General features: G+C 42.8%; 5 protein-coding genes and 3 pseudogenes across 13 annotated transcripts; 4 read left to right on the forward strand and 4 right to left on the reverse strand.

Moving 5' to 3' along the window:
* Positions 1–400: 400 nt before the first annotated feature.
* ELO1 (Paxneb protein-like protein) lies at positions 401–30978 on the forward strand. The gene is made up of 10 exons (XM_087391491.1): positions 401–571; positions 687–920; positions 1011–1149; positions 1225–1381; positions 1958–2036; positions 22823–22982; positions 29530–29621; positions 29784–30017; positions 30131–30295; positions 30433–30978. Exons 1-8 carry the CDS (start codon positions 440–442, stop codon positions 29961–29963), a joined length of 1173 nt encoding a protein of 390 aa, XP_087247617.1. The 5' UTR covers positions 401–439; the 3' UTR covers positions 29964–30017; positions 30131–30295; positions 30433–30978.
* A 35118-nt stretch (positions 30979–66096) lies between these two features.
* EMB2458 (FtsH extracellular protease family) lies at positions 66097–256683 on the forward strand. 4 transcript variants are annotated; one of them, XR_015542871.1, is made up of 22 exons: positions 66097–66280; positions 66516–68208; positions 72040–72409; positions 94356–94556; positions 101679–101969; positions 102088–102363; positions 124941–125021; positions 134892–135023; positions 135141–135314; positions 136934–137055; positions 137181–137382; positions 151028–151156; positions 199371–199553; positions 218151–218270; positions 218544–218729; positions 218928–219002; positions 220963–221022; positions 221524–221631; positions 255407–255487; positions 255725–255805; positions 255902–256024; positions 256096–256683. XR_015542871.1 is itself a non-coding variant. In XM_087391371.1 (21 exons), the coding sequence occupies exons 2-20, from the start codon at positions 66683–66685 to the stop codon at positions 255791–255793; spliced, it is 4386 nt and encodes a 1461-aa protein (XP_087247497.1). In that variant the 5' UTR covers positions 66097–66280; positions 66516–66682; the 3' UTR covers positions 255794–255805; positions 256096–256683. The 4 variants fall into 4 exon arrangements, 1 of the variants encoding a protein (XP_087247497.1); XR_015542870.1 differs by having other exon boundaries at positions 256161–256683; XR_015542872.1 differs by having other exon boundaries at positions 256173–256683.
* On the reverse strand, positions 236497–237786 carry LOC147889197 (uncharacterized; annotated as a pseudogene).
* A 23223-nt stretch (positions 256684–279906) lies between the features above and the next one.
* LOC147889198 (carboxypeptidase) lies at positions 279907–335315 on the reverse strand. The gene is made up of 3 exons (XM_087391727.1): positions 335119–335315; positions 334747–334875; positions 279907–280173 (listed from the first exon to the last, which is right to left on the reverse strand). Exons 1-3 carry the CDS (start codon positions 335195–335197, stop codon positions 280019–280021), a joined length of 363 nt encoding a protein of 120 aa, XP_087247853.1. The 5' UTR covers positions 335198–335315; the 3' UTR covers positions 279907–280018.
* On the forward strand, positions 284535–299856 carry LOC147889199 (uncharacterized; annotated as a pseudogene).
* Positions 335316–364588: 29273 nt separating the features above from the next.
* Positions 364589–415643, reverse strand: LOC147889200 (HrpN-interacting protein from malus protein). 3 transcript variants are annotated; one of them, XM_087392050.1, is made up of 2 exons: positions 415385–415643; positions 364589–365085 (listed from the first exon to the last, which is right to left on the reverse strand). In XM_087392050.1, the coding sequence occupies exons 1-2, from the start codon at positions 415443–415445 to the stop codon at positions 364964–364966; spliced, it is 183 nt and encodes a 60-aa protein (XP_087248176.1). In that variant the 5' UTR covers positions 415446–415643; the 3' UTR covers positions 364589–364963. The 3 variants fall into 3 exon arrangements, 2 of the variants coding, with proteins under 2 accessions (XP_087248176.1, XP_087248177.1); XM_087392051.1 differs by having other exon boundaries at positions 364589–365070; positions 415385–415584; XR_015542952.1 differs by lacking the exon at positions 364589–365085 and adding an exon at positions 382033–382296.
* Positions 367250–369463, reverse strand: LOC147889201 (exocyst complex component EXO70A1 pseudogene; annotated as a pseudogene).
* A 21184-nt stretch (positions 415644–436827) lies between the features above and the next one.
* On the forward strand, positions 436828–440387 carry LOC147889202 (uncharacterized). Of its 4 annotated transcripts, none has more exons than XM_087391546.1 (2): positions 436828–437942; positions 438139–440387. In XM_087391546.1, exon 2 carries the CDS (start codon positions 438145–438147, stop codon positions 439276–439278), a length of 1134 nt encoding a protein of 377 aa, XP_087247672.1. In that variant the 5' UTR covers positions 436828–437942; positions 438139–438144; the 3' UTR covers positions 439279–440387. The 4 variants fall into 4 exon arrangements, with proteins under 4 accessions (XP_087247672.1, XP_087247674.1, XP_087247671.1 ...); XM_087391548.1 differs by having other exon boundaries at positions 436828–437541; XM_087391545.1 differs by having other exon boundaries at positions 436828–437751; positions 438139–440386.
* The last annotated feature ends 136329 nt before the right edge of the window (positions 440388–576716 follow it).

Raw genomic sequence — 576716 nt, forward strand, 5'->3', positions numbered from 1 at the left:
CTCTTTATGATATGTTCATTAAACGGTAGGATCCAAGTTTTAGTTTAAGATAGTAGTTAAAGTGCTCCATGATAAAAAAATGAACTTTGTAATATAGAGAGCTATAGTGACAATAAGCGAGTCTCTCAAGGTTAAGTAGAGCCTATCCCCTTTGAGTTGGATGCAAAAATTGTCCTTAAATTTCTTTCCTTAAATTTCTTTTGGATAGAGCCTTGATTGATAGGGCCTCATAAGTTTTGTGCATACATGCACTCTTGTTTACATTTGTAGATTATAACTTTTCAGATTTTAAGGACAAAAACATGAATAGTTTTAGGGAATTCCAAAAGCAAAAATTTTAGGTAAATTCGTAAATTTGAAGTTCGAAAGAGTTCTTCTTTCTTGTTTCTGTTTACAAATGTTAATATCCTAAAGCTTCGTAGATCGCTGGCTAGAATTCATGGCTTCGCGAGGTCGCATCTCCAGCTTCATTAGGAAGGGCAGCTCCCCCACCCCTTCTCTCCCTTCGCCGTCTGCCAGACCAGGCCCTCATGGCACTTCGCTGGTTTCATCTGGATTCTCGGACTTGGACCATATCCTTTATGTGTGGATTTTTCCATGATGGCAGCGTCGATTTGTCTGTGCTACGATTGGTTTTGAGTAATATTTTGAGTCGTGTGACTCGTGTCCCCTTGACCTCTGGCTTACAGATTGTAGGTGGAGGATTTCCAGTCGGAAGTCTGATAATGGTCATGGAAGATCTTAATGCTCCTCACCACATGATTCTCTTAAGATATTTCATGGCGCAGGGTTTAGTGCAGGGGGAGTCCCTTCTGTTTGCAAGTTCTATTTCCTCTCCGGATGCTTTCCTTGGGACGCTACCTGGGGTAGCCAAAACAAAAGATGGGCCGGATGATGGCACTTCCACTAAAGGCACGCAGGTTAGCGACGTTGGTTTAGTGGAAAGAGGATATTGTTAATTTGATGGCAGCAATTCTTTGGATGTTGACCCGGTACCTTCTACTGTCCAGGGGGAGGGGTTAAGAATCGCCTGGCAGTATCGGAAATATTTGGACGAGCAGCAATCTCTAGAAGGCCGCAGGCAGTGGCGGCAGGAGTTGATGTCTCAGCGACAAGGGATTTCGCACAGGCCGTCACCTATTTCCTCAGGTTCGCAAAACTATTCAGGAAATTTTTGAGCTCCTTACAAAGAGAAATTACCCACTTTTTTGTTGTCTTTCCAAGGTATGGGGCAAGACTATTGCAGCGCCTTTGATTTGAGAAAGCCCATAGAAAGGTCTTTGCTAACTGCTGGAAACGTGGAGTGCGTAAGCCTGCAAGAAGGAACAACGCTCTGTCAGCTGCAAGAGAAATGCCAAAGCTTTATCTCAAAATTATCAAGGTACATCATATACCTGTATATACGAAAGCAGAGTGTAAAACTTATGTGAAGCTCCTTGTACAGCTTTGTGTATGTATTGACAAAGCTTGCCGAAAGGCAAAATAACATTTGAAACCGCTTAAAAAGTAAGGATGCAGGAAGCTATAATTGATCATCTCGAATGATAGTATAGGTGAATCGAGAGATTGAAGATTTTTTGGCCTTTCGGTGCTGATACGTTTGTCAAGATTCTGTCTGCGATTGGTCTCTTGAAAGTTGCTCTAGTGATCCGTACATGGAATTCACAATAAAGCCAAAAAGCAGATGTATTAAGACAAAATCTGTGTACTAATCCCTGCTTGATGTAAGAAATCTGAACGATTTGTTAGGCATGTTCCTGATTCATCCAATCATAGGGTCCAACCTCGTGCATTGTGGTTGAGCTCAGGCAAATGCCTGTAGCGTCCTGAAAATTTTTTGGTCATTTTTGCCTAGTTAGTTTGTTCTTTTCTTCATAGTATATTTGTTCTTTTCTTCATAGTATATAATATTTGGGGACCTTTGCTATAATTTCACATCGGTCTTCTGTCTTTGTAGACCTGCTGAGGGGATGCAGCAAATTGGTCGGATTGCTTTGCAGTCTCTATGTGCACCTCAGGGAATGCTGTTTGACAAGGTGAGGGTCGTTTGTGAGTTTTACTGTTGTGGCTATCTTGAACATCATATGGCAGCACAGAAATCCCTTTTACGTCTGCAAGAAGTATTGCTTGATGACTGTGAAGCTGCTATTCTATGTTTCTTCCAGTGAAGGGCTGCCCTCAGAAGGTTGCCTCCTTTGTTCTGTGTTTGGGAATTGCAGCTGCAAAAGATCCACGTGCGCCTTTTTGCAAAATATAACTGGACAAGAAAAATGTTTCAAAGCCAAAATAAAATCATGCATGCCCTGGTAGCCTTCAGAAAAGGTTCAGACTGTTCTGAGGGAGGAATCTTATAGTGAATTGGTAGTAAAGCCCATTGCAGTAACTAAAGGGAACTGTCAACCCAATCAAATCAATACTTAAAATAAAAGCCTAGGGTTGACAGCCCCCCCAAACAAAAGACCAGAGTTGAGACTCCAAAAACACGATTTTTTTTGGTGAGTACTCTTAATTGTGCCAAATTGTGAACATGCATCACCCCCCCCCCCCGGGCCCCGCCCTCCCCCCCCCCCCCCTTTTTTCTGCCTCTTCCCTTCTTTTTTTTCCATTCCTGAGCAGGAATATCCCTGATGTGCGAAAGTGTTCACATGGTTACCAGCGTGGCCTGGACCAGGCTGGTTAGATGCAACCAACAATACAAAAAAATCAAGGCATGGGGAGCAGTTCAGAAGGGCTGGTATTGAATTTGCATTTGCCTGTGTGTTGAGCCACGTGATGTCTATAGCATCTTTACTTATGGAGGGACCGCCATGGGAAGAGGTTCTGTCCATCATCTCTAAACCTACATCTGTGGTGCTCGACTCATGCCTGTGTTGATGACCACTGGCAGTGGAAGTTACGTTGTGTGTGTCGATGCCTTCATGTGCATTCTCCTTTGACACTATATTTTACCAACGACCTGTTTGCATCTGATGCATGCCACATAGTGCCAAAGACTTTGTGAAATGTCATGCTGGGATAGGAGGGGGTGGGGGGGGGACTGTAAAGTGCACAGGGAGGAGGAGTAATTGCAGGACTGGAGGATTTTGGAGTTCTCAGTTGTGGCACACCCTTATGAGGCAGGAGAAGGGTTTGGAGCTCCTTGGACCATACGACATATGTAAGGGCATATTGATTGGCTAGTTTATGTGCAGAGAAGTTGTGTGAAGAGGATATGTAACTCTGGTTCGTGATTGGTCCATGCACATGTTTGAGGGGGCTGGCCTCTGCATGGCATTTACAGAGAACAGTTTGCAGTTGATCCAATGAGGTACCAGCGTGGAAGCGACTCTACTAGCTTCTACAATATTTGGGAAAGCGGTTGACTATCTCTCTTTTGCTCCGGGGACTCTATAGCTCGAGTGCATGCTTACAACTCGCATGAGTGTCGTTTGTGGAGATGAACATGCCTGTAGTACGTAGAGTTGAGCAGCTGCTCAGAGATGTAGATTTTGGTCCTGTAGGAGTCGGATCTATATGCTGAAGTTATCTTTTGTAACAGTAACAAGCAACAATCCATAGTTGTGGTGCTCTGGTGTCTCTGTCGAGTATGTCCCCTCTAGTCTCTTTAATACAGGTTCTTTGGTCTCCTGAAGGATTGTCTGCTCTCTGCGATTTCATCCGTGATTGTATATGAACAGTTACACTCTAGTTTTGGACTGTGAAAGAATGAGAGAGTTTAATAGATAGTTCATGCTTTATTTCTGACAGGACATAGGAGCAGGAGAACAGTGATACAAGTTAACGATTTCAAGCAGGAGGCTACAAACTTGTGCTTGGTTTAGAACTAAAATAGCTCCAACATCCAGCGTGGTGGTTGCGGATATGGACCTTGAGGGGTCCCTTTAGAGATTGACATGCCACGGTGGTCTTCACGCCAACGTGGTGGTCTCTCCATGCCAACATCATTGCTTGAACCAGTATGGTGGTCAGCGTAGCAAAAGATTGTGTTGCGCAGCGATAGATGGCGAAGCTGCGCAATGACAGGTGGCAAGGCAAAAGTTTTGTGCTGTAGTCAGGCCAATGTGGTTGTGCTTGAACTAGCACGGTGGTCAGCGCAACAAAAGAAATGTAGAAAGAGATAGGGAGATATAGTTAAATATGGAGAAGAGTGCGGGAAATAGGAAGGAGTACTAGGTCAAGGTAGAACTTTAAAAAAACGTTTTAGGAAGGGATTAACTATGTCGGAGTAATGAGGGTAAATGCAAAAAAACATAATCTTTAAAAGAAGGCTTAAAGCTAAATGTTAGAAAAAAGTTATACATTAGGAAAAAAGGTTAAATAACGAAAACCTACGAAAAAAGAGAGAAAAGGTTGGTGAAAAGTATCAAAATGTGAGTGAGAAAATAATAAGGTACACATTAGGAGTAGGGATGCTAAGGTGTGGTAGAAAGTGAATACATCAATTAGGAAAGGGTTAGGTAACAAGGAGTTTGAGAGTTGTAATTGTAAAGGAGAAAAAACTCTATAGATTAGAGAGGGGAAGAACCCGGGTGCACTACACGTGCTCTGTGAGTTACACGATTTGAGGGTCAACCTTGGTAAGACTAAGGTTATGATCTTCAACACATCCGAGCAGCCATGCATAGAGAGCGGTTCAAATTTGATGGATCATCGGTTGAGATTGTCTCATCTTATAGATACTTGGGAGTTCTCTTCTCTGGCCCTATTTTCACAATGAGACCGGCGATGCAAGCCTGGTTGAGCAAAGGATATGGTTCACTGGCCTAGCTAGAGAGACGATGCTTCCACTCACACTTTTAGGACCCTCAGACCAAGGCTCTCCTTTTTGACTCCTTGGTCTAGGCAGTAGGCATGTATGGCAACCGTTGGTGGGGGCAAGATCTTTGACATGCAAACTAGGCTGGGGTAGAGCGGCTCTATGTTCTCTTGTTATCTTGCAGCAAGGCGTCAGTTCCCACCAGAGCATTGCAGCTTGATGTGGCCATCACATATTTATACCATGTTAGGGAGTACGGCTCGCATACCTTAGGACAATGCAGACTACCATGGCTAGCACTGTCCTCTTCTATGGCCATAGCAGCTGAGGGTGATCGTGTTAGATCTTGTTTTTAATATGTTATTTAATCAACTTTTTTTGGTTTGAAGTCCCTATTTTTGACTATTAGTTTTAATTTTAAATTATTTAAGTAGCTTGGTTGTGTACATTTGGTTTCAAGCATTTTTTGTAAAGATTAAGCTAAAAGTTGTATTAGTGAGGGTGGAGTTAAGAGGATATGTTTGATTTTTTAAAGTATCTCTTAGTCGAGGTTGAGTTTTCTTTAAGTCATCACCTTATTCTAGTCTGGGTTTACAAGTATAGGGGTGCACACCAATGCCCTCTTGAGTGTGTCAAATGATCGGAGATGTTGGTATGCACACACATGCAAGTGGTTCGAGAGATTGGGGCTCCATGTAGACAGATTACCCCCCTTTAGGTACAACATTGAAGCTCTGTCTATCCCACTCACGAGGTCAATCAGGTCATTCGAGAGGACCTTCTAAGCTACACGTGTTTAGTTGGCATAGAGTGCGCTCCCAATGAAGCACAGCTTCTACAGGGATCATTGCTTGCGTATCGGGCTTTATTTATCCACCAAGGTATACCTAGATCCACCTCCCACATTCATTGAGGATCTCTATGGGAGAGGTCCATGTTTCATCTCACCAACGCCGCATTGAGAGTGGACGAGTACAGTAGAGAGAGCCTCATTTGCACTATGTGTGATCGACAGAAGATCGAGTCAAAGGAGCACTTTGCTTTAGGTGCCAGATCCGAGGCCGCTATCATTGCTAGAGGAGGATTGCACGGATGCTATGAGCTCGGACAGATGGATTTTGGGAGAAATAGCAAAAGGGTAGTCTGGTTGGCCATCATAAGGTTTTTTTTGTCGGACCTTAAGGCTGGCTAGCCGACGAGCAGTTATGGTCTGATGGCGCACGCATGAGCTCATAGGTTGGACGTTTGGCATTGTGGGAGCTGTGTGCTTGGCCTAAGGATTAGCCTTGGCCTGTTGCGTGGGCAGGGATCCATCTAAAGATCCCGTGAGCTTGTGGAGGACCTGGTCTGCACATCGTTCAAGCCAGAACTATCGATGCACGGGTTGGTGGCTTGTAGGCATTTTTCGTCAGGGACTCTGTCGCTCGTCAATTGTGTCTTGATGCTTGAGACAGATTTGGATGCTTCTAGTTTGCTTGATGAAGACAAAGCCTAGCAGGGCTGAAGTTAGGGGCATTGATTGTTAAGCAACTACAATCCCCAATTTTAGAGGCAAACATACCAGCTTGCAGCGCTCCCTATTTTAGGGGCATCAAAGGCACAAAAGGGCACCAAACAGGGCTGGCCGACCAGCTGCCAGAATCAGGCCAACCAGCTGGTCTGGCCAACCTGGAACTGGCCGACCAGCTGGCCAACCAGCTGGCCGGCCCACCGACCTAGGAACTGACCGACCAGCTGGCCGACCAGCTGGCCAACCTCCTAGGTCAAGCCTATAAAACACTCCTACCCCCTCACTCTCAGTGACTGGACCTGCAGCTGCTCCTAACCGCCTCCATCCTTTGCTGCAGCCCCTCTTGCTCCAGAACTGGCTATTAAGCCTGCCCCAACTCATTCTCTGCCTCCTCTGCTCCAGTTCTGCTCCAACTCCTCTGTCTCTCTATTCCTCTCCTCCAGATCTAGCCCTGAACCTCCAGCTGCTGCTCCAGTTCTGCTTACTTCCATTTCTCCTCTTCATCTGCTGCCATCCTCTCCTACCTCCAGGCAGCTGCCGACGAGCTTCCACATCTCCTCATCCTCTGCTGCGCATACACCTCCAAATCTACAGCCTAATGAGCTCCTTTTCTTCATCATGTTGCTATTCCAGATAGCCTGAAGGTTCCTTCCTCAGAGCATGCTGTTTTCAGCCATTTCCTAGGGCAGCTCCAGCCCTTCATCATCTTCGTCATCATCGAGCTACACGGAGGACTGCGTTTTGCTCCCTCTGCTGCTATCTTTTCTACCGTTTCTCTACATGGAATCATCTTTCTGATTCGCCTCAGCCACGGTCCTTGAGACACGACGGCTTGAGGTTCTTGTATTCAGTTTTTCATATTACTGACAGGCACTATGTTTTCTGAGTTCCGTTCTTCAGTTGTGTCTGAGTATCGTCTATTTTGATCGCTCCACTGCAAACCCTATCGTTTCTCTATATGGTATCAGAGCCATGGTGATCTAAAGACCCTAGATCTCTGGTGATCTAAAGATCCTGCTTCTTCATGGAGGCCATAGGTACGGGGAGCATCACTCCTATGAACATATTAGTTTCCTCTTCATCCCGCTGCGCACTACGGGAGAGAACTCCATCTTCTACTCCCATCCCTCCCTCCCCTTCTTACCTCCATCTTCTACTCCCATCCCTCCCTCCCTTTCTAACCTCCATCTTCTACTCCCATCCCTCCCTCCCTTTTCAGCTTCAGGCTTGACACTCCCTATTCCTTCGAACAAGGAGGTCATGATCCTTCACCTCTACCAGATCTCCATCGGCATCGACTTCCAGGATCTACAAGTTCTCCCTAGGCGGGACCCTTTCTGTTCAGATGTGTCTTGATGACTGTTGTTTCGAATCTTCTACCTGCATGGAGGCAGGGATAGACTCCTCTCTCCCGAGGTCCAAGATCGGGCACACATTGGCTCACTGTTCAGCTACGACCTCTTCCTTTGGCGGAATCCCACCATCTCTGGATTATCAGTGCTGCTACGAGATATTTGTTCTTTACCTTTGTTTTTCCTTCACCTTTCGGCGGTGAGAGGGGATGGCTTATTCTCTCGAGCTTCATAGTGTTCTTACTTCGGCTGATCATACGTGTAACTCAAGCACTTGAGGAAGTGAATAATTCCCTTGCAAGGGCACTCCTCTTGTGACCTTCTCTGCGTTTTTGCATTGCATCTCTTGGGCATTTCGCAGGGATAGCCACCACCACTGTCAACATCTCTACACAAAGCTCCAAGCACACAATGTCTGCCCCTCCAAATTGGCAATTGAGAGGGGGTGTTAAGCAACTACAATCCCCAATTTTAGGGGCAAACATACCAGCTTGCAGCGCTCCCTATTTTAGGGGCATCAAAGGCACAAAAGGGCACCAAACAGGGCTGGCCGACCAGCTGCCAAAATCAGGCCGACCAGCTGGTCTGGCAAACCTAGAACTGGTTGACCAGCTGGCCGACCTGGAGCTGGCCGGCCCACCGACCTAGGAGCTGGCCGACCAGCTGGCCAACCTCCTAGGTCAAGCCTATAAAACACTCCCTACCCCCTCACTCTGACTGGACCTGCAGCTGCTCCTCACCGCCTCCATCCTTTGCTACAGCCCCTCCTGCTCTAGAACTGGCTATTAAGCCTGCCCCAATTCATTCTCTGCCTCCTCTGCTCCAGTTCTGCCCCAACTCCTCTGTCTCTCTATTTCTCTCCTCCAGATCTAGCCCTGAACCTCCAGTTGTTCCTCCAGTTCTGCTTACTTCAATTTCTCCTCTTCATCTGCTGCCATCCTCTCCTACCTCCAGGCTACTGCCGACGAGCTTCCACATCTCCTCATCCTCTGCTGCGCATACACCTCCAAATCTACAGCCAGGTGAGCTCCTTTTCTTCATCATGTTGCTATTCTAGATAGCCTGAAGGTTCCTTCCTCAAAGCATGCTGTTTTCAGCGATTTCCTAGGGCAGCTCCAGCCCTCCATCATCTTCGTCATCATCGCGCTACACGGAGGACTGCGTTTCGCTCCCTCTGTTGCTATCTTTTCTACCGTTTCTCTACATGGAATCATCTTTCTGATTCGCCTCAGCCACGGTCCTTGAGACACGACGGCTTGAGGTTCTTGTATTCAGTTTTTCCTATTACTGACAGGCACTATGTTTTCTGAGTTCCGTTCTTCAGTTGTGTCTGAGTATTGTCTATTTTCTCCACTGCAAACCCTATTGTTTCTCTATATTGATGCCTGAGGAAATGTGGAATGCTCTGAGTCTAAAGCCAAAGGGGACTTCTGGGCAGGTGAATGCACGAAAGGCAGCGTCACAAGAGGTTCCAAAGCTTTTGGTGGGTATCTTGTTTTGTGTAGAAACATACTCTTGGTTTCTTTAGGAGATGAGTCACATGCATGCAATGGTTGCTAGGGAGATGGCACATCTTGAGTACAGCCTCGTTGTTGAGTAGGTAAGGGTCGGGAGTCCATGCCTGGAATGGGAAGTATCCTTGGAACCCCGAGAGCGATGGTACATGTGTGACCACCATAGTGTTTGCTGTGTTGTGATGCTAGTTCTCTTATGGGAAACAAGTTGATGTATTGGGATTTGTGCGATCCATAGGGTGAGAGACTATTAATTAAAGAAATACCACAAGGGGCACCAAGGTTTGGGTCCAATTTGTGTCTTTTTCCTGGTTGTATATATACGTATATAATATGTATATATGCAAAGTCACTCTAGCTCCCAATCTGTGTTTAAGTTGCTTGCTGAATATTTTAATGTGAAAGCATTGGCTGGTTATTTGTAGTTCTACTGCCTTGTGATTTATATTGAAGGCTAGTTTCAGAAGTCCATAATGTCTGGATGGAGGGCTACGTATGGTGACCTCCTTGTGTACATCTCTGGCAAAATGGGATGTCGTTGGTGGAAGTAGCATACTGCGATGAAAAGGTTGTGATTGGCTATGCCTCGGATTTTACTCTAGAGGAATATGGAATGCGTGCCCCTCCTTTCGACCGAGTTTTCCCTGATGACCCTCTGACCCTTGTACTCCATCTGCATCCCTTGTCTTGTCTCTGTATGTTGTCTCCCAAGTGTATCCGCTAATAATTGGTATTGGGCATTTTGGACTCTGATGTGTCTCTGTGTAGAAAACTATGTCTCATCCTATGTAGGACTTCGAGAAGTTCCCGGCTCTAACCATGAGACCATTGCAGTTCTAGATGGTACAAGACAGAGTCTCGGTATCCTGAGTTTCATAGACCCCGCCCTCTATGTAGGATAGCGAGCAGATGCTTGACGGGGGTTGGTGAGGAGTCGTCCATTTCATATTGCTGCCCACTTCCCCTCCTTGCGAGCCATGTTCCGCTGTTGTATTAGATTGCGGCTCCTCAATTTGTAGGGGTGTGAGGTCCTTTTCCATGGATATCGAGGGATGGTCCCACATGACCAATCTACGACGTAGTGCTGCTAGTCAAGCCTGAGTGTCGTGGAAGCGTATGACAAGGGGCTGCTCTTGGTTGGGGTCTCTTCCTACGTGCCAAGCCCCCTAAATTGCATGCTTTGAGACCATAAAGTGGTAGCCATGAAGATGGTTGCGTCATCGATCGGTGTGGCAACTATACGAGGAATCCCACGAATTTTGATATTGAGAGCCTTATTGACCCTCTGTTGTTGCTCCAAGAGAGTGGCTGAAACGGTTGCCTTTGCGGGCTCCATTCGCCACGTCCACCCATCTGGATGTCAAGCTTCTGTAAAGGAGCTAGAAAATATCGAGAGAGCTTCTATGTGGGTGTGCTTGCCGGGGAGAGGTTAGGTTAGGTAGACCTGGATAGGCTAGGATAGGCAGGGTTTAGGGCTGAGTTGGGTGCCCAAACTAGGCTCCAACGCGGTTGGGGTCAACCCGAGACAGGCAGTCAGGTAGCCTAGTCAGCCAAAACAAAGGCCCTGCTCTGCCCCTTGTTTCAACATTCAGTTTCAACCCCTTCCAGCCTTGTTGTAGCTCCCTTTCAGCGCATGTACAGGACCAAAGACAGCAGCGAATCCTCCTCCAACAGGTTATGATACCTTGCAGCCTCTACATGCAGCACATAGGCAGGTTTGGACAGCAGCAAGGTCAATGTTTGGGCAGTCGGTTTCAGCAGCATAGCTTGTTCTCCAAGCAGGGCAGTTTCTGGCCGCCTCAGATAGAGGAGTATTCAGCTCAGTTTGGATGCCGATTTGGCATTCATGTACAGTAGTTAGGGCATTTATGGCAGCATCATAAACAAAGCAGTGCACAATAGTTAGGAAGATCTCTGGTGTCCTTCATGCTTGAGTTCTCCTTCTGCATTCATCTATTTCCACACAGCAAGTCCCCGCATGCTACATGAGCCCTTTAGAAAGTAGATCTTGTACTTGCGTCATAATCTCTTCTATCCAAGCTCGATGTGTGATCCTCTGGGAACTTGGGCGGTAATTCCACTACTGGAAATTTTCTTTTTCAGTGGACTCAATTCAACTTTGGGATCATTCCTTTATCTCTAATGAAATTCATATGTGCAGAAATAAAAGATTTTATTGATTTTGCAGCTGAAACAGTCGATACAATAGAAGTTGTTTTTACTTTTCTTTTGGCAATAATCTTGTGCTCCTTGTTTCTAAAGTAAAACCAAGGGTCCTCTCAGGCACCAAAAGCTTGTACTCCCCTTTGTATGAAATGAGGGAATCCCCAAAACTATGTCACGATGCTTTAATGAAGAGATGAATCCTAAGCTTCCCACTAAGGGGTGTAGCTAGAATAGAACTCCTCGGAATATCAACTGAGCATCAAGTGCTCGTCCCAATTGCGATCCTTGCAACCGGACTAAATGTTTCTTTATAATCAATGCCATATGTCTGTGCATACCCCTTGACAACTAATCTTGCCTTGTATCTATTCACAGAACCATCTGCATTGTGCTTCACCTTATAAACCCACTTACAGCCAATTGCATTCTTGTCTTTAGGCAAAGGTACCAATTCCCATGTAGCATTTGCTTCCAAGGCATCTATTTCTTCATCCATGGCTTTCTCCCATTTTTCTTTTCCCATGGCTTGCTCAATAAAAGTGGGTTCTGATTCGTGTATCACTTTGACCATATAGGCAAGCCTCAAGGCTAGGTCTTTTGAAATGAAGCTATATGTAGCTCTTGGATCAAACAGTATCAAAACACTTTGATCTCTCACTTTCCCTCAAGAAAGACAAAGTTCTTTTGGCGTTTGGATTGGCCACTCTCGCTAATATATCAGGGATTCCTCTTGCCAAAATCACTGGCAGCTCCCTTGGCTTTTTCTGCTCCCTGAAGCCCGTGGAATTTTTGCGGCACTGCGCAGCAACACTTTCCTTCTCACTGAAGATCTCGATCTGGTCTGGCGTGTAAGTAATCTTGCCTTTATAGGGCTTTTGATTTCCCCTCGCTGTCGAGGTGATGCGAAATTTCTCTTTTCCACTCTGCTCTTTTTTCCTTTTGAAGGACGGTGGGTCCTGCATATGCATAAGGAATGCTACTGATGCCGAGTGCGTGGGATCTTGCATTTGGTGTTGGGCAAAATATTCACAAAAGCTCGTACTTTGGGTGGTAGTCTCGCTCGATACTTTCAAAGCTTTACCTTCTACGAAACTTCTCAAAACAGGATGATATTGTAAACCTAGAATTTCGAATTATATGTCTTGATTGTCTCCCCTAGCTCCATGTGTAGACTCTCCCAGGCAATATGAACTGCGTCAAAAAAACTTTGGAAGAAATTGCTCATAGAATAGCTTCTTGAAATGCCTCCACTTCTTAGGAGCAGTACCTATCAACTAGATGTATGCTCCACCAAGCACTGGCCGGGCCTGTGAGATACAAACTCACTATCCTTAATGTGGAGGGTTCCTGAAATTTCTCCGTGCCCAAGGCTACATCAAACTACCGAATAAATTGCAATGCTTTATTGTATGGCCATAAGCTCCGTCATAAGGAATAAACTGGATGGATTTGCCTCCTTCAGTATACTTCTTGACTTTGGTCTTGGAATGCTTCTTGCTTCTTCCTCTTTTTCTTCGGTGCAAAGAGCCCGACGAAGAGGATGAGGATGAAGATAAACTAGCTCACCAAAGTAAACCCTCTTTGACTGGAGTCAAAATAAAGCATTGCTCTTTACTTCTTGGGATAATTACAATTCCATGACATCTTGCCTATTTTTTCTATATACCTTTATGAATTTTGCAACATAGAAGAAAGGTGTGCAGAAAGACTGGCAAAGGACTGCAAAGAGATTGTAAAAGTGATGCTTCATTACGAACAACTCTCTCTCATTGAAACCATCATTTACAACAAACAACTCTCTCTCTTTATCTCTCTGTCACAACAAACTAGGGCCTAGGGAAACTTGTTGGGCTGGACCCCCCTGATTTATTCACGATAAGAGATTTTGAATACAGAGTTCACCGTACAAAAATTCAAAACGTGAATGATTTTACAAAGAGCTTCAAGCTTAGTCAAAGTGTCAAATTCTAAACTACTTTCCTAATAACATGCCACTAGGGGCAACTCCGGAGTGTTCGAAGCAATTGGTCATGTGAGTGATCTCCAAAGTGCTCGCCTAGCTCCATATTACTTGATTCTTCAATCTTTCTTAGTACTTGCAACCATTAACTAAAGCGCACAACCATGGGTGGTTAGTGCTTTGCATGCAAATAATAATGTGTAGACTAAGTGGGCGTCCCCACCAAGCAAACATGTGAACAAAACATAGAACACAATTCTTGGTCGACTAAGGTCAACCGTAATTAAGGGGCGTGACCATTAGTCAAAGCGCCTTAATTATGGCCAAGTCTCTCCAATCGAAGTTGGCGCACCTTGGTTAACAAGGTTAATCCTCTTGGCGTAAGCCAAGTCTCATTGACCGAAGTCAACACTCTAGTCAACTTATGCTTTGACTTTGAAATATTTACAGCTTGGTAACACTTACCCTCGGCTTCTATTCAGTTGACCTCAACTGAAAAGCTTCCTTGTAAATATCCAAAAGCTGTGGATGATTAGACAACATGTCTTCATCCATCCACTTGGCATCCATTGGCAAATAATACTTGAATTTTACAAGGTATCTGTAAAATTCCTTGCCCTGAGGGCGTTTGCGTACAGTATGGTACACAATCTGCTCTGGCTGAACTTTGAAGGACCTCCTCCAGCTCATCCACTTCTGGTTGATCCTTTGCTATTGGCTCTGTAGACTCTGGCCCTTGAAATTCTTTAGAAGACTTGCATAAAAAGCATTGTGAATCCTCCAATGCTCTGGCAGTGCCAACCTGTATGCAACCTCATTAATCTCTTTTGTAACCCTGAAAGGGCCATAGTATCTGGGAGATAACTTTGCATACAGGTTGCCTAGCCTAGCTTTCCCGAACTTCAAAAGCTCCCAATCCCCTTCCTTGAGATCTAACTGTCTCTTGTGCTTATCCACAGCTCTTTTATGCTTTCTTGAGACCTTTCAATTGCTGTCCGGACTTGGCTGAAAGCTGTTTAGAGGTCTCTAACAAACTGATCAGCTGCAATCTTTGGTCCTCAGGATAGGTGGCAGAATCACGTTCCCGTAGATGATCTCAAAGGGGGCTTTTTGTGTGGAGCTGTGAACTGTATTATTGTAAGCAAACTCCACCAATGGTAGGTACTTTTCCCAGTCTGAACCTTGGTCATCCATGTAGCATTTCAAATCCAACGCTGTAGAATTTGCTACCTCACTTTGAGCATCTGTCTGGGGATGGAAGGAAGAAGAAAAATTCAGATTCGTACCCATATTATCAAATAAAGCTCTCCAAAATAGACTAGTCATTCTGGGATCTCGATCACTAACAATGGACTTAGGCATACCATGGTGCTTAAAGATCTATGCCATGAAAAGCTTAGCCATATGATCTGCCTGTATGATTTTGCGAACCGGAATGAAATGAGCTTGCTTGCTGAATCTATCAATGATAGTCCAAATCCCATCATTCCCTAACTTCGATCTTGGCAAATAAAAAATGAAGTCCATTGCAATACTTTCCCACGGTGCTTAAGGCACGGGAAGAGGCATAAGTAGGCCAGGTGGCTCCGTCTATCATATTTTTCTGACAGATAAGGCATTTTGTGACAAATTGATGTATATCTTTCCGCATCCCTGGCCAAAAGAAATACCTCTTTATTGCTTGAGTTGTTGCTGTAATTCCTCTATGCCTAGCATAGGGAGGTGCATGGCATTCCTTTAAAATATTTTTCCTCATCTCTCGGGTGATGCATAGAGTCATGTTTCATTAGATACCCATCTTTCAGGGAATAGTGATTGGTTGATTGCCCCTCTTGCACTTGCTGTAAAATCTCACCAAAATCTGCATCATTAGCGTATTGCTCCCTCCCTCATGTCTTCCATATCCCGATGATAAGCAATAGTCGCATTGTTCACCTGGGGTCTTTAAGACAAGGCATTTGCCACAGTGTTCCTAACTCCCGGAGTATGGACAATCTGAAATTGATACATTGACAGCATGTTTGCCCATTTCATGTGCTTTTCGGAGAGTTTGGTCTGGGTCAAAAAGTATCTCAGACTTTGGTGATTGGTTTTAAGTGTAAAGTCTGGACACTACACCCAAAAGATAATGGTTCCATTTATGGATGGCATGAATTACAGCCAGCAACTCTTTCTCATAGATTCCCAGATATCTCTATGTATCCCGGAGTCTCCTGCTCTCATAAGCCACCACATGACCATTCTGATGCAATGCAGCCCCAACACATTCCCCACAAGCATCACAATCCACATCGAATGGCTGATACAAATCTTGAACTAACAAGACTTGCTCTATGGTCAGCCTCTCTTTGAGTGTGGTGAATGCTGTCTTTTGTGGAATTCCCCATCTGAAAGCTGCGTTTTTCTTAGTAAGGTCGTGAAGTGGAGCGGCTATGTCCGCAAAATGCCTGATAAATCTTCTGTAGTAAGAACACATGCTTAGGAAACTACAGACTTCATGCAGAGTTTTCAGCTCTGGCCATTCTTGAATGGCTTGGATCTTTGCCGGATCCATTCGTATCCCATCTTTGGATATTATATGCCCCAAGTAATGGATCTCTCCTAGGAAGAATTCACTTTTCTTGCTGTTTGCATAAAGCTGGTGATTCCTCAGCTCTTGATCTACTGTAGCAAGATGTTTCTTGTGTTCTTCGAACTTAGAAAAGACAAAAATGTCATTGAAGAAGGTACCAGTGAACTGTCTGTAGGGTCGGAAGATACGATCCATCATTTTATTGAAAGTAACTGGGGCATTAGTCAATCCAAAAGGCATCACCAGAGACTAATACAAGTAGTGTGGACCGTTGTCTTATGGACATCTTGAGGTTGTATCTTCAATTGGTGATAACTACTCTTTAAGTCTATCTTGCTGAAAACGGAAGCCCCATTTAATTGATCTAGCACATCATCAATGTGCGGAATGGGGAATCTATTCGTGGTAATCGACGCACATACGGAGTGAACCATCTTTCTTCTGTACTAGCAGTATAGAAGAGCAAAAAGTAGAGGAACTAGGTTGAATCAACCCCTTGGACAACAAGTCCTGCAGTTGAGCCATAATCTCTCCTCGTTGAGTTGCACTAACTCTGTATGGGGGCCTATTAGGTGGCTCATTGCCAGGAATGAGTTCTATGCCATGATCTCTAGGTGTCTTAGGGGGTAACTCCCCTGGCAAGGCGTCAGAAAAGCAATCTTTAAAAATTTCAAGAAACGCAAATTTGTTTTGATATGCCTCACTTATTTCAGCATGCATTTCAACATCTCTCACTTTTACAAAAACCATGTAAGCTGAAACTGCGGACTTTATTTCTTTTCCAACAGAACTATTTGATACAGTGGGAATAGTTTCCCCTCTATTCCTAGCAACCACACGTTGTACTTTGCCCCTATGTACATACTCCAACACTCTCTCAGAAAAGAGTCAACTTCATTGCCTTGTGATGGAATGAAGGCATATCCAAAACCACATCGTGATGTTTCAATGGAGAAATGAAGAAGTCTTCTTGATCCACATAACTCTGTACATGAAGACGGAGCTTCCCTATCAAGGGAGTAACTAGCCACAGAACATCTGGTAAGCATTCAGAGCCCTGACAACTCCTCCGTCTTTACTCCCAGCCTTAGGGCTAAATCCTCTGATATAAAGTTATATGTAGCCCCTGGATCAAATAAAATCAGCGCTTGCTGGTCTCTGATTTGCCCCATGTGGCTTCTCTGTCTTTCTTCCCTTCAGAGTTGAAGGCTTTTCTGGGCACTGGGCAGCCACATGCCCCCCTCTTTGCCGCATTTGAAGCATTTACCCTCTTTTTTGAAAGTTTCAATCTGCTCAGGGGTAAGCTGCCGCCTTCCTTTATAGGGCTTCTGTACTTTGTTTGTTTCCCCTCGGCTTCTGAGGCTGAAATCCCCTCTTTTGAGCCTTGGGAAACTCTCTTGTCTTAGACTTGGGGGTCATTGGCTTTTTATCCCCCAGTATTCCTGAAGGCACAGGAGTAGGATCTTGCATATATATAAGATTAGCCACATTGGCTGAATGCATAAGATCCGAAATATCTTTGATATCCTTAGTGTTCACTTGGGCTTGTATCTTTGGAGTGAGTTCTGCCCTATACTTCTTGAGTTGAGTCTTGTCAGAGATTTTCTTGAAAGGTAAAACCTGCAAATATGAGTCCCAAAATTTCTGATTATAAGACTCAATTGTATCTTGTGCTTCCATATGCATACTCTCCCAACCAAGGAGGACATGGTCCCGAAACTGCTTGGGAATAAACTGTATAGTTAGCAGTTTTTGTTATCCACCATGTCAAGTGCAAACCAACCATACAAAGTTTCGAAGACTCATTGAAATTTTCCAGACTAAAGGTATTGCCTTCAGAAGAAGTCGAACTAGATGAGCTATGATGATGCTTCGCCTTTTTCTTCTTGGAAGAGAACCTTCTCTTTTCCTCTTTTTGCTGCCCTTATGGCAAGACTTCTTACTCTTTCCCGATGTGTCATCTGAAAGAGGAGTAGGACTCAAGGATCTCTTTTTGCCCACCACTCCCTGATTTGCTCGAAAGGGAGGCTTCTCTAGCTCTTCCTCAAAGAGAGGTTGTACCATCTTGCCAAACAAAGGGTCGCTTCTTGCCTTTGCCAACTGAGTAATCAGCTCTCTGTTGGCATTCTCTTTATTTGTCTGCATACCCTCAGCCTGCCGTACCTGATCAGACTCTGCCATTCCCTCATGGGATGATTGGGCATGCTGCTGTGAAGTCATCTCTGCAACCAAAATCTGAGATTTGTAAATTCTCACACACTATGTGTATGCACCTGATGCACTCAAGCTTTTCTTTCCTGAGAGGAATACCTCAACAAGAGGTGTATTGCATTCATAACTCATGCCAGTGTCGGGCTGTCAACTCAATGCATAAACCCCCAAAGTTGCTGAAGCATTCACTAATTGTATTGCCCCTTTTCTGGCTGCGGCAGAAAGCACTAAAAATGCATCTGTTTTCCCCTTTTTCTGTGCATAAAGGCATGCATTTGTTTTTCTTTTGCAAATCTCTGATTTCTGATGTTTTCTGCTGATTTTTTGACAGGAAAATAACCGACAGATAGTTGGAAACTGATAGCAAAAACTGTCTCTACAACTGTCTTTTTTTTTTGGGGAACAGTAACTAGAGGAGTAACCAGCTGGCTACACTAACTAGACTAATTGGTTCTGGTCTGGTTAGTCTGTAACTGAGCTCTAACCAGAGTAACTGGACTGGTCAGTCTGGTTACACTAACCAGACTGGTCTGGTTAGGTCAGGCTAACTGGACCAAGGTTGAGCTCATTGGGTGCTGGTTCAACCAACCAGTGTCAACTAACCAGGGTTAGGTTGGGCTAACCACTAGTCTGCCACATCACCAGTGCATTGTGCACTGCCACATGTTAGGCCACGTCATCCCACACGTGTGTGCCACGTCAGCTCGCACGTGTACTGCCACGTCACCTGCCTGCTGCTCATCTGCCACGTGCCCTGCTGTTGGCTGTTACGACAGAAAAATCTGCGAAGTATTTGACAGGGAAAAAAAATTCGTTTGTTGCTCACGGCGCCTTCACGAAAGTTTTTGACGGAAAGTCCTTTGGTCAGCGCACGTGCATATATTGCCAAGGCAAGGAAAAGCAACGGAGATCTCTTGCAGCGTCGCGCATCAACGAGAAACGACCATTTGCGAAAGACGAAGCATAAGTTACATCGACACACGTACGCTCTTGTCCCGCCAAATTCACACGACTTTCTTGGCCTATTACAAGTCTACTGTTTCGTTTTGGTTCACCAATCCGGCACTTAGAACTTGCCAAGCATTCCGTTTATGCCATCGTCAGCGAGAATTGCTTCGTGTTGATCACGGGAGACCACCGACGATTCGTCATCGTTACGTGATCACAGAGGGGTGGCACTTGATTCCTGTTGTGCGCCTCCAAGGTCCGCCTCAACAGCAAAACGTAACGGGGATTTCCGTCAACGCCTAGCAAACAGCACTTTGTTAACATCACCGGGCTCGAATATTGGTGCAACAGTGGTGCACACGTTCATCACAAGCTCAAAATTCCTTAAAGATTCTACCGTCAGTTGTTCAAACATCCGAAACCGGCCTTTGATAAACAAAAGGGCATTGATCTTCTTCTACTCAATCATAAACTTCATAAATGGCCACAATGCACTTTGTTAACGTCACGGGGCTCGAATATTGGCGCAACAGTGGTGCACACGTTCATCACAAGCTCAGAATTCCCTTAAAGATTTTCCTGTCAGTTGTTCAAACATCTGAAACCGGCCTTTGATAAACAAAAGGGCAGTGATCTTCTTCTACTCAATCATAAACTTCATAAATGGCCACAATGCAAGCTTCAGTCACTTCAATCACTTAGCACAACTTAGAAACAAACTTCAACAATAACAAAGGTGAGGCTAGAATGCCCCTGCTCAATGAAAATAGTACACAGTGCACCCACTGGTCCCAAATGCCTTGGCGCCCCTTACGGTATTTATTTAATGCTTCTGAATGGAAATGCTTTACAACAAGGGTCCAACCCTGCACTGTTCCTCTTTGCAAATCCTCTACATGTCTTTAAGGCATCTAATCAAAGTGCACCACTAGAATTCCCACTGGCAAGGCATACGCAGGCATTCACTTTTGATTTGACCCAACTGAGAGGCATTCGGGCATCCAAACCACTAGCAAACTGAGCCCAAGGCAGCCTCAAGGCTATCACATGCATCCACACTATCCTTAGGCCTATCACAAGATTTACCCTTGCCTTTGGGTGCTTGCTAGAACCTGTAGGAGTCCTAAAAGGATTGCAAACAATGTGCATGCACTGCAAAAGGCTGCAAAACAAGAAAGAACAAGGAAAAACAGAACTTGGAACCAATTCCCGCTGTCTGTGGCAGAGGGGCGAGCTCCTTCCTCGCACTTATCCTCTGTCCAGGCTGCCCGCAGGGTGCAGGTGTCTTCCAGCAATCAGGATAAGAGAGAAATGAAGGTAGAGAGCGGAGGGTGAACAAGAAAGAGATGTAGAGGAAAGATGGTCCACAGATCTGTCCCGAAATGACTACCTCGGGATCTCTGATTGAGTCCTCCTAAGAGAGGATGCCAAAAGCAGCATGGAAAGTTCTCTTGCAGCCTGCATTGATCCAGAACAGCTCTTGAAGCCACCATGCAGCTAGAAACACGTGCAGAAAGAACCAGCACAACAAAAGACAACCTTGGGCAGCTGCACACGTCCGCTCGGATTTCGTATGTACAATTCTTTTTGGAAAGTTGGAAAATGACTTTTGGCACTTCCTAGTAATGCATACTAGCCTTGGAATAGCCAAAACAGGGTTAAAATGGCTGAAAACAGGCTTGAAACAGTTCAAACAGCTCAAAAACTGCATAAGAACAACCGAAAACGTCCAGCACTTCAGGGAGAGTGAGGGAAGGTGGGGGAAGGGCATGTATACACATGCATGGCAAATGGCACCTCCTTCTTGCCATTTGCCCTTCGTTAAAGTCCTAACCCTCATACCAAGGACAACGTTGGTTGTCCTTGGGTCCAACTTTTAGACCCCTCTTTTAAAGCCTTTGCCTTGCCCCTAGGACCTAGTGGTGCACCTAGACAATGCCCCTAGGAACTTCTAGGAAGTCTGCACTTCCTCTAGCCAGTCCGTCACGGCCAAACCATTACAAGACTTAACCATGGTTAACCATGAGATAACCGTAGGTTGAGTTACGAAGATACTTTACATCACTTTTCACATCCCTGTGACACATCCGTGAGCGCTTGCAAGTAGCTCCAAGAACTTGTGCGCTCGATGCTCATTACATGCATTTATTACAGTAAAACTGATGGAAAATTTCCCTCACAGCCCCTGTTCCTTCTACGCTCCATCCATACTATTCGCCATAATAGCATATTAGTAATGGTAGAGCAAACATTCTCGTCAGATCGTCACTGTTAATGGAAAACAGCGAGACAACTCTGATACCAACTGAAACCATCATTATGAACAACTCTCTCTCGTTGAAACCATCATTTACAGCAAACATCTCTCTCTCTCTCTCTCTCTCTCTCTCTCACAGCACAGTAGAGCCCAGAACAACTTGTCGGTCCCCCCCCCAAGGTTTTTATTCATGATAAGAGATTTTGAATACAAAGTTCAGCGTAGAGCTGGGTTACAAAACTTCAAAAAGTGAATGATTTTACAAAGAGCTTCAAGCTCATTCATTTGGCAAAATGCCAAGTGTCAAATTTTAAACTACTTTCCTAATTACATGCCACTAGGGGCAACTCTTGAGTCTTCGAAGCACTTGGTCACGCTGGTGATCTTCGAAGCGCTCGCCTAGCTCCATATTACTTGATTCTTCATTCTTTCTTAGTTTCTGCAACCATTAACTAAAGCGCACAACCATGACACCCGTTAATGGTCAACGCTTTGCATGCAAATAATAATTTGTAGACTAATCCTAGTCACTGTGGGTGTCCCCACCAAGCAAACATGTGAACAAAACATAGAACACAGCTCTTGGTCGACCGAGGTCAACCCTCTTAGTCGTAATTAAGGGGCGTGACCATCAGTCAAAGCGCCTTAATTATGGCCAAGTCTCTCCACTGAAGCTGGCGCACCTTGGTTAACAAGGTTAACCCTCCTTGCGTAAGCTAAGTCTCATTGAACAAAGTCAATATCCTTTAATCAAAGTCATTTACGCTGAGTCTCATTGAACAAAGTCAATATTCTCTAACCAAAGTCAATGCGTTGGTTCCTTGGTTAACCGTGGTTAACCATCTTGAGCCGAAGCCAAATCTTCCTAACCAAGATTAGGCTTACTTAACTGAGGTTAAGTATCTTTGACCGAAGTCAATACTTTGACCAAATGAAAGTAACTCTTTGAACATAATTAAAATAAAAGAAGAACTCATTAATTATGATCAATAAATGGTCAACTTATGCTTTGACTTTGGAATATCTACAGCTTGGTGACACTTCCCTTTGCTTCAAATTCAGATTCACCTAAGACACAACTTTTCATACTCATCCGAATGGACTAGAAAAGTTTGAAAAACCGGGGCCCGGGAGGGTAGCTGAAGTCAGCTTTTCATTCTCTTGAGATCGTAGCAGAAGCCTGTCCAGAAAATGAGAAGCAGAGCATGTGTGTATTTTTTGGGTGAACAAGAGTTGCTTTTTGTTTGTATGCCCTGAGCTTAGTTTTGGCTTGAAAGCATCTCTGATTCAATGCAAGCCTTGTTTTAAATGCATCATTTTATGCGAATTTGGTTGAGGGGGGGTAGGTGAAGTTAGCTTTTCATACTCTTTGTTTCTATTGAGATCGTAGAGCAGAAGGGGGGTTGGGAAATGAGAAGCAGAGCATGTGAGGATTTTTTTGGTGAACAACAATCATTTTTTGTTGATGTGCCCTCAGCTTACTTGTAGCTTGAAAGCACTCTGCTTCAGACATCTCTAACTCATCCGAAGTCTTGTTTTAATGCATCGTTTGATGTGAATTTGGTTCATTATTCAGGATTGGGAGATGCTAGCATTTTTACATTTTTTGAAGGGGTTACTTCGAGCTTCGAATGCAGTTGCCTTGCTTACCTTTCCTGCGTCGCTCTTGGCTCCATCTTTCTCTGTACGATGGCAACACATGGCTGATGTTCTTCTATTGGTAGAGGCAATACCTGGTAATTTTCATTATAAGCAAACAACTGTCCAGCCTTTTTTACGTTGTGTTAATTCAGCAGTGACCAATGTAATGTAATAAGTAGGTTAGGGGCACTTTTCCCTCTTCTAGAGGTTTTTCCCCCTAACCACAGTTAGTTCACTAACTACGGTTAGTGAAGGATAAGGTTTTGTCACTTAGACAAAACCCATCCCACTACTTATATTAGTCACTTCTTCTACTGCAAGCACTACGTTCAGCTCTCTTGCTCTCACACTCTCTCGTTTTAAGTGACAAAACCCATCCCACTACTTATATTAGTCACTTCTTCTACTGCAAGCACTACGTTCAGCTCTCTTGCTCTCACACTCTCTCGTTTCTAACATTTGGTATCAGAGCAGCAAGACCCTGCTCCTAGCTTCCTTGCCCGCAAGCTTCCTGCCTAGCTACCTTACTCCCTGCTCTTCCTGCTCATCGTCGGTACAGCTTGTAGTTAGCAGCTCGACTTTCGTACTGCACGCATCACTTCGTCCGTACTGCTCCCGTACCAGCCTACGTTGACATTCCGTCAGTACGGATTCTGTACAAGATACAGATTGAGTACGGCCACCTTGTACGGACGACCAACTATATGGAGTACGGACAAGCTGACACAGATGTACGGAATGGCGGCAGCGTACGAAATGCAGGACTGTATGGGTGCAGGAGTTGTACGGTATAGATCTATACGGTGCAGACAGTACGGATGGTACGGACGACCTGCAATTGCCACACGTGCGGCGCGGTTGTACGGTGAAGTACAGACTATCAGTCCGTATGTCGTATGGATATTGTACGGAAAGTGTACAGACGGAATGGCAGCAGGTACTATCCTGATGCTATGGCAACCCTCTGGTGGGATGTGAAGATATCTCATATCTATCTCTATCAGGCCATCTCTCACGCGTCCGTACACTCATGTTGCAAGGCCTTCTGTGCAGGTTTTGTTGCAGGTACTCTAGCAGTTGGTTTTCTGGCAGACATTGTTTGCAGATAGCCATTGTTTGGCTTAGATCTTGCAGAGAATTTGGGGCATTCTGTATTTGTGGGCAGACATTGCATTTGGGTTGCAGGTTGTCCAAAATTTGGGGCTTTTGCAATCACACTGCAATTTTGTAGTGAAATTTGGGGCTTTTGCAGGCAGAGTGCAATTTGTGCAACATTTGGGGCTTTTAGACCATTTGCCCTCTTTTGTATGCAATTTCCCACAAAAAATTGGGGCTTTTGCATTTGGGTTGCAATTTTGCAGGTAAAAGGGCATTTTGGAAGTCTACAAACAGTTTTGGACTCAGTACGGGTCAAATTGCAGACTTTTGCCACCTTTTGCAGATTCTATTTGCAGATTTTTGGGCATTGAACGGTGCATTTTGAGCCTTTGACAGGCTGTGACAGTATTTGTCACTGTGGGCATATTTTTCTTTGCAGATTTTGCTTGTGCATCTTACATCCCAGGAAGGGATTTTACTTGTTCAGTTTGCTGTATTTCTGAGTTTATCTGGCAAAAATGGCACAGAACATCTCAAATGAGGTGTTCGGGGTTCTCGCACAGGAGGATAGGTTGGATGGCACCAACTACTCCTTGTGGAGTTTCATGGTTCGCAATATCTTAGTTGGCAGAAATCTTTGGGATTTTGTCAATGGAGATGAAGAAAGACCAGATACAACACCTATACCTGTCACTTCTACAGCTGGAGGCCCCGTAGAGGTACAAATACAGCACAGGTGATTGGAATAGCCACTCGAGGAGCTCCCACAGCAGAGCAGAAAAGATGGGACTCTAGAGATGCACAAGCTCTTTCATTAATTTCTCTTTCTGTCAAGAGGTTCATTATACCTCATATTCGGTCATGCAAGACGTCTATGGCAGCTTGGGTAATACTGGAGAGTATGTTTGCAGCAAGAAACGATGCTAGATTTTCCTTTTTGAAGCGAGAACTTTCCCATACACATATGGAGGAGGGAGATTCCATGAATTCTCACCTCACGAAGCTTCAGGATCTCATGGAACAATTGCTGAACATTGATGAAGTCATTCCGGATTCAGAGATGATCTCCACCACTCTGAACTCCCTTCCTAAGTCCTATCTTGGTTTCCACACCTCGCTGAATTTGTCATTGAGGGGGGGCAGCAATCCTCTCTCCTTTCACGAGTTGGTAGGACTTCTGTTGCAAGAGGAACAAACATGCAAAAATATGGCAACCCAGGTTGGCGAGCATGTTATGCTCTCTAAGTTCAAGCCCAAGGGTAAAGGGCAACATAAGCCACATGCCCATCAGCCCACACATCAGCATAAAGCTGATTCTGGACAGCATTCTTATAAGGCACATGGTGATACAAACAAGCAGAAAAAGAAGGGCATCTGTCATTATTTCAAGAAGCCAGGTCATTATATTGGAGAGTGCAAGAAGCGCATAGCCAAAGAAAAGAAAAGGGATTCGGGTATGGCTATATCAAATGCATCAGGTCCACCTTGCCATGATGGAGGAGATGTTGCAGCCAACTTGGCTGAAGAGCACTACGCCTTTTTGACTTGCACTTCAGATTCTTTTAGTTCAGATACTACAGCCACTAATGATGATGACCCATATGCTTTTTTGACTTGCAGTTACGATCCTTCAAAGGATGAATGCTCTTTCAGTGTTGATGAGACACTACATACTTGGTATTTTGATAGTGGTGCTTCAAAGCACATTACTTCCAAGAAAAATCTGTTTGTAACTCTACATTCTTCACCCACCAAGAAGAAGGTCACTTGTGCAAATAATTCTTCTTATTCAGTGTGTGGAGTGGGAGATATTATTCTCACATCCACTGATGGCACAGATTTCAGAATTTCAGATGTACTCTATGTGCCAGGTATAAAGAAGAATTTGCTTTCAGTGTCCTCACTCAATAGAGGAGGATTTCAGGTTGTTTTTTATGATGACAAGTGTGCAGTCAGAGACAAAGAAAATGAATATGCTTTGAGATTGTCTGGCACTTTGTATCGGGGTCTTTTTCAGCTTGATTTATATGAAAAAAGATCCCATCTTGCATTATCCGTTAGCACTTCCACTGCTGCGATGCACAATGTGGAGTTATGGCATGCCAGGTATGGGCACATGAGCTATGGCAGCTTAATGACACTTCAAAGCATGATATGGTTGATGCATTACCTCCTTTGGAGTCACCTCCTCCTCATGCATGTGAAGGTTGCATTCTTGGCAAAATGCATAGGCTTCCCTTCAAGAAGGATGGTACAGTGAAAACTACAAGAAAATTGCAGCTTATTCACAGTGATGTCTGCGGTCCCATGAGGACACCTGCTTTTGGGGGTTATCTCTATTTTGTTACATTCATAGATGACTTACCAACTATACCTGGGTCTATGGTCTCAAGGTAAAATCAGAAGTGTTTATGCATTTCAAACACTTTGTGGCTATGGTTGAAAATGAGATAGGACTCAAGGTGCAGACACTTCGCACAGATCAAGGGGGGGAATACATGTCTCATGAATTTGAGACATTTTTGAAAGAAAAAGGCATTATGCATCAGCTTACAGTGAGGCTTACACCTCAACAGAATGGCAAAGCTGAACGGAAGAATCGCACCGCCATGGAAATGGATAGATGCATGCTCACAAGTAAGAAGTTGCCTCACAGGTTTTGGCTGGAAGGCCTCATGTGTGCAAACTATATTTTAAATTGGGCTCCTACAAAGGCTTTGAAGACAATCACTCCCTATGAGGCATGGCATGGGAGAAAGCCTTCAGTGGACCACTTCAGAGTTTTTGGTTGTGTTGCATATGCCCACGTGCCTATGGAGTTCAGACACCAGTTGTCATATAAGGAACTAAAATGCATTTTTGTGGGATATAGTTCACAAAGAAAAGGCTATCGTCTCTACAATCCTGCTACACGCAAGATTTTTGTCAGTAGAGATGTCATATTCTCTGAAAATTCTGCACATACAAATGCTGAATTTCAGATTCCAGCCTCTTCAGATGATGTGTTTGAGGGGATGCTTCCTATAGCATTTGGTTCCCCCGCTGAAAATCAGAATTTACAGCAACCTCCGCCAGCTCCACAAGTACAGATTCAGCCCCCAGTTGAATTGGTACAACCTCAGGGTGTGGATGAAGTTGTCAGGCAAGAAATTCAAGAGATACACGCAGCCAAAACAGTCCCGCATTAGTTGCTTCAGACTCTCAGGGAGAGTAGGCTTGAAGCTCCATTGCCTGGCAGAACTCGTAGTGCAGTAAGGCACATGGAGGGAGCTCATTCAGTTGAATCAGCTTATGAAGGTACTCTTCTTGATGAGGAGCAACCTGAGACATTTGAAGAAGCAAAAGATAATGTGCATTGGATGAATGCCATGCACGATGAGTTGCAGTCCATTCATAAAAATCAGACTTGGGATGTTGTGGATTTGCCACCAGGTAAGAATGCCATAGGTACACGGTGGGTTTTCAAAGTCAAAAGAAAACCAGATGGGTCCATTGATCGGTACAAGGCAAGGCTGGTTGTAAAAGGATATGCTCAAAAAAAGGACATAGATTATGAGGAGACTTTTGCTCCTACATCCAGGATGACAACCATCAGGTCAGTTATAGCCATGGCTGCAAATTTTGAATGGAATGTTCATCAGTTGGACATTAGAACAGCTTTCCTTAATGGAGACTTATTGGAAGAGGTTTATGTCAAACAACCTTCGGGCTTTGAAATTTCAGGAAATGCACTTCAGGCATGCAAGCTGAATAAAGCTTTGTATGGGCTGAAACAAGCCCCACGTGCATGGTATGTCAAAATTGATGCCTTTCTGATCAGCAAGGGGCTGCACAATAGTCCAACTGAGAGCACCCTCTACATCAAGAAGGATGGGGGGGATATTCTGGTCATCATTCTTTATGTAGATGACATGTTGCTCACCGGATCAAATGAGGAAGTAATTGCAGATTTCAAGGCCCAATTGAAAGCTACATTTGATATGTCAGACTTGGGCTTGTTACATTTCTTTTTGGGGATCCAGTTTATTCAAGAGAAACGTGGCATTGTTATGTCTCAATCCAAGTATGTTCAAAAGCTCTTGGACAGATTCAACATGCATGTTTGCAAGCCTATGTCCACTCCCATGGAGCCGGGGCTGAAGCTTACAATGCATGATGCGGGTGAGTCTGCCCTTCACCTCCGGAGTGCCGACAGAAACTCAGTACGAAGACTTTGTATAAATGGATGCTCAAGTATGTGTGGGTGTGTGGATTTGTATGTGTGAGAGCATATTTTTATACTATGGTCTACACCCATTGTTGGGCGCCGATGACGTCAGTGGGGATGTCATAGTAGCTAGTCCTTGCTATGCATGATGGAGTTTATGGTTTTCAACCTTGTGAGTGACTCTCATGAGATTGAAACTGCACTATGTTGTGTTTTTAGAGGATGAGTTTGGGAATGTTCTTGGATTCATCTAGGTATATGATGTCACACTCTATAGTCAGGCTGTTGGATGCCTCATTTATCTCTGCAATGCACAACATGATATTCAGTTTTCAGCTTCTCAGGTGAGCAGGTATATGCACAGCCCAAAGATTATGCATTGGCAGGCTGTAAAACGCATCTTCCGTTACTTGCAAGGTACAAAGTCTTTTGGCTTGATGTTTCCCAGGGGGGGTGACTTGCAGATGCATGCTTACAGTGACTCAGATTGGGCTGGAGACTATGATACTAGGCAGTCCACCAGTGGGAATTGTTTCTTTCTAGGACATGCTTGCATTTCTTGGCTGAGCAAGAAACAGTCTACAGTGGCTACCTCCTCATGTGAAGCTGAGTACAGGGCAGCTTTCACAGCGACAGTTGAATGTGTTTGGCTGCGTTGTTTATTTGCTGATCTTCATCTTTCATTGGAGGGTCCTTCTCCGATTCTCACTGATAGTCAAAGTGCTATAGCAGTGGCCAAGAATCATGTGTTTCATGCTTGCACGAAGCACATTGAGGTTCGCTATCACTATGTCAGAGAGAAGTTGCATGCAGGAGAGATCAGCATGATCTATGTGTCAACACATGACAATGTTGCAGACATCTTCACCAAAGCACTTCCACCTGAAAAGTTTGAGGCATTTCGCAGTGCCCTGAACTTATCTCCTTTTGGTGATTGATCATTTCCTTGTACATGACATTGGTACTGCAGGGGGGTGTTAGAATTATTATTATAATTCAGCAGTGACCAATGTAATGTAATAAGTAGGTTAGGGGCACTTTTCCCTCTTCTAGAGGTTTTTCCCCCTAACCACAGTTAGTTCACTAACTACGGTTAGTGAAGGATAAGGTTTTGTCACTTAGACAAAACCCATCCTACTACTTGTATTAGTCACTTCTTCTATTGCAAGCACTACGTTCAGCTCTCTTGCTCTCACACTCTCTCGTTTCTAACACGTTGTACATGTCTTGAGGCAAACATTTCTGAAAGGTGCTTCACTTTTGTTTGTCAGGGCAGTTCTGCTTCAAAATTAGTATTTTTTTGAAGGTTATAACTTGCTGCACACCTTTTTGAATAGATGATGATAAACAGATGGCAGCACTATTAACAGATTACCATGAAATGGTAGGATTTTTGCGCATCTTAAAGCTTCCATGTATTAATACACAGGTATGCTCTTTTCTCAGTTTTTTTTTGGGCCTTCTTATCACAGACTATTTATTTTCTGTAACAATGTAGTGTCTGACCATTAGGTCAAGAAGCTGAATGATTTTGACTTCTCTTGGGAGGGCTTTAGGGATTCTTCTCTCATTAATTTTTTTACATGTGCAGGTGCCTACGGTCCCTGAAGCAGCAGTGCATGCTTTGAAATCTGTAAGAAGAAAGGCTCTGGTATTGGAGCGACTGAATCAAGCTCCAGTCGATGCCTCTGGTGGAGAATCAAGCAGTAAGGGTGCTAGCAGTCTTCTCTGTGGTGGACCTGTAAACGCTCCTTCACATCTCGACTTCTAGTTGAAACCTGACGATAGTTATGCAGCGAAGGATCTTACTGTCAAATGGAAAATTGTGAGATACTTAACCTTGAATCTGGCCAAGTGTGCGATCAATTTAAGACAGATTTTATTTGGCAAAACTAATATATAGAAATTCAATGCGTTGACATACTTTGTGTGCTGCAGAATTGTCAAACGCTGCTGGCAATCTGGGGTTCACAGGGAATTTCACAATAATACTGTCTGTTTCTACGGCCTGCATGGTTTCAACTGAGATTGAAGGGTGTCCCATCATCCATGAATCGAGCACAATGAGAGTTGCATAAAATCCTCGCAAGACTGTTCTTACAGGTATGAGGGCAACCTCTGTAAGCTCCCTTACTATCCTCAAGGGGCTACATGCACTCTTTTTCTGTAATTCAAGCATGGGTGTGCATATTTATGGAGCAGATGCCTGTGCTTATCTAAACCTGACCATGGTTGCACAGTGAAGGGTGCCATTGTAAAATGGAAAGCTGTGAGGCAATCAACCTCAAATTTTGCCAGGTATATGCTATTCATAGACATCAAATGCATGGATGTGTATTGTGTGGCAGACTCCAAAAGCAGCTGGCATTGCCGAGGTTGCATCGGACATGCAAAAATGTTGTCTTTTTATACTGGGGTGCGCCGCTGTTTGAGATTGAAGGTCATTGAGCGTTGTATAAAAAACTCACAAGGCAATGAATGGACACGAGAGGGTCAAAGGTTCTAATTCTCAGATCTCTCTGGATTGGCTGTATGCGCTCGCTGTGGTTTGAGCATGGGTATGCATAGTCCATGAGCTGTGGACCGATGCCCTGGAGTCGTTTTTATGCCAACTTCCCCTAGAAAGGTGGCCTCTAAATCCTCCCAGACTCACTGAATTAGGTGCACAATATGCAAGCATACTCATTCCTGGATGTTGAAGGCTCAGTATTTTGTTTTCGTTGGAATGATGTGATGCAACCATTGCCTTCACATTGCACCTGCTAAATTTGCACATTGAGTCTTCACACCTGTTTGCCCGCACGAGCATGCATGCAAGTGTATTTTATGTGCGAGGGCACGTGCATGTATGTGTAAGGGTAGGTGAATGCAGGTCAAGGCGTTGGTAGGCATAGTCCGGATGTGAAACCCTCTCCGCATTGTCCCTTTTCTTTTTCCCCTTATCTATCTTAGGGTGTGGGTGCGTGTGTGTTGTGGTTCGGCAATTATTGTAAGCATGATTGAGACAATACATTCATAACAATTCAAGGGAGGGCTGGAGGGCAAGATATTTACAAAAACATTTAACGATAGAGTAGGTGTCAATGTTATTCTTGTGGGTTTCAATCATGTGTGGTTTTTCAAGTCACTTTTGGAAGATCCTTGTTTACGTTTTCATCATGGACGGTTATGTGGTTGTCGTTATTGTCAATCTCCATCAAATCTTCATGATACATTGGCTGTTGATGTGGCCTTTTTAAACCAAGCTACTACAAGTCCTACCTTAGCAATTCTGAAGGTTCAAGAGCAAGCCTTGGAGGGAGCTAAAGACACTTGCAGATATGGCTGAAGTCTTATGATTCCTTAAATGATAGCAAGGTAAATAGCATATGCTATGTCGTGGTACCCAAGCCTAGTCTCATTAGATGCTTAACATGAAGTCTAATCTCGTCAGGTGCTTAACTTGAAGTGGGTCGTTGGCTCATCTGCTTTTGATCTTGGGTACTTCGATTGGGTAATTCCATTGAGGGGGCTTTCCCTTTCAGCTCCTTCACTTTTTGCATTTGCATCTTTCAGTTCCTTCCAATCTATCTTTCATCTCTCTGTGTTTTGTTGTAATTCCTTGACAAAGGAGCATGACCTTCCCCCCATGAAGACTACTGCATGTAACGAAAAGTACCGAGTGGTCTGCCAAGATCATCAAGTAGACTATCGTTCCATGTCACGGTCAAGCCCAGGTGGCAGTGACAACTGGCTGTCTAGCCTACCTGAAATGGGCCAAAAGGGCCTGGTTTTATAGGCAAGGGCCAGCAGCCTGATCGGCCAAAACCGACCAGCCAGTCGGTTGTGCTGGCCCAAGGTTGGCTGGTTCCCAGCCCTATAGAAGGGGCATTCAGCCCCCCCTTTTTACTCACTCAGCTTCCTCAGTTCAGGACTCAGCTCCCAGCCTCCAGCAGTGCTTCCAGCCAGCATAGGTGCGAGGTTTGGGTGTTCTATTTCCGCAGCATAGTTCCATATGCCGCATGTCGTAGTTAGGGGAGTGGTCTCAGCACAGTTTTGTATGCCGATTTGGCAACCATGTTTAGGTAAATATCATGTGTCTTTCATGCTTGAGTTTGCCTTTTATTGTCATCTATTTTCCGCACAGCAAGTCTCTGCATGTTACATTGGTATCAGAGCAGTATGGTGTCTTCTGATCTGAGTGGAGACTTAGTTAGAAGAGGAGGGAGCATGTATGGGATATGATATAATTTTGTATTTTGCTCTTGACAGCAAAGCTTAAGTTATGGAGACTCAGTTAGAAGAGGGAGCATGTTTGGGATATGCCCCGGACTAGTGGTAGCACCATACTCCATTAGCCTCTCCTTCCCAATGTTCATCGCGCATCGGGCCGGCTACCGTCTTCACCCGTGTGCGTTCACACCTTGCGGGGTAGGGTTAAGGGGGTATCCCCCCCCCCTCCCCTCTCTGTGATAGTCATTCTTGCAGCAGTTGATGGGTCTTCCAGCCTTCCATCATGGACCCATCTAGTAGAGCAGCCTTGAGGCAAGCGTTCAGGGAGTGGGATTATCTCCTTCAGGCAAGCGTTCAAGGAGGAGGATCATTGCCCTAAGTCATCATAAGACACTTGGTTTGATGCCACCAAACATTCCTCCTCGCCATGCCTTACCTAAGGTGGATGTTGCAATACTTGGCTCAGTGCTCGTTGGCCGTATGTCTTGGTTTCATGCATTCTTTGCATCATTTCTTGTTGGAATAGGGTTTCCCTTAAATATTGAGTTTTTGCAATGCCTTACATAATCTATTGCAAGACTAACTTTCTTTGGTTTTTGGTGAGGTGTACTCATTGTTCTTCTCATTATTGCATTCCTCCTTGCCACGCCTTAGCTAATGTAGATGTTGGAATACTTGCCTTAGTGCTTATTAGCCGTATGTCCTGGTGTCGTGCATTTATTGCATCACTTCTTGTTGGAATAAGGTTTCCCTTGAATATTGAGTTTTTGCAATGCCTCATACAATTCTATGGCAAGAATTTCTTTCTATCATTCTTCTTATTGATGCATTTTGCATCAGTTCCTTTTCTTGTTTGAAGTTGGCTACCCGTTTTCCTATCTATGGCTTGGTGGTGCAATCCCTTGTAGGTCTTTGTGGGATTTAATATTTCTATTGACCTTAGGCTAAAGAAGGGTTGCTTAACATCTAGATTCCCATAGCAGTATCATCTAGTTTTGTGAGTGCAAAATCGAAGGCATCTTTCCTCATTCAGTATTTTGATTGAAAATCGTTCAATTGCCTTGTGGAGTGTATATATGGATTTATGATTTATCTAATTTTTACAACCAATATTAAATTAGATAAAGGCTTGCACATGGATGAATGGATCTTTGTCCTCTAGTTCTTTGACCTATTTGGTGGTGACATCTTGTCAATCCCTCCATTGCTTTAGCGTGTTAGCTGGTCATGCCCTTGAGTTTCTTGAATTGCACCTATCTTCATTTATGGTTGTGCCTTGATGTCTCCGCTCATGGGTGGGTCGCTTAGCCCTCTCATAATAGCTTGGTTATCTACATTAAGATTTAGAACTTCTATGGGATACCCCCTTGATCTTTATCTCGAGGCTCCTCTAACCTTCACAAGCTTCTCTTTTTACGATTAGCAAAATCATCATGGGTTTATTGGAGCATCATATCGCCTTCTAGATTTGTCACCTCAAGCCTTCTCATGCATCTTTCTTGAGTCCTTTAGAATGTATCATGGTTTGCGTTGAAGGTGTTTGTATGATCCCTTGGTTTGCATTTTCTTGATCTCCTTACATTTTAGCTCAAGCATCCCTTAAATTCTTACATGAGTTCTATGTTAGATGGGCTAGAAAGAAACTCCTCTATGCTTTGAAAAAAGTCACCTTTAGCATGGTACAAGAGCATCTAGCCTCGAAATCAAGATACTGTACACATGGATTGACGTAGCTTTCCTCAATCCTTACTAATTTGCAATTAGTCAAGTTCTTTAAAAACCAGGGACCTTCTTAGTACAAATCATTATTGGTTAATTTGCATTGGTCGAAAATTCCTTAGTCTTTCATGTAATTTTAAGATGCTTTCACTTGACCTCAAATATTTTTGGTTGAATAATTGTTGGACATGTGTATGAAGATATAGGTTTGTTTGTACAGCATCTCTAGGCCAAAACAATTGCAACTTAGCACATGGCTTCTTTGTAAAGGCAAAAATTCAACTTTGTTCCGTTTGAATCCATTCACACTTTGAAAACACACGCACGCATGCATGCATGCACACTCGCTTGCCTGCTTGCTCGCTTGCCTACACAAGCATGTGCGTGTGTATGTGGACACACACAAACACATAGCAAGATGCGTAAAACTCCGGAATGAGCATCACAAGCAATAGTGCAGTGGATAAGAGTTATAGAAGCGCTAAACTTTGTTTAATGAGCATCACTATAGACAACATGGATAAGACTTTAGCATGAAGCACCATCAGATTTGACAAGCATCTAGCAAAGAGCACAAGCATCAACTTTAATAAGTCTCTAGCAAAGATTTGCCAAGCCTCTAGCAAAGAACACAACCATCAAAGAATAAGAAGCATGGCAAAGAGAAAGAATGAGAAACATGGCAAAGAGCACAACCATCAAAGAAAGAGAATGTTGAAGAGCACAACCATCAGAGAATGGGAAACATGGTTTGCTTGTATACTAAGCTCAATAAGCAAAATATGGAGTCCAATACTTACGACTTAGTGAACTTAAATATGGAAGAAGTTAGGGAAGATGGCTTTTGACATAGAGAATGCATATGTGGATGCTATCCAAAATATCTCTTGCTATTTTTCTTATCGAGTCTTTTTGCATTGAGGTGTTTTTTGGCATAAAATATATATTGAAAGGTAACAAATGCCATTATTTGATTCTTTTTAATGAAAGGAACCTTGGAGTTATCCATGTGTTTTAGGACTAAAGAAATTAAAATATTTTAAGGTATGTACTAACATCATTATTGAATCTTTGGATTTGTGAAATCATAAAGGAAGTTTAAGTATTGGAGAGGAGCAATTTTTAAAGAGAATTCAATAAGCTTACTCATTGTAATTTAATGTCCTTGTTATTTTATATAGTCTAATACAGTACACCATCTTAATAACCCCTCTTAATGTGCATTGGGTAAGTAGAGGGTGCATGTACAAGATTTATTTTTGAGTATTTTTGTTGCATATTATACCAAGTAGAACAAAAAAAGAAATACTTAAAAAAATCATAGCATGTGCTTGTGTGAGCACAGTGACTACACAAAGAGAGTCTGTACAATGAGGAATACATTACATGCATTTTCTTCTTTGAAGTTGTAGATCATCCTTTGCCTTTGAGAACAAAGCCCATAAAAATGCCAAAGGGATTAGGGAAGAATGTGAAATGAAAGTCTCCTTGGATTAAATACTAGTTCATCAAAAGATAACCGCATGAGTGTATGCATGTATGAGTCAAATTTGAACATGTTAGAGTTGAAAATGTCATTGGGATTGTGAAATTTATTTATCAAAGAATTTGGATGTGAAGTTGATCAGTACAATTGTGAAGACATAATCTGATAGGTTGTGACAAACATGGGTGTTATCAATCCAAAAGAATTGGAAACAATGACTAAGATCTCATCCAGGAGGACCAAGGCGCGGACCAAGGCAATCTGTGTACTGCAGACAAAGCTTGAAAAAAGGCTGCACACCTAGTAGGCTGACACTCATGGCAGCAAGGTGCATGAGATCGAACACGGAAACTAAGGTCTACATACCCTCATCAGGTAACATGCAGTGTTGTTGAGTTAATGGAAAAAAACCAATTAAAGCTTTCCCATGAGCCCCTTTATAGACTACCTTGAACCATTTGACATCAACAATGAATACTTTGAATCCTCTAAAATTCACGTGGATAATGTCTTATATAGTCGCGATCTTGCTTGAAATGAGATGGGTATCCTTGGCATTATTCTTTTGTTTTTTGAAAAGTTTGCATATATTTTAACACTCATGCATGATGCATGGTGAAAAACAAGGAAATAAGCATGCCCAAACATGCAAATGATATCCGATCAACATAAAATTTTACAATTGCATGGATTTTACTCACATTAAGGCATGTGTAAAGTATCATACCCATCGAACACACACACACACACACACACACACACACACACACATATTTGAGATTTTGGTTGCTTTGAACCTCCTATTGCTTTGGATGAAAATCTAGGAAATGTTTTTCCATGCTTCTCTCTCTTCAATTTTCTTTTTATGCATAAATTTATTTGCCTTTCAGGGCACTATGCATGAGCATGCAATGCACCAATACAAATGAATCATAGGCATGGGAGCATGCCACTAAAAATAGGAGAATCTCTTTACATGGATGCAATGAAGAGGATCATGCATTGAATGAAGAATACATCAATGATACAATCATACAAGATTTGATTCATGCTTACTTTGGCAAACCTTCTATAGAGGCACATGAAGAAGATCCATATGCATCATAGTCCTTCTAGCATATGCATGTGTGTCTGATGGATATTATACTTTGCATATGCCTTTTTGTAAGTACTAATATTCATGTGCCTGAAAAGTTTTATGTGGAATGGATATCATTTGCATGGTTAGGCATGCACTAATGTGAACAATATTCATATGAGTTCAAAGTTTGATGTGGATCTGATATCATATGTGTGGTTGGGCATGGATATTTTCCTTTTCTTTTCATGCATGATTCATGAGTGTTCAAAAATATACATTGGTGTGCTTCTAGCATATGTATATGTGTGTCTGATGTGGGGTATGCTATTTTCTATAGGGCATAATGTAATTAAGATCCATGTGCTCACAAATGTTAAAAAATATACATTGGTGTGCTTCTAGGATGTGTATGTGTTTGATGAGTATGATAATTTGCACAGGCCCTGATATGGATAATATCCATGTGTTAAAAAGTTTGACGTGGATCAGATCTTGTTTGCATGGTTGGTCATGGGTATTTCCTTTTGTTTTACCATGCATCATGCATAAGTGTTAAAAAATATACATTGGTGTGCTTGTAGCATATATTGGTGTGTTCAATGGATATGATACTTTGCACAAGTCTATGTGTGAGAAAGATCCATCTTCTATAGAGTTTGATCTAGATTAGATATCATTTGCATGGTTGGGCGTGTGTATTTCCTCCTTTTTTATCATGCATCATGTATGACTATTAAAAAATATACATTAGTGTGCTTCTAACATGTGTCATGGCTATATTGCATTGTCTAACTATCACACCTTTGCATCGTGCACAATCACAACAAAGATATAGGCTCCCATGTGTGGCCCCATTCATCAGAAATTGATGAACTTGAGGTCATCTACAAAATCAAATGACCAAAACATTAGTGACTATATGCTTGTAATTCAAACACAATAGATGGGGGTTTAAATGTACAGGCAAATCAATTGTTAAACAATTACTACATTTTTGTAACGGAAAATACCCATGCATTATTCAAGGATGAAAAAAGCACAAATTGTTGAGCCAAAAATACTGTAAAAATTGAAACAAAAGTTGAAAAAAGAATCCACATAAAAAATAATCAAAGAAAATGTCACAAAAGCATCAAAAAATCTTTTGGAATTTGTGATAACATCAAAAAAATGTCAAAAAATGGTCATAAGAGTTATAGACATTGATACTCATATTAATGTTTAGGGTATTAAATCTAGTTTTGTGATATTTAGATGAAATTTTTTACTTAAAATAAGGCCTATACAAAGTATCATATCTGTTGAACACACACACATATGCTAGAAGCATGTCGATGCATATCTTTGAACACATCCATGATGCACAATAAAAAAGAAGGAAATACGCATGCCCAACCATCAAAATTCTATCTGATCCACATCAAAATTTGTGAGTGCATAAATCTTACTCATATTAAGGGTTGTGCAAAGTGTCACACACACACACACACGCGCGCGCGCGCGCGCATGCACACACACACACACACACACGCTAGAAGCACACTGGTGCATATTTTATATTCTTGTGTCGTGCTTGCTAAAAAACAAGGAAATAGGTATGCCAACCATGCAAATGATATTCAAAACTTTTTGAGAGAATCGATCAAATTAAGGCCAATGCAAAGGATCATACCCATTAGATATACACACATATGCTAAAAACACACTGATGCATATTTCTTAAGACTCAAGCATGATGCATGGTAAAAAACAAGGAAATATGCATGCCAAAACCATGTTAATGACATCCAATTGACATCAAATTCACAAATACATGGATGTTAATCATGTTAAGGCCTATGAAAAGTATCATATCAACACATATTTTTCAACATTGATGCATGATGCATGGTTAAAAACTAGGAAATATGCATGCCCAATCATGCATGGATATTACTCACATTAAGGCATGTGAAAAATCTCACACCCATTGGACACTCTCACATATGTTAAAAGCGTACCAATGCCTATTTTTCAACACTCATGTGTGATGTATGGCAAAAAAGAAGGAAATACATGTGTCTAACATGCAACTAATATTTGATCCATGTCAAGTTTTTTCAGTGCATGGATCCCAATCACATTAAGGCCTATGCTAAGTACCATGTCCATTAGATACACACATTTTCTAGAAATATGTTGATGTATTTTCTAGATACACACACATTTTCTAGAAATATATTGATGCATGTTTTGTGTTTAGGTAGGGCGTGGATTAAAAATGATGCGGGCTATTAAAATGTAAGGCTTTTTATGTCTAAATGGGAACAAACTTGGTAGGATGATTGGTTACAATATCCTTTAATCTCTTACCAAGTTTTATTCATTTGGACCAATGTAGCCCAACTTGCCCTTGATGCACCACAATTTAGTACCTAGGCAAGGTTTGGATTACAAAACGATGACATCTACTAAAATGTAAGCTTTTGTATGTGAATGGGACCCAGTTGGTAGACGTTTGGCTATAATATCTTCTAGATCCTTACCGAGTTTTTTTCCATTTGGGTCAATGTAGTTTAACATGCAAATAATGCACCCCAATTAATTGCCTAGATAGAGTTAAGATTAAAAACAATGCCATCTATTAAATTGTACATCTCTAAAAATCAAAATAAAACTAAAATTGGTAAGATGACTGAGGTAGAATTTCCCTTCAATTCCACCAAGTATGGACTTCCCAATTTAGAATGCAAGTGGACATGTGGTGCAAGATAATTTTTCTTACAAACATCGATATAAACATTGATAAAAGACTTCAAAAATAGAAAGTTATAGCATTAAGATGAGTGTTGAAAAATGGCATACACAGCATTGATAAAATATCAAGTGGACAAAAATAGACCCAAAACTATGTTGATGTATTTTTTAATGCTTTTCAAGATGCAAGATTTCGATGTCTATATCAATGCTATCCTGGGGAAAAACCACACATTTCATTGTGTCACCCATGATTTTCAACCTATCTTACTCACTATTTGCACGTGTCCTTCCTCCCCCATCACTTCAAGATCTCAACCAACTTACTCCCAGTCCCTATACTATGTTTCATCTTGCAAGACTAAACAGACAAAGCCCCTTAAAAAGTAGGTATGTTTGCCTATATTTTTAATATTTTTCATGTTTTTTACCTTTGTTCTAAAGTTTTTATTTGCAAAGAACACATTCACACACATCACACTCTTTAAAAGGTGAATGTTTTCAATATTTGACACAAAAGCTAAGGTAGATAGAGAGAAATTGCTTCTAGTCTCTATACCGTTCATCAAGTGTTTGAATCTCCAAAACTTTATACTTTTTCAAGTTCTTGGATTCCCAAAACTACACAATTTTTTATCTTTTATGATTTTTTTTTAGTTTCCTATCCCTAAAACTACACAATTTGCTCCAATTCCCAAAACTATATGGCTTATATAGTTTTGGAGTCTTTACATGGTTCTAGGAGTTTCCCAATTCTAAAAACTACATCCGAAAGGTAAATATAATTATTGAGTTAACATGGTTCTAGGAGTTTTCCAATTCTAAAACTAAATCCCAAAGGTAAATATAATTTCTCTCTTGTCCTTACTCTTTTCATGGAGAAAAGGTAGAAACAAGTAATCTCTTTAGGTCTTTTTATGGTTCTCTGCTCTTCTCTTCTCATAAAGAATAAAAGAAGAAGATATGACAAGCGTAGGAGCTCTCCATCAAGCATATACTCTCTTTTCTACTTGGAGTTCTCCATATCATTCTATAGCTCCTAATAGTCCTCTGTCAATCAATGGTCTAGGTGCCAAGTGTAGTGGACAATGTGCTCCCTCAATATTCTACACTTGCGTCTGCAGTACCCTAAATATGGTGACCTCCCAAATATACATGAAATTATCATGGATTAAGTTGATTACTTGTATTCAATTTCCTACTGTCTTTGTTGACCTTGATTTAGCTTAATTACCTAACCAAGACATTCTTTTATTTGTTGCTTATATAAGTTTGTACATTTATTAGCAAATTGTCTTGTGTTGAACGTAAGATTTTCTACATAGTGGGCCGTTTAGAAATGATTGAATATGCATTTGGCAACTTATTGGCTACAAAGTATGCAATAACCAATGTATCTATTAATCTTTTAAAAAAGTTGTGATGGATTTTTGAGAAAGGCTTTTATTGTCTTGTGTTGAAAGTAAGATTTTTACATAGTAGGCTATTTTAAAAATGATTAAATATACATTTGGGAACTTTGCCAGCTAGAAGGTTTGCAATAGATCGTTTTCCATGTTTATGTTAGTTGACTTTACTTCTTGAAAGGTAATTTATTCTTCTTTTTATCAAGCAAGGTTATGCTGAACTTTTCATTTGGTGATTCCAGCCATTGTTTATGAGTTCTCAAGGTTTGCAAGTGAGCCCATGGATTCTATTTGAACATGATTCTTCTCTTCCTAAGAAACTCTTTTAATTAATTTTGGGACCATCTTTCTCTTGTGATGATGATCTATACCCAATTATCAGTCTATTTTTCTTTAAACTAAGGTCTTATTGCTACCGCATTATGGTCCTTGTTATTGCATTGTTTCTTATGCCCTCTTTCTATGAGCTTACTTTGGTGTAGTTGATCCAAGCTTGTTATAGGATGTTTAATGCAAAGCCCTTCTTATAATAAATGTAGTCTAGGAACCTTATAGTTTAATCAAATACAATGTTACTTTGTTATAGCTGTTGTAAGTGAATAGTCGACTATATTTGGCTGCAAAAAGTATGTTGGATTATACTTTTGTAAGAGGACTACTTGTATAAGCATACTTCTGGACCTCCCCCATGGTTAGCTACCACTAGACTGCAGATTATGAGATCCATCAGCCATGGAGAGAGCGTCTCATTGTGCGTTAAGACGATCCTCATCCTATTAATCAATTGGCCTAGAGGTTTTATTGAGCTTGGCATATGTGTAGGTGTGAGAGTGGGGCTAGCACTTTTCTTATTGAAATTTGTAGATACTTCTCATGGACCTACGAGTATGCATCCAATGCACCAACAAATGTGTACTAGTAAAGGATCAAATGTATAGGCTTCTCAGGAAACAAATGGTCACTAGATCCCTCCCCAATTGACTATTAGAGAGGAGCTTAGGTGGAGACTTTGGATGTTTTAGAGGAGACCTTTAATAGAGTTGGAATGGTTAGGGGAGTGACCTTGGCCATAGCCCACTACTTCAGATCCTTTACCCTTTTTTCAATATTCAACAAGGACCAAGTAGGATTTAGCAGAGAGATATTTAGCATATAGCCACAGCTATTCAACATTGGTAGGCACACGAGATTATGGAGTAGCTCTTGGCAAGGTACTTGAGAAAAATTTCCCAAGCAGTAGAGATATTTTTTGAACAATTAAGGCCATTTTTTTGGATGGTGGTAGTCAACACATTGCTTAAAATTGAGCTTGGCAATCAAATAGCAATGTTAGACACAATCCCATGTATGTCATGATCATGCTTGATGATTGAATAGTAATGTTAAATGGGAATGCATGCCGTTTTGTATGGATGCTGTAGTCAACACAATCATTAAATTTATGTTTAAAAATAAAATGGAAATATTAAATGCAACAGTCTAAACATGTCATTTTCTTCTAATGATTGGGATGGACTTTGAAATTGAAGACTGTAATAGTTGTATTTGATGCTCTTTAAGTATTAGTTATTTTATTTTATGATCAAGGAATAACTTTGATATAGAAATCAATACATTAGTTTTCCACAAGAATCATTGCAAGAATTTCATCTCTCTCACTAATCGAAAGAAGTAATATTACCTTGAAAACAAAACATAAGCTCTTGAAAGTGAAAACAATACATATGTTTTCATCCCTCACACTTTCAAGTCTTATGAAGGAATAAATGAAGAAGAAATAAAGTTTTGTTAGTGTTTTTCTTCCATAAAATTCATTTTAGCAACACATCATTTTTACAAAACCATAAGAACTGCTCAGTAATGTCATTATACTAAGATCACCTACCCTTGAAGCATGGATCCAAGACATCAACCATCATGAATGCTCCACATCAAATGCTCATGGACCTTAAGAAGCCAAAATATTAACAATGTTCCATGGGATTTTCCATCGCATTGCCTACTCTGCATCATGATCCATGGTCTCTTTACAATATTGCACCCTAGTAGTTCTATCATTCTTGTCTAGTCTTCCCTTTTCTCACCTCACGTGGATCATTACATGCATGTATGTAGGGTAAAGAATATCTATTTAGTTTATAAAATCCACTAGATGTTCACTCAAATGGATAGCACAATGTGTTGTCTTCTCTTGATCTACAATACAATAATGCACAAAAAGCCTAACTTGCATAGATGAACATCTTATCTTAACTCACTCACCTACACACATGTAATATTCCCAATGTTCATATGATCTGCACAGATCCACATCATATCTTAACTTACTCACCTACACACATGCAATATTCACATGGTTAGTTAATGTGACCATTTGATGCATAGTTGGGTTAGTGACACTCAATTTGAGATAGCCTCCCAAAGATTGGTCAAATTCAATGAAGTTAACCACCCACATCAAATTTCTGAGTGATCTATTTTTGTAATCATGCTGAGGCTCCCTAGAGACCATCGAGGTTAAAGTCATTTACCCCATCAATCAAGTCCTTTCGATCTTCCCATTGTTGTTGAACTTTGGTTGTCCTCATGGGATAGCAAGTTTGACAACTACAACTCTACAAGGTTGGCCTTGTAGATGTTTTTGTGGGCTTCAAATTGGTTGACCCACATCTTTACTTGCTATTGAATGACTACTGCTAAGGGTTCACAAAATTTGATGATGGACCATCAACTATTGTTATCTTGGGTGCAAGTAAAAGATAATTATGGGACATTTTTACTAGATAATTATGCAAGCATTCCTATCGTTGGACCACCTAATTCATGGAGGGTGAATGAAGTTTGGTTATCTAGACTTCCTAGATGGAGGCATTTTGGTTGGTTGTACTTCCTTGAGGGAGGCATTAAGGCACTTGGCATTCTTTGGAAATACAATCAAATCTAATGTATTATCAAGCTTCCTTTTTGTGAAGCACTTTAGTTGGCCTATTTCTATCAGCAAAACTCAAGCACCTTATCATAGTACAAAACTCTTTTGTTCTCCAAAGCATTCTCATCATCTTGATTCTTCTCCTTTTTCATCCACCAAAAACTTATGATCACCATATCATTGATTGTTTTAATCATCATTTGACTTTCTAGAGTGGACATATTTGTGACCATGTCTAAGGCCAAGCAAGATATCATCCAAAATCAATGTGGGTTGCCAAACAACAATGAGTTTGGGAGAAGTGTAGGCAAGAGCAAGAGCCATTACTAGAAGTTGATAGACAATTGATGGAACTACTCCAAACGAGATAAAAAAGAAACTCAATTGCCTCTATTCATGATGCTATTATAAGAAATATTTTCACTTAATTTAATACAGTTACCTGACAGATCATCTTTCTTTTCCAAAGATATCACTTTTTTCTCAAAAATACCATTGCATATGGTTTGAGGAGTCCTAAGGGAAGGATGATTCTCTTATGTCACTTTTTTTCATTTTTAAAACTTAAATGGTCATTTTAGGTGCGTATTGGAATATGGATTCCAAGACAATACTTCAAGTGGAAATATGACATCTCTCAAATGAAATCAAGGTTAGTGCCACATGGTAGTGATGAGGTGTCAATGATGATTGGACTGAGCCTTGTGCTAATGTGGCAAGATAAGGTGCCACATGGCCAATTATTGACCAAGCCTCATTAACCAAGCTCAGGTTTTCTTGACCTAACCTGAGTGGGATGATATCTTGCCATGTGTCAAGATAAGAAACAACCTTGGTGAGGATAAGTGATGGAATTTTCAATGATGGTCTGCAATCAAGAGCTTACGTTGTCGACTATGGGGTGCTATGGAAGCATGGTAGTCGTCGTTTCATGGAGGCTGAGGCTGTGTAGCTTTGGAGTAGCATGTCGTTGAGCATGTATGTAGGGTGGTTAGCTTGCAGACGAGTGTTGCAACTTGAGTAAGGGTCACCAATTACCAGGAGTCACTGGGTCGATGGAGCATTGTAGGGCTAGTGCAGTTGGTGAAGCAACCAACCGTGTGGAGGGAGAAAAAGTCACCTCTCGTATCTAGTTGCCGAGTCAAGATAGATGCTCTCATAGGAGTAGCTAGTTGGGTAGCTACTATGGGAGCGAGTCGTGACTAGCATAGTTGCTGCTATTCGCTACTACTGGAGGTGGATAAGAAAGGTTGCAGTGCGGGGAATAGTCTAACTCTTGGCCAGGTGGAAATTGTTGGAGAAGGGATCATTGAATCTTTGAGCCATCTTGCTGTGGAAGAATTGGCTAGAGCATTGGTGGATAAGGCATAAACATGAGCTTGTAGGAGTCCTTGGAGAGTGTTACAGGAAGGCGCATTGGGGTTTGTTGAAGCCGCCTTTGCTAGAGGTGCTCGCTACTTGATCAGGGATATGGAGGCACCTTAAGTCATTTGGACATTATTGCATGCAAAGCTTGCTAGAGCATGGATGGTTATGGCATTGAGAGCTATGGTGCTAGAGCTTGCTCCGTGTCGGCAGCTCACTTGGAGGTGCAATAGAAGTTCATAAGAGGCTTGTAGGGCATCAATGAGAGGCTCGTAGATAGCATGGAGAATCCTCACAGAGGAAGTTTTTAATGTTGTAGAGGTAGTTGTAGCTATTGGAGAGGCACTTTTTGGTGCCTTGCATTTGCCATTGGTTATTGAGGGCACTCTTGGAGTGGCGGGAGTCATGGTGGTAAGTCCTTAGGTGCTTATTGTCTTGAGGGTGTGCTACAATAGAGGTCGCTACTGGCTAGATGACCATGGAGGCTTTGGATTGTCATTGCTTGGGGTGATTACACATAGGAGGTTGCTAGGTACGTAGCTGAAGTTAGAGTTGATCTCTCTAGCTTTTTCTCGGTTACAACAGCCTTGAAGAGTCCCTCACAGAGATGCTCTCCAAACACAATTCTCTCAAAGACTAAGACCTATATCTCTCTCTCAGAAACAAAAATCTCTCTCTCTTTCTCACTTGAAGGATAAGAATTTCTCTCTTAGAAACACTCTCGAACTCTCCCTATCTTTCTCTTTCTCGCTTGAAGTGGAACTATGAATGGAATGAATAACTCTGCCCCTCAATGAATGGAATTGAACGGAAATTCTCTATCTCTCACTAGAAACCTTCATCATCGGAATGAAAGAATGGAAGCTCAATCTTTCAATCACTCAATCTCTCTCACAAGGATCTCAATGCCTCAATGGAAAGCAAGGGAGCTCTGATACCATGACAAAATATGAAGAGAGGAGAGAAGAGTGGAGATGAGGAGAGAGAACACAGCTAGAGAGCACCACAGATGACTAACTGCACACTAGATTTAGTTGAAAATGTAGAATATATACAAACCCATTTAGGGTTAGGGCTAGGGCATCTAACCCTTTCCTTTATAGCACTCTATGTGTGTTAGTGCTATGCACATGTAATCACATGATGTTGAGCGTGGTCTCTCAACAGCACCTGCTCCACTAAATATAAATGTTTGGCATGTAGTACTCACCAAGCATAAGGGTGTAAAAGGAAGAATAGATCATGCAATAAGTGTTACATTTGTACTACCTTCAATAGAACACTCCATTTTTTCTCCAGACAATGCACACAGTCATGAGAAATTGATTGCATATCATTTTTTGCAATGGCTTTCTAATATATTTGGTATCATCATCTAGTGGACCATGCATATTCAAGGCTCATTCCCCATGTGCTTGTCCAATCTAGAAAGCCTATGATCCCCCAAGCAAATAGGCTAATTGAGAGCCCTAAATTGGGGATCCAAAGGAGTAGTTGAATGCCCCTTGAATGAAACCTAAGATGGTCAACTATACAACATATAACATGGTAGTTTTGTTAATGTAAGGGTATTTTTTAATTCGGAGGTACTTAAAGGACACAGCCATTCATGAGCTTGAGGGGATTTAAAATTACTTATCTAATATATCTATGGTATGTAGATGTATGGAGGGAACTTTCAAATCTCAAATTTACATTTATGCATATAGAAGAGGGGGAAACCATTATACAAAAAAATGAAAAAAAATAAATTTAGGGGTATTTTAAATGTGTGCTCACTCACATGTGTTGTGTTGTTGATTAAATGACTTCCCTAGGCAATGAAAGACCACTTCTTGTTCCACCATGAGGCTATAATAGTCCATGACAAGTAAAGATTTTGAGCATCTTAGTTAAATGAACACACTCTTCTATCAATGTGGTCAACATGGTCTTTTCAAACTTCAAGACCCTTAATTGCAACAAAAAGTATTGCACATCTCATAAATGCAACATGGGCATCAAAGTACATATGTTTAAGGTCTTATATGATAAGCTCAAGTCCACATTCGAAGACCTCCCCCTTTCATTCACTTATACCCAAATTATCTTAGACTTTTGAGGAAAGACAAACACATGGGAGGCATAATGATAATAATCATGCAATATGAAACAAATACAAAGGTCATAGTTGTCTCGATACATAAATTGGTGTCTTTTGGTAATTTAATTATCGACAAGGGTTAGAGATGATCATGAATCCAACACTTGTTAGTAATCATTTAACTTAACCCATGTAGCTTATATCAATTATCAAAAACATTAAAAAATTGATCATGATCCCATTGGTTACTAAGCATTCATATAAGTAATCACACATACTTTCTTAGTGCTATGCACAGGTAGTGTTTATATGGATATGGCAATGCTCCCATGTACATACTAATTGAAATATAATCATCATTTCCTCGTTAAGATAGCGACTCAAAAATAGCTTACCTAAGGGGACTTGTCAAGGATACATCCACTTAGAGCCCTTAATCAACCATTAAGGTACCATTAATTGTTCCATCACTAGCATAAATCCTTCATGATCTTGCATGATTTCTCCATGGGGCACCAACTCCCTTCAAGAATAATAGCCATGCAAATTTTGACTGTGAGATGAATTTAACAATATGCCGTGAGTAAAAGTTAGTCAAATTAGCATGATTGGGTGGTACTCTAAAAGAGCTTCAAATATGTCTTTATACCCTGAAATTTTGGTAACACGTGAAAAAGCTACATGATTTTGAAAGGCATTGGGTTTTTATATTTTAGTGTATTTTTTGTTTTAACCCCCATCATATAAAAGACCCCCCCCCCTTGGGTCTCACATATTATGAAAAATATGTACAAATCTTAAAATCTTGCATATTTTTTGAAGTTGAAACCTTATGCTTTTTGGTAGGGAGAACTAGAGATTGTCATATTTTTCCCTATCATATTTAAATTTGTTGGAGGAAATCCATGCATATTATATATGGACCTTGTCCCCCCATACCATATATTTTGGATGAGGGTAGTAACATAATACAATTGAGTTGGCACCCCAGGGATTTCTCCTTCCATAATCCATGTCTCATGCTTTCTGCAAACCAAGTAAGAAGCACACTAGGCGAAAGAACTTCCATGACATCTAGTTACTCACCTAGTACTCAAGATAGTCTTATGATGCAAATAACATGAGAATGCAAATAACATGAGAATGCAAATGACAAGAGAGTTGCATGAAAAAAACAACTGGGTAGCAATGGTTAGTTTAAAATAACTATGATTATGTTGGGTTAAATTTCATCTAGCTAGATTGCAACCTAACTAGCAATGACTAAATGCTAACGTGGCTAAGTTTTAGGGTTAGTTAGCGAAGGTCTAGTTAGTAGTTAAGGTTATTTAGTAATTAGGTTTAGGGATTGTTGGAGGGTGGGGAGGGGAGTGACAGTTGCGCATCAGGGTGGCATTTGTCAACAAAGGACAAACAAAGGTACAAGGGATGGTCATTCATGCTGATGGAGTGGTGGATAGGGGCAACAACGTCACTCAAAGGGGACGATTTGAAACAGTGATAAGATAGTGATGATAGCATTTTAGGGCAACATCGATGGCTTTTTTTTTACTAATGGAGGTGATTTTTAGGAGTAGATGGGCAACTTGGTGGTGAGTCTGGCTTGAAAAGGTAGCACAGCCCAAAATAGGCTAGACATTGGAGGTGCTAGGGCATGAGTAGCTATGAGTATTGAGGGAAGAGTTTCACAAGCAAGGGGGTGAGGTGAGAGAAGAAGTGACATCAAAGGCACGAGTGTGTAATTTTGATGGGGATAGTAGTGCAGTAAGTATGTTAATGGACAAAGAGCCATACAAAAGGAGGGCACTCAACGACAATGGTGGGTGATGATTTTTTGTAGACTAGGGTGGAGATTTGGAGGCAAGGTGGTCAAAAACACAAAGGAGGGGAGCTCTGGGTAGCATTGTTGGCATGGCATGGAAGGCACCATTGCATGAGGAGCAATATGGTCTAGAGGCTTACTTTGGGTAGTGCATTAGAGAAGAAGAAGGACGGCCTTGATAGACAAGAAGACTAATGTAGGCACCTTCAAGAGGGGGAGAATCATGGGAGGTTGATAATCAAGGAGGGGTAGTAGTTGGCAATTGAGTGGTAGGAGCATGATAATCAAGGAGGGCAATAGTTGGCAACTGGAGAGGTGTGAGCAGTGAAGCTTTTAAGGGAAGGGGGAAATCCTTGGTGAAGGGCAGAAGGGAGTGTGAGGTGGCACACAAGAAAGGGTAGAGAGTACTAAGTAGCAAGGGGATCTTGGGGAGAGGGGAGAGTGATTAAGTCCAAGGGGAATTAGGGTAGCGAGACTAAGAGGAATGACTAGGGGGTACAGAGGGAGGCACTTGACTAGGGAGGGTGGCCATGAGGGGAGTCTACAAGGGCCCTAAGGGGGAAAATTCAAGGGGGAAGGGGTTGTCAACTAAGAGGAATGAGGGGGGAAGGCACTAAGGTGCATAGGAGGGGGTGGCATGTGATAGAGGAGGTTTTGCAAGGGGCTTGAGGGGAAATCACTAGAGGCACAAGAAGGGAGCAGGATATGACAAAGTGGGGCAAAAACAATGATGAAGGAGGTTCATCTAAATAGCAACAAGACAAGGGGTTGGGTGAGGGGTTTAGTCCAAATAGTGAGACAAAACAAGGGGGTGGATGAGGCAAAAACAATGAGGGGGGTAGTGTGAATAGAAGAACAAGGAGGAGGAGGAAAATGGAAAAAGAGGAGGAGGATATGGATGGAAGTGGGGGAAGGGGGGAGGGGGTGAGGAATGGAATGAGAGACAAAAATAAAAAGGGGGGAGTGACAAAATGAAGGGGGGAATAAAAACAAGAGGGGAGAAAATAGAAAAGTAGGGGGAATGGAATGGGAGGAGATATAAGAAGAAGAATGGAAAGGGGGGGAGAGGGTATAGAATGGGAAAGGAATGGATAGAAGGGGGAGGGAAAGGATAGAAGGGGGGGTTGATGGAAGATGGAATAGAGGAGATGGAATGGGGAGTAGAAAGTGGGGAAGAGGGGACGGAATGGGGGGGAAAGAGTGTAGGAAAAGAGAACAGAGAGCCTAGGAGATGGGATTGAATGGAGGACCAAAAGGGTAGGGAGAGGAAGACATAAAAGAGAGAAGAAGGGAAAAAGGAGATATCTTGTGTCGGAGATCGATAGAGAAAGTGGTGGAGGAGAGTTGGATAGAAAGTGAGGAGTGGACAAAAAAAATGGTGAGAGAGGAGAGGGAATGAATGGAAAAAGTGTGATGGAGGGGCTAGAGATGGTGGACAAAAAGTGGAGATAGATTGATTTGAGAGATTCAAAAAAGAGAGGGGGTTGCAAAAGTGGTTAAGGATTTGAGAAGTAGGGGAGATGTGTTTGTAGGACATGGTGGTTTAGAGGCTTAATTTTTGTCATTATTCGCTAACTTGCTTATGAAAGTCACCATATTGGAGCAACAAGTTCTCGTATTTTAAAGTATTTGGAAGCATTTTCATACTCCTTTGACTTAAGTGATTTATCATCGATGGTTCTCATAGGTTGTTCCTTTTCATGCAAGTAAACATGTGACTTACTTTTGCTTTGGGTGATAGACTTCCAAAAAATGGGTTGTCACTTTTTCTCTTGACATCCAAATTCTAAAGTTTAAGCCACCTATAGTTATGTCATTGCTCATTGTAGCATAGGAGTTCACAATTTTAGCATAGGTCCTTGGGTCATATTTTGATAAGAGGTGTAGGCTAAATCATGGAAAGCAGTTCTTGTATGTTCTTGGTTGAAAAAGAAGCGTTGAACAAAGGCTTCTCATCTCCATAAGGGTTATGGGTTTTATAAAAGTGCTATAGCATTTAGAAGGAGCATAGGTTTGAGAAATCTAACTAGGGGGGTTTTGGTTGACTGAAGTTTGCAGGGTTGAGTAGTGGAGAGCTAGTCTCTTTTATGGAAGGAGGGAGGAGGAAGGAGCAAGAGGAGGTGGTGGAAAGGAGGAGGAGGGGGGAGGAAGAGGGAGGAGGAAGGAGAAAGGAGGAGGAGGTGGAGGAGAGAGGGAGGGAGGAGGGAAGGAGAAGGAAGGATGGAAAAGATAGGAGAGAGGAGTAAGGGAGGAGGAGGGAAGAAGTGTAAGGGAGCATGAATACCAGGAGATCAAGTGAATTGAACAATGAGCCCCAAATGGTGAGAGCTTCTTTCCATTGAGAGATAATCTTACTTGGTCATCTCTACACAAAGTGTATGGGATGGGTCTCTACACAATTGTAGGGGACCTCTTAGGGTCTCTACAATTTTTGTAGGGGAATTCTTGGGGTCTATGCACCTTTTGTAGGAAAACTCTTGGGGTCTCTAGAATCTTTGTCGGGGACCACTTTCTAAGGGACCTATTGGGGTCTATACAATTTTTTTAGAGGACCTTCTTTTTCTCTCTATACTTTTACTTTCTCTCTCTAAATCTTGATTTTGTAAGTATGGTTAGACCTCTTCTAAATAATATTTTTGCTATCCCCATCATATTAGCTTCATTAAACTTCTTTCAATCTTGAGATATTACAAGAGAAACTTACCTGCTACTCCACACACACAATGTTCTTTTATCGATGGCTCCTGACTTGTGGTTTTGATCCTTGTTATCAAAGAGTTGAGAGGAAAATAGTGGGAGGCATTTTAAAAATAGATATAATGATGAGTTTAGCAGAGGGAGGAGCAAAAGATGTGTAAAGAGTCAAGGATCCGGCTTCAAAAGAAAATTGGTTATATCATAGTATAAAGGATTGAGAAGCCCATTAAATCTACGAAGGTAAGGGAGTGATCGAAGCTCAATACAGAACTTTGCAAGGGCAAAAGTCCAATATGGATTCCACCAACAACTACATGAGAAATTTTTATTGAAATTGTAAGCTCAAATATGAAGATTGAACTTTAAAAAAATGTAGGATGAGAGGGTAAAAGTCCTTATTCATGTTTGTAGAGCTTCTATAGTGAATGGGAATGATATATTGCATTGTAATACACATGAGTAGCATCACCTATCCACAATGATTTAAAGACCCGCTCCGTTGGGTCTCAACATAGGATCTTACAATTGACCTTGTTAATTTGAAAATGAACCTCCTCTTCTATCTCCAAAGTTGTGTTCCCACATGCTTTCAAGATGGCAATAAAGGTAAAGATAATTGGTGACAAACCTTGCTCATGTATTTGCACATGAAATCCAAAAGCTTCCTCACTTTCTTCTTGTTTGACATATCCGAAGATCATTGTACTCCATGTAAGCACATTATGATCATGCAATTCATTAAAGACACTCAATGCTCCCACATTTTGTGTACATGTCCACTTTAGTGGACATGAATGGTGGCCATGTACAAAAGTTTGCAAGGTTGAGAGTGGAGAGCTAGTCTATAAATTGCAAGTTGCACTATAGGCCTATCACACAAGGTTTAAGGTCACCCCACAAAGCACAATAATTTTTAGCTAGCATTTGATCAGGAGTCAATAATACTAGTGGAATTTCTCATACCAAGCCTTAATCTAGTAGTGCAACATAGTATGTCCAAGAGGTAGTACTATAAAATAGGCTGGATTAATCAAGATGAATTTTGGCTTTGAGGGCAACCTAGTCACAAAGCATTTTTAAAAGGAGGAAAAAGGCACTGCATGAACGATAGATCAAAATGAGGAAATTTGTAGATGGCATGTTGGTCTTGCTCTATAATGCCAAGATAGGGCTAAAGAAATAAAATCTTCATCAATTATGGGTTTGCCTATAGAAAATCGACCATTGGCATGATAATGGGATAGTCTGTTAACCTCTAGTTAATAGGTTACCCAAGTTATGGTCAAGCTTGGGTTGTGACTTGAGTCAGAAATAGCATGGTCCGAGATCGTACAAGCAAGGGCAGATGGATTTGGCCCCACCAATGAAGGGTGGTGCAAATCCAAAAGTTACCCAAGAGCACAAGACAAGAGGTGGAGGAGGTCAATTCATGGAGCATGGTCCAACCAACCAGAAGTAGAACATGAATAGCAGGCAAGAATCTCAGCCATCCTCGGTCAAGTGGTGATCCTGCCTACATAGGAGTAGTAAGTGTGTTAGAAAGGTGTTCAAAACTTCTCTATTGTGTGGTAGCTTCTAGTGCAAGATTAGTACTAGCTAATCTAGAGTATGGTGTTGGATCATAGAGTCCTGAGCTCAAGTTGATGTGAGTGAAAGTGAGTTTGTGCAATAATAGCTCATTTCTCTACAAAGGCACATTGTTGTTTACATTACAAATCTAGCACCTCATCATCAAATGCACCAGTGACCCACTCATATGCCATCACTTCCCAAAGGGGGTCACAATTGCTGTCCAAAAATGCTTAATGGAACCATATATCATGGGTATTCATATCCACCCAATCTTCTTTTATAAAGAATAATGGCCAAGGGGAGTTACTCCCTCCTGTTTGAATGCATTCTAAGAGTACCCGACTGTAATCATAGAGATCTGCTCCAATGTCAAAATCAAACTCCTCCCTATAATCAAAAGCATGGGTGAGATTTGCCTCTCTATCCACAAGTCAAGGGGGGGATGTTTAAGTACTAGCATAAACACATGTTTGTATACTCACCTAGGACTTGAGATCCAATAGAAGCAGTGTCTTTGTAGTAGATTGATCCTCAAAGTCTAGATCTGCTTCTCTTGAATGTGGGGTGCCTTTTACTAAGGTCATTGTTGCTGCGAGAGGAATTGTGATAGCAACACTCACACATCTCCTACCGTTTCTACCTAAACTGTGATGCCAATGCTTAAGGTCTAGCTTGGCCATCGAGACCAGTGCCATCCCCTTCATCATCGGGGTCCTTTCTCCTAGGGCTTATGCTCGGGTTCTCTATCTAGGTCTTGCAAAAGGGCTTGAATCGGCCACCGTTTGTTGTAGCACCATGTTTCCTACTTGGTTTGTTGTAGCTTAGTCTTTGCTCAGTGCTTTGATCCTCTCCTCTTAGTGCACCATGGTTTTTCTTTAGGAGACTATGATTTCTTGATCTATCCTTTGAGTGGCCAGAGCGTCATTGTATGCATGACCAGGTCGTGATGCATTTGGAGCTACTCATGTGCATTTGTAAATGGGCAAGTCTTTATATGTCTCCTTCTCTTTGTCTATCAAGAGCTCAACCAATTCATCATACCAATTTTACGGCTCTATGATGTACCATGCATGTTCTTGGCATTCATAAAAGAGATCTTAAAGAGAAACCCATTTGTGAGACACATGGTGCAAAATTAGAGCTACCTCAGTCATCACTAATCTTTGAGCTACTGTGACTTCTCAGTGATGTTGGATCCTTTAAATAGAAGAGGGGATAGGGGATAGATACTCTCACCTAGTAAATCAATTTAAGGAGGAAGCAGGTGAGGTATGTATCAAAAAAATTTATAGGAAAGGAACTCACAATTACCGATTTGTTGGCCCGGGTCTTCTTTCTCTTGAACTTGGAAGATCAGAAGTGTGGACTATGGTCTAAACTTCTATTGCCACCTCGACTGCTATCTCCCATAACTTTGTCGCAACTTCCTCTAAGCTTGTAGGTGCAATAAGTGCCTTAGCCTAGGTAGCCTATTGGGATTGGTAATAGGCCTCTCCTCTTCCATTCACTCAACTGGAAGGGTCAGGATGCAAGTTGTCAGTGGCACACTTGATGTGTCCCGAGTAGACTTTATCGCAGCTAGTTCTATGTGTCCTGATTAGTCTCTCAAGACTAGACCTCTGTCGTATCTGTTTTGGGTGTGGGTTGACTCTATGATGTTTCCTTGGCATACTTCTCTTGGACTTCTTTGTTTATTTCCCTTATGCATGTGGTATCAGCTGCCACCTTCTCACTCGAGTGAAGGCCAAAGATACCATTTTTCCCTCTTGCCATGGCCTCTTGACAACCCAGCAAGGATTGAGTATGGGGTGGACAAGATCAAGTATTGGGGTTCCTGGGAGAGGTTGGAGGAGTAAGAGGGGATAACTTGGAGAAGCAATCACAATACTCGATGGAGGAAGAACTAGGTTCTCTAGAATAGGAGTTAGAGTCTGCCCATGGAGGGAAGTTGTGGGGGAGCAATTTTTTTCAATGAAACTTAGGACGAGGGAAGGTGAAGGCCTCGAACAAGATTCAACAATAGCCATCTTCAACTCCTCTATCATATAGCCTTCTCCCACTCAAACCACCTACTTCACTCATGGCCACTTCTCTCTCCATCCCTCTTGAAGACTCACTCGATCCACTTGCTGTGCCAATGAGTAGTGGCAGCCTTGGGGTTGGACCTTCGATTCAAGGGGTGCCCGACCATGTTACTACCCTTGATTCAAGTCTATGGTAGATCATGTAAAAGTGTGTCCCAAGCTTGCAATGAGTTTGGTGTGCCATACAAACACCCTTGAGTTATTTGTCAAAGGCATCAGTGAAGATCACCAACCAGTCTATTTGTAACTTGTCTTTGTAAGCCGTGAGGGCTTTGGCCATAAACTTCCTTGATATATACCTAGGATTCTTCTTTAGTACAATGTATTCCTTGGATTCTTCTTTAGTCCAATGTATTCCATAAAGAACCTAAAAAGGGGATGCACATTAGCATCCTTTTCCTTGTTGTTGGGGTGCCTCTATGACTAATGAAAAGTGTGGTCCTCAAACACAATGGGTTGGAGTTGCTTGTTGCTCCTTCTTAGAGTGGCCAAACAGCGTTGGTGCCAGCATGAAGATTTCTACGTATAGCCACTTATCCAATTGGATCCATCATCCTTCCATGTTGATGTTGTGTGTGTAAGCTTCATAGGAGTTGAGAAGCTCATGTGCTACCTCAAGGCTCCACATATCAATCCATGGCAGGTTTGCCATGTCTAGTACCTATTGCACTTAATCATCTTCACTTAATATTGTTGGGCACTCAATCAAGAAGGGTCCCGATAGCTGCATCACCATGCTTTGTCATTTTATGGCTCTCTCCCCTTTGCTAGATGAAGAAGAAGCCATAGCTATGGTGGAAATTGGAAGGCGACAAGAACGGAGATAGGTTGATAGCCGAGCTTGTGACAATAGCTGTGAGAATGAAGGTGAGGAATAGGCATCATAGAGATGAAGCCATGTAAAGTGTTGCATCAGCTAATAACTCATTATAGATGATTCATTGCCAGTTCCAACATTGCATGTGACTCCTTGTCTAGAACCCATGATTAGTGTCAGTAATGGTGAGTTTAAGAGACTCAGTGCCACGTGGCAATCTATCAAACCATTGTGGACAATCCACTATGACCAAACCTACTGTGGCAAGGCTTGACTCAGCTCCCATTGATTAACTTGGGAATCACCTTGCTTCTAGATTGGCTAGTTCAATGGTACCATTATCATGAACTTCCACCAGTTTGTATGGACCATCCCAACTAAATTTGAAGCTAGGCTTCATCTAACCATCCCTTGCATTCTATAACAACACAAGCATACCCATTTTCAAATTTTTGGGTACAATATATCTATCATGCCAAGCCTTCCTTCTCCTTTGAATTACCTACTGTGTCCATGTAGCTCACAAATGTAACTCATATAATTTATTGAGTTGCACTATGCAGTGAAACTACTTCATTTTCACCAAGATGATGTTTTGCCACTATGCAGGCAAACTCAAAACAAGAAATTCCAATGGGATGATAGCTTCCAATCCAAAGCCCATGCAAAAGGGAGTGAGTTTGGTAGTGATGTTATAAGCGGTTCTATAATCCCATAATGGCGCATGTAATTTGGTATCCTAATTGATATGATTAGAATCAACAATCTTTGCAATTATCAAGTTGAGAGTTTTGTTAGTGGACTCAGCTTGTTCATTACACATGGGATATAGGTAGTAGCTACTCAATGGAAAATCATGAATTTGTTGGTCAAGATTTCAAATAATTCATTCATAAAATGAGTGCCTTGATCACTTACAAACTCTATAGCAAAGCCATATCTACAAATAATATTTTCAAAGAGGAATTTTGTTGTAATCCAAGCCAAGTTATATCAGACGACTTTTGCTTCATCCCATTTAGTAGTATAATCAATATAGCTATGATAACAATATTTATTTTGAGTTCTTGTTGTTTTGAAAGGACTAATGAAATTGAGGTCCCATCATTAAAAAGATTCCCAAGGCTCACTCGACTGCAAAGGCATGTGATCAGGTGGAAGAACTTGTTCAGTGTGCTACAAACATCACCTTGAATGGTAAAGGCATGTGCATAAGTCGATTGCTCCACCATAACCCTACTTACAACACTTACTTGGCCATAACGTCACTTGCAAAATGACCTCTAGCAAGACCTTTATGAGCCTCTACAAGCACCATGGTGTGGTGAAACCCATCTTCATAACACACTAGCAACACATTAACGATATAGCTGACCACCAATTAGGCTGTATTTCCAAGCCTTAATAGAGCAAGTTTTCAGTGCTTGTCTTCAGACATCTTCACGAGAAATGTACCTTGAGAGAGATATTGCAGCAATCATCATATTCAGTCTCATTGAACTCAAGAAAAAGATAAGCATCCGAGAGCTCAGTAGTGACTTAGTGACTTGGCTGTGTTGTGTGATAGTTGAGACAAACAATCTACTCCTGCATGTGATTTGCCAAGTTTATGAACAATCAAAAAATTAAATTCCTATAGCAAAAGCATCCATCTAACCAATCTCCCCTAAATGAAAGTTTTGTGGATAAGATATAATAACTCCAGATGATCCACATAACATATGAAGTAAATAATATCAAAAATTTTGAACACTATACACCATACCCAGGGCTTCTCGCTCGATTGTACTATAATTGCATTCAGGCTGTATCATCATTCTACTAGCATAAAAAACAAAGTAATCCAATTTACCATCTAGTTGAGCTAGATTAATCCCAATGGCATATCTAAAAGAACCACATGAACATGAAAATTGATATCCCATCTTGGTTGTTTGAGAATGGGTGTTTTAGAAACATATCGTCGGAGTTCATCTTAGATGTACATTCAGAATCATCTCACTTCTAGTGTCTGTATGATTCCAAAAACTACTCCTCTCTACAAAAGGCTGAGTCTTTGCCTATCCCAAGCTTGTGGTCTCATAGGTGGTTCCTCGAATCATCTTCCCTATTCATTGTTTGTCTCATACTAGCTCTGTAGCTTCATGGTCTTCCATATTTTTCCAACCTCTTAGACCTCTTTGCAAGTATTCTTCTCATCTTGCTGCATACCTATCTCTCCTCATCAAGTATGTATTATACATTTTGTAATGCTTGAATGATTTCCTTAGAGCACTACGCAGTCCAGACACCACTTGTCAAACAACTTTGCAAGAATATGAAAGGCTTTAATTGTCCAAGATCTAGGAATACATGCATTTCACTAACCTTTAATGGGTTAAAGTGTTTGTGTTTGTGTAGGACTTGGAAGAGTGCAAAAAGACACACAAATGATGGAGCAAGTGCCAAAAAACAAGTCCAACAAGGCCAAAAAGAACAAGAAAGATGGCGCCATTAAGGAGGGGCACATGGGGTAATTCCTAAACTAAGTAGTTGTTGTATCTTGAATCGAGTCAGCATAGACTACTACTAGTGGAATCTATGCACTCAATTCTCTAGACTCCTAACCTCAATCTTTTCAATCCCTCACCTAATACTTTTAGCACATCAATCCCCAGGATGATCACCAAATGTTGATGGTCTTTTTCCCTAGTTGAGTTGACTAATTAAGTACCTTGTGATTGATCTTGATATGAGTGTGCTCATAAGAGAAGATGCCCTCTCTTGCAATCTGTGGGTTGTTGTGCAAGGTTTCCTACTCAACATGGGAGGAATGGAGTTAGAAATCATTGTAAACTAACACAGAGCGCCATGCTACGTGAGCAAATTGCATGAAGACAGAAATAGAAGTACTTGAGCAGGAGAGATAAAGACAGCATTAAGGAGCAAACACTGATTGTATTGTAAAAGAATCCTTCTATTTCAATAGCTCATGGCCCAAGCGCCTTGACTCGGCTAGGAGATATATGATCTAGAAACCTTTCCTAGACTCTATGGTTCTATACTACCCCACTGTCTGCACAAAACTCACTATCTCTAAGTCAACCCAAAGTAATTTCTTCCTAATCTCAATCTCTACCTCTTAAGTAGGAGCTTCATTGACTTAATCAGAGGCAAGCTCACTCGTAACCATAACAGGGTGGACCATGCTCCACCATTGTTCATTGATGTTTGTTCCCTGCATTCCTCCTAGGTCTATGGAAGTGGATTGCCCTGCAAGTCAGCACCGATCATGTTTGTCCATTGCTCCAACTTGCCTTCCACGTGAGCTTTGCTGTGACGAGTTCCTTGCTACCAAGTCATCTATTCCCGAACCCCCTGTTAATTAGAGATTACCATTTGAAAAAAGTGATAGTAGCTATTTGATCTAACTTTTCTTTAATAGATCAAAATGAAGACCATGCAATGACATAAATTTGTGCAATATGTCACTAAACTCAAGGAACGGGAGGTAAGTAAGTTTACTCTTGAAATCAATCATTTCATGATGATCACTCAACCAATCACATCCCAATGTGGAATGGAAATTCATTGCAAAAAAACTATTGTTGGAATAGAAAATTTGTGCCCAAAAAGTCGAATATCTACGTAAGTGCCCAAAGAAGAATCTACTATTGTTTGATTGTTGCTAAAAATAATTTGACTAGTTAGGAGAGAATAGAGGGGATTTGTTTTATCTTCAATAAAAGAACTCAATGAACAACCTAAATCTACTAATCATTAGAGGATTATTGCAAAATTGGGTTCAATTACACAAGCGATGGTTCTTGGAGGCTTAAAAAATATGGGAGCCAGTATCTCCATTAGGGCACCAATTGATATTTTATCGAGATCAATGAATCAAAGGAATTGTGAACTTGTGCATTCTAAAAAAATCTCAGCTTTCGGTGAGGGTCTCTATCAAGCAACTTCTTCTTGTCAGAGGAATTCATTTGTCTCCCATGAAAATGTTGAGCAATGAATCATCAGAGCATTCAGTATATGATCAATGTCCATCAGAGTGGGAAGTGGAGCAAATGTAGGAATTAGTAAAAGTGAAAGAAGGGGCAAAATCTTTGTGCCAAACTTTGGTTCAATAAAATTTGATTTCCCAAGCGATTAGCAATGATTCATTTAGTGTTTTGGAGCCTTCATCCTTTGTGAGTCATAAAACGTCTGACTTTAAGCTTGGCCACAAGAAAAATAATTCCAAATATTCCAACATGTTAGAATCTAATTGAAGAGTTAGATGAGATTTGTAGGAAGATGTTGCATATCTTGTAGTTATATGAGTGCATCTTTTAGTGTATTTCCAAAGGCATTACTTAAGGTAGATTGAAGATGAGTCCACGATTTGATACCTTTATCTAGTTGGTGGTACCATGTTTCAGAGTCCTTGGAATGATGGCTTGATTTCCTCTAGCTTTAGTGTTTAGACTAACGATGATACTTGGCCAAATTTGAGGAATGATTTAGCCAAGAATATACATCATCTTATTGAGAACTTGAGAAAGGTTTGTGTCTCACTCTTGAATCATGTACATGAGCTTGTGAACTATTAAGATGATAGATGGGCCACCAAATTTGTTGAACTGCAATAACTTAGACAAAAGAGGAGTGAGTATTGCGAGAGTAATTTACATTGAGGTAGATGAACACTTTTGGTGGTTTTGGAGTTCAATTCATTCATAGTTCATGGCATCTCTGCCAAGAAAGACATCACAAGAACTTTACAGGGGATGCAACATAGTAAGAAAGAGAAGATATGAAAAAGGGCAAGTAAAAACTATCTTTTCAAGGCATCCAATACGCTATAATATGACATCTATTTCTCCACGCTCAATCTCCTCTAAAATGTGGCATAACCAACACCTCATACCATTTGGCTCACTCCATTAGCTGATGGCATGTCATGATGCTCATCAAATATTGTTTATGGTTTTAAAAAATGAATTAAATACATTTTAAAAAAAATCAGCTATAATCAATTTTAGTAAGCTACAAAAATTGCTATAGTATTTTGTTTTAAATGTAAATTGTTTGATTATTTTATAGGTAATTGTTGTGAACAAATTGTATTACAATTCTTTTTCCTAAATTTTTTAAATAAAAATATACAAATTTCTTATTATTTGTGTGTGTGTGTGTGTGTGTGTGTGTGTGAGAGAGAGAGAGAGAGAGAGAGAGAGAGAGAGAGAGAGAGAGAAATTAATTATCTTTTTGCATGGCTTCAATTCTATTTCATTTAAACAAGAAAGTATGATGCTAAAAAGAGAATGAACAATAGCAAAGGGATCAATCTATTTCACTACATCAATGCTTTGGGTTGAAGATGATTGAGACAACAACATCGAGTTGCATATAGAGCTTGAGGAGTATGAATTGTTGATAGCAATGGAGGAGGCTTCTTCAAAGCTCAATTGCAAGTAATAGAGGCAGAATTTGAAGCCTTAATGGTGGAGATGGGGACACCTACAAATCTAAATACTATATTATTACTAGAGGGTTACTCACTTGTGAGCTCATTTAGAGATTATCTCTAAGGGCTTTGGGAAAGACACTTGTCATTGGGGATCTATGAGGATCCACCATAGGGATTTCATTGTTTAGATGAAACACTTAATTGCTGATGGGTTGAAGCAGACCTTGGGGACATGGGGCTTGGTAGAATCTTGGAAATCCTTAGATTCTAAGGGGAAGAGCTAGATAGACCCGATGCTTCTACTAAGATTGATAAAAAACATTGGTAGGTTCATGATCAAGTATGGTGGTGCCATAGACTTTGATGCTACTTGGATGGTACCTATGTTCTAGGATGATTTGCTTACATGAGATTTAACTTGGAGGAGCAAGAGCTATAAAGTCAAGGACTAATGATCAAGGACATCTCCAACTTGTTCCTATGATCTTCCTAGTGGAGTTGAGCATTAAGGCTGGATGTTGGCCAAAGGGTCTGTGAGAGGAGATGTTGGGATTATCATGGCCACCTCCCCACATGTGAGCCACCATATGAGAAGGAAATGGAGGAAGAGAGATGCCACATGGGTAGAGAGAGAGAGAGAGGTTTGCACGAGGAAAAACCTCACATGGATAATATGGCTTCCACATAAGCATCTTGCTAGCTGCCATGTGAGTGGCAAATATGACTACATGGAACGACTACTATAGGGCAACAACAATTACAAGGTTATTACAAGATCTATACCTAGTTAGCAACACCTCATAAAGGTGTGGCTAGAGTAGATAGGAGGCTATTATATGTTCTTGAGATGGTTGGAGTAAAAGGCCATGAAGGGTTGCACATAGGGCAACACACATGCATTACTAGGGCCATGATAAAGGCCTTGTAGACAACCATAGGAGTAACATTAAAGTTTGCATGGTGGAATAGTGTAAAGGCCCAAGAAATAGCAATAGCTAATGGGGATAGGTCCATTTGTAAACCTATATCTAGGTCAGTAGCACCATAGCCTAAGTTAGCACATTATAGCATCCAATCGAGTACACAACAAATAGGGTTAGCAAGGTCAAGAGAAGGCACAATAGGTAGCAATTAGGGAAAGCTACCACATGGCCATGCGGCCTAACTAACTTCAAATCTACCGCAGACTAAGTCCACCGAGCCTAGCTGATACTAGGGGTGTCTAGCCTCTATATAAATACCCCTAAAAAGGTGGTACTTCTTTCAATTTTTTGAGTCTTTGGTGCCTTTGTTTGGGTTGAAAATCCAATAGCAATGTATAGATACACAAATTAGTGCCTCACGTGAAGTAGCATGGAAGAAGAACCAAGTCGAGTGATTGTGAGTTGTGGCTTGGCTATCTCCCTTTCACCTACAACATCTTGAGTGAAATTTATTGGATAGAGATGTCGTTGTTCAACTATTTTGTCCTCTTTGATCTTCTGTTTTATTCAATAGCTACCTAGAAGAGATCAAGCTCCCCCTTTGGTAAGATCTAAAGCTCCATCAACTGAGTTTTAACATCTCGAGGAAACTGATCCCGGACTTCAAGATCCTTAGGCTTGAAACTGTCCGTACCTTACTGGGATTAGTTGGGATTCACACTTTCCTTTCCCCAAACTTTAATTGTCATCACCTTTGACTCCCAATCTTGTAAGACTTTGCATGTTTTAACTAGGGTCTCCCAAGTAATAATGGATAGGCGTTTTCTTCCATAGGAATAACCTATAGACTTACTGTATCATGATTTCCTCCAATGGTAAGCACAACAACAAAGGGCATACCTATGGGCTCAACGGGTCATTGATCTGCCATCCGAACTCAAAATGGTGAAGGCTTCATGTTCTTGAGTTTCAACCTATTAACTATAGCATTCTGATATGTTGTTAACTCCAAAACCTCCATCCATAATGACACCTAACACATTTTGCTTTTTAACTTTTGCATTAATCATTGGTACCTCTTCATCCACTGTTGGGCTATTGATAACTGGAATAGTAACATATAAATCCAATTCCTTAGTAGGTCTTTTCTCATTCTAAAGTTGTCACAAAAGAAACTCTCTACAATATGGTGCAATCCTTGGTAATTCTGCTGCAGTAAGACTAACCTTCGTATTTTTTGGAAATCCTCCCATGATTTTTCCATTTTAAGACTTGGGTCTACTTAGATTTCTGCTTGAGACTTGCTTGTAGAAGCCTCAACCGAATGATATGAGAGTTGTACCACACTTAAATCACAAGGTAGATGCATAGCTAGAGCTTTATATTTTAATTCCCAAGTCATTCATGAGGCATTGTGTGTCCGTGCTTTGCAATTGAGGTCACCCATAGGTGATGCTGCGTCATTTGCATCATTCACTAGTTGTTGTGCTTGGATTATTACATTGGCATCTATGGAATTCAAAAGTTCTGCCAATATAACCTAGCACCATTGCTTTCGAGTAGCTTCAAATGCTCTTGCTACAATGGACACTTAGCTTTGGTATGATTATCATTACAGAGGTACGATTGATTTGTGAAGGGCCTTGGTTTTTTTCCCTACCATTCTTACTTTTGCCTTTACCCTGCTGAGGGTTTGGTGGCCGTGCCTCCTTAGCCTCGGTGGACTTGGGAACAACCTGATTTACTTCTAGCATATTTTTATTAGCATACCAACAATTGGGTTCATCATGCCCATATTTGGAACAAGTTCCACAATATTTTGTCCTATACTCATCCTCTGTCCAATAAGATTTGTTGCACCATTTTTCTTCCTAGATCAGCTTTTCTCTGAAGCCCATTTCTTTCAAAGACTTTTAAAGCATCAACTTGAGCTTGTCAGGCTTTGTCAAGGTATCTTTGTCATCACTCACCTCAGTCCTTTTCTTGGTCTTCTTCTTAGTAGGTGCACTTTTCTCTAGTGTGACAACTCAATTCAATAATTCTTCATATGTCTTTGTTGGGTTGACTATTTCTAGAGATCTGAGGTCGATCTTAGTACAAGCTATAATTGGCCATGCTCACAATGACTTATCATCTCGTGGAGTGCTAATTTGATTAATAAAGCTTGCATTTTGACCAGAAAGTATTATATTGACTCATGTTCCTTTTGCTTTAAGTTATTGAGCTTGGTGCCAACATCTTCTTCATTAATTTAAGGCCTCGGATACTTGTTGCTAACCAATTGAAAATTGGTTGAACCAACAATGCGCCATCTTGATGAGTGTACATTAGAAATAACTCCTGTATTCCTCTTTGGTCACATCACCATTAATATGACAAACTCACAGAAAACTCTGTAATTGACTACAAGGGTCTTTATCCTCAGTCCCATTAAAGTCCTAAAACTTAACTTTGACCAGGGTAGCTAGTTTTGCTTTAAGAGTTGCCACAGCTCAGGACCTTTGGGCAACTTGTCAGCATTGTAGTCATCCTTGTGACAACATTTTCTATGTGGACATGCTCATGGTAGTGTCTCTTGAGAAGTGGTGGCTTTGACACTCACCTTCTAGCCTTCAAGAACTTTGATAGTGTTGGACTTGGTTGTTGATGCTATGAATGGCCACACCTTGGTACTGGCATAGGACTCAGTGTCCGATTTCTAGATAGTGAGGTAGGACTAGGCATTTTCTAACCCATTGGCATCTTGTGTCAAGGGCTCCTACTCTTTTGTTTGCACTTTGACTCCTTGTAAAAAAAATTGGCCTTGACTATGGTTAATCTCTCGTTTTTCTGCTTCTCACACTCTTTCAGTTCTTCTCTATTGCTCTTGTCTCGATCTACATCCTACCTCTAAGATAGATTCACGTCATTGATTGGAGAGTTGTGCTCATAAATCGGAGAATGCCTGTGTTGCCAATCTCATACCATGACCTGAAAACATGCACAAGGAATGCTAAAATAAATTCACTTCTAGTGTTAGTATGGTATCAAGACACCACTTCTCTTTGCATGTAGCCATGTCATCGTATACATTGATTGAGCTCACCTTCACAAGCAGGCCTCTGAATCCTCCTCATGGTTTCATTGCATGGAATATTTTGTTGAGATTAAGGGCCTTCAGAATGTTTCAAGGGGAACTATAGATGCCTTATAAATTGAGGAAGAACCACTCTTGGTCTTTACTTCCAAGCCCCCTTTTCTTTCCCATTCCACTAAATAATACATTTTTGAATTCTTTCCCCTCCTAGTTTTTTTCATGGGAACCTATTGTGCACCTACTAAGGCTGGGCTCACATCACCGTGATGCCCAACATCCAACAGGCCCGTTCAGGTGATGTGGCTCAAAATCATTTGATTTTGAGTTGTCCGCATGAAGGGAAGGTTGTCCCACCCTCCCGCAAGGAGTGGACACCCATAGCAGCACCAAAGAGAGCCCGATGTAGACACACTATGTCAAGAACGGGCTGCCGGTAGGTGTGAACTTACACTCCTATGTGGAACCGCCGGGTGGTGTGAAGGAAAACTTTGTGTGACCTGACCACGGTCGAACTAACCAACGAACTATGAGCGAGCTAGTGTCTACTAAAGAGTGTGGGAATGTTCCCTTGCCGTGCCAGCCCGTTTGTCCTTGCCTCTGGTGCAGCACATGGTTGAGAACCTTGGTGGGAAGAAATAAGGTATGCTGGGAGGATTGATTCCTGAATAGGAACGTGTTGAGGTTGTGGATTTTTCTGACTAGAATGCAACAATCACAACGAGAGAAGTGTCTGAGATTTTGGGATTTTCTGACTCGAACACGAATTTGAACGAGAAAAGTGCGTGCTCGCCTGAGCAGAGAGAGAGAGAGAGAGAGAGAGAGAGAGGGAGATCGGGCTTATCCTGCGCCTTTGCTTCACCTTGTTTCCTTTCCAGAGGGGATGAATTTCTTGTTTGGAGCACTTTTATCCCTGCAACTAAGCAAAACGGGGTCATCCAGCCCAGCGAGAAAGTGCCTCATTAATATTTATTTGCATGGAGAAGGAGTGGGACGTTGATCACACAATAGACCTCTCCGTGCGTCTATGTTTCGGTAGCCGACAATGACGAGGGGACCCTTAGCGTCTTGTTCCATGGTCGATGTCAATACTGTTGCCATTCCCGACCTATTTCCTTGCGGCTTTAGAGCATCCAATTGCGAACATGCCCAATGTAGCAGCAAGAGATTTCTTCCATGGAACAATCGGGGCATTGTGCGTTTATGTAAGGTTTCTAATTCGAATGGAAGAAAGAGAAGCTGGATTTATAGGAAGAAAGATAATACGGAATCGCTTTCGAGACTTTGGCTTAACGGGAGGATGGATGGCCTTCCTTATAGGAGGAAACAGTGGCAAGGGCAAGATCCTGTGAATCACGGTGAAACTCGGCTTCCTGATAATCATGGGAGGTCACATAGTCGATCATCATTGCAGAAATATAACAACGGCACTGAACTCCAAATTCTGGTTTCTAAGGTCTACAACGTTCTACACCTCGGGAAACTCTTAAAACTCCTGGTGCTTAATCTGAGGTGTCTGACAATTAGGCGGGAAATACAATTTAGTTTATACAGTGGTTTGTTTTGGAGCGAACCTCGCCTTCTAAACAAAGTTCCACATCATTCCACGAGGAAGTCAATTATTATTTCAGTTATATCCAGGGCTTTAGGGAGAGTTTTGCTGTCTTCCTTGTTCTTTGTAATTTTATTTGTACGACCATTTCCACGTTTGGCTGCAACTGCGTATGCAGCTCCTCCAGTAAACGTAGGCTCCACATCTCCAGCTCAAAAGGACATTTATGAGACTCTTTTAGAGGAGTTTCAGCGTAAGGATGAAGAATTGGGTAGGGCGGATAATGGCATTGGAAGAACTGTAAAAGAGAAGCTGCAGGATTTTCATAACAGGATACAGGAACGGAAAAAGAGGTACGAGGCAGCAAGACGTCTTTATGAAGAGTTCTCTAAATCTAATGACGAACAAACAGGCAAACAAGGACATTCCTTCTCCCCTTTTGAGAAGAGAGTAATGTCTATTTTGGATAAACAGCTTGAAGCTTACAGAGAGAGGTTACAAGGCGATGTGACGACTAAGAACTACATATCTTTTTATGAAGAAAGACTAAGGCAGACTTTTGAGGAAAGTTTGTCATCTCTGGAGGCATATGAAAGGGTATCTTTGGGCAGGCCTAATAAGGAAGCCGCCTTATTGCAGAAGACGAGGATCCTCATTAACCGTACAAGAGTGGAAGCGAACAAGCTGCAAGCTAGGGTCTTGAAAGACATGGAGAGTACTCTGTCGCAGTTGAAGGAAGATAAAAAGCATCTTACTGATAGGCTACGGAAGGTCATAAAGAAACATATCATGGCACAGCAAAAGCTTAAAACAATTGATGGAAAAAGTGGAGTCATGGACCAAGGTCTACAAGATGTGGATTCTGAAGTTGCTGAGGCCTGGGAGAGATTGCTGAGCGTGGAAGCAATGATTCAGCAAAAAGCTTCAGAAAGCTTGCAGGTGGCAGAAAAGCTCCCAAAGCTGGAGCAGCAATATGAGGAGGCTATCTCGACTTTTATGAAGGATAAAAGCATTCGAAGGTTTGAAATTTAAGGTTTCCCTTTGATCCAAGTAAACAAGCTGTATGGTTGTATTTATAAAAGCCTGTTAATTGTGCTCTAATAATCCCATGTCTTTGACGGATTGTTGATGCTTTGGCCTATTCTGTAAAAGCTGTGTCAAAGTTATACATTTCTTGGAGGGAAACTTAAATTATATCACTGTGATCATTAGCAACTTTTTACTGATAAAGTGCCATGGAAACAGAAGGGTCTTACTAAACCTAAGACAATCGCGTGTAGGGTCATCCTTCTTTCTCTTTATTCAGTCTTAGTAAACCTAAGGTAATTGTGGGGAGGGGCCTCCTCCCTTTTCTCTTCTCTCTTTTTCTTTGTTGGGATAGAGAAAAATAGCAACTTTTATTCTCTGGAAAAACAATGGCAGCCATTTATTTTTGTGATCAAGTCGGTCGAGTGATACCAACTTAGTAAGGGACATCGTCCTCTGGGGATGGACCACGTGAAGGGTGCAATGAATGGAGAGCAGGCTGCGGTCTTGTCAAATGTGCCAGTGGACGACGCATGTCATTTATGAGTGTATGCTTCAATGGGTCCTGGTTAGACCATCTGTCTAGAGCATGATACTATGAGACCTGTGCAATGAATGATGACTAGGGGATGGTGAAGGGGGCAATGGATGGAAAGCAGGCTGCGGTCTTGTCAAATGTTCAGGTGGATGATGCATCTCATTTTACGATGAGTGGATGCGTAAGTGGGTCCTAATTCAAGCAGACCACTATTGCCTCGTGAAAGCTCTGCTCCATAAAGCATCTGCCAACTTGAGGTTTCTCCATGCCCAATCTGCTGACTGGGTTAATGTGTGGCATCTCCAGATTTTGTTAATTTACATAAAGGTAATTCATGCATCAAGCTCAGAGAAAATGTGCACCATGACTGGAGCATGTGCAATTATGAAAACTGAAGGAAGGCTCAAAGAGCTTCACACGCTCGAGACATTAGGGAACAACCTGTTTAGGGGGCAGAGTGTCTTCGACCAGGGCCTATTGCCTGGTTTCATAATATTGCCAATAGATAAGCAAGAAAGGTCTCACAATGAGGTATTACATGATAACCTGGCATTGTTCGTATAATTTTATGTAGAATTGTTTAGGGTTATCTATATGGGTAACTGAAAATGTTGATTTCCCCCCCCCCTGTTTTACCTCATGGAGTGATATTCAATCAATTCACCAACTTGAAAGGGACTGTTAGAAGAGGTTGCTTGCTGTAGCCAACACTCCTGCCGCATTGAAAGAATGTGTATACAGTATAGGAGTGTAGCCCAGGAAACACACAGTGCTAAATCCAAATCTCACGACGCCTCTTTGTGCACACAAATGTACATAGAGATAGATGCAGACATAAATATTGAACCACGCACATTAGAGTAGAAACAGTAGGTATGTATTACTCCAAAGATGGACAAAACCTCAAACAAAAGATATGCTTAGTGGACCCCCATCTAGCAGATAGGGTACTGCCTAGATGTGGACCCTGGCACCTCGGAAATGTCTTCTATCTCCGTTTGGCACCTTCAAAAACTGTTGACTGTGTGCTTCTATGGAGCTTCAGTGGGCTTCTCTAATACTGCCACTTCAGAACTCCTTGCTGCTCTGGCATGCAGCCAATGGTGAGGCACTGTTCTTTTACTGATCCTTGACCTTCTTGCTGCCCCTGTCTGCAGGCACTGTGTGAGACACTAGGTACCTTGATCCCTGGCCTCCTTGCTGCTCCAATGGACAGCCGATTGTGAGGCATGCAATGAATTCTCAACTGCTGTCCCATGCAGGGGCCTATTTATAGGCTAGAGCCTTGCTGAACTGGAAGACCATTTACAGACTAGTCGACCAGTGTGTGCCAACCTGTGACTGGGGCGACGCAGTCCAGTCCTGTCCTGATCAGCTGATCTGTGCAGAAGTCTATATATGACCCTGGTCCAGGTGCCTGTTGCTGGGTCTTGTCCCAGCCAATCTACAGCCTCCTGGACCTGCAGCCGGCCACCGGCAATCTTCTCAGGCCCTTGTACCAGCCCACTGTACCTGCAGTTCCACGCTGTACCAGGTGACTGTTGCTTGCAGTCTTCCGACCTGTTCTATGCAGTCTGCACTTTTCTACAGACCTGCTTGGCCATGTGGCAATCTCTCATTGCCGTGCCTTCTTCGACAGCCATCTGCTGCACATCCTGCAGCTCTGTATCAGCTCCAGCCACGGTCCACCTGTCCACACTGCTGGCGACCAGGTACAAACCTCTGATTGACCTCGTACTGTCTACATTGCTGCTGTTACTGGTTCCTTTGTGGGTCACACTGCAGCTAGACGAATGTGATTCCCAGAACGGCTGCGACTAAGGGCATGCCGGCCAGCCTCCGTGCGAAAACAACACTGTGGCTGCCTGTAATCTCTGATCTGCCCACATGGCAGTCTGTAGTCCTTCCCGCTGTGACTTCTCTCAGACCCTAACTCTGCGGCTGGTACACCGCCACCTTGTCCTCCTCATTTGGGTGCTCACAGGCAGGGAGGTGACCACAATAAATCCCAATGCCTCCCATAGAGAAGCTCGTTCTTGATCTTTGGTCTTTGAACCGGCAGCTCCTGTTCCTCCAGGTCCAGCTCCACCGAGGTAAGCCATCCATGACACCTCCCATCTGCAACCGTTGTAAGCATTGTTCTCAAAAAATGATCTGCGAACCATTGTTGTCCTCGACTTCACAAAGGCGTCTTGTCCCTCTGGCTCATCAGGCCATCTTTCTTTGTCTCTTTCTTTTTTGCTTGACTTCATTCTTGGAAAGGCACATGCTATCACTCTTACATTCACACTCCCATGGACTGTGTTTGGCAATGGTTCATGGAGCTAACGCATTGATGATTGAGTCTCATCTGCTCCATCAAATCCTAGGGGATTTTATTCACGAAGCTTGACTTGTGAAAATACTCTCTGTGAATACTTGGCCACCCTGCTGCCTTTGCAAATTGCAATGACTATGCCTTGGTTTGACTCCATAATGAGTCAGCATACTTGGAAGTACATTGTTTCTCCTGCCCACTCTGGTTACACGTGTTTTGGGTTTGTCGATAGCTTATTCCTGTTAAACTATCTTGTATGTCTTTGGTACATACGAGAAGCTTGAATTGTAATGATAAGAAGCTTGTGCGTTTTCTTATTCATTTAAGAACACAGGCCTACTTTTATAGCATGTGTCTTGCATGGAAGATAGGGCATGTTGGATCCCTGATAAGGTTTAGCATGGTATATGTTTAGAGTAGAGGTGACCTTTCCCTAGGCTAGAATTTTCTTTCTATGCCATATGTCGTATTTAAGAATCTGGGTTTATAAGGATTTTTATTTGAGAGTTCAAACTCAAAAGTCTATTTCCTAGTTTTCGTGTTTTTGATCAGTGTGTGATTTTTAATTTAAACTAGCTGGCAGGAAATGAAATATATGTGTAAGTCTTAGAGAACAGTGGGTATATTTTAATATGCCGATGTTTGTTCCAACTAGCGTCAACATGCAAACAGTTGCTTTCAACTATGTCTGCACTAAAATTTATCTGCAATTCACAAACTACATTTGTAAATTTTGGGGCATCTTTATTAGGACTTGTTCCCGTGACTATGAGTTTTTGCAATGTAGTGGCATTTAAAATTGGAAGGTTTATACTAAACAAGTTTCCAGATGGTAATTCGAAATGAAGCATCACAGGCACATTTATTTAATTAGTACATGAGTAAAAGACGTCTCTGGTTATTCAGGGTCATTTATACTTTGCTGTTATTTGTAGTCTCGTCTGTAAGAAGCTTTTTTTGTCTGTACAGCTCGATACCTGAGTCAGAAAACAAAGACAGACGAGAAAAGGTGGTGAGTGACTTGAAGGAGACACTTGAGAAGGTGTGGAAGATGAAGTTTCTACCACAAGCTGTTGATACACAGCGTGTTGAACCACCTTTGAATGAGCAAACAGGAAATTTTTTGGAGCAAGTAAGGCTTGAGGCAGAGTCATCAAAAGCACTTTTCGAGCGCATAGATAATATGGTCAAGGAGGACATTGAGGCCGAGGAAAAGATGAAAGGGGATGCTGTTTTTGCTCCAAGCTTTAAGAAGTGGAAAGAAGAGAAAAATGCAGAATTGAAACAGTTTTTACAAGAGAATCCCGAGGTTGGGCGTCAGTATGTTGCACAGAAGCAGGTATATGTTGTGCTCTTTTTTCCAACTCATATTATGTATATTTTTGCGTGTGACATTGTTTGATGTGTGTACCACTGAGCTTTTGTGAAGATCATTTATCTACAAACTATATTAGGTTTTGTGGAGGCTTTAAGGTGGCCATTGTTAGCTATAGCAATGGATTTTGTTGCTGCCTTCTGTGGCTCGAACCTCTTTCAGCCCTCCCACAATCACCTTGCCATAACTCCTTACGCATGGATTTTGTTGCCGCCTCCTGTGCCTCGTGTTGGAATGGTCACCTCCCCATCTGTAAGCCCCCATATGAGGAGAGCATGGGGGAGGTGGACCTAGGGATGTATAGACTGCCACATGGGCAGAGAATGGGGCTGCCACATGGGCAGCACATGAGCTGTCATGTGGACAGCACAAGAGACCTTGTGCAGGAGAGATGGCGGGGGAGTGTAGCCGTGGATCTGGGCTTGGCAAAACAGCAGCAGGCGTACGGCCTGCAACAGGGCCCTGTGAAGGGCGCAATGCCATCAGTAGGGTACGGCCCCACTGTACGGGGCTGTACGGAGGCTTATTGGATGGAGAACAGGGCTGCTGGAAGCCTGACAGAGGGCGGGATCTGCAGTGGCCAAAGGCGCCTACATGGCAGGGCCTTTGGGCCTTGTATGGAGACTGCAACAGGTGAGGAACAGGGCCAGCAGGTGGGCAGAGTGCCTGGGTCTATGGCAGGCTGCCACATGGCCAAACGGGTCTGAAGAAAAGCCCCCAACCAGGTCTGTTTACAGACTGGGGGGGGGCAGACTGGTGGGCCCAAACAGACCCAAAAGTCGGCCCTACCAGGTCAGTCCATTTCAGGGCCCCTTGGGCCTATAAAAGAGGAGGCATTTGGCCTCATAACATATCTTCTGGAGCAGCGAAAGACCAGCAGTGAGGAGCAGCGGGAGACATACTCTTGGAGCCTATTCCTGGAGGACCAGGATAGAAGGAAGAGCTGCAGACTGAGCTTGGAGGGCTGCCTACCTAGGCTGACATTCAGGTCAGCAAGGTTGAGGAGAATACTCTAGACAGAGTCTACATATGCTCGAGGTGGAGCACGCGGGCCCAGAGATCTAGAAGTGCTTGACATCTAGTAGGAGAACCTTTTGGTATTGTATCCTATCCTACTTTGTGGACGGACGGAAATATAAAGAGTTGCTTCTATATTTGTCTCTGAGCATTGTCTATTTACTGGCTTGCACATCTATGCACATTGTAGAAAAGGGGTAGGGACAGATTTGGAGAAAGGGGGATAGAGGAGCAGAAGGGATTGAGAGAGAGAGGGGAAGAGGGAGAGGGAAGGGGTAGAGGGAGAGGAAGAGAGAGAGATAGAGAGATATTGGGAGAGAGAGTAGGCAGCACGTAGGAGGAAGGAGGAGGTATTAGATAGGATTAGATGTCACATCAAAAGGTACATAGTAGGGGGTGGATGGAGACTTATATAGTCCCTCCACATTTTCCACCTAAAGGACCTCTAACTTGGTCCCTTTTTCCCCTTCATTACAGCCATCCCTTCCCATAGAATTTTGCCCTCAAAATTTCACAGCTTGGCTGTCCAAAAGTGCAGCAACAGCAACTATTAATCAATCTGGTAGGAGATAGGGGTGGTCCTGGACAATGCTTTCTGGCTGCCATGAATTTTCATCTCAGGGAGTCCCCGCCACTTGATAAGATACTCTATGTAACATGGTCTCTGAAACCCACGATGCGCTTTGGGACATAGAGGATGTGGCCCTCGTCATCCATAGGTGGCAACTTTGGAAGAACATGGACATGTTGTCCAACAAACACATGGAAAACTTCATGGATCTTGGAGGTACTGGGTAGCTCCAACTGATATGCTACCTCTCGAACCTTGCGGATGGTACTGTAAGGACCGTAATACCTATGAGCAAGCTTTGTGTTGGTATTACCTTTTAGTGAGGCATAACGGTTCTTATGGAGATGCAAATGCACATAATCTCCCTCTTTGAAAGACAAATATCTCCTGCGTTCATCCGCATATTTCTTTTGCTTGGCTTGGGCATCCTGCATATTCCTTTTTGCCAACTGCAGAAGGGCATCCATCCTCTCCAAGTCATTCCGTGCTTGCTGATTTTTCACAGCCATGTCACCAATTGAAGAAGGCATCCCGACCTTGCATCCGTACATTGCCTCAAATGGGCTCATGCCAATGGAGAGATGCTTGGTACTGTTGTAGCAAAATTCAGCAAGTGAGAACCATTTATCCCAAGACTTCTGAGTAACATGACAAAAATGCCTCAAATATTCCTCCACCCATTTGTTCACCCTTTCCGACTGTCCATCGGTCTCAGGCTGGTAAGTAGTGCTAGGTGTGAGTAAAGTACCCACTGCTGTAAATATCTCCTGCCAAAAGTGATCCATAAACTTTGCAGCTCTGTCACTGACAATTTCTTAAGGGAAACCATGATGCTTAAAGACATGTTCAATGAATTGCCAAGCAACCTGCGATGCTGAATATCAGGTCTTAGTGGGTATGAAATGGACCTGTTTTGTCATTCTATCCACCACAACAAAGATGCTGTCCCATCCCCTCTTTGTAGAAGGCAATTCTATGATGAAATCCATTGCTATGTGCGTCCATTTGCCCTCTGGAATGGGTAATGGTTGCAAGAGGTCTGCGGGTGACTTGCTGTCCACTTTATTTCGTTGGCAAGGCAAGCATTCAGCCACGTATTTAACCAGATCTCTCCACATGCCCTCCCAGGTAAAGCTCTGCTTGATTCTTTCATATGTTTTAGTGATACATGAATGTTCAGCCATGGGAGAGGAGTGCATTTCTTTTGGGCACTAAATAAATCTTGTCTTTGGCACCACACCAGCCCATTATGCAATTTGAAATCTGGATGACCCTGAGTAGAAGGCTTCTGCGAATCTGAAAATATGAGAGCTGCTTTAGAATTTTGCATATACTCTTCGTGAATGCCATGAATCCACTCCTGATATATGGTAGAGATAGCAGACAAATTGCAAGCCCACATCCTGGACAAGGTATCTGCAACCATATTTTCCTTTCCTTTTCTGTACTCAATGTCAAAATTATAGGATTGGATTGCAGCCAACCACCTCTTTTGTTTATATGACAATTTTGGCTGAGTGAGGAAGAATATGAGTGTCCTATACCTGTTTTCACCTTAATTTTACTTCGTATAGATAGTGGTGCCATTTTTTGAAAGCATGCAAGATAGCCAGCATCTCTTGATCATAAACATGGAAATTGAGTTCTTTGGCATCAAACTTCTTGCTTTCAAAGGCTATTACCTTGTGTTCCTGCCTCAGAACAACCCCCAATCCTTTGCCACTGGCATCTGCCTCCACAATGAAAGGACATGAAAAATCAGGGCATACCAAGACAGGTGCATGAGTGAGAGCAAATTTCAGGTTTTCAAAGCTGCGTTGTGCTTCCCTTGACCACCCAAAAGCATCCTTCTTCAAGAGGTCAGTAAGAGGAGCTGCCCTCGTGGCAAATTTGTGTGTGAATAAAGCGCTTGTAAAAGAAAGCAAGACCTAAAAATCCTCTCAACTGGGTGGGATTTTGTGGCTGTGGCCAATCTTTGATGCATTTTACTTTTGCAGGATCCACCCGAATGCCACATCTACTCACAATATGCCCCAGGTTCTCAACCTCCTTTGCCATAAAAATGCATTTGCTGGCCTTTGCATAAAGCTGATGCATCCTCAAAATTTCCAGTACTTGCTTCACATGCTTAATGTGCTCTTGTCTATCCTTGTTGTAAATGAGGATATCATCAAAGGAAACCAGCACGCATCTGAAAAGAAGTGGCTGCAATATCTTGTTCATTAGTGCCTGGAAGGTGGCCGGTGCATTAGTCAATCCAAAAGGCATTACCTTGAATTCATACTTGTCCTCTGGAAGGAAGGCCGTCTTGTGCTCATCTCCTTCTTTCACCCGAATTTGATGGTAACTAGACCTCAAATCTATCTTTGTGAAAAACTCAGCACCCTTGAGTTCATCCAACTGGTCATCTATCCTGGGGATTGGAAACCTATTCTTGATAGTGGCCTTATTTAGATCCTCGTAATCAATGCACATGCTGTATGATCCATCCTTCTTCTTCACCAGAAGCACCAGAGAGGCAAAAGGAGAAGTGCTATGAGAGATGAAGTTCTTCTCAGGCAATTCCCGCACCTATACTGCCACTTCCTCCTGCTCAACCTTAGAGAGACGATATGGAGCTTTGTTTATGGGCTTACTGCCAGGTTCTAGAATAATGGCATGATCCACATCCCTCTTGGGAGGCAATTGGGATGGCATATCAGCAAATACATCAGCAAATTCGGATAGCAATTGCTGCATATCACAATCCTCAACATGGTACTGACACACTCAATGCGTAGAAGCCTTCCTGAGCTCTCTGGCTAGCTGCCTTGCGGAAATGACCTGCAATTTAGGAGTGGCAATGCCGTGCAATGTTACAGTTCTACCCTTGTGGACAAAGCTGAGTGATAGTGCATTTAGATCCATGCTGATTTTACCCAAAGATTTCAGCCAATTGCAGCCCAGGACAGCATCTATTGGGCCCATATCCAGTGCCAAGAGATCCCCAACAAATTTATAATCCTCAGAGAGCTTGATCCTTGCATCTTGGCAACAAAATTTACTGGTCCATTTGCCACCTCTACTCTCAGCCCATGATCAATCTCAGTAGCAATCAGTCCCACCTTCTGTAAGGTCTTAGAATTGATGAAACTATGAGTGCTATCGCTGTCCACAAGCATGTAAACAGTCCTGCCATTCATTTGTCCTTTCAATTTGACAGTTTCAGCACTTTTGGCACCCATCAAGGCATGAGAAGAGATAGCATAAATGGCTTGTTGCGCATCCCAATAGATCTCCTCTTCGTCCACAGGAGCATTGCCATTTGCATCCTCTCGCGCAAGAAAAGTCATAGCAACCTGATGCTCCACATGAAAGACTTTAGGCCAATGGCCTCGCATGTTACAAACGGGCTGAGTATTATCGGAATGTATACCATGCATATTATGTTCATTAGCACCACCAAGGTCAAAGGGGAAATTAACCCCCTTCGTGGCTCCAACATCTGGAGCTTTCTTCCACGATTTGTGCACCCTCTGAATCATCTTGAGTGGCATCCAAAGTCTCAGAAGCATTCATCAAATCCTCATCATCCAATATCTCAATAATCATGCTGAGTTTTGCAGTACCACTGTTACGCATTTTGCAAACTTCCCGATGCTCAGGAGTCCACTTCTCACTGTTGGAATCGGAGTCCTAGTGTGCGTGGTCCTAGGGTCCTAGGAGTGTCCCATAGTTGTGTGAGTGTGAAGAGTCTTGAGGCCACTTGTGCCACCTCATGTGGTAGGTGTGATTCCTCCCCTAGATTATAGGATCTAGATTCTCTTGTGTGTGACCTCATCTATGAGGTGTCTGTGTGGGAAGATAAGGCTTGCCCAGCCTATAAAAGAGGCTATGTACTTGCTGTGATAATACAATCAATCAACATCAGTTCGTGCCTCAGCTCTTGTCTCCAATCACGTGTCTCTCACCCTCTCCCCATTTTCAACAGTTGGTATCAGAGCCATGTTGAAGCTCCTGCTTGATGGCATTCCTCTCCTCGTGATTTCCTCTTCTCCTTAGCCTCTCCTTGAGGTGATGAGCTTCATCAACGTGGAGCTGCAGACCTACCTTCCATAGCTGCGTATGAAGGGGAGCGAAAGCAAAGGGGAAGCACTCGTCATGGAGGAAGCGTCCTGCCCATCCTTCGCCGCCACACCTGCGCCACTCTCCTGCCATGTCTCTACGTTGCTGCGCCACTCTTCTGCGCCACTCTTCTGCTCCACTTTTCTGCTACGCCACTCTTCTGCCGCCTCTCCGCTATCTTCTCTAATGCTGCGCGATTCGGCCCGCTCCTCTGTTCGCTCTTCTACTAGCCTTGCTGTTGCTCTCTCCAACGCTCCGCTACGGCTTAGCTTCAACGCACAGCCTATCTACTACAATAGGCTCCAAAGCTCCAGCCACGAACGGGACTACAATAGCATTCCGACATCTTGTTTCATGAGGGCTTTAGAGGATTCTATTGAGGGTTGCAGTGGCCTTCTATGGCGCAAGCTCATGGAGCAGCGCCTCTAACGAAACAACCTCCTCCTGCATGAGCGACTCCGTGGCATGGACATCAGCGCTGCACGAACCAACTGACGGGTGGGTGGCAAAGCACTTGCTAGGCACATAACTTTAACTACTCCTGACTATTTTCAAGTAGTTTGCAACAGCTCGTGGCTGCTTCCAGCAGTTCGTGGCATTTTTTTTTGGGGAATTCTAGCCCGTTTTTAACTTTGAACTGCTCCATCAGCAAATTTTCAAGATCGCCTACCCTCATTTATGCTAGACGACCCTCTGCAGAGCAATTTCAGGATCATTTGGTGCTAAAATCTGCAAAAATGGGCAAAAATTATCAAATTTGTCCTAAAAGTCGACTTTTGCACTTTTAGCCAGATTTTCAGTATTTTTTGGGGATTTTTGGCATATTTGGCCTCTTCTGCACTATGGTTTTCATATTTTGAGAAAAAATATCAGAAACCCCAATTTTCTGCAAACCCTAATTTTGCAGCAACCCTAACCCAAAAATTTAGGGCTTTTCTGTCCCGTGTCTTCCTTTGGCATAATTGAAGCTTCTACCATGTAAAATTTGGGCCTTTTTTGAAATTTGAGTAAACATGTAAGGGATTTAGACACTGGCTGTAATAACAGCTAAGACCTTCCCACCAATGGATAGCATAAAAAACTCCTCGTTCATCGAGAAATTCTCAGGGAGCAATTTCCCAACTTGGCATCCATGCTCAGATTTGAGTCTCTGATCACGTTGACATCTAAGCCATGAGAGTGCTTGGTTCAACCTCTGAATTATGCTCAGCTGTTAGCCTCTGAGATTGCCTGGGATGCATAGTCTGGATGATGTCATAGTCTCTCACCCTAGCTCCGAAGGGGGGTTTGTTGGAATCGGAGTCCTAGTGTGTGTGGTCCTAGTGTGCGTGGTCCTAGAGTCCTAGGAGTGTCCCATAGTTGTGTGAGTGTGAAGAGTCTTGAGGCCACTTGTGCCACCTCATGTGATAGGTGTGATTCCTCCCCTAGATTATAGGATCTAGATTCTCTTGTGTGTGACCTCATCTATGAGGTGTCTGTGTGGGAAGATAAGGCTTGCCCAGCCTATAAAAGAGGCTATGTACTTGCTGTGATAATACAATCAATCAACATCAGTTCGTGCCTCAGCTCTTGTCTCCAATCATGTGTCTCTTGTTGGGGTAAAGGCTCTATGGCCACCCAAGTACAGTTAAGTACACTTAGTACTTTATTTGTTAAGTACACTAAGTACACCGTACTTAGTGTTGTAACCTTATCCTTTCATATAAAAGCTTCACTGTGTGCTAGGGGAGGTACACACATATCTTTTATCCCCACACTTCTTGTTGCTTATCCTGCGTGTGTGTGTGTGTGCTCTCACACTCTCCCTTCCACAACTGGTATCAGAGCCTTGCATCCAATCCTCACAAGCCCACTCAAAGTGGTGGAGGAGGAGGATCAGCTTGGGCTGTCCCGTGCCCCCCCCTACCAACTTCGTCGATCCATCTCCAAGAGTCGTTCCATCACATACGGTCTATTCTCAGACTCTACTGGTATGTGATCGCTGGGCGACGGTGGCTCCATTTTTTCTCACGCACCCTGGCTGTTGCGGCTCCCCAGCGACGCAAGCAGACTTCGCAACGATGGAAGGTGCCCATTTAACGATATCAACGACGTCGTGAGTGAACGCTGCTCCTGCTCTCCTATCAGCCCCGTCAGACAGCGCCATCGACGCCTGTAGCGCTAGCAGCCCTTTGAGGCCGTGCGCCAGCCAGGGCCAAGGGCCACCAGCCACCGACGCCAGCGGCCAACAGGCCACCAGCAGCCAGCGGCGCCAGCTAGTGAAGCGGCGCCAGCCAGCGACGCCATCGGCGCCAGCCCGGGCCAAGGCCACCAGCAAACTCGCCATTAGTGCCATACGTGGCCACAGGTGCAGGTCCTCACCATCTCCATCGCCGGAGAGCTCGGGGACGTTCACGATCGTACAGAAGCCCGCTTCACCTTTTTTTTTTTTTTTGGTTCCTTCTGTTGTCAGTGAGGTAGATCTGCAGATCTACACCTCCAATGTGAGAGAAATTCTCATTTCTGAACTGTGGAATCAAAGGGCTTTTGTAGCCACAGCCAAGCATTGGCTTCTACACGCACTTATTTGCGTATATCCCTTGATTGGAGTTGATTTGTGCAAGGATTTGATGCATTTTATGACTTACGGGACAGTGGCAGATGCATATGAATTGGGGCTTTTGACATTGTTATGCATATCAGTGTTGGGGGAAACACCTGGATGCTTTATGTGATCAGTGGAGCTTTGGGAAAGCTGTGTATGCACTAAAATCTTCAAAATTGGCTTCTAGTCAAGGGGCTTTTGACTCATTCAAGTTCTAAACTGTGTAACACAGTTATAGATGCAAGAGAGAGTCTAATTCTGACAGTTTTTGGACAGTTATACAGTCAATTTCTGTTGCCGTACTAGAAAGTACAGTCGGGTACTGTCCGGAGTCAATTTTTGGACTGTAAACAGTCACTTTAAAAGTGCATAAAACAGTGCTGTTTTCACTGTTACAGCAGGGACATACATTGTGTGTACTGCTGTACTGCACTACAGAGTCTCAATTAGTGCATTAAGTATTATTTTTCTGGATCTGCAGCCGGCAGGAAACAAACAGTATTTACTGTTAAGTGGGAGAAAATTGCAGGAATTAACTTTTGAGCACAACTACAAGTGCATCTGTGCACTTAGTTTGCAGGGAGTCAGGCACCCAAGTGTGGGTTATATTTCTTGCTGATTGTAATGGCTTCATCCTCGGAATCTTCTCTTCTCAATATTAAAAAGTTACAGGGTGCTGCTAACTACCCAATGTGGAAAAAGATGGTCCTGAATGTTCTAATTCTCAGGCAGTTTCATGCTCCTATTATACACAAAGGTGTGAAGCCCACTGGCACATCTGATGATGCTTGGGCACTAGCTGATCTGTCAGCAAAGTCCATAATTGAATTGTCACTCCATGAGAGTGTTGTTTGGAATGTGGATGGTGAGAAAACAGCCTGGGGTGTGTGGAAAAAGCTACAGGACACATATGAGCAGCAGAGTGTAGCTACAAAGATATATTGGCTGCACAAGTTCTTCAATCTGAAGATGAAGGAAGGGACCTCCATGGATGCACATCTCAATGAGTTTAATTCAATTGTCACTCAACTTGCAAATCAAAAATATGTGGTGGATGAGGAAACCAAGGGTATGGCACTCTTGATTTCTCTTCCTGAAAGTTGGGATACATTCACCACAGCTGTAACAAATGCAAACACTTTCATAAGTTTTTCAGATATCACAGGGCTGATTTTGCAAGAAGAGCAGAAGCTGAAAGCTCAAGATGCAGTAAAGCCTAACAATGCCTTAAATGCAAGGGGGAGAAGTCAGCAAAGAGGCAAATCTCAGGAAAGGGGAAAAGGTAGGAGCAAGTCCCGCTCCAACAAAGATGTTGAGTGCTACTACTGTGGCAAAAAGGGACATACTAAAAAGCAGTGCTTTAAACTGAAAAATGATAAGAGAGACAAAGCCAAAAACACTGATGCGTCAGATGCAAAAGCAATTGTACCAGTAAGCAATGGCAAGAGCAGTGTGAAGATTGAAGAGCTTCATTCTACACACGGTTATGACAGTGAGGGAGAGGTTCTATTTCTCTCTACTTTGGATGCTCATTCTCTCCATGCAGGAGATTTTGCAGACATGCACTCTTGGATCATTGACTCAGGTGCCTCATTCCATGTTACACCTTACAAAGAATTGTTTGTAAGATATGCAGCAGGTAGTAATGGAGTCGTTTTTCTAGGGGATAATCATGCATGCAGTATTGTTGGTATTGGAGATGTCAGGCTTGTATTTGCTGATGGTACTCAGCTTATGCTTCACAATGTTAGGCATGTACCCGAAGTCAAGAAAAATCTGATTTCTACTGGCATGTTGGATGATGAAGGTTTTGTGACCAGCTTTGGTCATGGTTTCTGGAAGGTCACCAAAGGTGCCCTGGTTGTTGCCAGAGGCTCTAAGGTAGACACAATGTATACTCTTCATGCTAAAGTATGTAATCATGCTGATATTCATGCCACCGAGCTGCCGAATATTTCTATGTGGCATAGCCGGATGGGACATATGAGCATAAGTGGAATGGAGCAATTGGCTCGCCTTGGCTACTTACCGTCTCTTAAATTTTCTGATTTAAAGTTTTGTGAGCACTGCATATATGGTAGACAGTTACAGTGTCCTCATAAAAGGAGATTAGGACATAAAGATGCTCAACTTGAGCTTGTGCATACAGATGTGTGTGAGATGCCTAGTCCTTCACTTGGAGGTGCACGGTACTTTGTCACATTTATAGATGATTCCACAAGGAAGGTGTGGTTGTATCCTCTTCGATTGAAGAGTGATGTCTTTCCAGTGTTCCAGAAATGGCTTGCTATGGTTGAGAACCAAACAGGCAGAACACTGAAGGCTTTGCGGTCAGATAACGGTGGGGAGTATATGTCTAATGCATTCAATGCATTTTGTGATGCTAGAGGTATTAAAAGAGAACTCACTGCTCCCTACAGTCCAGCGCAAAATGGCACTGCAGAGCGTATGAATAGAACCATATAGGAAAAGTCTCGCTCTATGATGTCACATGCTGCTTTACCTCATGGATTTTGGGCTGAAGCTGTAAAAACAGCAGTACACCTCATCAATAGGTCACCAAATAAAAGACTAGATGGCAGAGTGCCAGAGGAGCTTTGGACAAGAAAACCTCCTTCCTATAAGCACTTGAGGGTCTTTGGCTGCATTGCGTACGTGCATATACGCAGAGAAAATCGCAGCAAGCTTGATCCTAAGTCTCTTAAATGCATTTTTCTTGGATATGGTGACAGTGGTGAGATGGGTTACCGCCTATGGGATCCTGTGAATAAGAAGCTAATACGTAGTAATGATGTCTTATTTGATGAGTCATGTATGTTTAAGGCAGCAGATAAGCCTTCTGATGCTTCAGAGGTTGACATTGATGACTCGGGACATCCTGTACAGTTCAGGCAGGCTGCAAATCAGCCACAACAGCAGCGTAATCAGCCAATGCATGATGCTGCACCAGGTCCAAATGGACAGCCCGCAGTGGCGGAAGATGTTCTACGGGACATGCCACCTTTGGAAGACCTCCCAGGCATAATTCTGCAGCCTGATCTACTAGAACAGCAACCTGTTTTAGGTGAGCAGCAAGTTGGACAGCAAGACCAATGGGTCCGAAGGTCCACTAGACAAATGAAACCGCCAGACAGATTTGTTCCAGGAGCAGATTTTATTATGCTTACAGATTGTGGAGAACCTTCCTGTTACAAGGAAGCCGTGCAAATGCATGATAAAAGGCTATGGGAACTAGCCATGAAGTCTGAAATGGACAGTCTCCATAAAAATGGTACTTGGGAATTGGTGCAGTTGCCTAAGGGCATGAAAGTATTGCCATGCAAGTGGGTGTAGAGATTGAAAGTCACACTTGGAGCTAAGCCAAGGTATAAAGCCAGGTTGGTTGCCAAGGGCTTTAAGCAGGAGTATGGTGTGATTTTGATGAGATCTTTTCTCCAGTGGTTAAGATGACCACACTCAGGATTGTACTTGCTTTGATTGCATGTGAGAATTTGGAATTATGCTAAATGGATGTGAAGACAGCCTTTCTTCACGGTGATCTTCATGAGGAGATCTACATGCAGCAGCCAGAAGGATTTGCAGTCAAGGGCAAGGAGTCACTTGTATGCAAGCTTAAAAAGAGCCTTTACGGGCTGAAACAGGCACCAAGGGAACGGTATAAGAAATTTGATACCTTCATGAAATCCCAAGGCTTCAGGAGAAGTGATGACGATCACTGCTTATATACCAAAAGGGCTGCAAATGGCAGCTTAATCATTCTCATTTTATATGTGGATGACATGCTTATTGCTGGTACAGCTCGTAAGGAGCTTGATGACCTTAAGAAAAGACTGCATGAGGCCTTTGATATGAAGGACCTTGGTGATGCAAATCACATACTGGGAATGCGGATACGGAGAGACAGGGGACAGCGTTTGTTGTATCTGTCTCAGACCGAATATATTGGCAAAGTATTGCACAGGTTTCATATGGAAGGGGGGAAAACCCTTAGTTCTCCATTGCCTCCGTATGTGAAACTCAGTGCAATGGACAGCCCACACTCAGATGCTGATAGGGCTGAAATGGCCAAGATTCCGTATGCTTCAGCTTGTGGCAGTCTCATGTATGCCATTGTTGCTACCAGACCTGATATTGCATTTGCAGTGGGAGTGGTTAGCAGGTATATGGCAAATCGGCAAGAAGCATTGGAATGCAGTGAAAGGTATCATGAGATACCTGAAGGGCACACAGGAGTTGTGCATATGCTTTGGCAAGCGAGATGCAAAGGTGCATGGTTATGTGGATTCAGATTTTGCTGGTCATCCCGATAACCGGAAGTCTACTACCGGTTATGTTTATACATTCACTGGAGATGCAGTGTCATGGATGTCAAGGATGCAGTAGTGCATAGCCTTGTCTACTACGGAAGCTGAATATATTGCAGCCACAGAGGCATGCAAAGAGGCCTTATGGTTATCTCGGCTAGTGGAAGATTTGGGCATTACAGGTGATATTCCATTGTTGCATTGTGACAGTCAGAGTGCTATTCAGTTGGCACACAATCCTGTCTTTCATGCAAAGACAAAGCACATTGATGTGAAGTATCACTTCATCAGGGAAGTGATAGATGATAAGCTGATTCAGCTTGTCAAGATTCACACAGATGATAATCCAGCAGATCTGTTGACAAAAGGCTTGCCTGCAGAGCGGTTTGCACATTGCCGACAGTTGATGGGTATAGGTTGAGCCTCATTTATTTTTACTTGAGGGCATATTGCCTTTAAGTGGGAGGTTGTTGGGGTAAAGGCTCTATGGCCACCCAAGTACAGTTAAGTACACTTAGTACTTTATTTGTTAAGTACACTAAGTACACCGTACTTAGTGTTGTAACCTTATCCTTTCATATAAAAGCTTCACTGTGTGCTAGGGGAGGTACACACATACCTTTTATCCCCACACTTCTTGTTGCTTATCCTGCGTGTGTGTGTGTGTGCTCTCACACTCTCCCTTCCACATCTCTCACCCTCTCCCCATTTTCAACACTCACCACACTTAAAAGTATAAGTTTGCCCTCTTTCTGCTGTCATAATAGCCTTGCTGTGTTGTTTAAATTCTGATTTTTCAATCCCAACACTTGGCTTAGCTCTTGGCTTAGCATCAAATGACCTGTATGGCTTAGCATATGGCATCTTGCTTTTTGTAATTGTGGGAAATCTCGGAAATGGTGCTGCTGCTGATTTTCTTTCATTCCAATGAGTCACTTTAGGCTTCTTCTTAGCCTCATTTGCATTCCCATATGCGTTGCCTGCTGTCATCTTATATATGCTGGCATATTTGGGCTCAAATACCTTTGCCAATTGGGCTGCACACTCAATTGTTTGAGGGTTATGTGCCTTTACATCTACAGTGAGAGAAGGACTTAACCGATGGATGAAACGCAACCGCTTTCCCTTTTCAGATAGGTCCTGCACAAACAGCGAAAGCCTTTAAAAGCGCTGCAAGTACGCTTGGACTGTACCTTTCTGCGACAAGGCATAATATTCAGCCAAGTATTGATCCAAGACAAGTGGGGATTCAAATGTAGTGACCATCAATGCTTTGAAACCCCTCCAAGTGGTTGGTCTCTGAGGCGAATCCCTCATGTATCACCACCATGTGTGGGCATAACTTGCAAAAATGATGCGCTCCTCCTCAGACTTGGGGTAGAAGCAGAAATAGTCTTCCAGCTTCGTGAGCCACTCCTCCAACTCATTGGGAGTGCGAGTGTCCCCTTTAAACTTATGCACTGTGAGTTTGTCCTTGATATCCTTGGCTGCATAATTCTTGTGTGTGTAACCTTCAGAAGTGGAGGCATCATTACGCTTGAGGTTCACATAATTGGAGAAGGGCATCTCAAGTTTGATGGCCTTAAGTAGGGCCTTATATGAACGCAAAGAATTTGCCAACATGTCATCAAAAGTGGCTTTCTGCCCACCAGGCGTAGTAGCTGCTGCCATTTGATGCACTGGCTGCGTCTGGCTATATGTGCTTGCTGGCAGGCGATAGGTGCATGAACCTCGGGCTGGGTCTCTCTGCCAAATGCATCTCTCTGAAATGATGGCATACCAAAGGGCTCAAAAGAGGACTGACCTTTCTCCCAGGGGTGTGGGCTGCCATATAAACCAAAGCCAGCTCCAGGCATACTCGCTGGTACTGTGAAAGGAACACTTACGAGATGCACACCAACGGGTCGGCCCAAAAGAGACGGCTCAGCCTGCATAGAAGTCTAGATAATCCCCATGGTGGGGTACATGCAATGGTTCAGAAGACTGATGCTCATAGGCACAACGGGCATCTGCCATAAAACCCTTGCGTGGAGCAGACAAAACATCCTGGCTGTCTGAGTGGTCCCCTTGCTGGGGTGCGGGCTGCTTATCCTTATCTTGCATAGCAATGGCAGATGTGATCTGCTGACCAATCTGCTGTCTCATCTGGGCAAGAGCGGTATCGTGCATAGCCATGGCTGAACTCCTGTCCTATCTAGCGGAAAGCACCTTGGAACATAGAGGAAAGGGCATCCAGAAACTGTGTCTGCGTTGCCTGCCCTTCTCGGAATGCAGGAGAGACAGGCCGAGTGGAAGGAACCTCCGTACCACCAGTGTCCAAACGGGCTGTGAAAGGCCCCCAAAAAGAGGTTGAAAAGTGAACTTTTTATCCCCTTTTTTTTGGGGGGGGGACCCAACCAAACTAACCCTGGCTAACTTAACCTAGGAAACAGGTGAGGACTAAGGTTGTTTTGGCAAGGTTGGACGGGCTGTGGCGGTGCGACGAGGGCGGCAGGCTACAGCAACGTAGTGCAGCATGACGGCATCACGACGATGCATAGCAAGGGCGAGTAGGTCGCGACAGAGTCATAGAGTCACGGACAGTGTCACGAGAGAGGTCAGCTGCAAGGGTTGACGATTTGATGAGCACCCTATTGTGATTTTCATACGACTTCCATTCTTAAAATCACATGTTGCTACTATTACTTCAAATATCCTTCATTCTATAGGAATATGAATGTTTTCTATCCTCATGCCCTAAGATTAAGTCATCTTTGGTCGTGGCTGTTCATCTTCCTATCCAAAGACTGCTTCTACCAATTTGTTGACAATATGCAGTGAAAAGAAATAACTATAAATTTCAGCGTTTATTTTCAAAGCATCTTTGATAACTTTTGCATACGAACTCAAAACCTAGCGATCAAGTAGTCGAAACAATCATGAAGAACATTATGAGAACGACTGTTTCATCAGATTGGAGAAAATCGTGTCGCTTGCCTCCCATGGTCAGGCTAGAGCGTAGCCAGGTTTTGATACCATTACGAAAATTGAAATCAAACTTACTCACAAATTCAAGATTTATCAAAACCATAGAAACCAAGAACAAGGAAACAAGTGGGGGAGAGAAGAGGAAGAGAGAGCGACACTGCATGGGGTCCAATCTGCCCCCCCTAGATGGTGGCTCTTGCTTTCCATCTAGAGTATATATAATTGTAATTCCAAAAAAGCAAAGAGCCAATAATAGTATATCCAAAAGCATTCCTTGTCCACCATTAGAGGGATTTCTCAACATAGCTCCACGAGCTCAAAATATCACAAGGCTTAATATGCCCTCATCCATAATTAATAAAATAAATTAGCCCACGGCTTAATATTTATTACTTTACAATGTGGCCCATGGCCTTTGGCAACCATTCGATACTTTGATCAATCCAAATCACCTTCACCATCTTCGTTCCTTGTTATCCAACTCATCATGTGTACTCAAGCTGCCAATTGTGCTAGTTGTTACAACAATTGATGAATCATCACACAAACTAATCCCAACACAGTTGTACGCTTGAGATACAAACATCAAAATACACACCTTGCGACCAATTGCAATAACACCAGTAACACTAGCGACATTAGTATAACATAGAATCACCCACAATACTAACCATCTAGGCTAGCAAAAACACAGGTAGTTAGGCGTTCCCAACTAAACCCTACAAAGCATCCACTAGGACCCCTGTCGCGTCCGGTGCGCTTCTATGGAATACTTTGCCATAGTCGCACTTGACTAAAATAAATTAATTTCCATAGCAAGAAATATTGGAAATGCAATTTTGTAACATTTTTTGTCGATGTGTCGACTCTATTACAAGTTAGACGGGTTAGGTTAGGCTAACTGAGTGTACTAACAATCCTATGGGTCTTAGGTTAGGACTGTCCTACCAGTCCCAGGTGGCTTAGGATCCCCCCCCACACCCCCCAAAAAAGAAGAGAGAACGAGGCAAGCCCCTTTTGAAGTCATTTGGGGTCCGTTTTGGAGCCTCTCCATGGAGCTTCCTCTCGAGCTTCTACATCGACAAGCATCATAAGATATCATTATATGACAAGAAGGTGTGATAATCTAGATCTCGTGCATACATGCAACATCAGTGGGTCGGCCGAAAATAGATTGCTCTATCTGCAAAGGTGCAGAGAGCTATAAATTGAAGGATGGTCTCAAGTCTAATAACAGGGTCGGAGCTGTAGAGAATAAAGCGCTGTAGAAGGAAGCAAAGGGCTGAAATCCTGCTGAGCGTCGAGCATCTGCCATAAAACCCCCACTTGGTGCAAAGAATGCATCCTGGCTGTCCGATTGGTCCCCATGCTAAGGCATAGGCTGCTTGACCTTGTCAGATAATGCGCCGAGCTGTTGGCCAATCCACTGAGAGATATGCTCACCAATCTACTGCCCCAACTCAAGAAATGTATCATGGAGCTTGTGCGTCCCGAGATGCAAGAGAGAGGGGCTGAGTGGTAGGAACTTCTGTACCACCAATGGGTGCACCCACTGTGGTAGGCACATGCTCACGCTGAGCAGTGTCATCGCTGTCATGTAGTGATCCCTTAACACGAGTGACACACTTGGTCGAGGAGTATTTGCGGTGCTCTCTTTGTTTGTGCAGGATATATCTGAAAAGGGCAAATTGCTGCGTTTCATACAAGGACTGCACTCTCTTTTGGCTGCAGATGTCACATAACCCTCAGACCATTGAGCGAGCTGCCCAACTCGCACAGGTCTTTGAGCCTAAGTATGCCAGTAGATATAAGAATGCGATGGGCAACACTCATGGGACTACGTATGAGTATGAAAAGAAGCCTAAATGGGCTGATTAGCATGATAAGAAATCTACAGCAGCACTATTCACCAGATTCCTGACTGTATCGGGCACACATTTTTGTTGGCATGCATATGCAGGATTATGCTCACAGGTTTAAGTTTGCCAGCAGATGCAATGTTGGAATATGGGCCGACCCCCTTGTGGGTGTGAATGGTCTCATGCGCTTCATACACGTGTATTGATGGAAGGGGACTAATCCCATGAGCAATATGGTATGCTTGAGGTCCTTGTACATACGGCTGAATTGAAGACCTCCAGAGTATCCCTCCCGAGATTTTTTGGGAGGCTTTGGAGGAAGAGCGTGGCTATAATACAGGGGATTGGGACCCCCTGCACTCGGCACTATCCAACATGTGGCAGCCATGCAGATGCTGCCTATATGCAATGGGCAGCAATAATGGGACTACATATGAGTATGAAAAGAAGCCTAAATGAGCTGATTGGCATGATAAGAAATCTGCGGCAGCACCATTCTCCAGATTTCCATCTGTATTGGGCAGCAAGATGCTGTATGCGAAGCCCTACAAATATCCTGATGCCAAGCTAGGAGGCAAGACAAATGCTAGGAATGAAAAATCAGAGATCAAATTGAGCATCGAGCTGTTTGCAAGATGTGCAACATTGGTGCAGCTATCTGGCGATGAGGAATTGGTAGATGCTACAGACTTCCTAGATGCCTCTCATGATGAGATGGAGGGAGCACATGAGCAAGAAGAAGATCCAGACAGTGGAGCCACGAAGGGTGCTGAGTTTCCTTTTGATCATTGAATGTGTTTGTAGCTCAGAAGGGAAGCATTCCCATGTGGATGACTTGGATATGCAGAAATGCTCTCTAAATTTGCTGATATGCCATCCAAATTGCCTCCCAAGAGGGATTTGGATCATGCCATTGCTCTGGAGCCTGGCATTAAGCCCATAAACAAAGCCCCATACCATCTTTTTAAAGTTGAGCGGGAGGAAGTGGCAGTATAGGTACAGGAATCGGTCGAGAAAGACTTCATCTCTCATAGCACTTCTCCTTTTTTCTCCCCAATGCTTCTGGTGAAGAAGGAAGATGGAACGTACCGCATGTGCATTGATTACAGGGATCTCAACAAGGCCACTATCAAGAACAGGTTTCCAATCCCCATGATTGATGACCTGTTCGATGAACTCAAGGGTGCTCGAAGATAGATTTGAGGTCTCGCTACCATCAAATCAGGATGATGAGCACAAGACGACATTCCCGCACAGAACGGGGCTTGTGTGAATTCAAGGTGATGCCTTTTGGATTGACTAATGCATTAGCCACCTTCCAGGCATTGATGAACCAGGTATTGCAGCCAATTCTCTTCAGATGCGTGCTGGTTTTCTTTGATGATATCCTCATTTACAGCAAGGATAGGCAGGAGCACATTAAGCATGTGAAGCAGATGCATCAGCTTTATGCAAAGGTCAGAAAATGCACTTTTATGGTGGAGAAGGCTGAGTACTTGGGGCATATGTGAGTAGACATGACATTCGGGTGGATCTCGCAAAGGTGAAATGCTTTAAAGATTGGCCACAGCCCAAAAACCCCAGCTCAGTTGAGAGGATTTTTAGGTCTTGCTTTCTTCTATAGGCGCATTGTTCGCAAGTTTGCCAAGAGGTAGCTCCTCTTACTCACCTCTTGAAGAAGGATGCTTTTATGTGGTCCAAGGGAGCACAATGCAATTTCAAAGACCTGAAATTTGCTTTCACTCATGCACCTATCTTGTTATGCCCTGACTTTTCACGTCCTTTCATTGGAGGTAGATGCCAGTGGCAAAGGATTGGGGGCTGTCCAGGAACACGGGGTAACAGCCTTTGAAAGCATGAAGTTTGATGCCAACTCAATTATCATGTTTATGATCAAGAGATGTTGTCTATCTTGCATGCTTTCAAGAAATGGCACCACTATCTGTATGGGAGCAAAATTAAGGTGAAAACAGATCTTAGGACACTTAGATTCTTCCTCACTCAGCCAAATTTGTCATATAAGCAAAAGAGGTGGTTGGCTGCAGTTCAATCCTATGATTTTAACATTGAGCACAGAAAGGGGAAGGAAAGTGTGGTCGCAGATGCCTTGTCCAGGATGTGGGCTTGCAATCTGTCTGCTATCTCTTCCATATCAGGATTGGATTCATGTCATTCAGAAAGAGTATATGCAGAATTCTAAGGCAGCTCCCATAATGTTAGATTTGCAGAAGCCTTCTAGCAAGGGTCATCCGGAATGCAAATTGCATAATGGGCTGTTGTTGTGCAAGGACAGTGCTAGACTCACAATATAGACAGCTGGTTTTGCAAGAAATGCACTCCTCTCCCATGGTTGGACATGCGGGTGCCACTTAGACTTGAGAGAATCAAATAGAGCTTTATTTGGGAAGGCATGTGGCGGGATATGGTTAAGTACGTGGCTGAATGCTTGCCTTGCCAATAGAATAAAGTGGACAACAAATTACCCGCAGGTCTCTTGCAGCCATTATCCATTCCAGAGGGCAAATGGATGCACATAGCAATGTATTTCATCACAGGATTGCCTTCTACTGAGAGGGGATGGGACAACATCTATGTTGTGGTGGATAGAATGACAAAACGGGCCCACTTCATACCCACGCAGACCCGTTATTCAGCATCACAGGTTGCTTGGCAATTCATTGAGCATGTCTTTAAGCATCATTGCTTTCCTCAAGAAATTGTCAATGATAGAGATGCAAAATTTATGGGTCACTTTTGGCAGGAGTTATTTACAGCAGTGGGTACTTTGCTCATACTAGCACTGTTGTCACCAGCCTTTGGGTTCTACAAAGGGCAGTAAATCCGAAATAATGAGCAAATCACTTAATTACAGCCACTTAGAAAATTCAAGACAGCAAACAAATAAGCTTCCCAACACACAATCCAAGAGCTAGAATGCCCTTGGTCTGCACTAGACACCATCTAGATTGCCCCCAAAATCGTTGGCGCCCCTTGCGAGCTATTTCTTTAATTATTTTCAGTGAGATCAAAATACAGCAAAGCCTTGACTTTGCACTCGAGAGATTAATCAACTGAATACTCAAGCAGTCTTACCGTGGCTGGCAAAGGCATCAAAACCCAGTGCAAATTCCATGGCCATCCTGGCAAAAACCTGTGGGCATTCTCAGGTAAGAGTAGGGCATCTAACAACCAAAATACCTAGTATCTGGCAACCTCTGGCTCAACCAAACCCTAGGAAAAAACCAACAAGAACTCAGAGGTGAAAAGCAGCAAATCGACATCCTTCTTGCACCCCCCCCTCTATCTCCTGGCATCCCAATCCTGGTAGGCGAATTGAATTGGAAGCTTTCTAGCACCCTGGCAACCTCCAATAGAGAATTCACACACTTTGGAGGCTCCAAACTGCTTAGAACATATGTGAATTCTGCAAAAACTGTGTGTTGACTCTAGGAAGGATCTGGAAGCAACACTGGTAAACAACAAGTCTAGCAGCCACGGAAGACCCTTGGCAGGTGCGACTCAGGATCTTGCCCAGTTTGGAAGCAAATCGGCCTGGTTGGGAGCTCAAAACAGCCCTGAGAAGTTGTGAGACTGATGGTGCCTGACTTGGAAGGCTCCTAGAAGAATTGCGAATCAATCCTGGGGGCTTTGGAGAGCGTGGACAGCAGGTATACAGCAGAAAACGAACTGATCTGGAGGGTCTTGGCACAAAACGAAATTCGTTTTTGAGCTTCTAGCAGCCCACTACCAACGCATAGATTGCCCTGGTAGTCCATGTATCCTTGCCGAAGCCACATGTGGGACAGCATGTACATGTCCTACCTGAGTTGCCACCTATGGATGAGGAGGGTCTTATGCTCTATGTTCCCGAGTGCATTGTGGGTTTCAGAGAACGAGTACTCTGCAAAACAGGGTATACATTGAGTACCTCATAAGATGGAAAGGGCTCACAAAGGACGAACAATCATGGCAGCCAAAGAGTATCGTCCAGGAGTACCCCTATCTTTTCCCAGGCTGATCACATCACTTGGATGTCTTAGCACCCTTGCGTAGCACCTGGTACATGTAATTTTGAGGGCAAAATTCTATGGGAAGGGATATCTGTAATGAAGGGGGAAAAGGGCTATTTTAGTAGCCCTTTAGGTGGAAAATGTGGAGGGACTCCCATCCATCACTTATTGTGTACTTTTTGATGTGACATCTAGTCCTATCTACTCCCTCCTTCCTCCTTGCCTACACTCTCTCCCAATTCCCCCCCGCCCCCCTCTCTCTCCTACCTATTCTCCTTCCTTCTCTCCCTTCCTCTCCTCAATCCCCCCTTCTCTGATCTGTCCCTACCCCTTTGAGAGAAAGAGAGAGAGAGAGGTGCAATCTAGGATACATTTAAATAATTACTTGATTGGCGTTGATAATTGTTGTGTAGTGTCTAATTTTTCAAGATGCTGCAATTGTTTTGGTTTGTTTTACTTACTTTGTCTTTTTTTAATAAAAAAATTCTCTGCAGGAACAAATCCTCAAGTATAGAGACAGAGTACTGGTGCGTACTTGGTATGATGAAAAACACAGACGATGGACGATGCCACCCGAAGCTCTTGAATATGCAGTAGAGAAAAAGCTTGTAGAGAGTGCTCGTATTCGACATGACAGGGGTGTGATGTATTTAAAACTGAAGGGGAACGATCGAGTTTATTATGCTGATCTTCAGGTTAAGTGCCGTGGGGCGATGGCTTTAATCCTCTTTTGTCCTATTTAACAACTTTTCCTCGTCATGATGTTAACCTCTTGCATGTTTATAAGGCACCAGCAAAAGTGTATATTTTAAAGTGTACAAGATTAATAACTGGTATCTTGCACAGGTATGACTGGATGAAAATGATTTGGTGGCTTTTTAGTACTACTGAACTCCTTTGTGCCAGAATGCACAACAAGCCACTCAGACACAGCACCTTTACAAACTATAAATGAGAAGTAATGTTAGCTAGCTATAACATTTATACCAGGTCCTCAAAGGGAAAAATTTTCAAAGCATTATCTTCTGCATTACTGGTGATATTCATGCTGGAGAAAAACAGAGAACCAAGTTACGCAAGTCTTTTTGGAGGTTGAGTGCTCGTTAATTCTGAAGTATTTCTGTGAAATGGGATACTCCCTTATTCCAACACTTTCAGCATTATGTGGTGTTGCAACTCCAGAAATAATGCTGAGGGCTATGCAATGGCCTCTTTGTATATTCTTAATGAAATTAAAAAAATGTCATTGGTCCCCAGGGCTCATATGCAGAAGGTTCTGTTCACCTTGCCTTGTCTCCCTGCACATCATGTAGTTTCATACTTTTGCTCATCACAGTTGGTGTTAGTAAACTAGCGTTCTTTGGACAACCTCAACTTGCCACTTAGATCGTGGGTTATTTTGAAAAAGACCTTACCTGATGGCTTATGCTTGTTATGAGTGTGCATCATTTTCATTTTCTTTGGCAGCAGTCTGTTGCTTCTAGACGTTTGCATATTTCTTCCTTCGATATATTTTTTATGTTGTCCTTTTGCATGAATTGTTTGGTGAAATTATATGTTCATGCTTGATGCAATGCGAAATGACTTGAGGCCCATCATCTTATTTTTAGCTCAAACATGCATGCTGCTTCTAGAGATTTGTACTTTTCTTTCTTTGTTTTGATTTGTGTTTTGTCCTTTTGCATGAAACGTCTTGTGCAAATTCTATACTCGCACTTGATTCAATGCTCAACAGCTTGAGGTCCATCCTTCCACTTTTGTCTTTGATTCAGTGTCATGTCCTTTACTTTTATCCTGCAGTATTTTTGAGAGCGGAGAAGTGTGGAAGCATGCAGCACAGAGAGAGAGAGAGAGAGAGAGAGAGAGAGAGAGAGAGAGATCAGAGGCAATGGCAACTGTCTATTGCGGCAAGGGAAAACCCTAATTAGAAGAGATAACACAAGCTCCACAAGGTGCCAACAACGAAGGTGGGCTGGGCCTTATAAAGGCCTGGCAGTGGCCGACCCAGTGGCTGCCATATGGCTGACTCCAGGGTCACTCAACTGACCCAGACTGGGTCGGTTGACCCAACCAGAGTCAAGCCCTGAAATGGGTTGGCCCTCTTGGCCTGTAAATTGGGCCATAATACCCTGCAAAACAGCCATGAAATAGGCACAAATGCCGAGTTTAACCTATCCTGAAAAGGGCGGGCACACCCACATAGAAGCTCAGTCATGATGAGATGCACGTAACTCTAACACCCTCTCTGCAGCTCAAATTGAGCAGGTGATCTGAAGAAGCAAGCTGAAGATGCCACCATGGACCCTCCAGGATAGCACATATAGGAGTGTCGAAGGAGATAGCTCCAGATGGCCGGGATCCTGAACTGTGAAAGAGTCGTTCTCAATTGTGATTTCCCAAGCCAGTCGCATTAAGTCCCCAATGGAGTAATATGAACTGTGGAACACACCACGTCGTGTATCTTGACGGTGAACTCATCACATACAGGAACCCCGTACAATGAACTCGAACTCCTCGGTCCATAGTCACTGCGACCCCAAGCAATGAACCTCGAATGCATCTGGTCCATAGCTCCTCACTGTTACCTTGCTTGCCAGACTTTCAACTGATTAGGGCTAGAAGCAGCCCTCTCTCCCGCTCACATGCTTTCTACCTGCATCAGATGTGTCAATGAACTCTGCTGCTTCCTCTTCTTTGTAAATATTTCAATGAAGACTTTTAAAGGTCTTTGGACTGATCTGGCGTTGTGACTCTTAAGCTTCCTCAATTCCACTTAATGGCATGAAGGGTCTACATCTGCGCTGTTTTCTTTGCTGCTTGCTTTGAGCTTGTGTCTTAGAGTATTTTTTGGATTATCACTTTCCAAAGCTTGAAGCAGTAAATATTGATAGTGGGGGTAGTGCGTAGTGAGTGCCTACACTCAGCGATTGTAGATTGCTCATGAGTGAAGCACTTGGTATTATAGCCTAGGTCACATGTCAATTGAGACGTCCGCATGCGTGAACGGTATTCATGATGGTATCACTTCATCATGCATAGTTATCTCCCATGGAATCTTTGCATTCATTTTCTTGGATTGCGGTGCTGCGACAAACCTATCACTTGATTGCAGCTCGGGTAGTTTGATTTTGCTACTGTTGACGACCTTGAGTAGCAGGATACTCGAGATTTCATTTATGTGAACTTCATTGACTCGCAATGAACTATTCCAAATTCCATCCCATTTTGAGATTGGGTTTCTTGGGTCCTAGCTTGGATATAGAGAAGGAACAACATACCGTTCTACAAGTTTTTGTGGTCCATATTTTATGTAATGCCAAGCTTTTTTTCTACTGTGGATTACCTTTTGTGGATGTAGCTTGAGCACAGAGCTTATCAAGAAGAAAAAGTTGATTTAGTAGATGTTGTATGGTCTTAGCCTCTCTAAGATTATGCTCGACCACTATGCTCGTAAGCTCGGCCCTAAGAACTCTGAGTGGCATTATTGCTTCTAGACCAATGGCCGGACCCTTTCAAAGTCTTGTTGGTAGATTCGGCTTGTCCATTACACCGAGGGTAATAGGTGAGAGCCGTTCTATGCATCATTGGAAACTCTTGAGTTGGCATTGAGAATACTTTGTTCGCACCAAAACATGCTCTCATCCAGAGAAGGAAGAACGGAGGCATTACTTGCCAATTCAAGTTCTTCTCCGGTTAAGGGCAGCTAGAAGCTGGGGAAAGGCTTTACGCTTTACCTGAATTGGAATGGGTAATTTTTTCGATTGAACGAATGCGTTCCAAGAGAAGGAAGAACGGAGGCATTACTTGCCAATTCAAGTTCTTCTCTGGTTGGGGGCAGCTAGAAGCTGGGGAAAGGCTTTACGCTTTACCCGAATGGGAATGGGTAATTTTTTGGATTGAACGAATGCGTTCCATGGTTATTTACAAACTCAAGTGGGCATCTAAACAACATATAACATTCTTTAATAGAAATCAAGTAGTGCTATGTGCTGAATTATCACGAAGCATCTTGGCCTCAGCCCACTTTGTAATTTAGTCGTTGGCCACAATAATGTACTTGTTCCGAGTCGATTGGGTGACTTGTTTGAAGGGTCTCCTAAAGTTGAGTCCCCAATGCTAGAATGTCTCCTACGGTCTAGTTGGCTAAAGGGACATGATTACTGGGTAGTGGTTGTCCTGTTCATTGGCAGACATCACATTATTCACAAATTTTCTTTAAAGGCGAAACGTGCAAGTATGCGTCCCAAAATTTCTGGTTGTAAGACTCAGCTGTATCTTGTGCTTCCATATGAATGCTCTCCCAACCAAGAAGGACATGATCTTGAAACTGTTTGGGAATAAACTGTTTAAAGAAAGCGTTCTTGAAGTCCTTCCATTTCCTGGGCGCTACATAGTTGGCTGTTTTAGCTATCCACCATGCACTGGCTGTACCAATCAAGTGCAAACCAACCATACGAAGCTTTGAGGACTCACTGAAATTTTCCAGGCTGAAGGCAACATCAAACGGCCTTATGAACTGCATTGCCTTTTCAGCTTGGCCATACTGGCCATTGTAAGTGGCAAATCTTACTGACTTCCCTCCGTCTTTGAATTCTTTAGTCTCTGCCTTCCTGCTGGACTTCTTCTTCTTCTTCTTCTTATGCTTTGGCTCTGAAGATCTAGAAGAAGAAGATGATGTTGAGGATGAAGAGGTAGAGCTAGAAGAAGAAGACGAACTGGATGAACTGTGATGATGCTTTGCCTTTTTCTTCTTGGGAAGAGAACCTGCTCTTTTCCTCGATTTGCCCATCACTTCTTCATGATCTACTCCAGAGGGAGGCTTCTCTGGTTTTTCCTCAAAGAGAGGTTGTACCATCCTGCGAAATGAGGGATCGCTTGTTGCCTCTCCCAACTGAGTAATCAACTCTCTGTAGGCATTCTCTTTATTTATCTGTATAGCCTCTGCGTGCTGTACCTGGTCAGACTGTGCCATTCCCTCATGGGATGATTGGGCATGCTGCTGTGAAGCCATTTCTGCAACCAAAATGTGAGAATTGCAACTCTCTCACATATAGTGTAAGCAACTGATGCACCAGCCTTTGCTTTCCCAAAAGAAATACCTCAGCAAGAGGTGTATTGCATTCAGAACTTGTACCAGTAATGGGCTGTCCACTCAAGGCATAAACCCACAAGGTTGCCAAAGCATCAACAACTGTATTGCCCCTTTCCTGGCTGCTACAAAAAGCACTGAGAATGCATCTGATTCCCTTTTCTGAGCACAAAGGCATGCATTCCTTTACTTGTGCAAATCTCTGATTTCTCTGCTTTTGTGTTATCCAAAGCTTTGATCATGAATAAAAAAAGTAAGATTCTTGTCATCTAGGGTAAGCAAATGCAAGCTCGTAGTATTTATATCTATATGGGCAAGGAAAAGCGCGAGCTCATGCTATAACCAAATCTTAAGCGCAAGAGAAGACTGTCTACTCCATGGATTTCATCTTCATGCTGCTGCAAAGATTCTCTCTTTGCTTCTGTGCTGTGGGTGAGCTTTTTGGGGTGTTGGTTTCGTTTTTTTACAGCCTTCACTTGCCTGAAAAACATGTCGTCTTCTAGAAATTGATCAGTGAAATTTGACTGCCTTCATGTCACTGCTCCTCTATTGTCCATGTCCAAGCTGCTTGTAATGTGCAAAACTGTAAAACTGCTCCGATTGCTCGCTTACAAAATGCGAACTAGCACTGCATTGCCCATTTCATCTTGAAGAACCAAGCTTGGCAAATTTGGTTTTAATAGGCGCATGAATGTGTGGAAAACACTTCATTCATGAGTACATATTGAAATTAATATGACCATTAGGTACAACATATTTCCAACAAGACATGGAAGATTTGGCTCAAATTCTTTATCATTGCTTCCATTTTCAATTTTTTACTATTCACATGTATTTGCTTGTTTTGTACATTTTGCATTGTAGATGTCACTTGGATACTTTAATGTTTTTTTTAGGTGAGAAAAAAGAAGAAATTTACTGCTCTGGATGCCATAAGGACTTGTCTTTCTATATTCATTATTAGTTTTTGGCTTATAGATCGATATTTACACCCAAAAAAGAGTTACAAGAAATCCTTCGCATTGTTGTCTAACTCTGAAAAAATCCGGCATCATATCCTTTAGCCTCACCCTTATTTTTAATTTGAATGTGCTGGATTTCCCTTGTACTTACTCCTTTTGTAGGTGTTGCATTAAATCTTACCACTTGGCATTCAACCTGTGATAGATTATTAAATTTCATAGATTGTGTTTGTTGACAAAATGATTTCGTCTCTCTCACTTGTGTAGCTTGAAGGCAGAGCTCTTTTAGCTGTGCGAGCATTTTTGATAAAGGCCGTGCTGCTGCTGTGTTCGCTTTGGTGGTGTCCAACGTCTGCCTTGGAAATCCTTTTGTGGTGCAATGATCAATCAATTTTGATATCAATCCCTCTCAATATCAGAATCACCCCATTAGGCACCTCAGCGTGGCCACCTCCTTTTGCATCGTCTGACCACTGCCTATCCTTTTGTCAAGAAGCCTTCCCCCGGAGAGTTTCGCAGGTTCTTTTTCTTAAGAGCGTGATTGTCCATATAGAAAACAGAGGGATTAGCCATGTCAATAGTATCTTTTGAATTTTTGAACATTGCATATTAGACCGAGTGCCTCTTGCTTGATGATGCTATAATAGCATTTAGGGCTGGGCAGACATCATGTTGGTGTAGTATACCAGGTAGTTCACCTTATCTTTGGTTTGAGCAAAAGTAGTGACGAAAGTATAATTTTGCACATGGAAAGTAATATTCCATTTTGGTGGTCTATGGATTTGCAACTTCTTTGCTCGATCCTTGAGCTCTTGGAATGCATTGGCTCGCTTCTTGGTCCATAAGAAGTGGGGCTCCTTCTGAGTTATTTTATATAGTGTTTCTGTAACTCTGGGAAATTCCCTAAGTCTCTTGTAGAGGGTGACACATCCAATGCAGAACGAGAGTTCATGTAGAGTTATACGTTTCAACATAATCTCTATAGCTTCTACTCAGTCATAATTCCTTCTTTTGCAATCATATGACCAATTACTGCCCTTGTCTTAACATAGAATACACACTTGGCCAAGTTGAGTGAGATACTTAAGTCTCGAGATTTGAGACCTCAAGCATATCTTCTCTAACATCAAAGAAGGGCCTCCTTAGTGATGTAAATACAAAAGTCATCAAGAAGAACGTTCATGCACATTGTCAAACAATTTTTGAAATTCTCAACCAGAAAGTGCTGAAATGTGGGTGGTGTGTTCCCTAACCCATTGGGTGTTACCTTACAGGTAAAAGCTTCCTATTCATGGATTCCTATGGTATTGCAATATTTGCATCAAGCCAATTAACAACTTAGCATATGTATATATTTTAGCTTGGGTGATCTGATATGGATGTCAAAGGGACAATTTGCTCCTTATTTCTTAGAAAGTCATTTCACAGGAACATATAGCACTTTTCAGCACATATCAAAATATGTGACGTGTTTTGTAGAGGAAAGTGTAGGGGTAATGGTATCCTATTTGCTCTAATAATCTGCAGACCATGCTAGGGGGATACCGCAGGAGAATGCAGGTGTTCTTGAGCTAACGATCTTCTCAGACTATGGTCTGTTGTTGTTTTGGTAATAGTTGCCCTTTGTCTAGGTTCTAGGGACTGTTTGAGTGAGGCTGACTTTCTTCATTATGCTTGTCAGGGAAATGCATTAAACTGAATGTTGTGTTGAGACATTTTCCTTCAAACCTTCGCACGTTCCAACTTGTTTTGTCTTATGACTACAGCTTTATGATGCTACCTTTCAAAATGATGGAGGCTTTGATGCCTTGTATCTGAAGATGCTTACATTTGGAGTTTCTACATCAGTGGAAGTCATGTGGATACCCTTCAGCGAATGGCAGCCAGCCCGACTTTTCTTATTGCCTTTTAAGTTGGCTTTTGCTGCACTTTCTGGCATTTGGAAGTCTGGTGCAGTGACTCCTATTGTAAATATGTATTTCCAGTCCTTGGGCAATGTTATTGAAGAATTGTTGGCTCGGATATGTCTTCCTGTTATGGAGAGACTTCCAAAACGGGTACGTGTGTCTTTGGCAATTGCATTACTGTATGCGTGTTTGAAGGAACACATTTTGGTTGGTTGTTTAGAAAAGGGTGACCCATTGTGATTGATTATCTTCTTTTGCTTTCTTTCAGGTTCAAATAGCAGTAGGACTTCAGCTTCGAGACAATGCAGCCACACCTGAAGTCGCTCCTTTTTTAATGGAATTGAAGAAATTCTTACAGAAGAGAATGGAAATCCGCTTTGGGGAGGGTGAGGGTACAACTGCATGGTGGATCTCGCTGCCTTTCATGTGCTTTATTTTAGGGATTCCACTTGCCTATTTTTCAAGGCAAGTAGGAAAGGTTTTTGACCAGCTTTTTGGGCCTGGAGAGGAGATGAATGAAGTTGAGTGGAAGGAGAAAAAAGGGGTAAGCCCTTGGTCTGTACTCCATGATTTCCCCTCCCTCTTTCAAATCGCCCTTCTCCTTCTTTCTGCTGCTGCGGGAGAATAGAAAAAGGAAAATCGAATTGTCCCACCAAAAGAATAGAAAGGACAGCAAGAAAGGAAGAGCTTCATAACATCTTTGGCTTATGTTGATCTTTTGTCAGCACACATTGTAACTACCATGGCAGGCTTATTCAGACCTCATGGATTGATGCATAAGCAGGATCTAGTGTGTGTGCGTGTGATAATTGTATACTGTAAAACACTGCTGGTTTCATTGGGTTTGCTAGTCTTCCTGCTAGTTGGGATCTTCTTAAGCATATGCATCCATTTAATCTGTATGCATCCAATGTAGTCTGTGCTGATGCGTGGACAGGATTTACAAGTCTTCAGAACATTATTCTAGGGTTGTTCAAGTATGGTCTGAAGTCCTCTGCATGTTTTAGGTTTGCATGTGAGAGCATGAGATAATGTAAGAGCTTAACGGGAAGTAAACAAGGGAAGCATAGGTTTGGAAACCTACAAGATCACAAACTCTGCTTGCTTATGTGTTTTTTTTGGAATTTTATTGTCTACCTTGTAATAGCAATAGCGCGCCACCTTGCTGTTGCAAGGTAGACAATAAAATTCCAAGAAACCTACAAGTTCATGAAAGTATAGAAACCTACAAGATCATGAAAGCTGCTTCGCTAATGAGTGTTTTCCAATTAAATCTTTTTGGCTTTTGTTGTCTAGCTTGTAATAGCACCAACTTGGCCTTAAATGCGATTGCTTCCACAACTCCTCAGATATCTTATTATCTACTCCTACTCTTCTTTGGAATAATGTACATGGCCCTCATCATTTATATGAGGTGGCTTATCAATCCTAAGATGTAATTTCTACTTATAGGCCATAGGTCTTGATAGAAAACAAGGGAGGCCCTTTAGACCGACGTGCCCTCCACAATTGCACATGTAGAATCACAATGCACACACATGAATTTCTGCAATCTGAAAATGCCAATCATTGGCTACAATGCTCTTTTGAGATGGAGAGCTGCACACATGGAGATGTAGCAACCAAGCTTCCCACACAATGAATCCGTAATATGTAGCAATCGTTGAGGAAGGTCAAGGGTGAACCCACCCTTTGGCCTTTCAGAAAGGTCATGGTCAAACCTCCTATGTTGCATTGACATGATGGAACCAATCAAAATGCACTAACACACATGCGATTGGCTGCCCTAGAGTGTGTGAAGTGATGAGTGCTTGGTTGCTCGATAAGTGGCAGCCACCTAAGTTAGACCAATAGATGGGTGCCCTGCGGGACTCTCTCAATGACATGAAGTCATAGGTGTGCCCTAACCAAAGACCCAAGGTCTAACTACCACTCTTTTGGAACCTTTAATATCCTAACCCCAAATCACCCCACAAGTGAATCAATGAACTAAATCCATAGTTCATCAGACACTTTTCCAACAGGTACAACCCTCCTACTTGTCAAATAATTTAATATTATTGCTTGCAGCTCCATTTACCTAGGTAGTTTCAGATATACAATACCTCCCTCCTCTCACTGCTTTCTTCTTCTTTGTGTAAACTCGCTCATCCTTTGTTGTGCCCTTGCCTCTTTCTGCTTAGCCAACTATGGAAGTACTTCAACTTTGGTTAGTTCCTGTTCAACTTTGTGATCTCTTTGTTGCCAATGGTGGGAGGCATATCCAACTTACAACCATCTAGAAGTTCATTAAGGCTCATGCCGACAAAGCTCTGCTTTGTAACGCTATGAAAAAACTGAGCTAGACAGAGCCCTTTTCCCATATGCCTTTCTCTCTCATGCTTCCGCCACCACTGAGGCTTGTATGAGTTCGCTTTTCTGTGTACTTTGTCCCATAGGCCCGTGAGGCCTCCCGTGGATGTTAATATATCTTTCTTTTCTCACAGTGAGCAAAAATACTATGCCTACAAGAGCGGGACTAGAAGACACATGGGGAAAACAAGCTTTGGAGACAGCTATGGCAGCCCTCACTAATGGGACAGCAGTTAAAGGTACCACAGATGTACTCACATGCCTCAACAAATTTGCCTCGTGTTGATAGAAAAAAAGACAACCTGGAAGCCACCAATGTGGCTCTATTGGCTGAGAAAGTGCATGTGGATAAGACACTAGGTGAGATCAAAAAACAAGGAGGGAAGGTACAAGGAGATTGGAGGAAGGAAAAGGCCAAGAAAGAAGAATGGGAGAAGGAGAGGGCAGGATGGGAAAATGAGAAGACCAAGCTCCAAGACAAAGTACATACAACGGGGGTTGAGCTACAACAAATGAAGGGCATGCAAAAAACATCAGATGGTTTATGGAAGAGCTCAAAGCAGAAAATGCAGCTCTTAAAAAAGAGATGGTGGCCATGCAGTCTACCATGAATGGTACACATGCTGAGTCCGCACAACAGCTCAATAAGGGAAAAGAAGTGATGCTTGAGTGGATAGACGTGGTTAAAAAAGGATCAGCAGCTCCTAAAAAAGAGTTCCATCTCTGAGACACTAGAGGAAGAGAAAAGGAGGGCCAGCAAAGCAATGAATGTCCTAGTTAGAGGCTTAACAATGGGAGACACCCCAATTGCAGATGCTCACCAAAATGGGGGCCAACCTTATGTGTGAGGCAGCTTGGAGTGTAGGGAAGACGGAGATACCAACAAGACCCTTAGTGCTGAAACTCCGGACTGCGGTAGATAGGTCCTCCCTCATGAGCATGAGAGCATCTCTGAAGGGGACCAAAATTTACTTGGATGATGACCTCACCCTTCTACAACAGGAACACAGAAGGGAAGGGATGACACGAGTAATGGCAGCAAAGGAAGCATGGAAATGGGCTGCTTACAGGGATGGCAAAATGGTTATCGTGGAAAGAGAAGACAACGGGGAGAAGGGGGGAGGGTAGAAGGAAGAAGGGGAATTGTGATGGTGTCGGATCCAAGAGGGGAGTGCACAGAGCAAGATGAGTATGGCTGTATGGTATTGTAACGGTACCCTTTGGTTCGACCCTGGTGGTTCCTTGGATAGATACACTGATAGAGACATCATCTTCTACACCGAGACACATTAGAGCCCAGAGAGAGGGCTGCTCACAGTGACAGGATACACCTGGGAGTTTGCTCATAGGAGAGAATTGAGGAAAGACAGTGGGGTACAAGGATCTGGAGGCATGGCTGTCCTTTTCAAGACACACTTGAGACCACTCATATTTGTGGTACGAAGAGAGGAGCATCCACATCATATGTTGATACGACTCCAGTTGCTAGATGGCCGACCGATCTTCATTGCGGTGTGCTATTTTTCCCCAGACACATGATCATATGCTCATGAGATTACTACAGAGGGACACAACCCATTTGAGACGACATGATGGCATCATAGAGTTCTCTAGACAGGGAGACACCCTCCTTCTGGGGGACTTCAATGCAAGGACAAGACATAGGCAAGTGGACCTACTAGACTTAGCATATAAGAGAGATCCACACATGGTGCCGGAGCTAGATGCAGTAGAGCTTAGGATGTTGAGACACTCTGTAGATACCTTAAGCTGGCGACACTCACTTGAGCTGGGAACAGTCCATGACCTTATTATCTACAATGGCGTCCAGAGATGGCCATCATCCGTGGGGTTCACTTGCTTTCTACATGGCGGTGGGACTAGCACAGTGGACTACCTACTAGGCTCCTTAGCCTTTGTCTCGTGGATACATGACTTCACAGTGTCCCCTTCCCGACTTGGAGCTGACCACTCATATTTGGCCTTCTGCATCTCTGCTACTACGCCAGTCATAGAGAGAGCTCCTACCACACGTGCTCGTACCCAGATCCACTTTGATCCTTACTTAGCCAAAGAGCTTCCGACCCTACTAGAGGATGATATAGACCTCGCCCATGCCTCGGACACCATTGTCTCTGTAGCACAGGATGCTTTCACGAGATCCTTCCCTACGACCCGATCCGCACGGGCGCGAGATGGGAAGATGCCTCAAAACCCTTGGTTTGATGATGAGTGCAGAGAGACGCGAGTTCACCTCACACGGGAGCTAGTCTTGGGTGAGTTGACATCATTTGAGGCACAACGGATCTTATGACGGTTGACACGCCGTAACAGACGAGCCTTTCTCACACACATGATGGATGAGATCATCATATCATTTTGAGGAGACCCGACCACTGAATGTGGGCTGCTTTCGAAGGGGAAGCCACCCATTCCTATTACTGATCCGAGGGTATGGCATAGTTATGCATGCTCCTTATATGATGTCCCGAGGCAGGGACCACCGGATATGTCCTCTATGCCCAAGCCCACTACCTGTCACTTGTTTACTACACAGAATGTACGGGCTGCACTTTGCTGGCTCCACAACCAGAAAGCACAGGATCATGAGGACCTACGGACTGAGCATTTCGCACATGGGTAGGAGGACTTGGCCCCGGTTCTTGCATAGATGTGCAACCATGCTGTATGCCATGGCTTCCCACCGGCCTGGAGTACCACCACTATCATACCGATACACAAAGCAGGGGACCCCATGGATACTGGGAACTATCGCATTCTCATGATTGGCCACACACAGGCCAAGATCTATGGATCGGTACTAGAGAGGGAGATCAGCAGTCATACAGAGGCACGGGGACAGTGGGCACTAGGGTAGGCATGATTCAAGAGATAGCACTCTACTCTAGATCACATTTTCACTCTGAGGGCTATCTTGAGGAGGCAAGGTCTACACAAAGCAGGGGACTCCATGGATACTGGGAACTATCATATCCTTATGATTGGCCACACACTGGCCAAGATCTATGGATCGGTACTAGAGAGGGAGATCAACAGTCATACAGAGGCACGGGGACAGTGGGCACTAGGGTAGGCATGATTCAGGAGATAGCACTCTACTCTAGATCACATTTTCACTTTGAGGGCTATCATTGAGGAGGTGAGGTCTAGACACCAGAAAGTCTACACATGCTTCGTAGACTTTCGGAAGGCCTTCGACACACTTCCACGATCCCGCATGATTAGAAGACTACAAGAGATGCAGATTCCAAAGATGCTGATCTAGGGTGTGATGAGCCTATACGAGTCATCCACAGGCAGAGTCTGTGCCCCATGTGGTCTATCGGATTGGGTCAAGAGCATGATTGGGGTGAAGCAAGGCTACCCCCTCTCACTGATTCTCTTCAAACTTTACACCGATGAGATTGCATCCTTCATAGATTGCCTAGGGAGCGAGCAATCACTACTGGGTGACCTCATGATATAGATATTGCTATACGTTGATGACATAGTCCTTATATCATCTTCAGTGGAGGGGCTGCAGAGACATCTGGAGGCCCTAGAGGTGTTCTGCAGAGAGAGAGATCTGGCAGTCAACCTTGGAAAGACCAAGGTTATGGTCTTTAACACCTCACGAGCAGTGCTCCGCCGACTTTGCTTCACTTACCGTGGGGAGCCAGTGGAGATAGTGCAGTCCTACACATCTTTGGGACATGGCTCATTCTCACGATGACCCATGTAGCCCATGCACGACTCACATGGGGGGCTCGGTGTGTTGGCTCGACTAGAGCGACATTGCTTCCATGCGCACTTCCAGGAGCTTCGTGAGTTGATCCCACGAGATGAGATCAACTGTATCATACGGTTAGATCTCCTCCAACTCCATATATCTCGGACTTGGACCAGGAGCTCCCCACCATAATCCAGTTCTACCGCGACCACCTCCTAAGAGTATCGGAGGAGGGATTCATCATTAGACCCCAGTATCTCAAGGACAGAGGAGTCTTACATGCACTGGGTTTTGTTCCATCAGCTGAGGATTAAGGCGGGGAGAGCCCAGAGAGCAGCGAATCTGTATGCTATGTACGCTGGGGGCGGTTGAGATAGAGGAGCATTTTCTATGTGCTTGCCTACTACTATGAGATCCGGGGACGTTACCACTGTCTCTACCTGGGGGGTAGTGGCTTCGGTCCACTATCACGACTGATCCACTTCCATGACCAGGTCTGCATTGGGCTCTATTTGATGAAGATGTGCCGGCACAGGGAGACACTACTGCGACAGATCAGAGAGCAGCAGTAGATGGCTAGACCACAAGACATAAAGACTGACCGGGCAAAGCGCACGTCATAAACTTCTCTACATTTGAGTCATCCCCAGGACACAGCAGAGTGGAGGAGGAGTCGCTAGCTGACATGAGGGTAGCGTGGATCAGGAGAGAGACTACACGGTGCCGTTGAGAGAGGGACGTAGAGACCACGCTCGAGACAGAGAGTGCTTAGAGCACATTCTATTGAGGTCCGACCTATCACAGCTTTCCTTAGGGGGGACAGTTAGAGACGAGGGGCCACTCTGGACATAGCCTAGAGAGCTCAGAGATCGAGGAGACCGCATCCTGCGCCTTACCGTGGGACAGCTTGACAAACGCAGATACGAGATATCTTCACAGCTCACCAGAGAGCCATCACTGTGCTGGGCTTCGGTTTCTGAGTCCTAACTCCGAGACTGACTTGGTTCAGATTGTACTTGATAGATGAGCATAGATTAGTACTCAGCAAAGGCCCTAGCGCGCCCTTTGCAAACTCCAGCCCCTCGAGGCTTGTATGAGTTTTTCTTTTTCTTTGCACTTTGTCCCATAGGCCCGCGAGGCCCACAGTGGATGTTAATACATCTTTATTATTTTTTTCTTTCTTTCTTAAAATCGCAGCAGTCCTCCACAACCTCCGTGTGCTTTGGATCGTGCTCACCAAGGAAAGTGATGATGCTAGGCTCTAATACCACTAGAACCTCACTAGCACATAAATTCACAGCTATCCAGATGAAAACACAGCAGCCCGAGTAAATTCACACTTCAAAATGGCCTGGAGTTGACTATAGGAAACCTCAAATCAGTAGAAGAAACCACTGATTGGAAGGGGGAGTGAAATTGAACTGAAGGAGAGAGAAAGAAGGGGAGAAGGAACGGATCTTTGGAAGACCCTGCGGGCCTATGAGACAAAGTACAATCAAGAAGGTAACTTATACAAGCCACTGTGGGATGAAGCAAAGGACTGGCTAAGGCCCTTGTGGTGGCTTTCTGATGAGACGCAAAAAGAGCCAGCTTGTAAACATTAATCTCTTGCAATAAAGACCTTCGAGGAAGGGGCGGCAGGGGGGGACCCCTTTTTTTGCCCCTAGTGTGGCACGGGTTCGGGCCACTCTCCCGGCTGATCCCTTCCATGACTAGGTCAGTGTTGGCCTCTATTTGAGGGAGATGCAGTGACATAGAGAGACCTTTGGGCAATCCCAACCACTATACCTTTGATCAGCTTGTCACTTTGCTGTTGCACGAATAGCAAAGCCCCTGCAAATCGGAAAGCTCTAAAAATGATGATTAAGCATTTGCTACCCATCACAAGGGCAATGGAAAGACAGCAAAGTCATATGGGATACCCAATAATAATTCTAATAACACTTCTGATGCTAATTAAAATGCAAACAAGAAAAAGAAAAGATGCAACTATTGCAGGAAGCTAGGACATGACAGTTCTTAATGCAAGAAGCACATTGAATTAAAAAAGAAGCAGCAGTCTAGCCTTGTGGGCACTAATGCTTCATCTTCACGTGAGAAGGATGAATCAACAATCATTTTATCTTTCATCATGATTGGGCTTTTATTGTCACATGCTAGTATAATCCCTTGGTTCATGATTCATGTATGGCTGTCACTAATGCATTTAGTACTTTGTACTTTGATAGTGGTGCTTCTAGGCGCATAACTTCATGCAAAAAGTTGTTTCTTTCTTTGAATAATGCACCTAAGGTGGCTATTGTGACTTGTGCCAATAATGCTTCATATGCTATGAGAGGCAATGGCCAGGTTGAGCTTACTTCAGCATTTGTTGATCTAGTCTCTCTTTAGGATGTTTTATATCGTTCAAGAATTTAAAAAGAAGCTCATATCCATTTCCTAATCTACAGATAGAGTTTTTTGATGGTTACTGTTGTGCCATTTATGATTTCAGAAATGGCAACACCATTATCATTATTGGAACACTGACTGGAGGTCTTTCCAAATTTGATGCCTATGAGAGAGAGGTTGCAGTAGAGGATTGAGTTATTGTAGACTTTAATTTGTGGCATGAGTGTTTTGGACATCTTAACTATGGGAGTTTGATCAGGTCACATTCAGAAAGTATGGTTGTCGATCTCCCTAAGATACATGCATTATCCAAACATCTTTGTGAGGGATGCTTAGTTGGAAAAATGCATCAGTTTTTCTTTCCTAATGATGGAAGTGTTGGTGCAGCCTGCAAGTTGCAAATAGTTCACAGTGATGTGTGTGGTCCAATGAGGACAACATCTATTGGTGGATATTTATACTTAGTCACTTAAGTTTATCCATTAGAATCCAAAACAAATGTCTTTGTATGCTTCAAACAGTGTCTTGCTATGATTGAGAATGAAAGCTGGTGACACTTTGCACTGGTAAGGGAGGTTAGTATATGTCCCAAGAGTTTAGATGCTCGTTGGGGAGAGACTAAAATGAAAATGTTTAGACTTCACAAGCAGTTGTAGCTTGAATGAAGAGATTTTGGACTACCTTTTGATTAGCCTTCTCCTTTAGTGCTAGCCTTCATCATGGCTGAGTCTGCCCTTCACCTCCGGAGTGCCGACAGAAACTCAGTACGAAGACTTTGTATAAATGGATGCTCAAGTATGTGTGGGTGTGTGGATTTGTATGTGTGAGAGCATATTTTTATACTATGGTCTACACCCACTGTTGGGCGCTGATGACGTCAGTGGGGATGTCATAGTAGCTAGTCCCTGCTATGCATGATGGAGTTTATGGTTTTCAACCTTGTGAGTGACTATCATGAGATTGAAACTGCACTATGTTGTGTTTTTAGAGGATGAGTTTGGGACTGTTCCTGGATTCATCTAGGTATATGTCCCAAGAGTTTGTTGATTTCTCAGCTTCTCGTGGTATGATTCATCAATGTACTCTGCCATACACACCATAACAAAATGGTGGTTCATAACACAAAAAATAGAACTTTGATGGAGATGGCATGATGCATGATCAACATATTCTGGTTGGATGCCCTTATGGGGGAAATTTTTTCTTGAATAGGTCGTATTGAAGGCAATTAGTCCATATGAGGCTTGGTCCATAAGCAGGTCGTTTCACACATATGGTGTTTGGATGCCTTGTTTATGCACAAGTTCCATCTCAAATGCGGCACAATGTGAGATCCATGCACTTAAAATGCATCTTCATGGGTTACAGTTCAGAAAGTAAGCCAAGTACTTAGAACATTATTATTAGTAGAGATACTGTCTTTGTTGAAAATTCTGTTATGCCTTTGTTGGACTGTCAAGAACAGCCAGCAGTTGTTGCTTCTGATGTTTTTGATACATTACTACTCTTGTTTATGTCTACTTCAGACTTTGATGAGTCTATGAGGCTCCAACTTGCCACTAGCAGCTGACCTACAGCCACAAACGATTCAGATTTTCAGCTTGAATTCCCCCACATTGATCAGCCTACCACAGAACAAGCAATGACCGAAGAGAGTTCTCTTATAAGGCAATATGAAACAGTCCCTAGATGGCTGCTAGATACATTAAAGCACAGCAAAATAGGTTGAGCCTTTGTCTTGTAGGCTATGGCAAGCAATGGAAGCTCAAAAATGGAGGAGAGAAGACAAAAAACGAGATGCTGTAATGAATTGCTGCAAAACTGAGGGTGGAGGTTCAAGAGATAGCCAACATAACAAAACCCTAGGGCTAAGTGCCCTAATTGGACTAAGTGTCCTAAGTGGTACATGTACTAACTACCAACTGACCTAACTGAATGTAACTAGGCCTACAAGGCACATACCATGGGGAGTGGCACCTATGGATAGCCCATAGAATGGCCTACAAACCCCCCTCCATGCTATGGTCTGAATTATCCTGGACATGGCTTAAGATACCTGAATATCTAATGTCATGGTTGCACATGCTCATCCTATAGGGATATAGCAACCTATGACTGTACAGAGTACAACATATCAAACTTGATTCGAGGTAGAGCCTTCGTAAAAAAATCTGCCAAGTTGTCTTCAGTGGGAACATAAGACAATTGAATATCACCTGCTGATAATCTCTCTCTGACATAGTGATAGTGAAACTCAATATGCTTTGTGCGAGCATGGAAAATCTCGAAGGATCTATATGAGACCAACAACACCTCTTGCATCCTTTCCCTCCAGAATCAACTGTTCACCAAGATGGAGGAAGGGAACAAATCCATGACCATCTCACTAAGGTGAAGGTCGTGAGGGACCAATTGGTGGCAATGACACAAGTCTACTGGCCATGCATGTACTTGGCTCTCTTCCCAGAAGCTTTAAAGGTTTTGTCATGATAGCGACAACAGGGGAACATACTACTCCAATGATGTTTGAGGAGCTTAGTCCACCGTCCTCTACTACTCCAAGAAGAAGCCCGAGAGAAGCAACACGATAAAGATGGTGGTGACAATTACAGCCAAAGCACTCTGACTATCTGTGAAGATGACGGTAAGAGCAGTATGACATGCATAAAGATCTGCAAGTAACTTCCGAAGCCAAACACACTCTACTGTAGTTGTAAAAGCTGCTCTGTACTCAGCTTCACAGCTAGAAGTAGCAACTGTACTCTACTTCTTGCTAAACCAAGAAATGCTTGAAGTACCAAACATGAAACAGTTGCCACTATGTGACACACGGGTGTCCGAATAGCCAGCCCAATCACTATCAGTGAATCCATGCAAAACAAGTGAAGAATCAGCCTCATAAAGGAGGCCCAAATGCTGAGTGTCTTTGAGATACATGAAGACATGCTTCACGGCATGCCAATGGTGCGTAGAGGGGCTGTGCATATATCTGCTCGACAACATATTGAATATCGGGTCTTGTATGGCATAAGTAAATCAAACAACCCACTACCTGCTGACATCCTCAGAAGAGAAGTGAGGCTCTAATGGTGTGGAACTAGCTTGCAATCCTCTACTTGGATTGTGACATCAAAATGCCCCCCTCATGCTAGCAAATTGAATGCCCAGATAGTAATGCAAAAGACCAAGATCAGACAAGCAAATGTCATCTGCAAGTCAAGCTTAAAAGCTGCGATTTGCTCAGCATGCGTCCCAATCACAAGCATGTCATCCACATAGAGTACTAAAATCAGCAAATTTATCCCACTCTTGCGGATGTAAAGGGTAGCCTCTGTAGGGCTGTTCTGAAAGCCAAGTGTCAGCAAATGAGCATGTATCCTAGAATACCAAGATCGAGGTGCCTGCTTCAATCCATAGAGGACTTTCTTTAAGCGGGTACCTTGTGTTCAAATTCTTCAACCTCAAAGACAGGAGGTTGGGAAACATAGACCTCTTCCTGCAATTACCTATGAAGGAAAGCTGTCTTGATATCAAGCTGATGTACCTCCCAATGAAAGTGGGCAGCAAAAGCAATAACAATGTGAATAGTAGTGATCCTAGAAGTGGGGGAAAAAGTCTCCTCAAAGTCAATGCCTTGCTGCTGAGCATAGCCCTTAGCAACAAGACGGGCTTTGTAACGGTCCACTGAACCATCAGCTTTCCATTTAATCTTAATGCTCTTTCCGGACAGCTGCTCTAGTATGGGTTGGTAGAGTGTCCTGTTTGCTGTCTTTTAATGTGTCAAGGAGCCAATGGGTGACCTTTCGAGGCTCTGGTATTTCGGCTCTTTCATGGTCAAGAGCCCTATGCACAATGTCTGGATCAAGCCGAGGCATATCTGGCTGTAAATGAGGCTGAATATCGGCATCAAGCTATCAAAGAGATTTTGGGCATCAACAACGGGCTGTTTTTGACAGTCCAGCAAAGACATAGCGGAGGATTCATCAAATACAACATTCCTACTGACATAACACTTACCTGTGCGGGGCTGATAAAGCTTGTAGCCCTTGCTCTCTGAGCTATAGCAATAAAAATGCATTTGACAGCTTTATCATCCAACTTAGTGCATGTCTGAGAAGGCACATGGGCATATGCCAAGCATCCAAAAGTCCTCATGTGAGAAATCTTGGGCTTATGACCTGTCCAAGTCTCATAAGGTGTGATGGTCTTCAATGCCTTTGTGGGACATCTGTTCAAAATGTAATTAGCACACATAACGGCATCCAATGACGACTTGTAAGGCAAGTGCTTGCCTTTCAACATACAACTAGCCGTCTCCATCACTGGTAAGGCACCGTGCACTGATGATAAATGCCACGGTAGGCCAAAAAACAGCAAACTCCTTTGACATATATTCACCCCCCTATCTATATTAAGGTGAGCAATTTGCAATCCACTCTCATTCTCAGCCAAGGTAATAAAATGCTTGAAGCATGTATAAACTAAAGATTTGGATTTCAATGCAAAAATCTATGTATACCTAGTGAAGTCATCAATTAATGTGACAAAATAGTAGAATCTCCCAAGAGCTGCAACCCTATGGGTCCACAAACATCACTATGAACCAAAAAAAGCTTGCGTGAGGCACCAACTCTCCCATCCTTAGGAAATGCAAAACGGTGCATCTTAAGTAAACAAGGTTCACAAACATGCATTGAAGGCATATGCATTTTGGGAAGATCAACAACCATACCATCCTTATATAACTTCACCAAAGCCCCAAAGTTGAGGTGTCCAAACTTCTCATGCCACAAATGGGTATCTGCCATGGTAGAGGAATCAAGAGCAAAGGCATTTGCATATATAAATCCAGCATCATCCAAGCATTTGTTGTCATAGGTATCAAGTCTATACAGTCCTCTAGTCAATGTTTTAGTCAAGACCATGGCAAAGGCATGTGTAGCATCATACATTGCACACCGAACACCATAAAAAAGAACCTGATAGCCACAAGTAGCTATGGCTGAAATAGAGATAAGGTTCTTGCGAATGCCTTGAACATAAAGCACATTCTCTAGAGTGACAAGACCACCAGAAATAGAATTAAGAGTAACTTGCCCAACGCCTTTCACTGTATATGATGCATTATTGGCACATGTGACTGTTCCCCCCTTAGATGTGTGCTCTAGTAAGCTGAATAACTTCCCGCATAAGTAATGTGCTTGCTAGCACCACTATCAAAGAACCAGGCATCAAATACATAAGAAATTGTCATGCAGGCATCATGAACATTAGGATTATATTGACATGTAACCAAGAAAGCCCAATGCTGATCTTTTGCAAAATTAGCTGACTCATGTCGTCTGGAGTAGGAGAATCAGATACTTAAAGACCAGACTCTTTCTTCTTCTTTTCAGATGCAATTCTCTTCTTACATTCAGAGATATCATGCCCAAGTTTCCTACAATAGTTGCATTTGTTCTTCTTCTTGTTATCCCCCGAAGAAGAGGCACCATGGGAGTGACCCGAATGTGAATGAGGGGGTTTACCAGCTGAAACCTTGCCTTTGCCTTTGCTTTTATGCTGGGCAGCAAAGGCTTGATCACTAGCCATAGAAGCATTGTGATTTGCACGGCTTTGTTCCTGTTGAAGTAGAAGTGCAACCAGCTGGTCAAAAGAATAATGGTCGTCATTGCCACCTGCAACCAACCTCAAAGTAGTAGCAAAGCCCTGATAAGAGTCAGGTAACCCATCAAGGGTATTAGAAACAAGTTGAGAATCAACATCACCTGATCAATCTTCAAGCTTCAAGTCCTTCAACTGCTTGCAGAGATAGGCAACCCTCGTTTCATTCCGCACCTAATATAAGGATGCAAGTTGATCTACGCTTGCTTTGATGTCTTGCAAGACCGGGTATGAGGTATAATAACCCTTTTAACTGAAAGAGCAATCAAGGCATGTGCTTTGGCATCACGACCATCCCCACTGAATCTGCTCCTGTGTAGGAGGCAAAGTATCTGTAGTAGAAGATGCAGCTGCTCCAGAAGCTGCATGACATCCATCACCTAAAGAGCCTTAAGGAGTACCTATAGTACCAGAGGCAGGAGCTAGAGCACTAGAAGCTGCATTACGTGTTGGCCTGGCCTTAGAGCCTGAAACAATGTGCCACAAATTCTTGGCAACCAATACACGCCCCATCATGTATGCCTACATGGGGTAATTAGTGCCATCAAGCTTGTCCTCAGCCCCAAGCATCCCAAACAAATAATCCTTGCTGCTAGTCATGGTGCTGAAATTCAGGGCAAATGCACCAACTGGCAAGGCTCAAAATCAAGTTTTCCAGCCAAATTTTTCATATAAGCAAAAGAGGTGGTTGGCTGCAGTCCAATCCTATGATTTTGACATTGAGTACAGAAAAAGGAAGGAAAATGTGCTTGTAGATGCCTTGTCTAGGATGTGGGCTTGCAATTTGTGTGCTATCTCTACCATATATCAGGAGAGTATATTCATGGCATTGAGGAAGAGTATATGAAGAATTCTAAGGCAGCTCCCATATTTTTAGATTTGCAGATGCCTTCTAGTCAAGGTCATCCGGGATTCAAATTGCATAATGGGCTGTTGTGTGCCAGGTTAGGATTTATTTAGTACTAGACTCAAAATATAGACGGTTGGTTTTGCAAGAAATGCACTCCTCTCCCATGGCTGGACATGCGGGTGTCACAAACATATGAAAGAATCAAGCAGAGCTTTACCTGGGAAGGCATGTGGTAGGATGTGGTTAAATACGTGGCTGAATGCTTGCCTTGCCAATAGAATAAAGTGGACAACAAATTACCCGCAGGTCACTTGCAGCCATTACCCATTCCAGAGGGCAAATGGACGCACATAGCAATGGATTTCATCACAGGATTGCCTTCTATAGAGAGGGGACGGGACAACATCTATGTTGTGGTGGATAGAATGACATAATAGGCCCATTTCATACCCACTAAGACCCGGTATTCAGCATCACAGGTTGCTTGGCAAGCAGTGGCAATTCATTGAGCATGTCTTTAAGCATCACGGTTTCCCTTAGGACATTGTCAGTGATAGCGATGCAAAATTTATGGGTCACTTTTGGCAGGGAGCTATTTATATAAGTGGGTAGTTTACTCACACCTAGCACTGCATACCATCTTGAGACTGATGGACAGTTGGAAAGGGTGAACAAATGGGTGGAGGAATATTTGAGGCACTTTTGTCATGATACTCAGAAGTCATGGGATAAATGGTTGGCACTTGCTGAATTTTGCTACAACAGTACCAAGCATCTCTCCAATCGTATGAGCCCGTTTGAGGCAATGTACGGATGCAAGGTCGGGATGCCTTCTTCAATGGCTGACATGGTTGTGAAAAATCAGCAAGCATGGAATGACTTGTAGAGGATGGATGTCCTTCTGTAGTTGATAAAAAGAATATGCAGGATGCCCAAGCCAAGCAGAAGAAATATGTGGACGAATGTAGGAGATATTTGTCTTTCAAAGATATTTGCGTCTCTAGAAGAACTGTTATGCCTTGCTGAAAGGTAATACCAACTCAAAGCTTGCTCTAGGTATTACGGTCCTTACAGGGTCATCCACAAGGTTGGAGAGGAGCATATCAGTTGGAGCTACCGAATACCTCCAAGATACATGATGTTTTCCATGTGTCTTTGCTGAAACCACATGTGGGACAGCATGTCCATGTTCTTTTTGAGTTGCCACATATGGATGATGAGGGCCACATCCTCTATGTTCCAGACGCATTATGGGTTTCAAAAATCATGTATTTTGAAACAGGTTCTAGATCGAGTATCTCATCAAGTGGAAGGGACTCCTTTAGGATGAGAACTCTTGGCAACTAGAGAGCATTGTCCAGGACTACCCCTATCTCCTACTGGGCTGATCATTAGCTGCATCTTTTGCAACAACCAGTATGTAAAACTTGAGGGCGAAATTCTATGGGAGGGGATGGGGGGAAAAAGGGTATTTTAGTAGCCCTTTAGCTAGAGTTAGTGGGAAAAGCGGAGGGACTATATAAGTCCCCATCCACCACTCATACTACAGTTTTTGGATGTGACATCTAATCCTATTTACTCCCACCTCCTTCCTGCCACATGCTGCCTACATATCTCTCTCTCTATCTCTCTCTATCTCCCTCTCCCTTCTCTCCCAATCTCTCTCTTTCTCTCCCTCTTCCCCTTTCCACATTTCTGACTCCTTCTCCCTGTTTCTATCTCTCCCTCCTCCAATATGCCCTTGCCTCTTTCATTGTAGTTGGCAAGTGCATTGATTGGATATCGAAACGGCTTTCCTTCATGGAGACTTGGATGAGGAGGTGTTCGTCATTCACCTAGGTTTGACATCAAAGGATCTGAATAAGGTATGCTGCTTGCACAAAGCCCTTTATGTTTTTAAGCAGGCATCCCAAGATGCATGCTCATCTTCTAAGACTCGGTTTTCAGAACGGTCCTACAAAGAGTACCCTTTATGTTCATAAAGATGATGCAAACTTGCTGATTTTAATACTATATGTAATATGCTTTTGATTGGACCTTCTACTCAGCATATTGCAGCGTTTAAGGATGATTTGCAGTAGTGATTTGAAATGATAGATTTGGGCCGGCTTCACTACTATCTTGGAATTTAGTTTGCTCATGTTGAGGGGGGTTATGATGACTCTGTCCAAAATACATTAGATGGCTTTTCGGTTTGAAGATTGTAAACCACTCTCTACACCTTTGGAACCTGGTTTCCATTTCTCATTGGATGATGGTACTGAACCGTTTGATGTCACGCTTTATCAACAGGCTATTGAATGTTTGGTATGTTTGTGTCATACACGGCTTCATGTTTAGTATGTCGTTTCCCAGTTGAGAAGATTGATGCATAATCCCAGTACACAGCATTGGCAGGCAGCGAAATGTTTCTTCTAATACTTGAAAGACTCCCGAGCCTTGGGCCTTCTTTATGGTCACAACTTTTCACTTACCTTACATTTACAGATAGTGACTGGGCAGGACGTCAAAGAGTGGCAACTGTTTTATGCTTGGAGCTTCATGTATTTCTTGGTTCAACAAAAAGTAGCCTACAATCATTATCAATAACTCTAAAGCTGTGTACAGGGTGGCTTTAATAGCTATGGTGGAATTCTGGCCGTGGAAACTAATCTTGATGTTGGTCCTTCCATGCACATACTAAGCACATTGAGGTTCGTTAATCATTATGTTAGAGAAAGGATGTTAGTAGGTGATATTCAATTGTCTTACGTTTTGACGCAAGACAATTTGGCAGCGATTTTTACCAAAGAGCTACCATGGCCTGGTTTGAAGCTTTTCGGCAAGCTTTACACTTGATTCCATTGCTAGATGATACTATCATCTTGCACTTCCATACCTTGGTATATCCTTTTGGATGAACATGTGCAACTATGGCATAAATTCTAGGTATCTCTGAGATATTTCTAAAGGACTTCAGCCATACCATGGAGGGGGTTTGTTAGACCTAGACCCTAGTATGGCCTTGTAGGCCTAGGAATGTGGCTTGTACGTTCAGTTTATTCTATCCTACAATAGACATACTGTTCACATACGTTCTTGTCTCCTGCTCACGCATTCCAAAACTGGCAAAATGAGAGGTCTCGGGAGGGAAATAGCAAATGGTGATGAAGAGGTCGTATTGAGAAGTGTGTCAGATTCTAATCCAAAGAAAATTTAAATGTGTCACGTCTCTCGACATGGATCATCCCAGTGAGAGATGACGTATATGGCACTGCTACTCCTCTTGATCCTTGAACTCCATCTATCTCGAAACCCTCGTCTTGGTATGTTGCCTCCCATGTCTATCCACAAACTCCAGGCCAAGGGCACTTTGCGCTCTGATAAAATTATAACTCGTCGTGTGTATGACTCCGTGAAATTCTCTGGATTTGATCATAAGGTACCATTACTGCTCTAAAGTGTGTGGGTCAGGGTCTCGGTGCTTTGAGTCTCATAGACCCCATCCCCCTATACAGGTGGAGCACTAGATGCCGTCAGGGACCTATTAAAAGATGCCCATCTTGGAATGTTGCCTACTCCCCCTCCTTGCGGGCAATGTCCATTGCTGTAGGAGAGTATGCCCCTCCTTTACCTATAAAGCTATGAGGTGGTGGTTGTGCAGCACTGTCCACTTGCGTAATGCTACAAGACGGGCCTAAGTATTTCTGAAGTGGATGACAAGAGGCTGATTCCGTGTGGGGTCATGTCCCATGCGCCCTCAATCCCATGCTCCCAAACTCCTAGGGTGTAGAAGCCATGAAGCTTGTCGCTCCATCAATGGTAGTGGTGGAGGTACAAGGAATCTCCTCTAACCTTGATGTTGAGAGCCTTACCTGGCTCTTTGATGCTGCTCAAGATGGTGGCCAAAATGATGACCTTTGCAGGCTCCGTTTCGCATTGTCCATGCATCTGGGTCTCGATAACCGACTATGTGGTGGCATCTTGTGCCTCAATTGCTGGGCACTTCTTGGGGCTTTCGCCACATGATGGCGTACGTGAGCAAGCTCCTTGCAGAGGTGTGAAGCCTCTTAATTGAGGCTGTAGATGTACCTATCTTGCTGAATGTGAACCTCCACAAGAATTTGCTCCTAGTCCTGTGTCGAGGGTGGAGTCTGCTATGGCTGACACGGATAGAGTAGTGAAGCCGATGGCTGGGTGTGGGAGGGTGAGAACCCGGTGGAAGGTATGCGATCATGAAAGGGGGCTGAGTGAGGGGGATAGGGGTAGGGGGGTGGAAATGACATAGGATTGGGGAGACATTTGAGAGATGGATGAGGTGAGCAGGTAGATGGATGTAGAGTCATAGTCCTCCTGCACAGAGGGGGACATGGAATCCCATAGGTAGAGGTAACTCTGGAAGAGGAGAAAATCAAGGAAGTACTCCTACATGTGAGGGAAATTGTAACTTTTGTGGCATCCTAGACCATTGGGACCCAGAATGCAGAAAGAAACAAAGGGATTTAGGCAATACGGGCTAGTCAAATAGGTCTTACAACCCTCACCAAGGCAATCATCATCAACAGCAATCCGTCCACTATGCCTATGACAAAGACAACTCTCAGGGCTATCAACGCAAAGTTTTCATATTGCAGTATGCTCAATCTAAGAATCCACAACTCAGATATAGAAGGATGAGGACACATGGTGGTTTGACTCTGGTGCAAGCAACCACATGGTGGTTTGACTCTGGTGCAAGCAACCACATGATACCTAAGAAAGAATGGTTCTTTGATCTTCGTCCCAATTCGAACCCAATAGATCCCTTCATGATGGGGGATGACACACCCCAAAAAATCGAAGGGGTCAGTAGCACACCCTTGTACAATAATGCAGGCACCACACGCAGCATTGGAGATGCATTCTGTGTCCCCACAATGGTATGTAACCTTCTCTCTATTGGACAAATGAGACTTAGAGTGATATGGGAGTCATCTTCAACAAGTTTGGATGCACTGTGAGAGAAATCAAGAGTCGAGTCCCATATCCATCATTGCTTAGGGTGTCAAGATTGGAGAAATGTCTAAGACTTCTTCTACCATTTTGATCTAGCTCATCATCAGAATCAGGATGCATTGTGGCACAACTGTAGGGGGGCAAAAAAGGGGTAACGCGGGACTCGAATTGAAAGGGCATATCGAGATTGACAGTGATGCTGATTTGACGATGATGGTGATATTGATGCTAATGCTGAGGCTGCGACTGTAGGCTTTTGCACGGCGGTACTATCCATCTAAAGTTCATGTCCCACAATTGTTGATGTCATCAACTCTCTTGCTATCCTGGATTCATCTAGGTATATGCTTCTGCCGTATTAGTGGACATGCAAATTTCACCTTGTGAAGTTTTCGTCCAAGTTGCGGCCTGCTGGTATTGCGATAATTCTTTCTATCTTAAATGGTGCGTTGCCCTATCAGCTAGATTTAGATTTAGATTCTCGTTTGGGAGAGACTAAAATGAAATCGTTTAGACTTCACAAGTAGTTGTAGCTTGAATGAAGAGATTTGGACTACTTTTTGATTAGCCTTCTCCTTTAGTGCTAGCCTTCGTCATGGCTGAGTTTGCCCTTCACCTCCGGAGTGCCGACAGAAACTCAGTACGAAGACTTTGTATAAATGGATGCTCAAGTATGTGTGGGTGTGTGGATTTGTATGTGTGAGAGCATACTTTTATACTATGGTCTACACCCACTGTTGGGCGCTGATGACGTTAGTGGGGATGTCATAGTAGCTAGTCCCTGCTATGCATGATGGAGTTTATGGTTTTCAATCTTATGAGTGACTATCGTGAGATTGAAACTGCACTATGTTGTGTTTTTAGAGGATGAGTTTGGGAATGTTCCTGGATTCATCTAGGTATATGCTTCTGCCTTATTAGTGGACATGCAAATTTCACCTTGTAAAGTTTTCGTCCAAGTTGTGGCCTGCTGGTATTGCGATAATTCTTTCTATCTTAAATGGTGCATTGCCCTATCAGCTAGATTTAGATTTAGATGCTCGTTTGGGAGAGACTAAAATGAAATCGTTTAGACTTCACAAGCAGTTGTAGCTTGAATGAAGAGATTTGGACTACTTTTTGATTAGCCTTCTCCTTTAGTGCTAGCCTTCGTCATGGCTGAGTTTGCCCTTCACCTCCGGAGTGCCGACAGAAACTCAGTACGAAGACTTTGTATAAATGGATGCTCAAGTATGTGTGGGTGTGTGGATTTGTATGTGTGAGAGCATACTTTTATACTATGGTCTACACCCACTGTTGGGCGCTGATGACGTCAATGGGGATGTCATAGTAGCTAGTCCCTGCTATGCAAGATGGAGTTTATGGTTTTCAATCTTATGAGTGACTATTGTGAGATTGAAACTGCACTATGTTGTGTTTTTAGAGGATGAGTTTGGGAATGTTCCTGGATTCATCTAGGTATATGCTTCTGTCGTATTAGCGGACATGCAAATTTCACCTTGTGAAGTTTTCGTCCAAGTTGCGGCCTGCTAGTATTGCGATAATTCTTTCTATCTTAAATGGTACATTGCCCTATCAGCTAGATTTAGATTTAGATGCTCGTTTGGGAGAGACTAAAATGAAATCGTTTAGACTTCACAAGCAGTTGTAGCTTGAATGAAGAGATTTGGACTACTTTTTGATTAGCCTTCTCCTTTAGTGCTAGCCTTCGTCATAGCTGAGTTTGCCGTTTACCTCCGGAGTGCCGACAGAAACTCAGTACGAAGACTTTGTATAAATGGATGCTCAAGTATGTGTGGGTGTGTGGATTTGTATGTGTGAGAGCATACTTTTATACTATGGTCTACACCCACTGTTGGGCGCTGATGACGGCAGTGGGGATCTCATAGTAGCTAGTCCTTGCTATGCGTCATGGAGTTTATGGTTTTCAATCTTATGAGTGACTATCGTGAGATTGAAACTGCACTATGTTTTGTTTTTAGAGGATGAGTTTGGGAATGTTCCTGGATTCATCTAGGTATAATCTTTTTACCGTATTAGCAGACATGCAAATTTCACCTTGTGAAGTATCAGCTAGATTTAGATTTAGATGCTCGTTTGGAAGAGACTAAAATGAAATCGTTTAGACTTCACAAGCAGTTGGAGCTTGAATGAAGAGATTTGGACTACTTTTTGATTAGCCTTCTCCTTTAGTGCTAGCCTTCGTCATGGCTGAGTTTGCCCTTCACCTCCGGAGTGCCGACAGAAACTCAGTACGAAGACTTTGTATAAATGGATGCTCAAGTATGTGTGGGTGTGTGGATTTGTATGTGTGAGAGCATGCTTTTATACTATGGTCTACGCCCACTGTTGGGCGCTGATGACATCAGTGGGGATGTCATAGTAGCTAGTCTCTGCTATGCGTGATGGAGTTTATGGTTTTCAATCTTATGAGTGACTATTGTGAGATTGAAACTGCACTATGTTGTGTTTTTAGAGGATCTGTTCGGGAATGTTCCTGGATTCATCTAGGTATATATCTCTTGCTATCCTCTTTGCTGTTGTTTAGGCTGCTGATTTTTTGGCTCCCCACATTTTTTCCTCTCGTCTTTGCCATGCTGTCCCAGTCTCACGCTTTCTATGTTTGCTGTTTTTTTTGCAGATTCTTCCTGAGCTTCACGGTGGGGAAAAGGGCACAATGCGCTTCATACCCTTCATATCTGCAGAGAAGGAAGGGGTAGCAATGCAGGGCTGCAGCGGGGGAGAGGCTGTAGAGAGTGGGGGGAAGCAAAGGGAGGGAGATGGGCTGCTGGGGGTCGAGATTGCTATGGCGATGGGTAGAGAAATTTGAGGGGAGGGGGCAGGGCAATACGAGGGGAGGTGGTGTCTTGGCAGGGGGATTGTGTGAGTGGAGGGTGTGCTGGAGGGGCTGGGAGGGAGGGTGCAGGGAGGGCTGGAGTGGTGGCACGATGGCAGGAGGAGGGTGCAGGGAGGGCTGGAGGGTGCGCAGGAGGGTGGGAGGGGTGTGCAATGGGAGGGGACAGGGAGGGCTGGAGGGTGTACAGGAGGGGCTGTGAATGCGCAGGAGGGGCGCACAGAGAGAGAGAGAGAGAGAGAGAGAGAGAGAGAGAGAGGCTCTAATTCGTTATATTCTGTTAACCTACTTTTTCTGTTTTGACAGAAAGAGCTTATGAAAAAGTTGAATGCAGAAGACACAAAAGAAGTAGCAGATCCTGTCAGGAAAGCCTTTGATAAAATGAAGGCAAGCGGTTAACCATATGCTGTAATGTGATTGGTGAAAAGGCTTGTTCAAGAATAATTTGCACATTGTGTATTTCCTAAAGTTTCATGTACGCCCACCATAAGGATGCATAAATTGCTCTTTGAGCGAGAAGTGAAAGAGAGCCATAGAGAAGGAAATAGGAATGCAGGTTTAAGTCTTGAAAGTACCAGTTTGTTTATGTGGCAAAAAGATTTCAGTGTGAAAGTTATACTGTGAAATAAGAACACAGATGGTGCTAAAATGGAAGCTAAAGAGTAGCATTAAATACGTATCTATGTACAGTGCAGTAACATAAAAGATGGTTCGAAACTGATCCATAGCTGTATGCTATAATGCAGTCATGTGGAGTTTAAACACAGAAGTGACAGTTCAGGAATGAGTTCTGTGTCTTAGTTGCGTTCGTTAAACTTTGCATGTCTCAATAAAAGAAGTCTCACAAGATTTTGCCAAGATTGGATTTATATTTTCATAAAGCTCAAGTTTTACTAGGATTTAGATTCCCATTTGCCAAAATTTGGAAGGAAATGAATAAAGTGGTCTCATATTTTGTCAATATTATGAAACTTAAAAAACTATCTCCAAAATTTTTGCAAGCTTTTAATAAGCATACCTTCCTGTAAAGAACCTCATATATATAAGTGGATGGAAGACTTGAGAATGGGTGTCATGATATGGGGGCTCTTCATTTGAAAACTGGGTGATGCTTCTGCAAATGCCAAGCATGCTATTGTAATTAGGAAGCTTACACTTATTCTAGGGCTGGCCTTGGCCCAAAAAAGAGAGGGAGAGTTGAGATGAGAACGGGTAGGATTAAAGGCCGATCTCTTGCAAAAGGATTCCGGGTGAGTTTCTGTTCACCAAATTTTGTTTACTCTCTCAAGTTGGTTTCAGACACTCATGCCCTTAAGACTCATATGCCTTGAATAGCAATTTGATAGTGAGAGATCTCGGATGTCATGATAACGCCTTTGCTATTGGCGTACATGCATAGACAAATAGAGGAACATGCAGATAGGCTAATTGCTCAGCAATGCTCTCTCTTGCTTGCCCTTGCAACCATTCCTGCTGCTATGTGCATCCCACCCCAGCTCCTCTCCAGGGATTTTGCACTTCTTCCTTAATGTTTTGCACTATCTATTCTCCCTAGTTGCCTTGCTGCATTTTTTTGTCGTCGCCTGGTTGTCTTTTCTTCGGTTGCACAGCCTTCCCCAGCCACCTGCAGACTATTCTAGCCTTCTCGTGCAACAGAGAGAAACAGAAGCCCAAAAATGATGTTACAACCTCAGTTTTACCAGGTTTTTATTGAATTATTGCAACTGACGATTCTGAGATTCCAAACTGATTTTAAATTAAGTCAGCCTACTGCTCTACCTTTTGAGTAAGATTGTTTCTATGGCACACACATTCGTAGCTCTTGGAATCGACAAAGGCAACACAGTGCCAAAGTGGGATTTTTCCTTTTGTTTCTTTGCAGCCCTTCTCAAACTGCTTGCAGCCATTACTTAAGGTCACGCCCTCCTTCCTCCTCAGGCCACAAGTTGTCCTCCCCCCCCCCGCCCCCCGCCCCCCCCTCTTCCACCGCAAAGAAAAGAGAAAAACAACCATGCAAATCAGCTATCTGTGTGGCACTGAACATGGAAGAAGTAAAAAGAAGTGCTGGATGTTGTCCAGGGAACTCAGCATTGCCTAGGGAATTTCAGAAATAGGGGCCAACAACCGGGGTGGGGGACTGTACAACCAATAGATGCCTCGATCCATGAATGTTTAGAATACACCTGCAGGCCGGCCCTTGCAGAATGTCCCATGCCTTTTCTGAGAACCCATAGTCCCTCTCTCCCATGTGGCCGCAAGGTACAGCTGATATCTTACTAGGGTGGCTGCTGGAAATCACTGAACTGCATTGGGCGACCCAGATGTTCCAAGCACTAGTGATGGACACGGTCTCCCAAACACTATCCTTGTGTGAGGATACAGGTCGCTGATGGATGGAGGGACTGAGTCTTGCACCTTGATCTGAAAAACCCTCTGTCCAACAATCCCATAGGCTGGCGATACCTTTTTGATCGAATAGGTGTGACACCCCTCTGTAAACCAGGCCGTGATGCCCCCCCAAGTGAAGTTCGGCTGCATCCTCTGTGTCTAAGCCACACTCGTGAGGGCGCCCTATCAAATCCTTTGCTCTGTGGGGCAGCTCCACAAACAATGCGGTTGAGGTCCCTCTTTGCACAGCGGTGGCACCCCCCATGTACTCGCATCTGCTCCAACTGCGGGCCAATCTAAAAGTCACGCCCTGGCATAGAAAACTCCAAGATGCTGGGTACCCTGCAAGTATATGTTAGGACGTGTGTTGCATAGGTAAATGAGAGCCAACACCCTGGCATCGAAAAATTCACTAGCATCATACATGACAGCTTGAGCCCAGGTTCAACCAGAGTTGAAATTGGCTTACAGTTCTGCATTGTGACCTGTATAACGCCCCTTGTATGTACTTGGACTATTCATGATAGTGCCCTTTGCTAGCTGTATAAACTGAATTCCCAGGTAATAACGCAATAGTCCCAAATCCGACATTTCAAATTAGTCTAAAATTTTGAAATTCTATCCTCATTGGTACCTTTGAGCAACATATCATCCACATAAAGGATGATTCTGATCAAATCCCCTTTTGAGTAACACATCATCCACATAAAGGATGATCCAAATGTCCTTTGTCTCTCTTGACATAGAGAGTCCTAGCTGGTTAAATACGTGTGTATTTTCTCATACCAAGCACCTTCGTTCTTTCAATTGTTCTACAATAGATTGGTAAGATTGGATATATTGTAGTCTTGTGAAGATATAATGGTGGTGGTATGACCATGGGTCCAAAGGTCCTTCCCTTACTGGCCCAACCCCTCCTCCATGGGAATATCTGATCCTGCATCATAAAGTTGAAGAGAGGTGATTCTATTGCTTAAGCCCTGGAAAGTACTCCTAGCTGCTCCAATAGAATCCCCTTTGCGAGGCTACAAGACGACAACTGACATTTTCAGTGTTCAGTTGATAGGATAATCATTTGGGACATCGAGATAGTTCGAGGGACCCAACCACCAAAACTCTCTCAGGAGTGGTTGCCCTGGGTGAGGCTCTTACTCCTCATTAAGGAAAGCTGTCTTAATATCCAACTGATGTATTTTCCAGTGACAATGAGCAGCCAATGCTTTAACCCACATGATGGTTGCCATTTGGAAGTGGGGGAAAACCTCAAAGGTCTTATCATAATCTATCCCCTTTTGCTGGGAATAGCCTTGTGCTACTGCCTTGTCTTGTACCTGTCAACGGCACCATTATATTTTCTTTTCACCTTGTAAACCCACTTTGTTCCTATAGCCTTTTTGCCTATGGCAACTCCATCAGATTCCATGTGTTGTTTTTGTGGATTCAATCCAACTCATCATATAAGGCTCTCATCCGATGCTCATCCTCTTAAACATCCTCAAAGCTATCAGGTTTATCCTCATCACAAAAGGTGCTCACCCAAGTAGCATCCACAGTATGTGTATCACCAAAACTTCTAGAACCGGCCCTTGGCCTACTAGTGAGAGGAGCTGTGAGTTTACTCTCCTAGAGAGTTTGAAACAGTCATCTTAAGGACTGATTTAGCTTCCTGAGTTGCTGTTCTCTCTTCCTTGATCAATTTTTTTTTTCACAAAAGAGACTTCTATTAAGTAAGAAAGAAACCCGCTAGAGCAAGCTCTGTGCGGAAATACACCATGCTAAGCATGTAATAAAAAACACCTCAGAGGAATGAGGTAGAAAGAGACCAAGGCTGAGGCTGAAAATGCCATCTCAACCCTGTAGAAGTCTCAGCAAAGAAGGGAGAGTCTCTCCAATCTCTGAGAAAAGTAACTCTGGAGGAGGCTGCTCGAGATGATCCGTGCATGGTCGCCCAAATGGCCATCAGAGTGTGTATCGTATCTGTCCAAGTACTGGCCAAGATCTGAGAAGGATGAACCTGAGAACCCCCCAAAGCCTTAGTGCCTTTGGCTCTCCAAATGTGCCATGCTGCAATGCTAGCTAGGATCTCCCATGGAGAGTCGACCGAGGAGTGAGCAGCCCTGAAAGAGTGGCCGGAACATCCTCTAGAGAGCACGACTCCACAAGGTGTCGTCGGATGTGAAGAGCCCAAGAGGAATCAAGTCTGTTAAAAAATACCTGGGGCCCTGAAAGAGTAAGCCAAGCCACTGATCCCCAGGTCATATAGAAAGGTAGGCGAACAAAAGTGCTGAAAAGTCTTGCAATCCCCTTCCATATGATTCTCGCTTGTCTGCAATCCCAAAGGTAGTGCTGTATTGTCTCCAAAGCAGAAAGGCAGCGAGGGCAAGAAGGGTCAGCTCCGAACCTGGATCTCCAATGGTTTATTGCTATCCCACCATGAATAGAAAGCCAAAAGAAGAGAGTGATTTTTCTATTCCGGTGGGATTTCTAGAGTCTCTGCCAAAAAATTTTTTGCAAGTCAGCGGGAAATTGAAAGTTCTCCCAATGATGAGCTCAAGTGGGCCTCCAACCCCTACAGCTGAGCTGGAATTTCCTGGCATTACTGACCGTGTAACGAAAGAAGGGGATGCCCTTCTCTCGGTGCCTTTCATCTATCCATTCCCATTCCCCAGGGTCCCACTGCAAAAACTTAATTGGGACACCTCCATAGAGCCACAGCCTCCATGAGCCAAGGGCGAGGAGAAGCGGGTCAGGATCCAAGTACCACTGTGAAAGAGAGCCATGCTCCATGAAGCCCACTATCCTGACTGGCTGAAACGGTACCTCCAACAAGATATCGTCTGTGGATCTGGATAGCCTTCTCCCCAAAGAAACATAAAAAACTAAGGCATCCTCATGTGTGTCAAGAAAAGCAATCACCTGTAAAGGAACTCCCAATCTGGAAAATGCTCCCATCCAGGTGGAGCAAGTAAGAGGCATGTCATGTGTCCACCCAATCCAAGGGCAAGGCTGCATCAATCTGTTGGACTCTCCCTGGGGTCGTTCAAGCCATACAGCCACCATGACTGGTCTTGAACAACAGAACACTCAAACCACCAAGCCTCAAATGAAAGGGGAATTCATCAATGGACCGTTATCTCGAGGCCTCAGGATCTACAGCCTACCAGGGTCCTCCAAGCCATGGGCGGCATTCACACAACATGGCGCCATGGCCCATGATGTGGGCTAGCTCCATGACCAAAGAGTAAAGTGAAATACTATAAGCCTTCACAACCAATTGTAGCTTGAATGAAGACTAAAATGAATACTATAGTTTTCACAAGTACTTGTAGCTTGAATGAAGAGAATGTGGGCTATTTTTTATTAGCCTTCTCCTATAGTGCTAGCCTTTGTCACAGCTCAGTCTTATCTCAAGACCATCAGGATTTGCAGTCTACCAGGGTCGTTCAAGCCATACAGCCACCACGACTGGTCTTGAACAACAGAACACTCAAACCACCAAGCCTCAAATGAAAGGGGAATTCATCAATGGACCGTTATCTCAAGGCCATCAGGATCTAAAGCCTACCAAGGTCCTCCAAGCCATGGGCTGCATTCACACAGCATGGCGTCATGATGTGGGCTAGCTCCATGACCAAAGAGTAAAGTGAAATACTATAAGTCTTCACAACCAATTGTAGCTTGAATGAAGACTAAAATAAATACTATAGTTTTCACAAGTACTTGTAGCTTGAATGAAGAGAATGTGGACTACTTTTTTATTAGCCTTCTCCTATAGTGCTAGCCTTTGTCACAGCTCAGTCTACCCTCTACCGTTGGAGTGTTGACAAAAACTCAGTACAAAGACTTTTGTATAAATGGATGCTCAAGTGTGTGTAAGAGAGCATTTCTTTATACTTTGGTCTACATCCACCATTGGGGGGCACTGATGACGTCGGTGGGGATGTCATAGTAGCTAGTCCTTGCTATATGTGATGAAGTCTATAGTTTCCAACCTTGTGAGTGGCTGTCATGAGATTAAAACTGCGTTATTTGTTGTGTTTTCAAAGAATGAGTCTAGGCATGTTCCTGGATTCATCTAGATATATATGAGCTTGGGCTTGCACAGTCTTCAAGGGAGCTTCGCACTAGCTAGGTATTTGGCAGGTGAAAACACTCGACCAATAGGCCAAGTGGTGCATAGCCACACCTACTTGCAAGGGAGCGAGGTGAAAAAGCAGCAAGGGGGGAGGCGGACGAAGCGTGAGAGCGGCCATAGGGTGATTTAGCCAAGTTATGTCTGTACTATGCAATGGGCAAGTCTATGCAATGAGTAACAGTGCTTTTTTTTTTGGTTATAGCAATGAGAGAAAAAGTTACCACCTCTACAATCCTTTGATAGAAAGGATTTTTGTCAGCAGACGTGTTTGCTGAAAACTCAGATCAGTCTATGACTGAGTTTGACAAACAGTTGCACACAGGCTCACATGACACATTTCATGGGTTGCTCCTGCTGACAGTTGACAGAAGTTAGGAACAGCCAGTGGAAATTTTGCAAATGCAAAATGATCAGCAGCATGCGAATGCCCCAAATAGGGTCAATCAGTAGCCCAATATCCAAGATGATGTGGAACAAATGATCAAGGAAATGATGTGGCCAAGATGGGAGTGTTGGGATATCTCAAGGTGTATGCCTCAGGCACACCTTGGTTTCTATGTGTGAGTGCTAGAGGCACAGTTAGGTGCCCACAAGCACAGTTAGGTGGTGGAAAGCCACATAGGATGATTGAGAGAATCTAGGAGCAGATTGAGGAGATGATTGTGGAGCTCTGAAGTCATCAGTGATGTCAGTGAGCATGTATGAGGTGCCTACTTAAGGACCTCACTCTTCTTCATTCTACAAGCAAGTAATGCAAGTATTCTGAGTTTGTGTCCACTCTTTGCTTTCCTTTCAGCTATCCAACATGGTATCAGAGCCCTTTGATCCCCCTTGAGCCCATTTCTGCCACATCATCATCTTCTTCTTCATCTTCTTCTTCTCCATTTTCCTCTTTCTTCCCAAAATCTTTGAGAGCTTGGTTCTCCACCTACAAACGACCATTGCCCAAACCCTCTGAGCTGGAAACTCCTCTAGTATGGGCGAACTTCCACCTGCAAGCAATTGAAGAAAAAACGTCTGTGGTGGCTGCCATTCTCCAAACAGCGAATTTCTTCTGTTGCTCAATACTCCCTGCCTGCTCCGCCATTTCCTGAGCCCTCTTAGGAGTAGATGGGCGACCTCAAGACGAAGATTTTGAGCCATTTTTCAGGTCATTTGGTTCAGTAACGAGGGAGAAATCGTCAAAACTCAGGTTCAGCCTGTAGCAACTCTCCCGGGCAAAAGTGCGCACCATTTCGTCCAACCTCTGTGCTGGACCCTCTCTGGTATATGAGCTTTCTTTTGCTTCAGAAAGCCCTCTTTTCCTTGCTTTGAAGAGTGAGCTACAAGCCCTCCAAGTTCAGCCTTTTGGTTTTGATAGTTTTGGACAAGTTTTTGAAGATGATGCTACATAAAATGCTACTCTAGCATTTCTGGTTTTTTGAAACTTTCAATAACTTCAGTACAAGTGTGGCTTCAGTTTTGTTTTGAATTGCTAGACCTGGTTTTGATTGGAAAGTATTCATTTTAGCCTCTTCTATGAAGCATGTAAGAAGAAGCATCATTGATTGAAATTTGGTCACAAGACTTTGCTACATTAAATGCTTATATTTTGAAGCATTTCAGTTGTTATTCTAAGCCCTGTAAGAGAGAAGACACTGCCCAATACCTGGGTTAGACCCTCTTATGGCTTGCTTATGCAAAATATGTGAAAAGCCAAAACATAAAGCAATGTCTTGTTATGCTACAAAGGATGAAAATGCCAATTTGACTTCCTTGTTGAAGATTGCCAAAACAATGGTTGCAAAAAAGGAAGCAACTTCAAAGACAGAAAATGCAAATCTACTTTCAGTTGATGAGCCTCCACAAGATGAGGCATCCTTTGAAGATTATGCATTTTAAATCATCTCTATGTATGCTCCAGATCTCTCTTTTTATGTCAAGGTACTCAGCTTGGATAGTCCTCCAAAATGAATGAAATAAATTATTGTGTTTTGTGTGTTTTGTAAACACCTCTGGTCACCTTATGATGTAGGCCATGTGTATGTTTTGCTCCATGGTACCTCAGACATTGTGTGCATGTACATGCAGGGGAGATAACCATTGGAAGGTCTTTTTGTATCCCTTTTTGTTTACCTTACACCCATGGGAACCCTTGCTAGCATGAGAACCTAGCCATAGATTTATCCTTGACTACCATGAGATGGCATGAGAAACTATGAGACTAGATGTATCCTTGACATAGCCTGAGGCATTCCCTTGAGGGGGGGTTTGTTGGGATATCTCAAGGTGTATGCCTCAGGCACACCTTGGTTTCTATGTGTGAGTGCTAGAGGCACAGTTAGGTGCCCACAAGCACAGTTAGGTGGTGGAAAGCCACATAGGATGATTGAGAGAATCTAGGAGCAGATTGAGGAGATGATTGTGGAGCTCTGAAGTCATCAGTGATGTCAGTGAGCATGTATGAGGTGCCTACTTAAGGACCTCACTCTTCTTCATTCTACAAGCAAGTAATGCAAGTATTCTGAGTTTGTGTCCACTCTTTGCTTTCCTTTCAGCTATCCAACAGGGAGAGGGGCCCTGCATCTACAGTGGGAGCATGGAAAGCCTTCAGGAAGCTTCCTGCAGACTGACAGGCCCAGATGGTTCTTAATCTCAGAGGGAGTGTTGGTGCCTTCACAGGGTATGCATGGGACAGCTGAGGTGGTTGGTGCACAACACTAGAGCCAAAGTCAAGAGAATTATGATGAGTTTGCCCCATGTGGAGGGAAAATTGGCATTATTGATTTAGAGATGCAAAGCAAAGCCTTGTTTGGTAGCCTTAAATGTGTCCTCACCACAGGTTCGGAGCCTTGGAAGCTCTTGCTTCAGCGAGGGCTTCTTAGGAGCACCACTCATATGGGAGGACAGCGATAGCAGTGTCATCATTGAAACTTCTCAAAGGCTCCCCTCACAAGAAAGGGTTATCGTTGATGAGGAGCTTATGTAGGGTGTGGCACTGTTTGGTTGATGGACTCATCCAAACCTGCCCACAGAGTTTGAGCACTTTGGCATCCGGAGGTTTGAGATCAAGAGGCATGTATGCTGGGGCATGTACAAACATAGGGTGGGCACAAAGGGTCAGCAGCCTGACTAGATCCTTTGGAGCATGGAGCTGTTCTTCCTCAGGATACTGAGGCATGGGCCAGAGCCCCCCTTGCAAGGATGTTGGAGATAGACGCCGCCATCTCACAGTCCTGGAGGGATGGTTTGCACAGCCTCAGATCCCCCAAGTTGGTATAGTCAGTTCTCTAGGATACGGGTGCCTTTGAGCATCCTTTTCATGCATCAAGTCCTCTGCACTTCCTGTTCCATGCACTATAGAGTGCAGCAGGGGGTCTACTTCAGCCAGAGGAAGATGGAGACCCAAGGTTGGAGGGGCCCTGAATTTGCTCGTGGCAACGGATTTCAAGAATGTAAAATATGGACCTCAAGGCTACATAGCCTCAATTTTAAATTTCCCTAGATTATGTCTGTAAATTAATTTCTACTCCTGTGTCCTTGTTGATGTTTTATTTCATTCTTTTCTGCTTTGTTGTTGTTCAGCTAAACGAATTGCATAAAGTAAAATTATGAGGCCATTCTGCTAGAAGGTTGGGCTGCTAAGGCAACTATTAAGGCTTCTGGTCATATAAGTCTTCTGTCTCGTGTTTATGCAGTAATCTACCTTTCAAAATGCATGATACCAGTTTTTTGTTGGTGTACTTCAAAAGCAGAGGATTAAAGATCCAGAATTAAGATTGAAAGATTTTGCGGGCCTTGATGTCATGAAGGATGAAATAAATGAGATAGTAACTTTTCTCCGGAACCCTACGGTGTTTCAGGAGATGGGGGCTAGGCCACCCAGGGTAAAACACTTTGTCTCTGGCAGCTTATTATCTTCCAAAGCTGCTTGACCATTTGTTTCATTTTTACTCTATGTTGGTTACAAAAAATCTAATACAGTTGTTGGGTGGGTTTTACAGGGTGTTCTCATTGTAGGGCAGTCTGGGACAGGGAAGACGTCACTAGCAATGGCTATAGCTGCTGAAGCTAGAGTTCCAATGGTGGAACTAGATGGTCTGGAGCTTGAAGGTGGGGCCTGGGTTGGACAAGGAGCGTCCAATGTCAGGGAGCTTTTCAAAACAGCAAGAGAAGTGGTTAGTGAAATTAAATGCGGAATTCGAATATCCCAATTTAAAAGTTTGTTGACTGGCAGAATGATTGACATGCTTGTCTACAACGATGGTTTAGAAGAACAGGAAATTGAATGCTTCTGCATAATGCAAGCACAAATGAGGTGAATATGTAAAACTTTGGGTTGAAAGTGGGAGAAGTACACACAGAGATTAGCCACAGATGCAACCAGTGGGGGTACCCACTGTGTGGCTTTGAATTAGGGCCTTTGATGCTACTTCAAGCTCTAGTGCATTTGTGGTTGAATCCTGGAACTCACTGCATTAGCAACATGCGTGCTATTTCTCAACAGTAACACTGTGCATGCTTCTCCCCCCTAATCCATGCTTTCCTCAGGTTATGCTCATAGCATGGTGAGCTTTTGAGCCATACATTTTCATAGTTCTTACTTCTTGTTGTCTAGTTAGTGGCTAGCATCAATGTCCACCCACAAAATGAAGTTTAGGTTGAATTTAGCTACCGCAGGGACAAAAATAATTGCTATTTGATATGATGTTTCATCTATGGAGTCTGGAAGAACCTTTGTTTGAGATGCTTGATCTGCTGTAATTCTTTTTACCGTTTTCCTCCTCCTCTTATTCTTGGAAGCCACATTTATCAACGGTTCAGGTTTATTGTAGCTCAAAGTGCCAATAGTGTTTTACCCAACTCGCTCTTTGAGATGGATCATGTCCTATGATAACACATGAAACTTTGTGAATCTATCACGGACCCGAAGTCATAGAACACATTTCCTTCTCCTATGAGAACACATGCCCTATGATACAGCAATCCCTTGAGAGCTTTTGTTGAGGCTTGTAAAGTTCTTAAGCTATTAATCGCCCCGTTTATGACAGCTTATAGTTGTCCCGACTTTTCAAGCTGAGAAGTAGGTGTCCAAGTGCAAGGACGCCTTTGGCTATGAGGCAACTGAATGGTGCATTTGTAGCTATCTTTTTTAGAAAAAAAACTTTTTGTTCAAATGCTTTGCTATACTGTGTATAGAGGGTGCAGTCAGTCTGTCTTTGGGTAACATGCCCTGTGAAACATACACCTCAGGCTGTGTTTCCCTTGTTCTCCTCTTTTAATGATGACTTATGGTTTGTCCTGGCTTTTGAAAATGCGCTATTATTCTTATTTTTTCAAAGTAAGAATTAAGGTGTGTGGGCAAGGGATCCCTCGGAGATATAGCAACTGATGGTGCATTTGTGGGTATGTATTTTTAAAAATTTTGCGAGTTTATGATTGATTTCTTTTTTATAAGGGGTTTAAATGGTGCAGTCTGTCTGTCATCAGGGAACATGCCCATTGACCCATTCACCTGCGTGTTTGGCTGTTGTTGTTCTCCTCCGCCTTATGTCAGTAGCAAATGCAACATTCTTTGAATTTTCATTATATCATCAATGTATGCTGCAATTTTCTTTAAATTTCTACAGGCAGAATAATCTGGATCCCTGCCATATGGGTTAAGAAGAATATGCCAGTTTTTTATGCATTCATATCATGTAGCCCACCATTGTCCTTGAGTAATGGCTAAGATGTATAGATGTCTGCCTGTTGTCCTTTTGTATTTATGCGTTTTCTTTTCCTGCCTTATGAGCAGGCACCTGTTATCATCTTTATGGATGATTTTGATTACTTTGCCGGTGTCCGTGGTGATTCGGGTGATACAAGAAAGCAGGATCATGAATCTCTTATTAATCAGCTACTCGTTGAGCTCGACGGGTATGCTGTCTTTTTTGTTTCCAGTATGGCTTTTCAGTCTCTCCTCTGCACACAGTATTTAGAATGGGGATTGCTAAATTGCCGAAGTTTAACTCTTTTAATTAGGGGTTCTATGGTCATTTTAGGTTTGAGACACAAGATGGGGTAGTGCTTCTGGCTACAAGTAGCAGACCAGGGAATATTGATGAAGCTTTACGAAGGCCCGGGCGAATGGATCGAACCATAAGGTTACCCATGCCAAATAAAAAAGAACGGGAATTGATATTAAGAAAGGCAGCTGAGACTGTGATGGATTATGATTTGATAGATCTAGTGGATTGGAAAGAGGTAAGATTTAGTTGTCCCTTCCTGGAGTGAAGAGATGACTGTGGTGAAGAAATAATATCTTACATTGATTTATTTGCTATCGCATTGCAATTCCATGTTTTGGGATGTCTTTGACAAGCAAGAGCATTTTGTGTGACTAAATTAATTGTTTCCAATAAGTTTAGTCAGTCAGGGCTAGATGCAGTCATAAAAAGGTCAAAACTTATGCGCAGCCTGTGATGCCCAACACGTAGATGATGTTCAAATGCTAGTGCAGATTAATAATCCAACTCCTCATGCTACTTGACTTGGCTTTGATCTTGTGTAAAACTGTCACGGTCATACTCACTCTGTGAAGATGCTGGTACTCTTCATTGAGCTTTGATCTTGCCAAGCTATTCCTTGAACATTTGAACACTGTTCCTGTCAATTTTGAGGTCACTCTATCTTCTATGCTTTGCTCTCCGCTCAGCCTGGTCAGTACTGTCTATGACCTGTTGTGACTGTACAGAAGGAAGAATCTTGGTGTATCTGATGACTTGTCATAGACAGTCTATTGCAGGTTTTTCATCTCTGTGTGTGTGTGTGTGTGTGTGTGTGTGATGTCTGTTATCTAACAGGGACCGATTACACGACTGGCAGTTACACCCGGTGGGCTCAAATTCTCGTCCTGTTACTCTTTCTGACCTAACGGTTAGCACGACATACTCTTTCCTCCAGCCGTCACCATGGATTCACTTACATGCTAATTCTCTTTGGCATATGGCAAAATCCCTTGCTTGGTGGCGAAAGAATCTCCGCAATTTATGGAGGAGCAAATTGCCTCTCAAGCAAAAGCTTTTCCTATGGCGTTGTCTTACAGGAACCTCATCCGTGGGGGTCACTCTGGCTCAACGAAGGATTGCATCTGCTTCTTGTCTTCGATGCATGGCCCCTTCTGAAACGGTGCCCCATTTGTTTTGGATGTGCTTCAGCACTAAGACCTTCATATGCAAAATTTCCATGTCGCTTCGCCTTCGTTTCCCTAACTCTCCTTTTGGGAAACATTTTTGGCTTTTTGGCAGACTTCCTACAACCCTGGTCCATTACTCTTTATTTTTGTACGGGGTCAGATATTGGGCTTTTTGGACCATATGGCAGGATCACAACATGAGATATTTTGGGAATCCGTTCTTGCAATCTTATGAATATTTCAGACTCTCCCTACGGCAATCTATCTATGATGCTTGCCATCAAGGAGATCTTCCTCAGTCATGCCTGGAAATAGTTTCTCTTTGCTTTTGATTTCCTGTTGAGGCTCTCAATTTTTTTTGAGACCCTCATGTAAATTTTGCTGATAATATAATCATGGATTTACCAAAAAAAAAGTGTGTGTATGGTGTACTTTCATGTTGATTTCAGTTTCTTGGACTCTATTATGGCATGTCTATGCAGTATTACCCAAATTAATATGTTAATTAGTGGGACTAATCAAGAGAAGAACACTGCTCCAGACTGCTCTAAAAACACAGTCAAATTGAGTAAGATATAGAGGAAAGGTTATGTTAGGCCTGGGGGTAAAAAAGGAACAAGAATAATTAAAGTGTAGGGAGCGGGGTCAAGGAACCTTAGAGACTCTAGTACCTAAGGTCTAAGGATTAACTTAGGTCCTAGGGATAATTGAAATGGTACATCTAATAAGGTTTTACCACTCCTGTGGTCACATACCATCTCCCCCAAATTCCACCCCTTCCATTTGAGCACTTTCCACTCTCATACCATCACCTAGAATTACCAAGCCATGAGAGCACCTAGGATATGTCCTGCACACACAGCCAGTCAGCCTTAGTGGAGCAAATGAATGGGATAAAGAAAGATATACCTGGCGCAGAGGTCACAGGGGCGCTTACTGCAGCGTCAAGGTTGTAGAAGGCCTGGTAATCGGCCCAAACATTTCAGTCTCCCAAAAGATGAGATAGAATCAGCAACTTTAGGAGTATTGGTCCATAACATTTGGTATCAGAGCTTCTTTCTGGGCAAAGAGAAGAGGATCATGCAAATAAAAGAGAGGCACAGCACATCAAACAGAGATACTTGCAAAGGATACAAGAGGCAACATGTGAAAAGCCAGTGTACGCTCATACCAAGGACAAAGTGTAAGCAGTGTACAGCAAGCCAAATTAAATCTGCTCACACAAGAAAAGGAATGGGCTGGGGCAAAGAAATCTATTGTGGGTGACTTGGCCTCACATTGAGGTAGAGGTCTCTTGCTGCATAATGTCAAATTTTTCTATGAATCTCCTTATGCGGACAAGGATGGAGAATGTGATCACTCGATGAGGAGATATTGCTGTGACCTGCTGTCAAGCTCCTAACTGTGTGCCCCTGCCTGCTCATGTCGAGTACTATTTTTAATCGACCACCCCCTAGCCTGCTCACCACAGAGCCGGTCAGCATTGTACAAGAAGGAATTGGGTTCTGGTATTTCCCCGAGTTTTAAAAAACGAACAAATTGAGGCATGGAAGGCAGTTGTGGATGCTTCACATGAAAATTTCGGTATCATCGTTGTGAGTTGTGGCATGTTGGTCATGCGTCTCACATATATTATCAGCTGAATGAAGCTGCACCTGTTTCATTGACAGACCACAGGAAATTCCAAATGTAGTTCACCAATTCTGTCAAGCAGCTGACAAAGTTATGTCAGCAGGATTCGATGGAGTGGAGATGCACACTGCACAGGGCTACCTCATCGACCAATTCTGGATGTAGCCACCATATTTGTGATGACAAGTATGGTGGCTCCATTGAGAACCGTGGCAGATTCGGCCAGGAAGTTATGTCCGTAGCACTGGACATAGATTGTGCATGTTAGAAATCGCCCACAAATCGTTGTAAACTTCCGACAAATGACACAGAAATCACACATGATTCCCCTCAACCCAAATCGCCCACAAAGTCCTCTTGCAGAAGTAGCCCTAGACTCAGCAATTGAGAGTATTTCCAGCAGTTCTAGAAAATGCTATCAATTTGTTCACTTTGGCGGAAGAGTGGAGCAGCAGGACACAAGTGTACTGTATGGCTACTATGTGGCATATCTTTCTTGCACTAGGGGATTATGTCTTGGCCTTGGCGGCATAGAAAAGATCCTGACACCCTTTCTAACGGTTAAGTGTGACTGTTGGAACCAGTGACAAAGGTGCTTCTCTTGGAGTGGACGATCATGACAACATGAACACACGCAATAGTCATGAAGAGTGCAGGGGTCGGGTCAAGGAAGCAATGTGATTTATCAACATGCATACACAGCTACGGCATAAGCTTTTTGTAGGTGATACCATGAAAATGAGAGCTCACAGGATAAAAAGCGTGCATATCCTTTAAAAGTTGCATCTTTCGATGCACAACTAGAGAAGCTAAGGAAAGAAAAAAAGAACGAAAGTTTATTACGGTCTATGTAAGACCAAAGGGTCTATGAGACGTAAAATAAACCCAAAGGCAATGAAAGCTAGGGGTGGGACCACTAAACAGGCACCCTTAACTAAGGCTGATGTCTGTGATAAGAAAAGTAATACATCGCACCGTCGCTGCAAGAGAAGCCCAAAATGTGAAAGCACCAAGAGGGAAGTCTGGCTGCCTATCAATTGGTCAACTTTCCATCCAAGTGGCTATATCTATATATGCAATGTACTATATATAGTACCCTGGCTGCCTATCAAATGGTCAACTTTCCATCCAAGTGGCTATATCTATGTATGCTATTTGTAGGTATTCCACCTACATTTTTGAAGGTCTAAGGTGGTTTTTGGCACGCCTACCAAGGTCCGTCTCCACACGTTTTTGTGCTGCACAAATCTCGAGGCAGTCCGTACGGCTGTACGGACTGCAGCAGCAGCATTTAAGGTCTCCGTACAGGCAGTACGGGGCTGGATGAGCCTGCTGCACGGACTTTTTTTCCAGCAGTATGGCTCACTAAATGCAAGTGTCTGGAGCTCTCCCTTCGTTGTCCATTGATCCAAGGTGGTCTATGCTACTGTCTTGCTGTTTGCACGCCTTCCAAGTCAGCTGCATGGATCCCGAGGCAGCTGTCTGCATCCGGAGGTGGCTTTTGTTTGCTGAATTGCTGTTGCACGCATTCTGAAGCACTCATTTCGAAGCAGGGCTGTTATTTGAAGCTGCATGGGTCAATTCCAAGTTGCAGGTGGATTTTGCCATGCAAGATTAGCCCTTCTTCTCTTGCCCAAGCCTCTGCACCCGTGAGCCTTGCTCTTCTTTCTGTTCTCAGCCCTCAGAATCTGTATCCCCACTTTCTCTCTCTTTCCCCTTGGCTGGAAGTCTTTTCTACACCAGAGGATAGGAGCAGGAAAGAGCTTGCCCCTCTCCCATGGACAACGGGTATGGACATTCTGACTTCTTTCTGGTTTGATTTTACTATCTTGGAAGCTTGCTGTTTTGTATTTTGTTGTTTGGAGTTCTTTTTGGGCATTACAGGCTGTAAGCAGATACCCAGTCACAGAGGGTATGTCTGGTTGGTGCCAGAGGAACAGATTGGTTGCAGTTTGATGCCTTGAGGCTATTTGAGCATTTCTGGGGATTTGCTTTGATGCCTTGTCACAGTCAGGGGACACAGCTGTTGAGTTATGCCTTAGACTTTACCTTGGCATTGGGGTACTAGTGGTGCACTGGAACTGGATGCAGGCGGAGGCCAAGTGTTGGCTCTGGCAGTGGAAATTGCAAGAAGAATAGTGCAAGGGTGCACCCTTGTTGTAAAGCAGAATTCCACTTTTTGAAGAATTAAATAAATACCGAAAGGGGCGCCAAAGCATTAAATACCGAATTCCACTTTTTGAAGAATTAAATAAATACTGAAAGGGGCGCCAAAGCATTTGGGGCCAGTGGGTGTCTTGTGTACTGATTTCACTGAGGAGGGGCATTCTAGCCTCCCCATTGTTGTTATTTCAGTTATTTCTAAGTGTTTTTCAGTTAAAGAGCTGATGTTGTCCTGAGCTGCTGCTCCTCCCGCTCCCTTGCTGCCCCCTCTCCCTCAGCCCCTCCCTCAGCCCCTTCCTCCCTCTCTCCCTCGCCCTCAGCCCCTCAGCCCCTCCCCCTCCCCCTCCCCCTCCCTCAGCCCATCCCTCCCTCCTCCTCCTCTCCCTCTCAGCCACCCCCTCCCCTCTCAGCCTGCCCCCTCCCTGCCTCTCCCTTCGCTCCCTCTCCTCTCCCTCTCAGCCCGCCCAATCCCCTTCAGCCGCTCCCTTCTACCCCCTCCCTACCTCGCCTTCTACCCCCTGCTCCCTACCTCGCCTCCTACCCCCGCTCCCTCCTCACCTTCTACCCCTCCCCCTCCCTACTCCCTACCCCCGCCTTCTACCCCACTCCCTACCTCCCCTATTCCCCGCCCTCTACCTCGCCTTCTACCCCGCTCCCTTCCCTCCGCCTCTACCCCGCCCCCTACTGTGCCCTCTCCCTGCTCCCTTCCCTACGTCTCACCCCCCCCTCTTTCCCGCTCCCTATCCCCCCCGCGTCTCCTTGCTCTCCTCTTCCCCCTTCTCTTCTACCCTGCTCCCTACCCCCCGCCTCAGCCCTCTCCTCTCCAAAGCTCTCTACTCTTCTTCCTGTCTCCCCCCTCTTTCCTTCTCCCGCAGCGTTTGTGGAGTGGATGGAGCCTAAAAAATGTTCGAATCGGCCTCCTCACCTTGATTGGCGATGGATATTCCGTCAGCCAATCCTACTCCACCTCCACCGGCCGCGAAAAGTATTACTTTTTCTGAAGACGAGTTGCAGCAGCTCAAGAAGGACGTAGAGATTGAATGCTCTACCACGTTGCTCGCACGCATATTCGGGTCTCACCCTTCCAGATTCGAAGCCAAAGACCTGGATGCTTGCGGCTCTCCCCCCAGACCTCTCTCCATGACTTTTAGATGTTCGTCTTCTGGGATGAGGTTTTTTTCAGGTTGTTTTTGACACTCTAGAGGCTGCGAGCACCGTGCTCAAAGCTGAGTTTTTACACGTGGGACATAGGAAGATCTTCTTTAGCGCCTTCGATATTGGTTTCGACCCAGTGGAGGTAGATAAGGAAATCCTTTTGCTCTTCATCAGATTTCTCGGGCTTCCCCAGATTTACCAGCAGCGACTTCTTTTTGTTATTGGGGAGCATTTCGGCACGGTTGCTGAGATCCCACCCCTTCCTGGGTTGCCGTTGACTGCAGTAGAGGCAACCAAGGTTGATGGGGTTCCTAGAGTTAGGGTACTTCGTAAGTATCCTAACCTCACGATGGACAAGGCAGTCAATAGAGCAAGCGAGAAAAAGCGAGCAAGCCCAAAAAAGCGAGCGACAATTAGTTGAAGTGATTGGAAAATCAAGCAAGCAAAGAAAGAATCTAAGTTTTTTATAAAATAATTGCTTGAAGTATAAAGTATTCAAAAGAGTGGTTATGTGTCACATTTCTTGAAATTGAGTAGTCTAAAGTTAAGGACTAATGTAACATGACCCCATTTGGGTTTGGCAATTATCCTTGGGGGTCACTCATAAACATGTAACATACCACTTTTGTGTATTGAGGGGTATTTTTTAGTGGGGGGACTTACATGTTGTTTGTGTGCATGAGGGGATTTATAAAATAGCAACTTAATGTAATTTATATATGTAGATATTTTAAAATGTAAACACATACATGGGTTCAACCATTTACATGACAAAATGTAAATTGCAAGAATAGGGGTAATTTTTAATACATGCTTGCTTGCACATGCTTTATGGGTTTATGAAGAGTGATCCCCAGAGTGCAATTAAAAGGTAGAGGATTTTAAAATTTGGTTTTTTTTGGGCCAAAATAGACAGTGTCTTCTCACTCCCCATTATGGGAAACCTTGCTTTAAACTTCGTGCAAAAAATTGGACAGAATTTCACAAAATTCATATTCTGATGCACACAATTTTTTTAGATGGTGCAAAAAGGCATGATATTGATCTAAATCATGCCTTGTCATTGGATTTGATATGTAACATTATGCCATTTATATTTGACAATAAAAAGATGTAGGGATGTTAAAAACTCATATTTTGGGCCAAAAAAATCATATGTTGACATCTCGCGCTCCCTGTTTTGGCCCAAAAGAGGACATTTTCACATCCTTGTATCTTTTGATTTACAAGTCCAAATAGGGTCATGTTACATATCAAATCAAATGGCAAGGCGTACTTTCGATGATTATCATGTCTTTGTGCACCATCTAGTAAAATTTAATGCACCAAAATATGAATTTGTGGTTAATTTGTTGCATTGGTTAGATTAGTGGGAGGTAAGAATAAATCATTAGGGAAGGATATTTTTCTAGTAACAAAGAAACATTTGTTTCATTCCAAGAGTGAACAGAGTTAAAAAAGGTAAGCATTTACATATGCATGGAATCTAGACTAATCCATGCAAGGAGGCCTTGGAAACACCCCACCTGTGTGGAAGGTTGCATTGATGATCTCAATTACTCTAGTGGAAAGAGAGAACTTGATTGCAGTTACTATAGGGTTTGTCTTTAATATAAACAATGAATTGGAAATTGAACATACAAACTATCTCATGGATGATGTGAAATTAGTGTTAGTGGCTCAGAAAGTTATATGCATATTTAACCTTCTAGCATTGAGGAAACATATGGACTTTTGAATAAGTTATTATTTTTTGCTACTGAAATGGGGGATTTCTAAATCTTTTATTGTTTTTTATTGCTCGCTTTTTTTGGGTCGCTCGCTTTTTGTCGCTCGCCTTTTGGTAATCCTTATGATGGACCATGTTATGATCGAGCGCCAGGATGGTTCCTTTTTTCGCTAGAGAGTAGAGATTGCAGGCAGGCAGGACTAGTGCAAGATATGCAGGACCATTGGACACTTTGCTTGGGATTGCCCCAGGAAGAAGAAAAGGCCCAAGAAGCTCTTTGGTACAGCTATCGCCCCACGGCCTCGATAGGGGGGTGGTACAGGTCCAACATCTGCTCCTCGGCCTCGACAGGGAAGTGGTACAGGTCCAACACGTGCTCCTCGACCTCGACAGGGCGGTCCTCCTTAGGATGGTGGTACAGCGCTCCTCATCGACTGAGCGCTCCTTATACCTCCGGTGCCTCATGACCTGCAGGGGCACCCGCTGCATACTAGTGGGTTCCAGTTCATGTGCAGATTCCACCTTCAGCTCACGAGGATGCACTAGTGGAGTCTGCTTCACCTCGGGCTGTCTTCCCAGCCTCACCTCACACAGTTCGAGATGCTTCAGCTTCGACCTCCTCCCCGGTTGTTGCTTCTCCCCTGGAACCAGTGGTGCCTGACACTCTCCTCGAGGCAGTAGAGGTCTCCGCGGCCGTGCAGACACAGGATCATCTGGAGCAGTCCTCACTTCCTCCCTTGGATAGGGGGAAGGGGATGGTTTACACTATTGATCCTCTTCCCTCAGAAGGGATCCTTCGCACTCTGGTGTCTGGCCTGATTCACAGGAACTCATTTTCAGCTGTGGCAGATGCTTCTGATTTCCCAGAGGAGGAGTTTGTGCCCTCTACTTTTGGTGAGCCAGTGATTGGGTTTCCTATTGACAGGGCGTCAGGTGGCAGGGTTCTTTTCCCTGTTGATTTTTTGCCACTTGGTTCCATTTCTCGTTTCTCTAGCAGGAGGTCTTCCCTTGTTGAGGGGTTTGTTTCCGCCACTAGGTCGGGTAAGGTGTTCCACTCTACATCCTCCCGTCGATGAGGATTGTTAGCTGGAACATATAGGGCCTAGGTGGCGTCCCACATCGCTGCCGCAGACAACTGATCCGGGATCAGCTTCATCTAGGTGTTACCGGGAGTTTCCTTGATATCTTATTTATTCAGGAGCACAAACTGGACTCTCGAGATCGTGCGAAGTCAGGCAAGTTGCTTTTTGGCCATACTTTTTGGTCGCCTACCTTGGGCACTAGGGGAGGCACTTCTATTTCAGTTTCACAGTTGGTTCTTCCCTTAGTTGTTGGACACGGAGTCATTATCCCCTCTAAGGCTCAGTGAATTATTCTCTTCATTGGAGGGCATAAGGTTGGTTTCCTTAACCTGTATGCCTCCAACATTAGAGGGGAACGTGTCATTATGTGGAAGGATTTGCTCTCTCAGGCCCCCATTGCGGATTCATGGGTGATTGGAGTGTCTTTAACATGGTTGAGTTACCGTCAGACAAAAAAGGGTAGAGAAGAAGGACTTCACTCTTTGGAGATAGCAGCTTGGGATGCCTTCCTTTTTCACTACTGTGGCAGCGATACTTGGTTGGACAATGCCTTTCTTATTTAGCCACAGTCCCTCCTTTTCTCTTGGTCAAACCGGAGGCAGCAGATGCCTATTCATGCACGCATTGATAGATTCTATGTAGATGATTGGGCACTAGACAGAGGTGGATCGGTATGCATTGCTGCTGGGGTTTCCACTTCAGACCACTTACCTATTGTGCTGGCTATCTCAGAGCCTTACTTGAGAGGCTGGTTTGCTAGCATCAGGGTTCCAAATGCCTTGTACACAGAGGAGGACCTTATAGAGCCAGCCTTGTAGATATGGGTTTCTCATGTCCAGGGTGGGCAGCCATCTCCATCACATGTAGCTACTGCCCTTTCTGGTATTAGTGATTTCTACCACTCAGTTGCTTGTACTAGGAGATGAGATATTCTCAGACGTGAGATTGGTGTTCGCCAACAGTTGGCAGCTTTACAGAGGGAAGAGCAAAAGCGGCCTTCAGACGCTTGGATTCAGGAGCGCCTTGCTGCAGCAAGGGCTGATCAGCAGATATTGCTTGATCAAAGAGCAGAGTGTGCCTTTCATGCACTGGAGTCCTTATGGATTTAGATGGGTGGCAGAGTCAATAAACACTTTTTCTCTACTCTTGGCCCTAGACATAGTAGAGAGAGTGTATCCCAGCTTATTGACTCACATGGGGTTTTACAGACAGATCCAGATGACATCATGCGCATAGCTTTAGATTTTTATGCCGCCCTTCTTACTACAGATCCTGACACACATGATAGAGAGGATGCTAGACAGGTTATTTGACAGAGCATCCCTTTGTTGGTGAAACCGGATATGCATGTTTTGCTTGATGCACCTTTCACCAACACAGAGTTCAGGACTGCACTTTTAGCCCTTCACAAGGGAAGTGCCCTGGTTCGGACACTCCTTCTTTCTTCATTGTATTTTGGGATATGATTGGAGACTACATTACATTGGCCCTGCAGGGCATTTGGGACTCGGGCGAGATGCCCGGGGTCTCATACACCTTATCCCGAAAGGAGGTTGCAGAAATTTAGTGTCCCAGTGGAGGCCTATCACACTTTTGGGGGCATGGTACAAGATTTTGGCCAAAGCAATCAGCCTTTGATTGCAGCCCCTTCTTCCAGATCTTATTCATGACACTCAGACGGGATTTGTGCATGGCAGAAGCATTTTTTATAACATTTTCTCCTTTTGGGAAGCTTCAAAGTGGGCCATGCAGAGCGGCCATAATCTAGCTATTCTACTCTTGGATTTTGAGAAAGCTTATGATAGATCCCATGAGATAGTCAACTATGCTAGAACAACACCCCCCCAACATACCCCCCGCGTGTGGAAAACAGGTGAACCGTCTCGAGGAGGGCCAACGACTCAGGCTCCTTGACAAAGTGCGAGGTCTCGAGGAGGAGGTAGCAGATGGCCATGAAGAGATCCTTATGGGGAGGTCGTCGGATTTGAACCCATAGGAACCTGGCATGTGGTAGAGATTTTCTTGATAAGAGATGATCGATATAGCACTCCCACTCCTCTCGATCCTTGAACTCTTCCTGTCTCCGGGTCTCATCGATACTAGCACAATAGACTACCTACTGAGCCCATTAGCTTTTGTCTCGCAGATACATGATCTTACAGGATACCCCCCCAATTGAAGCTGATCACTCATATCTAGCCTTCTATGTCCTTGCTACTACGCTAGTCACAAGGAGAGCTCCTACCACACCTTACTGTACCCAGATCCACTTTGACTGTGTCCTTGATCCAGTATATGTGAGTCACTTTGAGCCAGAGAGCTTCCGGCCCTACTAGAGGATGATTTAGACACGCATGTCACAAGATCCTTCCCAGCGACACCCGATCCGCATGGGCCCGAGATGGGAAGATGCCTCAAAACCCTTGGTTTGACTACGAGGGTAGAGAGATGTGAGCCCACCTCACACGGGAGCAAGCCAAGCGGCCAGTGCGGATTGCGAATAGCTTACAAGAGCTCCTGGCTGTTGCAATTTTGTGTCTAGGTTGGTTTCCGGAGGAGCAAAAAGAGCCGGGGGGCATGGGGCGAGCAGTTGGAAATGGGAGAGGACGACGGGCTATGGCAGAAAGAGGGGAGAGCTACATGCGAACGGGGAGAGCTCTACTTGATGGGCCATCTTGCTCTCCTCTGCGCTGAGCCAATCTCTGTTGCTGGGTCAAGGAAAATGTTGGTACATGCCGTTGATCAGGATGGGCTAAGAAATCTCGGAATGGGTCAAAACTGCTCTTGATTAGATAGTGTTGTTGTCCATGGATCTCATAGTACACAGGGTCTTTGTCTCAATCTCGTACATAGCACATAAAGTCCAAACTTGTCTCTGCGACGTGCCACTTTCCCTCCCTATCTACAGGTGTCATCACGCTGTTGGAGGAGGAATCGTCTTTCCTCTACCTATGGAGGAAGATTCTCATCCATGTGAACCTATGGGTGATCAGGGCTGTTGCTTGTGCAATGCCGCCGGTCAAGCCTATGTGTCTATGAAATGTATCAAATGGGACTAATCGCTGATGTGGTCTCGTCTAAGATGCCATGCCCCCTCAATGCCATGTTGTAGTACCCCAAGGGTGGAGATCACAAATGTGGTAGCATTTGAGACGATAGTGATGGTGTGTGGAATCTTGCAGACCCTTATGTTGAGAGCCTTACTAGCTCTCTACTTCTGCTCAAGTAGGGTGGTTGAAAGATTTGCCTTTGCAAGCTCGTGTTTCACAACATCCACCCACTTGAAGTTCTCCTCAATAATAGATTGCATCATGGCGATCTGCTCCGCTCCTCTCCTGGGTTCATCTTTGCTTGACCTCGGAGGTCCTCTACCTCCATCCGGGCATCAAAGACCTTTAGCTGGGTCGTGAGGAAATCACACTTGAGGATGCCTATTTGTCTTTGCTCTCAGGCCCGCATGTGGTGCATCTCTGTGAGGAGCTCCTGCAAGGGATCCCAGAGGCCGTGTAAGTTGTGGTTAACTTTGCAAAAGATGCCACCATAGCTGGATAGTCTAACTTCATGGCAAAACCTTGTAATTGATGACGACCAAGGTGCTGGATTTGCTGAAGATTATCAGCCGTTGTGCGAATTTGTGTAACAAGAACTCACATAGAAAGTCATAAGCATTTGCGCAAATAAGAAATAAATGAGAAAACTAGAAGCGGATATGGATGGAATAAAGTAGGCATGTCAGAGCAAACAAGGTTGGCTATTCCACTAACCTTGTCTTGCCTCCACATTGATGAGCTTTGAGACTCTTAATGACAAATTCACTTGTTTGGAAATTTTGACTAGGCAATAATACCGATCTAATAATTGAAATTGCTTTTCAAACGCTGCTGTTTGAAAATACTTGGCAACATTTAAGTTTTTTGCGATTTGTCGATATTTGAACTTTGAATTGGCTACAACAAAGGCTATGAAAGGTCACATTACAGCATTCTTGTGATGAGATATGGAGGGCTTAGCATGGATGTTTTTAGAGAATGCAAGTTCTCAAAGTGAAACCACTCGAGTGTTATGTCTAGGTCCTGGTATTGGACCACAACGAGCTCCTCTGAGCAGGAGAACTTGTGAGGCCTCTGCAGTGTCCTTTGGTTAGTGATGTCTTGGCTGCCAGTTTCTTGAATACTTGAGTCCAAAAAGGTGCATCCGAAGTATTTGTATGACTAGAGGATTCCCACCAGTGCTCTTGCAAAGTAAATGCCTAATGGTGAAGTTGGCTTTTCTTAGTGTTAAAAGTCATAAGAAAGGTGGACCATTGTCACAGAAAGCCTCTAGAGTCTAGATGCGTCCGGAACCCCTCTGTTGTGGCCAAGTCAATACATAGTGATATGGATATAGCAAGACTGAACACAGGCCTTGCTAATGGATACCTTCTCCACACAGAGCCCCAATGATGGATGCCAAGTCATCAATGTAGTACCCAAACTTTTTATTATGGTCCCAAAGTTTTATCCAAACACGTTGAGAGTTCTATTGCTATCACCAGTCAATTTGCAGTAAGATTGGATGCGTGTTTTGTAAACGATGTCCTTGTCCCTATTTTGAAGACGCAGGAGGTTTTTAATGGTAACAGCTACCAGTAGGAGAACAATTTCTGGCTTGAAAAGTCCAAAATGTGGCATTAGTGGTGTAAAGTGCAATATCATTTACTTACGAGAGCTTAAGAAGTAGCAATGGCTATTGCTCCATCAGAAATCAGCGTCTGATATTGTGCTAATGTATTAGCATATTGTTTTCTGGTTTTGTGTTCAAACGCTTGGGATTTAATTTTAAATTGTGCGTATAAATTAAGAACCCTTATCTACTGCTAGAGTAGGTTGATCATCTATCCACCTTGGTTCTATAATAGTTCTGGCAATCTCAATGTTGTTATTGCTGAATCTGAGTTTCTTTAATTGTATGCAGATGGCAAAGAAGACTGAAGGAATGACACCTCAACAGTTGAAAGTCGTGCCACGAGGACTGGAGAGAGCCTTTATGACTTGGAAGCATACAGATGATGAGGAGCTGTTCAGTATATTCAAGTGGCTTGCAGTTGGTTATCTTTCCTTAAGCTTAAATTTCTGTTTCATGAAAGTCGGTATTAAGAGCATCTTATGACTGATTTGTTAAAAAGGCGGTTGCAAGAATTGCGACTTAAAAATTGATTTGCTCTTAAGATTTATAATTAATGGGATTTCTGACTCGCTCCATGCTACTTCTCCTACTGACCACGCGGTCATATGGAAATACGAGCTTCATAATGACTGCATGATTGTTCTAAGCTCAAATGCTTAAGTGTTTTTGTCCAATGAGTATGAAAAGGCCCGTGGAGACCCATGAGCTCTAGAATGTCCATATCGTCATTATGGAGCTCTATGACCACATGGTCATTACGAGACGACTCACTTGTTAATTGGGTTTTCTTTCACTTCACCCAGCATTCGAGATTCATGGACAAGCATCGGAAGAGACATGCAAGAGAGCAGTGCATCATCCATTTTGCATTTTTCTTCCTAAACTACATGCACAAATGATGAATACAGATATTGCACATTGGCTTGCAAAACTTGTCTATTCTATTCCCCACATTTGGGTCAAGTTGATTATCGACTGAGGAAGTATGACTAGAAGAGGAGGAGGTGGACAAGGTGATTGTGTCCTCAAACATTGATAAGATGAGGCTCTCCACTGATACAATTGAAAAACACACTACATACAATTATCTACTTCCTCATCCACACCATTTCTTGTAATTCTCGTTATTGCTTGCCTGTGAAATGCTACAACAGAGCTCCTCAACTGGCCACACATTGGCAGAGAGGTGCAAATGTGATCTTTTAAAGTGATAGAGCTCCTAATGATTTGTGTGCATGTGTCATATATGTTTGACTATTGATGTCATCTTCAAACGTATGACATCTACTCACCTAAGTGGAAGCGTGCTCGTGTCTAATTGCAGGAAGTGTAAGTGTAAGTGAAAGGGAATACTGAAAAAGACAACACGAGAAAAGTGACATGCCCCCCCCCTTCCCCCTTTTGCGGGTCTAAAGAGAGTGCTTGCTTGACTTTTGGCTTGATCTGGGTGGAAGATGAAAGCCACAATTCGGTGGGTGACTCCAAGCAAGGATTCTATAGATATGAGGGAACATGCACACCAGTGGAATGCTGACCCCTGGGGAATGGGAATGGGAACGAGAACGGGGAATGCCACATGATCATACCCATCAACAAATACACTATTCTATACTTAAAAACTTTGAAAGAAGTCAATACACTCAACTACTGAACGTAGAATTCATGAAAACTGAAATCGCAACTCAAAACTGGAATGATTATTATTAATACCTTGCCAAATGACTTATAGGCAATCATCTGAGATGAATTTGGATTGAAGAAAAGGAGACCTTCTACCTTGATACTTTCATGATGCATGGTGCCATGTGATTCACATTGATCTAAGTCTGCAGCATTGTGGTGGCTCACTCTACCTTCTTATGCCCTCCGTCATGTCCAACATTGTTATGTACCTAGAAGTTAAGTCCTCAGATTAGTGGACTTAATCCAGTAGATTGGGGGGCTTGGGATTAAGGGGAGCAGACTAACATGGAATTAGAAGACTTGAACACTAGCACAGGGCCAGTTGGCTATGTTTAGCCAAAACACTTTGCATAAAGCGGGATGCTGTCCTAGATAAGAGAGGCCAAGGCTATTGTAGTCATTGTGTCCACACCACTGAATGGTCTGGTCTGGATCTTGAGCCTAGACTCCTTCCTCCTACATGGCGGATCACGAGATGCTGTACCGATGGCTCATTGGGAATGGATTCTGGTGATATGGGATGAAAAAGCTATAGGCATGGGCTTGTGGGAGTTTGATCTCTAGCATAAGTGCTCAAGGGTGGCTGGGAGGTGAGTTGCCTACTGATTATCCTTGTGTTTTGCTGATTGAAATTTTGGACTTGTTTAGTGTTATGCTCTAGCCGAGATATCATGACCTCGGAAAGATCGGTGGGCATTTTCCCTTAGATGACCGACTTTTGTAATATTTTATGTGCGTAAATAAAATGGTCAAGGGAATTGAATGCCAAGGTCCTAGGTGAGGGTGTATTGGCATCGACTAGGTGGTTCTGAGTGCTAAGGCCTAGGTGCACCTAAATGTGTAATAATGCCAAGGGGCAAATGTTTTAATTGTGCCCCAAGAGAGGGGTAAATGGTGTACCAAGCTAAAGGCCTAAAATGATGACATGTGGCAGGGGGAACCATCTAGGGAACTGTGGGCTTGTGGATAGGCATGAGGAATGAAAAGTTACGTATCTTTGTGTACATGTGATCCATGAGAAAGGCTGGGAGGAAATTTGTGATGTCAGCGCTTGTGATTCGTCTTACCCGTGATTGACGAAACGAGATAAGAGAGATTAGAAATTGTACGTAACAGTTGGTATCAAAGCTCGACAGGGAACTAGAAGCAAGGCTTCAATGCAAGATTATGCTGTGGCAGCGTATCATTCGGAGCACCCGCTTGAAAACATTTGTGCAGAATATGAGCTCGTAATAATTAAGTACTCTCATGCCGACGGATTTCCAGAGGATGGACTCCTGCCCCATCGTGCAATACTAGCTCTCTCTCTCTCTCTCTCTCTCTCTCTCTCTCTCTCTCCACACTGCTAGGGCCCAGAACAACATGTCGGGCTGGACCCCCCCGAAGGTATTTTATTTCTTGAAGAGAATCTGTTACAAGAGTTTAGCGTAGAGCTGTTTGATCATAAAAATCCAAAACGTGAATCCTTACAAGAGCTTCAAGTTCATTTCAGATTGGCAACATGCCACTTGTCTAAAATCTAGACTAAGTCCTATTACATGCCACTAAGGGCCACTCTGGAGTCTTCAAAGCACTTGGTCACACGAACCGCCTCCTAGGTGCTTGCTAGGCTCCCATAGCGCTTAGGAAAAATAACTCTTCCTAGTACCTGCAACAATTAATTAAAGCGCACCACCATGGCACCCATTAATTGTTAGCGCTTTTGCATGCAAATAACACAATGTGGACTAATTCTAGTCACGGTGGGCGTCCCCACTGAATACATGTGCACACCTAAACAAATATAAAAATATATATTTATTCTCTGGTTGACCGGAGTCAACACTCTTGATCATAATTAAGGAGCTTTGACCAAGGGTCGAGGTGCCTTAATTATAGCCAAGTCTCTCCAACCGAAGTAGGCAAACCGAAGTAGGCACAACTCTCCAACCCAAGTTGGCACATCTTGGTTAACCGTGGTTAACCCTCTTAGCGCATGCCAAGTTTTGTTGACCGAAGTCAACACTCTCTGACCGTAGTCAGCTCTGTGGTAATAAACCAAGTCTCACCGACCGAAGTCAGGTTTACTTGACTAGAGTCAAGTATCTTTGACTGTAGTCAATCCTTTGACCATTAAAAGAACTCTTTGACCATAATTAACACATATAAAACTCTTTAATTATGATCAAATAAATGGTCAACTGTACTTTGACTTAGGATATTAACATTGTGGTTTACTGACCTCAACTGAAAAGCTTCCTTGTAAACATCCAAAAGCTGTGGATGGCCGGATAACATGTCTTTGTCCATCCACTTGGCGTCTAATGCCGTATAATTCTTGAATTTTACAAGATACCTATAAAACTCCTTGCCCTGAGGGCCTTTGCGTACAGTATGGCACACAATCTGTTCTGGCTGAAGGACCTCCTCCAGCTCATCCACTTCTGGTGGATCCTCTGATACTGGTTCTGTAGGCTCTGGCCCCTGGAATTTCTTTAGAAGACTCACATGGAATGCATTGTGAATCCTCCAATGCTCTGGCAATGCTAACCTGTATGCAACCTCATTTATTCTTTCTGTAACCCTGAAAGGGCCATAGTATCTGGGAGATAACTTTGCATACACTTTTTGTTTGCCTTTAAACTTGCGGAGCCTAGCTTTTTCAAACTTCAAAAGTACCCAATCCCCTTCCTTGAGATCTAACTGTCTCCTATGCTTATCTGTAGCTCTTTTATGTTTCTCTTGAGACCTTTCGATTGCTGTCTGGACTTGGCTGTAAGCTGTCTGGAGGTCTCTCACAAACTGATAAGCTGCAAATATTTCATCTTTGGTCCTCAATATAGGTGGCAAAATCACCTTCCCATATATGACCTCAAAGGGGGCTTTCCCTGTAGAGCTGTGTACTGTATTATTGTAAGCAAACTCTATCAATGGTAGGTACTTTTCCCAGTTTGAACCTTGGTCACCCACGTAGCGTTTCAGCATATCTAACGCTGTAGAATTTGCTACTTCACTTTGACCATCTGTCTGGGGATGGAAAGAAGAAGAAAAATTCAAATTCGTCCCCATGTTATCAAATAAAGCTCTCCAGAATAGGCTGGTCATTATGGGATCTCGATCACTAACAATGGACTTAGGCATACCATGATGCTTAAAGATCTGTGCCATAAAAAGCTTAGCCATATGATCTGCCTTTATGGTTTTGCGAATCGGAATGAAATGAGCTTGCTTGCTGAATCTATCAATGAAAGTCCAAATCCCATCATTCCCTGACTTTGATCTTGGCAAATCAAAAATAAAGTCCATTGTACTACTTTCCCATGGTGCCTGAGGCACAGGAAGAGGCATAAGTAGGCCAGGTGCCTTCCGTCTGTCATACTTCACTTTGTGACACGTAAGGCATTCAGTAACAAACTGATGCATATCTTTCCGCATCCCTGGCCAAAAGAAATACCTCTCTAGTGCTAGAGTTATTGCTGTAATTCCTCTGTGTCCAGCATAGGGAGGTGCATGGCATTCCTCCAAAATCTTTTTTCTCATCTCCTGGGTGATGCATAGGCAATCATCTTTCATTAGATACCATCTTGCAGGGAATAGTGACTGGTGGATTGCCCCTCTTGCATTTGCTGTAAAATCTCACCAAAATCTGCATCACTAGCATATTGCTCCCTCATGCCTTCCAGGTCCTGATGATAAGCAATAGTCACATTATTGATCTGGGGTCTTCGGGACAAGGCATGTGCCACTCTGTTCCGAATTCTTGGGGTATGGACAATCTGAAAATGATACATTGACAGCATATTTGCCCATTTCATATGCTTCTCGGAAAGCTTGGTCTGAGTCAAAAAGTATCTCAGACTTTGGTGATCTGTTTTAACAGTAAAATCTGCACCCAAAAGATAGTGCTTCCATGTATGGATGGCATGAATTACAGCCAATAACTCTTTCTCATAGATTCCCAGATATCTTTCAGCATCACACAATCTTCGGCTCTCGTAGGCTACTACATGTCCATTCTGATGTAATGCAGCCCCAACACACTCTCCACAAGCATCGCAATCAACATCAAAAGGTTGATAAAGATCCGGGACTACAAGAATAGGCTCTGTAGTCAACTTCTCGTTGAATGTATTGAATGCTTTCTTCTGTGATATTCCCCATGTGAAGGCTGCATTTTTCTTAGTAAGGTCATGTAATGGAGCTGCGATATCAGCAAAATGCCTGATAAATCTTTTGTAGTAAGAACACAGGCCTAGGAAACTTCGAACTTCATGCACAGTTTTCAGCTCTGGCCATTCTTGAATGGCACGGATTTTTGCTGGATCCATCTGTATCCCATTCTTGGATATTACATGCCCGAGATAATGGATTTCTTCCAAGAAGAATTCACTTTTCTTGCTGTTTACATAGAGTTGATGATTTCTCAGCTCTTGAAACACTAAAGCAAGATGTTCCTTGTGCTCTTCTTCTGTCTTTGAAAAGACCAGGATATCATCAAAGAAAGTAATCGTGAAATGCCTGTACTTTCGGAAGATGCGATCCATCATTCTATTGAATGTGGCTGGAGCATTTGTCAACCCAAAAGGCATCGCTAAGTATTCATACAACCCGAATGTAGTGCAGAATGCTGTCTTGTGCACATCATGAGGCTGTATCCTTACTTGGTGATAGCCACTCTTTAAGTCTATCCTGCTGAAAACTGAAGCTCCATTTAACTGATCAAGCACATCATCAATGCGCGGAATAGGGAATCTATTCTTGATGGTCATTTTGTTCAGTGCGCGGTAATCGACGCACATACGGAATGAGCCATCTTTCTTCTGTACTAGCAATACAGGGGAACAGAAAGGAGACGAGCTGGGCTGAATCAACCCTTTGGTCAGCAAGTCCTGTAGCTGAGCCATAATCTCCTCTCTCTGAGTCGCACTGACTCTATAAGGTGGTCTGTTTGGTGGCTCACTACCAGGCATTAACTCTATCTGATGATCTTTTGGTCTCTTTGGGGGTAACTCCCCTGGCAAAGCATCGGAAAAGCAATCTTTAAAGTTTACAAGAAACTGAAACTTATCTTTGTCTGCATCATTCATTTCAGCATGCATATCATTCTCTTTTTCTTTTACAAAAACCATGTACGCAGAAATTGCAGACTTTATTGCTTTACCACATGTAACATCAGATACAATGGGGATAGTCTCCCCTTTATTCCTGGCAACTAAACGCTGATTTTTCCCCCTATGCACAAACTCCGGCACTCTTTCAGGAAGAGTCAACTTCACTGCCTTGCGATGAAACCAAGGCATTCCCAAGACTACATCATGATGTTTCAGTGGAGAAATGAAGAAGTCTTCCTGATCCACATAACTCTGTACATGAAGACAGAGCTTCCCTATCAAGGGAGTGACTGGCACAGGATTCCCACGGAAGATCTGATCGGCATCCAAAGCGTTGCCCAACTCCTCCGTCTTTATTCCCAGCCTCAGGGCGAAGTCCTCTGATATGAAATTATCAGTAGCCCCTGGATCAAATAAAATTAGCGCTTGCTGGTCTCTGACTTTGCCCCATGATAGCAGCAATTCTCGTTAATCTGGGTTTGAAACATGACCCAGTATGTCAGGAATTCCTCCTGCCATTGGCTTTTGTGGTCCTCGTGGCTTCTCTGTCTCTTTTCCCTTCAAAGTTGAAGGCTTTTGGGACACTGGGCAGCCACATGCCCCTCTTTGCCGCACTTGAAGCATTTCCCATCTCTACGGAATTCAGCTATCTGTTCAGGGGTGAATAGAGATTTGCCTTTATAAGCCTTTGAAAACTGAGTACCCCTCGGCTTCTGAGGCTGAAACCCTTTCTTTTTAACCTTGGGATACTCTTTCTTTTCTGATTTTGAAAAATCAGTTTTCTTTCTTTCGGCACGTCCTGCATGCAAGGATAGTACCGTAGATGGATCTTGTAACGGCCCAAGACTAGCTACTGAAGCTGAATGCATAAGGTCTTGAATGTTCTTTGCCCCCAAAGCATTCACTACTGCCTGGATTCTTGGAGTGAGACCTGCTCTGTACTTTCTCATTTGGGTTCCTTTGGAGATCTTTTTGAAAGGTGCAACCTGCAAATAAGCATCCCAAAACTTTTGGTTGTACACATCCATTGTATCTCCTGCATCCATATGCAAACTGTCCTAATCTTGAAGAACATGGTCTCTTGTAGAAGGCTTTCTTGAAGTCCTTCCACTTCTTTGGGGCTAACCCATTTGTGGTCTGTGCACTCCACCATGCACTAGCTGTCGCTGTCAAGTGCAAACTGACCATTCTTAAGTTGGAGGATTCTGAAAACTTTTCTGTACCGAATGCAGCATCAAACTGCCTGATGATTTGCAATGCTTTGTCTGTATGACCATATTGTCCATTGTAGGTCATAAACTTGACAGATTTACCTCCCTCTTTGAATTCCTTGGTCTCTCTGGAAGACTTTCTCTTCCTAGACTTCTTGTGTTTCCTTCTTTTCCTGGATGGTTTATCTGATAAAGAAGAAGAAGATACAGAAGTCGAACTCGAGGTAGACGGTGATGGCCTAGGAGATCGGTGATGATGCCTCGATCTCTTCCTGCTATGAGACCGTCCCCTATGAGATCTCTCTTTCTCTGGCTGTACACGAGAGTGGCACGTCATATATTGCATTAGGCATAGCTTCTGTTTGAAACAAATGCTGAGCCCTTGAATCCTTTCTGAGATTTTCCATCTCTTGTATACGAGTGCGTACCATCTGCTCAAATTCTTGCTGAGTTTGTTGCACACTTCTCTATTTTGGATGCGCATCCCTATCTTGTGAATCCCACTGGATAGGTGATTGAGCCATCTTCTTACAACTTGTCTGAGATCTGCAAGTTTCTCACACACACTATGTATGCAACTGATGCACGCTGCCTTTGCTTTTCAAAGAGAAAATTTACCTCAACAAGAGGTGTCTTGCATTCACAATCTATGCCAGTACTGGCTGTCAATTCAAGGCATATACCCACATAGTTGCCAAAGCATCAACAACTATATTGCCCTTTTTCTGGCTGCTGCAGATGGCTTTAAAAAGCATCTGTTTTCCCTCTTTTCATTGCTCAAAGGCATGCATACTCTTTTTCTGCAAATCTCTGTTTTCTCTGCTTTTCTGCTGCTTTTCTGACAGTAAAAGTCTGACAGATAGGTGAAATCTGCTAGTAGAAACAGTCTCTGCAACTGTCTTTTTTTTTTTTGTGAACAGTAACCAGATGGAGTAACGGGCTGGTTACTCTAACCAGACTAACTGGCTCTGGTCTGGTTAGTCTGCAACTAGACTAACTGGACTGGTTACACCAACCAAACTGGTCTGGTTAGGCCAGATTAACTGGACCAATGTTGAACTAACTGGGTACTGGTTCAACTAACCAGAGTTAACTAGCTGTAGTTAACTTAACCACGAGGAATTAACTGTACCAAGGTTAACTTAACCACGGGTCAACCAGGCTGGCTGCCACATGTCAGTGCCATGTCATCTACTGCACGTGTGGATGCCACGTCAGCTGGACCTGCTAGCTGCCACGTCAGCTGTCTGTCAAGCCTGCCACATCAGCGCCACGTGTACGCCTGTGCCACGCCACCTCTGCAAACTTTGGCAAAGATTTCCGTCGAGAGGATCACGCGTCGCGGGATTTTGCATCTCTGCGTGAAGGTACGTCAGCCAGCCTTCTGGAGAGTCGAAACCACCTCTTTGAGATACACACAAATCCCGTTGGAAATTCTTCCGTTTGACAACGGAATGTACCCGCGTGAAGATATCTTCGACGCTGTTTCCCGTCAAACAATTTGTAGGATTTGGTCGGGCCGCCTAGCGCATGACTTCTTCAGGGCATCGCTTGTCATGGAAAGGCATTCATTCAGCCGTCTGTTGTATGCACATGCCTTATCGCCATGTTTGAGGAATCGCACACAATTTCACGGGTATACCGACCTTGGTAGAAAATTTTGTCACTGGCCAAGCCTTGCACTACCTCATGATTTACGTCAACCTTCACGATACTCTCAGCCTGTTCTGCGTCGCACGTGCACGGCGTACACACATAAATTATGCGACCCAGATATTATCTCCGTCAAGCGCTTTGTGGCCCTCATGGGCTGTCAAAGTACACCAATCCACTCTTGCAATCTCGAATCGTGCTCCTTTGAGAAAAAGAGCAGACCTTGCTCTGATACCAATGTAATACTAGCTCTCTCTCTCTCTCTCTCTCTCTCTACACACTGCTAGGGCCTAGGACAACATGTCGGGTTGGACCCTCCCCGAAGGTATTTTATTTCTTGAAGAGAATCTGTTACAAGAGTTCAGCGTAGAGCTGTCTGATCATAAAAATCCAAAACGTGAATCCTTACAAGAGCTTCAAGCTCATTTCAAATTGGCAACATGCCACTTGTCTAAAATCTAGACTAAGTCCACTCTGGAGTCTTCAAAGCACTTGGTCACACGAACCGCCTCCTAGATGCTTGTTAGGCTCCCGTAGCGCTTAGGAAAAATAACTCTTCCTAGTACCTGTAACAATTAATTAAAGCGCACCACCATGGCACCCATAATTGTTAGCGCTTTTGCATGCAAATAACACACTGTGGACTAATTCTAGTCACGGTGGGCGTCCCCACTGAATACATGTGCACACCTAAACAAATATAAAAATATATATTTATTCTCTGGTTGACTGGAGTCAACACTCTTGATCATAATTAAGGAGCTTTGACCAAGGGTCGAGGCGCCTTAATTATAGTCAAGTCTCTCCAACCGAAGTTGGCACAACTCTCCAACCGAAGTTGGCACATCTTGGTTAACCGTGGTTAATCCTCTTGGCGCATGCCAAGTCTCGTTGACCGAAGTCAATACTCTCTGACCGTAGTCGGCTCTGTAATAATAAACTAAGTCTCCCCGACTGAAGTCAGGTTTACTTGACTAGAGTTAAATATCTTTGACCGTAGTCAATCCTTTGACCATTAAAAGAACTCTTTGACCATAATTAAGACATATAAAACTCTGTTATTATGATCAAATAAATGGTCAACTGTACTTTGACTTAGGATATTTACATTGTGGTGACACATCGATTTCTCTTCTCTGCGCTCTGTTGGAATATCCCGTTGCACTACATTCTACCGACGAGAAGGAAGGTGAACGACGTGTGTGTTAGGTGACTGTTCGTGGGCTTAACAGTGGCTCGTGAACGGGGAGGCCCTTCGACGCGAATAGCCCGTGAGCGAGGCGGCGGTGTCAAGTGTATCAGTGGCTTCATCGACGAAGCTTTCTCTTCTGAAGGCACGTTTCAACACAGGAGTTCGTGGTGATGGCGCAACTTTGTAGTCACGCTGGTATCGTGTCGTGACTATTTTGAAGAGGTGGCCAATAGCGAGGACCTACTTGTGATATTATATGGCCTGTAATTCAACAAAACAGTAAGGATAGAGAAAGGAACGTCCGTCTTGCTTACGGGAACCCTGCTCCTATTTTGGATTGACTCAGCCACTCCATGACTGGTAGCATCGTTGCTCATAAGGAAAGCGGGATATCTGCGCTACGTGAAGACTCCAGGGGGCATTTTATTTCTTCTATACAAATATTTAATTTTCAATTTGCAGTCGATTTATTCCTGTACAGCAGAGTTTGCAGTCGATTTATTCCTGTACAGCAAAGGGGAATCTGAAGTGAAGAAAAAAAATAAAAAAAAAATAAATCTATTTTTCCTTTTGAATCCATGGAGACAGAGGGACAAGATTCCAGGGTGAATCCTAGTGAATCTAGAGCACGGTCTACACAACAAGTGTCCCATCACACAACACCTACTCTGGTGGGTAGGATTTCTGTACTAGAAGATGCTTTACAGCAGATCATGAACCAGCAGCTTCAAGTGAATGTTGGTCAAAATGAAATTAGGGAGATGGTGCAAGCCTTGTTGGCTAGACCATCTAGAAATGAAAAGGGCAAAGCTCTAGCAGAGCCAGAGCCCAGTATACACTCATCAGAACGTGCAAAGGTCAAGGTACCTAATATTGCAAACTATAGACTGGAAAAGTACGCTGGTCGGATGACCGAGCGCAGTTTTGATGTGATCGAGGTTTGGTTACACAAGTGGGAAGAAGCCTTCGCCATTTGTGAAATCAGATTTGATCTAAAGAAAATCCACGAGACCAATCACCTATTTATTGAGGCAGCGGATAGATGGTGGATTAAGCAACATAAAGATCAAGTTGCCCCTACCACCTGGGAAGGGTTTAAGGCTGAATTTAAGAAACACTTTCTTCCACCTGATTAAGAGTCCCGAGCTTGGGATGCTTATAGAAACCTTCGCGAGAGGAATTTGTCGGTGGCAGAGTACACTGACAAGTTCAGGGAATGTGTTATGAAAATAACAGACCCTCTCCCTATGTCGGTTCAATTTAAAGACTATATCTATGGACTGAACGACAAGATTAAAATGGAAGTTCGGGCTAAATATGTGACTACATTAGATGAATCTATTGCAATAGCCCTGAACTATGAGGATGCCAGAGGCAGACCTAGTGGGTTTGTGCAGGCAGGGACTCAGCATGAGTACCCGAGAAAAGGGGGATTTCAGAGGAAATGGACTTCAAAGACAAGTGTCTCGCAGCCAAGTGGCCAAACCAAGCAGGTGAAGCCGGTTGAGGGACCAGCAAAGACAAGTACCACCATTGGAGTGAAAAGAAAAGTAACTCCAATGGCAGCCTGGGCTTGGTCAAAGTCCTCGTTGACCCTTGAGCAAAAAGAGAAAGCTAGAAAAGAAGGATTGTGCTTCGGCTGCCTTCAGCGACATCAGTGGAAAGATTGTCCACTAAACAAAGACCGTCGCATGGCCAATATGATAATATCTGAATGCGACGCGGAAATGTAGGAGAGTCCCAATGCGGAACATATGCATATGCAATTAGCGGGACCTTCTCAGAGGTTAGTTTCTGTGTTGTTAAGTGTGTCTGTTACTAAGTTAGTAAGCGGTGCACCTGATAACATCCTTTCAAAGCTCGCAGCAACGGGGTATATGGTTTTCGATGAGCCCGAGTTGATTAAAATGAAAGGGCAAGTAGCCAATCATGATGTGATTGTGTTGTTTGACTCAGCGTCAACGCACAATGTAATCAACTTGAAGCTTATTAAGAGGCTCAAGTTGAAAACTAGTCCGTCTGACTATGCTTATACGGTCAGGATGGCGGACGGAAGTTCAACTGAAGTATGGGACCAAAGGGTTACCCAGTTGGAACTTCGAATGCAGGACTATGTTGAGAAGTTGGACTTTGAATTGACCAGGCTTGCTCATGCAGATATAGCCCTAGGCATGGCTGGACATTTTTGAAAAAATCCAGCCATCGATTGGAAAAAGCATATTTACCAGTTCAAGATGAAAGGGGTAGAATATGTTTTGCGAGGTGAAAAGGACTTACCTCGAGGACCATTGATTTCAGCCATGGAAATTTGGAAGACTCCGAAAGAGTTTCTGTGTCTGTGTATAGCATTGGTAGAGTCGATTGATGATGCATCGGCTAGCACTGAGGCTACCCAAGATGGGAAAATGGCCGAGTTGGCTAAAGAGATATCGGAGAAGTTCTCTGATTGTTTTAGGGATGAGTTACCTTATGGGTTACCTCCAGAGCGGAATGTTCAACATAAAATTGAGCTTATCCCGGGGGCAGAACCTGTAAATAGACCTCCCTATAGATTAAGCTTTACAGAAGAAGTGGAGGTGCGAAGACAACTGGAAGAATACCTCAAGTAGGGGCAGATTCAGCCCAGTTTTTCACCTTTTGCTTCGCCAGTGATATTAAAGAGGAAGAAAGATGATACTTTTCGTCTCTGTATAGATTACAGAGCATTGAATAATATCACTATTAAACACAAATATCCGATGGCTCGGATCGATGATTTGCTAGATGCATTGCATGGAGCCGTAATTTTCAGTAAGATAGATCTTAAGTGTGGCTACCATCAGATCCATATTCGAGTCGAGGATGTGCATAAAACCGCTTTTAGAAGCAGGTTTGGTCATTATGAGTTTTTGGTAATGCCCTTTGGACTTACCAACGCTCCAGCTACATTCGTCAAGCTTATGAACGATTTACTACGTCCGTATATCGGAAAGTTTGTAGTACATTTTATTGACGATATTTTGGTATTCAGTAAAAGTATTACTGAGCATCACGAACACTTAATAATAGTGTTCAGTACTTTGAGGAAAGCCAGTCTTTATGTAAATAAGAAGAAAACTATACTGTATATGGTTAGACTTGAATACTTAGGATTCATAATTACTTCAGAGGGGGTAGAAATGGATCCAAAGAAAGTGGCTGCGATACTGACTTGGCCAATCCCTCAGAGTCTGACTGCTTTGCGATCATTCTTGGGATTTGTCCAATTTTATCGAAGGCATATCAAAGGATATTCCGAAATACTATCGCCATTGATTGATCTGACCTCAGATAAAGCACCTTTTATATGGGGATAGAATCAACAAGAAAGTTTTAACACCATAAAACAAGCTTTGGCCACAGGACCGGTGTTAAAAATAGTTGATCCCCAGAAACCGTTGTTCCTGGAAACCGATGCAAGTGGCATTGCGGTAGGAACAGTTCTCCTCCAAGAGGGAAGGCCAATAGCCTTTGAAAGCAAGAAGCTTTCTCCCTCTCAAAGAAATTGGCCAACTCATGAATTGTATGCTGTTGTCCATGCTTTGAAAACATGGTGACATTATTTGTATGGATCAGAGTTTTATGTGGATGTTGATCATGATACTCTGAAACATTGAGAGGCCGCCAAGCTAGGTGGGCAGAACTCATGCGGGAGTTTAATTTGACGATTCGGTACCGAAGAGGAAAAGATAACAAAGTTGCTGATGCGTTGTCACACATTATGCATAACATGAGTTTCACGGTATTAGAGAGTGCTCTAATGGCCGAGATTAGAGAAACTTAAAAGGTGGACGAGTTTGTCCAGAGCCTATGGCCTAAGGCTCATGTGTTAAAACCCGAGGAAAACGAAAATGATGACCTGGCATCCAGAAAAGGCCAAACTTATGCAAGATCCACGATAGCCCATGTGCGGGACATCCAGGAGTCGAGAAGACATATGATCTCGTGAAGCGAGATTTCTTTTGGCCAAAGATGAAAAAGCATATTCATGAATATGTGACACGTTTTTTTTTGTGTCAGGTAAGTAAGGCTGAGCGGGTGAAGCCACCCGGCCTTTTACTTGGAGATACCACTAAGTAAGTGGGAGAGCATTTCCATGGACTTTATTGTAGGGCTGCCTACAACACAAGGTGGATATGATTCTATCCTTGTGGTGGTTGATCGTCTTACCAAGATGGCTCACTTCATTTCAACTAGAGAATCTGTTAGTGCCCCGCAAGTGGCGGATTTGTTTATTAGACATATATTTCGTTTGCATAAATTACCCAGATCCATAGTGTCAGACAGAGATGTCAAATTTACCGGTCATTTTTAGACGGCGGTATTTGAAACACTAAGGACTGAGTTGGGAATGAGTAGTGGGGATCATCCAGAAACGGATGGTCAAACGGAAAGAATCAACCAAACTTTAGAGGATATGCTTAGAGCATATGTGTCATTGAGGCAACATACATGGGACAAGTGGTTGCCATTGTTGGAGTTTGCCTATAATGATAGAAAACATTCCTCTATAGGGTTCAGTCCTTTTGAGCTGAACTATGGTTATAGACCAGCGAATCCAACTATAGTTGGAGTACCTCAGAAAGTGCCTAGTGCCGCGAACTTTGTGGTTCAGATGCGGGAGAGACTAGCACTTGCGAGAGCTGACATCCGCCAAGCTATGGATATAGCTAAGACGTATGTGGATGAGAACCGATCAACTAGAGAATTTAAGGAAGGAGAAAAAGTTTTTCTCAGAGTTCCTTCGCACTCTAAGTCTTTGACTGCAGGAGAGTATGCTAAGTTATCACCTCGATATTGTGGGCCGTGGTTAATTCTAAAAAGAATAGGCAAGGTAGCCTATAAATTAGAATTACCACCGGGGTGTAAGGTGCACCCAGTGTTTCATGTTTCTCGTTTAAAGAAAATTTTGCATACTGGTGACTCACTAATTGAAGGTGTTGTTTTGTTTCAAGAGATAGAGGATGATGCAAGACACAAGCCAACAAGAATCCTGGACCGAGGAACAATGCAAGTGCGCAATCGAAAGATACCCATGGTGTTGGTTGCATGGCATGGTCTACCTCTATCGAAAGCTACCTGGGAATCCGTATACCAGTTACGGAGAGTGTTCCCAGATTTCATCATCGAGGACGCTGATGCTTGAAGAGGGAAGGAAATTTGTGATGCCAGTGCCTGTGATTCGTCTTACCCGTGATTGACGAAACGAGATAAGAGAGATTAGAAATTGTACGTAACATTTAGGGTTAGATCATAGATGGGATTCAACAGTTAGTATTAGAGCCCTCAACACAGGAATCCTTGCAAGGTATGCAGTCGAATGTTGCCAGGTATGTGTTCCATTAGTGCACGTGTTTCTGCAAGTTGCTGCTGGTGTCAGTACGTAGAATCGATTGCGATTTATGAAGTATGATGTAGGAGACTGCTTTGTAGCAGTTCGTATAGAAAATCCCAAAGGGGTGTGAACCTGCAAGAGAGAGGGGGGTGGGGGTGGACTGCATGGACTGTCTGCGAATGATAAAGAGTGAGCTGAAGTGCTCGTTGCTTGAAATAGAGAGATGTACTGGTGTAGTGAATTTACAGGTTCCTGTAGGGGGTTGTCCTGCTGTAAAATGATTGAATTTTGAAGGTGAAATCCAGCAGGATTAACTGTGATACTGGATGTTCTGTTAGAACAATCAAAAGACAACAAGTTCTAATGTAGAACTCCCCTAGGTCATGGCCAGAGATCAAGGTAGATTTGATAGAGCAATTAGCGCGCAGGAAATTGCTGCCTGGATTCATTGCGAATCAATTGTAGAAAGAGATGCAAACCTGCCATGTAGTTTTGCTATAATTATGGGCTTTACACCTGAGACCTTCTCAGGTGAGGAGGAGGAGGGGGCACTCCTGAATGCATTGATGCATGGTTAAAGGGTGGCAGGCACACGTCTCCTTTCATCCCTTTCCCAGTAGCACTCAAGGTACAAATGCTGCAAAAGATGTTCAAAGGCAAAGCATCAGCTTTGTGGCCTGAGTTGAAGGAGAATCCAAAAACTGTTGAACAAGTAATCAAGAGAGAATTCCTTGAACCAGAAGATGAGGTTAATTCATTAGTCATGAGCTTAACTAAAGAAAACTTGCTGTTTCGTACTGACCTACAGCATTTTAGAGGAGATCTACAGTCCAAAGCTTTGTATATGGATCCTACTACCCTTTGTGGATTCTTCATAAACAGTTTGGCTAAAGAACACAAGTTATAGGTGAAGAACAACTGTAGTAAACACCTCGAGGATGTGATCAGATACGCAAAGATCTATGATGACACCATGACTGAGGGGAGTTCTTCGCACCATAAGTTCCAAGCAAAAGAACTTTAGGTGGAAGAGGCACTTCCGTCTTACTAGGGTTACACAGACTCAAGGCCCAAATCCTTCACAAACTCTGACTGAGGTGACTGCAAAGTGAGTGAAGAAAGCTAAAGAAAATCTTCAATACGTGATGGAGGGTCATCGCTTCCTTTGTGGGCTACATCGATGTCAAACTATCTGTCTCCTATCTCTGCTCTCACTGCAGATATCACGGGAGTAGCACCTTACTATTCCTCCCAGCCAACTCTGCCAAGACTTCCAAGCAAGAGAGATAGATCTATCACCCACTCACGTAAAAAAAACTGAATCCTTATCTTCTCTCACTAGCCTTGACAGACCCCATATCCCTAGATAGATCTAGATGCCACATGTCATCCATATAGGGCCTTCCTAATGCAACATTTCACCCCTCTCTTGGGATGCATTTAATTCCTTGCCCCTAGGCACAATCTTTGCACTAGGCCCTTGGTCTCAGATCTATCTAGTCTGGTGCTATCAGCCCTCACCTAGGACCTTGACATTAATCCCTCCCGATCATTTACATAAAGCGCAAACACATATATTACAAAGATAGATCCTATAAGGGAAATGTCGACTGATTCTTCCGAGGTCATGCTACCTCGGCTAGAGCGTAACATTCCTTCCCTCTTCAGACATCAGCGTCCTCGATGATAAAGTCTGGGAACACTCTCCGCAACTGATATACGGATTCCCAGGTAGCTTCGGATAGAGGCTGACCATGCCATGCAACCAACACCGTGGGTATCTTCCGATTTCGTATTTGCATTGTTCCTCGGTCCAGGATTCTTGTTGGTTTGCGCCTTGCAATATCCTCTATCTCCTGAAACAAAACCACACCTTCGATTAGTGAGTCACCAGTATGTAAAAATTTCTTTAAACGTGAAACATGAAAAACCGGGTGCACCTTACACCCCTGTGGCAACTCTAATTTAGAGGCTACACTGCCTATTCTCTTTAGAATTAACCACGGCCCACAGTATCGAGGTGATAACTTAGCACACTCTCCTGAAGTCAACGACTTCGAGTGCGAAGGAATTCTGAGAAAAACTTTTTCTCCTTCTTCAAATACTCTTATAGACCGATTTTCATCCGCATACACCTTGGCTCTATCCATAGCCTGGCGGATGTTAGCTCTCGCAAGTGCTAGCATCTCCCGCATCTGAACTACAAAGTTCTAGGCACTTTCTGAGGTACTCCAACTATAGTTGGATTAGCTGGTCTATAACCATAGTTCAGTTCAAACGGACTGAACCCAGTAGATGAATGTTTTCGATCATTGTAGGCAAACTCCAACAATGGCAACCACTTGTCCCATGTATGTTGCCTCAATGACACATATGCTCTCAGCATATCCTCTAAAGTCTGGTTGACTCTCTCCGTCTGACCATCCGTCTCAGGATGATCCCCACTACTCATTCCCAACTCAGTCCTTAGTGTCTCAAATACCGCTGTCCAAAAGTGACCGGTAAACCTGACATCTCTGTCTGACACTATGGATCTAGGCAATCCATGCAGACGAAATATATGTCTAATAAACAACTCCGCTACTAGCGGGGCACTAATAGACTCTCTAGTCGGAATGAAGTGAGCCATCTTGGTTAGACGATCAACCACCACAAGGATAGAATTATACCCTCCTTGCGTTGCAGGTAGTCCTACAATAAAATCCATGGAAATGCTCTCCCACTTACTTAGTGGTATTTCCAAGGGCTGTAAAAGTCCGGGTGGCTTCACCCGCTCGGCCTTACTTACCTGACACGAGAAACACCGTGTCACATATTCATGAATATGCTTTTTCATCTTTGGCAAAAAAAAATCTCGCTTCACGAGATCATATGTCTTCTCGACTCCTGGATGTCCCGCACACGGGCTATCATGGCATTGTCGAATGACTCTCTGCCTGAGATCATTCTGACCAGGTACTACAACCTTGCCATTTCTAACTAGCATACCATCCCTTATGGTATATCTTGCATAAGTTTGGCCTTTTCTGGATGCCAGGTCATCCTTTTCATTTTCCCCGGGTTTTAACACATGAGCCTTAGGCCATAAGCTCTGGACAAACTCGTCCACCTTCTGAGTTTCTCTGATCTCGGCCATTAGAGCACTCTCTAATACCGTGAAACTCAGGTTGTGCATAATGCGAGACAACGCATCAGCTACCTTATTGTCTTTTCCTCTTCGGTACCGAATCGTTAGATTAAACTCCTGCATGAGCTCTGCCCACCTAGCCTGGCGGCGCCTCAAGTCAGGCTGTTTACAGAAATGTTTCAGAGTATCATGATCCACATCCACATAAAACTCTGAACCATACAGATAATGCCTCCATGTTTTCAAAGCATGGATAACAGCATACAACTCCAATTCATGAGTTGGCCAATTCCTTTGAGAGGGAGAAAGCTTCTTGCTTTCGAAGGCTACTGGCCTTCCCTCTTGAAGGAGGACTGCTCCTACCGCAATGCCACTTGCATCGGTTTCTAGGAACAACGGTTTCTGGGGATCAACTATTTTTAACACCGGTCCTGAGACCACAGCTTGTTTTATGGTGTTAAAACTTTCCTGTTGATTCTGTCCCCAAATAAAAGGTACTTTATCTGAGGTCAGATCAGTCAATGGCGATACTATTCCGGAATATCCTTTGATATGCCTTCTATAAAACTGGACAAATCCCAAGAATGATCGCAGCGCGGTCAGACTCTGAGGGATTGGCCAAGTTAGTATCGCAGCTACTTTCTTCAGATCCATTTCTACCCCCTGTGGAGTAATTATGAACCCTAAGTACTCAAGCCTAACCATACAGAGTATAGTTTTCTTTTTATTCACGTAAAGACTGGCTTTCCTCAAAGTACTGAACACTATCCTTAAGTGTTCACAATGCTCAGTAACACTTTTACTGAATATCAAGATATCGTCAATGAAATGTACTACGAACTTTCCGATATACGGACGTAGTAAATCATTCATAAGCATGACGAAGGTCGCTGGAGCATTGGTAAGTCCAAAGGGCATTACCAAAAACTCATAATGACCAAACCTGCTTCTAAAAGCGGTTTTATGCACATCCTCGGCTCTAATCTGGATCTGATGATAGCCGCACTTAAGATCTATCTTGCTGAAAATCACGGCTCCATGTAATGCATCTAGCAAATCATCAATCCGAGCCATCGGATACCTGTGCTTAACAGTGATATTATTCAATGCTCTGTAATCTATACAGAGGCGAAACGTATCATCCTTTTTCCTCTTTAATATCACTGGTGAAGCAAAAGGTGAGAAACTTGGTTGAATCTGCCCCAACTTGAGGTATTCTTCCAGTTGCCTACGCACCTCCGCTTCTTCAGTAAAACTCATTCTATAGGGAGGTCTATTTACAGGTTCTGCCCCCGGGATCAGTTCAATCTTATGCTGAACTTTCCGCTCTGGAGGTAACCCATAAGGTAGTTCATCCCTGAAGCATTCAGAGAACTCCTCTGTTATAAGATTAGCCAGCTTGGCCATTTCACCACTTTGCGTAACATCAGTGCTAGCCGAAGACTCATCCACCGACTCTACCGATGCTGTGCAAAGGTATAAAGACTCTACTTGAGCCTTTCTGATTTCCATCACGGAAACCAACGGTCCCTGAGGTATATCTCTTTCACCTCGCAAGACATAAAGCACATCATTCATCTTGAATTGATATACGTGCTTTTTCCAATCAATGGCTGGATTCTTCCTAGAATGCCATGCCATTCCCAGGGCTATATCCGCATGAGCAAGCTTGGTTATTTCAAAATCAAGCTTCTCAGCATAGTCCTGAATCCGAAGCTCTAACTGGGTAACCCTTTGGTCCCATACTTCAGTTGAACTTCCATCGGCCATCCTGACTGTATACGCATAGTCAGATGGACTTGTCTTTAATTTCAGCCTCTTCACGAGCTTGGAGTTAATCACATTGTGAGTTGACGCTGAGTCAAACAACACAATGACATCATGACTGGCCACTTGCCCTTTCATTTTGATTAACTCCGTATCATTGAAGGCTGTATACCCCGTTGCTGCGGGCTTAGATAGGATGTTATCAGGTGCACTCGTCACTAACTTAGTAACAGACACACAGAACAAACAAGGTACTAACCTTTGAGAAGATCCCGCTAGCTGAATCTGCATCTCTTCCGCTCTGGGACTTCCCTGCATCTCCACGTCGCACTCTGAGATCACCATCTCAGCCATCCGACGATCTTTATTACGTGGACAATCTCTCCACTGATGAGGTTGAAGGCAACCAAAGCATAAGCCTTCTCTCCTCGCTTTTTCCCGCTGTTCTGGGTTCAAGGGAGACTTAGACCAAGCCCGGGCTGCCATTGGGGTTACTTTCCTCTTCACTCCAATGGTGGTACTTGGTTTAGGAGTTTCAGCCGGTCTCGCCTGCTTGGCTTGACCACTCGGCTGCGAACCACTCCCTCTACTAGCCCACTTCTTCTTAAACCCAGATTTCTTCGGATACCCGTACTGGGTTCCGACCTGTGCAAACCCACTTGGCTTGCTGCCCTTGGCATCCTCGTAGTTCAGGGCTATAGCTATTGCATCATCTAGCGTGTTCGCGTACTTAGCCCGAACTTCCATTTTTATTCGATCATTCAATCCAAATATGAAATCTTTCACTTGGATTGATTGAGGCAGGGGTTCGTCAACCTTCATTACACTCTCTCGAAACTTATCAGTGTATTCTGCCACTGATAAATTTCTCTGACGAAGGTTCCTATATTGATCCCAAGCTCGGGATGCCTCGTCAGGAGGTAAGAAGTGTTTCCTGAACTCTCTTTTAAACCCCTCCCAGGTAGTGGATGCTATGCCATCTTTTTGTTGTTTAATCCACGACCGATCCGCAGCCTCACTAAACATATGGGTGGCCTTGCGGATCTTTTTGATGTCATTTCTGATCTCACAAATGGCGAACGCCTCGTCCCATTTGTGTAGCCAGGTCTCAATGACATCGGAGCTATGGTCGTTCATCCGACCAGAATACTTTTCCGGTCTGTAATTAGCAATATTTGGCACTTTAGCCTTTCTAGGCTCGACCGTATGGACACTAGACTCCAGTTCCATTGGAGCCTTTCCCTTCTCCTCTCGAGAAGGTCTGGCAGACATACTCTGTAGTACTCTCCTAAGTTCAGATTGCCCTGCGTTGGCTTGTAATTGCTGCGCTAACAACTGTTGCAAGGCATCTTCCAGCAATGCAATCCTGCCAGATAAAGTGTGAGCTACTGGGCGCAATCCCTGCTGGGTCGGCCGGACTCCTGATTCACCAGGGTCCCTCCTGGAAGCTCCTTCTTCTGCTTCCATTTAGTTCAGCAGGTGTTTTGTTTTGGGGCTTTAAAAAAAAAAAAAAAAACACCCCTAGAACACTGTAATCACAAGCTGACACAATTCAGGGTACTGACACTCTGAACACAATTCCCTATACTAGGGAATACCTGCAATCTGACGACTATACTGACCAAGTATTTGACACAAGCATATATCACAATATACCCCAAACCACTTTCCCTATACTAGGGAAATTCCAGCATCAAACTGACTTGAGCACACAGGCTCAATCTGAAAGACAGTCCACGAAAATTTTATTTTATTTTTTTCACTTTAGATTCCCTTCCGTTGTATAGAAATAAATGAACTGTAAATCAAAATTTTGCGCAGGAAGAAAAAGAGCTGCTCCCTGGTGGTTCGCTCCTGCATAACAGCAACCGAAGCAATCCTTTGGAATCACTCTGGTGTCGTCTCACAACCAACGGAACGTAGGTGATACCAATTGTCGTTTCGCAACCAACGGAACGTAGGTTCGTTAGCCTTCCTACTAGCTAACCTCCACGCCACCAACCTGTGCCTACCAAGTCCATCACGGACTCTAGCGACCTTCGGATAGATGCCTGCTCATGCAACGGTCAACCCGTCACTGCACGTCGACCAGCCCACCATCAACCCGTCACTGCTCACGGGCCGCTGCGAGATCGCCACAGTCCTTGCTTGTGGGCATCGCCGAATCACCAGCGATTCCACCAACCTACGGGACCCCAGGCTCAAGCCTCAATTCAAAAGCCTGCGTTCGCCAATTCGTAGGCCCCCACGTTCCTGCGCTCCGTTGTTCTGCATAGCCCAATCGTGGGTCCACATGAGCGCCACGATTGCTCCGTCACCACCAACTAGCTTCGTTACCAGCTACCGTTAGCCCATTACGCTCAGACTTCCCGATATCAATCGTCACCGCCTATGATCGACGACGGGCCTTCCCACGGTCCCTGTTCCGTCAGGTCAACCCCACGCTATCAGCCCGTTCGTTCGTCGATCAGCCAGCCCGTCGACTTGCGCTACCCACAGGTCTTACGCTCCACGCCTTTCCCCTACACAACCTGGAGCTCTGATACCAACTGTCAAACTATCTGTCTCCTATCTCTGCTCTCACTGCAGATATCACGGGAGTAGCACCTTACTATTCCTCCCAGCCAACTCTGCCAAGACTTCCAAGCAAGAGAGATAGATCTATCACCCACTCACGTAAAAAAAACTGTGATTCTTATCTTCTCTCACTAGCCTTGACAGACCCCATATCCCTAGATAGATCTAGATGCCACATGTCATCCATATAGGGCCTTCCTAATGCAACATTTCACCCCTCTCTTGGGATGCATTTAATTCCTTGCCCCTAGGCACAATCTTTGCACTAGGCCCTTGGTCTCAGATCTATCTAGTCTGGTGCTATCAGCCCTCACCTAGGACCTTGACATTAATCCCTCCCGATCATTTACATAAAGCGCAAACACATATATTACAAAGATAGATCCTATAAGGGAAATGTCGACTGATTCTTCCGAGGTCATGCTACCTCGGCTAGAGCGTAACAATCGACATATGTGGATGTAGTGTCTGAAGATGAAGGGCAAGACAAATAATCCCACTTTGACTGAGGTCAACGGCAACACTATCTCTTCTGCACATACCATAGTCTTAGATCAAAGCCTTTGCAAGAAAGATTGTAACTTTAATATGAAAGTATTTAAACCCAATGATCTTGTTCGTATTTACGAGTCGATCATGGGCAGAACTCTGCACATTTTGGTCGACTGTGGAAGTTATCACAATTTCTTTAACACTAAACTTGATGAGAAGTTGGGGATACCAATGCAGCTGAGTGACCATGTCTACAAGGTGGACATGGCAGCCAAGGAAGCAAATCTGGGGTTGATGTACGATGTAGATTCCTCTCACCATACAAGATGACTTCAAAGATCTAGATTTCATGTTAATGGAGGTAATTTTGGCGAAAGAATGGTTGCATAAGTTGAATGTCCAAATTGATTGGCAGAGTTAGAGGTTAACTTTTGTCAAAGGGGGAGTATCCTATGTATTACAAGGTGATTTCGATGTCCCACCCTGCATAAACCTCTTTCAAAGTTTTTAATGATGGTACATTTTGAGTGTGAAGTGCAGTCGTGTGTATTGTGTAATTTTGCATCTGGAATAAACAATGTTGAATCTTGTAAGCTAGATGCATAGGAAACACGAGTACTTGCAGAAATTAAAACGGAATTTGGTGATGTAATTCCATTTGAATTGCCGCTTGGTTTACCACACGTTAGATCGGTAGACCATTGGATAGAGTTAGTTCCAAGATCTCAACTTGTAAGTATGGCGCTTACTGGATGAGCCAATGGAATTGTTGGAATATCTATGCATGTGACAGATTAGGAAAGCTAAAGTCTCCCTAGGGTGCTCCAGTGCCATAGAACTACAAGGACAGAAATTGAAGTATGTGTATGAACTATAAGAAGTTGAACAAAGCTACAATCAACAATCAATATCCCCTTCCTAGAGCGGATGAGTTAATTGATAGGCTGCAGGGAGCTACCTATTTTACAAAGATTGACCTTTGTACTGGTATCACTAGATACGTATAGCTGAGGAAGAAGTCTATAAGATGGGATTTCGAAAGAGGCATGGGCACTATGAGCTCTTAGTACTCCCTTTTGGACTCACGAATGCTCTTGCAACTTTCCATGAGATGATGAATGATATCTTTTGTGAATTTGTGGAAATTTGTGGAAATTTGATATCATGGTATACAGCCATTCTCTCGGCCAGCATGTCAAGCAATTCCCATTGCATTAGTGACTCTAAGGCGTGAGAAACTAGATGCAAAGGAGTCAGAGTGAGTTCTTTCATAACGAACTCTTGTATCTTGGATATCAGATTTTCTGAGAGGGCATGAGCATTGGTCATGTTAGAATTCAAAAGGTATTAGATTGGCCTGTTCCTCAAACTTTTTTGAGATCCATTTCCACCCCATTAGGTGTAATAATGAATCCATAATACTCAAATTTCACCATGCATAGTGTGGTTTTCTTTCTATTCACATAAAGAGAAAGTGGTGTTATGCAATCCTCGGCTCTAATCTGGATTGATGGTAGCCACTCTTAAGATCTATCTTGCTGAAAATTATGGTTGCGTGTAATGCATTTAGCAAATCATCAATCCGAGCCATCGGATACGTGTGCTTAATAGTGATATTGTTTACCCTTAGTAATCTATGTAGAGACAAAACGTATCATCTTTCTTCTTCGATATCACTGGCAAAGCGAAAGGTGAGAAACTAGGTTGAATCTGTCCCAAGTTGGGGTACTCTTCCAGTTGCCTTCACAACTCAGCTTCTTCAGTAAAGCTTAATATATAGGGAGGCCTATTTACAGGTTCTGCGCCAGGCTTATGTTGAACATTCTGCTCTGGAGGTAAACGATAAGGAAACTCATCCCTAAAACAATCAGAGAACCCTTGTCTGATTTGATTAGCCAACTTGGCCACCTCCTGATCTTGTGTAGCGTTAGTGCTAGTCGATGGACCATCAGTTGATTCTACTGATGCTGTATAAAGAAACTAACGGTCCATGAGGCAAATTCTTTTTACCTCGCAGGGCGTATTGCACATTATTCATCATAAATTGATAAATGTGCTTTTTTCAATCAATTTTGGATTCTTCTTGGAATGCCATACCTTTCCTAGGGCCGTATTTGCATGAGCAAGCCTGGTCATTTTAAAATCCAGCTTCTCCGTAAAGTCTTGAATTCGAAGCTCTAACTGGATAACTCTTTGGTCCTATGCTTCAGTAGAGCTTCCATCTAACATTTTGACTCTATACGCATAGTCAGATGGGCTAAGTTTCTAGTTTCAGCCTTTTCACAAACTTGGAGTTAATTACATTGTGTGTTGAAGCCGAGTCAAACAACACAATAACATCATGATTGGCCACCTACCCCTTCATTTTAGTTGTATACCCTGTTGCTGCGGGCTTAGACAGAATGTTATTAGGTGCATCATTCACTAACATAGCAACATACACACACAATAACACAGGTGTTGACCTCTGAGAAGATCCTGCTAGCTGAATCTGCATCTAATCAGCTCTGGGATTTCCTTTTATTTGTGTGTCGCATTTGGAGACCACCATCTCAGCCATTCGACGATCCTTGTTTTATGGGCAATCTTTCTACTGATGAGGCTGAAGGCATCCAAAGCATAAGCTTCTCTCCTCGCTTTCTATTTTTGTCCTGAGGTTAAAGAAGATTTTGACCAAGCTTGGGCTGCCATTGGAGTTACTTTTCTCTTCACTCCAATGGTGGTACTTGGTTTCGAAGGAGCCCCAATCCGCTTTGCCTACTTGTCTTGTCCATTGATTATGGAGCACCGGACTTCCTAATCCACCTCTTTTTAGACCTCTCTATTTCGGGTACTCATACTGAGTCCCTGCTTGCACAAACCCGCTTGGGTTGCTTCTGGCATCTTCATAGTTCATGGCTATCGCTATTGCTTCATCAAGCGTACTCGTGTACTTAGCTTGAACTTCCATTTTTAATTCTATCATTGAGTCCAGTTCTTTACTTGAACCGACTAAGGAAGGGATTCTGATATCTTCATTACACATTCCCTAAATTTGTCAGTACATTCAGTCACTCACAAATTCCTTAGACGAACGTACTTAGATTGATCCCAAGCTCGGGATACCTCGTTAGGAGGTAAGAAATGTTTTCTAAACTCTTTCTTGAATCCTTCCCAGGTAGTGGATGCCACACCATCCTTTTGTTATTTGATTTTCCACGTATCCGCTGCCTTGATAAACGTATGAGTGGCCTCACGGACTTTCTTCTTATCATTTCTGATTTCTTAAATGGCAAATGCTTCATTTGATCAGAATACTTTTCTGGCCTATAATTGGCCATATTTGGTATTTTAGCCTTTCTAGGCTTGACCGTATGTACACTAGTCTCAAGTTCCATAGGAGCTTTTCTTTTTCTTCCTTAGATGGTCTCGCAGATATACTTTGAACCATCCCTCTAAGTTCGGATTGCCCTACATTAGCCTGTAGTTGCTGAGTCAAGATTTGGTGTAAGGCATCCTCCAATAAAGCAATCCTAATTGACAATTTATGGGCCGCAGGACGCAACACCTAGTGTGTTGGTTAGACTCCCGATTCTACGGGATCTATTCGTGAGGCTTCTTCTCAACTTCCATTGCAATGGCTTTGCCCTTATCTATAGAATCTCAAATCGATCCATAGAATCTCAAATCTAAAAGAATCATTGGAGCAAGGCTAGACTGCAAGAACTATCTTTGCGTTGACATTAATCCACGTCAAGCTCCACCAATTCCCTTGTTGATCACAAGCTGACAGTCGTTTGAAAGCGAAGTACTCTTATAGTTGTTTCTTCCAAGGAATTTAAACAGAAAAATGTTGGAAGGCACTTCTTAACGCCTTTACGATAGACAATTGCACAATGTTGATATAGAACTTGACCCAGTCCACCATGCGTCGTATAACTTAACGTTGTTCTCTCTTTACCCGCCTCTCTGTTCAATCTCCAAATCAGAAGCACGTTGATTTTCGCAAGCGATGACTCTATTCCGAATCTATTGCAGAGTAATGGGATGCAGATGATCTCTATCTGCCTAAAGCTCTGACACCAAATTAAACATGTACAACACAAAAGCTGCTTCACTTTTGACAATCACATGTGATTTGCGTTAGTATAACCTCCAGCCATGTTCGCCAAGACTCACGTCACAATTTCTTGATCATACGTTGATTTTCGATGTCTTTTCTGTAGAACCCCCCAAATGCCCTAGATGGGCCTAGATTGCCACATGTCCATTTTGTGAGGTCACACTTAGACGTTCCTTTTTAACCCTTCTTGGGATTCCTTTTAAAATATTTGCCCCTAGGTACAATTCATAACTAGGAACACCTAGACCTAGGCCTTTAGACCCACCTAGTCACACAAATCACCCTCATTGATGTGACCATATACATAAAGCACAATGCATATTATTTACAACTATTATTTACAATTGTTGGTCCTCTAAAGAGAAAATGCCGACTGGCCCTTCCAAGGTCATGTTATGTCCACTTGAGCATAACAAACTTACTGGACATGCAAGAGATGTTAGTGACTCAGTGTAACCAGGAAACGCGTTTCGGGCAGTAGAAACGTGAAGAAACGTTTCTGCCCGAAACATTTCTAAGAAACGTGCGAAACGTGAGTTTTTTTGAAATTTTTAAAATAAAAAATACACTATTTTTATTATTTATGTAAAATGATTTATATGAAATACACTAATTTTACACGTTTCTATACGAAACGTCTGTCAAAATCTCGAAACGTTTCTCGAAACGCGTTTCTAGAAACGTTTCTTGTGAGATTGTAGTGACTGCGCGAGCATCTAGCAAGAGTATTGAAGATATAGCATCATTTTATGCTAATATATTTGTAAGGAATCCGTGTATACTTGCAAATACCAAAAGATTCAAAGATGCTAGGGATGTAGAAACGTTATCCCCTAGGTACTATGGATCCTACTTAATCTTCAAAAAGATCAATGAGGTTGCATACAACGAGAATTGCCTTCACACACTTGAAAGTTCAGCCGGTCTTTCATGTTAGTAGACTGAAAGAGTTACGGGTTGGAGACAGTCTCGTTTCGCTCCTAAGAACTTGCGAGGATTTGACCTATGTTCCACATGAACCTAAAAGAGTTAATGATTTTAGGGAAAGGAAATTTAGGAATAAATTAATCCCAGAGTTCTAAATTAAGTGCAATGTAGTTCTCAGGAGGACTTAACTTGGGATTTGATTGCTAGTTTGCAAAAGAACGTCCCCAATTTTAGGGGACCCTGTGATTTAGAGAAGCAGGCTAACGTGAGACTAGAAGACTTAAACACTAGTGAAGGGCTAGTTGGCCATATTTTGCCTAGACGCTTCCATAAAGCGTGATGCTCTTCTATATAAGAATAGCCAAGGCTACTCTTTTGGTATTCAGTGTGTGAACACAAGTGGATGGTCTGGTGTAGATCTTGAGCCTAGAATGTTGCCGTCTATATGGCGGGTCACAAGATGCTGTACCAATAATTCTTTAGGAATGGGTTCTGATGGTATGGGACACCAAAGCTATACACATAGGCTTGAAGTTGGATCTCTAGCCCACATGCTTAGGGGTGGTTGCGAGGTGAGTGGCTTGCTGATTATCCTTGTGTTTTGTTGATTGTAGTTTCGGACTGAGTTTAGAGTTAGATCCTAGAAGGGATTCAGGAAACATGAACCATGGATGTGTACATTCATATGCATAATGTTCAGGCCGTCCTATTGCTTCCATCCAATGAAATCCTCATGGCCGTACCCAACATGCATCTTTTGAAGCAAACACAAGTTTGCATATGTTAGCACTTAGCCCTAGTATGGCCTTGTAGGCTAGTCTTAGGACTCAGTCAACCCTTAGGTTGACTTCACTGCTCAACCATATGGTTGACTTTGGTAACATTATAGGCCATCCCTTTGTACTTTCTCATTATCCATTTGCAAGTACTCACGTTTGCTTCAGCTTGTTGTTTGCTCCCCTACATTCCACTCTATTTCCATTGCTTCCCGCACCCAACAGTGGTATTAAAGTAGGTTCTCTTGCTCCTACCCGCCTCCCCTCCTGCTGCTCCAACTTGCTATTCTGCTCCTGCTTAGTCCGGTGCCTCATTTCATCGCCAAAAACCTGTTTTTTGATTAGAAAAACAGTCTAGGGGCTGTTTTTTGACTTTTTGAGGTCCGATTTTGACGTTTTTTGAAACTTTTGAACCCAAGCAAGCTTCCCTATGTCCTTCAGCAAGTTATTCAAGCAATGTGCCATGCAAGCACTAAAAGTGAGCTTAGGATAACGTGCCTCCAAAATGCGACCTGCTGCCCTGTTGGAATTCTCCCCATCTGCTATGAATTGAATGACATAATCAGCCCCCACCTCATTAATAGATTCACTCCACAAATCAGCCAACCTCTCTGCTGTCTTTCCGCCCTCTGAGTTATCAACGGACTTCAAAAAGCATGACTTACCCATGCAATATGCAACTATGCCCTCAATAGATCAACTACGTGTATCACTCCATCCATCACCCATCAAGGTAGCACCAAATGTCTTCCATTCCTCTTTAACAAGCTTCAAAGCCTGCTCTATGCTGTGCTTCTCTCCTTCTAAAATCTTGGTTCTCAAGGCTTCATAAGATGGCGGTGTGTAAGAGGGACCAAAAGCTGCAATAGCCCTCACCATATCCACAAAATAAGGATTGCGGGCTTCATTCAAGGCAATGTCACCACTATAAAAAAAACGCCCCACTGCATCATCTACCTCTGACATTAATGAGAACTATTTTCATAACTTTTACAAAATAAGCATAGTTTCAAACTTCTTTTGAAAAATGTACATATTGCTGATTGAAAAATGAAAAACTTTCTACTTTTCACATCAAATGACAAATTGAAGAAAACAAGATCAATGATATGATCTAATATTCTTTGAAACTACTAATAATTCATGCATGTCTACATAAAGTATAATACATTACTTGCTTGCAGTGGCATTTGCTCCTTTTGGTCACATTTTGGGACTTTTGCAGTATTAGCCCTATTTGGACTCCATTACAACTCCCGTTGGGGATTTTGGATCTATTTCTGACAGATTGCAGGATATTTTCAGATTTGCAGGTTATTTTGTCACTTTTGCCTAAATAGTAGTGACATTTAGCTGCTTTGATATGAAATTGGGGGTTTTTCAGTGACATTGGCAAGAAATTGCAGCAGATTTGGTGACATTTGTAAAATTACAGCTTATTTTGGGGCTTTTACCAATTCGCCCTCCTTTTGGCATAATTGCCCTCTCCAAATGTGGGGTTTTTGCCAGATTTGCTGATATTTGCAGCATTCTTTGCTTGACACAGCCCAATTTGGATTCTGTTTGCATTTGCCCTTTGATTTGGGCTATTTGTGACATTTCAGCCAAATAGAATTGTGACATTCAGCCACCATTTGGGACAGATTCAGCTCAGGTTTGCATTGGACAGATTTGCAGACATTTGCCCTTTGATTTGGGCTGGTCAATAGATTTTCTTGCAGGTCATTTGGGGAACAGCTTGTGCATTTTGCTCATGTTTGAGCAGCCATCTTGGCATTGACACTTGTAGACATTTGCTGTCATTTTTGGTCTGACATTTGCAGCCAGCAGTCAGATACTAGGGCAGCCATCTCTTCTCATTGGCAAACCATGAATCTTTTGGGATGCTTGCTGTTGAGGACAAGCTTGATGGCACCAATTATCCCATGTGGTTGTACTTGGTGCACCACCTGTTGGTGTCTAGGAACTTTTGGGAAATTGTATCTGGATCGGAGACTAAACCTGTCTCTTCATCAAAGGCACCTGCTGCCACTGCAGCCACTTCTGCCACATCAGGTTCATCTACCACTACTCCCTCGGTGCCTGTTGTTGACCCTTCGACATTCATTGGGATCAGGGAGATGCACATGCACATGCAGTGATTGCCATGAATTGCAAGAGTTGTTATACCTCACATTCGGTCTTTATCAGATACACAATGATGCCAGAGTTGCTTATTTGCGTGACATCTTGACAATGTTAAGATGAATGAAGGGGGCAGCATGGATGCCTATTTGACACAGGTCCAAGACTTCAGAGAGCAGCTCATCAATGTTGATGAGATTGTACCAGACTCACAGGTTGTGTCTACCACACTTGATGGTCTTCCTGACTTGTATCAAGGATTTGCTACAACACTTCGACTAGTGGCCATGGGTAACCCCAACCACTATTCTTTTGAACCGCTTGTTTCCCTACTCCTACAGGATGAGCAGAGTCACCAAAACAGGGCTGCTTCCACTCATGCAAATCAAGCCTTTGCTACTGATCATAGGGGCAAAGGACAGGGAAGAACAATTACAGCAAGCCCAAACCTACATTTGGTACCTCATCCGCTTCCTCTCCTGCTGATGGGAAGAAATAGCAAGGCCTTGTTGTCATAAATACTCTAGTTGCTAATGTCACAAATATAGAGGCAGCCAATCTTGCTCATGATGAGTGGGCATTTATTGTGGAGTGTCATTATAATCCTAGTCTGCATGATTCAGCTTTTGCAGCCTCAGATTAGTACTTTGATAGTGGTGCTTCCAAGCACATCACTTCTTGCAAAAATCTCTCACACATTGAGTGGTGTTCCAAAGAGGGGCACTGCCACTTGTGAAAATAATGTAGCATATCCCTTGAAAGGGATTGGTCAAGTGCTTGTCACTATAGTGCCAAGTAATACCATTCCAATTGTGGAAGTTTTATATGTTCCAGGTATAAAAAAGAATCTGATTTCTATCTTAGCCATCTCCACACATGGCTGCAGAGTTCTTTTTGATGGTTATCAGTGTGCCGTTTATGATAATCGGTATGACAACTATATTGTACTTTTTGGAACACTTGATAGAGGGCTATACAAGGACGGGACCCTTGGTGCATCTAGGAAGTTGCATCTCGTACATAGTCGTGTGTGGATCGTTGCGGACAGCATCACTTGGGGGATACTATTACTTTGTTACTTTTATAGATGACTTCACCAGGTTCACTTGGATATATCCCATGAAGCTGAAGTTAGATATCTTCTCTTGCTTCAAGCATTGGATTCCCTTGGTAGAGAATGAGAGTGGGGAGAAACTCTTGACCTTCCGCACTGATAGGGGGGTGAGTACTTGTCTTGGGAATTTCAGATTTTTTAGCAGCCCGGGGTATCGTTAATCAGTGCACAGTGGCCTACACTCCGCAACAAAATGGACTTGTTGAGCGCAAGAAAAGAATAGAAATGGAAATGGGCAGGTGTATGCTTAAGGGAAAGTATTTGCCCAATAAATTCTGGTTAGATGCGATTATGTGTGCCAACTACGTGCTCTTGCGTATGTGCATGTACCCTCTCAGTTGAGGCATAAGCTTGATGATAAGGTTGTCAAATGCATCTTCATTGGCTACAGCTCACAAAGCAAAGGCTACAAGTTGTTTCACTGTAGCATAGGCAAGGTGATTGTCAGTAGGGAAGTGATTTTTGATGAGCATGCCCCTGTACCTTGGCTGGACTGTAAAACACAGCCTTCAATGGAAGCCTCTGATGTGTTTGATTCTGTTCCGCCTTTCGCAGGTACAGAAGATGCAGTGCAGAGCTTGATGCCACACGCTTCTAGCAGCTCCAATCCTCCTCCCGTTGCTCCTGCTCAGCCTGATTTTCCACCACCAAATGACCATGCTAACGAGCAAGCATTCAACTGGAGAGGCTTTTCATGAGACATAAAAAATCAGTCCCTCGTTGGCTTTTGGATGCCCTCAGGGACAGCAAGCAGATTGAGCCTTTGCTTGCCCGCACTAGAGGTGTACACAAATAGATGCAAGGCAATTTTTGGGCTGTAGCTTTGATTGCCATTGCCTGTAATGAGGAGCCTCTATGTCACAAAGATGCATTTGAATGTGATGAATGGATGCAGGCCATGACAGCTGAACTTGATTCTATTCAAGCAAATGGCACATGGGACTTGTGTGATTTGCGTGCACGCAAGCGTGCCATCGGCACAAAGTGGGTTTAGAAATTGAAGTGCGAAGCTGATGGCAATGTTGATCGCTAAAAAGCTCACCTTGTTGCGAAAGGTTATGCCCAGCAACATGGTATTGACTTTGAAGAGACATTTTCTCCCACTTCATGCATCACGACCATTCGCTATGTCATTGCTGTTGCATCTCACAGATTTGGAGGTCCATCAGTTGGCCATCAAGACCACCTTCCTTCACGGGGATTTAGTGGAAGAGGTCTATGTCACTCAGCCTCTAGGATTTGAACTTCCAGGGTCTGAAACTAAGGTATGCCGGCTTAAATAGGCTCTTTATGGTTTGAAGTAGGCACCGTGGGCATGGTCTGCCAAGATACATTCTTTTTTGTTGTGCCTTGGGTTTCAGAACAGCCGTAAGAAGGCTACTCTTTATTTCCACAAGAGTGAATCAGAACTTCTGATTTTGATTCTATATGTAGATGACATGCTTATCACTGGGACAGACTTGCAGCAAATTGCAGATTTGAAGGCAGCTTTGCAAAAATATTTTGCCATGACAGAAATGGGCCGCTTGCACGATTACTTGGGCATCCAATTTGCATCTGTTGAAGGGGGTATAATGATGAGTGAGTCCAAGTACATTGGACAGCTCTTAGACAGCTTCCAGTTTGAAGATTGCAAGTTAGTTTCTACAACATTGGAGCCTAGCTTTCGTTTCTCCTTTGAGGATGGGAGTGCACCATTTGATGCCACCCTTTATCAGTAGGCTGTGGGCTGCCTTATTTATTTATGTCATACATGCTCTGATCTTCAATATGCCATCTCCCAGTTGAGCAGGTACATGCACATGTCTAGTTCACAGCATTGGCAAGTAGTGAAGCGGGTCTTCCATTACTTGAAAGCCACACAAAATTTGGGACTGTTCTATGGTGACGAATCTCCACCACTGGTCTTGCATGCTTTCACAGATAGTGATTGGGCAAGTCGTTATGACACCAGAGTGTCCCACATTGGCAACTGTTTCATGCTTGGATCCTCATGCATTTCATGGTTCAACAAGAAGCATCCTACAGTTGCTACTTCCAGTTGTGAAGCTGAATACAGGGTAGCCTTCATAGCTATAGTTGAGTGTGTCTGGCTTCGTAAGCTACTCACAGATCTTGACATCAGCCAGTCAGCTTCTACTACCATCTACACTGGCAGCCAGAGTGCTTTGGCTATTGCAAGAAACCCAGTGTTTCAAACGTGCACAAAGCACATTGAGGTTCATTATCATTATGTTTGAGAGCGACTGTCACCTGGAGACATATAGTTATCCTATGTTCCCACGGAGGACAACGTAGCACATCTCTTCACGAAGGCTCTACCATGGCCCAATTTTGAGGCTTTTCGACATGCCTTACACTTGGCACCATTTGTTACGTGACTGTCATAGGTTGCTATATCCATCTTGGACGAATATGTGCAACCATGATATAGTTTCCAGGTATATTTGAGATGTATCCAGGATACTTCAGCCATACCATGGAGGAGGATTTGTTAGCAATTAGCCCTGGTATGGCTTCATAGGCTAGTCTTAGGACTCAGTCAACCCTTAGGTTGACTTCATTGGTCAACCATATCGTTGACTTGGGGCCATATAGGCCACCCCTTTGTACTTTCTCATTATCCATTTGCAAGTACTCACGTTTGCTTCAACTTGTTGTTTGCTCCCTTGCATTCCACTCCGTTTCCATTGCTTCCTGCACCCAACATCATATACAAACACAAGATCATTGGCCTTTCATGTCCCACATGTATTCCTCTCCTTTGATGCAATGTGGCCCAAAGCTACTCCATAAGCGCGAACAAGGGGAGGACCTTGCTCCTTATCTCCTAATGTAAGTAGCTAGACTCTACAATAAACGTGTATCCGTCCCATAACTTCCCACCATTGAGATGACCCCCCCATGTACATCTATCTGTGTGCATCCTCAGAGACACAGGTTCCATATTTAGTTCTATAAAACTACCTCGTCCTTTAACTTTCTTTATTGTTATGCAACAGGCAACATTCACTTCGATACCTTCTCCCCCCCTCGCATTACCCTTTTGTCCAGCTCTTGCTTGTTTTCTAAAAACTCCGGGTGAATGATAAGATTCCATGTAAATAGCTAACAATGCAAGTGACTTGGCAAATCCACAGCCAAAAGGAATTCTTTTGATCCTATAGTATAGGGTGCACCTAAAAGTTCAATGATCCTTAACCTTGATCTCTTGCTAGTCACATAATTGAATCTTCAAGGATTGACTTATTTCAATCTTGCCGCTTGTGGGGTGAATGCCGCAATTGGCCAAGAGAGATCCTCCATGCATGTGAAACCTCTAAAAGGCTTCTTTTGAAAACATACCCTTTCACAAGTGGAGTGCTGAGGGTTGTCCTCTGAACTCCCGGTTTTTTGGAGTGCTAAGACTTCTCCTTTGAACTCCCGGATTTTCCTTTTCTTATTCCCCTTCCTTTGTCTCTCTTCCCTCCACCAGCAGCTCGGTGTTTTGTTTCTTGATTTTTGGGATCGTTTTTCTTGGCTCACATGGTAACTCCCTCGGAGGACAACAACAAGTGCAGATTGCGTACAATCCCTTCAGGATAGAGCATCAGTGGGCCGGATTGTCGGACTCACACCTACAAGGAGTGAGGTTGGTGATTGGATCTAGCAAGCTTGGTGTTCGAGGACGACTACATTTAGGAAGTTATCGTCTATAAGAGAGGAGTCTTTCTTCTCTTATCTAAGGAGGGAGGCACTCAGGTGGCTGAGATCAACGCTGCAATCCTAGAGTCTTGGTGGTTGGGGGTGCTGCACAGAGCTTTCACCCCTCCATGCTGGTATGGGCAGTTTTCTAGGACCAAGCTCCTCTTCGGATCCAATTTTTGCAGCTGTCCCTCGGCTCCCATTGTTCCAAACTATACGCAGTGGGGCCTAGAGGCCTTCTTCAGCCTGAGTTATGGCATACCCAAAGGGTTGACGAGGCAAGAGACTTGGTTGATTGGTAGAGGATCATGGTAATGGGCTACTTGGGCAAGTGATGTACCATTGACCTAGTTCGAGTCTTGGCTGGGCAGGAGGGGGCACGGTGGCATCTTTGGTTATGAGAGGGTCGGGCTCTTTAGGAGATTCAATGGGATCCAGGTGAGTGGTTTTGGCTTGTAGGAGTAGAGATCTCATGTAGGATGGAGGAGGTGCCCTTCTTCTCGAACACAACATGCATTGGTCAGCATCTACTACTCGAGGTAGCAGCGTGAAATACCTCGAGAGAATGTCATTGGGTGGAGCAGCAGGTTCCCCGAGAGGTTATCTCCCTTTTCCGGTCACGACTTTGGGATGGACGCAGGCCACATAAGATCTCATACGTCTTCTGGATGGTGGTGCATGGAGGTTTGCCCATTGGTGGATCACTGGAGCAGATGCACGTAGATGGTAGATGCCACCATTGCGTAGATAGAGATATGGAGATGGCGAGAGACAGCTTGGCTATCCGAGCCGAATCCATCTGCTGACCAATCACTGACAGTTTATCCTTCACCACCTTCATTTTATTGCTGTGATCCTTTACCATATACCCCTCCTTCATGCGCATGGGGTGGAGTTCCATCTGAACGTCAAAGGATTCTAGCTGCACTGTTGATCTTGTACATATCCTTTAGGGTTGTCCATATCAAAAATGCTCTTTGCCAACTGAACGTGAGGCAGGACTGAGTCTGCAGGTGTGCCAATGATTACGTCTAGGGCCTTTCCATCACGCAGTACCCAATCTCTGACTGCATCAAGATCCGCTGGTGTGAGCACTACCCCAGCACCATTTTTAATACCGTGAGATCTTTGCTCCACTCCTGTCATAATATCATCCCGTATTACAAAGTGGCTCTGGATTTTCATCCTCCAGAGAGGGTAGTTTCTTCCGTCGAGCTTACCCAATTCCCCAAGGCTTGGGATGGGCAGTCTACTAGCATGACGTGGATGTGAATGGCTTAGGAGGAGTACACTTCTTTATCACCCGCCTTCTCGCAAGGGTACCTGTCGTTTAGACATAGGAGATGATTTCCACAAGCTTGAACTCTCACCTTCGAGCTTCTAGTACTTGTGAGTCTTTCTCAGGGCTCGGATGCCATGTTAGAAAACAAAGAATGGAGGCTGCTTGCTGTAGCCAACACTCCTCGTAGTAGCGGAAGATTGTGTAAATGGTTGCCCAGAAATCACACAGTGCTAATTCAAATCTCACTCCTTTCCTTAAACAAGCGAATATTGACAGATGCAGACACAGATTTAGATACTTGAACATGCGACAATAGAGTAGAACTATGGATCATGTATTAAGATTGCTCGAAACAAATGAGAAATCTGGATACAAAGGGTGTGCTTAGTGTGTCACAATCCAGCAGATAAGGTTTTTCCTAGATGTGGACCCTTGATCTCATAAAACTATCATCTACCTCCTCCTTGCACCTTCAATCTCTGTAGAGCTTCAGTGGGATGCGTAATGATGTCCTTCTGGACACTCCTTGCTGCTTCTCTTCCTGAATAAGACCTGCAGGGCGCTTGAACTGCAGACAATCCTGAGACCCTTTCAACCCTATGTGCAGTGTACTGCTCGTCGCTTTGTAAGTGATCTGCAGACTGGACTGCCCTGTTCTTGGTGATCCTGGCCTATCTGCTGCCCTGGTAGACAGCCAGAAGCAGAGGCTATGTTGAATGAATAGGGCCTAGGGCTAGGGCTCTTTGTATAGGGCTGGAAGCTCCTGACCCAAATGGCCCTCCTGACTGCCACGTGGCAGTTGCACACTGGCCCAACCTGTATTGGCACAGACCCTACCTGTTGTAGCAGTCCGACTGTCTGCAATGCCCTGACCAGTGTGCTCCACCAGACACAGTGTGCAGGGCCTATAAATCTTGCCCTTATGCAGCCTTTGCTACTGGTTGTGGGCCTTGTTCCTGCCCCATCTGTGGGCCCTTCCGTCCACCATCTAGGGCATAGTAGCAGCGTATTCTTTCTGCCCATGTAGCGATTCTGCAACCCATGTCAGATCTGCCCTCGTGGCAGCCTCTCTTTTTGTCCATGCGGCATCTCTCTCTCTCTCTCTCACACACACACACACACACACACACACAACAAATGCTGCTGGTGCACCTCCCCCATGTCCTTATCAAAGAAGTGGGGAGGTCCATGATAATCCCAACATTGAGTCTCTGCAGTGAGGATGGGTAGATTGCAAAATTTTGTCAAAGATTAGGAAACAGGAGACCAAATTATTTGGCCAAAAAATATTCTATCCCATTTTCAAAATATTCGGTTTGGGACTTTTAGATCAGAGAGTAGAGTATGCCTTTCACGCAAGAGAGTCTTTTTGGACACAGATCGGAGGTAGAGTCAACAAGCAGTTCTTCTCTACTCTCTGCCCTAGACATAGTAGAGAGAGTCTTTCACAGCTTGTTGACTCAGACGGGATACTTCAGACACATCCAGATGGCGTCATGCAGATTGCTTCAGATTACTATGCCTCCCTTCTGACTGCAGATCTTGATTCACAGGCCAGAGATGATGCTAAACATGTTATTTGGCAGCGTATTTCTATGTTGGTGGATAGAGGTATGAGAGCCTCACTTGGTGCACGCTTCACCAACATAGAGTTTAGGACCGCTCTTACTGTCCTTCATAAGGGTAGTTGTCCAGGGTCAGATGGACTTACACCTTTTTATTTTATTTTTTGGGATCAGATTGGGGATTACATCACCTCAGCCCTACAGGGCGTTTGGGACTCGGGTGAGATGTGGGACTCACTCTCGGAAGGTCTCATTCATCTTATCCCAAAAGGAGGTTGCAGAAATTTAGTGTCTCAGTGGAGACCGATCATCTTACTAGGCACTTTATATAAGATCTTGGCAGCCCATCCTGCCACATCTTATACATGACACACAAACAGGCTTTGTCCATGGCAGAAGCATTTTTTATAACATATTCTCAATGAGTGGGCTATGCATGAGGGCCAAAGATTGGCAATTCTACTCGTACCAGTGGAGTGGAGGGATACAGACCATTTGCCTATTTCTGAGTCCACGTGGTTGGAGGCTTTTTCAAGGACAAGTATCCCTCTGCAGGTTACAGCCTTGCAGGACGCACATGAGGATACCCTTGTCTTTCAGGTTCATGCAGGAGGCAGACTTCACAGATCTTCAGAGGACATTCTTTTGGAGGCTCCTTTTCAGCCTGTCAGGATTGCAGGATACATGGAGATGGGTAGAGACTCACAGTGGTATCTTGATCTAGACCCCGTTCTCCTGGCTATTGGATCTTGGAGGCTTTGGTTGTATGGAGGTTCCCCTATTAGATCCTTGAAGTGGGATCGAGGGGAATGGGAGTGGATAGTTGCAGGGCACTGAGAGAAGAGCATCCCCTTCTGCGTTACTCGGTCAGAAATGCCAGGAGATTCCAGCTCATTTGTAGAGGCTGGAGGCCCTCTAGAGCTCCTCATTGGGATACTTTTCAGAATTCTGCAGAGATGCATAAAAACTTTTGGAGGAGACTTTGGAAATCCCTTAGGAATACGAAAATCACATTATTCATCTGGCATACTATTCATGCTACTATTCATGGAGGGATTGCAGTGAACCTGTGGAGATCCAGGTCCGAGGCTGACCCTACATGTCCTCGATGCCACTCAGCAAAGAGTCAATGCAACACTGCCTTTGGGAGTGCAGTCAGGCGAGGACGATTGGAAGGGTGTTGCTAGGATACTTTGCATTTTTCATGAAGCACCCTTCTTCGTGACCTGGAGATCAGTTGCTTGGTTGTCACTCAGTGGTCCACATGCTCTCTTCGAGGGACATGACACGGACACAGTTTTATTTGTTCGACGACACCTTGTGGAGTCATGCTCCCTTCGGGATGTTCTGTTTACTCCATTCAGAGCTCCCCAAGCTTCTGTAGACACATCTTGGGAGATTCTGGCTAGTATCACAGCATGGCATATTTATGTACAGAGGCTTTGGAGGACTCCCAGGTTCACCCTTCTCAGACTATGGCCAGTATCTGGGTAGATACTATACACACTTTGATGGCCATTTGGGTGAACATACAAGGACTGCTACTACTAGGAGGGTTGCTTTTCTCAGAGTCTGGAAGGATTGTCCTTTCTTCTCTGACTCTCCTTCAAGGATGAGGTGGCATTTTCAGCTGCCACCTGGGATTGTTGTTTGCTCATTTTGAGATGTTTTTTCTCATGCTTGACATGATGCAGTCCCGCACTTGAGCTTGCTCTGCGGTTTTTATTCATACTTAATGAAGTACTTTTCTTGAAAAAAAAATTGATAAAGTTTCCTATATTACAAGCAAATGTGGCCTGGTTGCTACTTTTTGTAAGCATGTTGCCTTGTAGCTCTTTCAAAATATTCAATTTGGAACCCTTCAATATCTATGTCCCTTGCATTACGAGGTTCCACCATGTTACGAGCATGTATCACCTCTTTGCTACTTTTCTAAACATGTTGCCATGTAGGTCTTCATTGAGAAAGAATAGCATGAGCCAAGCTCTTCCTTGCATCTAGCTGTAGGTGGGAATTAAATATATGGATATGCATTATCTGGGGCACTGAGGTCTGTAGTTCTGCAATAGTAACTACTGCACATAGTCACAAGAAACATTTCGTCTGTTTTGCCGTTTTGCTGTTTCGACAAGTTTTGTTTCGTTTCGTTCCGTGTTGTCAGATGAAACGGATAGGTTTCGAATTGATACTTAATATATACCCTTATAGGTACAAAAAGATATGTTATATTTAAGTTAGAGTGAACAAAGAGAAATATAAAGTCAAGATACTAAAAGGAAATTCAAAACATAAACACCTTGGATTCTAGAAAAAACGGGGCAAAAATGATTATTTTGATTTGGGCGAAACAAAGGTTTCGTTGAGAGCGTTTCCTCCTATTTCGAAACGTTTCGTCTGTTTCGCGTTTTGAGGTTTTGAAGAGGACAAAACGGGTTTTCATGTGACTATGCTACTGCATTTAATGCTGAATAGAGGTTATAATTTGTTACATTCTGGTGTTTATGAGTTGGGATAAAGCGACCGCTTTGGACTTTCTCCTATTTGTTGAGCAATTTTCTTGGGTTTAAAATGTGTTTATGTTTCATTAGATTTTTTTTTTTTTTGGGGGCAAAAAAAGACTTCTATTAAGTATTAAAGAAAAGCCGTTAGAGCAAGCTCCATACGGGATACATCATGCAATGCACGAAAAGCTCAAGAGCCAAAAAGAAAGGATTGAGGCTGATAGTGCCATCTCAATCCGGTAGAAACCTCCGAGAAAAAGGGAGAACCCCTCCAAACTCGAAGAAAAATAGTCTTTCTAGAAGAGGCTGCCCGTGAAGAACCCTGCATGCTAGCCCATATGGCTATCAAAGTGTGAACCGTGTCAGTCCAAATACCCGTGAACACTTGTAATGGATGTATCTGGGTGCCATCCAAGGCCTCAGTACATCTGGCTCTCCAAATGTGCCAAGAGGAAATGCTAGCCAAAATCTCCCAAGAGGTGTCCATTGAAACATGAGAAGCTCTGAAGGGAGTAAGTGGTACATCCTGTAGAGAGCAGGGCTCTATCACCTGCCGGCGGACCGAGAGTGCCCAAGAAGAAGGCTCACCCTCATAAAACACCTGGGGCCCGGTAAGAGATAACCATGCGACCGAGCCCCAAGTCATGAAGAAAGGGGATGTGTGAAAGATGCTGAGTATCCGGGCAACCCCTTTCCAAACAGTCCTCGCCTGATTGCAGTCCCAAAGGCAATGTCGCACTGACTCCTGCAGAATGACATCGAGGACAAGTGGGATCAGCCCCAAAAGGTGATCTCCACAGGTTCACTGCAATCCCTCCATGAATAGAAAGCCAAAAGAAAAGAGTGATCTTTCTATTTCTGAGGGATTTCCAGAGCCTCCTTCAGAAATTTCTATGCAAGTCTGCGGTGATGAAGAAGCTTTCCCAATGGGGGGCTCTGGAAGGAATCCAACCCCTACTGTTCAGCTGAAACCTCCTAGCATTACCAACCGTGAAACGAAAGAAGGGAATTCCCTTCTCTCGGTGCCCATGATCTATCCATTCCCACTCTCCTGGGTCCCACTGCAAGCACCTGATAGGTGCACCTCCATATAACCACAACCTCCAGGAACCCAAGGCCAACAACAGAGGGTCGGGGTCTAAGTACCACTGCAAGCCTGCTCCATGGTCCATAAAACCAGCAATCCTGACAAGCTGAAAGGCAACCTCAAGAAGAATGCCATCCTTGGATGTAGAAAGTAAACCTCCATCCCCAACATCAAAGACCAGTGCGTCTTCCTCGAGACCTCGGAGAGCGCTCCCTGTAAAGGAACTGATGTTCGCGAAAAAGCTCCCATCCAAGTGGTGGAGATAGTAGGCAGCTCAACTGTCCATTCCACCGGGATGGCTGCATCTATCTGCTGAATCGTGCGTGCTACCCCGCCGAGGTGACTCATGGACTGCAGTCTCTGATCCACAGGTAGCCTGATAAAATATTTCCAAGTGCCTACTGTGTAGGCGGGGCCTCTCTCCCATTTAGACCATTGCATGTAATGGGAAGTGCCCAGTGGTCTGGCATGCTCGTCAAGAATACTATCATTCCAAATGATCGGCTGCCTATCAATCTCTTCGACGGTAGAAGGTGGAATCCTTCGAAGAGTGTTCCTGAACCTCAAATATATAGGAGATAGACGCATTGATTTCATAGTCATCTACAAAAAAGGTTGATGAAGAAGAGCAAGAACAAGAACCACAGCAACTCAGATGGTCTACTAGGGAAAACAGACCACTTGGTAGATTGACATATGCTCAACAAGGCAAAGCAATTCAGGTTGAAACCACCAACTATGCTCTTATGACTACCATCATGGCTACAGAAGCGCCAGTGTACTTTGGAGATGCAATTGACAAGATAGAACGGCAAACTGCTATGAATGAAGAAATGAAAGCTTTGTACAAGGATAATGCTTGGGAATTATGCGACCTTCCACCAGGAAAGAAAGCCATGGCAAACAAATGGGTATACAAAGTGAAGTACAATTCAGATGGAAGCATTAAAAGATACAAAGCCAGACTAGTTGCAAAAGGATTTGCATAGTAATATGGTCAAGATTATGATGAGACTTATGCTCCAGTAGCAAAGATGGATTCCATACGATTCTTAATATCACTAGCGATACTCAGCAAATGAAAGCTGATGTGAAAATCCAGCGAGGGCTGTCCACCCAATCATCTCCCAAGGTTGGTGTGCGAGTGCGTCCAAAAAAGAAATCCTTCCAAGGTTCCTGCCCAGGCATGAGTCCCCTCACCACCACCTTACAAAGCAATGCCCTGCAGTGTAAGTCCGGGTCAATGACATTAAGGCCCCCTTCACATGTAGGGAGAATTACAGTCTCCCAGGCCACCCTTGCTGCAACATCTGCTGTGCCATCAAGTCCACTCCATAAAAAATTCCTGACTGGTCTGATGAGCTGAGTGATGCAATCCCTAGACCGGCACCAGCAAGAACACACGAACCAGGAGGTGGCCAAGAGAACCTGGTTCACCACCACAACTCTAGATGCAAGGTCGAGTTTGGTAGAGCTCCAGAATAGGAGCTTTTTCCTTATACTTTCTAGTACTGGGGCAAACTGCTGTGCTGGAGAGATGTCCAATCCTACCTGGCATCCCAAATATCTGATAGGAACACCCCTCTGAATCCAGGAGAAACCAATGTCAACACCCCAGCCTGGAGTGTCCTCATCACTGATCGAAAAGCCAAAGGATTTATGCCAGTTAATGTGTGCCCCTGCAGCTGAGCAAAAAATATCCAAGGCTGTCCGGAAAGAATCAAGTGACTGCAAGGAGGCCTGAATAAAAATAGCAGTGTCATCAGCCAACTCACAGTCAAAAAGCTCCTGCTCCTGTCTTAAGGGCAGTCTCAGCCCAAAAAGCTGAGCCTGAGATCTAAGGAAGATACTCATAGCTTCTGCCACAAAAAGAAAGAGGAAGGGGGCTAAAGGGCATCCCTGACGAACTGATCTGGAAATCTGAAACCTGTCACCCCTTACCCCTCCTATCAAAACCTGGCTGTGGGCTGATCTATAAAGGGAGGCCACACCTCTGATCCAAGCATCTGAAAATCCAAACCGTAGAAGAGTGCCCTCAAGAAAACCCCAATCTACTCTGTCATAGGCTTCCTCGAAGTCCAAGAGTAAAACTGCTAGCCTCTGCCCACTCTGCATAGCCCACTCTGTGGCTTCCCAAAAGGAAAAGATATTATAAAAAATGCTCCTGCCATGCACAAAGCCTGTGTGAGTATCATGGATCAGGTCTGGAAGAAGGGGCTGTAGTCGGATGCTGATCGCCTTGGCAAGGATTTTGTAAAGAGTGCTCAAAAGAGTGATGGGTCTCCAATGGGATACAAAATTCCTGTTGCCACCTTTCGGGATAAGGTGAATGAGTCCCTCGGTCAATGAGTTAGGCATCTCACCCGAGTCCCAAATGCCCTGCAGGGCTGAAGTAATATGATCACCTATCATATCCCAAATGGCTATAAAAAAAGGAGTAAGACCATCGGAACCAGGGCATTTGCCCTTATGAAGGGTAGAAAGAGCAGCCTTGAATTCTATGTTGGTAAAGCGTGCATCAAGTGAACATAACATCTCTGGGGTGACCAACACAGGTAAACTCTGCCAAACTTCCCCTCTAGCTGCCTCTCTGGCCTGTGAGTTCGGATCTGCGGAAAGAAGGGAGGTATAAAAATCTATCGCTAAATGCATGACGGTTTCCGGATGGGACTGCAAAACACCGTCAGAGTCAATAAGCTGCTTGACACTCTCTCTACTATGTCTGGGGCCAAGTGTAGAGAAAAAATGATTATTGACTCTCCCTCCCATCTGTATCCAAAAGGACTCCCGTGCATGGAAGGCATACTCTGCTCTCTGATCAAGCAAGGTCTGCAAGTGAGCCCTTGCGGCAGCAAGGTGCTCCTGTATCCAAGCATCTGATGGTCGTTTCTGCTCCTCCCTTTGAAGGGCTGCCAATTGCCGGCGGATACCGAACTCTCGCCTGAGTACCTCATCTCGTCGAGCACTAGCAACTGAGTGATAGAAGTCGCTGATACTGTCAAGTGCTGTGGCCACATGTGAAGGACCGGCCACCCCCCCTGCATATGAGAAACCTAGATCTTCAACACTGCCTCTATGAGAGTCTCATCCGTGTATAAGGCGTCTGGGATCCTGATACTGTGAGACCGTCCTCTCAGATGAGGCTCTGAAATGGACAAAATTATCGGAAAATGGTCTGAAGTGGAAACACCGGGTGCAATGCAAACTGTCCCCCCTCATCCACATAGAATCTGTCAATCCAAGCATGGATAGGCATCTGCACCCTATGGTTTGACCATGAAAACAAAAGTGACTGAGATTGAACAAGAAATGCATCATCTGACCAAACATCTCTGCCACTAAATATGAACAAAAAGGCATCCCAGGCTGCTCTCTCGAGGGAGTGGATACCACCTTCTCTACCTCCTTTCTTATCAGAAGGTGTCTCAACCATGTTGAAGTCACCTCCAATAATCCATGAATCCGCAATGTCAGCCCACGAGAGCAACTCTTTCCAAAACAAAACACGGTCCCCTCTGTTGTTCGGAGCATAAAGGTTAAGGAAACCAACCTTACGTCCGTCAATCAGAAGTAAAACCCACTGGGCCCTGGAGGGGGTTATGGTACCGTGTCCAATGACCAGAGGGAGAATAGAGTCTAAAACTGAAATGCATGTACCTCCTCTGGTTCCCAAGGCAGGAAGCCAAAAAGTCCGGCCTGAAAGCAGCTTACCTGACTTGGAGCAATCTCTGAAATCCAGTTTGTGTTCCTGAAGAAAAAGAATGTCTATGGAACCACCTGAAACACCTGGATGGAGCTGATTCCTGATCAGCTGTCTGCGATGGCGATGAGGGATTCCGCCCAATCCCTGTATATTCCAACTGGCTATCCTCATCGGCGGGAGGAAGTGGGTTGGAATATCTTACCCGACCTGGTGGCGGAAACAGAAGCCTCTACCAGAGCAGACCTCCTGCCATACACACGAGGTCCGAGGGGAGAAAAATCCACTGGTGAGAGAGGGAAGGATCTCTCAAAAGGGATGCCGATAACTGGCTCTCCAAAAGTAGAGGGTACAAAATCATCATCTGGGAGGCTAGAAAGGTCCTCCAAAGCGGAAAAAGAGTTCCGCTGAGCCAGTCCGGGGGTACGAAGGATTCCTACCGAAGCAGGAAGAGAATGTAGAACCCCCTTCCCTCTGTCCAAAGAGGGAGGCACCTGTACTTGATCCTGATCAACAAGTGGTGCAGACGAGGTGCCAACTACCTGCGCTGCTGAGGAAGGTACAGCCTGATCCAAGGGTGGAGTCGAACAAGGCTCCTGAACAGTAGTCTCCTCCTGAGGCTCCAAGGGGGTAGCCTCCAAAGAGGTGGAGGAGTGAACTAAAGTAGAGGGCCTAGCCGCGACCGGAACCCACCGTGGGCCAGAGGTGGGGCGGGGTGCCGAAGGGACTCGAGTAGCCCTAGGAGAGGGGGGAGCCCGTGTCTGAGGCCGTGTTTGTGGAGCGGTCGGTCTTGCTCCAACTCTCTGTCGTAAGCGAGTACGAGCTGGTTGCTTTGTGGGCCTCTTTTTCTTCTTTGGGCAATCTTTGGCGAAGTGCCCCGAGGATCTGCAAATCCTGTACTGGTCATGCCGACTTGCAACCTCAAATCTCTGGCGGAAGAAAGACCCATCGGGTCGCTGTAGCATGATGTGATCATCTGAAATACTGGGGTCCTGGACAATGACCCTAACCTTGGGTACCCCGTTCATCGTGACCGCCTCAGCAGCCGAAGAGGGCTCGCCAGGGAGAGGGGGGGATCTCTGCCACCACACCAAATCTCTCGCCAATAACTGAAAGAAGCCGGTGATAGACTGAGGGAAGACCAGGGAACCTGATGAAAACAATCATTAGAATTTTCGTTTTCCAAGTAGCATTAATAGAGAGGTTTGAGGCTAGAAATCACTTTTTGCACATGTCTGGATTGAGCTACAATCTGAGAGATAATTTTGTCTTTATTTGGTGCCCTACATGCAAGTTTACTCATTTTTTTCACGGCTTGCTTGTTACATAGTCCTCCATTGAGAATCACTTGATTGCGCTGAGGTACTTCGTCAATTTTCTTTGTTGCTATTGCACATAAGGATCTTGAAGGAGGATATTCTTCTTGACTGTTTAACATCATCTTGTGTGTGCTTAAATGTAAGTCACTATCCATGGCGTCAGGGATCTGTTGTAACCTCCGTGGTTTCTATATGAAAACGTCTCCACAGTAGTCAGGGATGTTTTTGATGAGCATGGAGGGAGATTTGTGTCTAGAAGTGGGCCCTGCTAACTGGTTTTTGTATCTTTGGACAATGTTTTGCAGACATTCAACAGCATCACCCCTGAATGGTTGGCTAACAACAAGTGGATGAGAACTTGGAAATCTGGACTAAGAGACTGGTTGGGGTTACGAGTTACAAAAGAAGACATTGATGCAGCTGTAGAGTGCATAGATGTGTTTCATGAAAGCCGTCCTGGTCTTGAGTTTCGTGGCCCTGGTTACATTGTGAGTACAGTACATTGAATTGGCATATTGCTCTTTCCTATTGGTAACCTCTATGGGCATAGACATTAAGAGCTGTGGATGTTGATGAGGTGAAGGTCGTAAATTCAATGCATGGGTTGTCTTAAGCGTATGGTGTTCTGCTCAGTTTGACTTGTAATGTGTCCTTGAGATTGCAGTGCTGAATGCTTGCAGTTTTTATGTGGTTTGCCCACTATATCATTTTCCAGCTTGAAAAAACAAAAGGTTCAAGTGTTTTCCATACGTGTGTGTGTGTGTGTGTGCGCGCACGCGCGTGCGTGTGCTTGTGTGTGTGGATGCCTCTCATCTCAGATGTCTCCATTACTCCTTTTCTTTCACTGGACTCGCTTTTGGGTATTATGGACCATTTGGACACAGAGACTGCATTCTAGGATGGGTCAACAGTTTCCTCAGGCATATATTTTCTTCAGAATGTCCCTCTTTGTAAAATTTTTAATTTCTACTTTTTTTAGTTTTAACTATTTTCTATTTGGCTTGAATCTTGGTTGCTAGCACCTAGGCTCTATTATGTAGGTTGATGATTGATCAATGATGGTAACTGGTTATCAATATGATGTTTATTGAATCATTGTTTCCTTGCCTATGAGTGCATGTTTTTGTGTGCTGAATCGATGATAGTTTTTAAGTCTACTCCCCTTCCTAGTGAAAATATAAAAATATCTAATGCCTCTTACGCCTCGAAAAGTCAAGACTCTTTGGAGTCTCATACCTTACACACCTCTTATGTCACGTCTCTTACCACTATGTGTATTTGTGTGTGTGCACACGCGTGCGTGGAAAGCCCTTAGGCTACTTTCAGTGGATCAACTTTGCTCTTCCAAAATGCATGGGGGACTGAATATTCTCAACATTCACATGCATAGTCTTGCTCACAAAGGGAAAATGATGCTTCAATTCATGCAGGGTGACCAGCCATGATTTCTGCGATACGACACTTGATTATGCATTTATCTTCCATTCCCTTTGGTCACTGGTAGCCTTCACAATGGGACTTTCTACTGGGTCACATTGATGGCAAAGTAAAGGGATGCCGTTTTGTCACATGCTTGCTTTTTGATTGGAAGCACATACTTTCCCACCTTAATTAGCATACTTCACCTTAAGCGGTTTGGCAGGGATACTCTTGCAAGAAACTCCTTGCGTGCTGCGAGCTTTCATTGGTCGAAGGTCTTCACGCCACCCTTGGCATTGCAGGAACCTTATGATGAGAAAGAAAGAAAGAAAGTTTATTAATGTCCACTGGAGACCTAATAAAGGTCTATGGGACAAAAGACACCTGCTTATACATCAGTACAGAGAGGGCCATAGGCAACCAAGAGTAGTAAGGAGCAGTCTTCATTAGTAAGCTTTCTCAAAAGAATGTATATTTTTTCTAATGAGAGAGCTATGAATGTAGATTTTTTCTAATGAAGACTGCTTCTTACGAAAAGAAAAGAAAAAAGTGTGTGTGTGTGTGTGTGTGGTGTATGAGTGGCTTTAAAAAAAAAAAGTGTGTGGTGTATGAGTGAGAGAACAAGGTGCTATGTCGCAAGCTTGCCTAGGGCTGCCTGTTGGGCTACGCTACCGGGCTGGTCCATTGGCTGGTTGTGGGGCTTCCTGCCCCTGTTGTGACCTACTACCCTGTTGTTGTTGAAATGTGTGCAATCATGAGTGAGTGAATGAGGAGATGACATGTGGCTGCCATATGTGCAAGGGCTAATCCCATAAGTAAAATGGGTGCCCAAATGTCAAGACATATAAGCCTTGGATGGAGGAGACCTCCAATACCCCGGACCCACATTTTGGGGAGAGGGCTCCATGGAGTGGCTAGGTGACTCAAGGTTGGGGCCCTTGAGCACACGGCTCCAATTCAAAAGCCACACGTGAAAATTCTTGACATGGTATTAGAACCAACCTCTAGCTATCCGTGAGCTTGATGCATAGAGCGTCTGTCACGTGGTAGTAGAGGATTGGGTCCTTTCAAGCACTTCATAAAAACTCATGGCACGTCAACTCAAAGAGCATGGCAGAGAACAACACAAACATGTGGAGCAATGAAAGCCAACTACGAGCTGGTAACATAGCAAGCAGCAGTCATGGGGCACATTGACCTAGGAGCGGCAGCAAGAACTGCCAAAAGCCTAGAGCTGCAGGGAGCAACTGGCGCGGAGCCTGACTCATAGTTTGCTGGCGACAGAGGCTTACTCACCAGCCAATCGAATGTCGCGGCAGAAAGCAGCTAATAGAAACTCTGCAGCAATAGACTGATTCGGCGAGATTGGGTATAGAAGGCCCTCAAAGGAGCAGCAAGGCGTGTTCGGCGACAAAAGGTCCTGAGCAACTAGAGGAGCTGCTCAAAGATGGCACATTGAATACTGTACATGTAGAGAATAGCCCAATAGTGTGTTAAAGCCCCAGGAGCTCGTGGGACCCAGCAAACAGATTGCCGACTCCACGCAGTCTGGCGCGCAGGACAGAATCGGCCACCGAATTGCCCCACGACATGTGGCGAGATTGGCTTGCAACATGGAGCATATGGGTAGAACCCGTGGACACAATTGAACACGTGGAAAAATTAATTGAAAGGATTCATTTAAAGGGATAATATGGTCTCGTGAAAGGCCTCTCCCTCGTAAAGTCTAAAATATTACATAAAATAAAAATGTGATACCATAAGTCCTCCAAAGATAATGTTCACGAATTCAAAAGGAAGTGCCGGATGTTAATCAACATGCAACAAGCAGATTCTACAGGGAAAGCTGAATGACAAATTGAACCCATGAATCACAAAGGAAGCACGTGAGGAAGAATTCGACGGCAATCAGAACCCAACTCATGATCGACGGGCTCATGAGTGAGTGCATGAGGAGACGACATGTGGCGATATGTGTAAGGGCTAATCCCATGAGTAAAATGGGCACCCAAATGTCAAGGCATATTGAGACCTCCGGTACCCTGGATCCACCTTTTGGGTTGAGGTTTCTGTGGAGTGGCTAGGTGACTCAAGGTTGGGGTCCCCTTGAGCACACGGCTCCAATGTAAAAAGCCACATATCAAAATTCTTGATAGTTGTGACTCTCTGGTCTTCCTACTCTGTTGTGACCTGCTACCCTTGTTGTGACCTGCTGCGCGACCTTCCTTCGGCCACCTATCACCTGCATGCAGCCCTCCTTTGTGCTTCTTCATCAAGGTGAGTTCTCCTTGGGCTGTTTCACCCTCTTGCATGTTCATCTGCTCCATCTCTGCTCATGCCGCAGCCTAGTGTGTGTGTGTGCGTCCGAGACTGTGTCTGTGTGTTTGTGGGCGCTTGTTTCTCTTGCTTTTCTGCTGGCCTCTTATCCTGTCCATAATTCCTGCTTTTCCTTGGTGTAAAGCCTGCAAATCTCTCTCTTTTGATTCTCTGCTGTGTTGTGTTCGCTGTGTGCACTGTTTATACCGCCTTCTACCTCTGGCAAGCTATGCAGCAATATCCTTGGTTCAATAATACTTTGTAGCCAGGAGATAATACGTCTGGTCGTACGTGTGCACTGGACTCAACGTCTCCTCACTTTTGTCTTGTTGAGCTTTGGAAAAGGAGACACCGGCTCTAACTCCTGGTTTTACTTCTCAACATAATGCGTGGTCAGCCTATCATACTCATTTGGATCGTTGGTATATGCTTAATGTACACTGATATATGCATCTACTTGTGGTATGTGGGCTGATTATGCATTCCCGCATTCAGACCATGATCCACTTTGGTTATAACTATCTTTTTATGAAGTGCAGAATGACAGCCTGCGGGATTAAAGATTTCTTATTAAAGGTTTCTTCTTATAAATAATAGTTATTTGCTGCATCAGACATACTCAAATAGGGTGCAGGATGCCATTGCTCCTCTTTGGGCACACTGCCACTTTGATGTTGACCCTTTGTCACCCATATGCAGCATGTAATCTGTGAATATGGCAAGAATTGCATGCTTACTCCTAGGAAGGATGTTGACAAGGCTAAAAGTATCTGTCAGGGCTTGATAGAAATCAGCTACTTCCGAGATTCATCTCATGCTAAGGATACTTGCTTGTGTTAGGCTAGACATTTCTTACAATGTAATGACCGTAGGAAGGTTGAGAAGAGGAATTTCACTGCTAAGGGCCGCTCCTCCAAGGATCTTTCTAAAGACTTGCACTAGAAGAGGCAAAGTGAAAATATTTGTCGGGATAAAAGTTTGGATGGTACTTCGACACATTCTTGGGTACAACTTGCTCAGGCATGTGCTAACCATTATGCTAAGTAGTTTGGGAGTGTTGTTTCTCCTTCACGTGCTACAATGTTAGTAGATCATGAACTTCTCCAACATGTTAGTCCAATTCTGTCTCCTCATCGGGCTATGCAAGTTGAAGCTCCCTTCAAGGATAATGAATTGAAAGACGCCATGTGGCAAATTGAAATTTCCGTGTTGGGACGGTCTTTTTTTTTTTTTTTTGGGCAAAGAAAGGAACCTTCTATTAATCCTTGAAAGACTTCATACAAAACAGCAGCCCCGAAGGTGCTGAGTATGGAAAAACTGGAAAAAGGCTGAAAGAAGAAAAAACCGGCTTGTTCGAGAGAAACTCAGCTCATTGCCTAGGTGATCTCTGGTATAGGGGCTAACAACCAGGTGGGGAATATACAACCAGCGAATCCCTCGCGGAGTGAATATGTAGAAAACTCCTGCAAGCCAAGCCTTGTAGAATCGAGCGCGCGTCGCGTTAGTTGCCCTAGAGCCTGGAGTCCCACGCTCCCAGGGGGAGTGGAGGGTGTAGATGATATCTTGCCAGATGGCGACCAAGGTAGCCGAGGGTGGAACTAGTGGATGCTCACCCATCACTAGACTGCAACGAGCAACCCAAGTGTTCCACCCCGTGATACTGGCTACTACCTCCCATACGAGCGAGGGGCAGCCTTGGCAAACCGAACGAGAGAGAGGAAAGGCCTCGCTCGTGTGTCTACCGATAAGCATTCGACGAGAGCTCCCCGCATAAAGCGCAGAAACTCCTCTGATCCATCTATCTGAGGAAAGACCACTCCACCTTGTCGTAAGCCTTCTCAAAATCCAAGAGAAGGACGGCCAACGGCTGTGACTCCTCCCTCGACCAATCCACTGCCTCCCAGAACGTAAAGATGTTGTCCAGGATGCTGCGCTCCTGAACGAAGCCAGTCTATGTGTCGTGGATGATTGCAGTAAGATGGGGCCGCAACCGCAAACTCAAGACCTTGGCGAGGATCTTGTATGTAGTATCATACAAAGTAATCGGTCTCCACTGCCAGAGGTTTGACCTATCTCCCCCTTTCGGGATCAAACAAATCCACCCCCTGCTCAGGGAATGAGAAAGGGGGCCCGTGTTGAAGATCTCCTGGTAGGCTAGGCGGACAGGGGTGGAGATGATCTCCCAGAAGGTTCGGAAGAAGGCCAGAGGCAAGCCATCCTCGCCAGGACACTTTGGGTCAGGAGAGCCTTGAGAGCTTCCCAAAGCTCCTCATCTGTGAAAGGCTCCTCCAGACTCTTTTGGTCACCACCAAGATTTTCGGCTCAGCCAAGCAGCAAGGGAGGTAGCATCTCCTCAACCTGCAGGGCAATAGCTCGTGTTGGGACGGTCTTACTATGAAGTTCTTCATGCAATATTGGGATGCCATTTGGCCTACACTTTTATATGATTAATCATGCTTGGGAAACCCAACAAATGCCATTGTTGGACAACAGTGTTGATTAAAATTATTCCCTAAGAAGCATTTGTGTGAGTTATTTGCAGATTGGAGGCCCATCACACTCATGCCTGACATTTACATGCTGGTCGCTAAGATGATAGTGAGTCATATCAAACGTCTCTTGCAAGAGGGTTTACACCTTTCCCGGTATGGGTCCATTCCCCATGGACATATCACGGATAATATTGCTGACGCTTATGTGGGAATTGAATATGCAAAGTACACGGAGCAGGATGTTCGCTTATTGCAAGTAGATATTGCCAAAGCATTTGATATGGCACAATGGGATTTCATCTCATAGACCGTGCAATCGTGGGAAAAAACGCAGCATATTATTAATGGTCGTAGCTGGGCAATCTATCTCGTGATCTTAGTGATCAATGGACTCTCTCTTGTTCAATACATCAAGGCTGCCCGCTTAGTACTTTGTTACATGTGATAGCTACTCATCTGATGCTTTAATACATGGATCACTTAGTAGCTACAGGTGCATTGCATGAGCTAGAGATACATGGACAAAGGTCGCTGATTGCAGAAGCTTATGCTGAAGATTCCTTCTTCACTCAGAATAATGAGAGGGATCTTTCGCGCCGTACGCATGTTGTATCTTTATATGGTTTTGCAACTTTTCTACAGTTGAACTTCCAAAAGTTTAAGCTTCACCCACCGATTTGTCGCCTCATGTCGTCGTTTCCACCACCTCTTGTGCTGCTGCTCTCCATCCTGCTGCTCTCCAGCCTCTCCATCTTTGATTCCTGGGCCTTGGCACCCGTAGCTTGCTCTCCTCTCCATCCCTTCATTCAGCAGGTTGCTCTCCACCCTACAGGCTGCAGCCTGCTCTCCATCCTCTCCATCCTATAGGCTGGTAGTTGCTCTCCATCCTTAGCTTGCTCTCCATCCCTCCACTACCTCTCCTCTCTTACCTCTCCATCCTCCTTCTACCTCTCATTCTCCTCCTCCGACTCCTTCTACCTCTCCATCCTCTTTCACCTCCCCATCCTCCATCTACCTCTCCATCCTTTCTCACCTCTCCATCCTCCCTCTCACCTCTCCATCCTCCCTTTCAAACATTGGATTGTGATAAGTTCAAACTTGTTAGAACTTGAAACTTGGAACTTGGAACTTAGAACTTAGTTCATGACACATGTTCATTGTTGAAGCATCATTCATGGATAATAGATGATACGAGATGGATCAATCATCATAGGAATTTAGAATCATAGAAGCATGCATGATGCTTCAAGTATAGATAATTGTTTTATGTATGATTTGCACTCTATTGATAATTATATTACGTATAAAAAATAAATTTTTATACATAAATTGTATCCTATTGCCGTTTCTTCCGTTTCCGTTTCCGTTTCGGCGGGAGCTAGAAACTCCGTTTCTTCCGTTTCGGCTGGCAACTATGTCAACAACCTCTTCTTCAGGGAAGAGGGTTCTACTAGCTGTCACTGCAGCCCATGTGATTCCAATTCCTGAGTTGACCTCTGGAGAATTATCACTAGAAGATGCATCATTCCAAGTGCGAGGGGGTGGAGGTCGTCAAACAGAGAACTTTTCTTGGACTTTGCCATCCATCAATTGGAGTTTTGGTCCTTTTGCTGAAGGTTGAATAGCAGGAAGTAAAGGGGAAGAGGCATTCCCATTTGAAGCAATTGGGGCTTTGCCTTTATCCTGATTCACAAAAAGCTGTCTATTATCTTTATTTTTATTCCCAATAGAGGCAAGAGCATCCTTATTGGGCATTTGAGCAAGCAAAGTAGTAGGAGGCATTTTATGCTGACTCATTGGACACTGCGAAGCCATGTGCCCAAATTTTTTACATTCAAAACAAGCCCCTGTAAATAATCCCCATTTCAATTTATAAAATGCACTTCCCATGTCAACATTGTTCACCGTGACTAAATAAGACTCCAGTGTGGGATTATCAGTATCCCAGAGAATACAAAATCGATTAGAGTTGCCGTTAGGCCGCGGTGGGCAAACCACTTTGCTTAAAGTTGCTGCAATTTTAGGCAAGAGTGAAGCCATGCATTGCTGGAAGTCTACAACTTCAACTCAGACCAGACATCGATGTTGAATCAGAGCCTAATAATCCCTTGTGGGGGACCATGGCAAAATGTGCACCATTTGCTGCCCAAAAAAGAGTGGTGAATGTTCCAAAAGCATTTGCCTGCGAACCTCATCTACCATAATGACCTCAAAAAATCCTCTGGCTGCATAGTGTACCTTACGAACAAACAAGCCAGCCAGTGTTCGGGTTAGCCAGCTGCCTACCTCTGCAACAGGTGGCATCCGACCTGGGAAAAATAAAATGACTGCATTTTTGGCATATTCTCTAACTGGATCCACAATTTCATCCACTTCAACCATGAGACCAACTGATGGAACATAGTCTTTCCACTCTTTCCTTGTGTCTGCAAATTCTTCGTGCATGACATCATAGACCAGTTGTGCTTCGACAGAATCATGCACGGGGTCATGCTGACCCTCAGCCTGCTTTTGCTTTTTGCATTGAGCCGATCGATCCTTTTGAAAAGTTTTTTCATAGGAGTATTCAGCCATGTCTTCTGAAGAAGATGGAACCCAAAAAGGGGTACGGTAAAGTGATAAAAAAGAAAAAACAGTCCCGAAAAAATAGCCCACAAAGAAGAAAGAAATAGTGTATTTGCAAGGAGAAGAAGAGGAAAGAGATATTTAGGGATTTAGAGAGAAGAAAAGACAAGTTCTGGAGAAGGAAAAGAGAAAAAACCAGAAAAAGGTCCAAGATGAACTAGAAATCAGAGAAAAAAGAGGAGTTCTGGCGATGGAAAGGGTACACAAGACCCAGGAACCAAAAAGGAGAGAAAGGAGGAAGAGAGAACCCTCAGAACCAGCGTTTAGAAGCAGCCCGTAAGCAAACCCGGTACAACAGCAATCCAGGAGCAAGAAAGGAGCCGGCAGCAGCAGCCTAAACAAGGCGAAAATGTCCGTACAGGTCCGTACAGCTGTACGGAATTGTACGGAACTATGGCAGGCCTGTACGGCAGGGATTTATGATGCCAAACAGCTGTTTTGGGTCGCTGATTTAGAGCAATAGGTAATTGAGGCAGATGGGCTTGTCTGAGGAGGCTAAAGAGCTGATGGGAGGGCTGGAGCAAGGGCTGCAGGTCCTCTTCTCTTCTCTCTCTCTCTCACACACACCACCACCTCTCACACACGGGCGCGCACACACACACACACATGTCCGGATGGAAAAATGCCAAGAAGAACTCGCCATAGGAAAAGCTGTTGTCGTAGAGGGACTTTGTAATGCCAAAGGAGACGCAGCCTTTTTCTCCACCACTTCATTGGGCGATCTATATGCCAAACAGTATTTGCTTTGTGGGAAATCCAAGGCGGAGGTAATAACACTTTATACAGTGATGACACTGTGATATGTGAGAGCTTCAGAGGACGGGCATATAAGGAAGGAGAGCGTAAGATCCAATCCTCAAGCCGATTCTGAAGTTCCAAATGGGGTACCGGCAAGTACGGTTGGAGCATTGCTGATATTCGATGCCATAAAGGGCGATAATGAGCTCCCAAGCCATATTTGCGAGCAGCCATAGAAAAAGATAAGATTGTGCCATCATCCCGAAGTACATCCGCCACAGATGAAATGCCTTTGAAGGAGAGAACATAAGAACGTCGGGGTTCTTGTATGGTTAAAGGGGGGTGGAAAACTTTAGACCAAAAAATATTCTCTACCCTCAAAGAGTTGCCTTTTGAAAATTGACCCGAAGGCCAGCAGGCAAGCCATATGTAGTAAGAGCATGCATAATCATGGACAAATCAGCCCGAGTATTTTTTGGAGGTGTGTGTGTGGGTGGGTGGGGTGAGTGGAGGTGTGTCGAAGGAGAGCTGCGGAACTTACCAAGATCCAGTGCTCGTCGTACCTTCTGCGGCATCCCGTACCACCTATATGGCTACCTGTACAGAACGTATGGCCGTTTCCGTACAGGCTCTACCCTGCTCGCAGCGCTTTCCTACAGGCCTGTAACTTTTTCACGTTTCCCTAGGTGTTTCGTCTGATCCACGTGAGGTCTACGCCGCTTTGTCTCTTTCATCCTCCTCAATTACCTTGTGCAGCCCCGTCCGTACATCTGTACGGTAGTCGTACAGCATTTGTACGCTTGTACGTTTCAGTACATCTGCGTCACTACTGGTTTCCCTCTGCAATTTCACGTACACAGCCCGTACCTTTTTCTTACAGTTATTTTTCCGTACGCTGGTCCCCTCCGTACAGTTCCATCCATACAGTTCTTGTACTTCCTGTCGTACAAATTCTTAAAGTCTTTTGGGCCCCGCTGTCTTCTCTACCAGTCTAGTGTTCCAGCCTAACTTTTACAATTTCCTCTGATATCTCCTCCCCAACTATACTCTTCTTTATCTTCGCTGGTGGATGTCCTGTGAATATTTCTTTGGGACTGGTTTTTTTGGCTTTCACTACTCTTTTACAGGTACTTTCATTCTCAAGCTCCCTTTCTTGCAAAGTCATGGCAGAGTATTCATATGAAAAAACATTTCAAAAGGAGCGTTCGGCTCCCTGCAAGAAGCAAAAGCAGGTTGAGGGTCAGAATGACCCGATGCATGAGACTCTTGAGGCTCAACTGGTATATGATGTAATACATGAAGGATTTGCAGATACGCGAAAAGAGTGGAAAGACTCGGTTCCTTCAGTCGGCCTCATGGTTGAGGTCGATGAAATTGTCGATCCAGTCAGGGAATATGCCAAGAATGCAGTCATTTTATTTTTTCCAGGCCGGATGCCCCCTGCTGCAGAGATAGGCAACTGGCTGACACGCACATTGGTTGGCTCTTTTGTTCGTAAAGTACACTATGCAGCCAGGGGCTTTTTTGAGGTCATCATGGTGGATGAGATCCATAGACAAATGCTTTTGGAACATTCACCTCTTTTTTTTGGGCAGCAAATGGTGCATGTCTTGCCATGGTCTTCCACAAGGGATTTTCAGGCTTTAATCCGACACAGATGCCCGGTTTGGGTTGAAGTTGTTGATTTCCCCCAATGTATGGCCTCGCTTTTGCCTAAAATTGCAGCATCTTTAGGTAAAGTGGTTTGCCCACCACGGCCAAATGGCAACTCAGACAAATTTTGCATTCTCTGGGATACTGACAATCCCACACCGGCGGACTCTTATTCAGTCACGGTGAATAATGTGAACATGGGAAGTGCTTTTTATAAACTCAAATGGGGTTTATTTGCAGGGGCCTGTTTTGAATGCAAAAAGTTTGGACACATGGCTTCACAGTGTCCAATGAATCCACATAAAATGCCTCGTGCCACTTTGTCAGTTTCTATGCCCACTAAAGATATTCCTACTCCAGTGGTCAACAAAAATAGAAGCAGTAGACAGCCTGCTGGGAGTCAGGATAAAGGCAAAGCTCCAGTGGCTCCCAATGGGAATCTCACATCACATTCACCTCCTGTCATTCAATCCTCGACCAAAGGACAGCAACCTTCAACTGATGGCTAGCAGAGTCCAAGAAAAGTTATTTCTGCTAGAAGAATTCCACCCCCCCGCTCTTGGACTGGTGCCTCTTCTAGCGGGAATACCCCAGAGATAAACACAGGAATTGGGATTACATGGGCTGCAGTAACAGCCAGCAGAACACTCTTCCCTGAAGAAGAGGTTGCTGCGTTGCTGTCTACTTCTCAGGCGGCTACTTCTTCTCAGGCGCGAGGTCTCGACCCTGAGATAGAAATGCAAGGCTGACCTCATAAATTTTGCTGCTGTACATAGTTGTTACATTACTATAAATACATGTATATATGACTGCTCACATCACATGTTTCACACTCAATGTCTAGGGCATGTGTGACAGTAGGAAATGGAAATCTGTGTGGCTGTACATCAACAGATTTCAGCCTGACATAGTGGCTTTACAAGAACACAACCAACATATGTATGCAGGCAAGATAGGACACTACTGTGGATATGATATTTTTTATGCTGGGGAGCACTCTTTCTCAGGGGTTGTCTTTCTGATCAAACATGAGCTTCAACCAGCCATTGCATTAAATGACAACAAAGGCAGATGGCTTGTTCTCCAATGCTTTATTAGAGGAGAGGTGTTTGAATTTGCTTCAGTTTACGCACCTCAGTCCTCTAGAGAAAGAACTGCAATTTGGGATGCCATGCAACAATATCCGTGGAGATATCATGCCTACATATGTGGTGATTTCAATAATGCTCCACAACAGGGAGACAACACCTCCAGACACGATCATATGTTATCTTCTGAAAGGCATGCATGGTCTCAACTACTTCTACATCTGGATCTGGTTGACCTTTGGAAGGAATTGCAGCCTTTGTCACCGGGCTACACTTTTCAACATAATGCTCTTTCAGCCTATCAGGCACGTCTGGATCGATGGTATAGTGTTGCGCCCCAACAAAATGGGGAGTTCACATGCAAAATGTGGATTGACTATGCCTTTGTGCATTCAGACCATGCACCACTATGGTTACGGTTATCTTTTCATAACATGCCAGATGATAGATTGCCACACAGGAGACATCTCATCATCAACAATAGTTATTTGCAACATGCTGATTTCAAGGCAATGGTTACGGAAGCAGCTCATTGTCTTTCCTCTAGCAGCCATCTAAATGTTGATGATGCCTGGGATACTTTTAGTTCTAAATTGCAAGTGGTGATTAGAGTTTATGGCAAGTCTTACATGAAGACTCTGAGGGAAACCATTGCTCAGGCCAAATCTACTTGTCAAGACCTCACTGAACTTAGTCATCACCGTTCTTTGTCCTTGCATGAGCAAACAACACTATGCCAGGCCAGACATTGTCTTAAACTAAATGATCAAAGGAAACTGGCAAAATGGGAGACTAGAGCAAGACAAAGAGCCTTTACAGATAAAGGTTGCTCTTCCAAAGAATTTTTCAAAAGTTTACATCAGAAGAGAATCAAAACAGAAATTTGCAGAGTGCTTATGCTCGATGGATCATGGACTACCTCACGGTCACAGCTTGCTTTCTTTTGTGTGCATCATTTCTCGCAGCAATTTGGCTCTGCAGCTCCTCTCTCGCAACAGATTTTACATGCACGAAATTTACTGTTGCAACATGTTTCTCCTATCATTTCCCCTCCTAAAGCTTTGGAATTGGAGGAACCTTTTACTGAGAGGGAACTGTCAGATGCGATCAAATCATGTGGCAGATGGAAATCCCTTGGATGGGATGGTTTAACAGTAGAGTTTTTTCTAGCCTACTGGCCTATTTTGAAGCATTCATTGCTATATATGGTGAATGCTGCGTGGCAAAATCAGAAAATGCCAGACACATGGAAGAGAGGTCTTGTTAAGCTCCTTCCCAAAAAACAAATTTGTGAGTCTTTGGCAGATTGGAGACCTATCACTCTTATGCCCGTAATTTACATAGTCACCACCAAAATGGTTGTCGATCGGCTAAAGGGGTTTTTACATGATGGGTTGCATCCTGCTCAATATGGCTTTGTCCCGCGCAGGCACATCACTGATAACATTGCTAATGCCTACATTGGAATTGAATATGCTAAATATACAGAGCAGGATGCTTTGTTACTGCAAATTGATATTGCCAAAGCCTTTGATACTGTTCAGTGGGATTTTATTTCATCGACTATGCAAGCATTGGGTTTTGGCACAAAAATGCAGCAGCTCATCACTTGGCTATATCAAGATAGTGAAACTGCCTGTATACTCTCAGGAGATATTTCCCCATCCTGGACTCTTGCTTGCTCTGTCAGGCAAGGATGTCCCCTGAGTGCTTTACTTTTTGCTATAGCCACCCATCCACTGCTTCAATATTTGGATCACCTTTTGGACACTGATCAGTTGCACGGTTTGGAGATTCTTGGTAGTCGCAGCATGATTGCTCAGGCATATGCTGATTCTTTACTCCACACACACACACACACACACACACACACCCCTCTCTCTCTCTCACACACACACACACTTTTTTTTAGTGAAATCTTTATATTTCTCTGTGGGAAACCTCAAAAGAGGTAAAATCCCACCAATAAGTACAAGGGAAAAGTTTTAAGAAGTAAAACCTCAGAGCAAAAGTCATGAGGTAGCCAAGTAAAATATTACATATCAAGCTGAAGGAGAATCGAACACAGCATCCTCCAGATTCAAATTGTTGCACTGTAAAAACTGATGCAGTGATAAAACCACACCATCAATAAACACAAGCTGTTTTTTGCCCTTATGATTCTTCTTGATATAGCCTGGTACCCGAAATTTTTGAATCAAAGGGTCAAAAACCTGTTGTAACATGGGATGGAAAGATTCCAATAAAAAAGTTACTTCTGCATCCCTGACAGAAGAAAGCTCTGGCACATGCATCAAAGGCATAGGAGCTAGCTTAACGTCCGTGTCTTCCGATAAAGAAGCTACATCTGATGAAATAGGGTTCTGCATTTGAGCTTCATTCGAAGATCAATCTGAATAAGAACAGGGGTAGTATCCTGAGAAGAGCATGCTTATCATCCTGTAATTTGCCCTCTGCAAGGGTTACATCCATATCCTGAATAGAAGGAAACTGATGGTGCTCAACAAGAGTGCAATCCTGAGCTTTTTCAGCAAGGGGAAGATTTGCCTGTGATTTATCAACCTTCCTCCAGTAGTGCTTTGGAGCAGTAGAGGACTTCATCAAAGAAGCCATAGCAGAAACCGGAGGAGAAGGGAGAGTAACCTTGACAGTAGAAGAAGGAGCAAGTGGTATGGGCCTGGATATGGAAGGGCAAGCACGTGCAAAATGGCCAACCTGTTGGCACCGATAACATGCAATGGGGAAAGATGCAAAATGGAGCCTGATGCACATCGGATGAGCAAATTCCAAATCAAGATCCAGAGTAGATGGCACGGGCTGCGTCATATCCTACAGAATGCAAATACGAACATCACGGGAGGCTTGCAAGAACTCCTGTCTCGGAATATGGAGAGGCCTTCCCAAAAAAGCTGCAAGAGTTGTGAGATGCTGAAGAAGAGGCACAGGCAGCGCTTTGAGAGTAATCCAAGCCGGACAGTGAGTCAGAAGTGTCACAGAAGGATCGAAAAGTGGATCCTAGGGCATAACATAAGCAAAGAAACCCGCTCCAGGAACACCAGCATCATTGACAAGGCGCTCTACCACCTCAGTCGAAGAGCACTGGGCATAGTAAAATCCTTTGCCTAGAAAGACAAAGGAAGAAATACAGTCCAGACCCACTGCAACATCAGCCCAATGACGGAGCTGAGCTGAGGATAAAACCCTGCCCATAAAGTAGAGGCAGATTCCAAATTGTTGAGCTTGTCGAAGACTAGAGACCAAAAGGGCAGAATCCAAGGAGCAAACAAGCGAGAAACTCGATGAAGGAACTTCTGTGACAGAGGCAGAGCACAATTGGTGAAGAAGATCTAGGTGGAGTGAAGAAGAAGGGCCATCAGAAACATCCAGCTTTGCCGATTTGACGAGAGGAGAGGCAGGCAGACCACCATGTTTTCGGCGAAGAAACACACGAGTAGGAGCAGAGGCAGAGGGAGGTGCCGAGGCGGAGAAAATAAAAGAGGGAGGAGGCTGCGCAGGGGACTGTACGGGCTGTACGGTCTTCCGTACAGGCTGTACGATCGACCGTACAGCCTGTACGGAAGGCCGTACGTCAGGGACGAAGGACAGTACGGAAGGGTCCACAGCACACACACACACACACACACACACACACACACTCTTTTTTTTTTTGTGAAACCAAGATACTTATATTATGAAACTTTCATACACACACACACACACACGTCCTCCTTCGTCTCCAGCTCCACTAGGGTTGGGCTATTTTGGAACTGGTTATTGCCCTAGTTTGTGTTTGAATGTGTCCTTTGGTGGCCACTTGTTTTGATTTGATTATGTGATGTCATTTCACTGACATCATCAGTGAGGTCTTTGTGTGTAGAAGACAAGGCTTCTCTGCCTATAAAATGAGGCACCATTGTACATGCATCTCATCAGTCAAGCTTTAGCATTTTGCCATAGCTGTTTTCTGCATTTTGCAACTCTCTTTCTCTTTCCTTCTCCATGAAACTCTCTTATGGTATCAGAGCCACTTTGGAGCTGCCGTCCTCATGTTTTCTGAAGGGATGTTGCTCAATGCTGAGCAAACTTTTTTTGAGGAGTACAATGCTGTTGCTGTGCTGCCATTCTGCTGCTGCACAGGCCACCATTTCCTAGAGGAAAACTGCCACAATGGAGCGCCTCTAGCTTGGCCTGTCTTTTTTTAATAAAAAATCTGGCCGCCATCAGTATGAAGATATGCCGCTGGAAATCTTCTGTACGATTATGCTTGTTCAGAGGTAAAACTGCCCGTTTTTCTGCTATGTTCAACAATTCTGCCCACAATGGAAGCTCCTGCTGCCTGCAATGCAGTCCTAAGGTGTATCCGCAATGGAAGCTCTTGCTGCTGTAGCTGAGGGCGTTTCTTTACCTTGGTCATCATGCATGGAGGAGTTGCTGCGGTTTGTTGCTGCCACATTTTTGCTGCCCCTGTTCACATAGCTGCCATTCTTTTTTAACAAAATTCAGAGTGGTTTCTGCCTATCATTCATTCTGTTGCTTTGGAGACAATCTGGACATTCTTCTTGATGATTTGAAAACTTCTATGGTTACAATGGTGCTATTTTGTTGGTTTGATTGGTACCTGCTGCAAGCTTTGGCATTCCGAGTGGATGGTCTCTTCCTCTTCCTCCTTGTTCACCCTTGTCACTAGCTAGTTATTGGCTGTTTTATCTTTTGGCTCGAGATGGCGTCCTGTATCTCCACCTTTGCTATGACTGCATCAGAGAGATTCTTAGGGGCTGGTTTCCCAATCCTTGCAAACAAAGATACAATTAATCTTGATGAGGGAAGGCCCATCAGATCTTGTTTCCAGAGATGAGGAGATTCCCGATGTGGACTCACTGGAATTCGAGATGTTCAAGCAACACAACCAACATGCAAGTGCCATTTTTGACCTCCAATTATCGGATATCCATCACATTGATTTTACATCAACAGATAAACAAGTATAGAGGAAGCTCCATAGCATTTTCTATTACCAAATCAAAGGTATTTTTAAAGTTGAACTTATATGAGCTTAGATGTATGCCGGTGGTAAATTAAGCGATCATTTGGATGTCATGTATTGAATCATGAACGAGCTCGCTAGCCTCAAGAGGAGCCAGATGATGAGGACAAAATTGTTGTCCTTAGCAAAAGTATGAAAGAAGTCACTCGATTACAGCCCTATCTAGAGGTCTTCGAGTTGCATCTACTACGTTTGGAGACATGGTGGCCTTGCTACTAGAGAGAGATCGAAGGAACATGGACGAGATCCCCAAAGGTGAGTATACTGACACTGCTCTGGGGTCTTCATCAAATTGGAAGGGTGGAAAGAAAATACAGTGCCGCTACTGTAAGTGGTTTGGTCATAAGGAAGCCTTCTATTTCAAGAAGAAGGAAAAAGAGCAACAAGAACACCAAGTGTACCTTGTTGCATCTGATGAGGCAAACATCGACACATTTGAAGGTAACGCTTGCAGCCTTCAGGAACTTAATCTTCAAGATGAAGATTATGGTTTTTGAGTTCTCGCACTTGACGCACTTGTCCCAATTGTCTAGATTAGATTTGATTTGAGTTTATGTCACATGACTGACATCATCGGTGAGGTGTCTATATGTAGAAGACAAGGCTCTCAGCTGATAAAATGAGGCACCTTTTTACTTTTGTCTGATCAATCAAAAGCTTCAAAATTTTACCGCAGCCATTCTCTCCATTTTGCAACGCTCCAACATTTTCCTTCTCCTTGCAACGAGTGCCTAATCTTCCCTCTCCCTCTTCGGCTGCTCTAAGGGAGCTAGGGTTCACTTCGTCTTCTTCCATCGCTCCCACCTCTCCTCTGGTTTCCTTTTCCAAATCTTCCCAGCTACACGCAGGGACCTTGTCAAACCCTCCATTTAACCTCCTCCCCCCCTTCTTCCTCAGCCTCAGCCTCCAGTCCCTCCACCACTTCCCTTTTAGCCTGCGATTCACAAATGGCAACTTATCACCAGGTTTCAATGAGCTTGTTATGTTGAAGTCTTGAGAAGGGGCAGGGAAATTTAGTGCCATTTTGTTCCATAAGCTCTTAGAATAAGTATCGAAAAGGGACAAAAGATTTGGCACTTTTATCTGTGTCTGGATAAGCTTGTAGAGTTCTGACAACACAGACTAACTTTAGAGTAGTTTTGCAAATGGAAAGAATGGACCATTTGGAAGGTCTTAAGCTTATGGGCAACCCCTTGTGAGGAGAATCGGTAATCTTAACAGTATTATGTATGATCTGAAAGGCGTTTCTCCAAAGTGAGAGATAATTTCCCATAATCAACCTTGAGACCTTTGTTTTCATGGTTGTACCCTCCATACCTTGAATAGTTTATGAATGGATAGAGGCTGTAAAATTTTCCCACGTGCTGCACTTCTAACAAAGGAAATAAAGACAACATACAACAGGACTGCCTCTAGTATATGTCGTGGAAAGTGCTGAGACTTTAAAGCTGCATGTTTGGTTCATGAAATGAATGCAAGGATTGTTTTTGCTGCAGGAATATAAATTTGAGTAATATGTTCTTGAGAAAGGTAATCGCTTTATCTGAGTGCTTGTCTTTCGTTGAATAAATTGGTTGATAAGGACCTGGGTTTTTTAGTACACGTGTGCAGATTTTAAGTGAACACGTTTGATTTACCACTAGTTATCCTGGTATGGAAATGTGAATTAATGAGCTCTTGGTCCTTTTGGTTCCTGTTTCTTTGGACCAGTGGACACGAGAGTTCAAATTCCCACATGCAGTTTGGGCTGCTGGCCGTGGATTAGTGGGAGTTCTTCTCCCAAATTTTGATAGCCTTGAACAGATTTGGCTAGATCAATCCTCTTGGGAGGTATGTTCATCTTGTTCCTTTCATTGGTCGAAAAGTTAATTGCTGTATACAATAGACAGTCTGGTTTTCATCAGAGAACCTTTTCAGGATCAATATTACCATTGCATTTTTTAGAAGAAAGGTAGGGAATAGAGGGGGATCCTTAAGGACAAAACAATTAGGAACAGCAAGGACTGTTTAGTAAAGTGAACTCTGTAATGTAATTATGTGATTATGAAAGCCAGCGTTATACAGCAGGAAAAGTTACCTTTCCTTTTGCGTTGTGATGTTTAGGGTATTGGATTTACAAGGTTTACGAGATGTACGGAAGGTGGCTATGAGGAGACTGGAACGCTTACAAGATCTTATTATGAGAAAAAATTAGTTCTTTGCTTTGGTTCAAGTGTTGCTGCTCGTTTGTTGCTGCCCTATGGTGAGAACAACAACCTGGCAAAGTATGAAATTCAGGAGGCGCAAGAGGTAACAAGCTGAAGGCTCGTTCAATGAAGGAATAGTTGCTTGCAAGTGTGCACATATCTCAATGGATTCACAGTCATATATGAAATTTGGTATTCTTTTTCTTTTGGGATAAAAAAAAAACAATTGGTATTCTTAAAAGCATAACACAACAGTCACCAATTATGATAGATTTTGATTTTCTCAATTGTTGAGTTGTAGATTGCAGCATCGATGGTGCTTGAATATGGCTGGGGACCTGATGACAGTCAAGTAATTTATGCATCTTCAACTAAGGTATGCCGTCTGGGTTAAATCTTTTACTTTTAAAAGGTGTCTTCGATAATCTTGGTCAGGTTTCTGCTTGGATGCTACTGTATTTTCACTTCCATTGACATGGTTTTACCTTGGTCTGTGACACAGTATTTGACTTGCCTTTTTATATCATGATGCTTGTGAAATGAGTAAAGCTGCTACAACTCGTATCCACGTTTATTGTCACCACTGCTTATGTTTCTCTTCATGTAGTAGAATCAAGTCTTTTCATTTTTTTCATGGAAAAGAGTGGTTGTCGCTCGATTGAAGAGGAGGTAACATTTAGAGGAATATTTTCTCGGGATTTCCCTAGATTTTTCAGAACAGGGACAGATGCAATTGAAAGGATTCAACGAGAAACTGAGAGGGGAGGAACTCATGGAAGCTCAACAACAGTAGATTTACAGTAGGGAATGGTGGGCAGGTAAGTCTGATAGTTCTAATGAAGACATGTTCCGTAGCATACGTAAGAAACATGCCTAGGAGAAGGTCACTCAGCTTAAAGAAAATGATCAGGATGTGACTGACAACTCAGGAATTCTTCAGCTTGTGACATCTCAATATGAACGCCTTTGATGAGCCAGAAATTCTCTCAACAAAGAAGCTTGTGGCAAGAGCTCATTGCAGCCAAGTACATCTAAGGACTCTCTAAAAGTTTGACTAAGAATACCTAGATGTAACTCTAGAAGAGTCGAAAGGGGCAGTTGATTGCATGGCCAAAGGGAAGACCCTGGGGGAGATGGTTTTCCATGAAGTTTTATGTGGTCTTTTGGGATTTCATCAACCATCAAGTTGTAGAACGAATCAGTCCAGAAAGGTTTCTTGGACAGAAAGATTAATACAAGGATGATTAAATTAATTCGAAGGAGGGGACAAGGAAGAGCTTCAGAATTGGAGACCTTTAACAATGCTTATTACATGCTCCAAGATTCTCGCCAACGCATGACTGGATCACTACAGGATATGGGTTTTGGCCCTAGGTTCAGGAAATTTGTGGAAGATTTACTCTTTCAAGCGGCGTCTTACAAAGGGACCTGAGCTGTGTAGAGCATTGTGGACAGCTTGGGAGTCCCTTACACCCCATCCACAGTGGAAGGGCCTACCAGGAAAACACGGACCTTTACTGGTGAGGACCCCACATAGTTCTCTGTTATCTGGAAGGATATACCCCTTAGAGATTGCTCCATCAAAAATGCACTATGCCTCAACAAAAGGGCAGTAAGGCTATGGCAAGGTCTGTGGAACAAAAATAATCAGACATGGAAAACTCACAGAGAGCTTCAAGATCCGTTCTCGATAGTTCCAGGTCAAGCTATGCTCCATGTTGTATTTAAGGTGATCCGTAGTCAGTTTGTCAAGTTGTCCAAAAAATTTTCGTTCTTATTCCCAGGGTGCTAGGAATTTTGGAAAACTCCAACAAGTGAGAACATAAATAAATTTTCAGGCTTGTTGAACTATTCTTTCTTCTTTTTTAAGTCAAGTATTGGCTGGCAAGGGTGTCAATGTCACCAGAATCGATTGATGTACACCTGTTTTGAGTGTCCATTTAGTCAACGTTACAAGCATATTGGCCGTTTCTTTCATGCTTAATAGAAGTCTTTTTCACAGTAAAAAATAATGTTTGACAAAAGCTATACTCATGTACATACATGAAAATAACAGACGCACTGGGAAAAGGACTCTTACTCAACCATCCTGAGATAAGCAGGCTAAAAGTATAGTCCCAATCACAAATTTTGAGCTATTTGTTAGGCCAAATTATCTCATGTTATGGATCCTCATGTGTCAGTTTGTTAATGAGTGCTTTATAATCAGTTACTGTTAGATATCTGGAGCCTTTTTTTGGGGGACATCCTGCTGTTATCAGGTTTCAAGATTTGACAAGGTCACTTGAGTTAAGTGCTCCAGTGCGAAACTGACTTTATATGTTTCTCTGCTACAGGACATAACAATGAGCTTAGGGGACGAATTGGAGAGCGATTTGAATGCAAACGCTGTGAAGGTGCTATTATTCTTCCAATGAATGCTCTTTGTAAGACATTGTTTTCAAAAGATAGTTGTTAGAATCCCATGTTATAATTAAGCTTACCGAGATTAGTCTGCAGAATGGAAGAATTTTTGCTGGGTTTAAAACCAGAAAGGCGTCGGATGCTGTAGTGGTGCTTGTTAAGTTTAACGTTTTGACCTTGATTCAAATCAAGAATTGTTTTATACAACCAATAACAAGACACTGAACATGCAATTTTATCAAAGGCTCTTTCCTTAAAGAGGGTGGTGCCAGCCACTGCATTCGTTTTGACCTAGTTTAAATGAATGTATTTCTTCCTTGGGAGTGTGCGATAACTATTGAGTAAAATTTGACAAGACCTTCTCACTTCTTGATGCTATCCTTAATGTATACAGTAAGAATATGTTTGAATAAGGTATCAGGAATGCTCGTATGTTAGATGAAATGTTAATCTGATTGCAGAAAGGATGACATGCCTATCTTTTTTTGTTGCAGCTGTTTAACGCTGCTTTTGACCGAGCATCAGATATGATTAAAAAAAACAAGCGGGTTCTGGAAGTGTTGGTGGAGCACCTTGTTCAATTTGACGCTATCTCACGACAGGTTCAATACACAAGTAGTCTTTCAATGTTGTGGAAAATTGTTTAAAGTAATATTAATGCTAAGTCTGTTTGGTTGTGTTGCTGTCAATAGATACATTGGATAGGATTACATTTTATGTGTCCACATGTTCTGAGTAACTATAGTGATTTGCCAATGCGAGATGAGAATTGATAGTGTGTGCTGTAGATGTTCAAAAATTTCAAGCACATTAACATTCGTGGAAGCTAATTCAAATCTTGTGCACATAATATTACCTAGTAATCCAAGATTGAACATGCGGTACTGGCAGCCTGTGTGGTTTGTTCTGGTCAACATCTTAGCAATAGGCAGCAGCTTTGAGGGACCCCTTCCCATTCGCTTCCACCCTTTGTCTTGCTTGTGCTCTACTGGTAGCGTGCATGCTGATTCATGATAATGTGAAGTGGCAGCCACACTGGTATTTTCCTGGTTCAGTGTTCCCTGAGTTTTTGTTCATCCGCTGCGAAAGCTGGCTGGCTTGAATGTAGCAGATATGGGCGAGCTGAGTGTTAATATCAGCTCCTTGATATGTTCTGGTGTGGACAGCATGTGTTTAATGGTTGGATATAGTTGTTGTTAGGTGAAGCTCGTCTTGGGCATGATTAAAGCAACACTTCCAAGGCTGGGGCTGCTGCCTCAAACCTACCGCATTTAGAAGGGTCTCAGGTAGAACGTAAGACCTCGTACGATCCCCAAACGATTCCTGATAAATGGAGAATTGTACCTCCATATTTCTGGAAAGATTTTGGGAAGATGGTTTCTTACTTCTGGCTAGCCAAATGCTGACTGGTATTCAAAGATGACCTTGGGTCAATTCTGCAGTTTTCTGTAAAGAGATCATCCAAGATTTTGGTAAGATGTTTTTTACGTCTGGCTAGCCAAATGCTAGCTGGCAATCAAAGACATCCCTAGGGTCAGTTCTGCATTTTTCTTAAAAGAGATTGTCCATCTCTTGTTTTGCAAAGGCTGCCTGATATGGCCTGCATATGGTCCTTCACACATGCACATGAACGTTCACATGCACATGTGCATCCGCACGCAGTGCAAACACATGCACCCGCACCCATACTTGCATGTGCCTGCACTATCGCAGCATTTATTGCTGTGAAATAATTACATTCATAGAAATAGTTACTCCAAAATTGGAGTAACTACTACTCAACCGAAAATCTCAGTATAAGCCATATATACATCATGATCAATCAAATGAGTCTGAAAGCAATCATAAAACGATTGCCGCAGAGATCGTTTGAAAAAAACTAAAGATGGAAAAGTAGAATCACAGAAGACTCTATGATTTCTGTCCATCCATAGAGTCCAAAGTGCCCAATAGCGCACCCAAACAAAAAATAAATCAAAACCCTGTCTAGCGGGATGAAAACCAAATAACCAGAAGAACTTGCCAAAAGTAACAGTAGGAAATCTCGCTCGAAGCCGCTGACGAATGAGAGCGAGGAAATCACGAGTATGTGGACAGTGCCAGAAAATGTGAGGCACAGATTCAGCAGGATGTAGACATCTGTGGCAAACAGCCGGGGCAATATGTCTATGCGCGAGTAACTGCCTGGATGGAAAAATGCCAAGTAGGACTCGCCAGAGGAAAAGTTGTTGCCGAAGAGGGACTTTATAATGCCAAAGGAGACACAGCCGCTTTCTCCACCACTTTGATGGGCGATCCATATGCCAAACAGAATTGGCTCTATCAGAAACCCAAGACGGAGGTAACAACACTTCATACAGAGAAGGCACTGTGATATGTGACAGCTTTAAAGGACGGGTTGAAGAAGAGGAAGAATGAAGAGTCCAATCCTCAAGCCTATCCTAAAGTTCCAAACGAGATACCGGCAAGAAAGGTTGAAGCATTTGTGAAATTTTGTGCCATAAGGGACGATAATGAGCTCCCAAACCATACTTGCTAGTAGCTGCAGAAAAAGATAAAAGAGTGCCATCATCCTGAAGAACATCCGCCATAGAAGTAATACCTTTGAAAGATATAAAATAAGAACGCCTGGGTTCTTGTATAGCCAAAGGAGGGTGGAATACTTTGGACCAATAAATATTCTCAGCCCTCAAGGAATTTCCCAACAAGGAATCCCTACCATTCCATTCCAAGTGGGATAAGTGTCATGTGCACAGATTGGTATCCGACGTGTACTGGGTACACAAGACTAGCTCAGGTAGCCTGGGGAGGCTTAGAGGTAGGCAGGCTTGATTCTCGGGTTGAGTGGCAAGGGTACGAGCCAGTTAGAGGTCTTCGCTATTTTTGGCGCTTGGGGCCCGAGTCTATAAAAGGGGCCTAGAGGTTCAGTTCTCAGGGAGCCGATGGGAGCAAGTTTCGTTCCCAGGTGCTAGGTCTGATCCTGGATTGAGTCGCGGACGCACGCCTGCATCATAGCGTAGCCCAAGGCCCAGCAGCAGATCCCAGGCTTCATAGTGCTACCTGGTGGTATGGGACACCAGGCTGGTTAGGATCTGGTTGGGAGTTCGTACCAGTAGCTCAGCTCGTGGCTCGGAGGGGACATCTCCTGATTCGGGATCACATCCCGTAGATGTCATGGTTGGGTGGTGAGCAGCCTGCTTAGTTTGCTCACGTTGTGTGTGTTCTTGTGTTTGCTTGCAGATCAGAGGTTTCAGGAGTGCTGGGACGTGTCAGTTGGTATCAGAGCCAAGTCCTGAGGTAGGAACTTCTGTTGCGAAAATTTTGGACGATTCTTTCTCCAGGTATGCCCTAAATTCGAAATTCGTGCTGCAAGTGTTTGTTTGGTTCATCGGGTTTTGGGAAGTGGTTAAGATTTAGGGAACAAAGAAAGGAGAGAGAGAGAGTGCATGGTGATTTTGTTGCAAGAAGTGACAGGTTGAGAGAGAGGGAGAGAGGTGTTGTTAGGAGGAAGTAGTGGGGTCCAGGTAGAGGCATCAGAAGGGAGTCAGGAGAGAGTGTAAAGTTGGGGCGAACCCAAGGGGATCCCGCATTTCGGCTGGCTGCTCAGGCGTGGTGATGGCAGATAGAAGGGGAGCGCAGGAAGGTGCGAAACAGGATAGGGACAGATCGCAATTTGGGTCAGCTGCTTTTCGGGGGGGCCTGGGGGCTTAAAAAAGCGCTACCCCTCCGTTTTTGGAGGGTGAGCTTTTGGAAAAGCAGGGCTTTACTAAAAGCCTGCTCTCCTGCTATAAGTTCGGCCAAATTGCCTTCTCCCATAGCCTGCAGATTGCGCAGAATTCCAGCCCCTCAACACCTTCACGCCCGGGAGCCAGAACATTGGTACGGCCTGCTACAGCACTTCATACGGACAGCTAGGAGTGGAGTTCCAGGTTCCAGAATCTGAACTGAATCGTTCAGCTCAGCTCAGCCCAGCCCTGATGGGATATCTCAAGGTGTATGCCTCATGCACACCTTGGTTTCTATGTGTGAGTGCTAGAGGCACAGTTAGGTGCCCACAAGCACAGTTAGGTGGTGGAGAGCCACATAGGATGATTGAGAGAATCTAGGAGCAGATTGAGGAGATGATTGTGGAGCTCTGAAGTCATCAGTGATGTCAGTGAGCATGTATGAGGTGCCTACTTAAGGACCTCACTCTTCTTCATTCCATAATGCAAGTACTTTGAGTTTGTGTCCACTCTACTCTTTCCTTTCAACTTACCAACATGGTATCAGAGCCCTTTGATCCCCCTTGAGCCCGTTTCTGCCACATCATCTTCTTCTTCTTCATCTTCTTCTTCCCCATTTTCCTCCTTCTTCCCAAAATCTTTGAGAGCTTGGTTCTCTGCCTACAAACGACCATTGCCCAAACCCTCTGAGCTGTAAACTCCTCTAGTATGGGCGAACTTCCACCTGCAAGCAATTTATAAAAAAAACGTCTCTGTTGGCTGCCATTCTCCAAACAGCGCATTTTTTCGCCATACTTCTATTGCTCAATACTCCCTGCCTGTTGCGCCATTGCTTGAGCCCTCTTAGGAGTAGATGGGCGACCTCAAGACGAAGATTTTGAGTCATTTTTCAGCTCATTTGGTTCAGTAACGAAGGAGAAATCGTCAAAACTCAGGTTCAGCCTGCAGCAACTCCCCCGGGCAATAGCGCGCGCCATTTCGTCCAACCTCTGTGCTAGATCCTCTCTGGTATATGAGCTTTTTTTTGCTTCAGAAAGCCCTCTTTTCCTTGCTTTGAAGAGTGAGCTACAAGCCCTCCAAGTTCAGCCTTTTGGTTTTGACAGTTTTGACAAGTTTTTGAAGATGATGCTACATAAGATGCTATTCTAGCATTTCTGGTTTTTTGAAACTTTCAATAACATCAGTACAAGTGTGGCTTTAGTTTTGTTTTGAATTGCTAGACCTGGTTTTGATTGGAAAGTATTCATTTTAGCCACTTCTATGAAGCATGTAAGAAGCAGCATCATTGATTGAATATTGGTCACTAGTCTTTGCTACATCAAGTGCTTAGATTTTGGAAGCCTTTCAGTTATTTTTTGCCTTGTAAGAGAGAAAGACACTGCCCAATATCTCAGTTAGACCCTCTTATGGCTACCCTATTGAATCTAGAGAAGTTCAATGGAAAGGGCTTCCACACATGGCAGATGAAGGTGAAATTTGCATTGATGAGGGAGAACCTTGGGGGACTTGTCAAACCGACTCCAACCGCTTCTTCTACGGCCTCCAATGGTGGAGAACCCTCAACTCCGACACGACCGGCAAGGGATCCGGCTAGAGAGGAAAAAGCATATGGTATCATTGCTCTTGCTTTAGGAGATGATTATATTCACCACATCTCTGACTTAGAGTCTCCTTCAGAAGCTTGGCAGAAGCTTGACATGATTTTTGGTGCTAGCTCTCACATCTCTAAATTATCACTTAAAATCTCTTTCTTTGAATTGAAGATGGCAAGTGGTACTACTTTGGTAGCTCATGTCAACTACATGCGGAGTCTTATGACTCAATTAGCTTCTATCAACTCTCCTATTACTCCAGATGATGCTATGGCAGTGTTACTTAAGAGTATGCCTGAAGATTATGATCACATAGTTACCACTTTGAAAAATCTTCCTAATCCTAATATTGAAGGTATTATCTCTGCTCTCCAAGAAGAAGAAAGGCATATGGAGCTCAGGAAAGGCAATGACACTGTTTATGCTGTAAAAGTTCAGAAGGGCAAGTATACCCCTTGCAATCACTGTGGAAAGACAAATCACCTTTCAAAGGACTGCTTCAAAATTAACCCATGCAAACACTGTGGCAAGAACAACCATCATGAGAAGTTTTGCAGAGCCAAAGCAAAGATAGAAAATGCAAATCTACTTTCAGTTGATGAGCCTCCACAAGATGAGGCATCCTTTGAAGATTATGCATTTTAAATCATCTCTATGTATGCTCCAGATCTCTCTTTTTATGTTAAGGTACTCAGCCTGGATAGTTCTCCAAAATGAATGAAATAAACTATTGTGCTTTTGTGTGTTTTGTAAACACCTCTGGTCACCTTATGATGTAGGCCATGTGTATGTTTTGCTCCATGGTACCTCCTGCAGACATTGTGTGCATGTACATGCAGGGGAGATAACCATTGGAAGGTCTTTTTGTATCCCTTTTGTTTACCTTACACCCATGGGAACCCTTGCTAGCATGAGAACCTAGCCATAGATTTATCCTTGACCACCATGAGATGGCATGAGAAACTATGAGACTAGATGTATCCTTGACATAGCCTGAGGCATTCCCTTGAGGGGAGGTTTGATGGGATATCTCAAGGTGTATGCCTCATGCACACCTTTGTTTCTATGTGTGAGTGCTAGAGGCACAGTTAGGTGCCCACAAGCACAGTTAGGTGGTGGAGAGCCACATAGAATGATTGAGAGAATCTAGGAGCAGATTGAGGAGATGATTGTGGAGCTCTGAAGTCATCAGTGATGTCAGTGAGCATGTATGAGGTGCCTACTTAAGGACCTCACTCTTCTTCATTCCATAATGCAAGTACTCTGAGTTTGTGTCCACTCTACTCTTTCCTTTCAACTTACCAACAAGCCCGCTTACCGTCTCCATCGACCAGCTTTCCCTTCTTCCATCGCCTCCTTCTTGGCCAGCTTCCACTTCGTTTCTACCTCCTAGCTCCGAGGCCACTTGCTTCTTTCTCTTCTCTAGCCTATTTTCTTTTCAAATCAGATTTTAGTCATGGCTGATTCTGTAAACCCTGAGCTTGCGATCAGAGACCAGGATTTGAACTACCATGCGGAGGATGACCAGGGTCTCTACGATGATCTGATTACGAAAAAAGCCTTCAGTGAATTCACCACTGCTCTTGATGGGAAGTTTGAGCAAGTTAACACGAATCAAACGGGGTTGACGCAGCTGAAGGTATTTTATTTCGTGAAGAGAGAATCTGTTACAAGAGTTCAGCGTAGAGCTGCCTGATACATGAAAATCCAGCGTGAATCCATATTACAAGAGCTTCAAGCTCATTTCAAATTGGCAACATGCCACTTGTCTAAAATCTAGACTAAGTCCTATTACATGCCACTATGGGCAACTCTGGAGTCTTCGAAGCACTTGGTCACGCGAACCAAGCTAACCAAGTTTCAATGACAGGTATTTCTGTAAATGTCATTACCTGCCTACTTTCTTGTAATTGCACTTTTAATACTTCGTTATTTGGTTCCCATGATCTTTTCCGAGTTTAGGGAGAAGTTAGGGACCAAAGAGTTCACATTCTCTTTGACCTGGGCAGCTCTCACAACTTTGTTAATTACAAACTTGTGCAGAAGATGGGGCTGTCCACGATACCTAGCGATCACACCTATGAAGTGCAGCTTCCAGCTGGGAAGCAGTTTTGGGATCGCAAGATTGAAGCCCTTTCTATCCGGATTCAAGAATACACAGCACTTGGAGCATGTGGACTTGTTAATCGGAATAGAGTGGTTTAAAACCCATGATATTCGGATTGGATGGAAGGAACATACTCTTTCTTTTTTGGAAAAGGACACCCAATTTTGTATTCAGTGTGATCACATTCCCTCTTCTCAGGGACCTATTGTATCTGCGATGTAGCTTCGGAATATATTAAACACTTCTCATTATGATGTCTATCAGTGTGTTTTGATTCCGCTTTCTTCATTTGTTGTCTCTGTTAGTAACAAGAATGATTTAAGTGTGTTTGAACACCGTGACTTGAGAACGTTGTTAGATGATTTTCTAGATATATTCCCTGCTCAATTGCCGGAAGGTTTATCTCCAGAACGGGCAGTAGATTATCGCATAGACTTAGTACCTGGGGCTCAACCTATTAGTGTTCCACCTTATAGGATGAGCCAGCTTGAGGAGGATGAGTTAGCTTCACAGCTACAGGATTACTTGAATATGGGCTATATTCACCCAAGTAAATCACCTTGGGGAGCACCTGTTCTCTTAAGAAAGAAGAAAGATTCTACATGGAGAATGTGTATAGATTATAAACGATTGAATAAAGTGAAAATTAAGAATCGATACCCTCTACCTCGTTCCGATGATTTAATCGACCGTTTGACCGGAGCGAAGTATTTCACTAAGATTGATTTGCGTACGGGTTATCACCAAATACGTATCTATGCTAAACACATAGATAGAACCGCATTCCGAACTAGGTATGGCCACTACGAGTTTCTTGTATTACCTTTTGGTTTGACCAATGCTCCTGCCACCTTTAAGCAAATGATGAACGATTTGTTCCGAGATTTTCTGGGCAAATTCGTTGTAGTGTTCTTAGATGACATCTTGATATATAGCCGAACGCTAGAGGATCACATGGGACACCTCCGGATTGTCTTAGTTATTCTAAGACAGCATAAGCTCTATGCCAAGATGAGTAAATGTGACTTCTTTATGAAGGAGATCATTTATTTAGGACACAAGATTTCTTCTGAAGGTATTAGCATTAATCTGGATCGTATCCAGAAGGTTTTAGAATGGCCTATCCCTCAGTCTGTGAAACAACTTCGTTCTTTCCTAGGATTTACGGTATTTCGACGGAAGTCTGTGCGTGATTATTCACACATCACGGCACCCCTGACAAACATATTGAAAGGTCGTGGACACAGGTCTACCCAGCCATCTCTTGGAATGATGCAATGAACAAGGCTTTTGAAACCTGGAAGTTTTCTATCAAGGAAGCACCCATTCTTGCGTTACCCGATCCTGGATGATTAGGAACGGCTTGCTGTTCTGAAATGGAAAGATTTGTGTGCCAGATGTTCTGGAACTTCGATCCAAGATTCTCTGGGAGTGTCATGATGCTCCTAGTGCTGGACATCCGGGTATACATCGGACTCTGTCTCTTGTGAAGCATACCTTTTATTGGCCTAAGATGCGTGCATTTATTGAAAACTATGTGGTAGGTTGCCGGGTTTGTCAGGTTACTAAGGCAGAACGCCTTAGAAGCGCGGGTTTATTACAGCCATTGCAGATTCCAAGTAATAAATGGGAAAGCATTTCCATGGGTTTTATTATCGGTTTGCCTCGAACACGCAAGGGTCAAGACTCCATTTGGGTCATAGTTGACCGTCTAACAAAAATGGCTAGATTCTTACCTACTAGAACAACTATTTCAGCTGTTCAGCTGGCTCACGAGTTTGTGGACCACTTGTTTAAGCTGTATGGTTTGCCCTCTGACATAGCCAGTGATAGGGACTCAAAGTTTACAAGTAACTTTTGGACACTTGTTTTTGAGAAGTTAGAAACTACTTTAAGTATGAGTTCCTCAGATCATGCACAATCCGATGGCAGTACAGAGAAGGTTAACCAATTGGTTGAAGATATGCTTCGAGCATATGTTTCTAAGAGACAGTCTTCATGGGAAGATTATCTACCTATGATAGAATTTGCTTATAACAGTGCAAAGCATTCAAGTACTGGTTACAGTCCTTTTATACTTATGTACGGGTTTCAACCTAAGTCACCAGTTATGGTTGGATTAAAAGGAATCCAAAATGATGCTGGAAAGACCTTCTTGCTAGACATGCAGGAAATGTTGCAGTTTGCCAAGGAGTCTATTAGAAGAGCTCAAGATCGGGACATATTTTATGCTAATAGACATCGTTCACCTAGAGAGTTCTCTGAAGGAACGATGGTATATTTGGGAATTCCCAAGGAATCCAAGAGCCTAAGTACTAGTTTGGTTCCAAAGTTATTCCCAAGATACTGTGGTCCGTTCAAGGTCATTAAAAGAATTGGACTTGTTGCATATCGACTAGAATTGCCTCCTGATGTTAAAGTACATCCAGTCTTTCATGTCAGTAGACTGAAAGAAGTATTGGGTGCGGATGATCAACTTGTTTCTCCTCAAGAAATAATAGAAGTTACAGATTTGACTTTTATTCCACACAAACCTGAGTGTATTCTTGAATTTCGTGAAAGACCGATTCGTAATAGAACTATCACGGAATACAAGATCAAGTGGAAAGATTGTGTTGAGGAGGATGCAACATGGGAGACATTACAGAACCTCTAAAGGACAATCCCGGGTTTTTTAGCGAACTCAGGAGTGCGTTCTTAGAGGAGGGGAAGTATGTCATGTGCACAGATTGGTATCCGACGTGTACTGGGTACACAAGACTAGCTCATGTAGCGTGGGGAGGCTTAGAGCTAGGCAGGCTTGATTCTCGGGTTGAGTGGCAAGGGTACGAATCAGTTAGAGGTCTTCGCTATTTTTGGCGCTTGGGGCCCGAGTCTATAAAAGGGGCCCAGAGGTTCAGTTCTCAGGGAGCCGATGGGAGCAAGTTTCGTTCCCAGGTGCTAGGTCTGATCCTAGATTGAGTCGCGGACGCGCGCCTGCATCATAGCGTAGCCCAAGGCCGAGCAGCAGATCCTAGGCTTCACAGCGCCACCTGGTGGTATGGGACACCAGGCTGGTTAGGATCTAGTTGGGAGTTCGTACCAGTAGCTCAGCTCATGGCTCGGAGGGGACATCTCCTGATTCGGGATCACATCCCGTAGATGTCATGGTTGGGTGGTGAGCAGCCTGCTCAGTGTCCTCACGTTGTGTGTGTTCTTGTGTTTGCTTGCAGATCAGAGGTTTCAGGAGTGGCAATAAGATATGCTTCCAATTAAGAAGCAAATGAGAGACAAAAGGGCAGCCTCTGATCTTTCCTTGAATAGAGCTGAATAGAAAATCCCACTGTGTAGGCTGCCAATGCCTAAAAGCAGAAGGATCAATATGCAACAAAAGAGAGGGATCATGTAAGCCCAAGGCTGATCCCCTTGCATAAAGTGCAACATCATTTTCCCCCCTGTGAGGAATTATATGCATTTGAATATTATGTTCAAACCCCCGTGCATCTTTGGAGAACAGAGACGATGCATAGAGAGTAATCTGAGACTTTTCTTGCCATTTTGTGAACGCTAGAAAATCTCCATGATAGCAGACATAAAGGAAACCAGATCTGCCTTAGTAAACATAACGAGGGGCAGATAGAATTGTATGTATGCTATCAAAATGGATTGCGTTATTTGCAAACAAACATGTAATGGCCAAGTTGCAAGCTTTCAATATTCAAGTTTTTTCCTCAGCTTTGTGAGCACCCAATCAGTTTGTTGAGAACGAGTGAGTCCCCAACCTAGAGGATAGCCAAGATGTCGAATCAATTGAGAAGGTGGCACAATTTGCCCAGGCCATAAAAGACTATGCCAGTCTTTAGGATGCAACGGCAATAGCTTGGATTTCTGAAAATTCACATGAAAACCAGTAGCTAAGCCATATGTGGAAAGGACCTGCATAATCAAAGAGAGATGGCTCTGCCAGTGTCCAAAAGGTGGTTCATATATTGAAGCATTGGATGAGTGGCCATGGCAAATAGTAAAGCACTGAGGGGACAGCCTTGCCGAACAGAACAACCAAGAGTCCAGGTTGTAGAAATATCCCCTGAGAGTATGCAGGCAGGTTTACTATCTTGATATAGCCAATTGATAACTTGTTGCATCTTTGTGCCAAATCCCAAGGCCTTCATTGTTTGTGAAATAAAGTCCCACTGAAGAGTATCAAAAGCTTTGGCAATATGAACTTGCAATAGCAAAACATCTTGCTGCATATCTTTGGCATATTCTATTCCAACATAGGCATTAGCAATGTTGTCTGTGATATGCCTACGAGGAACAAAACCATATTGCGCAGGATGCAACCCATCATGCAAATAGCCTTTTATTCGATCAACAATCATTTTGGTAGTAAATTTGTAAATGACTGGCATAAGCATGATAGGTCTCCAATCAGCCAAAGATTCACAGATTTACTTTTTTGGAAGGAGTTTAACAAGACCTCTCTTCCATGTGTCTGGCATTTTCTGATTTTGCCAAGTAGAATTCACCATATGCAGCAAAGTATGCTTCAAAAGAGGTCAATATTCTGAAAAAAACTCAACTGTAAGACCATCCCATCCTGGAGATTTCCATCTATCATAGGATTTGCTTACATTTGACAATTCCCTTTCAGTAAAAGGTTCCTCCAATTCCAAAGCTTGAGTAGTGGAGATAATAGGAGAAACATGCTGTAAAAGTAAATTTCTTGCAGACAAAACCTGCTGCGAGGGAGGATCTACATGGCCAAACTGCTGAGAGAAATGATGTACACAGACAGAAGCAAGCTGTGACGGTGATGTAGTCCATGAACCATCAGGCATAAGCGCCCTGCAAATGTTTGTTTTTAATCTCTTCTGATGCAAGCTTTTAAAAAAATGTTTGGAAGAACAACCTTTATCTGTGAAAGCTCTTGGTCTTGCTCTGGTCTCTCATTTAGCAAGTTTCCTGTGATCATTGATTTGGAGACAAGGTTTAGCTTGGCATAGTATTGTTTGCTCATGCAAGGACAAAGGACGAAAGTGACTGAGTTCAGTGAGTTCTTGGCAAGTCAATTTAGCTTGAGCAACAATTTCCCTCCGAGTCTTCATTTAAGACTTGCCATAACCTCTAATTACAACTTACATTTTGGAATCAAAAGAATCCCATGCATTATCAATATCAAAGTGGCTCTGAGAAGATAGAGATTGATAAGCTTCAGTAACCATTGCCTTGAAAGCAACATGCTGCAAATAGCTATTGTTCACAATTAGATGTCGCCTTTGAGGTAGTCTATCATTTGGCATATCATGAAAAGATAGCCTCAATCATAACGGTGCATGATCTGAATGGACAAAGACATAGTCAACCCACATTTTGCATGTAAAATCATCATTTTGTTGCGGAGCTACACTATACCAGCGATCCAGACGTGTCTGATAAGAAGAAAGGGCATTATGTTGAAAAGTGTATCCAAGTGATAAAGGCTGCAATTCCTTCCAAAGATCAACCAAATCAAGATGAATCAGTAATTGAGACCATGCATGCCTTTCAGAGGTTAACATATGAGTATTTCTTGATGTATTGTCACCCTGTTGCGGAGCATTATTGAAATCCCCACATATAAAGGCATGATATCTCCATGGATATCGTTGCATGGCATCCCAAATTGCACTTCTATCCGGAGAAGATTGAGGTGCATATACAGAGGCAAATTCAAACACCTCGCCTTGAATGATGCATTGAAGAATAATCCATCTGCCTTGATTGTCATTTGAAGCAATAACTGGCTGAAGCTCATGCTTAATCAGAATGACTACACCTGAGAAAGAGTGCTCCCCGCATAAAAGATATCATAGCCGCAGCAATGACTTGTCTTTCCTGCATAGACATGTTGATTGTGTTCTTGTAATGCCACTATATCAGGCTGAAATCGATTGATATACAGCCACACAGATTTCGATTTCCTACTGTCACACATGCCTTGAACATTTAAGGTAAGGCATTTGATATGAGCAAGCATATTTACAGATATTTATAGGAAAAAAACAGTTATGTACAGCAGCAACCTTCAGGATGTCAACCTTGCATTTCTACCTCAGGGTCAGGGCCTCTTCCCTATGAAGAAACATCCACCCGAGGAGTGGATAGCAATGCAGCAACCTCTTCTTCAGGGAAGAGGGTTCTACTAGCTGTCACTGCAGCCCATGTGATTCTAATTCCTAAGTTGACCTCTGGAGAGTTTCCACTAGAAGATGCACCATTCCAAGTGCGAGGGGGTGGAGGTCGTCGAACAGAATTAACTTTTTTTGGACTTTGCCATCCATCAATTGGAGTTTTTTGTCCTTTTGCTAAGGGTTGAATAGCAGGAAGCAAAGGGGAAAAAGCAGTCCCATTTGAAACCACTGGGGCTTTGCCTTTATCCTGATTCACAAAAAACTGTCTATTACCTTTATTTTTATTCCCAATAGAGGCAGGAGCATCCTTATTGGGCATCTGAGCAGGCAAAGTAGCAGGAGGCATTTTATGCTGACTCATTGGACACCGTGAAGCCATGTGCCCAAATTGTTTACATTCAAAGCAAGCCCCTGCAAATAGTCCCCATTTCAATTTATAAAATGCACTTCCCATGTCAACATTGTTCACTGTGACCGAATAAGACTCCAGTGTGGGATTATCAGTATCCGAGAGAATGCAAAATCGATTAGAGTTGCCGTTAAGGCCACGGTGGGCAAATCACTTTGCCTAAAGTTGCTGCAATTTTAGGCAAGAGTGAAGCCATGCATTGCGGGAAGTCTACAACTTCAACCCAGACCGGACATCGGTGTCGAATCAGAGTGTCGAATCAGAGCCTGATAATCCCTTGTGGGGGACCATGGCAAAACGTGCACCATTTGCTGCCCAAAAAAAAGTGGCGAATGTTCCAAAAGCATTTGTCTATGAATCTCATCTACCATAATGACCTCAAAAAAGCCTCTGGCTGCATAGTGTACCTTACGAACAAACGAGCTAGCCAGTGTGCGGATCAACCAGTTGCCTAGCTCTGCAGCAGGTGGCATCCGACCTAGGAAAAATACAATAACTGTATTTTTGGCATATTCTCTAACTGGATATACAATTTCATGCACTTCAACCATGAGACCAACCAATGGAAGAGAGTCTTTCCACTCTTTCCTTGTGTTTGCAAATCCTTCGTGCATGACATCATAAATCAGTTGTGCTTCAACAGAATCATGCAAGGGGTCATGTTGACCCTCAGCCTGCTTTTGCTTTTTGCATTGAACCGATCGATCCTTTTGAAAAGTTTTTTCATAGGAGTATTCAGCCATGTCTTTTCTGAAGAAGATGGAACCCAAAAAAGGGGGTACCTGTAAAGTGATAAAAGAGAGAAGATCCCTAAAAACAGCCCACAAAGAAGAAGAAAATAGTGTATTTGCAAGGAGAAGAAGGGGGAAGAGATATTTAGGGATTTGGAGAAAAGTAAATACAAGTTCTAGAGAAGGAAAAGAGAAAAAACCAGGAAAAATTTCCAAGATGAACTATAAATCAGAGAAAAAAGAGAGGTTCTGGCAATGGAAAGAGTACACAAGACCCATGAACCAAAAAGGAGAGAAAGGGGAAAGAGAGAGCCCTTAGAACCAGCGTGTAGAAGCAGCCCGTGAGAAAACCCGGTACAACAGCAACGCAGGAGCAGGGAATCAGCCGGCAGCAGCAGCCTGAACAGGCTGGAAAGGTCCATACACCTGTATGGAATTGTTTGGACCTATGGCGGGCCTGTACGGCAGGGATTTACGACCCCAGAGAGCTGGTTTTTGGACACTGATTATGAGCATCAGGTAGCTGAAGCAGATGGGCTTATTTGAAGAGGCTATGCAGCTGAAAGGAGGGCTGGAGCAAGGGCTGCAGGTCCTCTCTCTCTCTCTCTCTCACACCACACCACCATGAGAACCACACCAACCAAGAGAGTCCACACACACACACTTTTTTTTTAGTAATATCCAATGCTTTATTTATATGCTCATAAATTTACAAGATGGGAAGTCTTCAAAATGGAGAGTATCCCGAAGATCAGAAACATAAAAAGAAAAGCTCTATGCAAGAAGCATCTATATCACCCTCATGGCAGGCATCATATAAGGATTGCCGCAATGAGGCTCAGAAAGATTCATATGACTTGTGAATCTGCCGACCCAAGTATGCCAAATTATGCTCACTCCAGATTGTCCAAAGAGCCCAATATCTCACCCAAGAGAGAAATAGTGAGTATTGAGACAAAGACCTCATAAATCTGCCAAATAACCAAAAATGTTTCCCAAATCTGTGACTTGGGAAACGGAGCCGAAGATGATCTGAAATTCTCCCGAGGAGGTTCCTAGAACACTGGCAGTGCCAAAGCAAATGAGGGACAGTCTCTGAAGGAGCCTGACATCGTAAACATGCGGATGGGGCAATGCGGCGTTTGGCAAGTATGACTCCCACTGACAATGTGCCTGTCATGCATCTCCAAAGAAAAAGTCTTTGTTTCAAAGGCATTTTACACTTCCACAATATTCGGAGATTCTTCCGTCACCATGAGAGAGGCTTCCTGATATGCGACAGAGTATTAGCATATTGCTGAATCCATGGAGCAGGCTGAAGAAGCCTATAGGCTTTGATGGAGGTTAAGGCAAGCAGAGGAACAGGATGAGAGCATGTAGCAGAGGGTTGCAATTGCCAATCCATAAGCCTGTCTGTGTCAGCCACAGGGGGAACAGGTAAAAGAGAATGTAGCAGATCAGCAATTTTCTTTCATATCGATCTATGGTGCATTCCCAATGCATAGGAAGCAGTGGCCTGAGGAAAAGATAAAACATAGCCCTGATCATCTACCACATCATTTATGTATCTAATTCCCAATTTCATGAGATTGTATGCCCGAACAGGTTCCTGTAAAGCAAGTGGAATGTCAAAGATGGCACTCCAATGAATACTTTCTTTCCTCATTGGGTTAGCCCTCGAGCAATTATCAGGAGCCCATTTGACCTTGGAAAGGACTTGTTTCCAGTCAAGTATCAGAGCAGTAGAGAAAGGACATCCAGGTATCTTCCCTACAAATCTCCCAATGACAACCTCCCAATGATCAGTTGTCCAATGACCATAAGCAGAAGTCCTCATGTTGACACACATAGATGCTATCATACAAGTCCATGGCTGTTGTTGGCGGAAAAAAGTATGGAGCATAGTCGCCTTCCTTGCAAGTACATGATATCTTATGTTGAGGATATTAAGTCCACCATGCATCCTAGGAGAGCACACCATTTCCATCTTCATCAGTCTCAATGCTTTCACAGCAGTTTTTGTCCTCCATAACATCTCCATAGCTTGAGACATAAAGGCTGAAATATCTCTAGAGGACCAATGCAGCTAAGGCAAAAAGAACTGGACATAAGACATTACAATGGACTGTACTATTCTGAGCCTGACATGAAGTGGCCAAGTAGAAATTTTCTAGTATTCCAGTTTATGTTGAAGTCTTTGGAAGATTCATTTTAACTGCTGCTTCCTGGTGATATGCCATCCTATAGGATATCCCAAATGCCTGACTACATCTTTGGAATGCACCACCTGACCTGGCCAGAGAATAGAATGCCAATCACATTGTTTCAGGGGAAGCAATTTAGATTTGTCAAAATTGACATGCAATCCCGCTGCCAATCCATACAATGATAGAGTGGTCATAAGCATGTGAACTTCACGGGGAGAATTCTGTGGCATAAAGAAGGAATCATCAGCATATGCTTGTGCCAAAAAAGATGCAGCCCCAGGGATTTTAAGACCAGTCATTTGTCCTGTGTTCATAAGATGATCAAGATACATTAAGAGGGGATGGGTTGCAATGGCATAGAAGAGAGCACTAAGAGGGCAGCCTTGTCTAACCGATCTACCCAATGTCCATGACCGAGATAGATGACCCCCAAGAATGCACTGAGAAGTAGAGCCAGAATAAAGCCACTAAACTGCATTTGCTGTCTTTGGACCAAAGCCCAATTTTGTCATGATTTGAGAGATAAAATCCCATTGAACAGTGTCAAATGCCTTAGCAATATCTACCTGCAATATGAGCACATCTTGATGCGAGTACTCAGCATATTCAATTGCAGTCAATGCATTGGAGATACTGTCATGGATTTGTCTTCGCGGCACAAACCCATACTGATGAGGATGAAGGCCCGCATTCAGTATCCCGTGAAGCCTATACACAATCATTTTGGCAATGAGTTTATAAACTACAGGCATCAAAGTAATAGGCCTCCAATCTGACATATGGTCACACAGATGTTTTTTGGGCACAAGTTTGACTATGCCATGCTTCCAAGAGTGCGGTAACTGATTTTCTTGCCAGGCAACATTGATCATTTGCAAGAGGACATCTTTCAAATCATCCCAAAAAGAAATATAAAATTCCACTGTAAGGCCATCCCAGCCAGGGGATTTGTATTTGCTAAGGTGGAACAATGCATTATCAAGTTCTGTATCAGTAAAAGGTCTCTCCAGGGTAAGAGCATCATCCATTTCCACTATTTCAGATACATATTGGAGGAATTCAGTCCTCGCATCAGTCATTTGATTTGATGGGGAACCAAGAGCAGAGAACAATTTTTGGAAATAATTTTGGCATTCATCTTGGAGATCAGAGAAAGAGTGCATCCAAGAGCCATCTAGCTTCCTTACCATTAGACATGAGTTTTTCTTTCGAGTAGCATGCGGGCCCTGGAAAAAGACTTTTGATGAGCAGCCCTTGTCCATGAGGGGCTTCATTCTTGCTCTAATCTGCCATTTGTGCAATTTCCTCTGATCATTAGCAGTCAATTTAATCCGGGCATGTGAAAGGGAATCATTTTCTGATTCAGAGAGAGGCCTTAAATGTGAAAATTCAGTCAATTGTTGTGCTGTTCTTTTTGCCCATTTAACCTCATTCCTCCATTTAGTCATATGCCAGTTTCCATACTCCCTAATGACATTCTGTATACGAGAGACAAAGCTGTCCCAAGCATAATCAATGTCCTCCTGGGCATGCAAAGGCAAGGGATGAATTGCAAATCTAATCATTTGCTGAAAATATTGAAGCCGGAAACTAGAGCAGGGATTGTACGGAGAAACCTGACTGCTTCCGTACAGTTGTACGGAAAACTATACGACAGAGAAGACAAGAAAAGACAATCGTACGGCAAAACCTGCGGATCTGTACGGGAAGGGAAACGGGTTCAAACGTTGAATCTGTACGGTGACCGTACAGATGTACGGAATCTGTATGGATGGAAACAGTGATTCTCACCACGAAACACAAACAGAAAACGAGGGGCTGCAGGAGGGTGAAGACTAGGCGAAAAGAAAACCACGACACATGCAAGAAAGCAAGGTAGAGGCGGGGAGAAGCTTTGGATGTACGGCGGAAGGCAGCAACAAGCCTACGGGGACCTGTACGGCAGGATAGCAGGATGTGGAATCAGCTGTAGAGGCCATGACGCAGGTGGAAGGCTGAAATCGCCATAGCTAGAGTTCTCTCGTCGACTCTCTCTCTCTCACACACACACTCGCCACACACTACACACACACCACTCCTCACACACACACACACTTTTTTTTTGTGGGAAGAAATCTTTTATTGCTGTAAAATAATTACATTCATAGTTACTTCAAAAACGAAGTAGCTACTACTCAACTAAAGATCTCAGTATAAGCTGAATACACATCCTGATCAATCAAACGAGTCTGAAAACAATCGTAGAATGATTGTTGCAGAGAGCGTTTGAAAAAAAGAAAGGATGAAAATAGTGGATCACCAAAGACTCTATGATTTCTGTCCATCCATAAAGTCCATAGGGTCCTATAGCGCACCCATATAAAAAATAAATCAAAACCCTGTCTCCGTGGATGAAAACCAAACAACCAGAAAAATCTGCCAAAAGTAACAGTAGGAAATCGCGCTCGAAGCCTCTGTCGGATGAGAGCAATGAGATCAAAAGTATGTGGACAGAACCAAAAAATGTGAAGCACAGATTCAGTAGAGTGCTGGCCTCTGTGACAAACAGCTGGAGCAATATGTCTGTGTGCGAGTAATTGTCCGGATGGAAAAATGCCAAGGAGAACTCGCCATAGGAAAAGCTGTTGCTGAAGAGGGACTTTGTAATGCCAAAGGAGACGCAGCCTTTTTCTCCACCACTTCATTGAACGATCCATATGCGAAACAGTATTCGCTCTGTGAGAAATCCAAGGTGGAGGTAATAACACTTTATACAGAGATGACACTGTGATATGTGAGAGCTTCAAAGGACGGGCGTATAAGGAAGGAGAGCGTAAAATCCAATTCTCAAGCCGATTCTGAAGTTCCAAATGAGGTACCGGCAAGTACAGCTGGAGCATTGCTGAAATCCTATGCCACAAAGGACGATAATGAGCTCCCAAGCCATATTTGCGAGCAGCCATAGAAAAAGATAAAATTGTGCCATCATCCTGAAGTACATCCGCCACAGATGAAATGCCTTTGAAGGAGAGAAATAAGAACGTCTGGGTTCTTGTATGGCCAAAGGAGGGTGGAACACTTTTGACTAAAAAATATTCTCTACCCTCAAAGAGTTGCCCGACAGAGAATCCCTGCCATGCCATTCCAAATGGGATAAGATGTGTTTCCAATCAAGAAGCAGACGAGAGACAAAAGGGCAGCCTCTGATCTTGCCTTGGATAGAGCCAAATAAAAAATCCCACTGAGTAGGCTGCCAATTCCCAAAGGCAGAGGTATGAAGATGTAATACACACACACACTTTTTTTTTTTTGTGAAACCAGTAACTATATTATTAACATGAGATCAATGTACATGACATTAGACTCCAAAAGAGAGCCTAATGGAAGAACTCAAAAACAATCAGAAAACACTTGAAGGCTAGTAGCATCCAGGTCCCTCGCGGCATAACTATCATATAGAGATTGCTTGAGGGACATTCTGAAGAAAGCATATGCTTGAGGAAACTGTTGTCCCATCCTAGAATGCAATCTCTGTGTCCAAATAGTCCATAGTACCCAAAAACGAACCCAGTGAAAGAAAAGGAGGAATGGAGACATCTGAGCTGAGGAGCATCCAAACATCCAGAAGAGTTTCCCGAATCTGATAGAGGGAAACCGAAGCCACAGCAAATGAGAGACATGAGTGATCAATATCTGAGAGTGCGGGCAAGACCATAACAAATGGGGAACTGTCTCACGGTGATGAGAACAATGGGGGCAGGAAGGGGAAGCAATGCGACGTGCTGCCAATTTCACCCCAATAGAAAAAGCTCCCACAATACATCTCCAAAAGAAAAGCCTCTGTTTCAATGGCAATTTAGCTTTCCAAATTTTCTTGAGTTGTGATTGCCACCAAGATAAAGGTCTATCCAAATTCCAAAGCGTGTTGGCATGCTTATCAATCCATGGCGGTGGAAGAAGAAATCTGTAAACCATCGAGTAGGCCAGATTATGCATTGAAAGTGAGCAGATATCGAGAGATAAGGAAGTTAGATTCCAGTCCAGTAATCTATCCTGTACAAACAGTGGAGGAACAGGAACAAATGGCTGCAACATAATTGTAAGTATTCTCCAGATGGGCCTATGATGCAGACCCAAGGGTAATGTCCTGCAAGCTTGTGGAAATGAAAGCACATAACCATGTTGATCCACAACATCTCCGACAAATCTTATGCCCAATTTCATAAGATTATATGCTTTAATAGGAGCCTGTAGAGCAAGAGGAGATTCAAACACCTTGCTCCAATGGATGCTTTCCAAGCGAAGAGAATTACCATGATGGGAAGAAGCACCTGACCATTTAGCATAAGAGAGAATTCTCTTCCAATCATGAATAAAAGCAGTAGAAACAGGAGAACCAGGAATTTTCCCCTGAAATGTGGACATGACTGCTTCCCAGTGATCTGTAATCCAATGCCCATATGCATGGGACTTCATGTTACCACACATAGCTGCTAGCATAATAGCCCATGGCTGTTTTTTGCTGAAAAAAATCAGCAATCATGGTGCTCTTTCTTGCCAACATATGAAACTGAAGATTGAGAATATTCGTTACTCTATGCTTGCATATGAGTAACACACACACACACACACACACACACACACACACACACATATATATAGAGAGAGATGATATGATCCCATTAAGTCTGCGTGAGACCCTTAAGGATCTACGGGACTGGCGATTACTATGAACTAATAATGATCCCTTACATCTAGTGAAAGTAAATATTACAAAACGTGCTATGTAGTGAGTACTTGTTGAGCTAGCCCTAGCACCTTATTGCAACTCTATAAGTACCTCCCTAGTTTTGGGCTGACTGCTCCAGTAGATTTTTCAAGTTATTTCTCTTGTCCCCATAACTTTCTATGATGTGTGCATAGGCTCTACATTTTAGGAGTACATGCTGCTCATTGTTTGCCTCCCTTCTAGGACAAATTCTGCAGATCCTTTCTTCCCTTGGGACTCTGGGTCTTGCCCATCTGCCCCTCTCCACCTCTAGATCACATGAACTGGTTCTAATTTTGCAGATTAGATGCTTTTTCAATATTGATTTGTCTTCCCCGAGGTATTTTTGCATCCTGTAGCTGTTGATTGAGTTAATTTCTTGCTTGTAAACTGTTTTTTTGTCCCCGGGTTTTGCCATAGTTTCTGTAGCATATTTTTTATCACGACCTCCCTAATCTCACATGCATCTTTTGGTATATCAGCAGCTGTTATATCCCACGATTCCATCCACTTCATCCCCACCTTGTGCCATCTCGTGCTTTGTATAGCTTCCATCGCCTTGTGTGGTATCCTACTGGCGTCTATCTTCTCAACATTGTTGAGGTAAGCCATGTATTAACACAATGCCTCCCCTTCTAGAGGTATCATCCCTGCCTCAACCAGTAGTATGGGGTAGGGTGTTTTTGCCTTAACCCCTAACTCCCCTATTAGGAAACATTTATGTAAAGTAGATCTTAGAGGGTCCGGGTGCCCATGCTAGGCATTCATAAAGGGTTACAGTCTGGACAAGCATAGTGTAAGAAAGAAAGAAAGAAAGATTTGTTACCGTCTTTGAGAGGCCTCATCTTGTTAGGCAAAGTACAAACAAAAGGTAACTCATACAAGCCACTGTGGGTTGAGGTGAAGGTCTCGCTAAAGGCCCTTGCCGAGAACTATGCCAAGTATGCCAAAGACTCAAGTACTTGAACTCACAACTAGTGCTCAAAACACATATCCAAGGGCCATTCTTGTCTTCGTGATCTGTGTATACGATCGACCATATCAAGAGTGCTACCTCGGCTTAGACAATCCCCTCTTAGGAGAGCTGAGATATGCTGAACCTCCATCATGCATGCTTTGGTCACCCTCTATGTTGTGTGTGGTCTTTGTCACTGGCTCAACCACTTCATGTCGTCTCTTTCCGCCGTTGATCCATTCTGCACTCGAGTCGCCATCTCCTCCTCTTGTACACAACTATGTTTCGAGACATCATGCTGCCGGATTTGCCACAATAGGGTCTCTCTATGGTACCGCATCTGCATGAGATAGAGACCAATGCAAACCTAGTCATGAAAGTAGATCAGTCAGAAGAGTGGCCCAAAGCTGTGCCCCTCTTGAAAGAGCCAATGGTAGCGTCATCGGATCTCATAGTAGTCTGGGTAGGTACATAGAAAATGCTCCTTTGTCTCCACCTCGGCCAGTGTGCATAACCTACAGGCCTGTTGCTCTCTAGGTGTGCGTGTGTGAAACCGGACCAAAAACCCTTAAAGGAACTGGTAATCAGCCTTGAAACCCTAAAACGAATTGGTAATCAGCTGAAAAACTCTAAAACGAATCTATATTCAGTTTTGAAACCCTAAAGCAAATTGGTGATCAGCCTTAAACCCTAAAACGAATCACTCTTGGTAAAAACACAGCCTGGATCATCGATTTGAGGTAGATAATCACCAAGATAGATTTCAAATTTCATAGATAACAAGGAGAAAATCATTTGATAGCTTCCTCTGACGAGGAACAACAGTAGATTTCTCCTGGGAATCAAAACGAACTGAGAGAGGGAGAGAAAGAATAGAGAATACACACACACTAGGGCCCAGAAATAAGGGTTGGACCCCATGAAGGTCTTTATTTCAATAGAATTAACTTTGTACAACTGGCTCATAAAAGAGCATGAGGGTGAGTACAACTCTTCAATGATCAAGGAGCCCTGAGGCCCTTCTCTTATAGACATGGGCTAGCAGAAAGCTAGACCCACTTTCAATAGCTACTGTTTACAAAATAAACTTTCTTTTTTTTTGCCCCATGGGCCCACTTTTTAAGCCTTTTCTAGAACCCCATGGGGTCTTCTTTAATGGCGCCATCTCCCTGGTGCTTTTTGGCCTTGTGGGACCTGCTTGTCTAGATATAGGTGTTAACCACATGTTTTCCATAGTTACATTCTTGCCATCTTGTACTAGTCTGTAAAAAAGAAACATCAAAGTATTTTGTGACTTTCTTTTTCTGTAAGTCATAATGCAAGGGGTCCTTAAAGTAAATTTTGTCGATCCTCTTATCTAGGAGGCATCTTTGTTGAGATATGGGCTATTTCCCCGTGAGCTGTTGCTGAGCTGCCGCGCCCCCCCTGGCTGCCCCGCTGCCCCGTCTCGTCTGCCCCCTTTGCAGCCCCTCGCCTTTCCCCCCGCCGCACTTCGCCTCTGCCGCCTCCCCCTCCCCCTGTTGCGCCCCCACCTGCTGTGCCCTTGTCACCTCCGCCTTCGGCCCCCGTCACCTCCACCCCTTCTGCCTCCTGCTTCCTCCTTCTCTCCCCCGCTGGTTCCCCTCTCCCGCCTCCTCTCCGCTCCCTCGCCTTCTCCTTCCCTCCTCTCCTTCTATCCTCCCTTCTTCTCTCCTCCCCCCTTCTTTCCTGCGCTCGATCCTTCTTTTCTTCCGCCTTGCCACTTCTTCCACCTCCTCGCCTTCTCATCCCCTCTCCTTTTTCGCCTTCCGTTGTCCCCCCCTCGCCCTCCTTGCCCTCCTCCTCCTTCCACTTCCGTCCTTGCCCTCTCTCACCTCGCCTCGTCTACGCCTCCCCCTCTGATGTTCTTCCTCACCCTCCCTTTTTCTTCTTCCTCCCTGCAGCAGCGGGAGCATTTGTGCTTGTTAAGGCGAAAGAAAACCTTGGTGGTGACCCTTGGTCTGGCGAGAGGGGCTCTATGGCAGCACCCTCAAATCCCACAACCGTTAAGGTTCTTCTTTCCTCAGTTGACAAGCAGCAGGTATAGCAGGTAGTTCAGTCCCTCTAGGACAAGGTGCTCATGGGCAGAATTGTGGGGCTCACGCCTACAAGGAGATAGGTGCGAGAGTGGATCCAGGCGAGCTTGGCATTAGAGGGTGACCACATCCAAGCGGTCACCATCTATGGAAGAGGCATATTTCTCATTCAGTTGAGCTCTCCCGACAACATTGCCTCGACACTCGTGGAGCAGAGCCCCATCCTTCTTGGCCCGCATCTAGTGTACCTCTTTCCTTGGTACCATGGCATGGCTTTACAGTGGAGGACATCCTCCTAAAGACCCTCGAAGGGGGCACACTTCGCCAGCAAGTGGAGATTTTTGGATTACCAGGCCAGTGTCTTCGGTGCAGACAGATGGGTCACCTAGCTAGAGATTGCTCCTGTGGCCATGGCCGAGCGCCTCCCCCCACCCCCGCAGAGTAGGTAGAGCTAGCAGACCAGAGTCCCGGACCCCCTTAGACAAGAGCAGCATGAGTCTCAGACCCCCTGGGTGACTGAAGGAGATTGGACCTAGGTTAAAAAGAAAACGAAACCAAGCAAACAGGCTCACAAGCGTCGCAGGCAGAGGGCCAGACGCAGAGAGAGAGACAGGGTTGTCCGCGAGGCACTTGAGGAGGAGCAGCAGCAGGAGCCCTTACGTGGGGATCCACCTCCCTCATCGGAAGGGGCCACCGCCCAGCCAAGTGATCCTCATGTGATAAAGGTTTAGTGCCCGCATCCACCCTTGCATCAATAGCGAGCCCCACGAGTTCTTGAGAAGCGACGATGGCGGACATTAGCCAGACAGCGGCTGAGGAAGAGCGGATCCAGAGCCCTGATGAGCCTGATCAGCAAGGGGGGCTTGTGATCGCCCCTATTCCTCCCCTCACCCTCCCCCCCTTCCCCTCCACTCCTCGTTCCCCCCGCCCCCCTCCTCCCCCCCTCGCCCCTCAGGCTATGGTCACTCTCACCACCCGCCTCCTTCCCTCTGCCCCCCACCTCCTCCCGCCCCCGCAGCCCCCCTCCCGACCTCTATAGCAGGTTCCTCAGCCTCCCTCCCCTCCCCTGCTTCGACACTCATGACGACGTCCCCTTCTGCTCCCTCATTGCAGCATCAGGCCCATTCGGGGAGGGAGCCAGAGGGACATCGCTCGTCCTCTAGGTCAGCAGCTCCCCACCTATAGCTTGGGCGCTCCTTATCGTGGGACTTATGGAGGTTGGGACCCTGGAATTACCTGGAGATCCCGGACTCCTATCCTTTACCGTTGGAGGTAACGCTTATGGTCCTGCAGCCACGGAAGGGGGGTTTTATCAGCGTAGTGGTCTCTCAGACACACCCCGTTTGGAGTTTCCAGTTTGCCTCCACAGGGTTATGTAGACTCTTGGATTGTTGGAGGGGACTTCAACAACTTGGAGTTTGGGGAAGACAAGCAGGGCGGCGCCTCTCTCTGAGATGCTAGCAATAGAGCGTAGCACCTGGGAGCAGTTCATTTTCATGATCAGTGGCAATGACTCGTGGTGAGAGCCAGATTTCAGCAGGATACCTAGCAGCCTCCTCTTCTCTTTCTGACAAAGGAGACACGATGGAGTGCTTGAGAGACTAGACCGTTTCTAGGTTGGGGATTGGACACTGCATAGAGGCGGCTCTATCGGGATTTTGACAGGTACCACGATGTCAGACCACTCTCAGGTAGTACTTTACTTAGATTTGCCCTGCCGAGGTCTTCCCTAGAAGAGGGTCCGCATTCCAGAGGACCTCATGCAGGACGAGGAGATCCAGCAGGTCATAGAAGGGATTTGGGAGCAGTCAGAGATGACATCGTGTGAGGGATGGGCTTCATGGGTGGCCAAGGCGATCTAGAGAAGCAGTGAGGAGTTAAGGCTCATGCCCTTAGGCGGAGGAGGACTCTTCAGGAGCGTGAGTGAGCTTTGAGGAGAGACCTCGCCTCCATAGAGCGGCTCAGGGACTAGGACCCAGGTTCTCAATGGCTTAGTGACAGGTTCAAGGGCGCTCACCTTGAGCTTCAGGACATGGAGATTCGGTGGGTTGAGTTCTCCTATCACTCTTCCCGAGCCCGGTGGGTACAGTAAGGGGACATGATGATGAAGCAGTTTTTCTAGACCATTGGGCCCCGATCGGCACGCACACAGCTGCAACGTCTCCGGGATCGAGAGGGCATCTTGCACATTGACTCACAGGAGATATTAGACATGACCACAGGTTTTTACAACCATCTCTTTGAGAGGGAGAGGATGGTATTGTGGCCTGAGAGGGAGTTTGGGATCACGTTCCGACAATAGTCTCGCAGGATTTATGTAGTAGGCTAGAGAAGCCCTTCACAGATGAGGAGCTCTGGGAATCCCTCAAGGCTCTCCCGACCCAGAAGAGTCCTGGCGAGGATGGCTTGACTTCGGTCTTCTTTCGGAACTTCTGGGAGATTATCTCCATCCCTTTCCGACGAGCACTGCCCACTCGCTCCCTTCCTCTTCTTGTTCGTGGCGGAGGCTTTGGGCTACTACTTGAGATCACAGGTGGCGGGCCTCATAGGGTTGAGGCTCCCAATCAGACAGGAGGGGGAACTGCTTGACTCCGAGTTTGCAGATGACACGGCCTTGTATGTTGAGGACACCACAGCGAGTTTGGAGAGAGTCAGGGGAGCCTTGGCTATCTACTGCGAGGCCTCGGGTGCACGGATCAACTGGGTAAAGTCTATAGGTCTCTTCATGGGCTATGAGGAGACACATGAGATTCGTGAGTGGGGGAGTGACTTTGGCTTTAGATGGCTACTGTGGGGCCAGACAGCGAGATACCTTGGATGCCAGGTTGGTATTGACATTACAGCAAAGCAAGAGATCGCCCTGGTCCTTTAGAGTGTTAGGCACAAGCTTCTCTACTGGAGCTCGGCCAAGCTCTCCCTAGCAGGTCGTGCTTTAGTGGCAAACCAGGTCCTTCTTGCCACAGCTTGGTATATCGCCTCCTACTGGTGTTTTCTTATAATCGGTTTCCTTTTCAAAAGGATTGTCCAAAATTCTCACAAAGGAAATTGCAGCTAGTGCACAGTGATGATGCATTGGGCAGCTCCGATGGTTGGTTCGGAACTTCCTTTAGGCAGGATTGGACGGCACACGGAATACTAGAGCCTAGGTCGCTTGGCAAACGCTAATCATGCCGCAAGCATTGGGAGGCTTTGGTATCATAGATCCGGAGATGCAGAGTAGAGCCCTTCTGGGCAAGTTGGTTGTTCGCGGCCTCACCCTAGGTGCAAAGCCTTGGAAGCTCCTCTTACAGCGAGGGCTTCTTAGGAACACCTCACGCATCGGAGAACAGTGGCAGCCTTCACACAGGTGGATCTTCTCAGAGGCCCCCCTTATAGGGAAGGGTTCCCCCTTGATGAGGAACCTTCACAGGGTCTGGCAGAGACTAGGAGGTGGTCTCATTCGTCTCATTCGTGCTCCGCCCAGATGCGGAATGGAGTTGGAGCATCAGCTCCTTATATGGCACCCAGAGATCCGAGATCAGGAGGGGTGTATGCTTGGGTAGGGGACGCACATTGGTTGGACACAGTGGAACAGTGGTCCGGCCGGGTCTTTTGGCAGATGGAGCAGATTAGCCATGGAGGCAGAGGCGAGGCTTGGTGCTATAGCGCATCTGCAAGGGGCAAGGCAGCGGATGAGAGAGATTGACCTAGCCATCCCTGAGTCTGAGGGGCTTCGTATTTGGTTGGGGCAGTTTCTCGGACTGGTGTCCCCTTGAGGATGATGATGCAGTGAGGCAACATGCACCCCATCTTCTTCTGTGTAGGACCTGGATGCCTACTTCATCCACTCACTGAGAGAGACCCTGAGATGGATGGGAGTCTTGATGGGATTCACCGGCAAATGATCGGAGTGGTAGGACGTTTGGAGAAGGAGTGGGACATTGGTCCTCCCAGTATCTCAGAGCAGGATGCCCCCAAGTGGCACCTCTGGCTGTGGGAGGGTAGACCCTTGAGGGAGGTCCAGTGGGATCCGAGAGAGTGGTTTTGGCCCTCCAAGGGCGGCCTTGCCGAGCGGATGGATGAGATGCCCTTCTTTTCCTACACCACACGGATTGGCAAGAGGCTTCAGATTGACTCTTCGAGGTGGCCCCGCTTGAGGGAGCGGCATTGGGTGACCCAGAGAGTGCGTGGGATGTATGTTCTAGGTATTGGACGCGGTTATGGTCTAGTCTGCGGCCGAGGCAGATATCCTACTTCTTCTGGTTGGCCATCCACGGAGGCTTGCCCATCGGACTGTGGTTGGAGTAGATGCGAGTGGAGGGGCAGTGCCATTGTTGCTCTGGTGGTTTCCTAGAGATGATCCCGCATTGCCTTTGGAGCTGTTGCAGAGCAACGAGGATCTGGATGGGAGCCCTCAGGATCATGACCCGTATGCAAAGTTTTAAGAGGGACTACACCTGGGGGATGGTGGCCTCGTTGACTGAGGGAGGACACCTGTTCCAGATTGATGAGATCTCCCGAGCCTACCAGATACAGGGTCAGAGCATTCAGAGGATAGCACTCCATGAGGCAGTCCAGCTCCCCTTTCTCCTCCGGAGGACAGCGTTTGGGAGGTGGTAGCGAGTATCACTGCGTGGAACATTTGGGTGGCTTGTTGCAGTCTTGTGATGGGTGAGCATCCGGTTCCACCCTCGACTACCATGGTCGCCATCTGGCAGGATATCATCCACACTCTACCCTCCACCTGGGAGCGTGGGACTCCAGGCTCTAGAGTAACTATCGAGAGGCATGCTTGATTCTGCAAGGCTTGGCCTGCAGGAGTTTGTTTCTCTGGAACAGGCAGTTCTTTTCTTTCAGCCTTTCCTGGTTTTTTCCATACTAGCACCTTCGGGGCTGCTATTTTGTATGAAGTCTTTCAAGCATTAATAGAAGGTTCCTTTCTTTGAAAAAAAAAAGTAAAATTATCCTGAGGCTGCTGTGTAAAGAGTGGAATATTTCCTATGGTCGTTTTTATTGCACATGCTTTTTTTTGTGAAACCAGTAACTATATTATTAACATGAAATCAATGTACATGATATTAGACTCCAAAAAGGAGCCTAATGGAAGAACTCAAAAACAGTCAGAAAACACTTCAAGACTAGTAGCATCCAAGTCCCTCGCAGCATAACTATCATATAAAGATTGCTTGAGGGACATTCTGAAGAAAGCATATGCCTGAGGAAACTGTTGTCCCATCCTAGAATGCAATCTCTGTGTCCAAATAATCCATAGTACCCAGAAACGAGCCTAGTGAAAGAAAAGGAGGAAGGGAGACATCTGAGATGAGAAGCATCCAATCCAGAAGAGTTTCCCGAATCTGATAGAGGGAAATCAAAGCCGCAGCAAACGAGAGACATGAGTGATCAATATCCGAGAGTGCGGACAAGACCATAGCAAATGGGGAACTGTCTCACGAGGATGGGAGCAACGGGGGCAGGAAGAGGAAGCAATACGACGTGCTGCCAATTTCGCCCCAACGGAAAAAGCTCCCACTATACATCTCCAAAAGAAAAGCCTCTGTTTCAATGGCAATTTAGCTTTCCAAATTTTCTTGAGTTGTGATTGCCACCAAGATAAAGGCCTATCCAAATTCCAAAGAGTGTTGGCATGCTTATCAATCCATGGCGGTGGAAGAAGAAATCTGTAAACCATCGAGGAGGCCAGATTATGCATTGAAAGTGAACAGGTAGCGGGAGATACGGAAATCAGATTCCAGTCCAGTAATCTGTCCTGTACAAACAATGGAGGAACAGGAACAAATGGCTGCAACATAATTGTAAGTATTCTCCAAATGGGTCTATGATGCAAACCCAAGGGGAATGTCCTGCAAGCTTGTGGAAATGAAAGCACATAACCATGTTGGTCCACAACATCTCCGACAAATCTTATGCCCAATTTCATAAGATTATATGCTTTAATAGGTGCCTGTAAAGCAAGAGGTGATTCAAACACCTTGCTCCAATGGATGCTTTCCAAGTGAAGAGAATTACCATGATGGGAAGAAGCACCTGACCATTTAGCATAACAGAGAATTCTCTTCCAATCATGAATAAAAGCAGTAGAAACAGGACAACCAAGAATTTTCCCTTGAAATGTGGTCATGATTGCTTCCCAGCGATCTGTAATCCAATGCCCATATGCATGGGACGTCATGTTTCCACACATAGCTGCTAACATAATAGCCCATGGCTGTTTTTGCTGAAAAAAATCAGCAATCATAGTGCTCTTTCTTGCCAACATATGAAACTGAAGATTGAGAATATTCAGCCCCCCATGAGTCTTAGGTGAACAAACAGACTGCATGGGAAGTAGTCGCAAAGCCTTTTTGTGAGATTTGCTTTTCCAAAATATCTCCATAGCCTGGGACATATAGGAAGCCAAATGCTTAAAAGACCAGGGAAGAAGAGGCAAATAAAATTGTACATATGCCATAATGATGGACTGTACTATCCGAAGTCGAACATGTAGAGGCCAAGTGGACAAATGCCAGTATTTCAGCTTCTTGTTGATCTTTTGAAGCACCCATTTGAGCTGTTGTTGCGGGGTAATATTCCAGCCAATGGGATACCCTAAATGCCTCACAATAGTATGGGAAGAAATAATGTGGCTTGGCCAGAGAAGTGCATGCCAATCAGCTTCTTTGAATGCTAGAAGATTTGATTTCTGAAAGTTGATATGCAGTCCAGCAGCTATGCCAAAATCATTCAGAGTATTTATCAAATGAGAGAGGTCACTTTGAGAATTCTTGGGCATGAAATATGAATCATCAACATATGCCTGTGCAAGAAATGGCTGTGCCCTTGGAATTTGCAAGCCATGAAGCTGCCCTGTATCTGCAAGATGGTCCATATGCAACAATAACGGATGAGCAGCAATGGCATACAGTAGCGAACTAAGAGGGCAACCCTGTCTCACTGAGCGGGTCATAGTCCAAGTTCTTGACAACCCACCACCAAGCAAACACTGTGCAGTGGCATGAGAATAGAGCCAGTAAATAATATGGACCAGCCGAGGGCCAAATCCCAATTTATGCATAGTCTGAGATATAAAATCCCAATGGACAGTATCAAATGCTTTCGCAATGTCCACTTGCAGAATGAGAACATCTTGTTTGGAATATTTGGCATACTCAATTGCAAGCAAAGCATTGGAGATATTGTCAGTAATCTGCCTTCTGGGAACAAACCCATACTGCCTGGGATGAAGTCCTGCTTGCAAAATGAATCAAACCCTGAGGACAATCATTTTGGCAATGAGTTTGTAAATGACTGGCATAAGAGATATGGGCCGCCAATCAGCCATTGTCTCACACAACCTTTTTTTGGGGATCAATTTGACAAGGCCATGTTTCTAAGGAGGAGGAAGAGATTGTTCTGCCCAAGCATGATTGATCATAAGAAGAAGAGTGTTCTTGAGATCACCCCAAAATGCACGGAAAAATTCAACAGTCAATCCATCCCAACCAGGAGAGCTGCCTTTACGTAAATGACTCAAAGCATCATCCAATTCATTAAGCATAAAGGGTTGCTCCAATGCATGAGCCTGCTCCCGAGACAATATAGGCTGAACATGCGTAAGAAATTGAGACCTGGCTGCATTCACTTGCATCGAATGATCAGGCTGAGGAGAAAAAAGATGCTGAAAATGACTAGAGCATTGCGATTCCAATTCTGATTTGGAGGTGGTCCAGGTGCCATCATCTTTCCTGATCTTGCAAATATCCTCCTTTCGCCTATCCGCATGCAGGCTTTAAAAAAAGGCTGTGGAGGAGCAGCCCTTATCCAAAAGGGGTTTCATGCGAGCTCGGATTTGCCACTTCTTTAATTTGCGAAGATCATTTTGATGGATGATATGAACCGCATAAGCACAAGAATCCTGTTCAGAAGAGGTGAGCTGCCTATAAGAGCTGATTACATCCATTTGTTGCTTGTGAGATTGAGCCCATTTCAACTTAAGCCTGAGGTTTCCCATGTAACTCCGTCCATAATCTTGAATAACAGCCTGCAAGCGATGAGCAAGACTGATCCAAGCGAAATCTATGTCCTCCTGAGCATGTAAGAGGAGGGGGCGGACAGCCGCTCTCACCATGTTCTGAAATTGTTGATGAAGCAGATAAGCACTAATTAACATGGAGTAGGCGATGACCAAAAAAAGGCATATCATCTGTCAAACGTGCTATAGATAATGTCAGGCATACTGGAAAGTGATCAGATAGCAAGAGGGAATGATCAACGGTCAACCCATAGTGCACATGTAAAACTAGCATACTGCTGAGCATGCAACAAATACCATCTGTCAAGTCGAGCCCAGTAATGAGTAAAGGCATTGTGATGGTATGTATAACCCATATCTCTATCCCTTGTTGAGAGCCATAAATCTTCTGCATGCAAGAAAGAAAGCATATCCTCCCAATGTCGAAGCTCAGTGGGGATCATATGAGATACAAAGGCTGCAGTAGAGAAATCAACTTGCTGTCTTTTGGAGTCCCGGGTCAAGTCCTTCCGGGAATAACTTTTAAGCTGTTCCTCCATGGAGGTAAGCAGGGCAGGATTGATGAAATTGCAGAAAAAAAACAGAACTGTACGGCAGGGTTTGTACAGGCAAAGAGTACGGACAAAGTACAGGGCAAAAGTACGGACTGTACGGGTATACAGAGGAGGCTGTACGGAAGAGGCTGAACGGGGATGCGCGCAGAAACTGTATGGAAGAAGAAAAGTTGGCGGGGATGGTGACGGGGCACGGGGCGCGCAGAAACTGTACATGCACCTGGAATAATAGTTTTAGGGGAACAAGAAGTGTAAAGTTGACATTTTAGGCCCTGTGTAACCATCAAGAGACGCTGGATTCTTGAAAAACCTTATGGGAGCTTATTCATGATGTTTTGGAGCATCTAAAGAGTGGATGCAACCGAAAGTTATACCAGCAAATGGTTATAGCATGCCAAACGCCCAAGTGTTCCATGCGTCAATTTCAGGTATGGATTATTTTGATTGAATTTATGGCCAAGTGTTCGGGAAGATAAAGGTCTTACAGGTGGGTTGAAGAAAAACGTTTATTTCATGATAGTGAGCAGGTAATAAAAAATCACAGTTTCTGCAGAACCTTCCATGAGCTGAATGGTTCCTTCTTGTGCTTTGTCTGTTGAGCTTTCTTTTATGTCATTAGTGAAATGTGCTTAGTTTTGTTTTTGTTCAATGCTAGAACTGTATGTGTTGATCGGAGAGCTTTCAACCTTGTTTTTGTACGGGTCTCAGTTTTAAGTCCAGGCCCAGCCACTTTGGTGGTTTGCATTATTCTTTGCCCTGCCAGGTAAGTAGCTTTCAATCTGTATCTACCTCCAGATAAACTGTATGTACCTGATTCAAGTGGGGATGTGGCAACACGATATGGCACATCTGTTCTTTTTTTGTCTGGTAGAAGAATTGATCTGGTAGACCACTAGCTGAGAATTTCCAAGTGGCCATGTGGTTGAGTCATGAGACCTATAATGCAAGAAACTTTGCAAGGGATAATCTTTTCATACGCTGTCTCTCTTGCCTTCTGCAAATTTCTGTGCAAGCATATGTGCTGTTTTGATGTTTTTGATCTTTGTAAATATGAGCACAATCTACTTTGGATGGGTTTCATTTTGATGGATTGATAACAATCACCTGTTTATGTTTTGTTCATTTCTTGTTAGGATATAGCAAGGATACTGAAGGAAAATGGAGCCATATTTGAGGAGGAACCTTTTATGCTTGTTCCTGTTAGAAACGATGAGGTACGTTCCAAGCTTGGAGTGTGGTGTCTTTTACATTTTGAAGAGCTTGAGGGGGTGCTTGATGTTTACTAAAAGGAATTTAGTACTCGTGTCAAGTTGAACAAGGGACACAGTTAGGCATACAATAGCTTGAAATAATTCTGGGGGTTAAAGTATTGCTCCACTAAAATTGCCTTCAAAATAGCTCAGACAGAACCTTGAATTCTAAATGCAAAGTGTAATGGCTTTGAACAACAGGTCGTACAAGTTACGACAAATGGGACTGGTCGGTCTACAAGATTGCTTTCTGCAACTAACAACGTTTGATTAGAGGCTCAAGTAAGTTCAATTATCTGTTGGATAGAAGAGCTGAATTCAACACTCATCTTTCTGTGCCAGCCAAGTCCTCGTCTGATTGCTGTAAATTCTTTATAGGGCCCTTGTTGCTTATTGCTTTCCATGGGTGACTTTGGGGCCAAGTCAGATAAGAACATTATTATGAAATTTGAATAAACATCAACAAGAGCAGCAGAGATGTCAATTCAATGCATGGTCAAGGTAACAACACAAAACCTGGATGATGATCTCTTATCGCACATACTGATTTCTTACGCTGTCCTTGATGTCAGATTTTGTAGGAGTTTTTAGTATTCCTAGGCTTCACCAGTTTAAAAGAAGCATGGCAATTCTGCAGTTCCTAATGCAGATTCATGGAATCTCTCCTGTGTATTCCACTGTATTGGCGTCAACAAGAGGGAAACAAAGTTGCCATACAAAGGTCGATGCTTGAATGTTGGCGTTTGGATATGGAACGACAGACGTATAATTGGCATAAGGGGGCCACTGCGAAAGTGGTGCATGAGAAGAGGGAGAAGGAGTTGACACAGCTTGTAAAATGTGTATCAAAGAGAACATACAAAAATAGAGGATTTAGCAATCCCCTTCCATATTCACCAGGTGTCTCGTTTAGAATTCAATCGTGATGAAGCTGTGCCAACAGTTTTGTAAGGAATAGGTTTCACCTTGATTATTTTGAGCGTCTTCTTTATATATGACAATGTTTTAGGGGCCTTCCTTTTTATGGCCTCTTTGTAATAATACCTTTTCACCGTGGCGGTCTCCGTTCTCCCTTAAGAAGTTGGTTCTGGCTTTTCATTGGCTATTTGGGTGTAATCTACTTATATTGTCATTTCCGTTATCATCAGGTTCTTTTACAGCCTACTCACATGGCAGAACTGGTTAAATCGAGCTTCATTTGTCCATCACATGATTAAAAAGCTACAAGATAGTTGGTTACATTTGCATGCTGCTGTTCTGTACGTCTATGAATAGGTCTCCCTCTCTCTTCCTTCCTCCCTACTCCAATGTTTTGCAACCCTCACAGCTGTTGGAACTCGCATCATTTCTGCAATTTAGTATTCATTTAGAAGTTATAGTGTGGTTGTTGAGTTGTATTGACCTTCGAGGTTTAAATTATGATTTATTTGCAACTCCCTTATGAAATATATTGGGTGTGCATCTGCGTAGTGTGTGTGAAGAGAGTGAATGAGTGTGCGTGTGTGTGTGTGTTTGTGTGGTGTGTGTGCAGTGTGTGTGTGTGGTGAGTCGTGGAGGAGCGTCGAGGAGAGCTGAGGAGCCTTCCAGCCATTGTTGTGCTTTCTGCAGCATCCCGTACCACCAGTACGGCTACTCATACAGACTGTACGGCGTTTTCCGTACAGGCTCCACTCTGCCCGCAGCGCTTCGTACAGGCCGTTTCCTTTTCCATAGTTCCCTAGGTCTTTGTGCTCTGCTCGCGTGGTGTTTCGTCTGTTCTACGTGAAGTTTACGCCGCTGTCTATTTTCGTCCCTCTCAGAAACCCTGTGCAGCCTCGTCCGTACAGCTGTGCGGTACCCGTACAGCGTCCGTACGCTTGTACGTTTCCGTACTTCTGCGTCAGTTCCCGTTTTACCTCTGCAAATTCACGTATAAAGCCCGGCACCTTCTTCTCACAGTTTTGTCCGTACACCTGTCCCTTCCGTATAGCTCCATCCGTACAATCCCCTACTTCCAGTCGTACAAATCCTTGGAGTTTTTTTGGGCTCTGCTGTCTTCTCTAACCGTCTTGTGTTCCAGCCAAAATCTTACATTTCCCTCTGCTATCTTCTTCCCCACTATACTCTTCTTATCCTCTCTGGTGGACTTCCTGTGAATACTTCTTTGGGACTGGTTTTTTTGGCTTTCACTGCCCTTTTACAGGTACTTCATTTTCAAGCTCCCCTTCTTACAAAGTCATGGCAGAGTATTCATATGAAAAAACGTTTCAAAAGGAGCGCTCGGCTCCCTACAAGAAACAAAAGCAGGTTGAGGGTCAGCATGACCCGATACATGAGACTCTTAGAGGCTCAACTGGTATATGATATAATGCATGAAGGATTTGCAGATACTAGAAAAGAGTGGAAAGACTTGGTTCCTTCAGTTGGCCTCATGGTTGAGGTCGATGAAATTGTGGATCCGGTCAGAGAATATGCCAAGAATGCAGTCATTTTATTTTTTCCAGGCCGGATGCCACCTGCTGCAGAAATAGGCAACTGGCTGACACGCACATTGGCTGTCTCTTTTGTTCGTAAAGTACACTATGCGGCCAGGGGCTTTTTTGAGGTTATCGTGGTGGATGAGATCCACAGACAAATGCTTTTGGAACAATCACCTCTTTTTTTTGGGCAGCAAATGGTGCATGTCTTGCCACGGTCTCCCACAAGGGACTTTCAGGCTTTAATCCGACACAGATGCTCGGTTTGGGTTGAAGTTGTTGATTTCCCCCAATGTATGGCCTCACTTTTGCCTAAAATTGCAGCATCTTTAGGAAAAGTGATATGCCCACCACGACCAAATGGCAACTCAAACAGATTTTGCATTCTCTGGGATACTGATAATCCCACACCGGACTCTTATTCAGTCACGGTGAATAATGTGAACATGGGAAGTGCCTTCTATAAACTCAAATGGGGTTTATTTGCAGGGGCTTGTTTTGAATGCAAAAAGTTTGGACACATGGCTTCACAGTGTCCAATGAATCTACATAAAATGCCTCGTGCCACTTTGTCAGTTTCCATGCCTACTAAAGATGTTCCTACTCCAGTGGCCAACAAAAATAAAAGCAGTAGACAGCCTGCTAGGAGTCAGGATAAAGGCAAAGCTCCAGTGGCTCCCAATGGGAATCTCACATCACATTCACCTCCTGTTATTCAATCCTCGATCAAAGGACAGCAACCTTCAACTGATGGCTGGCAGAGTCCAAGAAAAGTTATTTCTGCTAGAAGAATTCCACCCCCCCGCACTTGGATTGGTGCCTCTTCTAGCGGGAATACCCCAGAGATAAATACAGGAATTGGGATTACATGGGCTGCAGTAACAGCCAGCAGAACTCTTCCCTGAAGAAGAGGTTGCTGCTTTGTTTACTTCTCAGGCAGCTACTTCTTCTAAGAAGCGAGGTCTCGACCCTGAGATAGAAATGCAAGGTTAACCTCATAAATTTTGCTGTTGTACATAGTTGTTACATTACTATAAATACCTGTATATATGACTGCTCACATCAAATGTTTTACACTCAATGTCCAGGGCATGTGTGACAGTAGGAAATGGAAATCTGTGTGGCTGTACATCAACAGATTTCAGCCTGACATAGTGGCATTACAAGAACACAACCAACATATGTATGCAGGCAAGACATGACACTACTGTGGATATGATATTTTTTATGCTGGGGAGCACTCTTTCTCAGGGGTTGTTCTTCTGACCAAACATGAGCTTCAACCAGCCATTGCATTAAATGACAATAAAGGCAGATGGCTTGTTCCCCAATGCCTTATTAGAGGAGATGTTTGAATTTGCTTCAGTTTATGCACCTCAATCCTCTAGAGAAAGAACTGCAATTTGGGATGCCATGCAACAATATCCGTGGAGATATCATGCCTACATATGTGGGGATTTCAATAATGCTCCACAACTGGAAGACAACACCTCCAGACATGATCATATGTTATCTCCTGAAAGGCATGCATGGTCCCAACTACTTCTGCATCTGGATCTGGTTGACCTTTGAAAGGAATTGCAGCCTTTGTCACCAGGCTACACTTTTCAACATAATGCTCTTTCCGCCTATCAGGCACGTCTGGATCGATAGTATAGTGTTGCTCCCCAACAAAATGGGGAGTTCACATGCAAAATGTGGATTGACTATGCTTTTGTGCATTCAGACCATGCACCACTATGGTTGCGGTTATCTTTTCATAACATGCTAGATGATAGATTGCCACACAGGAGACATCTAATCATAAACAATAGTTATTTACAACATGTTGATTTCAAGGCAATGGTTACTGAAGCAGCTCATTGTCTTTCCTCTAGCAGCCATCTCAATGTTGATGGTGCCTGGGATACTTTTATATCTAAAATGCAAGTGGTGATTAGAGTTTATGGCAAGTCTTACATGAAGACTCTGAGGGAAACTATTGCTCAGGCCAAATCCACTTGTGAAGACCTCACTGAACTCAGTCATCACCGTTCGTTGTTCTTGCATGAGCAAACAACACTATGTCAGGCCAGACATTGTCTTAAACTAAATGATCACAGGAAACTGGCAAAATGGGAGACTAGAGCAAGACAAAGAACCTTTACAGATAAAGGTTGCTCTTCCAAAGAATTTTTCAAAAGTTTACATCAGAGGAGAATCAAAACAGAAATTTGCGGAGTGCTTATGCCCGATGGATCATGGACTACTTCACGGTCACAGCTTGCTTTTATTTGTGTGCATCATTTCTTTCAGCAATTTGGCTCTGCAGCTCCTCCCTCGCAAAAGATTTTGCTTGCATGAAATTTACTGTTGCAACATGTTTCTCCTATCATTTCCCCTCCTCAAGCTTTGGAATTGGAGGAACCCTTTACTGAGAGGGAACTGTCAAATGCGATCAAATCATGTGGCAGATGGAAATCCCCTGGATGGGATGGTTTAACAGTAGAGTTTTTTCTAGCCTGCTGGCCTATTTTGAAGCATTCATTGCTATATATGGTGAATGTTGCGTGGCAAAATCAGAAAATGTCGGACACATGGAAGAGAGGTCTTGTTAAGCTCCTTCCCAAAAAATAAAATTGTGAGTCTTTGCCAGATTGGAGACCTATCACTCTTATGCCCGTAATTTACAAAGTCACCATCAAAATGATTGTCGGTCGGCTAAAGGGGATTTTACATAATGGGTTGCATCTTGCTCAATATGGCTTTGTCCCGCGCAGGCACATCACCGACAACATTGGTAATGCCTATATTGGAATTGAATATGCCAAATATACACAGCAGGATGTTTTGTTACTGCAAATTGATATTGCCAAAGCCTTTGATACTGTTCAGTGGGATTTTATTTCATCGACTATGCAAGCATTGGGTTTTGGCACAAAAATGCAGCAGCTCATCACTTGGCTATATCAAGATAGTGAAGCTGCCTGTATACTCTCAGGAGATATTTCCCCATCCTGGACTCTTGCTTGCTCTGTCAGGTAAGGATGTCCCCTGAGTGCTTTACTTTTTGCCATAGCCACTCATCCCCTGCTTCAATATCTGGATCACCTCTTCGACACTGACCAGTTGCACGGTTTGGAGATTCTTGCACGGTTTGGAGATTCTTGGTAGTCGCAGCATGATTGCACAGGCATATGCTGATGATTCATTCTTCACTCCAAAAAATACTCAGGCTGATTTGTCCATGATTATGCATGCTCTTTCCACATATGGTTTGGCTGCTGGCCTTCGGGTAAATTTTCAGAAATCAAAATTGCTGCCATTACATGCATAGGAGTGGCACAACCTTCTGTGGCCTGGGGAAATTGTCCCCACTTCTCATTTCATTCGACATCTTGGTTATCCTCTAGGCTGGGGACTCACCCGCTCACAACAAACTGATTGGGTGCTAGCAAAGTTAAGGGCAAAACTTGAATATTGGAAGCTTGCTTCGCCTGCAAATCACACAATCCATTTTGATAGCATACATACAATTTTATCTGCCTCTCACTATGTTCACTAAGGCAGATCTGGTTTCATTTATGTCAGCTATCATGGAAATTTTCTGGCATTCAAAACATGGTAAGAAAAGTCTCAGATTACTCTCTATGCATTGTCTCTGTTCTCCCAAGATGCACGGAGGTCTGAACATTCTCAATATTCAAATGCATTTACTTGCTCACAGAGGGAAAATGATGATACAGTTTATGCAAGGAGATCAGCCTTGGGCTTTCATGATCCGCTCTCTCTTATTACATCTTCATACATCTGCCTTTGGGCATTGGCAACTTACTCAGTGGGATTTTTTATTTGGCTCTATCCAAGGCAAGATCAGAGGATGCCCTTTTGTCTCTCGTCTGCTTCTTGATTGGAAACACATTCTATCCCATTTGGAATGGCATGGCAGGGACTCTCTCTCAGGCAACTCTTTAAGGGTAGAGAATATTTTTTGGTCTAAAGTATTCCATCCCCCTTTGGCCATACAAGAACCCCGACGTTCTTATTTTCTCTCCTTCAAAGGCATTTCATCCGTGGCGGATGTACTTCAAAATGATGGCACAATTTTATCTTTTTCTATGGCTGCTCGCAAATATGGCTTGGGAGCTCATTATTGTCCTTTATGGCATCGAATTTCAACAATGCTCCAACCGTACTTGCCGGTATCCCATTTGGAACTTCAGAATCGGCTTGAGGATTGGGTCTTATGCTCTCCTTCCTTATACACCCGTCCTCTGAAGCTCTCACATATCACAGTGTCATCACTGTATAAAGTGTTATTACCTCCGCCTTGGATTTCCCACAAAGCAAGTACTGTTTGGCATATGGATCGCCCAATGAAGTGATGGAGAAAAAAGCTGCGTCTCCTTTGGCATTACAAAGTCCCTCTACGACAACAGCTTTTCCTATGGCAAGTTCTTGGCATTTTTCCATCCAGACAGTTACTCGCACACAGACATATTGCTTCAGTTGTTTGTCACAGATGTCAACACTCTACTGAATCAGTGTTTCATATCTTTTGGTCCTGTCCCAACACTTCTGATCTCATTGCTCTCATTAGATAGAGGCTTCGACAGCGATTTCCTATTGTTACTTTTGGCAGATTTTTCTGGTTGTTTGGCTTTCATCCACAGAGACAGGGATTTGATTTATTTTTTGTATGGGTGCGCTATTGGACCCTATGGACTTTATGGATGGACAGAAATCATAGAGTCTTTGGTGATCCACTATTTTCATCTTTTCTTTTTTTCAAACGATCTCTGCAACAATCATTCTATGATTGTCTTCAGACTCGTTTGATTGATCAGGATGTGTATACAGCTTATACTGAGATCTTCAGTTGAGTAGTAGCTACTTCGTTTTTTGAAGTAACTATGAATGTAATTATTCTACAGTAATAAAAGATTTCTTTCCACCCAAAAAAGAAAAAAGTGTGTGTTTGTGTGGTATGATTGCTTGTCTATTAGACTATGTTGTCTACTTGTCTTATTCTGAGATTTTTTGATTTTGTATTGGCTGATCTCTGCTTTGGAGACGGTCTTTGTGAAAAGCTACATGGATTTCACTATTATAAAAAAATGTGTGTGTGTTTGTGTGGCTTCTCTCTCGTGTGTGTGCAGTTTTTGCAAGGTTCTCAACCATGGGCTGCCATGTTTCGTCATTTACTCTTGCATGTTGAATCTCCAGCTTTTGGGCATTGGCAGCTTTCCCAGTGGGAGTTTCTTTTTGGTTCTATGACAGGCAGAATCCCCAGCTGTCCTTTTGTTTCCCATTTGTTGATGGATTGGAAACATATCCTCTCTCACTTGTATTGGCATGGCAGTGATTCTTTGCAGGGCAACTCTTTCAGAGTTGAAAGTATACATTGGTCTAGAGTGTTTGCCCTTCCTTTGGCATTGCAAGAGCCTCGACGTTCGTATTTTTTTAGTCTGAAGGGGATTCGTTTGGTTCAAGATGATGATGATGCTGGAATTTCCCTTTTCCTTTGGCCGCTGTCAAATTTGGCCTTGGAATGCATTATCGTCCAATTTGGCATAAGATTACTTTGATGCTCTAGCCTTTTCAGCCGGTTCCTCCATTACATCGACAGGATCGTCTTCGAAACTGGACACTTTCTTCTATAGGCTTGTCATGCCGTCCTCTGCAATTTGCACATATTATTGTCTCTTCTCTTTATAAAGTTCTACTTCCTCCGTCATTTATCTCGCAAAGGACAAATCAGCTTTGGCATCTTCGTCCTATGAAATGGTAGCGGAAACGTTTGAGACAAATTTGGCATTCTAAGATTCCTCTCCGTCAGTAGGTTTTCTTGTGGAGAGCTTTGTTGGGTATTCTTCCTCATGGACAGCTCTTGGCACCCTCTATTTGTTACAAATATCTGGTCTCGAGAGAGACTGTCTCATCTCTTTTGGCATTGTCTTTCCTCTAGTGCTTTCTTAGACTTCCTTGGATAGATTTTAAGAGCTCGATTTTCTCATATTGCTTTTAGCAAGTTCTTTTGGCTTTTTGGTGTACATCCACTCAGATAGGAGTTTGATTTCTTTTTTGCTTGGGTTCGGTACTGGGCACTCTGGACTCTCTGGAAGGATCGTAATCATAGGGTCTTTGGTGATCTTGTTTTTTTCCTTTTCTCTTTCTTCAGACACTCTTTGCAGCAATCGCTTTTTGATTGCTTGCAATCTCGTGTCTTTGATGATGATGTATTTTTGTCCTACAGTGAGATTTTCTCTTGATGTATAATAGCTCTCCCTTTCTGGGATAGCTTCTTTGTAATATAATTACTCAAAGATTTTACAAAAAAATAAAAGTGTGTCAATGCCATGCGATGAGAACAGTCTAAAGAAAAGACTATTTTGAAAAATCAAAACCAGTGGAAAAACACCTCTAAAGATAATACATCCGAGTCATCATGATGACAAGCATCATGATACTTTTGGTTCTCAGCTGTACATCTTCTATAAATAATGTTGTCACATATAAAATGCTTGACTCTCAACATACATGGTTTACGTGATCCCAGGAAATGGAAACTTGTCTGGGGTTATTTGCATCAATTTCAGCTTGACATAGTAGCATTGCAAGAATATAACCAGCATATGTATGCTAGTCATTATGGGCACTCTTTGTTGGGTATGATATTTTATGCTGGTGAGCTTTTCTTTTTAGGTGTAGTCTTTCTGGTGAAACATGATTTTTAGCCATTTGTTGCCCTCAATGATCATCAAGGCAGATGGCTGATTATACAGTGTCTCATTCATGAAGAAATTTTTTAATTTGCCTTGATTTATGCGCCTTAATCTTCTTGCAGTAGAGGCTTAATTTGGGCAGATATCCAAGGCTATCCCTGAAGACATCATGCCTTCATTTGTGGGGATTTTAATAGTGCTCCTCAATAGGGTGATAACACTTCTAGTCATACTCACATGTTGGCTTCTGAGCATCATAATTGGTCAAATCTACTCCTTTAGCTCAGTCTTGTTGACCTTTGGAAAGAATCACAGCCCATGGTATACTTTTTAGCATAATGCTCAGTCATCTTATCGGGCTTGTCTGGACCATTGGTACAAGGTTAATCCTCAACATTATGATAATCTCACTGCTAAATTATGGGTGGATTATGCTTTTATGCATTTTGATCATGCCCCTTTGTGGTTGAGGATCTCTCTTCATGATATGTCTGATGATCGTCTTACAAAAAGAAGACTAGTCATTGTGAATAATAGTTATTTGGAGCATGAGGCATACAAAACCATGGTTCATGATGTCGTTCAGCCACTGTCACAATAGTTTCGTATTGGCATTGATTATGCTTGGGAAGCTTTCATTGCGAGAATCCAGGTTGTTATTTGCAACTATGGCAAGAATTACATGAAGACCTTGAGAGAGAATGTTGCTCATGTAAAAGTTACGTGTCAGTTTTTGACTGAGCTGAGACATTTCAGGAATCCTTCTATGGAAGAAAATCACATTTTATGCCAGGCTAAACATTGTCTGCAATGCAATGATAATAGGAAAATATCTATATGGGAAACTAGGGCTCGACAGAGGGATTTTCTGGATAAAGGATGCTCATCCAAAGGTTTTTGGCTTGCCCCCTGGGGGTAGCCTAGCAACGATGCAATTTGGGCAAAGCAGAAATTAGGCATTTTTAGAATTTTCGGAAGTGCATTTTTCCTATTGGACAATATGTTGATATGTGGCTTCTCTTCTTCATTGGACTTGAATGCAAACTTTAAAGTAGTTGACTCTCTCTCTCTCTCTCTCTCTCCCCCCCCCCCCCTTCTTTATCTCCCTAAATCTAGTGTACAGTTAGTCATTTGTGGTGTGCTCTCTAGCTGTGCCCTCTCTCCTAATCTCTACTCTTCTCCTCTCCCCTCTTCATATTTTGTCATGGTATCAAAGCTCCCTTGCCTTCCGCTGAGGCATTGCGATCCTTGAGAGTACGAGAGATTGAGATCGAGTTTTCTCTTCCGTGAGAGAAATTTTCGTTCATGTGAGAATTTCGTCCATGAGAGATTGAGAGATTTCTGTTAATGTCCTTCCATTCGATTCATTGTTTCTTTGAGAGTTTGTGAGAAGGATAGGGAGAGCATTGAGAGAAATTGATTGAGTATGAGGTTGAATTTTTGCTACTTTTGAGGGATTTAGTGAGAGTGCTCTCAACGGAAGCAAGAACAGAAGAGGGAGAGAGAGAAACAGAGAGCCACACAAGTTTGGTGGGTGCAGAACACCCTAATCTTCTTTTTCATTCATTTATATATGTGTTTGAGTATTGCACATAACTGGGGTAAAGGCATAGTGACCTTTAACCCCCACAACCTCCCACTTAAAAGACAATGTGCCTTTTAAGGGAGAACAACCAGTGAGCATACTATCCAATGCCCATCAATACATGACAATACTCAAACCGCTGACTAGGTAGACTCTTCGTCAGCATATCTGCAGGGTTATCATCTGTATGAACCTTGACAAGCTCTATGCGCTTGTCCTCAAGTAGCTCCCTGATGAAATGGTACCTGACCTCAATGTGTTTAGTCTTTGCATGAAAGACCGGATTCCGTGCTAGCTGAATAGCACTCATGGAATCACTATGCAATGTCGGTACACCTGTATGAATCCCCAAATCTCCCACTAGCCGATCAAGCCATATAGCCTCCTTGCAACCCTCTGTGGCTGCAACATACTGAGCCTTTGTGGTAGAGAAAGAAACTATACGTCTCGGACTTGGGGGGGGGGACCAGCCCACCAAGTTTGAGTTCTACCATGACCATTTCCTGAGAGTATCAAAGGATGGACTCCCCATCAGGCCCTAATACCTTGAGGACAGAGGTGTCTCACATGCAGTAAGGATTGCTATTGGACAGATGCGAGTCTTGTCACATCAGTTGAGGATAGAAGTAGAGAGAGTTGCATGCATACTAGAGAGCAGCGGACGTGTAGATTGTGCATGATGGGGGAAGTAGAGACATAGGAGCGTTTTCAATGCACTTTGACCCACCTATTATGAGATCCGTGGATGATGCCACTGCCTCTTCCAAGAGGGACATGACTTCGGTCCCCACTCATCGTATTGATCCACTTTTAGGATCAGGTCTATATTGGGCTATACTTGATGGAGATGTGACTACATAGAGAGATCCTATTGTGACAATTAGAGAGCAGCAGGAGATGACCATGCCATAGGATATTGAGGTAGATCGAGCAAAAAGGTAGGTCAGAGGCACGTCACAAACTTCTATGCATTTGAGTCACCTCCAAGGCATAGTGGAGTGGAGAAGGAGGAGATAGCTGATATGAGGATAGTATGGATCATGCGAGAGAGTAGACGTGGCACCAGCAAGTGAGGGACACAGAGACCGACACGAAGGGGTATGAAAGAACGCACGATCAAGGTTCGACCTATCTCAGCTCTCCTCAGATGAGATTTCCAAAGACGAGAGGCATCACCCTTAACATATCACATTGGATCCAGCGATCAAGGAGACCACATTCTCCTCCACAGCATGAGATAGGTTGATAGATGTAGATTTGCGAGAGGATTGCTATTGGACAGATGCGAGTCTCATCACATTAGTTGATGATTGAGGTAGGGAGAGTTACAGGCATGCAACAAACATGCAAATTGTGCAAAATAGGGGAGGTCGAGACACACGAGCATTTTTAATGCACGTGCCCCACCTATTTTGAGATCCAAGATGATACCATTGCCTCTTCCAGGAGGTACATGGCTTTGGTCCACTCACACGACTAATCCACTTCTAGAATCAGGTCTGTATTGGGCTTTACCTAATGGAGTTGTGACTACAAAAAGCTATCCTACCATGACACATCAAAGAGCACTAAGAGATGACCATGCCATAGGATACTGAGGTAGACCGAGCACAGAGGCAGGTCATGGATTTCAGGGCATAGTGGAGTGGAGGAGATAGCTGATATGAGGACAGTATGGATAAGGTGAGAGATTAGACATGGCACCACCAAGCGAGGGACACATAGACCGACATAGAGGGGGATCAAAGCACGTGCGATGCAGGTTCGACCCATGTTAGCTTTCCTCAAAGTAGATCACTAGAGATGAGGCATCACCCTTGACATATCACATTGGATCCAGCAATTGAGGAGATCATGTACTCCTCCACAATGCGACACTGCATATATCTATGCAGTAATGGTAGTCATGCTACCATTACTGCATATATCTATGCAAAAGCTCAAGATTCATCAAACTATCAAATACTAGCATTAAAAAATAATTAATTCAAAAGTAAAAGCAAGCCTACAAGTATTAAATGTAGATATATTAGTAAAAAATATATACCATATCAAGTAGCAACATCCCATTACTTACAATGTGTTATAGAAGGCATGTATACCATCTTACTCAGAACTCAAAAGAACTGATAACAATTTGCTGTAGAGAGTTGAAAGTAAATATAGAGAATAAAAACATATAGTATTACTTATTGTGTTACGCTATCTCTACAATAGTATTCAACATGTTATATATGCCAAATCACAGCATGATTGAAGCAAATTGTACATTCATCAAGAGTTCCATCGAAGGAATCAAATTTCCTACACATATAGCTATGATATTACCTTAAAATTTCTCCAAAAAGTAGCCAAAATTCATGACCTAGAGGACCACTTGCACGTTCGAACCATTCAAGCATATTTCTAGTATATAGCCTAAGTAAAAAATAACAACCTTGGGTGACATCTAGCAAAGGGTTTTTAGAGAACTAGAAATACTTATTATAAAATAATTGAGAAGGACACATTGGTTGTAACTTGACTTATAAGATACTCTACTATCACATTCTAGAAGAAGATATTGACATCACTATAAATATCAAAAAACTAGAATTAGGAGGTCAAGAAATATACAAAATGTGTAGTTTCCAAACATGTTACATTAAAATTATCCATATTGTACTTATGTAACAAGCTACAAATTAAAAGTCCATACATTTCCATACTTCTCTCTCTTCATAGCTTCCACTCATTTTAATTGCATAATTGTCACTGGCTTCAATGATGGATTAATGGTTTTAGATTTTATTAAAATACTAATATTCCTTTTTATAAAAAACCTTACTAATTATCCATTTTTATTTTGCTCACTTGGTTTTAGTCATATGCTTTCCTTGTTCTCCTTCACCCTTGGATTATTCCTCCAAAATAGGATGTCGAACTTGCTCCACAATGTCTTCAACACTCCATGGAACAACTATGACATGACATCTTACAAACCTTGCATGGTGCTAGAACTAATCATCAATGAGCCTCTTTATAATTGCATGTTTACTATTCTATTTAGAAGAATCTGCAATAGGTATACACATCTCAATGCATCATTCGAGGTGCATGCTAGAGGACGGTTTGAGCATCTTTTTATTAAGGAATCATTCACAGTAAGTTTGCATCAAATACATTGTAGCATCATGTAGAATAATTCCCTAGCAATAAATTGGTTTTTGGATGAAGCCATGCATGACTATAACTCTAGTGCCATTGCTACCCAATGGGCACAATTAATCTAAGTTTGGTGAGACTCGCCAAATGATCACACTATTATTGCCATTTGTTTTCTATGTTTTTGTATCAAATGGGTGTTTTCAAGCTATGTGGGTTGTTCTTGTTTCATCTCTTTTTTTGTGAATTTTGTGCAAGTGTGCATAAATGTTATTTGGGTTCTTGATTGTGGTGTGGGGTCGTGTCTATATTTTCCTAGCTTTCTTCATACTTATTGCTTGTGTTGCTTGGGTGATATTGAGTGTGAAATTTTTACATTCTTGGGTGTTTGTCTATGAGTGTGTCTCCTAAATCTTTGTGCTAGTTTTTGTGTAGCTAAGTGCTTACTCGTGTGTCTAATTACTTACATGCTACCTTGTTTATGCTCTTTTGTTTTCTTAGCATTGGACTACTTGTCATAAGCTTGCTTGTTGGTTTTTTGCTTGCTGTCAATTATTCATTTTCTTTGTGAGTTGTCCACGTTGTATGGATGGCTTTAGTGTGTGTAATGTGCTTTGGTTTTGTCTCAAGTTATGATACCATGTTGGTTAACATGTGTGACACTCCACCAACACCTCCCGCTCTAGAGCATCCCAATACACCTTTGTATATGGGACTAGCATCCCCCATACAAGTATTAACTAGTACCAAGTCCCCCCTCCTTAAACCACTCATTAAGCATGCCACCATATCCAATGTCCCCATGGTGGGGCTCTTTTCCATATATGTCATGTACTCCAGATAAGTAAGAGATCATCCATTTCCCATGCTTCTCAAAATGGTTGAGAGCCTAAAGGCCAAGTATCTTCACCTTCTTTGTATTCTCTCATCGTCAAATTGCCCCTTTGCATCTAAATGGATAATATGTCTTCTTGAAACATGAAGTTTTGATATCCTTTTAATGAGCGTGAGGTTTGTTAGGTTGTGTCTAGCAAGCAATGAAGGGTTGTGTGCCATTTTAGCTCTCTTATTACTATGTCACTCATTTACTTCTAAAATTTTGAGATGGCTATGTGAAGGTAGGTGTTGGTTAGCAAGTATATCTATGGTCACATGTGAATTGCATATAGTAGGTAAGATATTTTGCATGCATAAATTCAAGCACATGGAAAAATTTAGCATCAATGCATGGATCATTGTGACATCAATTCCTAGCAAACTCTACACTTACAAATGCAACATGCATGCATGCATACAACATGATACAGAATGTATGCATGCAACATGATATAGAATGCATGATGGAGAATGCAAGGTAAATAAATACATGAAAAATGATACAGAATGCATGCATGCAACATGATGGAGAATGCATGCATGTAACATGATGGAGAATGCATGCATGCAACATGATAGAGAATACATGCATGCAATATGATATAGAATGCATGCCTGCAGCAACATGCATCCAACATGATAGAGAATGCATGCATGGAACTTGTTAGAGGATGTGTGCATGCAACATGATAGGCAATGCATGCATGAAACATGATAGAGAATGATGCATGCAACATGATAGAGAATGCATGCATGTAACATGCTGTAGAATGGATCCATGCAACATGATACATAATGCAACCATGCATGCAAAAGAAAAACAAACAAAAACCACCTCTCTCTTTAAGAGATCCAGGCACCTAAACACTAGGAGTAATTCCATCTAGCCCCTACCTAGTGAGCATAGGAACTAGAACAACTCCCCGGGCCACAAGCCCTAGGGTGGTAGGAGAGGAGAGACCTCTCAAATTTGGTTCATGAATAATCACTTGACGGGTTCCTTATATAGGCATGGTAGTACTAGTACCACTGGTAATGCCCCCTTAATCACTTATAATAGAGTCATTACTTGGTTTCCTTGTGTATTTGTTGAGTATTAGCTTGCCCTCCTTTCTTCTCCCCTAGTTTCTTTAAGCACATAGTTTATGTGTCTCTTTTTTTTTAACATTAAATGTCTACATATTTATCCAAGACTAGTAAAAGCTTTAGTTGTTATGTCTACCTTTTTATGATTCATTTATTATAAGTTTGGAATCCAAATAAGCTAAGTTGCTCTCTATCATTTCACAATTCATTTAGATTATCTTTGACTAGCTTAATTTAAATTTGTTCAACAATCTCCATGATGTCTTGCTTATTCTTATTCCAATTTTTATGTGATCTTTGCAAACATCTTTCAACTCTTTTAATGACCTAGTGCTTATAAAATTTGATTTTATAAAATGGAACTTGATTAAAAAAGTCTCTGTCCCTCTCTTAAGCCTCAACAAGCACATTTATTTATTTATTTATTGTCCTCCTTAATCCTTTTTCCTTGGGAGATGAACTCTCTTCATTTTTTTATTTAAACAATTAGTTAGAAGTTTTTAATATAATGGGAGTGATTTTAATAGTTTCCTTTTATCATAATATTTCCTACTTACCATGTAGGTTGGTTAATTTCTTGGTTTAGTTTGTCTAACACAAAAAATTACCTTTGGTCTTTTATTTTTTTATGTTTCCATACTTACACTATTATGGAAAGCCTTTCTTACTTTGTTTGCCTTTCAAAGTCTTGACTAACATGTTTTTTTGGCAAGATTTACTAACTAACTCGAGTTAATGCTTGACTAGTACATTTATATTGGGATTCCTTCTTTGAGATTTTCTAATTTTGGCTCTCAAGTTTCTAATTCAAGACCTCATATGGTCTTTTCTAATTAAAAAATAGTGTTGTATTCACCAAATCCTTTGATATTCTACCTATAGCCTTTGAATTAAGACATTGTGCAGCATAAGTGTTTTTTAGAAAAGAATTATTATTAGGCATGGTAAGACACAAATCAAACAAATATAGGATACATAATTCATAATAGTAACTCATGCACTATGTAGGCATAACATGCATTATGCACGCATGCATGCACACACATGCACACAAGAATTAAAAGAAGATATACTTTTCGATTTAAGTATATGTAAGTAGTTTCTTTGATGCATAGTGCCTTCATGTTTTATTATTGGCATCACATGAATGTGTGTGCATGCACATGCGCATGTGCATGCACGGGTAGTCTGGAGAGGCATCCTTTGTAACAAACCAGGCCTAAGTCCCCTAGAAAGGGGCATCAGAGAGGGTGAGGGCATATAGACTTCAAAATTTAGACCAAGTTGTCATCAAGAAATAAGGGTTGAACCACAAACATGCATTTAGTAAATGCCCATCCTAGATTTCTCACAAACATGCATTTATGTGAATGCTCCTTGTTACTCACAAACATGCATTTATGTGAATGCCCATCCTAGGTTACTCCTTGCTATCCATGAAGTGAATTGAATATTGTGAATATCAAACCATTTTAATGACATACCTAATGCCTCCATCCTTCCCTTGAGCATGGATTATGTGAAATCCTTATTAGATGCAAATTTGAACTGGAGAGTAGCACCATGATGAGAATCTTCTTGGAGACTCTAAGTCAACATATTCAACTTCCTTAGTGATTAAGACATGTTATTAAAATCGATACAAAAATACAAGAGCAAGTGCCCCAACTATTGTAGCCTCCTCGAAGAGCTATAGATATGTATTCATGGTTAACAAAGTAGAAACTCTATTGTATTGTGCAACCAATTCAAATGGCACATTCTTCCTAGCTCTTCCCAGTTGTTTCAAATTAAGAACTCAAATTGTTTTTCTACCAATAATGCACACCAATAACATTATTTTGCCTAGAAAATATGTTGTAATATCTTCCTATTATTAAAGAATTGCCCAAAGCACAAGTCCACTAAGGAAGCCAAGGCAATAAGAAAATCGTAACCATGCAATACTTTTTTGCATTGTGCACAAGGGGTTTTTCTTGTTCTTCGATCAAAAAATGTAATTCAACTTGCGCCATTGTTTTTCAAAACCCAATATGAAAATATTGCATGCTACAAATGCAAACATACACAATCATACACAAAGCACAATAATATAAATGTTGTACCAACCACTACACTCATCACAACTTTCATGTTTTGGAACCCATGTCCATTTACTAAAATTCCTTTTGTGATATGTAAACTTGCAACTATGACCACCTCATGGCAAGGCCTTTGGTTCCTATAGTAACAAAACATGTGGTTGTTCTTGTTAGCAATCATGAAGACACTTTTGCAACTGATACAAAGGAGTTGTTGCAAAGGACAAATGAGCATGATTTATGCTTGAATTTAATAGTGGATGAAATACCAAGCACTAAGCACTTGTCAAGAATACAACCTTGTGTTACTTTAATGGGGCTTTAATGAAATCTTCGTGTAAAGTCATCACAATGTAGTAAGCCTTGCATTAATTTAAAATTACTCTTGTTTGTGATTGCAACGTAGTAAATTGTGCAACAATCATTCCTTTTAGAATTACGAGTCACATGACCCATCTACAGTGGGCTTGAGACCTGCTCCACTAGGTCTCAACGTGGGATCTAAATTTTAAGGAAATTATATTTCAAGTTTCAAGACCCCTCTATCGCTTCAATTTGTCAGTTGCCAGTGTTGTGATTGTGCAATAAATTTAATATCAATCTCATTATGGTGCTACTTAGGAAATAGCAAAATTTTGAGTCGTTATTGCAACCTTTATTCCTCTCAAATTCTTGGAATATTATGTGTTATGTGTCATGGTTTAGTAGACTTTTGAATGCCTGAGGTGGAAACCATGGGTTTCGTGCTAGAAATTCATCATGTCTAGGACAAAGCCATCAGCACTCCAAAATGGAAAATGTATGTAACATGTGTATGTGTTGATTATTTGGACATATGTGAGTGAGTGCATCCATGTATGTGTGCATGTGGTGTGATGTGTCTTTATGCATGTGCATGTCTATGTTTATGTATGTGTGTATGTGTGTGTACATGTGTGTGCACAATTGTGCATCTATTTACATGCATGGGCAACTCTTATTTCTATCAAAAAAATCTAGCAAACTTCTTGAGTTCCAAATTCTGCATCCTCCATCCTACTTGTGCAATTGATTCATGGAGGAGAGACCTACCCTGAGCAACACCATGCAGGCCATGTTGTACCTCTGACCAATCAAGATCTCCTCACCTAGATGCTTGCCAAGTTCACCAAACGTGGCAACCTAGCCTCTCTATTGCATTCAATGCAAATTGAGATACAAATCCTTTGTCCCTCATGACAAATTTGTATGGGTGCTTGTGGTTAAAGTTTCTTTTCGATTGAGTGCTTCTATGTATGAGATCATGTTAATCACTATTGCAATGTCCAATCGCATTGACCACTATATTCGACTATAGCAAGAAAGCTATCTTTCTCTCATGAAATTCATCGCTCGCGCCAAATTTAAAATTCAAACTTAGCACTTAAAGATTGTTACATCATGTTGCATCATGAGAGAGAAGAGAAAATCTAGGATGCACATACACGTGTGATCTTTGCTAGATCTCTCTCAATGCAAAGATCTCCAATTGCATTGCTAGATCTCTCTTATTTTGTTGCAATCTTCGTGTATGTGCATTTCCCATGATGGTCCTCAACAATTTATTGCACATGCCTAGATGTTCATTTTGGTAACCTTATAGCCTAAGCCCCAACTACCCCTATCTAATTTATAGATGTCCATTCTTGCTCATCGATTTTTGCAAAAGTAATAAACAAACTCTTTTCAAGGCCACCCCTACTCGAACTTGTCATAGTTTCTAGTTTTACATAGGGTAGATGGGCTAGTAAAGGGGTGATCATGAGTAGGGAGGCAAGTACCCCCCAGTATTATCCACCTCAGGATTGAATATTGGTCATAGAGAAATGATGAAAATGTTGACATGTCAAGCTCTCCTTTCCAGAGAAATGATGCCTTTGTATAGACTCTCAATTACCCAAGAACTCACTCTCATGCCTTTTACGTGTTTCTATTTCCATTTTACTAGGTGATACCCTCATATATGAATTCTAGATTCATTAAGGCCACTGTCCTCAAGCTAATAGTGCTTAAAAGTGAGGTTCCATAGTAATCTTGAACCTCAGATAGCCCAAATGGCCACAGTGGTGATGAAAATTTTGACATCAATGCCCATTGCTTATTGTTCTTTTTCCCCGTCAAAGGCCTCTTCCAATATTTGATGTCATCTGAAGCCTTATTTAAGGCAACTTGCAAATATGTTAAGGCGTGTTCCAATCTGCACTTTACGAGTATTTGCTACATCAACAATCACAAAGTCAAACTCTTCTTGATGGATATGTGCTCACCATGTTTCCTTGATGACCTCATCATGCATATGTGCTCAGTTCTCTACGACGACACAAGACTCATGACATGGCATCTCCCTACTAATAACCTCTAATGCCTCCCATCAGTAGAGATTTCTCAAACCCTAGTTAAGGCTACCTTTCTATATCTATATATATATACATATATATATATATATATACATATACATATATATATATATATATACATATACATATATATATATATATATACATATATATATATATATATATATATATCCTCCCTCCCTCCCTCTCTCTCTCTCTCTCTCTCTCTCTCTCTCTCTCTCTCTCTCTCTCTCTCTCTCTCTCTCTCTCTCTCCTGGTCGCCCTATAGGTTGTGCCCTCTGCCACTCCCCTGCCACATGTCCTTTGCTCGCCACATGTCCTTTGCTCTTGCACCACGTGCTCTGGCTTCTGCCGTCTGTGCTGTGCCACTGCCTTCGAGTTCTCGCAGTGCCACATGTCCCCTCTTGCAGGCCTCCAGCCAATCCCAACCCCACGTTTCATGCACTGTGGCAATGCCACCTGAGCCACTGTGTGGCTGTGTCTACCTCAAATTTGCAGCAATCGTGGCGGCAGCCCAACCTTTCTCGAGATCGTCAACATGATGATGAAGCCCCGAAGCTCTCCTGAGTCCACAAACCTCCTGAGCCCTCTTCCTCTACTGGAGCCTCCACAAAACCTCTAGAGAGCTTCACCAAGCCTCGAAATGTCTCCTCATGGCATAGCCTTTGAAGGGACGTGGATCCTCTCCTTAATAAAAAATAGTATAGATATAGATATAGATAATATTAAACTAGTATGTCCCTCCTCATGTTGAAAAATAAAAAAATCTAATAAACTAGTCGGCACCTAGCTCCCGCATTGAGAATTAACCTAAGCTCCGACAGAGCCCCATTCCAAATCCACTCCTAACTTAAGCTCATGTAAAAAGAATTCCCTGTTAAAACCCTAGCCATCCATTGCTCCATCGGTTTGCCCCTCCCCCCTCCCCTCTCCTCCCTCTCTATGCCTGTTAAAACCCTAGCCGTCCATTGCTCCATCAGTTTGCCTCTCCCTCACAACCTCCCCTCTCCTCCCTCTCTATCCCTCTAAGAGTGCATTTCCCCATCTCGAATCAATCGGAAGACGTTCGTATTTTGCAAAACATCGCCGTTAAATAAAGTTCCAACAAAAGACTCAACCATATTACAAAAGCATTCGTAATACAAAAGTCGCAATTACAGCAAGATAATATTATTTGGTATGAGGCATTCAACACATCTTGACTAGTCTCTGAACAGCAACCACTATGTAGATATATTACTCAACCAATATGGATCCCATTCCTCCCTTGTGTCACGAGCAGTACATAATCCAGAAGGTGAGGAGACAGATGACCAACTGTGTTGTTGGTTAGTTCGTTGCTAGGAGGACTCGGAGTTGGTTCCTTGTCTGGTCTTCTCCACACGATGTCGTTGGCACTGTGAGCAGCTCCAACTCCACATTGATTGGGTCAGGTGCTTTGAGAATACCGGGAGAGGCAGGAGGTGTAATCTCAAAGGATCTTACAACTAGCTTTAGCAAGCCTTTGATGTGACAATCAGCTAGAGCATCTGGGGATATGGGGTCAACACAAAAAAAGATTGACGAGTAATCACTTGCGGTGAGAGAAGACGACGCAACCATGGACTTCCACAGTGATTGAGCTCGAATAGCATCCATTCTTTGACCTTGGTAGGAGATTACCCATGATGTAGATGGATAATATTGGCCACTCTCCAGCATCTTCAGCATGCATCTATTGAAAGGAACATCAAACCTGCATCCTAGCTTATATTTCTAGAACATAAAACATCGATCAAATAAGTTTGTGCTCGTAAGACACACCCTGTTCTTCATTTCATCAACTCCATATCTAACGTAACGCTCTACGCTAGACTGCAAATCCTCTAGAGTTACATTCTTGGACACATTTTGGAGTGCGGTAGATCTACGTCTTTCATGCAGTAGTCAATCATACTGTGAAATTTATGAATATTTCTTTGTTTGAGCACCCTACACATTATAACACCGGCACCAGGGATGATTTTTTCAAGTTAGTTTCGGTAAGAAGCTAAAGTTTTATATTGGTGTCGAAATTTTGTATGTCGTAATAAAAATAAATGAAACACTCGCCAGGATTTGAAACATTTCTAAGAAAAAATGTAAAGTTTCGCCAGATTTACATTTTTTCCTTCAAAATTCAAAAGAAAATATATAAAAAAGGTAGTACACTCTACTAATATTCTGAAAATGATCTGCAAAACTTCCGCCAAGATTTTATATTAATATATAAGCATAGCTTCGATAAAAACATCCCGCCAACCAGTCGTTCCTTATGCCATCCTATGTATTTTTGGATCAATTTGTTTACCGATTGCAAGCTTTTTGCCATGATGCGACACACCATCTTTAAGTAGAGATGGTATAAAGCTCCACCCCTCTCTACAGAGCTTAGACAAATGATACAAGCACCCTCTAAAAAAATTCACCCCCCCCTCCCCCCGAAGAAGATGATCTGTATCTACTTCGCCCCGTCCTATGCCTATTGTTGCGCTCACCTCCAAAATCCTTGCTCAATATCACCCACCTCCTCCCGCCCTACACGTGTCAGCCATGCTCCTCTCACCCTAAACGTGTCAACCATGGCAACACTCTCCTTAATCTACCATTAACCCTATCCCAATCCGCACAATCTGCACTTATCTGGACCCTTCTTTTAATCTACCACTAATCTCATGTTAATGCATCACTACGACTCTCATTCCCACAAGTAATGCATATTTTCCCAAATCGTGGTGACCTATTACCTTATACAATCTAGTATTTTAAAATGGAGAAATAGCGCCGAATTCATCATATACAAGAAAAGTTAGAAAATACCACCACAAGAAGAGGCCATAGATAAGTTGTGAAAAATGTGAGGGATATGTAGCTTCACTAAAAATAGTAAAATTGGGCTAGTAAGTTCTTATCTTAGAATCCAATATCTTTAAAGAGCCCTTATAAATTGCATCAAATTTTGCACACACAAATCAAGTGGTTAATGAAAGATGCTGCTTTGCTGTAAAAACCATAACTCTTCCAAAGAGGGATGCATTGCTTTTAAAAATGGGTACACATGTAATCTTCTACCCAAGGACCTTAAAATTATAGGTTAATAGAATGAACAAATAAGAATAATACTGTTCTTCTTATGCACTCAACCCCTCGCATCTATCCTAACCTAGAAAGGATTGGAGTTTAGAACTGAGACTCCAACATGCACTTTAAATTATTTAAAGACAAGAACTAACATGGAGAACATGAATTTCCCTAGGCCTACAAGATCCTACAACAAGAAAAAGCAATGGAACGAATACGCCGTTAAAAAAGAACAAAGGAAAAAGTCTTTTCTTATTTTTTAATGGCGTATTTTCCAAAATCGTGGTGACCTCTTGCCTTATACAATCTAGTATTTTAAAATGGAGAAATAGCGTCGAATTCATCATACACAAGAAACGTTAGAAAATACCACTGCAAGAAGAGGCCATAGATAAGTTGAAAAAATAAAGTGAGGTTTATGTAGCTTCACAAAAAATAGTGAAATTGGGCTAATAAGTTCTTAGAATCCAATATCTTTGAAGAGCCCTTATAAATTGCATCAAATTTTGTACACGCAAATCAATTAGTTAATGAAAGGTGCTACTTTGGTGTAAAAACCATAACTCTTCCAAAGAGGGATGCATTGCTTTTAAAAACGGGTACGCATGTAATCTTCCACCCAAGGACCTTAAAATTATAGGTTAATAGAATGAACAAATAAGAACAATAATGTTCTTATGCACTCAACCCCTCAGATCTATCCTAACCTGGAAAGGATTGGAGTTTAGAGCTGAGACTCCAACATGCACTTTAAATTATGTAAAGACAAGAACTAATATGGAGAACTTGAATTTCCATAGGCCTACAAGATCCTACAACAAGCAATAGCAATGGAACAGAGGAATACGCCATTAAAAAAGAAAGGAAAAAGCATTTTCATATAGCTTTGCATACTTTCTCGTGATTATTTGGCTCTCTCTCATAAAAGAAGAAACACAAAGCCACGACACATGAAAAGATTATGGCACTAAAATCCGTTAACATACAAAATAACTTGCATACTTAAGCAAAGATAGCTTTTGTTGGTTGCAATGCCCCGAATTTGAAATTACAATTGTGGAATCCAATTCACCCTAAAAGCAAACAATTTCACTCATCATATGAAACATGGGGCCCTGCAACACAACCAAGATCAAAAGGGTCCTCACTTGCACAACAATGCCAATAGCTCGCTATTTTGCCACCCCCTGGAGTATCCATGGTGCCCCCTTTGAAAACGCTCTCAAATTTCCTCTTTGTTTCACCTGGAACATTCCAATAGAAGCACAATATACTCCATCAATTGTTTTGTTTCTCAGATAATGAAAAATACATCCAATCCGAATATAAACGTACATAAAAATTCCTATCTCATGAAAATTCACCATCTTTAGCAATTCTTTTCCTCAAAATAAGCTCACAACAACAAGATCTCATTGAATAATGGTATGAGGAGAAACTTCCACTTTGAATCCATGCCCTTCTAGAAAATAATTGACAAGCCACACCAATACCTAGATAAACCCATAGCTATGAGCTACCAAGGGGAAGAAAAATAAAAGTCAAGGGGATAATTAAGAAGCCACAACAATACCTTAGTGAAATTAAACCAAAGTAAGGATTATGGATATAAGAGCATGGGAGCAAGTCAATACTGAGGAAAAAACACTTTTGCACATCAAAAAATGCTCTAAGACATTTTGTGTGTGTGTGTGTGTGTGTGTGTGTGTGTGTGTGTGTGTGTGCGTGCGTGCGCGTGGCCAATCTGATCATCTGCTCCATCCGTGAGTGCACACTTTCGCATACACAACCTGCTCCACTCGCTCACTACCTCTCGGCTCAGTCCCTTTCAAGATGATGAGTGTAAGGCATTACGTCGTCAACTCAGATTCAAGGCTAAGCATCATCTTCTGTTCGAGATGGAGATGATACACGAGTATCATCATCTGGTCTGTCGAAAGAAGCAGGTTTTCATTCGCCAAAGCAAGGAGGAGTTATTAAAGTATCCTATTTAACAACACTTCCAAGGAGGAGTTGCTAAGTCTATTGTTTAGCAACAACTACAAGGACTTTTGGCGAAACTTTCTCGAGTGACGAGCCCCCTCTCCTCTCACCAACACCAAACTTTGGCACTCTTATGCACGCACAACTATACAACATGCTCCATAAGCCACACTTGACCTCTCACAACTACCCCGCCCCTCATGTGTACTATTCAATGCCGGTGGTGTCAAGCACCAACTCTGAAGCTACATAACAGTCGAGAGCCAAAGATAATGAGGGATTACGTACTAAATGCATTGTATTTGCACGAAGTACTAGGTCTCGATCTTCGCAAAGCTTATTAATGAAGCGATCTACATTTTCCCATATCTAGACCCTTAACACCATCACTCCCATTCACAAGGCAGAGGATCCCATGAGCCTAGAAAGCTACACGAACATTATGATTGGGCATGTCATGTCCAAGGTCATGAGCCTAGAAAACTACAAGAACATTATGATTGGGCATGTCATGTCCAAGATCTATGCCTCAATGCTCAATAAACAAGTTAGTTAGTTTACGAAGCTCCAGGGACTTGGATTTGACGGACAAGCAAGCTTCTGCACAGATCATGCGACTCTAGACCACATCCTCAAGGTGTTATTTTGGGAGGCCAGAGGATGGAGACACTGCTGCTTTGTGGATTTTCGCAAGGCTTTTGATAAGCTTGACCCATCAGACACTTTGCAGGATTTGGGTTACAAACATAAGATCATTTTAGTCATGGCACTTTATAGGCAGGGTTCAAATGTCTAAAGAGTGGACAAAGGAGGTCAAGAGCATTATCGGGATCAAACAAGGTCCATATCACCAACTCTGTTTGGCTTTAATATCGACGAGCTTGAGACCTTCATCAGGACACTAGGAGGGACAGCCTTATCTCTCACCAGCTCCTTGATTCAAATTCTCCTCTTTGCAAACGGCATGGTCATACTCCGACAAATGATATAAGATCAGCTATCCTGAGCCAGTGAAATGAAGAAACTGATTGTCTTGCAGTCTGTTCTCCAGGTTCCAAGTCACTGCCTATGTTAACTCGAGAGGAGGTGCCAACAATCAATATAGAGGGGTATACAACAAACATATTCCTTGATCCGTGAAAATGTAAAAAATACATGCATGCCAAGCCATGTAGAAATGCTGACAATGCTCACTGCCTTTGTACATCGCTCCCAAATTAGAGCGAGGTAAATATAATATCCAGCCATGTGTCGATGAGAGTGGAATTGGTCCAATCTGCTACTCCGCATCACAAGGCTGCAATGTGCTGTCCATATGTGCTGGGTGTGTCACTGAGAATTGTCTCCTAGAAGTCTTCCTTAATGGAATGGTCACCTCCCCATTTAAGAGCCTCCAAACGAGGAGTGCATGGGGGAGGTGGACCAGGGTTTGTTAGATGCCATTGGGCAGTGTTTCCCTGCCACATAGGCTGGCCTGACAAGGAAACTTAGGCTCCCACATGGACAGCACATGGGCTGCCATGGTGTCAGCAAGCACAAAAAATAGGCAGAAAATAGGACTGCCACATGGGCAGTACATAGGCTGTAATGTAGGCAGCACCCAAAGATGTACCTGGTGTTGGTGGAGGATCAGAGTCGGAGCAGCAGCATTGCATGGTTCCCTGCCAGAAGGTTGTGATGTGGCATGCCCGCAGATTGAACTCCCAGTTCTAGGAGACGAGGCTCCTCATCAACCTCCATTGCTACTACTTCACACTTCACATGTATCCATAGAGTCCCAAGGTCCCCCCCCCCCCCCCCCCCCGCCCTTCTCTCTCTCAATACACACTATCCAAAGATGTAACTACAATTTGTATAAATCGGATACCAAAAACACTGCTATACAAGCAAACCAGACCTGCACCAAGAAACAGACCGTCAATTAACTCATCGCTGCACTAACTGAATCAAGTGTCAATCTATCAATCGTTGTGATGATCAATTCTGCTGCTACAGTTCTCGAATGATTCTCCGCTGGTCACTCCGAATTGATTCTCTGTTGGTTGCTCACTAAGTAACCCGTCAGTAGGATTTGTTAATCGTCGTACCAACTGTTCACTAAGTAACCCATCAGTAGGATTTGTTAATCGTCATACCAACTGTTCAACCAATTAGCGGTCACGTCACCTTCCTGGCTAGCAATATTACCTTAACCCCTTTAAGATAAATCGTGCACCAATACATCCAATGATGCTCAGCACGACAGATGCACAGTGGATCAACACCAACAGAATCTAATCTCACACAACACCTGTTTACACTGCTCCAGCCCGCTCCCTACAATCAAGGTCAACCGCTCTGATACCACAATGAAACACTCAATCAAACCTTCCAATAATTCGTGGTATTCACAGGCAATGCCACATGATTTTTCCTCCCAACCATCCCTTGCAACCTAAAAATCACCTCAGATTTTTTCTTGAATGTACATTTTTTCATTTTGAGCTGCAAGGTCTCAATTCGCTAGATGAATTTAGACACCACAGGTCCCATTAGTACGGCCTTTCCTTGATACACCTCTTTTACCCCACCTTGGGATACAATTAATACACTTGTCCCTAGGCACATTTCGCATTTAGGTGCACATAGGCCTTCTGCATTCAATTCATCTAGTCCGTGCCATTCACCCTCACCAACGACCTTGGCATTGAACGTTTTGACCATATGACACAAATACAATGCAAATGCCATATCACGTAAAAGATAATACCGACTGACCCTTACGAGGTCATGCTATCTCTACTTGAGCATAACAAACCACCTAAAAGAAAAAAAGTCATGAATCACCCAAAGGAATTCATTTCAAAAAAGACCTGAGATGGTGGTATTGGACACTATAGTTGCTAGGAACAGGAACGTCAAACCCCCGAGAATGAGAACACCTTCAGGACTAAGGACCGCGAACGTCTACGAAGCATCACATCATCATACACGTCATCATAGTAAGCATATCTTCAGTAAAGCACAGTGGAGCATGCTCTCTATTCTGCCTTTGCTTTTGCTTAATATTAGTTAGCATTGAGAGCTTGCAGCAACGAGTATTGCCCAACCTTTAGCAGTAAACATCAATCTGGGAAAATTCCCTTAAGCACATATTTTGAAGGAAACATCTAGGAAACAGCTAGGGAAACGTGGGATGGGAACGTTCCCTAGCTGGGAGCGTGGAACGTTCCATTTAGTGTGTTTCAGGAACATTTCCAAGTTGGAAACCGCATTCTAATGTTCCACAGGCCTGGAACGGTGTTCTGGTGCTATTATGTTGTACAGAGATAATTATAAGAAGATGCATCGAGCAGGCTAAGAAGAAATATCTCATGCCCAAGAGGACTAGAGGCAATAAGACTACAAATAGAGTCATCAACCATCCAAAATCCAGATGATGACATGTTAGAAGATGCACATACATTCTTGGAGCCCTAGGGACTAGGAGAATTTCTCGAGAAGTTGCAATCTCTCTTACCTAGGCCTTGTTATGTACAAAAATGTTAATCCTCAAATTAGTGGACTTAATCCAGTAGGGTTAAGGGCCCCTAGGATCAAGGAAAGCAGGCTGAAGTGGGGCTAGAAGACTTAGAACAATAGCATGACGCCAATTGGCTATATTAAATCGAGAAGCTTTCTAGAAGAAAGCAGGATGCTCTTCTCTGGCATTCAGTATGTTGACACCACTAATAGGTCTGGTCTGGATCAAGAGCCTAGACTCCTACCGTCTATATGGCGGATCACGAGAGCTATGGGCATTGCCTTGTGGGAGTTTGATTAGAGCCCACGTACTCCAGCCTCAAGGGTGGCTGGGAATGAGTCTCCTGCTTACCTTTATTTTGGTTTTGCTAGTTGTGTTTGGACTGTGTTTAGGGTTAGATCCTAGCGGGGATGCTCCAGTTGCTATCAGAGCTACACAGTTGAGTTACAAGGTATACAGATTCGAATGGTGCTAGGAATGTGCATGTTGCTGAATGTCTTGAGAATTCGAACGAATTGTTTAAGTATGGTGATGGGAACAGTTCGCAGTAGTTATTTTGTGCAAGAAACGTCCAGGGGGTGTGCAATCTGCAAGGGGAGGGGCCTTGTACCTTGATGGGGAATTGAGTAGAGCAGGGATTTATATGTTGAATGTTCAAAACAGAGGGTAGAAGCTTCCTGCAGTGATTTGCTACTCAGGGATTTATACACTGATTGTTCAAAACAGAGGGTAGAAGCTTCGTGCAGTGATTTGCTTAGGCCTTTGGTAGAGGATTTCAGGTGTTTGCATTTAAAAAACAGGGCGCAATTGAATAACTGCTGTAGAAGACTCCATCGCAGTTTAGGATGAGTGGTTGGGACAGTTGATTGAGCATGCCATAGTTGTGCAATCGCTGCTATAGTTATCGTGTAGGAAGTCGGGGTTAGTATTGGGTGTTGGGAGCTTGGACAGGTGGTGCAATTGGAGGCTAAAGGCCTGGTTAGACTGCCCGGTTGTGGTGCATCTAGAAAATGGGAAGCAGCGGATCGCAGCTCTCCCTAGAGGGACGAATGCCTTTTGGCCACACAGGACCAAAGGCCTCAGCTTGTTTCTGTGAGCTTTGGAGAAAAGTTCCCTAGAGGCAAGGGGCTAGGCGAATAGCTATAAAACCCACACCCCTCCTTGTTGTTAGTCTACACAACAGCCCACTCCATTGTTGCAGCAAATTCGACCCGAAAGAAGTTCCTACAGTGAATTATGATCCAAGGAAGGAGATTATCAGGCGGATTCCAAGCGATTTCCAGACTATCAGTTCCTTCCAGCAGCAGCAAATTATGGTGTCGAACAAGTTCTACAAAGCCTTTCTCTTCCTCTCTTTTCTTCGGTAGCTTCCTTTGAACAGCAAATCAGTCCACCTCTCTTTCTCTTTCCCTCACCTACTGGCTGAATTTTATGCTTCCTCATCTCTCTCGTACAATGGCTGAAGAAACATGTGCACATGAGGAGGCCACAAGCAATGTACCTCCCCTTAAAGAGCCTCATGGAGGAGAAGACATGACATAGATTTTGGAGCAAAGAACCTCATGACCAGGGAGCAGCAAACGTACTAAAGGCTGAGCTGACGACACATTTGGACAAGCAGTTGAAGGACTTGAAGGACACATTTACAGCCCAAACTCAACCGTAGCATTGCTACAAGCCACAATTAAGGGCTCGGTAGTGGGGACAAGAGGGATTATTCCAATAGCGCCTTCTTTGTCACCACAATGTGAATATCCTAAGTCAAAGTACAGTTGACCATTTATTTGATCATAATTAAAGAGTTTTATATGTGTTAATTATGGTCAAAGAGTTCTTTTAATGGTCAAAGAATTGACTACGGTCAAAGACACTTGACTCTAGTCAAGAAAACCTGACTTTGGTCGAGGAGACTTGGTTTATTACCAAGAGGGTTAACTACGGTTAACCAGAGAACCACAGAGCTGACTACGGTCAGAGAGTGTTAACTTCGGTCAACGAGACTTGGCATACGCCAAGAGGGTTAACCACGGTTAACCAAGATGTGCCAACTTCGGTTGGAGAGACTTGGCTATAATTAAGGCGCCTCGACCCTTGGTCAAAGCTCCTTAATTATGATCAAGAGCGTTGACTTCGATCAACCAGAGAATAAATATATATTTTTATATTTGTTATGTGTGCACATGTGTTCAGTGGGGACGCCCACCGTGACTAGAACTAGTCCACAATGTGTTGTTTGCATGCAAAGCGCTAACAATTAATGGGTGCCATGGTGGTGCGCTTTAATTAATTGTTGCAGGTACTAAGAAGAGTTATTTTTCCTAAGCGCTACGGGAGCCTAACAAGCATCTAGGAGGTGGTTCGCGTGACCAAGTGCTTCGAAGACTCCACAGTTGCCCATAGTGGCATGTAATAGGACTTAGTCTAGATTTTAGACAAGTGGCATGTTGCCAATTTGAAATGAGCTTGAAGCTCTTGTAATATGGATTCACGTTGGATTTTCATGAATCGGGCAGCTCTACGCTGAACTCTTGTAACAGATTCTCTCTTCAAGAAATAAAATACCTTCGGGGGGGGTCCAGCCCGACATGTTGTCCTGGGCCCTAGCTGTGTGTAGAGAGAGAGATAGAGAGAGAGAGAGAGAGAGAGAGAGAGAGAGCTCTTATGAGTGTTTCTGCAATAAATTATAAGCGTGAGGTTCCACGAGAGAGCTAGCGATTGCATAAAGAAATGAGAGTGTCTCTGCTGTATTTTACGAGGGAGGAGTATTTCATTGGTATCAAAGCAGGATTAAAGGCTTTCTTAAGCCTTTGACGATCCAAGCAGTAGCTTAGGCAAGGAATTAGCATTTCCGATGCGTGATGATGGCGCACGATATATGAGCTTGCGCATAAGATTGGCGTACAGGAATCTTCATAGTCCGTTCTCCTTATGCTAGTCCCTGGGCGATATGCCAGCTGAAGGAAAAAGATAGAGGTTGTGACGATTTAGCAAAAAGCTAACAGGCGATGGGCGCAATCTGAAGCGTATGTACGAGGAGAGGCTTCAGAAGACCTTGGCTGGCTGTCGCTATATGTAAGTGTAAACCAAGGCTAAGCGTATGGTGACCAGAAGAAATATCCGAAGTGGTAAAGCTGGTAAGCTAAAGCGAGGTTCATCGCTTAATTACGAGCGTGGGTTCACGTTGGACGTGCCTTGAGCAGACGACTATTTGATGCCCCGAGCGGAGAGCTAGCAGGCATCCCAGACGACTTTCATGCGGGCATATATGGTGCAGGTCCGTGGCTCAACGGGAGGTTTCTTGTCGGATGTGAAGGCACGATAAGCAAAGCTCTAGAGAATTCCGTCGCCTATGCAGATTTTCCCAGCCAGAAAGTTTGGAACCTTAGGCTCCTGTTGACATGGCATAGGACACGTGGCAGAGGTCTTGCAAGTTGCAAGGTGCTGATGTGGCACACGTGTGTAATCTGACACGTGGCAGGTGACGTGGTAGACACGTGTGGATGCTGACGTGGCAGCCAGCGCCTTGGATGACATGGCAGGACATGTGGCAGCTGACCTGGAGTGCCAGCTAGACAGGTGACTGAGGTGGTAGACCCGAGGTTAAGCTAAGGCAGCGTGCATCACTTGCATACACAGTGTGTGTGTGTGAGAAACTTGTAGATCTCAGACAAGTTGTAAGAAAATGGCCCAATCACCTATCCAGTGGGATTCACAAGATAGGGATGCACATCCAAGACAGAGAAGTGTGCAACAAACTCAGCAAGAATTTGAGCAGATGGTACGCACTCGTATGGCGCACTCGTATGGAAGAGATGGAAAATCTCAAAAGGGATCCAAGGGCTCAGCATTTGTTTCAAGCAGAAGCTATGCCTAATGCAGCATATGACGTGCCAATGCCAGAGGCACACTCTCGTGTACAACCAGAGAAAGAGAGATCTCATAGGGGACGGTCTCATAGCAGAAAGAGATCGAGGCATCATCACCGATCTCCTAGTCCATCACCGTCTACTTCGAGTTCGACTTCTATATCTTCTTCTTTATCTAATAAACCATCAAGGAAAAGAAGGAAACACAAGAAGTCCAGGAAGAGTAAGTCTTCCAGACAGACCAAGGAATTCAAAGAGGGAGGTAAATCTGTCAAGTTTATGACCTACAATGGACAGTATGGTCATACAGACAAAGCATTGCAGTTCACCAGGCAGTTTGATGCTGCATTCGGTACAGAAAAGTTTTCAGAATCCTCCAAGTTAAGAATGGTCAGTTTGCACTTAACAGCGACAACTAGTGCATGGTGGAGTGCATAGACCACAGATGGGTCAGCCCCGAAGAAGTGGAAGGACTTCAAGAAAGCCTTCTACCAGTAGTTTATGCCTAAACAGTTTAGCGATCATGTTCTTCAAGATTGGGATAGTTTGCATATGGATGCAGGAGATACAGTGGATGTGTACAACCAAAAGTTTTGGGATGCTTATTTGCAGGTTGCACCTTTCAAAAAGATCTCCAAAGGAACCCAAATGAGAAAGTACAGAGCAGGTCTCAGTCCAAGAATCCAGGCAGTAGTGAATGCTTTGGGGGCAAAGAACATTCAAGACCTTATGCATTCAGCTTCAGTAGCTAGTCTTGTGCCGTTACAAGATCCATCCACGGTACTATCCTTACATGTAGGACGTGCCGAAAGAAAGAAAACTGATTTTTCAAAATCAGAAAAGAAAGAGTATCCCAAGGCTGAAAAGAAAGGGTTTCAGCCTCAGAAGCCGAGGGGTACTCAGTTTTCAAAGTCATATAAAGGCAAATCTCCATTCACCCTTGAACAGATAGCTGAATTCAGTAGAGATGGGAAATGCTTCAAGTGCGGCAAAGAGGGGCATGTGGCTGCCCAGTGCCCAGAAAAGCCTTCAACTTCGAAGGGAAAAGAGGCAGAGAAGCCACGGGGACCGCAAAAGCCAATGGCAGGAGGAATTCCTGACATATTGGGTCATGTTTCAAACCCAGAAGAACGAGAATTGCTACTATCATGGAGCAAAGTCAGAGACCAGCAAGCGCTAATTTTATTTGATCCAGGGGCTACTGATAATTTCATATCAGAGGACCTAGCCCTGAGGCTGGGAATAAAGACGGAGGAGTTGGGCAGGGCTTTGGATGCCAATCAGATGTTCTGTGGGAATCCTGTGCCAGTCACTCCCTTGATAGGGAAGCTCCGTCTTCATGTACAGAATTATGTGGATCGGGAAGACTTCTTCATTTCTCCACTGAAACATCATGATGTAGTCTTGGGAATGCCTTGGTTTCATCAAAAGGCAGTGAAGTTGACTCTTCCTAAAAGAGTGCTCGAGTTTGTGCATGGGGGGAAAAACCAGCATTTAGTTGTCAGGAATAAAGGGGAGACTATCCCCATTGTATCTGATGTTACATGTGGTAAAGCAATAAAGTCTGCAATTTCCGCGTACATGGTTTTTGTAAAAGAAAAAGAGAATGATATGCATGCTGAAATGAATGATGCAGACAAAGATAAGTTTCAATTTCTTGTAAACTTTAAAGATTTCTTTTCCGATGCTTTGCCAGGGGAGTTACCCGCTGAGAGACCAGAAGATCATCAGATAGAGTTAATGCCTAGTGAGCCACCAAACAGACCACCTTATAGAGTCAGTGCGACTCAGAGACAGGAGATTATGGCTCAGCCCTTTCAGGGTTACCGAAAGAATAAATGAGGTTGCATACGAGTTAGCATTGCCAGAGCATTTCAGCCTACCGCATAACACTGACAGAGCATCAAGTCTCCTTGGTGAAGCAGGCTGCCAATGACTTTTCCCAGACTTCCGTTTATGGAAGAGTCATTGGTTACGCCCCTTCACGAGCAGACATCAGGGACTGGCTGCAGTCCACCCTATACCTTGAGGACAGCCACATTGAGGAGGTCGCACTCATGGGACGTGGTATCTTCTGGCTCAAGCTCTCCTCGGTGCAGGCTGCGAGTGATATGATCAGACGGTCCCCTACCTCTGTGGGTGGGAAGATCATCCTTATGGTCCCATGGTATAGGGGTTTCAGTGTAGCGGACTTCGATGCCCGCTTCCGCATCCCCCGCCATCCAGTTACCCTCATCTTCCCAGGCCTCGCAACAGAGCTTCACCCAATCATCAAGAACTTGGGGGCGCACTTTGGCTGGCTCATGCAGGACACCTTCGTTGATGCGGCGGCAGCCCAAGGGGTGCCACGCGTCAAAGTGGCAGTCCTAGATCCGCAGAGTATCCCCTCGGAATTCGAGATTGAGACGGACACAGGTGTGGTGACGCAGCGCATTATGGTCACTGGTCGCCCAGATCAGTGTCTGAGATGCCACGGCTTCGGGCACCAGGTGCGCTCTTACCCTCACTTCACGAGGACAGAATCTCCAATGGCCCCCAGCCCCCCCCGCCAGGCATCGACAACCCCTCCAGAAGGGGAAGGCTGGACTGAGGTCAAAAGGAAACGGAAAGGAAACAAAACAATAACCAAAAAGCCCCCTCTCCAGCAGGAGAACCCTGAGGTCACCAATCAGCAGCAGCCCGGTAAGGGAAAGGAGAAAGGGAAGGAGAAGGTCAGCCAGCCTCCTCCTCATCCTTCACCCCACCCCCCCCCTCCTCCTCCCCCCTTCTCCTCGGTTCCCCTACCTCCCCCCCCTCCGGAACCCCCCCCCGGCACCTTTGGTTTCAGCCCTCCCCTCTCCCTCGAGCATGATCCCGCGGGGACCCCCCCCTCCTTCTGCGGCCCCAAAGCTATAGACCTCCGCCGCGCCTACCCCCCCTGGCCCGGTGGAGGGGAGAGGCCTTTCCCCGCAGACGGCCAGCACCACCCCAGTTCTTCCGACGACCAGCACCCCGCTTTCTGGTTCTGACTCCTCATCTTCGTCCCCCCACCCAAGGGCAGCTCCTAGAGCTCTACCTTTGGAGTTCTACCGAGCAGGACCTTGGGATTACTTGGATGCAGCTGGTATTGGCTCCTTCCATGCATGCCTAGACATCAGCATCTTCTTCCTCCGAAAGGGAGCGGAGGGTAAGGTGTCCGTCCTCGCCCCCCATGATGGTCCTAGCTATTCCTTCACTATCACTAGTGACGGGAATGAGCAATGGACGAATGAAAATGTTTGGGAGACAATTCGTGATCACTCCCAGGAGCAGGTACAGGACTGGATTGGTAGCAGAGCAGCGGATCTTCTTCAGCAGCAGTGGAAGGAGGGTGGCGTTCGTCTAAGATGGCGTCAGAGCGCCAAACGGTTCCGCCTTTTGGTCATCAACCAGTAAGTGTGGGAAGGTCCTCACAGGGCGCTCCCACACCTACTGGGAATCTTCGATTGGCGGGCAGACGAGGAGCGGAGGTGTCTGTACCTCCATCGACGCTTCTCTAGTTCAGCATGTGTGTGGTTTTGGCACCTTGATTCCAGGATGAGCGCTTTGGGTGGGCTTGAATATTGAGGGATCCCGCATCAGCATCCTCAATATCTATGCCCCAACCGACCTTAGACGGAGAGCCGCTTTCTAGAGCTTTCTGACAGACTTATTGCCAGAGATGGATTCTTGGATTGTAGGAGGGGATTTCAATAACCTTGAGGCTCTAGAGGATCAGCAGGGACGGGGCCCAGAGTTCCTCGGTATAGCTCACGCGGAGCAGGCGGAATGGGACTCTTTCTTGTTCGCTGTGGGAGGTCGGGACAGTTGGAGAGAGCCTTCCTTTTGCAGATGGACAGGGAGCTTGGACTTCTGTTGGGGTTACAGGAGGGAGAGAGGTAGACTTTTGGGGCGGTTGGACCGTTTCTATGTCAATGATTGGGCGATAGGCAGAGGTGGAGAGTCAGGGGTGGTTCGAGTTTGTGCTCTAAGAGGGGAACAACAAAAATGATACCAGAGGTGTCAAGGGGAGAAGAGCCTGTCGTTTGTCAGTCATCCTAGTCCTGGACTCAGCCTCTCATTCCTTACCTCCCCGCTCGTGTCAGATCCAAGACTCCATCTACTCCAGAGCAGCGGTTTGCAGCAAGATAGTGGACCTGTGGGAGCAGGATTGGGACCCCATGGGGGATATGGCAGCTCAGGTAGCTCAGGTTCTCGCCGAGTCTAGCCTCATATGTCAGCAAGAGGCGACTCTCGTCCGACAGCAGTGGTGGGCGAAGGAGAGGGACCTCAGACGAGACCTTGCCTCGATACAGCGCATGCAGCAGTCTTCCCCAGGCTCCGAGGAGCTCAGACGACAGGAGGTTAGAGCCCGAGCCATGTTAGAGGAGATCACCCAGAGACGCTCAGAGTTCTCGTTCCACGCTTCCAAGTCCTTTTGGGCTAGGAAAGGCGACAGGATGTGTAGAGAGTTCTTCAAAACTCATGGCCAGAGGTCAGCAGGGAACAGCTCCGATCTCTTAGGGCGCAGGATGGTAGTGTCAGGACAGATCCAAACGAGGTCAGGGACTTGGCGACAGATTTCTATAGATCCCTGTTTCAGCAGAAGCCCCCAGACCCTCGTGCCCGCCGTTGTAGGAAGGAGGTGTGGAGGTATACGCCGACGCTCATGCAGCCTAGCATGAGTGAGGCCCGTCTCGCCCCGTTCACCGTGTCAGAGATGCAGGATGCTGCGAGCGATATTGATGGGCAGAAATGCCCAGGTGAGGATGGGCTCTCTAGAGCTTTCTTCACCACCTTTTGGGAGCAGATCCACCAGCCCCTGCTCGCAGCCTTCCAGCATATCTTTTCCAGTGGACAGATGCCAGAGAGCCTTGCGACAGGCTTGATTTGCCTCATCCCCAAAGGGGGGGACCGTCAGGAGATATGACAATGGCGCTCCTTCCGACTGCCTATAAAATCCTCGCCAAGATGATCAGCAGCCGCATCCAACCCCTGCTACATGACTTGATCCACGACACCCAGACTGGTTTTGTCCAGAATCGCAGCATTTTGGACAACATCTTCACGTTCTCAGAGGCAACGGAGTGGGCCCAGCATAGTGGCCAGTACCTAGCCATACTCCTTGACTTTGAGAAGGCGTATGACAGGGTAGACTGGTCCTTCTTGGAGGGCACACTTTCTCGGTTCGGTTTCCCGAACGAGTGGATTAGAGGTATTGCTAGCCTCTACAGATCGGCCTCCAGCCGGGTTATCATCAGTGGCAGGATGGGGGAGAGATTCACCCTCGAGCGCTCGGTACGTCAAGGCTGCCCGCTTGCGCCCTACCTCTTCCTCTTTTTTGCGGAGGCCATGACTCACTTCCTACGAGCCCGTACCACTGGTCTTCGAGGGATGCGCCTCCCTATCAGGGACGATCACAACTTCTGGACTCCGAGTATGCAGACGACACGGCCCTGTATGTGTAGGATGATATTGAGTCACTGGAGCGAGTGAGACTGTCTCTAGAGGTTTTCTGCCTAGCCGCTGGGGCGAAAATCAACTGACATAAGTCAGATGGTTTTCTTACGGATCCGGGAGCCAGCTCACAGTGGGGTATTTTCCTGGGGTTTCGCTGGATCCCTAGAGGACAGACGACACGTTACCTGGGATTCCAAGTAGGGCTGGATACCACGCTGGCTCAGCAGTTCCTACCGGTCCTAGCTTCCATACGACGGAAGCTAGCCTTCTAGAGCACGGTCGGCTATCTCTGGCAGGCAGGGCCCTTATGGTCAATCAGGTCCTTTAGCCACTGCTTGGTATGTGGCATCCTGCTGGTGCTTCTCGAGATCCTGCGTAGCCCAGCTAAAGAGACTGGTGCGGAACTTTCTGTGGTCTGGCTCAGACGGTTCCGGCACCACCAGAGCCCGGGTCGCCTGGCAGACGGTCATTCTCCCCCATACAGAGGGCGGTCTTGGCATCATAGATCCAGAACTTCAGAGTCATGCATTACTTGGCAAGTTAGTCATCCGCGGCCTGACCCCAAGAGGGCAGACCTGGAAGCTCTTGCTTCAGCATGGTCTCAGCGCGTGTATCCCCCAGAGAGGGGGTGATTGGCAGCCTTCTATCCGGTGGATTTTCACTTCAGCCCCGCTGACTCAGCCCCGCTCCCCCTTCCTCCGCAGCCTCTTCTTGGTCTGGAGGAAGCTGCGGCACAGCCTCTCCCAGGTTCCCCCCAACTGCCGAGAGGAGATAGACAGACAGCCCCTGATTTGGAGCAACCAGGTGACAGATGATATAGGTTGCCAGCTTGGAGAGAGATCCCATATCCCCTGGGCGCTCTGGGCGCATGGGCCTGCGTGCTCCCTCCGAGTTTGGAGGGATGTCTATAGCCAGTTTGGCCCAGACGAGCTGGCAGCAGCAGTAGGTACGGCACGTGGGATCCAGGCTTGGTGAGCGGAGATTGATGCTGCCATTCCTGCAGGTTGGAGGATTCCCAAGATCACTAGACAGCTCCTCCCAGGAGATGAGAGCTGGCTAGGGCAGTTCACACCCCGCGGCATTCCTTTGGTGGTTGCAGGCCTTTTCTCGGACTCCTCGATGCATTTCTTCTCCGTCGCCGATGGTAGCCGTCTCCAGAGCAGAGAGGCTGTGATCAACCCCCAGCTTCCCTAGCAACGCCTTCGCATCATAGGGCTGCAAGGGAAAGCGTGGCATATGGACCCCCTGGTTGTGCAGGACCAGGGCTGGAGACTCTGGATTTGGGAGGGCCGCTCCTTGACAGAGTTGGAGTGGGACCCAGGGAAGTGGCACTGGCCACCACTGGAGACCTCAGAGAACCCTACCCCCTTCTTCTCATATAGCGCGCGCATCGGTAGGCGTGCTCTTGGGGCTCTCCAGCGCATGCTACCTACCCAGGCACATAGCTAGTATGGCCAAGGGATATCTCTGGTCTTTCTTCGTACATTCTGGAAGACTCTTTGGGCAAGCTAGCGACCGAGGAAGATCTCTTACTTTCTTTGGATGGCGATCCATAAGGGGCTACCAATGGGGAGATGGCTGAGGCAGATGGGGCAGGAGGGGCACTGCCAGATGTGTTTTCAGGAGAAGGAATCCCTGAAGCACTACCTTTGGAGCTGTTCGCATGCTCAGACAGAGTGAAGGGAGTCATGGGGATCTTAGCGAGGGCTGCACCCGAGCTAGGACCGGTCACTTGGGGAGCCGTTTGCTGGTGCAGCACCGAGGTGGGACACCACTTGGCTTACGAGTTCTCTCGGCAGGATCCAGTTTTCTTCATCACGCAGGCCACTTGGGCATGCATGGAAAGCTTCCCCTGGCATCTGACAGAGACAGATGCAGGAGCGATGACTCGGCACCCAGTTTGGGAGATCATAGGGAGTATTGTAGGCTGGCATATCTGGACTTCCAGATGCGCGCAGACCCTAGGAGATCAGGCTTCTTCTGCTACCCAGACCCTAGCAAACATCTAGAGCACGATCATTCACACGCTCAAGGGTTAGTGGGATCAGATTCAGGGGGACTCCCAGGCAGGGAAGGAGAAGAGACGGCGCTTCCTTTGCGACTGGGACCATCAAGAGCTTTTCTTCCAGCACTCTGCTCAGAGTCTTCAGTGGCATTACTTGCCCCCACCGTGGCTGTTTGTCCACACTCAGATCATTATGCCCTGAGAGGCTTGTAATTTTTTATATTTTGTTACCACGGGCTGTATCCGTTTTGTGATTACAGCCCGTTGGCCTTTAGGTCTTCTTGTACTCTCGTTTTCAAGCAATATAACTAGCACTACTTTTTGCGTTTTTAAAAAAAAGCATTGCCAGAGCATTGGAGGATCCACAATGCATTCCATGTGAGTCTTCTAAAGAAATTCCAAGGGCTAGAGCCTACAGAGCCAGTATCAGAGGATCCACCAGAAGTGGATGAGCTAGAGGAGGTCCTTCAACCAGAGCAAATTGTGTACCATACTGTACGCAAAGGCCCTCAGGGCAAGGAGTTTTACAGAAATCTTGTAAAATTCAATAAATATACGGCATTAGATGCCAAGTGGATGGACGAAGACATGTTATCCGATCATCCACAGCTTTTGGATGTTTACAAGGAAGCTTTTCAGTTGAGGTCAACTGGATAGAAGCCGAGGGGATGTCACCACAATGTGAATATCCTAAGTCAAAGTACAATTGACCATTTATTTGATCATAATTAAAGAGTTTTATATGTGTTAATTATGGTCAAAGAGTTCTTTTAATGATCAAAAAATTGACTACGGTCAAAGACACTTGACTCTAGTTAAGAAAACCTGACTTCGGTCGGGGAGACTTGGTTTATTACCAACAGGGTTAACTGCGGTTAACCAGAGAACCACAGAGCTGACTACGGGGGGGTCCAGCCCGACATGTTGTCCTGGGCCCTAGCTGTGTGTAGAGAGAGAGAGAGAGAGAGAGAGAGCTCTTATGAGTGTTTCTGCAGTAAATTATAAGCGAGGTTCCACGAGAGTTGAACCGGTGGCAGGTGCACTTTTCATTTCACCTTTTCCAATTCCTTGAAAATCCGGATAGCACAGGGGATGTTTAAGGGGAAAAGCATTAGATTGGTGGAGGGAATTGAAAGACAAGCCAGTGAATTGGCTGACTTCAAAAAAATGTTTAGAGAAGAGTTCCTTCAACCTGAGGATGAGTTTGATCTCCTCACAAAGTTCACACACTTGAATATGGATAAAATGCCATTCGAGACCTATTTGCAGGGATTCAAGGACCTACAATCCAAGCCTCGTATATGGATCCTACCACCTTGTGTGGGTTTTTCATTAAGGGCTCGACGATGACACATAAACTCCAGGTGAAGAACAATCGCTTAAAAACCTATTGACCATGAGAGGATCCAAAAGGTGTTTGTCACAAGGGCGTGAGTTTAAGCTTGCACGTGGGCCGGCGGACCCTGGAAAATGGAGTGGGCAAGGCCATAGGGTGTGGGTGTTCATAGACTCCCCTAGGATTGGTTCCTTGGGGGTATATTTGGGGTTTGGGCCCAAGAGGGGGCCAAGGACCCTTAAAAATTTAAGCTAGATCATTGGTTTGGTCTTAAAAATGCCCCACTAAAGGGGGAATGGGGTAGCTTGAAACATAAGTGCCACATGGCACCTACTAAATTACCATGGCTACGTGCATGTTGTTGGAAGCACCTAGGACAGGCGTCGATGAGGATCATGATGGGAATTGGACAACAGGGCAGGGGGGACAGACTGACTTCCGTATGGGATTTAGCTGGAGCAGCAATTCCGTTTGGGGGGTCGCAATTTTGCCTTGGTCAAGTCGCGGGCTGGCGCACGAATTCTGCTTGGATGCTCGAGGGCTGGTCGGTATACAACCTGTAGAGGAAGCATGTGGGCTGGTCGTGCACTTGCTTGTAGAGGCTGTAAATCCTTTTGATGTGACTGCCTCTCAATCTAAAGGGTCGAAGAGGCTGAGGATGCAGAGGATGCCGATGCTTTGTTCGAGGTACAATTGACGAGTGCTGTGGGAACACTAATGAAGCTCACTCGGGACCCACAATTTTTTGAGTTTATGCACGCTCCTTTGATGTCTAAGTAGTAAGGAGAGAAAGAGGCATTCTCATGTAGGAGAGCCCAGTGGGGTCCAAAAACAGTTACTTGGTGTGATGCCATTGAATGGACAGCCCTTAGTTATGCCAAATGAACAAGGTGCTCCATTGCAACAGTCCTTTCATGGTCTTGGTATGGATATGCATGGCCAAGGGAATAATTTTCAGAATGCAAATCAGGCGCAGCAAGCTTTCCCCTACCCTCTTTGCATCCAAGGTATTTGGTGGTGGTTCAATGTTCCATGCCATGGCTGGTCAAGCTGGAATGCTTGGAAACCACCCAATGGGTTCTCAGCCTGGTATGCAAGGAATGCAAGGGAATGTGTTTGGGGTATGCACCCCAGAATGCCTAACATTATGTATGGCAATATTGGCATGCAGGTGGCAGTGCAGGACAGGCTGGAGGTAATGCCCCTCCATTTTTGCAGCCACCTCTTTATGACGATCTGACACCCAAAGGGAAGGTAAATGATTACAAGGAAGGTGGGGCAGCAGTGAAATCAATGGGGCTCAAGATAGGCTGAAGGCTCTAACTGTTGTGCAACAGTTTGATGCAGCCTTCTCAGAAGGAAACTTGATTGAGTCCTCTAAAATGCGAAAGGTAAGGGAAATGCTTTACATGGTGGACTAATTTGTTGCTACAGAATAAAGCACCTACCAGTTGGGTTCAATTCAAACATGTATTCTCAATTACTTGGCTGACCACTATGTCTAAGGTGGATGTTATGATAGCATAGCACAAGTTGGATGCAGCCAACTGTCATAACTTGGAAGAGTACAATAAAAACTTTTGGGAAGCCCTATTGCTGGGTTAGCTCTTATCGACATGTGCCTTTGTCATAGCAAATTAGAAAACATTATTGTGGGTTGCCCAACGACATCAGAGACTACTACACAAAAACAAGGGCAACCAACATGTCTCAACTAATTGAAAAACCACAACTGATGCATTGTTGCTTGGAAAGACCAGTGGGTACAAAAGTGTTCAGCCCAATAGCTTTTGTTAGAATTATTCGTATATTCTAGGCAGTGGCCAATGTAATGTAATAAGTAGGTTAGGGGCACTTTTCCCTCTTGAGGTTTTTCCCCCTAACCACAGTCCAATCCCTAACTACGGTTAGTGGATAGGATAAGGGTTTTGTCACTTAGACAAAACCCCACTCTTTCTTATACTTTCTCAACTCTTCTATTCAGACGTTCAGCTCACTCTTGCTCTCACTCTTGCATTCTGCTCCCTTTCTTCTCACATTTGGTATCAAAGCAGGTTCTTCCTGCCCATGCTTCAACTGCTCTCGGTACTGCCCACTGCCCGCAAGCTCGACCTCCAGCTCCTACTCCTGCGCGTCCGTACACTCCTTACAACTATACAGATTTCTGTATGTACTGCAGTGACGCTGTCCGTACATCTGTCGCTCCCGCGTCGTACAGCCAGTCCTTCATGCTACTATTACATACAGTCCGTACGATTGTACGGATCCCGTACGACAGTCCGTGAAGCGCCATTTCGTACAGCTCCCGCATTCCATACAGCTCCAGCATTCAGTACCAGTTCCTGCATTCCGTCCCAACTTCCGCGTTCCGTACAGCTGACAGGGCATTCCGTACAATGTACGTGTGGGCATCCATACAGTTCAGCGTTCCGTACATCTGTGCCATCTGTACAAGCTCGCCGTACATCGTCCATACCTTGTACAAAATTTGTACTGACAGTTCCGTACTACCAATTCCATACAAGTTGAAGGTGTTTATACTTAGAGCAGCTTTTCTTTGCAGGTGAACTTTGGAAGGTGTTTTGGCAGGCATTCTTGCAGATAGCCATTGTTTGGCTCGCATTTCGGGAGCGCATTTGGGACATATTGTTTTATTGCAGGCATTGCTGTCAAGTTGCAGAACCTACTCCAGAAATTTGGGGCTTTTTGGTTCTGCTTGCAATCTTGCAGGCAAAATTTTGGGCTTTTGCAGTTTTTGTAGATAATTGCAAAATTTAGGACTTTTTGCGCCTTGAAGAGAGCTTCGCGCTGATATAAATTTCATTACAATCGGACTACCGAGCAGAAAGTTATGAGCAAAACACTAACAGGGGGTCAACTGTCATGAAAACTACCCTCCACCCAGGCTAATTTCGCATGAGCAGGATGCTTTCTCAAGACTCCACCTTCATCAACGATCCACCCCTCATAGATTTCGCCTAGAAGAGGAGAAACAGATGGACCATGTGTGCACAGTGAGCGGCCGAATAGAAAGAACTTTCAAGGCTTTGAAAGAGAAAAGGGACGAGACACTCAAGAGAGAGAGAACCTGAAGTGACCTTCATTACAAATAGAGTGAGAATCCACTTCAACACTACAAACACAAGGGAGAAGAAGAGGTTTCATACATACAAGAGGGGGCGGAAGCTCCAAGACTACTCATAGAGAGAGAATAAACTAGAGAGAGATGGACTCAAGAGTCTACATAAGAGAATATCTACAAGAGGGAGAGAAGGCTCATGGAAGAGGCTTGGGGAGACTAGAGCTACAGCAACATGAGGCCTAATGGTGAAAGAGATTGATGAACAAGGGAGAGGAGGGCTCCTTTTATAGAGATTTTGTTACCCTCCTTCACCCATTTACAATTGCTGCCTGTAGATTCCTTTCCCCATCAATCACATAAGCACGTATGTCACCATCCATGTTTTTTTTGGCTACTCTTGCCATGTGTCCCATCACAAGATGCTCAAGACTCTTAAAATATTGAGAAAGTCAAGAGTCTCCTCACATGGAGCCCATAGGGACTCTCTCTTTTTCACATGTCCACATCCTCCTTATTCCAAATAGGAGTTCTAGAAGGATTTCTCTTGACTTCACACTCCTCCACATGCCTTCCACACGCTTGGCATGTGGCCTCTCTTATATTATTGGAACACATGGACATGAGCCCACCTCTTTATATGATTCACTCTTCCTATTTTCTAAAAAACTCCATAATATCCCATACACAAATAACTCACCCCATACCTGAAGGAATAGAGAGTATGAGAGCCAGAGAGTGTGAGAGCTAGAGAGAGTGAGAGAGTCAAAAGCTTAGAAGCTATAGTTGCTCAATAGAGTGTGTAAAAGAGTACAACTCAAAGTAGTGTTGATAAGGTTTTGTCATAGTGACAAAACCTTAGTAGTCACTAACCATAGTTAGTGAACTAACTGCAGTTAGGGGAAAAAACCTCTAAAAGAGGGAAAAGTGCCCCTAACTAACTTATTATATTACATTGGTCACTGCTGAATTATAGATATAATTCCAACACCCCCCTGCAGTGCCAATGTCATGTACAAGGCTGATCAATCACCAAAAGGATATAAGTTCAGGGCACTGCGAAATGCCTCGAACTTCTCACGTGGTAGTGCTTTGGTGAAGATATCTGCAACGTTGTCATGTGTGGACACAAAGATCATACTGATCTCTCCTGCATGTAACTTCTCTCTGACGTAATGATAGTGAACCTCAATGTGCTTCGTGCGAGCATGAAACACTGGATTCTTTGCCACTGCAATGGCACTCTGACTATCAGTGAGAATTGGAGAAGGACCCTCCAAAGACAGATAAAGATCAGCAAATAAACGTCTCAGCCAGACACATTCCACTGTTGCTGTGAAAGCTGCCCTGTACTCAGCTTCACATGATGAGGTAGCCACTGTAGATTGTTTCTTGCTTAGCCATGAAATGCAAGATTTTCCCAAAAAGAAACAATTGCCACTAGTGGACTGCCTAGTGTCATAATCACCAGCCCAATCTGAATCACTGTAGGCATGCATCTGCAAGTCACCCCCCCTGGGAAATAGTAAGCCAAAAGACTTGGTGCCTTGCAAATAACGGAAGATGCGCTTAACTGCCTGCCAATGCATAGTTTTAGGGCTGTGCATATACCTGCTCACCTGAGATACTGCAAACTGAATATCAGGCCTAGTATTGCAGAGATATATGAGGCATCCAACAGCTTGACTGTAAAGTGTGGCATCAACTGATTCTCCTGCATCATGCATTGTGAGTTTCAGCCCCGGTTCCATAGGAGTAGATATGGGCTTACACTCTTGCATGTTAAATCTGTCCAAAAGTTTCTGAACATACTTGGACTGAGACATAACAGTGCCACGTCTCTCATGAGAGAACTGGATCCCCAAATAAAAATGAAGCAGCCCCAAATCTGACATATCAAAGTGGGTCTGCAAATCAGTTTTGAAATCTGCAATTTTGTCGTCATTGGACCCTGTGAGCAGTAAGTCATCAACATAAAGAAGGATGACTAATATTTCCCCCCCATCCATCTTGATGTAGAGGGTGCTCTCAGTAGGACTATTGTGCAGTCCCTTGCTGGTCAAAAAGGCATGTATCTTGGCATACCATGCACGAGGGGCCTGTTTCAGCCCATATAAAGCTTTATTAAGCTTGCAGACTTGAAGTGCATTTGCTGTAATTTCAAAACCCGGAGGTGGTTTGACATACACCTCTTCCAGCAAGTCCCCATTTAAGAAGGCTGTTTTGATGTCCAACTGATGAACATTCCACTCAAAATGTGCAGCCATTGCAATTACTGAGCGGATGGTGGTCATCCGGGATGTAGGAGCAAAAGTCTCCTCATAATCTATGCCCTTTTTCTGAGCATAGCCTTTAGCAACCAGCCTGGCTTTATATCTGTCAATGGAGCCATCTGGCTTCCGTTTGACTTTAAATACCCATCGTGTGCCAATAGCATGTTTACCGGGTGGCAAGTCCACAACATCCCAAGTCTGATTTTTGGCAATGGACTGCAACTCATCGTGCATGGCATTCATCCAATGCACATTACCTTGTGCCTCTTCAAATGTGGCAGGCTCCTCTTCATCAAGGAGAGTACCTGCATATGCTGATTCCACTGAATTAGCACCTTCCATGTGCCTTGCTGCACTGCGAGTCCTGCCAGGTAACGGAGCATCAAGTTTACTCTCCCGGAGAGTCTGTAACAGCCAGTTTGGGACTGTTTTTGCTGCATGTATGTCTGCAATTTCTTGCTGTACCACTTGTTCCACTTCCTGTGGAGGAGGCATGACATCCCGTGGCGGAACTGAAGCATGTGAAGGTTGCTGTAAATTCTGATTTGGATCAGAAAAATCAGCAGGGGAACCCAAAGCAATGGGTAGCAACCCTTGAAATACATCTTCTGAAGGTGAAGGCATTTGAAAATCAGCCTGAGTGTAAGCTGAATTTTCAGAAAATATCACATCTCTACTTACAATGATTTTGCGTGAAGCAGGATTGTAGAGACGATACCCCTTGCTTTCTGCACTGTATCCAACAAATATGCATTTGATGGCTTTATCTGACAATTTGTGCCTAAATTCAACTGGCACATGTGCATAGGCAAGGCATCCAAAGACTCGGAAGTGATCCACTGAAGGCTTCCTGTCATTCCACACCTCAAAAGGAGTTTTTGTTTTTAAAGCCTTAGTGGGAGCCCTGTTCAAAATGTAATTGGCACACATCAAACCCTCTAACCAGAATTTATGAGGCATGTGTTTGCTTTTCAGCATACATCTGTCCATCTCCATGAGGGTTCTATTTTTCCTCTCAGCTTTGCCATTTTGCTGAGGGGTCAGCCTGACTGTGAGCTGATGCACAATATCCTTTTGTTTGAGGAAAGCATCAAATTCTGCAGATAGGTATTCCCCACCTCTATCCGTGCGTAATATCTGTATCTTGAGCCCGGTTTCATTTTCAACCATGGCTGAAAAGTGTTTAAACACTGTGAACACTTCAGATTTCTTTTTCAGCCCATAAACCCAAGTAAAATTGGAGTAGTCATCAATAAATGTGACAAAGTAGAGATGACCACCCAATGAAGGAGTCCTCATGGGACCACAGACATCACTGTGTATAAGCTGCAATTTGCGAACAGCTTTAACTGAACCATCCTTCTTGAAGGGAAATCTATGCATTTTACCTAAAATGCACCCTTCACAGGCATGTGGAGGAGGTATCTCAAGAGGGGGCAATGCATCAACCATTGAAAATTTTTGAAGTGTCATCAAGCTGTTGTAATTCATGTGGCCATATCTGGCATGCCATAATTCTGCATTTTGCATGGCAACTGTAGGGGAAGAAATTGCCAAAGCATGAGCTGCTCTTTTCTGAAAAATATCAAGCTGAAAAAGCCCACGCAGCAGGGTACCAGATAACATTAAGGCATAGTTAGCTTCCCTGTCCCGGACAGCACATTTGTCATCCTCAAAGATGACCTGAAATCCATCTCTGTTAAGAGTGGACACTGAAAGGAGATTTTTGGTTATGCCAGGCACATATAAAACATCAGAAAGTCTGAAAATTGAGCCATCAATTGCAGTGAGCTCAACTTCCCCTGTGCCACGTACTGAATATGAGGAGTTATTGGCACAAGTGACTTTCTTACCAACAGGAGGTGGATGCAAGGAAGTAAAAAGAGACTTCCTCGAAGTGATGTGCTTGGATGCACCGCTGTCAAAATACCATATGTTCAGTGTTTCATCAACACTGAAAGCAGATGCATCTGAAGGAGAGTCAAAACTGCAAGTCAAAAATGCATATGTATCATCACTGCATGAAGCTGTACTATCGCGAACATCTGGAACAGCCAACCTAGAATCAGAAATGCAAGATAAAAAGGCATAATCTTGACCAACAAAGTTGGCTGCAGCATCCCCACTGTCAGATGCACAAGGGGCTGAATCTGAAACAGCCATTCCTGAGCTGTTTTTCTTTTCCTTTGCAATCCTTTTCCTGCATTCTGCTATGTGATGGCCTGGCTTTTTGCAGTAGTGACAGAAACCCTTCTTTTTGGGCTTGCTTGCATCACTTTTAGCCTTTTGTGAAGGCTGTCCTGACCCACTGGAAGGCTGATTTGCTGCTGTTTTTGCCTGTCCCTTTGTTTTTGATTTGAATTTTGAGAGCATGGCTTGTTCACCTGCACGTGAAGCCAAATTTTTCCTGGTCTGCTCTTCCTGAAGCAGAAGTCCTATCAGCTCATGAAAAGAAAGAGGATTTGCACCCCCCCTCAATGATAAATTCAGCGAAGTATGAAAGCTGAGATAAGACTCAGGAAGAGAATTCAGAGTGGTTGTAATCATCTCTGAATCAGGAATAATTTCATCTATATTTAACAACTGCTCTCTGAGATCCTGTAGCTTAGTGAGGTGGGCTGACATGGAGTCACCCTCCTCCATATGTGTATTGCTCAACTCTCTTTTTAAAAAAGATACCCTGGCATCATTCCGTGCTGCATACATGCTTTCCAAAATATCCCACGCTGCCCTGGAGGTCTTACACGACCGGATATGCGGAATGATTGATCTTTTCACTGAAAGAGAGATGCAAGACAAGGCTAAGGCATCCCGTGAATCCCATCTCTTTTGTTCAGGAGTATTAACTGTAGCTGCACCAACAACTTGTCCTGCAGCTGCACCTTGTGCACGACCTCTTCCACCTCCTTGGTGAGGAGGGGTAGCAGGTGCAATATCTGCTGGTCGGATTTCATCCCCATTGACATAATCCCATAGATTGCGAGAAATCAGAATATTACGTACCATAAAACTCCATAGGGAGTAGTTGGTACCATCCAATTTGTCTTCCTGAGAAAGACCACCGAACTGAAAATCATTCTGATTTTGATGGGCCATATCTGATAAAGGAATTGAAGCAGATACAAAGCTGAATTCCCTTACTGGGAATAGAATGCACAGCTCCCAAAAACCACACCCAAGCACGGGCTGTATATGCAACTTAGATTTCTGCAGTTGAGCTGTCAAAAATCTGTCCAAGCATAAATCACTCTCCAAAATCTGCCAAAAGTGTTCCAAACACTCCAATAAAGGCAGTATATACTGAATACTCCAAAAAATGCTCTCCAAACACAAAAGCCCCAATTTGTAGCTAAAAATTGCAGCCAGAAAGGGGTAAAAATGTCAAAAGCCCCAAATCTGCAATTTTAATACAAAAGCCCCAAATTTCAGATAAATCTGCAATTTTGCTCTTGTGATAGCTTCAAAATTGCCCAATGATTGCAATGGCTTCAATCTGCAAAATGCCCCAAATGTTCTTGCAGAATACTTAGCCAAACAATGGCTGTCTGCAAACTCAGCCTATCAAAGATCACCTGCCAAGGATCAAGCTGTACGGTACAGCACAGATTGCGATGTACGGTGCAGTTCAAACTGGTACTGCGTTGTACGGCGAAGTACGACTGGTACGGCGCAGTACAATCTGGTACGGAGCAGTACAAACTGGTACGGCGATGTACGGCTGTAGGTACGACGAGGTACGGAAGCTGGGAGCTGTACGGCGTACGGCGAGGTACGGCTGCAGGTACAAAAGCTCGAAGCTGTACGGCGTAAGGCGAGGTACGGATTTGTACGGCAGGCGACAGAATCGTACGGCGATGTGGTACGATGTACGGCGATGTACTTTAGGCGAAATCGTACGGCAGGCGACAGAAGCGTACGGCAGGTTTCAGGCTTCCGTACAGTCGTACGGACTGTACGGGAAAAGTTACGTAGGCTGTAAAAACGAGGCTGAGGGAGCAATGAGGGAGCTATGAGCACCAGGCTCTTTAACCTTGCTCTGATACCAAATGAAGGAATAGAGAGTATGAGAGCCAGAGAGTGTGAGAGCTAGAGAGAGTGAGAGAGTCAAAAGCTTAGAAGCTATAGTTGCTCAATAGAGTGTGTAAAAGAGTACAACTCAAAGTAGTGTTGATAAGGTTTTGTCATAGTGACAAAACCTTAGTAGTCACTAACCATAGTTAGTGAACTAACTGCAGTTAGGGGGAAAAACCTCTAAAAGAGGGAAAAGTGCCCCTAACTAACTTATTATATTACATTGGTCACTGCTGAATTATAGATATAATTCCAACAATACCAAGGTATTTATAATTCATACCTATGGTATTTACAATGAGCCTTTCCACTCATCCTCTCCATCCCATACAATATCATAGAAAATAGAAATAAGTGAGAGCCGCTAGGCTATCACTTGATACTCAAACTCTTATCAAACATAGAGAAAAACAATACCAATGCCAAATTAAAAATATCAATTTTTGGCGTCACATCTTCCCCCCCCCCCCTAGTAGATCCTCTCTAGTACAGAGAGGGTCTGCTGGCCCTCAAGGTGGTCGAGCATAGAAGAATTTAAGGCGATACTTATTGGTGCATCCGGGTATCACCATGCCGTCAACATCCGTAAACTGATTGGTTCCATTGGTGACATTCATAGACATCCTTATGGAGGCGTGGCGAAAAGTATCCTGCATTAAGAATTCTCCTAGCTGTGCTTGCTGAAGCAAAATGACCAGAGCATTCATGACACATTTCTAGGATTCTCCTAGTTTCCATAGGATGGACCACCCGACGGAGCACCTTATCTTTTTCCAATTTATAAAGAATGTTATCAACAATAGTATAGGGACAAGACTTCCTTACCAATCTTTGCTTCTGTTGTGGAGTTAACCCTCGAGAAAACATGCCTTCTTCCACATATTGTTGAACATCTTGCAGTTCTGGCCATCCAGTGTCTACCAAAGAAACCACCCCCCGGTCTTGTACTACAATGGCTTGAGTAGCTAACTCATGTGCCCTTTGATTTTCTTTTCTGTTTATATGAACAAACTTGCAAAAATCAAACTGACTACATAGTGCCATAGCCTTTTGATTAAGCTCCTTCAAATGAGCACTTCTTGTCTTGTAATGCCCTTGCATTTGCTTTATAATAAGCTGAGAATCTCCTCTTACTTCTAATTCTTTAACTTGACTTTGAAGACAACTCTCCAAAACCAAGAATCAAAGCATTATACTCAGCTGCATTGTTAGTTGTGATACCTGGAAGTTCTTGTCCTCTTGCCCATACCTCTTAACCTTCAGGATTCGTCAAGACTATCCCCCCGGCTCCTTGTTGGCATGAAGGATTAAAAGCCCCATCAAAATACAAAACAAAAGCTGTTGGTAGTGTATCCCTGTCATCTTTAATGTTCTCCTTACATTTCTTTTCTTCTCCTAGATCCTCCTGTCCTGTGAGCAGATCTGCTATAGTGGACCTAGTGGTATTTTCACTGACAAAAGAGAAAGAGAACTCTTGAAGCTCTGACAACCATTTTGCAAATCTCCCCCTAGGATTAGGCTTGCGAACTAGATATGCTAATACAGACTGAGAGGTAACGAAGAAAAATGGTCGAGGTAATAAATAGGAGCGAAACTTTTTGACGGAAAACACCAAAGAGAGAGCTTGCAGCTCCATTTCTTTATACCTTGTTTCCACATCTGTAAGCTGTCGGCTGGCATAATAGATGGGTTGCATTCTACCTGCCTCTCCCTTTTGTAGCAATACAGTACCAATTGAATGCAAAGATACACGTGGATTTACATAAAAGTCTTGAGACCAATCAGGGGGCTTCAATATTGAGCCCTTACTCATGGCCTCCTCAAGTTGTTGGAAAGACTCTTGTTGCTCCACACCCCATTGAAAAGAAACTCCTTTTCTTGTCAACAAGTTCATGGGATGTACTATCTCTGTGAAATCATCACAAAAGCGTTGATAATACTTGCTCTTTCCTAGAATTTTGCGAACACCAGTGACACTCTTAGGACTTGGCAATGCCATGATTGCTTGAACCTTGTCAGGATCCATTTGCAGGCCTTCTTCAGACACAATATGCCCCAACAAGACTACTTTTATTTGAGTCAAATGACACTTGTTAGGATTTAGACACCCTTTTGCTTCATCAATCCTAGCTAAGGCCATCTTTAACTTCTCCATGTGATCTATGTGTCAAGAATAAATGCAAAAATCATCCAAAAAGACCCTTATGAACTTTCCCAAGTAAGGCTCCAAGACTTGACTCATGAACCTTTGAAATGTAGCTGGTGCATTGGTCAACCCAAAAGGCATCACTCTGTAAGCAAAAACTCCCCAAGGTGTGACAAATGATGTTTTCTTTTGATCTTCCTCCCGAATACGAACTTGAAAGTACCCAGAATACCCATCACATACAGAATACATCTCATGCCCTGCTACTTGGTCTAGTATTTCATCTTGGAATGACAAAGGAAAATGATCTCTCTTAGTGCATGCATTCAAAGGACGAAAGTTCACACAAACTCGCCACTTATTTCCTTTCTTTGGTGTGACAACTACAGGAGATATCCATTCTGAATCATCAACAGGAAAGATGAATCCCGTCTCAAGTAGTTGTGTTACCTCTTTCTTTAGTTGCCTCAGCTTGGATCACCCCCAATCGCCTTAAGCGTTGCACAAGTGGCTTGCTTTCTAGCTTCAACTCAATCTTGTGCTCCACAAGAGAGACTGGCCGAACCTGTGAATAGCTTGTTGCAAAGAGACATGGAAAATCATCTAGCATATCTAAGTACTGGAGCTTCTCACTACCTGATAGAGAATCACCAAGAAGCTCTTCATTGCGTTGGCGTCGTTTAGTGTGCTCCACCTCCTGCACATGAAGTGCCTCTACAGGATCTTCTTGCACCACCACCTTGTTCCTTCCTGACTCATCCCGATCAGCACCAAGACAAAGACCAAAGGCCACTCCTTCCACCTCACCCTCTGAGCTGGACTCCTCGGAGCTACACCCTGTCTCTTCTTCTTCATCGGTTAAGTCAGAGCTTGAACTCTCTGATGTTGAAGACTCCTCCTTGACAACTTCCTTTTTGCGGCTTCTGATGTTGTAGCGCACCTTCATATCATTTCCCTGTAAAATCAATGTTCCAGTATCCCACTTTTGAACAGCCTTCACCTTGCGTAGCCAAGGCCTTCCCAAAATCAATGGATAGGCATGTGCATCTGGCTTGGTAGGGATCACCTTAAAAGTAGTCGGCACAGAAATTCCACATACATCCACTTCTAGATTCTTCACAACTCCCAAGGTCTTAACCCTAGTGTTGTCAGCCAATTTGATGCGATAAGGAGAGGTAGTACTAGAGTATTTTAAATCAGCATCTATCATGGTCTTCTCACTCATGACATTAATCGATGCACCTCCATCAATGTACACATTAGAAATCACTTGACCATCAATGATCACATCAACCACAGGTACATCATCACCAACATCTATATCTATCTTTTGAACAACAGGAATGGCACTTTTCTTCTTTTTCTTCTTTGACACTCTTGTGCTTGCTAGTTTTTTCCATTCTTTCCGTAGTTTTGGAGACAAAGCAAGTAATTGACCAAAGGTGATATGAGCTTCCTTTTCTTTAAGGTCAGACAACAAGTCATAGCTTCCAATTCCTTGTCCTAAAGGAAAGTCTGACTGGCTAATTCTCCTCCTAGATGCCTTCTTTTTCTTACTACGGTGTTCCTCTTCTTGATGTTCCTCATCTACTTCTTCCTTGCTTTCTTCTTCTTCTTCTGCTTTACCACGCCCCCGTTTAGCCATCATTACCTCTCTTTCCTCATCCCCTGAAGAAGCTTCTAACAAGGATACTTGTTTTTCTTCTTTCTTTCTCAATCTAGGACACTCGGGGCGATAGTGACCTTTTTCATTACATTCATAGCGAGTGACCCCACTCCTATCTCGAGGCCTATCTTCACTCTTTGGTGCTCTAGGTTATCGTGCATTAACCAAATGCAATTTCAAATCAACAAACTCTGCCATCAATTGGGAGATATTATGATCTAACTCAGAGGACTTTGGTACCTGAGGAGTACCCATTACCTCTACCTTAGAAGTTGAAGCTGTTGAAGACACAAAAGAGGATTCGATCTTTAGAGAAGCTTCTTTCTTGGTCGCAATGCGAAGTGCCTCCACATATGTTGTTGGATCTTTACTCATTACTTTTGAGCGAAGACGAGGCTCCAAAGCCATAACAAATTTTCTCATATTTAAGTGTTCCATCCCTGAGAGACTTTGAGGGGCCGATGATGCAGATGCCACATCTCGCAAAGCTGCCCTTTTATCCTTTGTCCATAAAGTTTCATATCGGATTGCCAACGCAGAGACCAACTCACCCTCTCCTTGATAGAACCGGTCCAACTGCAACATCAAAGCATTTGGCGACTCCACTGTTCCAAATCTCTGCTTCATTGCTGCCACCACTTGGTCCCAGTCCTCCTTGGTAAAGTCCGGCAAGGTCTCATGCCAACTCAAGGCTACATCTTCAAGAAAATCAGGCAAAATCTCCGCCCGATCCTTCATGGACCATCCAGAAAGCCGGCATCCTCGAACAAAATCCCGAAGATAAGACTCCAGGTCTTCCCCTTGGGTCTCTCGAAACACTGGAATCTTTACAATGATGAAACACAAAAAGGAAACACCAAGATCCAAATAATATCCCCAACAAGATCCAAACAAGATCCCACAGAGCCTTAGTATACCAAGACCAACTTATTATGCATAACCACTTGTTGAAAACCCTCCACAATGTGATTTTCAACAAAATCTTCAAAAACAAGTGACCAACCAGCACCATGAAAACATTGTGTATACATGCATTCTAGAATCACCCTTCTCACAATAGGAAGTGCACATAAAAGCTTCAAGATATTGTACTCTTCATCATTTGCATAGCAAAAGAAGTTGAAAGCATTAAGAATCAACTCCACTGTTATAGTCGAAAACTACCCAAAGACTAAACTCTTCTTCACACCAAGCTGCCAGTGCATGGAACAATTCCCAATCTATTATTGTGCCTGCTACCGACGTTGTCGATTCACCAAGATATTCAACAGTGCAAACATAAAGGATATGATCATGGTGACTGTGCGAATAGCTTGAGCATCACCTTCACAATCTTCAAGTTCTCTTAAACGGGTTGCAATCTCTTCTAACGGAGTTCTTCCAGGCATCTTGTTTATCTCATCAAAACACATGCCTCTTCTAGGCATAATATGCAATCAAGTACACCCGAGACCGTTTAGTAAGGTGGGATGAATCCAATACCAAACGTACCCGGCGTCTCCATCAAAAGATGTGACATGAAGTTGGGGGTAATAAACTTCACGCACCTCTTCACTTCCTACTGCTTTCGAACTGACTGCCAAAGATATTTATCATTGAGAACGGAATATTAGAAAGAAGCTCACCATACTTTCCTCCCTCAGATGAGAATGAAGATGGTAACATCCCAAGTGATGTTGTAATCAAGCATAGGGAGAAGGAAATGATCAGCAGAGGCCATAATCTCAGCGAGCCGGTTTGGCTAAAGAGAAGAGCGATACGTTGTTGAAAAAAGATCTTGCGGCTCAACATGACATGAACTGATATATATTGAGGAGTTTGAAGGGGATGATTGGGTCGGATGGGTAGATTCCGAGGAAACATTGCACCTCCTTCATAGACACCTTTACACTTAGCTCAAAACACTCTACAAACTGTCATTAGACACAGAGGCCTATAACTTTTAGTAGAGACATGATATTAGAGATTCAAGCACACAAAGAGATGCGCCTTGAGATGGGCTTTGCGTTGATATAAGTTTCATTGAAAACAGACAGACGGTTGAAGAGATATGGACAGTTTACTGGAAGGGGGTAACAACTGTCATGAAAACAGACTGTCAAACACAGAGACTCATAACATTTTGCAGCAGTATCTGATTCAAGATCTAAGCACATAGAGACATGTCCTTAAAGAGAGCTTCGCGCTGATATATATTTCGTAAGAAACAGAGAAGCGGCCAAAAAGTTATGGACAGTTTACTAGACGGGGGTAAAAACTGTCATGAAAACAGACTGTCAGACACAGAGACTCATAACTTTTTGCAGCAGTATATGATTCAAGATCTGATCAAATATAAACATGCGCCTTGAAGAGAGCTTCACGCTGATATAAATTTCATTACAAAAGTTATGAGCAAACACTAACAGGGGGTCAACTGTCATGAAAACTACCCTCCACCCAGGCTAATTTCGCCTGAGCAGGATGCTCCCTCAAGACTCCACCTTCATCAACGATTGACCTCTCATAGATTTTGCCTAGAAGAGGGGAAGAAGTTTGCATGGTGGCTCGGGAAACAGATGGACCATGTGTGCACAGTGAGCGGCCGAATAGAAAGAACTTTCAAGGCTTTGAAAGAGAAAAGGGACGAGACACTCAAGAGAGAGAGAACCTGAAGTGACCTTCATTACAAATAGAGTGAGAATCCACTTCAACACTACAAACACAAGGGAGAAGAAGAGGTTTCATACATATAAGAGGGAGCGGAAGCTCCAAGACTACTCATAGAGAGAGAATAAACTAGAGAGAGATGGACTCAAGAGTCTACATAAGAGAATATCTACAAGAGGGAGAGAAGGCTCATGGAAGAGGCTTGGGGAGACTAGAGCTACAGCAACATGAGGCCTAATGGTGGAAGAGATTGATGAACAAGGGAGAGGAGGGCTCTTTTTATAGAGATTTTGTTACCCTCCTTTACCCATTTACAATTGCTGCCTGTAGATTCCTTTCCCCATCAATTACATAAGCACGTATGTCACCATCCATGTCCTTTTTGGCTACTCTTGCCATGTGTTACATCACAAGATGCTCAAGACTCTTAAAATATTGAGAAAGTCAAGAGTCTCCTCACATGGAGCCCATAGGGACCCTCTCTTTTTCACATGTCCACATCCTCCTTATTCCACATAGGAGTTCTAAAAGGATTCCTCTTGACTTCACACTCCTCCACATGCCTTCCACACGCTTGGCATGTGGCCTCTCTTATATTATTGGAACACATGGACATGAGCCCACCTCTTTATATGATTCACTCTTCCTATTTTCTAAAAAACTCCATAATATCCCATACACAAATAACTCTCACCCCATACCAAGGTATTTATAATTCATACCTATGGTATTTACAATGAGTCATTCCACTCATTCTCTCCATCCCATACAATATCATAGAAAATAGAAATAAGTGAGAGCCGCTAGGCTATCACTTGATACTCAAACTCTTATCAAACATAGAGAAAAACAATACCAATGCCAAATTAAAAATATCAATTTTTGGCGTTACATCTTTCCCCCCCCCCAGTAGATCCTCTCTAGTACAGAGAGGGTCTGCTGGCCCTCAAGGTGGTCGAGCATAGAAGAATTTAAGGCGATACTTATTGGTGCATCCGGGTATCACCATGCCGTCAACATCCGTAAACTGATAGGTTCCATTGGTGACATTCATAGACATCCTTATGGAGGCGTGGCCAAAAGTATCATGCATTAAGAATTCTCCTAGCTGTGCTTGCTGAAGCAAAATGACCAGAGCATTCATGACACATTTCTAGGATTCTCCTAGTCTCCATGGGATCTTTTTCCAATTTATAAAGAATGTTATTAACAATAGTATAGGGACAAGACTTCCTTACCAATCTTTGCTTCTGTTGTGGAGTTAACCCTCGAGGAAACATGCCTTCTTCCACATATTGTTGAATATCTTGCAGTTCTGGCCATCCAGTGTCTACCAAAGAAACCACCCCCCGGTCTTGTACTACAATGGCTTGAGTAGCTAACTCATCTGCCCTTTGATTTTCTTTTCTGTTTATATGAACAAACTTGCAAAAATCAAACTGACTACATAGTGCCATAGCCTTTTGATTAAGCTCCTTCAAATGAGCACTTCTTGTCTTGTAATGCCCTTGCATTTGCTTTATAATAAGCTGAAAATCTCCTCTTACTTCTAATTCTTTAACTTGACTTTGAAGACAACCCTCCAAACCAAGAATCAAAGCATTATACTCAGCATTGTGAGGTGTATGCGTATGTACCACATAGAGGGAGAGAGAGAGAGTTTTAAGGTTAGAGAAATGGAGACAACACTAGATTGGGTCCCTATACCCATTGAGGGCCTCTTTCCCTAAATAGGGAATAATTTGCTTATACTTGGAGAACCTGTAAATATAAAATACTTCAAACAATGAGAGCTGACCCACAAATGCTTGAGAAACAGACCAGGCACGACCAAGGCCCAACGCTGCCCACACTGTCAATGTAGACCACTGTGCAAGGCTATCGAAGAGGCTTGTGCTGTCCATGGGCATGCAACAGAGCTGCGCGAGTGAGAGAGAGAGAAAGGGAGGATGGAAAAAAAGAGAGCCATGGAGCTGAGAAACTGAGTGAATGCTGAGAGAGAGCTGAAAATTGAAAAGGAAAAGCTGCTGAAACATAACACCAAACTTCTACTCTGATCCCGAGCTATGGTGCTGCGTGGACACCTTCTTGGATTGCAATTAGGGACTGCTGAGATTGTTGCCGTCCTGCAGGGATCTTGGAACGGCTAGAGGCTCCACCGGGGCTGGAGAGGAAGGCTGAAGACTTGGAGGCTTTGGATGAGAAATGAGGGTTGCAAGGCCCCCTTTAAATAGGGTTTGGCCAACCCAACCAGCCCAAATCAGATGACCAGCCAGTCGGCTGGTTGGCTGGCTAGGCCATAAATGCCAGCCCAAACGCTGTATAGGGAGGGAAGGGTAGCCTATATAAGGCACCTTCCCTAGTGCTTTTCCCTTTGCTTGGAGCTGCCTTAGGGGGCCCTTTTGGGGCTTCTACCTTGGCTGCTCCTGCCTTCTTCCAGAGGCCAGCCCTTGGGGGCCCTTCTGGGCTGAGACCTAGGTCTAACTAAACCCTAAGATGGAAACATCAACTTACTGAGTTCTCCGAATAACATCCTATGTGACTACGGAAACATACAATCCGAGATCTCTTAAAACAAGATCCACTATCGAATATCCTGTATAAACTTGTGCACAATAAGTTGCTCCGATCACAGGATCATCCAGCTCTTAGGATCTCTTATCTAGGAACATCAAGTTCCAAACAAGGCACTGACATGCCATCATCAGAAGAGATGCGGTAACCCTTCCTGAGATTGAGTCTAGACTATGAAGCTCCAGGGTTGAACCCAAAAAATACATGGCTTCTCTCAAGGTAAAGAATCTTAGTCAGCCCTCGTAAAAAAAAAATCTAATCAGGTTACCCCCAATTCAATTCAGCCTACTTGTACTTCACCCTAGAGGTCCTTGGGTATTATTTGACGTTGGATTATACCACCACATCAGAGAATCTTAAATGTAACATACCTTAGTGTCCCATACCACCAAAGTATACTGCAAATAAAAACTCGGTGGACAATATGAGTGAATCAGGTAGCCAATCCCTCTTCAACTCAGATGATCCCAGATTGAGTCAAGGTGGCAAATCCGTTCTCAATCCTTTTCTTAATGTGATTTCATCACCCCTTGTGTTACAATACCCCAACCAATAGGTCAAAGAAGAAAACCAGTAGGTAGCATCCCTAACAACTCTTGAATCTTGACTATCCATGACCTCGGGCCAAAAGAGTGAGAATCAGAATGACCCCGCCTTTGGACATGATTCAAAGAAGGTATCCAACAAGACTCATCCTGGTCTAATCAATAAGAACCTTCATACGTCCAAACAGTAACTCGAAGAAACGTCAACTCACAATCACATCAAGATCAAAACTTCAAATAGAAACCAAACAAGAATCTACGCACCAAGATTCGAGAAAGGGAAATCCATTTGTCTTAGTTAAGTCCAGTTTAAGATGTAACAAAGTCTCAGGCATCCTCAATGTACCATATACCTAAAAACTTTAAGATATATGGAACAAAAGTACACACTATATAATTTGAAAAAACCAATCAAATTATAAATGCCACTTAGTTACAAATCAAAACCAAATTAATCAAAACCTGGTCAATTTAATAACAAGACAATTTAGAACATAATTCATACAAAATTGGGGAGCTTCTTGAACCAAGAGTGGTTCAAAAGATCTAGTCGAGCAAAAAATAATTAGGTGTCGGTCAAAACTGAGGATTTCAACTTCTTCATCGCTTCTCAATAACTCGGAAGCGGTATAAAGACTCTAAAACAAGCTGTCTACATTTAGAATAGCATGAGTCTTCTTCAATATATTTCTGGTACTGAGGGGTTTTATAGTAGTGAAGAGCTGCCCAGAGTTCATCCATCAGGAATCCATCTCTCGTAGCAGGTCATGAGGTCTACGAGGAATAACCTCCGATGTAGCCTCATTCTCCATCTCAATAAAACAGTAATCCAACGTAGATGTCTCATTACTTTGATGTCCTTCCATGGCTGGAAAATATATCGCACGGGAGAGGGACTAGAAGAAAAACAGCTGTGTCCAAACACGTGCTCTTCACACTAGCAAAAGAGAATCTGTTGCTGCGTGGAATCAGGGAAGAAGGCAGGTAGAGCACATCAAGAAAGATGGCAGAATCTGATAGGCTGATCTCAGACGGAAAGAGGGTGGGAAATTCGCTTTCATGCGCTGAAGTGCTGAAGTGAGAGAGAGAGAGAGAGAGAGAGAGAGAGAGAGAGAGAGAGAAAGGAATCCCGGGTATATAAATAGCGAGGAAGGGCCACCAAAAGCTAGGCGAATTTAGGGTGGGTGCTTGATTTAGAGCAAGTGCTTTCCTTGCTAGAGAAAAACAAAAAGCAACCTGCTTTTTTGACCAAAAAACAGTCTCACTTTAATAGATCTGGTTTCGCTTTTCTCCAGCCAGCCAAAAATAGCCAAAACGTGCTAAAATCAGGCCATACACTCCTTCCCAAAGCCAAGCGCCTGCCCCAATCATATCGCCTCCATCTCTGATGCCCGAATCTCCTACACAAGCCGTTCTCTGGCTTATGAATGCCCTCTCTTTCCTCCTCCTCAACTGCAGCAAATCTAGGTCTCTAGGGTAGGAAATCAACAACCCAAGCGTGGGTAGTTATAGGTCAGAAACGATCCATCCTCATATCTCTTGCTAAAAGCATCAAGTCTTCTCATCACCTACCCTTCTCAGGGTATCACGAATTCCAAACACGTAGCAACCGAGAGAGCACACAGCCTATGGACTTCTATTTCTTCCACAAATCTCTCAATCATGAGCGCACATCATCAGCCAACAATTCAGCCCATACATGAGCGGAAATTCAGATTTGCAAGAGCAACCTTAAAAAGCATACATGGAAGACATCTTTTCTGCATACCTCGCGTTGAATTCAATTGTGATAGGACGGCTCTGATACCAAATGACACGACCCCGCAGGATCTGACCCTATCATTGACCTAGAATCTCGTCCTCGATACAACCAGAATCATAGCGCAGGTGCCTCGATCCTCCCGACCACCCCCGAGCACGTGGGCTACAGCTCGACTCATCCATAGGCCCGTATCTAACCCAGGCATCCCATACCACCTGAGCTTGTCCAGAGGACCTTCGATACACCACCTATGATCTGCCATGTAGATGGCCAGAGTCCCGGCCTGGGTCCAAGTCCCATTCATCAGTTGAGGAGCGCTCAACTGATCTACACAATAGCAAACCCGCTATAGATAGCACAATGCTATGAATAGCTCCCTCCATATAAAGCGAGCACTATATATGAATCAATCTCTATATATAGCGATCTCGGCTAAAAATAGCCATCCACCCCTATGCTATCATGTAACCCACGTTGACCTGCTATCCAACCCTAGGTACACCATGCACATGACACAAGATGTAGCGAACCATAAAACTCCACAAGGAGTAGTTAGTGCCATCCAACTTATCCTCCTATGTGAGGACGTCAAACACCTCATTGGGGTTGTTCTGAGCTATTTCTGCCAGAAAACTAAAAAATGCAGCAAACTAGACAAATAAAATGCCTTCTTGGGATGTAAAATACACAACCAAAGTTTGCAAAAAATTTTGCCCACAATGACAATGGCTGTCACAGCCTATCAAAGGCTTGAAATGCACCACAATCCTCCGCATTTGCCAAAAAATCTACAAAGTATATCTGCAAAAAATGGCAAATGTCTGCAATTTGACTCACACTGGAGTCCAATCTCCCAAATGAACTTTAAACTGCCAAATTGCATCCAAAATGCAAAAGCCTCAAATTTCTGCAAGAAATTGCACCTGAAAGGAGGCAAATCAACCTGTTTATATGTGATCAGATCTTGAATCAGATACTGCTGCAAAAAGTTATGAGTCTCTGTGTCTGACAGTCTGTACCTATGGATGAGTCGAGCTGTAGCCCACGTGCTCGGGGGTGGTCGAGAGGATCGAGGCACCTGCGCTATGATTCTGGTTGTATCGAGGACGAGATCTAGGTCAGTTATAGGGTCAGATCCTGTGGGGTCGTGTCATCTTGGTTAGCAAACATCTCTAGGATTATGTCAATAGAGATGAGGCAAGGGTAGAAACTGTGGCTACACATGTCACTCCTACAGCTGTAGAGGTTAAAATGCATGACAAGTTATTAGAGCAACAGTTGCTACTCCAGTGGCTCCCACAGTAGAGCAGAAAAGATGGGATTCTAGGGATGTACAAGCTCTTTCAGTTATTTCTCTTTTTGTCAAGAGGTTCATTATTCCTCACGTTCGGTCATGCAAGACCTCGAAGGCAGCTTGAGAGATTTTAGAGAGTATGTTTGCAGCAAGAAATGATGCCAGAGTTTCTTTCCTGAAGAGAGAATTATCTCATACACATATGGATGAGAGAGATTTTATGAATGCTCACCTCACAAAACTTCAGGATTTGAGGGAAGAGTTGCTGAATATAGATGAGGTTATTCCGGATTCAGAGATGATTACCACCACTCTGAATTCTCTTCCTTAGTCTTATCTCGGTTTCCACACCTCGTTGAATTTGTCATTGAAGGGGGAGGCAGCTATCCTCTCTCTTTTCACGAGTTGGTAGAACTCTTGTTGTAAGAAGAGCACACAAGAAGAAACATGGCAACACGGGCTGGCGAGCATGCCATGCTTTCTAAGTTCAAGCCTAAAGGAAAAGGGCAGCAAAAGCAACCCACACATTAGCATAAAGCTGATTCAGGACAGCCCTCTTATAAGGCTAAAGGTGATGCAGATAAACCTAAGAGGAAGGGCATTTGTCACTATTGCAAGAAGCCAGGTCATTACATTGGTGAATGCAAGAAGCAAATATCTAAGGAAAAGAAAAGAAAGGGATTCAAGTATGGTTGTCTCATATGCATCAGTTCCTAATGCACATGATGCAGAAGATGTTACAACCAACTTTGTGGAAGAGCACTATGTCTTTTTATCTTGCATTTCAGATTTTCCTGTGGCTAGTCCAGAGACCACAACCACTCTTGATGATGACCCGTATGCTTTCTTAACTTGCAGTTATGACCCTTTACAGGATGCATGCTCTTTTAGTATCGATGAGACACTGAACACTTGGTATTTTGATAGTAGTGCTTCTAAGAACATCACTTCTAGGAAGAGCCTTTTTGCATCTTTGCATGCACCACCCGCTAAAAAGGTCACATGTGCAAACAATTCTTCTTATTCAATATGTGGAGTGCGGGACATCATACTCACATCCACGAATGACATGAATTTCAGAATTACGTTCTTTTTGTGCCAGAATTTGCTTTCAGTGTCCTCTCTCAATCGAGGAGGCTTTCAGGTCATATTCGATGATGCTGAGTGTGCAGTCTGAGACAAAGAGAATGACTATGCTTTGATGTTGTCTAGCACTTTGTATCCGGGTCTTTTTCAGCTTGACATTTATGAGAAAAGATCCGATCTTGCACTTTCAGCGAGAACTCCCACTGCTGCGATGCAGAATGCGGAGTTATGGCATGCCAGATATGGGCACATGAGCTATGGCAGCTTGATGACACTTCAGAAGCATGCTATGGTTGACGCATTGCCTCCTTTGGAGTCACCTCCTCCTCATGCATGTGAAGGATGCATCCTTGGCAAGATGCATAGATTTCAATTTAAGAAGAATGGTGTAATAAGAGCTACTCGTAAATTACAGCTCATACACAGTGATGTTTGCGGTCTCATGAGGACACCTGCTTTTGGTGGTTATCTCTATTATGTTACATTCATAGATGACTACACCGATTATACTTGGGTCTATCGTCTAAAGAAAAAATCAGAGGTGTTTATGCATCTTAAACACTTTGTGGCTATGGTTGAAAATGAGGCAGGATTCAAAGTGCAGACACTTCGCACTGACAGAGGAGCAGAGTATATGTCTCATGAATTTGAGGCATTTTTTAAGGAAAAAGGCATCACACATTAGCTTACAATGAGGCTTACACCTCAACAAAATGGCAAAACTAAGCGCAAAAGTCGCACTCTTATGGAGATGGATAGATGCATGCTTACTAGTAAGAAGTTGCCTCACAGGTTTTAGCTCGAAGGCCTCATGTATGCCAATTATGTTTTGAATCGGGCTCCCACAAAGGCTTTGAAGACAATCACTCCCTATGAGGCTTAGCATGGGAGAAAGACTTCAGTGGATCACTTCAGAGTTTTTGGTTGTGTTGCATATGCCCACGTGCCTGTGGAGTTTCAACATAAGTTGTCAGATAAGGCACTTAAGTGTATTTTTGTTGGGTATAGTGCACAAAGAAAAGGCTATCATCTCTACAATCCTGCTTCTCGCAAGATTTTTATGAGTAGAGATATTATTTTTTCAGAGAATTCAGCACATACACATGCTGAATTTACTATTCCAGCTTCTTCAAATGATGTTTTTGTGAACAAACGGAGAGCAAGGGTAAGAGAGAGTGTGAGCTGAACGTAAGTGTACTGAAAAGTAGACTGAAATGAAGTGAGTACAAAAAAAAAGTGAAGGGTTTTGTCTCAATGACAAAACCCTATCTTATCCACTAACCGTAGTTAGGGATTAGACTGTGGTTAGGGGGAAAAACCTCATAGAGGAAAAAGTGCCCCCAACCTACTTATTACAATACATTGGCCACTACCTACAATATGATAATAATTCTAACACCCCCCTGTAGTGCCAATGTGGTGTACAAGGTAGTGAGCAATCACCAAAAGGAGATAAGTTTAGGGCACTCCGAAATGCCTCAAAATTCTCACGTGGGAGTGCTTTGGTGAAGATGTCTGCAACATTGTCATGTGTTGACACATAGATCATATTGATCTCCCCTGCATGCAACTTCTCTCTGACATAATGATAATGAACCTCGCAAGCATGAAACACAGGATTCTTTGCCACTGCTTTAGCACTCTAACTATAAGTGAGAATTGGAGAAGGACCCTCCAATAAGAGACGAAGATCATCAAACAAACGTCGCAGCCAAACACATTCAACTGTCGCTGTTAAAGCTGCCCTGTACTCAGCTTCACATGAGGAAGTAGCCACTATAGATTACTTCTTGCTCAGCCAAGAAATGCAAGCTTTGCCCAAAAAGAAACAATTACCACTAGTGGACTGCCTGGTATCATAGTCTCCAACCCAATCTGAATCACTAAAAGCATGCATCTGCAAGTCACCCCCCCGGGAAACATCAAACCATAAGACTTTGTGCTTTGCAAATAACGGAAGATGGGTTTTACAGCCTGCCAATGTGTTGTCTTTCGGCTGTGCATATATTTGCTCACCTAAGATACTGCATACTGAATATCAAGCCTAGTATTGCACAAATAAATGAGGCATCCAACAGCCTGGCTGTAAAGTGTGACATCCACTGATTCACCTGTATCATACATAGTAAGCTTCAGCCCCGGCTCCATGGAAGTAGCTATAGGCTTGCAATGATGCATGTTGAACCTATCCAAGAGCTTCTGCACATACTTGGATTGAGACATAACGATGCCACGCTTGTCGTGTGTAAACTGGATCCCCAAATAAAAATTTAACATGCCCAAATCTATCATGTCAAATTCAGCTTTCAACTCAGCTTTGAAATCTGCAATTATTTCCTCATTTGACCCTGTGAGCAGCATGTCATCTACATAACGAATGATGACCAAAATATCTCCCCCATCCTTCTTGATGTAGAGGGTGCTTTCCGTGGGACTATTATGTAACCCCTTACTTGCCAGGAATGCATCAATCTTGGCATACCATGCACGTGGGGCTTGTTTCAAGCCATATAAAGCTTTGTTAACCTTGCAAACCTGAAGTGCATTGCTAGAAAGTTCAAATCCAGGAGGTTGTTTGACATAAACCTCTTCTTGCCCATTAAGGAAAGCTGTTTTTACTACAATCAGTCCAAGTGTCATTTTTGACCAAGACTGATTGCCTCCCACCTGCATTAGCGTCTTCATAGACAGAGTGTCGTTCTTTTCTTTCATTCTAACCAACCCTATACCTCCTTTTGAGGTGAAAAGTAAGTCAAAGCTGAAAGCATGCCATCTTCCTTCCCATACAAAATTGTTGATGCATTTGTCCACCTTCCTCATACAATTTTTTGAGGAAGGTGGACAAATGCATTCTAACCAACCCTATACCTCCTTCTTTTGAGATGAAAAGTAAGTCAAAGCTGAAAGCATGCCATCTTCCTTCCCATACAATTGTTGATGCATTTGTCCACCTTCCTCATACATGTTTAGCTACAGTTATCCTTCCTGTGAGCGAGAGTGTCTTGCCCGACCATTTATCAAACTTTTCTTTGATTCTTTGGAAGGCCCAGTCAATCCTACCCCAATCGGGCATCCAAGATACTTGATGATATGGCCCTTTGGGACCCGTTTGAATTCGCATCTGTCTGTCCATTGGGGCTGCTTTGTCCAAGAGAGCCATAGGGCCTCAGTTTTATTATTGTTGATTTTCAATCCTGACAATTCTGCAAACTCATTAAAGACTTCCATGAAATTCTCGATATTCTCTTCAATTCCCTCAAGAAAGCTCGTGTTATCATCTGCGAAAAACGGTGTGCAATAGTTGGTGCCATCTGGGAGCAACAAGCCCTTCAGTGTTCCTTTGCTCTAGTATCAAACTATTTGACTCAAGAGTGGCTCTGTTACTATGGCAAAGAGAAGAGGTGCCAGTGGGCATCCTTGCCTCACAGATCTCTGCATCTCAAAACTCTGATAATGGTAACCATTGACAGCTATCTGAGCCCAAGCATTTGAAAAGAGCCTTCTGACCAGGCCGCAGAAGTTTTCCCCGAATCCCAGAGCCCGCATTGTGCGTAATATTAAGTCCCATGACACCCTGTCGTATGCTTTCTCCAAGTCCATATTTAGCATCATGTACTGTTTGTTTTGAGCCATTGTGTAGTCTTTTGCAATCAAAGCGTTGAGAACTGCGTCTTTGATGTTCCTTCCTGTAATGAAACCGTATTGACTCTGGTGAATGATTCTTCCCAGAATGAACTTGATTCGATTAGCTAACAGTTTGGCCACAATCTTATAGGTTGTGTTGACCATTGCCAATGGTCTCCACTGGCATGGGGATAGCTTATTGTGGCTTTTGGCAATCAAGTTGATAATCCCAGTATTTAGGCTTTGAGGCATCTCTCCTTACACAGCCACTGAATCAACTTGACTAACTCGTTTTTGCAAAGTGGCCAGAAGTGCTGGTAAAACTCTGCTGGTATCCCATCAGGGCCCCATGCTTTTTCCTTAGGAAATTGAATGATTGTAAATCTGATTTCTTCCTCCAAGAAGGGTCTCTGCAGCATGGAATCCTCGTATATGTTAACCCTCCTTGGCATATCAGCTAGGAAGTCTTCCATCCTGTTATCATAATTGTCCGGCAATATAGGTCTGGAACCAGCTATTCGACTAACGTGCATCGAAGACACCTGCAATTTCTTTTTCCCCTGTCACCAAGTTTCCTGATTCGTCCTGAATCATTGTAATGCACTCTCTTTTCCTTTTATCTTTGACAAGTTTGAAGAAGAAAGAGTTGGGCTTGTCTCCATCTTCTAGCCATTTGTGCCTCAATTGGATGCGAGCTGCTTTAAGCATCTCATGCTCCTGCATTCGTAGAAACACTTCAGTAGTACTTAGGAGCGAAGCTAAGTGCCTGTCCTTCGGTGTGTCTTGAATCGCCTTCAGAATTGAGTCTCTCGCTTCCCCTGCCAGTCTGAATTGTTGCCTTCCTCTTTTTGCCCTATTTCTCCCAAACTCTTTAGCCACCATTGTGATTGCGTGCATGCAGCTTAACCATTTCTTGACAACGTTACCTGGCCTGTTAGTGGCCTTCCACCATTCTGCAGAGATTCTAGCATCAAATTCCTTACCTCCAATCATTGAGAGCTTAAAGGGTGGAGGCCCTTTATTCGGTGTCGTGTCTGTCAGTAAATCAAATTGCAACAAAAGCGGAAAGTGATATGAATCAAAGCATTCCTTCATGACTCTTCCCTGTACTCTAGGCTTTATCCAGTCTCCTTTATTGGAAAAGTAAATACTCTCTAGTCTTGCCACACTTCATGTCTCATCTGCATGTCTATTGTGCCAGGTAAATATTCTTGCTTCCTTCAGCACATCGTAGCTTATCCAGTCGATTAGTTCACTGCTTGTTTCCATATGCTTCCACTTTGTTCTTTCTTGTAACGGCATGTCATTACTTTCGTGTGATCTATCCAGATCACTGCATACATTATTCCAGTCCCCCATGAGTACAGCATCTCTTCGGGCTATTGTTTCTCTCAGCCTATCCCACAACTCACTCCTAAGGGTCGTATTGTTGGGGGCATATACAGAGACTACTGAGAACTGCACGCTATGATAGACAATGCCTGCTAAGACAAACTCGCCCGCCGGGTTAGTGACTACTGCTTTCACTTCAATCTCTTCTTCCAATAGCAAAGCCGTTCCTCCCTTTCCTGCCTCTAGGCAGTTACTAAGGCAGACATATCCTTTGATTTGAAGTCCGTCAATATTCTTCGGTCCTGTTTTTAGTTCCTGTAGAGCAAAAATACTCGGTCTATGCAGTCTAACTAACTTCTTCACTACTAGTTGTTTCCATGTCGAACAAACTCCTCTTACATTCCAAGACATGCATGTAATCTGAGGTATTCTGATGGTTGTGTTAGGCATCTTCCCCTCCAGGCTCTTGCTCCATGTCATCTGCCAGAGGCGCATAAACGTTGACGAAGGGTAGTCCCTTGCGTAACTTGCCTTTGATTGCTATGAGTGTCACGATCTGTGACGTATTCCTTTCTCTATTTCTAGACTTATGGATGGTTTGATGAATGGACACTTGTGGAAGGGTATGCCCTTTCGACGGGACACTTCCTATGAGGCACAACCCTTGCCCTTTCGACGGGACACTTCCTATGAGGCACAACCCTTCACAAGAGACATCCTATTGAAGAGACATTTCTATTGTAATGTACCCTCTCATCAAGGGTCACACCCTTCACAAGGGGTACACACCTCTTCATGCACATACCCTTTGGAGTACACACCTTTTTATGTGTGACTCTTCACTCTCTATATAAGAGAGGCCCAATTGTATGGATGACACTACAGATACACTATAGACATTCAAGCAATACAATTATTCCTTGTTCTCTGCTATCTCAGTCTCCTTTCTGTTCCTTAGCACATTTCTAAATATAGTAAATCTAGGATTTCTTACAGTGGTATCAGAGCAAAATTCGCTCCTGCCTGTAGGAAATGCCCCCCACCTTCTAGCGCCGATCTGATACATCTTTTCCGCTAGAAGGATATCCGTGCACATTGTGCATGGAAGAGATGGAGAGGATGCGCTTAAAAATTTTTAGCGCCAACCCTGCCTAAAGTCATCGATGGCCTCTCCATCTCCCACACATCACGAGTTGATGTGAATGGACACAACAAAAATCGTGTCTTTTCAGGTGCTTGGGCTGTCCCAAAACCAAGGGACGCACCTTTTCCACCATCGGACACACCTTTTGATGAAGAGTCTCGACTCCTCACCCAAGGGACACACCCCATCGTGAACAAAAGGACACACCTATTCATGTAGGGACACCCCTTTGAAAAAACACACCCCTTCATGAAAAGGTGCACCTATTCCAAGGGTCACACCCCTTCGAATAGGCACACCTTTTAGGCACCAAGCACTTATAAAAAGGGTACCTAGAGGGGTTAAAATGGAAAACCCAGCCCCAAACCTTAGGTTTACCCTAGGTACCCTAGGGTTAAATAAACCCACCATTTAATTTTTGGGCAACCACCCAACCTAGGGAGCCACAAACGAAAAAGGGACGCACCCTTTGTCGTCCGTACGGATTTGCACGCAGGCTCGCCTCCATCGTACGGAATCTGGTCACGCAGGATCTGCCCTCTTTCCTCGCCATATGCAGCCCCTGCCTCTCGCCATTTTCGCTGGCAGCCCCTAGCCATATGCAGCCCTGCCTCTCGCCGGTTCGCTGCTAGCCTTGCCTCGCCATTTCGCTGCCAGCCCGCGCCGGTTCGCTGCCAGCCTTGACTCGCCATTTCGCTGCCAGCCCGCGCCATTTCGCTGCCAGCCAGCCCTCGCCATTTTTCGCTGCCAGCCCTCGCCATTTTGCTGCCAGCCACCTTGCCATTTTGCAGCCCCGCTGGTTTTTTCGGCCCTGTTTCCTGCCAGCCTGCAGCGTGAGCACAGTGCCAGCCATCCATTTTGCCGCAAATCAGCCTGCAACCAGTTTTTTTCGCCATTGATAGCCTGCTCCCCTTGTTTCTCCACCTTTTTCCTGCCAGATCAGCAGCAGTTTCAGTCTCCTATCGCGATGAAGACAGCCTATTAAATGCCAAGCCCAAATCTGCTCCTCGCCACCCATTGCAACATGGACCTCCGGACAGAAATCTGCAGGCCTCTTCTACGCAACAATTTGGCAGATTAAATCATTGCCAGGTGGAGTCTTTCCATTCTGCTTTTAAGGATTCTCTTGTCATTATGAAATTATAGCAAATGAAAGACGCTTCCTTAAAGCATGGAAACCCCTGGTAATTCACCCGGCATTTCAAGGACACCTCAGGCATCATCTACTACACAATATCGTGTTCAGATTGCACAACCAGCCCATTTCGGAGCTTTTGCATCGTGGGTTTTCTATGTCACGTGCCCTCCTAGTGATTTGGACCACATCCTATACCTTGTGCGTGAGGCACCTCAGTTACACTACTTCCTCAGCGCAGTCCAAGTTGTGTTCCACGAGACACGAAGATACCCAGAACCCGATATTCCTCAAGAGTTTGCTGTCCATCTTTGGAGAGAATTTTACCCCTCACCTTCAGCATCTCCAGGGTACTCTCCACCTCCTTCAGCTCCCAGATATCCTCCTATACAGGTTGTACCTTCCCCAAGACAGTATTTACACTCTGAAGGCACTCCTTCTCCTGGATATCCTCCACTTCCAACAGCAGCTCCTTATCCCTTCTCAGATCCGTGGACTCTGCAACCTACTCCTGTCCTCTCACGAGCAGTAACACCACTTTCGGCATCACCAGTGTTACCTCAGACAGGACCTCCTTTACCAGACTTGCACGGGTGGTTCCATCCTGCCTCGCCTGCCCACTCCAACATGAGCAACCTTAGGGAGCAGCCCGAATCCTCTTCCAGGAATGGTACAAACTACAGCGCAAGTTCGTGCTTTTCTCACAGGGATCTCCGATATGTCGCAACGCTCGCGTGAAGCCTCTCCAGAGATCAAAGACTCAAGTCCAAAAAAGACCCCTGAAGTCAACGTACAAGGCGAAACACTACTGCAACTTCAAATTTCCCAGCTTCAGGACAGCATCTCCGACTTGGTCCAGAAAGTTCAACAACTTCAAGATTCTCGCAGTACCACACATACAAAGGATGACATGACGCAACCAGACAACTATGCGGATTCATTTCCACCAGAGGTAGAAAACACTGAACTACGTGCCCTCTACCGTTTACTTCAAGCTTCCAAAACTAAAAGACTTGACATCAAACTTCCGGAAGCCTACACTGGTCAACGCAATCACCAAACAGTTGACCAATGGCTCGCAAAAATGCGCATGTATTTTGATACTGTTGACCTCACTGAAGGCAAAAAGATCGCCTTGGCAGCCTCCCTCCTTAAGGATACAGCTTTCCTATGGTGGCAAAGACGCTTAAAGGATGGCAAAAGTGTGTTAACATGGGAACGTTTTGAACACGTGCTCCGTAAGCAGTTCATACCTGCCAATGCGGAGTTCCAAGCACGTTCAAAACTTCGACAGTTGAAGCAAACAAGCTCCCTGTCTTCCTACATCTCTCAGTTCACCACATTGGTGCTGGAGATTGATGGTTTAACTGAGGATGATCGCCTTCATGCTTTCATCTCAGGCCTAAATCCCTCATTACGCATTGATGTCCTTAAAGCAAACATCACCACCACAGCTGGCGCTATTGCTTACGCAGAGCGCATTACAGATTTCCAAAACACAGGGAAGCAGAGTGCTAATCGCACACAGAACTCTACTATGGCCAAAGGTGCTCGCCCTCAAGATAACACCAGGTTTCGAAAAAACTCCGGTAATCAAGGTCAGTGACTGTCTCAAGATCCCCAGAAGTCTCAGAAATCGTATGCTAGATTCCAAGAGAAGCACTCCTCCAAGGATCGTGCCTCTTCTTCTTCACAAAGTCATTACCGACATCCCCAACATAAAGGTGCGGCCACTGACAAGAAGAACAACTCCAGCACAAAAGGACTTTGTACCATCTGTACAGGCGACCATAGATGGTTCGATTGTCCCAAACGACCAAAGCAAAATTCCAATATAGAACCTAGTACTCCCCAAAGAGAAGATGCTACCCCAGCACAAGACAAGAAAGGCAAAGCTGTTCGAATGGCAAATACCATCCACCTGAGCGCCTTGCAAGCAACCCCGAACCTTCCCGGGCCACTCAAGTACTTTGTGTTCAAGGATCGATTCGTGGAACAACGGTCACTATCCTCATCGACAGTGGCTGCTCTCATAACTTCCTAGCTAGTTCTATGGTCGACAAACTTCGATTGACCACCAGTCCTAGTCTCATGGACTATCAGATTGAACTCGCAAATGGAACTACCTTCTTGTGCAACACCAGGATCAAAAACTTGTCTTTTCGCATCCAACATTATACGGACAAGTTGACCTTCGACATCATGCCTCTTTCTCGGTACGATGTCATACTTGGACAACAGTGGCTCTACGACTATGATCCATCAATCAGTTTTCGCAGCCATACTATCCAGTTTGTCTACCAGGGAAAACTTATTGAGCTAACCGGTTCTAGGGACTCTCCTTCAACCCCAGTTGCCTCTGCCCTACAAGTAAAGAAGTGGGTTCGTAAACGCCAAGTAAAGACTTCACTTCTGTTGGTTACGGTAGTAGAGGAGACACTAACAAAGGATCCTCCTGAATACCTCAACCAACCTTTTTTCCAACCCTACCTGGATATTTTTCCACAGGAATTGCCAAAGCAGTTACCACCTCGATGACCAGTGGATCACCCAATTGAACTTATTCCCGGCAGTAATCCCCGTCGAAACTTCCTTATTGGGTTTCTTACACTCAAAATGAAGAAATCCAAAGACAGGTCACCGAACTACTCGACAAAGGTCACATTCGGCCCAGTCGCAGCCCTTTCGGATCTCCTGTACTACTTGTGGAAAAAAAAAATAAGTCGATGCGCCTCTGCATCGACTACCGAGCCCTCAACAAGCTCACTATCGAAAACAAGTATCCATTGCCTCGCATCGATGACCTCTTCGATCAACTTCTACACGCAACACAATTCTCAAATATTGATCTTCGTTCAGGTTATCATCAAATTCGCATACGAGAAGGCGATGAGTACAAGACAGCTTTTCGAACAAAGTATGGACACTATGAATGTTTGGTCATGCCCTTTGGGTTAAACGATGCCCCGACCACATTCATGACACTAATGAACGACATCTTCAGGCCTTTCCTCGATAAGTTCGTCATCGTTTACCTCGATGACATCCTCGTTTTCAGCAGATCCCTACATAAGCACAAACAACATCTTCACCAAGTTTTTGAAGTTCTCTGCGCAAATTCTCTCTACATCAACATTGAGAAGAGTGAGTTCTTCAAAACCCAACTTGAATATTTGGGACATGTTATTTCAGCTCAAGGCATCTCTGTGGATCCCAAGAAGGTCGAGGTAATCCAAAACTGGCCTACTCCTAAGAATGTTCATGATGTCCGCTCTTTTCTCAAATTGGCAAACTTCTACCATACAAAGGTCAATCAGTTTTCAGAAATCGCAGCTCCTATGTCCGAATTATTGAAAAGCACAGCAATTTTTCAGTGGCTTCCCGAAACAGAGTATAGTTTCCAACAACTCAAGCAAGCACTCACTACCACACCAGTTGTGGCTATTGCTGACCCAAACCTTCCATTTGAGGTCATGACCGACGCTTCCGACATCGCTACAGGAGCAGTCTTGATGCAAGAAGGCAGAGTTATTGCTTTTGACAGCCATAAACATTCTGATATCCAAACCCGATACCCAGTTTATGATAAGGAGTTTCTTGCCGTTGTACATGCTTATCGCTCTTGGAAACATTATCTCATGGCAGCCGACTCGGTGGTCAAAACAGACCATCACTCTTTAAAGTATATCTTTACTCAGCCAGTCATGAACGCTCGACAAGCACGCTGGGTTGAGTTTCTGGCCAACTTTCACATGACCATTGAGTACATTCCAAGACTACGCAATGTAGTTGCAGATGCTCTCAGCAGGTTACCTCTAGCATCAGCTATGGTAATCTCTACATTATCTGTGGATGTTCCGAATTCATTCAAAGGGAAGTATTTCAATGATAAAGACTTCGGCACAGCAGTACAAGTTCTTTCAAAAGATCAACCTTCGACTTCCGAACAGAAGATTTTCTCATCCTATTCTTATACGGACGACCTTCTGTATTATCAAGATCGCGTCTGTGTACCACATGACAAGGATGTTCGACGTCTTTTGTTAAAAGAGCATCATGTAGTTCCTTATGCTGCCCATCCAAGCATCAACAAGACTTATAGGTTACTCAGTGCAACATACTACTGGCCTCATATGAAAAGCGACGTCATCAAAATGGTTACATCTTGCTTATCTTGTCAACAAATGAAAGCAAGCCGACGACTTCCAACAGGACTTCTTCAACCTCTTCCAGTTCCAACTGAAAGGTGGGAAAGTATTTCCATGGATTTCATTACAACACTACCATGATCCTCCAGAGATAACACTCAGATTATGGTAATTGTTGATCGATTGTCTAAAATGACACACTTTGTTGCTTGCAAAAGCAGTGCACAGGCTCCGGACATAGCCAAACTCTTCATACAACACATCTTCCTACACCATGGATTGCCCAAGAATATCATATCCCACAGAGATCCTAAGTTTACTAGTCACTTTTGGATTTCACTGTTCGAATCTTTGGGTACAACTCTACTGTTCAGTTCAGCCTACCACCCAGAATCAGATGGCCAAACTGAAAGAGTCAACCAAGTTCTGGAAGAAATGCTTCAACATTATATTCAGTCACGCCTAGCAGCTTGGGAAGAGTATCTACCACTCCTTGAGTTTGCCTATAATAACTCTTTCCATAGTGCCATTAGCATGACTCCATTCCAAGCAGCTTATGGACACACTCCAATTGTACCAACGAATTTTGTACTTCAACATCGAGTGGCCCTAGCTGATTAACTGGTTCAAGAAATGCAAGACATTCTACTCCAAGTCAGGGATCATATGCGAACAGCACAAGAGCGGTATCAACGGTCTGCCAACAAACATAGACGTCACCTGGAATTTGACACTGGTGACATGGTGCTATTATTTGTAGCCCCACATCGCTATAAGACGGTTAAGTCTGTGTTTCCTAAGTTGCGACCAAGATACTATGGACCTTTCCGGATCGTCAAGAAAAATTCACCTTTAAGTTACAAATTGGAATTACCACCATCATGGGGTAAAATCCATCCAACATTTCATATTTCTTGGCTAAAGACGTACATTCCAGGCGATGAAGCAGTTCCTCCTGCAAGTGATTATGTCCCAGAAATCGAAGACGATTATGTTCTCCTTATTCCTGAGCGTATTCTGGACCATCGACAGCGAGAGACTCGACATCGACTTATCACGGAATTCCTTGTTCTTTGGCGAGATCTGGACGACTCCGACGCTACTTGGCAATCTGATGAAGACTTACAGCAGTACCCTCACAATTTACAGCAGTATTTTCAGAATTTACAGTGATATTTTCTACATCAGTTCATTATCTCCACCAGGGTCTTATTTTGAGTGGGAGGGGATGTCACGCTCTGTGACATATTCCTTTCTCTATTTCTAGACTTATGGATGGTTTGATGAATGGACACTTGTGGAAGGGTATGCCCTTTCGACGGGACACTTCCTGTGAGGCACAACCCTTGCCCTTTCGACGGGGCACTTCCTATGAGGCACAACCCTTCACAAGAGACATCCTATTGAAGAGCATTTCTATTGTAATGTACCCTCTCATCAAGGGTCACACCCTTCACAAGGGGTACACACCTCTTCATGCACATACCCTTTGGAGTACACACCTTTTTATGTGTGACTCTTCACTCTCTATATAAGAGAGGCCCAATTGTATGGATGACACTACAGGTACACACTATAGACATTCAAGCAATACAATTATTCCTTGTTCTCTGCTATCTCAGTCTCCTTTCTGTTCCTTAGCACATTTCTAAATATAGTAAATCTAGGATTTCTTACACTGAGGGAGACTGCATTTCTTTGCTCCGCTTCCTTTTGAGTGCCTGACTTGCTCTCCTTTGCTTTACGTAGCACTTCCTTAATCTGCTCGAACATCTGCCCTCTTTCAAACTCGTTCGGTGCCTCTTGGATTTGCTTGTTTGTCAAGGGTCATGTCGTTTTCGATGGTCCCTCACGTGTTCCTTCTTCCTCCAATGCAGGTCCTTCCTTCCAAGGAAGAGCTTGCATGGTAGCGTTCTGCGTGGATATCTCCTGCATGTTGGTTTTCCCGCCTGCAGGGTCTCTATTCTGCTCTTTTGCATGAGTCTGCGGGATCTTTTCAGTCTCATCTCTTTCGTCTCCCCCCTTTTCTGGACATTCTCTTACGAAATGACCACTCTTCCTGCAAAAATAACATGCGTTAGGGAAAATACCAAATCATACCTCCACGAAGAGGTTCCATCCGTTAGGGAGATCCAGCTCAAGCGCTTCTGGGACCTCCTTTCTTCTGTCCCATAGAATACAAGCCTCCTCTTTGGTTGAATCGATGGCATGTAGGGGACTCAGGGCCGACGCGATCGTAGCCAACTCAGGTAGTAGTATCTCGTTGAGTCCAGGAAAGTGGATCCAAACTGGACATTCATACTGAAGACCTCCTCCTCCGGTGTGAAGTATGCGCTCCAAGGTATAGCGTACACCATGTTTCCCCGGTAACCAACTGAGCTTGACACCAGCCATTCTCCTTCGCTTGGAAACGACACTGTTGCTTGGAAGGACCCGCGGCCAACGAATCTGAAATCCACCAAAGTAGCATTTCCTTGATATGCAGAGACAAACCACTTGGGGAAGTCGTCCTCTAACGGAACTCGTCCCATGAAAAGCATGAAGACACCGCAATCCAACTATCCGTTATACTCCCTGCACAGTGATTCTGGTTGAATGTCGACCTGCATGCGCAGGATTTTGCTTGCCTCTCCTGTCTGGAACCCTTCCCTTTTCCTAATGTTAATCCTCTGTAAGTCGTGCTCCAAGCATGCAAGGTCGATGGCATGCAAGAAATCTTGTCCTGTCTTAACTGCTTCCGCAAAGGAGATTGACTGCTCACATACCACATCTTCAGTTCTCTGCACCTTCCTCGGCGAACATTGCTGCGGCTGCGGACGTTTGGCGTCAGGTTGCCCTCTTTTGGCGGCAGATAAACGTGAGTTCAGGAGAGCTCACATCCCGAGGGTCCACGGAGTTGTTGAGAGACGACCCATCAACTTCAAGGTTTTTTGCTAATTGCAGAATTGCCTGTACCTTGTCAAATGTTGAGAGTCTGTCTCATTGTTTACGTACGAGAGAACGCAATTTTCAACTCGTGATGACTATTTTGTTGCTTGGCATTGGATCGAGACGTTAAGCTGCAAACTTTTTGCTACGAAAAAATCCAAACTTCAGCTCTCTTGCAAGTGCCAATTGGTGTATAGCGAAAACAAGCTCACCACCGAAGTGCGCAGTGTGGAATCGGCAGGCGCGGGCGTGGTTCTCTACAGGGTTGAATTGCTTTTTGCAGTTACGGCATGTCCTCAGGGTTGTAGGTGTTTGCTGTCCTACCGTTACTTGAAGACAGCCTGCAATGGAAAAGGCAAACAACAAAACCATAAAGCGATGGAAGTAAGAGCATTAAGCATAAGTAGGAGACAAAATTAATCTCCCTCTCCTTGTTTGTATAACTCGGAGCTCTCTCTCTCACACACACACAGACACACAGAGACACAAATTCCCCTCCCTCGTTAGGTATTTGCAGATACGTAAATTTTGTGAAGGCTCTCTCTGACCTGATGAACCATGCATTCAGCGTAGTATAGGAATACCTGCGAGCGGCCTCCAAGTTGCGGGGAGAGTAGTTTTGGAGGGAGGCAAGCTGCAGGGCACAACCTGACTTGTCAACATGACGACTCACGAACAATCCACACAGGATTTGCATAATGCTTTTACTTGGATCGTTCTCAAAAGGGTGAGTTCTTTTGCCTTTAACAAGGTGAAAATTTCACTAAGGTGTAAGAGATTTTTAGCCATGCCAGAGGGTGTAAGAGATTTATAGTCGGAGTGAAGGGGTCACTTTGTTTCAGCAAATTAGTCGGTAGCATGTGTGGTCCGGTCGCTCTGCCAGGCTTTCTTTCAGGTATAGGATAGTTGCTTTGGGTTGCTCTACAAAATACTGCTCAGTCGTCGTGTCTGCACTTAATGTTTGTTTCTTCTTGCATGGAAGTGGAAGCTTCATCCCAAGTGGGAGATGTGTGTTTGAAGCGTGGCGCATTGTTCGCTGAGATGCAGGAGGTCGTGGGCAAGGTGTTGTTGATGCATTGTCATTGCTCTTTGTTTTAGGAGTTGTTCTTTGGTAGTAGAATGTAGGTGTTGCTGCGATCAGACTAGTCGTCGCAGTGGTTTGTGCCAGATAGCATTTCTTGGTCTTTGATGTTGCTCCAAATGTAGTCTAGAGTTGATTGGTAAATTGTTGTTGCTTGGTTAATTGTTTGAGCGCACGATGCTTTTTCCACGGTGTTCGTCAAAATCATTGATGCGTGTATTATTTTAGCCAATCAATGTTCATGTCTCCGAGCACAATGGTTGCACTATTTGTGTCTATTGTTGCTAAAGATTTCGCAAAGGTCTAAACAATGACGACTTGTAGGTGCGAAAAGTTGCTCTTATTAGATCCACATTGTTTTTGGGCACTAGTAGTGTGTGTAAATAGGGTTTGTATTTTCCTATAGAGCAGTGAGAGACCATGCCTGCTATAGCGGCCAAAGTTAGGCAAACATGGATTGTTTGGCGATTGTTGTTTTGTTTCTTGGAGACACAGGATGTCAGTAGCCATGATACTTATTTCATACAACATGTCCTCGAGATGTGCATCTAGCAACACTATGTTGAGCGATGCGTGATTTTCGTATCGTGCCGTTGAGCCGACATTGTCATTGTGGAAGTCTATCCATAGTATTGTATGGCTATTGATGCGCTAACATGCTAGAATATGCCATCAGCGCCATTGACTAGCCCATCCGGTATGTCTATGTTGTCGCTACAGCGACTCTCATCCCTTATTTCAGCGACAAAGTTGCATGCAAGCCAGCTGTTGCTTAGGGGTTCATAGGACGTTTGACTTGTTTGATACATGTCTTGTTCTTTTTATCAAACAACTGCGTCAAGTAGGTTGTTGAAGACATTTTGATTGTGCTTCTCCTTTCGCGCATTTGTGTAGGAAAGATGAGGGATATCTATGACATTTGGTGGTTGACGTAGAAAAGTGTCGTTCAAGTATTGCAAGTCTTTGTTGTTATGCCGTGCGATTCTCATTCTGCTTAGTGTCTCTATGAATTGTTTGTCTTTTTGTTGGATTATGATTCTTAGTTCATAGCATCGAATCTTCTCTTCCTAATATGAGAGTTGAAATAGGCTAGTTGAAGTCTTGGGTTTCTTTAATATCCAAGCATCATTGACCGGGCTGGCTTGGCAAAGATCTCCGTAGAATATTACACCCCATCCTCCGAACGGTTTTGAATGGTTATGTTTGATTGATCGGAGCCATGTGTCAATTAGGGTTAGCATGCTTTGGCCGATAAGAGATGCCTCATCAAACACAACCAACCTTAGATTTTTATATCGTGTGTTGAGGTTGTCAAGGATTTCTCCCGTGAGATTTGCAGCGGAGTGGGTCACAAGTGGTAAGTGTAGTGTTGAATGGATTGTTGCTCCACCTATGTGAAATGTGGCTCTGCCTGTATATGCCATCAATAATGCGGCTGGGGGGTCAGTGTTGGATTCAGTTGACTTTGCGTAGTGTCAGAGTAGGTCTTGGACTATTGTTTGAAGGGTAAATGTTTTGCCAGTGCCAGCATCTCCTGTAAGGAAGAAGTGAACTGCTTCTGTAGAATTCAATATTTTTTGTAACATGATGTCGTCGCATAGGAGTCGTTGTTCCACATTTAATTTTTTTGATTGTGTCATGGTAATCTTTATTTGGCATTACTTTGTATGTTTTATGCAAAACACGATTGTGTGACGGTTGGCTTCAGGGTCGTGCTATGTCTACCCCGATGTTGTAGTTATAGTAATGAGATGCAGTTGATCTAGATGTTTTAGACGAGTTGTTGCTTGTACTCATTTCGAGTATTGTCTTGTTGAATTTGTCTCTATTCTCCTCGATGGTTGTTATATGCTCATGATATGCATATGTCCATGTTTTGCCTGATGCTATGATTGTGTTTTTCGATTGTTGGAAGGGGATGTAAAGGAGATAGTGCTTGTGGTAGAAACGTGTTGGGTCTTTATGTTGGTTGAAGTGCACAAATCGTATTATTTGCTCCTTCTTTGCTTTGACTTGCTTTCCTTTCATCGTTTTGTATTTGCTTGCATATTCAGCTAAGCAAATGTTCTGTAACGCTTGCTGTCCTTTGGAATACTTTTGAATGATGTCCTCGAAGAATATGTCTGTGTCATGGTCAAGTAGGTTTTGCACAGTTGCCTTTCTTTTTACTAGGAAGGTTCTATCTTCTTGGAAATTAGTATTTATGAATACAAATCACTATGCGAACAAGTTGTTAGCGGTATGCAGTTTGTTGGGAGCTCAATTCCTAGGTGTTTATCAGTGTTTTTCCAATCTCCACAGCCATTTAATTGTGCTGAGATTGTTCTTGGCGCTGTAGGCAAAGGCTTCTTTCACTATCTTCATTGTGGTTGTGGCTGTTTTTGTCATGTATGACATGCAATACACTGCTGTGCCATGGGGGTTCAAAATGAATTGTATATCAATATTTGCACCCCATAGCATTGCGAGCTTGGGTTTGAATTTGTTTGTGTCTATGTCCTTTGGTTCTCTCTTCATTAAAATCAATGGTTTTTTTATGGAACTTCATATTTCTTCAATCAATTATGTCCAAAAGTGTCATAGCCAGCTCACCAATATCTGAGATATCTAGTGCAGAGATATACACATATTCTTACTAGGTGCTTTTGGGACAACACTCAATCCAAGTGATAAAACTTTGCAAGGGAGAATAAAGAAATTGAACATATCAAAACAACCACAAAAATAGTTGTGAATTGTCCAAAGCACATTTGTCTTCTTATTTCACAAAACACAAATGAAGAATTATAGCGAGTCATGAAGGATGCGCCTTATGTAGGAAAACTAAAGCCACTTTGGAATCAATGGATTGCAGTTGGCACATTCAAGAAGCTTCCATGCGGCCTCCATGTGGAGCTAGTAAAGTCATATGTCATGAAAATAATGAAAATCAGTTTTAAAACCGATCTTCTTACCCTTCATTGTAGCCTGTTCTTGAATTCAGGATTTGTTCAATGTTTGTATTTTGTCAAACCTCTTTCACGCAGAGGTGCCTCCCTTGTAATTGTGCTTTGCTTAGGCGCTGGTATTGTGATAATTCTTTCTATCTTAAGTGGTGCGTTGCCCTATCAGCTAGATTTAGATGCTCGTTGGGGAGAGACTAAAATGAAAATGTTTAGACTTCACAAGCAGTTGTAGCTTGAATGAAGAGATTTTGGCCTACCTTTTGATTAGCCTTCTCCTTTAGTGCTAGCCTTCATCATGGCTGAGTCTGCCCTTCACCTCCGGAGTGCCGACAGAAACTCAGTATGAAGACTTTGTATAAATGGATGCTCAAGTATGTGTGGGTGTGTGGATTTGTATGTGTGAGAGCATATTTTTATACTATGGTCTACACCCACTGTTGGGCGCTGATGACGTCAGTGGGGATGTCATAGTAGCTAGTCCCTGCTATGCATGATGGAGTTAATGGTTTTCAACCTTGTGAGTGACTATCATGAGATTGAAACTGCACTATGTTGTGTTTTTGGAGGATGAGTTTGGGAATGTTCCTGGATTCATCTAGGTATATGCTTCTGCCGTATTAGCGGACATGCAAATTTCACCTTGTGAAGTTTTCGTCCAAGTTGCGGCCTGTTGGTATTGTGATAATTCTTTCTATCTTAAGTGGTGCGTTGCCCTATCAGCTAGATTTAGATTTAGATTTAGATGCTCGTTGGGGAGAGACTCAAATGAAAATGTTTAGACTTCACAAGCAGTTGTAGCTTGAATGAAGAGATTTTGGACTACCTTTTGATTAGCCTTCTCCTTTAGTGCTAGCCTTCATCATGGCTGAGAGTCTGCCCTTCACCTTCGGAGTGCCAACAGAAACTCAGTATGAAGACTTTGTATAAATGGATGCTCAAGTATGTGTGGGTGTGTGGATTTGTATGTGTGAGAGCATATTTTTATACTATGGTCTACACCCACTGTTGGGCGCTGATGACGTCAGTGGGGATGTCATAGTAGCTAGTCCCTGCTATGCATGATGGAGTTAATGGTTTTCAACCTTGTGAGTGACTATCATGAGATTGAAACTGCACTATGTTGTGTTTTTAGAGGATGAGTTTGGGAATGTTCCTGGATTCATCTAGATATATATTTGCTTAGGCGCACCCAAGTCGACAACAACACTTTTTGGACCAATATCTTCATTGTTTTGAAGAAAAGATTTTCTATGTTTTGTGTGAGCTTCTATCCTCATGTAGCAACTCCCACTTTGTGATTAGCTCAGAATTGTGGTTGCATAGCTCATGGTATCTCCTTTGCTTGCCAAAGAATAGTGTCATGAAGCATGTCTCCTCATAGTAGGAGTCTCTAAAAAGACTAAGAGGATGATTTCCCTTGGATGGCGCAACATGCATGACACAGTCATTGTAAAATCAACAACTTGTTGCAAAGCGTCCAGTCCATTCAATAGTGTGTTTTTTGCATTCTGCATTGGTGTGAATGCTCCACCCTCACAACTCGTTTGTACCACAATTTTCACAGTCTCATAGACAACAAATTCTAGTTGAATATAGAAAACCATAAAACAACCAAAATGTCTATGACAAACTTGGCAGTAAGACAAGCTCTAGAACAATTGAATACAAATTTGAAGAGAATAGTCTAGCAGACAAAGGGGTAGTCGTGAGGCTCATATCGTAGTCCATGTCTCAGACACAGACGGATGAGGACACGTGGTGGTTTGACTCTAGTGCGAGAACCACATGACACCTGAGAAAGAATGGCCTCAAAATGGCTCTCCGATCTTTGTCCCAACCTAAACCCAAGAGAGAACGTCATGATGGGAGATGACACACCCCACAAAGTCAAAGGGATTGGTAGCATACCCTTGCATAATAATGCAAGCACTGCAAGGAGCATTGGAGATGCATTCTATTTCCCCACAATGGCACAAAACCTTCTCTTTAGAGTTCCAAAAAATGGGCTTAGCATTCTATGTGGCTCACAATATAGGAGTATGGAAACAAAGGAGCAGTACACTTTCTATATTGGATGGCACAGTCTTAACAGCTCTACCAACCATTGAATTGAAGAAGTGACTTACGGATGCATTTTCTAGGTAGGTTTCAAATTTAGGTTATGGGAAGAAGGTAAATTCCTAGATCTTAGCATTCCATGTCTTTCTGAATTGCTGTAGCTTTATCTTATCGCTTGCTGATTTGTTCTTTGTAGGTTTTTGGAACACTCCAAATAGCAAAGTTAAACATCATTAAGATTGAATCTATTTGCTCCAATTGTAAAAGTGTGAAGGTGGGTTGGCAATGATCAAAACATTATTGCATTGAATGTAAACAACATGCTGCAATTAGTCAACCAACAACTTTACAAGGAAAAATCACACTAAGGGACTACACACAAACAAGTGTGATACTTCAAGGCATCAATGTTGTCAAGAGACCTGCCTTACATGAACCTTTCCTTTCATTGTATGCAAAGAGCTCTTTGAATGCAAAAGTCACACTAAGCAACTTCAAAAAATTCGACGCCTTGTCAATAAACCCACAGGGACATATTGTCAAGTTTCAGCTTGAAATAGGCTCATAAATCAAAAACTTCATGCGTTTGCCTATCTTGCAGCAGTTCAAGTTAGAATAAGTCGACACCTTTCAGTTTTTTGGACAGCATGACAACTCTTATCCTTTTGGAGTATGTAGGAAAGTCTTTTGTATAAACAGCACACTTAAGGCTATCTCCAATTTTGACAACACGGCTTTTGTACAAGCATATAAAAATGTTGGAGTTTATGATCAATTTTTGTATACTTCATAGTTGCATTTCTAAACATGAAACATATACTTCTTTGTAATATACTCTTTCTTCCAACATTGGATCGTCCTTAAAGAATCTAATACAAAGCTCCAAAATTAATTTTGGAATTATCACATTAAGAGCCTCCTACTAATAATTAAAAAATTAATGTTCTATTGGAAATTTGATGCACAATATTGGAGTGATGTTGGACTAGCACAATCATAGCTTGCATCTTGGATTATTCTTTCTAACTAGAAGTGAACAATGGCTCACTAGTATGTTCCATTGAGAGTTTAATGTGAACACTACTACTATTCTAGTTGGATCCCATTGGAAGCATTGTAGCTCAAATGGAACACCTCATTGCGGAGACTCTAGCTATGCTAGAACTTCACTTGAACTTCTTCCAATCAATTCCACCATTGAATAGGAATATCTTCCATGTGTTGACTCATCTACTTGACTACACATACAATGTCGAGGACTTGACATCAACGTTAGTCTCAATAATAGTTGCAGATATTTGTGCTTAGAAGCCATCTACAATATCAGTATGGAAATGCTTCCTTCGTGGGAATAACTCTATCTTCGATGGGAGCAATCTAGAAGAATCCATTCCAAAGTTCTTAGGAATAACATGTGATTCCAAAATATTGCTAAGTTATATTCCTGGTGTTGTTTTGGAGACTTTTGATTGGGATTTGGAGATAACAAATTATGTAGAGCTTAGAAAAGCAGCAAGCATAAAATCCAATTGAAAATCCAAGTTGGTTATCCCCAAGGCTATGTTGCTATTCAACATGGTGGAGAGTGGTTGCTTCATTTTCCTTGGAAAAACAACTATGCACCATGAACATAAACAAGGGCATTGGATCCCAGAGGATTGTGATATCTTGGACAAACTACTAGTAGAAGAAACACAATGCGGGACCAATGATATTGCTACAAAGTTTACGCAACTCTATCCAACAACAAAAATGGCAGAAAAGCAAATACGCTCAAAAGTTTACAGGATGCGTAGTGATAGAGCAACCACATCCCAAACAATTCCAAGACATAAGTGAGGCGGAGTGGGAAGTGCTAGGCACTCAAAAGGAAGCCTGAAGTATTTCAAACTGATACACCCTCCCATCCTTGCTTTGTGTAGGAATCTTTTCTTCATGAGGCAACTATGGACACCAAATTTTGTTGCCACTACAATACTCAAAAATGCATGGAAAGCTATCAACCAACCATTCCAAACACAATATATCAAATTTTGTCACAAATGTGTGAAGTCCCTCAATGCCAGCAAACTCCCAGGCCTATTCATGAAACCATCGCTGCAATTCAACCACTCTACCGAGTATCTGTCGAAGTTGAATGCAGTCAAAGCAATACCATTTTCCCAAATTAGAGAAGTAAACTACAAGGGTCAATATGATCTACATCGGAGTGTGATCAACGTAATGGTGGACGTAGAAAAAGCACAATAAATATTGCCACGTTTCTTAGGTGATGATGGGTTGTTGCTAGTAGGCATCAAACGTAAACTAGAGTACAACATTATTATATGAGTTGTTTGGTTTGTCCCATACTAACATTGAAATCTCTTTAGGAGCTTATCTCAACACCACTATATGTGCAAAGCAATGTCACCCTTAGCCATGACTGGCTTCCCTACATTAATTCGATTTCTTCCCTAAGGACTACTCCTTTGTCTTATTTTCTTGATTGATTTGTTGATGATGGTTGCCTCAGCGAAGGTTGTAAGACATGCTTGATTGGCCTGCATTGCCTAAATCCCTTTGTTTCTTTCTGCATTCTGGTTCGCAACGGCCTCGAATGCCGTAATAGTTGCAATCTGCCTCATGCCTAGAAGTACTTCCCTGATTTCCTCCTCTTCCAGAGTTACCTCTACCTTTGGGATTCCATGTTCCCCTCTGTGTGGGAGGACCATGACTCTGAGTCGATGAAGATGGAGACTGGCTGCACTAGTACTGACCTCTACCTTAGTTTGTAGGGTGTTTGTAATTCTTGACTTTTCCTATGAATGACACTTGTGTGCCTCCTTTTGTTGTGAAGGAGGTGTCATGATTCTTTGAATTTGTTTTGAGATCGTGTCTCAATTGCTCCTGCATGAGCATGTCTAGCATGAGTTGTCTCTCTTCTTTGACCTCTTGTCCAAATGATGTGAGCTGATCACCAAGATCCTTCAATCTAAGTAGGAAGTTAGAACATGATTCATTTGGAAGCATTAGATTGTTGTTCAACTAATTATCCAATAAGATAATACGTGACATGTTGTTGGCATTGCACCTTCTTTCCAAAGTCTTCCAAGCAAGTATAGCTGAGGTCTGCCCATGCAGCAATGCCTTGGTATCTTACTCGTTTTGTTGCTTTATGAGCTCTAGTTGTTGATCTGTGGTAAGAGGTGTGGTTGAGGTGGGCTCGGGTCTCTTTTCATCTTCCATGACAATGTCCCACAAGTTCTTCAACTGAAAAATGTTCAACATTTTGTATTTCCAATTGCCATAGTTGTTATCATCGAGCTGGCTACTCTGATCAATAAATATGACATCATCATGTGATTTTGCCATGGTGCACCAAGAATGAAAACCTGTATACAAATAGCAACCAAGTGCCAGTGATAGCCAGAGGCTTTACAAGGCTTGATGAAGTAGTGCAAGAACCAATGCCAAATAGTCAACTAGTGACTTTACAAGGTGGCTCATTAGTGCAAGTAGGTGCAGCTATCCTAAATCAATAACTGAAAGTGCCAAGTGACTCAACAAGAGTGAATCTGCCCTCTGCTAAAGAATGGAACAAGTGTCGATATGTGTGGTATGAATACCGATGATAGGTTCTACAAGGACTGATGCCGGTGGCGAACTTTTGGGCAAGGCTTTAGTTGGCTTATTTTGGAGTTCTCTCCTCTATGGTAGCTAGTCTTATAACTAATCCACATCGGTTGAGATAAAAAAGCAACCAAATAGATTTTATCTTGATTTGGTTTTTGTGCTGGGTTCGGAGAGGATGATATCTAATTAGGAGGGGTACCGATGAAGAGGTTTCTGCAAATACTACAAGGTGGAATGTCAAATCTAAGGTAACAGTGCATAGAGTGTGAGATGGCGAGCGATTTTGTTTTTTGGAGCATCTCCAAATTCCACCTGGATAAAAAGATACGACCCTCGAAAGAATGGCAAAATTTTGAGCACAAGAGGGCCCAAAAAGGATGCACTAATGATATGGACAATGGGTGGCCACATGCAGTGTGCTTGTGAAGCACAAATACTGAGGTGGCATAGTGAGGTGGCATTGCCATGTGTCAAGTGAGGTGGCAGGCAATGAGATGTCCAACAAATGACACGGCATTGCCACATGTCAGATGAAGTGGCAGACACTAAGGTGGCAAGATGACGACATGTTATTGCCATGTGGATAGTTGATGTGGTAGGCGGGACCAAGTGCCGCAGATGTCATGCTAGGACAGTAGATCAACATAGTGAAGACATCAAAAGAAGCATGGGATATGTTTGTAGCTCTTTATGAATCTAAAAACACTTCCAAGATTCTCACACTGAGGAACCAAATCAACCAGAGTTTCTACAACAACAATGAAACTACTCATGCTTACGTACTTAGAATCAAGGATTACAACAATCAACTCGCAGTAGCACGAGAGACCATGAATCCTGCAGAAATGGTTCAAGTCATCCTAAATGGACTAGGAGAGGGATACAAGAATCTAGTCTAGAGTATTGCTATTCAATGGCAAATTCCAACACTGAAAGAACTACAATCAGTGTTACATGGTGAAGAACTCAAGACGCAAACCATTCATGCATGCAAAGGTCATTCCAATGATCAAGCATTCTTAGCTTCATATAGAAGCAGAGGCAAAGGTAGAACATTTAAGCAAAGTGGTAATCGTCAACAACAAAGTCATCAGCAAAGTCAGCATCAGCAGCATCCTTAGTAGCATCAGCATCAGCACAGAGGAAATCATTCCAACATAGGAAGATTCTAAGCTTGAGGGAATGCAAGGCGGTCAATCCAATAGCAAATCAAGGGAATTTACGAGGAAGAGGAAATCATCACAGTGGACATTCAAGTCATAATTATTATGTCAATGAACTTGAGAATATGTTTCTTGCAAGCAAGGATATGCAGAAGACTAAAACTGTATATCTTGACATTGATTGCAATTCGAAAGAGGAATGTCATTATCAAGTCAATCAAGCAGATATGGATCCTTAGTACATCGACAATGATGCATCATCTCACATGACAAAACATCAGGAATGGTTCATAGATATGAAAACATTAGAAGGGTAGAAGAATGTTATCTACATGGCAAATAACACACCGAATCCAGTTCAAGGGAAAGGCGATGTCCCTATGAACAATTTCACTGGTACGAAAGGATTGGTGAAAGATGTACTCTAGGTTCCAAAGCTCAATAAGAACCTCTTGTCAGTTGGGCAAATGACAGAACACAACTACCAAGTCATGTTTGATGGAGATGAATGCACAATCAGAGACAAATCCAAAGGATATCAACCTATATCAGCTAGTAGGAAAAGTAGTCAAGGAAGGACACTTGTTCAAAATGCTAGCTCCTTTTGTGCTATATTGAATGTCAATTTCACCTGTTATAATGCAACTTTTTTCTTTATTTGCAACCTTTGAAGTATACCTCTAAAGAACCACTGAAATACTTCCTTGAGACTATTTGCCTTGTGTGCTCTCCCGAAATGTTGTGTATGTCAAAAAATGCATTTCTTATGGTGTAATGAGACTCTTCCATTCCTTGTGTTGACCATATTGTAGTGCGTCCATACTTTTTAACAAAATATGGAAGGTGGTTATAGAGAATATGCTGCAATTAGAGAAGATTTACTTTTTTTAATGTGGAAAGAAAGAAATTTCTATGTCTTACAAATCAAATTAGCTTAGCCTACCATGTAGTGAATTATGTTGCAACTTGTCCAGAATTGCTTCATTGATTTTCCAAAGGTTTAAGCTCCTCTTCCAATGCATGGTGATCACTCTTGCTCCATTTTTTTTTGTCACAAAGCGTGAAAAGCTCATCCAAATATTTCAACACTTCTGCTTTGACATTTCTAGCAAGACCATCTCCCTCATCATCTTTGACTGTGTTATGCACATGCCTCCAGAGGCCGTATCTCACCCTTGAAACATACCTTGATCATCTACCAAGCTTCCCTTCTCTTTGTGGTTCTGATTAAGACCTTCTTGCTTTGAGTCCACCAATTGATGGCTTAATTGGAACATCTTTTCCATTTGCTGACTTCTTGAGATCTATTATGATGTGAACATCTCCTCCATGAAGATCCATGTCTGATAGTACTTTTTCTAATGCAGCAATTTCTTTTTTTCTATGCTTTTCTGGTCATAGCTTCCAAGCAAATCCAATGTACAAGAAAACCAACTTCTTGATGATTCTACATAAAGCATGCTATGTGCATATATGTACATTGCACAAAGGAATATCAAGGACTACTTTGAAATCTGGGTCTATCTTATCCATATTCGGTGCTCTTCTCCACAATTTAGAATCCATCACATGGGTTGGCTCCTTGCAGTAAAGGCATGGGGATTTTGAATTACCTCCTTTGCTTATGTTGAACATGCACTTGAGGGTTTTAGGTCCCCAGCCATATGCCAATCAACTTGAAAGTCTCCCTTGCCTTCGACATGAAGTTGACATCCTTGAACCTGGTTTTGATAACCATAGGTATTTCTGTATGATGAAACACCCAAAATAAAGTTTGGTGGTCCTTTATATTTACCTACAATTAAAAAAATAGCCTCTATTTAAGTTTGCATCAACTAATTATAATCAAGATTAAAACTCAACATAAATAAAAAATCGTGCTTACCTCAAATGCACCTAACCACCATATGTGCTTCTCTAATTGTACACTGAAATTCTTTGGGTCTGCTTTTGTTATTAATGTATCAAGTGCCCTATTCATAAGCATGATAGTCACCCTTTCAATTTTCCTCTCAACCATTTCACATTCATCAAGCTTAAGAACAAATATGAGCCGTCCCTGAAACTGTTCAAATGTGATCCCATAGAATTCAACCATTTGTCTTTGTAATTGCTCAAGATCAACAAAAATGATACACAGTGGTACTCTTACTATCTTCAAAAGCATCCTCAATATGCAACCAATGTCCAATAAATTCGTTCACCTGTTGATTAAGCAAGGCTCTCAAATTCCACACTTCTGCATGATTTGGAAGAAGGACACATTTGATCCTCTGATCCTTAAAAGTTAATTCCCTCCAGAGCAACATCATGAAGTAGGCCTTCCCTCAAGATGATGACTCTAGGGAATCAAAGAAGTACTGAGCATTAGATTCTATCACACCCCTTTAATGGGAATCTCCTTTCTCTACATCAAACCAAGAGCTTGTCAGTGCTTTTTGAAAAGCACTTTGCCAAGTGGTTTGGAAAAGATATCTACAACATTCTCTTTGCTATCACAATGATGTAGTGTGATATCACCAGGTAACACTCTTTCTCTGATAAAGTGCTCTCTGACATCAATGTGCTTTGTTTTGGAGTGATATACTAGATTCTTGGCCAATGCTTGAGTAGATTGGTTATCATAGTATATTGTTGTTTGCTTTGATTTATCAAAGTAATCTATTTCTGGCAATAGTCTTCTGAGCCATATAGCCACACATGCACCTATAGTGAGTGCCCTATATTCTGCTTCAGTCGAAGATAAAGAAATAGTTGGCTGTTTGTTTGACAACTATTGATATAGCACCCTGACAAAGGAAAAATGCATATCCATGTGTGAATCTCCTGATCTCATGATCTCCTGTATAGTCACTATCACAGATCCATGCAACCTTGGATGACTTCCTTTGTATTATATTCCAAACTGTCTTGTACCTCTGATGTATCTTGAGACGCTTTTGGCTGCATTCCAGTGAGACTTTTTTTGCCATAAACTTGCTGGTGAGCTTATTGCATAACAAATATCTAGCCGTGTGATAGTCAAGTATATAAAAGATCTGATGAGCTGCTGATAGTACCTGTCATTGATTATAGGCTTTTTTGAATCTTTTGTAAGTTTCAAACTCTGCTCCATGTGTGTGGTTGCAATCTTGCAATCTGCCATATGAAACTTCTTCAGGAGACTATCAACATATATTAGTTGACTCATGGTGCTGTCTGAGTCTCTCTAGAACTCAATAACAAGACAATAGTGCATAAGTCCAAGATCTTTCATGTCTAACTCTGCAGATAAGTCTTGTTTTAATTCTTGATGAAGTTATCATTGCTTCCGGTCATAATCAGATCATCTACATACAAAAGTGCAATCGTAATGTCATCCCCTTGAACTTTGTAGTAGAGAGTATGATCTACATTGGATTTCATGTATCCTAGATTAGCAAAATACTTGTTGATTCTACTCTACCAACTTCTGGGAGCTTGCTTTAAGTCGTACATACTTTTCTTGGGATGGCAAACCTGATTCTCTTTTCTTGGTTCAGGATAACCTGTTGGTTGTTGCATGTAGACTTCCCCATCTAGGTAACCATTGAGAAAAGCATTCTTGACATCGAGCTAATACACACTCCATCTGCTGAGTGTCTCTAGTGATATCAAGAACCATGTGGAATCCATCTTTGCTACTGGAGCATAAGTCTCATCATAGTCTTGACCATATTGTTATGCAAATCCTTTTGCAAACTAGTCTGGCTTTGTACCTTTTAATGCTTCCATCTGGATTGTACTTCACTTTGTAAACCCATTTGTTTGCGATGGCCTTCTTTCTTAGTGGAAGGTCCCATAATTCTTCTTGTACAAAGCTTCCATTTCTTTATTCATAACAGTGTTCACTTTGCCTTTCTAAGCATATGTCAATCTAGATGATGGTCTGCTTTCCCTAGCAGACTCTCTGAATTGCTGCTCTTCTTGGGGTGTCTTTGGCAATTCTTGCTCTTCTTCATCAACCTTTTTTGTAGGTGACTGAGTAATCATTGTGTCTATCTCCTGTGTATTTGAGGTTTTCCATTTTAATTCCTCATCAAAAATTACATCTCTAGAGATAATGACCTTGTGGTTGATGGGATCATATAGCTTGTATGCTTTGCTTTCTTTACTATAGCGAGAACCATGATGCATTTATGTGACTTTGCATCTAATTTTCAGAGATGATCATCATGTATGTGGGCATATGCTATGCAACCAAATATGCAGAGATGCCCAATGCATGGCTTGTATCCACAGTGAAAGCTTCATAAGGTGTCATACTCTCAATCGATTCAATCGAAATCAGATTAAGCAAGTAGTTTTCTATGGCAATTGCTTTTGCCCAAAACTGATTCAGAAGATACTTCTCACTGAGCATTGCTCTTGCACTATCTCTACTAAAGTACTATTCTTCCTTTCAGCTCTTGCATTCTTTTGAGGAGTATCTACATACGTGAATTGTCTTTGAATGCCATTACTTCTGCAAAAGTTCATGAATGCGGAAGACATGTATTCACCTCCTCTGTCTGATCTCATGACTTTGATATTTTTGTGTCTGGTTTTCTACCATGGCTTTGTATCTTGAAATCTAGAAAATACTTCAAATTTCTATTTCAAAAAGTAGACCCAACAATATTTGTTGTAGTCATCGGTGAAAGTCAAGTAGTAGAGTGAACCATTGATACTGCGGGTCTGGGCATAACCCCATACATCTATATGTATCAAATCAAGAATACCTCTAGCTTGAGAGGTGCTTCTGCCAAAATTAATTAACCGAAGTAGCATGCTTTGCAAACTTTTCCAAGAAACTGTAGCATAGGAATTCCAATTGCCATATTCTGATTTCTAAGTTGTATCAAGATTTTGAAATTGACATGTCCATATCTCTTGTGCCATAATGCGGAAAGTGGCATTCGTTTGCGGATGAGCTGACATGGCATGCAAATTTGGGTGGAGGTAGTCAAAGATTTTTTAGGATCACAAGTGGATTGATAGAGTTTGAAACCTTTTGAAACTTTATAGTGAACATGAATAATGTAAATTGCAATCAAGTGAAATTGATATTATGTAATATTTTCCATGAAATTTTCTACAAAGTTTGAGTTGAATCATCTCCTTTGTAACATTTGAAATACAATATAATTAGATTTACATTTCTACTTCTTCTACATCGACCTGCACTCCTTCTATTTGTTCAGTATCAACATCTACAAGTGGCTCTCTGAACCTAATAAGATTGTGCTTTCCATAACTATCTAAATGTCGAGGACTTCTTATTCCATGTGCTAAAGCATAAGTGGTGTAAGTGAGAAAATACCCAGCCCTTAAGCACTGTTGGCCTGGACGATACCCAAAAATGTCTAAGGCAAATACTTTTCAATGAGAATGACTTTATCCTTCTGCTCATTGACTTGGTACCCACCAAGAAACTTTGACAAACATTTAACATAGTACATAGTGGCTTCTCCATCATTGCTCTACTATCTATGATAAATAAAGATCTTTGTAGACCACACCTTCTTCATCTAGTGGGCAAGAGAAGACAATTGTCCTAGGCCTCTTGCCCTAGGCCTCTTTCTCTACTCCCCATGGACCTTCTAAATAAATTGCCATCTTTAATGTATAGCTACAATATCAAATAATAAGTAATTAGAGGTATGTCCATGGGTCATAGTTAAAAGGGTCTAGGACAAACACAAAAGTAAAAGTGATAGCATACCTTCATATTCTTCTCCTCCTCCAAAATTTTGTCAGTCCAAAGATCAATGCTCCTTTCCAAGACATTCTTTGTTTTCTTCTACTCCTTGACCTTTGTTTGAATATTCAGTCTTGTTTGAACCTTAGTGAAGGTGTCATCATCCATGTCCTTTTCATCCTCTTCATCTAAGGCTTTTTTAAAGCACAGTGAAAGTGCTTCCTTAGGGTCAAATGTATTCTACAATAGCATCAACTCATCATCCTTGATTCTTACATCCTTGTCCAAGTACAAGCTTGTGTAATCAAGGCAAGGGCATAATCTTCTCTAAGATTAAATATGGATTGTATATCTAAGAGAAGATAATATTCTTGACCCTGAATAGTAAAAGAGGGAAGCATAGGCATGGCTGTGGTAGATGTTTCAAAGTCCATTCCTTTAGTAGACAGTGCTCCTTGTAAAGTTTTGGATTTCAATGCTAGAAGATCTAGCACTACTACCTCCTTGCTCTCTTTCTCAAGGTTTATATCTTTCTCTTCCAATTCATGAGCCTCTTCGATATTGATCTCTTTTTGTTCAATACTCAGCAGGATTTTCTTTAGGCTCGTCCGGACTCTCCTCATTAGGTTTTTCAAGATGTCAGACAATAGGACCTGCTTCGAGGGTAGATCTCATGAACTGAAAGTGCCACACTGGTGGTGGAGATCTACGAAATAGATGGATATGTTTTGACCATGTACGGCACGTATGCGGGTGGACAACAATGGCTACTCATGTATATGATCTGAGGTAAGGCAAATGCTAGTATTCCTACATTCCCTCCAACATCGAAAGGATGATGCTTATGCCTAACTTAGTTGTATGATGCAGCATCAAAGAGTTGATGAATGTTGCCATGTGCGAGATGAAAGAGGAGGACAATGAGGCTCAGATGATTTTCTGGTTGGAGCTAAATGATGGCATAGAGAAGTGTGGGAACATTGAATCTGTATGATGCGTGTGTCAGTGACTTGGCTAATGCATTGTTACAAAGCACCAAGAGACACGCATTCATTGGAGGGAAGTACCATGGTGCCGGACCTAGTGTAGAGAAACTTGCAAGGTGAGCTCAACAAGGGAAAAGCCCAACCCCTACAGCAACATTGAGGATGGTGGAGGGTGTCATAAGCGACACTCCTATGCATCAGTAGCCTGAATTTAGGAGTGACAACATAACAGTGGCTCGTAATCATAAAAGCATCAATAAGGTGACAATAGAGGAGGAAAATGCCACTCACAGGCCAGAATTTGTGGCAACAAACCAGCCTCACAAGAAAGGAGCAAGGCAACTCGACTTTGAAAGCACAGTAGAGCAAGTGGAAACGGAGCCCACGATGGTCGATACATCTCTGGAGAAGGTGGTGGAGACTGAAGTTCACAATACCATATGGGCAATTAGAAGGATTCCACCACGCAGCAGAGTGCAATGTCAAGGATGGCCAGGGGCATGATAGGAGAAGTGCAAGAAAAATATCAAGAACACAGCAGTAGGAGTGCCAGCTCCATCCTTTTCTGGGATGATTGAGTGGTCCACCTCGCAAGGGAAACCAAGCAATCAAGAGGGCTTGTGAAGGAAATACATGTAGTTCTACAATGACCACGTGGACCATACCTGGAATATATGTTCCTCGATCAAAAATTCCCCAGCCAGAGTTCCGCAAGTATGGCCAGTAGCTCGTGGAACAAATCTCACTAAGAATGAGATAAACTCCCTAGAGATGGGAGGATTTGTTCTACACAAGGCACCAATAGAGTGTCATTCAAATGCATCTGCATGAAGATATCGACTGGGAGTCTCAAAAGCTGCAGCTACAAGGATCAATTCCGCCCTTGCTCTAGAAGCAACAGTAAAGTACATACATGTGATTGCTACTAGGTGCACACATGCACCTTAGAGCAAGCCCTTGATCACAAATATCCCAACATACCCCCCTCAAGGGTTTGTGTCTCATGCTATGTCAAGGATACATCTAGTCACAGTTTCACATGCCATCTCATGGTGGTCAAGGATAAATCTATGCTACGTCAAGGATATATCTAGTCACATAGTTTCACATGCCATCTCATGGTGGTCAAGGATAAATCTATGGCTAGGATCTCATGCTATCAAGGATGTCCAAGGGTCTAGGCTTACAAAAATGGGACCCCCCCCCCCAAATGGTTCTCTCTCTTGCATGTACAAGGATTAATCTTAGGCCTTTGTGTGGACCTAGTTTCTCATGTTTGCAAGAGGTACCATGGAGGCAAAGACATATCACATGGCCTACATATGATGACTAGAGGTGATTTACAGACTATAAGGACTAAAACACATAATCATAACATTATTTTTGGAGTACTACTCCAAGAAGAGAACCTCAAAATTGACTACATGACCAAGTGATGACAAAAGTTCAAAGATGTTGGACTTTAGAAGGACCAATCTTTATCTTTATCTACCACAAAATTTATTCCTTCATTTACTGATGGAGTTCTTTCTTTAACCATATTTGCTTTGTCTTTCTTCTTCTCATTGGCAAAACTTTTCAAAGTGATTGTTTTTTCCCTCAATAAGTACATGGATTGATTCTATAGCAATATTTTTTAAGCTGATTGGTCTTTCCACAATGCTTGCATGCTTTGTACTTGCCTTTTCATGAGAAATTCACTATAAGTGCCTGAGTTTGATCTTCTACCTTCCTTGAAGTCTTCTTTATCTCTTCTTCTTATAGAGCCTCTAGTGTTGCTTGGCTAGTGTTGGTTGGGGAAGATTCTTCAAAGTAGTAGTCAAAATCCTTGGGCATACTCTTTAAGAGCACAACCATTGTATCATCTTTAGTGATTAGAGAGTTGGTTGAGGCCAATTGTGTCATAAGGCTCCTCATAGTGTTGCTGTGAGCTACAACAGAGTCTCCGTTCATCTTAAGTTCAAAGAACTTAATCTTCAAAGTCAATTTAGAGTTATGAGAGCTAGCACCAAATAGCACAATTAACTTATGCCAACGTCCTTAGTGGGTTTAACCTTTGTAGCCATAACATCACTTGTCCTTTATAGCCATAACATCACTTTTCCTTTTGCAAAAAAAGGAATCACCACAACCTTGCTAACGTTCTAAGGTTGATTATCCCACATATAAGTCAAAGTCTTTAGCAACCTCTATAGAGGCATCTAACCTACAAGGCTTGTGCACTTGTACTGACTACCTCAATCCTATAGGTAGCCCATCTATAAACCACTGCACCTATTGGCTTTGCAATCGCAAGATAGCTCCCCTATAGATGAATGATTTAATCTTTGAATATACTCCCTAGGGGACTCATTGACACCTCATAGCTACATTAGGCAAATCTACTCATACCCTAAAGACTTAATCCACAAAATCTAGATCCAAAAGCTCTAGTCCTACCATATTGATCATAATCCCCTCGAATGGAAATGATCCCTACTGAAAGAGCATATATTGCTTGACTCTTTTTAGATACTACAATGATGGACTTATGTGAATCAACACGACCTCTGACTTTACCATTCTTTTTTGGCATGCTTACTATCAAGTAACCTCTCATAGAACAAGGTACCTTATGGGGTCTTTCCTTAACTTTCCCAGTAGTATTTGAACTTCCTATGGTCTCCAACTCTATCAAGTTAACCATCCTCAATAGGAGGAAAAGCTTTGAGGAAGTAGCTCTTTAATTGTTCCCAAGATCTAAAATGACCTGCCTATGTCACGCATGCCACTACATAGCTTTTTCATCTAAGGTAGTGAAAAAAAACCTTGGTTAAGATGAGATACTACCTCAAAACCACATCAAGTGCAAACTAGCATTCTCCTCCCCTTCCTTGGAACGTACCATGAGTCAACCCTTGACTAGAACAACAACTACTCCTCATCATAGACTTTTGATTCTGCTTAATCCTACCCTCCTTATTCTTAAAGTTTCTTGATTCTACTTAATCCTACCCTCTGTTTAAAGGTTGCTTAGATGTCCTTTTTTTTTGTAGATCTATCACAACTTCCATAAAGTACAAAATCCTCTGATGACACTAGATTTACCATAATGTCCATAGAATTATGGGCATGTAGCCTCAAACCTTGAAACCTACTATCCTTGGAACTACTAGGATCACAAAACTAGCTATTCTTAAGTGCTTGATAAGAATCCTCTACCATTTTGTAAACCAATGACTAAGTTGGAAGGTATTAAAGAGGTATGAGACTCTAGATTTGGGTTAGGTTGGTTAGCTACCTCAATAAGGCTAATATCCATGTTTAAGTAAACATTTAACCACTCTAGGATTGCTCGATCCTCATCCTCATCATGATTAGCTTTTAATACTCCTTTTCCCCTCTTACTAGATCATTCTAACTCTATTATTTCTCTTAGGAGCATAATTTTCCTTTGAAGACCCCTCGAGGACCCTAGCATATAAGGAACATCTTGATGCCAATGGATGCCACAAGTATAGATGTATCATCTTCTTCTATAAATGGGGTAATAGTTGATTGCATACCAGTGGTATCTAAGTATGAATCAAAAGAGTTATCCAAAGGATACACTACCTCTCTATTTACTTTCATCTTAAATTCATGGTCCCTAAACAACAACACACCCAATCCCAATTGTGTATAGTGCCTGAGGTTGCCCACCATGGCCTGCCTAAGAGCTTATAAGGGTTTGCTACATCTAATGTACATAATTTTTAACTTAATTTTGAACCACACCAATTGGTTTAACATGACGCTAATTAGCAAATTCAATATCACAGGGAATAGGCTCCAAAATTTCTACTATCACAATTTTTTACATGGCTTCATAGGTCATAATATTGACTCTTGAGGCTCCACCAATGAGCACTCCACGAATAGGATATCCTTCTACCTCTTCTTCCATGATAGAAGCCCTTATATGCACTGCATGAGGTAATACTCGACAATATTCAAGGGAAATGGTTCATAGCTATAACCAATTTCATGTTTGGATTCATATGCTCTAAATCATCAAACAAATCATAAGCTTCTATTTGGTTCTTCAAAACTATTACTCTTTGAAATTTTCAACATGGATCTAGCATGTCTTACCAAACCTAGACTAGTCTTCCACTCTCTCCTTTTCTTTGGGCTTAAATTTAGAGCCTTTGAGGGGTTCATCCTCATTTTCAAAGGTAACCTTCACTTGTACCTTAGGTGGAGGGTTGAAGAATCATACCTCACCTCATGCTTGGAGATCGTAGGTCCGCACCATCGGAGCGGTGGCAGACTCAGCAACAATGAAGCATGGGTGGTAAGTATATATTTATCTTCTACTAAATTTCTAATATGTTCAATCATTCAATTTTTTTGCCATTCATATCTAACTAGTTGAATTTGGATCCACATGAGTATGTGGAAGGCCTCTAGATAGCGAGGAGTACAGAAGGGCATTTAGGATTACAGTCAAAAGGCATGGTTTAAGGAGAAGCAAAAAGAAGGAGTCCACATCGATTGGAAAAGGGTGGCGGCGAGTCCTCTTCATTATCATTTGAATATCACCGTTGTCTTACAATCGACGCTCTTACTTTTTCTAACTTGTTTCATTTTTAGAGAGGCACGTTCAACCCATCCGGAGATCCAGACAAAGAGACTGGATCTAAAGAAGAAGTTGTTAGATTCACACAAAAGAGGAGGGCAAGAGGCGAGGGATCAGGCGCACACAAAGAGATCGAGATGAGGAGGACGCACACAAAGAGACCGAGGGAAAGGAGGGTGAGGAGGACGAGGACACAAGAGCTTCAAGTTTCTCTTCAAGCTTGGTTAATTCAACCATCTTAGTTTTTAAACAAGTAACTACACCTACTCTAGGAAGTCTTGCATCCAACATCCTTAGGCTATTTTCTTTCAATTTTGTGAACTAATTTTGAGCTAGAAGCCTCCCCAACCAATTACTTCTATGTTTTCCTTTGTGAACAGTCGTTTACGACATGACCTTGTCCATGACATTCCCCACATAGTGCCATATACTCTATTGGCTTCTTAGCATTAGGACATCTTGCTCATATGGTCGGGTTCCTGGCTGTGTAATAAATTATAAGCTTATGTGAACTTATGATTGGTTGGGGTCTTGCACTTGGCTTAGATGATGGATTAACCACCAAAGTTTGATACTCATTAGGTGGCTTATAGGCCAACACTTACATAGGCACAGGCTCCATAGCCTTTGCTACAAATTGGATGAGAACTTGAGGATCATTACCTTTAAGCATCCGATAATCCTGAGTATCATGAATAGTCACATGGAAAATGGTACATATTCTTTGATTTCTTGGCGTTACTATTTCCTTAGGAGTAGGACACTCATTCTGATAATTTCCATAACCCTTGCATTTAACGCACGATATATACTATGTACTGCCTTAGAAAGATCCCTTCATTCTTGGTTTTTAATCCAATTTCCTGAACGTAGCGTCAAGCAACTCTTCCTTAGCCTCAACATTGGGGCTAGGTGATATAATAGTAGGCATTGCACTATCTTACATTACAACATCTTTAGTAGGGTTGATATGATTCCATAGATGGTTGATTTCTTAGCTGAGATGTCATAAATTGCTAGGTATAAGGTAAAAGCTATTCGTGGGGCATAGGATCTTGCATAGCAGCTTGACGCCAAGGAAATTGAGATAATTGAGGCCCTGCCCTTGGTATTAGGATTTTGAGGAACTCCTATCAATCTAAATGGTTTTTCAATCATAACTAGCGGTAACCACACACTAAACCCAGGACTCTAGGATAATACAATCTGTTGCATATTGTACTCCCATTCCCCAATTTTCTAATATACCAATTGTAGCATATAATGGTTGTTGCATCCTCACATGGAACCCCACATCCATTGGCAATCCCCTTTCACAAACCAACTCACCTACTCATCCTAAGCTAATTTGTACCGGTTTCTTGCCAATAAGCCTCGTAACCCTATTGATATAGGTCTATATTATCTCATCATGGTGAGATAGAATAATTCCTCCTTAACTCGGTTGGTATAACCAATTGGTCTAAAGACTTCTAAGAAAGCCATCCTTAAGCATCCCAAGTTGTAAAGTGGTCTATTGCCCCAAGCTTAGCATACCATTCGGGACTTCACTTGATCCTAACCGTGTCTGTGGGACATGAACTACTCAATTTCATCCACATATTGAATAAAGTTCCTTTTTACTCCTTTTCAAAAGCCCAAAGCTATTTGGTTCTCTTACTAGTAAAATTTCCAACAGACACCTCATAGCATGTCATAGCAACACCAAAAATTTAGGTGATGTATAGGGTTACACATGAACCAAGGTCACAAATACATCAAATAAGAGAGTGGTGTGCTAGGGAGTAAAGAGCATAAACCCTAACATCCTACACTAACACTGGGGACTTGCTTGCACGAAAGTATATCCTATAAAGGTGCCTTGCTTGACCAATAACTAGAATAGAAGTATAGTAAGCCAATAACTTGCACGTAACTTACCAAATCCTCAAAGATATCCTGACATGATGTTGTCCAATCTAATGCATTATGCAAGTGCATTCTTTACATTCATTACGGGTCTTATTAGCCAATGAAATTTGGGTATGAATATGTTATTATAACTTATCTTTCCAATGAAGAAAATCAACTCCCTATGGGAGCTGAGAACAATGAATATCCTACTTCACCATTAATGCAACGCATACATGCTAGTTCTTTTGTTATTCCTTTATTTCTTTACTCTTTCAACTTTCAAATATAGATAGAAAAAAACCTTGTAGCCACCTCTTTAGTTTGTGCCTATGCACAAATGTATTTATAAATCCCTACTGCACTTTTCCAAAGATCCAAACAATCGCACAACTAGAAAGAACAATGGATCCTAAGTATTATTCTTCTTTGAACCAACCAATTCTGATTTATACATCATAAGTTGAGATCCCTTAGATGCTGAGTTAGATGGGTTTATAGGAATGTGTGAACCACTACAAGATACGAGGACAACCCAAATGGTTACATGCTATGGGTTTGCAAGGAAGGCTACCAATGCAATTCTTGCATTAAAAATTGGCAGGCTATACTTTTGGTCATACACTCTGAGTAAACCCTATTTTCAATAGACTAATTTCAAACTCATATACTTGAACCAATAGAATGAGTTAAATACAAACAAACTACCATGCAGACCAACCAATAAATTGATTGATAGTCCACAACTTGAGAACTCAACCTAAACTGATAGTCCTTTCACAATATTCCAACGTTTACGCCAGACCACACTACACTGCTAATTTGATGCACCCATAGACTAATCAAAAGACCTATTACAAGTAATTGATGAAATGTACTCAATATCCAACCTATGTACTCATTGACACCAATGACAAAATAATCTTGAACTCAATGTCTACTCATGATGCAACCACCTCCAACTCACCCAACTACTTTTTAGCCATAGGCAACACATGAGCCAACTTTATTCTTTAGGTCTTCCAATCTTTTGATGGAATTTTACCAAACTCTGCTCAAGCTCATTACTTCATAATTGCTCACATCCACTCAAGCTTGCATGGCAATTACAATAACAAATATTAGGCAGCGTCCTTAGCTCACAACACAACACTCAGACTCTCATGTTTGGTACACGACCCTTAGTTCACTACTCTTCTAATAGACTCTGGACTCTGGCTCAATACTGACACCTGCCTTATGTAAGGAGGGAAAAGGAAATTGTAGTGCACTCAATTCCCAATCGAACAACCTTGGCTGAAGAGTGAACATGTGCATGCACGAGAGAGAGAAAGAGAGAGAGAGAGAGAGAGAGAGAGAGAGAGAGAGAGAGAGAGAGAGAGAGAGATGACAGCCGATAAATTCCTCCTTTTATAGGGAGATCGGGCCATCTAACTGAGCTTGTCGAGACCATCTTCCATCCACATTTTGGCCCCTTCCATTGCAATGAGGCTCCAAATATGCCGCAGTCTGAGAAAGGACAACCCTTCCCACTAGTCAAGAGAATGCCAACTTAGGCAACTCATTGGAACAACCAACAATGCTGCGTCATCGACATGTCCTCCAAAGAATAACCAATAGGGAACCGTAGCTTAAGCAAATAACCATGGTAATAAATGCATCATATTTGATGTAAGACAAATCAATCTGCCACCTCAAGCTAGACCCAAGGTAATCTGACTCGCTCTAGGCATCCAAACAACCCGACCAAAACTAATCAACATGGCATTCTCTGATATGCTAAAATGACTAAACTAGCAATTATAGCTAGAACTCCAAATACAAACCATGAAGCCCTAAACTAAGCTACATAAAAATTGACCCATTCAGGCATGTAAAGACTCCTTCACACATGATCAAAGGATCACCCAACACACCTAATCAATACCACATCACCTCGATAGGCAACACCAACACAAATCCAATACAAGAGCATTATCACCTCAAAATAAACATGCATGGCCTCTCTCATGTGAGTGTACGTGCATCAAGTGTAAGTGCATGGCTCCATCTTGTGAGTATAAGTGCAGGAATGTGCATGGCTTCTCACAAGTAGGTGCAATAATCAAAGTAATCCCTTCAAACAGATTGGTACCCTCATGAAGATAAATCCCCATGGAAGCAATCCAAAACCTTAACTACTTGCAAAGGACAACTCCTAACCCACTCAATACTCAATTCCCTATCTCAATGGTAGAAGCAAACAACATGCAAGGATTGCTTACCATCACAGAAGCAAAAGCCCAACCCTCTTTTAAGACTCAATTGCAAGCCTATTGCTAAACAACATCCCTAACAAATCCCCAAAAAGATAGGTGTCTTGTTCTCAAAAACAAGTGAGTGGTACCCATAGATGTCCGGTGACAATGATCCTCATAGTAGATGGACAAACACAATACAACACAGAGTGATAAGACAAGTGAAATGCATAGTGTTGACTGAGTGAACAACCATTTGTAGTGAATGTACAACCATACTAGCCCCTTACATGTGAAACTGGGACCCTCATGGGTTATCCAAACCCTAGAATTACCAAGCAAGCAAACAACTTGACCCTCTCATCAGGTCCTCAACCCTCACTTGCAATTGAGAACCCCACTTAGTTGTAAACCTTACCAAACACTTGGGATATTTACCACCTCTCACACTCTTAACTGAGACATCAATGGGTTATACAACTCATCTCCACTAAAATCCAATTTAAAGACAAGATGAGCTACTGGCACCATTGCCCCATTCACATAGTCCATCTTCAACAAGGATAAATAATTTCTACAATGATGGCAATACTCGAATCGTCCATCAGTAATTACCCTTGTCCCCATACATAACATATTGTTTATCCCAAGTAACCATATTCTAGTGCTCATCAAACTCTCTCTGCTCCCACTTAGACTCTAAGTGGGAATAGGTCTACCCATAACCCAAGAACTTACCACCTTACCTTGCCGGGCACCAAGGATGTCCAAACCACTCCAACCACTTTACCTGCAAAAAAGGGTTACAATGTAGTCTAACAAATATAACACTACGAAGGGTTAATGATTATCAGAATGTCCAACCATACCAAAACCCTAAAAACAAAACAACTCACAACAAATGGCATAACAAAACTTCGAAATACCAACAAAGCAACATCACATATACTCATAAGTTGAGAAAGGCTAAAAACCAAGGGCAGCTACGCAAACCATATTGTCTCCCCAGTCTTGATTTCTTCGCCCCGCTCTTTAATCCACCCAAAAGAAGACCCCCCTCCTCTCCTTCCTGCCCTCAAAATTTGGCCCCATTCCTCCCTCTATCCTCTTAGCTACACCAACTAAAGCCCTCTTCCATCAACTAAATACATCTCTACTAACAAAACTAGATTAGTTACTTAAACCTAATCAAGCTTAACATTAGTTTCAGTAGTCATTATTAATTAGACTAACTAAAACAACCATAGTTAGGTTGGACTAACCACCACAATTAGGTTAGTCTTAACTATAGATGGGATAATTTCACCTTGGATGAATCCAAAAAAATACTGGACAAGGAGGAGGGGACCTTTTATTGAAACTTGGTTAATTTTGACACTTGTTTGGGAGGCTATAATTTGGCAAATTGGACACCAAACCAAATCCCATTTGAAACCATATTTCAACATTAAAACCTCAAGTATCTCAAAAAATTTCAAGCCCAAAATCTATCCTTATGGACTTCATTAGTCACCCAAGTTAAGGCACCATTTGTTACCATAAATTGGTCCGCAAAGGTCGAATTAAGATTTTCTTTCACCAATATCTTCAACCCATCACATACAACAATTGGGTAATCTTTAATATATTTAACAAAACAAATAGGAAAATATAACTGACATCTTTGCTCAAGTTGCAATAAAAGAAAAATATCATGTAATCTAAAGGGATGAAACCCAAGAAATTGAGCAAATGATGTAACTCGATACTATTCCACACTAATTCATCTCACAATAATTGATGATAAATCCTCCCATGCAACATTCACCCCTAGAGTGCTTGAAACATCTTAGGAAACTCTAGTATCATGGCACTAACCCAAGAAGCTCTAGAATCCTTATAAGGCCATCAAATATGATTTCAACAAACAATTGTAGCACTAATAACCTAGGAAGATTACTCGAAAGAAGAACTAAGAACCCATTAAACATTATTTATGTGGCTAAGATCAAGTAAATGGCAAGAACCCACATAATTATGAGAACTTTCTTATAACCTAGGAAAACTACCCGAAAGAAGGACTAAGAACCCATTAAACATCATTTATGTGGCTAAGATAAGGTAAATGGCTAGAACCCACATAATTACAATAATTTTCTTATACTCTTACCTAAACCCACATACTTTCAAGGACTTTCTTATACCCCCAAAGGTATATGGCACTTTTAACATATCTTCCTCAACTAGTCACATACAGACTAAGGAAAAGAACATGAAGATGCTCATGCAAATAACTTCTTTCCTCGGTTGTGCAACAACAACAATAACTAATTGATGAAGATTTTGAGTGGTTTCTAGACGTAGGAGTGGACATGGAGAATCTTCTCTTAGATCAACTGGAGGGGGGCTTCCAAACTAGAAGACTACAAGACGACCCTGCCTTACAACTAGGAAAGATCAATCAAGAGAAGAAGAAAAGGCAAAAAAATACTTAGAGATAGCGAAGAGCCTGATAGCCAAATGCAATCCTCACCTTGATAATAAGTACTTAATAGCTTGGTCCATAGGCAAACTACAAAATCCCATCTAGAAGGAAATGAAGAAGGTAAGTAGCTATGAGCACTACATTGATGATCATGGGGCAGTGATACATATCAAGGACAACACATGGGCATTGATGATGGCGTGTGTGCGTGGGTGTGTTTTCTTATTGTCTATGTGCTCGTCAAATAGATTCTCATGCTTGTCTTATAATAACATTTTCTGATGTAATTGCATCGAGCTACCTGACTTCACCCCAAAAAAGTGTGCACACATGTGCGTGCATGCGTGCATGTACGTGCTCGTCCAATAGATTCTCTTGCTTACTTGTCTTATAAATGACATTTTCTGATGTAATTGCATTGGGGAGCTGCCTTCCAATTCATTGTTACCTTCAATGTTGTGTACCTTCTCAAAGTAGGTTTTCACACCCACAAGCAAGTTATCGATGTTGCCACACTATCTCTAATTTTGAAAGACCAGCCATATCATGTTTTCTATGCGTGCATTTGGAGAAATACATTGGGGGTGCAAGCAATTAAGCAAAACCATGATGCATCTTGTCATCCCTAGTGCCAACCACTTTGAAAAGGCTTAGGTAGGTTGTAGAAGCCTACATACATGTATAGAGAAGCAAAGGAGCCAATCAAGAAAAGGAGTCAATCAAAAAACATTAATCATTTGTAAGTTTCCACTCAAATGAGTCATACCAAGCAAACCAAAAGTTTCTATCTTTCTTTTGTAAGATTTTCTCATCCAACTTCGTTTCTCAAATTGTATGCTTCAAATGGAAGGAAATAACTTTCTCTAATATGGTTTGTGCTTACAATGTACAAGCGGCTATTGACTGACTTTTTAGTCTCAAATAATTAAGCATCTCATGGAGACATGGATAGAAACAATCAAGTGTACGTTTAATAATTTATAACTTTTGATAGATACAACAGAATGAAGTGCAAGAAATCGGATTCATATTCTAATTTAAAAACAAAATTCGCAGCCAAATAGTTTGTTGTAAGTGTCGCAAGCATGTGCTATGCAAATTGTACACACTTAACACCAAATGTAGGGAGCAAGGAGTAACATTAATCAACCAAATTAGAACTGACTAAACCTAACTACATGCATTCCTCCCACTGCCCCCTGCCCCCGTGCTCGCTCGCCTCCCTTGGCCCATTCTTCCCTTACTCCAAAGCACCTTGCCTGTTTGCTATGCCGTCACCCCTCTCCAATGCAAAGAAGTGGATATAAATCATGGCCCAAAATTGGCTGTAGACAAGCCCAATTAACTCATGGAAGAAGATGAAAAATCAATCCAATACTTTGATCTTGTTGTTCACAATCATTTCAGTTACACTTCCTCTATGCAAACCACATGTGGGAATGACATTCCACACGATTGTTCCAACCATGATAGTGGGATCTGTGAAAAATGGAATTTACAAAGGCATTTGCTCAACAATTAGGGCACATCACAGATGCGCTACTGATATATGCTTTTAAGGAGCCACCTACTTCAGGGTCTTTCGACCCAATTGAACTACGAGACACAAAACAAGCCCCATGGTGTTTTGCAAAGTGCAAAAAACCCATTTCCATCCAAGTACTTCATCCCCGTGGCTCATCTGCAGATTCTTCAGTCTTTGCGTGATGAAAATGACTGTTGCTCAGCCTGCTTTAATCGCTCTTCTAATGATGCTCCTGACTTTCGAGCCTTCCTCTCATTTGATAACAAATAAAAACCTGAAATATCACAACCTGTAAATGTGAACATGGGGGCAGAACAGAAAAGACCAGTCAACTTCTTTCTTCAAAATAAAACCTCATTAGATAATTCGATTTGAGAGCTTGGACAAAATGTTCCTCTACTTCATATGACATTTGGACAAGTCAAGATAACCATGTATGATTACGGAGGAGTATTGAGCAAGGTCATCATCACGGCTCAATACCGCTCTGCCTGCTCTTCTTTTCTACCCAGCTTGTCACTGCTTGCATTGCTCCCTGCTTGATTTTCACTTAACCTATTGCTGCTTTTTCCCGGGTCAAGATCCTATCATCCTTGCCCCATTTTGCACAAGTTAGCTCTGTTAAGACTATGGATAGAAACTTGATGCCAGAACAGAGTGGAATTTACATTGCAAAGGACCCCAAGTCTCACAAAACTCACACCAAACTGTGTGCTTGGATAGACAAACTCAAAACTTCACAATGCATGGGCTGTAGTACAAACCATTGCCACATAGACACCAGCTGGGGTGCTGAGCTAGACCTCAGCCAACAGGGATGGAGAAAACCATGCGAGGCTGCCTAAATGCTGCACTCTCTCTTTTTTACTGTGTCTTGGACCACCTGGGTGGGATGAGAGATTCAGGCCTTTTGGCATAATGAGAGAGAGTCTGCCCCCCAGCTCAGCCAACCAGTAAGGGCAGGCAAACTGCCATAGAACTGACTCTCCTAGCCGTCCAAATGGCCCACCAGATCAGCTCCATGTTGCTGGCTACCCTTCTTGGGCTCCTAAAAACAATACACATGAACGGTGGATCCACAGCCCCAAATGGGCATGTAGTCCTCCTATGTTAAGAATGGTGTAAATCGCACCATGGATTAAGGTCTATAGAGGACACTAAAAGGGGACATGGGAAAACCCTAACCCTAAACTTAAGGGGTAACATTGTTCATTTTCCCACATGGCCTATACTCTTGTTGATTGATAGAATTTGATTGTGGAAGGTGTTAAGTAAGCGAGTCCACCCTCCATCTCCATGAGTCCACTAACCACTCGGAACTCCCCGATCTTCTTTCTTGTGAGATGGAGACGAGCTGTGTTCAGATACTCCACCTCCCATTTTGAAAGTCTTTTGAGCTTACAAGGCTCCGTGCTTGTATTTTCCACTCCCAAGTTTTAGAGGGAGTTGGTTCAAGAACCTCTTCATTGCAAGCTAAGGTCGAGAAGCTATGCTCATTTGTATCACACATGCTAATTTTGAGCCTTTGTAAAGGACATGTGAAAAGAGAGGAGGAAAAGAAGAAAATGAGTCTACAAGACTCTAAGAGAGAAATTTCAGAGGAAGCTATAGCTAAGCCAGATAACAGGCCCGCTTAATCAGCCCTAATCCTCTACTAGACTAGCCTCAATGATAGCAGCTAGGGAATACAGGACAGAACAGAAAAAAATCATGAGAATCAAAGTGTACAATCATAAAGACAATACCTGGAAACCATGCAGGAATCCATGGCTTGTGATGGGCTGCACAAGCAACAGGCTAGGAGGAAGATGCTAGTTCAGCTTAGAGAAAAACAGGGCTCAGCTGTAAATCTTGTTTATTGAATGTCATGCAAAGATATGAGTACAACATACAACAGGGCCCCCTTTAAAGGTAAAGGCCTGGAAAAATTACCACTTTGCATATGGGATGGCTGTCCTAGGATGCCATGTGGCAACATTAGGCCATCCTACTAAAAGCACTACTATTTATAAAGACATTTAAAGGTTGATTGGGCTAAAAATTACCTAAGTAAATTGACCTTTGTTACAGTCCACCCTGCCAATGGAAATTTGTCCTCAAATTTGCAATGGTGCTGTAACACTGAGTCCAGCTGTCAACAGTTCCCTTCAGCACATGCCGAACTGCAGCAAGAATGATGATAGAGCAGTAGATAGAATAGATGACGCACCAACAGCTCCACAGAGCTGAACAGTGGTCATATCTTTGATTGACTTCCTCTTCATGCTTACAATCTTTGCAATGTCGATACGATCCACAAAGTGCTTCCTTAATTTATAAGCCTTAGTACACCAGTTCCTCTACCATTCTTTGCATCCTACACTTCCACCTCGTTTCCTTGCAGTCAATCATTTCTCTTTCTTGCCACAACAATCTCACGATGCCTAGGAACATAACTTGGATTAGACAATGCTTCACACAAGTAGGACATTTTTGACATGCTTGGATTTTCCCTCAAAGAATTCCCCAATCATTCCTTCCAGATCTTCAGCTGTGAACCTTATGTATTTATCAGGATTTTTACCACTCTCCATCAAAGACCCAACATGCTTCAAGAAGGACCGATAAGCTGGTAAAGACACTTCTGCAACAAGCAGACGAACAGACTCCCGCAGCTCAGCACAAACCACTGAGATTGCCTCTGATGCAACTCCTCAAATTGCAAGTTTTTTCAACAAAGCCCCAGAAACACCAGTGCTCATGGTACCACCGATTCCTAAACCAGCACTTCCACAAGTAGTCAATCCTTGAATGCTAAGTCTTTAAAGAACCTTGTTCCAGGCAACACCTCTATAATTCTGTGCATGTTGCTGTACAATACGATGTCTCTGCACCCAGTCCCCTCCTAGCATCTCTTCAGCTTTTGACCTTCGGACAAGTTTGGCCATGTAATGTATACTTATCATCAGAAAAATGTATGCTAACGCAGGGCCCTGTATTGCTTGGCCTTCCCCTCCAGATTTGCCTGGAATGCTGACATTATCCGCAGCCGCAGGGTGACAGCTGCCAACTCAGAATTTGCTGGCTCAACAATCTCATCCTTACCAAACACTTGCATAAATGTGGATTGGTACTCAAATAAAACTTTGCCATGATTTGATATAATAGTAGGTCAAAGGATGCACTGTGCCATCTTATACAGGAGTCTTAGTAGCATCTTTCCTAACAGCATCCCCAATATCACCAAAAGCCTCTTCAGCAGTCTGAGATAATCTGTGTGTCAAGCCTACTACTGCTTCACAAACCTGTGCCGATGCATTTCCTCCAAAAACAATCTCAATCTCAGGAAGGAGCTCTTGCATTGTCTCAAACATGTCAAGCAACACAACAAGCTTCTCAGGTGACTTTCTGCTCTTTGCAAAAGCCTCTGGAGAGATGCTAGTACAGAACAGATTGAGTGTCCCAAAACAGTTCACCATCATTAACGCAATGGTTCCCATCTGAATCTCTGCCAATATCCATAAATATAAAATTCATCAACAATTTCAACTCTCCATTTCAACTCTCCATTGTTGGCATCTCCTTGGGTAATTGGACTAGCAGTCACCATTAATCATGGTGTCGCACAAGGTAGACCCAACTGGGTCAAATAGGCTCCTCCTTAGAGTAGGGCTTGATTAAAGCCTTTGCATCGTCAGCCCTATAGGGGTTGGTGTTTCCCACATTACTACCATCCACTTTGCTTATGGGATTGTAGTGGGAGATAGACTATCCTCACTCTCTCTGCTGCTCAATACTAACTGCAACTGCAAGATGATGCACTCAATACAAAAAGTGAGCTGTGGATGTGAGTGAAAGAATCAGAGGGAGAGAATTTAGTGGACCTCCGAAGAGGAAATAGATACAACTGAATAATGAATGCCCAAAGGGCTGAATACAACTGTATGAAGGGGCTGAAACCCTCACTGCAAAACTGGAAGACTAGACTACCTAGAGGAGGTGAATCCTCACTAGATCCCTGAAGAGGCTGAGGTTAGCCTACTGGTCTCCTGTGGGGAGGCCTGACTCTACTGCTCTGAAGGCTTGAAGGCCTAAGGAGTGGATGAAGAATGAGGGCTAGAGGCTGCCCTTTTATAGGCTGATAGGTCAGCCTGGCAGACTTGGTCAACGCTTACCGTTGACCTTGGTCAGCCGATCAACACCGACTGTTGACCAGGTTGGTCAAAAAAGTCAACGTGTTTACTTTTGGCCAAAAAGTCAACTCTGTGTTTTCTGACCTGCGATGGCGTGGCGTTGACTTCCCATTGACTGTGTGCTGATTGTTGATTGCGCAGGGCTGCCTGAGTGGCTGTACGGACGCCTACGTGGCCGTTGACCTAGCTACCTGCGCTGGCACAAGCTAGCATGGCCATGGGCGTGTGGATGCCCGTGACATCCCCTTCTGCTGAAACTCGAACTAGCGTATAAAAGGGGCTTCCCATCGTGCTGACGGAGGTGACTGTTTGTGGTATACCTGGATTATAAATCATGATCCAAATGCCTGGTTCATGAATCCGAAAATGGTTGTTGAACTTATGAATCCTGATCTGCATGTACTGAATGCCTGGATTTGGTGCTAACTTCTGGTATGGATATTTGCTGTGGGCTAATATTCCAGGATGAGGCTCCTGTGGTTTTCCTCGATGCATATAGGTGATAGGGATGGAGGAAGACTAGGTTTGAGGGAGGCATCCCGGTCTTGGTGTAACCCTGTTGCCTGCTATAGTACATATCTTGATGTAACATTGTATCCTGCTGTAATACAGTGTCTTGTTGGTGCCAACCTCGAACCCCTTGAATGACTGATATCAAAGGTCGAGGTGGAACACCCTTTTACTCCAAAAGATGAACTTGGACCCATGGCCTGGGATTTTGACATCCAAGCCTTGGTGTTGATAATCTGGTCGGACTTTGAACTGGTGCCACCAACGTGCTCCCAAGATGACATCCGCTGCCTAAATAGGTGCGATCCTGAGTGGCTGACTGTGTACCCACCCTGAGATCTTCAGAGTGGCTGAAGCTACCTGCATGTTGCTCTCTATCTGCTGCCCTGGAAATGCACCATTCAAGGTCATTGGTTCCGTTGGCGTAAGGGTGGAGATGATGTCCTCGGAACTGCCTAAGTCTGCCAGGATAAGCACCTTCTGACCACCGACCTATCCATAAAACTGAAACATATTGGGAAACTGATGAGGCTCCCCCTTCTGCTGAGCTTCAAGCTCTGGGATGACTACTGAGGTTGTCCCTGTAGTCTGTTGTTCATCAAGCTCCTCAATGACTACTGAGGTTGTTGAAGCTGTTGCTGAACCACTTGACGCAGCTCCTACTCTTAGAAGCTTCTGGTAATGCAGGCAATCTTTCTTATTATGGCCCAACATATGACAATGGAAGCAGAATCCTCCGCACTTCGCTCCCAAATGGTTCACAAGATATCACGCCAACTTAGCCACAGGTCGAGTCTCCTTCCCACCTATGACAAGACTGAGCCACCGAAATATGTGTCCTTAGAGGAGGGCTTGTGCTGCCATCTAGTCAGGAGAGAGACTTCAAGGATATCCTGGCTAGGGATCTACTCGTCATCAATGAGGTATGCCGGTGATGTTGCTTGCATGGAGAAGGCGTGCCTCCCCTCTGTCAGCCAAGCCACCATCCCCCAAGTGAAAACACGACGGATCCTCCATACCTTCGTTAGGATCCTAAGAGAGCGCAACCATATCCTTAGAGCCACGAACACCTTCACAAGCAACCCACTATCGTCTCTAGGTCACCTATTGAGAATCAATGACACATCCATCTCCCTACATCGGTATCAACCAATGGCCAATAGGAAGAAACATGAGATCTTTCTCAAGCAAAGGCTGGTCCAAAGTCTGAACCAAAATCTAGAGATAACTTATGTGGGGATCTGCTGCTCCACCCAGTGTCCCTCCTTGGATAGGCGCCATGGATGCTGAGGCCTCCAAGTGAAGTCATCTACCGATTTGTGTTGTGTAGGAAAAGAACTCTATCTCCTCAGCCCTGGTAGAGCTCTGTACTCAGGATCCCACTCAATCTCTCATAACAACAAGCGACCCTCCCAATGCCACAAACGCCACTGAAAAAAGTCCCCTTTGCAAGGAATGGGATCAATAGCCCAGCACCTCCCTCGCCACCCAACCACTCCAATGTGCTACCGAGCCAAAGAGGTGAGGGCATCGTCGCCTTGAGGGTCGGCATCCACTGGATCCGACTCTAGCAATAGCTGTCCATGGCCAATGCTCTTAAAAATTACATAAGGATCACTGCATACAGCCTTGAAGAGGAGTCCAAGTGACTCTCCTATCCTAGAGAACTGCCCAAACCATCGAGAACCATGCTCTGGAATGTGGTCCACCCTAAGCCCCTCACGCCATGACATTGGGATGGCAGCGCCAATCTCCGCGAGCTTGCCATCACGGGCACCACTCAAATGAGCCACTACCTAGAGTCATTCTCCCCCTGCTCAGAAAGGCAATGCCAAACTCCCCCTGTCAAAAAGGCAATGCCAAGCTCGCAAGGAGCAGACGGGTCCGCTCTCTCACTTTGCCTAAATGATAGGGTGGTGGCGCAACATGTGCCTATCCTGATCTCAAACCTCTGGATACCAAATCAAGAGCTAGCGCTCAAACTCATCCCTGCACTATGGATTGGCCTGAATGAGGTGGGCACAAAGGTGACACCAAACCCTCATCTAGCTCTGCATCAACCAGCGACCCTTCCCTATGAGGAGGCCTCTGAGTAAATCCACCTAAGAGACTGTTAGAAATGACCCAACAGAGGGGACGCACAGCGGAAGACTGATAGTAATGCCCAGGTGCTCACACAGTGTGGTGTGGGATGTGGAATCACAAACTTCTTAACTTATGTGCATAAAATAGATGTACAGACTCATCAATAGACAATGAACCAGCCAGATAGAGAAACCACCAAAATAATATATTTCCGTCCAAAGCTATGGACACAATACAAAAGAGATAGATCCAGAGTCCCACCAATGGTGTGGTCCTCTGATCTTACCACAAGGTCCTTCTCCTATCTGCCAATTATCTCTAGACTCGAGCCCGCCTGCTCCACCTTGAGCGTAAGTAGACTTTCCGTCTAGATCCCTTCCACCTTGCTGTCTTTGCACCAGCCTAGGTGGGCAGCACTCTGAGCTAGGTCTGCAGCTCTACAGCCCACTTGTCTCCTTCTGAATAAAGGTCCACAGGTGGCTGATCTGCTGCTCCAAGTGATGATGATCTCAGCACCTTGCTGCCCTAGAAGACAGCCAAGGTCCACCCCTTCCTGGCTAAGTCTGCAGCCCTTCAAGCACCCTCTCACCTCCTGAATATAGGCCCAGAGGGTGGCTTCCTGCTGCTCCTTTCTGCCTCCTGGATTGCTGGCTGCTGGATGATGAAATGAGGCAAGTGCCTCTCCTTTTATAGGCCTCAAGGCCCTTTCAAATGGACCGACCAGCCAGCCCTAAATGGGCCGACTGGACAGACCTGGTTGGCTGGCCCAACCGTCGTGGTTGGCTCAGCCCAACCAGCCCTATATAAGGGCCCTAGCCAGGCCCTTTTTGGACTGCTGCTAGGCTCCCCTTTGCTGCTGTTGGAGACCCTGCTGCAGGCTGTATACCTGCCCATAGACCCCCACTATGGTGCGCTATTTCTTGGCTCCCTGATCTGCCCACACGTGTGCGCCTCAGCTCCATACTGTTGCTGACGCCATCCGTGAGCTCATGGCCTCTTCTCTTGGGTCCCTACTGCTGTCCTCTGCTCTGCCTTATGCTCCTGCTTATCAGCCAGGTACCCTTCTCTCTTCTTTTGGGGCACATCCTGCCCAAGATCTCCCTCCCCCACGCTCTCCTCATATGGGGGCTTACAGATGGGGAGGTGACCTTTCCAACAGAGACTACTTCCACTGCCCTCCTATGCAGAGTGTATTCCTTAGAACCCCCTATTGGAGTAGGAGCTTCAATGGAGATCCACCGCTACAATTGCTCAACTGACAAGGGAAAGCCTGGCAGAGCTCCAATATAGCAGCTTCCTGCTCTCTCAAATTGCATGACAATAACTATGAACATTGGGAGTTCAAACTGGTAAATATTTTGCAACTAAAGAACTATGAAATGTTATCAATGAGCAAGAGAAAATACCTGAAGCTCTAGCAGCAGCATCAACAACACCTTTAAAATATATCAAAATTCAATAAAATCAAACACATTCAGATGGAAAATCTCAATTGGCACTTAATATGATCAACTTTAACATCAAGGACACCATGATCTCGATAATCACAAAAATAGCACTAGCAATCAATCAATGGAAAGCATCAGGAAACAAGTTTAATGCAAAGAACATGTGTCTAGAATCATAATGCTTGAAAATCAACTCAACAATGCAAAGAAGTTAGCATTCGAGACATGTCCAGATCATCTTGTCCGATTGAAAGATCAGACCAATTGCCATCAACTCGCCAAAAACAACCAGCCAGTCTGGTTTTCAATTCATGGCAACAAATTCCTTAAAGAAGTTAAAGTACTTAAAGAGTCTCATACTTCTCCTTCAGGAAGTACACCCATGTCTTCCTGGAATAATTGGGATGTCAGAAGTAAACCTTGATTCGACATTCAGTGGACCACAAAGGATAGAATATATCAGTGATCATTTTTCCTTGAACCTTTCTTTGGAAGCTTTCCATGGTTTGGTTTCCCACAATACATCCTTTGCAAATAATCTTCTCCTGTCAAAGATGAGGAAGGCCATTCACAAAACCTTTCATGTTCATGAGGACTAGGCAGGTGGCCAAACCTTTCATGCCACAAGATTTCTTTCTTGCTTAGCTTACTTGGGAGATGCAGGCTTTAAGTCAAATATAGATGATGTCACTCTATAAAGGCCTCCTTTCTCAATTCCCCAGCTGTGATTTTAAAATCATCAGCCTTGTCTCAAATGAGACTTTCTCCTTCATCAAATTTCATCTTCTTGTTATGTTTAGAAAGGGCACTAAGGGATAGAATGTCTTCTGGCCTAGAGTCTCCTAACCTGACTAAGTTTATCAAGAATGATAGGACAAGTCTCACAAGAGATAAATCATTGCATAAACTCAAATGCATGAGTACAAAAGGTAGACGTTTGCTATGTAAACTACACAATTAGTGCGCATTGAAATACCAATGCTTTGTTGAAATAAGAGTCTCTTAGAGTTATGAAGGAATTTTCTAGAATAAAGTCTAACCAGCAAAGGACATCTTCAGCATTTACATTTGTGCAGTGCACCTTTGCTTTTTCAAATCAAGGTTTATTTCATCAAATCAAAATCAAAACGCAAGGCTGATGTCTTAACACTTTGCATGTATCTTTTTCATATCTATAATTGAAAACTTGAAACAAGCTTTCTTATGTGAGACTTCAAAACTTCCAAATCTATCTTAGTATCGAGTGTAGTAAAATCAAATGTTTCAAGCAAGACTAAAGTACACTTCTCTTCGACACTCCATAAGAGTTAAAGATCTTTGTGACTGGTATAACCAGATCATTCAAAATCCAACTTAAATCTACTAGAACATCCCAGTGGTGGTGCAGGTCGTGGGCAACAAGGACAACAAGCTCCCCCGGTCGGGCAAGCACCTGCAGGTATTACTCTTGAGCAAAGAAGGCGGGATACTCATAATGCTCAAGCCTTGTCTTTGATTTCACTCAATATCAAGAGGTTTATTGTCCCTCATATTAGGTCCTACCGAACTGTCTCATATTTGCGCAGAGAGCTTGATAATGTGCACATGGATGAGGGTGACTCTATGCAGGAGGAACATGTCACCCGGACTCAAGATTTGCGAGAACAACTCTTAAACATTGATGAGGCCATTCCAAACCCACACCTTCTTACCATTACTTTGAACTCCTTGCCGGAGTCTTATCTTTCTTTTCATACGTCTCTCAACCTTTCGATGCGAGGGAATCAGAATTGCCTCACTTTAGCACTCTTGTTGTAGGAGTAGATGTGAAAGAATATGACTTCACGTTCTCATAGTGGGGAGCATGCTTTTTCATGCGAAGGATAAGGACAAAGAGAAAATTCAGCCAAGTCATGCCTCTAGCAGTGGTTCTAGACATGCACATGCAGGTGGGAAAGATAAAAAGGATGCTTTCAAGAAAATCAAGTGCCATTATTGCAAAAGCCTAGTCATCACATCAGTGAATGCCCCAAAGGGCTTGCAAAAGAAGTAAGGCAGTCCTCTCCGGGACACTTCTGTGTCAACAAGGATGATCGGCCTTCACTAACATATATCTGACCTGGTTGCCCCGCTGCCTCCACCCCGTCCGCCCCCTCTGCACTCCCCTGCCCTCCTCGCCGCCTCTTTTGCTCCCGCCCCTCCTGCACCAGCTCCTGCGCCCCCGCCCGCCTCTACTTCTCGTCTCTGCTGCCTCCCCGCCTGCTTGATGTGCCCCCCCCGCTTGCTACATCTCCCGCCACCCCGCTTCCCTTCGCCTCCACCATCTCTGCCTCCTTCTCCTCCACCTTCGCCCCCCGTCACCTCCACCTCTTCCGCCTCCCGCGCCCTTCTCCTCTCCCCCGCCGGCTCCGCTCTCTGCCCCCTTTCCTCCCCTCCTACTCTCCCCCCTCGCCTTCTCGACCTCCTTCCTCTTCCGCCCTTTGCCCTCCTTGCCCTCCTTCTGTCCTTGCCCCCTCCTTCGCCCCGCCTCATCTCCGCCTCCCCCTCTAACGCTCTTTTTCCCCTTTTTTTTATTTTCCCTCCTTGCAACAGGAGCACTTGTGCTTGTGAAGGCGAAAGAAAAACCTTGGTGGTGACCCTTGGTCTGGCCAGAGGGGCTCTATGGCAGCACCCTCAAATCCCACAGCCATTAAGGTTCTTCTTTCCCCAGACTCCAGCTGACAAGCAACAGGTACAGTAGGCAGTTCAATCCCTCCAGAACAAGGCGCTTGTGGGCAGCATCCAGAAGCTGTGGATGATCGGACAACATGTCTTCATCCATCCACTTGGCATCCAATGCCGTATAATTCTTGAATTTTACAAGATATCTGTAAAACTCCTTGCCCTGAGGGCCTTTGCGTACAATATAGTACACAATCTCCTCCGGCTGAAGGACCTCCTCCAGCTCATCCACTGCTGGTGGATCCTCTGATACTGGCTCTGTAGGCTTTGGCCACTGAGTTTCTTTAGAAGACTCACATGAAATGCATTGTGAATCCTCCAATGCTCTGGCAATGCCAACCTGTATGCAACCTCATTTATTCTTTCTGTAACCCTGAAAGGGCCATAGTATCTAGAAGATAACTTTGCATACACTTTCTGTTTGCCTTTAAACTTGCAGAGCCTAGCTTTCTCAAACTTCAAAAGTACCCAATCCCCTTCCTTAAGATCAACTGTCTCCTATGCTTATCTGCAGCTCTTTTATGTTTCTCTTGAGACCTTTCAATTGCTGTCCGGACTTGGCTGTAAGCTGTCTGGAGGTCTCTCACAAACTGATCAGCTGTAAATATTTCATCCTTGGTCCTCATGATAGGTGGCAGAATCACCTTCCCACAAATGACCTCAAAGGGGGCTTTCCCTGTAGAGCTGTGTACTATATTATTGTAAGCAAACTCTACCAATGGTACGTACTTTTCCCAGTCTGAACCTTGGTCACCCACGCAGCATTTCAGCATATCTAATGCTGTAGAATTCGCTACTTCACTTTGACCATTTGTTTGGGGATGGAAACAAGAAAAAAAATTCAAATTCGTCCCCATATTATCAAATAAAGCTCTCCAGAATAGACTGGTCATTCTGGGATCTCGATCACTGCCAATGGACTTAGGCATACCATGGTGCTTAAAAATCTGTGCCATGAAAAGCTTAGCCATATGATCTGCCTTTATGGTTTTGCGAACCGGAATGAAATGAGCTTGCTTGCTGAATCTATCAATGATAGTCCAAATCCCATCATTCCGTGACTTTGATCTTGGCAAATAAAAAATGAAGTCCATTGTAATACTTTCCCACGGTGCCTGAGGCACAAGAAGAGGCATAAGTAGGCCAGGTGCCTTCCATCTATCATACTTCACTTTCTGACACGTAAGGCATTCAGTAACAAACTGATGTATATCTTTCCGCATCCCTAGCCAAAAGAAATACCTCTCTAGTGCTAGAGTTGTTGCGGTAATTCCTCTATGTCCAGCATAGGAAGGTGCATGGCATTCCTCCAAAATCTTTTTCCTCATCTCCTGGGTGATGCATAGGCAGTCATCTTTCATTAAATACCCATCTTTCAGGGAATAGTGGCTGGTGGACTGCCCCTCTTGCATTTGCTTTAAAATCTCGCCAAAGTTTGCATCATTAGCATATTGCTCCCTCATGCCTTCCAGGTCCTAATGATAAGCAATAGTCACATTATTGACCTGGGGTCTTCAGGACAAGGCATCTACCACTCTGTTCCGAATTCCTGGGGTATGGACAATCTAAAAATGATACATTGACAACATATTTGCCCATTTCATATGCTTCTCGTAAAGTTTTGTCTGAGTTAGAAAATATCTCAGACTTTGGTGATCTGTTTTAACAGTAAAATCTGCACCCAAAAGATAGTGCTTCCATGTATGGATGGCATGGATTACAACCAATAACTCTTTCTCATAGATTCCCAGATATCTCTCTAGCATCCTGGAGTCTCCTGCTCTCATAGGCCACCACATGACCATTCTAATGCAATGCAACCCCAACACATTCCCCACAGGCATCACAATCCACATCAAATGGCTGATACAAATCTGGAACAATTAAGATTGGCTCTATAGTCAGCCTCTCCTTGAGTGTGGTGAAGGCTGTCTTTTGAGGAATTCCCCATCTGAACGCTGCATTTTTCTTAGTAAGATCGTGGAGTGGACCGGCTATATCCGCAAAATGCCTGATAAATCTTCTGTAGTAAGAACACAGGCCTAGGAAACTTCAAACTTCATGCACAGTTTTCAACTCTAGCCATTCGTGAATGGCACAAATCTTTGCCGGATCCATCTGTATCCCATCTTTGGATATTATATGCCCCAAGTAATGGATTTCTTCCAGGAAGAATACACTTTTCTTGCTATTTGCATAGAGCTGATGATTTCTCAGCTCTTGAAACACTATAGCAAGATGTTCCTTGTGCTTTTCTTCGGACTGAGAAAAGACAATTATGTCATCGAAGAAGGTACCAGTGAACTGTCTGTAGGGTCGAAAGATATAATCCATCATCCTATTGAAAGTAGCTGGGGCATTTGTCAATCCAAAAGGCATCACCAGATATTCATATAACCCAAAGGTAGCGCGGAACGCTGTCTTGTGCACATCCTGAGGCTGTATCCTCACTTGGTGACAGCCACTCTTTAAGTCTATCCTGCTGAAAACTGAAGCTCCATTTAACTGATCCAGCACATCATCAATGCGCGGAATAGGGAATCTATTTTTGATGGTCATTTTGTTCAATGCGCGGTAATCAACGCACATACGGAATGAACCATCTTTCTTCTGTACTAGCAGTACAGGGGAACGAAAAGGAGAAGAACTGGGATGAATCAACCCCTTGGACAACAAGTCCTGCACCTGAGTCATAATCTCCTCGCTGAGTTGCACTAACTCTGTATGGGGGCCTATTGGGTGGCTCGCTACCAGGAATGAGTTCTATGCCATGATCCTCAGGTCTCTCAGGGGGTAGCTCCCCTGGCAAAGCGTCAGAAAAGCAATCTTTAAAATTTTCAAGGAACTGAAATTTATTCTGATCTACCTCACTTATTTCAGCATGCATTTCCACATCTCTCTATTTTACAAAAATCATGTAAGCTGAAACTGCAGACTTTATTTCTTTTCCAACAGAACTATTTGATACAATGGGAATAGTTTCCCCTCTATTCCTAGCAACCACACGATATACTTTGCCCCTATGTACAAACTCCAGCACTCTTTCAGGAAGAGTCAACTTCACTGCCTTGTGATGGAACCAAGGCATACCCAAGACTACATCATGATGTTTCAGTGCAAAAATGAAGAAGTCTTCCTGATCCGCATAACTTTGTACATGAAGACGGAGCTTCCCTATCAAGGGAGTGACTGACACAGGGTTTCCACAGAACATATGATCGGCATCCAAAGCCCTGCCCAATTCCTCCGTCTTTATTCCCAGTCTCAGGGCTAGGTCCTCTGATATGAAATTATCAGTAGCCCCTCGATCAAATAAAATCAGCGCTTACTGGTCTCTGACTTTGCCCCATGATAGCAGCACTTCTCGTTCTTCTAGGTTTGAAACATGACCCAGTATGTCAAGAAATCCTCCTGCCATTGGCTTTTGCGGTTCCCATGGCTTCTCTGTCTCTTTTTCCTTCGAAGTTGAAGGCTTTTTTAGGCACTAGGCAGCCACATGCCCCTCTTTGCCGCACATGAAGCATTTACCCTCTTTCCTGAAAGTTTCAATCTATTCAGGGGTAAACTGTGTTCTTCCCTTATATGACTTTGAAAACTGAGTACCGCTCGGCTTCTGAGGCTGAAGCCCTTTCTTTCAACCTTGGGATACTCTTTCTTTTCTGATTTTGAAAAATCAGTTTTCTTCCTTTCAGCACGTCCTGCATGCAAGGATAGTACTGTAGATGGATCTTGTAACGGCACAAGACTAGCTACCGAAGCTAAATGCATAAGGTCTTGAATGTTCTTTGCTCCCAAAGCATTTACTACTACCTGAATTCTTGGACTGAGACCTGCTCTATACTTTCTCATTTGAGTTCCTTTGGAGATCTTTTTGAAAGGTGCAACCTGCAAATAGGCATCCCAAAACTTTTGGTTGTACACATCCACTGTATCTCCTACATCCATATGCAAACTATCCCAATCTTGAAGAACATGATCTCTAAACTGTTTAGGCATAAACTGCTGATAGAAGGCTTTCTTGAAGTCCTTCCCCTTCTTTGGGGCTGACCCATCTGTGGTCTGTGCACTCCACCATACACTAGCTGTTGCTGTCAAGCGCAAACTGACCATTCTTAACTTGGAGGATTCTAAAAACTTTTCTGTACCGAATGCAGCATCAAACTGCCTGATGAACTGCAATGCTTTGTCTGTATGACCAGTGTCCATTATAGGTCATAAACTTGACAGATTTACCTCCCTCTTTGAATTCCTTGGTCTCTCTAGAAGACTTACTCTTCCTAGACTTCTTGTGTTTCCTTCTTTTCCTGGATGGTTTATCTGATAAAGAAGAAGATACAGAAGTCGAGCTCGAGGTAGACGGTGAAGGACTCGGAGATCGGTGATGATGCCTCGATCTCCTCTTGCTATGAGACCATCCCCTATGAGATCTCTCTCTCTCTGGCTGTACACGAGAGTGTGCCTGTGGCATTGGCACATCATAAGCTGCATTAAGCATAGTTTCTGCTTGAAACAAATGCTGAGCTCTTGGATCCTTTCTAAGATTTTCCATCTCTTGTATACGAGTGCATACCATCTGCTCAAATTCTTGCTGATTTTGCTGCACACTTCTCTGTCTTGGATGCGCATCCCTATCTTGTGAATCCCTCTGGATAGGTGATTGAGCCATTTTCTTACCACTCGTTTGAGATCTCCAAGTTTCTCACACACACTGTGTATGCAACTGATGCACGCAACCTTTGCTTTTCAAAGAGAAAAATTACCTCAACAAGAGGTGTCTTGCATTCACAATCTATGCCAGTACCAGGCTGTCAACTCAAGGCATATACCCACAAAGTTGCCAAGGCATCAACAACTATATTGCCCCCTTTCTAGCTGCTGCAAAAAGCACTGAGTATGCATCTGATTCCCTTTTCCTGAGCACAAAGGCATGCATCCCTTTACTTGTGCAAATCTCTGATTCTTCTCTGATTTCTGCTTTTTCTGACAGCAAATACTCTCTCAAATAGGTGAAAACTGCTAGCAGAAACAGTATCTGCAACTGTCTTTCTTTTTTTTCTTTTTCTTTTTTTGGACAATAACTGGATGAAGTAACCGGCTGGTTACACTTAACCAGACTAACTAGCTCTGGTCTGGTTGGCTCTCAACTGGACCTCAACCATCTGTAGTCTAGTTAACCAGCTATGGTATGGTTAACTAAAACTAAGGTTAGTTGGTCAGACCTGGTTTGACTAACCAGTCCAGTTTGGTTAGACCAACTAGCTGAACCTTTAACCAGGGTTAGTCTAGCCACTGGTTAGCCACCTCAGCAGTCTAGCTGGCTGCCACAAGTCAATGCCATGTCAGCTGTCTGTCAGGGCTGCCACATCAGCACTTGCCACGTGTCTTGCCTACATGGACTGCCACGTGTCAGGTGGCCAAGTCAGGGCCACGTCAGCCACCTGCATGCGCTGCCACGTCATCACCGCACATGTGGACGCCACATCACCTGCTGACCTGCCACATCATCTGCTGCCTGGCTAGGCGCCACATCGGCGCAGCCTAAGGTAAGAAATTTCTGGCAAAATCCAAGGTCGTCACGCACGTCCGTCAGCGTCGTGCGAATACGAAACCCGGCAAAAGTCTCCGTCTACAAGGTCCGCACCTTCTCCACGCCTGACCATATATGACGAATGGGATTTCATCGACAGTCTTTGCTGCCTGGCTGGGCGTCACTCCGTCCTAAATCCTCTTGATCAACTCTGCTCCTTGCATGGGTTCTCCGTCAAACACCTCTGCAATCCATGGCACCCTGCAAGAAGCCATCTCGCCAGTGTTTAGTTCAGCTGGACAGCGCAGTTTGCGTGTCCACAAGCTTCCTTGCTTGTAAAGACTAAGTGTGTCTGGTCGCTGGCGGAAGCATATGACAGTCAATTGTCCCCTCCATATGCGCCCGCATGAAAAACATTACTCGGCGTGGTGATTTCCATCGCTTGACTTCTCAAAGACAATTCACTACGCCCAAGCACCTTGCGTGGAATTTACGTCGTCGTAATACGAGCATACCCCCGTTGGCTCTCCGTCTTGCCTGTCAGCCCGCTTCACGGACAATTGAAGACAACTCAAGCCTTCCAATTAGTAGACTTTGTCTTGTCGTCAACCTCTTAAGAAAGGCCCTGATCCTGAGCTCTGATACCAATGTAAATGTCCCACTGGTTTTCAACCTTCCTGCTTGTGCAATCTTACGACAGCTCATAAAGTACAGCAAGGAAACACTCTCAAATGCTCTCCCTCTCTCTACAGATACACTAGGGCCCAGGACAATCGTCAGGCTGGACCCTCCCGAAGGTTTTTATTACTTGAGAGAAAACTGAGTACATGAGTTCAGCGTAGAAGCTGTACATACAAATTCCAACATGAATGAATCATTACATGAGCTCTCAGGCTCCCTTTATTGGCAACAAGCCACTTGTCAATTTCTACATTACTTTCCTAATTACATGCCACTAAGGGCAACTCTGGAGTCTTCGAAGCACTTGGTCACGCGAACCTCCTCCTAGACTCTTGTTAGGCTCCCGTAGCGCTTAGGAAAATAACTCTTCCTAGTACCTGCAACAATTAATTAAAGCGCACCACCATGGCACCCATTAATTGTTAGCACTTTGCATGCAAATAACACACTGTGGACTAATTCTAGTCATGATGGGCGTCCCCACTGAACACATGTGCACACATAACAAATATAAAAAATATATATTTATTCTCTCGTTGATCGAAGTCAACGCTCTTGATCATAATTAAGGGGCTTTGACCAAGGGTCGAGGCGCCTTAATTATAGTCAAGTCTCTCCAACCGAAGTTGGCACATCTTGGTTAACCATAGTTAACCCTCTTGGCATATGTCAAGTCTCGTTGACCGAAGTCAACACTCTCTGACCGTAGTCCAGCTCTGTGGTTCTCTGGTTAACCGTAGTTAACCCTCTTGGTAATAAACCAAGTCTCTCTGACCGAAGTCAGGCTTACTTGACCAGAGTCAACTATCTTTGACCGTAGTCAATTCTCTAACCATAATTAACACATATGAAAACTTTTAACTATGATAAGATAAATGGTCAACTATACTTTGACTTAGGATATTTACATTGTGGTGGCATCCACGCGAGCTTGGCATTAGAGGGAGACCACATCCAAGAGGTCACCATCTATAGACGAGGCATTTTTCTCATCCAGCTGAGCTCCCCCGACACCGCCTCGACACTTGTGGAGCAAAGCCCCATACTCCTTGGCCCGCACCTTGTCTACCTCTTTCCTTGGTATCATGGGCTCACAGTGGAGGACATGGATACGACACCATGTTCCACGGTTTCCGGTTACACTCCGCTTCCCAAGGCTCCCCAAGGAGTATCGAGCCATCCTCCCTTCTATTGGTCGCGCATTTGGCACAGTGCTTGAGTCCCCGCCAAAGACGACCGCCTCCGTTCTAGCAAATGATGAAGTCCCCAAGATCAGACTAGTGGTTGAGAGCCCGGAGTCCCTCCCAGGGTTGATCCTTCTCGAGACCCTGGAAGGAAGCACACTTCGCCAGAGGATGATCTCCGACTTACCACGCCAGTGTCTTCGGTACAGACAGATGGGTCACCTCGCCACAGATTGCTCTCGTGGCCTCCCTCGTGCGCCTCCCCCCCTCTCCTCCGTAGAGTGGGCAGGGTCAGCAGGCCCGAGTTTGGTGCCCTCTCAGGCAGGAGCAGCACCAGTCTCAGACCCCATGGGTTACTACCTTCCTGGGCCTTCGAAACTTCACATGTGTGATTCTCTCTCTCATCTTCTCCCTTTGTTGAGATTTTGGATTGGTTTTTCAGCCTCCTTCAGCCGAATTCCGTTTTTCTTCATAACTCCTCACCCGTTTGGATTCCTCGACTTCCGTTTGGATTCCTCGGGCTTCCCCTCTGCCTCCCCTTCGTAGTGATATGCTTTTCCCTCCGTGCGTTTGGTAGAACGGGCAGAGCTGAGCACTTCTTTTACTGGTCGAATTTGCAAAAGTGGGCTTTTCTGGACCTTTTTGCTTCTACCGCCTCCTGGGCCTCTCCTCTTGCAAAGCTACAGCTTTCTATTGAATTTCGAGTGGTCCCGCGCGCTGGTTGACTCGTTTTTCTCAGCGATGAAACTTCTCCTAAACCTTCTCAATGCATTCCTCTCTGAAGCACACTTCTTTTGAGCCCAAGAACTCCCATTTCTTCGCGACAAAAGTGCTTCTTTTCACATTTTTCAGTGGAATTCTTGCTGGTTGGCTCTTGTAAATGCTCTTTCTTCATGCCTTTGCACTCCTCTTTGGCTGAGAATGCAATTGGGCATTGGCTACTATGTCCTCTTGGTGATTGAGGACTTGGTTCGAGTTTTCAGGGCTTGGTGAGTTGTGATTTTGCTGCTGCAATTTCGTTTTGCCATAAGCTATTGGTTGGCCTCGTGTGCCGCCTCTTTCTTGGTTCACAGGTGCCCAGACAGTGCTACATGAGTCATTCTTTGGTTGGGTACTTTGCTGATTTTATTTTGGAGCTTTGAAAAGCTTTGTGAATGCCATCTGGAAACCACTCAAAGAGAGTGCAGCTGGGGTGCAGTGTAATTGCATCTGGACAGCCAATGGAATTGCACTCGGAAAAGAGAATGCCTTTGGATTGAGCCTATGGGTTAAGTGCACTTATGTGATGGTGTTCTATGCTTGAAAGCCTTGCGAAGGCTCAGTGTATTGGGGCTGCATGCTCAGTTGCAAGGAAGGTCTCCTAGATGCAACTTGTAATCATTTCACTGTGAAATATAAAGAAATACCGAAAGGGGCGCCACGGTGTTTGGGGCCAATCGGGTGCACTTGTCTATGTTTGTTAAGCAGGAGCATTCTAGCCTCCATCCCTTTTTCAGTGGTTTTGTTTGTGAACAAATGGGTAAATGCCAAATGGTGATCATGCAATGGTTAATGGTTGTGATATATGCTTTGTGAGCTGTAAATAAGTGGTGAAGTGATTAAAGGTTTAGTTTCACTGCCCTCTGAGTGATTAGAGGCCGGTTTCATTGGTTCCATTGCCGGGATACCACACACTCTTTCTCAAGAGGTGGGCCTCGGTAGTTTGGTGGAAGGATATCTTTGCTGCACTTTTTGACAGCTGAATATTACAACCATAAACATGGTGAGTACCCATGAGCAAGAGAGCTCCACAACTCCTCAAAGGAGAAGGTAGGGAAGCCTTATGATCCAGCTAGTGTACAGCTGGAGGGAGCACAACAAATGCCTTTTGAGCAGGCCACACATGAAGCTACAACTGAGCTCAACGGTGATACTAGTTCTAGCAGTGAGTCAGATGATGCTACTATGTTGAATGCACAGCTTGCAAGTGCAGTGACTGCTTTGACTCAGCGGGCTCAAAATTTGGCTCAGATTGTGCAAACAAATGCCAAGAAGAAGAAGAAATCAAGAAAGCACAAGCACGGAAAGAGTGAGTGCACAAATGCATCAGCTTCTCATGGCGGACCGCACACTCATGCGTCAGTTTCCCATGAGGGACAGCCATCAAAAATGACTCAAAAAGTGACTTCCAAGAGAGAGGAATCACCCAAAAGAGCACTTGAGAAAGAGGTACAAAAAGTACAGCCAGTGCAACAGTATGAGCAGCCAGCACAAGGCCTTGGTTTGGGTACTTCTACTCCTCAAAATAATAATGTGCAGTCCATAAATGTGGCTCAACCACCTCAGCCATATTTGAGGCAGCAACCTGAATATTTTGGTACAGATTCTATCTTTGATGCTATGTTGATTTCACCGCCAATCGGGCATAGAAAGCAAGCCATGTATGACAATGTGGGAATGCAGCCAGGCATGCAAGCCACAGCATATGCTCCCATGCCTAATGTTCAGCCAAGCATGGCTCTCCCTAGTGAAAGGAATGCTGCAAATATACAGCCATCTTTGGGACAGCCAATATCAAATGTATATAACGAATTTAAGGATGGTGGTTCTCATGTCAAGTTTGATACATATAATGGAGTACAGGACAGGTACAAAACCCTCACATTCCTTCAATTCCTTCAACAGTTTGATGCTGCATTTCTTGGGGGTTTGTTTACAGAAGCATCCAAGATGAGGAAGGTCGCCACATTTTTGAAAGGCAATGCACTTAAGTGGTACACCAACCTTATGCTTCATGGAGATGCACCTGCTACTTGGCTGGAATTTAAGCAAGTGTTCTCTTCTACTTGGCTTACTCCAACTTTTGAAGTTGAAGTACTTTCACACTGGCATGACTTGTCATACAAACTTTGCAAGAATCTTGATGATTACACCCATAGGTTTTGGGATGTTTTGCTGCCATTGAGCTCTTACAGGCATGTTTCTTTGAAAGAGCAAATAGAGAGGTACTGTTGTGGATTGCCTAGTGAGCTACGTGATTATTGCATCAAAACCAAGGTGGGTTCTATGACTCAATTAATTGAGAATGCAAGGACAGCATATGCATGGATGTAGGAGAAGAATTTGGGCTTTATGGACAGCAAGAAAGAAGACAACAAACGGGCTGCCAAACACCAGGATAAGGACATCAAATCTGAAAATAAAAATTATGGCAAACGACCGTTTCAAAAGGGAGGAAAAGCCCAATTCAAGGCTGGTCAAAGGCGTGGACAGCCTAATAAACAGCCCCGTACCAAGTTATCTGATGAAGAGAAAAAGTCACTCATGGAGCAAAACAAATGTTTTATATGCAAAGGAGAGGGACACCGCTCTTATGATTGCCCATCCAAGAAAAGAGACAGGTCAGATGATGATAAGAATGGTGATAAACAGGCTGATCGGAAGGGCAAAAGGCCTAAACCTTCCGCAAGACTTCTTCCAGATGTGATTGGGAGTTTGCCACATGGACATGATGAAGAGGAAACGAAAAAGAATGATGAAGAGGAAATGAAAAAGACTGAGATGTGCAGAGCATGGGGAAAAATAAAAAATCAGAATTGTTTGTTTTTCTTTGATTCTGGGGCAAAGGCAAATTTCATAACTCCTGATATGGCAGGAAGGCTTGGCATCAAGCCTGAGGAAATGGGGCCATCCGACATGTGTGATATAGCCAACCCTGAACTCAACACACCTGTCACTCCTATCTTTGGCATCTTTGGCAAGTTGGGGATGCATATCCAAGGATATCAGGATGAAGAGGACTTCTACATTATGCCTTTGCCAGAGTGTGATGCTTTGCTTGGGATGCCTTGGATGTACAGGGTGGGGGCTGATGTGCTGATGAGAAACAAGAAGATTTCTTTAACTCATAGAGGCAAAAATCATGTACTTGATGTAAAGTTGAAAGGGGAGTCCATCCCTGCAGTTTCAGCTTCTTGTATTTCCAATGTAATAAAGCGTCATATTTCAGCATACTTGATTTTTGTCAAAGAGGACAGCCAACCAGTTCAGGAAGGCTCTACTCTTTCTGCTTTAGATAGAGAAAGGGCTGGATTGTTTCTCAGATGCACTTCCTAAAAAATTACCTCCCAAGAGGCCCGAGGATCATCAAATTGATATAATTCCAGGAAGCTCACCGCCTAATATACCTCCCTATTGTGTCAGTAAGGCACAACAGGAAGAGATAATGTCACAAGTGAAGGAACTCTTGGAAAAGGAATTAATACAGCCAAGTAATTCTCCTTACTGTTCCCCTGTGTTGCTTGTGCAAAAGAAGGATGGCAGTTGGAGAATGTGTATTGATTATAGGGCTTTGAATAAAGTCACAATTAAGAACCGTTTTCCAATTCCACGCATTGATGATATATTGGATAGGTTGGAAGGTTCCTCAATGTTTAGTCGTATTTGTCATGACAAGAGAAATGATTATTTAGTTAATTAATAGTCATTAGAACTTTATTATTGTTAGGCGCCAATTTGATGGTGCGGTTATATGTTTGTATTTATGATAGATCAAGCGGTGTAAATAGTACCGCCAAAACTATGTAACATTGGCCAATGATTATTAATAAAGATGTGCACACACGTGTCTAGGTCCTAGGGGCAATAGGAAAGGGAAAGGGTGCATTAGAGTGCATTGAATGGTAGGTGCATGGGTCATAGGCTAAGGGTAGGTGTAAATGGGAAGATGGAACTTGAGTGATCTCAAGGGACATTAATGAAAGGGTATCACCCTTTCATTGTGAATCTCACGTAGCATTCTTTCTACCACATTGCATTCATCCGTCATCTCTCTCCCACCTTGCATGTAGGTTGAAAAAAAGAAACAAGTACTCTCACGAGGGCGCTCTTCCCCATTGGAGGGCCAATCGGCATTCAAATTCTGCATGCATTGCACACATTTGCATTTTCGAAAAGCGTGGATCTTCACATTTGGTATCAGAGCGGCGACGATCCACGAGCGGGACGAGAAGAGGGCGACAGTTGTGAACGACGGAAGTCGCAAGAGAGGTTGGCGGAAAAGGATCACGATCGACCGATCTCGAGGTTCTGAGACAAGGGGGTTTTTCTGAAAATTTTGGCCTTCAACGGCGAACGGCGAACGGGGTGTTCTGTTTTGCCCCCCCCCCCCCCCCATGTGAATGTACCCTTAAACCGTGAGAAAAAGGGATTCCCGTTCTACCCAACCGGAAGTCGGATCGGAATAAGATTTTAAGGGAGTGATCCACCCATCAAGTAACCCCTATAACGGTATCTAGAGCTCCAATCCGCTCAAAACAAGTAGCCCAAACGGAGCGTACCAGTTTACAGCAGAAATACAAGAAGAAAAGCTTCAAAGAGAAGGGAAAGGAGGTCATTTTAAGTGTTTTCTCAACACAAACGAAGCGGGAGTCGGATAAGTACCACCACCTCTACAACACTTGAAGTTTGCTGTAAAATAAACCTTCTTTTTTGAAATTACAGCAAGACATTTTCTCTCTTGTATTAATAAAAGGAAAGAATGGAAGGGGAAGGGACATATAACAATGAACTTATTCCTTTTCCTCCATTACCCCAAGGAGAGAGAGAAAGAACACCTTCACCCCCTCTTGAAGAGGATGGATTAGGTGAGAGTTATACACATCTTGAGTATGATAACCCACAAATAGATTTACAGCAGTCTCTCCTTCAAGAACCTACTGATAGGGAGTTCTCCTTTCGTAATGAAAGAAGAAATGAGACCAGCCAAGAACAAGGTGATGAGTTCACGCCTTTAACTCAAAACCCAATACACATGGATTCTAATCCAAGTGCAAGAGGAAGAGAGGAGACTCCTGTTGATAAGCTGGTTTTCCAGCTTAGCAATATGATTGAGCAGTCCATTATGACAAGATTAGGGACTAAGAGGACTTTAAACTTCGGGGATGAAGAGTTGAGTAACCCTTCTAAGAGGTCCAAATTCCAACCGCGAGAGAGAATTGAGTTCCCCAAATATGATGGGGCAAGGGAGGCTGACAAAATCCTCAATTGGATTCGTCATTTTGAGCTATACTTTGCCCATCAAGACAAGACCGAGCAAGAGAAGCTTGCTCTTGCCACATTGCATCTGCAGAAGGATGCTCTAATGTGGTGGTCCTTGTCACAAACAGGAAAAGAGCCTATTCATGAATGGGCTAAATTTGTGGAGCAACTAAAAACCACTTTCATGCCACCGAGGCATGAAGAGAACCTAACCTTTCGTTGGGAGAGGTTTAGGCAGTTCGATAATGAGAGTAATGCAGATTTTACAGCCAGATTTTGGAAACTCTCTCTAGAGTTACCCGAAAAGAGCGAGGAAGATAGGAGAAAGAAGTATTTAGCAGCTTTAAGCCCAAAAGTAAGGTACGAGGTTGAAATGTTTAACCCGACCACGCTTAAGGACCTCACTAAGCTGGCTGAAATAGCAGAGAGAAAATTGAATCCTCGTAAACCCTTCAATAAGGAGTATGGGTCATCATCTAAGACCAATAATATACCCACTTTTAGGAAACCAAACCGGTTTAAGAATAATAAAGGGAAGGGTAAAGCTCTTGTAAGGAATGTGAATAGCCAATCACGTCCTGGATGGGTGCCATTTCCTTCTATGACTGACGAAGAGAAGAGGAAGTTAATTAAGGAAGGAAAATGTTTCGGTTGTAAGAAACATAAGCCAGGGCACGTATGGCATAAGTGTCCCGTTCTCTTGGCTAAGATTGCCAAGACGAATTCAGTAAAAGGGAAAGCCAAGGCATCCAAGCAGGAGGGTGAGGCTTCTACCTTGTCACCCTCGAAATCTACTGTGACTATTGAGCCAATAGTGAATGCTGTCCATTCAGCCAATACCTTTGGGCCTCATGATCTTTTTAAGGTGTATGGATTCGTGAATGGACAGAGAATAGTGGTTCTCCTAGATGATGGATGTAATTATGACTTAGTAAGTGATAGATTGGCAAAATTACTCCATCTTAAACCAGAACCTATAAAAAACATGTCGCTTTCAGGAGCTTTTAGGGGACACAATGAAGAAGACACATCCATAGTACGAAATATTCCTTTTCGTATACAAAAATATAGAGATCGAAGGGATTTTCTAGTAGCCCCTTTACAAGACGTTGACATGATACTAGGTAAACCATGGCGGTATGATTTTAACCCTGCTATTCATCCTCATACTCATCATTGTTGCTTTGTACATAAGGATGAAAACATAAGGATCGTAGGGGATCGGGACGTGTATACAATTCCATTGATTACTCCTACCCAAGCCAAAAGATTGGTAAAAAGAGGGGTAGATTGTAATCTTGTGTATATACGGGATTCACGAGATCTTCATATCTCAAAAGAAGATTGGAAGAGAAATGAGTTCCTTAGAGCTTATGAGGATCGATTTTCAAGAGATGACTCATTCGAATTGCCCATGGAGAGAGAAGATGATCATGCCATAGACTTAGAGCCAGGAGCTTCCCCTCCATGTAGAGCCCCATATAGGATGAACAGGATAGAAATGGAGGAGGTAGAAAAACAAATTGAAGATATGTTGCAAAAAGGCCTGATTCGACCAAGCAGTTCTCCATTTGGAGCACCTGTATTATTGGTTAAGAAGAAGGATGAATCATATCGTATGTGTATAGATTACCGTGCTTTGAATAAACTTACGATTAAGAACCGGTATCCGATTCCAAGAGTGGATGATTTATTGGATATGCTTAAAGGTGCTAAAGTTTTTAGCAAATTGGATTTGAAATCTGGTTATCATCAACTTCGTATGAAAGCTGGGCATGAACATAAGACAGCTTTTCGCACTCTCACTGGACATTATGAGTTTTTGGTCATGCCTTTTGGCCTAACTAATGCTCCAGCCACTTTCAGTAGGCTGATGAGAAGGGTTTTGCGACCCTACTTGGGAAAATTTGTCATAGTCTTTTTTGATGACATTTTAGTGTTCAGCCAGAATGAGGAAGAGCATAAGGATCACCTTGCTAAGGTGATGGAGCTCCTAAGGAAGGATCAATTGTTCCTAAATATCAAGAAGAGTGAGTTCTTCAAGACAGAAATAGAGTATTTGGGACACATTGTGTCTGCCGAGGGAATTCGGGTTGACCCTAAAAAGGTCAAGGCCATAATTGAATGGCCAATACCCAAAAACTTACATGAGCTGAGATCCTTCCTAGGGATGTGTAGTTATTATCGCAGATTCATTAAGAATTTTGCACGTCTTGCTTCCCCACTAACAGATTTGTTGAAGAAGCATTCCTTGTATGAGTGGGGAGAGGTTCACCAAGTAGCTTTTGAGGAGCTTAAGAGAACATTAGTGACTGCACCAGTGTTAACACTTCCGGACATGGACAAAGAGTTCTTTGTTGTATGTACGGATGCTAGTGGTACCTCGATTGGGGCAGTGTTGATGCAAGGAGGGCATCCCATTGCTTATGAGAGTAGAAAACTTCAAGGGGCTGAATTGAAATATATCACGTATGAGAAGGAGTTATTGGCAATCATTCATGCTCTAAAGTTATGGAAGCATTATTTATATGGTTCTGCTTTCAAGATTAAGACTGACCATCAAAGTATCAAGCACTTGTTCTCTCAACCCATTGTCTCTTCAAGACAAATCAAATGGGCTGAATATATTCAATCCTTTGGGCAACCAAATATCGAATATCAGCCGGGAAAGGAGAATTTAGTAGCTGATGCTTTGAGTAGACGGCCCCAAGTTAATCACGTTTCTGTGATTAAGGAGAAATCATTAGGAGCAATGGTTGAAGCTTATCCTTTAGATGAGGACTTCGCTGACATTTATGGGAAGATTCAACGTAATGAGGTTGGGGATTTAGAGGCTTATTCCATCGTGGATGGATACTTATTTTTGGGACGTGCCATATGTGTACCCAAAACATTTCGGTATCTAGTCATGAGTGAGTTACATGCGAGTCCATATTCTGGACATAGAGGTATTAGAGGAACCATTGACAATATTGAGAGATACTTCCATTGGCCTAAACTTCGCAAAGAAGTTTCGACCTTTGTTCAACAATGTGACGTATGTCAGCGCATTAAATCTGACACAAGTAAGACTGCTGGTCTTTTGCAGCCTTTGCCTATTCCTTCGGAAAGGTGGGAACACATTACAATGGATTTTGTGTCTGGTTTCCCCAAGGTTGGTCAGTTTGAGCAGATTTTCACTGTTATAGATAGGCTGAGTAAACAAGCTCATTTTATTCCCTGTAAAAAAGAGTTGTCTGCTCCTGAAACAGCAAGGTTATTCATTAGGGAAATCTTCAGGTTACATGGGTTACCAAAATCCATTGTATCCGATAATGATGGCCGTTTCATTAGCAACTTTTGGACAGCTCTATTAGAGAATCTCGGAACCAAACTGAAATTTACTACAGCCTTCCATCCTCAAGGAGATGGACAAAGTGAGAATGCCAATCAAACCATAATTACTTTACTTCGAGCTTATGTCCATGACCAACCTAGAAGGTGGCCAGAGTTCTTACCCATGTTAGAGTTTGCTTATAATAACACTGTACATACTTCCACCAAGAAAGCCCCATTTGAAATCATCTATGGGCAATGTTTACCCACTCCAATAACACACTTGGGGGAGCGAATTTTTGCTGCTGACCAGTTTGCTGAGGATATGTCACAGGTTATTGAGCAGGTAAAAGAACATATTAAGAAGGCCCAGGTTCAACAATCCAAGGCAGCCAATAAAAAAAGAAAAGAAGTTTATTACAAGGAGGATGATTGGGTTTTATTGAAGATTGATAAAAGAAGAATCAAGTCAGTGAGAGGAAGTACCAAACATGTCAAGCTAGCACCGAAGTTTTATGGTCCATTTCAGATTTCAGCAGCTTTATATCCAGAAGAAGGATCCAGAGCGTATGAGCTGAAGTTACCAGCCCACTGGCGTATGAAGAACATCTTTCATGTGAGCAATTTGAAGAGATACCGTGGCGATACTTCTGCGTTTTTGGATACTCAGCAACAAGAAGAACCTGAACTTGAAGATGGGACTGAAGTTCTTACTCCGGAACAGATCGTATACCATAAAGAGAAGAGTACTCGTGGAAAGAAGAGATATATGTATTTACTGAAGTTTAAAAACCAGCCAGCTAGTGATGCACAATGGATGGAAGAAGAGTTCTTTACAGATTTTCCACAGATACTCGCAGATTACAAAGAGGCGATGCAATGGCAGAAGTAACAAGAGAAAGTGCACATAAGAGGAAGAGACAAGCAATAATCCAGAAGAGGACTTCTGCTCATTCAAGCAGGAGGGAGTGTCATGACAAGAGAAATGATTATTTAGTTAATTAATAGTCATTAGAACTTTATTATTGTTAGGCGCCAATTTGATGGTGCGGTTATATGTTTGTATTTATGATAGATCAAGCGGTGTAAATAGTACCGCCAAAACTATGTAACATTGGCCAATGATTATTAATAAAGATGTGCACACACGTGTCTAGGTCCTAGGGGCAATAGGAAAGGGAAAGGGTGCATTAGAGTGCATTGAATGGTAGGTGCATGGGTCATAGGCTAAGGGTAGGTGTAAATGGGAAGATGGAACTTGAGTGATCTCAAGGGACATTAATGAAAGGGTATCACCCTTTCATTGTGAATCTCACGTAGCATTCTTTCTACCACATTGCATTCATCCGTCATCTCTCTCCCACCTTGCATGTAGGTTGAAAAAAAGAAACAAGTACTCTCACGAGGGCGCTCTTCCCCATTGGAGGGCCAATCGGCATTCAAATTCTGCATGCATTGCACACATTTGCATTTTCGAAAAGCGTGGATCTTCACAGTATTGACCTTAAAAGTGGATACCATCACATAAGGATACGGCCTGAAGATGTCTACAAGACTGCCTTCCGCACTTCATTTGGCTTATATGAGTTCCTTGTGATGCCTTTTGGTTTGACTAATGCACCTGCCACTTTCAATAGAATGATGGACAGAATTTTTAGAGCACACAGAAAGTTTGTGGGCACTTTCTTCGATGACATCATTGTGTTCTCTAAAAATGAGCAAGAGCACAAGAAACACCTCACTATTGTGTTTCAAGAGTTGAAAAGACACAAGCTATTAATAAACACCAAGAAAAGTGAGTTCTTTATGCATGAGATTCATTTTCTCGGTCATATAGTGTCAAAGGATGGAGTCAAGATGGATCCTACAAAAGTTGAGGCCATAAGGAGTTGGCCAATTTTGAAAACATCAGGATCAGGACCATCGGGTGCAACTGAAGTACTAGCACCATCTCCAGATGGTTGAGTGTATGATCGTGTGTGGTGTGCTGGTGCTGACAGCTCCTCATACAACATGGTGTATATGTCCAGCTCCTCCCGTGGGATATCTGGTATGACCTCCATCTTCTCCACGTCCACCTTGTCTACATTCACTTGGCGAGGTTCGGGGCAGCCGGCGGTGAACTCAAGGAGACGGAGGTTGCAATGACAAAACACCAACCGCTCCAATTGAGCCGTGCTCAATCTGTTCCTCTTCTTTGTGTGAAAGAGGGCCCAAGTGCTCCAGTTCCTCTCACAAGGACCGGAACTGCAGTCCTGTGAGAGAACACGTATAGCAAGGCGTTTCTGCCATAAGCCAATTAAGCCGAGATAAGTATCAGGAACTTGATAACTTTAAACATAATTGTAGTAGATAAAACTTCAAATTACTTAACGACTAAGCTCCAACTAGTGGCGTTGGAACTTGTCTCTTAGACTCTTACCAAAGTAGGAGTACAGTTGCCATATTTCTCCCACCAGGAGACAGGTTGCAACTGTGTCTCTCGGAGCCTAGCTGTAGGTCGACCAAAGGAGAGTGATTGTGGAACAATAGAAGTTCATCCTCCAGTCTTCGTTGCATCTCCAAGTCACCACCCGTCCAATTTTGTAGATACTATTGCATCCCCTCCTCCAACTCGTCATTCTCATATTGCTCTTGACTGCGCCAGAGCGGATGCAATACATGTGCCACCGCATGGATTGGGCGGTGGAACCAATTCCACCGCTTATTCCATATAGCACGGATGGACTCAACCCTAAATCATGCCACAAGAAATTAGAATGCATTATGCATGCAAAATTCATAGACTATAGATAATAGTACATACATAATATATATCTGAAAATTCCAGGCTTCATGATAACAAATTGCCATTTAGTAACTGCAATAATTATACATATTACAAAAGTAAAAAGTCTTACTTATCAGGCGATAGGGAAGTGTTTCTGTTGAGGGCCTCTCCAATCTTGTCCATAAACTCGTACAAGAGCCCTAATGTGCTTCCCTCCATGTTCCCTCCATGTCTGTGATGCGAAGCACCGTGTAGATAGGATTAATCGATTTGATTAATGCCTCCGCCTGATTCCACCAAGACTCATCCATGATCATGCAAAAAATTTGATAGACTTTGCTTGGCCTCTATCATCCCAATCTCCCCACTCCCGAGACACAACCGTGCACTACAAGCCTTGGCGCACTCGCACAAGCCTCTCCACCACTATGAACATGTAAGCAAACCTTGTGGTTGGAGGTTTCAATAGCTCAAGGTCACTGTAAGCCCGATAGATGCTGAGGACTTTGGGTCTCTTCGTGACAAACTTCACGATACTGCGGGCTGTGGAGAAGATGGCATCAATCCAAGGTATCTTCCCTAGGTCCTCGATCAAAAGATCAAGGCAATGTGAGGCACAGGGTGTCCACACAATCTTAGGGAACTCATCTTCTAACATGGCACCCATTGACACACAATTGCTGCCATTATCTGTCACCACCTGCACCACATACTCAACACCTATCTCCATAATGGCTGCCCGTAAATGCTCCCAAATATACAGCCCTGTAATCACTGTACCTGCAGTGGAAGCGTCTATGGCTCTCAAGAACATGGTTCCCTTGCAAGAAGACACTAAAATATTGTACACATTCCTCTTGTGTGCATCTGACCATCCATCGCATAAGAGTGTGCATCCATATTTTTTCCAAGTCTCTTTCAAGGGCTTCATTTGGTCTTCCACACATTCCCTCTCTCTTCTTAGCTCTCTTGTCCGCAAGGCCTCATATGTAGGCCCTTCCCATTCATACGCAATGCGGCTTACGGCTCTCATGGCCTTCCTCCATCGTGTAGTCTTCGCCACATGAAAGGGTATTGCACATTGTATGAAGAGCTTTGTGAGCTCACTAGTGGCCTCCTTCACTGCTTGCTTTTGTAAGCGTGCTTGAATGCTAGACCTTTGCAGTGATCCTCTTTTCCCCGCACTAGCATCCACACTAATTGATCCATGTGGCAAGGGTGTTCTTGTGGCACTAGGACCTGCGCTCAATGTAGTTGATGCCCCTCTACTTCTCTTTGCAGAACCCAATGTGCTGGCATCATCCAATGGCTCAGTGTCAGCAGCCTCTTCTTCATCTTGTAGCCCTTGTCCTCCACTTTTTGCAGCCAAGGCTGCCATACGCGCACGCTTCCATTCTGCTAGGCCACCTTTCACTGCAGTAGGCACGAACTCACAAGGTCCTACATCCTTGCAGGGAACACCTGCTAGATGGTCTTTCACCCGTGTGACAGACCCCGTCTTGCTTATGCCGCAATAGTTGCATCTCCACTTCTTGGAGCCACCGCCTCCTTTATAACTATCCAGGAGGGAGACATGGACCCAATAAGCATCTCTCGGCATTGAGGAGGATGGAGAGGTGAGAAGGAGGATGGAGAGGTGAGAAGGAGGATGGAGAGGTCACAAGTGACTCGTGAGAAAGGATGGGAGGTAGACTGTAGAAGGAGGATGGAGAGATAGAGGTAAAAGAGGATGGAGAGGATGGAGAGGTAGAAGTGAAGGAGAATGGAGAGGAGGAGGATGGAGAGGTAGAAGGTAAGATTAAAGAGAGGATGGAGAGAAGAAGGATGGAGGGATGGAGTCAGGAGAGCAGGCTGCCAAGCTGCAGGCTGCAGCTTGCAGGATGGAGAAGATGGAGCAAAGGATGAAGAGGATGGAGAGAGCTCAGAGAAGGATGGAGGTGAGGGCAGGTCCAAGAGCAAAGGATGGGATGGAGAGAGCTTGAAGGATGCTGAAAGGATGCTGGAAGGAGGCTGAAAGAATGCGGGAGGCGGCGAAAAACGGCAGCGGCGAAATCCTAGAAGAAAACCCGTTTTTAGGGTTTCTGGGAAAACAAGAAAAACGAAACGCCGTTTCTTGACGAAACGGCGTTTCCGTTTCGCCGTTTCCGTTTCTTCCCACGAAACGTGCGTTTCGTGCAACTATGGTCAGAAAGTAAAGTTTGACAGGCAGAAGGCACCTGGGTTGTTACACCCTTTGCCAATTCCGGATAGACCATGGCAAAGCATAGCTATGGATTTTGTGTTTCATCTTCCACGTACTCCTACTGGACATGATGGATTGTGGACAATAATTTGCAGGTTTAGCAAACAAGCCCACTTTGTGCCAGTAAGAAAGAAAATTACAGCAGATCAAATGGCCAAATTGTTTCTGCAGCATGTCTTCAAGTATCATGGGATGCCTGAATCCATAATCAGTGATAGAGATCCGAGGATGACCAGCCTCTTTTGGAGAGGGCTGTTTGAAAATATGGGCACTACGCTAAATTTTTCATCATCTTTTCACCCTCAGTCTGATGGACAATCGGAGCAGGAAAACTCTACCATCTTGGATATGTTTAAATGCTATGTCTCAGACCACAAAAGCAAATGGGAGCATTATTTGCCTTTGCTGGAATATGCTTACAATAATACGGTGCACACATCCACAGGTAAAGCACCTTTTGAAATAGTGGAAGGTGCCAGGAAGATACCTCCCATTTTGCATACAAAAGAGAAAATCTTCGAAGTTGATCGTTTCCTGAAAAGCCTTGAAGAGGCTTACAAGAAGATCAAATATGCCTTGCAAAGAAGTCAGGACAAGCAGAAAAGAGCAGCAGATAAGCACCGCAGGGAATTGGTATTCACAGAAGGTGATTGGGTTTTGCTGCGTTTTCAGAAGGCAAGGCTGAAAAATAAGAAAGGCAAGGAAAGGTTGTACACAAAGCTGAACATGCGTTACTATGGTCCTTTCCAGGTTTCTGAAAAGATAAACGAGGTAGCTTACAGGCTGAAGTTGCCTCCACATTAAAAGATACATAATGCCTTTCATGTGAGCTTATTAAAGCAATATCATGGAGATATTCCTGAGGATTTACCTGATGAGGTGCAGCCTGAAGTGGAAGAACAGGATGAACTTCTGGTCCCAGAGCAGATTCTGGCACACAAAGATAGAAAGCTCAAGGGTAAAGCTATCCATCGCTACTTGGTAAAATTTCAAAATTACCCATCACTTGATGCGAAATGGATGGAGGAAGGTGAACTGGCAAATTCACTTGGGATATTGCAGCATTACCTTGATGCTTTCCAGTTAGAGCCAACTGCGGTCTGGGCTCCTACAGGTAGTTCAGCAGAGCGAGCGTCTGGAGCATTACCTGGTGGTCGAGAGGGGAGTAGCACCTCCACTCCCTCAGTACAAACGGGCTCACCGTGATTTCATGAGGTCGCTTGATGACACTGTATGTTTCATCCGAGATACTAAGCTGACAGTATTTCTGCTATGAGACTTCATGATATTGATGCATCTTGACTATTGATCGCCGAGGATCACATAGATTTTGAGCAATGTATATGGATGGATGCATGCCTCTCCTAACCATATTTTCACTGTCTCTGTATACTATAGCTGCGGCTTTCTTGTATACTCTTTTATGCTATATTTCATCCTCACTCCTGTGTTTTGGGACAGCAAACTGTGGTTTGTTGTTTCAAGAGAGGAGTACTTTAATGTACTACAAGACCGTGACAACTTTGGTTTTAAAAGTCTAAACGTGGGCTTAATAATGTGTAATTAAACACGGCATGGTGCCTAGCACATAAGCGTAATTAATCCCTAGGCCCAAAGACATTCCAAGGAATTAAAAGAGTGGTTGTTGGAAAATGATGATGTGGCATTTTTTATGGGCCCCCTAGAGGGCCATGTACCTTCAATGGCCCCCCTAGAGTTCCAAGTGGCTCCACTGCCTTCTACATGCTCCTTTGCCATTCCTGGACCTTCCTGGGCCTTCTAAACTTCACATGTGTGGTTTTCTCTCTCATCTTCTCCCTTTGTTGAGATTTTGGACTGGTTTTTCAGCCTCCTTCAGCTGAATTCCGTTTTTCTTCATAACTCCTCACCCGTTTGGATTCCTCAGCTTCCGTTTGCCCCGATGGCTTCCCCTTTGCCTCCCCTTCGTAGTGATATGCTTTTCCCTCCGTGCGTTTGGTAGAACGGGCAGAGCTAAGCACTTCTTTTACTGGTCGAATTTGCAAAAGTGGCTTTTTCTGGACCTTTTTGCTTCTTCCACGTCCAAGGCCTCTCCTCTTGCAAAACTACAGCTTTCTGTTGAATTTAGAGTGGTCCCACGTGCTGGTTGACTGGGTTTTCTCAGTTTTGGAGGACTTTCCGGCGATGAAACTTCTCCTAAACCTTCTCAATGCATTCGTCTCTGCACGCTTCTTTTGAGCCCAAGAACTCCCATTTCTTCGCAACAGAAGTGCTTCTTTTCGCATTTTTCAGTGGAATTCTCGCTGGTCAGCTCTTGTAAATGCTCTTTCTTCATGCCTTTGCACTCCTCTTTGGCTGAGAATGCAATTGGGCATTGGCTACTATGTCCTCTTGGTGATTGAGGACTTGGTTCAAGTTTTCAGGGCTTAGTGAGTTGTGATTTTGCCGCTGCAATTTCTTTTTGCCATAAGCTATTGGTTGGCCTCGTGTGCCACCTCTTTCTTGGTTCACAGCAGGTGCCCAGACAGTGCTACATGAATCATTCTTTGGTTGAGTATTTGCTGATTTTATTTTGGAGCTTTGAAAAGCTTTGTGAATGCCATCTAGAAACCACTCAAAGAGAGTGCAGCTCGGGTGCAGTGTGATTGCATCTAGACAGCCAATGGAATTGCACTCGGAAAAGAGAATGCCTTTGGATTGAGCCTATGGGTTAAGTGCACTTATGTGATGGTGTTCTATGCTTGAAATCCTTGTGAAGGCTCAATGAATTGGGGCTGCGTGCTCAGTTGCAGGGAAGGTCTCCTAGATGCAACTTGTAATCATTTCACTGTGAAATATAAAGAAATACCGAAAGGGGCGCCACGGTGTTTGGGGCCAATCGGGTGCACTTGTCTATGTTTGTTGAGCAGGGGCATTCTAGCCTCCATCCCTTTTTCAGTGGTTTTGTTTGTGAATAAATGGGTAAATGCCAAATGGTGATCATGCAATGGTTAATGGTTGTGATATATGCTTTGTGAGCTGTAAATAAGTGCTGAAGTGATTAAAGGTTTAGTTCCACTGCCCTCTAAGTGATTAGAGGCCGGTTTCATGGACACAGGTTTTTAAAAAAAAGAAACCAAGCAAGCAAGCCCGCAAACGCCGCAGGCAGAGGGCCAATCGCAGAGAGAGGGGGTTAAACGAGAGGCCTCGAAGGAGGAACAGCCGGAGCCACCTCCTCTGGCGGCAAGGGCCACCGCCCACTCAACCGATCCTCCAGCTTCGGAGGTTCAGCCTCCGCACCCACTCTTGCAGCAACAATGAGCCCCAGGAGCTCCAGATGCGGCGATGGCGAAAGCCACAGACACTAGTTCGACGAGGACCGTGGAGGAGCCGATCCAAAGCCCTGACGAGCCCAATCAACAGAGGGGCCTGATGTTGTCCTTATCCCTCCTCCTCCTCCCCCTCCCCCTCCTCCCCCTCCCCCTCCTCCTCTTCACTTCCCCCTCCCCCTCCAGGGTTCCCGCCGCCCCCTCCCCCCCCCTCAACCCCCCCTTCTATGGTCACTCTCACCACCCACCTCCCTCCCCCTGTCCCCCGCATCCCTACCCCTCCCTCTACCGCCGCCCCCCCTTCCACTTCAGCAGCAGGTTCTTCATCTTCGACACCCCTGCTAGCAGACAAGGGAACGATGACACCCCCTTCTGCTTCCTCATCGTACCATCCAGGGAGGGATATTGAGGGACGAGGCTAGTCCTCCCGGTTAGCAGCTCCCAAGCTCCAGCCTGGGCATCCCTTACCGCGAGACTTCTGGAGGTTAGGACCTTATAACTATTTGGAGATTCCGGACTCATATCCTCTACCATTGGAGGTAACTTACGCTCATGGTCCTTCAACCCCGGAAGGGGGGTTTGATCAATGCAGTGGGATCTCAAACACACCCCGTTTGGAGATTTCCATTTGCCTCCACAGGGTTGGAGAAGTGGTCCCCGGAGGTGTTTGATGCTATTTTGGGAAATCAAATTACTCTCATGATGGACGAGTGGATGGGGCCACAGGGACTAGACCTTTGGTGCGCCCATGGCGCAGAGGTAAACTTTCAACTGAGCTTCACGCGCGAGGAACCGGTGTTTGGCTTGGCGACAGGAGTTATCTAATTGCCGCTAGAGGCAAAGGTGCAGGCACACTTCTGGCCCCTCCAGAAGTGTGCAAAGCTGTTCGGGGTAGAAGCCTCCTTCATGATGAAGTGGGCACGGAAGATCGGTATTGAGCCGGTTTCCACCCTAGTATGGCACCACACAGACACTGACTACTCGCCCTCTAAACCCCCGGCAAAATCGCACAAGGCAGTCTTTCTAAGACAGGCACCCACTCACAGGAGAGCCTTGTTCCCGACTCCTCCGTACTCATGAGTTGGACCTTAGTGAGTTGGAACGTACACGGGCTCCACGACCATGTTCGTAGCCAATCGTAGTGCCTGATACTTCGGCAGGAGTTCCAGAGGGCAATGGACATCCTTATGATTCAAGAGCACATGTTTTCAACTGCAGACATCAGACGATGCCATCACCTTCTCCAAGGGAGAAGGCCAGAGGTGTGGCCCCCCGCAGTAGGACGTAGCGGAGGGGTCTGCATCTCAGTCTCACAAACTTTGGCTTCAGAGGTCTATGATCAAGGCGAGCTATCACACACTCTCTCTGTTTGTTCTCTAATTCGATCACGGGAGTAGCACCATTTATTTCCTCCCAGCCATATTTCGCTAAGGCTAACGAGCAGACAGAGATCTACGTTGCAAAAATCACATGAATCATTATCTTCTCTTCTCTCTCTAGCCTCAGCAAACCCCAATTCCCTAGATAGATCTAGATGCCACATGTCATCCATATAGGGCCTTCCTAATGCAACATTTCACCCCTCTCTTGGGATGCATTAAATTCCTTGCCCCTAGGCACAATCTTAGCACTAGGCCCTTGGTCTTAGATCTATCTAGTCTGGTGCTATCAGCCCTCACCTAGGACCTTGACATTAAATCCCTCCCGATCATTTACATGAAGCACAAACACATATATTACAGAGATAGATCCTTTAAGGGAAATGTCGACTGATTCTTCCGAGGTCATGCTACCTCGGCTAGAGCGTAACATTCCTTCCCTCTTCAGACATCAGCGTCCTCGATGATAAAGTCTGGGAACACTCTCCGCAACTGATATACGGATTCCCAAGTAGCTTCGGATAGAGGCTGACCATGCCATGCAACCAACACCGTGGGTATCTTCCGATTTCGTATTTGCATTGTTCCTCGGTCCAGGATTCTTGTTGGTTTGCGCCTTGCAATATCCTCTATCTCCTGAAACAAAACCACACCTTCGATTAGTGAGTCCCCTGTATGTAAAAATTTTTTTTAAGCGCGAAACATGAAAAACCGGGTGCACCTTACACCCCTGTGGCAATTCTAATTTATAGGCTACACTGCCTATTCTCTTTAGAATTAACCACGGCCCACAGTATCGAGGTGATAACTTAGCACGCTCTCCTGAAGTCAACGACTTCGAGTGCGAAGGAATTCTGAGAAAAACTTTTTCTCCTTCTTCAAATACTCTTATAGACCGATTTTCATCCGCATACACCTTGGCTCTATCCATAGCCTGGCGGATATTAGCTCTCGCAAGTGCTAGCATCTCCCGCATCTGAACTACAAAGTTCGCGGCACTAGGCACTTTCTGAGGTACTCCAACTATAGTTGGATTGGCTGGCCTATAACCATAGTTCAGCTCAAACGGACTGAACCCAGTAGATGAATGTTTCCTATCATTGTAGGCAAACTCCAACAATGGCAACCACTTGTCCCATGTATGTTGCCTCAATGACACATATGCCCTTAGCATATCTTCTAAAGTTTGGTTGACTCTCTCCGTCTGACCATCCGTCTCAGGATGATCCCCACTACTCATTCCTAACTCAGTCCTCAGTGTCTCGAATACCGCTGTCCAGAAATGACCGGTAAATCTGACATATCGGTCTGACACTATGGATCTAGGCAATCCATGCAGACGAAATATATGTCTAATGAACAAATCCGCCACTTGCGGGGCACTAACAGACTCTCTAGTCGGAATGAAGTGAGCCATCTTGGTTAGACAATCAACCACCACAAGGATAGAATTATACCCTCCTTGTGTTGCAGGTAGCCCTACAATAAAATCCATGGAAATGCTCTCCCACTTACTTAGTGGTATTTCCAAGGGCTGTAAAAGTCCGGGTGGCTTCACCCGCTCGGCCTTACTTACCTGACACGAGAAACACCGTGTCACATACTCATGAATATGCTTTTTCATCTTTGGCCAAAAGAAATCTCGCTTCACGAGATCATAGGTCTTCTCGACACCTGGATGTCCCGCACACGGGCTATCATGGCATTGTCGAATGACTCTCTACCTGAGATCATTCTGACCAGGTACTACAACCTTGCCATTTCTAACTAGCATACCATCCCTTATGGCATATCTTGCATAAGTTTGGCCTTTTCTGGATGCCAGGTCATCCTTTTCATTTTCCCCGGGTTTTAACACATGAGCCTTAGGCCATAAGCTCTGGACAAACTCGTCCACCTTTTGAGTTTCTCTGATCTCGGTCATTAGAGCACTCTCTAATACCGTGAAACTCAGGTTGTGTATAATGCGAGACAACGCATCAGCAACCTTATTGTCTTTTCCTCTTCGGTACCGAATCGTTAGATTAAACTCCTGCATGAGCTCTGCCCACCTAGCTTGGCGGCCCCTCAAGTTAGGCTGTTTACAAAAATGTTTCAGAGTATCATGATCCACATCCACATAAAACTCTGAACCATACAAATAATGCCTCCATGTTTTCAAAGCATGGATAACTGCATACAACTCCAATTCATGAGTTGGCCAATTCCTTTGAGAGGGAGAAAGCTTCTTGCTTTCAAAGGCTACTGGCCTTCCCTCTTGAAGGAGAACTGCTCCTACCGCAATGCCACTTGCATCGGTTTCTAGGAACAACGGTTTTCTGGGGATCAACTATTTTTAACACCGGTCCTGAGACCACAACTTGTTTTATGGTGTTAAAACTTTTCTGTTGATTCTGTCCCCAAATAAAAGGTACTTTATCTGAGGTCAGATCAGTCAATGGCGATACTATTCCGCAATATCCTTTGATATGCCTTCTATAAAACTGGACAAATCCCAAGAATGATCGCAACGCGGTCAGACTCTAAGGGATTGGCCAAGTTAGTATCGCAGCCACTTTCTTCGGATCCATTTCTACCCCCTGTGGAGTAATTATGAACCCTAAATACTCAAGCCTAACCATACACAGTATAGTTTTCTTTTTATTCACATAAAGACTGGCTTTCCTCAAAGTATTGAACACTATCCTTAAGTGTTCACGATGTTCAGTAACACTCTTACTGAATATTAGGATATCGTCTATGAAATGTACTACGAACTTTCCGATATACGGACGTAGTAAATCGTTCATAAGCATGACGAAGGTCGCTGGAGCATTGGTAAGTCCGAAGGGCATTACCAAAAACTCATAATGACCAAACCTGCTTCTGAAAGCGGTTTTATGCACATCCTCGGCTCTAATCCGGATTTGATGATAGCCGCACTTAAGATCTATCTTGCTGAAAATCACGGCTCCATGTAATGCATCTAGCAAATCATCAATCCGAGCCATCGGATACCTGTGCTTAACAGTGATATTATTCAATGCTCTGTAATCTATACAGAGGCGAAACGTATCATCCTTTTTCCTCTTTAATATCACTGGCGAAGCAAAAGGTGAGAAACTTGGTTGAATCTGCCCCAACTTGAGGTATTCTTCCAGTTGTCTACGCACCTCCGCTTCTTCAGCAAAACTCATTCTATAAGGAGGTCTATTTACAGGTTCAGCCCCCGGGATCAGTTCAATTTTATGTTGAACTTTCCGCTCTGGAGGTAACCCATAAGGTAGTTCATCCCTAAAACATTCAGAGAACTCCTCTGTTATAAGATTAGCCAGCTTGGCCATCTCACCACTTTGCGTAACATCAGTGCTAGTCGAAGAATCATCCACCGACTCTACCGATGCTGTGCAAAGGTACAAAAACTCTACTTGAGCCTTTCTGATTTCCATCACGGAAACCAACGGTCCCTGAGGTATATCTTTTTCACCTCGCAAGACATAAAGCACATCATTCATCTTGAATTGATATACGTGCTTTTTCCAATCAATGGCTGGATTCTTCCTAGAATGCCACGCCATTCCCAGGGCTATATCCGCATGAGCAAGCTTGGTCATTTCAAAATCAAGCTTCTCAGCATAGTCCTGAATCCGAAGCTCCAACTGGGTAACCCTTTGGTCCCATACTTCAGTTGAACTTCCATCTGCCATCCTAACTGTATACGCATAGTCAGATGGACTTGTCTTTAATTTCAGCCTCTTCACGAGCTTGGAGTTAATCACATTGTGAGTTGACGCTGAGTCAAACAACACAATGACACCATGACTGGCCACTTGCCCTTTCATTTTAATTAACTCCGTATCATTGAAGGCTGTATACCCCGTTGCTGCGGGCTTAGATAGGATGTTATCAGGTGCACTCGTCACTAACTTAGCAACAGACACACAGAACAAACAAGGTACTAACCTCTGAGAAGATCCCGCTAGCTGAATCTGCATCTCTTCCGCTCTAGGACTTCCCTGCATCTCCACGTCGCACTCTGAGATCACCATCTCAGCCATCCGACGATCTTTATTACGTGGACAATCTCTCCACTGATGAGGTTAAGGCAACCAAAGCACAAGCCTTCTCTCCTCGCTTTTTCCCTCTGTTCTGGGTTCAAGGGAGATTTAGACCAAGCCCGGGCTGCCATTGGGGTTACTTTCCTCTTCACTCCAATGGTGGTACTTGGTTTAGGAGTTTCAGCCGGTCTCGCCTGCTTGGCTTGACCACTCGGCTGCGAACCACTCCCTCTACTAGCCCACTTCTTCTTAAACCCAGATTTCTTCGGATACCCATACTGGGTTCCGACCTGTGCAAACCCACTTGGCTTGCTACCCTTGGCATCCTCGTAGTTCAGGGCTATAGCTATTGCATCATCTAGCGTGTCCGCGTACTTAGCTCGAACTTCCATTTTTATTCGATCATTCAATCCAAATATGAAATCTTTCACTTGGATTGATTGAGGCAGGGGTTCATCAGCCTTCATTACACTCTCTCGAAACTTATCAGTGTATTCTGCCACTGATAAATTTCTCTGACGAAGGTTCCTATATTGATCCCAAGCTCGGGATGCTTCGTCAGGAGGTAAGAAGTGTTTCCTAAACTCTCTTTTAAACCCCTCCCAGGTAGTGGATGCTATGCCATCTTTTTGTTGTTTAATCCACCACCGATCCGCTGCCTCACTGAACATGTGGGTGGCCTCGCGGATCTTTTTGATGTCATTTCTGATTTCACAAATGGCGAACGCCTCGTCCCATTTGTGTAACCAGGTCTCAATGACATCGGAGCTACGGTCGTTCATCCGGCCAGAATACTTTTCCGGTCTGTAATTCGCAATATTTGGCACTTTAGCCTTCCTAGGCTCGACCGTATGGACACTAGACTCCAGTTCCAACTCCAGTTCCATTGGAGCCTTTCCCTTCTCTTCTAGAGAAGGTCTGGCAGACATACTCTGTAACGCTCTCCTAAGTTCAGATTGCCCTGCGTTGGCTTGTAATTGCTGCGCTAACAACTGTTGCAAGGCATCCTCCAGCAATGCAATCCTGCCAGATAAAGTGTGAGCTACTGGGCGCGATCCCTGCTGGGTCGGCCGGACTCCTGACTCACCAGGGTCCCTTCTGGAAGCCCCTTCTTCTGCTTCCATTCAGTTCAATAGGTGTTTTGTTTTGGGTTTTTTTTTTTTTTTTTAATTTTAAACACCTCTAGAACACTGTATTCACAAGCTGACACAATTCAGTGTACTGACACTGACACAATTCCCTATACTAGGGAATACCTGCAATCCCACATGTACACTGACTAGGCATTTGACACATGCATAACCCAAATAGCGCTTTTCCCTATACTAGGGAAATTCCTGCAAACTAACTCTGACTGAAGCACACAGGCATATGCACAGGCATAATCTGTCCCTGCTATAAACCACAAGTCTATATATGGACTAGCTATCCCTTTATGCACACTGCAACCCACAAACTGAATCTGTTTCTAACAAAACAGAAATGACAGAAACAAAAGGGAAAATGGGTAAAGTGCTCCCTGGTCTATAAATTCGACATTATGGAGTCCCTAAAGCTTGCTCTCTGATCACTTCTCTGATCACTTCAGATCAGCCCGTCGCGTGGAGATCAGGTCAGCCCGTGTTTCGTCGGGTCAGCCCGTGTTTCGTCAGGTTAGCCCTTCGCGTGGAGGTCAAGAGCCCAATTATGTTCGTCGTCAGCATGCTGCACAGCTTCGTTGCGATCAACGATAGCAATTGTCGCAACTGCGCTCCACCCCTTAGACGCCTGCGTGTCCCACTCCATGCACGTCACCTTTCCGCGCCTGGCCTGAGCTTTCCATTGAGATTACGGGAGCGCCATCAATCAAAAGCATCGTCAGCAGCTTCGTCGTCACGTCACCTCGCCACCTATCTCCAGACTTGCTGTCCGTCGCTGCCTTACGGGACCCCCAAGCAACGACTCACAGCGGGAAGGTTGTCGACAAACCTTCCGTCCGTCATAGCGTAGCACCAACACTAGTCGTCGTCAACCACTCGGGCTGTCTAAGCCTGTACCTTGAATTCACGCCTCTCTTCTTCGTAGCCTTGAGCTCTGATCTTGTTCGCTCCTGTGATAAGCTGTCAGCCTAGAGCGCAAAACCTGCCCGTCAATTTCCTCCGCAGGTCTTCCAATTCACGCTCACGTTGGACTTCTCGTCCAAACCCACAGATCCCTTCTAGATTTTTTTTTCCCGCCAACCTTACAGCTCTGATACCAATTATCACACACTCTCTCTGTTTGTTCTCTAGCCCCTAGGCACAATCTTAGCACTAGGCCCTTGGTCTTAGATCTATCTAGTCTGGTGCTATCAGCCCTCACCTAGGACCTTGACATTAAATCCCTCCCGATCATTTACATGAAGCGCAAACACATATATTACAGAGATAGATCCTTTAAGGGAAATGTCGACTGATTCTTCCGAGGTCATGCTACCTCGGCTAGAGCGTAACACAAGCTCATTAAAGGATGGACAGTTTGGATGGGAGTTCGGACGAGAGTCCAGGATTGGGATCCTGAACGTGTACGCCCCAGTGTGCAGGCAACACCGCCCGGCCTTTTGGAGAAGGCTATCAGACTGTCTTCCGAATGTAGACTCTTGAATTGTTGGAGGTGACTTCAATAACCTGGAGTTTGGGGAAGACAAGTAGGGCGGCGCCTCTTTCTCTGAGATGCCAGCAGCAGAGCGTAGCACCCGCGAGCAGTTCATTTTCATGATCAGTGGCAGAGACCCTTCGAGAGAGCCAGATTTCAACAGGACACTTGGCAGCCTTCTCTTCTCCTTTGGACAGAGGAGACACGATGGATTGCTAGAGAGATTAAACCATTTCTATGTTGGGGATTGGGCACTACACAGAGGCGGATCTACCGAGATTTTGGTAGATACCACGATGTCAAACCACTCTCCAGTGGTACTTCACTTGGATCAGCCCCGTTGAGGTCTCCCCCAGAAGGGGGCCTGCATTCCAGAGGACCTCCTGCAGGACAAGGAGATTCAGCAGGTCATGGCAGGGATTTTGGAGCAATCAGAGATGGCACCGTGTGAGGGCTGGGCTGTGTGGGTGGCCGATGTGATTCAGAGGAGCAGTGAGGAGCTACAGGCTCACGCCCTTAGGCGGAGGACCCTTCAGGAGCGTGAGCGGGCTTTGAGAAGAGACCTTGCCTCCATTGAGAGGCTCAAGGAACAGGACCCAGCTTCTCAGTGGCTTAGTGACAAATTCGAGAGCGCTCGTCTCGAGCTTCAGGACACAGAGTTGCGGCGGGCAGAGTTCTCCTATCACTCCTCCCGGGCCCGATGGGTGCAGCAGGGCGACAGGATGACGAAGCAGTTCTTTCATACCACTGGGCCCCGATCGACAGGCACACAGCTACAGCGTCTCTGAGACTCATAGGGCATCATCCACACTGACCCGCAGGAGATTCTGGACATGGCCACTAGATTTTGCAGCAAGCTCTTTCAGACAGAGAGGATGACCCCAGCTGGTCTTGTGGCCCGAGAGCTAGTTTGGGATCACATTCCAATAGTAGTCTCGCAAGACTTATGCAGCAGACTTGAGAAGCCTTTCACAGATGAGGAGCTCTGGGAAGCCCGTAAGGCTCTCCCGACCCAGAAGTGCTCGGGTGAAGATAGCTTGACTCCGGTCTTCTTCCGAAACTTCTGAGAGATTATCTCCACCCCTTTCCATTTAGCTTGCTAGGAGATTTTTGACACAGGCCTTCTCCCGCAGTCCTTGAGCAGAGGGTGGTTTTGTTTTATCCCGAAAGAAGGAGATAGATCAGATATCCGATAGTGGAGGCCAATCACCTTACTTGATACTGCATACAAGATCCTCACCAAGGTCTTGAGTTTGCGGTTACGGCCCCATCTTACCGACATCATCCATGACACACAAACTGGGTTTGTCCAGGAGCGCAACATCCTGGACAACATCTTCACGTTCTGGGAGGCAGTGGATTGGTCCAGGGAGGAGTCACAGCCGCTAGCCATCCTTCTCTTGGATTTTGAGAAGGCCTACGACAGGGTGGAGTCGTCTTTCCTGGAGGGCACTATGAGAAAATTGGGTTTCTCAAACAGATGGGTCAAAGGAGTTTCAGCGCTATATGCAGGAAGCTCTAGTCAGATGCTCATCAGAGGGCACACAGGCGAGGCCTTTCCTCTCTCTCGCTCAGTCCACCAGGGCTGCCCACTTGCTCCCTTCCTCTTCTTGTTTGTGGCGGAGGCTTTGGGCTACTATCTGAGATCACAGGTGGCGGGTCTCACAAGGTTGAGGCTCCTGATCAGACAAGAGGAGGAGCTACTTGACTCGGAGTTTGCAGATGACACGGCCTTGTATGTTGAGGGCACCACAGTGAGTCTGGAGAGAGTCAGAGGTGCCCTGGCTATTTACTGTGAGGCCTCGGCGGCACTTATCAACTGGACGAAATCCATAGGCTTCTTCACACGCTTTGAGGAGACACAAGAGATCCGTGAATGGGGGAGTGACTTTGGCTTCAAATGGATACCGCGGGGCCAGACAGCGAGATACCTCGGATGCCAAGTGGGTATTGACATCACAGCAGAGCAACAGATTGCCCCGGTCTTGGAGAGTGTTCGGCGCAAGCTTCTCTATTGGAGCTTGGCCAAACTCTCCCTAGCAAGTCACGCTTTAGTGGAAAACCAAGTCCTTCTTGCCAGGGCCTGGTATATCGCCTCCTGCTGGTGCTTTCACAAAGGATGCATTGGGCAGCTCCGATAGTTAGTACGGAACTTCCTTTGGGCAGGCTCAGACGGCACGAGGAACACTAGGGCCCGAGTAGCTTGGCAGACGGTGATCATGCCGCAGGCACTGAGAGGCTTGGGTGTCATTGATCCAGAGATGCAGAGCAGGGCCCTTCAAGGCAAGTTGGTGGTCCATGGCCTCACCCAAGTGCAGAGCCTTGGAAGCTCCTCTTGCAGTGAGGGCTTCTAAGGAACACCCCACGCACTGGGGACAGTGGCAGCCTTCACATAGATGGATCTTCTCAAAGGCCCCCCTTACGGGAAAGGACTCCCCCCTAATGAGGAGTCTTCACAAGGTTTGGCAGAGACTGGCAAGGGGTCTCATCCGTGCTCCGCCCAGATGCAGAGAGGAGCTTGAGCGCCAGCCCCTTATGTGGCACCCAGAGATCAGGGATCAGGAGGGACGTATGCTTGGACAGCGGACTCACATTGGTTGGGCACAATGAGACAGTGGTCCAACATGGTCCTTTGGCCGTTAAAGCAGACTACCTATAGAGACAGAGGTGAGGCTTGACGCCCTAGTGCATCTGCGAGGGGCAGGGCAACGGATGGGCGAGATTGACTTAGCCATTCTGGAGTCCTGGTGGGAAGCACTTCACATTTGGAGAGACAGTAGATGGTTGGGGCAGTTTTCCCGTACTAGTGTTCCCTTGAGGATGTTGATGCAGCACAGCAGCACGCACCCCAGCTTCTTCTGTGTAGGACCTAGAGGCCTGCTTCAGCCACTCTCTAAGAGTGACCCCAAGATGGATGGGAGTCTTGATGGGATACACTGACAGATGATCACAGTGGTGGGACGTTTAGGGAAGGAGTGGTACATTGACCCTCCCAGTATCTCAGAGCAAGATGCCTCCAGATGGCACCTTTGGCTGTGGGAGGGTAGACCCCTGAGGGGGGTCCAATGGAATCCGAGAGAGTGGTTCTGGCCCTCTAGGGGCAGCCTAGCTGAGCAAGTGGATGAAGTGCCCTTCTTTTCCTACAACACACGAATTGGCAGGAGGCTTCAGATGGACTTGTCGAGGTGGACCCCTTCGAGGGAGAGACATTGGGTGACCCAGAGAGTGCCCTAGGATGTGTGCTCCAAGTTTTGGACACGGTTGTGGTCCAGCTTGCGGCCGAGGAAGATCTCTTACTTCTTCTGGCTGACCGCCCACAAAGGCTTGCCCATCGGACCGTAGTTGGAGCAGATGAGAGTGGAGGGGCATTGCCATTGTTGCTCCGATGGTGTCCTGGAGACTATCCCGCATTGTCTGTGGAGCTGTCATAGCGTAGCGAGGATCTGGATGGGAGCCCTCAGGATCATGACACACATGTATAGTCTTCATAGAGGCTACACCTGGGGAATGGTGGCTTGGTTGACAGAGGGAGGACACGGATTTCAAATTGATGAGATCTCCCCAGTCTACCGGATACAGGGTCAAAGCATCCAGAGGATTGCACTCCACGAGGCAATCCCCCCTGACAGTCTAGCCCCTCCTCCTAAGGAGGACAATGTTTGGGAGGTGGTAGCCAGCATCATGGCTTGGAACATTTGGGTGGCTCGCTACAGTCTTGTGATGGGTGAGCACCCGGTTCCACCCGCGGCTACCCTAGTTGCCATATGGCAGGATATCATTTACACTCTACGGTCCACCTAGGAGCTCGGGACTCCAGGCTTCAGGGCGACTATCGAGAGGCGTGCTCGTTTCTACAAGGCTTGGCTTGCAGATGTTTTCTACATCTTCACTCCGCAAGGGATTCGCTGGCTGTATAGTCCCCCCACTTGGTTGTTAGCCCCAGTTCCAGAGATCCCCTAGGCAATGAGCTGGGTTTCTCTAGCACAAGCCGGTTTTCTTTCAGCCTTTTCCGGTTTTTTCCATACTCAGCACCTTCGGGGCTGCTGTCTTGTATGAAATCTTTCAAGCATTAATAGAAGGTTCCTTTCTTTGGGGGGAAAAAAAAAGACTTGCAAACGACAAGACGAAAGAGTCTGTTATGGCAGTTTCAGGCTCACCTCATCATGTAGGTTTTAAAGATACTTCTACTCATTTTGTTAAGCATGATTTGGCATTCTTTACTTGCAGCTATGATGCTTCTTGGGAGTCACATATTTTCAGCATTAATGAGACGGCTAAGACATGGTACTTTGGCAAAGAAGTGCATCTTTATTGGCTACAGCAGTGACAGCAAGGGGTGGGAAGGGGTATAGACTTTATAATCCCCAGACCAAGAAGGTTATCACTAGTAGGGATGTTATCTTTGCTGAAAATGCAGATCTGCCCTTTGCTGGTTTTGACAGAAATTAGGGTCCTTCAGAACCCTCTGACGGGCTGCTGCCCATTCCTTTGATGCTGCACCTGATATGCCAATGGAAAATCAGAATTTGCAGCAAAATACTCGAGTGGATGATGCCTCAGTTCAGTCTATGGCTGAGCCTGTTTCTCAGGAAGAGATTGATGATGCCGTAGCACATGAAAGTACAGCAATGCAAGAAGCAAGATCAGTACCTCGTTGGCTGCTCCACACCCTTGAGGACAGCAAACTTGGGAGTTGATGAACTCGCCTGCCGGCAAGAAGGCAATTGGCATGAAGTGGGTGTATAAGCTCAAAAGAAAATCAAATGGGTTCATTAACGGGTACAAAGCTTCCCTTGTAGCAAAGGGCTATGCACAACAGAAAGGCATAGATTATGATGAAACCTTTGCTCCCATTTCTTGTATGACCACGGTTAGGTGTGTGGTTGCATTGGCCGCATTTCATGTCTGGAAGATCCATCAGTTGGACATTAAAACTGCATTCTTTAATGGGGACCTTAAGGAGGAGGTCTATGTTTCTCAGCCCATTGGATTTGTGGAGCCTAGCAAGGAAGACAAAGCCTGCAAGTTGAGAAAGGCCTTGTATGGTTTGAAGCAAGCTCCACGAGCTTGGTATGCAAAGATAGATGCATTTTTTACTAGCCAGGGAATTCCTCTATGTCAAGAAGGAAGGGTGGGATAAGCTCATCATTATTCTCTATGTCGATGACATGCTGCTCACTAGTAATTATGCTGCAAAAATTTCAAGGCTGAATTACAGCAGATGTCGAATTTGGGGTTGCTTCACTACTATTTGGGCATCCAATTTACACAAAGATGATAGATGTATTGGGCTGTTGCAATCCAAGTATATTGGTAAGCTCTTGGAACAATTCAAATTTCAGAATTGCAAGCCCATCTCTACTCATATGGAGCCAGGGCTTCCGTTCATGATGCCAGTGAACCTTTTGATGCCTCTGTTTACAAGCAGGCTGTGGGATGCCTTATTTATTTATGCAACACACGTCCTGACATTCAGTATGCAGTGTCCCAATTGAGTAGGTTTATGCACAGTCCAAAGACTTCACATTGACAAGCTGCGTGTGTTCCATTATCTGCAGGGCAGCCGACTCTTGGTTTGCTCTTTCCATGGGGGGGTGACTTTCACTTACATGCTTATAGCGATTCAAATTGGGTTGGTGATTTTGATACTCGGCAGTCCACTCGTGGTCACTGTTTCTTTCTTGGGCACTCGTGCATTTCTTGGTTAGGTAAGAAACAGTCTACAGTGGCTACCTCTTCATGTGAGGCTGAGTACGGGGCACAATCGAGTGTATTTGGCTGAGGCATTTGCTGGGTGATCTTCAAGCATCATTGGAAGGGCCTACTTCAATTCTCACTCATCCAGGCAGCAAGGCTATCACTGAGAACACACAGGCCCTCGAGCAACTGGGCAGTAAAATGGCAGGCCATGCAAGTACAGCAGCAGGGTGCGCTGTGACATGGCAGCAATGCCATATCAAAAGGGCGCACAGCAGCAAGAAAAGCCTGCCCACCTAGCAGGAGCAGTCACCAGATCAATTCCTTCAGCAGCAGGACCTCCAGCCAATAGCAGCAAGCAGTATTTGAGCAGCAGCACCAAACCCTCATCCCACATGGCTATCCAGCCCATGGATACAGATTTTGTGGGGTTGAATTCAAGGCAATAAAGATATACTCTCTCTTCACAGCAGGGGCAGTTGCAACCAAACGCATTGTCATCTTCTTTATCCTTGCATGTATGCTGGACTTCCGCTGAAAATAAAGAAGTAAGACATGTGCAACGTAGCCTAGTGTCTATGTTGGTAGCCACAACGCAAGCGAGACGATTTACTGTCAAGTATGAATGGGGTAAGCTCCTAATACGAGGAGAGATCCTGAATCAAAGAAGTACTACGAGCGGCCGGATGTGAACATACAAGAGAAAAGACACGTGCATCAAGCCAAAACTCACGCCTACTAGATCAAAATACGTACGTCCCAAACTAAAAACTTAGATAACAAGCAGGCAAAAGCATAAAAAAGCATTAGAACTTGCATGATGCGATCCAAAAACTGTTGTTCTACGGGCAAAGACAAGATGAAGCTAACAGGGGGACATTTTGGCAAAAAAGACTTCAAAGCGTTATGAGAGCAAGAAATACCTGTTGCGGTGCCGAAAGCGCAAACCCACAAGAGTGCGATGGTTCGCGTGTCCGGCGACATGGCTGAAGCGTGCTGAATTTGAAGCTACAAGCCAAGCAGCGCCATCAAGGTAAAATAGAGGACATCATGGGAAATAGCACCCCATATAGGCTCTAGAGTCTAGACCTCATGGTGCTATTTCCTCTACTCCACACGGGCGCGCGCACACACGTCACTTCCGCCCATGGCCTACAGTGAGAGGGAGCAAGGGGCTTTCCACCGGAATCGAACTCGAGCAGTAGGCCAATGCTCAAACCGTTGAGCTTCCCCTACTCCGCTCTTTCCCCTACTTGAGACCCATTGATGTGACATTTCTGTACTAGTGATGTGACATTTCTTTATAGCCATGTCTCATTTTCCTTAGGAATATCATGTACTAAGGCTAGTTTGACACACGTACGCCGCCCACACAAAAAACAAAATTGGGCACTCTGGTATTTCACACACCTTGGGCAGCCTGCCTAAGCCAGATGGAAAAAAGTCCAACAGACAAGAAGTTCCACCAATGACTTTGTGCCATCAAAGCTAAATGCCCCTTTACACTGCCTTGTCCGCCCGTGTGTGAAACCAGCCTAAGAAAAAACCATCCAAAATATGCTCTTCCGAGGGAAAAACAACCAAAATAGCTACCCTTATATCCTCCCTTTTCCCCCTCCATGACATAAGGCCCTTGCGAAGCAGCTGGGGGATGCAATTGACAAGTTGTCACCCTCTTACTGAGTTATATTGCCTTCTTAATAGATATCATGATTTAGCCTACAAGCACATTCATATGGCTAAGTGATTTCTCATGCATGTGAAATGTAGGCCATGCCTACTAGTGGCCTTTTGCAAAAAGTGAATGGGTCCTTGAATTCATTTTAGCTTTAAAATAACACAGAGGCTAGAGCTTGGCTATGAGCTTAGAGGCAGGGCTTAGAGGCTTTGTGCTAGCGGCTCATGATGCCCTTCATGTTTTTGAAAATTTCTATCTCAATCTAAGAAGCCACTAGGAAAGTGCCATGCTCCAAATTTTTGGCCTGCCCTGGTCGGGGAGTCTTAGCATCGACAATGTTTCGAGAAAGCAAAAAATGTGGAATTCTTGAAATAAAAATATAACGTGTTTATGTGATTGGTTGTTATGTGACACGTCATACAGTTGGAGTCAAGTGGCAGAGTTGAACTGAAGTGGCAACTGGCAATTCCTAGCTTGCATGGATTGCATTTCATCTCCTCCTTCTCCGTTGACCGGACTGCTATCTAAAGGACAAATTGATGTAATGGGGTGTACCAAGGGGTACAAGGTTTGTGTGAGTTTGTGTGTCACCACATGCTGGTTAGTGTGGCCAGGTTAGGTGGTAGAAGGTTCTATTTGGTGTGATTGAGAGATTCATGGGCTTGATTGAGAGATCAGTGGAGTGATTTGTGGATCTGGAGATGCTCTCCTTTGGGGCACATGCATTGTATTAGTTGCCCTTATAAGGGCCTCTCCTCTCTTGAATAAACTACTCTATTTTTCCATTTGCTGAATCCTTCATGCTGTTCCATCATGTGGTATCAGAGCTTAGTTCACCCTACTTGAGCCCTCCTTGAGTGCCATGTCATCATCTTCCCAAAATGAAGCCTTTTTCTTCATTCTCTTCCACGAAATTTGCTTAGGCTTGTTCTTTCCATTCTCTGAGCCATTTCCCATGTCCTCTGAGTCGAAAATGGCGCATCTCTCACTGACGTTCTGATGCGGCATTGCACAATTCTTCTCTAGGGGCTCCTCTCTGGTAAAAGAGCTTTCATTCCATTGAAAAAGCCCCTTCATTGCTTGCTTCTATAGCTTCAATTGCACCCTCCAACTTTAGACTATACAATTTGGGGGTAACAGTGATATTTTCTTCTAATGTGAACCATTGAATATGGTTAAGTGCTAGAAAGTTTCATCATTATCTCAGTTATCTTTGGGCTTTTGGATGTTTGACCATTGGAAGTGATCTGAGGCATTTTTCAGTCTGATCTTTGGAGCACTGTCCTGCAGTTTGACAGTTTTGGTAAATGCTCATGATGCATTCATTATATATTTTGAATTGAATGCTATCTTTGTAAGGGACTAGACACTGCCACATCAGTGGTGAGACCTTCCCTATGGCCTCCAAAACCAAGATAGATAAGTTTGAGGGAGAGGGTTTTCATACTTAGCAGACGAAACTGAAATTTATTCTCATGAAAAAGGGGATCTGAAATGTGGCTAATGGAAAAAAAAAGGAACCAACCACTAGGGAAGGAGAAGCTTTATGGCTCCCTAAGGATGAAAAGGCACTAGCCATAATTGCTCTTGGATTGAGTGATTCTTTTATCCACCACATTGATGGCTGTGAGAGTGCTCATGCTGCATGAAGTCATCTTGAGCTTGTCTTTGGAGCACAGGGGAAGTGTTCCAAGTTTAGCTTGCTCATCAAATTCTTTGATCTGAAATTGGATAGAGGAGAATCCATTTCTTCACATTTAAACTCCATGAAGAGCATATTGACTCAGTTAGCTAGCATCAAGTTTAATCTTGATGATGACATTGTAATTGCTATCTTACTCAAAATCCTAACTGAGGACGGCACTATTTTCACTACTCTCACCAATATACCAGATATTAGTTTGGTGGAAATTGAGGCATCCCTCTTGGAAGAGGAAAGGAAAATCAAATAGAGGAATGACTACAAGGAACATGGGGCATATTTGGCCAAAAGCAACTTCAAGGGATCCACCAACAAGAGTAAGATGAAGTGCAACTTTTGTGGAAAACCTTGACATTCTGAGAAAGAGTTCTATGCAAAGAAGAAATGTTCAACAAACCTTGTGGAAGAAGCAGAGAAAGAAGAAGAAGAAGAAGAACCAAAGGATATTAAAGCTCTCACTTCTTTCACCACCCGTCAATCTTGACAAGGGTGATGACCCATATGTTTTCTAAGTTGTTTGTGTGTGTGGTCAATAAGGTTATCTGCCATGGATAGTCCATCCTTAAATGATTGTTAGTCCTTGTTTGAGGTTTTACCTTGTTGGACCCATGGGCATTTCCATACATAGTCTTTGTCCAATCCTCTAGTTGTAAACCAAGAAACCTAGGAGTGAGTCACAGGTTGGGGCCATGTGTGTTGCCACATGATGGTGGGCAAGCCATGGTGCATCCCATGTACTACTGCTGAGGGATGAGGTCATCAATTTGTAGGGGGGTATGAAGGACAAATTGATGTAATGGGGTGTACCAAGGGGTACAAGGTTTGTGTGAGTTTGTGTGTCACCACATGGTGGTTAGTGTGACCAAGTTAGGTGGTAGAAGGTTCTATTAGTGTGATTGAGAGATTCATCAGCTTGATTGAGAGATCAGTGGAGTGATTTGTGGATTTGGAGATGCTCTCCTTTGGGGCACATGCATTGTATCAGTTGCCCTTATAAGGGCCTCTCCTCTCTTGAATAAACTACTCTATTTGTTCCATTTGTTGAATCCTTCATGCTGTTCCATCATTGTCATCCCAAATCTGTGGGATAAGTGTATGCAACTGTGTCTTGTAGATTGTGTCCTCCACTATTGAGCTTCGTCTGGGGTTCTGAAGGATGCTTCTTACTTTGGTCGTGCTCTGCCATACTACGTCCTCCACTGTAGTGCTTCATTTGGGGCTTCTAAAGGATGCTTATTGAAGCTCTATTGGAATATCTGGTTGTTTTGTTTGCAATTGTTATTTGTGCACTATCTTATGATTTTTGCGACGGCTGGAGTAGATGGTCCTGGCGACTACATGGAAATTGACAGTGGGACTTTTGAGCGAGGTCTCCATGGATGTTGTTAGGCTAAAATACATGAGGCAATCGGTTGTGTCTGTGTTGCTTTGAACGATTATTTGTTACTTGGCTTTCGCATATCTTGGGCAGTGAAACAGTTCTCCGCTTTCTTGTCAACACAGAAACAAAAAATTGAAATAACACGTGTTTTTGTCAAGCAGTTTTGATGGCCGTACACACTTTTAATTTTTTTTAAAGCTGCATGTTCCTTCATGGAAAAATCAGCTTCCCCACCTAGTCATGCTTCAATCCCTTTGTCTATTATTTCTCCAAGTAGGCCCCCAAAAGAAAATTTGTTGAAAAGCTCAGCCACCATTAAGAAGACTTGCTCTAAACGATCTTTAAGAGGGTCATTTCAAGCTGTTGTGGAAGAGGCTTATGCCCAAGGTGAGGACATTCAAACTTATCTCTTTTATTTCATCACGTAAAGTTTGTAATAGTTCATTTTTTAATTTTTCCTCAGTGAAGAAGCTTGTGCGAAGGCACTCGGAGTATGTGGACTTTAGGTATAAGATTAGCACACGTGTTGTTCGCTCCAAAAAATATGTGCATGTCGAAACTCTGAAGGGTGGCTCGTGCCCAATGAAGGCTAGCATTATTGATGTCATTAATATTGACTCAAACTAGGAAGAGCTTGAACTTTAAAATTATCGCATTGCAACATCTTGTAGCAAGAAATTGTTACATGTAAACTTTAATCATTATGCTTTGGAATTTGTGATAATTTGAAGTTATCATGATTTAAATTGTAAGACTATTGTTTTGGGTGATAGGCAAACATTTGAAATGTTGTAATATGAGACATATGCTTGGGATATAAAATATTGAATAATGGGCTTTTAAAATGCTCCTCTATTCCTTGAAATCTAATATATGAAATGCATCTCATATTCCAAACATGTTCTCGAATTCAATCCCATATTCCAAACATGCACTTTCATTAAAAATCAATAATGCAAGAAATATGTATTCTTTTGTTGAAGTGAAAAAAACATTGGTGCTTCAATATATTAGAACAATTGCATAAAAGTGTTGCAATAAAAAATGTTGATTGCTTGTAGAGTCTTTGCAAATACTCTCCTTTTAAATAGCTCTATTTGTAAGTGGAGTTAGCAAACAAATTGTTTTGAAACAAGATGGAGAAGAGGTGAATTCTTACAATGGAGGTAATTACAACCACAATTTTCAAGCAACTTCTCATGGCTTTTCTCCAAATGCTAAAGCAATCATTCCTACCAAAGAGAATTTTTAAGGAGGTGGAAATACATTGGTGTCACTAGGAATAACCCAATTATCCGAATGTGTGCCATATAGGCTTGTCTTTGAAGGCAAATTGTTATGCAAATATGGAACATACAAGGTTCCAAATGCAAAATATCTAATGTTGTTGAAGGGGGACTTGATTGACAAGAATTGTTCTCATACTATTACATTTCTTATACCCTCCACATACATTCACCAATTTGTAAACTTCGTACAAGTTGGAGAATTCTATAGAATAGAGGGAGCAAGTGTTGTTCCAAGAGGTGCAAGTGAAGGGGTAATCTCCAAGTTATCTTTGCTTGTTGATGCAACCACTTGCATTATTAGAGGAGAGCCTTTTGATGGTAGCCTTCAATTGCTTCCGGATCATCCTCTTTGCACCTACGTGCCTTAGATTGCTGAAATGGTCAACCTTTGCAACTCCAACGTTGCAAGTGTAGTTGGCACACTTGGCATTGTCATCATCAAGGTTAGCAAATGACGATGGGAATGTTAACCAAATCATTGTAGTAGACGGCCGACGAGATCAAGATAGAGCAGCAATAAGTTCAAAATAGCACTTTTTTTTTTGCAACTTGAAGAAGACATTGTAAGGCTCTTACGTGATGATTTCTTTGCAAACAACAGTTGTCTTTTGTGACCAAGCGCAAGTCTACTCTCACATCATTGATTTGAGAATTCAATGAAGAAGGGGTGGTTATGTATGTTCTCAAAAATGTCTCCTTCCTCAATGCCAAGGGGACTATATGTGTCTTTGATTTTACCATACTTGTAGAGGTTCCAGAAGGTCCAATCAAAGATGCATTAAAGGCAGCTTTCTCAAGTCAAGTTGCCTGTTTGGTCTATGGAACAAAGGTAGGTTGTGTTTCCTCAACATTACACTTGCTACTTTTACCAAAGAAAAACACTCACTATCGTTCTGTGGTTGTGCAAGTCCTTGGAGTGCTGCATTTCACAATTATCAATGTAGACTTACTGGAATATGAATGCGACTCTTGCAGTGGGCTACGTGTGAGTTGAGATGACCTTCGACCTTATTGCTATTCATGCAAGAGTGTTCAGACAATTGTACGTGTTCCTTATTTGACCAGTGATATTTACCAGTGCGATGGGGAGGGGTTCTAGTTCAACTTAGGGGACCATATGTGCACTATTCTCCAGTTGAACATTCCTTTCCTCAACTTCTATGAGGTAGATATCATGTTGGCATGCGGCAAGCTCAAGACAACAAAACCAAGTGGAAGCTTCACAATCAATAGCTCCGGCTTTGTTATTGCCTTTCAAAACAATTTGTGATTGTGATCTTTCAGGATCATGGTAATGTCATTTGATTGTTGTAATGGAATAGCTTCAACAAAGTGACACCATTGGCTTTTCAGCATCTTTTGTCTTACAATTGTAGCTTGCGATCAACTTTTAACACAATGGAATTAGATAAAGCACTTCAACATAAAACCTTTATTCTTGACTTTGATTCTTGCAAAAATTCCCTTCAAATGAAGATTGTTTTTTGTGCCTATTGCATTTCTTTCCTACTTCTACATGTAAAAATTTGTTGAATACTATGTTCAAAAACATTATGGCCACAACAATTGTAGAAAACACTCCATGGAAAATGTTGAGTGTAAGATCAATCAATTGTCCTTTTGATATTAATAATATGCAAGGCATGCTCACAAAATCATCCTCATCATACACAAGTATTGTTGATGTGTTGCAATGTTACCATAACTTATTTGGGCACTCTTTCAATTTACTATGCTTTAATGGCTCTATAATAAAACAAAGATGGCCTTGATAGGCAAAATTGGGCAAGCAAGAAGACACACTCTATTAGTAGATGAGTCCACACCAACTTGGTCAATTTGTCCTTTGATTGAAGTGAGTTCGAATCGCACATATTGCAAATGGGGACAAGAAGATTTAACGTTGCTAAATCAACTTGTGATAACACATTTTGGCTTATCAGCAAAAGACATTGCTAGAGTACATCAATCACTTGAACTTGAGAGAGATTACACTATCCAAAGCACAATAAACAAAATATACAAGATGACGAGAACATCATTCAATGACAGCCAAGTGCCATTTGCAGGTAATTCTTCTACCCAAATACTGCAAGCGCAAGCTACACAAAATCAAACTTTGTGGGCACACACACAAGAAGAAATTGCACAATCCAAGAAGAGAAAAAGGAATCATTTGTCATTACATGTAAAATTTGAAGAAAGGATTAAGGACACTCCAATTTTCCCGTGTATCTCCTGTGGCTCACTAAAATTTCGCCGTGCATTGAACAATTTGACCCCATCAATGGCCATATTTCTTGGGTCAAATGAAATGAAAGTCTCCAACATTGACTTGTCAAAAAATTTATTATGTTCTATTTGCTCCAAACAACTGAAACCCCTCCCTCTTCTCTCTCTATTTTTCCTCTCTCTCTATCCTCTCATTCTCTCTCTACTCTCTACATCTCCCTCTATCCTCTGTCACTAACACACATAGTCTCTCTCTCTCTCTCTCTCTCTCTCTCTCTCTCTCTCTCTCTTTCTCTCTCTCCCCCTCTCCCCCTCTCTCTTCTCTCTCTATCCTCCTCCTCTAAGTACTTTCCAACTAACTCACTTCGCTCCCTACACTTTGACTATTCCTCTCCCATGACAGCTACCTATCCTGCTTGTCCCCTCTCCCTCTCGACTATCTCTCTCCCTCGACCATTCCTCTCCTTTCAATTTTCACTCACCTGCAACTACCATTCGACTCCTATTTAGCTTCTCCCTCCCTGCCTGTAATCTCACCACTTCCATCCAATTCGCTTCGCCTCCTTCTCTAGCAACATACCAGCTCTACCACCCCACCTTCTACTCTGCCTAGCACCATTTGGTTTGCCACTACTTTGCTTTTGCCCTGTGCATTAGTGTACAATGTTGCTTTATGTTGTGCAGCAGCCTACCAACCTTTGACACTGCTCCCAACCCGTCTACGTGATATGTGCCTCCCACCACCCGATAGCTTTGATACCTCTTATTCTTAAATTACCACTAGCTTAAGCCGCTCCCAGCCCATATGCTCTAACTCCAAAGTAGCACTTCTCCTAAGACATCTTTATTTGTTTGTGCTACCATGGCTTTGCAGTTATGCTTCCCCCACCCCCCCCTTTTTTTCAATGCCCCTTTTCTAAAGGTTTACCTCTTTTAATATTTATTACCTTGCTAGCATTTTGGAGTGGAGAAGGGGTATGCTTCCTCTTCATAATTTACAAAGATTAGGGGCATGCCCTTTTCATGGTCTTTTTGTCATCTATTGTCATCATTGTCATCAATCATGGGTTGTCAATGGTTAAAAAAAGTTGGGATCTTAAATTATATTTTTATTTAGATGCTATTGCTATGCAAATTGAGCTATCAATTGTCAAATTATGGATTGGCAAGCTCTCATTGTATCTTAAGGTTTGAATCTGGATATAGATTCAATGAACTAAAATTTAAGTTGAGAAAAGCAACCAAAATTTAACAATAGTAAATGACCATTGCAAAACTCCCAACCAAAAGCTAAGAAAAAGCCAAACAAACCCATATCAATCATTGAGCCAATATTCAAAAAAAGGATCTAGAGAAAGAAAAGTATCATGCCCAAAAACTCAAATCAATGGTAAATCCAACTCAAAGAAAACATAGCACACACAATGAAATTTAAGAAGCTCCATTGAGCATGAAATAAAGGCATTGATAAAAGTGAATGGAATATAATGGAACTATGGATTTTCATTGTGGTTGAACTTGATCTTTCTCACCATAAGAAAACAATATTCTTCATATTTGTGTGTTACTTTTCTTTGTGTATAGCATGACAAGAAGAAATCTTCAAGAGATCCAAAAAGGCAATGGAAAAGGCCTTTAAAAGAATGCCTCCTTTAAGTGACTAGATCATGGAAGTAAAGGAATTTAGTATGAATCTCAAAGAAATAATGATAGCATGTTGGATAAAATGCACAACATAGTGGATGCCTTTGATGCCCTTCCAAAGAAGAACAAAGGGCTAAGTAAAATAGTGGAGCATAAATCTTGTGCCATCAAGGCACTTTAGCTAGAAATATAGGGTCTTGAACAATGAGGTAACGAATCCTAGATCATAATGCCTTGCAAAATAATGAAAGTACAGTGCTCAAGACTAGTGATTGTCAAGTTTTGGAAGAATCTAGAAACATGGAACAAAATTTTGTAGCCAAAATAGAGGAGCACTCCAAAGAAAACAATTCTTGTTCATTGGCACTCAAATGGAGAATTTTTTTTGGGAAGGCAGAAGACACCTTTGAGGATACCAAAGAAAAAGCAAGTTCCTATGCCTCTTGCATGCAAGAAATGCAAGATAATTTTGTAAAAAATTTGATTAAAAACCCCTCCCCCACCCCTTTATGTGGAGGGCCAAGGAAACCTAGTTTCAGGTCATGGTCCCAACTAGCCCCCCGTCCTATTTAGGATGCGGGACTAGGAACCAATTTGTGGACCAAGCCCCTTGGCTAAGACTTGGAGAGAGGAGGATTTTTACCTCTTCTCAATCCACTATTAGTGGAAAATGAAACCGGAGGTTGGCATATATTTTGGGGTAGTAGTACTACCACCGGTAGTTTGAAGATTACTGCTGATGAGGGAAATTTTGGTTATACCTCCTTCAAGCACGAACTCCAAGAGCAGATTTTAGGCATATCAAAAGCGGAAAATGAAGGAGCAGAGTGCTCCTATTACCTATTCTTATAAAGATGAGACTAGACAATTAGAACTAAAGATTTTGGAACATTCAAGTGTATTGGGTCCAACTATACATATTAGTTTTCAGTATCAAGACTCAATATGAGAGTTCAACCTAACAAAAGATTGCATTAAGGTGCTTAGAGTTAGAGAAGGAGAGGTTATCGACACAATTATCCTTGTTGCAGGACTTAGATTAGATCTTATATTCATATATATCTCTTGATACATCATAATCTTTTTTAAATATTTCTGAATTACTCTATTTATTTATAGCTTGCTGAAGAAAATGTTAGATGAGTCAGAGAGAGAGAGAGAGAGAGAGAGAGAGAGAGAGAGAGAGAGAGAGAGAGAGAAGAACTAAATAGGGCATTCTAAAAATGGCAATAGAATAGAAATCAATGAACATGTGCTCCTTTTCACTCCCCCAAAGAAAAAATGTACCCAAAAAAGAAAGCTCACATTGATCAAATTGCAACCCCTCACCAAAGCAATACCCATTAAAAAAGTAGAGCCAATAAAACATGTGGATAGTAAGGAAGTAAGGGTTTATTTGAAGTTTTTGGGAGTGTTTTGTGAATTAAATGAAATACAAAGGTTGAAATGGAATAAAAGGTAAGAAGCTAAGAACGGAAGGACTTTGTTGTTGAAGCTCCAAAATGGCTAGGGTCCAACAACAAGGCCAGGGATGAAGTGAAGCCAAGGTAAATCAAATGAAGGAAGAACCAATTCATTACCAAAAGTGCAAACAGTATGGACCATACCACCATATTAATGCCTTGAGGAGCATAGAGACACGGCCAAAAGTCACATAAATATTGGTGTTGAACTCTCGGGAGTATCTTCAACAATAGTTTGGCTATAAAGCAACAAGATGCCCAATATGGGAAATAGGACAACAAGCACAGAGAAGTATTTTAGGCTTGTGAGAGAGTTGTTGGTTGTTGATGTGTTGTTGTCAATCAAAAATATAGTTGTCATTGTCATGTGAGTTGCAAGGTGTGCTCGTATGCATAGAGATAGGTTTGATGGTGTATGGAGAGAAGAAAAAGGGTATTGCATCTTGCATATGAAACAACACATGTGAATACTTTTCTTCTCTAAATCCAATCTAAGCCAATTGACAATTATGTTTTGTCCTTTGTGTATGAACATGCATTTGTTTGTGCCCATCTTCCATACAAACAAGCAATCTACATGAGTGGTTTTGTGCATGATGAATCATACTACGATGATCCATCTCTTCCATTAGACCATCTAGAAATAGGTATAATGCCTTTGTGGAGCCTAGAGAAGAGGCAATCTGAATGCATGTCGAAACAAAATGAGCCATCATATTAGTAGCTAATAGCTTTGTGAAGAGTAATGTTGAAACAATGAGAGGAATAAGAGAACATAAATGCTCATGGGCACTGCCTCATGATTTAGTGGGAGCAAGACTTATGTGTGATCAAAGCAAAGGTTGAGAGGAGAAAGCAGGTTTTCATCATTTAAAGAGAAAATCTAGGGCTCCTTGCATTCTTGCCTGGGTTCTTGGCAAGTACATTTAATGAAGCAATATGTCTCGCCTTCCCAAGCACATGGACCCTCAAAATTATCACACCTATCCACCAAGTAGGGGATCTAATGAGTCTAGGTAACTACAGAAACATTATGATCAGGCATGTCATGTCCAAGACTTATGCTTCAGTACTAGATATGGAGGTCAGTCTCGCTATGTAGAGATGCTAGGAAGGCAAGCTTTTGACATGATCATGCAACCATGGACCACATACTTACACTCAAGAGTGTTATAGAGAGGCCAGGGCATAGAAACGGAGGGTCTACTGCTACTTTGTGGATTTTCACAAAGCCTACTGCGAGCAGATCTCATCAGGTGGTTGCAAGAGCGGGTCAGGAGATAGTTTGGGCTATTATGGCACTCCACGAGCGGGTTTCTGGTAGAGACCAAACTAGGTGCGGATGGACAAGTGAAATCATGAGCACTGCTAGGGTTAAACAAGGCTACTCATCATTGACCTTGTTTGGCCTTAATATAGATGAGCTTGAGTCTTTTATGGGGACCCTAGGAGGTTTCTTGCCGACTACTTGCTCCAAATTCTATTATACACTAATGATGTGGTACTCTTAACCTCGTCCACTGAAGGGCTCTAGAGACATCTAGATGCACTATTAGCTTTTGGTGAGTCCCACGACTTGAAGGTCAACCTGGGTAAAACCAAGGTTATAATCTTCAATGCCTCGAGCAATTGCACACACAGTAGTTTATGTTTGATTGGTCACCAGTGGAGATTATCTCATCATACATTTACATGGGGGTTCTATTATCTAGACCTATCTTCATGATGAGACTAGCGATGTAGGCCCATCTGAGTAGAGGATATGCCTCACTTGCCCAACTGGAGAGATATTGCTTCCATCTGCATTTTTAGGACCCACGGACCAAGGTTCTCCTTTTTGACTCCTTGGTCCATCTTGTGGGTATGTACATCACTTACTGGGGATGTACATCACTTACTGGGGACCAGACTATTTGACATAGAGTGGACTTGAGTGGAGAGATTACAAGCGCTCTTGTTATCACAGATGATTCGCTCCAAGCCATTTGTTCCTCATCAGATCATTCAGGCTAAGTTTAGGGCATCTCCATTGTAGTTAGACATGGTGTTCTATGTGTGGGCTTATGGCTTCTATACTATAGGGCAATGCAAGCTACCTTGGTTGGCATTAGCATCTTCTGTGCCACTAGCAGTTCAAGGTGATCATAGATGCTGGTACGCATGCACATGCAGATGGTTTGCGAGACTGGGTTTTCATATAGACAGGCTGCCACTATTTTAGCACAACATTGATGCTCTGTTTGTCTCATTTTGGGGCAACGAGTTCAACCCAATCATTTGGGAAGATCTCTTATAGCCGCACACATTCAAGGTTTGGTTGGCATAGACAGAGCTTCCTATGAATCTCAGTTTCTATCAAGACCACTACCTGCACATCTTCGAGGGGAGTTCATTTCCCACCTGGGTACACCTAGATCCACCTCCTGCACTCACTCACGGTTGCCGTTGGTGGACAGTCCCGTGTGTCATCACATCGACTCTGTATTGTGAGCAGGTGAGCAGATGGGATCCCTAGAGAAATTTGTATCTGCATATTATGTGAGCAGATTAGGTGGCATCAGAGGAGCACTTTATCTTCTATTGCCTAGTCTCCTATGAGATTCGTGGACGGTACCCCTGCCTCTTCAGAGATGGATTCAAGGGCCTCTCCAGATTCCTCTCATAGCTAGGTCAGAGATGCTTAGTGGCTTTCATCCACAAGGTGGTTTGACATAGAGAGCATCTTGTCAGATCACAAAGACCAGGAGTAGGGGGTCTTGCTTGGACCATCCTAGAGCGCGATCATTGAGTTCTTTTGGTTAGAGCATGTTGTTCGCCAAGCCATAGATAGTAGGAGCAACAGAGACTTGAAGATTGAAATCTGACACCCTGGATAGAGGATAGGTGCAAAGATCACACTCATTGCCATTTTTTCTATTTTTAGACTTGGGGTACGATTGTTGGGGTTACTGTGGCACTCATCAAGAGTTAGGGAGACATGATGGGCTACTAATCCAGATAGTAGATATCAATCTACCATAAGTTTCTTGCCTACACTATCTAGTCCATCATCAGGTGTACCTGATGTTCCCTTATGCACTATCTCGTATTGTATTGGATCAGATTGCATCTCCCATGGGGATGATGTTGCCAATGGTGGATGTATATGATTATGATAATGTGTATGGAGATACCATTGAATATGTCGACACTGTTTTTCTCTAGCATAGGATAGGATGCTCACTTAGTAGCTCCACCCTTTTGCTCATTGCATCAGGTTTTCTTTTAGTGTCATAGACCCATCAGTCTTTAGCAGACTTTAATACACTTTCTTTATTTCTCTCCCTTCCCCTCTCTCCCTCTCCCTCCATCTTTTCTCTTCCCTCCCCCCCAATTTCCCTCATCCCCTCCCATTTCCCATCATCCCCTTCTATACCCTCTTCCATTTCCCCTCATTACCTTTTATCCCTCTTATCCCCTTTCCAATTTCCTCTTTCTCCCATATCCTTGTTGAGGAGTGCTAAAAGCTCAACAATAGGTGTAAGTTCTAAAAATAGCTCTAGGGCTTCTTAGGCATAAGACTAACCCTAAAAGGTAATGAAAAGTTATATTATGCCATTATTTGTAAACAAATCTATTGCAAAACTAGTAAGGTATGTGTTGCCCTATATGTGCCTGTCTCGTCCTCCACATTTTTCTCTCCTCTGCTCCCTCCTACTTTGCTTAGGTTGCCTTTCATGAAGGCTTTTACTTGCCTAATGTTATAGATCTCACTCGTGGTAAAGGTCTAGCTCCCTCCTTATTTTTGGTTTAAAATTTCCTTAGAAAGGCTATGGTGAGAGAGATACACTCTTTTATTATTGGGGTATCTTTTGTGAGTGCGTTATGTGAGCGAAAGAGAGAGAGATGGTTATGGTGAGAAAGAGAGTAAGATAATTCTAGTGATGGAGATACATTTTTTACAAGTTTGGGTGTTTTTGTGGGTGTGTTTCATGAGTTAGAGTGTGTGTGACATACTTTCTATGAAAGTTGAGAGAGAGAGAGAGAGAGAGAGAGAGAGAGAGAGAGAGAGAGAGAGAGAGAGAGAGAGAGAGAGAGAGAGGAGCCAAAGATGGAAAAGATAGTAGGGAGACTCCGCTATAGAGTGAGATTAATTGTCATAGCCATGGAAAAGAATGCCTATCCATTACTTTGGGTAGAGCTTGGCTCAAGAGTGACAAATTAATCCGATAAGATTTCAAGAACTACAAACTATAAGACTGGGAAGTAGAAGATCCCTTCAAAATCCCATAAGTTCTAACAAACTCACATGAATCCTCACAGTGGACTATTGTTCTTGCTTTTCCTTGCTCACACTTACTCCTACACTAGAATCTCCTTGCCTCATAGCCAACCATTGTGGTGGTCCATCTAATGATACATGTTAAGGAATGGGACATGATCTCACAACATGTACTAATGCTCCACATCGGTAATAAGCCCAAGGTAGCTTCATTGTTCCCTTATTTCCCTCATGACATTCCCATGATGTCCTCATATAACAATATTTTTAGATGTTGAGGAATCATGCTTGTCTCCTAACTTGTGAAGTGCTAGTCCTACCATGTTGACAGCATATTCTTGGATTTTTTATTTCTTTCCTTGAGCCTTATTTGATCTAGTTTTCCTAGCTTGTACTTTTTCCCTCTAAGGCTCTTAGCTAGCCTCGTCACATCTTTTGGTGGCTAACCATTATCCAACATTGCCTATAAAACATTGTATGTATTGAGGAATTGTCCACATAATTTGGATTTTGTTGTCTATCCATTTCTACGAGGTTAATATACATCTCAAGGTATACTCCAGCCAATCTAATGTGGCCTGTTTGGGATCCTCATTTGAGCCCTCCTTAAAGGGAGCTTGATAGTGCTACCCAATAGCATGTGTAAGGAGTAATCACTCTTCTCCCACCCTGATAGTTCCAAATGTTTATGGCATATGACAACCTAAAATGCCTTATAGAACTCAAAATCCAATCTATCCACTTTGAGAGTGTTTTCTTTAGCTATTGCATCATCTTCTAGCCTAGTCATCTAGTTGGTGTACTAATGATTCGTGATTCACTTAGTTTATTCATGCATTGCACCTGCATACATCATGACACATCATTGTCTTACTCCTCTTTTTTTGCTTATACTATTGATCTCAAAAGCTTCATTTACATTGGGTTTTACTTAAATGAAAAATCTCCAATTCTCTATTGTTTGGTCACAAAAAGTTTTAGCTTATCTCTCAATTATGGAATGAGAATGTGAGTGTTATTAATGTATTGTCTATAGTGAAATGAGATCTTGCCATATAGTTTGTGTCTCTTTCACAATAGTTGATTCATCATCCAAAAAATGTTTCTTGTTATTGATCTTTTGATGTACATCTTTTTCTCATTCACTCATGCCATTCTCCATGTCTGGCTCTTTAATATTGACCTTCTATTCTCTCTCAATTCTCAGACCTTCATCTTACTAACCTCCACTCACCTTTTGACTAGTATAATTATGTTTCCTCTCATGACCTTCAAAGAAACTTTTGATATTAAGGAGTAGGGAATTAGCATCTTATTTGATTTTTTGTGGTCTCTTGAAAAAAAAAAAACCTAATAATGTGTCCTACAAAAGAAACATGACTTTTGCAAAGGTTATAAACAATAGGCTCCTCAATACTATGCGATAAAAGCATAGCGTTAGGCAAGTGAGACCCAAGTCAAGCATTCTGAAACTAACCTTTTTGGGAAAAATAAAGCATTTTAGAGTATGCAAAAAAATAGGGAAAATTTAAACAAGATACGCCTCCTCGGGCCCACCAATGCTAAATAGAAACTTCTTCCTACAAATTATAGAGGTTCAAGAGGTCGTGTGACTCTTGCTATAGAGATTCAAAAGGGCATGTGAATTTTGAATCCAAAGGGGACCACCTTTCAATGTCATCAAAAGAGGGAAGGTGGCTAAATAGGTTCAAGAAGTTAAAAGTTTGAGAAAATCACCTCACTCTATCAAGGGGGGTCTCCATGCACACAAAGTCACCTTGAAGGAATCCATAATATCCCACACATCCGAGGTTAACTAGTTGATAAGGTAATTACCCTCAAAAGAGGCATCTCAAGAGGGATCTCCATGTAGACAATGTGTTTCTTGAAAGAAAAGTCACTACGAAGGCCTTCGTAGTATTCCTTTTATATGCATCCAGAGTAAACTAATTGATCAATTTTTTGACCTCAAAAGAGAATACTCTGGAGATCAATAGCTCTAGAGCAAGGGCTTGGGCCACCAACAATTGAAGCACCCTGACAATAGCTATATTAGGCTTAACAACATCTTGGTGCATTTCCTTCTCTAGAATAGCTCAAGAGACCTTAGAGGGTGTAGAGGGAAAACAATCACAATTTTGTGTATAGGGCATTGGAGGTGCTTCTAATACAACATGCTAATCCCATTCACTCAATAAGAAGAAAATACCTTTGTATACATGTAGCTCATTCTCTAAATCCGTACCTTCTATTTTTCCTTATAATTCCACTACTTTCCCCATAAAGACTCTTTCTTGCTTCTTTGAAGTTTGTATTGACAACAATTTTAAGTGAAAAGAGAACATCATAAGGCTTTTCATTCCATTCTTGAAAGAGCCACTTAGGAGCTCTCACATTCTTGGTTTTGATCTACATTATCACCCATAACCTGTAGAGCATCATCCCTACCATATGCTTATTGTAATACAAAAAGATCGCATGAGTAGCACACTCTCCAATAATGGTGTTGAATCCACCAACAAACTTGTCATATATGGTCTAGAATATTTCCTATTATGCATTTGATTAACTACATGCTATAGTCTGACTTGCCTAGAAGGCCTTTCAATCCAATGTAGTTTTTCCTCTTGGTCAAGTATTATTGCATGGTCTCTCCATGGTCTAGGTTAATTCCTATTGTGCCTTTGATGTTATAATAGCATGCAATATGACATGCATGGACGTTTTCAACTAGTAGTTTGTCCTCTTGGTCAAGTATTGTTGCATGATTCTTAACACTACTATGCATTTAGAGTGTTAGGCATATTCAATGATGATTTTCAAATTAATTTTACAAGATTTCCAAAGATCTATACAATGGCAGAAATGTTATGATGTGCCCTTATGAAACCTCAAAATTCTCCTTTCCTTAACAAGCAACCTTTTCCTCGCTTTATCTTTGATTGTAGATGCATGGTACACTCTTAAATTTATCATACTTTAGTTATCTCCATTTGTTGTACCTATTGAGAAGTCCCTTTCTCACATATTTCACTTTTTCCCTTGTAATAGTTTAAGATGCATCCTTTGCTTATTAGCTTATTTGACCATCTATGTTCTACAAGCTCCCACGTTTTTTGCTACTATAGTGCTTGGTCCATTCTACTAAGATTGCATGATATTTTCATGATTCATAGCAAACATTCTCTCTTAAATAGACATAGAAAGTGAGCAAACTTTATTCAAGAGGAAAGACATTTCATACATTTACGATATGTGAAGAAAGTTGGGCAAAGCACTTGAATAGACATAGGTTGTAAAGCATATTCAATCAAATAGGTCATAGTAGATGAGTCATAAATTCATGCACTTTCTTGTTAAGACCTATCTAGAGTTGGTTTGTGGCATTTAATGAAGGGTCAAAATGAATGAAGTCACATGTAAGGCTTTAAAGCTAATGGTGACATCTGATTGCATACCCTTTCTTATAGTAGCTTGTTGCTACTTTGTAATTAAGGAAAAGTAACACATTGCTTCTATGAGCATTTGTAACAAAAGGTCATCTTGATCAAAAATATCTAATAACCCTTCTCATCAGCTTCTAGCTTTGGCCACTCTCCAACATCATCGAAGGAGTTTAGAAGTACGCCTCAAAGATAACAGTTTTGACAAGTGATCTATTGCTTTTTATTTTTTCTTAACAATAACATGCCTAAGATTAACGATGATTATTTATTTTTGATATTTAAGCTTCTTGATTTAAAAAAAAAATAGTGCATGGCCTACCATCACATCGACTTTTTGGTACCCACCTTAATAAATAAGGACATGCTAAATGGACTCAAAACACTTAATGGCAAAATGCTATAACTTTATGTGCACTTATGCTCTTGAATTTGGTGAGTGCTATGGCATAGTTGCTTAGATTCTTGAGTTGAAGAATAGTTGTGCTTATAACAAGTGGGAAGGAAATAAACCATGTGAAAGAAATCAATTCCCTTCTTGATGCAGATGTAGTCAAATGATGATTGAGCAATTATAAATCGACATCTTTATGAGCTACTTTGGCTTTGTAAGAAGAATTGCAGTCAAAAGTCATAAATCTATTAAAGCAATGATAAAATTGGCTTCAACGTGTTTGAGACATATAGATGGGGGAAGAAAAGTAAAAAACTACAAACGTGGATGTTGATGGACCTCAGATATGATGTAGAAGTCATTGATGCATGCAACGGGGAAACAAAGAGGAGGGGTGTAGGGCATTCACAATGATACTCCACTAGAGAAAATATTAAAATTCAAGGTGGAAATCTTGAGTAGTACTTGTGAATCAGGAATATTATTCGGAGATATGAAAGATTTATATATTATATCATGTGACTGAGCAATTATACTCTTACATTAAATACTTCAGTTCTTATAGGTTTGGAAGGAGTGAGATTGTGAGTGCTAGCATTTGAGGTGCTCAAATTCACACCTTCAGTCAACATCATTCTCAAGCACGATAATAAGATGCCCACTACTACTAGAGGACCTCATCGACAATTGTACCATTGGAGGAGAGAGTCTAATCGAAGAGTTTTTGGTAGAGACGGATGGAGATGTTGATGACCATCATGACTATACTGATGTGGCCATCATGGAGAATGATGTGGCAACAATGTTAAATCGATGTGTTGTACCACGTACTCACGACATTGACTTGCCAACCCATGTCCCCCTTGTTGCCAACCAGATGATGTCCAAGGAGGAGTCTACATGCGGGAGGAGCAAAGCATAATTCCCAAAGGTAAAAAACTGTTAGGGGTAAGAAATTTTGATATTTTGAGTGCATGCCAGGTGGCAAGGGAGCGAACGAGGTTTTGGGTGTAGTAGGGTCCTAGCCATTCATTAAATGAGGAGATCAGAGAGCAAAGACTGCTTGGGCAGGGCTATAGGTGACATCAGTTATAGGCTGAAGGGGGTGATATCAACAATCATTGGATCTGAGTCTTTTACATGGAATGGGAGGTGCAGGGTTCTCGATGGTAGATCCTAGCCAACATTCGGAATGTCTTGATAGTTAGGAACCCACCCTTGCTAGTAATGAGTAACTATACACTCATGGGTTCCCATGTTAACTACACTTTGAACCCTCACCACTCGATTGTGCACCTTCTTAGTGCGGATTTTAATGGCACATTCTTAATAGCAAAAATAATTGCCGCATTGTCAATATATAAGATCTTTTCATGCTTCCCCATATGGGCTTATGATCGTGTGGAACATTTGATCGAGTTTATGCACCAATTATGCATAGTGGGATATTGTGTATTAGATGATTGTATCATTGATATGGCCGAAGCAAAATACTTGATTTGATTCTCTTGAGTAATTGATGTGTAACTAATTGGGACCGAGAGTGCAAGTTGAACCACATAAAAATCATGTGCACACATTTTGGGTTGCAAGGGGTCAAAAAACCATTTGGCGATCCATAGACCAAATGCTTTTAGCATTTATTCGTCACACATTTGGAGATACAGACCTAACATTTAAACAAAAGAAAAGAAAGACAAAAAGAAAAGACACTTGGGGAGGAGCCATGATGGGTAGTGAGGGATTGTTGGATGGGGAGCATTGATGCATTTGTGGTGTGGGGATGATTGGCAAAGTCTTAATTGGAATAGATTTCTTGTGAGAGGATAAGCTAAACTACACGGGGTCGTATGGCCTTATCAATCACCGCCTCTACACATGTGCATATCCTTGATAGTCCCTTGTAGCCCCCATGTTGTGTTGTTTGTGCATTGACGCAAGAAATCTAGTCTCATAAGATACAATGAACCGATGTTCCATGCCCCACACTTTCTCCACTTGTGGGGAGAGGGGGGGGGGGGGGGGATTGTTTTTGTGAGGGTGCATAAAGTGGGATCTTGTTTTTGTTGTGGCAGGTGATTGAAGTTAGAGAAGATGATTATACAAAGAATGTGGACAATGTAGAATATGCCACCCCCCCCCCCCAACAAAAGTAATTAACATTAATAGAGGAATGCAAAAAGAATGTAAGTGAGGGGGGCACATCTCACGGTTGTATCAAGGAAAGGTTGATGTGAAGGTGGAGCTATTGGTGTTAAATTATAGACTCATGGTGAAATGTGATGCTAGAGCAGCCAAGTGTCTTCATAGGAGTTGAGCAGTTGGCAGCTTAAGTGGTTTGGGTGTTTACCCACTTGAGCTAGTTGCTTGTGTTTGATTCTCTTAGTGTAGCCACGGGTGGTTGGTTATGTGTGAGTGTGTGTGTGAGAGAGAGAGAGAGAGAGAGAGAGAGAGAGAGAGAGAGAGTCTTCATGAGTTGTTATTGGCTCAATTTACGGATTGCCTCATCTCGCCAAATCTGTGCCCATGGTTTGGGTGATGTGGGCTTGGAAAACCTGCTGTAGGATGGGGGAGACAAGGAATCATGGGTGATATTTGGATTGATGGGTGATATATTTGGATTGACAGGCACAACAGGGAGGAGATTGAAGGTGAGGGCAAGGTGGTGGGGTGTAATACAGATGGGATTTGGAAGGAGGGGGAGGGGGGGGGGTGGGGCGGAGGGGTTGGACCCAGGAGAGGGGGGTCCTGTCAAATCTCTGTCGAGGTTGCAGTACGCGTGTACAAGAGCAGGAGCGTGTACAGGTGGCCAATCACTCTATTATTATTATTTTCGTAAAATTGTGTGATGAGCTTCTGTTGGGCTGGTCTGTGAATTGGCTGCCGTCGTTTGTTGCAGTTGCAGCTGCAACTCCACAGCTCTCCTCTTCCTCCGCCATCGCCATAGCTTCCTTTCTCCCTTTCTCCTCCCCTCACAACTTCCTTCTCATCACCTCCCTTATCCCATCTCCAAGCCTCACCTCCTTCGACTCGTCACCTCCATCTTGCCGTCTCTTCTTCTCCATCTCCAACTTCGTCAGCTTCACCTTCATCTTCAATAACCCCTGCTTCCTCCTCCTTGCAAACTTCCTTCTTTCCTGCTTCCCCAGCTCCTCCCCCTCTCTTCGATCCTAGCTTGCCTCCCCCCCGCCTTCCCTCTCCATCACGTAAGTATCACCCTCACCCTCTCCCTTACCCTCACACTGCAGCTTCCTCCTCCTCCTGTTCCCCCTCGTATCGCTGCCTATCCTTCCCCAAGTCCACAGCCCCGTCCGTGAACCGTCCTTCTCCTCCCTCCTCCACGACCTTCCTCCTCTCATCGATCATTGGGTCACGGGGTTTTCAATTGCTCTCTTGCATGAACCCAGCGTGCGTGCCTCCTGCCGCAGCTCAGCCGCTAGACACTCCTCTCTCGTTTTGCTGCCTCAATTATTTCGCTTCTCTCATCCAGAGAGATGATGAGTTCGCAGATCTGACGGTGCCTGCCACAGCCCAATTGAGTAGCTACACTGCACGGTCTCCAGCTCCTCCTGATTTCCCTGCAGCGCCTCTGTGTAAGGGAGTGTTGCACTTTCGTTGGATCTCCAGATGCATGATTGCACGCTTCCGCTCTTTCGTGGCCTCGTGCTTCAGCAATCGGTCATGAAAGTGTTGTAAACGCAACAAGGCCGGACTGCTGTTGCGTCTCAGGATTTTCGTGCTGGTGGCATGGTTGTGCCCGCTTAGCCCGGTGGTGTTGCATCGGTGTTGGCATGGTTAGCCTGGTAATTGTCGGTGGTCACCCGAGTGCAAAGTTATAATGTCGATCGTCCTGATCCCTCGAGGCCTTCGCGAAGGCCTCACCCACCTGCCATACATGTAGTCGTTTTCAGACTTCGAGGATAACCTTAAGACCTCAGCGCGTGCGTTAGCATCCGGTTGCAGACATCAATTTGAGTAGTGAAGAACGCGAGAAGTAGAGAAAAAGATACGTCACGGCTCATAGCCAACACGCCACGAGTCTGTGTACTGTGTGTGTATGTGTGAGGGGGAGACGGGGGGAGAGAGAGAGCGAGCGCGAGAGATCAAAGGGAGAGAGTGTGACACTAATATTTGTATCATTCCATAAGATCTTTAGCTCAATTCCTGAGTAAGCAGCTTCCATTTTGCAGATTGCCATGCAAGATCGAGCTCTTAAACCCCCTGAGGATGTCCTCACCTGCTCACGACCCCTCATCGATCGACGCCTCAAGCCCCAGAATGATCAGGTCCTCAAATGCCCGCGCTGCGAATCCCTCAACACGAAATTTTGCTACTACAACAACTACAGCTTGTTGCAGCCACGGCATTTCTGCAAGAATTGCAGGCGATATTGGACCAAAGGAGGCGCGTTAAGGAATGTGCCCGTCGGTGGAGGATGCAGGAAGAATAAGAGGACGAAGCAGCAAAGGGCTCCTGAGCAGTCTTCATCGACGAGCCATCACAATGACGCCGCGGGTATGGGTGGCGAAGTGTCTGGCTGCCCACACTTGCCAGAGAGCTTGTCTGGAGCTGCTCCCAGCTCGCTCTACTATACAGTCAGTGCTCCGATGGAAGGAGATGATATCAGTTTCCCCTACAATCGTGTGCAGCAACAGCAGCACCAAGAGCCCGCTCTAAGGTTAAGCGATCAAGCCGGCCTCGCTACCAGCACTTCAGGTTTGTTCGGGGGTAGTCACCTGGCTTCTTTGCCCCATTCCACACTCGCGTCGTTAAGCAATCACCTATCAAACCTCGGAGCTCTTCCTCTGCGAAATGGATTCCTGGGTCTGGACTTCAACGCACCAATTCGCCCTGAGCACGGAGGGAATTCAGCTCCTGGTGGGGAGCTGAACGCCTTCCTTGAAACACACCCTCATCTGGCCGTCTCAACCGCTCCAACATCCACCGTTCTGAATGAGGGAGCCACGACTTTCAGTCTGGCCCTCGATAATTTCCATGCAATAGATCAAGAAGGGCACTGGAAAGCGCAGCAACAGCACCATCGACACAAATTGGCACTTCACTCGACGCAACATGATGCACACATTGGGCAGCAACAACAGGGTCTGATACCGTTCGAGAACCATTCCGTGGAAGGCATGAGGCATCCGCAGCTGAGACCTGGATTGACGAGCTTATCGCCGTGCAGAAAGCTGGAAGAAGCTCGTCCAGCTGACTGGCATGGCCAAGAAGGGATTTTTGACGCATCAACGGTGGAAGTGAATTATTGGAACAATGGAGCCTGGCCGGATCTTTCAGGGTATGGTCCATCGGCCAGCCCACTTCTGTAGGATAATGGGTTAACATACACTAATCTGTAGATATCAGGAAACCAAAAAGTCTTTTAAGGTCAGGCAGAACGATTCGACGGTCTCAGGAGGGATTGATCTGACGAGGGATCGTGTAGGGGAGTAAGATTTTGGTTTCCGGTGATGCAGATAGGATTACTATTCTTTGGCTCGTTTTGTCTGTAGAGTTGTATTAGTGGTCAGTCATGTAGATGCGAGGCAGAAAGACCCCCGCATTTCATTCTTTTGTGAGTTTGAATGCATATGAGAGTCGGCAAAAATGAGGAGCTCGTTCTACTTGGTGTCTGGGGATCTCGTGTTGGGCTTAAATTTTTTATGGCAGCCTCTGCACACAATATCTGCACCTGATGGATGGGCTTTGACGTAGAGAGGCTTAAGTATATAGCCAAGAGATCTGGCGTTGTACCTCTGGAAGGTTTGAAGAAGCTTAGTGTATACAGGATGGTTTTAATCCATGGAGGCGTGCATGCACAAGTGGAGATTCTAAAACTGCGACAACCGGAGATGAGCTTCACCACTACATCGTAAACTTCTGTCAAATGGCTGATGGAGGAGTCATTTTCTCCACTTTCCTTCTCTTCATGCTTACAATCAATGAGTGGGCTTACAAATGACAATGTAAATACTATCCTTGCAGTGGTTGCCATGCTGCTATATCCTCGGGTGAGTTATTTGCAGGGGCCATAGAAATGGGCATAACAAATACTCTGATAAATTCTAGTTTTACCATATCATATCACTGCAACATTATGCGTTGCATCACAAATACGTGTGTGACCAATAGAACCATCCTGTATTACGCGCAGGAAGAAATTTACTAATAAAGATGCTCTGCAACTGCAGAGCGTAGTTGTAATGGTGGATGCATGGTTTGCAATGTATCTAGGTATAGTTTTATTTCTCGTGTATTCAACTCTACGCTCCAGAATGTTGATAACTTTGAGAGATGCCTAGCTGTACTGGTTTTCTGATGTACTAAACTCTAGGCTCAAGATTGTTGATAGCCCTGAGCAAAGTTGGTATGCCTGTCGATACATGCGGCGGCATCATATCAATTTAGTGTGGAGATTGAATCTGAACCTAAGGTGGCCAAGTCGCACCTGATTCGACTGCTGTTTGCTCACGCTACTTTAAAATATAGCGTAGCGTATACATGAATTTGAAAGAACGGAAGAAGGAGCTACGGCGGCGGATGCCATGGTCGAGGTTGTTGTGATCAAACGCTCTTTTGTCGTGGGGGTCTGCGTTAGGATTCAAAACGTTCTGCTGGTGTTGGTTGTTGTGGGGATCCTTTCGGCTAAATTTGCTGTTGTGCTAGGGAGACGTAATTGCATAGAGGATCTGATCTCTGTGGGAACAGCTCTATTGAAAGTTCTTCGAAAGCGAAGATCGGAGACTACAGACAGCTAGAAACACGCTGAACAGTCACATGCAAAGATGGGTACGTGGGTGGCTGAACGTGCCTCATATATTGTGGGATTTCACCGGCTGAGGGTTTACGTATCGGAATTTGTAAATGGTCTGTATGTTGACTCATGATGCTTGATTCTGTTCAATCAGCAGGCCTCATGATGCTTGATTCTGCTCAATCAGCAGGCTTCCATCAAGGTTGCTTGAATTGTGGATTGGTTGAAATGAAGAGAAGAACACCGGCGTTTTTGCTAAATCTACCATTCTTTGCTTCAATTCATCTTCACTGCCAGTAAAAGACTTATTTTATATGTTTGGGATGGTGGCCGTTGATCGATACTTCACACCTACTTCAAAACTCCGTGCTCCTCCATCTACCTGCCGTCACGAGAGAACTCAAAACCCAGTTGACTCTTTTGGCCCATCTTTGTCTTACCATTGCCTTCTGTCTTCGTCTTGCCAAACGCCTGCCACAAAGCTGCAAAAACCGAGAGTAGATTCTCGAAATCAAATGCCACCATCGGTCCGTGAGACGTTTGAGTATTGAGGCTCACTTCATCCAACAAAACTTCGACTGCACTATGTGCACGAGATGATGCCAGCTGTGGCGTAGCTGAAAAATCCAAATCAAATGCCACCATCGTTCAATCACAGTACAGACTTAGATAGAGGAAAGTTCGCCTGCAGTGTGTGCGTGATGCACAGCTATGGCGTGCGCATGCAGTTCTCTCTCGGCGATCTCACGCACTGGAACATATGAAACGGGAAGAGAGATCCAACCGTCCCCTTGACTCCAAGACCCTGGAAAGCCTGTCACGTTCCAGAAGTGGGTCAATTGCCTTGTCCTCAACCGAGCTACCTCTTGACTCCAAAGACTTTCGTTCTGTTTCTAAGGACTACTTCCTAATATCCGTCTATCAAACAACGAGCTTCAGGATTTTAGAAATAAGGGGTTGACATCATTAATGAAATCAAAGCCTCTAATTTAGCAAGAGAGTGTATTGTACTTGAAAAGGAGATACTATGGTGGAAAATGTTGACTCAAAGTGCATTATATTTCCACTTAGGCAGGGAAATTGCTGGTGGAATTGAGAAATTGGTAGTGGAATTGTGGTTTGGATCCCTCCTAGGCATTGATTTGTGTCTCCCCTTACTATTGAAAGTTGTAATTATGAAATAGTGATTTGCATTCATAGATGCTCTGATCAAACTTTAGCATTTCTCAAATTTTCAATTGTTTTGCAATTTCACATCTCCTTGGCTAGGAGCAAACTTTGGAAAGGCAACTCTCATTTCTTCAATGGTTTGTTTTTCACTTTTAGTTGCACTCCTATTGTCATGTGATGGGAGCTTTGTCATGGAAGGCTAAAAATATCGATGCATGCATATATGACAAGCTAGTACACGCATGAGTGTGTTTCATTTGGACCTCGATGCAAGGCTTGCATGGGTTGAAATCGACATTTTTAGTTTACTGCATATTTCAGGTATGGAATAGGAGATATTTGACACAACCAACCACAAGTTTTATGACCCGGACCTTTAAGGTTGTAGGGTTCACCCTTAGGATAGAGATGATCACATTGTGGCTTGATGACTCCTTGATGACTGAGATCGATTAGTTTACGTGTAGCTCCACCACAAATTCATAGACTAGTTCATGCACTAAATGAAGAATCTTTCAAGAGCAAGAGATGCTTCTGTGCCTTTTTTTAAATTGAAACCTTGTTCTACATCCTAAATGTGTGCTTTTTTGCCACATTTTTTGGAGTTGATCCCTCAGTTCTCCCCCTACTTTGATTTTCTAAAACCAATTATGTCCAATAAGAGATTAGCTAGGGATGAAACTAAGATTTAGGGTGGTCTAAAAACTACATGCTCCATGCTTGAAAATTTCATTCTCTACACACTTAAGGGAAAACCATAATTGATAAGATCTGTACATTGAAAACTCAATTTTGTGATAAGAAATCACATATAGGAGTAGAATTTTTATTTAGGAATGTAAAATGTGCTTGAAACAAGATGACCATTTCAAAAAGACTAATACAGTAATAGTAGGGGGCATTCTTTGACTATAAAGTAAAGAATATCCTCTTTACGATAGGCAGCCTAGGGAGATGTTTTGGTTTTCTCACACCTCCTTGAGCCACGTGTCATGGATATAAGTCGTTGATTTGGTTTGATCTTAGGCCCTCAATTTGGTTGGATCATGCTAAGCTTTTCACTAAAGCACTAAAAGCATATTGGTGTTTAGGGTTTAGGGTTTCACAGTGGATCTTTAGCCCTCCTTGAGCCATGTGTCACAATTGGAGACATCCATTCTTAAAAGATCCAATGGTGTTAGAGGTGCTAACTTTCTTTCGCTTTAAAATTCACACCACCAAAATTATTGGATATGGTATTTTAGTGTGGAATTTCAAGTGTATATGGTAGAAGCAAGTTTCCTAGATGAAAAGCTTTTGCAATTGTGTGAGGACATGAAATCTGTGAAGATATTTTTAGACCAAAGTAAGCTACCAGCACCAAAAGATAAAACCATATATCATCGAACTGGATAGTGATTTGGATAGTGCACTGTTGGAGAAGATGTTGCAACGGTTATGAAAGGCAAGGGAATTCGAGGTTTCACCAAGATACAAAAGAGAAAATTATGAATTAATTCTCGAAGAAATACTGCATCATTTTCTTGAAGCATATGGATTGCCCTTCATCTCAGTCTCAGCCCTCTCTACCTCAATCAGTTCTCTCTCTCTCTAGTCTCTACCATGCATAATTTGTAAGTTGCTCTGCGACTTCAACGTATCTCTTTCGATTGCTCGTCGAATAGAACTGCTTGGAAAAAACGTGGGCTCTACCTCTGTATTATGCTTTGCCTTTGAGCTGTATGTTCTTCTAAATCTCTGATGTCTGGATGTGTTGCTCTGCAGCGTGCACCCCCCTTTGCTCACGAGCCTTGAAGGCACGTTTCAAAATTTACGATTCCATGCACATTTTAGCTTGGAGATGATAGTTGCCGCTTACAGAGTTTCAGCATGAACGTGCATCTAAATTCGACCTACGTTTTGGACCTCCACCAATTTGCATCACAAAAAACATTTTTGGCCCTAAAGTCTGACTCGTCTCCAAAATTCAAACCTGTATCCTCATGCCCTGCCCATTGGATGTATATAATCAATTCACAAGAAGGGATATTCGTTCGACTGTGCTAAATCATCACCTTATTTAGAGTTTACCTTTCGCAATCCAATCGGCTACTACGTGTTCGTGTTCTACCAAACAGATTAGTGGGGAAAATTTTGAGTGGTCACATTTTACTCCTTGAAAATAAAGCTTGCTTGATGGATGAAGCTAGAAGCCAGTTGACCTTAGCCAAGCACATCGTTATTTTGTGTGCATCAACTAACTCTCTAAGCAACCTCGAGTAGATCTAAGGGAGATATGAACAAGTTCGAAAGACATCACCCTTACAGACTGAGAGTCTATATTTGCATGTCCCAAATGGGTTTCTAGGTAGAAGAAAATAAAGTTGTATCATGTACATGATGAGTTTGCCGAGAAGCTTGTGCAGTATCACTACGAAGTCTATCAAGAGGGGCCACCCAATTACGAAATTGAGATATTTTTTGCAAAGTCTTTTGCCTTGGAGAACTACAAGTTAGCGCAAAGAGCTAAGGACATGTCGCCTTTCACCATAAAACGACGAGTTCCCTTACTTCAGAGCTCAACACATCATTACGGGATTTTCGTTTGCAAAGATCGAAAGACAAATGTCTTCCATCCTCATCATTTGAAAACCTGTTAAGTGGTGAGTATAAATTCCTAGGGTGTATGTTCAACACTCTCAAAGCCCTTGGAATAGAAATTCTTGTCCCATTTAATGATGCCACTACCATGGTTTGTATGCTTCACTTCACAAAGAGTTCTATGTCTAATTTGAGATTCTTCAATTCTTCTAAGGACCTCTTTAATGCTGATAGAGCTTTGAAATTGATGACATGTTGGTCGCCAAGACTTTTCAGAATCCGTTTGTCATTCATCACTGATTGAATGATTTTTGACTTGTCTCTCCTATCAAAAGCAAGTGGCAACTATAAAATACTATTGACTATTTTTCCTGTAGTCTCTTTCTTCTTTGCTTTAATGCCCATTGAAAGGTCATTGATTTGTGCTGCTAGTTTTCTTTTGCTTCGTTCGTCTCCTGTCAGCTTCATATTTTTATCTAATCTATAATTCTGGCGAGATATCTTTGGCAAGGCTCTGATTGTAAATGTGAGTTATAGATGTACATGCAAGAATAGATGTAGAAGATTGGGAGAGAGGGAAAGATATTTCAAAATCTTCCACATTACATATTAGAAACTATGCATACCGTACCTTGTCAACGGGTCCATGGTTGTAGGAAAGATTGATGGGTGGGTCCATGTTGTGCTTGGGCAATAGAGAGGAGGATGTGTAGATAAGAAGAGCGTAGAAGATTAACGTCGAGGTTCAGAGAGACAGGCTATAAGATTGTAGAAGATTCAAATTGTGAGACAAATAGAAACATAGTTGGAGAATAGAGAAAAGACTGGGTAGGTCCCATCGACATGGTTTGTAGTTACAGTAGATGCCCACATTCTGGTTGCACATAATAGAACTTCTTTAAAATATATCCTTTGCTTTTGTGCTTTTTGTGCTTTCATAACTCGTGTCCAAGACACAACTATTTTGGACACCTTACCTTATTATCACCCATTTTGGCAAATAAAATTATTTAAGTGGCATAGATTACACACGTGATTGAAAATACACTCCATTGATCAATAAGCCAAAGACCATTAATCAAGTGGTAGGCACCACGAACATTGAGGTACAATGATCCCTTGGAATGCATAAGTATCGAATCTAAAATTAGGATTTCCCAAGTGGCATCCAAGTACTTAATCAATACATTAAAAACGTTTTGCAAATAGAGTTACATGTCCACATTGTGTGGAATTTCTAGCATTTCTTTAAGAATGGAACAAAATGGCTTATGCAGAGGAAGGGTAGTTAGCAACTACCATAGAGAGGTATAAGTATTAAGAGGAGATTGAAATGAAGAGAAAATATCAAACTTGTTAGAGGGATCATTAATCAATAAAATGACATCGAAGTAGGGAGATGTTCTCAATAGCCTATAACACTAATTTGAAGAAAGGAGCAGGTTTTGAACAAGGCTAGTTTCAAAGAATAGGTCTACCTATCCTTGAATAGATTCAAAAGGTTTTTTTTGAATTTTAAATTGGAAACTTATTTTATTCAAAGGGCTTATCCAAAATTATATGTCATACTCAATCTCACCTTTGTGACAGAGATCTTGATCTTGAAGTTTATTGATTACACACTTGGCAACACATTGCTTTTTAACTTTCACTACTTTTGTTTTTCATCCACCCCAATGTATATGGATGAGGATGGCCTTGCATAGGTAGATAGATCATTTTATGTATCTTGGAGGACCAATTCTTTTGACTTCAACTTCTAACAACAATTTTTACCAAACTTTGCTTGTGCAATACTATACTCACAATTAGAGAATTTCTTGCAAGAGTGAGTTCACAACCAGCATTCATGATCATGAATAGCTATGAGCATTATGTTTAGGTTAGGATCTCCTACAACTTTGTTGAAGACTCCTTCATTAGGTTTTGGAGTAGTTGTTATATCTTGATCTTACATCCTTTTCAATGTGCTTATTCTTGTTGTTTAGAGCCACATCTTAGAACCTTTGTTGCTACTAGTAGCCCACCTTGTATGAGCTTTTGATATGTGCTTTGGATCGCATTACTTGTTGGGGCCACCATTTTGTTGGAGACGTTCCTTTCTTTTCTCCCCAAAAGTTATAAACCTTATTAAGGCATTTTGGGATAAACATTTCCACTTTTTGTTATAGATGAGACAAAATATATGATATCTCTCCATTGGACTTTGCAAAGGGTTTCTCTAGCCTCTTACATTACTTGATTCAAATGCAGCATACTCAACCATGTAGAAGTTGTATCTTCCCAATGGAGGCAGCTACAAACTCTATCAAGATGTTTAAATCCAACATCAAGGCTTTCTCAAATACAAACTTGTCCCTAATCCCATGTACCAAGGGCATAGCTAGTTGGCATAAAAATTGTGTTATCTAGAACAGGTAATATAGTCCCTTGGATATGTCAACCCCCTCAAATGTGTCTCCTACACATTCTTGTGACCTAAAGAAGGTCAATAAATGAAAATGGAACTAGCTAATGTCTTATAGATCCAACCACCATAGCTTGTCCACTATGTGTTGGAACCTAGATCATTTGTACCCTTGAACGCATGCCTAATTGTATACTTTTAAACAAATACTCTTGCAATAGTTCACTAGTACAAGTCTTGTACCCTTAAACACATGCCTAATAGTGCACTTTGAAGAAAATACTCTCGTGGTAGCTCAATTTATGCTCTTGCACAGTCTTTCCTTCATGCTCATAGCATGCTTTTAGACATGTGAGTCCCCTTAATACAAAATTCTTATTGAGACTCCTAGCAGCTCTAGATATGTGAATGGTATAAAGTGACCTTCATGCACCAAAACCTTCCTATATCTTCACAACTATCTATTATGCATGAGTTATCCATGGTTATGAGAGCTTTTGTTTATGAATTGATTTCATATGAATTAAGTAGTACTTTGTAGCCATTTGATTCTATGAAAGCTAAACAAAATTATGATATTGATGATTTGGCTTTTGCAATTTCACTTGTGATGTTGGTGTGCTTGAGGCACTTTTGTGGATACTAGTCACCCCCACAAATAATGCATGGCGTTGAGTGCTAATAAAAAACTTTGGCGTAGCCTACATCAATATGAGTAGTGACTTTGTGTGGATATTTGCAAGATTGCATAATGATCATTCCTAGGAAATTATGCCACGTGTGATGATGTATGTATGCACGTATGTTTGTTTATTTATTTGTATGCGTGCGTGAGTGCATGAGTGCATGCGTGTGTGTGGGTGTGGGGGCGGGTGCAGGTGCGGGTGCGAGTGCGGGTGCGGGGGCGAGTGCAGGTGCATGTGCATGTGCGTGTCAATGTACACTTAAAAATAATTTAAAATATGAATTCCAAACTTTTACAATAATTGGATTTTTAAAATGTCATAAATACACTAAAACAAATGTATACTTATTTTATTTGCTTTGATGTAGCTTTAAACGAAACAACCTTGGGTTGTTTTGTATTATATAAGGGTATTTTTTTAAATAAGATGGTGACCTTGATATATTCCCAATGTTCAAATGATAACCAAATTCATCTTTCTTTTCTCGCAAAAAAGCAATGCATCCACTTTGATTAACATGTGGAGGTTGTAAATCCCACATCACCTTAGTCACCCCTTAGCCTTAATTGCTATATGATTGAGGCCATATGATCACAAGATGGTAAGTTTCATGTTATTTGGCATATGTTTAGAAGGTTTCTATCAATATTCTATGTGTGCACTGACTCAAAGTAAGTGCGACTCATAGTGAGCTAGTGTAACCTTGGTCATTGTTACTGATCTCGATTGGTTAAATCTTACTATATCTATATCCTAATTACCTAGATTCCTTGAGATACCCTTAAATCCCCACCCACCTCGAGCATTTCCCATCAAGTAGATGGCATATCGATAAGCAAAAGAAAATATTTTTTAGAGTGAAATCATATGATACTTGTGTTAAAAACAACTGAATCCACTTGACATATGATGAAGGAATTGGAGAATTACCCTATAGGAAAGAAACTAGGAAAGGGGATGGGAAGTGAAATCTAGATATTATGACATCCAGAGGCATATTCTCATTCAAAATGTAGTACATAGAACGGACAATTGATCAAAGGCCAAGTGTCAATTTTCTCTATGGATTTGTTATATTCTCTAAAAATTCTGCACATATAAATGCTGAATTTTAGATTCTGGCCCCTTCAGATGATGTGTTTGGGGGGATGCTTCCTATAGCTTGATTCAACTAAATGAGCTCCCCCCATGTGCCTTACTGCACTACGAGTTCTGCCACACAATGGAGCTTCAAGCCTACTCTCCCTGAGAGTCTGAAGCAACCAATGCGGGACTGTTTTGGCTGCGTGTATCTCTTGAATTTCTTGCCTGACAACTTCATCCACACCCTGAGGTTGTACCAATTCAGCTGGGGGCTGAAGTTGTACTTGTGGAGCTCGTGGAGGTAAGATGGTACTAACATCACACACCCTTTAGTCATAAAACTACCCCACAAAGATGCTATATACATTTAATTACATTGTTGTAAATTCCCGAGCATTATGGTCCAATTGGCCTAGGTGCAAACCACAACGGGTGACATGGAAATCTTGAAGCGAGCTTGGAGATTAAGTTGGAAATCAAAAGAGGGTACCATGGAAGTCATAGAGAGACCTGGTGATCATGAAGGGCAAGTTGGCCAAGGCAAAATGTCAATTGAGTTTGCATAATAGCTTCCTTATAGTTAGTGAGATAGTTCTAAAATTTTGTATTCTCTATTGTAATCACCTTGATTGAATGGCTAAAATTGAGTCCCCACTAATCATCGAAAAATGTTAATAGCATGAGGAGAAAGAGAGAGACAATATGGGCTTCGTCTTCCCTTATTGAAACATATACTTACACACTCACCTTAAGGTAATCATATGATACCCCAACCTTTTTCCCCTCTCCCCTCGCAACCCACCTAAAACCTAATGTTCTATTGAAGGAGATGTTGATCAGAGCAGCATTGAGCCATGAATTCTTATGTAAATAAACCTAGTACTACCTCTACCTACTCTAGAATAAGGCCTTTCGTCCATTTATTTATTTGTGGGGGAATTTGGAGAGAGGATGAAGAGAGCACTAAAATATTTAAGCCTCAACCAATCTAACCACCAAGTCCAAACCACTTATTTTTAGAGGGAAGGCTATGAAAAGGTTATCATAACAATTAAGACTTCTCCACCTACCATTGTGTCTCCCTTCCCCATGCAATACAAACCCTATTCAAATCACCACCAGTGGTGTTTGGCTTTCAAACAATTTAGGAAACCATTTCCCTAATATGGAAAAGACCTTAGCCTATAATCAACCACATCCAACCCCCATTGGAACTAGAACTAATAAGCTTTCCCATGAGAATACATGAAACCTTTAATTACCAACCTCTTCCATTCTTTGACCAATGCTCTTCGAAACATTCATGCGACTAATGGTCTTTGAAACATTTCATGATTTATTAATTCTTTAGTTATTGTGTCCTTAATGGTGAAGTCATGGGAATCAATTACCATTAGAAAAACATTTCAATTTATAATTTGAGAACACCGATTCCAAAGTCAACTACTAAGGAGGAGGAGGTTTATGCATCATCATATACTATAATAGAAAATTTCGATGAAGAATCAAGTCCCATCTGTAACGTACGGAATTGTGTCAGTTTCTTTCTACTGAAGATTCCTCCAATTAATTTCAATGTTTTTCTTCTCATTCACTTCTCCAACTGATCACTTTAGCTTTATGGCAAAACCTACTCTTAAGATTTGAGAGAGAGAGAGAGATAGAGATTCTTTTAATTAGCACACATAGGTCACACAAAAGGGCTACTCTTGTGACAAGTTTCTTCATTAGGGTCTGTCCATTTGGTAGAGTATGACATGGTTCTCTTTTCGATGAGGGTAATTCAAGCTACCATAGTGGTTAGAAGGAATTATGGATGGGAAGCTTGGATATCACATGGTTGCCATGTGGCTATCTATAACATAATTTTGGCAGTATGTCTCTTAACAAAAAAGAACTAGATTTACGGCAGGCAGCTTTTCCATCATGGAGCACGTAACTACTCACTCAAAATTGAAGCTGAATACTACTATTTTAACAATGTTTAAGGAAAAAAGAGAATGAGTAAAATAGTGGACATGAGATGCGACATAGGGTCCGTTATGCCGTTCCTCCTTGCAAATGTCAGGCGTAGTGATTTATTATTGATTTTGTGGTGTACATATTTTGGAAGTTGAAGTCCAACATATACACGAATAAGGCGATACAATAAGTGATCCATGTTGCAGTTTATACAATATTGTCACATGGACTACAATCATATGGATAAAGGTATAGTCATCCTTCAATCTTGCATTTATCTTGGATTTCGTTGCTCCCTCGCATCGATAACATGCAATAAACTAGAGGAATGTTATAAGAATTTAGATTGAGAAAAAGAGAATTTGAATGGACGAGTAATTGAAAATATTTATATTATAATCTATAATATATAATTATCAACATGGTTTGTAACTGCTCATTTTAAAGTTATGAATGGATTTTTCCATGATGTAACGGGACTCACCTTAAAGAATCCATTTTTTCATTCCCATTCCCATTATTTTTTAAAGGTCTCTTACCTTAAAGATTTTGTTTCTTACCTCAAAGTGTAATTTCGGGAGAATTGATGTCGACTTTGAAAATCTAATGCCAAAACAAAGCATTTGAAAAAAGTCCAAATTTGAAGGATTTATGAGTAATCCTTTTTTCCCTCAAAATATAAACACAGAATTATATCGTAAAAGGAAAAAGCAGGAATACAAAATGCATTGGAGTGGAGCAACTTTAAGAAGAAGCTTAAGACAACTAAAATAATGTTTTTAGAGTACGTTCTGTCCTTTGTAAAGCCCGAATTGTATCCTGATTGATTTTCTATAGGTAGCTTCATGATTCTTGAGCATGATGACTGGTTTGCAGCCTGCGACTGCATGGATGCTGCATGAGGCCTTTTGACGGGAAAATGCACTCTTGGCCTATGCAAATGATAGATCCCTCGATCTAGCATTAGCTACCCTTTCATAATGGGCAATGATTTTAAAAAAACATACTAAGCCCGTACTCATTAAACTCCCGTGCATACCGGCAAAATTTCTTTTATACTGGGACCTAGAATTGTGATATCTTCTTAGATGCCTTGTGAGCTGCATTATCTGCCATGATCTCTACAAAGACAGAAAGACTAAAAGTCAATATATGTTGCGCAGCTCTAAATTCACTAGTCATTTTAAAGAAAAAAAGGGTAGCTTTTGAAAGTCTATTCTTATTAGTGCTTAAATTTGTTGCGCAGATTGAGCTTCCCAATTCATGGCACTACATACCTGAAAATAAAAAACATCATTGGAATTAAAGAGACCTCGCAAACAAAGCTTCATTGGCACAGAGAGAGAGAGAGAGAGAGAGGGAGTGAAGGAGAGAGCAAAGTGGCACAAAGAGGGAACCTGAGGAACCTGAACCTATCCTAAGAGCTTTTAACACAGAGCTCACAGAGAGGGAACTTGAGCCTATCCAGAGAGGGAACTTGAGCCTATCCAAAGAGGGAAAGTGGGTGTTTTGAAGCGTGATTTCTTTTTGGGGAACTTCACGAAAACTTTAATGAAGCTTGAAAATGTGCAGCAAATTTAAGCATTGATTCCTAGCTTCACCACTCACGCTTTCAAAAAAAGTTCATTGCACTATACTTGTTTGAATCCTCAATATGGGGAAACTAAAGTTGAGCTGGATGATAGCGCAATAGCATAGAAAGTGAATATAGTAGACTAAAGCTCTTTAACTTGTAGGATAGGGGAACAAATTGTTGAAAAAATGATTAGGAGGGAACATAATTTTGGAGTTGGAATATAAGAACTAGCCAAAATGTCTCATCAGTCTTTCAGCTACTTGGTAGTGGTGCATGTAATTTTGCAACAAACTCTCTATATTTTATTAAAAAATATAACAGCCTTTTTTGTTTTTTCTTCATTTAAGTACTATGTATTTAGCTATATTTTCATGCTATATAGTGGAAAAAGCATTCTGCATTACCTTGCTTTCACCCAAATATATAGAGGATTATTTCTTTGAGATGATTTTTTTTAAAATTACTAACAATTAAACAAAAAAAGGCTACAATGAAATATTTAATGAGTGAGGACACAAAGCAATGGATGAATGAGGAGAAGGAAAATGAGCATTTTCACCACACCTACAATTAGTTCATGAAATCAAATGAGCACTCCCATTCAAAAGACTTATAGAATATGATGTATTAATCTAAAAGGATGTTGAGAGTTGTGGTGCCATGAGCACATAGATTAAAAGGCTAAGGTATGGTATAGGAATGTATTAAAGTAGCCACCCTAAGATGTGGACTACAAGATGTGGAGGTGTGGATTGAGGATATCCACAAGGAGAGATGTGGATGAGAGGATCACACATGTGTTGACTATTCAAAGGGCACTCTCTATATAAGAGGCCTATCATGTATTGTTGAGTACAAGAGAAATGCACATTCACTCAAGATTCTGTTTATGAAGCCAAGCTAATCTATCTTGGAACCTAATTGACTTGAGGTACATGTCATGAGCACTCTCTTCATCATGTTTCCACACAGGTTCCACCTTAGAGTGCTCCATAGATCCTGAGGCACACATGTTTTGTCATGGTATTAGAGCATAGGTTTAACTCTCCTAGTTTAGCTCATTAGTACTTCACTAGGATTGCTGCCATTCCTAGATTAGTTGTAGGCATGCCTTAGGAGCTCATGTTTTTCTCCTAGGTTAGTTTTAGTTTTAGATTGAAAACAAATTTCCATCCATATTCTTGTTGAGCTCTTTGAGAGAGAGAGAATCTCTTAATTGGACCTCATGCTTGAGTGGTAAGGTTTACACAAATCTACATGACTTCTCCTTGCAAGCAAAGACTCAAGCATTAAGCTACTATCAACCTCTTCATCAACGAAAGGTTAACTCACATGCAACAGATCTACAGGCCACCATTAATGCCTTAGTAGCCTTCACAAGCTCCTCAAAGACTTGCAAACGTCCCCAACAACCTTGCATTCATCTCCAGCAATGTTCCACCGGCCTGATTTTGGTGACTCCACATCGCTTCGACTATAGCTCTGCAACTAAGCTCTCCAAAGCTCCAACGACGAGCTTCAGTGTATTGCAACCTCCAAAGCCTCAACGACCACGGCTTCTGCAACTATAAAAGCTAGTGCCAGCCCGAATCTGTAGTAGTGATCACAGCTTCAGCACCATGCAAGAGCCCTCGACAAGCCTTTACAGATGCTGCAAGCCACCTACACGATGAGCAGCCACGACACAGAAGCAAACAAGCAGTCGCACGGCTCACTGGCCTGTTCCTTCAAACAGCGCACCCAGTGGTGGCTGCTCTTGCTCCAAGATTCCAAAAAGCCCAATGGCCGCTCCACTGCATTGACCAACCCGATGGCATAGCAAGTTAGCAAGACAGAGGCACAACAAGGTTTGACCATAACAATAGCTCATCCTCATCGTCACTTAGCGACTGACCGTCCATGAGCACAAACCTACCACGCAACATCTCAACGGTTCCTACGACTTGACTGCGCCCCTTCACGATGCCTCTACAGCCCATCTAGCTTCCAGAATACCAAACAAACGTTAACCCATGGCTGCAATAGCTACTCCACCTACAACAATCTACAAGGCCTCCATCGCCATGGCTGCCTTCTCTTCACCATAGCTTCACAAGTCTCTGAAACTACGACGCCGTCGTCGCCCAAGATCTCTGCTAAATTATCTCTTCACAAAGTCCTAAGGTCTCCACAATTGACATGTGTCAAAGATAAAACTTAACCACAGCTAGGGGTGGTTCAGTTAGTGGGGTTATGTTTAGTTACTTGAACCATAGTTAGGTTTGTTTGAACTCTGGGTTAATTCAGTTTAGTTAAAAGTTAGCCACGTGGCACAGTGCCACCTAAGCACAGAGCCCCTACTAAGCACAATATGAAATTCTACATGTGAATCCCTATGCCACATCATCAAAAGCCCTCTTCTTCACAAAATCTTCAACAAGCCGTAACTCTCTATCTAGGAGAAATTTGGACACGCTCCAAAAAGGAAAAGTGATCGTCTTTTCGAGCTCTACGTGCTTGTTAAATCAGAATCATTGTATGCAATTAGACACTGCCAATATTGAAAGAAATCAATTGGTACAACCTTTGCAACAAATGGAAAAGCAAAGCATGAATGCACACATCATTGTCATAAGCATGCCAAAAGCACAAGTGCATGAGATGACCATAGCACGAAGCATGGCATCCACACATAAAGCATCAAGGCACATGGAAGAACAAAGCATCATGCATCAAACTACGTCAAGCGAAGAAGGAAACGCCATCGACATGAAGCTTTGAAAAGCAAAAACCTTGCAAACCTTGCCTATGTTTTGTAAATCAAGCCTGACCACTCGAGAGTAGCTATGAAAGCACCAAGGGGAGGTATTGACATGTAGAAGCCACACTTGACCACCTTAAGTAGCAATGCAACTCCTAAGGGGAAGTGATGGAATGTAACTCACATCTGACCACCTTGCAGTAGCCAAAGGATTATGGCACCAAGGGGAGGTGTTGAGAGTTGTGGTGCCATGAGCACATAGATTAAAGGGCTAAGGTATGGTATAGGAATGTATTAAAGTAGCCACCCTAAGATGTGGACTACAAGACGTGGAGATGTGGATTGAGGATATCCACAAGGAGAGATGTGGATGAGAGGATCACACATGTGTTAACTATTCAAAGGGCACTCTCTATATAAGAGGCCTATCATGTATTGTTGAGTACAAGAGAAATGCACATTCACTCAAGATTCTGTTTATGAGTCTAAGCTAATCTATCTTGGAACCTAATTGACTTGAGGTACATGTCATGAGCACTCTCTTCATCATGTTTCCACATAGGTTTCATCCACCTTAGAGTGCTCCATAGATCCTGAGGCATGCATGTTTTGTCAAAGGATACAAAGAAAATGAAGAACAAGGAGAAGAAGTCTTGACCATATACTTGAATCTGTCCATAGAAAATGAAGGATAAGTTAAGAAGAAGACTAGGAAAGCATGGCAAGCTATGCTACGAAATCTTGATGGACTAATCTTGTAATATGTTAACACTTGCTCAAGTCTTAAAATACTACACAAGTTTAAATAAACAAGTCTTTAGGAGCTTATTAGGCTAGATTATTAGGATCATGTTTGGCTATACCAAAATAACTAGCCTTACATAGCAAGGCTAGTTAGTTCTATAAACATGTTCTATAGATAGGTTGCATATACTCTCTTGTTGATAGAGGCCTTGCAATATGTCATTATTGTTGGTTGCACTAACGTTCATCCCACACATTTCTCAATTCATGATGAGTAGGACTGTTGAAAAAGGGCCTCATTTGGCTCCATTTACCCCACATGGGAAAGTTACTTATTGAAAAAAATTTGCATGATTTTAGGAGTTCTAGCAAGGTGATATTATTGGTAGTTGCCTACCAAAAGATCTAATAATTGGATAAATCAAACATCTTCGAGTGAAAACTACATAACTTAAGGGAAATTCTCATCAAAGTGTTTATAAAATTTTGACTTGATGTGATGCTACACACAGATTACTAAGTTTGGAAAGTTGGTTATGCATAGCTAGAGGGATCTCATGGATGGGTAGTCTAATAGTATTAGACAACTCATATTAAATTTAGGTTGAATCTGAGGGATAGTTCAAAAAAGAATTCGATATTCTATTGTAGCCTCATTTGGCTAGTCACCTCTTCATTGCACTTCAAGAAGCATAGCCTCTTGTGTTCTTGGCTTGTAACAACTAGGTTTCTCATCTAATGATGCTCCCATTATATATAATAAAGAATTATTGTCTGTTTTCACTTTATGAATTAGTTATGTTGGGTTCTTTGATTTTGAAGCACATTCTAGGTCAATATTGTGTGATGTGTGTGTGTGTGACACATTTTGCAAAAAGATCTAGCACTCACATATCCCCAACCAATTAGAGTACCAATAAATAATTAACAAGCGTAAGACAAACCATAAGCATAGCACCCAACCACAACAAGCAAGCCTATTACTAGGAGCATACACAATCAAAAGTCTTAACACTCCCCAACAACAAGCTCTAGACACAACTAACACTTGAAATGAACCATCAAAATAAGCCCATGGTCAACTAGTGCCGTGACACCTAACATACTAACAATGACAACCATAGAGAACTCTAAATGATAGAAAGAGACTCTCCAATAATGTTTTATCCAAATTGGAAACAAAAATGCCAAGCTACAGCTCACATAAAAAAGTTTTGTGAATGCTTAGAAGATCTTAACACTATTTCCTATGAAGTAGGCAACATTGCACATAAACCGAAACAAGTAGAATATTTCATTTTTTTAATTAAAATTTGAGAGTTTTTTACTAACTTTCCAAAACAGTATCGCATCGTCTTACTATAAAAAAAATACATATATAAAAAGAGACCCAAATTTTGAATGAATTATTATATGAAATTTTAAAAAGTGCATAATTTTGATCCTTCTTCAAAGCATACAAAGTTATACACATGACTTTTCTTATAGTCATACAAGTTGAATTGTTTGGCAATTCTCTAGCATAGTGTAACTCAAAATATTATGTAGTTTTTCTATATTAATAAAACCACAAACTTAAGTGGTATTCTTTCAACATGTACAAAGGTCTTATAAAGTTAAAATTGAGAAGGTGAGTTAATCTATTGTAAAGCGTAACTACTTTGATTCAATTTATCTTGTTAATTGCCTTTCTCATCAAAATAAAAAAATAAAGGATCACTCACTTTGAAAAAGCATCTTATTTCATTAAATATACTATATGTAGTATATTGTAAAAATTCTTATACATATGTTCATAACAAAATGCTATGAAATTAAAAACCACACCTACATGATTAAACTTTACTAATGATTATATCTAATACATGAAAATGACTTTTACAGCCAAAAAAATTTTAAATAAATATTTTAAAATTTTTAAAAGCAACATATGAATTAACTAATAGCATCAATAGATGCCTCATGTTTTGGCAATTGATTTGTTATGCCATATGAAGTACTTTTGATTTATAAAATGAAAGTTATAAATGTTTCAAGTTTGGCAAATTTTCATGTGATTGCATGGATGTTATAAATGCTTCATGCAATTTTTTTGAAATTGAAAAGTTTACCACTTTCAAAAAATTCCACTTGGTGGAAAAAATGTCTAACTTTTTTGTTAAAAAAAGTTTGGAAAATTTTCCACGGGGTGGAAGAATTTGGTGAAAAATGTTCCTAACTCTTGAAAATTTTTCCACATGGTGTAAGATTTTTGCTCATTTGGGCAAAAATCCGATCCTTGGTATTGGATTTGCATGAAGCCTTTCTCTCTCTTTTGGGCAAAAATCTAATTTAGGTATCATATTTTTTCCTAAATGAGTGGAAAAAGGTGGAAATTTTTGATTTTTCACTCGATGGGAAAAATTTCCAACTTGTTTTCTCATTTGCATGCAAATCCAATCCTTGGGATTGGAATTACATGAGGCCTTCATGCAATTCCGATGTGAGGGATGGGATTGGCATGCAATTGATGAAAAATGTCCAATAACTTTTATTTTATAAAATCAAAAGTAGCACATGTAAGATATCATACGATTGGTAAAATAGGAGGCACCTGTTGTTCTTATTTCCAATATAGATTTTTTTTTTTCGAGGGCTATAAAAGTAATTTTAATGTATTAGAGCATTGATAAAGTTGATGTCTGAAGGTGTGATTTTTAAGTTACATCATTTTATTATAAACATACATACGAGATTTTTTACAATATACTAAATTAAATACTTTAATGACATAAGCGCTTTTTTAAGTGAGTGGTTCTAAATATTAGTGTCTTTTGAAGAAAAAGAAAAATAATAAGATAATCATTTTCTTCCTTATGGTATCTTTCTTGTCTCATATTATTCCTTGCAATAGATTTATAATAGATTTTGTTTATATCCTTCCCCTTGTGAGGAAATCTTTAGATCTCTTCCTTGATATAATCTCAATACTACTAGTCTCCTTTATTTTTTAATGACACTTTTCAATTTCTTTGTTTTTTAATAACACTTTTCACTCAAAATTTTCTTATCATTGTAATATTTAGAAAAGTAAGATGATAGAGAAAGGGATAATACAAAATTTAATTCCATGGTAAAATAATAGTTTTATTGAAGTCAAAAGTACTTAGTAGACTATTTAAAAAATAATATATATATAAATTTATTAAAATTTTTTGATATCTCTAAATATATCCTCTTTATGAAAAGATCATGTTTAATTTTAAGCAAGTTGATGTTATGGGTTTTTTTCTAATTTATAAAAAAACTTTAAATTTTAATAGTTTTTCAAAGATATGTTGTAAATTTTAGCATAGTTTGAAAATATTAGTAGAAATATGGATCTTTTAAGGAATTTTTTAAAGTGGGTAATTTGCACTAGCTCCCACTTAACAGCATCACAATGATGTCAAGTGTGCTCTAAGTGGAATGGTTATTTATTTCATGCTTGAAGAATAGATCACAATAAAATACTAGCACTAGAAGGATGTCATAATTGGAACAATGATTTGTTTCAAGCTTAAATGCGAAACATAATCAATAGGATAATACTCTTTTACAGGATCATATATTTGATATTTATTCATCTTGGTAAGATTATAGGACATCTTTAATAGTCAAATGAAGCTCTCCTTGATTCTAGCTATATGGACATATTACATTTATTAAGGCAATCAAACTAGAAAAAAGAGGAAATGGTAGTTGAGATTACCAAGCAAAATGAAAGGCAAAACTTGCTATTAAATGAACTAATGCAATTGGCTTTTAGAGTTAACATGGAATAGACATAAAGAGCTTGACCCAAAAGAGATTTTAGAGAAAGACCCAATGTTTGTAACTTCATTCTTTGGGTAGTTTATGAGAAGTTTGAAGTCTTCAATATTAACATCATCACTATTGATAAAGAAAAAGAAAGGAGTAATGTAAATAAAATTGTACAAGTTATGAGCACCAATACACAAACCTGAGATGTCCACATAATAATGCTCAATCTCAAAAGTCAAACATTGTTTCGATGAAAGGAGTGCCATTGAAATTTTGAATAATGGCCTTAATTTTTGGGAAGATCAAGTATAAAGTGTATAACCAACCTAGAAGAACATTTATGGATGGTCAAAATGATAAAACAACATATTGCAACGTTGAGATCATTTGCAAAAGTGTTGAGTTTGATATGGAGCAATGTAATAAGCCTTGGTGAAGCTAGCTAAATGTAATGATGTTACTGCATTTTTTATAATCAAGAAACTAGCCTTATAGAGGTGAGTGAATTACACGTGCCATGAAAGTCATCAAAGTGGATAAAGATGCTCCAATGTTTGCAAACATCGCATTGAAGTTTCCTGGACCAATTGAAAACCATAAACAAGAGTATTTATTTTAGACTTAGGTAACATGATCTCATACTCTAGCACCTTTTAAGAAGGTCTCATAATTATTTTTTGTTAGAGATTTACAAGTATCATAAGGTGATGCAAATGATCAAATCAGTCTAAGAAGAGCATCATAAGCTCATAAATACCTAGTTTTGAAAAATATTACGTACTCAAGTTACCCTATACTCAAGTGTACATGAACTCAACTTTATAAGCATAGGCTTATAAAGCCATAACTTCACAAATTAGGTACATGAAAATGCTTTAGATACTGTAAGGGAACCTTGGATAGGAACAGAATCCCATAAACCATAAAAAGGAAGAACCTCTATATTTGAGTCATCTCTTGAATTGAATATCAAAACTTGCCATAAATGCATAAGCAAATTGAAAGGACTATAGAAGTGAGCTTAGGAGACTATAGGGAAAGTCCTAGAGGGAATAAAAGCCTTGAAATGGCTAAAATTGTGTTCTCTTATACTTTTTTTCCCCAAAAAGTAGGGTTTTATATTAAAAAGTCAAAGTGAACTGTTATAGTAAATACAACTGGTCCTTTCAAAAACTGCGACCATCACTACTTAGAGAATCTAGTATTCTTCATTTGGGACAGACATGCCAAAATGAAAGGTAATAGATACGACAATAATGTCAGTAGATTGGTGTGCTTGCTATGTGTTTCATAGCCCTACATTGCACTAGGTTCACCCTGTCTCTGAGGAATTTCCCGAGTTGAAGCATTGAGCAGCTGTTGGCTTTGCAAGTTACTCTCATTTCAAACTCTATAGGGAGCACTTCTTGGATCGGTTCGGGCCACAGGTTGCTTGTACTGGGATGCTTCCTTGCGGTGAGATAGGAGAAGGGGTTGGTGCATTTGGTACAGTTGATTGAGGGGCTGCTGTTGGTTCTGTGGGGAGGGGAGACGTCTGCCATCTTTGAGAGATTTCTTACTCTCTCTCTCTCGCTCTCTCTGTCTGTCTGTCTCAGCTCATGAGTGTAGGTCACCACCATGATGTCTCGCATCTTCTACATGAGGTGGTTCTATTGTTCAGCAAGTGCGTGCTCCTTTTCAAGGCCCACCTTTACCTCCTTTGTCATCCTATCAATTGCCTCCTAATTTTTTCTTCGTTCCTACATTCAGCCACCATGTTAGTAACATGAAAGCAGAATCAATGAAATCATTTGGAAATAGAATAGAACATCTTTGAGACCATAACAACCACAGCGCTTGCATGGTTCTCTTATGCTCTAGTTAATTATGAATTGAATATTAATAGTGTTGTGAATCCATTGTATGACTTGATGAAGAGGACCTAGAAGATTTACTAGAGATAAGTAGAGCTCAAGGGAGGATAGAACTACAAATACCTTATAACCAAGTCATTTATGATTTGAATATAGGAAGAAGGGACCCTAAGAGCCATCAAATGCACATTCACATGCATAGCCATGGGTCTAAGAGCACATAAACATGCCCCAAATTTATCATATTCCTTGATTTCTCAACCTATACACTTAAAGTGAAACCCACATAAGGAAAAAAGTGAGCTCATTTTGGGGCCTTTTAGCCCAGAAGGAAAATAACCCTCCACCAATCAAAGGATGGCCAACATAACGTTAAAAATCGAAAAAAGAAAGAAATACTGTCGAGTTTTGATTCAATGAGGATACTTAAGATACTTTATTATATCTAACATATGATGCAAAATTTGGTATTTCTAACGTCACCATCGTGTCCAAGCGGGCCAAAACCCTCAGAAGGACTTTTAAAACATCGAAAGCGGGCACCCAAAGGCTTGGAAAATCAATTGTACAAAAGAATACAATTTGACGGGCTGGCACCCTATGAACTTGTCAAATCGCATCTTTTTGTACAATTGGTTTTCCGAGACTTTTTGCCTTTTTGGGGTCTCTGGGTGCTTGTTTTTGGTGTTTTAAAAGTCCTTATAGGGGTTTTGGTCTGCTTTAGATGCATCGGTGATGTGAAAAATACCGAACTCTCCACTGTGTTAGTTGGATTATGATTTCTTTTATTGTTTTAGAGGAAAGAAAAATGTATTGTGAATTTCTCTCAGGGTCCCAAAATGAGCTCCCATTTTTCCTAATGCAAGAAACCCACAAACATATATCATAATTTAAGTGGGTAGAAAAAAACACTCAGTGAAAAGAGTAGAGCTCTAAACATTGACACACACTTAAAGACTCTTGTTATAAGAACTTATTTTGGACCAAATCGAGCATGCACTAGTAAACTCATTCCTAGTCCATTTATGTGCTTAAGATCAGGCAACTAGTTAGAAATAATCTATTTATGATAACTTAGTTACTCCCTTAATTTTATCCAATAATTTAATCTCTCCCCATCAACTAATAACATGGCAGATTTGTTGAAGAGTAATGAGTGCAAAATCTACTAAGACAACCCAATAGATCTGTCAAAACCAAAGTCTTTGGGATGATGATAAAATAGTGGAATAAGATACTTAGGAAAATTAGAGTTACCAAAATAAATGGGAAAGGTGATTTTAAAAGGTTATACAATTGCTTAATATGGCACATTGAGTGCGAGGAGCTTAGTCGAATAAGACAAAGGCAACATGTTGAGTGGGAAGAGGTCAGTCATAGAATTTCCCATCAAAATAGCTTTACATGTTACTTGCATCTATTTCTAAAAGAGAGAGAAATTTGGAAATAATTATTACATAGTTCAAAAGCATATTTCCAATGAAATTCTTTAAGATGACCTAGATTTGCAACTCAAAATAATAGAGTAAGGCAAAAATGTGAAAGTTAGAACACCAAGTTATCAACATGATCATGGCCAAATTTGACCCAAAGCCACATAACAAAATTTGATAGAATGATTCATAGCAATACTAAAATAAGGTTATTGATTATGCAAGTTATAAATAAGTGCATGAAGCAATAATTGAGATAAAAAATAAGATTATTAGAATCTAATGATGAAGAGGCTATACCAACACAAATAAAGCAAGGATCAGTAAGGAAAAGGCTACCTCTAGCAAGTAAAAAAGTACGAAGGACCAAATGGAGGTGATGGAAAACATGTTTTCGACAAGGAAAAGATGATAAAATCATAGAGAAACCATTAAACCACCAACATAATTGAGAAGATAACATACATGGCATCTACACTCCATTGCTAATATTACAACAAATGAATGTCCTATCTTAAGAATCCAAATGAAAACTAAGAGGATAAACTTGCAGATTGTTTTCTCATATGTTTTGTGCATGGTCATTGCCAATATTACAACAAATGAATGTCCTATCTTGAGACATGAGATACAAACTAATAAGAGGAATTAGCTTGTATGATTGTGTTTACATATAGTCAGTGCATGGACATGATGTTAGCACATGCTTCTATGATTTAAGGGTCACCCAACCTTGAAATCAATGGTAGTACAAGATTTGATCGCAATTGAAAAGATGAATCTTGCAATAGATGGGGAGGGAGAAAAGATAGCATTCATTGGTGATAAATTAATATAAAAAGTGACAAAAAAGTTGAACCATGCATGATACATAAAGATTACGTGCATGCATACCCAATATATAACATTTTCTTTATGGAGAACTAGAAATTTTATTGGAAGTAGATTTTTCTATGAGATTACACAAAGATTACATGGATGCATACCCAATATATAGCACTTGGCTTATGAAAACCTAGAAAATTTATTGGAAGTACATTTTTCTACAAGGTTATACAAATTGACTAGGTATCGCCCATTGTCATACTACCAAAGAAGAATTAAAAACTTATAATCTATGAGATGATGCACATTGACTGGGTATCACCCATTGTCATGCTGCCAAAGAAGAATAAACCTAAAGAATGTGAATGCTACCATAATGAGGGACCAATTTCCTCTATTGTTGATATACAACCAAACCCAAATAGCATCTAAAAACTTATAAAATATAGATTTTGCAATTAAATGAGAATTATTTGATTAAATATTGATTCCCTTTGCAAATCAATATATATACAATAATGCCCACTACCGTCATATACAACCAAATTCAAATAGCATCCAAAGACCAAATTCAAATAGCATCTAAAGACCAAATTTTGCAATTGAATGGGAAGTATTTGATTAAATACCGATTCCCTTTGGGTTATGGAATGCACCAACCACCTTTCAAAGGGTAATGTATACTATGTTAGTATACATAATCGTATGTATTGATCAAAGATGGTGATAGCTCAATAGATAGTTTAGATGAGGAGTTTATATTATGTAGCTCTTCACAACGAAACTAGGAAGTTGAGTAGCACAAATAATGGGAGGTAAAACCAAAATGTCATTCTGCTCCTACAAAGGCTAGAGAAAGTTTAAATCCAAGGGAATGCTATTCCAAAGGAGAAGAGATACCTCGGAATTGGGTGGTGTTTGTAATCAAAATATGGAGCCTTGTGTATGCTTACCGCCTCTCTTGCACTAGAGGGTGATACCAATTTGTTTTGAAGTAGTTTTCTCCCTGGATGATGTTGCACATTAACCCTTTCATAAAATAATTTTATGCTAGGCTCTACCCTATTAGGGATGTTTGGAGGGCCCAAGTCACTAATAGACCTTAGTGAAGCATGTGTTTAGGAAGAGAGCCCTTCTTGCTTGATTTTTCTAACAATATATTTGGAGAAAAAAATTTGCATGTCTTGTACACTTCCATTCCTTGATTTGACATGAGAATTGCAATAATATGTGCCCAATTATGTGTTTCCTTCCTTGCCGAGATGTATGAGGTGCATATCTATATGTAGTATTATATGATTCCTTTCAAGCATGGTACCATGGTGAGAAATTATGCCACATCGTTGAGAGTCTCATCATGTAAGGTCTTATATAGAACACCTTAAGATTGTACCTTTATTTTGTGGATTTATCTCTATAAGAAATGAGTGTTGGTTTTTTAAAACCTTTGCGCCTCATGGGATACTTCTCCTCCCAAGTTTGGAATTCAAAGTCTCTACACAATCAAGGTTCTGTAATAAATTCTTTCTAGCTTTTGATTTGCAAAGATTGTTCCATACTATTATTTTTATACCTCCCAACTACAATAAGCTAAGATAAAATATCCAATGTGTTCATCAATTTCTAGTCTTTCCTTTGGGACTAGAACATAGTGAGAAGTGTGAAAGAATTCGCTTTTCAAGAGGACACTCAATATTTTGAATTCCCAAGTGGGTTGAACCTTAATATTGTGACCTTTTATTAAGTTTTCTTATACTTTCCCATGTATCCTCTTCTTCTAAACCATATTCCCACTTAAAAATATCTTGAATTATTATGTGTAGCATACACTTTTCTCCATATTAAGTGCTAATGCTATAAATAAATCTATAAGAGCCTCTGCCCCTTCAAGGCTATCATTTTCATTAATAATTTTTGTAAACAATATACATGAAGACTCCATGTACTCTATAGTATTTAGAGCTACTTTGTAGGTAAGTTCACAATTCTTTTTTTTGAAGTATTGTGAATGGTCCACAAGACCTTGGACACAATTTATGACTTTGAGGTTGGGAAGATACTTGTACATTTAAATAGACTTTGTCACCCTCCTTAACTTGACCTTTCCTTCCATGTGGATTACGCTGGAGAAAATAACAAGGGAAACATTGGAACTAACACATGGAAGGTAAAGAGAGAAGATCTAATGTAGCTTCATCACCTAGTGCTTATTTATGTGATTGTTGTGATGACCCTAAAAGGGCCCCCTGTTGACTCACATTGCACTTCAATGGTGGTAGTTTGATGAAATTCATTTAATCCTACACATGGATGAGGGTAGGTTCACATGCTATTTATATAGCAAGCTATAAGGGGAAAGTCATATCTCATGGCCACAAAATAGGTTGATTCTAGAATTCCTTCATAGGATGCTTGATATATGAGGAAGCGTCGTTCAGTATTCACCACTGCTTATCCCATTTTGGGCCCTTCCCATATTGTGTTTATAACAAACCATCCAAATTTTCCTTTCACATTCCTAAACTTTATGTTTACATACCAACTTAACCTTCTCACCTATCACCCCACATTCTCCAATGTTATAGCTAGTTCCTTAGATGATCATTTAGAACTAGCTAAACAATAGGATTACCCATTCATAGAATGCTTGAGGGATGAGGATGACCTTGTTTAGGCCCTTTTGAGGTCCCATGGGTGAAGCATTTTGGCTTGCAGAGATCCAAATGTGACAAACTTGATAAAACAATTCTACAATTACTTGATACCCACTCTACAAACCACCACTCTCTGTTTCCTTGACATCCACTTTACAAACCACCACTCTATGTTTCCTTTACATACACTCTATAATCCTGGACACTCACTCTATGATCCCTTACCACCATCATAAAAGTCCTTGACACCCGATTTACAATTCCTTAACACCACCCTAAAATTCCTTGGCACCACGCTACAAATATTCACACGCACTCTCCAAATATTGACCATTTAAAAGTCCTTGATGCCTACTTGACAAATATTGACACCCACTCTATTGTTCCATACCACTCACTCCATAATTCCATGAGCCAAACTATTATTCCTTAGCCCTCTAAATATTATTACTTCCTCCATAAGCTATTAAACCTTTCCCTCTTGATTTTTGCATCCCCCTCTCTTTTTAATCTCTATCTCACATCCCTCTCTCCTTCCTCTATTTCATCCCCCAACTCTAGCTCTTTCCACTTGAATTTTTGCACCCCTCTCTTTTTGAACTCCCCCACATGTCCCACACCTCCTTTTTTCTCTACTACTTCTATGTCATCAACCTCCTCTGCCTTCTTTCCCCCCACCACCACCGTCCACCTTCTCTATCTTACCCACCATCTCTATCTGCCCCATCACCACCTTCTTCCACCACTATTTCCTACACCCCCCCCACATCCATTAGCTTCTTCCACCCTCGACATTACCTCCCTCCTTTACCTTTCTCTTCTTCCCCTTTCCCTTGTCTTGAATGACACTCACCCCTTATTCTTGCTTTTCTTTTCCCTCTCTTGTCTTGAACAACCCTCTGAACCCTTTATTCTTACTTTTGCCTTCACCTCTTCATCCCTTCCTTCTTCCCCCTTCTCCTCCCTCCCTTGTCTCTTTTTGCATCCTAATCTTTAGCCTATAAGAGAATATGATAACAAAAGATGAGAAGAGTAGCAAAATCTTCATTTCAAAACACATCTAAATTTTTATGGTGACTGCCCACCCATGTTCTCTAAGTATGGAGCTTTGATTGTGAGACAAACTCTATACCAAGGAATTTTCTCCCTTTCAAGAATACTATATCTTATGAAGGTATTTTCTACACACTACTTGATGGTGGACGATGCACTTTTATTAGGTGAGGATAGGTAGCCCTCCCCACTATCAACTGACTTGATCAAGACAAACACTCACTCAACATTGTCCCACCAATTGACCTACATGTCATTTTATCTTGCTTGGTATGCACCTGTATTAATTGGCCTTATCAAGACAAATGATCCAACTAACTCATTATTGTCCTCCTTGTAGACGTAGAAGTCATCTTATCATACTTGGTCCTAGAATCCCTTGAATCATGGTCTATCACTTGGATACCCAAGGTCAAGGACTTTATTCTTGTATTTGGAACTATTCAAATGTCCTAGATCTAGAACTAGCTAAAACTCCTAGATCTCCCTAGAACTAGAATTACTCAAAACTACCCAATCATAATGTTTTAGAGTTGGAACCCCTACAATTGTGAAAACCATCACATCCTTCTTCTCATGAATGAATCCTATCTACCAAAGTGATAGGTCTATATAAGATCCCTCCTAATTAGCATCATGACCAACATCCAACATCTAATTGTTGGGAATTGATGGTGCTTTCTCAATGCTGCTGTATGGCGCTGCATCATCAATATTCTTGTAATCTATTTCTACTATACCTTCTCACATGTTAGAAGCCAAAAATATAGTAAAAATGGATAGTATGTATAGGGAAGAGCAGACACAAGATCTAGTTTTACTGTGACCATTTATGCCATAAAGATAATGCCATTTGGGCTCAACAATGCACCATCTACTTTCTAGAGGTATATGGTAGAATTTTTCAGAGTCTGCAAACACAACATGAGTAACATGATGATAATGATTGATAAAACCCTAAATCTTAAATCTTAGATCCTAGACCCTATATTCTAAACCCTAAGTCTTAAACTACAAACTCTTGCTTCAATAAAGATGAGACACTAGTGTTCCAAATCAAAATCTCACATAATGTTAGTAACATGATGATGATGATTGATAAAACTCTAAACATTAAACCCTAAATCTTGAACTCCAAACTCTAAACGTACCTCAGTTAAGATAAGAAATTGGTGTTTCAAATCATAATCTTCCATAATGTTAGTAACATGGTTATAATGATTGATAAAACGCTAAACCCTAAACCCTAAGTCCTAAACTCAAACTCTAAAATTACTCTCAAAATTCCTCGATAAAGATGATACATTGGTGTTTTAAATCATAATGTCATATAACACTAATAACAAGATGAAATTGATTGATAAAACCCTAGACCTAAATCCTAAACCCTAATTCCTAACTATAAACTTTAAAGATGAGACACCGATGATTAGCGACATACATGATGTATAAAGCCCTAAACCCTAAAATCTAAACCCTAATCCCTACATGCTAAGTCCTAAATTGCAAACTCTAAACTTACTTTAGTAAAGATTAGAAACTGATGTCCCAAATCAAAATCTCATAGAATTTTAGCAACATATATGATGATAATGATTTATAAATCCCTGAACCAAAATCCTAAACCCTTAATCCTAAGTCCTAAATTGGAAACTCTAAACGTACCTCAATAAAGATGAGCCACTAGTTTTCCAAATCATAATCAACAAAGAAAGAGCTCTAGAGAGACCCTGGTTTTCCAAGTACCTATTGGTACATGGAAACCTCTTCTTGTTGTAGATTTATGTGGTTGGGCTGCAACTGCATTTGAGTTAAGTCTTTGGCCACTTTCAATTCCTAATAGAAGTAGCATCTTTTAAGCTATATAATGCTGATGTACTTAAATAGACTTTTTCATTGATGTTGCATGCAACCTAACCTAGGCAGTAGCAATATAGAAGAGAAGGGATGTATAGGAATAGATGGAGCCAAAGAGGGTGAGTGATTTGAAGCAACCAAGGGATCTAGATGGCTGAGAGATCAAGAGTTGTTGGATTTCCATCCATTGAGATTGATGTAGTTTGAGAAGATCAATGAGGGATCCGGATTGGAGCTAGTGATCTCTCTTTTTGTTGGATAGAGTATGAATATTTTGTATCCCTTTTTGGATTTTGTTGTAATTAGTCGTGTGTCCTTATATGTTTATGCCCCCTTAAGGGACTTTTTGTCCTCATGCCTTGGAGCAATATATCTTCATGCCCCTTTTAGGTAACTTCCATACTGATGCCTTCGAGCATAGTATGTTCATGAGCATTCGAGGATTTTTCATAGGTGCCCAATCTGAAGGAAATACAAACAACTTGCTTCTCATAAAATGAAAGGCAATTAGATTGCAATCACCTTCACATGAAATGATAGGGACATGAAGATGAACTCCCAACAAACCCTCCCTCATCCAAAATGAGGGACAAACAAAATACTTATGCTCATGAAGAGCGACTCACCACGTTAAAAAAGAACCAACAAATCAAAGCAACTATGATGTGTTCACAAAGAACTAATAATTGCTCACAAAGAGCCTGATAGTCGAGACTGCCCTCCCAAAATCAAAACTCCCACTCTAGATCCCTTAGATGATCTGCTTCCACTAGCATGGATGTGCCTTGTTTGTCCTCCTTGCCCTCAACTATAAGTGCTTTGCCTTTTTCTAGCTTGAATATTTCATCTCGTTGTTTTGTATAGCAAAATCTCTCTATATGTCCTTCCTTTCCACAATAGTTCCACTTACATAGATCTTGAGCTTGTTTCTTCTTTCTATTAGTTACTCTACGAATACTCTTGGGTAGTAAATGCTTGAATTTGTACATCTCTCCTCCTTGAGCAGCGTCTCTACACAATCTAGGAAGTCCATATCCTCATCAAGCCTTAGAATTCGTATTGTTTCCTCGTTAGGCTTTTCAATAGAATTGCTGCTTTGTCTTCATCCTCCACCTTAGCTCTAAGATCATTAAGTTGTCTGAGCAAACTCTGCAAACTCTTCAATGGGTTATTAAATTCAAAAAATTCGACAACTTTGCGCTCGAGCATTGGATTTGCATCAAATTTTTTACATCAGGTTTGTAATTTTGTGTTTCAATTGACTTGGTATTTGGAAATTGCATTGGATCAACCAAACTTAAAAATTTTATAGGATTCATTGGAAAAATTAAATAGTGATCTAATTAAGTCATTAGCCTAAGCTAAAACCCCTTAACATATATTAATCTAATTTAACCCTTTAATCTGGATTAACCCTCCAGCCTGCCCCCCCTCCTCTGCCTCCTCACCCACCCTCTCTCCAACTCCCCTCTGCCTTGCTGCCCCTCTCTCACCCCTCAGACAACCCCCTGCCCCACCCTTGCATTGCTCATGTTTTTGAAGTATCATCCCATCATCTTCTTCCATGCATTTCCGGAGTTCCCCCGATGTCAATTGCAGTCTTCCAGCTCAAATCCAATCTTGATTTTGATCTTTTAGATGGAAACAAGTCTGCACCAAGCATAACCTATAACCCACACTCTCAACGGGGTACATGGCCTTTCATGCCTACTCAATCCTAGCACTATCGTGACAACCATTATGAAGGCCAAATTCCAAATGAGGTCCAATCCGACAACTGGCTGGGAATACTCCCAATCACTCTGCTGCTCTTCCAATTGCTCTTCTACTCTTGTGCTTGTGGTCCACGTAGCTGCACTCCTGGCTTTCCTACTGCTCCATCTACTCCCTACTCGCCATGACCACATTTGCTAGTGCAACGACGCACTATCTAAAATTATAACAACGACTACTTCAACCTCCCCGGTATTTTTTATGAAGGCACATTGACGATTGGCAAGGCAAAGGGAGGAAAGGGGGGCGAGGGGGGGGCCTAAAATCATGCAGACCCTATGAGTGCATTAGTTAAAGTGCAAAATGAAATGTCGAGGGAGCAATTCATGCAGACCCTATGAGACCCTCCAGAGAATCCAAAGAAGAGCTAGGAAAGGCCCAAAAATGAAAACGTCCATGTCCTTACCTTCACATTCCAAGCATAGTTCTCATCAAGGTGGTATCCCACAGGGAGCTGAAGGAAGAAGGCAATTGAAATACCTTCCAAACTAGTTGGATGAACCTTAGATATCAGTACGGTCTCCCCCCTTGTATGGGAAGGAGTGGTTTTGTGGTTTTTGATGGTGTAAAATTCTTGACTTTACAATATAAACCCACATTTTATAAATATATAAATATAAATATAAATAAATAAATATATATATATATATAAAATTATAAAATTTATGTGTATTTACATTGGTACCTGACGGTGGATATGTCGATGCATATGATAATTCTTCTACCCTTGAGAAAAATTTTGCAACTTGCAAGATAGATGCAAATTGGACATGCTACAAGTGCAGTCCAAAATAGTCCCAAGCCTAGCTTCAAAGCGAACCACATCCCAAGTTCTTAAAATAGCCATCACCCAATATATTGCCACTTGAAAATGAAGCACCTGAGGTGCGATTTATGGATTCAAACTCAATGTGTAGGGTCTAACAGGAGGTCTATAGTCTCTCTAGAGACTGCCATAATGCAAATGACCTCAATGGGGGGCATCACCTTGAGCTTGTAGTAGTACGAGCAATGAAAAGGGGCATGTGAGCCACCCTCTCTCCTACCCACACTATTGAAGGGCCTAAGAGGAGTACTACTATTGAAATTCGCTCGATACCTTATAGTATGCCTAGGTGGGATAGAATGATTCCATCTATTAAAATGTGAGGACTTATAAGTCTAAATGGGAACAAAATTAGCATCATTCTTTTTTCCATCTTAACTGTTTACTAATTTTTGTTTTATTTGGATCAGTGTGGCCCAGCTTGCCCTTGATGCATAACAATTTAATGTAGATCAATGTAACCTAGCTTGCCCTTATGCATCCCAATTTAGTGCTTAGGTGGGTATGGATTAAAAAGAGATATCTATTTATTTGTGAGGCTTTGTAGTAGGAATGGGACCAAACTTGGTAGGATGGTTTTTTATGTTATATTCTAAATTTTTTTCCGATTTGGATTAGCCTAACTTGCCCTTGATGCATCCCAATTTTGTCCCTATGTAGGGTATCGATTAAAAAAAGATGTCATCCATTAAAATGTGAGACATTATAAGTATACATGGGACAAAACTTGTTATAAGGATTTTTTTCAATATATTCTAAATCAATACCAATTTTTTTCCCATTTGGATTAATGTAGCCCAACTTGCCCTTGATGCACCCCATTTGGTGCCTAGGCAAAATATGGATTTAAAACAAGGATGCCATATATTAAGATGTAATGACTTGTATATCTAAATGGGAACAAACTTTGTAGAATTTTTTTTAAGAATATATTCTACATCCTTACCAAGTCTTTTTCCATTTAAGTTAATGTAGCCCAACTTAGTGCCCATTTAAGTTAATGTAGGCACCCAACTTCATGCCCATTTAAGTTAGTGCCTCGGCAGTGTATGGAATTGAAAATGATGCCATCTATTAAATTGCAAGGCTTTGTTACTATCAATGCGACCAAACCTTATAGGACTATTGGTTGAACTCTCTTCTAAATGCTTACCAAGTTTTGTTTCATTTGGATAAATGTAGATCCCACACTCACCCTAATTTAGTGCCTAGATGGGGCATGGATTCAAAAATAATGCCATCTATTAAAATGGGAGGCTTTGTATGTCCAAATTAGATTAATTATTAGGGTTGTTGGTTGTAATATCTTCTAAATCCTTACCAAGTTTTGTTCCATTTGGACCAATGTAGACCAACTTGCCCATGGCACATCCTAAAGGTAGGGTATGGATTAAAAAGCAATGAAATCTCTTGAAATCTAAGGCTTTGTAAGTCTAAATGGGACCAAAGTTGGTAGGATGATTGATTTCATTTTAGTTCTAGCCAACAAGGAATATTGGAATAAACCCAAGTCTAAGTTCAAGAAGATGCCAGATTTTCACCAGCAAAAGTGTGAGGTTACTAGGTGGAGAAAGTGGGACAATCCTACGTGGGATTAGGTGGCAAGGCTACAAAAACAATAATGCTTTAATTTCATGCATTAGATATTCATATAACAACCGGACAAGTGCACTATTATTTGAGAAAATATAGAATTTCTAAGAGCAATTTATTTTCTTTATTGATGTAAGTGAAACTTCACATATATGCCATGCTTCTAATTATAAACATTTTGTGAAATTTCTTTGCACTAGCTTAAGAAATGCACCTTTGATAAGAGCAAGCACTTACCTTGTATTTCTATCTTGATGAGTAGGAATGAGAATGTGATACAAAGTTGACTATTCTCTCGTTCCTTTCTCTTACACATGCACTTTTTGATGCAATGCAATGATGGACTCTTCTCTAGTCTCTTCCTCTTCAAGGCTTGGTGAAACAATTTGAGATTTGGGACATATAACATTTGCACAGTAAAACATGCATGTTTTTGTATCATGCATCATGCATAATTATTAAAACTCATGCATCAATGTGCTTCTACCATACATGTATGTATTAGATGGGTATGATACTTTGCAAAGTCATTAATGTGAGTAATATATCAATGTGACAATTTTTTTTAGTGTGAGTTAAATATCATTTGCATGATAAAACATGTAAATCTTTGTGTTTTTTCTCATGCATCATGCATAACTTGTCTTTAGAAATATGCGTTGGTGTGATTCTGGCATATGTGTATAGCAAGAGGATGGCAAGAGGCATTTAGGAAAAGGAACCATGGACAACATTATACCTTAAATTTGTCTAAAATGCCAGTTAAATGCACTATCTAACGGTTGGAAGGAGATTTCATGGAGGCCCAACAAAGTGAGGAGGAAGTAATATATAGAGAAACAAAGTTTGAATGGGTTGTGATCTCCAAGTTTATAATACTACCTTTATATGCCTTTTTGCATCTTTATTTTCTAAATTACTTATTAGAATTCACTATTAATAGAGTCCTAAGTTATTTTATCATTCGTATTGTTCATTCAATGTAATGTAGTGACATGGCAATTGAAGATCGATACCCTTGAAATTTGTGCAATAGCTATGAAGGGAATTTACTCTTACCACTCTATTAGTTTAGTAATTATAAGCGCCTACACCATATCATGTCCAACCAATCTTAAAAAATGACCATGGGGTGTTCAAATTACCTAGTACACATATTTTAGTATTATGGGAAATCATGTGTATGCCTAATTTAGGGGATTAAAAAGAATTATATGTAATTAAAAAAAAAGGGGAAAAGCAAGTAGGGCTAGGCAAAGTTATCGAGATAAATAGACTAGTCCTAGAAATTGCTACCATAAATAGATATGTAATGTTTACTTAAGAGTGTCCAAACAATAAAAGGTGAGCCTAATAGTTAGAGTGTGCAAGAAATGTAAGAGGGGGCAAAAGACATTACTTGGTAGTTCATACAAGCATCCAATAGGATAGAAACAAGTGCCATCTAGCATGAAGTTTCATTATAACTAATTTAAAGAAGTCCCATGAAAGCAATTAATAAAATCAATATCAAACATGGAGTAACTAGTGCTTAAATACAAATCAAGGAAAGTGTGTGTGGGTGTGCATGCATGTGCATTCCACAACAAGCACTATAGTATAATGCAGCTCAATGAAAGGATATAATGATGGACATATTGAGCCAAGACAAAGAAACTTGTAGAGATTTTTTTGCTCATATTTTTTTAAAATTGCTTCATTGTATCATTCAAGGTTAAGTTATTTGTTAACTCTTGAAGAATACTTATGTTCTTCAAAGATACTCACCCCACTTATAATAAGAAGACAACAAACATCTCTTGCACTTTTACATTTTTTGTTTGCAACAGTGTTGCTATAGGCTCTTCTTCTTAATTTTACTTGAGTCAAGGCATTCCTTGGCCATTCATACAAGTATGTAATAGGATACAAGACATTACTTGGACATTCATACAACTATCCAATAGGATGGGCACAAGTGCCATATAACTCGATGACATTATAGGCAATTAAAAACAAGTTTCATTGTTATGTCAACCATAATTATGGAAGCCCCATGGCTTGGTTATGGTAAGGTGGGAAACCCGAGGGCTTGACAACGCTTGTAAAGATAGGGGCCTTTAGGGCTTCAGTCTAGGGTCACCCTAGGCCTAGGGATTTTCAAAAGAGGTGCAAAGAATAGCTCAAGAGGGGGTAAATGGAAGGAGTCCTTTAGTGGACACATGGCACCAAGAGGGGAGGCCACTTGGAGGCACTGGGCTAGGGGAGAGTTCTAGAGAGAATTCTCTAGGATGCAAGAGAGAGGTAGAGATCTACGCAGTCTCGGAGATTCATGATTATGAACTTGTCGCTGGGTGGTAAAAAGCCGAGAGAGCCCTCTTCTTTAAGTTTTGTAACATTCATAGAAGTAATTAATAAAATAGAATATCAAACATGGAGTAACTAGTGATTAAATAACAAATCAAGGAAAAATGGAAGGAGTCCTTTAGTGGACACATGGCACCAAGAGGAGAGGCCACTTGGAGGCACTGGGTTGGGGGAGAGTTCTACAGAGAATTCTCTAGGGTGCAAGAGAGAGGTAGAGATCTACGCAGTCTAGGAGATTCATGATTATGAACTTGTGGCTGAGTAGTAAATAGCCTAGAGAGCCCTCTTCTTTAGGATTTGTAACATTCGTAAAAATAATTAAATAAAATATAATATCAAACATGGAGTAACTAGTGATAAATAACAAATAAAGGAAATGTGTGTTGGTGTGCATGCATGTGTGATCCACAATTATAAGCACCATAGTATAATGCAACTCAATGAAGGGAATATAATGATGGCAATATGTTGAGCCGAGATGAAGAAACTCTTAGAGAATTCTTTGCTTCATTATATATATTTTTAAATTGCTTAGTGGATCATTCAAGATTAAGTTAGTTGTCAATGTGTAGACTACTTTATGTTCCTCAAAGATGCTCACCTACTTGCAAGAACATGATAGGAAACATCTCATGTACTAAGGCCTTATACTTGACGTTTTTCCTTTCCTTGATGTCGTTTTAACTAGGTCACATCCATGTGTGTTAGGATGCTAATGACTAATTTGCCTTGAGGCTTGTTAGTAAAAGAGACACTGACATCCATTAATTTCTTCGATTTGCAAAATTTCCCATTCGTAATCCTCCTCGTTACATGCTCTTTACAACCTACTAAAAGTATGTTTTGATTTTTGTCTTATATTTCCTTTTGGTTTTATTGATCATTCTTAGATCTTTTTGTATGCTTCCTATGATGTACTACAAATATGCTTGTATAGCTTCTTTTGTATGCTCCATATAGTATATTAGAAGTATAATTATTGTGTTGTCTCATGTGCCTTCGTGGTTTTATTTGTCATTTCCTTTCAATGAGTAGCATGGAGCCCAGGGCAAGATTGATTTGATGAAGTTTATTTGGATTTGTTTCATTGGTCCCTTATATTGCAAGCTTACCCATGAGATATAGTAAATGATCATACTCTCTCTCTCTCTCTCTCTCTCCATTAGTGCCATCGTATAAATAACATTCCCTCCATCCCGCATCCCTATATGCATATCCAATAAAATATGACATAGTTTACTCATTCGCTGCAGTGAATGTAATGCAACAAGAGTAGCTTGTGAGGAATCTAGTGTGTTGTAAGTATGTGATGAAAACCTGAAGGTAAATCATGAACAACAACCTAGATGGATATTGGGCATGGTGAAGGGTATTGTTTATTTCCTTATGGATCGAGGAGAATCAGATGAGGGGGGTACGGACCAAGAAAGGGGAAAAGGGGGGGGGGGGCTAGTGGGGGATGCCTTGCTTTCAGAAGTCATGGGAGAGATGCTCTTGGGTGGGGGCAAGGTAGAAAAGATTCGAGAGAGATGTGGATAGTGAGGGGAGGCGTACGAGTACGAGTGGAATGCACATGGAGGAAGGGAGAGGTATGAGGGTGGGAATTTTCGGTGGGGTAGATGGGCAAGGAGGTGCAAGGTCACGAGGTAGGGATAGAGTGAGAAGGTTTGGTAGGGAGGAGAGCAAACGAGGGTTAAGGAAAAGGGTAAAGTTGAAAGGGAAGAAGATATGGGGTAAGCTTAGGACTTGTTCCCATGCACCTGAGTGCGCACACCCACCCAGGTGCTCATACACGTCTTTCACCCGTGGTGAAATGAATCTCTGGAGGCTTTGGGGTATTCCATTGGCCACTGGTGCCCATAGCTCTTGCACCCGTATCGCCACCGCATAGGCACTATGGGTACTTCATTGGCCACTGGTGCCCACAGCTCCGTCGGTACCGGCACTGCATTCCATCATGCCGGAAAGGGCCCTTAGAGAGAGGGTTATAGAGTAGGAATGGGGGGTTAATTAATGAGGTAATTAGTGTACAATTGAGGGAGTGATCGGGGATTAGTGTGTAATTAAGGGTGTACGTGGGGATGATGCATGGGTAGACTATGATCGTCTTCCTCGGCATCATCAACACAAACGATTGATTAGACACGCTGAACGCAGAGAATCTGTCGCCCGCGTACAATTCTGGTCCCTGGGCTCTGATTTTTCGTCCTCGTCCTCGTCCAGTCGTCGTCGTCGTTGTCGTTGGTGCTGTTACTGCTCCTGTGGACAGTGGAGCTCAGATTTTGGTGATGCCTCCTCTGGCTTTGCGCTTCTCATCAGAGTTGCCGTGCTTCAGTATAAGTTCAGTTCCTTCAACTTCCTTCCACCTGCAAAGGTCTGCACCGTCACGCAGCCCTCAAGAATATATCAACCTCCCGCGAGAATCAGTCACGCCCTCGGTCCCCCCATTGGTTTCCCTTCCCCCATCAATCCGTCCTGAATCAGTCCCTGACACGGTTTTCCCTCAAATCAATAATGCCCATTGCCTTTGCAAACGCTAAATTCAATCTTCTTTACAACCATCATTTGATGAATCATGCTGTCTCTCATGAGCTCTCTCTGGACAATCAACTATGAGATTTTGCCACCACCGTCTGTGTGAGCTCGCAAAGCCAATACAGCTGATTGGAAGAGTTAGTGCACACGAGCAGGTAATGCGCCTCTGGTGCCACAAGGAGAATTAGTTCACACGCTGAAATGGTGAAGAAGAGTCAAGCATTTAATAAGAGACAGAGGTGTTGAGCTCGAGGTGTGACTCGTTGGAGGGAGCTCTGCATCTAAGAGCTGGCATCTTTGGATTGGCTGGCAGATCAAGATCAGGACCCATTTTCCTCATTCAAGGCAGTTTAGTCCAAAGCCAACTCCAGATGTCATCTCCATATTGGTTGGGCAAGGAATGGCGCTCTGATTTCGAAAATGGAGACCCAAAAAATGAAGGTGCACATCTGAGCTCCAATGGCGCTTCAAAATACCTTCGAAACCTGTGCCAGACTCGAAAAACCAGCACCACCTTCGCATTTCTTTACGCATGTGCACTAAGCCTAATTGCGATTTGCTACACAACAGTTCCGTCCTTTCTTGACACTAGTCGTTCGAGCTTCTGTGCTTGTTGTTGCCACTTGCCAGTTCTTGGTCCTCCGCGTGACGTGAAATCATCTGATCGTCGTCAATATATCGTCAAATCCTGAATCCTGATTCGGTTTGTCCCAATTGTCCTTTGCTCGGACTATGAATCACGCAGTGCTACTAGCTTTGCTGCCATTGTACCGCACATTCCAACCATTCTTTAGCTTTTCTTTTTGAAGTTTGAACTACTCGTTAAAATACAAACACCTGTAGGCTGTGACGCAGTGGCCTGGGCCCTGTCGTGGCAGACGTCTCTCATGTGCCGTCGGACCGCCGAGCCCCATCTCCCAGGCCCAGGAACCAAGACCCAGCCTACAGGGCCCAGGCTACACCCTCACAGAGGCCAGCCTGCGCCATGATCGCCCATGATGCCATTGCTTGTACAACGCTACACGCACAGTTCACGTGTCTCGACGCTGCTGTTCAATGCGTGGATAAATGGCAGTGTGGGTTTATTTATCGGTCCTCTCGCCTCTATAGTTTTTCACAATTAAGCGTCACTAATGTCCTAATAACAAACACTCTCTCCCAGGTGTTGCCTTCGTAACTCGACTCTCAAGTCCACCTCTCGAGGCTACAAGTGAGAGTCCTGTTCGGAAGTCCGGTCCGAGCCCGTCCGACTGCCCCGGACGCCCGAGTCCCGACTCTCAAGCCCGGCTGCCCAGATTCCAGTCTCTTCTGCGCATATCGATGAATGTATAACGTATGACACGTCGTATGTTATTCCATGAAAATGGTTTTACTCGATGTTCTATATACAACAATATCCGATTCGTTCGAGAAATTCTCTCTCTTACGGGCAGTGCCACTACTCTGCGGCAACTTTACTATTAGTCCTACACTTGATCTCTATTCCAGTTGGACATTCCAGTTCCAATTACGACAGGAGAGTCGAGAGTCGAGACTAAGTATCTTTCAAAATTACGGCGCACTTCGCAGAACATGCGTTTACGATCCCGATTTTATTAACGGTTTTCAATTGGGAAGGAAAAACCGGTTCGAAATCGAATTGTCAAAGGTAAAAAAAGCGGATAAAGACCCACGGGCCGCATGAGTCTGGAAGCCAGGCAGTAATGAGCATAATGGACATTGATGGCAAGACTGTAGCGAGCAGCCTACTGTTTAAAATTATACTTTTCGGGAGCAGCGCGCAGAAGGCAGTAATCGTTATTAGTTAAGCCGATATCAGGAGAAGGGGCCAGCCTCCAGTGCCACAGGTTGGCATGAATGATGGATTGTATGCCTTCGCATGATCGCTGCAGGGACGATCTAGACGTCACTCGAGTGGTGGTGACGCTAAGCTGACGCAAACGAAAACGAGAATGAAAGCTAAACCGGGGTCTCGATCATAGGGTCCAGTGTTCACAAGAAAATATTTTTGGCCTGCCTTAAGGTAGCCTCTAATATGTATTGACGATTTTGGCTTTATGAAGCTAAAATTCACTAATTTTTAAAATATTTCTAGCTTTTTTGTGATTTGTTGAGGCTCCACTTTTTTCTTCCCCCTTTCTTGTTTTTATTTTGGTCCCCCTTTTTCTTGGCCACTTAATGTCGTTCCAAGTTTTTCTCCTTCTTTTCCTCTTCACGGCAGTAGGTCACTTGAACTCGGTTCAACTTGTTTGGAAAATTTCAAAAAAATTCCAACTTCCAAGCTCATAAATTTAGACAATTTATAACTATATTTTAAAAAAAGTCTAGGTTTATGTGACCTCCAAATTTTCTTTTTCTAGGTCAAAATCAAAATTCTCCCGTTCACCCGATAATAAACCCGAGTTTTTCGTGAACATTGATAGGGGCGTTGTCCTCATCACCATCACCCTTCAAGTTGGGTTCATGAGAGCCTTGGTCAAGGATGAAGCCCCAACACATCCAAATATGTGGACTCTTACTCTTGACAGATGGGGAAGTTTGGGTTATTCGAACTCTCTTTTAGCCACGTGTCGTAAATATAGACCATTGATCTTATCAAGATCAACGGTGTGGATCCTATAGGATTGCTTAAAAATCATTTCTAACCTCAAAAGCGAAATGAAGCATACTAATTTCTCCATCAGTCCATCTCTTCTTTGCCTTCCATTGCTCGTACATCTACTTCCATAAAGGTATCCTTGCCAAGCTCCTCGACGATGACTCCTCCTCCCTCCCATTTTGAGACTACGACCACCCCGATGGTGTGTCGCTCTCCTGAGCTCTATGAACAGAACTGCAAGTCCTGCTTGCCTCCCCCTCCAACCTCATGCTTGATTTCTACTATGAAAACGCCTTCGTGCGCATTCGTATAGAGGAGATAATTCATCTAATTCAGAGAATGAGCCTTAGTGAATTGCCAATCTTGGTGGGTAATTATACAACTTAAACACTCATATCTCTTGGATGCAAATCTCCTAAATGTAATACATTTATCCGATTACCCTGGTTGCTTTTTGCATGGGAATCCACTACTTAATACTTCGCATTGAGGAAGATTTCTTAGATCACTCACACTTATTTTTTGTGCATATAGATTACCCTTGCCAGATCTGAGGACTATTTTTGTTGTCTTTGTTCCATCTGTGTATAATGCATTTTCTAGTCATTTGCTTATTGTAGGCCTGAATCTTTTATGATCTTGGGCTCATCTGCTTGTGGTTCCTTGCTGAGCCACTATAGATCTCGACCTACTTATCTTAAGTGTTTTCTCAGAGCTCCATTTGCTACAAATTTGTGAGCTCCACTCTCTTTCTCGATTGGATGGACATATTGGCCTGTAGCTTATAATTCATGCATTCTCCTTGAAAAAAGTTAAATGTGCTCAAAAAAATTAAAAAATACATCATGCATTTGTTGCTCACACTTTCTTGGATCATTACGTGTAAAGCCGATCACTTATATTTTTTAGCATAGCCCATGTGTAGGAAACCCTTTGTTCCTTCGTTTACTGGTTTGCACTACTCATAAGGAAGAGGAGTTAGGTTATTGGTGTTTCTGTGGATAGGATTGGTCTAAAATTATCTTGGCTATTTGTTTGTTGTGGTATTCAAAGTTGGTCAATAGTAGCCTTATTCTGTTATTTCTTGTATTATTTTTTATTATATTTGTCCATAAGTTTCTCATGCTATCCTTTGTCATAGATTACAAGATTGAACCACATATCATTGGCCCTGTCTCACAACACTTTCTCACACTAACTTAATGATTGAAAACCAATGAACAGAATCATGGATAATGACACGGATACATCATGAGGGAAAGGCATGTTTCTAGTTTTTATAGCTCTTGGAGATGAACGAGCCACCTCTCCAATCATATATTATGTGGCTATATAATATTAGATAAATAAATTCATGTGAATTTAGATATATTTAAACTAAGAAACTGCAATTAAATATCCAATCTCAACTCTATCTTATGTTGATTATTTTATTCATTTTCATAATGTTGTCAAAGATGATGAAGCAGATGGTATTGCTAGAAATATGAAAGCAGAAGTATGGAAATAATTGGACAAGCTATTCATACTTTGTAAAACAAAAAGATATGGAATAAGAGTGATCATCATTTATTAGAAGAGGAGCTAAAGCTTTTGGAAAGTCAATGAAACAAGCTTGGACAAGTTGCAATATAACACACTATATGATAAGCAAAACTAAATTTTCTTCCAAGGCAAATGCTTTGGGTACTTGTTGTTAGTATAAAATAGGATTTTTTGTATTGTAGCATTTACATATAGCCACCTTTTGTCCCCCTTTTGTATTTTGTAAAAAAGTATGAATGCCCTGCAATTTGGTCTACACAAGGAATGGAGAAATCTCATTGCACTACAAGAAATGCTTTTTTTCGACACACACAACATTTTGGAGGAGAAGTGAAGGCAAATAGCCTAAAATAAGTATTCCAATGATTCTATAGAGGTATACTACAAAGTTTACAAATGAAGAAAAAAGTTGCATTGTCACAAGCTAAAATTGCCTTCAACATCTACACAGAAACATGCAGAATGGAGGCAGTCGAAGATCTTTCTTTATGGATTACAAATGGAATGATAGAGATTATAAGCTTATAAAGAAATGCACAAGTGTACAACCCATTTAATATAAGTCGATACCATATGATGTATTTCAAGAAATTTAATACAAATTCAAAGCTTACTATCTTTTGTTGCAATCCTTTGTATCAATGGGAAATACAATATAATTGGTTTTTACTCTTTTGCTTCTTTCCCATTGAGCTGGCCTCCTTCTATTTGTTTACCCTATGGAGTTGAGAGTGACTCTCTAAACCTTATAAGATGATGCTTCCCATAACCATCGAGATGCGTAGGATTTTCAATTCCATGTGCTAGAGCATATGCAGTGTAGGTGAGAAGCTAACCTACCCTTAAGCATTGTTGGCGTGGGCAATTGTTGTTACAAGAAGTATTTCTCAAAACTCTTGTTCAAAATGATAGAATCGTACTAGACGTGGTGGGGGTTCTATTTAATACTTTGCTTTAGTCAAGGACACCTAACTAAACATGTGCCATTAATAAGTACAGTATCTCCCACCGTCTCCAATGGTTCAAGAGCACATTAATGCACTTCACCTTCAACTTTTGCAAGAGAGAGATCATCGAGAGAAATTAGAGAAAGTGCTTGAGAGAACTAAGAACAAGAAAAGGAAGAGACATGCAAGAGATGGGAGTACTTCAGGATCCGATTCTGAGGGAGTGATTCGTAGAGCGATTAAATCTGCATTGAGAGAAAAGAAGGAAAATCAAATTAGTGGGAAATCGTTTACTTTTAAAAAATATGATGGGAAGGAAAATGAAAAAATTAATTTCTCATAGATCAGTCAGCATGATGATTATTTCCAAGGTAAAAGATTTCTTTAAAAAGACAAAATTAAATGTGTTGTTAATCATGTTGTTGACAATGCGGCACTATGGTAAAATGTGGTAAAAAATAGTAAAAGGCGACCAAATACTTGGAAGGAATTGAAGAAAAGATTGAGGAAAGACTTTCTTCCAACACAATTCAAGTAGAAAGTCCATCAACAATGGGATAGTTTGTATCAATTAGAAAAAGAGACTATTGCTTTGTATATTGAGAGATTTTGGCAATCTCTCATTCAACTTCAAACCATAGATACGATTTCTAAGAAAGAACAAAAGAGGAAATTTGTATTTGGTCTTAGGGCTAAAATAAAAGCCGGAATCAACATGTTTAATCCTGATTCCTTAAGTTTGGCTATATCACTTGCTACAAATTATGAAAGAAAGAACGGGATACCCAAGGATGGAGAAAAGAATAAACCTTTTGTTCCTTTTCAAAAGAGAGACAAGAAGTTTAAGTTCAAACCGTATTCTCATTTCACAACATCGACCACATCTTCGAAGGATTGCAACAAATCAAAAGAAGAAAACAAGACCGTCTTGAAGAAGGGAACTTGTTTCAACTATCACAAAGAGGGACATTATGCAAATAATTGTCTAGAAAAGAAGACACTAACCGCAAAGATTAACATAATCGATGAAGTCAAGCAAGAGGGTAACACTTCTGAATTAGGTAAGTTTTCTCATTATGCCTTGTTAAAAATGAAAGGAAAAATAAATGGGAAAGAAATTGTTATTTTAAATGATGATGGAAGTACCCATGATCTTAAAGTTTCACCAACACATTATGAGGTTAATGCTTCTTTTATTGGAACTAGATATAACTGTTTGAATGAAGTGAAAGATTTAGAACTCACGATTGATCCATACAAAGAAAAGAGAAATTTCTTAGTGGCTTGTCTAAGTGGAAAAGATATAATTTTGGGAATGTCATGGCAACATCAATTAATCTTGACGTTGACTATAACACTCACCAAACGTGGATCATACATAATGATAGAAGAATTTGTTTAAAGGGACAAAAAAAGAATGAAATGAATACTTTGTTGAGTCACACACAACCTAAATGGGCTTTTAGGAAAGGTGAAAAATTATTTTTGGTTTTGGTTACTTCAATTATGACCGCACAAATTAAATCAAATGATGATTTCAAAGATTTTATCTCGCAATTCTCGGATTGTTTCTTGGACGAATTTCCGCCAGGTTTACCCAAGTCTAGACCTGAAGATCATCGCATAAAAATTTTACTTGGGAATTTCGGGTATGCCATTTGGTTTGACCAATGCTCCAGCTACTTTTAGTAGAATGATGAACCGAATCTTTCTAAAGCATCAACACTGTGTAGTGGTGTTCTTTGATGACACATTGATTTTTAGCAAGAATACTGAAGATCACAATGAACATTTGAAATTGACTTTTTTTCTTTTAAAAGAAAATCGATTATACATCAATCCTGAGAAGAGTCTATTCTTTCAACATCGCATTGAATATTTGGGTCATATCATTTCAAGTCAAGGTATTCAAGTAGACCCAAAGAAAGTGGAATTTATTGAAACACGGCCAAAGCCTAAAGATATACATGAGCTAAGATCATTTTTAGGCTTATGTAGTTACTATAGGAAATTTGTTAGGAACTTTGCTCTCTTGGCAAATCCAGTAACCTATCTCCTAAAGAAAACTACAAAGTTCATTTGGACTTCAAGCCATGATAAATCATTTCAAGTTTTAAAAGAAGCTTTAGTTAAATCCCCAGTACTTCAATTACCAGACTTTTCATGACCCTTCTTTGTTGTCGTATAACTGATGCAAGTGGAACTAGTATTGGAGTTGTGCTTATGCAAGACAATCATCCTATAGCATTTGAAAGTAGAAAGCTTAAGCCAGTAGAATTCAATTATAGTACCTATGACAGAATTGATAGCAGTGGTACATGCCCTAAGAATTTGGAAGCATTATTTTATGGGCTCAAAATTCTTGATCAAGACTGATCAACAAAGCATTAAACATATTTTGACACAAACATTGATTTCAGACAGACATATCAAAATGGGATTCTTTTATTCAAAGTTTTTAGCCAATGATTCAATATCAGCCTGGTAAAGAAAATATGGTTGCAATTGCATTAAGTCGAAGACTACAAATCAACAACATTTTAGTGGTTGAATAACAACCATTCAAGGCAATGAAAAATTCTTATCAAGATGACTCTGACTTCTCTGATATATGAATTAAGCTTGAACAAAACAATTGGTGTCCTATATCTAACGATTCAGTTAATGATGGATATCTCTTTTATGAGAGAAGACTTTGCATCACCAAACCATTTAGATTACAAGTTATGGAGGAAATTCATCAACCTTATGTGGGACATCAAGGGGTGACTGCAACTTATCAAAGTATTGTTAAAGAATTTCATTGGCATTTGATGAAGAAAGATATTTCTAAGTATGTTGCTGAGTGTTTGATTTGTCAGAAGATTAAAAGTTTCAAAGAAAAAACACCAAGGCTATTAATGCCCTTGCCTATTCCTACATAATTCTGGGAACAAATATCCATGGATTTTATTACTAGATTTCCCTTGACTTTTAATCAAGATAACAGGATCTGGACCATCATGGATTGCTTTAGCAAGTAAGCATATTTCTTGCCTTGCAAAAAAACATTGTCTGCACCACAAGCTGCACACATGTATTTGAAGTATGTTTTTCCACATCATGGATTACAAAAAATTATAGTATCAGAGCAAGATTCCAAGTTTTGTAGCTCGAGGGGATCACTATGTATAAACCCTGTATATCACATGAGTTCAAGGCGTATTTATAAAATCCCTTATCAGTGAATTTTTCATCAATAAAATGTACCCTTTTCCTATTCAATCTGTAATTTTTTTTCCAAAATCCTTTTTACAACACCCTTCTGGCAGTGAAAATGTGAGAAAAAATGAAATTAAATATGCCCTTATGTTGAACTCACGTGTCAATCACATATATTGTTGAGTGAACCCCCTGAGTTTTATAGTGCCTTTTAGATGAAGTTGTGGCTTGCTCTTGGATCTATGAGTGCTCTGATTCACATGCAAGCAACCTAGTTGGTTCTACTATAAGCTCATTCGTTAGTTCCACTTGTTCAATCGTTGCCTTAAGTAGTATCATTTGCTTACACTGTTTGAGCTTAGCGTTATGGGCTTTGGCTTCTTCGATGGCCTGGCATTTCATCGTGGCTACTTCGGCCTTGAGTTCTTTTTCTCTATGGATGGCTTAAAAGTAGACACTGTGATTGGTTCATAGTATCTTTTTAATTTGCTCCCATTAAGGTAGCCATCCATTTTTGTCCCATCAAGGGTGGCTATTCCGGCATGCCCTTGTGGAGTAATCTCAACCACGCGGTAGGGACCCATACCTTTGTACTTGAGCTTGCGCTTGTTGGTATTGTGGATGCTATAGAGGACATGGGTTCTTTGTTTACATACAACGATTGTGAAGTCAAACTCCAAGAGGATTAGCATCCACTGGGTGATGCGTCCAGTCATGCATGGCTTGTTGACCAAGTATAACAATGCTTCGTGGTCCACGAAGAAGACAAGCTTATTAACAAGTAGTGCTTGAACTTCTTAACTACATAGACCATGGCCAAAACTTCCCTCTTTCTTGTTGTGCAGTTGACCTCGACCTCATTTAGTTGGTGGCTTGCGAAGTACACTGGGTAGTCTAGGTTATGCTCCCCTAGTTGGGCTAACACAGACCCAATAGCAAAGTTGGAGGCATTGATATGGACATGGAATATTAGATTCTAGTTGGGTGCTCTCAACACTGGTGCAGTGGCTAGGGCTAGTTTGAGGGTTTTGAAGGAGTTCTGACATTCCTCAGTCTAGTCAAAGGATACTAGAAGTTTGTATAATGGGCAAGCTATGTTTGCATACTATGTTTGCATAGAACAATATGAACCTTCTGTAGTAGCCCATGGCGCTAGTAAATTGGTGGACTCCCTTGGTGTTGGGGTGGTGATTCCAAGATATGTTTAATTTTGTTGTGGTCCATAGACTTCATTCAATTCCAGGACACTATGTGGCCAAGAATTACAACATGTTTGACCCAAAATTGACACTTAAGAGGGTTCAGGGATATGTGGTATAAGTGGCACTTCTCGAGGACGAGCCTGAGGTATTTCAAGTGATCATCCCATGTCGAGTTCACGCATATGTCATCCAAGAAGACTTCCACAAAGTCTCTCACATACTCTTTGAATACCGTGATCATCATCCGTTGGAAGGTGGCAAGGGCATTGGTTCACCCAAATATCATTACCCTAGCTGCATACACATCCCACTCAGTTGCAAAGGCTATTTTATGTTGATCTTGCGGGGCGATAGACACTTGGTTGTAACCCAAAAATCCGTCTAGAAAGCTATAGGCCTTCTTTTTAGCTACCCTTTCCAGAACATGTTTCGTGAATGGCAAGGGGTAGTGGTCATGTCTAGTGGCAGCGTTAACCTTTTTTAAATCCACGTATACTCTAATTTTTCCATTTTTCTTCAGGATTATCACGATGGGTGACACCCAGTCCATATGCTCAATCTCATAGATGAATCCCTCATCTATGAGTTTCTGGATTTCCTCCCTCACTATGAGTGTGTACTTGGGATTCATAGGGTAGGGGCATTGATGCATCACCGGCCTGGCATCGTCTACCATGGGGATCATGTGCTACACTACTTCGGCAGGCACTCCTTTCATATCGATGTATTTCTAGGCCATGTAGTCCTTGTATTCTTGTAGGAGAGCTATTAAAGCATTCTCCTCATTAGGGGTGAGATCATTGGGACGAATACGGTTCCTGCCCTTCCGGAGCTACGGAGCTAGGTTTACCTCCTTGACCAGGGCAGTCATACCCTTGGCAGCACCCGTCTTCTCGAGATCTCTTGGCCTATTGGTGTAAGATCTTGCGATCATCAATTGTGTAGGCCTTGTAGTGGGTTGGTACCTGTTGTAGGTCTTCCTTTCTTCAACGTCCTCTATTTCTATAGGAGTGGTCCTTTTGGCCTTAGACGAGCTTTTGGATACAGGGAGTTTTGGACCTGAAGAGGGCTCTTTCATTGCACTTATAGAGCTGATGGGGGAGGTGATCTTACTCACTCTAGCTCCCCAATTGGAAGAGAACTCATGGTGAGCGATCGTGGCACCTACATATGATAGCCAGTGGAAATCTGATTTGACCCTTACTATTCCCTTCTTACCTCTTAGGGTTTGAGCATGTTAAACATTCTAAGGGAAACCACCAAGGTCACAGACCCTCGAGCTCTGGGGTGGTGATTTGGAACCCTATTCTCTCTGGGACATCAAGGTTGGCTAAGATGTGCATCCAATTCTAAGAGAATCCTGGATTGGGGAGAGGTGCATACCAGAATTCATCAGACTCCTTTTCATCCTCTTCCCTATCTCACAGGTGAGTTAGAGATTGAAATTGAGTAAGGAGTTCAGAGATAGGATTGAGAAAGTGATGATAGCAAATGTAGAGATTATGAAAGAGGATATCCTTACCCCACATGAGGTTCATGTTTTCCATTTACTTAGTCCTGGGTCAATTTCAAGGAGTTTAAGGTCACAATTGCCTAGGTTCCATGCTACACATGTCCTAACTTTATTGAACGTGAAGTAAATAGGACAACTTGTATTCCATGCAAACATATGAGTATTACAATCCATCTGTTTATACATTAGAGTGCTCTCAAAAGGTCAAGTTGTTTCAATGTTTAGGATCTAAGAGAAGCCTCTAAAGGATAATTAGATAGGTTTGAGGTACTACCTTGGGTTGTTGATGTACAGTCTAAAAAATTGGTTGAAAGACAAGTGTTTTTGGACAAAGCTTGAGAGGTTTTACCATCCAAGTAGTATAAGTGAGAGTTTTCATGTGCAAGCACTAGAGAATGATTTTGGTATTTGACTACTCAAATGAGTAGGGTTGCATGTTGTCGTCTACTTTTGTGTATGAATTAGTAGCATGTTTCATGAAATGTTTTCAGTGGGTTGGCAATTTGTCCTCTTTATTGGCTTATAGTAATTAAATGATTTAAGACTTTAAATAATTTGTGTTCTCTATTTCAAAATTTAATTGAGTGGCTCGGGTTTTCTATGGCTTGCATTTGCTGCTTGGCTTGCTTTCCATAGCTCACTTTTTGTTAATCCTTGTGGCCTGGTAGCAAAGTAGTCAGAAAGCCGAGCCGCCATAAGCGAGCCAAGCTATGTGTACGAGCACATAAATGTAACAAACTAAAGTCTTTTCATTATTCTCAAATCCTTGCTATTAAATGTACTTCCTACCAACTTCATTAACTTCATTGATTGAATTAGTAACATTAGTGACTTAACAAATTACATTATTGACTTCATTGCCATATTATAAACTTCATTGACTGAACAAATTACTTAACATAAAAAATTTTGTGATTGACTTTGATGCCATAACATGGAATATACAACCATAATACTCAACAAAGGAGAATAGTGTGAGCTAAAAAACTTCATCCAATAGGATTGTTTTAAATATTCATCAAATCAAAACTTTGTACAACATCCTTTGGAAATCAAAGCTATGGAGTTCTTTTGAAGAAGTCAAAATGAGATCATTCCTCTTGAGTGGAAGGTGAGGCATGTGCTACACCTCAGAGCATTCATCATCAACAAACACGAATTAAACAACTTTCTTGTCTTTATCCTTCTATCATACTCCTTGCCTACCACCATTTGCTTTGCCATGTCTTCCGTAAGAAGCTACAAAAATCAACATAATAGCCCGAGCCAACTTGACATTACAATAAGCAGAAACTTTCTTCAAGTTATGGATTATTCAACTACCAATATAATCTCCTTGCTCACAAAACAACACACTAGATATTCTTAAGCATAATCAAGATATCATATCACATATATAGGCCATATGGATTTGCCACTCTCAAAATCAGATTTCACTTTTTTAAAGTTATCAAAATATGAAAAAGAGACAACACTACTTCAAAGGTCTCAAAATATCAAAAAATGAAACATAGAAAAATGTTATATCTGTGTCTCACTATGAGTTATCGTATTGATTGGTAGTAGGCATCAAGGCATACTTTGATTGATCCTTCTCTATACTACCTATATCCAATCTCTCTCTTTGCACATGATGCCTAGACAAGGGGCTCCACAATGGAGTGCACAATACTACTATCACTATCAAAATAAAAAAAAAGAACGACTAGTAGCTTGGCATGCTCACATAAGTGGTGTTGTTCCACATCCCATCTCCATGTAGAGGCCACCTGCAGGACACTGCAAGCTAAAAATACAACCCACAAATCTAGTGGACATCTCCACTGATCCTCTGAAGTCTATCAAATGATATCTATCTCCCCTAATAGAACATGAGGATGATGGCCCACATGTCTAGTAGATACTAACATGAAGAAAAACATGTGCATACAAACAATTAAAGTTTGAATACTACTAAACTTTTCTTACCTATTGTGATAAAAGCAAATAATGGAAGAAAGAAAACCAATAATCAAATCCTCTCCATTCTCTGTGACATGTACATAAGGCACTCTATCCCTCATGAGAGTACATGTCATGCAACCTCCAAGCCATGACCATGAATATATTTCTCCAACCATGTAATGCAAGTTCTTTCAAACAAAGATTGTGTCAACATGTTAGAAAGATCAAACTCAAGAAAAATCTCATTCAATTGAGAGAGTATGCTTAAACTTCTTTTACCTCTGCAAGAGGACAGAAGAGAACTAGTAATTCATCATCACTGAGCTACTACACTAATACCATATCTAACATGGTACTCTATAAGCTTATCCCATCTGGGAATCCCAACAAGTCCCTCCATCTCCAAACCTATAGGGAAGTCAAGTAGTATAAATTATGTAGCCCAATTTACTTTCTTGCCCATCCTAGTATAATCCCTCCCCTTGCTATAGCAGCTCCAAGAAGGAACTCATACTAGTATAATCCCTCCCCTTGCTAGCAACTCCAAGAAAGAACTCATCCTGCTATAATCCCTCCCCTTGCTAATAGCAGCTCCAAGAAAGGACTCATGCACCTTTGTGTACGCATCGTTCTTCTTGGTAGTAGCAAAATCTAATCCCATGATAATATAATCATCTACTTTTGAATCAAACTTAGACATGTCTCCATGGCCATCCAAAGGTGATGGGGGGTGATATGCAAATGTGATGAAATCTTTCACCATTCTCCTTTTTCCTAGAATTAATTCAAATTCTTAAGTAATAAACAAGAACATAAGCTTGATACTTTTTCAAGAAAACAAAGTTGAGATTTCTACCTAGAAGAGAAACCTCAACAACCAGTCCCTCGTCCCTAGTCTCACAAGGTGGAGTATCCACCTCCTCTACTTCTGCAAAACAAAGATTCCAATACTGAGCTAACACTTTAGAATTGTAACATCCATGCATTTTTTCTACCAACTAGGCTATAAAATAACTCATGGCATACCATTCTCTTTAGTTGTTTGTTTTGTCTACCTCAAGGACATTCTCTTTGGAGTTCCTTACATCCATTGTTCTTAGTTTTTGAGTTGTCAACAAACATATCTCTCTCATGTGTAAGAAATTGCTAGCTAGAAAGTTAATCTACCATGGGAAGTTTTACTAAGCTCCCATTAGGGCAATCCATGCTTCAAACTAGGGTACATTCAAATGCTAGGGCTCCCTATCTCAAGCTAGCCTTTGCATTGAGTAGGAATCTCAATCAATGTATGCTCCTTCACAAGATGCTTCAAGTATCTTCAATGTGGCAAAATTTTATGACTTACCAAATGGAAAATATCTAGTTCTCTCTCAAAGAAAAGACTTATAGATAATGCATAAGTAGCTGAATACAACTCTTTGCATAGCTTGATTAGCATGTGTAGTGTGGTCAGACTTAAAGCCTGATCAATCTCTTTAGCCTTCCTTGGTGTATGTCTGTCTCCTCTCTTTGAACCTTTAATAGGGGATTTTCTATCACGTGCATTCAGAGAGGAGAACATATGCTTTCTGCTCTCTAGCTTGATGTCCTCCATGCACTACTAGAATGTATGATCCATCAGCAATACGAAGGGATGGGTCATGGAATTGAGGGCACACAAATCCTCGAGTGCCATGACAGGCTATGTTTGTATCTTCTTAAGGAAGATCTCCTTGGAAAGCCACCTATAAATGATGCACAAACCAATAGTCACCATCTTTCATTACACAACAAGACAAGAAATTCAACATAAAGAAACAACTTACTCTCTAAAGTCATTGTGGCATGAAATAAACATCCCTCATCCTCTTGTTTGCTTCAAGAAGAGACAATATCTTAGTCTCTTCTCCATCATCATATCTGCATTTGCTAGACTCTTAAACTTTTCCAAAGTTACAATGGAGTTTGACTCTCATATCTCATATTGAAGACTCTTGTCTTCCACACATCTCCCAGTTTGGGATCTAGACAATTAAGCACGTACAAAAAATTGAATGTAAGATATTTTACAAAGTACAAGACTTACCAAAAAATTAAAATCACAAGTTCACATACTATTCACATCCTATCATAGTGATTCTTATGAATTCTCCCTTTTTCCTTATGTTTTGTATCTCCTCTACTTTGCTGTGGTATGGTTTTTGCCACGGTATTCAACGCTTGCTTCAATGCAAAGGTGCACTCCATCTTCAGCACAAAGAATAAGTGTAAAGAATTTACATGAAGGTTAAGCAAAGTAATCATGATGGTTTTGAATCACATCAAATTCAACTACCTGAAAAACAAGACGCGACAAAGTTCCTTATGAGACAAAGGAAACCACTGCTCCAATGCATCCCTTGATTTGAACTTTTCAATCATTTATTGTTGCTCCTTCGTTAGACTATTCATGAAGAATGTTGGCATACTCACACATGTTATTTATATTGATAAGCGTATCCAAAGGCTTTGCTTAATGACTGCATGTCCATTCAATCTAAAATTCAAGAAGGAAGAAAAACATTTCACTCAAATATGAATCCCCAAAAAGGAAATGCGTGTTCATCCAATCTGAAATTCCACAAGAAAGGAATGCATTTCCATGGAACATGAATACCAAAAATTGAAATACAACTCTAGAAAGTTGAAAGATCACTTACAAATTTAGCCATTGCAATCCTACCAACAATGCAATTTTAGATGTCCTTCGAGGGTCTATCAATGTGCACATCACTCTTATGTGTTTAGACCTTGTCTGCATGTAAGCTTGCAACAATCAGCTCCATCCAAACAGTTATCTGATGATTTCCCCCATATGTAGAACATCTTCTTGAACATAAACTTCCACTTACTCTTGCTTGCAAACTCCTTGATTTCACATGATCCACCTCCTTCCATACTTCTGACCATGTATCCATAATTGCACTTGTAACAGGAAATTCCTCTACATCACACTTGCACAAGGACACAATGAATTCCCCCTTCTCAGGCAAGTAGCCCACATATTGAAAAGCATTCTTTAGTGCAGATATGTTGTTTCTCAAACTTCTAACCCGATCATAAGGAATCAACCTACAAAGGGGGATCCCAAGACATTCATTAGACCCAAGAAGTCTGCACTTCCCAATCACATAACTTGCTATGTCCATGTCCATCTCAGCAAATCCATCCTCATCTTCTTTTGCTTCACTTGAATGCACAACCTTTGTGATTGAACATTCTTCAGACACTTCTTTCTCCTCACATTTAAAGGATATTAGGATGCTAAACACTTACGCCCCCAACAACTTGCATCCACATGAGGATGAACATTTGGCTCCTTAGGATCAGGTCCTAGTTTTAGAACCGTCTTTCTTGAACAATTTGGCATCTCTACTTCAACATGTAGAAAAAATGAACACAAATCTATCAGCAATGATCGATCATAGGATACTTAAACCAATACAAGAAAAAAAAGGAAAGGAAATTACAATGAACCAAACATTAGTTGGTGGTAATGTAGCAGCCAAAAGCATGTACTTTTCATGCTTTTCGCCTCAACACTACCCTCTTAATGAAGGTTCAGATCAAGAAGTTTGCAACCCAATCAACATGCATATAAGACATATAGGTAGGGCATAAATGTGCAATGTTAAGTCAAAACATGTCCACTTTTAGGAAGCTTTATATAATACTCTCCTTAGATTCTTTTGGCCTAAACATTGTCCTCTTAATGAAGCTTTTGGACTGCATATGCCTGCATACTAAGCACACCTTTTCATAGGCAAAAATCATGTCTTTGTATGCTTTTGGACAACGTGTTAACACGCTGTCCAAATGCATGCAAAGGCATGTTTTTTGCCTATGAAAGCCATGCAAATTGAGTTCCCTATCATTAACAAGAAATGGCAATTTTATTGGTCAAAAGCTCTTTGCATGCTTTTGGACTACGTGTTAACATGCGGTCCAAAAGATTGCAAAGAACATGCATTTGGCCTATGAAAATGTGTCCTTAGTATGTTACTAAGTTCATGTTTTGTGCAACTAGAGACTTTAAACATATGTAAAACATTAGCATGCCAAAAGCAATTGTTTAAGGCCTTGGAGTACTTTGCAAATGTTTGTTGTATTGAATGCATAAGAAACTTCAAGCATATCTAGTCCAAAAGGTTCATTAAGAGGACAATGTTTAGACCAAAAGGATCTAAGTCGAGTAATGGTCATCTTATTCATGATAGGGAACTCAATTTTCATGTCTTTGATAGGCAAAAGGCACGCTTTTTTGCCTTATTTCCTCTCGCGTAGTAGTAGCTATGCTAGGTTTCCTTCGCTCACATTAAAATTGTTGCTCATGGTTGGGAAGGGCCCATTCCCTCAAATTATAACTCTTTGGTTGCATCTCTTCACCTCGAGCTTCAATGCTATTCTCTATTGATTTCTTCCATTCCCGAGAATGAAAATTGAGCTTCTTTGGTTGCATCTCTCTCAGACATTCCCATGGTATCTTCCGTCTGTCTCTTTTTGACAAACTCGAATTTGAGCTTTGGAGATGCTCTCCATGGTTGTTTGCATTTTGAAAACAAAATTTGACTTCAGTAGAACAATATCATTCACATTGGTTGTCCTCCAAAGTCAAGCTTCTAGCAGCATGTGCTGTGTTTTGGCAACGGTGGAATGATGAACGCTGGTCTTTTTGAGTCCGAAAACATCCATTTTGGCAACGGTGGAATGACGAACACTGGTCTTTTTGAGTCCCAAAACATCCATTCTTGCAATCCAATTGATTATTTGGAATGAGAAATGCTTAAGATTTAAGGGATCCTTTCAGGAACCTTTTGATCCTCTACATTATTGATGTAGCTTCACTCAATTAAATCATTGAAGATTCAATCAAATCGTTGTGGCAACTCATTGCAGCATGTATGCTCTAAATTGGAAGATATTTTGCAAGAAGCTTCATGATTTTCAAGAAACTAATCAAGTTTCCGAGTCACGTTCTTATTCCTTGCTTGTAAGAGCAATATTTTGATTTTTGTGGCGGTGTTCTGATGGCGCTGCAATAGGCGTGTCCAAGGATATGCTTAGGCAATTTGGAGTGAGACTGAAGGCAATCGATCGAGCAGGATACTAGCAAAGAAACCCTAATGCATCTCAGACACTACACACTGTTGCTCATGACCTCAAAGTGATCAATGATGAGTTGTAGCTCCGCCAAAAGGTGTGGCTGCTCAAATTCGTCGGTGGAGGAGCTTTTTGCTTCCTGTGACCATCACAATGTGGTGCCCTGTGGGATGCTACTAGTGGAAGGTAAAGTTAAATGAAACCTTAACTATGTTTTGGTTCCATCGATCCATGTGGATAGCAAAGAATTCCTATGCCTAAGCTTCTCCTTTCATTATTGACTCATACTTACCATGCTTCTTTGAGAAGCTTTGGGACTGAAAATGGAGCGATTCCAATTCCCATGCATTTATGATGCTGCAAAGTAACCCATTGATTCTTTCAACAATTTATTAGGTTTGTTGTCATCATTCAGTTACACATCGATTCTGCTCAAATAAAGTCTAATTTTTGGCAAAATAATTCACTGATATCCTGGTTCTTTGATTGTTTAAGCTTGAACCGATCACTTAAGAAAGAAGTCTGTCTAGAATTGTAGAAACTGACACAATTTATTAGGTTTGTTGTGATCAATCAGTTACACATCGATTCCGCTCAAATAAAGTCTAATTTTTTGCAAAATAATTCATTGATAGTTTAAGCTTGAGGCGATCACTTAAGAAAGAAGTTTGTTTAGAATTGTAGAAACTGACTGCTCCCTTTAAGGTTTAATATTTTTGCATTATTCTTTGTAGTCACTTAAGTTTTAACTATTATGTAGCCTATGGCAAGCCACAGGGAATGTCTACCTAAAGAAGGGGACTTTGCCACATAAAGAAGGCAGAAGCCTCTCTCTCTCTTTCTCTCCCTTTCTATTACCATGATGAAGTACATGGAGCCTTCCATGTAGCAAATCTATGTACTAGTGCTCTCTTTTGGTTGTAGGGAGTGTCTTCATGGCCTCAAAAGTGAGGCACTTTAGTACCTATGCCAGCCATGGAACTTTTCGACTGGGTCCAATCCACAACCAATTTTTTGCAATATAGTCCATGGTATGCATCAAACTAGCTATTGCTAGATGGTTGACCAATTGTTGTGGGTGGTCACATCGTCTTCAATTATGAATTAATCCCTGCAAACTAGGCCACAAGACCACAATTCCCTCCTACAATGCATAGATGATAAGGAAAACATCAAATATTCTCCGTTTGTCCATCTTCTACCAAAAGGAAATCTCTATATCTTTTCAAACAAGGATTCGATCATTTACAACTACTTATGGTTCAAACTTTCCCCACCATCTCTAGTGAGCCTTGTAGTTATCCATTTGTAGGGTCTTTGCTAATGATGCCTCTCATGTAATCAATAGGGAAGAGGAAAATGTTGCAACCTTGTAGAGTGCAGGGAAATCCTCCGAGGATTGATACATTGACATAGGGATGGTAATGTCCGTGTGTAAGGCATACATCCAATGGCCTTTATTGCATTAAAAAAGTCCAACCGACCAAAATTCTTCAATCCTCCTAGTTCTAGAAACTAAAAACCTATCATTATAAATAAGATGTATTTTGAGCTATGCCTTCGTTTCAATGGAGGGCGCCATTGTTGCAGCATGGAACCACTGAAGAACAATGCACCACCATGTTTGCATGGTTGTCCGAATGCAACAGGAGCATGCACAACTCTGGCTTGAAGCTTCCATTCTTTATTCTACGCTTGTATGTGCATTAGGTGATGATGCACATGGCTTTGTGGGTGGAGAACTATCTGACAAATCTATCCCAACCAGATCTCCTCCATCTCCAATCACCAAAAGTAATAGATCTCATGCTAAGATGAGTAATTGGGACTCTATCTTCATTTTATGCATAGGTTCTTACGTAATATCTCCTTGGAATGCTGAAAATGACATATTGCATTTGACATCGAGAATTTCTTGGTAACTAAAAAACAAGACTCCAATGATGATGAAATCGATGCCAAATTTAGGCACTTCCTACAATTCTCTATGGTTATACAAGAATCTAGCAGGGTATGTGAGCAGTGTGTTGTAACTCATGAGTCACAATGGCAACACAAATCATGCAACACAACTCCTATACTATGGAGACAAATTTTCCATGCCACATGGTGTGAAATTGTGTATCTGTAGTGTGTAAAGGAATTGGAGCTTAGGCTAGTTACACACCAAACCCATGCCTGCCAAGATAAGTATATTTTGGTGATGGGACGAGTAGGAATTGCAGATGCTCTTCTCCTATGGTGGTCACTATAATAAAATGGAAGGGAAGAAGAGAACATGCATTTTCCATTGGGAGATGAGCATGGTGGAACACACAAGATGATGCTTTTGACCTCAATTTCAAGAGGAGCATAAACTTTTATGTAGGAATTGGTGGAATACAACATCAAGACTAGATTCAGATGATTGTACAAAGAAGATGATCCAGTTTTAATCCCCTGCTCACATTAAGGATGATGAACTTAGACCAAAGCTACAACTTTGGATGGCATTTTGGGACATCCTTGTTAGTCAATGGAGAGGGATGTTCTTGACACAACATGAAAATATAGTGAATCTATCTAAGAACAAGCATTCTAGAATTAGAGCAGCCCATTGATTGGGAAAACATGTTTTGTTGTATGAAGCCTCAACATCTAATCTAGCAACGAGTGCTTTGTAGGGTGCCCATTACTATGCCTACATGTTAGGACAGCACCCGATCTAGATGTGTTGCTGAAAAGGATTTTGTAGGGTGGTTCAAGTAAAGCCCAAAGAAATGAACTTGTAGATTTAACAAATACAGTCCTTAAGGTGGCTGACGTTAACTCTCTTGAGATGAACAAAACAATGATAGAGCATTTGAGTGTAAGAATAAAGAGAGGTATAGGATTGCTTATTGGGGAGCATGATGCAGATAGTCATCGTCTTGAATATATAGCAATGAACAACCAACAGAGAAGTAGGGAAAATAAGACATGTTAGTATGCATGGAAGTATTGAACATAAGGTTTGCAAAGAGATGGATGTGCGGTCAATTCGAAGAAAAATTCCTATAGTGTAGTCACATGCTTTGGATACTTGGCAGATGTGTGTAGATAGTGTGGAGCTCTGATTAATGAGTTGGGCAGGAGGCCTATAGAAGGAGTACGAGCTCCATGCTTCAAGGGTAGAATACAACATCCCAATGTCACTACTCTTGGAGTGTGGAAAATTGCTAAGAGTACCTCTGTGGCAATGCAAGACAGAGTTGAATTGATAAAAGCTACATTTGCCCTTGAGGATGGTATATGTAGTTCCATCATTAGACAACCTTCAATCCTGCATATAAACAACATATAAAGTCATGCTCAGGAAGGGATTCATGATGGAAAGGTGGCAAGGTAGAGATTGAAATTGAGTAAGGAGTTCAGAGATAGGATTGAGAAAGTGATGGCAGCAAATGCAAAGATTATGAAAGAGATATTTTCCATTTACTAACTCCTGGGTCAATTTCAAGGGCTTTAAGGTCACAATTGCCTAGGTTCCATGCTACACATGTCCTAACTTTATTGAACATGAAGTAAATAGGACAACCTATATTCCATGCAAACATATGGGTGTTATAGTCCATCTGTTTTTACATCAGACTGCTCTCACAAAGGCCAAGTTGTTTCAATGTTTAGGATCTAAGAGAAACCTCTAAAAGATAATTAGATAGGTTTGAGGTACTACCTTGGGTTGTTGATGCACAGTCTAAAAAATGGTTGAAAGACAAGTGTTTTTGGATAGAGCTTGAGAGGTTTTACCATCCAAGTAGTATAAGTGAGAGTTTCTAGGTGCAAGCACTAGAGAATGATTTTGGTATTTGACTACTCAAATGAGTAGGGTTGCATGCTGTCGTCTACTTTTGTGTATGAATTAGTAGCATGTTTCATGAAATGTTTTCTATGGGTTGGCAATTTGGGCTCTTCATTGGGTTATAGTAATTAAATGATTTAAGACTATTTAATAATTTGTGTTCTCTATTTCAAATCGTAATTGAGTAGCTAGGGTTTTGTGTGGCTTGCTTTTGCTGCTTGGCTCGCTTTCCATGACTTACATTTTGGTAATCATCGTGGCACTACCTTGGGGGTTCTTTCCCATTACCAAGCAAGAATCTCCAACTTTAAGTAAGATGTAAACCAAAGATGGATTTACTTAGAATGTAGTGTTAGGAATAGTTTTTTTACTGTTGCATCTGTTTATGCTCCTACTAGAGTTCAATCCAGGAAGCTAACTTGGTAGTCACTTCAATAACTTGATTGCAATTGTGTACTGTTAGGTGATTTCAACATGGTTGAACTAGGGGAAAATAAATGGATGCAAAAGGGGTTATATTTAAGGGGTAGGACCTAATGGATCTCTTTAACATTAAAGCCTAAGGCATTTCTCCATTAATACAAAGCTTGGAAGATGCATTTGTAAGAAGTAATTTTACAAAGGAGGTGAACCTTGGTACTACGCCCAAGTCTTGGATAGATTGTACCAAGAAGTCCCAATCTAGTCTGTCACACAAGCCTGATCAAAGTCAATTTTGATATAACAAATATCACAAATTGTCTCCTTTGCATGAGCACATCCCTCTCACAAATTTGTTATGGCCTCTACTAGGTGTCTAACTTTTATGAATCCTTTTTTCTCTTCTAGAATCCATTTGTCAATTTTGTTCTTTAATCTTTGTGCTAAAGCTTTGGCAAAAGATTTTGTAGCTACAATTGAGCATTTTCAAGGGTCTCTAATTCTTTAATTTTTTCTTCTCACCCTCTTTTGGAAGTAGCTTCATCATTCCTCTCTTTAGGTGATCAGGTAGGCTACCCACTACCATACACTCCTGCTAGAGTTTGAGAAGGAAAGGACCAATAGTCTCCCCCAAAGGGTTTTATAAAAGCCTAATGGTAGACTATCTTCACTAAGCACCTTGCCATCTACCATAGCAAAAACTTCTTCCTTGAGATCTTGTAATGTAAAATCCAAGTCAAGTTGAATTTTATCTAGCTTTGAAACCATTTTCTTTCTTGACTTGCTAACACCTTTGGCATGCTTCTAATATCTTACAATCAAGATTATCACTAGTGCTCAACATGCCTTGGAAATGGTTTAAGATAAATTCTATATTTTCTTTAGCTGAGGAGACAAAAGACAACTAATATTTATTGAATAGAGGAATATTCATAATTAGCTTGCTAGTGTGTCTATCTTTCCAGCCCACCATTCTCTAAAGTAAACCTTTGCATTCTGAAGTATGAGGTGTTCCTGATATTGAATTTTCTTTCTCTTGTTAAGTAGCTATTGTTGGGCTTGAGCATCTGAAATCCTCGATTTCTTTTCTAGCTCCTCTAATTCTTCCTTTAATCTATCCATTCATTGAGCTCTAATGACAGTGCTATGCTTTCTAGATATAGCCTCTAGCCAACCTTGTGAACAAGCTTCAGTTGAGTAGAAAAACTGGATGTTAAAGAGAGAGGAATCAGCCTTGAACCAAGAGATACCCTTTTTGCTTGAGTGAAAGTCAACACAAAAACCGGTTTGTGATATGAGAGCATAAGAGATGAGAAGATTTTTCTCCTCATCTCCATGGATTGATCTAGATTGATTGGGAGACGTATACTCTATTAAGTCTGGCTTACCTTCTTAAATCTTCAATTTGTCTATTGCATGAAGTGAAAGTGCCAGTTTCCCCTATGGCAATCAATTGCTACTGCTACTACTATAAGTTCTCCTTGATATCTTTCCAAATGTGAATCTGAGTGCCCCTCAAATCTAATCCTTTCTTCATCTATCTATCCTTTATAAGTTCAACCATATTGAAGTCTCCTAAAAGCACACAGTTACTTTCTATATTCTAAAGTGACTCCCAGGTCAATTTTCTAGCTTGAACTCCTCTTGGAGGATGGAGCATAAATTGGAGCTACAATAAAAGAAATATTTATGATCCTACATTTTATTGAAACCCATCTATGATCTCCATCCTGCTTGAAATCTGATATCCCTTCTTGATGATGAGAGAGTACACCCAAAGCAATACCACCCTTATCTTCCTCATGGGAAGTGAAAAATCACAACCACCTTTTGTCTACCATTTTGAGTCTGATTTCAAGTGTTGCATCAATGACTTTGACTTTATTGTAGCATGAAAAAAATGGGGGAGATAGAGCTCTCCTTCAGCCAACTGGGTAACTCTTGACTCCTTGAAGGGTGAGTCTAACTCCTAACTCCTTATTTACAATTTTTTTATTTCCCCTTTTTAGCCTTGCTGGTTGGGCTCTTAAGTGGGGCTCCCTAGTCTTTTGCTTGGGATATTATTCTTTTATTCTATATTGTGGCTTGAGGTTTGCTATGTAAAGTAAATCTTTTGTATCCCTAGAAAATGCCTGGGAAGTCCTTTGTCAGAATCATTGGCTTCAATTTTACTCATACTACATCCTACTAATTTAGTTTGTTCTCAAATTCCTTAGACCATCCTGGCTTAAACTCATCCTCTTCCATCTCAGTTTCTTGTATCCATCTTTCTATTTCATGTTGTATTAAGGCATAAAAATCATTATTTATCATGAGGGGAACTACATTATTTGTCATAAAAAGAATTATTTGTTCATGAGGAGAACTACATTATTCCCTTTTGAAGTCTGAGGTTTTGCATCTTTCACTAGCTCTATCACTTTAACAAGAGGATTTTGTTTCTACTAAGTCTTAGTTTCCTTGGGGATCCATTTGGGCTTGGAAGGCTACTGAGCAATTTCTTGAACTAGTTTGGCTATTTGCAATTCTTGACAGTGTGAGTGGACAATCCACACAGGAAATAGGAGTTAGGAAGGATTTTATAGACTAAAGGTTTCTCCATAAAAATACCCCCATTTCAGTTGACTATAACAAAAGTAGCAAGAAGCTCCTCTGCAACATCTAATTTAAGATAGACTTGAGGATAACCCCTTGGATTAATGACTTGTTCCTTTTCAACTCCAATAACTTGGCCCAAGATTTCTCTCATGTACATCATGCTTACATGGAGAAAAAAATAGAAGTGGAACAAATGAGATTGCAAGTCACGTTTATTGAATAGATGATTCGTCAAACATGAAGCATTTCGTTGTTTCCACGACTGCCAAAGTTGCACAAAGAGATGTGTGTACTCATCATCATCGACAATTGCACTATGTGTAGTATTCCCTTATTTGAGGATGATGAAGTGCTAAATCTTTTTATTTTTCCTTGCAAACACCCATACCACTCATTCTGCTTTGCACATGCATGTCTTTCTCAAGACAATTTCCTAAACTATAAGTGCAGCCAGGAGATTCCTTGTTCTGCAAAAGAGATGGTATCTAGAAGACAAGGGAGATTTATCCTGAAGATTCCCAATTGAGGTGAGAGATCAACATTGGAGATGGTTTTGATACTGGTTTCCACAAAATTTGGTTTAACATTAATACTATCACAATCCAAGACTAAATAATGGTGGATATTATGTGTAGTGGTATAAAGTGGTATCCATCCCTATAAATCTTGTAGAGCTACCCTTCAATATGTTAAGCAATCTTTAAAGTGGTATCTATCCCTGTTAAACTTGGGATAGCTACATTTCAATATGTTGGATATTGTGTAGAGGCATAAAGTGATATCTATCTCCCTAGTAAACTTGGAGAGATACCTTATTTACTATCTAGTCATAGGAAACCTATTGCAATATATATATTTTACTCTTAACATTACAATTATGTTCTTAATATCACTATGAAATCTGTTTGGGGATAGTGCATTGTTATGAAGTGGTATTTGTGATAAGAAACTACTATTAAACTTAGGAGAACATGACATTGGAAAGTAGTACTATTATGCTTAGTGTAATATTGGTATTTTACTCCTAGCACTACTACTATATTATTAATGCCACTATTAAATCAAATACAAGATGTTGGAAAGCATTTCTTAATTTCTATTGGTATGAAACCACTTTTATATTATTAACACCCCTTCCTATGTAGATTTTGGAAGGTTGTGCTTTTTGTTTGTCGGTCAATTGGTATATGTGATGGAAAGTACTATTATGCATAGTATAGTACCGGCATTAGACTCCTAGCATTACTATTCTATTATTAATACCATCACTGAATCAAAATGGAAACCAATGCTTATTTTCTATTGGTATGAAGTGGTATCTACTAGTATGAAACCCCTATGATATTATTAACACCACTACCAATGTATATAGAACACATTAGTAGGTAAACTAATAAACAATATCTCTCTGTAGTGACCTTTTCTGCTTTACTTTTATAAATGAAACTCTAGAATCTTTTGTAATTGATTTTCTTGATACAAAGGCGTGTGAAATTTAGTCTCTTAAAGTAGAGCACTTAATATTTTCTACTTAAGACATTAGAGTAGTCCTATTTCATCACCTCATCCACCTTATTTTCCTTCATTTCCATGTCACAATATCTAGGCTGTGGTATGGTGACACAATATTCATGTACCCTTGATTTAGCATCAAGGTTTGTTTTTGACATGTGCACTAATAGTTTCACCTTGCCCCCATGGCTTTTATTACTTGAGGGGAAGCAACGTCCAAGGTAGCATACATTTCAACTTGTGAAGTTAGATTCAAATAGCTTGCCCACAAGAAGTCGTGTATAAATCTAGATTTGAGTGTACTTTGGTCTAGTAAAATAAGATTGGGTAACAGTTTACTTAGGTAGACCTTAGATAATTTGTATATGCTCATATATTATTGACACTAAAATACCAAATGTCTTTCCAGAGACATTTAAGTATTAACATGGAAGCAGGTCGACACAAAAGTAGGTATTACAAGCAGCATAGATCATGAATGATGGCAATCCAAGAAGTCTACAAGTATACAAAATGCCTGGAAGATTTTTATTAAAACTAAAATGCAATGACATTTTGCGGGCTTAGGGAAATTCCAAATTCCCAACTATCTTATCAAACTCTCTGTAGCAAGCATCCAACGGCTCTTTAGCCTAGTCTATTGCACTATTGTAGACCTCATTAGAAACGTAGACCAACAATTGTTTGCTTTTCTCTAATGACTTGTACGCCCATAGTAATTCCTCCTTTTTCTTGGTGTTTCATCCTGGTCTTGGCACTATACATTGTTGTGCCTCCATCACATCGTACCAAAAGAAACCTACACCATGAGCTTGATAAATACCTTAAAGGAAAAAGAAAAATGATGCCATGGAAATTAATATGCATCGTATCTACTGACTCCATGTCATACATCCAATTATGAAGCATGCCCTCCTTGTAGCTATTATCCTCCCTCTTCTTCGGGTCTATTTCATGCAGAGGTTTTGGGAACCACGGTTGTGTTTGGACCCCTAACCATAGCTTCCAACTTGTTAGCAAAGATGTCTTCCACCTCTTTGTTTTCTACATGAACATTTAGAAGTTTTTGGGTATGCCATAGAGGGTGGATTGGTCTACAAAGGTTTGGGGCTAGACTTCATAATGGGTTCTTATTTGTGTCTCCATTGCACTTAAATAGGGAGAGAGTTCATTGAGCCTAGCCTTCTCATTCTACTTTCATATGATCTGACATGTCCATCTACTTTCATACACCTGACATGTCCACCTCTCAATGGTGTCGCTTCATCTTTTAGCTAAGGTGAGTAGTCTATTTGTCAGTGTGTTGGAACTCTAGCAAAGATATGCAAAGATAATGTGCAAACAATGAAGTCCATACGTGGAAGTTATAGAAAGAATCATAAAGACATGGGGTGATGTCATAAGAATCTACGTGAAGCAAAATACTACTCCTCAGGCACATCATATCAAGGATGTCTTATCAAAGTTATACTTACATATTAAGGTATGATCCTAGCAAAATTTTATTGAGCTTAGTTTTTTAAGTTCATAATTTTAATAGAATATATCACAATTTTATTGAAAAAAACATTATAGAAGCCAATACATATTTTTTATCTCAATATAAAAGCCATGTATTGCATACATAGCCTTTCATTTTTTGAAGAAAAGATCATATTAGATAATTTGGGAAAATCCCAATTCCCAACTTGGCAGTATTTTGATAAATTGTAGCCTTCCTCCATGAAAAACTAGAGAAATAGGCGACATCAACTACATTATCATTCACAAAATCATGAAATATTAACTATGTTCTCCCTTGATAATTGCATCACAAGACAAACCATGCAATATTGTGCTAAAAAACTTGAACATTTCATTGTGAAATCAAACATCATTAAATTCTCAAGTTATAGTATTTTTGGGGGGAATCAAACCAATACCATTCCTTCGTAATTGTTTGCACAGAGAATGGTTTTGAAGTCATAGTATTTAAAACACCTTGGAATTTATGGAGTGAGAATCATCTCATGAACCTTGGTGGTGTTCATAAACACCTTTAATCATAGCTCTTACATTCCAATCATGCAAAAAATGAACTATTCTAATAAAAAAAGTCTACATCTAGTACGGTAAGCCCACATAGGTGTCAGTCATGATTGTACTATGGAGTCTCAGAACTCTATATTGTACCTATACAAGGAAAATAAATCAAGTCAAGTATTACAATTGTCAAATAAAAATACTTTTGCAACTCATTTATATTACATGGTATCAGAGCCCGGACTCTAGCAAGAAGATTTGGTAGTGTGTTTCTGTTTTTGCGAGCAGATTTTGAGAGATGGCCCAGCCTGCAAGACTACGAATCCCACCATTCGGCAAAAGCGAAAAGTTGGACGACTCTAACTATCCTCTCTGGAAGTTCAAGATGAAGACCATCCTAAGCACATATGAGCTTTGGGACACTGCTACTGGGGTGGACGTGACCGGTCCCGAATCTAACCAATGCAAGACAACAGATAGTACCAACTGCAGATGAGATTCTCGCGTGGACAAGAAGAAATGCAGATGCGTTGTGTTCTATTGTCTGTAGTGTTAGTGATTCTGTCATGGCGTTAATTCAACATGTCACCACAGCGGAGGAGGCATGGACGGTCTTGAAAAATCAGTATGAGACCATGAATCAAACACGGATTAAGAATCTAGAGACTCAACTCACGAACGAAAAATTGTCTAAGTCTGAAGCAGCAGAGAAAGTCATCACCAGGGTGAAGAATCTGCGCGATTAGATGACTACGATTGGCATCACCATCACCAGTGAGAATCTAGCACGAAGGTGTATACGGATTCTCCCACCAAAGTATGACAATATTGCTGAATACGCAGAACAGAAATCCGCCCCTCAACTTTGAGGATTTCAGCGCGATGCTTCTAGAGGAGGAGATGCGTCAAAAGATGAGGACTAGAGAAGATTCGACTTTCTGGACCGGATCAAAGAAAGGTAAGGGTAAGGACTCTGGTAACCCATCTTCTTCTGATGATAAAAAGAGAAAGAAGAAGATCAAGTGCTTCTATTGCAACAAGGCAGGGCACAAGCAGAATGAGTGCTGAAAGAAGATTGCAGATGAGAAGAACGGAGTAAAGAAAGAGTCCAGCAACAGTGCGTAGGTAGTACCAATAGAGCTATTCGTAGCAATTGAGGAGATTTGCACGGAGGCAGCTCATGTACCTGTAGATGAACCTTGGATCATTGATAGTGGTGCATCGCGCCACATGACCAGTCGGAAGGATTGGTATACCTCTCTACAGCCGGTAGGGAATGACATCATGGTAGCAGTCGGCAATGATGCAAAATGTCCAGCAAAAGGAAAAGGTACGATTGCTCTCAAGTCAGATGGAGTTGTAAAATAGTTGTCCGATGTTCTTTATGTGCCAGATATCAAGAGGAACTTGTTGTCCATTTCTGCGATCACGGATCGGGACTTCAAAGTTCAATTCGATAAGAATGGCGCACAGATCCTGGATCTTCAAGGAAAGGTCATTGGTAAAGGTACACGGCACAACAACATTTACGAACTCTTAGCTTTTAGTGCTCGAGCAGATGTGAAGAACACTAAGCTATGGCATGAGAGGTTTGGTCATCTAAACCTTAGTTCTTTAAAGGAGATGCATAAAAGTGGAATGATTGCAGACCTACCAGAAATTTCAGATCTACCCGATGTATGTGAAGCTTCCATGATGGGCAAGCAGCATCGGCAGCCCTGTCCTAAAGAGGCTAGCAGAGCAAAGGCTCCTCTAGAGCTCGTTCACACGGACCTCTATGGAAAGATGGAGACAAAAGCTTTGGGTGGTTCCTTCTACTTCATGATGCTGATCGACGACTACAGTAGAAGGATATGGATATACTTCCTGAAGACAAAAGATGAGGCTTTCAGTAGGTTCAAGGAATGGCATGTAATGGTTGAGAAAGAATTAGGGAGGAAGGTGAAGAAGCTGAGATCAGACAGAGGTGGAGAGTTATCATCGACTGAATTCAAAAGTTACTGCAAAAGTCACGGAATCAAGAGGCAGAAACCCCTGCCACATACATCATAGCAAAATGCAAGATGCGTGTCATCTGCGAAATGGGTTGGAGTATGATGAAAGGGAAAGATTTGCCAAAGGCTTTCTGGGCTGAAGCATGTAACACTGCAGTCTACATCCTCAATCGTAGCTACATGAAGGCTGTGAACATCCTGGGATGACTCCACTGCAAGCCTTTTCTGGTAAGAAACCTTCAGCTGCACATTTCAGAGTTTTTGGATGTGACTGTTTTGTGTGTGTCCCTGATGCTCACAGGACCAAATGGGAACCGAAGAGCCGGAAGTGTATTTTCTTGGGGTAAAGTGAAGAGGCGAAGGGTTACCATCTCTATAACCCTTTTACCAAGAAGGTAATAGTAAGTCGTGATGTGGTCTTCTCAGAATAGCTGCATCAATTGGAGGAGGATGCTTCCTCCTTCCCAGACCACTAGGACCAGGATATCCATCCAGTACAACCACCAACAACAGACCAAACTCCCCCAACGATGCTTGGGAGGATTCAAGATAAAGAAGATGAAGAAGAGCCTGCAGAACCACAACGGCAAAAGCCATTCCCGAAGTGGGTAAAGCAGCTTTTGGATGGCAGAGAACCTCCAGCCATTGAGGAGGAACCATCCAAACACTGCCAGTCCAAGAGATTACAGGAGCAAAGAAGAGCGCACGAACACTTGGTCAACTATGCTTTGATGATAGAAGTGATCCGTGCTGATGAACCCAAGTGTCTTGAGAAGAGGCACAGGGCGATGATAGGTGGATGGAGGCTATGCAGTCGGAGTATGGCTCCATAATGAAGAACAACACTTGGGACCTTGTGGATCGACCACCAAAGCACAAGGTAATCGGAACCAAGTAGGTGTACAAGATCAAGTACAAATCCGACGGTACGTTGGATAAGTACAAGGCTCGGCTCATGGCAAAAGGATTTGCACAGGTACATGGTTTTGATTATCAGGATACTTTTGCTCCCATAGATCGACTAACCACAATTCGCAGTGTTTTGGCTTTATCTGCCCAGGGAAGTTGGCCCGTGTTTCAGATGGATGTGAAATCCGCCTTTTTGAATGGAGATGTCAAGGAGGAGGTATACGTGGAACAACCACCAAGTTTTGAGATCCCTGGTTCAGAAGGTAAAGTCTACAAACTAAAGAAGGTACTTTACGGGTTGAAACAGGCCCCATGAGCGTGGTACCAGTGAATTGATGCCTACTTTCTGTAAAACGAGTTTAGGAGGAGCCCATCTTATGCAAATTTGTATATCTTTAGCGAAGGAGGTAGCTGTATGATCATGGTCCTTTATGTGGATGATCTTGTCATAACAGGGAACCATGAAGAGAAGATCTCGCAGACGAAGCATTTGCTAGGAAGAGAGTTTGAAATGACAGACCTCGGACTGATGCATTTTTGTTTGGGGATTGAAGTTTGGCAGGAGCCAAAACAGTTCTTCATTTCACAGCTGAAGTATGCTGGAGAGATACTGAAGGCATTTGGCATGGCTGAGTGCAAGACAATTGGTACCCCTATGGAGGTTGTCAGCAAAGCTCTCAAATGAGGATTCATCACCACTGTGGATGAAGAGAAGTACAAAAGGCTTGTGGGCAGCTTGATTTACCTGTGCAACACACAGCCGGACATCAGCTTTGCGACTGGTGTGCTTAGCAGGTTTTCCAATAAGCCCCGGGAGAACCATTGGAGGGTAGGGATTCAGGTGTTGAAATACATCAAAGGCACACTTGATTATGGCATCACCTATACCAAGGGCAACATATTGACTAGATTCTGTGACTCGGATTGGGCAGGAGACGTGGATAGCATATCAGTGACAAGGTACTGTTTCTCACTTGGATCTAGAGTTGTGTCATGGGTCAGCAAGAAGCAACCCACAGTTGCTCTTTCTTCTATCGAGGCCGAGTACAAATCTGCATACTTTGCTTCTTACGCAGCAGTGTGGTTGAGGAGGATTTTGGGGGACATAGGTGTAGTGCAGAACAAGCCTACGTAGTTATCATGTGACAATCAGAGTTGCATGGCAATTGCAAAGAACCTGGTGTTCAACGCTCACACAAAACACATTGAGATTCAATATCACTTTATACGTGAGCTCATCATGGATGGAGAGGTTGACTTGGTGTACTGTCCAACTACAGAGAATGCTGCGGACATCTTCACGAAGGCTCTTGGAAGAGATGCTGGAGAGGCATCTTCATCGACTTGGCATTGGGCCGAAAAAGTAAGTTCACTTGCGGGTGGACATTGAGGGGGGGTGTTAGATATCAATGCTCCACTCTTGTGTAACTATGCGAGAACCAGCTAACTCTACTTGTAAGCCCCCCATATGAGGAGAAGGCATTTGAGTAGCTCGGTTATCCATAAGGTCCTGGTTTGGACACTAGATGGGGGCCATGTGTGGCCTGATGGCTGGACGGCTTCAGATAGAGTTGGCACACTACCAACTAGGCTACATGCAAGTGCGGGAAGGCATCCCTTGACTGGTCGCATTGAGGGTAGATGGAGCATTTCTCAGGGCAGCCCACTCTCGGGTTGTGGGGCCCATTTGGAGCCTCAAATGATCCCGGATGGCTGTGGGCCAAATGGTGACCATAGGTTAGTTGCTCTGTTTTGTGCACTGGTTCTATCGTATGGTCGGTGGCCTATTTCGGGACCAACCCCCAGTCGACTGTTTTGGGCGGACTGGGTCAGCCACCCAATTGAGCCTAATCGACTACAACTGGTGGCTATATAAGAGCAAGCCCGTGAAGCCCATTTCATCACTAGCTATAGCAACCCTGATTCCTTAGCATCCACAGCCTCTGTCTTCTACTGTTTCCAGCACGCCATCGAAGCTTCTTTCACAGGAGCACACAGTTGGGAGGCAGCGCCATCTATTGTATCAGTTCTATAATAATCAAATCTTTGATTCTCCATACTATCTTGTTTTCTCTCTTGCGTACGAGATCATGTTATCTATTGAGCACAGACGTTGTATTATTTTCTTACAGTAATCTCCATTTTTCCCACAAAAGAATGCATGCCATCCTACATGCTCTTCATATCCCAAGAAGCACATAAAGATTCTTTGTGGTCCATAGGTTCCCCCAACACATTGAGGAACAATAAGATAATATCCTTGGTGCATGTATGCCCCAAAAACATAGTATTGAACTTGGAGTTCCAACAAAAAACTCGAATCATGAACGAATCTATTAGGAAAAATAATATCAAACACTGTATTCAAAATTTTTGGACTTGTCTAAAGTCCAATTTCAAAATCAGACTAAAGAAAAGTCCCAAAATCCCGAATACACTCCTAAAGCAGTTTTTAAAGCAAACTTTAAAAATCAACTACTTGATGAGATTACGAACTACTTGAACATTAATAGATTGACCAATTCTCTTACAAAGGTGGTATACATGTATATTGTCTTGGTGTAGAAATACACCCTACCATAAGAGCCACACATGATAAGAATTTGCCACTCAAAACAAAAAATACTTGAAATTCTAATATGATCTTCTCAGCCCCACCAGACTTGTTGTAGAGAATACGAAATAAGATTAGTAACTATACTATTACAAACCACATAGTCCTAGACCACAAAGGTTGAGCTATAAAAATTTTAATATAATATACTCAACCCCACCAGGCTTGTTGCAGAGAAGCTTATCAACTATACTATTATAGACCACACAGGCTGAGACCACAAAGTTCAAGATATAATGCCACACAAGCCGAGATCACATAGGTTGAGATATGCCACATAGGTAGAGCCGAGATATATTGCAACATAGGCCAAGACCACACAGGTTGAGATATAGTGCCACACATGCTAAGACCACACAGGGCATGATGGACTGCATAAAATAATAGGCTCATCACATAGATGAGCTATGAGTTTCTAAGGTGAAGCTACGACACACACAGCTAATACAAGAAGACCTATCAAGAGATGGCAACACACGCCTTCTATACAGTAGCATGTCACGAGCCAGTCTCGATATCTTATGAAGACTAGAAGATTTGATCATTAGTCGCTCTTATCTACTCAACAACCCACTCTTCCACTGACTCCACGTCTGAATCCTCAATATAATTACAATGAAGAAAGAAATTCAGGCAGTCACAGATTGTTTCTTGATTATTTCTTTGTGAGGACCTTATTGTTTCTTCAGCATCCACATCAAATCACCCATATCGAGTGCTATGATAACGAAGGTTGCTTAAGAAGTCAAACAGATCTTGTTATGCTTTTATAATATTCCATAAAAGTCTTTCTCTCTCTGCTATCTTCAGAGTCTCCTCCCTCTCCGTGCACCTCTGTGCATCAAATTCCTCTCTCTCCATATGTGTTAATGGAGAGCCTTGTCAAATTATTATGGCCTCTCTCTTTGCTAATTGATCAGCAATCCACTCTTTAAGACTATTGATTCCTGACTCTACATCTCCTACAATTTGGTATACATCCATGGGAGGGGAGATGGAAGAAGAAAGTGTTTGCAAAGGACTAGGATGGAGGAATACTTCACTACCTCAATGTGGAGGTAGTGAAGTGGAGAGAATAAATAGAGTGAGGATGAGAGAATTGGTGAGCACTCAAGTGTATTCACACAGAAGAAATGAGGATGGGTGAGTGTGAAGTGAAAGGTTCAGAATAAAGTCAATGGAGCATTGGAAATCGATACTTGGAAATGAATGCTCTACTTTTAGTGAATGGAGCATTGAGAATGCTCTACTTTTAGTGAGTGAAGCATTGGGAATTGATACTTGAAAGTGAATGCTCTACTTTTAGTGAGTGGAGCATTGGGAATCAATACTTGGACGTGAAAGGTTAAAAATATAGTTTGCTCATCACACATTTAATATTTCCTAATAATCACATCATCGATCAAAGTGACTAATACAAAATACATTATTTTATTCCAAAAATTCTTTTACATTGAATATTGAAAGCTCTTGCTCTTAGTACCAAGCACAAGCCCTTTCTAGAAGGTCCTGACTAATACAAAATTAATTATTTTATTCCAAAATCTCTTTCACATTGAATATTTAAAGCCTTGCTCTTGAGTACCAAGCATAGGACCTTGACTACTAGGGTCCTAACTAATAGGCTACTCTAGGTGATTTGGAGGATTAGGATCCTCACCAGTCTGCTTTGGAGGATTAGGATCCTTGCCACTCTTTAAACTTTCAAGCTTAGGCTCTTTGTTTAGTATCCCACCTGCTCCACTTTCTTGACCTTGAGGGTTGGGATACTCGTTAGTCTTCCCACTTCTAGTTTCAATCTCTTTGCTTAATATCCTAGCTGCTCCACTTCCCTGGCCTTCATCTAAGACTTTGGATGGCTTACGGGGTTTTAATTTCTCTACACTTTCCACTTTTGTAGCCTTCCCTTTGCCTTTGATGTAGTGGACTACTTCTTGCCTCTAGCCCTCTCGTTGACAAGTGGAATCTCCTTTGCTCCCTCTGATACAAAAAAACTCTTCCTCTTCATGCATAGTTCAAGCATGTGATCTCCACTAGATGAAGAGCTATCCACCTCCTCATTACTTGCATTAGAGTCATTAGTCTCTGAGTCACCTTCTTTGTCTCCTCTCTCTTCTTTGAAGACCATAGTACAACTGTAAAGTGCATCAAAATATTGTATTTGATGGGAGGTATCAATGATATTTACATTAATACCTTGGCGTAGCAATTTTTCAGCTACAAGACCCATTTGATACAATGCTACCATCCATCCATCATTCAATAGGTTGGATATCATCTCATCTATCAATTCAGGGTGCTTTGTCTTTTGATAGTCCACCATTTATGCATCTAGTTTAGGCTTTTCTTCCTTGTTGTAATAAAGCTCCAGAGCATTTACAAGGCCTTGGTTGTTTTTTTTTCTTTAAGGATATCCATGTGTTGAGTTGCAGACTCTGCTATTTTACTGGTTGTTCATGCGGGACTTTGGGAGTAATGCTTCTGTTCATGTTGATTGACCTTATGATCACGTAGAGTAAGATAAGTTCATGGCTATTAGGTGGATGGTTGTCTTTAGAAAAGAAGAGAAATGAAATTGGAGGATGACAATATTGTTCACGAGGCTAAGAGAAGTTCATGGGCTATTAGGTGGATGGTTGTCTTTAGAAAAGAAGAGCAATGAAATTGGAGGATGACAATATTGTCGTCTTTTTCTTCATTGACTCTATTATTTTTTTGGGCTGTTGGTGCATTGAGTAGAAGAGATGGAACATAACAATAGAACCTAGCTTAATAAAAGTGTTGGTGTCATTTTTTAGCATTAGCTTTCACTTCTTCATCTTGTTTTTCCTGCACTTGTTATTCCCAAATTTGCAGTTGCAAGCATGTGCATCTCTCCTCCATCTCCAAATTCCATCAAGCCTCCATATGTTTTGTCTACCTCCATTTTCCATCCTCTGCCTTCCATCCACCATCTCCACCACCACCACCATCACTTTTTCTATCAACCTTCTCCCTCTAATGCCACTTTTTCTGTCCAGCATTCCCCCTCCAACATCGCTTCCATCATCCATCCCCTCCACCTCCCAATCACCATCTTGACCACCACCAACACCCTTTTTTTGTCAAAGCTGCCCCCTCCATCAAAGTAGTATCCCAATTTTGGATTGTAATGCTATCTGTACCCCAATCAATGGAGTAAGGATGCCTCCCAAAGCCATAGTCTTCCTAATAATATATGGTATGCATTCAATCCTTGGGGAAGATCTAGTATGGTGAATTGTAGGGTGAACTTGACTCCCAAAACTTTTGTTGGCACATTGTCAACAATTCCCAATGGTTTCATTTTAGTGTGGTTGGTGAGGCGTATGTTGAATGTGGCATTCCTCATTGGTGGGAGGCCCCATTCTTCATAGAGATCCTTTGCAAGAATGTTGACACCTACTATTCCATCCACTATTGCAGGGTATTGGCCAAAGGCTTTATGATCTAGGGGGACGATTATATTTTTTATGTCATCCCAAGCACCAAAGTTCACCGATATAGCCTTTTCTTCCTCTTCAAGTAGTGGGAAACACTGTGCCAATTCTATCCAACCCTTGAAATTTTCCCACATGGTAGGACAATTTCTCAATAAGGTTCGAAATGGTATTGTGATGGAGTAGCTGATTAACCTGGCTAGGGTGGCTCTTGTTAAATTACACAGCACAGTGGAACAAAAACTGAACAAAGACTAGAGAGTACACAACAAACTAGAGAGGAACAAACTTTTCCTTCAATACTGATGTAGTATAGATGGTGGCTCCATCCACTCGTGCACTCCCACAATGGAGCTAAGATGGTGATCTAGATAGATACTAGGTGAAGAGCTACTAGTTGGAAGATTTGATCTGATCTAAACTGATCTGATACAATGGACTGGGGAGGTCGCCTCTTTATAGCTATGAGGGTAGTAGTCGGATCATCATAGTCGATGGAGTCGACCAGTTGACCTAGTCGGTGGAGCCAACCAGTCAACCTAGTCGGTGGAACCGACTAGTCTGTAAGAAAACAATAAAACGTCTGTGCTCAATAGATAACAGGATCTCGTACGAAAGAGAGAAAAACAGATAGTATGGAGAATCAAAAAATTTGATTACTATAGAACTGATACAATAGATGGCGTTGCCTCCCAACCGTGTGCTCCTGTGTGAGGAGCTTCGATGGTGAGCTAGAAATAGTAGAGGACAGAGGCTGAATGCTAAGGAATCAGGGTTGCTGTATCCAGTGATGAAATGGGCTTCACGGGCTTGCTCTTATATAGCCACTAGTCATAGTCGGTTAGGCTCAATTGGGTGACCAACCCAGTCCGCCCAAAACGGCCGACTGGGGGTTGGTCCCAAAATAGGCCACCGACCACATGACAGAACTGGTGCATAAAATAGAGCAACTAACCTATGGTCTCTGTTTGGCCCACAACCATCCGAGATCATCTGGGACTCCAAACGGGCCCTGCAACCCAAGAGTGGGTTGCCCTGGGAAATGCTCTATCTACCCTTAGTGCAGTCAATCATGGGATGCCTTCCCGCACTTGCATGTAGCCTAGTTGGCAGTGTGCCAACTCCGTCCAGAAATCAGGCCACACATGGACCCCATCTGGTGTCCAAACCAGGACCTACCATATAACCGAGCTACTCAAATGTCTTCTCCTCATATGGGGGCTTAAAAGTAGAGTTAGCTGGTTCCCGCGTAGTTACATGAGAGTGGAGCATTGATATCTAACACCCCCCCTCAATGTCCACCTGCAAGTGAACTTACTTTTTCGGCCCAATGCCAAGTCGATGAAGATGCCTCTCTAGCAAGTCTCTTCCAAGAGCCTTCATGAAGATGTCCACAGTATTCTCTGTAGTCAGAGAGTACACCAAGTCTACCTCTCCATCCATGATGAGCTTGCATACAAAGTGATATTAAATCTTAATGTGTTTTGTGCGAGCGTGGAACACAGGGTTCTTTGCAATCGCCATGCAACTTTGATTGTCACATGATAACTGCGTAGGCTTTTTCTGCACTGCGCCAATGTCCCCTAAAATCCTCCTCAACCACACTGCCTCACAAGAAGCAAAACATGCTGATTTGTACTTAGCCTCGGTAGAAGAAAGAGCAAGTGTAGGTTGCTTCTTGCTGACCCATGACTCAGCTCTAGATCCAAGTGAGAAATAGTAACCTATCACTGATCTCCTGATGTCTGCGTCTCTTGCCCAATCTGAGTCACAAAATCTGGTCAAGATGTTGCCCTTGGTATAGGTGATGCCATAATCAAGTGTGCCTTTGATGTATTTCAGCACCCGCATCCCTGCCCTCCAATGGTTCTCCCGGGGCTTATTGGAAAACCTGCTTAGTACACCAGTCGCAAAGCTAATGTCCGACCGCATGTTACACAAGTAAATCAAACTGCCCACAAGCCTTCTGTACTTCGCTTTGTCCATCAATGGTGATGAATCCTTGTTTGAGAGCTTCACGTCAACCTCCATAGGGGTACCAACTGTCTTGCACTCAGCCATGCCAAATGCCTTCAGTATCAGCATACTTCAGCTATGAAATGAAGATCTGTTTTGGCTCTTGCCAAACTTCAATCCCCAAATAGAAATGCATCAGTCCGAGGTCTGTCATTTCAAACTCTCTTCCTAGCAAATGCTTTGTCTGTGAGATCTTCTCTTCATGGTTCCCTATTATGACAAGGTCATCCACATAAAGGACCACGATCATACACCTGCCTCCTTCTCTGAAGATATACAAATTTGCATCAGATGGGCTCCTCCTGAACCTGGTTTGTAGAAAGTAGGCATCAATCCATTGGTACCATGCTCGTGGGGCATGTTTCAGCCCGTAAAGTGCCTTCTTCAGTTTATAGACTTTACCTTCTGAACTGGGGATCTCAAAACCTGGTGGTTGTTCCACATATACCTCCTCCTTGAGATCTCCATTCAGAAAGGCGGATTTTACATCCATCTGAAACACGGGCCAACTTCCCTGGGTAGCTAAAGCCAAAACACTGCGAATTGTGGTTAGTCGAGCTGTGGGAGCAAAAGTATCTTAATAATCAAAACCATGTACCTGTGCGAATCCTTTTGCCATGAGCCGAGCCTTGTACTTATCCAACGTGCTGTCAGACTTGTACTTGGTCTTGTACACCCACTTGGTGCCGATTACCTTGCGTTTTGGTGGTCGATCCACAAGGTCCCAAATGTTATTCTTCATTATGGAGCCATACTCTGACTACATAGCCTCCATCCACCTATCATCACCCTGTGCCTCTTCAAGACACTTGGATTCATCAGCACGGATCACCTCTGTCATCAAAGCATAGTTGACCAAGTGTTCCTGCACCCTTCTTTGCTCCTCTAAAATCTTGGACCGGCAGTGTTCAGATGGTTCCTCCTCAATGGCTGGAGGTTCTCTGCTGTCCAAAAGCTACTTTACCCACTTCAGGAATGGCCATTGCCATTGTGGTTCTGCAGGCTCTTCTTCCTCTTCTTTATCTTGAATCCTCCCAAGCACCATTGGGGGAGTTTGGTCTGCTGTTGGTGGTTGTACTGGATGGATATCCTAGTCCTGGTTGTCTGGGAAGGAAGCATCCTCCTCCAATTGATGCGGCTGTTTTGAGAAGACCACATCATGACTTACTATTACCTTCTTGGTAACAGGGTTATAGAGATGGTAACCCTTCGCCTCTTCACTGTAGCCCAAGAAAATACACGTCTAGCTCTTTGGTTCCCATTTGGTCCTGTTAGCATCACAGACATGCACAAAACAGTCACATCCAAAAACTCTAAAATGTGCAGCTAAAGGTTTCTTACCAGAAAAGGCCTGCAGTGGTGTCATCTCATTCAGAGCCTTCGTGTAGCTACGATTCAAAATGTAAACTACCGTGTTACATGCTTCAGCCCAAAAATTTTGTGGCAAATCTGTCCCTTTCATCATACTCCTACCCATTTCGCAGATGACACGCATCTTGCGCTCTGCTACTCCATTTTGCTGTGAAGTATGTGGCGGGGGTTTCTGCCTCTTGATCCTGCGACTTTTGCAGTAACTTTCGAATTCAATTGATGTGAACTCTCCACCTCTGTCTGATCTCAATTTCTTCACCTTCCTCCCCAACTATTACATGCCATTCCTTGAACTTACTAAAGCCTCATCTTTAGTCTTCAAGAAGTATATCCATATCCTTCTATTGTACTCGTCGATCAGCGTCATGAAGTAGTAGGAACCACCCAAAGCTTTTGTCTCCATCTTTCATCAGAGGTCCGTGTGAACGAGCTCTAGAGGAGCCTTAGCCCTGCTGGCCTCTTTAGGAAAGGGCTGCCGATGCTGCTTGCCCATCATGCAAGCTTCACATACATCGGGTAGATCTGTAATTTCTGGTAGGTCTGCAATCATTCCACTTTTATGCATCTCCTTTAAAGAACTAAGGTTTAGATGACCAAACCTCTCATGCCACAGCTTAGTGTTCTTCACATCGGCTCGAGCATTGAAAGCTGAGAGTTCATAGATATTGTTGCGCCGTGTACCTTTACCAATGACCTTCCCTTGAAGATCGAAAATCTATGCGCCATTCTTATCGAAGTGAACTTTGAGGTCCCGATCCGTGATCGTAGAAAAGGACAAGTTTCCCTTGATATCTGGCACATAAAGAACATCGGACAACTGTTTTACAACTCCATCTGACTTGAGAGCAATCGTACCTTTTCCTTTTGCTGAACATTTTGCATCATTGTCGACTACTACCAGGATGTCATTCCCTACCGGCTATAGAGAGGTATACCAATCCTTCCAACTGGTCATGTGGCATGATGCACCACTGTCAATAATCCAAGGTTCATCTGTAGGTACATGAACTGCCTCTGTGCAAATCTCCTCAATTGCTATGACAGCACTCATTCTGCTTGTGCCCTGCCTTGTTGCAATAGAAGCACTTGATCTTCTTCTTTCTCTTTTTATCATCAGAAGAAGATGGATTACCAGAGTCCTTACCCTTACCTTTCTTTGATCTAGTGTAGAAAGCCCAGTCCTCGTCTTTTGACGCATCTCCTCCTCCAGAAGCATCGCACTGAAATCCTCAAAGTTGAGGGGTGGATTTCTATTCTACATATTCAGCACTGTAACAAGACCATCGTACTTTGGTGGGAGAATCCATATGCACCTTCGTGCTAGATTCTCGCTGGTGATGGTGATGCTAATCGCAGCCATTTGATCACACAGATTCTTTACCTTGGTGATGTCTGCCGCTTCAGACTCAGACAATTTCTTGTTCGCGAGTTGAGTCTCTAGATTTTGAATCTATGTCTGATTCGTGGTCTCGTACTGATTTTTCAAGGCCGTCCATGTCTCCTCCGCTGTGGTGACATGTTGAATTAACACCATGACAGAGTCACTTACACTGCAGATAATAGAACACAGTGCATCTGCATTTCTCCATGTGAGAATCTCATCCACAGTTGTACTATCTATTGTCTTGCATTGGCTAGATTCGGTCTCGCAACTGGCTTCACGTCTACCCCAATAGCAGTATCCCAAAGCTCGTATGCACTTAGGATGGTCTTCATCTTGAACTTCCAGAGTGGATAGTTAGTGCTGTCCAAATTTCCGCTTTCGCCGAACGGTGGGATTTGCAGTCTTGCGGGCTGGGCCATCTCTCACAATCTACTCGCAAACAGAAACACACTACCAAATCTTCTTGCTAGAGTCCAGGCTCTGATACCATGTAAGAAAACAATACAACGTCTATGCTCAACAGATAATAGGATCTCATACGCAAGAGAGAAAAATAGATAGTATGGAGAATCAAAAGATTTGATTACTGTAAAACTGATACAATAGATGGCGCTACCTCCCAAACGTGCACTCCTGTGTGAGAAGCTTCGATGGCAAGCTGGAAACAGTAGAGGATGGAGGCTGGATGCTAAGGAATCAGGGTTGCTATAGCCAGTGATGAAATTGGCTTCACGAGCTTGCTCTTATATAGCCACCAGTCGTACTCAATTAGCCAGTCCGCCCAAAACGGCCGACTGGGAGTCGGTCCCAAAATAGGCCACCAACCACATGACACAATTGGTGCGCAAAATAGAGCGACTGACCTATGGTTACCGTTTGGCCCACAGCCATCCGGGATCATCTAGGACTCCAAACGGGCCCCGCAACTTGAGAGTGGGCTGCCCCGGGAAATGCTCCGTCTACCCTTAGTGCGGTCAGTCATGGGATGCCTTCCCGCACTTGCATGTAGCCTAGTTGGTAGTGTGCCAACTCCGTCCAACCATCAGGCCACACATGGCCCCCATCTGGTGTCCAAACCAGGACCTACCGGATAACCGAGCTACTCAAATGCCTTTTCCTCATATGGGGGGCTTACAAGTAGAGTTAGCTAGTACCCGCACAGTTACACGAGAGTGGAGCATTGATATCTAACACAGTCGTCCATGGAATATTCAGGAAATATTCTTTATACCATCGCCTTGGGGTCTCCCGCCCTCGAACCCCCACCAGGAGGGCCAGCTAGCAACCCCCAGGCCCGAGTAAGAATAAGGGGCTCCCACACAATCACCTTTCTACCATCAACAATCTCATTGATAGACCTCATTTGACATGCAAGTCAAGATCCATCTAGTGTCCCGGGCTCATGCATGGCTTCTCCTCATATGGGGGCCTTACAACTTGAGCACCTTGGACCACTGGTGGTTACCAAGAGGGTGGGACATTCTTGGGGCATTGAGGATATCTAACAGCTCCATCCAATGGGGGGTGAGTTGCATGTAGATCTAGTACTCGGGTTGGTGGTGGCTTCAATCATCTTGTCAATGATGTGTGGTGTTGGTTCCCTACCCTCAATTGTTGCTTTTTGGTCTGCCTCAAATTTTCACTGTTCATGTCTTACCTGGCATTGCGGCACTTTGTTTTGGGACAAGCAAGACTTGTGTATATTTTGGACTTTTTCTTTCTGAGTAAAAATTAGTTTTTATCATGCGGCTTCCTTGTACTTCCTTGTTATCATTAGTACTAGTTTGGATGCAACACTTGGTGTTCACAAAAGAGAGGCTGGGAGTGAATCACAATGGAGAGAGAGGAAGTGGGAGAGGGAGAAGAGAGAGAAAACACAGCCCTAGGGGCTAGAAATAAGGGCTGCGCCCCCGCCCCCAAACTACCAAGGTCTTTATTGCAATAGAAAACTCTTTTACAATTGGCTCTTGGAGGAGCAAGAAGTTGATACAACTTGAAATCTCTTGGAATACAAAGAGCAAGTTTGCTCATTAGTTTGTAAGCTAGGCATGTAGCCAAAAGTCTAGGCTTTCCCACAAAGCTGGGTCTTGCTTTTAGCCTAAATAGCCAGGTACGTGTGAGCTTGTCCTTAGAGAGGGTAACCACATTCGAGAGGTCAGCATGTATGGGAGAGGGGTTTTTCTTTCCCACTTGAGCTCCCTCAATATCACCCAGGCCCTCGTAGTGCAAAGCTTGATCTTCCTTGGCCCACATTTGGTGTTCTTCATGCCATGGTACCATGGCTTTACTATAGATGACATGGCTTCAACACACCATGTGCCAGGCTTTCTAGTGACTCTCAGGTTCTCAGCCTACCAAAGGAGGAAAGTACTTGTGAGGGTACTCAGCAATCCAATGGTTTTCTCCGCATCTGAACCACTTGATAGGTGCTTGATACTTGGTTGTTCTTACTTGATTGGCATATAGTGGAATGAGTCCTTCAGCACCATCAATGTAGTACATGGGGTATTTTGTTTATACTCATATTGAGGTTCTAGCTCTATAGGCTCGAGTTGTTGCATTGGAACTACTCGAGCAAGATTGGGGGCTTGAGGATACTGCAAAGGATTGGGATTTCTTAATAGTTGAGGCACTTGTGTCCTCTCATCAAGATGGGATTGAGCCATTGGGTGCTAGTATTGGCTGCCTATATACTAGGATTGGTGCCTGTTGGTACTATTGGGGTCAGTAGGGTTATGCAACTCTCATATTATAGAAGTAGGTGTTTACATCATGGCTTGCAACATTGCAAATGGCATACCATAACCTTGGGGGTTGAACCACTATGGTGGGTTGAGTATGCTCCTTAGGATTGGGTATTCATTGACCATGTGGTTGGTCATAAAGTGTGGGAACTAAACATTCTCTCTTCTTGGATACTATGTTGGCTGAGAAATACACAACTTTTGCTCTATGGCCTATGTCATTCGTCCTTCACCCTTAAGGCCATGGTTTCCACTCGGTCCTTGGTGGTGCGATCCTTGGTGGAAGTGCTTCCCTTCTTTGAAGACTTCTTGTTGCGATGACTTAATTTATAGTCATCACTATCACAATCCAAGTTGGTCATGCCATCCTCGATGTCAATTGCAGCTTCATGATCATTGTTGAAATGCGCATAGCTGTTGAATTTTTCATGTCCTTACAAATGGACTTTTTCATTCCAAAGATGGACCATGTACTTGTCATCCAGAAACGGATCACACTTTGCAATTAATCTTGTCATGCCTCCTAAGTATGTTCTGACCTTTTCTTTCTTGCGCATTTCCATATTTCCCAGTTGGAGGGCGGAGTCATCTTGTAGACTTTCGATTCGGAACCTTCTTCTGAACTACTCGAATAGCAGTGCCCATGTGGCTCTTTCTTCTATGAGAAATTCTAGGTACCATTTTGAGACCTCATCGGTTAAGGCCACGGGAAACCAAGTGGCTTTGGTTTCATTTTGATTGGTCACCACTCGCACAACATGCTGTGTCAAAGAGTTGAAGGAATCTGAACAGATTCCCTCGTCCATTGTACTTTGGCATTTCCAATTTACCAAAGTGTCTTCTTTCATTGTTGTTGCTGTTGTTGTTGTGTTGTTGAGTGAAGAAATCTTTCAGATGCAGAGCGTCATTTTCTATTTCTTCTTCAAACCTTTGGTCCTCCATGCTGCTTTAGTTGATGGTGAGAGGTTGAATTCTCGGAAAGTGTTGAGGGTAGAAGAAAACTCTTGGAGGTTCTAGCCTTTGTCCTGATCTTAGGTGCATACACAATGCTCAATTGCATGTTTTGAGTGACTGCATCTGACTGTGAAATCCACAATTTAATTTGACCTTCGTAGCCCAAAAATGGTAAAAAATATGTGATCGACGGCTCAAAATCAGTGCCTATGTGATGGTGACTATCGGGACCCAAAATGATGGCAAAAAGACTTGAAAATTTTCTTTTGATGTAGATCTTGGCATGCATGAAATCTAGGTTTAAACCAGGTGCGATTTGTCCTCCAAACTGCCAAGATATAGGCCTTTGAAGAAGGGGAAAATTTGGGCAATTTTTTGATAAGAACCCTTCATTTTTTTAAAAAAAAGAAAAGGGAGAGGAGGATTGGTTAATCTAACATAACCTAATGTCCCTAGCTACCTATGAGCTGTCCCCCCCCTTTTTTTTTAGTGTGGTTATACTAACCTAACCTAATGTAGTTAGTTATAACTAACCTTAGAGTTAGTTTCTATAATCTCTCTATCCCTTCGCTAATCGATGGCAAATGAAATTCAAGGGGCGATAGAATGAATATCGAGGAATGTGGGGATGCGGGTTTTGTGGCATGTGGAGGCACGATGGTGTGCAAGGGTACGGAGGTCTAGTGGTGGGCAAAGCGCTGGTGAAGGCACAATGTGCGAAGAGCCTTGGGCACTACGAGGCTTTTAGAGTGAGTGGGTGCCACTGCTGAGGCAAGCACGGCTAGTGTGCAAGTGTCGCCACTGAGGTGCACGATTGACGTGATCGTCGAGGTGTCATTGCGACCATGGGCTAGCTACTACTGACGTCGTCACCAACAGGTGTGATTGGTTAGTCAAAGCGGGCACTATTACTGCCGCCCTCCTCTACCGCATGTGTGGTTGGCAGGCACCCAGGCACCATTGTCGCATGCATGGTTGGCAAGCACCATTGTCGCATGCATGGCTAGCAGGCTAGCAAACCTATGTGGCTTCACCGTCGCTCTTCAGAGGAGGAAGGTTCGAGGATAAGAGGGGGGCTAGGGAGTGAGGGGGTTGAGTGAGGTTAGAGGGGGGATATAGAGAGAAGTTGGAGGGAGATAGAAAGAGGGTGTGGGGGGTTTTAGAGAGAATTAGGTGAGGGAGGTAGAGCAAGATTGGAGGGACTTAGAGTGAGGGTGTGAGAAGTGAGGGGTCATGGCATGGTGTGAGTGGAGAGAGGAGGGAGAGGAACGCGGTGGAAAGGGGGTGCAGAGATGGAGTGGCAATGGAGAGAAGTGGAGAGAAGGTGGTGGTGACCGAGCAAAGGAGAGAGGGAGAGCGAGAGGGAGGGAGGGAGAGGAGTGGAGGAGGAGAGAAGGGAGGGAGGGAGGAGAGGGAATACCTCAAGAGTAGAGGAGGAGTCAGATGGAGGGAGGAGGATTTGAAAAAAGGAGGAAGAAAGAGAGAATGAGGAGGGAGGTTGAGATTTTATGGGGAAGTGGGTTATAATTAGGGTTAGGGCAACTTTTTTAGGCATTTTAGCATAAGTATAAGTACAAGCCACTCTTTGATCATGAGGTCGTTCTTCTTTTTTCTTGGTTCTCTCTTCATCTCAACCTGTTGCACAAATCAACAAAATTTTCCAAATCATGGAACAGGTGAAGAGCTTTCCAACCCATTGTGTACGCCACATCTTCCACCTATCAAATTTTTTGAATTGTGATTTTTTTAAAAACTTTTTGTTTCTATTTCAACTTGTTGCATGAGCAACACCTTCCAAAAGTTTCTTTACTTTTAGTTTTTAAAACTTTTTAAAATTTCTAAAAAAAATTACAAACTTAAAAAATTATATTAACCTATTGCGTACGCAGCAACTCCTTTTCTCTTTTAAAGAATTTCCTTAAAAACTCTCCCGAGCTATTGCGTATGCAACAACTCCAATCCTTTGGGCTTTTCCAAATATCACAATATTTTTTAAAAAGTCCCTAACCTATTGCGTCCTCAATAACTTAGAAAGGATTTTTAAATTTAGATTTCAAAAACTCTTTACTAATAATATTATTTATCTATAATATAATATATTAACAACTATATTAAAATATATTATCTATAATGTAATATAATAATATATTAAAATTCATATAAAAATATATTAAAACATAGTATAGTCTATACTATTATATAAATATGATATATTAATAAGATATTATTTTAAAAAATTATTGTTATTATTTATATAAAATAAAAAATTAATTATAACTATTAATTAAATAAAAAATAATTAACATATACATTAGAGATATATTAAACTAACTAATTTAACATTTATATTATTGCTATAAAATAAGAATGACAGTCTAATATATTTGTATATAAAAAATTTTAACATATTTAAAAATTAATTTACGAATAAAACAATATTCTTTCAAACAATTGAAGAATACAAGTGCATCATAAATTAAGGGGTATGTACAAAGACCTTAGATTTTCTTAGTTTAAGGCTTGTGCAGAGTTTCATACCCATAGGATATCATTTGAGTTGTTTGGAATGCGTACTTTTTTGTTTTGTACCATGTATTATGCATGAGTGTTTAAAAACATTGCACACTCAGTTTGCTTTTAGACAATGTGCCCATCTCCAATGGATATAATGATACTTTGCATAAGATTTACACTATGTTAGTGTAGGACCTCTTTAAATTATCATACCCAAATGATATCATTTAGTATATTGTTTGAAATGCATCTTTCTTGTTTCTTAACATGCATCAAGCAAGAGTGTCGAGAATGTGCTTCTTAGCCTATGTACTTGTTTTTGATGGGTATGGTACTTTGTACAAAGGTTAAACTTAAGGCTTGTGCAAAGTATCAAACCATTCTTTGGCATGATTTAGAATGCCGATTTTACTTATTTTTTACTCTATGAAATTATCCTTGGGCTTAACATCGAGGATAGAACAACAATACGTACCCTTTTATGCACGCTTTGGCCCAAGTTGAGACACTCGCCTGCATTCACTAAACAAAATAACACTTGTTATCCCCACAGTTGACATTTATAGTAGAGAGACACTACACACTATAAGACATAGGCCCTTTTTCAATGAAAATACCGATGCTTTTTACATTAATTTTTTTTTTCACGGGCGCAAACATCGTTATTAAAGTCGTTAAAAGTGTTGGAAAAGAACCGTTGCTAGTGTCGCTATATAGCGATGATTAACAGAACTTAAAAAAAAGGATTAGTGGGGCTAAACAGGGCTTGCTATGGCCCTGTTTAGTCCCACTAATCCTTTTTTGTTTTTGTAATTACAAAAAAAAGTTTTTTATAACAAAATCTCCCTTGCGAAAAGGGTGATACAAAATCGCTCAAATGAAATGATCGAGCAACAAAAGCATATACATGTTGAACATATACAACATTGTTTGTTACGAAATTACCCTTTCGAAAGGGTGATACAAAATTGCTCAAACGAGCGGATATACAAAATGACATACATGGCGAAGAAAATGCAAACTGCTACTACTACTACTACTACTACTACTCCTCATCCGAATCGTCCTCGTCCTCGTCCTTGTCTTGTTGGCCTGATCCTTAGTCCTCGTGAGCTGCGCCTTCTTCTTGATCCTCGTCACGTGTGTCTGATCCCTGGCCATGGTGATCGATCGCCTCCGGTGATGGGATGCTTGAGCTTTGACCCTAAGAGTGAACCATATAAATTGAAAATTAGATTGGAACGTAAAGAATAAAACAATTTGAAAAGTGAGATTACAAGTAGGAGTAGACTTATACCGTGCGAGCAGCCACCTCAGCCCAATCGACCGTTGCTCCCCTTGCCTCTTGCTTAATAAACCACGGCTTTGTTCTTATACGAAATGCGCATTGCGTCTCTGCACCTGTAGGAAGACGACCCATCGTAGCTTGCTGTGGATCTAATTTACGAGAGTTAGAGTTAGCTAAAGTGCATGTAATATGTAGTAAAATAAATAGAACAATACATTAAATGAGAAGAAGTAGACTTACCACGGTTGCCTCGAACACCAACCATCTGCCTGCACCAAAGTACGAAGTACTTACAATGTCCAGCCATCTCTTTGTAGCCCTCCTCTGACCCTCGAACATTTCGAGATGGTCCCTATTCTGCTTCTTGAAGAACTTCCAATCAGCTTTGTCTGCCCAACTCGGTTTAGCCAACCCCTTTGTGATGGAAGTACACAAGGTTGATCTATGATGCTTCAAGACCAAACCCATGCACTCTCACATATAATCCTCATTAAACTCCTAATTTGGCAAGTTAGGGTATTTTTGTTTTAATTCATTGATGAATACCTGCTTCTTTTGGTCATCTTGATACCGCCAATCGGTAGCAATGCCACTCTTGAAGTGATGGCTCATCAACTGCCTCATGGTGGCCATCACTACTTTGCTCTTTCTATCTTCTATTATCTCTCGGGCAGCCATGATTTGATAGGAGAGATCCCCTGATGAGTAAGGAGGACTGATGGTAGCAGAGTCAGAAGGAGTGGAAGCTGTGCGAGTGCTTCCGGAGCAAGGGGAGTAGAAGTGGGAAGAGGAGAGGGCAAGGGACCTGACTAATACTGTGTCTCTAGACCAAGTGGAGACCTGTAGGAATGTGAGTGTACTAACTAGAAGTCTAAATCTCCCGAGTCAGCACAACATAAGCTGCCCTTCCTACTCTTCCTTCCCTTATGAGAGGCACACGCATGTGATGACCCCTCGGTCGAAGGGGCATGAGGGGATGGCTAGGCAGTACGTCCAGCCGTCGGTGTAGGGGAGGGAATTGCTGAGGTCCTCTGAGATAGAAAAGAGAAGAATCTCGCTACCTCCTCATCGCTCATCTGCACTATAAACTTGTCGGGACTCCTGACAAAGCCATGCATGGCTAGCAAAGGAGTTCCCCGAGAGGTAGTCGCAGTGCTACATCCGAGAGGAGTCGGACCAGGGGTAGTCGCAGTGCTAGGTCTAAGAGGAGTCAGACCAGGGGTAGTCCTCGGGGTAGTCGCCTGAGAGGAATCAAAGTCCTTTGGAGCATATAGATCGTGAGCTCTCCTCCTGCGAGGCTATCCGTACTCGTCGGATGTGCGACGTGATCCCATGTCTAACATAGACACAAACGCGAAAACAAAAAGCAAAAAACAAACATAAGCATAGGCATAGGCATAGGCAAAGGAAAAGAGGAAGAAGAGGGAAAGGAAAAGAGGAGACATATGCATGATAAGCATAAGCATAAGAGTCAGAGACATATGCTCATGCTTATGCTTATGCATGAGCATAAGAGAAGGGGGAAAGGAAAGAGAGATTGAAAAAAGGGAAAGAGGGAAAGAAAGAGAGAAGAAGAGGGAAAGGAAAGAGGGAAAAAGAGATATGCTCATGCTTATGAATGAGCATATGTCTACTTCTCTTATGCTCATGCTTATGCTTATGCATAAGAGGAGTCTTATGCATAAGCATAAGAGATGGAGACATATGCTCATGCTTATGCTTATGCATGAGCATAAGAGAAGGGGGAAAGAGAGAAGAAGAGGGAAAGGAAAGAGAGATTGGAAAAGGGGAAAGAGGGAAAGAAAGAGATAAGAAGAGGGAAAGTAAACATGGAAAAAGAGACATATGGTCATGGTTATGCATGAGCATATGTCTACTTCTCTTATGCTCATGCTTAAGCATAAGCATGAGCATATGTCTCCTTCTCTTATGCTCATGCTTATGCTTATGCATAAGAGGAGACATATGCTCATGCTTATGCTTATGCATAAGAGGAGACATATGCATAAGCATAAGCATAAGAGACGGAGACATATGCTCATGCTTATGCTTATGCATGAGCATAAGAGAAGGGGGAAAGGAAAGAGAGATTGGAAAAGGGGAAAGAGGGAAAGAAAGAGAGAAGAAGAGGGAAAGGAAAGAGGGAAAAAGAGACATATGCTCAGGCTTATGCATGAGCATATGTTTACTTCTCTTATGCTCATGGTTATGCTAATGCATAAGAGGAGTCTTATGCATAAGCATAAGTGTAAGCATAAGAGACAGAGAAGAGGAAGAAAGTGGAGGAGAAGAGGAAGAAGAGGGAAAGGAAAGAGGGAAAGAAGAGGGAGAGAAGAGGAAAAAGAGAAAGTGGAGGAGAAGAGGAAGAAGAGGGAAAGGAAAGAGGGAAAGAAGAGGAAGAAGAGGGAAAAGAGAAAGTGGAGGAGAAGAGGAAGAAGAGGGAAAGGAAAGAGGGAAAGAAGAGGAAGAAGAGGGAGAGAAGAGAAAGAAGAGAGAAAGAAGAGGAAAAGAGGAAAAGAGGAGGGAAAAGAGGAGAAGAGCTAGGAAAAGAGGAAGAAGGGGGAAAGGAAAGAGAGATTGGAAAAGGGGAAAGAGGGAAAGAAAGAGAGAAGAAGAGGGAAAGGAAAGAGGCAAAAAGAGACATATGCTCATGCTTATGCATGAACATATGTCTACTTCTCTTATGCTTATGCTTATGCTTATGCATAAGAGGAGTCTTATGCATAAGCATAAGCATAAGAGATGAAGAAGAGGAAGAAAGTGGAGGAGAAGAGGAAGAAGAGGGAAAGGAAAGAGGGAAAGAAGAGGAAGAAGAGGGAGAGAAGAGGAAAAATAGAAAGTGAAGGAAAAGAGGTAAAAGAGGGAAAGGAAAGAGGGAAAGAAGAGGAAGAAGAGGGAAAAGAGAAAGTGGAGGAGAAGAGGAAGAAGAGGGGAAGGAAAGAGGGAAAGAAGAGGAAGAAGAGGGAGAGAAGAGGAAGAAGAGAGAAAGAAGAGGAAGAAGAGAAGAGGAAAAGAGGAAAAGAGGAGGGAAAAGAGGAGAAGAGGAGGGAAAAGAGAAGGGAAAAGAGGAGTATATGTCTGCTTCTCTTATGCTCATGCTTAAGCATAAGCATGAGCATATGTCTTCTTATCTTATGTTCATGCTTATGCTTATCCATAAGAGGAGTCTTATGCATAAGCATAAGAGACGTAGACATATGCTCATGCTTATGCTGATGCATGAGCATAAGAACATGAGCATAAAAGAGGGAAAAGAGGAGGGAAAAGAGGAGAAGAGAAGAAGAGGGAAAGGAAAGAGGAAAAAAGAGATATATGCTCATGCTTATGCATGAGCATATGTCTACTTCTCTTATACCCATGCATAAGCATAAGCATGAGCATATGTGAAGCTTCTTCTCTTATGCTCATGCTTATGCTTATGCATAAGAGGAGTCTTATGCATAAGCATAAGAGACGTACACATATGCTCATGCTTATGCTTATGCATGAGCATAAGAACATGAGCATGAAAGAGGGAAAAGAGGGGGGAAAAGAGGAGAAGAGAGAAGAAGAGAGAAAGGAGAAAGAGGGAAAAAAGAGAGAAGAAGAGGGAAAGGAAAGAGGAAAAATGAGACATATGCTCATGCTTATGCATGAGCATATGTCTACTTCTCTTATGCCCATGCATAAGCATGAGCATATGTCTTCTTTTCTTATGCTCATGCTTATGCTTATGCATAAGAGGTGTCTCCGTCTCTTATGCTTAAGACTCCTCTTATGCATAAGCATAAGCATGAGCATAAGAGAAGAAGACATATGCTCATGCTTATGCTTATGCATGAGCATAAGAACATGAGCATGAAAGAGGGAAAAGAGGGGGAAAAGAGGAGAAGAGAGAAGAAGAGGGAAAGGAAAGAGAGATTGGAAAAGAGGAAAGAGGGAAAGAAAGAGAGAAGATGAGGGAAAGTAAAGAGGAAAAAGAGACATATGCTCATGCTTATGCATGAGCATATGTCTACTTCTCTTATGCTCATGCATAAGCATAAGCATGAGCATATGCTCATGCTTATGCTTATGCATGAGCATAAGAGAAGGTGGAAAGAGAGAGGAAGAAGGAAAGGAAAGAGGGAAAAAGAGGGAAAGAAAGAGAGAAGAAGAGGGAAAGGAAAGAGGGAAAGAGAGAAGAAGAGGGAAAGGAAAGAGGAAAAAAGAGGAAAAGAGAGAAGAAGAGGGAAAGGAAAGAGAGATTGAAAAATGAGAAAGAGGGAAAGAAAGAGAGAAGAAGAGGGAAAGTAAAGAGGGAAAAAGAGACATATGCTCATGCTTATGCATGAGCATATGTCTACTTCTCTTATACTCATGCATAAGCATAAGCATGAGCATAAGAGAAGGGGGAAAGAGAGAAAAAGGCTCGGTCTTAATGAGGTTAGCTCTTGCATTAATTTGACTGATTATTTGGATATTGTTTATTTTGAGAACCATCATGTTTGTTTTGAGAATCATCATTTGGATAGTATATACCAATCATCATTGTTCGAAGCCTATGTATGTTTGAATTGTCATAGGTTGCTCCAAAAGATGTTGCCTGCACCAAATACCATGTCTGCATCAAGAGATGAAGCGAAAAAGATGCTAACAATGGTGGGTATGGATTATGATACCATCCATGCTTACCGTAATGATTGTATTCTCTTTCATCGTGAGCATGGAGATTTGGCTAGTTGTCCAAAGTGTGGGGAATAATGATATAGAGATGACTTGCAAGGTGAGCGGATACCAGTAAAGGTCTTGAGATACTTTCCCATCATTGCAAGAATACAACACATGTTCCGATGCAAATCCATAGCGGAGTTGATGACATGGCATGCATCTCATCGGTCCAACAATGATACATTAAGAATTCCCGCAGATTGTGCAGCTTGGAAGCACATAGATAATCAGTGGCCAGACTTTGTGAGGGAGCCACACAACTTACATCTCGGGCTCGCCATGCCTTTCAGGTTACGCTCGACATCTTGGTCGACATGACCCATAGTTGTGGTGAATTACAATATCCCACCATGGCTAATAATAAAAAAGGGACACCTCATGCTTACACTACTTATGCCAGGAAAGTACAAGGCAAAAAATATAGACGTGTACATAGCACCTTTGATAGAGGAGTTATAGATATTATGGAGAGGAGTGCAGGTCTTTGATATTTCCAGAGCTCCTAGATATACCAATGATATTTTGGTCAGGGGTATCTTGATGTGGACCATGCATGACTACCCAGGATATGGAGAGTGTACAGGTACATGGTTGTGTCTCTACATGTGTAATGAGGGATTATGCTTTTATGACTCTCTTTTGCACGCATGTCTTATACTAACACATTCATGCACGTGTGCAGGGCTTGTTACAAGTGGGTACCCATGCTTGTCCTGTTTGTGGATCGGGTTTGAAATCGCTTGCACGCTACTCCAAACATATGAGGGAAAATGTTTATGAAGGTCATGCTCGATACCTTCCGCTCGACCATCTTGCACGTGGAGGTCAGCTTCGATCTTTCACGAACTTCTTTATTGGGGTCAGTTACAAATCAATCATCTCTTGGATCCCATGCATATCTTCAAGAATGTAGGGGCTACTATTTGGGCATACTTGGTTGGTTCCAAAGACTTGAGAGGAGTGCGAGAAGACTTGCATGCTATGAATAGGATGTCTCGTTTGTGGCCCCAAGTGCATGCTTCGGGAAAATTTATCCTTCCGAAAGCAACGTGGATCCTCTTTACGAGGGAGGAGGCAGTGATCAAGGTAGACATTGACTCTTTTCAAACACCGATAGGGTACATGCGTTGCTTGAAAGGAGCATTTTCAAAGGACAATAAGCTTAGTGGGCTCAAGTCCCATGATTGGCACAAGGTCTTACAGGTATTCTAAGTAGAATTAGTGTACCGATAATCGTGATGCATTAGCGTAATTATGATTATGTTATATTGTTGACATGACTTCTTTGTTGCTTTGATAGTTCATCCTCCCAATTACAATAAAAGGGTGCTTACAAGAAGATGTTAGAAATGCTATATTCAAGATCTGTGGTATTGTAAGGTATGCTTACTATCAAATCGCATTGATTGCATTTTCTTCAATTTAAGCTGATTAATCTGTAGATTGATTATGAAAATATCTTATATGGATATGTGAAATAGGTGGATATCTCAAAAAGAGATCTCCATATCGAGCATCGAGAAGGCTAGGGTGGAATCCATCGAAGCCGTATGCTTGCTTGAGAAGCACTTTCCCTCGAGCATTATGACAACTCAAGTCCACTTGCTTGTACATGAGGTGGCTATTGCAGGTACCGATGGATGTTTTTTCTCGAGCGGTTTATGAAAACTTTAAAGGGATTTGTAAGACAAAGAGCAAGACCAGAAGCAAGCATGGTAGAGGGATGGCTTGTGCAAAAGTCATTAGTATATATTATAGAGTTTCTTACATCCACGGATCCCGATATGTCGCAAGCTTGGCATAACAAGGATGATGATCGTCTTGGTGTAGTGCACTATGTTCAATGCTATATGGTGTGATGGCAAGCATTTTCAAACACAATGGATTGATGATAAGAGAAATACATAAGATTACGGTGTCATTGCTAGCTTTAAGGGAGCCAATGGAGCCATGGATGATTATTGTGGCATAATCCAAGATATTATTAAGCTTGACTTTCGACGCTTCTTTGTGTATGTTTTGGATGTAAAGTGGTTTGAGGATGTGGTGGAAAGAGGCCCTAATGCAACAATCAAACGCCATGCAAGTGGCTTTGTAACTATTGGCTCCACAAAGTTTTGGCAAAGTAAGAAGGACACACTAGTACTACTGCAACAATGTGAACAGGTACCGCACACACATATAAAAATACTCACTTTTGAATATTTGATACCTTCAATGCAAGGAAAATAACATGATTGTATTTGTGTTTAAAATAGGTTGTCTATCAACCAATGGTGGATAATAATAGATGGTGGCATGTCATACCTATTATGCCATGTTCCAAAGTGATGTATAGTACATTTACTAATATAGAGCATATGAAGAATGATCTTGGCCATGGAGGTGATGATGACCGTGATACGAGAGAGGAGGATGATCATGAGATAGAAGATACAGATATTGAGGCCATTACCCGTGAGGACGAGCCTACCATTGGTGATGCTGATTTCGATGAGCACATGAGTAGCACAAGTACTAGTGGGTTGAATGTATTTGTAGATCTAAACACTTGTTTGGATTTTGAAGTAGATAGTTTGGCAAGGGTTGATCTCATTGAGGATGAGATTGAACCGTAGCCCATCATTGATATTGGCAAAACTTTTTTACATATTGTCTCATTCTCCTCATCTCACTTAATTTTTGTATATGTGGATTTGCAAAAAAGCATTGATGTTTTTGTTAAAATTATGTGCTTTGATAATCATGGGCAATGTTTGGAAAGCAGTGATGCACACCAAAATCTCACTTTCTGTATTCTCTATTTTGCATCTAAATACGTGCTAATTCTCAGTATAGATGTACTAATAGACGCGCTAATACACGCACAAATAAATGCGTTATTAAATGCAGTGATAGACAAGCTCGTATTTTCTCAGTGTAGATGCGCTAATAGATGCGATAATACACGCATAAATAGACACGCTATTAAACATGCTATTAGACGCACTCGTAATTTCTCTATTTAAGCAATGCCTATAGACACGCTTGCTATTTTGCGCGTCTATCAAGCGTGTCTATAGTTGCTTTGTGTTGTTGTGATATTCGTGGAACTCACGTTGATGACGTGTTGCAGCTCCACCAGCCCTTCATCAAATTTCATAATCGCATCACTGTTGCCACTCGTAACATGCTGTACGAGAAAAAGCAATCTAGAGACTTCACAGTGAACAGCGCAGGTTTTGTGATTGGCTTCGAGATGACAGTGTGACCAGAACACTATAACAACAACCTTGTACATATTTTTGGCTTTCGCATTTGCATGTACAAAGTTTCCTCTTTGTTGTGTTTATCCACATGAACAAAATGTTGTAGTTTGCAACCCGCCCATTGTAGAAATTTCTCACATGGAAGAATAAAGCAAACTCATCCATGTTTTCGCCAAGTTGTCATACAAAAGATTTCCAAAATTGTTTGCTCATGACACATGATCAATCAATTATAGTAGGCCTCATATTCACCAAACTATGCACAGCGAAGCACTTCCATAGCCCGCTACAAGCACCGCTTGCAACTTTTGCTTTTTCACAACACATAAATGAGTTAAAATCGTCCTTGTATTCATCAACCTGTGCATAGCAACATGCCTCCATTGCCCGCTACAAGCGTACCTTTGCCTTTAGCAAAAGCGTGCCTTCGCCTTTAGTAATCTCTAGCAACAACCAAGCAAGGAAACATAGCGACAAACTCTATATCGATTCTTTGCTTAAGCTGTTGGCTTGGGCAAACGTGTGCGAACAACCAACCATGGATAAGAAAATAAATCTTGCTCCCTATAGTGTTTGTTTTGATAGTGCCTTCAACATCGCAAAACCAATAAATGAAGACATACTCGTGTGCCTGGCACAGTTCTACCCCACGTACCGACACGATGCGCTCTTAGTCATAGCTTTAGGATAGGTTGGTTTTGAGGATACTATCCACACAACTACCATAGCAATGGACAAGGAAAGGCTTGAAAGTAACCTGCGACATTGACTAGCTCATGCTTTGAACATATGGAGTTGTTCTTTGAGCTTTGCATCATGTTACTTAATATGTTTCTAGATTTATTACAAATGCTTCTCATATGTGGCTTTGTTCTCTTTGACCTAGTGTTAGGAGCCTTGCATTCTAGCTCATGGTATCGATGGAGTTGTGCCTTCAGCAATGTGGAGGCATTACAATATTCTAAATGCTTCTCATATGTGGCTTTTTTCTCTTTGACCTAGTGTTAGGAGGCTTACATTCTATCTGCTTCTTGCTCATGGTATCGATGGAGTTGTGCCTTCAGCAATGTAGAGGCCACTAAGGAGTAGCAATCATTCATTTTCCTTCCATGTCCTCTACTCAAGTTCTTGAGTCTCATTGAGCTAGACAATGAGATTCCATATATCCTCCTCCTTACATTTAAAGATAACATATGATGTACTTGCATACGTGTACAACATACTCGTGAAATCATGCTTTGCTTCTCATGCTTGAAGGGAACTTTGGCCCATATATTGTTGATGGGTCTCTTTTTGAGTATACGAGTGGGCAAAGACAAGTTCCATTCATCTAGTTTTGAGGACTAATAAGAGGTTAGCTAGTGCTAGTTTGTCTTTACTAAGTGACTTTCATATAAACATTGTTATTGATGTTAAACAATCCTTCGATTTCCTATAGGCTTTTCTCTTCCCTTTGTTTTCTCTTCTTCATGATCTAATCCCTTTCTCTATGTGGATGCTCTTGTAGCCTTAGTGCCTACTCATTTTCCCTCTAGAGCCTCTTTCATGGTCAAGGTGCTGTTATCTTACTCTCTTTGTGTATATTCTTGAAACTCCTATCATCTTCTTTGTTTAAAACCCTTGTCTTATTTCTATTTCCCTTATGGCCACTTCAACTTTGGCTTTGTCCTTGGCCTCTTTCTTTGCCTTTCTCATTTGGTGTGGCTTTCCTCTCCCTAACATTTTTCAACCTTCAATTTATTCTTGGTAATGATAGGCCTATGATCCCTTATCAACTGCAAGTTCTTTCTCTAGAAGCTTTGTGGCTTTGTGGGTGAGTACCAAGGTAGTGTGTTCTAGTCTCCAAATGGCTAAGTGGTAAATGATAGACAGTAACATGCCTATGTTTCAATAGAGGAAGAAATGGACCAAGCATTACTATTGCTTTAATCCAATGGGCCAAGTAAATAAAAAATCATGAGCACTTAGAATTGCAACAATTTTGTAGAGGCAGTAGTGCGAGTCTCATTTTTGGTGGACAACATGTGGGGATTCAAATGTCTAAGAAATTTTTTGATGGCAAGCCAATTTTGCTAATATAGGGTCTTCCTGAGGCCATGCCAGTATCTAAAATCCTACACTGAGTACTAAGCCGAGAATGATTGCATGTTCGTTATTGCTCCTAGTGACAAATTGAGGAGATCAAGTTTAATCATTCTCCCCCATAGTATTTAGATCTGAGCATCTTAGGGCTAATACAACATGCCATCTCTATTTATGATCAAACCATAAAGGCCTTCAATCATTTTATCTAAGAGCGAGCTGTTCGTTAGCACAACATTTTCAAGACTGATGGTTGAAGCCTACTATGCCTAAGTTGTCATCCTACTACTCACAGATTATAGAGGCTACTGAGTAGTCATGTTATAGAGGTGGTAGTAATACACAACAACATTCTAGATTTGTGCAAGGATCCTTTGACTAAATGGCAGAAGTGATTCACACTTGTCCGTAGGTACATGACTCATTTTGTGAGGGGAGTGTGATGGCACAGGTCCAAGTCTCCATTATTGTACCGCCAGTCTTCTACTCGGGCTGTCGCCACTGCTGCTCAATGGGTATCTACTATGGCTGCTTGGTGTCTCCCTCATGTGCCCCTTAGCAAAATTTTTAAGTGCCAATTGCTCCTTGAAGGTGTCACCCTTATCTACCCCTTAGCAGAATCTTCTAGTGCTAATTGCTCTTTGGAGGTGCCCTCATTGTTGTTCCTCTCTAGAGTTTGTTCCTTCTCCTCATTCCCTTGGTCGGCATGGTCATTCTTCTCCTCGAGGCCTTGTTCTCCCAAGTGCTTCTCCTCATCCTTGGCTCTTAACAAGCCCACTCCACCAGGTGCTAGAATTGCATTTGGCCACTGTACTTGGCTGGTCACGAGACTATAATGCACCATGCAAAGATGGGGATTGAGCTTGCAGCGTGTTTTTCCCTTGCTAATACTGCTTCTAAGCCAAAGGCGATACGAAAAGGAGTAAGATTTATAATGACTTTATAAGCAGTAATGTACACCTAGAGTGTGTACTCAAGATTAGTATTCCAATCGGTGTTTGATGATTGCATTGTTTTAGTGAGAATAAGCTTGAGTGTCTTATTCATGAGTCGGCTTCACTATTGCCACAAGGATAATAAATGGTTGAAACTATATGCATGATTTTGAATTTAGTCTTAAGTAGCTGCACAAATGTTATTGAGAAAATGGTTGCTACCTCATGGGGGCTACAACACCATTGTAGCTACGACATGGTCGATACATAGCTAGAACGTAGTGGTAGCTAGTCCCTAGGATAAATAGCTACCTCATGTCCATACATGGTGGATAGGTGGCTACAACACAGTGGTTGCTATCTCATGGTGGATACATATCTACAACTTAATGTTTGGTATCTACCACATGGAGTATAGATAGCTATGACTTAAGAAGTAGTGACCATTTAATAGAAGGTATTGCCACATGGTGGGCGGGTCTTTTTTGTAGCTACCAATTTCCTTTTGTAGATACCTCTTGATGGTGTTGGATTTTGTATATAGCTATAGTTGCCTATAATGACATAGTTACATTCATATTTTTAAGTTGACAAGTAGATTTGTGTCTGAGTGCTACCTTGAGTGATAGTTTATCATTCAATATCTCAGAACTATAGCCGTGACTGTAGAACCATAGTCCCCTAAAAAATAAAGTTGTGAGCCAAAACCACCTGTTGTTGATGAGGATCCTCATAATGGTATAAGATATGACTATTTATTTGTTCATTTTTTTTCCAACATGATTGTGTATATAAAGATGTTATGTTAAGTATTCCTTACATCTTTGGTCTTTGGCTATCTAGCAAGAACCATTGGTCACCAGTGATGTTGTTGATTGAGAATTGCTTGAGACTCTCAAACACATGACAGATGGCATCCCTTCAGCAGATGAGCAGGATTCTTTGGACAAGGAAGATGGGAGTCATACTTTTAGTGAAATGAAGGGAGTAGAAGCAGATGCAACAAAGATGATTTCTCTTTCCAACATCATACAGACACTAAGAGGGTAGTGGCACATTGTGCCCTTTCTTGCCCAATGGTAAGTAAGATGAACTGACGTGGAGTTTCCAACCCAAAGGATTTGTATTAAAAAAAGCTATTCTATCTCTATAGTTCTCACTCTCTCTTTGATTCTTTTGTTTCCCATGTGCAAGTGGAGGCATTTCTTCCTCAATTCAAGTCTCCAAGTCGATTCATCATTTTGAGGAGGTTTGCCACTACGCTCTCATTGCTTAGTTCTTCTGCTACAAATTACTAAACATCGGATGGAGGAGAGGTTCTAAAGCTTAATTTGTTATTAGTATGTCAAAGGTTATTTGTCTCATAGAAGAGGCCACAAAGGCATCACTTGAAGCTTCTTTGATGGGTGCAAATACTTCTTGACTTTCTTTACTTACTATCTTCCCATCACCACTGGAGGGAGGGAGTGCTTAGAGCTCCAATAGCTATGGCATACCTTGCCTCCGCCCTTCTATGGAGTTGCACTATGCAAAGCTAACCTCTCTCCTCCTTTGACCATCCATTCTACTTCTCGTTCCAGTGTACCGGCTAGTTGGCTGTTGGCTTACAAGTATGGACTCATATGGGGTCATTATGGTATTTGGTGAGACTTGTGTAAGCTCTTTACTCTTCAGCTCTTTAGCCCCAAAGTTTGGAATGTCTCAAGCTAATTAGGGAGCAGGAGAGGACATCCATGCCTCCTTCCATAACACGAGATGAGATCCATGCTTTCTTCCATACAGCATTCTAGTGGTGCAAGTTCCATGACATGCATGCAAAGGTTTTAAATTGTCACTTTGATGTGAAAAGTATGAAAAAAAGTACAGATGGCAAAGAGATAAGGGATTTGATTGTTTCATCTTGGTTGCTTTTAAGGATCCTTTTACACAAATCTATACGAGCAAAAGAGAAAGGGGTACATGAGATATGGGGTGAGAAATGACACGTGGATCAGAGAGTCCGCCAAAATGATTTTCATCTAGACAAGGCATGCTGCCTAAGGTGTGGACACTAAACATGGTGGACCTTTCAAAATTGAACTCAGAATCATCTAATCAAAAAAATTTGTGCGCTCCTTGAAACTACTGCATCCCATACCTTTTCTTGTATCTTCAATAAATGTGTCTGAAACATATAGCTGCCTAGGCACATTTATATAGCATTGTCATCTAGATGGTTGTGAATTGGGCCTAAGATATGCTTCCTCTACTTCTTGCATCATAATCTGCTTCTATGAAGCTTACAAGTTGCTAGGTCATCCATTCCTGGTCCATCTCCCCTACCAAGGCATCTATCTTGTTCGTATCCAATACTTTGTCAAAATCATTGTTGCCAAGGACATTGCCCATGTGGGTCACTCTACTTCCTTTCTCGACAGTCCAAAAAGTGCTTACAAACATAACAAGTGGCCTGTGGAGGGTTGTGTGGAAGAATACTTCTCAAAAGCAAGTTTATTACAAGGCGTATTTAAGTTGGAGAGGTCCTTTATTGATTGGCATCCACCGGAGCCTATAGTATGTCTTCCCAAGTGCCCCAAGGCAAGGAGATGGTGCTTAACATGGATGGCTTATAAAATCCAAGAGACTTTGCAAGAAAATCTCCTCTAATATTAATGGTAGACACATTTTGCCAATAAAGGTGTGGATAGATGCAGGTATCTATGCTTCCCTACTTAACCTATACATAGCCCAACATTTATTTCAAATAGTAAAAAACAACAAGAAGAAGGTATAACTACAGGTATCTATGCTTCCCTACTTAACCTATACATAGCCCAACATTTATTTCAAATAGTTACAAACAAGAAGAAGAAGGTATAGATGTAGGTATCTATGCTTCCCTACTTAACCTATACATAGCCCAACAGTTATTTCAAACAGTAACGAACAACAAGAAGAAGGTTGTAGCCCACCAAATGCATCCTAATTGGCCTACTGAAAAGGGACCAAAATTCAAAAGGGTATATAATGCATTGATTGTGTGTGAGAGAGAATAGACTTTAGAGTAGGGGGAGCTTGCAAATCATGTATTTTCAAAATCACACTTCAGGTGAAGTTGGGAGTCCAAATGAGGTGTCGTATGGAAAAAGAAGGAAACAAGAAGGCCGCTAGAGAATGATATTTTAGACTTTCGCCCCCTTAGTAGGTTTGATACTATCCTTACTTCTAAGGTTCCATATGGCATTCAAAGGGCATGGTAACATGGCCCCTCTCCTTCTCCATTTGAGTGCCACATGGCACTCAAGGGAAGTTCCTAGCCCAATAAGCTAGCTTTGATCTTGGGCTCCTAGTTCAAATCCTTGACAAAAAGGAATCCAAACATTTGGTCCACACAAGGGAAGTGCCTAGCCCAACAAGCTAACTTTAAAATTGGGCTCCTAGTTCAAATCCTTCACAAAAAGGAATCCAAACATTTGGTCCATGTGAGCCCTCCAACATCTATACTATCCTTATTTCTAAGGTTATGATGGGAAGAGGGGAAGCAAGAGGAATTTATGATAGGTGCAGAATGTGTGGTGAGATTGGTAGCATATAGGTTTGACAGAGCACCAAATATAAAAATGATGATGATTGATTATTGGATACTTGGCCAATGATGGTTGTCTATCCCTATAAAAAATTTGTATAAGAAAACATTTGGGTGGTTGTAGCAGGGTGAAAGCAAGATTATGTGATACACGTTTTCAAAAGTACTAGAAAAACATTAAAATTGGGAGCAGCCACAAGGTGAGGGGAGGTCCCTTACCTCAGCTCACATTATCTCCCCTCTTCTCATGGTTGTTCATCCAGTTGAGAGAATAGGTGCAAGGACAAGGTGAGGGAGGCCAAGGGAGACACTCCTAAAAGGAGGGAGTGAAGGTCATGAAGGGAGAGAGACTACAGGGAGGGTAGGAGGACTGTGAATATATGAGGGAAATTGAGAGAGAGGTAGAGACAAGGGAGTGGCAAGATAGCTAGGAGGGAGAGAGATAGTAGAGAGGGGAGAAAGGAGCCTACGTACCATTGTGCAGCATACAATGAAGATTAGTTTATGCATCTATAGCTTCAGTGGGTAGAAAAAAAAAAGTGGTAATAAAACTTTTCCCTGCTATGGAGACTTTTAATTATTGTTGAAGAATGCAAGTAGGATTTTGAGAGGAGGCGCTTCCTGGAACAAATGCAATAGAATTGTGATAGATCTCTGGACATTGTCGATGGGGAATGGGGAGTTCCGGTCCAAATTGTGGATGAGGTTCGTCGTACCTTCTTCTTCCTCTTTTGCTGTTGTCTCTTATCCTTTCTTGCTCTAGTTTCTTTCTCCATTCTCTTCTTTCTACTTAGTGCCTTTCCTTTTCCTTTCGGCCATGTTTTCTCGATCTCTTTGCCCTATGGCGACCCGTCCATTGCCTCTTTGCATGCTACCTCCTTTGCTACTACCTCTTGATGTGATGTAGGATCTGTTGTTGATTCTATTGCCTAGCTACTCTCTACTTCCTTTGTGGAACTGCATGTACATGGCTGGCTTGTTATTTGCTTGAGGCATCACCATTTCCATAATTTTCACCAAGCCCCATTGTACGTTCATTAGTCATGCCAAATAATAGATGGGAGGCATTATCATCCAAGGGTTGGCATGAGATGCCTTGCATAACTCCATGATCTTCTATAAAGAATATGCCACCCAATGTACCAGATAGTTGGTATATAGATTGATAAGCAAATGTGCTGACACTTGTTGGGGGTAGTCGATCACTTTAAAATGGTAATGTTTTAGCCATCTTGATATAGTTGATCTTGTAAATACAGGCCTTATGCTTCTAGGTTGATATCTTCAAAGTGATTGCTATGTCATACATGATTGCCATTTGCAATTATGAATCTCTCTCTCTCTATATGTGTGTGTGTGTGTGTGTGTACATAATTACGTATGTATGTATACATACATATATACATACATATGTACATATATGTGTGTGTGTGTGTGTGTGTGTGTGTGTACACACACACTTTTGACGTTCATAATACAGCCCATGTGCTTTAGGTTAATATCTTCAAGTTGGTTGATATGTCTTTTCTTTTATATATGACTTACAATTGTAGATACAATTATAAATATAAATATGAATAAATAAAATAATAATAATAATAATATATATAAGTGTGACCTTCATAATTCAGCCCATGTGCTTTAAGTTGATATCTTCAAGTTCGTTGATATGTCTTTTCTTTCATTTATGACTTACAATTGTAGATACAAATATGTGTGTGTGTGTGTGTGTGTGTGTAACACTTTTTCTTGGGTGAAATTATAAAACACACATATTACGCTCCTGCGAGCTCCCTCCCTCCTTCGTTCCCTATCTACCCCCCCCCCCCGCATGCTGCGCGGCCCTCCCTCTCCCTCCGTTAGCTGCTGCCATGCAGCCAGCCGCCCCCCTCACCGCCATGCTCCTCCTCTTCGCCATGCTCCCCCTCTCCACCATGCTCATCCTCTGCCCGTCGCTCCTCCTCTCCCCCTCCACCATGCTCCACTCTCCTCACCCCGCCTCGCTCCACTCCGCTCACCTCACCTCACCCCGCTCGACCCGCTCCGCTCCACTCCACCTGCTCCGCTCACCTCACCCCCCCCCTCTCTTTCTCCTCCTCTTCCCCTGCCACCCCTTTAGTCCCCACCTTCTTCCCCCCCGTTTCCCCATACCTCTCCCCTTCGTTTCCTTTCCCTTCCCCCGCCTCGGGAGTTCGCAGTTAGTCAAGCGATATGGCGGCTATGTGCCCGGAACCGGTGGCCCAGACGGACCCCCCCTCCATCAGCCTATCGCGTTACATTGACAGAGCACCAGGTCTCCTTGGTGAAGCAAGCCGCCATGGATGTCTCCCAGACATCAGTTTATGGGAGGGTCATTGGCTACTCCCCTTCACGAGCAGACATCAGGGACTGGTTGCAGTCCACCCTCTACCTCGAGGACAGTCACATTGAGGAGGTTGCACTCATGGGACGTGGCATCTTCTGGCTTAAGCTCTCCTCAGCACAGGCTGCGAGCAACATGGTCAGGCGATCCCCTACTTCTGTGGGTGGGAAAATCATCCTCATGGTCCCATGGTACAGGGGTTTCAGTGTAGCGGACTTTGATGCCCGCTTTCGCATTCCTCGCCATCCAGTTACCCTTATCTTCCCAAGTCTTGCAACAGAGTTTCGTCCGATCATCAAGGACCTAGGGGTGCACTTTGGTTGGCCTATGCAGGACACCTACATTGATGCGGCAGTAGCCCAAGGGGTGCCACGTGTCAAAGTGGCAATCCTTGATCCACAGAGCATCCCCTCGGAGTTCGAGATAGAGACAGACACAGGTGTGGTGACGCAGTGCATTCTGGTCACTGGTCGCCCAAACCAGTGTCTGCGATGCCATGGCTTCGGACACCAGGCTCGCTCATGTCCTCGCTTCACGGGTATAGAACCTCAGAGGACCCCCGTGTTCAGGCATCTCAGGATACTACGCACCAACGAGCGACATCCCCTCCCGAAGGGGAAGGCTGGACGGAGGTCAAACGAAAACGGAAGGGAAACAAAGCAGGTCCCAAAAAACCTGCCCATCTATAGCAAGAGCCCCCTCCGATGGTCCCTACTCATCAGCAGCCCGGTAAGGGGAAGGAGAAGGGAAAGGAGAAGGTCAGCCAGCCTCCCCCTCATCCTTCACCCCGCCCTCCCCCCCCCCCCCTCCTCCTCGATTCTCTGACCCCCACCCCCTCCAGGATCCCCCTCCGCACCAGTGGTTTCCGCTCCACTCTCTTCCTCGAGCATGATCCAGAGGGATCCCCCCCCTCCACCTGCGCCACCTGCAGCACCCCTCCCTCCGGTTCAGACTCCTCATCTTCGTCCCCATGCCCAAGGGCTGCTCCTAGAGCTCTTCCATTGGAGTTTTACCAAGCAGGTCCTTGGGATTACTTGGATGCAACGGGTATTGGCTCCTTTCCTACATGCCTGGACATCAGCATCTTCTTCCTCCGCAAGGGGGCGGAGGGTAAGGTGTCCATCCTTGCCCCACACGATGGTCCTAGCTATTCCTTCACTATCTCCAGTGAAGGGATTGAGCAATGGACGAATGAAAATGTTTGGGAGACGATACGAGACCAGTCCCAGGAGCAGGTACAGGACTGGATTGGTAGCAGAGCAACGGAGCTTCTTCAGCAACAGTGGTACGAGGGTGATGTTCGTCTGCGTTGGCGCCACAGCGCCAAACGTTTCCGACTCCTGGTCATTATTAGACCACCACTGGAGTGGGCCTACGCGGAAGGGCTTCGCCCATGGAGGACTTCAGAGGTTGCCGACTTCTACAGCATTTCCTTGGCAGAGGCGTCGAGCTGGTTAGAGAGAGCATACCACCGCGGGACGAAGGGCCTTTCCCCTCTGCTGAAGGTTTTAGAGGATGGGTCCGATGATCCGACCTCTCCTTCGAAACCTTCACAGAAGCGCCTTCGTCTCCATGCAGGACATCCTCCGACCACTTCGACTTCAACCGCAAGCAAACAGCTGTTTGTGGCCCACCTTCCCTCCTCATGAGTTTACGCATTATCTCTTGGAACATTAACGGGCTCCACTCATCAGGCACCCGTGGTCCCATGAAGATGGTGCTCAGACAGGAGCTCCAGCCAGCCTTGGTGGGAAAGGTAGATGTGCTCCTACTACAGGAACACAAGCTTTCGGCTTCACAGACCAGTATTTATGGGAAGGTCCTCACAGGATGCTCCCACACCTATTGGGAACCTTCGATTAGTGAGCAAGGGAGGAGCGGGGGTGTCTGTACCTCCATCGACGCTTCTCTAGTTCAGCATGTGTGTGGTTTTGGCACTATGATCCCAAGACGTGCGCTTTGGGTGGGCTTGCATATTGAGGGTTCCCGTGCTGCAATTTTCCATTCATAATGTCATTCTGCTTTTTGTAGCAGTCCTTAGCCATATGACCCATTTTACCATAGTAGTAGCATTCAACATTGCTGTTTGCATTTTGGCCTCTCTGCCATCCACCACGGCCTCTTTGGCTCCCCCTGCCTCTAGAGTTACCACGTCCTCCTGCATAGGACTGGTTTTCTTGAGTTTGCTACATATTCTAATTTCTATCACGGCCTGCAGATCAGCCTCCTCTACCTCTGCCTCTACCTCTTTCAGCATTTGAGTAGAAGACAGTTTCTTCTACGCCCCGACTGATCTCAGACATAGATCCGCTTTTTGGAGATCCTTGACAGACTTGTTGCCAGAGATGGACTCTTGGATTGTAGGAGGGGACTTCAACAACCTTGAGACCTTAGAGGATCAACAGGGACGGGGCCCAGAGTTCCTCGGTATAGCCCAGGCAGAGCAGGCAGATTGGGACTCCTTCCTCTTCGCAGTGGGAGGTCGGGACAGCTGGAGGGAGTCTTCCTTTCGCAGATGGCCTGGGAGTCTGGACTTCTCTTGGGGTTACAAGAGGGAGGGAGGCAGACTTCTGGAGCGGTTGGACCGTTTCTATGTCAGTGATTGGGCGCTTGGCAAAGTAGAGTCAGGAGTGGTTCCAGGGACGACACTTTCAGACCATGCCCTAGTCATCCTAGTCCTGGACTCAGCCTCTCAGTCCTCACCTCCACGTTCATGCCGGATCCCAGACTCCATCTACTCCAGAGTAGCGGTTCACAGTAGGATAGTGGACCTATGGGATATGGCAGCACAGGTAGCTCAGGCGCTTGCTGAGTCTAGCCGCATTTGCCAGCAGGAGGTGATTCAGGTCAGACAGTGGTGTTGGGCGTGGGAGAGGAAACTCAAACATGATCTCGCTTCGATTCAGAGGATGCAGTACTTTTCTCCAGGCTCTGAGGAGCTCAGACAACAGGAGGTTCGGGCCCGAGCCATGCTAGAGGAGATCACCCAGCGTCACTCAGAGTTTTCATTTCATGCTTCCAAGTCCTTCTGGGCTAGGAAAGGCGACAGGATGTGCAGAGAGTTCTTCAGGACTCATGGACAGAGGTCAGCATGGGAACAGCTCCGTTCTCTTAGAGCACAGGATGGTGGTGTCAGGACAGATCCAGACGAGGTCCGGGACTTGGCGACAGACTTCTACAGATCATTGTTCCAGCAGGAGCCCCCAGACCCTCGTGGTCGCATTTGCAGGGAGGAGGTGTGGAGATCTACACCGTGACTCGTGTAGCCCAGCATGAGCCACACCCTTCTCGCCCCTTTCACTATTGCGGAGATGCAGGATGTGGTGAGCGCTATTGATGGGCAGAAAGGCCCAAGTGAGGATGGCCTCTCTAGAGCCTTCTTCACCACCTTTTGGGAGCAGATCCACCGGCCCTTGCTCGCAGCCTTCCAGCACATCTTCTCTAGCGGGCAGATGCCAGAGAGCCTTGCAACAGGCCTGATTTGCCTCATCACCAAAGGGGGGGACTGCCAGGAGATCAGACAGTGGCGCCCAATCACCCTCCTCCTGACCGCCTACAAAATCCTCGCCAAGATGATCAGCAGCCGCATCCACCCCCTGCTACATGACTTGATTCATGACACCCAGACTGGTTTTGTCCAAGATCGCAGCATCTTGGACAACATCTTCACTTTCTCAGAGGCGACGGAATGGGCCCAGCACAGTGGCCAGCACCTTGCCATACTCCTTCTCGACTTTGAGAAGGCGTAGGACAGGGTAGAATGGTCCTTCTTGGAAGGTACACTCTCTCGGTTTGGTTTCCCGGACGAGTGGATCAGAGGTATTGCTAGCCTTTACAGATCGGCCTCCAGTCGGGTTATCATTAGCGGCAGGATGGGGGAGAGATTCACACTCGAGCGCTCGGTGCGTCAGGGCTGTCCATTAGCACCTTACCTCTTCCTATTTTTTGCGGAGGCCATGACACACTTCCTTCGAGCCCGTACCACTGGTCTTCGCGGGATGCGTCTCCCTATTCGAGATGATGCAGAGCTTCTAGACTCTGAGTATGCAGACGACACAACCCTATATGTGCAGGATGATGTCGAGTCACTGGAGCGAGTGAGACTGTCCCTAGAGATTTTTTGCCTTGCGGCTGGAGAGAAAATCAACTGGCATAAGTCAGTTGGTTTTCTTACGGATCCGAGAGCCAGCTCACAGTGGGGCATTTTCCTAGGGTTTCGCTGGATCACTAGAGGATAGATGACACGTTACCTGGGATTCCAGGTAGGCTTGGACATCACACCGGCTCAGCAGTTCTTACCGGTCCTAGCCTCCATACGACGAAAGCTTGCTTTCTAGAGCATGGCTCGGCTTTCCTTGGCAGGCAGGGCCCTTGTGGTCAACCAGGTCCTTCTTGCCACTGCTTGGTACGTGGCCTCTTGCTGGTGTTTCTCGAGGTCTTGTGTAGCCCAGCTGAGGAGACTGGTGCAGAACTTCCTATGGTCTGGTTTGTTCCGGCACCACCAGAGCTAGGGTCGCCTGGCAGACGGTCATTCTCCCCCAGGCAGAGGGCAGCCTCGGCATCATAGATCCAGAACTGTAGAGTCAGGCACTTCTTGGCAAGCTAGTCATCCGCGGTCTGACCCCAGGAGGACAGACGTGGAAGCTCTTGCTACAGCATGGTCTCAGTGCGTGTACTCCCCAGAGAGGGGGTGTTTGGCAGCCTTCTATCCGATGGATCTTCACTTCAGCTCCTTTGACTCATCCCCATTCCCCCTTCCTCCGTAGCCTCATCTCGGTCTGGAGGAAGTTGCGACACAGCCTTTCCCAGGTTCCCCCCAGCTACCGAGAGGAGATAGACAGACAGCCCCTGATCTGGAATAGCCAGGTGACAGATGATACAGGTCGTCAGCTTGGAGAGAGATCCCATATCCCTTGGGTGCTCTGGGCGTGTGGGCCCGCACGCTCGCTCCGGGTTTGGAGGGACGTCTACAGTCAGGTGAGCCCAGGCGAGCTAGCAGCAGCAGTAGGTATGGCACGTGGGATCCTTGCTCGGTGAGTGGAGATTGATGCTGCCATCCCTACAGGTTGGAGGATTCCCGTAGTCACCGGACAGCTCTTCCGACAGCTCTTCCCGAGAGATGAGAGGTGGCTAGGATAGTTCACTCCACGAGGCATTCCTTTGGTGGTGGCAGGCCTCTTCTCGGACTCCTCGATACACTTCTTCTCCATCACTGATGACAGTTGTCTACAGAGCAGAGAGGCCGTGATCGACCCCCAGCTTCCCTGGCAGCGCCTTCACATTGTAGGGCTGCAAGGGAAGACGTGGCATTTAGACCCCCTGATTAGGCAGGACCAATATTGGAGACTCTGGATATGGGAGGGTCGTTCCTTGACAGAGGTGGAGTGGGACCCAGGGGAGTGGCGTTGGCCACCATCGGAGACCTCAGAGAACCCTACCCCCTTCTTTTCTTATAGTGCACGCACGGGTCGGCGTGCTCTTGGGGCTCTCCAGCATGGGCTACCCACACAGGCACATAGGTGGTATGCCCAGGGATATCCTTGGTCTTTCTTCGCACTTTCTGGAAGACTCTTTGGGCTAGCTGGCGTCTGAGGAAGATCTCCTACTTCCTTTGGATGGTGGCACACAAGGGGCTTCCGGTTGGTAGCTGGCTGAGACAGATGGGGCAGGAGGGGCATTGCTAGATGTGTTTTCAGGAGGAGGAGTCCCTGAAGCATTGCCTTTGGAGCTGCTCGCATGCGCAGACGATTTGGAAGGGAATCATGGGGATCTTAGCGAGGGCTACACCCGAGCTAGGACTGATCACTTGGGGAGCCGCTTGCTGGTGCAGCACTGAGTTGGGACATCACTTGGCCTATGAGTTCTCTAGACAGGATCCCATCTTTTTCATCACGCAGGCCACCTAGGCATACATGGACAGCTTCTCTTGGCATCTGACAGAGACAGATGCAGGAGCGATGCCTTGGCACCCAGTTTGGGAGATCATAGGGAGCATCGCAGGCTAGCATATCTGGACTTCCAGATGCGTGCAGACTGTAGGAGCTCAGACTACTTCTACTACCCAGACCCTAGCAGATATCTGGAGCACGATCATTCACACGCTCAAGGGTCAATGGGATCAGATTCAGGGAGAGTCCCAGGTAGGGAAGGAAAAAAGACGATGTTTCCTTCGCGACTGGGACCACCGGGAGTTGTTCTTTCTACACTCCACTCAGAGTCTTCAGTGGCATTATGCCCCTCCACCGTGGCTGTTTGTCCACTCTCTGATGATTATGCCCTAAGAGGCTTCTATTTAGCATTTTGACTCCTCGGGCTTAATCTGTTTTGTGATTACAGCCCGCTGGCCTTTAGGCCTTCTTGTACTCTCACTTTCAAGTAATATAACTAGCACTACTTTTTGCGCAAATATAAAACACACATATCTAGAAATAGTCCAGAATGTGTGTGTGTGTGTGTAACACTTTTTCTTGTGTGTGTGTGTGTGTGTGTGTAACACTTTTTCTTGGGTAAAATTATAAAACATACATATCTAGAAATAGTCCAGAATGTGTGTGTGTGTGTGTGTGTGTGTGTGTGTGTGTGTGTGTGTGTGTGTGTGTGTGTGTGTGTAACACTTTTTCTTGGGTGAATTATAAAACACACACATCTAGAAATAGTCCAAAATTGTGCATGTACACATACATGATGCCCACAAACATGTGTGGTAACTTAGTCAAACAAGTACATATGCATGTACAAAATAGTAGACATAGATGCACACACACCTATGTAGGAGCACTAGCATGACTCACGAACACACACAATGTGTGTGTGTGTGTGTATGTGTAAATGCCAGGCTAACTAACAGCCTATAAAAGGGCAAAGCTTTGGCCCTCATTCGTCATCCCTTCTTCAAGACCTCATTCATCATCCCTTCTTCAAGCCTTCAAGCCTTCATATCAAGCAGCATCAGCCATGCTTCCTCTAGCAGACTAGCAGGATGCCTCAACCTCTTCAAGCATCTAGTGAGTATTCACCTCCTCTAGGTAGTCTAGACTATGTAGTTTTGTAGTGAGGGTTTCATATAGTTGTATTCAGCCCTTTGGCCATTCATTATTCAGTTGTATCTATTTCCTCTTCAGAGGTCCACTACATTGTCTCCCTCTCATTCTCTCACTCACATCCACAGCATCACTTTGTGTATTGAGTGCATCATCTTGCAGTTGTAGTTAGTATTGAGTAGGAGAGAGAGTGATGCTAGTCCATCTCCTGCTACATTAGTATCAGAGCTTCAATTTTCTTTCCTGAGATAGGGAGGGTCAGTTTAGGGACAGCTCTATTTTATGGTCCAAACAAAATCCGGCAAGGACAATGTGAGACCAGCAAACGACTTCCAACATAGGGGGAGATGAGGGGTTACTACCACCCCCCACCATAGAATCCTAGAGACACTTCCATGTTTGCCATGATTGTGTCAGCTACCTAATCCTCTGTGCTGACATAAACTAGATCAATAAGACCTACTAGAACCTTCTCCCGCACATAGTGATAATGCACCTCAATGTGCTATGTTCTAGCATGATAGACTGGGTTATTGCCAAGTGTATACTGCTCATGTTGTCACAATAAATTACAACTGGCCCATCTGTAGACTAATGCATATCATAAAGTAGCTTACGCAACCAAGCTACCTCACATGTAGCCATTTCTGCACTCTTGTACTCAGCCTCTATGCTCGACAAGGCAATTGTAGGCTGTTTCTTACTGCTCCAAGTGAGTGCAGCACTCCCAAAAGAGAACACATATCCACTAGTAGATACTCTATTAGAAATACTACCGGCCCAATCACAATCAGTGTATCCATGCAATTGTATCTGAACCCCAATCTCATAAAATAGTCCATACTGCAATGTGGACTTCACATACCTCAGTATGCGTCTAGCTGCATCCAAATGCGGTTTCCTTGGAGCTTGCATAAACTGACTTACCAACCCAACAGCATAGCTCAAATTTGGCCTAGTAATAGTTATGTAAAACAAACTTCCTACTATGCGTCTGTACATAGTAGGGTCTTCCAGAAGCTCACATGCATCTGTGCTTACCTTCACATTCTGCTCCAAAGGAACTAAAATAGGCTTACAGCCTATCATCCCATATTTGGACAGCATGTCCAATCCATACTGCCTCTGCAAGAGCCATATCCCACTTGTGAATCTAATCACCTCAATGCCCAAGAAGTAACGAAGCTCTCCCAAATCCTTCATCTCAAACTTCTGCTTCAATAGCATTTTCACTATCACTTGTGATGATCAAATCATCAACATAAATAACAAGCAACATAATGCCTTTCTCTATTTTTCTCACATAAAGTGAGAAATCTGCCTTGGAAATCTGAAAGCCAATAGTGACAAGATACTATTCTATCTTGTCAGACCATGCTCTGGGTGCTTACTTCAAGCCATACAAAGCTTTCTTCAACCTGCAAACAAACTCAAGATGAACAGCATGAACATAACCTAGTGCCTACTCCATATAGATCTCTTCTTGCAAATCACCATGCAAAAAAGCATTCTTTACATCCATCTGATGTAAAGACCATCCCTTTGATGCAGCCGTAGCAATGACTGCTCTTATGGTTGCCATCCTTGCAACCGGACTAAATGTTTCTTCATAATCAATGCCATATGTCCATGCATACCCCTTGACAATTAATCTTGCCTTATAATCTGTTCACAGAACCATCTGCATTGTGCTTCACCTTATAAACCCACTTACATCCAATTGCATTCTTGTTTTTAGGCAAAGGCACTAATTCCCATGTAGCATTTGCTTCCAAGGCATCCATTTCTTCATCTATGGCTTTCTCCCATTTTTCTTTTCCCATGGCTTGCTCAAAAGAAGTGGGTTCTGGTTCATGTATCACTTTGACCATATAGGCATAGTGAATGGCTGTAAATCCATCATATTTCAGCCTATTCATAGGATACCTAGCTCTGGTAGACCTGTGCAAAATAGGCTCACTATCAAGTGCTCTCAAAACATCCCCTGTTCTCCTTACTCCAGATGTAATAACAGAAGGAATACCCAACTCATCATCAAGGCTCTGTTCTGAGCCACTGGATTCACCATCCACATAAGAGTGACCTGCATTCACATCAAGCATGGGCTGATCTACTTTCTCTTTTCCTTTTTGTGATACTTACATACCACTATCTACATTGCTTTGAGGAGATCCTCCTGATCTCAATCTGCCTATCCATGGTGAAGTATGTGAACCATTGCTAGAGGACACTACAGGTCCACTAATATTTTGTGATTGCTGATGTGAATTCTGTGCAGCATTACCATTTTGTGCATCTATATCATCAATCATATTTACTCGTTTATACCAGCTGCTCATCTCATAAAAAACATCTCTGCTTACTGTAAACTTACGAATAGAAGGATTATAGCATCTATACCCCTTTTGTTGCAAAGAATAACCAATAAAGATACACTTCTTAGCTTTTCGGTCCAACTTGATCTCAACTCATTTGGCACATGAACATAGGCAATGCAACAAAAAACTTTCAAATGAGAAATATCTGGTTTCCTACCAGTATACCTCTCTTCTGGCATCGTGCCATTTATTGTTGCAGTGGGAGTCCTGTTCATTATGTAGACTGCTATAGTAACTGCTTTAGCCCAATAATAATCTGGTAGGTCTTTTTCGTTGAGCATGGCACGAGATACCTCTCCAATATGCATGTTTTTCCTTTCTACAAGTCCATTTTGCTGTGGGTTATGACTGCATGAATATTGCTGCTTTATGTCATGCTCCTGCAGGAACCTTGCAAACTCATTTGAGAGGTACTGTCCCCCTCTATCTGACCTTAGGCATTTTATTTATAGGCCTATTTCTTTCTTAACCATAGCTTTAAAAGCTTTGAAATGCCCAAACACTTTACTTTTCTTTTTCATAAAATACATCCAAACTTTTCTGCTGTAGTCATAAATAAAAGTGACAAAATAATGACAGCCTCCAATAGATGCCGCTTTAATAGTCCACACATCAGAATGGATTAATTCCAATGGTCTCTTACTCTCTTGAACATGTCTAGGAAATGGTTTCCTTGACTATTTTCCAAATTGACAAGCTTCACATACCTTATGCATTTCTGTAACCTTGAACTTAGGAAATCCTGCAATAATATTTTGGGCCTGCATTAATTTAAGTCGTTGTACATTAACATGACCAATGCGTTTATGCCAGATTTTAATATCTGCAACTACATCGGTCCCATGTGCAAACATTGCTATACTCAATTCATGCATGTCTGCATCCAACGTAAACATCCTGCCCTTCTTCTTCCCTTTTGCTATCAAGCGACCTTTATTTTTCATATCCTCAACAAAGCATCCATGAGGATTAAATCTGACTTGCAAGCCCTGCTCAACCATTTGGCCAATAGAAACCAAGTTCTTGGTGATATTTGGGACATGAAATACATCAGACAGGTATTTCTTTTTTCCATCCTGCACAGACAAAGGAATTTTACCAATTTGCACAATAGGATGTGCAGTATCATCACCAGTCTCCACAAATCCTGGTCTTTCCATTTTCCTTGCATCCTGCATCCATTCTGCATGACCTGTCATGTGGTTTGATGCACCTGAGTCAACATACCACACATCATTGCTTTCTTCTGCACTTGTCACAGAATTGGTCATGTGCTGCACCATAAACAAATGCTCATTTCTGTCATCACCCTATCTACTAGAGGATGCATAATTATCTTGCTGTAATTTTTTAGTCATGATGTCATTCTGCTTTTTATAGCAGTCTTTAACCATATGACCCATTTTACCACAGTAGTAGCATTCAACATTGCTGTTTGCATTTTGGCCTCTTTGCCATCCACCACGACCTCTTTGGCTCCCCCTGTCTCTAAAGTTACCATGTCCTTCTCCATAGGACTGGTTTTCTTGAATTTGCTGCATATTCTGATTTCTGCCACGGTCTTCAGATCGGCCTGCTCTACCTCTACCTCTACCTCTTTCAGCATTTGAGTAGAAGATAGTTTCTTTTGAAGTTCCTCTTGAAGAAGATACACCACCATTTCTCTGCTCTTCAGAAATTAGAAGAGCAATCAACTCCTCAAAATTAGGAAAATTCTCACAAACACCAATGGATGTACGGAATTGCGCTTTATCCTTTCCTAAACCATTCAAGGTCATAGAAACTAAATCATCATCTTCCACTGGTGACCCAATGGAAGCAAGTGCATCTGCAATCTTCTTCACCTTCATGTGGTAGTCATTGATGCTCATATTTTCTCTCTACACATTATGCAACTCCTACTTGATCTACATTTTCGTGGCTTGCGTATTTGTGCTATACATTTTTGTCAAAGTATCCCATGCCTCCTTCGGCATGCTTGCATCTTGAATATGCACAATCATAGAATCTGAAATACTGATAGACAACCAGTACATAACTTTTATAGCTCTCATGCCAGCCTTTAAATGCCTGCAACTCCTGTTGATTGGGAACATTAGGAATAACTGGTTCTTGTTCAGCTCCAGTAATGAACTCCCAATAGCCTTTTCCCTCAAGAAAATTTGTCATTCTAAACTTCCATGCTTGGAAGTTATCCTTGTCAAACTTTTCAGTGACTATCTGTGAAAGAGCATCAGACGCCATTATAGAACACTGCAAAAATATTATGTCACTACAAAAAACACAACTTCTGTCTCACAAGGGTAAATCTGCAAAACTGACGAAAGTGATATTTGACCACACAGTCACTTTCTAGTGACGATTTTGCATCAACAGGCAATAAGAATGATTCTGTCACTCCCAATATCTCTACACACAGACATACGATGCAATTTCTGCGGTAACTTTTCATCGATCTACGGAATAGTTATCGCACAGCAAAAACATGGCATTTTTCCAAGTGTCTGCGGAAAACTTCCGCCACCAAAACGGGCCCTGAAATGGTCTCTAATCAAAAAGATAATGTCACCAAGGGCCACACCGCAAAGGGCGTCCCAATCTGAGACAGTGCACTCTTGCACTTTCCGGCTGTGTTACCTGCAGAGATTTGCTCTCAAACTCGAAAAAGGAAAGCAACACTGATCCTATTACCAAGACACTGTGAACTGGTTTGCTTTCTTGAGCTCCTTACCATGAACCGAGCTCTGATACCATGAGAAGAGAGTGGGAGAGAAGTAAGGAGTCTCACTTGCAACTTTCTCACATACACAATGGGGGAATACACACAAAGGTGGAGGCTGAAAACAGTTTTCCGCTTCTTAGTTGTGAAAGCCAAAAGAACTCTCTCTAAGTACAAAAGGAATAGGTGAATCCTATATGTGGATCTCAAACCAAACTCAGCTAACCTAGGTGGCATACTAACTAAGCCACTAACTAGAGTACATAAAGATAGCTATCATCTAGCTATTATTCATGGGCGGTGTACCAACCGCATCTGTAGCTAACAAGTCGATGACATAAATGCACAATGATCACCCTGGCATATCATGAGTGGAGCTCGATATCTCAACAACTTCCACCTCTGGCCAAGGCCCCCTTCTCGGGGAAGCTCGACTTCACACACTATGATGGTAAGCAAGAACCCTCGGTGTTGACTTCGTCGCCCAATCAATTCGAAAGTTATTTTTCACTGATGCTTATGAAGGACAATAAGCAAGTGCATTGTATCATCCGTGCACCTCACAGGTGAGGCGGCCACCTGGTGGCTCAAGTGGCACAAACACCATTATGATGCAGATGAGAAGACACCTTTTTACAGATGGATGGAATACGTGAAAGATCTTCGATCACGGTTCTTGCCACCCCAGTACTTGGATAGGCTCTAGAGGCAGTTCTACAAGATACGCCAAGGAGACATCGAGCGGTGAATCAGTATGCCAATAAATTCACTCAGGTATTTTTATAGTTGCAAATGGAGGACAATCATAAGCTAAACACATCTCTCCATGGGCTGCGTACAGACATTGAGTGCTATGTCAGATGTTTCAAGCCATATGAGCTTGCTTAGAACTTTGAGCTCGTGCACAAGGGTTAAGGATCCAAGCAAATCAACAATTAGTCCCAAAATTCCTCTCCAAGTGATGGTGGTAATGAACATCAGAGCTTGACAATCCACAAGGCCTTGCCACCAAGGACCAACCGACAGGGCAGGCCGAAGGATGATAGAGAGAATCCGAAGATTAAGGACAGCAATGGCTATGGCGGGTAGTTGGTAAAGTGACACGAGCACTCTATGCCCAAGAGAAACGATGCTTCCATTGTCATGTGCTCGGCCATATTAAGAAAGATTGCCCTCATTCTGGCAGCAAGAGCCGCATCAAGTGATTCAATAATAGCTTTAAAAGCTCAGTAATTATTGAGGAGCTTTATGAACAACAGACTCCAGGAACAACCTCAGTGGAGTCATACAGGAGCTTGAAGCTCAGAGGCTCATCAGTTTTCCAATATGGTTCACTTATATGGACAGGTCGATGTCAAAAGGTCCTTATCCTGGCAAATTCAAGCAGTTTTGAGGACATCATCTCCACAAAAGTAACTCAAAAGGCTCAATTATCTCTTATGCCAACGGAACCAATGACCTTGAATGGGGCATTTCTAGGGCAACAGATAGAGAGCAACATTTAGGTAGCATCAACCACTCTGAAAATCTTGAGGTGGATACACAGTCGATCACTCAAGGTCTCGCCTACTCAAGCAACGAACGTCATCTTGGAAGCACGGTGGTGGCACCAGTTTAAAGTTCGACCAGATTATCAGTATCAAGGCTTGGATGTCAAAATCCCAAGCCATGGGTCCAAGTCCATCTATTGGAGTAAGGGTATTCCACCTCGACCTTTGATATCAATCATTCAAGGGGTTCGAGAGCGGCGCTAGCAAGACACATGCGTACATCAGGATACAGTATTATAGCAGGCAACAAGGTTACAACAAGACCAGGATGCCTCTCTCAAACTCAATCTTCCTCTTTCTGTATCACCTATATGCACCGAGGAAAACCACATGGAGATGACTATAGCATTAACCCATAGCTAATATCCTTACCAGAAGTTAGCACTAGGCCTGGGAATTCAGTTCCTACAGATCAAGCTTCATGAACTAAAAGATTCCCTCCAATTCATGAACCAAGCATTCAAATTGGGATTTATCATCCAAGTATACCATAGATAGTCACCTCCGTCAACACGATGGAAGGCCCCTTTCATATCCTAGTTCGAAAAGGGAATGTCAAGGGCATCACAAGACCGTGGCTATGCTAACTGATTTACAATGCAAGCAGCCAGATTCACTGCCATGCAAGCATTCATACAACCATGCAAGCAACCTTGCACAGTCAATAATCAGCACACAGTCCATAGACAATCAATACCACATCATCACAAGTCAAAAAACATAGAGTTGACTATTTGGTCAAAAGTCAATGTATTGATATTTTTATGTCAACATTGACTATTTAACCAACCTGGTCAATGACCAGGTCCGCCAAGATGACCTAACAACCTTTAAAAGGAAAGCCTTTGGCCTCATTTGTCATCCCTTCTCCAAGTCTTCAAGCCTTCAAAGTAGCACAATAGCCAGGCTTCCCTACAGCACACCAACAAGGAGCCTTAGCCTCTTCAAGGATCTACTAAGGATTCACCTCCTCTAGGTAGTCTAGTCTTTCCAGTTTTGCACTCAAGGTTTCAACCCCTTCACACAATTGCATTCAGGCCTTTGGGCATTCATTATTCAATTGTATCTATTTCCTTCCACTACAATCTTTCCCTCTTATTCTCTCACTTTGTGTATTAGAGGAGGTAGTCTAGTCTTTCCAGTTTTGCACTCAGGGTTTCAACCCCTTCATACAATTGCATTCAGGCCTTTGGGCATTCATTATTCAATTGTGTCTATTTCCTTCCACTACAATCTTTCCCTCTTATTCTCTCACTTTGTGTATTGAGTGCATCATCTTGCAGTTGCTGTATTGAGCAAGAGAGAGATTGAGGATAGTCTATCCCCCACTATTGAGAGAGAGAGAGAGAGAGAGAGAGAGAGAGAGAGAGAGACGTGCGAGCTTCGTGCCCCAAAGCTAGTCCAAAAACTTGCAAGATCTCTACACAGACCTTTAGAAAGGTCAAAACAAATGGAGCACAAAGCATACTACACCATAAGTGAAACTCAACAACCGAGAACATTTACCAAGCTCATCAGGCACATGGCGCATTAGACACCCAATGGGCATTCAACAGGCCCATATTATGCCTCTGAGCATCCAGTGACACTAAGATTTTTGGAGCGAAGGATAGATTCAGTCACACGATGAAGGGTAGCACTTAAGAAAACATTTTATTTTAGTCTCTGCCAAAAAGAGAATTCTAAGCAAAAACAAAAGTTTGGCCGTTAAAAATTGATAGAAACTACAAGACCGGCAAACCAAAAAATTGGATGAGAAATTCACGAGGTAAATTTGATTTGTCCACTAAGCTGTATGAATCTGACAAGCCGACAGGGTTAAAAGTAATCAGTCTCACACTTAACATGGATTAGATACTACAAAAGTGGGTTATAAGGGTATGCTGAAAATCAAATTTGTATGTTTGCTAATAGAATATAAATGTAAATCTAGACGGATCCACAAACATACCCAAACTCATTCTGTAAAAGCACAACAGATACTACAGTTGACCAACATCATCACGCCCTAACTACGAATGAAGACCATTCTAAACCATTTTCACACAGATGTACGCATGACTTGATCGAGAACTGTGAGGACATTCTTGTGAAAATCCAAAAAAGCACCAATTTTGGCAAGCCAGTCACATCCTACACACGCACGCGCACACACACACACGAGCATACGATTTTGAAACTCTGGAGGGGAAAGGCAGACTAAATCATGATGAAGGCTAGCACTTAAGCAGAAGCATACCCAAACCCATGCTGTAAAAGCACAACGCATGTTACAGTTTTAATCCACCATCATCATCACGCCCTAACTACGAATGGAGAGCATTCTATAGCATTTTCACGCAGGTGAAAGACAGACTACATCATGATCACCGCTAGCACTTAAGTGAACACTTAAGTGAAGCCTAGAAAGTAATTTACCTTCTATTTCATTTGCTCTCCCAAACGCATTATCAACACAAGAGGGCACAGTTTGTGTGCCGGACAGCACTGCCCCCTTTTCTATGATCCTCCTTGCGTTGATCATCCAGTTGCATCACCGAAGCAGCTTGTTGTGGGTGATAATTCGCTGGAGATGCACAGAGAAAGTCAAGAGAAGGTGAGCATGGGTGCCACATAACTCCTAGTTTAGTGAAGAGGACTCACCTTGGAGCTGAATCAAAACCCATGCCATGGCTACAAGTGTCTCACAATCCGAATTCAAAGGGCAAAACAAATCGTTGCTATAGCTCTGGGGCAGTGCTAAAAAAGCGGGTAACACGCCACTTAAAATATAGGTACTTAATTGATTGTAATATCAGCAACCTTAACTCGGACGAAAGCTCAAACTGATCAGACACTCCTTGGGACAGTGCTAACGTCATTGATCTGGAAACCACCATACAAGACATGCTCACAGTGTGAGTGACAACAGCAAGAAGAGTGCCTATTCAAATGGGGCCACCGACAAACCATGGCTCCTGCAATACGCAGTTCCTCTAAGAATTGCACAATGTTAATCATATATAAGAGCTTGTTTACAGAAGTTGCACTCGTAAAGGGACATGGAACTTGATCCAAAACCTCGGGCAGCTATGCGGTTTTTATAAATCGAATATGGAAAACACCTCCCTCTTCCAAATGTGTGGCCAAGCGTTTGTTAGGGGGCCCAATGCCTGTCCAATTCGAGCTTGCCATGCTCTCAGATAGACCTTTGATCATCATAAAGACAACTCCAAAATGGAGAAGAGTTCTGAGTTATCCAAACCACAACAATACAGCTTTAAAAAACTCTTTAACAGTCGAAGCTGCGTCGAGATTACGCTTTGGAAGAAATCAGCTTCTGTTTTACCTTTTACGAAATACAACAAGCACGCTGTCCTCTGCCTGTAGACCATCTGTTCCAGTGCATCTCATTGTTTAAACCGCTCTGTAACGTCCAGGTCGTCCCCCTTACCCTTGCGTCCAAATGCTATCTCGTCCAGGCTCTGTCCGGACCTCCTATATCTCCCTCCTGCTTCAAGAAATCCCGGACATGGCCTGTATGCTTTGATTGGCCACCACCCAAATCCCGGTATCACTCCAATGCCACCCTGGATGCGACCCTCTCCGTTGCAGCCTCTCTCGATTTCGAATCTTCCACAAGCACTGCAACCAGTGAAGCTCTCAGATTTGGGTTGGGCAGGGGCTAATTCTGAGCCTTGCTCTGAGGAAGAGCTCAAGCCCATGACGGAATCATGGGCAGCGGCGAAAGCAGTATTGGGGGGAGGCACAGAAGCTGAGCTGAAACAGGCGGAAAAGGGCCTAGGAGAAGAAGAAAAGCAATGCAAACTGGGAAGAGAAGAGCATTGCGTAGGAAGGGAGCTGCTAGTGATTAGAACAGCACCCACCATGGTAGCTTCTTGCAAGAGCAACACCATCCACACCCAAAGCTAAGGCTATACTATTACATTATCCAATTGCACACCAAGACCCTTAACTCATAGAAACTTCCCACTTGAACAGTTGGGTTCACACCACCTCGCGCCCATGTGGCCTGAAATGCTTTTGGTGCTCTCGTAGACATCACGCGATGTCCATGACTTCTATCAAAGTCTGCAATTAATTGTCACCCAATTGTCACCAAAACATGATGAGTGCAATGGTTGAGACACAACATTCGGGTCCCTTGGCGTGAGTTCCATACCCAATTAGCGCAGCTCGCGAGGAGTTATGTCATCCGTTGGAGTTGGGCAGCCTTGAGGTGCTAGATGTTAGTGTTTGGGCCAAGTATGATGGCAACACTTCACACCACCTTTTTACGGATGGACGCGCATGCTCACATATGCCCTTTTTTGCTTAACCTCTTGAGCATCATTGAAGCTCAAACAATTCGATGTAGGTTCGAGTATTTGCAACCACTCGAGCACTAAGGTCAAATGTCGTGGTTATAATGGGAATTCCAAATGAGGAAAAAAGCTTAGCATTGATACATTTTGTAAAAAAATGCAATTGTTAATTATTTGACTCTCAACTAGGGCCCAAGAAACCTAATCTAAAATTTGGTTGAAATGGCCCATATTATGTAGCTCGAGTCCACACTAGCAAGATACTCCAACTTGGGGATCTCAGGGATACCTTTTTTCCTCAACTAATGAATGATAGTAAGATAAAATGTGGACTTGTGCTGCGCTTAATGTCCTTAGCCACCTATCATAACGTTATAAGAGAGTAACGTTAAGATAACTTGTTAGATTACATTAAAGTTAATAACACGATTGGACCATTTTACGCATTATGAGGTACCAATAAAGAGCGAGCAAGTGGTTTTTTTTTTAATCAATAAAATTGTTGCTCTAGCATTTCTTTTGTTTTGAATCATGATGGCTGCCATGAATTCATTGCAATTGTTGGTTTCAAGTTGTGTATATTACATCTATTTTTCCATGTGAAGTATGGCTATGCTACCTAGTTTGTTAGTCGAGATTGTTTTAACTTTGCTGAAAAATGGATGATTATAGCATCCATAATTAGTGAATCTATGTGAGGCTTGAGTGGTTTGTCTAAGGTTCTAGTAGAGTACTAGGATGGTGACATGTGGAGTAATAGGTGGCAGTTCATTGTGACTACCTACTCCTTGATTTGAGGTATTCTCCACTAATGCGGGGAAGGCGAAAATGATTGTGGGAAGCTAGAGAGATTAGTGGAAGGTTGGTGGATAATCCATATGCTATCTAGTTAAGGTGGTCTTGATTACACCTTTTTAACAATTTGAGAATAGCTTCATGAGATTTTGGTGATAATAAAGTTTTGTTTTACTGATTGACATCCTGTGCCTCTATTGCTCTTCATGCTCTCTCCTCAACTCCACTTTCATTGCATACTCCTCTTCTTGTACACTTGAGCCTTCCCTTCAATTTCAACATGTTCCTACTTTGGACACCAGATGGGGCCATGTGTGGCTTGATGGCTAGACGGCTTCAGATAGAGTTGGCACACTACCAACTAGGCTACATGCAAGTGCGGGAAGGTATCCCATGACTGAACGCATTGAGGGTAGACGGAGCATTTCTCGGGCAGCCCACTCTCAGGTTGTGGGGCCCGTTTGGAGCCCCAGATTATCTCGGATGGCTCTATTTTGTGCCACGGTTCTATCGTGTGGTCGGTGGCCTATTTTGAGACCGACGATCCGCAGTCGGCGGTCGTTTTGGGCGGACTGGGTCGGTCACCCAATTGGGTCTAACCGACTACGACTGGTGGTTATATAAGAGCAAGCCTGTGAAGCCCATTTCATCACTGGCTACAGCAACCCTAATTCCTTAGCATCCAACCTCCGTCCTCCACTTTTTCTAGTACACCATCGAAGCTTCTCTCACAGGAGCGCACGGCTGGGAGGCAGCACCATCTATTGTATCAGTTTTACAGTAATCAAATTTTTTATTCTCCATACTATCTGCTTTTCTCTCTTGCATACGAGATCCTATTATCTGTTGAGCACAGACGTTGTATTGTTTTCTTACACAAGTGTGGGTTGTCTTGAAGAACGTGCACAAAGGGACGAGGTAGTTGCAATACCTTGTCCACAATGTTGTCTTTCAAAATAACTTCAACTGTAGCTCCCTCTGTGCTTCTTACAAGAGTCTTAATTTTTGGAATTTTTATTAGTGAAGTTATTTTGTTACATGCCAAGCAAATCACTTTCTCGTGTTCCCTTGAGATTTTGTTCTCTTTATAGACACAGCATGCAGACTCATATAAAGCAACATTAACACTTGTTTTACAGATAGTGTTCCAAGAACCTGTATGAAAACCAATGTAGTTAGTAAATTATGTATGAGGAAAGAAATTGCAATTTGGAAACACTATGTTGTAATAAATAATTTAAGGTTAGACCTGATTTCCATAGCCAGTATGTTGAATGTGCGTGGTGAATACTCTTTGAAGGAATATTGTCGAATTTGGATCTTTTATTGGTGCAACAATAGTAATGTCAAGAATGTTTAACGCAATGGGTTGCATGTTTTTTTGGCAACTAACATTGTGAAGAACAAATTGTGATTCACCAAAGACCTTTAACCTTTCAGCCACTTTGATGTAATCTGCATGCCTAGTGTTCCGAAAGTGAGCTGCAAGTGTGGTGGTATAATCATAGAGTCAATAATTATTTCCACATGTTACATACATTATTAAAATGATTTAAATTATAATACGAAAGAGAAAGGACTTACTGTGATTAGATCTTTGGGATACTCTCCATCTCCCATTATGAGCTCATCACGTTGCTTGTATGATGCTCCAAGCTTGATGATTGTGATAGCTAATGTGGCTAATGACAGCTGATTGCCTTCACCTTTGTTAATTAGATTTTTGCATTTCTCCTTGTATTCTGAGATTTTTTGCTCAGGATAGATTTCAAACACAACACTGAAAGGGGGTATATGCTCAATACTAGTAGAGGGGTCAAAGGCTATGCTATACTCAGTAGTACCTCCATCATTCCTAGGATTCTTTGTGCATATTGAGAAATTGGTTACACTGATGCAATCCCCAACATTGAGGAATCTAATGAAATCAGTGTAATAAAGTTCCTCTATGTGTAGAGTTATACATCCTATACCTTTCCTATCAACAAGGTCCACCTTTAGGCACTTTGGATGGTTAACATTTGACAGCATGAAAGTTCCATATTTATTAAGAACCTTTCCATCAAAAATAGCATTCTGGACAATCAAGTCAATGTTGGGAACTAGGATATCATTCACAATAGGTCCATTGTTTTCTTCTTCCACCCAATTATCTACTTCATACAAGGCAAGGAAAGGGACAGTGTCCATGGAAGGGCAGGGTGATGGAATCTCCTCCTTCACAGTAATAATCTTAGACTTCTTTTCAACATAACTAGGTGATTCAAATAAAGCTCTTTTCACAAGAGTTTTGTTTTGGACTATAGGGGAGGAGAAGATAAAAGGGAGGCAACACCATTGATTAAAGATGGACTAGCAACATGGGTGTTTGAAGGGGAAGCCTCTTGAGTGACAACGTTATTCCTCTTTGAGTCTGAAACAATATACACTTCTATTCACACAAAATTATTCATAAATCAGCAAGCATTTCTAGCTTTCTGTCAATTTCTTACCATAAATTAAAAAGTACATAAATTTCTTTGTTTTTTGTTGTATTCCTTTCATAATGCTGTCACAAACAATGCAAATTATTTGTCCAACAAAGATAAAGTTTCAATCAAAATTCTAATAAATTATACTGTGGTGTGAGACAGAGAAAATAGATCATGATTTTAAAACAAAAGGATTCAATGTGATTAAAAATGTTCAATGGCTGCTAAGAAAGACATATTACCAAACTACTAACATAGGACTATTACTAAAATGAAGAAACACAAATTAAGTAGCTCTATTAATTGCTTTTAATTATCTAAAAGAGACACTCAATCTATTAGAATCTGTTTGAATAGAATCATTTCCTACAGTTAAGGGTAATCAATTAGGTAACAGTACACACTAGTAAATGACTGTTCATTGAAATCATGTACTAATTTTATATATGATGTAACTTAAATGTTTAAAGCTAAAAATATAACAAAATTGCTTGCTTTACAGAAATATTTCTTCAAACTTATGAACTTGTCATGCTTTCTTTCAAACTAGATGCTATCTTTCAAAGTATAAACAAAAAATTAAGTTCACACTAACATTGCCTATGTTCTATGTAATAGATGGCATACATAAATGGTAGGTTATTAACTGGAAACTATAAAAAAAGTAACAACTTTAAACAAATTTTCTAAACATTGTAGTTTTCATAGAATAATCATTTGTAACAATTGAATAACAACTAGAAACACAGATTCCAAAATTTCTATATACAACTCTGAGCAAAGGTTTAGTATATTGTAGTTTTTAAATATTACACAGTTTAATCAAAATGAATAACAACTTTGAACAGAGAAACTCTTTGTTTCTTTGGCCATCATTGAGCTATTCTCATATACAACTCTCTAACTTGACATTAACAGTCAATGTAAATGTTGGGGGCTCCTAATATACCTATTCAAACAAGCATAATCTGGACTATACTTTATAGTAAGCAGAAAAAGTACACACTGAATCAACACACAGTTCACTTCACATGGCATTGTCCTACTTTCTCAAGATCACGAAGAATAGATGATGTACACATACACATACAACTAGAGAAAAATAACAAAGAGACAGCAGACCCACTCTACTACAACAATCCAACATGACAAGGAAACGACTACAGTAAAACTCCAAAAAGGATAGAATGGATATCTGCACTCAAAACTACATCAGAGAACACAACCAGAGTAGATCAAATAGACACGTGATCGCAAAGAGCTAGTCGAACATACGCATGACTTCAAAATAAGCAGCAACAAAGCATCTTTGATGCAATACTTAGAAGAAGGACACACCTTCACAATCAGCCATCTTGACATCCAAAGAGAAAGAGACAGAACCACCAAGACTCATAAGTAGAGAATGAGAAACAGTGTACGTTTCAAATGAAGGAGCACTTAAATAGACATGCACCATTATTGAAACATGATAAGCATGCACACACATGAAGCACATACTATTCTAATCGATTCGGTACAGCTATAGGCTGGCCGAATTGATAACCCCGATTTAATGAAATAAAAGGCCCCTTAAGCATCTGACAAAGCATACAAATGCACGTCAGATGTGGGGTCTGTACTAAACTACACTAATTGAGAATATTTTGTAATGAACACATCTCTACTTTGCCACACTGCTACAGCTCCAATACCTACAACGAAAGAAACAAAGAAGGTTGAAATGAATGAAGTTATGATAACTACACTGGATTCACCAATGAAGGAAGATCCGCCTCAAAAATGCAGATATGCATGCAAGATCCACACTAACAACTTCCACGAATAGGGAATAGGAAGAGCAGCAACGACTCCATTACAAAGAACCGGCATAGACAACAAGCCATGCACCGAAACGATGACAGAGAACATGCGTGGTCACTGTCAGAAACAATCAAACCCAAAGTGATGCTAGCCGCCATGAGAGCAGAAGGCTTTGGGCCGCCGCCATGAGAGCCGCAGTGCAGAGAGAAGAGGTCAGAGTAGGGGCAGAGAGGATAAATTAAGTCAACCCTCGAATCGGCCATGAAGGAGAAAGAGAGTAGGATGATGCGAGGGGAGGGGAGAGATGGCGGCAGTGGCAAGAGAGCATTGACAGCAAAGCCACTAGGTTTTTTGTCGACCAATTTCGTCAAGCCATAGGGGAGAGTGAGCAGAGGATTAATGAGAAGCTGCACCAAGGAGTAGAGGATTTTCGTGAAGCCACTGTGCAGAGGAAAGGGGTGGATTTCCATTACGCAGAGCAGAGAGCATCACATAGAGGAGAGAAGCTGCCACACAGAGCAGAGATCATCATGCAAAGCTTCAAGCGCAACCTCCCACACAAAACAACAAACCTAAAAGTCATCGGACATAGTAAATTCAAAGATCTTCATGTGAAAGGATGATTGTGGCAATAGAGCTACCTCCCAGAGAGCATAAACCTACTCTTCATAGCCAAACGTATCCTTCATAGATGGGTAGCAATGGTTATCTCCTCACTATTTTTAGACCTTAGGAGATGACTAGCTCAACAACAAGAAGCTAAGAACCTATTGCTTTTGGTGGCTTTTCTTTTCGAACAGTGTGGGCAACTAGTTCTTCATGAGTAAGGTAGGTATTTTGGCAGTGGAGAGGAAGTGGAAGGTGTTCGAGGATGCAAAAGTATCTTTGTTTTCATCGAAGAACTATTCTTCCATGAGTCCTGAAAGCAGCTTTGTAGGAAGCAAACAAAGTAGCTACATGGGTTCTCACCATTTCTATTGATCAGGATATCACTAGAAGCCAAGTGAAGGAAGAAAAATTAATTTCAACTATATGTGGTAGCATTCTACCTTCCATTAATAGGACATAACGCGTAAACTCTACTAAAAGGCTAAACGAAAAAAGGTTTGGTGTTGGTATCCCCCCTTGCAATACCCTCTTACTTGAGAGCAGGTAGATGCCCTACAAAGGAATGGTCTTCTACTTATAGCAGATAGCCTCATCCTAACTGTAGGCTAGCGATTGTGTGTGGCCATTTGCTCACAATTTGGAGAGAGAGGGATTTGAGGTCATTCTATTGTGCCAACATCCTGAAAGTGTCAATCATAGCAAAAGGATTAGCTCAAGCTATTCTCACCTTTGAAAATCTTTCATCATGGTAGCTAGCAGGAGATCTCTCTCTGAGCTTTCTATTGTCTTGTGTCTATTTATGCGTCTTCTCTCTAGACCAAACCAAGTGACTCCCAATGGCTCCTGTAATTGGTTTTGCAGTGCGATGTTAGACGATTCTCTACATACCTTTTTGCATTCCAAAACTCTCTACTATATGAGGTTGAGTAAATTGTGGAGCAATGAGTGGTACATGGTGTATATTTTGTCAAGAAAATATTGGCAATGGAGCTAGATGTGGTCATGGTGACCCTAGACTTGGAATTTGAAGAAAATTTGAAGGGGCAAGCATCAAGATAATCCTAAGACATAGCTCAACAGCTTCTGGCAAGACGTGTTTAAAGGTAGCTTATGAAGAGATGGAGAGTCAATTGTTTTTTGTATGGAGATCTGAAAGGAATTTGGAAGTGGAATTGGCTCTAACTTCTCTCGACACTCAAAGCTTCTTGCAACTGCTAGCTATCTTTCGGCCGGTGCCCAACTATGATCAAGATGAGTTGCACAAGCTTTTAAAAAAAATTGCAAGGTGTAGTTCTTTGTCATGCCCTTGGTCTTTTAGCTTAGTACTTGAGGTTATCCCAAGTCAAATGTAGTTGCAAATCGTCCTTTGTATCACCTTTGATTGTCTTTTTAGTGTATTTAGCTTCTTCATAGTGAAGGCGTAGTATGGCATGAATTTTATTTCTAAGTTCCTACCTTTACTTTTCATCTAATTTTGGTTTTTGCTTACCTCTTGAAGTAGGAAAATGACCAAACCTTTGTTTCTAATTCTGAGACATCTCGATTAAAAAGACTATGAGTGTTGTGTGATGTCTTCAAAATTGATGTGATGGCATCTTGATGAGGATGACGAAGGCACCCTCCCTACTATGAAGCTCTTCAAGGTTGTTGGAAAAATGGATGCTCTAGCATAGTGGGGGAATTGGTGGAGAATCTTTAGAAGAAAGATCCTCCAATTACATACATCTCTAATACATTCATCTCCTAGAGTCAAGGCATGTTGATAAGTTTTGCATCCCCATTTTTGGACCTCTTGTGTTATCCACTACTATGTGGATTTGATCGTTCATAAGGTCACCTTCCTGCTCTAAAGGCAAGTCCTCAAAACTCTCTCAACTTGCTAGAGGATTGCATTTGAGACCCTTACTCTGAGATGATTGCATAGATTTTGAGTCTAATCATAACACAATTGACCACCATGAATGAGCATGTTTAGTTAGCTCTATAAGCTCTGAATTCCACTTAATTTGTTGTGTTGGCTTCTCCACTCAAAAGAATCTTTGCATTGTAAGTTTTTTAGGTTTTCTTGCTTAATCTCTCTTTTTTGCAAATAAAAGCATGAGCAAATCACCTCCAAATAGGGTCTCATATATTCTTGGAAGTTGGCATCCCGCCCATCTATTACCTTTCCAATGTTGTTCAAGTACAAGACATTTATGACATGGGTTTCAAGTCTTCCCTTCGCATGTTCAAAGTTGATTGAAAATCTGCATAGGTGATTGTGAAGTCTTTTAACTATGTCAAGATGGAATACTTCAAAGCTCTAAAGAAAAGATTCACATTCTTGAAGATGGTCCTATGCTTCCTCCATGTGTTTTCATTGTTGGTGCCTCTTTTAATAGTAAAGGGCCTGTGTAGTTGTGGAGAGAGAATGGGCGGGTACCTCAATTGGATGGATTCTAGGCATGTCTCATCAATCATCTACATGTTGTTTGGAAGTATTAGATCTCTTCGTAAAGATGAGATCCATGCTTTTCTAGAAAGTCTTTGGGGGTGTACCAAGCAATGAATGATCATAAGTTGTAATTGAAATTATTATCACACTCCTCTATGGGAGGATGTTTGACGCATTGTAGTTTGAGTTCTCCAATTGAGAGCATTTCTCTAGGAGTGCTGCTCATTGGAATGCCTATTGATTTGGTCGAATTGCATTGAAGAATCAACAAGTATGGAGTAATAGCCCTCCTTTTATGTATGCTTGCTTGCATTTTGTTATGTTTCCATGGCTTGCCATAGGATTTTATGTATGAACTAGTAGCTTTCACAAGGAGAGAGAGAGAGAGAGAGAGAGAGAGAGAGAGAGAGATGGATGTATTGCCCAAAAAAAAAATCCCAATTGAAGACAATGTCACAGCTTTAATTGGGTATCTAGATATAGACATGTATAGAAACAGAAACACATATATACATGTATGTACATCTATTCTTCTAATCAATTTCTAAAGGAAGGGTTTGCCATGTGGCACTCAAAGGGGAGTCCATCTCTCAACAAAGGAGGAGTCCATGTGGTAGGAGGTAGGAGATGTGCCATCTGCTACTATGGTGCCATCTCCTTGGTTTCCCTCCTCCTTGCCGCCTTTCCATGTGATAGTAAGCTGAGAAGAACTAGATAAATGGAGGGCCAATGGAGGCCAGCACTATGCACTATAGATACCACTAATGAGGTAGAAGACATCTAGTAGTAGTCAACCATAGGGCATGGCTATGACACCAACAAGCAGCATTGGTAGCTTCCACATGGGGGTGTAAGCAGGTTAACATGCTATGTTATTCCTTTATTATTCATGCTTGTAAGCACATTTCAAGAGGTGGTGTAACAAGCATACAAGTCGGCCCTTTAGTTATTTTACAAGTATTTGTATTTTCCAATAACAAGTCATTTGAATGATGATGAGTGGGGCACGTGAAGTATAACTGAAGATGGGCTATGGGTGGTGGAATGCTTGTGGAATGAGTACTTTGACTGCTTCTTCTATCGATGTTTTCGTGGGGCATATGTGTTCAGTTTAATCCTACGTTTTTGAAAGTGGGTAAGGCCATGCATTTCGCTTGGGTTGTTGCTGCTTAGGAGTACAACAATGAACTGAAAAAAGGGGGGTACTTTGAAATCCATTATATGCATTGGAAGCTGAACAATGGCACCCTAGGCGATGCCCTGAAGGAGAGCATGGGGGGGAACCTCCAAATTGGAAAAACCCCTCAGTCAACAACAGTAACAAACAGTGGTAGTTTGAGTGTAGTTTGCATGCCACAAGGTGAGGCCTTGAAGATTAAAGCATTAATTGAAGACATAGAAAAAAGAAAGGACTTTGCAAAGAATGCACTTGCAATTGCACAAAAGACAATGAAGGAAGCAAAGATTCAGAAGATGAACAATGAGAAAGTTGGTTTGGGTTAACTAAGGAACTTAGTGAGTTATATTCCAACCAAAATTCACCTATAACAGCATCCCCCATTGACTTGGACAACATTCCTGTTAGGAGCAACACAATAATGGGAGAAGCAAAATGTGTAAAATACATAAATATTGGGCCTTGTACATACCGTTGCATATGTCAAGCTACCAATTGTTGCTAATGCATATGGAGCCCTTGACATACACTCAATCTCCTCCCATGTGTTGAGACACATATCCTTGCATTATCTAAAATGATTAGCCATCTGTATTTCAAACCTTTCCAATACCTTTTCAATGTACTCACTCTGAGATGATGTACTCACTTTGAGACAATGTTGATTTAAATTTTTCCTGACTCTTTTTATTCTCGTGCCAAGGGTTTGCTTTGCAGCACCCAATACTTCATTGCAAATGAATTTGCCAACTTTCTTTTAACCACATTTATATCCTGCATCTTAGAACCTGCGATAAGCATGCCAGTAACATACAATAACAACATCACATATCTGCCATTGTCTAGTTTTTTAGAATAAACACAGTGGTATGAATGACATCTAGTATAACCTTGTTTTGCCATAAACATATCAAACTTAAAATACCATTGCCTTGGAGCTTGCTTTAAGCCATATAGACTTTTCTTCAACCTGCATACCAATTCCTCCTTTCCTTTGACCACTTGATTTTTGGTGGACCAGAAATGTATGAAGAAGCAATGCAGGTAAAATCCAAAAAGCAGTGGGAGTGAGGCATGAAAGAGGAAATGGACTCTTTCCTACAAAACCAAACTTAAGATTTGGTCCACTTGCCTATGGGAAAAATATCTATGCAGAATAAATAGGTTTATGGCATGAAGGAAGAAGATGGAGAAAAAAGGAGATACAAGGCAAGGCTTCAAAGGAAGAGATTTACATGCAGTAGCCACAGGGATAGAACATAATTGAAAGCATAAAATCATTCAAGTGGTCTACTTACCCTCATAGACCTTCTAAATGCACTTGGAGGAATTCAAGGCTCTTGTCGTTGCTGCTACTACATATTCTCATTTAATGCAACCTTTAGAAATTTCATCTCTTGTGATTTCATGAGAGTTGTGTAATCTGTGTCTGCATTTTCTTTCTTCCTTTTATGTAAGTGATCTTTATACATAAAAATCTCATTGAATACAATATCTCTACTCCTAATGATTTTTGTACTTTCATAATCCCACATATGATAACCAAACTCACTACCTCCATACCCTCAGTATTTTAAAAGCTTAGGTGCTATCAGCACAAGCCAAGCTGGCTTCCTTACCTTTTGAAAATTCCATTGAGAGATCCAAACTTGAGGTGTAGAGAGCAACAAACCAGTCAGCATTGGAGTTGCTTGGAGGAGGATTAGATGACTCTAATATACTATCCCTTATTGAGGTACTTTTATCAATTTTTGGGTTTCTCTATTTTGATTGTAATATGTATGTGTATATAAATTAATTGCTTGCATTTTTTCTATATTGCAGGCTGAGGTGGAGCTACAATATCACCTCATGAGGGAGTTGGAAGGGCAACATGAATTGTTTTTGGAGATGATCCACCAAGTGCAAGCAGCCTGCCAAGCTTGCCTTTCCGATCTGCTCCTTCTTTGGTTACTAGTTATTCAAACAACCAAACTCATTTAGGAAACTATGTTGGTTGTAGAATGGATTTCAATGTAGAGGAGACCTTGATGCTGGTAATGCTACCATGGAGACACACATACCACGCCATTTGCTTTGCAACTGCATGCTCTATTGGTGGTGTATGGAGATATCTCAATTGTACTATGGTGACTCCATAGACTTAGCATTTATCATATGCTTGATAGCATTTGTTTCGTGCTATTTAGCACATGTCCATTTGTCCATTAGCACATGCTAGTCATTAGCATATGTTCCATGCATAGTTAGCATATGTTGTATGCTAGTTATCATGTGTTTTATGTTAGCATATGTTGTATGTTAGCATATGCAAGTTAGCATATGTTGTATGCTAGGTAGCATGCTAGGTGTATGATGGCTAGCATGTGTTGCATATTGGTTAGCATATGTTGCATGTTGGTTAGCATATCTTGTATGTTGGTTAGCATATCTTGAATGCTAGGTAGATTATCCTCTGTCTTAGCATATGTTCTATGCTAATAGTAAATGTTCTGTGCTAGTTAGCATTTCTTATGCATTAGCATATGTTTTGTATTAGATAGCATATGCTCCATGGTAGCATATGTTTTGTGCTAGGTAGCATATGCTCTATGCTACTTACCACCCATGATATGCTATTTAGCATGCATGATGTACCAGTTATCATGCACTGGTAACAAACAGTTTTGGAGCTCTTTCTTACTTCGGGTGTTGGTCATTGGATTGACATTTTTTGCAAATCCACCAATGTGTAACTCATCAAGAAAAATGTATGACCAAAACGTGTTTTCATCAAGCCAGATGGAAAGCATGCCTGCACAGCAAGTGGTCAAATGTACATGCAAGTAGGCAATGAAGACATATGCTCTACTAGAAATTTGGCTGACATGAAGAATGTTGCTGATAGTTTGTGGGATGGGTGTGGTGGTGAAGACATTGATGACTCATCAGCTTCATTGCTACTGTTGGGAATTGTAGATAAGTTAAAAGATGCAGCGGAGACAAAGGTGCAACATGCACATATTGAAGGGAAGTTGAAGAATGCAATTGAGAGTGCCAGGAATTCTAGTGGTAGACAATTGTAAAAAATGGTTGACAACCTCATCACATATATTGCATCTGCTGGGTATACCCCAGAAGAGATTGAAGATGGAGAAGTTCAAGATGACTCTCCCTTGGCTCATCACCTCCTGGAAAAATTGTATGGAAAAAAGGGACATGACCATACAATGAGTCGAGAGTCTCCTACAAAGAAAGACAAGGGCACATCAAGTGCATCAAAATCCCCGAAATCCAAATCCCCCATTGTGAAATCCACCAAACTACGTGCATGCAAGAAAGTATGAGTTTCATAGTTTATTGGATGCTAGGAGGTGTCTTTTTAAAGATCCCCACCTCTAGGAGGTGTGTTTTGTAAGAACAATGATAGAGAAAACTCCACCTTGTCAATCACATATATAATCAAGTATCTTCGTTTCCTATTTATGCATGACTCAAAATTTTTTATTGTTGTGCTTAAAACTACAACTTTCTTTACTAGAAGCTTTGGTTTTGTTAGTTGTACATTAGTTATCTGGATACCTCCCTTCATATGCATTGCCATTGATTCGCCAGGAGGGGGTTTCATGTTGCGTGGGTGCCACAAATGTTTGCTTTGACATATTTGCAAGCATACATGCCTTATAATTTCTTTCCATGTGTGCACATACTAACCATAGTGTGTCATGACGAGTTAAAGACATTGTTGTGTCCTAGGCAACCAGAGAAAAAAATGACATTGTTGGCTCTTGGGAAACCAAACAAAAAAAAGATGCCAAGAGAGAAAAGACAACTACCAACAGAGGAGGACATAGAGGACATCATGAGTGCTACCTGTTTGAGAAAATGTTGTCCTTGATGTAAATCTATGCCATTTGCAAAGGAAAATAGTCATAGAGCACTCATACTGGACTTGAATGGTGTCCTGCTCCATGTTTTAAGGGCAGGAGACTTACTTCCTAGGCACACATTCTGGATGATAGAGATTCATTCAATCAGAATGAGCATGTATGGGTCCGTAAAGAAGCAATACATTTTTTAATATGGTGCATGGACCATTTCAGTGTTTTCATCTGGAGTTGTGCACAACTACACAAAGTCAAGCGGCTAGTGTGGGCAGCATTTCCAAATAGGTTGCCAGTGTTTTACAAGGATAATACCTTGATAATTGATGACTCATCATACTTTTTTTTTACAAATCTATGCCAATGCTGCATCATAATTCTAAAGCTTGAAGACCTGGAAGACTCACAACTCACTAGATACTTGACTAACATGATTGCAAATCGGCTATGACAATGGCTACTTGCAGAATGCCATCTCGATTTTTCACTGGCAAACCAAATAGACACAAAGTTGGACGATGAGAGCTTGAGTGTGTTTCACACTGTAAAGAAGATGCAGACTTTGTAAATGTACAATAGTTGTTGATAAAATGTACTATTCTGAGTTGGTGTGATTATATGTTAGTCTCAATTGGTGTAATTATATAGGTCTATAAAGGTACAATTTTTCAGTCTAGTTAACTTTTGTAGTATATGTTATTCTCAATATTTATTCAATAAATGCTATGATTTACATGTGCTAGGATTATAGTGTTTGTTGCATCACATAAATTGAAATTGAGGAAATATTTGGAAAATTGCAACAGGAAACACTCAAAATCTAT

The sequence above is a fragment of the Dipteris shenzhenensis genome, chromosome 20, assembly GCF_047967505.1.
Source record: "Dipteris shenzhenensis isolate YYH24624 ecotype China chromosome 20, Dip_SZ_1.0, whole genome shotgun sequence".
In the NCBI taxonomy this organism is placed as follows: Eukaryota; Viridiplantae; Streptophyta; class Polypodiopsida; order Gleicheniales; family Dipteridaceae; genus Dipteris; species Dipteris shenzhenensis.

Coding starts and splice junctions, on each gene's coding strand:
- ELO1 (XM_087391491.1), top strand. CDS start 440: ATGGCTTCGCGAGGTCGCATCTCCAGCTTCATTAGGAAGGGCAGCTCC. Junction 1,382..1,957: donor TTTATCTCAAAATTATCAAG/GTACATCATATA, acceptor CTGTCTTTGTAG/ACCTGCTGAGGGGATGCAGC. Junction 22,983..29,529: donor ATTGGTAGAGGCAATACCTG/GTAATTTTCATT, acceptor CTTTTTGAATAG/ATGATGATAAACAGATGGCA.
- EMB2458 (XM_087391371.1), top strand. CDS start 66,683: ATGACGAGGGGACCCTTAGCGTCTTGTTCCATGGTCGATGTCAATACT. Junction 137,056..137,180: donor CTACTCGTTGAGCTCGACGG/GTATGCTGTCTT, acceptor TGGTCATTTTAG/GTTTGAGACACAAGATGGGG. Junction 199,554..218,150: donor TTCGTGGCCCTGGTTACATT/GTGAGTACAGTA, acceptor TCTTTGGACCAG/TGGACACGAGAGTTCAAATT.
- LOC147889198 (XM_087391727.1), bottom strand. CDS start 335,197: ATGTTGACAAGTCAGGTTGTGCCCTGCAGCTTGCCTCCCTCCAAAACT. Junction 334,876..335,118: donor AACTTGGAGGCCGCTCGCAG/GTATTCCTATAC, acceptor TTTCCATTGCAG/GCTGTCTTCAAGTAACGGTA. Junction 280,174..334,746: donor CCACACTGCGCACTTCGGTG/GTGAGCTTGTTT, acceptor GGAATGTTCCAG/GTGAAACAAAGAGGAAATTT.
- LOC147889200 (XM_087392050.1), bottom strand. CDS start 415,445: ATGTCGCCGGACACGCGAACCATCGCACTCTTGTGGGTTTGCGCTTTC. Junction 365,086..415,384: donor CGCTTTCGGCACCGCAACAG/GTATTTCTTGCT, acceptor TCACATTTACAG/GTTGTGATATTTCAGGTTTT.